General features: G+C 44.5%; 3 protein-coding genes, 1 non-coding gene and 1 pseudogene across 15 annotated transcripts; 3 read left to right on the top strand and 2 right to left on the bottom strand.

Annotated features, from left to right (window-relative positions):
* The first annotated feature begins 19,394 nt into the window (after positions 1-19,394).
* On the top strand, positions 19,395-30,959 carry Eno1 (enolase 1). The gene is made up of 12 exons (XM_057784506.1): positions 19,395-19,551; positions 22,128-22,221; positions 23,926-24,021; positions 25,076-25,134; positions 27,063-27,132; positions 27,213-27,346; positions 27,840-28,062; positions 28,821-29,018; positions 29,426-29,627; positions 29,914-30,022; positions 30,128-30,186; positions 30,564-30,959. The coding sequence occupies exons 2-12, from the start codon at positions 22,137-22,139 to the stop codon at positions 30,631-30,633; spliced, it is 1,305 nt and encodes a 434-aa protein (XP_057640489.1). The 5' UTR covers positions 19,395-19,551; positions 22,128-22,136; the 3' UTR covers positions 30,634-30,959.
* A 39,995-nt stretch (positions 30,960-70,954) lies between these two features.
* Positions 70,955-443,770, top strand: Rere (arginine-glutamic acid dipeptide repeats). Of its 11 annotated transcripts, none has more exons than XM_057783750.1 (23): positions 70,955-71,391; positions 195,348-195,813; positions 217,327-217,397; positions 225,674-225,799; positions 263,238-263,343; positions 265,374-265,470; positions 273,545-273,649; positions 303,986-304,034; positions 313,138-313,262; positions 314,485-314,584; positions 340,593-340,691; positions 382,051-382,131; positions 432,758-432,920; positions 433,719-433,811; positions 434,263-434,462; positions 435,562-435,729; positions 436,020-436,133; positions 436,326-437,674; positions 437,784-438,006; positions 438,651-439,374; positions 440,275-440,421; positions 440,891-441,095; positions 441,356-443,770. In XM_057783750.1, exons 2-23 carry the CDS (start codon positions 195,492-195,494, stop codon positions 441,387-441,389), a joined length of 4,701 nt encoding a protein of 1,566 aa, XP_057639733.1. In that variant the 5' UTR covers positions 70,955-71,391; positions 195,348-195,491; the 3' UTR covers positions 441,390-443,770. The 11 variants fall into 11 exon arrangements, with proteins under 11 accessions (XP_057639733.1, XP_057639742.1, XP_057639741.1 ...); XM_057783753.1 differs by having other exon boundaries at positions 70,956-71,391; positions 435,568-435,729; XM_057783752.1 differs by having other exon boundaries at positions 70,956-71,391; positions 438,654-439,374.
* Positions 300,701-301,416, bottom strand: LOC130883336 (centrin-2-like; annotated as a pseudogene).
* LOC130884512 (small nucleolar RNA SNORA31) lies at positions 416,098-416,204 on the top strand. Its single transcript, XR_009058039.1, has one exon. It is a non-coding gene; the product is annotated as a small nucleolar RNA SNORA31 (small nucleolar RNA).
* Positions 443,771-448,343: 4,573 nt separating the features above from the next.
* On the bottom strand, positions 448,344-473,588 carry Slc45a1 (solute carrier family 45 member 1). 2 transcript variants are annotated; one of them, XM_057785624.1, is made up of 10 exons: positions 473,506-473,588; positions 467,326-467,544; positions 460,681-461,101; positions 460,056-460,148; positions 459,491-459,715; positions 456,332-457,059; positions 454,212-454,365; positions 452,304-452,480; positions 450,186-450,391; positions 448,344-448,806 (listed from the first exon to the last, which is right to left on the bottom strand). In XM_057785624.1, exons 3-10 carry the CDS (start codon positions 461,075-461,077, stop codon positions 448,540-448,542), a joined length of 2,247 nt encoding a protein of 748 aa, XP_057641607.1. In that variant the 5' UTR covers positions 461,078-461,101; positions 467,326-467,544; positions 473,506-473,588; the 3' UTR covers positions 448,344-448,539. The 2 variants fall into 2 exon arrangements, with proteins under 2 accessions (XP_057641607.1, XP_057641608.1); XM_057785625.1 differs by lacking the exons at positions 467,326-467,544; positions 473,506-473,588 and having other exon boundaries at positions 460,097-460,148; positions 460,681-460,750.
* Positions 473,589-528,846: the final 55,258 nt, after the last annotated feature.

Here is a 528,846-nt window from a genome sequence, read left to right as displayed (position 1 = left end):
CTGGGAACTGATCTTGGGTCTTCTGCAGGAGCAGTGTGTGCTACTAACCACTGAGTCAATCTCGCCAGCTTCTAAAGGCATTTTCTTTTTTTCTTTCTTTTCTTTGGGGGAAGGGGCAGGCTTCAAGACAGGGTTTCCCTGTGTAGCCCTGGCCTGGCTATCCTGGAACTCTCTCTGTAGACAAGGTTGGCCTTGAACTCATGGAGATCTGCCTGCCTCTGCTTCCTGAGTGCTGGGATTAAAGGAGTGTGCCATCACCACCCAGCTTTAAATAGTTTTTTTCATACTCATTTTATGTGTATGGGTGTTTCGCCTGCATGTGTGTCCATGCACCACATGTATTTAGTGTCCACAGAAGCCAGAAGAAGGTGTCCAATCCCCTGGAACTGGAGATATGGACAGTCAAGAGTTGCCATGTCGGTGCTGGGAATCGAACCTAGGTCTTATACAAGAGCAGCCAGTGATCTCGCCACTGGGACACCTTGAAAGGAAGGGTGTTTTGAACCCATCTTACAGACCTTCTCAAGCAACACAGAGGTAGCAGTTCCAGCACTGGGTGCTATAAGCACCCCTAAGAGCTCCTGCTTGGAGATTCCCCTCCTCCATAGGCTGAGCCCTCACAACTTTCCTCTCCCCAAGGCAGCCCCGACTAAACCCTACTGACGCCTGGATGCAAAGGTTCACCCTTGTCTCAGTTTAGAACCAGTGTCCCTGCAGGTTCAGCCTCCTGACTTGCTTTTTACTTCTTCCCAGCCCTGCCTTCACCACGGGCTTGAGTGCCTCTCCTAAGGGACACTATGTTCACAGGAACTCAGGACTGCAAGCCTCCACACACCTCCAACACCCTGGCCCAGAGACTCCTCCCTCCACAGGCAGGGAACAGCTGCAGTCTGCAACTTCTGCCTGGCCAGAGGGAGGAGCATTGTCTGCAGGAACCAGGACAGGCGGTTCCCACGTGGACAGCACTCTCATTCCACATGCTTGCCAGATGCTGAGTGACCTCTGCCCTGCTGACCACGGAGCCTTTAGAAGCTCAGAAGTGACTTCTAGGGGAGCACAGCAGTGGGTGAGCTGCCTGCACTTGGGGAAGACACACACACACACACACACACAAAGCCATCAGTAAGAATATAACATTGTCATGACATTTGAAAAGCCGCTTAAGGAATAGGATGTTTTTGTTTGTTTTGTTCATTCTAGAGTCTCCCTATTTAGCCCAGACTGGCCTCAAACTCTCCATCCTCCTGCCTCAGTCTGGAATTACAAGCCTGAACCATCAAGGCCCAAAGAAAAGGTCAAGAAGCCCCCCAGAGGGGGCTGGAGAGATGGCTCAGTGGTTAAGAGCATTGCCTGCTCTTCCAAAGGTCCTGAGTTCAATTCCCAGCAACCACATGGTGGCTCACAACCATCTGTAAAGAGGTCTGGCGCCCTCTTCTGGCCTTCAGGCATATACACAGACAGAATATTGTATACATAATAAATAAATAAATATTTATTAAAAAAAAAAGAATCTCCCAGAGAGGCTGGAGAGATGGCTCAGTGGTTAAGAGCATTGCCTGCTCTTCCAAAGGTCCTGAGTTCAATTCCCAGCAACCACATGGTGGCTCACGACCATCTGAAATGAGATCTGATGCCCTCTTCTGGCCTGCAGACAGACACACAGACAGAATATTGTATACATAATAAATAAATGAATAAATGAATAAATAAATAAATAAATAAGTCTTCCAGAAACTTTAGTCACCCTGGGGCTCTGAGACACTTTCAACCAACCACCTTGGCAGCTGGACACCAACCCCTCAAGCCATCACCCCATGCCCAGATGTCCTGGATCCACTCGGGTCCCCTGGGCTGCCACTGTCAGCCTCTCAAAGGTGGATTCTGAGGCTGACCACAGAGGCAGCTCAGTCCTTACTGAATCCTGCCTGGCAGCCTGAGGGTTAATAACTAAAAACCTATTTACTAGTCCTGACCTCTGTCCTGCACAGCCTGTAGCCACCTGACCTTTGCCTCCCGGGTCCTTCCGGGTAAATTCTGTACAGTTTTTTTTTTTTTTTTCTCACAGTCGAAAGAGCTTTGGGAATGTGCCCTGACTGGAGTTTAACTCTACTGGAGAGAGAGAAAACATAAAGAGGTTAAAGAAAGTGGTTTGGGGGAGGGGGTGGATTTGGATCTCCAGAGCCAGGGTCTTCTCAGCACTCGGGAGACAGAGGCAGGTGGATCTCTCTGAGCTCGAGGCCAGCCTGGTCTACAGAGTGAGTTCCAGGACAGCCAGGGCTGTTACACAGAGAAACATTGCCTTCAAAAAATAAAAAATAGGGGGCTGGAGAGATGGCTCAGAGGTTAAGAGCACTGCCTGCTCTTCCAAAGGTCCTGAGTTCAATTCCCAGCAACCACCTGGTGGCTCACAACCATCTGTAATGAGGTCTGGTGCCCTCTTCTGGCCTTCAGGCATACACACAGACAGAATATTGTATACAGAATAAATAAATAAATATTAAAAAAAATAAAAATAAAAATAAAAAATAAAAAAAGAGGGTCTTCCCCAACTCCCTTTGATGATCCACTTGAATTGCATTGGATTGCAACTCAGAATCTTTGGGGATGGAGAAAGCAAGGAGGAAAACCCAATGGGACCTCACTACTGGCTTCCAAGTGCCACTCTGATCTTTCCTCAGAGTTCCCAACTCCAGGCTGCCCCAGGGAACCAAGCATTCCTCACTTCTCTCCCAGACACACCGTTTTATTTATTTGTTTGGTATTTTTTTGGTTTTGTTTGTTTGGTTGGTTTGGGTTTTTTAAGACAAGGTTTCTCTGTAGTTATGAAGCCAGTTCTGGAACTTGCTCTGTAGACCAGGCTGACCTCGAACTCATAGAGATCCGCCTGCCTCTGCCTCTCCAGTGTTGGGATTAAAGGTGTGCGCCACCACCACCTGGCACATTTTGTTTTATTAATAAGAGGATTTATTCAAATGCTTTTTTATTTGCTTATGTGTATGGTACCTACATCAACACAGCGGCCAGAAGAGGGCATCAGACCCCCTTGGAGACAGAGCTATAGACTGTGTGAGCTGTTGTGTAAGTACAGGGAACTGAACCGAGTCCTCTGGAGGGCAGCCCATGCTGGATAGCCGTCTCTCCAGCAAACTTTCTTCAACCAGGAGTTAAACCCTAGGTAGGCAAAAGCTCTGCCGTTAGGCTCCCCTCTAGCTCTCATGAGCAGCTTCTCTGTTTTGGTTTTGGAGTGCTGTGCATGGAACCCAGGCCATTGCCCATGCAGGACAAGTGCTTGCTTACTCAGCTGTGGGCCTCACTCCCCTTCCTGTGGGTTTTGTTTTTGAGATAAGGTCTCTTTTTTTTGGTTTTTTTGAGACAGGGTTTCTCTGTAGCTTTGGTGCCTGTACCAGGTTGGCCTCGAACTCACAGAGATCTGCCTGCCTCTGCCTCCCGAGTGCTGGGATTAAAGGCATGCGCCACCACCGCCTGGTGAGATAAGGTCTTGCTATGTAGTGTAGGGTGGTCTCAAACTTGCCATTCTCCTGTCTCAGTCTCTAGAGTACTGAGGTTTACAGGAACATACTACCACACTAGACGACTTTATAAATTTATTATTATTATTAGTAGTAGTAGTATTTTGTTTTGTTTCTCAAAACAGGACTTCTTTGTGTAGCCCTGGCTGTTCTGGAACTCATTTTGTAGACCAGGCTGACCTCGAACTTACAGAGATCCACTTAATCTGCTTCCTGAGTGCTGGATTAAAGGCATGCACTACCAGCACCCGGCCAGCTTTATAAATTTATATACTGTTTTTTTCTCAATCACCTTCAGCTCAAAATAATTCTGTCAGACTGGCGTGTTTTGGAGTGGTCCATTCCGTTCACCTCTACTACAGTCTCGGCTTTATCTTCTGAGCAGGTTGTGTTGATGAGATTTGGGGAGCTGCTTTGAGACCGTTTCTATTTTGTTTGAAAAAGGAATGCATTTGACTGATTTGTCTGCTCTGTCTGGGCCTTTGTGACCATCTCAGGCAGACAAGTGTCTCCCAACTTCAGGTAAGGTACACCTCCTTGTGATGGAAGCTGGTGTAGCGGCCATGATCCCGGTGACCACAAGGGGGCGGCCGAGACTATGCGTTCACACGTGGAGGTCAGAGGTGTCTTCCTCTATGCCCTCGCCTTCATTTTCTTTGTTAAACTTTGTGTGTGTGTGTGTGTGTGTGTGTGTGTGTGTGTGTGTGTGACAGAGAGACAGAGACAAGGATCATCAGGCTTGTAAATCAAGTGCCTTAACCACTGAACCTTGTCACTGACCCCATCGTCCTATATTTTCTGAGAAAGACTCGTTCTGAACCTGAAACTTGCTATTTGGCCTTGACTGGCTGGCCCCAGGACCTGCTGGCTCCACAAACATGCCACCAGTGCTGGGATGGCAAGAACACACCACAATGCCCAGCCCTATTTTCTGTGACATCCCAGGTTGACATCAAATTCACTATGCAGCCAAGAATTTCCTCAAGTATTTTATTCTCTTGCCTCCACTTCCAGGGTGCTGGGATTACAGGTGTGTATCACCATATCAGTTTGTGGGATGCTTAGATACCGAACCCAGTGCTTCAGATAGGCTGGGCAAGCACTGTATCAAACAAGATGCAACCCCAGCCTCCAGCACTTGCTACTCTCTCTTTTTTGGTAATAGTGGTTCTTTCTAGCCCCCGGGAGGCAGAGGCATATACATGCATATGTATGTATGTCTATGTATATATGTGTGTGTGTATACGTGCATACACACACACACACACACATATATAATTTTATAGGTTTTTTTTGTTGTTGTTGTTTTTTTTTTTTGTCTCTCATTCTCTGTGTGGCCCTGGCTATTCTAGAATTCACTCTGTAGACCAGGCTGGCCTCAAACTCACAGAGATCATCTCACCTGCCTTTGCCTTCCAAGTGCTGGGATTAAAGGCAAGCGCCACCACCTCCCATCTTAATTTTTTATGTTTATCTGTGTGTGTGCTTGCTTGTATATGCACCACATGTGTGCAGGTGCCCTTGGAGGTCAGAAGAGGACATCAGATCCCCAAGCACTGGAGTTGTAGGCAGTTGTGAACTATAAAACATGGATGCTGAGAACAAAACTGGATCCTCGTTGAGAGCAGCAGCTGCCCTTAACCACTGAGCCACCTCTTCATCCTCATAAATAAAATATTTTTAAAGTTCCATACCCTCTCAGTAGTGCTAGGGTGTAGACAGTTTGTCATCAGGACTGCCAGAGTCCACACAGAGACTTATTATTAATTATAAATTCTTAACCAATTGCTCAGTCTTATTACTAACTAGATCTTTCAACTTAAATTAACCTATATTTCTTATCTATGCTCTACCACATGGTGGTACCTTTTTTCAGCATGGAACATTCATCACCTGCTTCCTCTGCCAGGACAGCCAGGGCTACACAGAGAAACCCTGACTCAAAAACCCAAACAAAAAGAGAGAGAAAGAGAAAGGTTGATTTATGTATGCTTATGTATGCTTTGTTGCATACATGAGACTGAGTTAACTATCACGAGAAAAGTTTTCACAAATTTGTGCTGTGCTTAACTATGCCTAAAATAAACCACTAGGGGTCAGACTCCCAAAGTTTGAATCATTACCAGCTACTTAGTCACGTTGAACTAAACTTCCTTCTGGCCTCCCTCCAATCAACCTGCTGGCTGTGGAGGTCATGAAGACACCTGCATGTTTGCATGTCTGTCTGTGTACTGCATGCATGCCTGGTGCCCATGGAGGCCAGAAGAGGGATTGGATTCCTGAGAACTGAAGTTACAGACGACTGTGAGCTGCCATGTGGGTGCTGGGAATGGAACCTGGGTCCTCTGAAAGAGCAGCCAGTGCTCTTAACTGCTGAGCCATCTCTCCAGCTCCCATTTTCTTGATTAATAATTGAAGTGGGAGGGCCCATCCCACTGTGGATGGTATCACCCCTGGGCAAGTGGTTCTGGGGTACTTAAAAAAAAAAAAAAAAAAAAAATTGAGCCGGGCGGTGGTGGCGCACGCCTTTAATCCCAGCACTTGGGAGGCAGAGGCAGGCGGATCTCTGTGAGTTCGAGACCAGCCTGGTCTACAAGAGCTAGTTCCAGGACAGGCTCCAAAACCACAGAGAAACCCTGTCTCGAAAAACCAAAAAAAAAAAAAAAAAAAAAAAAAAAAAAATTGAGCAAGCCAAAAGCAGGAAGCTAATTGTTAATATTCCTCCCTTGGTCTCTGCATCAGTTTTGCCTCCAAGTTCCTGGCCTGACTTCCCTCAGTGATGGATGTGACCAGAGAGTAGAGTGGAACTAAGCCCTCCTCCCTGAGTTGCTTTTGGTTATGGTGTTTTTTCACAGCATGAGGATCCTAACTAAGAAAAGAGACTAATTCCACTCTTCTACATGTGGCCATCCAATTATCTCAGCACCATTTGTTGAACAGACTGTCCTTTTATTCTCAAAGCATGTTCTTCACACAATTGTCAAACTCAATCTGTGGGGCAGAGATGTTTCTTGGAAGAATACTCGGCTAATGCCTGAAGTTCATGGCTTCCCTCTCCAGCACTGAGGAAGCTGGTAGCCCATGCCTTTTATGCTCAGTGGGAGCAGGAGGAGCAGGAGATCAGGGTCATCCTGAATTACATAATGAGTTCAAACCCAGCCCGAGCTAATGACACCCTGTCTCCAAAAATCAAAAAGAAGCCTGTGGTGGTGGTGCACACCTTTAATCCCAGCACTCAGGAGGCAGAAGCAGGAGGATCTCTGTGAGTTCAAGGCTAGACTGGTCTATAGAGTTCTAGGGCAGCCAGGCCTACCTAAAGAAACCCTTTCTCAACCCCCCCCATCCCAAATAAAAGGAAGAAAGAAAAGCAGTCAACATCAATTTTGGGCACCCTCACACATGTGTACGCACATGTACACACAACCACAGGGGAAAAATACAAAAATAAGTATGCTAGAGAGGGGGTAGAGGAAAGCACTTGATGCTAGCCTCTGAAGCCCATATATGAACACACAGGGCACGTGTACCTACACACTCATGTATACACACACACACCAAACAAAACAAAAATAATCCTTAAGAAAAACCTAAACTTCCTGAATGTATACAAGACTTCTTTTCAAGGTGTCTCTCCTTTCATGTTTCCAACAGATCCTGGCTGATGGCTTTGCTCTGTGTTCTGGGCAGGAAATAAGACTACCTGCTGAGGAGGAGACCCCCCTTCTCTGCCTTCTCTGAGACGCTGAGCAAAACTTGTGACTGTGTGTCACTGATGACCAGAAGCCAAGAGTTCTGCTAAGAGGACCATGCTTTGCTGTTGATGCACCCTGCTCCCTGTGTGTGCCTGGCCTCTCTCACAGTGCCCTTACATCTGCCAACACACAGGTGAGCGAGCCCTTGCCTGGCTCTGTCCAGGACAGAGCTTCCCCAAAAGGGTTAATACCAGAAAAACCACCCAAGACAGCTCTCCGGTTTCTAGCACCTTCCCTGCGAAACTGGAGGAGCTTGGCAAAGCCACAGGTCCTTTCAGCCAGAGCCAGAGTTCTGCAGTTCCCAGAGGAGGCTCTTGAGCTCCAGGGGACAGTTATGGTGACCTTAAAAGGAACAGGAGCAAGCGTCTCATAGCCCGTGTGGAAGAAGCCACTCCTGTGACACAGATGAGCAAAGACAAAGTGATTCAGGGTGCTCGCTCTTGGGTGCTCGCTCTTGGAAGCACTGGTTCCTAAGTTTGGAGGAACTAAGTTTGGTTCCTAGACCCCTTCAAGAAGTGCAAGGAAGCCGGGTGGTGGTGGCACACGCCTTTAATGCCAGCACTCGGGAGGCAGAGGCAGGCGGATCTCTGTGAGTTCGAGACCAGCCTGGTCTACAAGAGCTAGTTCCAGGACAGGCTCCAAAACCACAGAGAAACAAAAAAAAAAAAAAAAAAAAAAAAAAAAAAAAAAAAAACAAACAAAAACAAACAAAAAAAAGAAGTGCAAGGAAAAGCCAGAAAATAGCAGACACACCCACGGGTGTGCACTTCTGATGCCCCCAACTTTTGTTAGCTTGGCTATGGCATCCTGACCAGATTAACAAACTGTGCTTTGGGCACGGATTCCAGAGATTGGTCCTGTAGCAACACCCACACACTCGGCATCCCTGTTGGAGCCCTGCATGTCAGTGGGAGAATTTGGGAACAACCTAAATGTCAATCAGCTGGACAGTAATGAAATTGGGTGTGATATTTAAACTATAAATGCTCAGCCCAGCCCTTGGGAAGAGCACAGAAACGCTCAGACATAGCGACACATGGTTGTAATTCCAGCACTTGGGAAATTAGGCCAAAAGATTGCCATGAATTCTAGACCAGTCTAGTTTATATAATTGACACCTTGTCTCAAAATAATAATAACAACAACATTAATAATTCGATCTAGGCATGGTAGCAAATTCCAGCACTCAGAAGGCAGAGACAGGCAAGATTTCTGTGACTTAAAGGCCAGCCTAGTCTAAAGAGTCATCCAGAGATACACAATGAGACCCTACCTCAAAACAAAATAAAATAATATATACATATTGTTGAGACAGGGAACTGTAATGCCCAGACTGTCTTCAAACTGTCTGTGTAACTGAAGCTAGCCTTGGACTCCTTATCCTCCTGTCTCCACTTCCAACAACTTACATATAAGTGTGCGCCACCATACCTAATAATAAATAGAAGTTTTAAATTGAGGGCCAGGCAGTGGTGACACATGCCTTGAATCCGAGCACTTGGGAGGCAGAGGCAGGTAGACCTCTCTGAGTTTGACGCTAACCTGGTCTACAGAGCGAGCTCCAGGATAGGCTCATAAGCTACAGAGAAACCTGTCTCGAAAAAAAAAATTTTTAATTGTAAAAAATAAATAAATGTTAAAAGTTAAAAAAATAAATGAATGAAACTGCTTTGCCACCATTAGGGCACAGTATGCCAATGAATGCAAATGGATTCAATTCTGAACAGGAGCGCTGGGGAGCTGGGTTGTGGATCTGTGGGACATGCATACTGAGCATGTGTGAGGTCCTGGTCTGATGCCTACCACTACATGGACACACAAGGAAGCCTTGAGGTGACGTACAGAGACCTGCCTACAAGTGGGATCTATGGACCCGGCAGCAGGGAAAGAGCTACTGTCTAGGGTGTGTGAGCCCAGGCCCCGTTAGGAGATTTGACACAGAGGGACCTTGGCACAGGCAGCATGGATGGCCAGCATGGCCACCTCCTGCCAGGAGTCTATGAATACCCCGGGAGAGTGTCCAAACAGGGCAGACTTTGAATTGGAAGGAAACAGAAGCCTCTCTGTCTTTGCTGGACTCCTGAGTTCAGTTGTGGTTATACTAAACAGAGCAAGAGCCGGGAGCCCAGGACGGTAATTCTCAGCCTGCGCCTCCCCTCAGAGATTTTACACGTGATTTTTTAAAATTTATTTTTATTTTATGTGCATTGGTGATTTGCTTGCATGTATGCCTATGTGAGGGTGTCTGGAGTTACAGACAGTTGTGAGCTGTTATGTAGATGCTGGGAGTTGAACCCGGATCTCTGGAAAAGCAGTTAGCGTTCACAGCGCTGTTCACCACCTTCTGTAACTCCAGTTCCAGAGAAGGAGATCAGTGTCCTCTTCTAGACGACATGGCAGCTGGGAACAAGAGCTCCACAGACATACATGTAGGCAAAACACCCAGGCATATAAGCTTTTAGGGGAAAATAACTTCTTTTAATTTCATTTAAATATATGCAAATAAGAATACAGATACACGCAAAGCTTTTACACAGCAAGTGTAGCTTCAGAGGTCAAATTCCTAGACTGTCTAGGAAGAGCCCCAGCGACAGCTCCCGGGGCAAGTATAGCATTCAGAAGTAGCTTATTCTGTTTTCCTCTCCACTGACCTGCTCTGAGTCTCCCTGGGAACCTCTTTCTCTTTTAAGCATTATCCTCATCTAGGAGTTGTAAATGATTATGTGGTCATTGGCCTATTCCTGTTACCACGATGTAATCCTGCCTTGTTTTTTGAGACAGAGTCTCTCACTAGGACCCGGCGCTCACTGATTTATCTAGGCTGGCTGGGATTCTCCTGCCTCAGCCTCCCCACCACTGGGATCACAATTCACCACCATACCTGGATTTGTTGTTTGGTTTGGTTTGTCTTTTTTCCGAGACAGGATTTTCTGTGTAACAGCCCTGGCTGTACTGGAAAGGAACTTTCTCTATAGCCTAGGCTGGCCTTGAATTTACAGAGATTGCCTGCCTCTGCCTCCTGAGTGCTGAGATTAAAGGCATGCACTACCACTGCCTTGCTCATTCCTGGCTTTTAAAAAATGGCATTTGTGTGTGTGTGTGCGTGCACGCCCACAGGCACACACACACACCTGCATACCGTGCCACACATGTGAAGAACAGAGGCAGCTGGCAGGAGTTAGTTCTCTCCTGCCACTATGTGCGTCCCAGGGACTGAATTCAGGTCATCTACCATGTCAGCAATGCGTTTAGCTGCTGAGCTGTCTTGCCTGCCCCACTATCACTTCTGTTTTTTTTTTTTTTTTGGTTTTTTCGAGACAGGGTTTCTCTGTGGTTTTGGAGCCTGTCCTGGAACTAGCTCTTGTAGACCATGCTGGTCTCGAACTCACAGAGATCCGCCTGCCTCTGTCTCCCGAGTGCTGGGATTAAAGGCGTGCGCCACCACCGCCCGGCCTGCATTTTTATTCTTTTTTTTAAAAATATTTATTTATTTATTATGTATACAATATTCTGTCTGTGTATATGCCTGCAGGCCAGAAGAGGGCACCAGACCCCATTACAGATGGTTGTGAGCCACCATGTGGTTGCTGGGAATTGAACTCAGGACCTTTGGAAGAATAGGCAATGCTCTTAACCTCTGAGCCATCTCTCCAGCCCTGCATTTTTATTCTTGTACTGTATTTTGGCTCTGACAATGGAAGCAAAATGTCTGTCAAGCAAGATGCCTTTCTCTAGTCTCCACACAGATTCCCTCTGAGCCTAATACAATTCAACTGCCAAATTCAAACAAAACAGAGTTTCACTATACAGCTCCTGGTTGGCTTGGAACTCACAGAGATCCCCTTGCCTCTGCCTGCTGAGTAGCATGGTAGGATTAAAACAGTACATCACCATGCCTGGTCTTTCTTTGTTTTTGAAACAGGATCACAAGTAGCCCAAGCTGGTCTCAAATGCGATATTGATGAGGATGACCTTGAACCATTTATTTATTTATTTATTTATTTATTTATGGTTTTTTGAGTCAGGGTTTCTCTGTGTAGCCCTGGCTGTCCTGGAAGTCACTCTGTAGACCAGGCTGGCTTTGAACTCAGAGGTCTTCCTGCCTCTGCTTCCCAAGTGCTGGGATTACAGGTGTATGTGACCACCACCCAGTGAGTCCTTTAATATAATAATTTTTAAAAATTTAAAATTTTGAGCCGGGCGGTGGTGGCGCACGCCTTTAATCCCAGCACTCGGGAGGCAGAGGCAGGCGGATCTCTGTGAGTTCGAGACCAGCATGGTCTACAAGAGCTAGTTCCAGGACAGGCTCCAAAACCACAGAGAAACCCTGTCTCGAAAAACCAAAAAAAAAAAAAAAAAATTTAAAATTTTGGGCTGGAGAGATGGCTCAGCGGTTAAGAGCACTGGTTATTCTTCCAGAGGACCCAAGTTTCAATTCTCAGTACCCATATGGTAGTTCATAATTGTCTGTGACTCCAGTCCCAGCAGACCTGACACCTCACACAGACACACATGCAGGCCAGTCACTACTGTATGTAATTTTTTTAATTACAAAACAATTTTTAATTTCACTTTTCTAAGCATTGTTGACTGAGATTTCTGTCCCGCCTGGTCTCACGGCCGTTCAGCCCCAAAGAAACACACAGAGGTCTACATTAATTATAAACTGATTGGTCTATTAGCTCAGGCTTCTTATTAACTCTTATAACTTATATTAGCCCATAATACTTGTCTGTGTTAGCCACGTGGTTTGGTACCCTTTTTGGCGAGGCAGTCACATCTTGCTTCCTCTGTCTGGATGATGACTGCAGACTGAAACTTCCCTCTTCACAGAATTATTGTTGCCCCGCCTCTACTTCTTGCCTTGCTACTGGTCAATCAGCATTTATTTTAAAATACAAGCGACAGGATACAGACCATTGTCCCACAGCAAAGTACCAGTGTTTTGATTTCATGTGCGCATGCCTGGTGCCCACAGAGGTCAGAAGGTGTTGGGGCTCCTGGAACTGGGCTATATGGTTGGTTGTAGCCCCCCAGACCTTAGCACAACTGACACCATGATGGAAGAACCATTCAGGCTCTGGAACGCAGCATAAGGGTAGCAATACCTGCCAGATGAGAACAAAGACCTAATCCATCAAAGCCCATAGTTCTGAGAAAGTCCCTGAATGTGCTAACCTTGCTTTTGGCTTCCATAGTTCTGCTTCTGGCCAACTGCTCTTGCTGAGGTGTGTCAACATAGGGTATGACCTAGGCTTAACAGCCCACCCTGAGAAAGACTAAGGACTGCATTCAGGTCTGGAACACCCAGAGTAGTATCCTGCTGGCTAATAAAGGATTTCTATTTGCTTGTTCCCATGTCCGAGTGGTCTTCTCTGGTGGATCCCTCACAAGGGTTCTGAAACACCATGTGAGGTGCTGGGAACAAAGCCCTGGCCCTCTGGAAGAGCAGCAAGTGTTCTTAACTGCTGAGCCATCTCTCCAGACCCCAGCTGCCTCTAGCATCCCAGTCCTGGGATTACAGGAGCTACATGCTCAGTGTTTTTAGTTACAACAGTGACATTTTAAACCCCTCTTCTCCCATGGAGGACATGGTGCGTCTCTTCTGGGTCTCGCTGAGTCAGAGGACATGGTGCGTCTCTTCTGGATCTCGCTGAGTCGGATCTAGGGCTTCATTCCAAGAAAGCAGAGAGCAGATTCCTCTGCTAAGGATCCTTTGGGGGGGGTTGGGGGATTCTGGGAAAGAAATTGGATCAGTGGACACCCATGCTTCCTGAGAACTAAAATGTCACCACAGCTCTGGGCACCTTCTTCTTCCTACCAGATCAGCCAACTGGTCTTAGGCTTCCTCTCACTGCCTGGAGGAATTGGTTTCCTCAGGATTTTCCAGTCCTGTGGCTCCTGCTTATGGACTGCTGTGTCCTTTTCTGTCTACCTATAGCTAAGGATCACAAATTTCCCAGAGGAGCAGAACCCCTAGGCAGGCCAGTCCCCCACAGTTGCAATGTTAAAGGGTTCTCGGGCCAGGACCCCTCACAGGCCACCCTTGGTGCTGACCCTTGGTGGAACCAGTGGTGTTCAGGTCGGTTTAAGCCTGAGGGATCCTTCCAGGAGCAGCAGCAGGCATGGCAGGCCCTCAGAGAGCCCTCAAAGGAAAGCAGTTTATCTGACTGGCACCTTGTTTGACCTGTGTGGTACAAATCTAGGCAGCCATTCACTGGTGCCGCGTCCTGCTGCGCTCCGAGGCCCAGTGAATCCTCAGCTGCTTGCCCTCGCTATTTTTATCTAGCGTCCTGCCTAGGAGATTGAGATCAGCCTCTTAGGATGCACATTCCACCAGCTGCAAATCCCCCTGGCTGCTCTTCCGCTCTCTCTTAGGCCTCCAGAATCTCCCCAGCGCTCAGACAAAAGCTGTATTGAAATCCCCTCTCCCTTCTTCACTTTCCTCATTACCAGAAAACAAAACGGAAAATAAACGCCAAGAATCCTCAGGAACCTTCACTACAGAGGAGGTTGTCATGGGGCTCCAGAGAAATCTGGGAGTTGTTACCCCCTTCCTTAAGGAATGTCAGATAAAGCGTGGGGTTGGGGACATTTGGTAACTGGAACTCAACTCGAGATACAATGTAACCAGCTTTCTGCTTGGCAAACTTTTTCCTTCTAGCTACAAGCTTGTTCTGGAGAAAAAACCCTCAGAAGTAGGTAGCGGCCACAAACCCTGAGCCTGCAGCTCTTAATTCTGGGGCACTTCTGGTCTTGAACTAGAAATGCAAATAAAGGCACTAAATTTCATGCTGAGTATAACATCCAAACCAAGGAGCAGGCCAATTTCATCTCAGAAGAGTTCCTGCTGAAAGGTTAGGGGATGGGGAGGCAGGCTGCCCGAACTGCAAGCTCCTTGCCCCAGCACCTCCACCCTCACAAGCATCCATAGCCCGCTCGGGGGTCATGAGTAGCAATGTGGTAAGAGCTCCAGTCCCCAGCACCAAATAAATAAACAAATAAAGCAACAGAAACTAGAGGTGATGAGGGGTGACAGCCTTGGACTTTGTGACAGAGAGACATGTGAACAGCACGGTGCCTGCTAGGTAATCAAGCTTCCTCAGTCACATTATCTGGCTATGGCAGATAGAGGGAGAATTTCCTCATTATCTTGGGTTCACCTGAAACCCTGGGGGAACCCTCCTCTCAGCGGCTGGCGAAGGGCAGCTGTTGTGGCAATCTTTAGAACGCTGAGAAAATGGAGGTTAGCTCCAACAGAGGTGGGAAGAAGACTGTGATGACCTGTTGCAGCTGCTATGGTGAAGTGCTAGCTTCTTCCGGGATAACTCCCAGTCTGTTGATAGTGAAAGACCCCCAGTGCTGGGGAGACTCTCACTCAAGTCTCTGGATAACACGACCCCCCCAGTAACTCACGAGAGACCATCCTTGCTGCAATCACACGAGGCTTTAATTAATGAGAGGAGACAGGAACCAGTGCACTGGGGCCGAGACTCATAACCGACGCAGGGGAAGAGTTCGACCCCGAGTGACCTGGAGAAGGGGTTTTTAAAGGAAGAAACCAAAGCCCAATCCGAAAGGGGCAGGGAGGGTGTCACAGAAAGTCACAAGGGGCCGGGCAGTGGTGGCACACGCCTTTAATCCCAGCACTCGGGAGGCAGAGGCAGGCGGATCTCTGTGAGTTCGAGGTCAGCCTGGTCTACAAGAGCTAGTTCCAGGACAGGCACCAAAGCTACAGAGAAACCCTGTCTCAAAAAAAAAACAAAAACAACAACAACAAAAAGAAAGTCACAAAAGACAACTCCCTTCCTCAAGATCACTCAAGGTCATAATTAGCTAGTTCCTAAAATCACAAGGGGGAAACTTCCTTTTTTTTTTTTTTTTTTTTTTTTGGTTTTTTGAGACAGGGTTTCTCTGTGGTTTTGGAGCCTGTCCTGGAACTAACTCTTGTAGACCAGGCTGGTCTCGAACTCAGAGATCCGCCTGCCTCTGCCTCCCAAGTGCTGGGATTAAAGGTGTGCGCCACCACCGCCCGGCCCAACTTCCTGTTTTTTTTTGTTTTTGTTTTTTTTGTTTTTTTGGTTTTTTTTTGGTTTTTCGAGACAGGGTTTCTCTGTAGCTTTGGAGCCTGTCATGGAACTAGCTCTGTAGACCAGGCTGGCCTCGAACTCACAGAGATCCGCCTGCCTCTGCCTCCCGAGTGCTGGGATTAAAGGCGTGCGCCACCACCGACCGGCTTCAGCTAGTTCCTGAAACATAATCACTGAACCGGCTAATCCTAGCTTTTTGATTCTTCTTTTCCTGGTTGGATTTTTGGCTATTTTCTTCCTGCTGGGGGGGTCCGGATTTATCCAGGTCTTTCAATAGCAGCCATGTGGAGCTGGTACAGCTCAAGCCCTGGTCTGTAAGTTTGGGGGCATCATACACATTTCCAAGAAAATGCCTGCTGTGAAGCAGGGTCCTGGGAGAATGGGGCAGAGCTCTCTGGTTCCATGATAGGCATGCTTTCCTCTCTAGCCTGCTGAGACAGATGGCTGAAGTGGCCTCTTGCTGGTCCACTCCCCCATCACCTGCCCCCCCCCCCTCCTTTATCTCCTGTAAAGGGACCCAGCTCCCTGAGGGCTACCTTTTGCTCCATAGCTTCTAATCTTCAGGCTTTCCAGCATCAACTCCTTCTCCTAATGCCCTTCACTCAGGGCCCCTGGTGAATACCTAACCTGACCCTTTAAAACACATACCGTGGCCGGGCGGTGGTGGCGCACGCCTTTAATCCCAGCACTTGGGAGGCAGAGGCAGGTGGATCTCTGTGAGTTCGAGACCAGCCTGGTCTACAAGAGCTAGTTCCAGGACAGGCTCCAAAGCCACAGAGAAACCCTGTCTCAAAAAACCAAAAAAAAAAAAAAAAAAAAAAAAAAAAAACACATACCGTGTTTTCCAGTCTGCCTCCCCAAATGCATTCCTTGCCCCACCCCTACTTTCTGTAGCTTAAGTCAGCCTTAAAGAGACTCATGAAGTTAGACATGCTGGCTTTTGCCTGCAATCCCCAAACTCAAGATGCTAGAGGGGAAAGAGCTGAGTTCCAGGCCACCCTTGACTTGACCACCTCAAAGCCGTCCTAAAGGCAGAATGTTGGCTGCAACTCATAGACAAAATCTGTTTTTCCTAGTGGAAGACTTGGGAAGGGTGTTAGTAATCAAAGGGAATTTGATTTCTAGAAAACATGCAAAGAGTTGGATTTTATTTTTCCATTTTTAAAACATTTCTCTGTGTGTGTGTGTGTTACATGTGCATGCATGTCTACATATGTGCAGGGACACGTGTGGTGGCATGCATGGAGGAACCAGAGGTTGATGTGGAAATCTGTTCTCTTCCTTCCACCATGTGAAACTTGGGGCTTAAACTCCGATGTCATTCTTTGCAGCAAGTACCCTGACCCACTGAGCCGTCAAACTGAATCAGAACTCAGATGTATATAAAAGCTAAGGCTATTTCACAGAACAAATTCAAACACAAGTATTCTGTGGGGCCCAGCAAATTGCTCTAGAGCTGAGAGTGACTTTGAACTCCCGAGCCTCCTACCTCTGTCCACTGATTTCTGGGCTTACAGGGATGTGCCACCATCCCAAAGTTATGCAGTGGCTTTTCTGCATGCTACAGAAGTACTAACTGAGCTAGCTACGTGGCCAGCCCTGGGTCCCACTTTCTTTTTTTTTTCTTTTTTTTTTTTTTTGGTTTTTCGAGACAGGGTTTCTCTGTGGTTTTGGAGTCTGTCCTGGAACTAGCTCTTGTAGACCAGGCTGGCCTCGAACTCACAGAGATCCACCTGCCCCTGCCTCCCAAGTGCTGGGATTAAAGGCGTGCGCCTCCACCGCCCGGCATGGGTCCCACTTTCATGAAGAGGTGTGTCACTTTCTCAGCTGATCAGAGGTTTCAACCAGGTGGGTCACAGGCCATACACTGGTTTTGTCCTGCTGCGGACACCCTTTAGTGTTTCCAAGTACGGCAGTCTTTAGACTTGGTTACCCATTTCCTCTTCCTGTGCCTTTCATCTGCCCCTGCCATACAATTGCCCAGCAAGCTCCTGCAAGTGAGAAGTCATAACTAGATGCCTGTAACAGGGCAGAGAGTCCTGTGCTGACTGCAGGCGAATGTGAGCAGGACCTCGAACAGAGCCTGGAGACCCTGGAGACACGGCAAGTGGCAGTGACTGAGTTCTGAGACCTCCAGCAATCTTGCGACAGCAGCTGCTTGAGATCATGTTCTGCTTTAGATTCCTGCCTGACTCACCGGGTCTAGTGGAGCAAGGGCTGTCCGAGTATCTTTATCTCCCCAAACATTTTAGTGGAAAATGAAGCTGCTGTCTGGGAGCGCTCTCCAGACCAAAGCCTTGGGATCACACGGAAAATAGAGCTCAGAGTTTCTCGCTTGTTATAGTTCTTACAGGGCTAGGGAGAGGGGGGCTGTTATTTTAGCTGCTGAGTCATGGGACTGGGATATTCCGTTTTATGCAGCCAACACACGTCAGCGTATTAATGGTGAAATCACTAACTGCTTGGGAAATTCCTAACATTCGTTAATGAATCATTTTACAATTTCCTTGTTGCTTCTTTGATGAATTTAATCCCAAAGACCTTGCTTCTTCATCAGTGGAAACTTAACACCTTGAACTCAGTATGCCTTCAGTTTTACCCAAGGCCTTGGACGTCTCGGCCAGGAGCTGCCTGGAGCAACATGCTAAGGGTTAAAAGAGAAGTGCAGCTTCCTGTAGCTGACGAGAAGATGTAATAACCAAAGCCAAGAGCATATCTCAATCTCTTTATGGGAGACAATATGGAAAATATAGAAACAAATGCCATTAACTCCCAGACTTACAGCCCAGAAGAAACAGACACAGCAGGAGAGAGGTGCTGGCTTCAGCCCTGCCGTGGAGAACTGTGTGCGTTGCAGGAGTTACAGCTGATTTTTGTAGGGTTTTTTTTTTTTTTTGTCTAGACTAGTCTAGACTTTGGCCTACATAAAACACCAAACTCTTAAATACAGTTATCAAAAATCCAGGTAGAGCTGGGCGGTGGTGGCGCGCCTTTAATCCCAGCACTTGGGAGGCAGAGGCAGGCGGATCTCTGAGTTCGAGACCAGCCTGGTCTACAAGAGCTAGTTCCAGGACAGGCTCCAAAACCACAGAGAAACCCTGTCTCGAAAAACCAAAAAAAAAAAAAAAAAAAAAAAAAAAAAATCCAGGTAGGTAGGTTGGATCTAGTCCACCATCTGGGGAAAGAGGTATTAAATCCTTCAAGAAAGGCTCTTAACAGGGAAAAGAATGAATTCCACGCTGAGGTGGAGCAGGGGGAGAAACGAGGAGCATTGTAAAGAGCAGGGTGGAGTAGCTGGGCGGGTGTAGCACAATGGTTCAGACTTTAGTTAGCACGAGTGGGATCGTGCGTTCGATACCCTGCACACGACAATACAATGATTAGGTAATATTACGGGAAAGTTCACTTCCCTTTGGCTACCTCCGTCTCCACAGCAAGGACAAAAGAACCGGGTCACCTTGGCGGATGGCACCCGACAGCCAGGACCCGGATTCGCGGGGTGGGGGGTGGGGGGTGTAGAGCGCACGCAGCGCGCAGGCGCAGTGCCCAATCCGCCCCCCCCCCACCCCGTTCCACGCGAGTGAGGCTACCCACGCTGCGGCTTAACGTTTCCACGCCGCCGGGGTCTCCTGCACCTAGGGGCGGGGCGAGGCCCACGGTAGGGCCGGGCCGCGAAGGTCATCAACAAGGTCGTGGGCCGGACGTGCTCGGCGCCGCCACACCGAGTGCGTGCGTGTGGGACTCGGAGTACGTGCCGCGGGCCGGAGCCCGCATGCCGGCCGCGCCGCCCCGCCCTCACCCAATTTCGTAGACCCTCAGCGCGGCCCCCGGGTCCCAGCGGGAGGCTCGCCCGGCCACCCGACAATGCCACAGGCCCAGCCAGCCACGTCTACCCCCGCCCCCGGGCCATCGCCCCCAGTCTGTGCAGGCCAAGCGGACACCTCAGTCACATTCTTCTACTGGAGTGACAGCACTGACGACCAATGCCCAAGCGGAGAGAAAACAGGGCGGGCCCGCAAGGAGAAGAGTGGGCGGGGCTTCCCGAGCTGCGCTCAAAGTCGGAGTGGGAGGCGCTTAGACCAGCTCGGCACCCGGGTCGCGCGCACGTCTCTCTTGAACGCTCTCCAGGGTGTGTGCAGGAACCTCTGTGCTCTTCCTCTGCGGCACGCCGACTGCCAGGTAGGGTTCGGGTGCCCCTTGGAGACCGTTCGCTCACGAGCGAGCTGTGCTGGGGAACCCGGTGGGCATGGGCATCCCTTAGCCTGGGTGCGAGCCGGGCATCCGGGGAGCGCTCGGGTCAGCCTCGTGGAAGGTCGCGGGCTCTTGGAGGGGGTGGGGTGGGGAGGTGCAGGCCCACCTGTTATTACCCAGCTACAGGCTTGCAGTTTAACTGGGCTCCCAACCAAGCAACAGCAAATACAAAACACGGTTGATCGCCGCCCTGGGGAGTAAAGTGCTTTTCTCCCTGTAGCTTTGTGGGGAAGGCTTTTGAAGGAGGGAAAGACTTGACCTCCTGATGCTCATGAAAGCCCTTCATGAAATGGAAGGGCCAGAAACCAAGATGCCCACGAGGCAGAGCCCCCTCCCTCCCCCCCGACCTTCTGCATTGCCTGCTAGGGCTGTGTCTCTTGGACCACACAGTCTCGCGTCATTGGGCAGGAGTGGTCCAGCCCATCTCTGCTTCGGGATACTTCTCACTGGTTAGGTGCTTGGACTAGAGGAAATTGCAGCAGTCCCGTTGGATAGTTGGGAAGCCCTTAGAAGACCTCGCCCCGGTTAGGAAAGAAGGGGTGCGGGCTTCCTGGGTGGCTACTAGCCGGCCATGAACTGACTTAAGATGTGTTAAGAAAACTTCCTGTTCGTTCTGGCCTTAAGCAGCGTGGTCCTTTAGCTTTCGAGCTCGGTCAGAGTCGGCCTGGACTGAAGCCCTGACCTCTAGGTCCACATTTATGACCCTGGTCCGGCGTTCGATCCATCTAAAAGACCTAGAGGGTGAGATTTTATCCTGGCTAAAGACAGTTGCTGCCCAGCTTAAGGATCCGAGTCAGATACGTGCGGGGGAAAGAGAGAACCAACTCTTGCAAGTCAGTAGTCTGACTTCCACAGTGCGCCATACCACGTGGGCGCTCCCCCGCCCCAAGTAAAGAAGACTAAAGTGTCTTTGAGCCAGGCACATAAACCCAGCACTTCGTAGTCTGCAGCAGGAGGATCACTATGAGTTCGGATCAACTTGGCATACCTAGAACGTGGGGTTGGGAGGACACAAAGAAGAGAATGGTATTTAAACCCAGCCTGGTCTAGGTTAAATGTGCTTGAAGCCTACAGAGTAGTGGTTGATGTTTTGTAACAGGGTAAAAAGTAGATACTTTTTTTCATAAGTATATAAAGATCCTTTGTCTCACACAAGACAAAACCACAGAAGTGACTTCTCAGTTGAAACAAAAAGATGCTTTTGGCGCTTCAGCCCTTGCCAGGGAAGATGGGGGGAACCCTGCCAGATAGTGGCTTCTGAACGCTAATTTGGCTTCAGGGCTCATCCAGGTTAGTTTTAAAGGGTCTTTGGTAAATTCCTTTCTTGGAAAGCCTACTGGAGAAAAAGTAGAGAATGGGCACTCTTTCAAGACCGTTGTCCAGTAGCTTCCTCTCAGGATGTGTTGATTAAACCTCCTTGGTGCTCTTAGAAACGTTTCCTAATAAAATAAAAGTGTCAGAGACCATCGCCATAGCGGAAATATGGCGGTGGGAATTGAACCTAGGACCGCCCACGTGCTAGGCAAGCTAGCAGACATGTGCCACCAGATCAGAGAATGTCGGTGCTGATGTTCACAGACCGAGGAGTTAGGTGTTGCTGGGTTTCCAAGTGCAATTTCTTACTGGTTATCAAATCTCCATCAACTGAATGTGCTGTTACTATGGTTACAATGCTATGAGTTAGGCCTTTTCCCTAATTTTACATGACTTACCCTGTGACCTCCCATCACTGTTTCATCCTGGTTCCTTCTCATCAGGCCTTGTGTGAGTGAGCCAGCACATTGTATCATCCAGCTGGAGGTTTGATTTTTTTTTTTCTTTCTGTTTTTTTATTTACACTAGTGATTGCAATCTCTAGCCTTTTTATTCTTCCTCTTCTACACCCTGGTCCTGACGGATACAACTCCGGCGGCCTTTGAGCATGCTAAGCACACGTTTGCTGTTGAATTGCCACCACCTCCACCACAGCTCTGAGGAATGTCCCCCAGGCAGGGTGTTGAGCGCGCCTCTGAACACTAAGCCCCTCCTTAGCCTCCAGCCTGCTCTCGTAGATGAGCCACAGCCCGCTTGGGTTCGGAGAAGAGTTTGCAAGAATCGTTCAGTCATGTGGTCATCAGGCCTGACTTGGAGTGCCAGCCCCTTGGCCTGATTTTTTTTTTTTAAGGTTTATTATATATACAGTGCTCCTCCTGCCAGAAGAGGGCACCGGGTCTCATTACAGGTGGTTGTGAGCCACCATGTGGTTGCTGGGAATTGAACTCAGGACCTTTAGAACAGCAGGCAATGTTCTTAACTGCTGAGCCATCTCTCCAGCCCCTTGGCATGATTTCTAAGGACTACTTTTTGCTGCTTTTCAGCAGGTCATACTACTGCCCTCCCCACAGCTTCTTTAATAAGCAGCCTTCCTAAACGGAAGTCCAGCATCCCTCAGAAGTGATCCCTTGAATTAATGTTCTGTGTTATGCTTTATAGAAAAATATTAATTGTTTTTTTTTTTTTTACAGAAACAAGCCATGTCTATTCTCAAGGTCCACGCCCGAGAGATCTTTGACTCCCGTGGGAATCCCACTGTTGAGGTTGATCTCTACACCTCAAAAGGTATGTTCCCACTTTTCATAGTTTCTTCTACCACGTTCCATTGAGAAATGAATGGGGGCAGGGGTGGCAAGGCAGCGTCCTATGCACGCATCTCTCTTCTCAGCGTTCCCTCTGTTGAGACTGCAGGCATGGGCCACCATGCCCAGCTCTGCTCCAAGGTGTTTAGGGCAGGATGTGGGCCGGGTGGATCATCAGGGCAGAGAGGTAAGTAAAGCCAGGGCTTAAGCCCTTGTTCCTAAAAAAGGACCATCCTTTGGTTGTTCAGCTGGCTGTGATCAAATAAGCAGATGGCAATAGGACAGTTCCCTCTAGGATAGAGATGAGGGGCAGGGGTGGTTAGCAAGTGGGGCTTTGGGACAGCCCAGAAGCTCTTTTTATGACTTAAGGGACTGGGAATATAAGCGAGAGACGACTTGCCTAACAGGTGGGAGGTCCTAAGGACAAATCACAGCATTGCAAAAAGAAAAAGCTTTTATTTTAAGGAACTGGATGGGTGTGGCAGCTAATGCCGTTAATCTCAGCACTTGGGAGCCTGCTGCAGGAGGATTGCCAGTTTTGAGACTAGAGACTAGCCAGGACTACAAAGCAAGAACCTGTGTTCTCTACTCAAGGACCCCTGTGTTGGTGCAGTTCTGTGTTCAGAGATGCATGTCGTGGGAAAGGGACCTGAGGATGGTGTGTGTGGTTCTGCAGAGCTCACCAGGACTTGCCAGTCAGAGCTGAGTCATTGTCTTAGTCACAAGTCTAGCTAGCACCAGAGCCCAGCCCTTCCTGCCAGTCCCCCAGAAAAGGATCCTCACATCCTCAGCAACAGCTTGTGTGTGTGCTGCAGGGCTCTGAGCTGAATCCTAGCTACTTTTTTTGTATTAATATAATCTTAATGTTGTCATTTGCCAGGTAAAAACAATATTTACAATAATTAACTTGTTGATTTTTTTTTTTTTTTTCCCCATAAGGTTTCCTGTGTGTGTAGGCCATGTGGTTCTCAAACCCTGAGTCCTCTTAGGTGCTATGATTATGGTTGTGTGGTCCAGTGGTTGGCTTAATATCTTTAGAGTAGCTGCATTGGGTCCCTTTAGAAGGTGGCAGTCATGCAAGCATGAGACATGAGCTCCAATCCCCAGCACCCACATAAGAAACTGGGTCTAGCGGGGTACACCTGTAATTATAGCACTGGGGACAGACATGGAAGGCTTCCCTACAGTTCACTGGTCAGCCAGCATCACCTGGAGGCCCCAGGTTCATTGAGATCCTGTGTCCAGGAAGACACATGGTGTCAAATCTACTCCAGTCTTTTTTGTCTCAGCCCTGGAGGCAGAATTGACCCTTGTTTCATCTACGTCAGAACCCTTTGGATGTTTAGGAATCCGGGGCGGGTTGCAGGCAGGCTAGCAGGCAGGTCCCTCAAGGGAGACTCCTGAGAGCCTACTTGATGGGTCTGTATTAGAGTCAGTGTAAAGAATGGTCTGGAGGATGTCTAGCTGATGAGGAAGCAACAGCACTTGTGAGGCTAGATGCTCTGACTGAGAGGGGCTTGGACCTGAGCTGTAGGTCTTTGTTTTTGGTAGTTGTGTTTGCTTTAGTGTTTGTTGCTTTAGTATTGACTCCCAACACATGGAAATTCTGCTGCCTCGCCCTCCTGTATGTTGGGATTACAGGCATGTGCTGGCATTTCATAGTTGATTTTTCCTACCTCTATGCCAGGTCTCTTTCGGGCTGCCGTGCCCAGCGGTGCCTCCACTGGCATCTATGAGGCTCTGGAACTCCGTGACAATGATAAGACCCGCTACTTGGGGAAGGGTAAGTCTAGGAACTCATATCCCACCAGCCCTCCTTGCCTTTCTCTGGGTTTCACTCCTGTCATTGGTGAGCGCTGTTACCACATTGGAAAGTCAGCAAGGTAGCTCACTGACACCCACATTGCCAAGCTTGGAAACTGGGCGTGCGAACATAAAGAGACTTATCAGTCTGGGCTTTGGAAGCTACTCCCGTCTTCAGTGGGGAGAGGTGTCTGCCTTCAGTGGAGGCACTCAGACAGTTTTGTGGTCTGCTTTTCTGTTGCCTGGAGACAGGCAAGGCCTGTGTGGACCAGCCCCAGTCCTCTGGCTGCATGCTCACTGACCTGACACCTTGATGTGGCTGTCACCATCTGTAAATGGAATCTGCTTGCTCAAGAGCCAGCAGAGCACCCAGAATTAGGCCCCGCCTTCATCCCTGGGGCAGTATTAGCCCTGCAAGGCGTGGGGGTCTTTCTAAAGAATTGGGGAACAGGATGTTAGTTACTGTGACCAATTTTGGAACGTTAGTGGTGTTGCGGCAGCAAGGAAGAGAAGATTGTGTCTGCTGGACTTTAAGAGCCCCCCCCAAAAAAAAGACCTCTCTAGAGCAGAGCAGCCCAGTGTCGCTGGAAGCTGACATCCAGGCTCCCCTGCGGCCACTTCCCTCACTTCTTTCTTCTGAAGCCTGTTCTCTCCTGAGTCTCTTTTCCCTTCTATTCACCTCTGCTGGGCAGGCGTCTCAAGACCTGTTAAGTATGTTAATGAGTTCCTGGCACCAGCCTTGTGCACTCAGGTAACACGCCCTGCATCCTAGGTGTGCAGCTGGTCTTCCCAGTGCATGGTCTTGAACTAACTGTCCCTCGGATCATTCTGGGCTGATTGCTCTTGCGTGGCTCTAACCCCCCGGGTTCTGGTTCCTAAGGAAGAGCGCTCAGACTGGGCCAGGAAGCCTCCCTCTGGCGGAAGTGGGGTGGGGGTTAGTGTCCTGTGGAGGACCCACAGCTCGGTGCTCCAGCAATGCTGCTCACGCCTGCATATTGTAATACTGTCAGTAATTTCATGATTGTTCCTTCTAGGTGTCTCAAAGGCTGTTGAGCACATCAATAAAACTATCGCACCTGCTCTGGTTAGCAAGGTAGGACCCACCTTCCCATAACCACTGTGGATCAGTGCCACCAGAGCGAATCCCGGGGCCTTAGCTTATTCTGAGAGCTTAAAAGTTGAGGATTTCTTTTATGCATGAGTCTAACCGACCTGCTGCCTGCGTGTGGCTGCTGCTTCTGATGACACCTGAAAGTGGTTGGGAATGGGGCGGAGTGGAGGTGGGGAATACTTGGCATAGCTCCCTATGCTGTCTTGACCTTTGGGAGGCCATGGTCCACATTTGAATAGCAGCTTTGTGGGACATTGTCCATGGTAGATACCAGACTTTGGAATTTATTGCCCTGTTGGGTTGGCTTAGGTACTGACTGGAACACAGGATGGGGTTCAGGTGATAGAGATGCCAGGAGCCCAAGTTGTGGAATGTGCCTGCAGTCTGGGTACTTGGGAGCTAGGCAGGACTCCATCCCCGCCCCCTGTGGTATTTGCATGCTGCATGCCAAGCCCTGATTTCAACTCTGTCCCTGCTTTTTTAAAAAAAATCCTCATTTGGTGGAGGGTGGCCCAGCAGAACAGCATTTGCCACACTTCCAGAGGATTTGAGTTTTGTCCCCACACCAAACTCCAGCCACCACTTGATTTCCACTCCAGGGACTCAAAGCCCGCCCCCGCCTCTGCAGTCTCCTTCATGCACAGCACACATTCAGACAGACACGTGATTTTTTTTTTCTCATCTTAGTTTAGCCCAGTCTTTCAAGCCAAGGTCAGACTACAAATCTGGTGTGGGTGAAATGGGTCTGGAGGTGACTCGGGGAGCAGTTGGCCATACCCACTTCCTCCTCCTGTTCAGTATGTGCCATCCTGTCGTTTGTCCCTAGCTAAGCCGCCCTAATGCTGTAATTGGTCCTGCCTGTTTGGTCTCCAGACAATTGCTCATTACAACTCTGCCTGTGCCCTCTGCTCCAGTCTCCTGGGCAGCGCCTTGAATATCTTATTCTCTGTCCCTTGGTTCCCAGGCCTTGCCCTCACACTTGCACCCTTGGTGGGCTCTCTACTTGAGCAACTGCCTCCTTTAGCATCGTCTGCCAAAGCACTGAGACGTCAGAACGCTCACACAGCATTACGGGGTTGTAGATTTTCTCCCATACTTTTTTTTTAAAGATTTATTTATTATGTATACAACTTTCTGCCTCCATTTATACCCATACGCCAGAGGAGGGCGCCAGATCTACAGATGGTTTGGAGCTGCCATGTGGTTACTGGGAATTGAACTCAGGACCTCTGGAAGAGCAGACAGTGCTCTCAACCACTGAGCCATCTCTCCAGCCCTCCCATATTTCTTATATGAACACTATTTTACAGAATAATGTGATTATGTGTGTGTGGGTTTACATGCATCTATATTTATGCACCACATGCATGCCTGGTACATGTGGAAGCCAGAAAATAGCATCAGATCCTCTGCAACTGGAGTTGCAGACAATTTTGAATGGCCACGTCGATTCTGGAAACTAAACCCTTATCAACCAAATGTTTTGATGGATGATCTGGACATTGAGTGGAGATCCTGTCTGTTTGACATTGATCAACAGGGGCAGCCTTAAAGGAGCCTCAGCAGGGCCCTGCTTGCTTGACTAAACAGTAAGCCTTACTGCTTGGCTTCTAAGAGCACCTTGTTTATGGTGATAGTTTATGCCGCACAGGGCACACACAGCAGCCTTGTATGCCTGACCTTGACTCCCTAGGTAGACTGTAGTCTGTTGTGGACCCAGGGAAATGCCTGAAGCCGCTAATTAGGACAGGTCAAATGTGGCTTTGTTCTACCTCGTTCTCTTTGGAGCTGGGGGCTGAGCCAGTCTTAGAAGCTTAGGAAGCCCCTTGCTAAGCTCTGGGCCTGGGATTCAGACCTTTCTAAAGTGCTGCTTGGTGTGAGAGCAGAGCTCAGGTGTTTCTCCCCTGTAGAAACTGAATGTGGTGGAGCAGGAGAAGATCGACAAGCTGATGATCGAGATGGACGGCACCGAGAATAAATGTGAGTGCCCGTGCCCGGGGGGCCTGTGTTCACAAGTGCGGGTCTCATGGCTTCCGTTCACCATTGCTATTTTATTCCAGCCAAATTCGGTGCCAATGCCATCCTGGGAGTGTCCCTGGCTGTCTGCAAAGCAGGTGCTGCAGAAAAGGGGGTGCCTCTCTACCGCCACATCGCTGACTTGGCTGGCAACGCTGAAGTCATCCTGCCAGTCCCAGTGAGTGACTTGTTAGAACTTGCTAGAGGTGTCCCATTCCAATTCTGTTGCTTGCTACAGAACAATGCTTGAAGAAACAAATTTAGGGGAAGCTTGTTTTCCACACGACTCTAAACACATCCATCCTAGCAGGGAAGTCACGGCTGAAGTGTATCAGCACAGGCAGAGGCAGAAATGAAGCCAGGCAGTGGTGCGGTGCTGCTGCATGCCTTTAGTCTCAGCACTGTTCCGTCTAAAAACCAGTCTTAATCTGTGGGATGAGTCACTGCGAGATTCCAGACTAGAAAGGGCAGTTGAGCTGGCATTGCTGGCACGCACCTTTGACCCTAGTACTCAGGAGACTGGCAGGTGGGTGCATGGATGGGTGACTTTGAGGCCAGCCTGGTCCACAGAGTGCAGTTGAAGACAGCCAGGGCTATATAGTGAGACCTGTTGGGACGTCTATCCATGGCTTCCCTGGGCCGGCAGCACAGCGTTCCTCTGCTTCTCCCAGGCTTTCAATGTGATCAATGGCGGGTCTCATGCTGGCAACAAGCTGGCTATGCAGGAGTTCATGATCCTCCCTGTGGGGGCGTCCAGTTTCCGCGAAGCCATGCGCATTGGGGCAGAGGTTTATCACAACCTGAAGAATGTCATCAAGGAGAAATATGGGAAGGATGCCACCAATGTGGGTGACGAGGGCGGGTTTGCGCCTAACATCCTGGAGAACAAAGAAGGTAAGCACTGAACTGTATAGCACTGTCGCCTCATACCTGCCAATTTGGGGACGGGATCAAGAGCTTTGAGTGTAGGTTTTTTTTTTCCCCCAGTTTCATGGGGGTGACTTGAGAATGGTCCTAGTTCTCTTAGAGCTGGAGTTACCCAGGGGGTGCTGATGATTGAACATGGTTTCTGGAAGAGTAGCCATTGCTCTTAACCACTGAGCCATCTCCAGCAAGCCAGTTGGTCCCATTTTAATTTTGTGTGTATGTGTACGCGTTCACTCAATTCTTGCACTTGGCCTGGGGTATTGAACTTGGGTGTTGGGTCTGGCGACAAGCACCTGTACCAGCCGTATCTCTGGCCCTCTGTGGCCTCTTTGGCCCGTTTTAAATGAGCTTCATTGTGCATTCACCTTCTAGCTGCCGAGGTCATTGGCAGGTGTCAGGAGCCTTTTGTCTCAGATCTTGGCAGCTTTGACTTGAGGTGGCCCTTGCTGAGGTTTCCCTCTTGGATTCCAGCCTCCGTTCTATTTCAAGCCAGTCCTCAGAACAACTGATCTCAGTTGCAACTGTCACTCTCACTGCAACTGCATCTTCGCCAACACAACTGTCATGGCATAAGAAGGAGTGTTAGAGATTGCTACTTATGGGTCCGTGGTCCCTCACCAATGACCTTTTGACCCAAGCAGGAATGAGTGCCTGACAACCTGAAACTCACAGCCAGGACAGTCCCCATTCGCACCCGTTACCCACCTTTGCCTCACTCTTTCCAGCTCTGGAGCTGCTGAAGAACGCAATTGGAAAGGCTGGCTACACTGACCAGGTTGTCATCGGCATGGACGTGGCCGCCTCTGAGTTCTTCAGGTCCGGGAAGTACGACCTGGACTTCAAGTCTCCTGATGATGCCAGCAGGTACATCACCCCTGACCAGCTGGCTGACCTGTACAAGTCCTTCATCCGGGAGTATCCAGGTGAGTCCCCTGTTCTCTCTTTATGCCGACTGCAGGGGTCTGGGACTGTAGTGATAGGTCCAGACTGGTCATGGTTAAGCCAAGACCTTAACATACTCCTCATTCCCTTTATTTTATGTGCATTGATGTTTTCCCATGGGTGTTGGGACCCCTGGAGCTGGAGTTGTGAGCTACCGTGTGGGTGCTGAAATAAAACCCAGAACCTCTGGAAGAGCAGGCACTGCTCTCAACTGCTGAGCCATCTCTCCACCCCCATACTGCTTTGTAGAGGCAGTTTTGATCAATGTCAGCTTGTGCAGACCTTAGCTTGGGTCGTCCTCCTGGTTGAGCTCCCCTTTAAAGAAAGACAGAAAGAGGAAATGGTGCCTGGGGACCACAGCCCACCTGATGACTCGTCCTTTCCCTAGTGGTGTCCATCGAGGACCCCTTTGACCAGGATGACTGGGAAGCCTGGAAGAAGTTCACAGCCAGCTCGGGCATCCAGGTGGTTGGGGACGATCTCACAGTGACCAACCCTAAGAGGATTGCCAAGGCTGTCAGTGAGAAGTCCTGCAACTGCCTCCTGCTCAAAGTGAACCAGATCGGCTCCGTGACCGAGTCTCTGCAGGCGTGAGTAGCCGGTGGACAGGGCTTCTGGGACTGTCAATTCCAGGTGTCTGTAGAGTATATGGTGGTAACCAGAGGGACACAGCAGTGAGCACTGTTGCCTGGTCCTTGGTCCCTGTGGCTTAACTTTGCTACAGAGACCAAGATGTTTGTCTCTTTGGGGGCTTGATGCCAGGGTGTGAGCATGAGGGTGAGGATGTCCTTGGGCTGTAAGGCTGCAGAGGAGGAGGGACGGGTACCGAGGCTGCGGCTCAGTACATCACATGGTCTGACTTGTGTCCTTTCTTAGGTGTAAGCTGGCCCAGTCCAATGGTTGGGGCGTCATGGTGTCCCATCGCTCTGGAGAGACCGAGGATACTTTCATTGCTGACCTGGTTGTGGGGCTCTGCACTGGGCAGGTAAGCACTGCCCGCCTGGGTTTAGTTGTAGGTGGCTCTTCCCCTGTGGGAGAGAATGCTGGACTTTTTTTGTTCATAATGATGGCTTTTCCTTTGTCCCTCTAGATCAAGACTGGTGCCCCTTGCCGATCCGAGCGCCTGGCCAAGTACAACCAGATTCTTAGGTAAAGATTCAGCAGGGAGACAGTGGGTGGGCGTATTCTGTTGGAAGGCCATGCACAGACACTGGTTGACAGTGGATCACAAAGCAGTTGTTGGCCTGTGTGGTGCTGCCATCTCCTGGTGGAAGACAGAATAGCTCACCTTTGAGGGTCTATCCACTTAAGAAGCTGAACACTGCCTGGGACAGACACTGGTGCTCCTTTCAAACCTCACTCTGCTTTCCTGCTGTGACAACGGGAAGACTCAAACTCATGGCAGTCCCCTGCTTCCACTTTCCATGGGTTAGAGTTAACAGACTGGGCCAGCACACCCTCTGCACCGGGAGCTGACTTTGTGTTTTGTTTTGTTCCCCTCTTCTCTGACCTCTTTGTTTGCCAAGAATCGAGGAAGAGCTGGGCAGCAAGGCCAAGTTTGCCGGCAGGTCCTTCAGGAACCCCCTGGCCAAGTAAAGTGGATGCAGATCCCTGGAGCCACCAGCTGCTTAGACCCCGACCCTGATGTCATCAAGGCGGCACAAGGCAGGCCCAGTGCTTGCCCCTCCCATGCCACTGCTTCCTTAGTCGTCTTGAGTCCGCCTGACCACCTGGAGCCCTGCTGGAAACCCCAGCTTTGTAATCATGTGACTGGTCCGAATCATTGTCACCTCACTTCCAAGCTAGTGTCTGGAACCCAGTGTAATCTCTAGGGTGGCCACAGAAAAGACCCCTGCCCCAGCGGTTCTACCTGCAGAATAAAAGCCTCCATGACCTGTAAGCACTGCCTGTGAGTGGAAGGAACAAATCAGGGTCCCCTGGAGTCCCGTGTGTAATTAATTTTCTGGGGTAAGAAAGTCTGGAGGTTCTGGGTCCTCTCTCAGGACCTGTACATCTGTCCTAAGTAAGGACAGCTGGAGCAGGGAGGGAATGAGCTGCCGGGCAGAAGGAACCAATACAGGCTTGACCTAAATATGTTTTGATAGGATCCCATCAAAAGAGATGACCAGCCAGGCGGTGGTGGCGCACACCTTTAATCCCAGCACTTGGGAGGCAGAGGCAGGTGAATCTCTGTGAGTTCGAGACCAGCCTGGTCTACAAGAGCTAGTTCCAGGACAGGCTCCAAAGCCACAGAGAAACCCTGTCTCGAAAAACAAAAAAAAAAGAGATGACCAGTCGTCGTTGGGAAGGACATGACTACAGTAATTCATATGTGAAGTGGGAATGGCAAACACGTGTCATGGTGGGGGAAAATCACTTTTTTAAGTCTTCATTAATCCTTTAATCCCAGCAAGAGCAGGCCAGCATGGTCTACGAGCCAAAAGGTGGTTGCTGAAGACTGAACTCTTGACCTGTGGTAGAACAACAGGGCTCTTGCCCTCTTTAGCCATCTTTCCTGCACTACCCATGATTAAAAGTTCGTGTGTTAAAAGCCAGCCAGTGCTGTGCTGCATGGTAACGTTCTGTCTACTGTGAGGAGAGCATCTCACTCAAAGGTATTAAAGGCGTAGGAGTCAGGTGCACCTAGCTACATATAAAATCTTAATGCTCTTAAAACCAGGGTGAGTAATTGTATTTAAAAGGGGGCTGGAGAGATGGCTCAGTGGTTAAGAGCACTGCCTGCTCTTCCAAAGGTCCTGAGTTCAATTCCCAGCAACCACATGGTGGCTCACAACCATCTATCTGTAATGAGGTCTGGTGCCCTCTTCTGGCCTGCAGACATACACACAGACTACTGTATACATAATAAATACATATTTTATGTATATAAATATTTATGTAGATATAAATATATATAAATAAATATATAACAGCGCCTCTATGGGGCGCTGTTAGTGGCTTGTGGACCATGTAAGCCATTCAGACATCAGTAGCTGTATCCATGCAGACTCAGGCTTCCCTTTGTTTTGTTTTGTTTTTTTCTAGTAATGGGGAAGTTGCTTAGTGGATCAGGGACCTTAGGCAAACACCCTTCACCACCACCCCCACACATACACTTTCAAATAACAGGGAAAGCTTCCCAGCACCTACCAGGCAGCCATCCTCCACCCAGCCACAGATAGCTTTGGTGCAGCGCCCACACCTGTGATTTCAGCTCGTGGGAGGCTGTGACAGGAGCATCACTAGGCTTAAGGCTGAGTTTCTGCAGCCCTGAAGTGGGCTTGCAAGATGCCATTGCAATGGCTTTCAGTTTGTCTTCAGGGTGCTGTACACTCAGACCTGGAACCAGGCTGACCTTGAACTCAGATCTGTACAATATGCCAAGCAACTTTTTAAAATTTTAGATGATGTGTGTTTCTGTTTACATATGCACGTGTAAACATTTGGGAGGAGGTTAACTTCTGGGACTGAAGTATCCAGCTCGTGAGCTGGTGGACATAGGGGCTACACACTGAACTCGTGTCTTGAAGCATCTGACTGAGTCACCCCCAACCCCTCGGCACTGGGTTTTTTTTTCATGACTTACTGGAGACTTTTTAAAAATTTATTATGTATACAATATTCTGTCTGAGAATTGAACTCAGGACCTTTGGAAGAGCAGGCAATGCTCTTAACCACTGAGCCATCTCTCCAGCCCCCCTGCAGACATTGCTTGATTGCCAAATACTACCACTAAGCATGTTAGATTTATTCTGATTTATTTCTATGAATGTTTGCTGTCATGTATGTGTACCACATGTGTGCCTGGTACCCATGGAGGCAGAAAAGGGCCTTGGGTCATCTGAAACTGGTAGTAAGCTACCATGCAGGCGCTGGAATATTCTCAGGCTGGACATGTGCACACTGAGGCAAGGGAGGTGGTGACTAAGCTTCCGGACCCAGAACTAAGGAAGCACATTCCCGCCCCCAAACAGGGCAGAACCTTTTCCTGGGGGCCTGTCCACAGGAGGACAGGCCACATGACTGCCAAGTTTCCATGAAGCCATTAGGGAGACATTTATCACAAGCCTGGGGTCTCTAGACCACATGAGTTTACAGAAACCCTTCCAAGCAGCCCCAGTGGAATTGCTAGCTTCTATGCTTGTTCGGTGTTTTTACCCGTTTCTGTCACAAAACAATTCATTTGCTCTCTGTGGTTTTAGCACAAATTCCTGGGCCTCTGGCCTTAGAACAAAATTAATTGTCTAAAGCAGTGATCCTCCAGCTTGGCCACGTGAGAATCTCTTAGAGGATTCCTTGCTCAGGCCTCATCCCTGAATCCCCTCACTTCCCCCTGGAGTCCAAGGCTTTGTTACAAACAGCAAAGCTTAAAATTCACTAACAAAGTCAGTGGTCCAGGAATGGTGGTGCCTGGGCAGGGCTAAAGTGTCAAGCTTGGAAGGAGAAATGGGAAGCCACCAAGCCTCCATGAAAACCCCCTGAGGCAGGAAGAAGGCCTCTGAGTCCGCAGAGCTGGTACCCCTGAGCAAGGGCTGTATGGGGAGCCTGTGCCTGGGCAGTGGATTCTGAGCTAGGCCTGAGGATGTAGCCAAATCAGCCCTCTAGAGTAGCCTGGATCCCAACATCTGCTTCCCCACCTCCCGCCAGAGACTAATTGCAGCAGTAGCTAAGGGCACAGAGCAAGTGCAGGGCTCTAGATGCTGACGTTGCCACTACCCCCAAGTGCTCCTTTTACCACAGATACTAAGTGCATCTCTCATCAGCTTAGACTGCCGTTCAGAATAAAACAGGCTAAACAATCAGATACAGTATCCCATGAAAGATGAATGAAGCCTTAGGGGTTTTTTTAAACTGTAGACAGGCTCAGCAGGTCTCAGTACTTCATTTCACCCTGGGTTTCTGTGAATATTTCTACTATTCTACTGCTTGCTCGCTCTTGCTCTCCCTCTCTCTCCTTCTCTCCCCCCTTCGTGTGTGTGTGTGTGTGTGTGTGCGTGTGTGTGTGTGTGCGTGTGTGTGTGTGTGTGACTTTATGCCTAAGTGACAACCAGAAGTTAGTTGCCATGCATATTGATTGTATGCAGATTTGGGGAGGAGGCAGTGCTAGGGGTAAAAGAGGTATATTGTGTTTTAATAAATAAACCTTGCCTGAAGATCACTGCAAAGCAGCCACACTAGTCAGCCATACAGGCCAGGCAGTGGTGGTGAATGCCTTTAATCCCAGCACTCGAGAGGAATATGCGACGGGAGGAGACAGCTCTCAGCTCAGTCTCAAACAGGATTTGTGGAGGCAGGATTGCCCGTTTTCAGTTTGAGGTAGAGGTAAGAGTCTGCTTTGATTTTCTGATACTCCAGGTTTTCATTAGCCGTGTTACAAGGGTTGGAGCCAGGGCCTCCCACTGGTGTCAGTGTGCACGTCTGTGGTCGCCATCTTCTTCATGGAAGTTTCTGGATTCTTGAGTACCTGGGGACATTTTCCTGAAACCCACTACATAGATGTACCAGAAATGTTAGTGGAATATTCTGTCCCAACCCTGCAGACAACAGACTGCCTCTCTTATCCAAACTTTCTTTCTCCATTTCTGTTTTTGTTTTGGAACTTAAGTCACCCAGGCCGGCCTCAAACCCCCACGATGCTCCTGCCTCAGCTTACCAAGGGCTGGGACCCCAGGTGTAAGCCCTGCTCTTCACCAAGTTTTACTTTTTCTTCCTTTAAAAAAATATTATTGGGCCGGGCGGTAGTGGCGCACGTCTTTAATCCCAGCACTCGAGAGGCAGAGGCAGGCAGATCTCTGTGAGTTCGAGGCCAGCCTGGTCTACAAGAGCTAGTTCCAGGACAGGAACCAAAAGCTATGGAGAAACCCTGTCTCAAAAAAGCAAAAAAATGGGCTGGAGAGATGGCTCAGTGATTAAGGGCATTGCCTGCTCTTCCAAAGGTCCTGAGTTCAATTCCCAGCAACCACATGGTGGCTCACAACCATCTGTAAAGAGGTCTGGTGCCCTCTTCTGGCCTTCAGGCATATACACAGAATATTGTATACATAATAAATAAATAAATATTAAAAAAAAAAGCAAAAAAATTATATATATATATTATTGGGCTGGAGAGATGGCTCAGAGGTTAAGAGCATTGTCTTATTATTATTATTTATTTGTTTATTTTTTATATTTATTTATTTATTATGTATACAATATTCTGTCTATGTGTATGTCTGCAGGCCAGAAGAGGGCACCAGACCTCATTCCAGATGGTTGTGAGCCACCATGTGATTGCCGGGAATTGAACTCAGGACCTTTGCAAGAGCAGGCAATGCTCTTAACCGCTGAGCCATCTCTTCAGCCCCCTATTTTTGGTTTTTTGAGACAGGATTTCTCTGCGTAGCCCTGGCTGTCCTGGAACTCACTCTGTAGACCAGGTTGGACTGGAAGTCAGAGCCCCACCTGCCTCTGCCTCCCAGGTGCAGGTGCTGGGATAAAGGTGTGGGCCCAGCAGCTCTAGCTCGCTCTCTTGCTCTCTCTCTCTTCCTCCCTCCCTCTCTCTCCTATGAGTGCCTGCATAGCACAAATTGCCTGTTTGGTGCCCTCAGAAGCCCAAAGAAGACATGCGGTTCCCTGGAACTGGAGTTGCAGGCAGTTGTGTGCCGCCTGATGTGGTCGCTGAGAACCAAACCTGAGTCCTCTGGAAGAGCAGCAAGTGCTCTTGACTGATGAGCCCCGTCTTCACCACCTTTCCTCGGGGACCACCCTGCCTCCCTGGTGGGAAAACCACTCCCAGCTCCGCCCATTGTTGCTTTAACAGCTGTACTAAGGTATGATTTGCATCCAGTAGCAAGTATTCACCTTGACTGCAATTTGACATGTTTTAACAAATACACAGGCCCGAGCGATGGCTTAGTTGTTAAGAGCACTGACTGCTCTTCCAGAGGACCCAGGTTTGGTTCATAGCACCCACAAGCAGCCCACAATCATCTTTAACTCCCTGGTTCCAAGAAATTCTACACCCTCTTCTGGCCCCATTGGTGCACAGACATACATGCAGGAAAAAATACCCATACACATAAAATACAAATGAATTTTCAAATAAGCCAATAGACTTGAGGAAGTAAGCAGCAACACTGTCATGATGGGCCCTTTGCAGCATTTTTGGAAGAATACCATGCCCCAGCCCTGACCCAGGAAGCCTACCTTGCTTGGCTTTCTTCTTTGACATTTGTATGTGTGTGCATCAGAGCCCTCAGGCCAGGAGACGGCCTCCAGTCCTCTGGAGCTGGAGTTCATGTGGTTAAGGGCCATCCAGCACGGGTGCTAGAAACTGAACTAAGGCCTTCTGGAAGAGCAGTGCTTTAACTGTTGAGCGGTCTCTCCAGCTTTCTAAAGTAATAACGGCTTATTACTAGTACTATTCTTATTAATTTCATGTGAAAATAACAATTTCTGGGTTCTTTGGTTTAGGAAATGAGTAACACTGGTCCTACATTCCCAGAGGCCAACAAGCAGTCACTTACTCTGGCAGCTTTGACCCACCTCTTTGCTTGCCTTGATAGGTACCTGCCCAACCTCCAGGGTGGTATGTGTGAGTGTGCGTGTGCGTGTGTGTGTGAATGAGTGTGTGGGTGTGTGCATGTGAGTGTGTGTGTGAGTGTGTGTGTGTGAGTTAGTGTTGGGGGTGTGAGTGTGTGTGTGGGTGTTCATGGCACAGGGTAATGTGTTAGAGTTGATTCTCTTCTCCTACCATGTGGATCCAGGGATGAAACTCAGGTCATCAGACTTTGCGGTAGGTGCCTTTACCTCTGCAGGCAGAGCCCTCTCTCCTCTCCCACAGCCCTCCCTCAGCTCTTCCTCAACCCTCCCTCCTTCAGCCATCTGTCCACCTTCCCTCTCTGCCCACCCTCTCTCAGCTCTCTCTCTCTGACCTCTCTAAGGCTTGTAAACCTGGAACCCCGGTCTCCAATCTATGCAGGTGGAGAGCTTCCCAGTTCTTGGCTGTTCTGTAAGGCTCTCTCCTGCCGAGCACTGGTGAGCTCTGGCCCTCCAGGGTTTCTTCCCCACAGACGACTGATGTCTGGTGCCCAGGTTGAGAGGAGCCCCTGCCCTTGTAGGCACTGACTGTGGGTCAAGCACTACACTCCTCAGATTCCCCTTGTCAGCTCTCCGGGAGGCCAGCCTGGCATTCCGGCTGCAGAATAGCTAAGCTTGGTAATCAGGGCTGCTGTCCATGGGGGCCAGGATGATAGCAGACTCATCTGCATATGTGACCTAAGACAGTAATTAAACCTGGGCGCCCCCGGGGTGAGAAGCAAGCACATTAATTCCAGAGCAATTAAAAACCCTCTGATGTCACCATGCAGAGCCACCGCTTCTGAGACTGGCACCAACTGATGACAGTCACCTTCGGGCTCCCTCATGTGGCCACCAGACAGCCACACATGTCTAAGAAGAGCACGCTTAGGCCTTGGGGCAGCAGTTCTGCTTGAGCACCAGCCCTTTTCCGGGTCCTGACACTGTGCAACGCCACTGCTGGAAAAACAAGACCAAGATGCTTTTCCTTGGCAGTGGCAAAACAGAGACGACAGGTGACATTTTGCCAGCTTCGGATTTTAGCGAGTGCATCAAAAATGCTAACTACATATATATGCTGAGACTCTGGAGGCGCCAGGTTCAGCTGCAGCTCTGACTCTTCTGCTAAGTTCTGGGGGCTTCAGTGACCAGGAGGTCTCAACCCCTTGTGGAGTCTGAGTGTGCCTGCAAGTTATTGCGTTCCTAGATGGAGGGCACTGTCCTTTGCTGCTCTGAAAAACACGTTCAGCATAAGTGAGCATACTACCATCCACTCAAATGTACTTATGCACTCAGACCCAGCAACTCGCCCCTCTGCCAGGGGAAACAGCTAATGTCACACACTGTCTTTTGTCTATTCTTCCTTTGTTACAAGGTAAGCTCTCTGAGACTGTGCAGTGCTCAGTGCCATGGTTCCCAGACTAAGAAAGGCACCTGGAGCACAGCAGGTGTCCCAGTGAGCAAATAAACAAACCTCCAGTCCATTCCTGGTGGCTTTATGTGCGGCAGAAGGCCCAGTCATCCGTGCCAGAGGAAGTCTATGTTTTGCTTGTATGTTTCTTTGGTTGACATTATGAGGTATGATGTCTCATGTTGCCCAGGCTGGCCTTGAACTCACGAAGTAGTCAAAGAACACTGCCTCATTCTCATACCCAGCAACCACATGGTGACTCACAACCATCTGTAATGAGGTCTGGTGCCCTCTTCTGGCCTGCAGGCATACATGTGTATATAGAATATTGTATACATAATAAGTATATAAATAAATATATATTAAAAAAAACAGATGCAGACTCCCCAGTCTGTGAGGACTCCCACACGCACCCAGCATGCACAACACTTTGGTTTTGTTGAGACAAGGTGGGCCATGGACTGACTCCCTGTGGCTCCCTTGCCCCAGCCTTCCCAGTACCCCACTCATCTCAACTGGCAATTGCAGCTCTCCCCCAGCCCTCATGCCAGGGGTTGAACTTGAACTCTTGCATATTTAACTCTTATATTTAGCTCTGAGTCCTTGAGTTAAGTTTTGTACAAGGTATTACACATGTATGCCCATATCCTGATACAATTTGTTGAAGAGAAATCTGAGGGGCTAGAGAGATGGTTCAGTGGTTAGAGAACTCACTGCTCTTCCAGAGGACCCAGGTTCGATTCCCAGCACCCACATGGTGGCTGACAAATGCCTGGAACTCCAGTTCCAGGGGATCTGACACCTTCACACAGATATACACAAATAGAAGTCTGAATTACTAAGGGAAGTTTTTTGTTGTTGTTGTTGTTTTGGTTTTTCGAGACAGGGTTTCTAGCTCTTGTAGACCAGGCTGGCCTCAAACTCACAGAGATCCTCCTGCCTCTGCCTCCCAAGTGCTGGGATTAAAGGCGTGCGCCACCACCGCCTAAGGGAAGTTTTAAAAGCTGTTAAACAGACAGCATTTTCAGAGACTACTCAGAGGTCCTAGCTACTGCGGTACCTACTTGCTCACTTAACTGTATTTCTTGTCATTATTTATTCCATTGTAGAGGGCTTGCCTAGAGTGTGCGAGGCTGTGGGTGAGTGTGGCGGTCAACAACTGTACCCCTGGCTCAGACACAATGATTTTCTCAGCTCACAAGCTTGAGGCAACCTGGCTAAGCTAGCAAGACACTGGTGAAAGAAAAGGAAAGGACATGGGGTTCCGGAGAGATGGCTCAGTGCTTAGAGTACTGGCTGATGTTGCAGAGGACCCAGGTTTGATCCCCAACCCCGTGTGGTGACTCACAACCATCTATAGGTTAGTTCTAGAGAATCCGATGCCCTCATCCAGCCTTCATGGGCACCAGGCTCCCACACGGTAAAGACATGTTTAAAAATAAACTTAAAAGAAGAGGGAGGGGGAGGGGAGGAGAAGGTAGGAAAGAGGAGAGAAGTGGAGGGAAGGGCAGAACAGGGGAGGGGAGGGCCAGTTGCTGGAGTGGTCTGCTGTGGGACAATGGTCTTATACTTTGAAGATTTGTCACCTGCATTTTAATAAAACGCTGACTGACCAGTAGCCAGGCAGGAAGTAGAGGCGGGGCCACAAGAGCAGGAGAATTCTGGGAAGAGGAAAGCTCAGTCTGCAGTCATCACCCAGACGCAGAGGAAGCAAGATGAGAACACCTCACTGATAATGGTACCAAGCCACATGACTAACACAAATAAGAAGCCTGAGCTAATAGGCCAACCATGATGCCCATGATTAATGTAGACCTCTGTGTGTTTCTTTGGGACTGAACGGCTTCAGGACTGGGCGGGACAGAAACCTCTGTCAACACAGTGGTCCCATGGTCTTCTCTGAGTTTAAGACCACGGTCACCAATACAGAACCAAGACTCCCTCTCAAACACTTGAGGGCTGGAGAGTCAATCCGAGGGACCCTGAATCCTTCAGAACTTTCTGCTGATGCAACTTCAGACCTCTGGCATCCTCCTTTTAAGCCAGTGGTCAGGCTAAGCTCCTCCTGCCTGGGCTCCAATTGGCCACCAGGGGGCAGAGTAGAGCCGCCCTGAACCCAGGGCCTGGGAGGCTGCCTGCTGGCTAGCCTTTTCTGGAGCTTTTCCCAGCCCTGTTCTGTAGCTCCAGCAGTTGGCACAGGTTCGCCCTTTCTGGTATTGGACTGAGTCTATCCTTGGCTCGCTGGGGCTCGGAGCCAGGGTGAAGTCAACCCAAAGCCTGGAACAAAGGTCAATGAGATGAATAGAGCCGTCTTTGGATAAAAGAAAATTCCTGGACAGCATGTCCTTGTCAACACCTAACCTCTCCAGTGTTAGCACAGATGCCGTGGAAGGCACTGTGCCGCGAGATGCAAGGTAACCCTTCTTCCTTGGCTCACTTTGATTCTTTGGCCGGCAGGGAGGCAGCTCCCAGCTATGGTTCCCCGCTAGTTGTCTTTTGCTCTCTGCCTTTCACGAACAGGCGGGAAGGCAAGGAAAGTAGAGCGAACTGTTGGATCCAGCTGCTCCGCCACCAAACTCCACCAGCCCCAAAGAAGCCAAACAATCCAGGTGCTAAGCCGGGCCCTGCCGTTTTCCCTCTAGCACAGCTGTGTTTGGGGATGCCAGCCACATGCCAAGAAAACAAACAAACCAAGGCTGGGCAGGGCCTTTCCGGGGACTGACCTGATTCTCAGGATCTGAGCAGGACAGACACAGCCAGGAGTCCACCTGCCTGACAGGACCAGAGGGCTCCATGCCAAGGCACTCATTTGGAGGGCCTCACAGACCCAGAGTGCAGCGTGTCTCACACACATCCTGCAGCAGCTGAGAGCTGCAGCGCCTGGTCACAGGGTCATTCAGAGAGAATCATTCACGCCCCAGGAGGCAGGGATCCTGAATACCTGGCTCAGGAAGGGACAGCCTGAGGTGGGTTCCCTCCTTTTCCTCATTCTCTCTCCTCCCCCACTTATCTCTTTTCACAGACACAGTAAGAAAACACCCCTGAGCTGACAAAGATAAGATCACAGGAGATAGGAAGCTCCGGAGATTTTCCTTTCCTGTCTACTGCTCCAGACTCCTTTGAGATGGCAGATGGATGCTTCTGTTACGCTTGTGTCTTATTTTCTCCTTCCTGAAAGATGAAGAGCCCAGCAGCGTGACTGGAAATAGCACAGAAGGAACAACGAAGGACCATGCCCTGGGCTAATGTATTCCCCACCTCACTGAAAGTGCTTTGACCCAAGAGAGAGAATGACTTCCTGCAGCACCCCCACCAGCTCTTCAGCAGTTAAGTGTCGACCGCCTTGACGGGTTACTCTGTCTAGGGTCTGTAACCCGCCTGGCTGGTCAGTTATTACAGTGTCATGGAGAGGTACCACCTGAAAGACATGGGCTGGTGAGAAGAAGGAGGCTAGGCAGATTTGTCGAAGCCTCCGTTTATTAGAGTCATGGTTACAGCTTATATAGCCCCTGGATGAGGAGCTTGGGGGGCTGGGGCATGGGATCTTGCCACGTGGTCCACACCGGTCACATAGGCCAAGAGGTTACGATCAGTCAGGTCACGATTCCTCTGCCAGGAGTTCACAAGTTGACACACCTAGTTCTCTGGATAATTGGAGTGTGAGGCAGGTTCCGCTAACAGATAGCTCTCTGTTAACAGACAATTTGGGTGTGGGATAGGCTTTGTCAATAAAACAATTCTCAATACAATTGGGAAGTAGAGCCCTCTGCAAACATCTCAGGGCAATGCTCCCTATAATAATTTTGGTGGGGACATGGCTCCTGAAAGTTAAGCACCCTTGCTAGGCACACGATCTTCTGATGAGCTGCATTCCATACCCAGGGGTGAGTTCCAAGCATGACATTGCTTTATGGGGCTGCTGACTTAGAAGTTCCCAGGAATGTTCAGGTGGTGCCTGAAGGACATGGGCTAAATAATGAGGACAGCGTCAGAAGAGGGTGGAAATTGGAGTCTGCCTGGTTCCTGGCTTTACAAGGAAGCTTAAATGCCCACTCAAAGAGGCTTCAACCCAAGGCTGGGCTGTAACTCAGTTGGTAGAGTGCTTGCCTAGAGAAACCCTGGGTGCCATTCCCAGCACCACAGAAACCAGGCGTGGGGCATAAACCCAGCTCTCAGGAAGTGGAAAGAGGAGGCTCAGAAGTTCAAGGTCAAACCTTGCAGGCTTTTAACCCCAGCACTAGGGAGGCAGAGGTAGGCTGATGTCTGAGTTTAAGGTCAGCCTGGTCTACAGACTGAGTTACAGGACAGTCAGGGCTATATAGAGAAACCCTGTCTGGAAAAAACTCCAAAACCAAAAACCGGTGTTGGAGAGATGACTCAGTGGTTAAGAGCATTGACTGTTCTTCCAGAGGACCCAGGTTCAATTCCCACATGGTAGCTTGCAACTGTCTGTAATTCTAGTTCCAAGGCACCCAACCTCCATGGCAAAATATCAATGCACATAAAACAAAAATAAATTTTAAAATTTAAAAAAAAAAACAAAATAAAGTTGAAGATTATGCTCAGATACACACAAGGTTTGAGGCCAGCGTGGGATATATAAGACACTATCTAAAAATTAATCAATTAATTAAAAGGAGAAGGGAAAGGAGGCAGAGGAGCTGGCAGGTACGTGAGGGCAGTAAAGTCACAGAAAATGAATGGAGGTGTTCCTCATCTACATCAGCTCCTGAGCACCCAGTCTGTGCCCCGCGGATCGTGAGTCTGTTGGGCCATCTTTCTGGCTTCCCATCTGTTGCCTCCCACCTTCCCCCGGAGCCTCCAGCCCACGTGAGCAGGATGAAGTAGTGGCTCTGCCCTGACACGCCAACATGTGGGTCTCGGAGCCAGATGGTGCGTTCCGAGCCCACAGAGCAGCAAGGATGACTCAGCATGTGTTCGGATTTTTGCAGGGCAGAAAGCTCGCTCGTTACCGGTTCCTGCCTACCCATCTGCTGTGGGTGGGAGATGGTTGAGTGTGTCCTCCAAGGGTGCTGGTGCTGGAAGCTTGGGCATACGCAGTGTTTGGATGTTGAGACTGGGGGAAGCTTAGGAGGTGGCTCAGTGAGTAAAGGCGCTCACCGTCAAGTTTGGCAACCTGAATTCTGTTCCTGGCCTCGCGTGGTGGAAGGAGTGAATGAACTCCCAAAGGTTTCCTCTAACTTCCAGACGTGAGTCTCTCTTCCCACAATTAAAAAAAAAATGTAATTTAAAAAATTTAAAAAGAGGGGTCTGGAGAGATGGCTCGGGGATTAAGAGCACACTAGCTGCTCTTCTGGAGGTCCCGAGTTCAATTCTCAGCAACCACATGGTGGCTCACAACCATCTGTAATGAGATCTGGCGCCCTCTTCTGGCCTGCAGTTGTTCATGCAGGGCCCTCACATGCGGAAAAATAAGTAAATTTTAGAGTAGGAGTGACTAGGTCATTGGGAATATGCCCCTAGGAGGGCTGTGCGTGTGGGACAAGCAAAATTGCCAGCACCGCCCCCCACATTCAGTTCAACACTATTCCCCGGAGATAGACAGCATCAGATCCCACAGTTTGAGACTTCAGTCCCCCAGGAACTGTTAGACCATCAGAAACCCTGGGTTCCAGAACCTCAGTTACAAATGGAAATCCCCACATTCCCCTCCTCAGGTAGCATCCGCTCCCTAGACCATCTCACAGAACTCAGGAAAACACTAAGCTTATGTTTCCTGGTTTGCCATACAGGATTTTTACGTAAGGGTACAAATAAGTAGCCAGAGAGACACAGAGAGTGGGGATCCTTGAGGCCTCTCCAAATGCACCCTGTAGGGAAGCTGTCTAACCCTTCCCCCCAATTCTACTGGCTTGCGGTGAAACTCAGACCCTCGTACAAGCTGGGCAAGCTCTCTACCACAGCACTACTCATGTTTACAGACTAGCTGCAGAAAGCCGAGTCGTCGGCTGGAGCGCTCACTACTCCTGACCTCTGCCACATTTTCACCAAGGACGTGGCGCAGACCTCTGCCACATTTTCACCAAGGACGTGGCGCAGACCGCTGGGACAACCTGCTCTTGTTCAAGGTCGGCGAGAGGATTTGTTTTCAGTTTGATGATGGTGATATTTGTATGTAAGAGCACCGTGGTGCGCATGGACCATGGAGCATGAGAAGGGGACAGAGGGCGACTTTTGGGAGTCAGTTCTCTCCTCCTCAGGGAATTCTGACTATTGACCTGAGGTCACTGGGCTTCTCTTGTTAGCCGGCTCCTCAGTCCAATAATTAATTTATTTTAAATAATGCTACTTATTCTAATGTATGTGGGTGTTTTGCCTGCATGTATGTCTATGCATCACATGCATGCCTGTCACCCGAGGAAGTCAGAATGGGTATTGGATCTCCTAAAAAACAAGTTACAGATGGTGTGAGCTGCCGTGTGGGTGCTGGGAATTGAACCCAGGTCCTCTGAAAGAATGGTCAGTGCTCTTAACCACTGAGCCATTTCTCTAGCCCCCTGGGAATTTCTTTATAGTCAGCTTTAAGACAAAAAGGCAGTGCAAAATTATGGTCTGTCTTTCAGAAGAGAAAAGTTTTTGTTTTGTTTTGAGACAGGGTTTCTCTGTGTAGCCTTGTCTCTCCTGGAACTCACTCTGTAGACCAGGCTGGCCCGCCTCTGCCTCCCGAGTGCTGGGATTAAAGGCATGCTCCACCAGGGCCCTGCCTCGACCTTGGCAACTGACAACTCTATTCAAGCTTGACTCAGGGTCTAGCACATGAGAGACAAACTCTCCCCAGGGGACACACTCCTAGTCCCCAGCCTGATGTGGATTAATCATCCTGGTCTGCACCCATATCCTCAGTGACAATATTGCAGCACTGTCCTTCAATACCTCAAGAACACCTATTGGAGTCTCTCCGCAGGAATGGAGCCCAGTCTACCCAGGAACCTCTAAAGAACACCTGTAGGGCCGGGCGGTGGTGGTGCACGCCTTTAATTCCAGCACTCGGGAGGCAGAGGGATCTCTGGGAGTTCGAGGCCAGCCTGGTCTACAAGAGCTAGTTCCGGGACAGGCACCAAAGCTCCAGAGAAACCCTGTCTCAAAAAACCAAAAAAAAAAAAAAAAAAAAAAAGAAGAAGAACACCTGTAGGCAAAGACGCGCAAAGTGTCCCGAGGCTTCCAAAGTACACACTGAATCCCAAGTGGTACTCTGCTCCCAGGAAGACGTCGAGGAAGGGGATCTATATTTGTAGGCGACAGCTTTGATGTTCTCATCCTTTGTTAGCCAGTGGGGTTTCGAGTCTGGATGTGAAAAGGGGATCACTGCTCTTTTTCATGACTGGTTTCCAGGGGCCTTTGGGTAGATTCCCAGTGATCTGGCTGGCCTGTCCCCCGTGCATTTTCCAGTTCAGGGAACTCATAAGCAGATTTTAGTCTTTAGGGTGATTTATTGCTTTTATGTGAGGCCCTTTAGAAGACGTAAGCTCTTTGGATTACTTTAAAAGCAAAATGTTTTTATCATGAAAATATAAGATCCCCTTTGTGTGTGCCGCCCCACCCCCACTCCCATGAGTGCCTAGAGGCCAGGAGGGGGACTTCGGGTGCCCTGCTCTGTAGCTCTCCGATCTTATTCCCCTGAGACAGGGTTTGTGATTTAACCTGGAGCTAGGCTGAGGCCATCAAGTCCTGGAGATCCTCCTGTTTTTGCACCTAGCACAGCACTAGGGTTAAAGGCCTGTGCAGCCACATCCAGCTTTTTACGAAAGTGCTTTTTCCGTGAGAACTCTTATCTACCCAGCTATCTCCTCAGCTATCTCCTTCTACATTTTTTTGTTTATTTATTTTGTTTTTCTTGAAACCAAGTCTCTTGTCGCCCAGGCTGGCTTCAAACTTGCTATGTAGCTGAGGATGACCTGGAGCTACTGCCCCTGGAGTTCTGGGGTTCCAGGCCGGTGTCATCATGCCTGCTTTAATGGGGTGCATGCTACCAACCGAGTTACATCCCCATCCCAGGAAAAATCCTATTTAGGAAGTGTTTCAGCTGTCCTTTATCATAGAAAATCAATTATTGCCGTGCACAAGGGGGGGTGGCTGGGGGTGCAGTGTAGTTGGTAGAGTACTTGCCTAGCACCAGTGAGATTGTGGGTTCAATCCCCAGCATCATTTTAAACTGAGTATGGGGTATATTCCTGTCATCTCAGCACTCAGGATATAGAGGCCAGAGGACCAGAAGTTCAAAGTTATCCTCAGCTACATGGGCTAACCTGGGCTACATGAGATTCTGTCAAAAAAAATTATAAAATTAATTGTAAATCAGCCTTGTTAAGAATCAGCCAAATGATCCTGTAAAGACTTTAACCTTTTAGATAAGTACTGTTAAATAATGAACTGTAAAATATAGATCAACTTAATGTGGGATACATAATGATCACGGGAACGGGCTTAATAGCCTTGGCATGCATCAGAAAACGTAACTTCTGTGACATTGAGACGAGACGGCTTTGGACCCAGACCAAAATAATTTAATTAAGCTGTGATATTTTACCAGATAAACTTCAAGAGTGAGGCATATCTGTTGCTGCAGGGTATAAATAGAAGACCGAGTGGGGGGCTGGGGAGGGGACAGGCAATTAAGTCCCACTGTGGGGAGGGGTGAAGGGGTCCAGACCTTGGCTGGTCATTAGCAGTTTCCCTTTTTATAAACCAGAAGCCGAACAAATAAGCTCCTTGGAAAACATATTCCCTCCTCCAGAAATGGCTGCAACCTCCTTTTGTTGGACTGTGGCATGTACCAAAATAAGTGCCGAGCCAACAGTTGTTCAGTTGGAGTTATTTTTTAATTGTTCTTTGAGCTGCGTATTTTTAGCACTTAGATGAGAAATCAATCTATTAATTTTCATTACTCAGAACCCAACAAAAACATGGCTTTGGAAAAAAAAAAAAAACATGGCTTTGGAAGGCACGGCTGACTAATGAAAAGGAACTCAGAAAGGCAGATAAACCAGGGCCTTGGCCATCAAGACTCTCAAGACAATAGGAAAAGACTAGCTTTTATTTTATTATTTTTTAATTATTTATTTTTATTTTAAGTGCAATGGTGTTTCACCTGTATGTATGTCTGTGTGGGGGTGTCATATCCCTTGGAACTGGAATTGTAGACAGTTGTGAGTTACCAACTGGGAATTGAACTGGGGTCCTCTGGAAGAGCAGCCAGTGCTCATAACTGCTGAGCCATCTCTCCAGGCCCAGGATTTTAGTTTTAGGAATATAGTGGTACGGGCATGCAATCTGAGAGTCCATCCTGGGCTACATGGTGAGGGTTATCTCATACTGCTCCCAGCACCACAAAAGCCAAAGTGCCTACCTTAGTTATCTGCATTTACATTAGTCCAACAAGATGAATTTGTGTATGTTCAAGAATTAGAACACTTGGAGGTCTTACTACACTCAGGAGGTTGCACACTCAGGAGGCAGAGGCAGGAAATGTGTTACTGGTTCCAGGCCAGCAAGTTCTACATAATGTGTTCCAGACCAGCTGTGACTGCATGGAAAGACATGTCTCAATAAGCAGACAGACAACACTCTTATAGAATATTATCTTAACTAGGCAAAGATATTACATTTGTTTATGCTAAGGAATATTACTTTAACTGGGTAAAGGTGTGTTACATTTGTTTCTGTTGCCTTTGTTAAAGATGTAAAAATGTGGGTCTTTAATCTCAGTACTCGGGAGACAGAGGCAGGCAGATCTCTGTGAGTTCGAGGTCAGCCTGATCTACAGAGTGAGTTCCAGGACAGTCAGAGGTGTAATATAGGGAAACTCTGCCTCAAAAAAACAAAAACAGCCGGGCGATGGTGGTGCACGCCTTTAATCCCAGCACTCGGGAGGCAGAGGCACGCAGATCTCTGAGTTCAAGACCAGCCTGGTCTGCAGAGCTAGTTCCAGGACAGGAACCAAAACCACAGAGAAACCCTGTCTCGAAAAAAAAAAAAAAAAAAAAAACAACAAAAAAAAAACCAAAAAAAAAACCACAACAAAACAAAAAAACAAAAACAAATAGATCTAAAGATGTATTACATCTGTTGGTGCTGGGTTTGTTTAAGTATGTAAAGGTGTGTTGGATTTGTTTCACCTTGCCTGCCTGAGGCACCTGATTGATCTAATAAAGAGCTGAATGGCCAATAGCTAGGAGAGAAAGAATGGGTGGGGCTGCCAGAGAATAAATAGGAGGAGAAATCTAGGCTCAGAGGAATGAGAGAATAGAGAATGAGGGAGAAAGAGAGGGACATCCAGGAGAAGCCAGCAGCCGCCTGCCAGCACACATGATAAGCGGTGCAAGTAAGTTACACAGAAGGGGAAAAAAAGTAAAAGCCCTGAGGCAAAAGTAGATGAAGAGAAACAGGTTAATTGAAGTTAAAAGCGCTAGCCAGACTAAACCATCTACAATGGGATCTGATGCCCTCTTCTGTCATGTAGGCATGCATGCAGACAGAATACTGTAGACAACATATAAATAAATCTTAAAAAAAAAAAAAAGAAAAAGAACTAGCCAGAAACAAGCCTAAACTAGGTCAAGCATTCATAACTAACAATAAGTCTCCATGTCAAGATTTGGGAGCCAGTTGTCGGCCTAAAAGAAAGCCTGGTACACAACGCAGTTGCATATTTTGGTCTGGTTGTGTGCTAGAGTAGCTGCTGGCGTGTACAAGGCCATGGGCTCAGTCTTCAGTACAGCCAACAGAAAAGAAAATTAGACTCTTAAATGCCATGGGCTAGTTATTTATTTATTTATATGGACTTGTGTACCTGAGTGTACTTATGTGCACTGTATATGTGTAGGAGCCTTCAGGGGTCACAAAAAGGCACCAGAACCCTGGAACTGGAATTATAGGCAGTTGTAAGCCACAGTGTGAGTGTTGGGGTTTGAACCCAGATTATTTACAAGAGCCTTCCTCCAGCCCTAGAGATTATATTCATGTGATTATTTGGCCAAGCTGAGGAGTAAAGAACAATGGGGTTCTGTGTGTCTTGGTGTCCCCGCCCTGAAGCCTGCTGTCGCTTGGTGCTCACTGCGACAGAAGTCTTTTCTCATGTCTGTTTAATGAACGACCTGAGCTGTGTACATCTGTTTTTATGTTGTGAGACAGTGGGATGCAGGGTGCAGTCTGGGTGCCCCATCAACCATTAGCAGCTCTGTAGGAAGAGTCATGTGAGCAGGAAAGAGGCAACCTCATTGCAAAGCCTGCAGCTGGGAAAGACAGTCTCTGGGTCATCACTGTTGGGATGGCCTCAACTTCAAAGTGTGGTCCTTTGAGAACCAGGGAGAGATGCCTCCCCCAACGCTGTGTGTGTGTGTGTGTGTGTGTGTGTGTGTGCACTTCATTTAATTTTGAAGGAATTAGCAGGGTACAGTGGAACCTTAATCCCAGCACTTGGAAAGGAGAGGCAGGATCCCCGAGTTTAAGGCCAGCCTGGTCTACAAAGTGACTTCCGGGACAGCCAGGGCTATACAGAAAAACTCTGTTTCAAAACACACACATAGGGCTGGAGAGATGGCTCAGTGGTTAAGAGCACTGCTTGTTCTTCCAAAGGTCCTGAGTTCAATTCCCACCAACCACATGGTGACTCAAAACACACACATACACACAAAAAGATTTTAAGCAAAGTCAAGTTTTTTGCGTTGTATAAATTTAGGATTACCTGCATTCATAGCTATCTTGGACCAGATGGGATCCATAGGCCTGAAATCTGCCAGACCCTGGGGAATTAATTACTCTTTTCTCCTCAAATGTAGACCACATTCTCAACACACACACACACACACACACACACACACACACACACACACCATACAGGGTTTCTCTGTGTAACAACCCTAGCTGTACTGGAACTAGCTCTACAGATCTGCCTGCCTCCTGGCTCTGTAGATCACATTCTTCAATTGCTCACATTTATTTATGGCATGCGGGGAGATGTGTGTGTGTGTGTATTAGTGTGTGCTTTGGATATGCAAGTCAGATCTCTTTCTACCACGTGAGTACCAGGGATCAAACCCACGTTTTGACTCTTGGTGGTGTTTGGCAGTGCAGACCACATTCCCTAGCTCCGTGCTGAGCTGTGTAACAAGCCTGTCTGGAACCTGGCTTGTGCTTGGGCTGGTTGCTTGCCTTCCCTGCCCCCATACTTTCATTCTGTGGCTCTGTGATTCTAGGAAGCCCCACCACAAACCCATTCAGGAAGTCAGGGCTTGGGCTAGGTTACACCAAAAGAGGCCACTTCCCTAGTGGAGCCGAATTTGGATCCATAGCCAGTTTTCCCAGTGAGACTTTTTTTTGGAAAGGCCGGAAGATCAAAACGAATTTCAAAGTAACACTCGACATTTCTGCCTTTCCCCTCTCATCCTGCATGACTCTACCCTGGGATTTTTCAAGAGTCTGCAACAGGCCCTGAGATGATGTCATTGCTCGGCCAAGCTGGAGGAATGTGTGCTTTGTCTCCTCAAACCCTCGCTTCTGACCTTTGTGTGTGCCTTGTAATTTTGTGTTGGTGGGGAAAAGGGACTGTGGTAAGTGGGCCTCTAGTGACAGCTGCTAAGTACGGGAACAAGACAGGCTCTACTGTCCTGTGATTCGGGCTCCTCCTGCAGTGAGGCGGGGCTCAGGCTGTGACTTTCATATGTACCTCACAGAACTTTCTCCAGGCCAGGGAGGCATTGATGAAATAATTTCTTCTTCTTCTTCTTCTTCTTCTTCTTCTTCTTCTTCTTCTTCTTCTTCTTCTTCTTCTTCTTCTTCTTCTTCTTCTTCCTTCTTCTTTTTCCTTTTCTTTCTTTTTTTTTTTTGGTTTTTCAAGACAGGGTTTCTCTGTGGTTTTGGAGCCTGTCCTGGAACTAGCTCTTGTAGACCAGGCTGGTCTCGAACTCACAGAGATCCGCCTGCCTCTGCCTCCTGAGTGCTGGGATTAAAGGCGTGTGCCACCACCGCCCGGCTTCTTTTTTTAAAAATATTTATTTATTTATTGTGTATACGATATTCTTTCTACTTGTATGCCTGCAGGCCAGAAGAGGGCACCAGACCTCATTACAGATGGTTGTGAGCCACCATGTGGTTGCCGGGAATTGAACTCAGGACCTTTGGAAGAGCAGGCAATGCTCTTAACCGCTGAGCCATTTCTCCAGCCCCAATAATTTCTTCTTTTGTTTGCTTGTTTGTTTTTCAAGACAGGGTTTCTCTGCGCAGTCTCAGCTGTCCTGGAACTCACTCTGTAGAGTAGGCTGGCCTTGGACTCCACCGGCCTATCTGGTCAGAAGTGTCGCCTTAGCTCCCTGGAACCCTTTACACAAAAAGTACGCGTTGTTTGACTGGGGTCCTTAGCCCAGCTCCTGGCATAAGCTCCCTCCCCTGGGAGTTGCCTCAGCCCAAACTCCTCCTCTGAGAAAGCCTGCTAAATGGTGACCCCTCTGCAGGGAGGGTCAAGAAAGCCTGCCAAACAGTAACACCTTCCCAGGAAATGCCAAGACCACTCCCACAAGCTATTTAAACTGCCCCCCAGAGAATGAACATGTGGTCTCCAGGTTCCTGGTGGTCTCCCCTTTCCCCACTTTGTTGGGGTCTGCAGACCCCTGGTCCCTTGACTTTCTTTGCCTGCCTCAGACCCTTTGGCTGCTGGAGTGAAAGGACTAAACAACTTGTTTTCCTGTGCCTGCAGCTGCTCTGAGCACAAGACCCTCATCAGTTCCTGATGGCAGGGGAGTGGTTTCTGGTGGGTTTTACAGCAGAAAATCCCAAGAGCTGGGGCATGGCTATCAGTAAAGGATCCCTATATAAGCCTCCCTGGAGCCCAGTAAGGTTGGCAAGTTGGCATTCTTGGTTCAAGGATGTCCTGTGTCCCTGTGTCTCTGTGTAGCTGTTTAAATCTCCAGCCTAGTTCCTGGCTTTCGAACCATCCCGTAGTGCAGGTGCTACAAGTGGAGGCCCCAGCAAGATCGGGGACTAGGGAGATACTGAGAGATCCCCCTCGGAAGCCTGGCCAGCAAGCAATGAGAGATTGATGGTGAGGGTAGATTGAAGATGGGAGCCAGTAATTCTGTTCAAGCATTGACCAGACAATTGATGATTCTTTTAGAGAAGCAGGGCACTGCTATTAAAGCTGAGACAGCACAAGAGTTTATTAAGACAGTTTTAGATTGCTCTCTGATTTTCACAGGCAGGGTTTTTTTTTTTTTTTTTTTGGTTTTTCGAGACAGGGTTTCTCTGTGGCTTTGGAGCCTGTCCTGGAACTAGCTCTTGTAGACCAGGCTGGTCTCGAACTCACAGAGATCCGCCTACCTCTGCCTCCCAAGTGCTGGGATTAAAGGCGTGCGCCACCACCGCCCGGCGACAGGCAGGGGGTTTAATATTCCTGATTGGGAACAGGTAAAAACTGACCTTCAAAAAGCTTTGAAGGAGTGAGGGCCAGAAGAATTTCCCATGAAAATGTTTTTGTTATGGCATTTAGTCAAAGACTCTCTTCTCAGCGACAATGGAAAGGTGAAGAAACAATTAAACGATTTAGCCAAAACTTTTGAGGAAATTCAGGATGAAGTACCTGTGAAATCTATTAAGAACTTTATGGAGGAGGAAGAAGGAGAAAGGAGGCGAGCAAACAGAGATATTTCTATAAGAACTTTGTGGCAGAATCCATTCCTCGCTGCTTCAAATCCTTTTGCTGCTGCCTCTGCCCCTATTGACTTAGAGGCAGAAATCTGAGAAATGCAAGAAAGACTGAATAATCTAAGTGCAAAGAAGGCTCAGCAGTTAAGAGCACTGGCTGCTCTTCCAGAGAACCAGGGTTCAGTCCTCAGTGGTGTGGGGAGTCAAGGTGGAGGTAGACCAAAGACTTATTTTCATTTTTTTTTTATTCATTTATTTATTTATTTATTTTGTTTTTTTGGTTTTTCGAGACAGGGTTTCTCTGTGGCTTTGGAGCCTGTCCTGGAACTAGCTCTTGTAGACCAGGCTGGTCTCGAACTCACAGAGATCCGCCTGCCTCTGCCTCCCAAGTGCTGGGATTAAAGGCGTGCGCCACCACCGCCCGGCCCAAAGACTTATTTTCAATGCAGGCAACCTGGACATTTCAAAAGGAACTGCCCTGTGTGTAGAGGGGTGGGTAGTCAGCCCAGGGGATATTCAGGTATTTGCCTGAAATGTCAAAAGGGGGCCCATTGGGCTAATGAGTACTGCTCTACAACTGACATTCAAAGAGACCCCTTTCTCATGTTGGGAAACAGGAGGAGGGGCCTGCCCTGGGCCCCCAAAATTCAGTGAGTGGACCAGCTGCTCCTATCAGATTCATTCCTCAAAGAAACGCCTCACTAGCCAGGCGGTGGTGGTGCACGCCTTTAATCACAGCACTCGGGAGGCAGAGGCAGGTGGATCTCTGTGAGTTCAAGGCCAGCCTGGTCTACAAGAGCTAGTTCCAGGACAGGAACCAAAAGCTACAGAGAAACCCTGTCTCAAAAAAAATCAAAAAAAAAAAAAAAAAAAAGAAACGCCTCACTGTCCATGACCTTGTCCGAGGCACCCCAGGAAGCACTGGACTGGACCTCTGTGTCTCCGCCCAGGCAATATTGATCCCACAAATGGGTGTGCAGGTACTGGGGACTGGAGTATATAGACCTATTCCAGAGGGGTTAGTTAGAACTGTCTTGGGAAGAAGTAGTTTTGCAGTTAAAGGAATTAAAATTTTACCAGGAATTATAGACTGTGATTATACTGGAGAAATTAGAATTATGACTGAAGCTGGGGCGGGAGTCCTCATCACCCCTCAAGGAGCGAGAACAGCTCAACTGGTGCTTTTGCCCGTGTTTTACTCGACTAATCCATTCTGTAAATAAGAATAAGGGGACAAGGGTCTGGTTCCACAGGACTCCCTGGAACTTTTTGGGTTTCTAGTTTAGAGTACTGCTCCACACTTATATTAACAATTAATGGAAAAAAGTTCAAAGGTCTTCCAGATACAGGGACTGATTCTTCTGTGATTGCCTGCAGGCATACATGCAGACAGAATATTGTATAGATAATAAAGAAGTATTTAAAAAAAAGAAAAGAAAAAAAATCAAGAAATGGGGCTAGCCATGGAATGGGACACAATAGCAGATAAAACCAGATTTTAGTTGGCAGTTGTCCTTGATTCAGAAGAGTTGGTACCAATGGTGAAGTCCCAGGAGCTGGTGCAGGTGTTGGTATTGTCTATAGAGTGCTTTGTGAGTTGATCTTGGCCCAGGCAGCAGGAGTGACCTGTAAAATATGCTTGAAACTGGCTGGGGTAAGTGTAGCAGAACTTTTTCCAGGAACCTGTAAGAGAACTGGAACAGATTCACATCTTGGTGTCATAGCAAAAGGCTATTGCTTTAGATTAAGACAATTAAAGGAATTGGGAACCCTGGATTCTTTAACATCCACCTGAAACCTGTTAGGCACACCTGTCTGTATTTTAGCAGGAAACTTTATTAAATGTCATGGATGAAGTAATAAGTTAACAGTACCTTAAATTATCAAATGCCACTAGACAGATGAGGGAGGGATAAATGAGCAAAAACGAGAGAGCTTTTTAGCTATGCAGGTTAAATCCAAATCCTCTCCTTAGTCCTTGGAGAATGCCAGTCTTAGAAGCAGTGCTTGCTGTTAGCTGTTGGGTATAAGAAGCCCAGAGATTTTTCCTTTGTGTTGGACAGAGGGGAGATTTAGCCTACCTGTCTTGGCAGGATGAGAAGATCGATTCCTCCGGTGAAGCATCCAGGAAGCTGATGAGGTAGAAGGCCACTTTTTGCTGTGTGGGTGGGTTTACCAAACCCAAAGGCAAGGCCTGCAGGTGGAAGGTCTTCTGTTTTCTTGGAGGTGCTAAAGGGTGCTGCGGAAGCTGGCATGTCTGTGTTAGAAGCTCTTTTTGTTAAATGCCATGCCCTCAGATCTGTAAAGACGCCTGAGAACTAGGTACCATTACCTGTTATTTAAACTAGGCATATAAGCTAAATTTAGGCATGTATTTTATCCAATTAGTTACCACTTACCAATGCTAGTAACTGTAAGAAGATTAAAAGGAATATTTTAGTAAGTCAAAGAATATTAGCACATGTGGGTACCCTTACCAAAGATGGCAGACTAGCACACATGGGTACCCTTATCCAAGATGGCTGACTAGCACATGCGAGTACCCTTACCAAAGATGGCAAACTAGCACAAGTGGGTACCCTTACCAAAGATGGTGGTGAGGTTAAAATGGCAGTGAGGTTAAAACCCAAGTGTTTGTATTTTTCCAGAGCTGCTGTAATCTGGAGATATAAGTTTTACTGGTCTTAAACAAGCACATGTGCACACAGAAATATAAATCAAGCACATCGCGGACATATATTTACACACTCATACAGACATACTGTGGCCACATCATTCTAACAGACAGACCAATAGGACACTTTTAGAAACCTGGGTCAGCCGGGCGGTGGTGGCGCACTCCTTTAATCCCAGCACTCGGGAGGCAGAGGCAGGCGGATCTCTGTGAGTTCGAGACCAGCCTGGTCTACAAGAGCTAGTTCCAGGACAGGCTCCAAAGCCACAGAGAAACCCTGTCTCGAAAAACCAAAAAAAAAAAAAAAAAAAAAAAAAAAGAAACCTGGGTCAGCTGACCAACTTAAAAAATCCTGGCCTGGCTGGGCGGTGGTGGCGCACGCCTTTAATCCCAGCACTTGGGAGGCAGAGGCAGGAGGATCTCTGTGAGTTCGAGACCAGCCTGGTCTACAAGAGCTAGTTCTAGGACAGGCTCCAAAACCACAGAGAAACCCTGTCTCGAAAAACCAAAAAAAAAAAAAAAAAAATCCTGGCCTAGGAGGGCAGCAAAAGCCAGAAAAGCACAGAGGTGATCCCATACAGTTTTAGAGTGGAAGGACGGCGGAGGGGGACGACGACGACGGGACGACACACACACACACACACACACACACACACACGGACGGACGACGGACGGACGGACGGAAGGACGGACGGACAGACGACGACACAAATCTGTTGTATCTGTTGTAGAGAGGGTCCCAGTGTGAGACAAACAGAAAATACCGGGGGAGGAGGGTGGGTAGTTGGGGGGAAAGGTGGGAGGAGTGGACCAGAAAGATCCCAGTGAAGCATTGCAAATAGCTGATGGGCAAGCGCCCTTCCGAAGGGACAAAGGGCTGGGCGATGGCCTTTATTGTTCTTGGCCGATGGAAAGGGAGTTGTGTTTAGATCCCCGAATCCAGAACAGTATGGGAGTGGTCACACTTCCGGTCATGGCCACGAGCCTCACGGGCTACAAATAAGCAGAGAAGAAGCAGAAGAGGGGGCAGTAGCACACACCTAGAAACCGTGGGTTACAGAGCCTTGTTTGCTTTAAGTTAGATAGCTCCAATTTATAAGGATTTTTGTAAAAGACCATCTAAGGGTGTTTCAGGAATCTGCTTGAAATTGAAGAAACCCATTAGAAGCACGTGCCTGTGTGACTCAAGTCTGTCACTGTGTCCACTGAGACAAACCTTGAAACGGGGTTGTGAAAATTGAATGGCAGGCATCCCTGCACACAATCTTCACCTCAGCGAAAGCCTGGCTTCCATCATGTGGGTCAGGCTACGGACCGCAACTTCAGTGAAAGCCCTAAAAGCAGCCGGGCGGTGGTGGCGCACGCCTTTAATCCCAGCACTTGGGAGGCAGAGGCAGGCGGACGTCTGTGAGTTCGAGACCAGCCTGGTCTACAAGAGCTAGTTCCAGGACAGGCTCCAAAGCCACAGAGAAACCCTGTTTCGAAAAAGAAAAAAAAAAAAAAAAAAAAAAAAAAGCCTGTTATTACTGAACCTACAGCTCATTGTAAGTTTGCCCGCCCTGGGCAGGGTCACATAGCCTTCTTGCACAGGTAGGCTGTGAGCTACTATGCCTGTGTGTCAGCCTTCCCAGTTTTGGGTGAGTAGTTGGTCTGAAATCTCTCTACTCTGGTGATTAAGACAATTTGTTGAATTTGAATTTTTTTCTTGTTTGGGGGAATTATTTCTCAACTCCTTGCATGCCACAACAAAAACAGGAAGTGGATACACGGAAATTAAATTCCACCCATTTGGCCTTCTGTGCAGCATTTCCTTCTGTATTATGGTTATTAATCATCTGCCCTGTTGTGCTGGTTGCTTGTTTTTTTGTTGCTGTTATTGCTAATTTTTTGTTTGTTTGCTTGTTTTGTTGTTTTTTCAAGACAGGGTTTCTCTGTGTAACAGTTGTGGAACTCACTTTATAAACCAGGCTGGCCTCAAACTCACTGAGATCCACTTGCCTCTGCCTCCTAAGAGCTGGGATAAAGGTGTGCGCTGCCACCACCACCCAACTTGTTATTGCTGTTTTATTTTGTCAGCTTGACACAGCTCTAGTCATCTGGGAGGAGGAAACATCAATTGAGAAAATGCCTCCATCAGATTGGTCTGTGGGGCATTATCTTGATTATGATTGATGTAGGAGGGCCCAGCCCACTGTGGGCGGTGCCACTCTTGGACAGGTGGTTCTGGGTTGTATGAGAAAGCAGGCTGAACTGGGCAGTGATGGAACACACATTTAATCTCAGCACTTGGGTGGATCTCCGTGAGTTCGAGGACAGCCTAGTCTACAGAGTTAGTTCCAGGATAACCAGGGCTACATACAGAAACTCTGTCTTGAAAAAAAGAAAGAAAGAAAGAAGAGAAAGAAAGAAAGAAAGAAAGAAAGAAAGAAAGAAAGAAAGAAAGAAAGAAGAAAGCAGACAGAGCAAGCCACGGGGAACAAGCTAGTTAACAGTGTTCTTCCGGCCGGGCGGTGGTGGCGCACGCCTTTAATCCCAGCACTCGGGAGGCAGAGGCAGGCGGATCTCTGTGAGTTCGAGACCAGCCTGGTCTACAAAGGGAGTTCCAGGACAGGCTCCAAAGCTACAGAGAAACCCTGTCTCGAAAAAACCAAAAAAAAAAAAAAAAAAAAAAAAAAACAGTGTTCTTCCACGGCTTTTGCTTCTGTTCCTGCCCTGACTTCCTTATATGATCATCTGTAAACCAAATAAATCCTTACCTCCTCAAGCTGTTTTTGGTTGAGGTGTTTCATCACAGCAATAAAACCCCACTAAGACAATCAAGGCTGTAGCTCAGTAGTGGAGTATTTGTCTAACATGCATAAGACCCAAGCTGGTCTTCAACTCACTATGAAGTTGAAGAAGATTCTTAACTTTTTTTCCTGCCTTTGTCTTCCAAGTACTGGATGTCTACTGTGTGTGTGTGTGTGTGTGTGTGTGTGCACCCCATGTGTGTTTAGTGCCTGAGGAGGCCAGAAGGGGGCATCTCTTCATTGAGCCATTTCTCCAGTTACCCCCCTGGGAACCTTTTTAAACTTCTAATTTTGAGACTGGGGGAGGGGTCACCAAATTGTCCACTCTGGCCTTGAATGTGTGATACTTTTGCTTTGGCCTTCCTAATAGCTGAGTTTTCACATCCCCACCACCGGTCACAATCTATACCATTCTTTTTGTTTGTTTGTTTTTTGTTTTGTTTTTGTTTTTTGAGACACTGCTTAACAGCTCTGGCTATCCTGGAACTTGCTCTGTAGACCAGACTGGCCTTGAAATCACAGAGATTCACCTTCCTCTGCCTCCTAAGTGCTGGGATTAAAGGTGTGAGCCATCATCACCTAGCTACATCATTCTTTTATAGTTGGTTTTCCAGGGCCAGAAAGATGCCTCAGCTGTTAAGAGCACTTGCTGCTCTTGCAGAGGACCCAGGTTCAAGTCCCAGCACCCACGTGGTGGTTTATAACCATCTGTAACTCCAGTTTTGGTGTCTACTGCCCTCTTTGGGCCTCTGTAGGCACTGCACACATATGTTACACAGACATGCATATTGTGGTGGTTTGGATAAGAAAGCCCCTATAAGGCTCATAGATTTGAATGCTTGGCCATCAGTGGGTGGCACTATTAGGAGGTGCATGTCCTTGTTGGGATAGGCGTGTTCTTGTTGGAGGAAGTGTGTCACTGGGGGTGGCTTCTGAGGTTTCAAATGCTCAGTGTCTCTCTTTTCCCGCTGCTTACTGATACAGGCGTAGACCTCTTGGTGACCTCTCCAGCACTCTGTCTGCCTGTGTGCTGCCATCCTTCCTGCCCTGATGATAATGAACTAAACCTCTGAAACTGTAAGCCAGCCCCAATTAAATGTGTTCCTTTATAAGAGTTGCTGTGGTCATGGTGTCTCTTCACAGCAATAGGATACTGACTAAGACAAACAAACAAAAGATGCTTTTCCAGGCCTGGAAAGATGGCTTAGTGGTAAAAACCCTTGCAACTCTTCAGAGAATCCAAATTTGGTTCCCAGTACTTATTTCAGACAGTTCGCAATTGTCTATAATTCCAACTCTAGAAGATTCAATACCTCTGGCCTTAGCATACTCTGGCACTCACATGCACATATGTACTTGCACACACACACACACAAACACATGTAATCAAAAAATAATAAAAATGAACTTTAGCTGGGCAGTGGTGGCACATACCTTTATGGGAGGCAGAGATAGGAGGATCTCTGTGAGTTCGAGGCCAACCTGTTCTACAGAACTAGCTCAGGACAGCTAGGGATGTCACGCAGAGAAACCCTGTCTCGAAAAACCAAAATAAAATAAAATAAACCTTTAAAGATGTTTTCCTTGCTGGGAGAGAGGATGCAGGCCTTTATTCTAGCACTCCTGAGGTTTAAACTGGAAAGTCATGAGTTCTGGGTCATCCTTGGATTCACAGCAAATTTGAGGCTAGCCTGAGCTACATGAGAAACCTTGTCTTAAAATAATGTTGTGAGGTATACACTAGAGGCGACTACACAGACATAGGTTCAAGTCAATAGGAAGTCTTTATTAGCCAGCTGGCAACTACCCTGGGTGGTCAAGACCTAAGTGCAGTCCCAAGCTTTTCTCAGGGTGAGCTTTTAAGTACAAAACACACATCCTGGGTCATCCTCAGTCAGCAAGAACAGTTAGCCAGAGGCAGAATTACCGAAACCAAAAGACAAGGTTACTACATTCAGGAGCTTTTCCAGAACTATGGACTTTGATGAATTGGGTCTTCTCACTCTGGCAGGTCCTGCTGCCTATATACTGAGCTCTAGGGTCAGAATGGTACTTTCGTGATGGAGTCAGTTGTGCTAAGGTCTGGGGGCTATATATATATATATAGCTATTTTCCTTAAAATGTGAGGAAAGAAAGGTACAGCAGGTCAAGAGACGGCTCAAGACTGGCCAGTGAGATGGCTCAGCTGGCAAACCTCTTGCCAAAATAGCTGTACCATCACAGGCTCCCAGAGAAACAAATCCATAAAACTGTCCTCTGAACTGCACACGGAAGCTGCATATATGCATGGGGGTGCACACACTAGTAACGAGTAACAAACCAGTAACAAGTAAATTCTTTTTAAATTTTGTTTTGTTTTGTTTTTCGAGACAGCGTTTCTCTGTGTAACAATCCTGGCAGTCCTGGAACTCACTCTGTAGACCAGGTTGACTTTGAACTCACAGAGATCCGCCTGCCTCTGCCTCCTGAGTGCTGGGATTACAGGTTGTGCCACCACTGCCAGGCAAGATAAGAGAGGGAAAGAGAAGACTGGAGGAGAAGTAAGACCCATCTTATTTGTATTCTAAAGGGAGTGATCCAACAGAGAGAAAAAGGAAAGAAAAAAAGAAAGAAAACCAAACCTGCTGGAGCCTGGAGAGGGAGGGTTTCTGAGCCATGTCCTTGAGTAATGAGAGGGGATGGGATCAAATGAACAAGCTGAGGGCTGGGCTTTGATGGAGCAGAGATGATTCATTCCTAATTACAGGCAGGAAGCCAGAGTGTGGATTTAGAGAAGGATGCACGGGTGGGGGCTGGGGGAGTCGTGCAATTTCTCTGCTGATTGCGTCAATATTCACAAAGCACTTGGAAAGAATTCCATCAACTGAGAGTGAGCGGGAGCAGGAGGAAGTGTTGGGAGGGCTGAGCGGAAAGCAGAGGTTGTGAAATAACTGACTGGAAAAATCTAGGGAAGAAATTAACCAGGATAAGGTGTTGTATGATTGCCAGGGTGTGATGAGCCAGCTTGAGGTTTGTGGTCACGTGTTTGAAAGTGAACGCAGCTGGCCTGGGGAGACAGGTGCAGGTGCCTTCTAGGCAGCAATAGGAATTACACCGAGGCTGTAGCTTTGCACAGGGAGCATCAAGAGGAGGACATTGCTAGGGCACAGACAAGGCAAGGAACACTGGAACTGACCACAGAATGTAAACAGGTCTGTGGGGAGAAGAACATCCATTATATGTTTTAGGAGGATGAGGATATATCTGCCTGAAGGGTTGTTAGAGGGTAATTAGGTCACCAAGGTAATTCCACTTTGGCGCCCCTGCCTGTACCCCTTTCTTGCTGTGTTTCCATGCTGACCATGTAGCTCTCTGTCACAGGCCCAAGAAGCATGAGCGCTTACAAGAGGCTGGGCAGACGTGGGACCGTACTTTTGGACTTGTGGAATCCTGAACTGTGAGCTCTAAACCAGCCAGCCTGCCTCCCCTTCCTCCTCCTCTCTTGCTTTCTCTCCCTCTCTCTCTTCTCTTTCCTGGAGTTGTGGATCAAACCACAGCTTTGTATGCACTATGGTAGGCAAACCAGAGCACAGCCTGTCTCTAGTAGCATTATTTTTGAATCTTTGTGTGTGCTCGTGCATGTGTGCATGTACGTGTGAGTGTGGGCGCACATGCGCTACAGCCCCAGAAGATAGTGCTCAGCTTCCCGCTTGGGACAGTCTCATCAATGCTGCACAAACTGGACTGGCTGACCTAAGAGCCTCAGAGTAGTTTTCTGTCTCTGCCTAGCACCTCAGTGTGGGAGCTTTGGCACTACTGTATGCTACCACACCTAGGTTTGTGTGGGTGCTGAACTGCAGTCCCGATTCTGCTGTGGGAAGTGCTTTAACCACTGAGCCATTCCCCCCACCCCCCACCTCTGTTCTTAATAAGTGGCCCTATTTCAAATATTGGTACAGCAATGGTAGGAGGACTCACACACTACCACCATCACCACCCATCATCCCCACCCTCCCACCCTTCCCCTTCCTTCCCCCATCCCCCTCACCAATCCCCCCTCCATTCTCCACCACCACTACCACCACCACCAATCCACCCCCACCACCCATCCTCCACCACCCCCATCCCCCAACCCTACCATTACCACCTATCCCCCCACCTCCCACCCCCACCCATCCCCCACCCTACCTCAATCCCCCACCCCCATCCTCTAAGGGAAGCTGCCTTGTCATTCTTTGTAGGAGCGGTTCCCTGAGACAGTTAGGTTTTACATGTATGACAGCCTTCAGTGACCAGGACAGGGCTGGGTTGATTTGCTTTCTCGCTCTCAGGAATTTTAACTAGGAAATACTCGAGTCATGAGACATTTGGCAGAAACAGCTGAAGCTGACAAGCCACAAGATCCAGAAAAGCCAGAGAAGCCAAGAGAGACCACATGACAAGCAGAGTTCCATGGAAGTTGTTGAGAAAACTGGGGCTGTGGAGAATAGGAGAGCTTCCTAGGGAAGGCGCTGCTGGGGCTGCGCCGGAGGGAGCGGTCTGGATTCCTACCCTTCCTGTCTCTCCCTCTGAGGTCAGACTCCTGTGGCTTCCCTGGACTCCACAGGGAAGGACTTGCATTAGAAATCCATTATGTGAGGTGTAGCCTTCCTTTTTAATGTTTCTTGTTTTAGGAGGAGGGTGCGTGTGTCCTGGCACACGTGTAGAGGTCAGAGGATGAGCTGTGGGAGTTGCTCTCTCCTCTGCCTTGTGGGTCCCAGGGGCTGAGCTGGGGTCAGCAGACTGGATGATAAGCTCATTTTCCCCGCTTGCTATCTCACCAGCCAGCCCTCTTTCCCTTACAAATTCTTCCTTTATCTTATTTATTTCTTTTACTTTGTTCCCTTTTTCTTCATTTAAAACTTCATAGGGCTGGAGAGATGGCTCAGCGGTCAGCGGAGATCTTGCACTGCTCTTGCAGAGGTCCCCGAGTTTGATTCCTATCATCCATGTTGGGTGGCGCTCCAGCTCCAGGGGAACGGAAGGCCCTCTTCTGGTCTCCAAGGGAACCTGCACTCACATGTACATACACATAACATAGGCACACACACATGTGCATTTATACTTAATAAAAATTTTAATCTAGCCGGGTGGTGGTGGCACACGCCTTTAATCCCAGCACTTGGGAGGCAGAGGCAGGAGGATCTCTGTGAGTTCGAGACCAGCCTGGTCTACAAGAGCTAGTTCCAGGACAGGCTCCAAAACCACAGAGAATCCCTGTCTCAAAAAACCAAAAAAAAAAAAAAAATTAATCTATTTTTTTATTATAGAGCCAGGGTGATGGTGGTTGCACACGCCTTTAACCCCAGCGCTCGGGAAGCAGAGGCACTGAGTGAGGTCATCCTGGTCTACAGAGTGAGTTTCAGAACAGCCAATGCTACACAAGGAAACCATCAAAAATAAATAAATAGCGGGGCGGTGGTGGCGCACGCCTTTAATCCCAGCACTCGGGAGGCAGAGGCAGGTGGATCTCTGGGAGTACAAGAGCTAGTTCCGGGACGGGCACCAAAGCTACAGAGAAACCCTGTCTCGAAAAACCAAAATAAATAAATAAATAAAAATAAATAAATTTATTATTACATTTATTTATTAGTGGGCCATGCCTGTGACAGTCAGGCAACAGTTTACAGTAGTCAATTCTGGTCTTCTACCATGTGGGCTCAGGGACGCAAACTTAGGCTGCCAAACTTGGTGACAAGCACCTCCTACTTGCTGACTATCTGGGCTGCCCCTCTTTCCTTATAAGACAGGGCCTTGCCGGGCGGTGGTGGCACACGCCTTTAATCCCAGCACTTGGGAGGCAGAGGCAGGCAGATCTCTGTGAGTTCGAGACCAGCCTGGTCTACAAGAGCTAGTTCCAGGACAGGCTCCAAAACCACAGAGAAACCCTGTCTCAAAAAACCAAAACCAAACAAAACAAAAACAAACAAACAAAAAACAAATAAAAAGCCCCAAAAGCAGCAAGTAAATAAATAAAAATATGTGGCACACCTTAATCCCAGCAGTTGGGAGGTAGGGGCAGGTAGATCCCTATGTGTTTGAGGCCAGCCTGGTCTACATAGAGAGTTCCAGGTTAGCTAGAGTTACTGGTGTATCCCTGTCTCATGAGCACAGAAATAAACAAAAACAAATAAGCAAAATGAACGTGGGGCTAGAGAAATGGCTCAGTAGCTAAGATCATTTGTTGCTCTTCCAGAGGCTCTGGGTTCAATTCTTGGCACCCACATGGCAGCTCACTCCAGTCCTACAGGATTCCATGCTGTCTTCTGCCCTGTTCTGGCACCAGGCACACAAGTGGTGCACAGACACACATGCAGGCAAGACACAGAGTGCTTAACGTTGAAGCATTTGCCTAGCTTGTATGGAGGGAGCTCTGAGTTCATTTTCCAGTATCACACACACATATGCACGCACGTATGCATGAGTGCATGCGTGTGCACACCCCCCCCCCACTAAAGGAGCAGAATTGTAGTTGGGATTATGAAACACAAAGAATGTCTCAGGCATACACACACAGGCTGGACATTCCAGCTTGCTTGCCTGGCAAAGGTGAGTCTTGGTGCTCTTCCTGAGTCAGAGAGTTCCTCTGCCCTGTCAGTTATTCCGTCAGATTCTGGGTTCCTCATATACGATTTTAGAAACTAAGATATATTTATTTGGGGAGAAGACTCCTTCTAAAGGCTACTTTGTCTTTTTTTGTTTGGCTTTTAGAGAAAGGAGGTTTTGAGTGGCAATTATTATGCCCTCATTGTCCCTAGAAAAATAACACCTTTTCCATGGTAAACCTAAGCAAGCTCCCGGATAGGGGAAAATATTTATCCTTAAATGCAGCTTCCCCAGGGTGGAATTCTGCTCTTTGGCTCGCTCAGTTAACGGTGGACAGCTGTTTCCAACAGGAAGCGTGGAATTGCATGGCTCCCTGAAATGCAAGGAAGACAGAGAGGAGGGTTCCCAATTATCAAACTTGGACTGGGGCCAAGATAATGAAACTCCTTGTCCCCGCCCCTCAGTTCTTTCAGAAGTCCTAGGAGACTCTTAATAACCAACCGCAAGTGGTCAGGTGGGCTTCGAGCCCATCTCCAAGGCTTCCTTGTGACTCAGAAGGAGGGCATCAGGCCACCCCAGCTGAGCAAGCTGGCAAACAGACGATAAAATAAAATCCGTCAGAGTCTGTGGTTGAATTGGAACCTCAGCCGCTCTCTACAGCCATTCCCACGCAAACAAAGGAAAGAGGTTGCTGATTCCTATTCTAAACACCATTTCGTTTTTAGCCTTTTAGATAGGTGCCCATGTAATCCCCTGCTGACCTTCCCCTCACCACTGGCTGAACTAATCCTCTTGCCTTCAAGTGCTGTGATTACATGCATGCCCCTGTATGCCCAGCTTAGATTTGTCATGTTTGTTTTACATATTTACTCTGTGTGTGTGGGGGGGTCAGTGTGCCCACATATCATGAGACCATGTCACATGTATGGAGGTCAAAGGAACCTTGTGATAAACTAGATTTTCTTTTTTCAGCATCTGGCAGTTGTGGTGGTGGCTGCAGCGGTGGCAGTGGCGGTGGTGTTGAACTCTGTTCCTTAGGCTTGGAAGCAAGTACCAATGAACCACTTCGCTAGCACTGAAGCAAGCACAGTGAGCACCCATTTCTCCCTTGAGCGCAGGGCAGGGTCAGAGGCTTCAGGGGTTGCTTACCTGGCCTGTGGGCCAGAGGGACCAGAGAAAGTAAAATCTGACGCACTGTAAATCGGTTGAAATCCCGCTGTGGTCCCATAAGCGCAAGGCTAGGGGCAGCACTTGCTCTTGTTTCAACCTGAAAAAGTGCAACTGGAGGTAAAGAAAGCACATTATTGGCTTGGATTTTCGCTACATAAACTTGGAAGCCAGTTCCGTCGGAAATGCCTGGAAACAAGCTGCAGTCTGTTACGAGGCTTGCCGAATCACTCTAGTTTTGCTTGAGGCATTTTAGGGGAAAATAATTTACATGTTCCAAAGCTTGAGTACTTCTGGAAGATTACGAAGGCTAGTTACCAGCCATATGTTCAAAGAGCTTGAATTCTTTCTTTCTTTTTTAATTATAAAAATTATCCATGCTTGAGATGAAAAGGAAGATGAAAATGAACAGAACAGACTCTAATGAAGTCAAAAGTCAGTTCCCGTTCTGTGCTCACCATGCGTTCATCCCACGCTCTGTGGGCTCATTGGAAATGGTTTCCATGAGGACATTTTATTTTGTATGGGATGTGTGTGTAGGGGGCAGGCGTTTTACACAGTGCGCATGTGGAGGTCAGAGGATAACCTTCCATTTTTCCATTCATCTTGTAGGCTCTAGAGATCAAACTCAGGTTGTAAGACTTTGTAGCAAATGCCGCAAAGCTGGGAGTGAGCTGCATCGCTGCCCTTCCCACAGATGGACTCCAAACTCGGTCCTTTAAACATGCAAATAGAAGGCACAGGCCTTTACCCCACCACTTGGGAGGCAGGAGCAGGCAGTTATCTGTGAGTCTGAGGCCAGCTTGTTCTGTATAGCAAGTTCCAGGCTAGCCAGGCATACATAATGAGATCTCGTCTCAAAAAACAAAAACAAACAAAAATAATTAAGAGGGCTAGAGAGATGGCTCAGCGGTTAAGGTCATTGGCTGCTCTTCCAAAGGACCTGGGTTTAATCCCCACATGGCAGCTCACAACTGTCTGTAATTCCAGTTCTAGGAGATCTGACACCCTCACATAGACATACATGCAGACAACTCACATAAAAAAATTAAATAAAATAAAAAGGAATAAAAAGGAAGCAGGCGGATCTCTGTGAGTTCGAGGCCAGCCTGGTCTACAAGAGCTAGTTCCAGGACAGGCACCAAAGTTACAGAGAAACCCTGTCTCAAAAACCAAAAAAAAAAAAAAAAGAAAGAAAGAAAGAAAAGAAAAAGCACAACTAACAATAGAAATGACTGTGATTTGATCTCTCATTTAGTGACTCCCAGTCTTTATCAGGCTGCATTTACTCTGCCAGTTACCTTTCTCACAGCTACGGAAAAAGACCCTGACTGAAGTCACTTGGGAGAAACTTCCTGGTGACTCATCCTTCAGGAGTACTGTCTGGAATGCTTGGGATTTCATGGCTGCAGGCGCTCCAGGCAGCTGCTCATACCACATCCACAGTCAGCCCTGTTTCAAACAAACAAACAAATAAATAAACAAGCAAAGAAAAATTCCCATTTCCTAAAGCTTGCTGAAAAGGCAGAATTTGTAATTTCTTATGAAAAAAAAGTCTCACTAGATAGTTAACCTCTTTACTGCCCACAAATTCTTTAACTTCCTTAAGTCCTGGTTCCTTGGATACTAAAGGGAAGGTGATAACAACGTATTTCCTGGCTGCAGTCAGGACTAAGTGGGAAAAGAACGTAACACACTCTGGGCGTGGTGCTTGGGGGCACAAGAAGCTTTCAGTTATGGCTTCATAGTTGTTCTTTTTGTTTGTTTGGATTTTGTTTTTTTTTTTTTTTCTTTCTTTTTTTTTTTTTTTTCGAGACAGGGTTTCTCTGTGGTTTTGGAGCCTGTCCTGGAACTAGCTCTTGTAGACCAGACTGGTCTCGAACTCACAGAGATCCACCTGCCTCTGCCTCCCAAGTGCTGGGATTAAAGGCGTGCGCCACCACCGCCCGGCTGTTTTTGTTTTTTGAGACAGAGTTTTCCTGTGTAGCCCTAGTTGCCCTGGAACTCACTCTGTAGACCAGGCTGGCTTTGAATTCACAGAAATCCGCCTGCCTCTGCCTCCTGAGTGCTGGGATTAAAGGTGTGCACCCCCACTGCACTGCTAAATTGCTAATTTTATGACGCTGCACCATATTATGCTTTATAATCGCGCGGGATTTGGAGGCTGCTACATGTATATTTACATAAATTTTAAAAAAGGCCCCCCAGTTCCCAGCTCTTAGGATGGAGGCAGGAGGATCAGCAGTTCTAAGTCTGCCCATGGAGAGGGCTCAAGTAGCACAGTCCACAGTGCAAGCCTGAGTTCAGGTCCCTCTTATCGGTACTTTTTATTTTTTTGTCGTTGTGACAACCCATCTTAGAGAAGAATTTATTAGGTGGGTGATTTCAGAGGTTTTATGTCCATAGTGGTGGAGCCAAGGTGTGAGGACAGGAAGAGCTGAGAGCTCACATCTTGAGGGGAGCACACTGGGAATGGAGAGTCTTTGAAAACTTCAAGTCCACCTCCAGAGACACACATCCTTCAACAAGGTCACACCAAGCAGTTCTGCTAACGGGGGAGGGGGAAGACCAAGTATTCAAATATATGTGTCTATGGGGGCCATTCTCCTTCAAACCACCACATTTCCAGAACTCACATAATAGCTGAGTTTGTCCTCTGACCTCCACACGCATGTTGTGGCATGTATATATAAACACATAAACATATACACACACATACACAAGAAGTATTATTGATTGGGTTTTTATTGAGACAGGGTGTCTCTATATATAGCCCTGGTTGCCCTAGAACTCACTGTGTAGACCGCTTGACTCAGAGAGATCCACCTACCTCTGCTTCCCTACTGCTGTGATTAAAGACAGGCACCAACATGCCTGACCAGTAAATACATATTTAAAAAAAGGAAGTTCAAGGCCTTCCTCCATGACACCAGCCTTGACTACAGGAGACCTGACTCAAACAGATGTGTGTTCATGTGTCTCTCCATGCGTGTATGCCCATGTGTGTGCATGAACTGCAGAGGCCAGAAGAGTGTGCCAGCTGCCCTATGTGGATGCTGGGAAAATGTACTCCAGTCCTCTGAAGGAGCGGCAACTGTTTAGCCTGCTCGCTTGCCCCGGGGCCCTATTTCACTTGAAAGCAGTCTCTTTTTGCTGAAAGCTCCACAGAAAGATAGTGCCAAGAGCTTATTTGTGGGCCCGCAAGAGTGCTCAGCAGATCTAGGCACTTGCTGCCAAGCTTGAGCACCTGAACTGGAAACCTGGAGCCCATGTGGTAGATGGAGAGACCAAGACTCCTGAAGGTTGTCATGCTCACCACAGGAGCGCTGGGGCATGCTCACAACCCCTAGAAAGAAAGAAATGTTAAATTAAAAAAAGACCCCATTTCTTCTTAGGTTTCTTGGGTCACACAATTCAGTGACATCTGTTAGCTCGAATTATTCTTAAAAGGAATTCTTGGATGTGGAAATTATAATCTGAATAGATATTCCAAAGAGAAAATTATCCCTTTATTTGAAATAGATGGGTGAATTATTTTGAGCTATGCTCTATCCCTTCATTATTCTATTATGTACAGACCTTAACTCCTCTGAGAAGAGTGTATGGTTTAAGGACACCAATAAGCATTTTCAGAATTATTAACAAACTAACAATAGGTTGATGATTCACCCTGGATTCACGCCAGAGGCTGTGAAAGAACTCAATAAACATGATATGCATTTCAAAAACCAGTAATTATAATTAAAATTTCCAAACCCCTCAATCCTATAAATTATATTAAGTAGAATAGGAGTATTTGGCTTGCCCCGACTCAGGCTTGTAGTACGTGGCAGACATGGTGACTTTGTCTTTGAGCATACTGGGAAGATAGTAAGATTTTTCAAAGGTGATAGCTGGCTGTTTCTCTTTTTGTTGGCATTTTTGAGACAGTCTGGAACGTACCTCTGAATGACCTGGAACTCACCTTGTGGACCAGGTGGGCCTTAATCTCTAACTGCTATCCCCCTGTCTCTGCCTCTCTAGTACTAAGATTACAGGCATGATTCACCATGCCTTGGTGGTACTGTCCACCGCCCGCTCCCCCAGCACAGCAGATACGCTCTCTTTAAAAAAAACCCTTCTGTGGTTATGTTCTGTTCTTTATTACTAATATTTTTTTGTTCTGATTTTTAATCATATGTATGTGTGTGTAGGTTTGTGCGCATGGAGGCCAGATTAGAGTGTTGGATCCCCCAGAGCTGTAGCTGCCTGATGTTGCTGCTGGGAACCGAACTGGGGTCCTCTGCAAAGAGCAGTATGTGATCCAGACTACTGTACCAACTCTCGTGCCCCATTCTTTATTACTTAAATGAGATTTTTTTTTATTGTTCTCACCAAATAAGCAACACAATTTACCAATTCCATTTTTCTTTTTCTTCAACTCAGTTTTGGTCACATATTATTTTAAAAACCTTATAAACTGCCTGTAAACAAACCCATTTTGTAGCTCGCCTAGGACCTCAAGGGATCTGTCTCTTAAATGACTCAAAAAGCAAATTATGACCCTGGTAATAACATGAGCAAGTGGACACTCGCCAAGCCCACCCCTGAGACTGTCCACTGGAGGAAGACCATCTCGGGGAGGGTCACAGCTCCGAGGCTGGTTGGTCGGGAGCTCGGCCTGAGGCCAGGGAGGGCCGACCCGGCACAAAGCCGCTCCTGGGGCGGGGAGCCCATCGCACCGGTTCCGGCCGCCGCCTGGAGCGCGCATCCAGAGGCCCGGCCGTGCCGCCGCCAAAGCTTAGCCTCTGCCCTTGCCTTTTCTTCTGCTCATTTTATTAAAAAAAAAAAAAAAAAGAAAAAGAAAAAAAAAAAAAGGGGAAAAAAAAGAAAATGGAAGAGCGAGCCGGAGCAAACACTCCCGCCCCTAAGCCCGCCTTCCGCCTCCCATTGGTCCGTCCTCCGCCTGCGTCACACCAAGACGCACCAGTGGCGAGGCGCGATACTGCGAGGTGGGCCGGGCCCGGGCGCGGAGTGGGCGGCGGGTCGGCGCAGCAGCCCCGCGGCTCCGCCACCATCGCGGAGGTGCCGCTGCTCCCACAGACGCTCGCGAGCCGCCCCCCGCGCTCTGCAGCCTCTCGCCACGCCGGGCCTCGGTCCCCGCCTCCTTCCCCGCGCCTCGTCCCCTCACGCGCTCCCCACCTTGTCTCCGCCTCATTTTCTCTCCTAGTTAAGGGGAAAAGGAAAAAAAAAACCCACCCTCCTCTTGTGGGAGCCCCTCGCCCTCTGGGGGGAAAAACAACACAAAACCAGACATGGTCCTGGGCTTCCGCTGCTGAAGGCTTGGCCCACCCGAGGAGGTCGAGGTCCCGGCAGGGAAGCCCCGCAGCCCCCCGCCCCCCCCACGGCGTCGCGTCCCCGCGGGCCGGCCCCCTCGGCCCCGCGCCCGCCGTCCTCGCTCCGCCGCCGGCCCCCGCGGCCTCCCTCCCGGTCCCAGCACTTTCCCCGGAGCCGGGCCGCCACCCCTCTCATTGATGGTGTAGCGCCTGAGGGGAAGGTAAGTGTCCCAAGTTGTCTCCGCCGTGCCTCCCGCCGCCCCTCGTTCCCGGGTTGGGGTGCTCCGGGAGGGCCGGGGCGGAAAGCAAAGGCTGTGGGAGTGGAGGCAAGAGGTCGGGGAACCGCGGGCCGGACGCTGGCCTCAGTGCTGTGCGGGCCAGGTGACTGTCCTCCGTGCCTGCCTCCTGACCCCTGCTCTCTCGGGGCTCCTCAGGCACGCTCTCCTGCTAGTCTGAGGTTAAACTAGTCCTTGCCGAGCCACTCGCTCGGCTGTGGGAGGGAAGGACTTGAAGCTGGGCATTTCTGGCATGTTTGCGAATGTGGGGGTCTTGGAACGGACTCATTAAAGTCTAATTTCACATTAGGAGGACGGTTTCCTCCTTTGTGTTATCAAAGTCTCCACTCCTCGGCTCTGTGATTCCAAAATTATGGAACCAGATCTCACTTGCAGCGTAGAATTCATTCTGTCATGATTTAAGTTCTGCTGTCTGAAAGAGGATGTCTTCTTTTTTCTTTATTATTATTATTTTTTAAGATTATAGGAAGAAGATAATTCTTCGTACAGTGGGGTGAATGTGTGTTGTGTTGAAGGAAGTACTGCAGGTTTTCTTTGAAACTGCTTGAGAAGTTGTTGAAAGGAGATAAAATGATTCATTGTTGAATTGTCATTATCCTCTGTCTCTTTTCCAAGGTTTGCTTACATTTTTTTTTGGATTACAGACTTCAAACGTTGATTTAAGCAGAATGTGCCCTTGAGAAACGGGGTGTTGTAAATGTTTCAGTATGTGCTGCTATTTTAAGGTGGATCTGAGAAAGTAGTTTTGTATGAATCTTGAAATAGCCTTCTCCAAAGCAATTTTTAAAACAAAACAAACAAACAAAAGATTAACTAGTGAGGGTGAACTTGGTGGATTACAAAACAAACATTTAGTGTAACTCAAACGAATACATCCTAGGTTTAGGTTTCCAACAGCTTTTATAATTGCTTTCCATTTAAAGAGGGCTTTTTGTCTGCTGTACACTGGTGTCTTTAGTCTCAGTCTGATGGGGGAGGGGAGAGAGGCTGGATCTATACAATAATAAAATCATCTTTGGCTAGCTATTTCCTTCCATGGATTTGCTTGCTGAGTTAATTCCACTCTAATTTACAAACCATTTTGGATTTTGATGGCCTAGCCTGGGTGGAAGCTGGCTTCCAGTTTTCTCTGTTGTGGAGATTGAAGGGAAAAGAGGCAGAGGCAGACACACACACAGACACACACAGACATTACACACACCACCACACCACACACACACACAATCAGGCTGAGGGCTCATTGTTCTTCCGTACACACATCCATTCTCTCTCCCATATTTGGGACTAGGTTTGCACAGACAAACACAGCTTTTTGGGGGAGAGAGGAGAGAAGATGGGGGAAGGGGAGGTCTTTTTCTTTTCAGCTTTCTTTTACCCATCTCATGTCTGGCCTTTTTTTTTTTCCCCCAACCTTTGCACGGCGGATGAGTGCATGGGAAACTAAAGGACACTCTGGGACATGTTCAGAAGACCTCTGTCTCCCTTTGCTCCCTTTGCAGCCCTGCTTTCTGCTGCTGACTTTATTTACTTATTTTTGTCCGTGTAAAGATAAACTCTTGTTTTGGCTTTACATTCTCTGTTTTCACATTCCTCTTTACCTCTGACTCTGTTAGGGACAGACGTTTGTTCTCTTGATTTTTATTTTCCTGAATGTGAGCAAGGTCTTTCTAAGAAGAAATACGTTGTCTTAGTTAAAATGAATAAGATTGTATTTGAGGTTAACATTTGACAATATTTTGTGTGTGTGTGTGCGTGTGTGTGCAAGAGAGAGAAAGTGATTGATGATCCTTGACTTATCAATGTAGTTTTTATTTTTAATAGTGTTTTTAAGAAAAGGTCTGGTTTTTCTGGTTGGGGGTTAGGGTAGAGACCCTTTTGAACGCTGGACAGAGCTGAGTCCACCTGGCTGAATCTCGCTGAGGGCTAAGGATGGAGGTTAGTGTGACTCCATGTGGGTTGCAGAATAGCACCTTCTACTGGTTAATTGCTTTGACGATCCAGTGAAGAGGATGGGGGGAGGGGATTAACGGCTGAGGCTTAATGATTTTCTTTTAAACACAGCGGCTGTGCCTTTCTGCAAATGCCACTTCCCTGGACTGCTAATACAGATGCCCTTTGACAGGCGCTCTTGCATCGCAGCCTTATTATGTTATTGGCTGTGTCTTGACATTAATTTGTTCTGTTATCAGGAGTATTTTCACATTGTGACTTCCAAGGACTCCTTTGAATTGATGCTCTTTCTTTTTATGAGAAATGTAGTTTGTCTTAAGCTAGTAAACAACATAGGGGCTTATCTGCATTCCAAGTGTTGTAGACAGTACTCACCAGCGGCCCTTTAAGAACATTTTAGTGTCATTAAAAAGATAAACTTACATTACAGAAAGTCAAATTCTAGCATTAGAGATTTTCCTCTGGGATTTAAACACCCACTCTGTGTGACAGAGAGGTTGGGGAGAAGTTGGGGTGGGGGAAATCTCAGTAAAATCAGCAATTATGTGTAGGTAATGGTGCTGTATTACAATAGTGTTTTCTGTTTTTTTTTTTTGTTTGTTTGTTTTCGAGACAGGGTTTCTCTGTGGTTTTGGAGCCTGTCCTGGAACTAGCTCTTGTAAACCAGGCTGGCCTTGAACTCGCAGAGATCCGCCTGCCTCTGCCTCCTGAGTGCTGGGATTAAAGGCGTGCGCCACCACCGCCCGGCTACAATAGTGTTTTTTTAATATTTATTTATTTATTATGTATACAATATTCTGTCTGTGTGTATGTCTGCAGGCCAGAAGAGGGCACCAGACCTCATTACAGATGGTTGTGAGCCACCATGTGGTTGTCGGGAATTGAACTCAGGACCTTTGGAAGAGCAGGCAATGCTCTTAACCACTGAGCCATCTCTCCAGCCCTACAATAGTGTTTTTTTTTTTTTTTTGGTTTTTCGAAACAGGGTTTCTCTGTGGTTTTGGAGCCTGTCCTGGAGCTAGCTCTTGTAGACCAGGCTGGTCTCGAACTCACAGAGATCCACCTGCCTCTGCCTCCCAAGTGCTGGGATTAAAGGCGTGCGCCACCACCGCCCGGCTTACAATAGTGTTTTCAATAGTTGTATCAGTATTATAATAAAAAGCCTGATAGAATAATGTGTGGATTTGATTTTTTATAAGCTGGAGGCTAGCAAGAATTTGAATGTGCATACAAATTAACACAACAGATGATAGATTCCTCCTCAGAGTCTTCTGAACTGATGTACAGTTTCATAAATAATCTGCTTGATAAGTGCTCACATGTTGGTTGTTTAATACAGTGACCAGTCAGAGAGCTTTGTAGCTGTAACTGGTTATTCTTTTTTTTTTTTTTTTTTTTTTTTTTTTTTGGTTTTTCGAGACAGGGTTTCTCTGTAGCTTTGGTGCCTGTCCTGGGACTAGCTCTTGTAGACCAGGCTGGCCTCGAACTCACAGAGATCCGCCTGCCTCTGCCTCCCGAGTGCTGGGATTAAAGGCGTGCGCCACCACCGCCCGGCTGGTTATTCTTTTTTTTTTCCTTTTTTTTTTTTTCTTCTGGTTTTTCGAGACAGGGTTTCTCTGTGTAGTTTTGGAGCCTTCCTGGAACTAGCTTTGTAGAGCAGGCTGGCCTCGAACTCATGGAGATCTGCCTGCCTCTGCCTCCCGAGCGCTGGGATTGAAGGCGTGCTCCACCACTGCATGGGCAGACTGGCTATTAAGACTGTCTTTGCTGATTCACTTCAGTTCCAAAGCTTGAAGCGTAAGTTCCCACAGTTGCAGTGCAGTGTGAACAGTTGAGTGTCGTGTTTGTTTAGTGTGGGCATGACCAGGTGATTTCAGTTCAGTCTAGGCTTGTTTTAGTGTAACTAGAAACCAGTTTGCACTAAGAAGGTTACCTAAATCAAGAAATGAAATATTCCAGTACTTTTTAACTTACTGTTCAGTAAACCAGTTTTTTTTTTTTTTAAATGAGAGTATTCACTACCAAGTCGTGCAGTAATATACGTAACGTTGAACTGACACTGAAGCTGTGTCAGGTGCTGAAGGCACAGGATAGTGAATATGATCTGCACCCTAAGACCCTGTGTGGTGAACAGTACTATGGATATCCTCAACACCTACTACTTTAAAGTTGGTTTTGAATTTTTCACATCTTGTTCAAATCTCAGTAATCAGTAAGACATTTAAGTAGTAAAATAAGTTATATGTACTGAATTCCTTTGGGAATTGTATGCTTTTCTGCTAACTGCTTTTGGCAGCTACTTTTACAATTGATTTAAAAGTTAAGATAGCAGGAAATTAATATATTTTTTTTTTTTTTGGTTTTTCGAGACAGGGTTTCTCTGCAGTTTTGGAGCCTGTCCTGGAACTAGCTCTTGCAGACCAGGCTGGTCTCGAACTCACAAAGATCCGCCTGCCTCTGCCTCCCAAGTGCTGGGATTAAAGGCGTGCGCCACCACCGCCCGGCAGGAAATTAATATTTTTAACTGAATCATTAGTGTACCTAGCTGTGAACTTCATCCCTCCCCACAAATATATACACGAGTGGGGAGGACACTGCACTGTTGTACACAGAGGGAAAGGGATGGGGGGGAGGGTATTATATTGTTCTGTGTAAGTTTTCTGATAACATTGTACTCTAGACTCTAGTTGGTCATAGGCTTTTTAATCACCAGAAATTTGTCTTGAGTCATATGAGTAATTATTAATTATCGGCACTCTGATAGTTATTCCACAGTTGACGCTTTGCATAGCCTATTTAAGTGTGGTTTTTGGCAAGCATGTTAGTTTGTGCTTAGCTTCTCGTCTAACACGGTTCTTGTGTTTTTAAAGTGAGAAGTGTGCATTTAGACATTAGTTGTAGTATTACTAAGATTGCTTATGCCATTTCAATGAACATCTGACTACAAATAGCTCAAGTGTGCTTAAATATTTACCATCTTGGAGTTTGGTTGGATTTTTAAAATTAATCAATTAAATTATATATAACTATTTTATATATATGTATGAGGCAAGGTTTGGCTATGTAATTCACCTTGGGCTCAGACTCCTGGCAAGCCTGCTTTAACGTCCTAAGTGCTGAGATGGTAGTTTTATGCTTCCATGTTGGCCTGGAACTGTGATTTATATAAATAATTTGTTGGTGTGCCAAGTAATTAAGATATAATTCATGTCCTCATATTAGGTAACTAGGTCAGATAAAACTGCCAACATAAGTTCTTTAAAAAAATTTTTATTTTGGGGTAAAGAGATGGCTTAGTGGTTAAGAGTTCTGCATGCTTTTCCAGAGGACCCAGATTCAATTTCCTGCTTCCACATGGATTTGCTACCATTTACAACTCCAGCCCTAGGGGATCTGACGCCCTCTTCTGACCCTCTTAGAACACTGCAGACATGCAGGCATACAAGTAGGCAAAATACCCAAACACATAAAAAGTTAAACGTTTTTAAAAACATTATTTTATTCAGGCTTGGTGGCACCTGTCTTTATGGAGGCAGAGGCAGATCTCTGTGAGCCTGATCTACGTAGTGAGTTCCATCCAGGGCAGCAGCCGTGGCTATATAGTGAGAATTTTTCTCGAAAAATAAAAAAATAATTATTTTACTTATAAAACCTGGTGTGTGGGGAGGTGGGGGACACTCTATACATGTAACTCAGGAACAGCTTTACAGCTTTTGGAAGTCACTTCTTTCTGTCATGGATGTCCTGGGAATCTAACTCTGTCAGGCTTACTGGACAAGCTTCCTTACCAGATGAGCCATCCTGATGGTCCATAAAAGCTTCTTTTATGTGTCCAAGTAAAATGACCTGTTTGAACCAGTATAAAAAGATTGTTTTTGGGTTCAGGATCTCCTGAAGCCCAGGCTAGTCTCAAATTCAGTGTGTAACCAGGGTGCCTATAAACTTGTGTACTTTCTGGTTTTACAGGAACACATTACCATGCCCAGCTTTAGATTTTTTGTTGTTGTTGTTGTTTTTGTTTTGTTTTCTTCATTTGCTTTGGTTTTTTCAAGATAGGGTGTCTCTGTGTAACCTTGGCTGTCCTGAAACTTGCTGTATAGACCAGGCTGGTCTCAAACTCAGACCTGCCTGCTTCTGCCTCCCAAGTGCTGGGATTAAAGGTATGTGCTGCTACTGAGCAGTTAAAGGTTTTTTTTTTTGTTTTTGTTTTTTTTTTTTTTTGAGACAGGGTTTCTCTGTGTAGCCTTGGCCTGCTGTGGACTAGGCTGGGCTCTAACTCAGAGATCTGCCTGCCTGAGCTTCCAGAGTGCTGGGATTAAAGGCATGCACCATCACCAGCTGACTGAATTGTTTTTTTTTTTTTTTTTTTTTTTGATTTTTCGAGACAGGGTTTCTCTGTGGTTTTGGAGTCTGTCCTGGAACTAGCTCTTATAGACCAGGCTGGTCTCGAACTCACAGAGATCCGCCTGCCTCTGCCTCCCAAGTGCTGGGATTAAAGGCGTGCGCCACCACCGCCCGGCCTGAATTGTTTTTATTTTGGTAAAATTTGCTAATATATTAGCAACCATAAGTAATATATTTACTTTAAAAATTTTTCTTTATATGGTTATATTACAAAATGTATTTCTAATTCGTAGAACACTTGTTTGAGAAATCAGTGTAGACTGTTTTGAAGTTGAAGACAGGGTTCTATCCTAATTTTAAACTAGTTATTATGTGATGTTTGAGGTCTTTGGTTAGGGATGTTGGGATTGCTAGGAACATAAAACATTCAAAGTCATTTCAAATACTGGGGAAAGGTGGAACAGAAATTTATGCTTTTAAAGGTCAGCCCTCCAAGAAGAACAGAAGCCTAGGTTTAGCAGTGTCTCTCAGTGTTGGAATCCTGTCAGGGGTGTGAAGCCTCTCAGCTTTAGCAACCTAGTATGTTTTTTTCTCTTGAGCAGAGTTTGTTGAACCCTACCCTCAAAGTGGGACTGTGACTAGCAATAAGGTCGCCTCTCTGTTGGGAGCAGTGTTTGCGCTGTTGGCTTGCACTGAGAGAGAGAGCTGTGAACGAGTGTGGCCATGCAGCATCTCTAGACAGTCTTAGCTGCTGAGAGCCCCTTCTGGAAAAACTCGACGCTAACACACATTCACCAGAGCATGCGTGAGCACATTTCTTGGTACCTCTACATGACCCTCAGTCTCCCAGAGGACTGATTCCTTACATCTTTCTTGTGTCAGGAGTGCTCAGTATGTGTGCGCGCGAGTGTGAATGTCTGTGTATACACATACACAGACACACAGTTCAGAGGGAGTGTGAATAGCAGGAATGCAGGCTTGTGTCTACTTGTATAAACTGCTTTGGGCAACTTGGGAAACCTCCCTTTGTGGCAGAACCTGGCAGTGGGGGAATGTATCCACCCTAGAGCAGTTCTGATTAATGAGTAATGGGGGCAGGGCTCTGACTGTAGACCTAGATATGTTTCATGCATGAAAACATCATTTAGGTGTATTTTAACTGGTGCTCCTTAATTCATTGTTGAGTGATGCTGGTGATGGAACTCAGGGCCTTGCTTGTGTTTAGGCATGTGCTCCACTTCTGAGCCATGCCTTCAGCTCCTGGATACTTCTTAAGCCCAGACTCGGTGTCCCTGAGCTGCCTTACTCTTCTCTCTTTCTTTTTGTATGGCTCACAGAAGGATCGAAGTCATATATTGACCTGTCATCCTATTCTCTCTGGCAGAGCCCTAAGGTTAGGCAGTAGAGGTCCAACTTTGAGTTTTTAGTGAAGGAAGTCTTCTTGCTCAGAGCACTGGACATTCAGGGCTGGCCTCCCACTCCTCTGCCTTTAACTCGGCTGTTTAATCTCTGCTTCCTTTGTGTGGTTATGCTGTGTTTCCACTTCCACTAAGAACTCTCTTTGTAATTAAAAATTCCCAAGAGACATCTGATAGGCGGGTTAGTTATTGCTAGTGTTGGCTAAGGCCTTAGGGTCAGGCCGCCTCATAAGGTGTTCTCAGCCCTCCAGATGGGCTATACTTAGACTAGATCCTCACCTCTGTCTGTCAGCTCATGTGCAGGGACATAGGGAGTGAAAGGCTTTCTGAGCCCTTTGGTCTAGGGAGAGGGATTTCTTTGGTTTTTGTTAGGGCTGTTGAATTTTTCCTGTTCATTTCTACTGACATCTAGTATGGTTGTTGCTGGCTTTTCTAACTTACTCTGTTTAATAGTTATTTTGCTTTAAAAAAATTACATAATCGGGGCTGGAGGAATGGCTCAGTTGTTAAGAGCACTGACTGCTCTTCCAGAGGATCCGGGTTCAATTCCCAGCACCCACATGGCAGCTCACAACTGTCTGAAGATCCAGTTGCAGGGGATCTGACACCTTCACACCAATGCACATAAAATAAAGTTAAATAAACCATAAAAAATTAAAAAAAAAAGAAAAAATTACATAGTCATAACTAATCACACATAATTTCTTTATTAGGTGAGATTATTTTGTTGGGTTTGTCTTACTTTCTCTTTGTTTTCTGTAAATGTTCACCTGCGTGCCTGTCTACCTACCTGGTTTTCTAAGCCAGTGTTTCCCAAACTGGACTAATGGCATACCAATAAACTGCAAGCTTGTATAGGTTAGGTTGGTCTCCGAACTCACCCTCTTGCTTCAGCCTCTTGAGTATGGGGCTCCCCTGTACTTTAAGAATGCTTCTGACTTTACTGTGTACTAATATTCTGCAGGACATATTCTGACATATATATGTAAAATTTAATATCCTGTCTTGGCCTGAGATGGGCTCTTTTTCTCCTTAACAAAGAAGTTGTCTTAGTGGTAAAGGTGCTTGTAAGACCATAGCTCAGCCAGGTGGTGGTGCACACACCTTTAATTCCAGCACTTGAGGCAGAAGCAGGTGGAACTTTTTTGAGTTCGAGGCCAGCCTGGTCTATAGAGTGAGTTCTAGGATAGCCAGGGCTACACAGAGAAAGCTTGGTTTGAAAAAGAATACAGAAAAAAAAAAAGACCACTCAGAACTCATATGCTCGAAGGAGAGAACAGATCTCTGAAAGTTCTCTGACGTCTACACATACTTTATAATGTATCTCCCCAATAAGAAATAATATATACCCCTGTCTCAATATATGTATATATATTTATAGACAGGGCTTCTTTGTGTAGCCTGGCTGTCCTGAAACTCGCTTTGCAGACCAGGCTGACCTATAACTCAGAGGTCTACCTGTCTCTGCCTCCCAAATGCTGGAATTAATGGCATGAACCACCACGCCTGAGTAGAAATAAAATTTTAAAAAAATCTTAAGAAATATGGAGGCCATGATTATTACTACTTAGTGCTTTGTTGGTCTCTACTGTTTTTCTTCAAGCCGCTTATATTCTGGTATGTCCATACTGAAAAAAAGGTCCTGCTTTTTCTATCAGATCTACATGTTGTTCTGTGGTTGTATTTGGGCACAGTAATTATTACCTTTATTTCATTTCTCAGTTCAATCAGTCAAATCAGTAGTTAGTTTTCTTTTTTGGGGGGAGAGGGGTTCTGTAGTTTTTGGTGCCTGTCCTGGAACTAGCTCTTGTAGACCAGGCTGGCCTCGAACTCAAAGAGATCCGCCTGCCTCTGCCTCCTGAGTACTGGGATTAAAAGGTGTACGCCACCACCACCTGGCTTAGTTTTCTTTTACCTCACTACAGAGCTGTTTTTTTTTTTTTTTTTTTTTTTTTTTTTTTTTTTCGAGACAGGGTTTCTCTGTGGTTTTGGAGCCTGTCCTGGAACTAGCTCTGTAGACCAGGCTGGTCTCGAACTCACAGAGATCCGCCTGCCTCTGCCTCCCAAGTGCTGGGATTAAAGGCGTGCGCCACCACCGCCCGGTCCTGTTTTTTTTTTTTTTAAAGATCTATTTATGGGCTGGAGAGATGACTCAGAGGTTAAGAGCACTGACTGCTCTTCCAGAGGTCCTGAGTTCAATTCCCAGCAACCACATGGTGGCTCACAACCATCTGTAATGAGATCTGGTACCCTCTTCTGGCCTGCAAGCGTACATAGAAGGAATGTTGTATACATAATAAATAATTAAAAAAAAAAAAAAAGAAATGGACACCCAAATGGCCCATGCCTTTAAAAAAAAAGATTTATTTATTATGTATATAGTGTTCTGCCTGCATGTATGCCTGTTTGACAGAAGAGGGCACCAGATCTTATGATGGATGGTTGTGCGCCGCCTTGTGGTTGCTGGAACTCAGGACCTCTGGAAGAGCTGATGGTATACTTAAGTTCTCCAGCTCCGTCTAATGCAGAGTTTAATCACAGTTTATAGACATTGGCTAGAATCTTTCAACAAATAAAATTCTTGACTTTGCCATTGATTAGGTTAAGCCTATGTAGTAATATGTAGAAAGGAAGACAACCTTTTAGGAATTAATGGTTTTATTGGCCATTGGTATACCTTAACTGTGAGTATATAAGGTATTTTAGGGACAGACTAGCATAGAGCTGTGTTGCTGTATACAGAGTACCTCAAAACACGGTACAGCATAGGAAGCGTCTTTTACCTAGTGCTTGAGAGTGGCTTAACTGAGCTATTCTGGTGCAAGGATTTTTCTTGAGGTTAGCTAGGACTGGAGGATCTGCTTCCAGTATGTCTCCTTACATGGGTGTGATCAGGGAACCGCCAATGCTGGCCACATGAACTCCTCCAGTGTTATTCAAATGATCTCATGACATAGTATTTGATTTTGAGCTTGGGAGTACAGGCCCGCCTCTCTCATTTTGTGATGTCATCTTAGAAGTCAGATATCACCTCCCTCCCCTCTCCCCCATATGTATCTCTTTGAGACATGGTCTCACTGTGTAGCCCTGACTGGCCTGCAACTTGCTGTGTAGACCAGGCTGGCCTTCAGCTTACAGAGATCCACCTGCCTCTGCCTGCCTCTTGAACACCAGGATTACAGGTGTATACCACTGTGTCTGGCAAATACCATCTCTTTTGCCATATTGTACTAGTTGGAATCAAGTTATTAAGTAGAGCCAACACTCAAGGGGTGAAGGGCCAGCTTTTGGAAAGAGCATCATCGAAACATTTGTGAGGGACTGGGAAGATGGTCTCATCAGCTGCTCTTCCAGGAGTTCTGTTCCCAAACCCACATGGTCGCTAACAACTGTTTTTAGCTCCAGTTCCAGAGAATTTGATGTTCTGTTCTGGCCTCTGTGGGCATTGCATGCATGTGATATACAGACATAAATGCAAGAAAGACACACATAAATAAAAATAACCCCCAAAAAGTTATTTAAAATTGTGAATTTATTTTTAAATTACCATAGTAATTCAAAGGAAGCAGCATGGCAGGTTAGGAAGTCTTCATTTTCCCTGATTACTGCAAAGCACTGCCTTATAATGGTAAGAAGTAGCACTGCTGGTTCTCAGGAGAGTAACAGACTAAAGTTGCTCACTAGGCATAGTTTTCTCTGTCCTTGCCCTTTTTTTTATTTTAAAGCTTATTATTTCTCTTTTTAAGACTTATTTATTTATTTTTATTATGTATACAACATTCTGCCTCCATGTATGCCTGCGTGCCAGAAGAGGGCGTCAGATCTCATTTCAGATGGTTGTGAGCCACCATGTGGTTGCTGGGAATTGAACTCAGGACCTCTTGAAGAGCAGCCTGTGCTCTTAACCACTGAGCCATCTCCAGCCCCCTGTCCTTGCCTTTTTGAATCATCATTTATTTTCTACTTTATTCCTGGGTTTTGCCTTTGTATGTCTGTGGGATGTGTGTGTGTGTGTTTGCATGTGTTGTGGGCTTGTGTACATTTGGTGTGCATGCGGTGGAGGCCATAGGTACCTCCCTCAATCGTTCTCTACTTTATTTCTAAGACAAAGCCTCTCGCTGAATTCTGCACTAGCTGGTTTAGCTAGGCTAGCTCTTCCAAGCTTTTTACATGAGTGCTGGAGGGGTCAAAATGCTTTTGCTGTGCAAGCAGAGAACTAAATCCTGTTGTCCTTTGTCCTCCACATGCACATACAAACTGCCAAAATCCTCTCTCCTTGTTTTATACACAGACACAGTCAGTCTCTCTGTCTCTCTCTTTCTCTCTCTCAAGCAAAACAATCAATACTGAAAATCCTTGCTGAAGACATGTTGCCTGAAGTTGTTTTGGTTTCCTCATTCTGCTTCTTAGTAACCATTTTTTTTTTCCTTTTTCACTTTCTGAGACAGGGTTTCTGTGTGTAGCCCTGGCTGTCTTGGAACTCTCACTCTGTACACCAGGCTGGCCTCAGTCTCAGAGATCCACCTGCCTCTGCCTCCCAAATGCTGGGATTAAAGGCACATGTCCCATGCTGGGCTCCTAAGTACCTGTTCTTAGGTTCTTTAACTTTCTTATTAAATTTGTCACTTTATATTTTACATTCATTTTTATTTTATATTAATATTTTGTATTTTAGCTCAGTGTAGTAGTATATGCATTGGAATCCTAGCATGTGGTAGACAAAGCAGGTGGATTAATGCTAGTTTGAGACCAGCCTGGTCTATATAATAAGTTCTGGGCCTGCCAAAGCCACTATAATAGCAAGATCCCACATCAAAAAAACAAGCAGGGGCTAGAGAGATGGCTCAGAGGTTAAGAGCACTGACTGTTCTTCCAAAGGTTCTGAGTTCAATTCCTAGCAACCATATGGTGGCTCACAACCATCTGTAATTGGGGTCTGGCTCCCTCTTCTGGCCTGCAGACATACATGGAAGGAATGCTGTATACATAATAAATAAATAAATATTTTTAAAAAAATTAAAAAAAAACAAAACAAAACAAAAAAAAAACAAGCAGACCAAAACCAGGAGCAAAATATTTTATTTTGGTGTTAAGTGTTTCCCTGTAGATTGTAAACTATTGAAGGCAGAGCTTTCTGAATTGTGTCAGTCTGCAGACTCCTTCCTATGTGAGGTTAGATGTATTCTAGAGTTGTTTTAATCAAAGGTGCCATCAGTTATGTGTATACATTGTTTGTATTCTAAGAATGGGAAAATGCAGTTAATTGAGCGACATTAGACCTGTCTCTAATCTAGGGGTTTGCACATACAGAGCTCTGTGTGCCTTATCATCGTGCAATATGGCCCATCCATTTGGCTGCCTTCCTTCCTCAGCTCTATTATTTCCTTGAAAACGTATTTGAGGACAGATCTTAAAGCAAATTATTTTCTTGTAAAGGAATATATATATATATATTTTTTTATAGACAGTATTTTCCCTAATGATGTAGTGTGAACAACCTTCGTCACAGCCTACAGCACAGGAAAACATGCTGCCATGGACCTGTAGTCGGTACAGCTAAAGCATGTTCTAATTTCTGTTGAGTAGGTATGAGCATTTTCAATTTTGGTTTGTAATATGAATAAGATTCAAAAATATTATCCTGTTTCATCGTTTTCACCAAAAATGTATTAGCTTTATTTAAAAATATTTTTCCTAATTGTGCAGTGGTGGCACACGCCTTTCATCTCAGCACTCAGGAGGCAGGGTCAGCTTGGTCTACAGAGTGAGTTCCAGGATATCTAGGACGACACAGAGAAACCCTGTCTCGAAAAACAAACAAACAAACAAACAAAAAAAAAAGAAAGAAAAAAAGAAAACACATATACCTATGTCTTTTCTCTCCTAAATTAAAACAAAGAAAAAACCAGCAAAGCAAGGCCTAGATCAGAGTGCTTGCCGAGCAAGCATGAGGACCTTGCTTTGGATCCCAGCACCCACATGCGAAGCAGGTTGTGGCAGTACACACCTGTAATTCCACTACTGGGAAGATGGATGGAAACAGGAATGGAGGAGGGTGTTGAAGGCCAACCAGTCTAGCAGAATCCTAGAGCTCCAGGTTCAGTGAGAGACCCTGTGTCAAAAATAAGACAAATGAATTGGAGAGAGAAATTATCAGTTCAGGCCTTGTGCTGCTCTGTTGTGACGAGGACCTGAGTTTAGTTCCTAGCACTCATCCTGTGACTCACAGCTGCTTGTCTGGATCTCATGGGCACCTGCATACACATGGCATTCATTCGTACAGACACACAAATAAATAAAAGTTATACATATTAAAAGCAGTAAGATGTGTGTTTGAGGAAGACACCCAACTCTTGATTTTTTTTTTTTTTTTTTTTTTTTTTTTTTTTTTTTTTTTTTTTTTTTTTTTGGTTTTTCGAGACAGGGTTTCTCTGTGGTTTTGGAGCCTGTCCTGGAACTAGCTCTTGTAGACCAGGCTGGTCTCGAACTCACAGAGATCCGCCTGCCTCTGCCTCCCAAGTGCTAGGGTTAAAGGCATGCGCCACCACCGCCCGGCCTTGAATTTTCATGTATATGTGTACATACACACAATAAAGACTCCAACAACAAAGACCTCATTCTAGTAACCCCAAATGTACTGATATAGAGCTGTGTGTTAAACTGGAATGAGTTTATTTGCTCAAGCTGAAGGCTTGGGCAAAGCAAAGACTTTCCCTTTTCCCTTTTCTTTTTAGATGGGGTTTCACTATGTAGACTAGCCTTACCTTGAACTCATACATAGAACTGCTGCCTGCCTCTGCCACCTGAATACTGGGTTTAGTTATGTGCTACCATACTTGACTTTTTAGCACGTATTTATGTATGTATGTATGTATGTATGTATGTATGTATGTATGTATTTTGGTTTTTTGATACAGAGTATCTCTATATATCCTCTGACTGTCCTGGAACTCACTCTGTAGACCAGGCTGGCCTCAAACTAACAGAGATCTGCCTGCTTTTGCCTCCCTGAGTGCTGGAATTAAAGGAGTGCGGCACCTGCTCGACCCACACTTGGCTTTTAAAATTTTATTTTATTTTAAATTTTCTTCTGTGAGCTATCCAAACCTATTTTTTTGGTAGATTTATTAATTATATGTATATAGGTGTTTTTCTACATGTATGTATATGTACCATATCTGTGCCTGGTGCCTGCAGAAGTCAGAAGAGGGCATTTGATTCCCTGGGACTGGAGTTACAGACAGTTTTTAGCCATTTGATGTAGGTGCTGGGAAGGGAACTTGGGTCCTCTGCCAAGAGCAGCCGAGCCATCTTTCCAGCCCTGTGAGAAAGTCAACTTCAGGGACACATCTGCTTAGAATATGTATGCTGTAAGATTTCTTTCCTCTTTTTTCCCTTCCGAGACAGGGTTTCTCTGTGTAGCCCTGGCTGTCCTGGAACTTTCACTCTGTAGATCAGGCTGGCCTTTCTGCTTGTCTCTGCCTCCCAAGTGCTGGGATTAAGGGCATTCACCACTACTGTCTGGCTGTGCTATAAATTTCCTGGTAACAAATGACTTTTCTTTTTTTTTTTTTCAAATGACTTTTCTTATAGCTTCACATAACTTTAGTTTCGCAAGACCAAGACATAAGATACTTTTCATAGGCCTCTATCTCAGCATGCAAATGCAAATGAACTTTGTACAGTTATAGGGTTGTCAGGTATTTTACTTTTTACATTTGTTTGTAAAATTTCAAGTTTGATCCAAGATTCTGAATATTCAGTGATGTTCTAATTTCTGTAGGCATTTTTTTTGTTTATTTAAGGCGGTTTTATTTTGTAGTCCAAGCTGACGTGGAACTTGCTAGATAGTTCAGATTGGTACTCCTGTTTCTATCTTTCTTTAACTCTAAGACCTTCTTAAAAACCATGTATTAAGGACTGGGAAAAAGGCTTAGTCTTTTAAGAGCATTTACTGCTCTTCAGAGGACCTGAGTTTGGTGGGTTCCCTGCACCCACATTGGAAGACTCACAACTGATGTAACTCCAGCTACGGGGAAACCTGAGCCCTCTTCTGGATTCCATGTGTGTGTGAGTGTGCATGTGTGTGTGTGTGTGTGCATGCATGAAGACTGTATTCTGTGGGCACCTGCACTCATGCATCTGTACACACACACACACACACACACACACACACACACACAATTAAAAATACTTCTAGTACCGTATACTAGGACACACCTTTAATCCCAGCTCTTGGGAAGCAGAGGCAGACCGATCTATGTGAGTTTGAGGCCATCCTGATCTGTAGACAAAGCGAGTTCCAGGACAACCAGGGCCATATAGGACCACGTCTCAAAAAACATAAACAAACAAAAAAAAATCATTAAATAAAAAAAATCTTGAAAAAAACTTTTGAATTAAGAAACTGATCATTAACTGGTCGAGATAGTACATATCTTTAATCTCAGAATTTGGGAGGTGGAGTCAGATGGATCTCTGTGAATTCAAGGCCAGCCTAGTTTACATGGCAAGTTCTAAGCAAGCCATAGTTACACAGTAAGACAGATCTCTTTCAAAAAAGAAATTGGGGCCTGGTGGTTAAAAGAACTAACTGTATTTCCAGAAGTCCAAGGTTCAGTTCCCAGCACCCATATGGTAGCTCACAATTATCTGTAACTCTAGTACCAGGGAATTTGATACCGCCTTCTGGAGTTCATGGGCATGAGGCACAAATATGTTGCACAGATATACATACAGGCAAAACCACTTATACACATAAAACCTGAAATTTAGAAAGTTAAAAAAAATAAGAAATTGATCATAGTGATTGCCTTTGCAGGCAGTATGCATAGAGATGGGAACAGAGAGGGCGGGGCCCTAACCTTTCATACTTAGGTCTTATTTGTCATGTGTAACCGTGAGCTAATTAAATACATCGTAATAACCTGTCCTTTAATTTTTTCTCTTAGATTTTTGCTCTTCGCTTTTTGTATATTTAGTGATATAATGAATTTTAATTTAATGTGTGAAATGGTACCTACAAAATAACAGAGACACAAATTGTGTTCTTTACAGTTGTTCCCGTGATGAATTTTCTCAGTAACAGGAAAGACAAGATTTATATATAACTGAATGTAAGAAAATCATCTTGAGGTGGTGATGCTGTGGTTTAGGGAAGAGTGATCTCTGCTGCAGGAATCAGGGAGGATTTGGTGGAGGAGGAGGAGGAGGTGGTTAACCTGTGCTCTGAGGATTGCCAGTGTTTGGATGTGTGGTAAGTAGCTAAGAGGATTTCAGACAGGACATTGCATGGAGCAGAGGCACAGAGGCCAGCACTTCAGGATGTGCTGAGTGCTTTGGCTGCTTCTGTGATGAGGATTATCAAATTGTGTTTTGATTTTTTTTTTTCTGTCTCCTTAAATTCTTTTAAAATGTTCTGTAGTAGATTCAGGCAGGCATAGTTCTTTCAGCCAAGATAATTTATATTTGAAGCTGTGGCTGGTAGCTGTTCAAACCAAATTGAAAGCATTTAGGAAAAGAATTGCTTGGGTTGATTTCTCAAAGGAAGTATAAACTGATCTGGCTAGGACTTAGAGCACCAGAAGAACAAGTTGGAGTCATATAATTTCATTCAAATAAAGTGCGTATCACTTTATTTAATAACTTCACATATTCAAATTCTGTATAAATTATAGTTATAAAATATGTATTCATTATAATCATATTGATGTAATTAAAAATAGGTGTGTTTATTCCCGCAAAACTGTTTCAGATGGTTTTTGTGCAAATTTAAACATACTAGTTTTGATTTTGTCCTTTTGTTTAGTGTATTTTGTTTAGATTGGTGTTTTGTGTTTTGTTTGGTTCTTAGTGTGGAAGACAATGCCTAGTGAATATTAGGCAAGGACTTTACCAATGGTGCTACATTCCTAGCTCTGTTTACTATTTCAACCATGTATTTTCCAGTTCAGTTCTTATAATTACACTTTTCTACTTCAGGTATGTTTTGATTTTTAAACAACTTCATTGGTGTTTGTATACATTTTTTTTCCTGTTGATGGATATAGGAAATGCTTTTGATTTTTTTTTTTCCCCTTTTACTGTCATCTGTCAATATCATTCCATACTTGTACAGATTTATAGGAACAGTTTCCAGATAGATTTCTTGAATTTGCTGTGGGATAATTCTCTTGTACACTGTAAAGATTTGTTCCTCATATTAGTTTAATAAACTAATTTTATTAAACTAATAAAATTAGCCAGTAGCCAGGCAGGAAGTATAGGCAGGGCACCCAGACTAGGAGAATTCTGGGAAGAGGAAAGGCAGAGGAGTCAGTAACCAGCCAGACACAGAGGAAGCATGCCTCATTGAGAAAAGGTACCAAATCACATGGCTTAACATAGATAAGAATTATGGTTAATTTAAGTTGTAAGATCTAGTTAGTAACAAACCTGAGCAATAGACCAAACAGTTCATAATTAATATAAGCTTCTCTATGTTTATTTGGGATTGAGTGGCTGCGGGACTAGGTGGAACAAAAACTTCTGTCTGTATAAATTAATAGATGTGCATTTTTGTTTCAGAAACTGCTAATAAGGTGGGCAAGGTGGTATGTTCCTATAACCCTGGCATCTAAAAGACAGAGGCAGAGAGTCATTGCTAATTTGAGGTCAGCCTAGTCTACATAGTGAGTTCCAGACCAGGCAGGGCTGCATAGAGCCCCTGTCTTTTTGTTGTTGTTGTGTTGTTTGTTTTTTGAGGCAGAGTCTCCCTATGTAGCCCTGGCTATCCTGGAACTCACTTTGTAGACCTGATTGGCCTCAAACTCAGAGATCTGCCTACCTCTGCCACCTCTGAGTGCTGGGATTAAAGGTGTACCCCACTGCCCGACTTGTTTTTTTTTTTTGATAAGATTTATTTTTTTTTAGGTAAGGAGAGATGGCTCAGTGGTTGAAAGCATTAGCTGCTCTTCCAGAAGACCCAGGTTCAATTCCCAGCACGTATATGGTATCTCACAACTGTCTGTGACTCCAGATCACGGGCTTCTGACACCCTCACACAGACATATAAGTAGTCAAAACACCAATGAGCACAAAATAAAAATAAATGATACTAATTTTATTACATATAATATATATATTATTAGCCGGGCGGTGGTGGCGCACACCTTTAATCCCAGCACTCGGGAGGCAGAGGCAGGCAGATCTCTGTGAGTTTGAGACCAGCCTGGTCTACAGAGCTAGTTCCAGGACAGGCTCTAAAACCACAGAGAAACCCTGTCTCAAAATATATATATATATTTGTTGGTACCATTTGGAGTCCTGGCCTCCAGCTGCTTGCCCGCTAGTGACCTTTACTTGGCCTTCTGATTTGTGCTACTGAAAGCTGTGTCCAGCTCTGCTTCCTGAGCACGTGTTGCCTTGTCCTTGATGAGGTTTTCACCGGCTGACCCACCTGACTTTGTTGGATATAGAAGCCTCCGTGGTACTATTCAATAAAGGGCTTCTTTATCAGTGACTAGTGGTGTGTGTCTCTGTCTGCGCTCTGTGTGTTTCAGTCTCCAGCCCCTTGCCCGAGGCTCATGAATGCTCTTGTAGTGCAGGCACCGCGATGCAGAAGTAGTACCGTACTGTCACGTAGTACAGGCGGGAGCTACATATTATATATATAAAGATTTATTTATCGTGTGCATGAGTGTTTTGCCTACTTTTATGTATGTACATCACATACATACCTGGCCCTGGCTGGGCTTAAAGATGTGTACCAACACTCCCTTGCTATATGCAGTATCTTATCTTAATTTATATTCCTTTGACCATGAGTGAAGTTGGTGATCTTTTTATGCATAAGAATTTATTTATTTATTTAATTTTTTGTTTTTTATTTTTTGGTTTTTCGAGACAGGGTTTCTCTGTGGTTTTGGAGCCTGTTCTGGAACTAGCTCTTGTAGACCAGGCTGGTTTCGAACTCACAGAGATCCGCCTGCCTCTGCCTCCCAAGTGCTGCATAAGAATTTAAAGACAAGCACTTTACCAATGGGGCTAAATCCCTAACTTAGTAATAGAAGAGGTTTAATAGAGCACTTATTTGTGAGCACCATTTACCTATCTCCGTGGTTCTCACCCTTCCTAATGCTGTGACTCTCATACAGCTCCTCATGTTGTGGTGAACCCCAACCTTCAAGCTGTTTTTTTTGTTACTGTTAGGAATAGTAATGTAAATACCTGATATGTAGGATATCTGTTATTAAAAACTGCTGATATATTTGTTTGGCTATTTATTTACATGGGGTGGGTGCTCTCATGTAGCCCAGACTGACCTTGGACTTAGTATAGCCAAACTTGGTCCTGACTTATGATTTTACTGCCTCCACTTTCCAGTTGCTGAGGGTACAGGCATAAGCCATCATTCTTGGCTACTTTTTAATTTTGTTAAAAACACTGAAGAAATAGTGGGAGACATGTACTTAACATGTACAAGGTTCTAGGCCAATCCTCAACAACAAAAAATAAGTGAATAAATATCTCCAACACCAAAAATCAGTAATTAGATAAAAATAATGCTGAACGGTCACTGTCTTCCATAGGCTTCTGGTTTTGAACATTTGGTCCTTAATTGATGACACTGTTTTGGGTAAAAGAAGGTCATAGGGTGGGCCTTTTAGTTCTACCTACTTCTGGCCTGTTCTCTTTACTTCCTGATCCCCTGAGATGCAAGCAACCGTCTGTGTACTCCCATCACCTGGACCCAAACTGTGATCCCAATTACACCCTCCCTTGAGTTGCTTCTTGTTAGGTTTCTGTGGCAAAGCCATGAGAAACTTTAACCAGTACGGCAACCGCTGCTTGATCAGACTACACATAACCATACACCACGCCTTCTCTTTCCAAACTCATTAGTGTGACAGCCCCAGATGGGAGCCTTTTCTGGTTTTCTGGTCTGAGGCTTTCTTGTCGGAGAGGGTAGCCAGCTTGGCTAGGTTCTGAAATGGAGTTACGTGTGACAACTGCTTTGGAATCTTAGAGGTGCTGTGGTACTGGATAGGGAGTGGGTGGGGAGTGATTTCTTTGAAATAATTTATAGTTGAAACTGATTTTCAACTGTTAGAGGTGATAGAAACTCTTGGACTTTTCTGAAAGAAGGCAGCTGAGATGAAAAGATTTTTTAAAAATAGGGTAAGTGTTTAACATTTTTTTTTTTTTTTAAGCAAAGTGATCAAGGCTCTTATTACTCTGGCCTTTTTATTCATTAATATTAAATCTTGAGATGTCTTTGTTCCTAGTAAAGTGTGTGTTTTTTGTGGGCTGACTGAACTGCCCCACTCCATCAGCAGCTGTCTGGCCCATGTGTGTTTCCACTGTGAGCCACACAGATACTATGTGCAAAGAAGTTTGTAAGTAATTTGGGTTTTGGAATCAATTGTTTCTGTCCTCTAGCATTGGCTCACATCGCATGGAGTCCTCTAGCAGCTTTTGTCAATTGCTCAGTGGTCCTGTACAAGCGAGGGGCTCTTCTTAACTGTGTCTGGACTCTGATTGTTATTGTGAGTTCAGGCGATGGTGGCACACACTTTAATTCCTGCTCTGGGGAGGCAGAGGCAGGCAGATCTCTGTGAGTTCGGGGCCAGCCTGGTCTACATGGTGAATACCAAGACAGTCAGAGCTACGCAGTGAGACCCTTTTTTTTCTCTGGGAAAAAAAGAAAAAAGATCTTTGAAGACTCTTGTTAAAAGTGGTTTCCTAAAAACAGGAAGAAGAAATGGTTTCCTGTTGGATGATGATTGCACACACTTTTAATCCCAGCACTCAGGCAGAGATAGGTGGATCTCTGCTGTGAGCTTGAGGACACCATGGTCTACAGATTGAGTTCCAGGACAGCCTGGACTACACAGAGAAACCTGTCTTGAAAAACAAATCCAAAAAAAAAAGGGAAAAAAAGAGATGGTTTTCTTTTGACTTTGATAGAACCAAGCATCTAATCCCCTTTCCTTTCCTTTTTTTTTTTTTTTTTTTGTGTTTAAGCCTAAATATTCAGTTGCCAATTCTTTTTACTAGTAAAATATTCTTCAGTTATGTGACTTGACATTTTCTGTATTTGTGTGCATTTCTGTTTGGATTATTATCTTATATGTGTACATGTGGGGACCTGTGCATGTGTGTGTGTCTGAAGGTGTGTGTTTGTGAGTTTATGTGGGAGTGTGTACATGTGCATGTAGGAGTTTGGGTATGTGTGTTCCTCTGCATATAGAGGCAGAGGTCAGCTTCAGTGTCATCCTTAATTGTGTTTTATTTTATTATTTCTAAATTTAATTTTACGTGTGGTTTTTTTTTTTTTGATTTTTCGAGACAGGGTTTCTCCGTAGCTTTTTGGTTCCTGTTCTGGAACTAGCTCTTGTAGACCAGGCTGGCCTTGAACTCACAGAGATCCGCCTGCCTCTGCCTCCCGAGTGCTGGGATTAAAGGCGTGCGCCACCACCGCCCGGCTGCATGTATATTTGTTGGTTTTTTTTTTTTTTTTTTTTTGGTTTTTCGAGACAGGGTTTCTCTGTGGCTTTGGAGCCTGTCCTGGAACTAGCTCTTGTAGACCAGGCTGGTCTCGAACTCACAGAGATCCGCCTGCCTCTGCCTCCCAAGTGCTGGGATTAAAGGCGTGCGCCACCACCGCCCGGCTTGCATGTATATTTGTATATCATGTGTATGCCTGGTACCCTAGATGCCATAAGACCCCTGGAGCAGAGTTATAGATGGCTGTGAGCCACTATGTGGGTTCTGGGAATTTACCCTAGGTCCTCTGGAAGAACAGCCAGTATTTTTAGCCACTAAGCCTTTGCTCCAGCCCCTATTTTATTTTGTTTTATTTTATTTTGAAGCAGAGTTTATTAAGAGAATTTATTTATTTATTTATTTATTTATTTATTGTGTGTTTTGAGACAGATCATACAACTCAGGCTGCCCTTAAATTTTCTGTATAGCTGGGGTTAACCTTCAGCATCTGATGCTCCACCTCTTTAGTACTGGGATTACAAATGTGTGCCTTGGAAGTCATTATTGATTGGTTGATTGTCCTTTATTGACATCTATGTCTTAAGGCTTTTTCCTATCAAAATCCTTTGCCTTTTAGTTGTGGTTTTGGTTAAATCCCCTCCCCCTATCCCTCCCTCCCTCCCTCCCTCCCTCCCTCCCTCCCTCCCTCCCTCCCTCCCTCCCTCCCTCCCTCTCACCTAGCTAGCTAAATGTTTTACTTGTTCTTTTTTTTGCATTTGAAATATTCGTCAGTGATATCCTTGGTCGGTCTGAGATTCTTATTCCTTTAACCATTGCACGACTACCACCAAATATATTATTACCTGGTTTCCATTCTTGATCAGTTTTGCAGAGGCCTACTCGTTTGTCTAGGTTTGTGTTGTCATCAACATTAATTAGGCTAATATGGTTCTCGGCACAAAGTGTCTCTGCCAACTTGATGCACTGGCTCATAAGTGGATGCAAACACACAAAGATGGGTTTGGTGCTTTTCTAAAGCTTTGGAAGCTTTGTCATTTAGGATGAGAGTGTCCTCAGCACTTCTAAAAGAGTGTTAACATCCATTAGACCTCCAGCAGCAATGTCTTCTGGGTTACATGTGAAACCATGTCTTGGATGTAACTCGGAGGGGTGGGGTCAGGAAAAGGGTATGATTTTACTTATATCCTCCCCTCCTTAGCTCTTCATAGGGAGATTGAAGATGATTCAGACTGACACTTAGGTCATTGGCATGATTACATAGATTAACTCTCATGTGCAATTGAGTTGCTTCAGCATAGTATTTAACTGAATTTGTATATATCTCTGTTTGCACTTGGAGGCTGTTCACTGGCTCTTCCAGAAAACAAAAACAGTTGGCCAAAATAAAAACAAATTTCTATGTAATATGGTAATATGCCCATTTGATGTGCTGTTGATTAGAGATGGGGGAAAATCACTTTTTGTTTGTTTGGTTTTTTGAGACAGTTTCTCTCTGTAACTGCCGTGACTGTCCTGGAATCTGCTTTGTAGACCAGGCTGGCCTCGAACGCACAGAGTGCCAGTCTCTGCCTCCTGAGTGCTGGGATTAAAGGTGAGTGCACTGCCTTCTGGCAAAAATCACTGCTTTAAATTTTTTTTAAAAAAATTTTCTGTGTATGAGTGTTTGCATGTATGTCATCATGTGCATGCTGCGCTTGTGGAGGGCACTGGGACTCAAACCCCGTCCTCTGCAGGAGCAGCAAGTGCTCTTAACCCCTGAGCCGTCTTTCCAGCCCCAAATTACTTTAACAAAACAAAACACTCGCCGGGCGGTGGTGGCGCATGCCTTTAATCCCAGCACTTGGGAGGCAGAGGCAGGCGGATCTCTGTGAGTTCGAGACCAGCCTGGTCTACAAGAGCTAGTTCCAGGACAGGCTCCAAAACCACAGAGAAACCCTGTCTCGAAAAACCAAAAAAAAAAAAAACCAAAAAAAAAAAAAAAAAAAAGGCGTGCGCCACCACCGCCCGGCAAATCTTATGAACTTGACTCATGAGAAGTCAGAGAGAAGGGGCCTTTCCCATTGGCCTTTCTATGCAAAGCTCTGTATGTTCTGTTGAGGATGTTCTAGGGGATGATTGTTCAGATTTGGAGTTATGACATGCTTTATATGTCCTCTTAATTTGGGGCAGGTTTACTCCCTCTTTTTGGTTTGTTTGTTTTGCTTTGGCTTTTAAAGAGTAGCAGATTGAAACACTTTTTTTTTTTTTTTCCTTTCGTGGTTCCTACTGATTCTCAGGAATTGTATGTTTAACTTGAAAAAGATTCAGGGGAACCATATTTATGTATTTATTACATTAATTATTAGAATGTGCTTATCATCCTTCGAGGTTGGGTCAGGTGATCAGTGTAAGGTTGTGTTCTCAGGAAGGTTGCTTTCATCCAGCACCCTTTCTTCTGAGGCTGAACATGGTGGAGCAAATCTGTAATCCCAGCACACAGGAGGTAGAGGCAGGAGGATCAGGAATTTAAGATGGTCTTTAACTACATAGCAAGTTGGAAGCCAGTCTGGACAACATGTGACCCTGTCTCAAAAAAGCAAAACAAAGCATTTTCCCCTAAGTTTCTCACTTAATGGGGTTTCCTTGAGCTGCATCATGCAATTGGTGACTGTGCTTTGCTTCAGGTGCCAAGAGGAGCACTTAACTTCAGTCCTAGTTTTGTTATTTAAATTTGTAGTTCCAGAGAAAAACAGCTGGGCACTGAATTCTGTCTGGTTTAGCCTTCCATGCAGGACCAGCCAACAGATATTGGATATGTATCTTTCAAATTTAATGCTGATGTTAGCAGATTAAAAAAAAAAAGTTATTTCCTTTGGCCCCACAAAAAAAAAAAAAAAAAGGCAAGGGCTTCAAAAGTGCGGCATTTAAAGATGTCCAGCACAAAAATAGCATGTAGGGGCTGGAGAGATGGCTCAGCAGTTAAGAGCACTGACTACTCTTCTAGAGGACCTGGGTTCAATTCCTAGCACCCACATGGCAGCTCACATTGTCTATAACTCCTGTTCCAGGGGATCTGACACCCTCATACAGACATACCTGTAGGCGAAAACACTGATGTACTTAAATAAATTATTTAAAAAACACAAAAAACAAAAAATAGCATGTAGCTGCTTAACATAACATAAATATAACTTAATTTCATACTAACTTGATATATTTTTATTAAAGATTTGTTTATGTATTATATATATATGTGTGTGTGTGTGTGTGTGCTTTGCATGCACGCACATCTTGCACACCAGAAGAGGGCATCAGATTTTGTGAGAATTACATGAGAGTACAGTAATAGATGATTGTGAGCCACCATATGTCTGCCTGGAATTGAGCTCAGGACCTCAAGAAGACTAGCCAGTGTCTTTAACTGCTGAACCATCTCCCCAGCCCTGAGATTACTGTTGATTAGATAAATTGACTGATGATTCATTAAGAAGCTAAGTATGGATGAATACTACTTGAACAGGGACTGGGAGAACAGGTTAGGACAGTCTGTGCAAGCATGGGTCAGCCTGAGGCAAGAGAGTACAGGCCAAGCAAAGAGAGCCTGGAATCAGAACCAGAGATGTGGATTAGGTAGACCAGATCAGAGGGATTGGAATGTTAGGCACAATTTCTGTTAGTGTCTGAGTGAATAGGGAAGAGGTAAGAGAGGAGTGATTCAGCCAGAGCTTGGAGATGTTAAGTTACCCTTCTGCATTTGTGGCTGAGTTTGCAGTGGGACAAGAAATAGCCGGGCAGTCCTGATGAACAGGCGTCTTTGTGCTTGTGTGGCATGTTAAAATTGTTCTCTGCCGCCGGGCGGTGGTGGCGCACGCCTTTAATCCCAGCACTCGGGAGGCAGAGACAGGCGGATCTCTGTGAGTTCGAGACCAGCCTGGTCTACAAGAGCTAGTTCCAGGACAGGCTCCAAAACCACAGAGAAACCCTGTCTCGAAAAAAAACCAAAAAAAAAAAAAAAAAAAAAAAAAAAAAAAAAGAAAATTGTTCTCTGCCCTATTTGTGTTGGTCACACTGGAGAGGTTGAAGGAAAGAAATGACTAATTGGTTCAGAGAAGCATTACTGATACCCCCTTAAAATGCCATTTTTGGCAAAATGAACTATCAGAAAATAGAATTTTATTTTGTCTTAGATTTTTCTTTCTTTATTATGTATACAATGTTCTGTCTGTGTGTATACCTGCAGGCCAGAAGAGGGCACCAGACTTCATTACAGATGGTTGTGAGCCACCTTGTGGTTGCTGGGAATTGAACTCAGGACCTTTGGAAGAGCAGGCAATGCTCTTAACCGCTGAACCATCTCTCCAGCCCCCTTGTCTTAGATTTTTCATCAATGATTGTTTTCTCTTCTCTTTTTTTTTTTTTTTTTTTTTTTGGTTTTTTCGAGACAGGGTTTCTCTGTGGTTTTGGAGCCTGTCCTGGAACTAGCTCTTGTAGACCAGGCTGGTCTCGAACTCACAGAGATCCGCCTGCCTCTGCCTCCCGAGTGCTGGGATTAAAGGCGTGCGCCACCATCGCCCGGCTTTGTTTTCTCTTCTCTTGTCACTCATTCCAAACACTCATTGTATTTACACCTGTTTCACTTTCTTTTGCTTCCAACCCTTTTTATTTGCTGTTTATTCTTCAGGTCTCAAGTTTGGTATCATTTCATCTAGAAAAATCTTTCCTTGGGCAGGACTCCACTCAGGGTGCTCTCTGATGGAACCAGTACTTCCCTGTGACCTTTCTTGTCCTGCTGCACCTTGAGTAGCAACCGGTACCTGTGAACTTTGAGAGCACTGGGACTAGTCTTGTTTTTTGTTGACCCTTGGTGCTGGCATGTCTAGCTTGTATTATCCCTTTCAAAGGATATATACCTACAGTATTTTTGCTGTTACTGGGCATTTGCATTTTTCATTAGTATTTTATCCAGCATTACCATAAATTCTCTTGTGTATGCACAGTACCTTTTATGATCCCTTAAAGTAACAAGCAAGCATTTGTACCTGAGTTCAGATTTTTGGCACTCATGTGAAAGCTGGTATTGTGGCACCTATGCAGACAAACTCCAACTTTTGGGGCAGGGGCAGGAGGTGCTAGTGTGTGTATGGAGGAGAGCAGAGACAGGCAGATCCTGGAGGTTTGCTGAGCAGCCAGTCTATCTGAAACAGTAAGCCAGATTTAATGAAGAGACCCTTTCAAAGAATTAGCAGGAGAGCAGTAGAGGACTACACCTAATGTTCATCTCTGGCTTCAGTGATCACACTCACAAGCAAGTGTTCATATATTTACACATGTATGCGCCCCCACCCTGATATTTTAAATTAATTAACATACAGCATAAATTGCCATACAGCAAAGCATATATTTATAGGAGGTGCGCATGTTTGTTTATATATTGTGACTCACTTCAAAATGAATAGCCTATAAAATAAAATAGCATTTGCTTTGCTCAGATTTCATTTTGAATAAGGAAATTTATGCTTCATTTCTTAGATTAAGTGAATTGTAAGATGAGGCCACAGTGCTGCTGAGAGAAGGCAGCAGTAGCAGAGTGTGGGTCTGGCCGCTTTAAGTAAGTTATTAAGGGCAGCTCTTGAAGAGGTGACATTGGAGAAGGCCTTAAGCAGGTGAGGAACCATGCAGAGATCTGGGGATAGAGCATTGCAGGCAGAGGGAACATCCGTGCAGAAGTCTCCAGATGGGAGCTTGCTGCTGTGGTCAAGGAGCAGTAGAAAGATCACTAGCACTAAAGAGAGAAAGAGAAGCAGGGGCCAGGGCAGAGGTCCCTGTGGGCCACTTTCATCCTTCTGGCTGTCATTCTGCACATAATGGGAACATGAGCTGTCAGAATCACACCTGGGTTACAAAGAACTCTGGACACGGTGTAGTTACACTGCTGCCATGGAGAGAGGAGCTAGGAGACTGCTTTGGAGGTCTTTTTGGTAATCTGTGTTAGGGTGGCAGTGGTAGAGGCAACCAAGAGTGGTTGAATTTGGATTTTGTGGTTTGATGCATACCAAGAGATACAAGTTTTATTACCAATCAAAACTAGTTCAAAAGAATTACAAATCAGTGCTGAGAATGCCTTTCTGTTCAGAATGTTTGCACACGATGTATCTTTCAAATTCTTTAGCTTGGGAGTGGAATTAGGAAAGGTAAGGGACAAGACTGCTGTATTATAAATTCAGCTGCAAATGCTGTCACATGTGACCCAGGGGTCACATATTAAATATCCTGCATATCAGATATTTACATTACAGTTCATAATAGTAGCAAAATTGTAGTTACGAAGAAGCAATAAATTTTATGGTTGGGGACACCATAACATGGGGAACTGTATTAAAGGGTTGCAGCATGAGGAAGGTTGAGAACCATTGTACTAATGGAACAAGGAAGATTCTGTGACAGCAGCTATGTACAAATGGTCCTTTATTTTTCTTTCTTTTTTTCTTTTTTTTTTGGTTTTTCGAGACAGGGTTTCTCTGTAGCTTTGCAGCCTGTCCTGAAACTCCCTTTGTAGACCAGGCTGGCCTCGAACTCACAGAGATCCTCCTGCCTCTGCCTCCCGAGTGCTGGGATTAAAGGCGTGTGCCACCACCGCCCAGCTAATGGTCCTTTATTTAATGTAAAAGGTGTATCTGTAGACTGTATGCTTGGATAAGTAATATGCTGAATTCTGGCATTTACTGTGATTGTGTTCTACTAGACCTGTTTAACATTAAGTGTGAAATAGGTTGCAGTAGTAATAAGGAATGCTGTGGGTGCCTATCTGTTATAGAAATCCATTAGCAACTTTGGCTGTGCTTGACTGCCTTTCATTGATACACTTTATGGTTCATTCAAAAGCTGTATATTAAGTGACATCCATTCTACAAACATTGAGGCTGTATTGCGAGTAAACACCTGTTTATCCCACACTAGTGAGGCTGTTACAGAGGTCATGGTTTGTCTGGAGATGGATGGTTTGTCTTGGTAATGTTCTTCAACTGCAGAACTACACTGGCTGGTGTAAGTGTTTGACTCTGATGGCTACTGTTCTTTAGCCCTGGTAGTTTATAAAGGGGGAGCTGGTGAAAAATAGGTAAAGGTATTTGTCATGATTTGAAGGGAGATGGCCCTCCAAAGGAGTGGCACTATTAGGAGGTGTGGCCTTGTTGGGGGAAGTGTGTCACTGTGGGGTGGACTTTGAGGTCGTTTTTCTCAAGCTTTACTCAGTGTGACAGTCAGTCGACTTCCTGTTGCCTCTAAGTCAAGATGTAATGATTTTCAACTCCTGCACATCAGCCTGCAAGCGCCACGCTCCCCGCCATGATGATAATGGACTGAACCTCAGAAGCTGTAAGCAAGCCAGCTAAGGTTTCTGCAGGAGAATTGTCTGTATTCTGTATCATGTTTTAAATAAACGCTGATTGGCCAGGCAGGAAATATAGGCAGGAAAATCAGACAGGAAGCAGAAATGGTGTAATGAGAACAGGAGAATACTGGGAAGGAGAAAGTTGATTCTTCCCTCTCCTGCCCAGACCACCGAAGCAGCAGGATGTGATCTGCACCACTGAAAAAGGTACTGAGCCACATGGCTAACATAGATCAGAAAAGTGGGTTAATCAATATGTGAAGCCGGGCGATGGTGGCGCACGCCTTTAATCCCAGCACTCGGGAGGCAGAGGCAGGCTGATCTCTGTGAGTTCGAGGCCAGCCTGGTCTATCTACAGAACTAGTTCCAGGACAGGCTCCAAAACCACAGAGAAACCCTGTCTCGAAAAACCAAAAAAAAAAAAAAATCAAGATGTGAAAGTTAGCCAGTGAGAGGCTAGAGCTAATGGACCAATCAGCTTATAATTTATGGAGACCTGTGTGTGATTTTCTCTGGGACTAAACAGCTGGGGGACCGGGTGGGACAGAAACCCCAGAAAACAAACAAGCCTGGCCCTTCATGTTACAGATTCCTTTATAAGTGTTGCCTTGGTCATGGTGTCTCTTTACAGCAACAGAAACCCTAACTAAGATAACTTTCTAGACTTTAAATTGAAGTGATTCTCCCCACTTTTCACCTCCTCTTTCTTATCTTCTCAAAGTTGGTTTGGGGAGTACAAAATGTAAACTTTTGGCACCTGTTATTTGCAAAACAAAACACAGTATGTACTGGGAAGGTGGTAGGAGCTAGTAGCTAGGTTTCTGGTGCTCCTGGTGCCATTAGACATGTTATAATTTGTAGTTTAGAAGGAACAGTAGACATAAGGAAAGGCCATAGGAGTAATAACAAACCATGTGAAGAATGCATATCAGGGTGGTGTCAGTGTGGTTGGTGAAGTATTTGACTTTTGAATACATTCAAAACAGGAATAGTAATTTCTGATGGATTTTGATGTAGGGTACGGCAAGAGGGAACAGGGTCAAAGGTGAGTCTCAGCTTTTGGTATTTAGCTATTGCAGCTTACAAATTGACCACCTGGGGTGGACTGTCCTTAGATGCCCTTGAGTAGGTTTTAATTTTAATTTTTTAATTTTAAATTGGGTGGAATGGTGTATACTATAGTTTGGAACCTTGAATCAGGATTCCCTTGAGCACAGGAGTCAAGTCTGGGCAACCTAGTAAGATCCTGTCCAAAACCCATACAATTAAATAAAAAGGCTTCCTTTTGGACATAATACATTTAACATTAATGACAGATACCCAGGTGGAGCTGCTGAGTATATATTAAAGAGAATTTGGAATTCAAATGAGAAACTTGAATGGGAGATGTGCAGTTGAGACTTCATGGCAAATGTCATTAGAACTGAGAAACTGGAAGATATTAATCACAGCATGCGTGTGGAGATATAAAAAACAAGTCCTTGGAATATAAAAATTAGCAACACAAATCAAGATGAGATTACCAAAAGGAGGAAACCAAAAGATTGTAGACTATAGTCTCTCAAAGTCATCCAAGACAGACACTTTCAAAGACTGCTAAATCAGGATAGATTTGGACTGAGAGTTGGATTAATGGATTGGATACAGTGGTGTGTGGGACTCAGAGATGATCTGGGCAAGATTAATCTCAGTGGGAATACTTGGGCTACGAACCTTATTGGACTTGTTGGTGGTGCCTTTGATACCAGCACTCAGGAGGCAGAGGCAGGCAGATCTCTGTGAGTTCGAGACTAGCTTAGTCTACAGAGTGAGTTTCAGGACAAGCACCAAAACTACACAGAGAAACCCTATTTCCAAAAACAAAAACAAACAACCAAGCAAAAACCTGGAAAGCGAGATTCCCAGCAAGTTGTAGCCGCTGACAGTGGCACCTGGGAGTGGGCTGCAGAGCTTGACTTTAGGCTGTGTACCCGAGCCTGCTTTCCTATCACTGCACCCACTCTGCCACTTATATTGCTTTATTGTGGCTGTGAGCTGAGGGTAGGAGAAGCACAAATGATGCTTGGGGGAAGCCTGTGAGATTTTTTATCTCAAAGATTCTGTAAAAGAGAAACAGAGTCCTCATGGATTTGTCTTAGGTGATACCAGGCAAACATAGGAAGATGGTAGTGGTTGCTCTAAGGCAGTAGTTGCGATCCTTAGCTGGGTGAGGGATGTGGGTCAAACAGCCTTTCATAGGGGTCCTATGTCAGATACCCTGTTTATGAGATATTATGTTACAACTCAACAGTGAAAATTACAGTTATGAAGTAGCAACACAATAATTTTATAGTTGGGGGTCACTACAACATATTAAATATTAAAGGGGTACAGCATCAGGACAGTTGAGAACCACTATCCTAAGGACTTGAGGATAGTAGTAGAAAGGTAAGCATCCTGATCAGTGTATAAAGTTATTAACTGGCACAGAAATCTACCTTTTCTATTTGTAGTAGGGGAAATAATTTCACCTGCATCTTGTTTTTGGTTACTTTGACAGCAGGGCTTCCTATCTTGCTGTATCCTTGATGGTGTTGTTTTCTTGGATCTGTTCACTGGAGCACTTCAAGTGTCTTTTGAGGTTCTTGAGTTAAAATGGAGGTGCCACAGTCAAAGGGGCTTGAGGGACACGCACACATGCTCTTAAACACTGAGTTGTTTCTCCAGCTTCTACAGCACACACATTTGAAAAGTATGACATTTAAAGCTGAGCATGGTTGCATGCACCTGTATTCCCAGTATTTGGGAGATTAAAACAATAGGGTATAGATATGAAACTGACCTGTCTAAAATTGTAAGTTTTCTTGGGGGACCCAGGGCCTTGTGTATGTTAGGCAAGTGTTTTCCTACTGAGCCACATTCCTAGTCCACTATTACTAAATTTTAATGAAATTAAACATAAGAAAAGCCTTTGGTGACTTTTGACATGCTATCTCCCCTTCCCCGCTCCCCATAAAGGTGAAGGGAGAATTTGGATTCCTTAGATAAAGATAAGTCAATCCCTGATATAAATTGAAGCAGTCGCAAATACTGCTTTAAAGAGACTGCAGTACAAATGTTAGCAGATAAAAACCAGATAACTTTCTTTCTGCTTGATGCAAAATTTCCCCAGAGGTTCAGGTGCTCTGTTGGTGTCACTTAGAATAAACAGTTCTAATTTTTGGCTTTGATGTTATCTTAACAGTAATGGAGAAAATACTTAAATGGAAGCTCAAATACTGATGCATGCAGAGAGGAAAGAATGAAAGTTACTTCTGTAGGGGAAGTTTGCTGTGGGTTAGACAGTGTGGTGTGATGGTAAGAACACAGACTGACTTTAAATCTCAGTTATGCCACATCGAAGCTTTAGGTAAATGAGGAAGTCACTTTCCCTGAGCTTCAGTTTTCTCAAGTATAAAATGGGGATAATAATGTCTCAGAAGGTTATGGGGATTAGATGAGTTCTTGTATGCTGTAGTTGATGAAGGGACAACTGTCCCAGTGTTTGTAAAATACCTGGATGCCGGGCAACACAGACATGGCAAGATAAGAATGTGAGTGCAGAGTCCTATAACCACATTGGAGAGACTGAGGCATGAAGATTACGGGTTTGAGGTTTGAGGTTAGATCTGTCTCAAAGGGGGGAAATTATATTAATGACCAAATATATGGAAATTAGATGAATAGTTAACAAGATTGAATTCTGCTCTTCTAGAATAATGAAAAAATTTACCAAATAGAGAAATTGGGAACTTTGCAGAGCAGCAAATTTTAAGACAGAGAAAGGGAAAGTGACATCTGAGAGATGCTGACGGGAAACATGATTAAGGGGCGGTTCTGTTGAGCCCTGGGAACAGAAGGTGGTTAAGAGGAAGACTTCGTAGATGAGGGAGGAAGAGTTACCTACTGATCAAGCCTTATTTATTCTTTGACTGTCTCCCTGACTTCAGATAATGTTGACGTGTGTGTGCTGTTCTGTAACCTGCTTTAACAAAACCCTTAATTTCTTAGCCTATAAGGTGATTATGTATGTTTATTTAGGAAGTCAGAAAATAGTAAAGTAGGGCTGGGGAGATGACTTCCCAGGCAAAGCATTTGTATGAGGACTGGGGTTCAGATCTCCAGTGCCCATGTGAAATAAATGCAGGCGGCTGTAGTTCCTTGCTTGTATAATCTTAGCATGTGGGAGGCAGAGACAGAGACTCTCCAGAGCAAGCTATCTAGCTGAAACAGCAAGTTCTAGGGCCAAGCCAGAGACCCCATCTCAGTTCATCAGCTGGAGAATGATTGCAGAAACTACCTAGGGTCAACTTTTGGCCTTCACACCATATGCATACCAACACACACATACTTTCTGTCTCTGTGTCTCTCTGCCTGTCTCTTTTATGCTGTAAAAACAAATACAAAGAAACAAAAATAGAACCTACTAGAGTAAGCAATCATAAGCCAGAAGTGGTGACATTTAGCTATTTTTTTCTTTTCTTTCTTTTTTCCTTTTTTCCCCCGATACAGGGTTTCTCTAAATTTGGAGTCTGTCCTGGAACTCAGCCTATAGACCAGGCTGGCCTCGAACTCACAGAGATCTGAGTGCTGGCGTTAAAGGTGTGTGCCACCACCACTGTCCCAGCGTGGGGAGTATAGTATGTATGTATGTATGTATGTATGTATGTATGTATTTTTGAGTCAGCGTGTTATGTAGCCCTGGTAAAAAGCATCACACTATCCTTCCCTTTCCCCCTTTCCCCCTTTCCCCCTTTCCCCCTTTCCCCCTTTCCCCCCTTTCCCCCTTTCCCCCCTTTCCCCCTTTCCCCCTTTCCCCCTTTCCCCCTTTCCCCCTTTCCCCCTTTCCCCCTTTCCCCCTTTCCCCCTTTCCCCCTTTCCCCCTTTCCCCCTTTCCCCCTTTCCCTTCCCTTCCCTTCCCTTCCCTTCCCTTCCCTTCCCTTCCCTTCCCTTCCCTTCCCTTTCTTTTCTTTCTTTTCTTTTCTTTCTTCTTTTTCGAGACAGGATTTCTCTGTAGTTTTGGAGCCTGTCCTGGAACTAGCTCTTGTAGAGCAGGCTGGTCTCGAACTCACAGAGATTCACCTGCCCCTGTTTCCAGAGTGCTGGGATTAAAGGCGTGTGCCACCACCGCCCTGCACATCACACTATTTTCTTTTTCAGTTTTTCAGTTACTCTGTTCAGTAAAATGAGAACATTAACAATGTCTTTCTAGTAATTAAATGCACTTTCAGTATTGTAATGATAGTACTATTCTATTGTATGAGTTTGCTGTACTTCACTGGCAGACTTAGGTTATCACTGAACATTTCTGACATCTGCTGTTTTCCTCACCCAGGTGTATATTGTGTCTTTAAATTAACATGGCTTATAAAGGATGCGTAGTGAATTGGTGCATGGCAAGCTGAGAGTTGACAGGAGTAAAGGCTCATTTTATTCCTGACTTGACAGAGACCTGATTCAACAGCATAGTTATGGCCATACACGTTAGTGTTCTATCTGATCCTAGGATTTGGGGGACTTGATTCTTTTTCCACAGGGGAAGGGCAGATGTTGCCCAGGTTAGTCTAGGTCTCTGTGCTTCCTATATCAGATTTATGTTGACAGTGCCTGATGCTTAACTGTTGGAATTTGTTTTGTCTTGTTTTTAGCAAGAAATTCTTTTTTTCCTTTCTAAAATAAAAAGTGACTGGCTTATGTTTTAGACTCTTCCCCCACTCCAAATTAAGCATTAAGCCAAATTGAGCATTTCCATGTTTTGGGAATTAAGACAATGGCAGAGAGCACTTGCATTTTGTTGTGTGAAGTCCTTGGGAGCTGTATATGTGTTTTGCAGAATGCTTTGGTTGAAAATATTTATGCAGAAAATGAGTTTGTGGTACGAACACATTGGAATAACGAATTTATCACCCCTAAAATAAATCTCAGTGTCTACAGCATCCAAGGACTCCTAAAAGCTGATGCTAAAGATAGGATTGGATAGGAAAGTGACTACTGTTTTTTGGTTTTTGATTTTTTTAAACATATGACTTCTTCAGAACACTTTCCTGGGATGGCATTTGTTAACTTGTTTATTATTTTCATAAGCCTTCCTGTACACAGTAGAGGGCAAGCCAGAGTCTTGTGTTCCATGGCACCCGAGGGCCTGGTGAATAGAAATTGTTAGATGAATGAATGACTTATATTAGGTGTGTAGTCTGTCTTTTCAAGTTATTTCCTGAACTGACTAGGAGAGTAATATTCCAGACACACAAAGAAAATAAAAAAAGCCCAGAAGTCTGCTTCCCGCTACCCCCAGTATGTTTTCTCCCTCAGCCATCTTAATTCTTTTTTTTTTTTTCAAATATTTATTTATTTATTATGTGTACAGCATTCCTTCCATGTGTGCCTGCAAGCCAGAAGGGGCGCCAGGTCTCATTATAGGTGACTGTGAGCCACCATGTGGTTGCTGGGAATTGAACTCAGGACCTCTGGAAGAGCAGTTAGTGCTCTTAACCACTGAGCCATCTCTCCAGCCCCATCTTAATTCTTGTATGTCCTTGGAACTTTGTAGATCAGACTGGCCTGGACATCTCAGAGATCTGCCTGTCTCTGCCTCCTAAGTGATGGGATGAAAGGTAGGTATTTTTATAGAACATTTTCTATTTTGATTTCATACATGGAAGGGTTTTGCCTGCATGCATGTGTTTGCACCATGTGTGGGTAGTGCCTGTGGAGTTCCTGTTGGATCCCTTGGAACTGGAGATGGAGATGGTTGTTGACTGCGAAGTGGGTGCTTGGGAACCGAATTGGGGGTGGTGGTTGTGCTCTGCAAGAACAGCAGGTACTCCTAATAGTTCATCTCAAGCCCCTTTTTCTGAATTTTATTTTGTTTTTTAAATGAGAAGGCTTCTTGCTACTGTGTTCAGCCTAGTCTCCCAACTCATGGGTTCAAATGAGCCTCCTATTTCAGACCTCACTAATAGGTAGGATACAAACTTGTGCTACTGTGTCCTGTCCTGCTAAGTCTTGATTCTGAAATTGTAATACTTCTTCTGGTTCTGCTTTGAAATATTTAGGACAACATTGCAATAGAAATATGAGTGTTTGCTTTGGCAATGTATATGCAAAAATTAGATTTATATGCATATATGTGTATGTATACGTTTATATTTATATATATGATTCACATTGCTCCTGTGCAAAGATGACATACATTCATGAAATATAAAAAATACAAGATGAGCCTTTACTATAAACTATATATGTAATTTTTATTTTCTAGTAGCCGTATTAGAAAAAGATGAAAGAGCCAGGCCTGGCAGTTCATGCCTGCTGTAGTCCTAGCATCCAGGAAGCAGAGGCAGAAAGACTAGGGTTTCCAGAATATCCCTGACTCCATGGTGAGTTTGAGGCCAACTGCATGAGACCCTGTCTGAGTAAAAGAAAAAAATGATCAAATTTAAAATAGTAATATATTTGGGGATATAGCCCAGTGGCAGAGTGCTTAGCATGTGTGAAACACTGGAATTGATTCCCAGTTCTGCAAAAGACACAAGCACTGTGGTGGTTTGAATGAGAATGACCTCCATAGGTTTATATGTTTGAGTGCTTGGGGCCCAGTTGATGTGTGGTTTGCTAGAGGAGGTGTGAGTGTCACTGGGTGTGGGCTTCGAGCTTTCAAAAGCCCACACCATCCCAGTGCTGTTTTTTCTGCCTTGTGTTTGTGGATCAAGATGTGAACTCCCAGCTACTGCTCTAGCACCATTTCTGCCTGCCTGCCACCAAGCTCCTCACCATGAGAGTCATGAACTCTAACCTTCTGGAACCATGACTCTTATATTGCTGTGACATTATCTGTCAATAGCAAGGGAGGAGGTCTGTCCTCCCTCCCTCCCTCCCTCCCTCCCTCCCTCCCTCCCTCCCTCCCTCCCTCCCTCCCTCCCTCCCTCCCTCCCTCTTCTTTCACTTATTTATTTTTTGACTCATTTGCTGTGGTTGAGTGTGTGTTGAGGCAGCACAGATTATGTTGGCCAGATGTGTGGTGGAAGCTGTTCATATCATGATGAACAAGGAAGTAGAGATTGTGTGTGGGGAGGTCAGGTATAGCCATTAAAGGCCTGCCTCTAATAGCTTATTTTGGTCAGTTAGACACTGCTTCCTAAAGTTTATACAGCCTCCCCAAATAATATCTCCAGCTGGGGAACAAGTTCAAAATATAAGCCTGTCAGATTGGGATAACAGAAGCAATGTGCAGTGTATAATGACCAGGTCAGGTAATTAACATTTCCATTTCCTCAGACACAGATCATTTCTATGTTTGGGAAACTTTGGGCTCCTATTATTATGAATTATAAATTGGAAGTTCCCCATTTCTGCTGTGCTACTGAATACTAGCTCTAGTTTTTTGTGCTTTTTCTTTGTTATTTGAAGTTGAGTATTTAATATTTAAAAAATTTAAGCCTGGGCAGAGATGGCACACACCTTTAATTCCAGTACTCAGGAGGCAGAAACAGGTGGATCTCTGTGAGTTCGAGGCCAGCCTGGTCTATAAAGCGAGTTCCAGGACAGCCAGGGCTACACGGAGAAACCACCCTGCCTCAAAAAAACAACCAACCAAACAAATAAACCAAAAATTAAAGAAGATTTATTTTATTATTTTATGTGTATGAGTGTTTTGCCTGCATGTGTGTATGTACACCATATGTGTGCCTGGTATCCATGAGGGTCAGAAGAGGTTGTCACATTTCTCTGGAACTGGAGGTACAGACCTTCTGAGTTACCATGTAGGTGCTAGCAATCGGACCTGGGTCCTTTGGAAAAGCAGCCAGTGCTTTAAACTGCTGCCAACTCTATAGTTCCTTCTCTCTGTTTTAGTACCCATTTTGCAACCCTTATCTCTCCTCTTCCATTCTTTTTCTCTAGCAATTACTGTTTGTAAGATCATCTTTTTTTGGCTTTAATAAATTAGTGTGAACATGGCTGCATTTGTCTTTCTGTGCTTGGTTTATTGCCTTTAATATAGTCTAATAATCTCCTTTGTTGTTGCAGATGACAGAATTTCAGTTTTGAATGGTGAGATAGCATTCCATCATGTATGTGGATCACATTTTCTTTATCCATCTGCCCTGTGCTGACTCTTGTGAATAGTGCTGTAGTAACCACGAACATGCAGTAACCTTCCCTCCATCCTTTGTGAAACAAGGTCTTGCTCTGTAGCTCAGGCTGTGCTAGGAATGTCGGTGTGTGTACCCCATTCCTGTTAGCTATAGTGTATTAAAATGTACCATTTTATCCCATTCTTGTGATTTCCATGTAACTGTGTTCAGTGTCACTGTAATCCTCCATGTTCTTCTCAGAATGTAAGAACTGCTGCTTCCTGAGAGGAGCAATGTAAAGACATAGCTTTTCTTCAGTAGGGTTCTATGTGAGCAGCTGTGCTGTTGTCAGTGGGCAGCATTTCCAGGTAGATGCTTTTTGTACAAAATATTTGGTGCTTCCACAGTGTGAAAAATGCGTGTTTGTGTTATTGAGAAAGAAAAGCCCTAATGATCCAAGGGATTGATGTTTTCCTGGCAGTGGCTAAGTATGTGTCCTGTGTCAGGTCCTGCACCCGTGACAATGCCTTACTTAAGCATCATGATGGCATCTGAAGCATGAGTGTTCTCTTCCTTACAGACGAACAACAACAACAACAAAAACCCCAAAAACATTGCCGAGAACATGTGTTTTCATTTCTCTTGGGTTTATACCTGCAGGGGAAGTTGTAGATTTATGCCAGGCCTCTGCATTAACCTTTTGAGGAACTGCCAAACTGATTTTCAAAGTGACTGACATCATAGATACAGACTAGTTTCATCTAGGAAGAGAGGGTCTTCCTAGATGAGAAATTGCCTCCATCAAATTGGCCTTTGGGTGTGTGTCTGTATGGCATTTCTTGGTTAATATTTGATGTGTCCATTTCACTATGGGTGATGCTACTCCTGGGCAGGTGGGCCTGGGCTGACTAAGAAGCAAGCTGAGTGAGCCATAAAGAGCAAGCCAGTCAGCTACATCCTCTGTGGTCTCTGCTTTAGTTCCTGCCTTGACTTCCTTAAATGATTAACTATGAATAGAAGCCAAATAAACCAAGCCCCTTTCTCTCTCCCAAGGTTTGGTCGGTGTTTTATCACAACAAAAAGCAAACTGGTACAACAATGCTATAGTTCTGCCAGTGGGCAAGGGTTCATCATCTAATGCTTGCTACCTTCTGTCCTGGTGGGTGTGAGTGGTGTCCTTACTGGAGTTCTGATTTGTTTTCTAATGCTGTTTCAAATCTGTATTTTCTTGTCCTTATTGGCTTTTGCTATCTTCTTTTGAGAGTTTTAATTTTTTTTTCTTGTTTTTTTTTTTCTCTGTAGCTTTGGTGCCTGTCTTGGAACTAGCTCTTGTAGACCAGGCTGGCCTCGAACTCACAGAGATCTGCCTGCCTCTGCTTCCCAAGTGCTGGGATTAAAGGCGTGTGCTACCCCTGTCCAGCTGAGACTTGATATTTTTAAGAGTACAAATCTGGGTCTGGGAAAAATGATTCTTACAGGGGGCTGGAGAGATGGCTCAGTGGTTAAGAGCATTGCCTGCTCTTCCAAAGGTCCTGAGTTCAATTCCCGGCAACCACATGGTGGCTCACAACCATCTATCTGTAATGAGGTCTGGTGCCCTCTTCTGGCCTACAGACATACACCCATACAGAATATTGTATACATAATAAATAAATATTAAAAAAAAAATGATTCTTACAGAGGTCTTGAGTTCAATTCCCAGCAACCACATGGCAGCTCACAACCATCTGTAATGAAATCTGGTGCCCTCTTCTGGGTTGCAGAATACTGCACACACACACACACACACACACAATCAATCAATCAATCAATCAATCAATCATTTAAAAAATAAGAGTACAGATTTGATTTTATTATTCACTTGCTAAAATATTGCTTACTTCTTAGCCTGACCAACTCTTCCTCATTTAACTTTTCAGGCTTCATTTTTGCTGGGGATTGAAAGTGTTCAAGGCCGGGCAGTGGTGGCGTACGCCTTTAATCATAGCTCTTAGGAGGCAGAGGCAGGTGGATCTCTGAGAGATTGAGACCAGCCTGGTCTACAAGAGCTAGTTCTAGGCTCCAAAGCTACAGAGAAACCCTGTCTCAAAAAAGAAAAAAGGAAAAAAGGAAAAAAAAAAAAAAAAAGAAAGTGTCCAAAAAGACTCATGTGTTCAAGATTTGTTCTTAAGCCTGTGGTTGTGGGGGTGCTTGGATGTTTAGGAGGTGGGGTTCAATGGAAGGAAGTTAGATCATAGGGGACATGTCTGGGAGAGGAGGAATATTGGGACACTAGCCCCCTCTTTTGTCTCTGTCCCCAGCCACTGTCACCCTGGTGTACTGTATGCCATGAAACCATGAGCCCAGAAAACCTTTCCTCTCTGAGGTCTGACTGTTTCTGGTATTAGTATTTGTCACAGGATGGAAGAAGGTTGGCTGACACGGTGTAGACATGATTCTCCTTCTAGGAGCCTCCCTGCTCTTTTGCGTAATTATTGTGCACCAGGACGCATGACTGACAAAGGAGTACATAGATGACTGTTGATTTAGAACAAGACCAAACCCAGTCAAGTTTAAAACAATTCTCTGTGAGGTTTAATTGGTCCTGGGGCAGTGTTAGCTAATTTCTGTGAAGCCTTGCTTCCTGTTTACTTGATGGCTCTAGAGCAGTAAGCTTGCAGAGAGCCACACTTCCTCCTCTTCCTCCTTCTAAATCTGTGACAGGGTTTCTCTATAGCATGATTCATTCATTCATTCATTCATTCATTCATTCATTCATTCATTCATTCATTCATTTCCTGAGACAATGTTTCTCTGTGTATCCCTGGTTATCCTGGAACTTGCTCTGTAGACCAGGCCGGCCTTGAACTCACAGAGATCCGCCTTCCTCTGCTTCCTGAGTGCTGGGATTAAAGACTGTGCCACCACCGCCTGGCTCTCTGTAGCACAATTAATCAAAACTCAGAGACAGATATTGGGGTTCAACCTGAAAGTCAGAAAAGCAAAATAGTCAGCCACTGGCTCTTACCTCTACCTCAGTTTGAAATGGCAATCCTGCCTCCAGGAATCTCAAAATGAAACTGTGTAAGATCTGTCTTCTTCCGTTTTATATTCTTCTCTAGGGCTAGGATTAAGGGTGTGCACCGCCCAGCAAGCTAGTTTGGCTATTGGGATTAAAGGTGTGTGTCACAACTGCCTGGTCTGTAAGGCTGGTCAGTGGTGTGGATGTTTTACGCTCTGATCTTCAGGCAAGTTTTATTTATTAAAATGCAAATGAAATGTCACTACATTTCACTTTGTAGACCTGGCCTCAAACTCACAGAGATCTGCCTGCACTTACACTCCTTTGCTGGGTTTGAAGGTGTGGGCTACACTGCCTGGCGAGCCACACATTTTTGTTGCAGAACCTTTCCCCCTAGAGTGGTGGTCTTCTAAGACTTCGACCCTTTGATACAGTACTTCATGTTGTGGTGACCCCCAACCTAAAATTATTTTTATTGCTAATTCAAACTGTAATTTTTTTACTGTTGCAAATCGTAATTAAATATTTGGTATGCAGCCCCACAAGTTGAGAACTGCTGCCCTATTACAGGACAGATAAAACTTGTGTGCCCTGTGAGGCCAGGGCTGAGTTCAGAAGGGCACACGAAGGCAGATGTGGGAAAGGGGAGACTGGGAAGGGAACCTCAGTGTTGGTGAGAAGCTCAGAGCTCTGGGAAACAGGCTCCTAAGATAATCATATCTGGCATCTGGTGGCAGAGGTCTTTTTGACTCAGAGTTTTGCTTGAGAATAAATGTACTCATTTTACCAGTACCTTTTGTTCTCCAATTATAGGTTGGATGCTTAGTGGTGTATAGAAAATATCATGGGTGGGTTTCAGGAAGGCCCTCTTATTTCTTTTGCTTTGTGTGTGTGTGCATATGACACAACATATGTGTTGATGACAGATGCCAACTTGTGGGGATCGGTTCTTTCCTTCCACCCAGAGTGTCTTGAAGACTGAGCTTAATTGGTCTGGCGTGGTGGCAGGCTCCTTTACCTGTTGAGCCAGCACACTGTTCTAAGGTCCTCTTATTTCTGACCCGAGAGTAGGTGGCGCCCTGTGCTTTTCCAAGGAAGCAAAAACCTAAACTGAATCTAGATTGTTTCTGTGGTTGGCCTTTTTACTGAGGTCTGTTTCCTGTGGGTGTCCAGATACAGTTCCTTGTGTGTTTGCTCTCTAAACTTGCTCTGGTTCACAGACAGGAGATTTTAATCTTTGTTTTATTCAGCTTTGTGAGCTTTTAATTTCTTGACTCTTCTGTGCCTAGGTTTTAGTTAGCTGAAAAATTATGCCAATGTTCTAATGTTTCTTTTTGGGAGGCAAAAGGGTAGCTTAACTTTATAAGGTAAAATATGAATTTCCCCTGAGTCTGGATCATTGAGACAGTTGGAACTCCTAGTCTTTCTTTATGTAGCCTGATTTCTCCATACCACTATGTAAAGGGAGGCAGAAGGGTGGTTCCACGACAAAGACAACAACATTTGGATGTGTAGTTTCCGTTAAACGAAGCGTGTTAAATTGTGCAGCAAGTTTGAATCACGTATGCATTATTAGAAGAAAGCCCTCCTGAGCATCCTTCCAGAAGTAGATAGACACAATGGTGTACATCTACAGTCCCAGCTACTTGTGAGGCTAAGGCAAGAAGATTGCTTGAGACACAGCAGAATCCTGCCTCAAAAAATAAAAACAAAATAGAACAAAATAACAACTGCCAAGGTTAGCAGAGCTGGTGCCTCAGGGAGGGATGATGTTCTTGGCTATGGTGAACAGTAGGAGTCCATGTTGGCATTTATGTCAGCGGCAAACAGGTTCTAAAAATCAAGCAAATATTTGAATCTTTGTGTTAAAATACTGTGTCCCAGAGTTGACTTAAATCACATGTTTGGAATACTTTCGTGAACAGTGTGTTCTCACCAGTCTGTGAGACACTTAAAGATGAGCCTGGCACTGCCTGGTCCTGAGGAGCTCTTCCAGTGGGGAGATGGTGACACTGTGTTCTCCCATCCAGGCTTTCGTGATGGGGTGGAAAGAGACTGGGAAGGGCCAGGTGAGGCGTTGCTGTGAAGTTCAGAGGAAAGTTATATAGAGAAGGCAGTTTATCTGAATCATATTTTTTATGTTTTTGAGACAAGGTTTCTCTGTGTAACAGCCCTGACTGTCCTGGAATTTGCTATGTAGATCAGGCTGGCCTCAAACTCACAGATTTGCCTGCCCCTGCCTCCCAAGTGCTGGGATTAAAGATGTGTGCCACCACTGCCTGGCTAATCTTAATTTTTTTTTTTAAATTGCATTTACTTATTTTGTGTGTGTGTGTGTATGTATGTGGACACATGTGACATGGCTTGTGTGGAGGGCAGAGGAAAACTTATAGGAGTTGGGGGTCCTGGGAAACTGAACTCAGACTTGGAGGTAGCATCTTCACCCAGTAAGCCGTTTCTAGGGCCCTGCTCTGAATCTTGAAAGTTGATTGTTGGGATAGGTGCTTGTATGTGCCTGTGAAAATTGTAGAGCAAAGGGTTGCTTTGTAGGATGTTATCAGAAGTTACAGAGCAGCTGGAGATTAGCAACCAGTTAACAGCACCAGTTGATTTTGCAGACGGCCTGGGCTTGTTTCCTAGCACTCACCTGGTGGCTCACAACCATCTGTAACTCTAGTTCTAGGGGATCTCCCTCTGTCTTCTGACTTCCCAGGGCACAAAGCATGCACGTGATGCACACACAACATTTAGGCAAAACACTCATGTAAATAAGTACGTTTAACAAACAAAGGAAAACCAAAGTTGTAGAGACTGGAGACTGGATGAAAGACCTAACCTTTCACACAGTAGTGGAGTGGAGTCGGGTAGTGGAGGTGAGTTACAGCAGATAGGAGATTTTATAGAGGTAAAAATCAATTGGATTTGATAGTTGTCAGAGCAATCATTACTCTTGCCTGGAGCCACTGAGCTTGAGTATAAGAAACACCATTAATAACTTGGGACTGCAAAAAGAGACGTTGGTTTTAAAAAATACAAGCACAGTTTTATTTATTTATTTATTTATTTATTTATTTATTTATTTATTTATTTATTTTTATTGAAAAAAAAATTTCCGCCTCCTCCCCGCCTCCCATTTCCCTCCCCCTCCTCCCTCCTCTCTCCCCCTCCCCCCCACTCCTCTTTTTCTCCCTCTCCAGTCCCAGGAGCAGTCAGGGTTCCCTGCCCTGTGGAAAGTCCATGGTCCTCCCCCCTCCATCCAGATCTAGGAAGTTGAACATCCAAACTGTCTAGGCTCCCACAAAGCCAGAACCTGAAGTAGGATCAACACCCTGTGCCATTGTCCTTGGCCTCTTGTCAGCTCTCATTGTCCGCCATGTTCAGAGAGTCCGGTTTTATCCCATGCTTTTTCAGTCACAATCCAGCTGGCCTTGGTGAGCTCCCAATAGATCGGTCCGACTGTCTCAGTGGGTGGGTGCACCCCTCGTGGTCCTGACTTCGTTGTACATGTTCTCCCTCCTTCTGCTCCTCATTAGGACCTTGGGTAAGCACAGTTTTTTATCTTTGCATGTATATGTTATGTGCATGGGCATGAGCGTGCAAGTGTGTTTCTGTGCATGTCCATGTGGGGGCCAAGGAGTCCTTCAGGTGTCTTCTCTCATTCTCTGTGTATTGCTTTGAGACACAGTCTGGCACTGAACTGGAAGCTCACTTAGGCTAGGCTAGCCAGGCAGTGAATTCTTGGGATCTGCCTGTCCAATGCTAGGGCTCCAGGCACATGCCCTTGCCTGGCTTTTTATGTGTGTAATGGGGATTCACACTTAGGATCTCATGCCTGCATAGTAAGTATTCTTACCCATTAAGGCATCTTTCCAAGCCCAAATATGAGTTTACATTGTGATATCTGAATGAGTTTGTAATTAGACAGATGGATACATTTAAGTGGCTCTGGAAAGAAGTCAAAGATAGTGAGAATGGAACTGGTTGAAGCTTTAAAAACAAAAGCAAATGGTGGTTCTTTTTTTTTTTTTTTTTTTTTTTTTGATTTTCGAGACAGGGTTTCTCTGTAGTTTTTGGTGCCTGTCCTGGAACTAGCTCTTGTAGACCAGGCTGGCCTCGAACTCACAGAGATCCTCCTGCCTCTGCCTCCCGAGTGCTGGGATTAAAGGCGTGCGCCACCACCGCCCGGCCAAATGGTGTGTGTTTGTGAGCAAGAGTTTGTGTACCGTGTGCATACAGGACCACAGGGAGGCCAGAAGAGGGCATCAGATTCCTTGGAACTAGGGTTACAGATAATTGCAAGCCACCACATGGGTGCTGGGAACTGAACTTGGAACATCCTCTGCAAGGGTAATAAGTGCTCCTATTTAATTGCTGAGCCATCCTTCCAGCTCCAATTATTGTCTCTTCATCTTTTCTGAGAATGTGATTCCCCAAAACTTTTTTTTTCTTTCCTTTTTTGAGGCAGGATTTTTATATGTAGCTTTGACTATCCTCTAAACCAGGCTGTCTTCAAAGCCACAGAGGTCAACCTGTCTGCCTCCCAAGTGCTGGGATTGAAGGGGTGTTCTACCACTGCCTGTCTAAAACCTGTCATATTTGTGCTGGGTGCATCAGAAGAAAGGATGGCATATAGGATTCAAATTCTTTGAGCTTCTTTTTATTTCAGGGTTCTTTCAGTTAGATTCTCATTTTGAGGATATGAAAAAACATAGTACTTTTTTTTGTTTGTTTGTTTGTTTTTCGAGACAGGGTTTCTCTAGCTTTTGGAGCCTGTCCTGGAGCTAGCTCTTGTAGACGAGGATGGCCTCGAACTCACAGAGATCCGCCTGCCTCTGCCTCCTAAGTGCTGGGACTAAAGGCGTGCACCACCACCACCTGGCTACACATAGTACTTTTAAGTATGAGCTCCAGAACAGAAAGATTGGCTTTTAATCCTTGTCTACCAAAAAGCCATCTTGGTCACATGTTTGATCCTTGTGTACCAAAAAGCCATCTTAGTCACATGTTTTTTTCCTGCTTCACTTGTTTTTCATCTATCAAAGAGATAACAGGTGTCTTCTGGAAACTATAAATTAGTGAGTTAAGACATGATAGTAATTTAACACATGTCCATAAATTATAGCTGATGTTACCACTTAGGTTCTTGCTTCCTCTACTTCTCTTCTTTTTGGTTTGTGGAGAGAGGGTCTGTCAACATAGCTCTGGCCATCCAGTAGAACAAGCTGGCCTTGAACTCACAGCAATCTGCTTGCCTGTGCTTCCTCAGTGATGGGATTAAGGGTATGTGCCCCATTGCCATATTTTTCTTTTTTAAATGGAAGTTTATACAGAATATATTTCTTTGTCTCCATTAGTATAACTGAGACTAGCTGGGTTTTCATAAAGAATCTTAGTATTAATATAGACTACAAGGGAGTAATAATTGCTGCTATAAAAACCACTGAAGCAGGATTACTGCATAAATTACTGCAGGCATCTATATACATTCAGTATATACATATTTGTGGGCTTCCTGCTGCTCTCCTTGTGACATCTAGCCATCCATACCAAGGCACCATCCCTCACTGTCCTAGCTGTATACTCTATAGATATTGCTAACACTTGTCAATCCAGGAGCCATTCTTTCTATTCTCTTGAGGTTCTGTTTGACATTCTTCTAAACCAACTTCTAAATTGTGGTAATTGATACAATAATTGTAAGTGATACTTAAGAATGAAAAGGTTTGATGTTTGGTAGTGCTTTTCTTCATGAGCATTAAAATCTTGAGCTCTGGGGCTCATCTGCCTGCCTCAGCCACCAAAGCGGCTGGTACTACAGATGGGATTACAAACTACTGTGCCAGCATTTTCAAGGGGGGGGAATGGAACTCAGGTCCTCATTCTTGCAAGGCAAGCGTTTTACTCACTTGTTTTCTTTGTTCCTTATTCCCTATGGAAAGGAATAGTCTTGTGTGAGTTTGTGTCAGCAAGGTGCCTGACTCATTTATTTCACTTGTGCCCTTTTGGTCTTTTTTTTTGTTATATTCTCCATCCTTGCCTTTGAAAGGGTGATGCTTCTGCGTTATGTTAGTAAACTCTGAAGTGGACAGTTGACTTTAATAATTTCCTTACATAAAGGGATTCAACTTTTTTTTTTAAAGGATCAATTTATTATGTATACAGTATTCTGTATGCATGTCTGCATGCAGGCCAGGCTGATCTCATTACAAATGTTTCTGAGCCACCATGTGATTGCTGGGAATTGAACTCAGGACCTCTGGAAGAGCCAGTATTCTCAACTGCTGAGCCACCGCCCCAGGCCCCTTCTTTTTAAAAATTTTAAAACCTAATGTGTTTCATCTGGATTTCTTTATCTGCCACATTTGGAGTTGCATTCTTTGGAAATGCTCTAAATCTGTGTTATAGGCTGGGCTTGATGGCTTATGTCTTTGATTCCCTTTTAGGGGAAGTTAAGGCAGGAAGTTCATGAATTTCAGGCCAGCCTGGGTTATATATAAGGAAACTGTCACAATCAAACAAACCAAGAAACCAGACAGACTGTAGCTTTTGTTGCCATTCCTCTACAGGTCTCAGTTATGTTGTTAATCTCATGGTTTGTGTTCTTTGTGCCAGGCCCATGTACTATTGGGTGAGTGTTACATTGTCTATTTAAAAAGATTTATTATTTTTATTTTATGAATATGAATGTTTTGCTTACCTGTATATAAGTGTGTGTACCATGTGTGTGCTTGGTGTTATGAAGGGCCGGAGAGGATGTTGAATTTCTTAGAATCGGAGTTCTACACAGTTGTAAGCTGCTGTGTCGGTACTGGAAATTAAATTCAGGACCTGTGGGAGAGGAGTATGTGCTGTCAACCACTGAGCCACCTCTCCAGTCCTAAATTGCTGCCGCCTCCTTTTTTGAGTCATGATCTTTCTGTATAGTCTTTGCTATCCTGAAACTCAATATATAGACCAGACTGACTTCAAACTCACAGTGATTTTCCTGCCTCTGCCTCTGAGATTAAGGGTGTGCACCACCAAACCCGGCTCCCACATTGCTTTGTAACATTCCGCAGAAGTGAGTGAAGAGAGAGGGGGGCCCAGTGCAAAGACACCTTCACTTGTATGAACTCCTTGACTTCTTATATATAGGATTTATGGGATGTTTTTTTCTACCCTTGATGTATGCACTCCAAATTGTGTAAAAACCAGATTCCACAAAAACCTGCCTTTTCTACAGTTGGAAGAATGCTAGAAAATGGAAAAAAAATATAAATTTTTAGTTTTGTGTTTAAGGTAAAATGGGAATAAAAAAGAATATTGAATGGGTTTGTGTGTAATGTCAGATTTAATTTATTGTGATAACCATCAGTGGTGCACCAGATGTGTTGACTGTATTTAGCTTCATATTAAATTAAGCACAGCCAGTGGCCTGCAAAGTCCATCTGTACAACTGACAGAGGCAGCTCTGAAACCTTCTTTTATGTTTGTCGCCACTGCTGTTTGCTTTTCTTGCCATGTTTGGGCTTTACATTGCTCATGCAAAAGTGAGTCTTTATATTGAACCCGAAACTATTCTGCAAATCAGCTGTGCTAAATGAAGAGGCTTTTATTTCAGTAGGTAGACAGTTTTTTATCTTTAGTCACTTATAAAGCAATGGAAACAAATCAGTTAAATAAGATCAGTTAGGAGCTTATTGAAGCCTGAAATCTAAAGTGAGGGAATTATTACACACAAGTAAGTACCAGTTAAACACGACGCCTGATAAGATTCTTCTCTTCGTGCTATATGTGTGCATGTGTATATCACAGATACGTGTATGAAAACATTTAACCTATTGATTTTGTCATAGAAATATGTCATAGGTCTAAAAATCCTTTACTTTTATCAAAACCACTCCAAGTCGTTGTAGTGCTTTGTATGGATGGAAGTTGACTACTTCTTGACCCCACGTTATCAGCATCATCAGAAACCATGGGCTCCTTTCCCTGGGGTTACGGTAAAACATCCTTCTCTGTGTTCTTTGTAAGAGGACCCTTTAAGATGGCAGACCTCGTGCTCACACAGCCTCCTCCCCTGAGTGCTTGTCTTTCCCTAGAACAGCATTTAAACATCTCTGGAATTAGACCTTTAAAGCTTGGTTCCTGCCAGAACAAATATCTTGAAATTTTTATCATAATGTTGCTTTTTTAAGTCCTAAATGTCCTCTATTTAAAATGAAATTCTTTTGTATTAACCTTCTTTCATATGCTAGCTTTCATCAGACTGCAGAATTGCCTGATTTGACTTTCTAATGTCACTGTAATGAATCTTCGGGGAAGCCTAACGATTGAACACACACGCTCTGCAGCTCCATTGTAAAATATTCAGTCAGTACTGTCAGATGTTGCTGATTAAAAAAGAAAAGGAATTGGGGCAGGAGTGCAAAAAGTTTACCCTCCCCCCAACATATATTAAGGCTGAAAACCAAGCATGTTCTCTCGGGGATTCTGGCCTTTTAGACATCATGATGTGTGGTTAAACCTTGATTAGATATCCTCAGAAACACCTCAATAAAAACATTAGGAAGGGGGGGTAGTTTCTGCTTTGGAAAGCTAGAATTAGGGCATGTGCTTACATTCTGCTTTGACACATTTATTCTGAAACCGTGCTTGGGAGAAACAAAACTGGTTCATTTGCACAAGCAGACATATTACTCTGTGTGTTATGCTTGAGTGCTCAGCAGTGTCAAATATTTGATCGTCAGTCAATGTGGCACCTACATATAGCAGAGCTCAAATGTTTAATGGTGAGCTTTGAGATATGTGTGTCCCCGAGACACTTGGGCTCTCATTGAACAGCCAGAGCATCCAGAGAAGGGCTTTCTACATGTAAGTAATTTCACTGGGTATTTGTAATTGTAGCAGTATGTGTTTGGCTTATCTGTGTGAAAGAAATTGAATACCAAAATTTAATAATTAAGGATTTATTAGTTAAAACCAAATGTTGTAATGAACCAGATGCTGCTGCATTAAAACAGCCATTTTCATTAACATTTTTAAGTATGAGAATTTAAATTTTGGAGTGTCTTAACTTTGATGAGTGAATATTTTAAAATCTTTTAAAATCCACTATGTAAAATGTAGATTTCTTTTAATTTCAGCCAAAAGAACTGTCATATAGAAATACCAGAGTAGGTAAGTGAATTAAAACCTATGACTTGTAAAAGTCTGTATTTCTTGCTTTGAATACTATTAATCTTAACTGGCCCGTGAAAATAAATGATTGCAAAAATATGCAGAATATGTAGAATTAATTTTACTTTTGACTGAAAAAGGTGTAAATCACTCAGATAGAAGAGGCAGTGGTGACGGGGAAGGAGAAAGGGTGTTTTTGTTTTTCCCCCTTTCATCACAGGGAGGCGTCCTTAATAATAGCTTGAGTGGTTTGATGAAACAGCGGAAGGAAAGTCCCAGGAGAGGGAGATCATTGTGGAGAACTATCTCCTATGAATCATTTACACAGCCTCTTGTGAAGCACAGCTTGCATTTTTAATGGAAGATGATTGCATTTCATAAACAGACCTTTAAAAATTAAAATAATATTGAGCCTTCTTCATTTAGGCCTATTAAAATAATATGCTATACATCTCTTTCTAACAGCCCAGGACAGATTACTATTATTATTATTATTATTATTATTATTTTTTTTTTTTTTTGGTTTTTTTTGAGGCAGGGTTTCTCTGTAGTTTTGGTGCCTGTTCTGGAACTAGCTCTTGTAGACCAGGCTGGCCTCGAACTCACAGAGATCCGCCTGCCTCTGCCTCCCGAGTGCTGGGATTAAAGGCGTGTACCACCACCGCCCGGCCTGAGTAGCTCTTAAAAGGGTTCTGAAAATTATATAATTTAGTTCATGTCTCTCATAATTAGGATACAATGTGAAATGTTCCTTTTCTTTTTCTTTTTTTCTGTTCCTTGAGCAAAAATTGTGAAAACTTAGGTAGAAAGGATAAAAATAAGGGGCAGGAGAGCTGACTCAGCAGTAAGAACATGGGTCTTTCAGAGAACCTGGATTTGAAACTTAGCATTCACATGACTGCTCTCACACTTGCCTCTCACTCCGGTTCAGGGGGTCTGACACTCTCTTCTAACAGACATGCATGTAGGCAGAGCACTCACACACATAAAGTAAAATAAAATAAAAAAGAAATGATCCAGGGCTGGAGAGATGGCTCAGCAGTTAAGAGCACCAGCTGCTCTTCCAGAGGTCCTGAGTTCAATTCCCAGCAACCACATGGTGGCTCATGCCCAGCTACAACGGGATCTGATGTCCTCTTCTGACACGCAGGTGTACATGCGGAGTACTCATACATAAAATTAAATAAAGTTTAAAATAAATTTTAAAAAAAGAAGGAAAAAAAAAGAAATGATCCAGTAACTGATGGAAGCAGAGGCAGAGATCCACAGACAGGCACTGTGCTGAGCTCTCAGAGTCTCGTGGAAGAAAGGGAGGAGGGATTTTATCAGCCAAGGGGGTCATGATGGGGGAAGTCACGACACAGCTGACTTGAGCTGGCGTCAGGGAGCCTGTATGGGACCCACCTAGGCCCTCTGCATGTGTGTGTCAGTTCTCTTAGTAGTGTAGCTTGTTCTATTAGTAAAGCTTTCAACAGTGAGAGCAGGACCTCTCCCTGGCGCTTTGCTGACTTCTGGTAACCCATTCCCCATGCTGGGTTATCTGGCCCTAAGGGAAGCAGCTTGGTCCTGCCTCAATTTGATGTACCATGCTTTGTGCAAGCCTTGGGAGCCTGTCTCTTTCTGAATGGAGATGGAAGAGGGGTAGATGGTGAGGGGCAGGGTAGATGGGAAAGGGGGTGTGAGAAGGGAGGGAGGGAAGGAGAGAAAACTGGTTGGTATGTAAAGTAAATGAAGAAAAAATGTTATTTAAATTTTAAAAAAATGAGAGAAAAAAAGAGATAAAGCTGTCAAATTTAGATGAAGTTTAAGCAAGAAGTGGGGCAACAAAATGGTTCAGTAAGTAAAAGCACTTGCCAAGAAGCCTTACATTCTGAGTTCTGTCTCTTGATCCTACATAAAGGTGGAAGGAGCGAGCTGACTCCAGACTTGTCCTCTGACCTCCAGATGCATGTTGTGTTGTTCAAGGTGTTGCCCCACCCCCATCATGTACACACATAAGTTTTGTTTTTCTTTAAAAAAAAGGTCAGGCTTCTTGACATTCTGTTACAGTAATGTACCCTGTAACAACACCATGGAGCTAGGTGTGGTGGCACACTCCTTTAATCCCAGTACTTGAGATGCAGAGGCAGTGGATTTCTTGAGTTAAAGGGTTTTCTGTTCTACATAGTAAGTTCCATCTAGGGCAGCCAGGGCTGCATAGAGAGCCCTGTGTTAAGAGAACGACAACAACAACAAAAACCAGCACCATGAGTGAAGTAAATGCCCTTTTTCATTTAACAGATGAGGAAACCTAGATGGAAATAAGAATTAAAGCAGATGTACAGCAGGTAAATGGTAAGGCAGGGATTCTCACTGTGGCTGTTGATAGAACTGACTCTGTGTGTAGCTACCTTTCCTTGAGTATCGATTTACTTGGCAGAGTTCAGGTAGTTGAGGGGAATGTCAGGGATGGGCCCATGCCATTGTTGAGAATGTTACAAGACTATGGAACAGGAAGAGAGGTACAGACGGTTTGTTCTTTTTCTCTTTAGTTTGGCCCACATTGCTTTTGTTCATAGTTGACCTCTTCCCTCCAGCGTCCATCAACACCTCTGTTGCTCCCACTTTTCAATATTATGTTGTCTCTCCCTAACTCACCCCAAACACTAAGTGCGGTTAGTACTGGCCATAAGTGTATGAATAGGGAGCCGTTCACTGGAGCTCTGGAAACCTGTCAGTTGGCCTGATTCTTTCTCCCCAGCAACTGTCAGTGCTGATAGCTCATCGGTATGGGAGAAGGTCTGGAGCTCATTTGCTGCTATGCTGAGTGCTGGCTTGATTTTGTGCCAGGTCTTATGCAGACAGTCTTGGTTCCATGAGTTCATGATTGCAGTAGCCATGCATTAGCCATGTAGTAGCCATGTCAAGTTCAGAAGACAATGCTCCAGAGAGGTTTTTCCTCATCCTGAGGCTTTTATATCTTTTTTTCTTTTCCACTTGGTGATAGTGGTGTTGAAATAGATGTTCCGTTTAGAGTTGAATAGAGTTTTTATTCTTATAGCACTTAGTGTAATTATATACCTCACTGTTGACTGCCCTCCACTGCTGAGAGAACTTTCTCTGACTAAGGCTGAGTGCAGCCCAGTTGCTGGTAGTATAAATCTTAGTAGGCACCTTAGAACAGAGATGTGGGAAGAACTGTCTTCAGAAGACACACATGTCATTTCTGTAGTCAAATTTGTGTTCTGCTATCATTTAAAATGTTTGCTTTTTCTTCTCTGTCAACTTTTTCCTTTCTCCTCCTGTTCTACTTCTGTTTTTCTGGATAAACATTTTTTTTTTAAATATTTATTTATTATGTATACAATATTCTGTCTGTGTGTATGCCTGCAGGCCAGAAGAGGGCACCAGACCCCATTACAGATGGTTGTGAGCCACCATGTGGTTGCTGGGAATTGAACTCAGGACCTTTGGAAGAGCAGGCAATGCTCTTAACCTCTGAGCCATCTCTCCAGCCCCTGGATAAACATTTTTACAAACCACCTTCATCAAGAACCAAAAGATTTTAGTGTAACATTTACTTAATTATATTATGCATATACTAGGGCATGAAGCCATGCATATACATATATTAATCAGAAACATTTAAATTCATTTTTGAGAAATACTGATTAAATTCTTCTTTTTGGGAAAATGTCTGTATAGTGGGCAGTCCTTGTTGATAATTTGTACGACATTTTCTTAGTGTGTTTTCTGTCTTCTCTGTGTGGGTTCTGACACTCACAGAAGATCCAGAGAATCCAGCCCTCTCAGCAGTTCCTGGGGCCTGATGTTGATGCACAGTGGTTGCTACAGTTAGAGTGCTCTGTGCTGAAGGAAGCTGGGGCACTGAGCTCTGTCCCACCAGGCCTATAGCTTGCACACTTCTCCTTTCCTTGGCAGTTTATAAAAGGAATTCTTGGATAGTTGCTGTCTGCAGTACTTAAGCTGTCATGCAGTGCCCCAGGATTCCATTTCTAAATAGTAGCATCTTAAGGCATTGGTGTGATCCCATCAATAGGCGAAACTACATTTTTGTTCTAATTCTGGTTTTAGAGACACTGTTGGTATGTGTTAAAAAATATGTAATTTTTGTTCAAATCTTTAACTTCAGTCTGAGTGGGCTAGAAGGTGCTGAAAGAGCTTAAGTAAATTCTACTTGACTCTTCTAAAATGCGTTTGATTTTTGACACTCAGTAGCTCTACTGATTAGAGGCAGCAACTTAAATACACTGTACCACTTTGACTCTTACCTTCAGCTTCTCTAGCAGCTTTCATTCCTTCAGCAAATCCCTATTGACCACTGTTTTTTTTTTAATCTTTTTTTTTTTTTAAAAAAAGATTTACTTATTTATTATGTATACAACATTCTGCCTTGATGTATGCCCGCAAACCAGAGGAGGGTTCCAGATCTCAGTACAGATGGTTGTGAGCTACCATGTGGTTGCTGGGAATTGAACTCAGGACCTCTGGAAGAGCAGCCAGTGCTCTCAACCTCTGAGCCATCTCTCCAGCCCCCTTTTTAAATCTTTTTTTAAAAAGATTTATTTATTATGTATACAGTATTCTGTCTGCATGCAGGCCAGAAGATGGCACCAAATCTCATTACAGATGTCGTGCAACCATGTGGTTGCTCGAAATTGAATTCAGGACCTCCAGAATGTTGGAAGAGGGAGAGCAGCTTGTTGGTTCCCAGCCACCTGGCTAACTTAGACCTAAAATAATCACACAGAAACTGTATTAGTTAAATCACTGCTTGGTCCATTAGCTCTAGCTTCTTATTGGCTAACTCTTATATTAATTCAACCCATTTCTATTAATCTGTATATCGCCACGTGGCTGTGGCTTACCAGGTAAAGTACCAGTGTCTGCCTCTGGTGGGGCTTCATGGCATCTCTCTAACTCCACCCTTCTTTCTCCCAGCATAGAACCTAGCTTTCCCCACCTAGTTCTGTTCCCCTATAGCTCTGCTATAGGCCCAAAGCAGTTTCTTTATTCATTAATGGTAATCACAGTATACAGAGGGAAATCCCACATCACCAGAAGAGCAGTCAATACTCTTAACCTGTGAGCCATCTCTTTAGCATCTTGGCCACTGTTTTTGTCTTGCACAGTTCTAGAAGTGTAGGTGTAGGTTCCTCTACCTAACTGGTAGTTTTTTTTTTTTTTTTGTCATTCTGTAACCTGTTTTTAGTGGTGTGGAAGGTGTGTGAGTTTTTAGAACCACAGCTCACACCATTCTCTTAGGTCCTTTGTTTCTCATCCAATTTGTAGCACAATTTAGATTTCTTTTTTTTCCTTTTCTTTTTAAAAGATTTATTTATTTATTATTTTATTTATTTATTTATTTTGTTTGCAGTGTTCTGTCTGCATGTATGCCTGCAGGCCAGAAGAGGGCACAAGATTTCATTACAGATGGTTGTGAGCCACCATGTGGTTGCTCGGAATTGAACTCAGGACCTCTGGAAGAGCAATTAGTGCTCTTAACCTCTGAGCCATCTCTCCAGCCCTAGATTTTCTTTTTTTTTTTTTTTTTTTTCCTTTTTTGGTTTTTCGAGATAGGGTTTCTCTGTGGTTTTGGAGCCTGTCCTGGAACTAGCTCTTATAGACCAGGTTGGCCTCGAACTCACAGAGATCCGCCTGCGTCTGCCTCCCGAGTGCTGGGATTAAAGGCATAGGCCACAGACCAGCACTGGCTCATCTGCATGTCTTACAGACTCTCTGGTCAGTGCCCACCTTGCTTCCTCAGCTGCAGTAGCATTGACGTATCTGTTCTGTTGTTTGAGGAACTGACAAACCAAAGCTCTCTTCATTTCACTGCTTTTATTGTAGCTTTCTTCCTGGAGTCCTTCACCATTGGGCTCTTGATTTGGCTTTTCTGTCTCATGATTTCATTTCAGTCTTAGTCTGCAGGAAAGCTCTCCCAGGCCGCAATCTAAAAAGAAACTGTCGAAACTGTCAGCCTGTCTTACTGTGTCTGTTTTATCTTCTTCAATTCTATTACTTGTTCATCTAAGCGAATATTGTTTTCCAACAATATATGCCACTCATGACTGTAAATGCTATTAAATATTAGCTACAGTTGAATTCTGGTAGCAGGAAAAATTCTTGAAGCATAATAAGTTCCCAATAAAAAACATGAGTAAACTGGCAGTGATGCTATGCAATTCTGTTACAGTCAGCTGCAATAGCAAAATTGTTAATGGGAAGTGGTTTGGAGCTCTGGGTCTGGGCTTTTAATCCTGACATACGACTTGTTATGTGACTTTCGTTGTGTTTCTTCAATCCCAGCACAGAGGCAGCTGGATCTTTGTTAGTTCGAGGCCAGCTGGTGTACAGAGCAAATTCCAGGACAGGCATCTGTCTCGAAAAACCAAAAAAAAAAAAAAAAAAAGATTAGAAGAGACGAAGAAGGGAATTGAATAAACTAGTTTTTTCTTCCCCTTCCCTTTGAGAATTTGAAGGTAGTATGTTACTGAGAAGTGTGTGGTTAGCGGTTGTCTTGGAATTAATGCATGCGTATCCATATGGAAAGCCGAAAACATTAGCTCCAACTTGTTGAGCTGTTGCTCTGAAGTTTTCAGACTTGTGTTTGAATTGGAGCATGGAGTGCGTCTGTTAGTTCCTTGGAGATAGATGGGGGCAGGGCACAGTCCTCTGGGCGCTAAACTGAGACTGTAATATTTGCTTTTTGTTAACTGGATGTAAATAAACTGAATCCTTTACTGCATATGCAACATTAGGTTGGCACTGTTCACCTTGAAAATATTTTTTTCTTAATACAATATTATTAATTGTATATTAAAGTCTGGTTGAGTTTTCGTTTCCTTTGAGGAATGGGGCACGGTATGTTTTACTTTTACTAACTTGTTAGGCATGAGGTACGGGCACTTGCTCTTTTTCTTTGGAACAAAGTATGTATGATTGCTTCATTGCACGCATACTGATCAACAGGTTAAATGTATTGACAGAACCAAAGTCTTTGTCCTTCAGTTGCCTTTTTAATGCACTTCGTGAAATCTCCCAACTTAGCGTTTAGGACTGACCTAATAGCTAATATCAGAGTCTGACTTGTTCCAGAAGTCTTGCTAACTCTTTGGGGTTTAATGATGGAGAAGAGACTTTTCTTCTCTTCATAGAGGTAGATGTATGGAACATGAGGTAAAGTGATCCTCTATCGTGTGGTATTCTAAAGTGGGGAAGAACAGGGTCTATTAGGTGACTCACAGCGGAGAGAACTCAGTTGAGACCCAAAGGATGAGTAAGATGGTGGCTAATGTTTGTTGTCAACTTGACCACATCTGGAATCAACTAAACCCTAGCAGCTGGGCACAACTATGAGGGACTTTATTTATGCATCATTTGGGGTAAGAAGGCTCACCCGAAGTCTTCCACTACCTACATGGAAGGACATGGAAGAAGGAAGCTTTTGCTTTTTGTCTGCTTGCCCTCACTCTCCCTGGCAAGTCCAGCTGTCCTGCTGCTGAGGCAATCCTTCCTTTCCTGGTACTAGATCCTGCTATTTGGGGATTCCAGCATAGATTGAAGAGAAGCAGTTCTCTAGGGATCTCTGAAACTCCAGCTCCAGACCCTGAGACTGTTGTTGAGCACAGCCTGTAAGCCGCTCTAACAGACATCCTTTATGTAAAAGTTATAATTATTCATTCTGTGAGTTCTGTTCTTTTAGAGAACCCTGACTAAAAACACTAACTGAAAAGTGGGTGTGACTGTGGGGAAGATGGAAGTATACCTCGGGCAGAGGGAACCCATGTGTAGTGGTTCAGAGGCAGAACAAAACAGAAAAATAGGACAAATAGACATCATTACATGCCAGATGATAGAACCCCCTAATTTATGCATCAGAGATGTGAGAAGGGAGGTACCGAGTAGCATCCACTCCTAAACCTGAGCTTTGTTCTGTGCTGCTTTCTCTAAAATTATAATGCACGTATAGACTTCAAAATGTTATGCTAATCCACGTGTGATTCCAGTATTAACAGCCTAGCCTAGGCTACCTAGAAAGATCTTATCTATAAAAGAAAAGAAAGCAGCAAAAGCAGTTAACTATTTAGAACTATTTAAAACTTTTTTTTTTAAATGTTAACTTTTTGCTTAAGCTTTGAACATAATATTTGAGCACTGTAGTTTGAAATTTTCTCAAAGGAGCCAAACTGCACTGTGCCCTCTGCCACTTCCTTGGGCCTCGCTATGACAACAGAATGATTTGCCTCATCTCTGGACACGGGTACACTCAACAGTTTGATATTGTTCATATCAAGTCTCTTCCACTTACAGTTCTTTTGAAAATGTCCAACAGCTGAAGAAAGCGGGAACTGCTTAAATTTCTGTGCTGATTTTCCTCAAAAACTCTCATTTTTACACCGAGGAAATAGAATGTTGTAAATGTGTCTAGTTTGCTAGGCTTTTTCTTTTCCTGTTTTATTTTGTTTTTATTTGAGACAGGATCTCACTACGTAGCTCTGGCTGTCAAGGAACTCTTTGTAGACCAGGCTGGCCTTGAACTCAGATCTGCCTGCCTCTACCTCTGAAATGCTGGGATTAAAGGCTCACTACCAGCACCTGACATAAAAAAAAATTTGAAAAAAAAAAAAAACAAAACCACTTTTATACATGTGAATGTTTTGCTTGCATGTATGTCTGTACATCACATGTGTGCAATGCCCATATATGTCAGGAGAGGGTGTTGAATCTCTGGGAACTGGAGTTACAGGTAGATAACTTTAAGCCACCATGTGGGTGTTGGGAACTGAGTCTTGGTTCTCTGGAAGAGCAACAAGTGCTCCTAACCATTGAACCATCCCCCAAGCCCCTGAAGTAATAAAAATTAAAAAAAAAAAAAAAAAGAAGAAGAAGAAGAAAAAGAAAGGATTGGACTTGTCCATTCAGACAAGTCTTGAAAAGCCTAACTTGAGTAATCCTATTGAATGATTCTGTCGCATCTGTCAGTTCTTCCTTTCTATGACTCCGTGTAATTTCATTTCTGTGAGTTTTAGTATGTAGTGGAGATAGAGCTCATAAACATGACATTCTTCTTGTAGCTGTCTGGGGAAGTCTGGGGTCTTGCTCTGGTGCAGGTGTTGACAGCAGATGTCTTTTTTAGGCTCTGCAGGGTGATACAGTCTCAATTCCATCATTGTGGGAAAGCAGCCATGTATAGACACATGTATGAGGCTGAACTCCAATAAAATTTATTTTACAAAGCTAGGCTGTGATCTCTTGACCCATGGCCCAAGTTTACTAGCTCCTTTCCTTGGCTTTTCTTATTTCCACTTCTACAGCTCTTCTACTGGACTGAGCCTCAGGATTACTTTCATTTGTCTGCCTGCCTGCCTGCCTGCCTGCCTGCCTGCCTGCCTGCCTGCCTCCCTCCCTCCCTCCCTGGATGCCATAGGGCATGCACTTAAATCATAGGGGTCGGGAGTGACAGAAGCTGTCTCTGAGCACACTGTGGAAAATGAGGCAATGGTTCCTCTGCGTTCCTTCATCTTCATTTCTCCCAACCATCATGTGAGCATGATTCTTTTTTGCTGGAAAACATCTAAAACAGCAGATTCTTTATTTCTTCCTTTCTTTTTCTTTCTTTCTTTTGTTTTGTTTACTTGTTTTTGTTTATTCGGGAAAGGATTTCTCTGTGTAGCTCTGGTGTCTTGGCACTCACTTCATAAACTAGGCTGGCCTTGAACTCACAGAGATCTGCCTTCCTCTGCCTCCCCAGTTCTGGGATTAAAGGCAAGTAAGGCAAGCACCACCAACACCCAGCTCCAGCAGATTCTTGGTAGCTAATAAAATTTTTTTCTCTTCAGCATAGAAACTAACAAGAGTAAGTAACTTAAAAATTTATAAGATTAGCTGGGTAGTGGGGGCACACACCTTTAATCCCAGCACTTGGGAGGCAGATCTCTGTGAGTTCGTGGCTAGCCAGGTCTATAAGAGCTAGTTCCAGGACAGGCAACAAAACTACAGAGAAACCCTGTCTCGAAAAAACCAAAAAAAAAAAAGAAAAGGGGTGGTGGTGGCATATGCTGCACCACCACCCAGCAAGGCTACTTTCAAAAGTAATGATAGACCTTTAGGTGTGAGAAATTGGTTTAGGTCTCTGTTTGAAATGTGTGTTTTTGGGCATTGAATGTAAAGGTCTGGCCCCTCCATGATTTGATTTTCTTTTTAATTTTTTTCCTTTTCCAAAATATTGTATTTGGTATATTGGCAAGAACATCAGTTGGCTGTTTAGTAACAAGAACACTGCCAGTAGCAGTGATGATTTTTTTAAAAAATTGTTTTTTGAAGGGGGTGTGACAAATGTAGATTAAAACAAACCCTGTTTGCATACTGTGACAGCAGAGCAGCAGGACGGCTGTGGTGCACATTAAAGAGTATCTTTGATGAGCTCTTCAGGAGTATAATTCTCAGACACTCGGTTACATCTGCTGATCCGGTGAGTGCAGTTCGCTTGCTTTCAGTCCTTACCTGGCTGATTATTACCTGTGCAGGGAGAGTGGGTATTTGAGTCTGGGCTTTAACATAGGCCTTGGTTGCCATGGGTTCTTATTAGTTCCTTAAGATCCCTGTGGAACTCTGGTTGCCTGGCAGGAAGAAAAGCAAGAGCTGCGAGGAGCTGCAAGGATAGACAGGAGCTGCTGAAGTCTTCCTTGGGGAGCGCTGCCTATTGGCTAAGGTTTGCGCACGTGCATCTCAGTGTTTGCTATGCAGAATTCCTGGCCCTGTGAGTTAATTAATATGTGTTCCGAGTGGGCTTTGTTTTATGGATATCTTCAGTTTGAGCTCTTCTAAAAATTTTTTAAAGAAATGCAAATTAGGAAATTTTGTTTTGGGTGCAGTCCTTTCTCTTTTGGGAAGTAGTTTTGACCTTTAATAATAGTGAGTAATTGAAATATTGTAAGCTTAATAACAACTACTTCTAACCTATTAAAAAGGTCAGCCTACAATATTAGAATACTGAACACTTGTGTAATTAGAAGAGTTTTATAATTAGGATTTAATTGTTTCATGGCTAAGAGTATCTAAAAGAGCATCAGGAGGAGACTCTAGAGGGCAGTGCAGCTCAGCATGTTCCTTCTCTTGGCTCTTCACAAGTAAAGTAATCCAAGTATTTGCTTTGGAAAAACAACCTAGATGTTCTAAATTCTTCCCTCCCACATGGTTTTCCAGTTTTGTAGAAATGTGAGTTTTGGAAAGAAGTGATTTGGTTTGGCTTTAGAAAGGTTTGCTAGATAATACATCATAATTATTTGACCCTAGAGAATATTTTTGCTTAACTTAAAACATACCGGCTTATAAAAACTGAAATTGTTATTGATTCAACTAAGTTGACCAAGTTTGCTTTTCAGGCATTTGTGGAACAGTAAGTAGAAGGAAGGGAAGAACCTGTGTTTGCAAACCTTTGTAGGTAGGAGCTGAATATCCCTTCCCCCACTAAACACTTAGGAAAGTTTTCAACAACCATAAGCAGAAATGGCTGAAACCAGATGCTTGATGGATTGATATCTGCCAGTGCGGAGTGTTCCAGGACTCTCCTTCATATGTCCACGGCATCCAGTGGTCTCCGAGGGTGAGACACTAATCACTTCCTCATCTAATTTATTTGCCTTTAGAGTCTTAGAGATTGAGCTAAAGGTCTCACTCACTTGCATAGTTATCTTGGACTTGGGATCCTTTTTCCTCAGCCTCCTGCATACCTGGAATTTCATATGTGTGCTGCCTAGGCCTGGCCTTTCCCCTTCAAACCCCCCCCCCCCCCCCAGGTTTCTCTGTGTAACAGTCCTGGTGGTCCTGGATCTTGCTTTGTAGACCAGGCTGGCCTTGAACTGACTGAGATCCGCCTGCCTCTGGCTCCCTCTCAAATCTTACGTGTATTTTCAGGAAAATCCAGTCCATGTATTATTGTTTTTGTTAGTATTCTCATTATTATCAGTAGTGTTAGAGATCGCATCCGGGGCCTTGCAGCATGGCAGGTACATGTTTGAAGCACTGAACTATGTACTTAACCATTTACAAATTTTATTTTTGGACAGTTTTGCTAAACTGCTCAAGCTGCCTTTGATCTTAGCTTGTAGTCTAGGTTGGTCTCAAACTTGTGGTCCTGCCTCCTCAGTATTGGCTCATGTATTTTTGACTGATTTATGAGTAAGCTATCAAGTTTGCCTGAATCCTCCCTCCCTCCTTCCTTCCCTCCCTCCCTCCCTCCCTCCCGATATGTATTTGACTTCCAAAGAAATAGTTATAACTCTTTTAGGTCTAATAACTAACCTAACCACAGGTAGAAAGCAATGGGGGATTGTGTATCCACAGCATACATGTGGAAGTCAGAAGACACCTTGTGGAAGTCAGTTCTCCTTAAACCAAGATCCAAGGGATTTAGCTTAGGTCATTAGACTTGGTGGCAAGTGCCTTTACCGACTGAGCCATCTTGTCTTTCCCAAATGAGCTTTTATTTTAAAGATATATTTTCTCTTTATGTATATGCGCATATGCAGCATATATGTAGGTGTCCATGTTGAACCTTCTGCAGCTAGAGTTACAGGCTCTTGTGATCTGCGTTGACATGGGTGCTCAGAACCAAACTTAGGTCTTTGGATGAGCAGAAATTGCTCTAACCACTGAACCAACCCTCTAGCCCTGTATAGTTTAATTCTTTGGGAAAGAATTTTAGATAGCCTTTGCTGGCTTTGAACTCTTAATCCTTCTGTCTCTATCTCCCAAGTTCTGGGACTGTAGACATGCACCACTATGCCTAGCTAAAACGAAGATATTAAATTGTTTTTTATTTGCTTTATCTAATTCAAGTTTATCAGCTGTGCCGGAAAATCTGTTAAAGCATATTAATATTCCCGGACTGAAAATTCTTGCACAACTGCAAATAGGAAAATATGGTAAACAGAGTCTGCTTCTGGGTATTCACAGGGAGTTAAACTGAGCAAGTTGTGTCTGTGTATTTCCTTCCTTCCTTCTTCCCTTCCTTCCTTCCTTCCTTCCTTCCTTCCTTCCTTCCTTCCTTCCTTCCTTCCTCCCTCCCTCCCTCCCTCCCTCCCTCCCTCCCTCCCTCCCTCCCTCCCTCCCTCCCTCCCTCTCTCCCTCCCTCTTTCCTTTTTCTTTCTTCTTCTGGGTTTTCAAGACAGGGTTTCTTTGTGTAACAGCCCTAGCTGTCCTGGAACTCTCTCTGTAGACAAGGCTGACCTCAGACTCAGATATCTGCCTGCTTCTGCCTCCTGAGTGTTGGGATTAAAGATGTGCGCCACCACCGCCTGGTCTGTGACTTTTTGTTTTGTCCATTCGTGTAAGAGACGGGTCCTATTGCACCATCATTTTCTACTTGTGGTTGAATTAAATAGTTATTAGATTTAAAACAGTTACAACCATTTCTTTGAAACCAGTCAGGAGTTAAAAAAAAGATAATCCTGTGTGGGGCTGGAGAGATGTCAGGGTTTAAGAGCACCGTCTGCTCTTCCAGAGGACCCGGGTTCAATTCCCAGCACCAACATAACAACTCAAAAGTGTTTGAACCTTCAGTTCTAGGGGACTTGGCACACTCACACAGACATACATGCAAACAAAAAAATAAATCATAAAAAAAGATAATCCTGTGTATTAGCTTTGGTTATGGTTATTGTATAGCAGCTTCAGGAACTTTGGGACTACTGGTGTGTTTGTCTTTCCCCTACATCTTAAACTTAGAAAGTACACGAAGTAACTTTTCATTATTCCTCCTTCTTTCTCTTCCTCTCTCCCTTTTGTTTTCTTTTGTGTGTGTCCCCCTCTTGCCCCTTTAATTTTCCCTGTTCATATTTTTCTTGGGGTGAAAAATAAAGTTAATTGAAGACTTTAGAGAAAAGTTGAATTTCATTACATAATGTCTACAAATAGAAAACCTTTCATATAAAGGGATATATAGTAAATATCTTGGGCTTTGTAGGCTCTGTTGCTGTCTACATTTCAGTTTTCTAACTTCTCTGTTTTATTTTTAAGAAAATAATTTATGTGTATGAGTGTTTTGCCTGTATGTATCTATATGTACCATGAACATGCCTGGTAACCCGAAGAGGTTAGAAGAAGACATCATAATCTCTACAATTGGAGTTAAGAATGGTTGTGAGCTACCTTGTGGGTGCTCAGAACCAAATACATTCAAGTGCTCATAACTACTTAGCTTTCTCTCCAGCCCCTTCAAACCTTGTCTTTAACATGCAAAAGCTGCCAGGCAACTAAGTCAATGCATAGGTAAGAACATGGTTAGTAAAAGTTTACCTGCAACCACCAACGTTTGAGTTTCCTGAACCACAAGGTATTTGTTGTTCTTTTAATCCCTTTTCCCAGCCATTTGTAGATAAAGAAACCATCGTAATTTATAGGCTGTGCAGAAGGCAATGGGCTGACTTTGAGCTATGGACTGTATTTTGCCAACTTAAGAGATGTTTTTATCCCGAAGTGACCTCAGGTTATGCATATAAATATGGTTGTTTTTGTTATTATAAAGAATAAATGTACTTGTTAGTATGATAGATGATATAAATGTTATGATTTCTTATTTGTATGGTGCTCAGGATCAAACCCAGGGCCTTTTGATTGGTATGCCTGTCTGTCACTGAGTGTACCTCATGCTATGAACAGTTTCTATGGTAACTTCAGGGTTCACACACAGAATAACAAGATTAAAACTGGTTTTCCTGGGACTTGAGAGATGATTTAGTTGGTTAAGAGCACTGTCTGTTCTTCCAGAGGACCCTGCTTCTGTTCCCCACACTCATGGTTGTTCACAACTATCTGTAATTTTAGTTCTTTAGGATCTGACATCCTCTTCTGGCCTTCACAGGCACCAGGCACGCAATTCATAGAAATATATTTAGTCAAAACATCCATACATACTGCAAAGTAAAGTAATAAAAAAGAAAGAATAAAATTAATGAAACATAAAGCTGCTTTTCTGTGTCAAATTGGAAATTTGGCAGGAGTTTAGAGCAGACTCTTTGATTTGCAAAGCTATGTCAGTTGATTGACATTAGCACCCCATTACAGGGAAGATGGCTGGCTATGGTTTTGTTTCAGTGTGTTTTGTCCTGGCTGTTTATGCAGGGTAACAGTGGTCCTCAGAGCTAGAAAACAGCTTGTCTCAAGTTTTCATGTGTTTTCAGCAACAGAGCCTTTTTATCTGAAAGAGCCAAACTGTCTTATTATATACAAGGGTTACTTTCCTTCCTGTGTTTAAACTTAAAATACAGCCTACTTGTTAGAGTTAGTTGGCACTAAGTACCTCACAGCAATACATTGCCTCTACTTAGTAGTAGGCAGTTGCTTTACCTAAATAACTGCTCCTCCTGTTGACCCTGGCTATGATAAAAATCAGTTCCTATAGTATAGTCTGAATTAATGGGGCTTGAAGTCATTAAGCTATGAAAGTAGTTTAATTGAAGGTGAACTCTTTAAGGCCTTATTAGGTAGTAACATGAAACAGACCTAAGGGGGGTACTTGTTGGTACTTAAAGGTGCTCCTTCCCTCTACTTCTTTATCTCTTCCTAATTTTGAAAGCTCCCCTTCCTCCCTCCTTAGGTTGTTTGTGTTCCCCTTAGGAAGGGGTGAGGGGCCACTAAGTCTGTAGACTTTATAATGAGCTGCAGGCAGCATCATTGACACCCTTTCCTTGGGAAAAGCTCTTTCAGACCCTTATTTCTAGCCCAAGGGCATGTTGTGGCTAGGTTGGTAAGTTTTCTTCCTCCAAGTTCTTTTTGCAATTTTATTTACTGCTTCCTCTATTTTGATAATGGAAAACTGATTTAATGTTGTGGGGCTTTCAGGATTTGATAGCCCTAAGTGCAGATCAGCATTCCCTATTCAGCTCTTGGTCTTTTTGCTAATGAAAGGTCTGGTTGGTTTGTGATAGGCAGGTAAAGGGTCAAAGAAGGAAGTCTATATTGACTGATTAGTTGAATTGTCATGGCAGATAGCCCTTTGTATTGGCATGCAGAGCCAGTTTAAATCCTGGCTGTGCAGTTACAGTGGCCTTACTGAATAGATGCTGTTTGACGCCATTGTTTCTTGGATTGCTCACTTACAAGATGAATATAATGAGAGTACCCATCATAGGGGTATTGTTCTGTTTGTAAAATTCTTTAAAGAATTATTTAATATTTGTGTGCCTCCTTCCATGAATTTCTGTGCACCATGTTTGTAGAGGTGCCAGCAATAAGTAAGAGGATGTTGAATTCCTGGAACTGGATTTACAGGTGGTTGCCAGCTGCCATGTGGGTGCTGGGTGCCAACCCAGGTCCTCTTGCAAGAGCAGCAAGTGTTCTTAACCAATGAGCCATCTCTACAGTCCCTATATGTAATTTTCTTAAATATCAATATCCTTTTTAAAAAAAAATTATTTATTTATTCTGTATACAATATTCTGTCTGTGTGTATACCTGCAGGCCAGAAGAGGGAGGGCACCAGACCTCATTACAGATGCTTGTGAGCCACCATGTGGTTGCTGGGAATTGAACTCAGGACCTTTGGAAGAGCAGGCATCTCTCCAACCCCCTCAATATCTTCTTTATGGGTCCCTGTTGTGTCGTTTCCTCTAATGTACATCTCTGTCCTTATCTCCTCTTCTGTACAATGTCATCTTGGTGTGACTCACCCCAGTGACCTCATCTCAGCTAATTACATCTGTAATGGTAATTTCCAAATAAGTGTTCTACAGTGCTTAAGAAGACGTCTAGATCCTCAGGTCTCGGGGGGGGGGGGGCCCAATTCCTCATAGACTTTGTATCTTCCTGCTTCTTAACCTAGAATCACATTCAATTTTGCTTCATTGTCAAAATTTTTTTTTTAGCCAAATCTCAATTCTGTTAATTGTCTTTTCCAGTTTAAAATATCAGTGTTGGGGCTCGAGAGATGACTCAGTGGTTAAGAGCACGGATAGTTCTTCCAGAGGACCCTCGTGGAATTCCTATTACACACTGGCAGTTTACAGCAGACTGCCAACTCCAGTTTCAGGGGGTTAGATGCCCTCTTCTGGCTTCTGTGGACATCAGTCACAGATGTGCTGCACAGACGTACATGTAGGAAAAACATGCACATAAAAGTTGAAAAGATTTAATTATTTCAAAAACTTAACAATTTTGTGCAAACTATGAGGTGATAATGATACTATAAATAATATTTATGGAGTTCTAACTATGTCTCTGATAAATCTGTATAAGAATCAGAAGGCTAAGGAGGCCATCTGCAGGCCTGTAAGCAATCTCCTCAGAAACCACCAATCCTATGGTTATCGTGATCTTGGACTCTTACTGTCTAGACTGTGAGACAGTACGTTTCTCTTATTTGTGTCATTTAATTGTAGTAGCCGTAGGAACTAGGCAGATCATGAAATTCTGAACTGAGCCACTATAGAGAAAATGAAAAGAGATCTTTAAAACGCAGAATCAATCAATAATTAATTATTGGTATGAGGAGGCGGGGAGGATTTGTTCAGTGGACAGGAATGAAAATAATTTGGCGGGGGCTGGAGAGATGGCTCAGCGGTTAAGAGCATTGCCTGCTCTTCCAAAGGTCCTGAGTTCAATTCCCAGCAACCACATGGTGGCTCACAACCATCTGTAAAGAGGTCTGGTGCCCTCTTCTGGCCTTCAGGCATACATGGAGGCAGAATATTGTATACATAATAAATAAATAAATACTTAAAAAAAAAAAGAAAATAATTTGGCATGTTAAGTTTGAGGCACACAGTAGGGTAATTCATTTCTAAGACTATTACGATTACTAATTATTTTTCTCAGGTCCTTATGGGTTTTTGTTAGTGTCTTTAAAGTTGGATTTCATTTGTTGAATAATAACATTTCTAACCTCATGCAATTTTTAACTCAGACAGCCTCTTGTGGGTTTACCAGTGGTGCTCAGACATACATACAGCTCATCCCCACCCCTATAAATCTTACGTATGTTTCTGGTCATGTTACAGTTAACTGAGAGGTCTTGCAAGTAATGCTCTGTGGAAATACTGAGTTTTGACCCCGAGGTTATCTTTTGTCCCCCTCCCCCCCAGCAAGTATTGTAGTATATATAGCCTTATTTTATTCTAGATTATTTTTTTAAAATATTTATTTATTTATTATGGATACACTATTCTGTTTGAATAAATGCCTGTAGGCCAGAATAGGACACCAGACCTCATTACAGATGGTTGTGAGCCACCATGTGGTTGCTGGGAATCGAACTCAGGTCCTTTGGAAGAGCACTCAGTTCTCTTAACCACTGAGCCATCTCTCCAACCCCCTATTCTAGATTCTTTTAAGTTTCACTATGATGTTGAGTACCAGTTTGAGACCATGGTAAGGAAGGATTTTTTTTTTTTTTAAAGAGTATCTCATATAATACAAGATGGCTTTAAACATACTACCTAGTCAGAGTTGATTTTGAACTCCTGATTCTCCTTCCCCAAGTGCTGGGATTGCAGATATGCACCATTACAATCAAAACAGCTCAGGGAATTTTTCAATGATCTTAATGAATTGCCCTTTTTAGAGAGGGCCATGGTCCGATATAGGTTCTCATATAGTTCAACTGGTCTCAAACTCAGTTATCCTGCCTCAGTTGTCTAAGTGCTGGGATTGTATGTGTGTACCATTGCACACGCCTAGCATTGGTTCCCTTTTTGGCCAGATCTTTCTGCGTATCTTTTCTGCACTGTGCACAGCTTCTCCTGTGTGAATTAAGAGTTGGCATTGAAGATTCTCAGCTGGTTATGAGTGTAGCGTCTGTGTCCCTTAAGTTCCACGAGTCAAGTCTTTGTTAACATCTTCTCACTGTCAGGACTTTGGAGTTTCTGAGGGAGGACAGACAGTAAGACACTCTAGTTAGTTCATTTGCCCAGATCTGCCTAACAGGATGCCTTCACACTTGAAGGTGGTTCATCCTGAATCAGAGAACCATAATTGAGAGCTTTGATGGACACATGTCTTCTTGATGGACTGTCTCGCTGGGTTGGCAAGTGTTTATACTTGTCCTGGGGTTGTGTTCATAGTATTATTTCTCAGATGAAGGAACAGTTGCTTCACATTGCTCCATTTCATCAAAATATTTGTATTCACTCTATACAAATCCCACCCGTAGATTTATGGACATGTATGTGGCTAGTTGAGGGATAAGCCAGATGGTTCACTCTTGTGGTTCTCCTGCCCATCACCCCCAGTATATGTGTGCCAGTTGTTCAGGACTGCAGTGCAAGACTTATGGTGAGCTCACAGAATCTCTTGGAAAGGAGAGAGGGAATTAGTTTTAATGTTGGATCACATCTCTCCTCCTCTAACATAATTTCTTGTAGTTGTGGGAGGCTTTGACACTCTCTCTCTCTCTCTCTCTCTCTCTCTCTCTCTCTCTCTCTCTCTCTCTCTGTCTGTCTGTCTCTCTCTCTCTGTGTGTGTGTGTGTGTGTGCACCTGTCGAAATCACATCCCAACCTGTTTGAGACATGATGTCTGTTTTTCTACTGTCTATACCAGGTACATATGGAGCCAGATCCTTCTGGAGCTGGAGTCAGTCTGTTGTACACTGCCTGACACAGATGCTTGGAAAAGGAATGATACTGGGTAGCTTGATGTCAACTTGATACCAGTTAGAGTCATCAGAGATGGAAGGAGCCTCTACAGAGAAAATGTTTCATATGGTCGCTGTGGATAAGCCTGTAGGACATCTTCTTAGTTAATGATTGATAGGGGAGGAACCAGCCTTTTGTGGGTGGGGTCATCTCTGGGCTGGTAGAAAGGAGGCTGAACAAACCAGTAAGCAGCACTCTTCATGGCTTCTGCGTCAGCTCCTGCATCCAGGTTCCTGGCCTGCTTAAGTTCCTTCAATGATAAACAATGATGTGGAACCATGAGAGCACCCCTCCTCTCCACAAGTTGCTTTGGTCATGGTATTTTATTATAGCAGTAGTAACCCTAACCAAGACATTAATCAACCTGTAAGAGCAATACATTGTAGCACAAATACTAAAAACCCAGAGACAGATATTGGGGTTCAAGCTGAAGATCAGAAAAACAAAGCAGCCAACCACTAGAAAAGTCTTCCCTCTACCAAGATTGGGTGATTGCAAACTGAACCCTTGAGCCTCTGTCTCCTCCCATTTTTATAGTCCCCTCTAGTGCTGGGATTAAAGGTGTGAGTGACCACCACTAGGATCTGTTTCTGTGTTCAACTTGTGTAGCCCAGGGTGGCCTTGAACTCACAGAAATCCATCTGCATCTGTCTCCCAAATCCTGGGATTAAAGTGTGTGACACCACTGCCTGGCCTCTAGTGACCTAATTTTACTGTCTGATCTTCAGGCAAATTTTATTTATTAAAACATAAATAAGATATCATTATAGTATGTATTTTTAATCATTGAGCAGTCTCTTCTGTGCCAGGATTTTCCCCCCTTTCTTTTGTGATGGAGATTGAACCTGGGACCTAATGCATAATAAAGAAATGTGATATCACTCAACTACATCCCAGCGCCTTCCCCCTTTTTTTGAGACAGGACCTTACAATGAAGTTTAGCTGTTCTGTAACTCACTGTGTAGCCCATGATGACCTTAAAATTTATGGCAGTAAATTGTCTCAGACTTCAGTGTGCTGGGATTTCAGGCAAGATCCATCATGTTTAGTTTAATAACTCAATTGTAATGCAGACTTATTAAATAACATGCAAATATATGCCAACATATTTGCATTTTGGGTAGCACCAAGTCCTTGAAGGTAGGAAGGTTGAAAATATTTTTGAAGGAGTTGATGATTTACATATCATTTGTAGAATTTGCTTTATTCTAGGCATTCTCAAGAAGAGAAGATGAGAGCTTTTACTGCAGGAAAGTTTTTGATTTGCATTGGAGTTGTTAGGTTATTAATATACATTGACTTTAGCTCGTTAATAAGTATATATACTACAATGCTTTGGAGCTGACTAGTGTCATAGAAAAGTTCTTTCAGTAGAGAGCAGGCAGATGCAGATGTGACACCAAGTCACCAAAGCCTGGTGGCCTTGGTCTGGATCTCTTATACCTCAAGGGCTTTTAAGAGTCTTTTGGGTAGAGAACTCCCAAGCATCTTGTAGTTTTTCCCCCCATATCTTTTCTTGTGCTCAGTCCTGCATGGAAGGAAAGCAAGGCAGACTTCTCTATTGCTCTTGTCTGGATGCAGTGCTAACCACCCAAGTATGCAAAATGGTGCTTCTCTATAGTGACTCACTGCTGTGCAAGGTTTTGTAATTTTATTTTTAAAAATGCAGTATTTATTTATTTGAGCATTTCATAATGTATGCATTGCTTTTTTATAAATTTTATTTTCTACTCTTCCCCATAACTACTTCTAAGCACACCTGCCACCTTGAGACTTAATTTTAAATTTTTTACATCTCATATTTTATGCATTAATGTACACATCCTTCTTGTCTGCTCTTGAGCCCATGTAGTTAGTTACTCTGTAGAAACAAACACTCCTACAGTAGTCTGTAAAGTACTCACAGACCCTTTTTTAGGTGTTGTGTTGCTAGGGATCACATCCAGGGCTTTTGTATATTCTAGACAAACTCTGTATACTGAGCTGCATCCCCTTCTCTTCTTTTCCCTCACCTCCCCTCTTTTCTTTCTTCCCTACCTCTCTCTCTCTCTTTGTGTATGACTATTTTATTGCATGAATGAACACTATATGCATTATAGTTCCTATAGAAGCCAGAAGAGGGTGCTAGATTCTCTGCAGTTATAGTTACAGATGGTTGTGAGCTGCCATGTTGGTGCTGGGAACAAAACCTGAGTCCCCTGAAAAAACAACAGTTGTTTTTAAACCTTGAGCTAATTCTCTGTCCTTCTCAATGTCTGTCTGTCTGTCTGTCTGTCTGTCTGTCTGCCCCTCTCTCTCTCTCTCTCTCTCTCTCTCTCTCTCTCTCTCTCACACACACACACACACACACACACAGATTTATTTCTTTATACAGTGCTCTGTCTGCATGCCAGAAGAGTGCACCAGATCTCATTACAGATGGTTGTGAGCCACCATGTGAGTGGTGGGAATTGAACCCAGGGACCTCTGGAAGAGCTCCAAGAGCAGCAGTGCTCTTAACCTCTGAGCCATCTCTTCAGCTCTTTTCTTCTTCATCTTTTTTTCTTTTTTTTTCCTTCTTCCCCAGTTTGGTTTTTTGAGACTAGGTTTCTCTGTGTAGCCCTGGCTGGGCTGTCCCTCTGTACACCAGGCTGGCCTTGAACTCATAGAGATCCACCTGCCTCCCTCTGTGCTGGGATTAAAGGCATGCCATCACCACCCAGCTTTTTCCTGTTTATTATAGACAGCCTTTTGCTGTTGGTTTCTTCTGCCTCAGTGATAGATTTCATGGGCTTGCTAGTTTCCCCACCTTCTTATGGGGCTTGCTCAAGTTTTATTTCTCAATGGTTCCTTCTTTGATAACCTGATGATATTGTAGGAGCACTCTACTTTTTGTATAGTCTTAATCTTCTCATGCTGATATATATCCTCTTGATCTCCACTTGAACACTTACTGGTTTCGGATATGCTACAGAATGAAGTGTTGTTGTTGTTGGTATTATTTGTTTTCTCTCTGCTGAACACAAGGTCGGAATACTTTGTTTTGTTCACAGTCATATTGAATGTTTAAACCAGTCCTTTGCTCACTTTTTTTTTTTTTTTTTTTTTTGGTTTTTCGAGACAGGGTTTCTCTGGTTTTGGAGCCTGTCCTGGAACTAGCTCTTGTAGACCAGGCTGGTCTCGAACTCACAGAGATCCACCTGCCTCTGCCTCCCGAGTGCCACCACTGCCCGGCTCTTTTCTCACATTTTTATACACTGAATCAGTCATCTAGTACATAGTAGGTTTAATAACTTTACTTAGTGAATGACTCTATTTAGGAAGTTTGAGAATACAAAAATGAATAATGCTGGACATGGTGGCTCGTACCTTCAAGCGCTCCCAGCACAGTGAAGGCTGAGGAGGAAAATCGAGGTCTGGACAAACCTGACCTACATGATGTGACCTTGTTCCAAAAAGCAAAGACGACCTCCCCCCCCCCCCCCAACCAAAACGAATCAAACTTCCTTTGTGCCTGAGAAGTGGCTTCATGTGTAGTGAATTCGTAAGAAGGAATTTTAAGCAAGGGCTTTATAGTTTTCTGCTTCCATCATGTGGATCCTTGGTAGCAAGCTTCCTGAGCTAGCTTAATATCAGCTGTGGTAGAGACCATGCTTTCATTAGTATTAGATGCTTTAGTCTGAGCATTTCCTGTGGTGGGAATCTCTGAGTCACTTCATTCCTTCTCTCTGCAGGCCTGGTATAGCAGGTATTCTTACTGGTTATACTTTAGAAGTGTGCAGATGGAGACTAAGAAGTGGACCTTCAAAGACTTGCCCAAGGCTGCCCGCTTAGCCGCAAATTCTAGTGCAGGAAAAACTGCCAGCCTAACTCCCGTCTGAGCTTTTCACCACCAGGCTCAGTTGCTAATGAATGACAAAGCTTAGATGGGGATGCTTGTTGTCCGGGCATTGAACAGGAGGGCATAATCCATCACTTGAACTCCCAGAAAAATACAGAAATAAAGTTAAATGGCAGTCTTAGCCTCTGCTATTAATTCAGTCAATGAATGGATTCAAATGACTCCTGTGTTGTTGTTGAGGTCAGATCCACTGAGCATCTTTGCTGTGAAATGGTAGACATTTCTGCTTTTGCCTGTGCAGCTATTTTTTTTTTTTTTTTTTTTTTGCAATTCCTCTGCATGGGAAAAGGCAGACTCCCTCAGCTCAGTAGGAACTTAAAAATAGTAGGAGAAGAGACTAGATTCCCATTTGACTCTTTTATTAAGGAAACCTGTTAAGTTCTAGACAGGGTTTTTCTGTGTATCCCTGGCTGTGCTGGAACTCACTCTGTAGCCCAGGCTGGCCTCGAACTCACAGAAATTTGTCTGCCTTTGTCTCTCAAGTGCTGGGATAAAAGGCGTGTGCCACCACCACCTGGTTTAGATTTTTCATTTTTTGTATGATAATTTAAAAAGTTCAGCCATGTACATATAACATAGTTTGGTGGCTTCTTCTTTTCCAGCTTGGCCTGTGAGTCATGGATTTCAGATGCAGAAGGCTGTCTCCCCAGTGACAACTGTACTATTGTGATTGGTCCCGATGACTTCTAGCATTTTGCCAGGGATGGTCTTCCTGAGCCTTCTTTCTTTTTGACATCTTGCTTGGCTGCAGGAGAGAGAGGTGTATTTATTTTGCAGGGGATAGGATTTCCTTGCTCCCTGTGATGTTGAATCTTGTAAATAGTACTCATTTAATTTTTTGAAACATTTAATAAGTAATTTTCCCGCCGGGTGGTGGTGGTGCACGCCTTTAATCCCAGCACTCAGGAGGCAGAGGCAGGCGGATCTCTGTGAGTTCGAGGCCAACCTGGTCTACAAGAGCTAGTTCCAGGACAGGCTCCAAAACCACAGAGAAACCCTGTCTCGAAAAACCAAAATAAATAAATAAATAAGTAATTTTCCCAAAAAAGATCTGATTTTATTTTAAAAGAGTTGAGTTTATTAGAGGCACAGCACTAGAAACACCACAATCAGAATAACAGTAAAAAGGCCAAACAGTGTTTCAGGTGACTTTAATTTTACAAATATCTAGTTAATATTTTCAGTTCATGGTGTGTGAATTCTGGCTGTGGTTTTGTATTGTCTTAAGCTTACTTTAAATAAACTCATCAGGATCTCCCACTGAGACACTTGAGGGTCTCCACTCTAACATCTCAGTGAAGTGCCCTGGCCCTTAGTGTGTACCCCCAATCTCTCATGTTGGCTGCATTTTGTCTTTACAGTTTCTTCATTGAAACTAAAGTTTTGTTTGCTATACATTGATTGAGATCCTTAGTGAGTTTTAGAATGAAAAATGTCCTCCAGTCCTGAAGACATGGCTGTTAGGAAGTCTGTTGAAGCTGCTGTAGGACTTTCTTTGCCCCGGTCTAGGAAATGGCACACACTTATGAAATCTGTGCTTCTGGCCTGAGCTTTACTCAGATTTACTTCTCCCTTTTTGTAAATAGATAAGGAGATAACAAGCCTAAGGTCTGTGTTTTCCCCTGGAATATGTTTTCGTAATGTTGATGCTTTTTAAAATTTCCTGTGGTAATATTTTTCAAAATTTAGTAAAAAATTGTTTCATAAGTCTGTTGTCTAGATTGCAGTAATATTTATCTAATTTTAAATCTATTCATAAGTTTTGTTTGCTGAATGCAAAATTAATTATTAAAATGTTGGCATTCAAGTATATAAACTTTACCTTCTTTTCTCTGTTGTGGCAGATATGTTCATGGTTCTCTGTGGATGTAATTATTACCAGTGTAGTTGGTTTAATCTTTATATCTCTGCTGTTTAGCCCTTTTACTTACCAAGGAACATGTGTGAAGAGATCATTATGTGCTGCCTGTATGGAGAAATCTTGATAAATGAATGCACAGGTCACCAGGAAGCTTCTTTGGGAATTAATGCTGGCTGGTGCCTGACCTTCCTTTGTTTTTAATGCTTTGGAGCGATGGCATGGGAGAGGGTTGCTCTCAGAATAAAGTCATGTGAACCATTCAGAAGTGCTGAAAACTAAAGAACTGTTTTATATTTAATATGTTGATTGTTTTTGTTTCTGTTTCTTTTTTTTTTAAAGACAGTGTCTCATGTATTTCTAGGCTTGCATGGAGAACTTGCTATGTAGAAAACAAACAAAAAGCCTATTAATTTTCACATACTTTAGAATAATAATTTTCTCTCTCTGTCTTTTATTTTATTTTATTTTTTTTCCTTTCCTTTCTTTTGGAAGCAGGCTCTTACTATGTAGCCTGGACTTTCCTGAAATTCACTATTGTAGTCCAGGCTGGCTTTGAACTCAAGAGATCCACCTGCCTTTGCCTCACAAATGCTGGGAATAAAAGTGTGTGCGACTGTGTCAAACCAAGGATTTCCTTTTACAAAGGAAGAATGTAATGTGTTATTATCACTTAGAACTAGGACAGTAGTAACTGTGGAACCTTGTGGGAGGAACTAGGACCTATGGAGCATTTTGTTTGGGTTGGGATGATTTGTGGATGTCCATAGCACTGCAGCACTCGTATTCAGGGTCTGGTACCAAGAAGAAACCTCAGCTGGAAAAAATAAAATTTTGAAATTTAACACTAAAGTGGCTTCCTAGTGAAGTTTTTCACTCATAAGAGATGCCAGAATGTGTTTAGGAAAGAGTGGGCATGTCTAGGACTCATCAAAAGACACCCTCAGAAGGGAGCTGGCAGGTGTGTGCCAACAGTGCCCTCTGTGGCTGGCCCAGCCTTCTGGAGGGCTGGTCAAAGCTCTGACTAGCAGGGTGGACTAGCAGTACTCCACTGTAGGGGTTCAGTTGCACCCCAAACAAGACTTCTTATGGAAGTTTGTTGTAACAGTATTTATAATAGAGAAAAGCAAACCAGAGCCCCCTGTGTCCACAGCCTCTGGGAGGAATTTCCTAAGTCCTGTGCTCCCATACTGTAGAATTCTGTGAAAAGACTAGAGAAACAAGTTTTTTTGAGCAGTTGGATCTCATTTCTTTGAAATAAAAGTCAGCAGAATGAACCAGGAAATAAATGGGCATGCGTGGTCTTCGGCGTGTATGTAAATGTGCACACACAAGGAAGCCTGGAGAGACTAAGGCATCCATTGAACAGAGCTATTTGGATTTTTTAAAATAGGAAAACAGAACATTTTAAAATAAAATCTAAAAGAGCTTCAAAAAATGCAGTTTTATGTTTTCTTTTCTATCGGAAACTATTAAGACATATTACCTGCTGACATTTTCATGGATTGGAAAAGAGAAAGATAATTTACATAATCTTACATATAAGACCATATAGTAGAAACACAAGTTTTATTTTTATAAGATATATACAACTTTTCTAGGTTATAAAAAGACCTCATGGTGATTAAGAACACTTGCTGCTCTTGTCAAGGACCCCAGTTGATTCCGAGCACCAGTGTTGGATAGCTCACACCTCCTGGGTCCCTAGCTTCAGAGGGAGCTGATGGGCGCTTGGCACACAGACCCGTATACATATATGTGATTAAACATTAAAATAAAAAGATCATAATCTAGAAAAATTAACACTCCCTTTAAAATTGTTAATTAATTAGCTAATTAGTCAATTAATTTGAGATGTCTCACCTTGTAGCACACACTGGTCTTGAACTTGTAGAATTCCTCCTGCCTCTTCCTCCAAAGTATTGGGACATGTGTGGCTCCTTTATTTTTCCTTTCTGTTATTTTTTGTTTGTTTGTGTTTTGAGACAGAATTTCTCTGTGTAACAGGTCCGGCTGGCTGGAACTCGCTCTATATTAGGCTGGCCTCAAACTCACAGAGATCCACCTGCCTCTGCCTCCTGAGTGCTGGGATTAAAGATGTGTGCTGCCACAGCCTGGCACGTTTTTATTAATTTTTAAAGTTAGCACCATTAAGTCCATATTCTTTTTTTTAATATTTATTTATTTATTATGTGTACAATATTCTGTCTGTGTGTATGTCTGCAGGCCAGAAGAGGGCACCAGACCTCATTACAGATAGATGGTTGTGAGCCACCATGTGGTTGCCGGGAATTGAACTCAGGACCTTTGGAAGAGCAGGCAATGCTCTTAACCACTGAGCCATCTCTCCAGCCCCCAAGTCCATAATTCTTGATTTTTCTTCCTTCCTTATTTAGTTTTTAGGGTATGGTTTCTTTATGTACCCCTTGGTGTTCTAGAACTTGCTATGTACACCAGGCTGCCCTGAAACTCACAGAGATCTTCCTGCCTTTGTCTCCTGAGCGCTGAAATTAGAGGCCTATGCACCATATTTGACAGTAAGTCCATATTTATTATACCAATATAAAACACAAATCCCTGGGCTGGAGAGATGGTACAGTGGTTAAGAACACTGACTGTTCTTCCATAGGTCTCAGGTTCAATTCCCAGTACCCACATGGCAGTTAACAACTGTCTGTAACTCTAATATCTGGCAACCTCACACAGACATGCATGCAGGGGAAACACCAATGTACATAAAATAAATAATTTTTTTTTTAAAAAAAAAACACAAATCCCTTACTTCCTATTATTTATAGAACTGATTGATTACTGTGTGCTTGACTTGGGTATTTTGGTTTTTTGAGACAGGATTTCGCGAAGCTCAGATTAGCCTTGAACTTGTCCCCTCCTTCCAAGTGCTGGGATAACAGACTTTCATTCACTACCGTGGCTGGAACTATTACTGTAGGAGTCATTGTTTAAAATATCTCGTTAAAAAAGTAGAATCTTTGTCAGTTTGTGATAGAAGCTCAAGTCTCTAATCTCATCATTCCTGAAGCAGAAGCAGACAAATCTCTGAGTTTGAGGCCAGCCTGGTCTACAGAATGAGGGACAGCCAGGACTACACAGGGAATCCCTTTCTCAAAAACAAAATAAAAAAAAACCCTAAAAAGAATGACTTTCCTTCTTCCTTCAGTGGTTTTGAGGAGCCCAAGGCTCCCATCTTTCTGAGGTGCTGCTAAGATTCTCCTTTGCAGGGCAGAGACAGAGCGACAAGCACATAGCAGCAGTTTCATGGTTTCCTTGTGGGCAATCCATGACCATCGCTTTAATGTTGGTTTACTAGACTTCCGATTTAATTGTAACCCAGGGTAAAGTCAGCTCGCTTATCCGCATGCTGAGGCCTGTAGAGTGTGTAGTGCCTGTCTCCTAACTGCAGGTGTTGTCTTTCTTCTCTCACTTTCTGTTAATGGTATTCAACTTGACAAGTTGTTTGGAGAAATGAAGGTTGTCAGGAAACCTGGAGCCAGACATTGTGTGGAATGGAGCTTAGGGCAAAAGGAAGAGATACCAGAGGCTGCCAGGAAGAGATCCTGTAGGAACCAGGTGCTGCCGTGTGCCTTACTGACAGTACTCATGTAGACAAGTTTGGGGTGAGGCTGGGCATGCCTATCATTGTCTCATCCACTCCAGGAAACTGGTCTTCGTGTGCAAAACTGCTGAAAAAATGTGTACTCTTGTTATATTAACATTTATTTCTCTCTGCAGATCCCTTAATTACAAACTCCTATCAATAAGGTTTAAGGCAAAGTCTTTGCTTTAAAGCATTTGGAGATGGGTTTGAAATGGTCTGTGGCCAGTACTGGAAGTTCTTAGTCGGAGAGTCTTTGGACAGATTTCCATGCCAGGGAAAATAGAGGCTTGTTGCTTGTTTATATAATTTATTTCATTTGCATTGGTGTTTTGCCTACATGTATATGTGAAGGTGTCAGATCTTGAAGTTACAGACAGTTTTGTGAGCTGTCCTGTGGGTGGTGGGACTTGAACCCAGGTCCTATGTAAGAGCATCAGTGCTCTTAACCACTGAACAATCTTTCCAGCCCTGTTTGTTTTAAAGAGAAGAAAAAAAGGGGAAAATTAAGTTCATTGTGTGCCTTTTTCTTTGAGCAGAATTTGTAACACTTTCATGTTCTGTTTACCTTGCTCAGTGTGGGTACTTATTGCCTCAGTGTCAGAAGTAGGAAGAGTTGGGCTTGAATTGGTACATGGTGTCTTCTGGCCCTCATTAGCTCTTTGGTTTTTGTTTAGTGTTTTTTTTTTTTTTTTTTTTTTAAGATATGGTTTCACTAAGTAGCTCTACCTGGTGTGGAATTTACTATGTAGACTAGGTTTCCTGCCTGTCCCTGCCTCCCTAATGCTGGAGTTAAAATCATGTGCTACCACACCCATTTCCTCATTAACTCTTTATTTGTTCGTTTGTTTTAGAGACAAGGTTTCTCTGTAGCTTTGGTGCCTGTCCTGGAACTAGCTCTGTAGAACAGGTTGGCCTCGAACTCAGAGATCTGCAAGAGAAATCAGTTCTCTTAACTGCTGTTCTCTTCAGCCCCATATATGGTCTTTCAATATATACGTCAGCTTAATTGTTTGTTCCAAAAAGACAGAACCCATGGGTTCTACCGTAACCTTCCTTTCGTTTAGATGTTTTGAAGAAAAAAAAAATCACTTTAATAGTCTCCAGATTTCTCTGCCTAAGAAGATACCCAGTAAATCAGTTTACTCTACCTTCTAAGTCTAATTAACATGTATAAAACCAACTGAGGAAACTTGCCTGCAGGTCAAAGGTACTTTTGTCTAGGCACCAAAAGCAATCATGTAATTGTTGAGCCTGCAGCGTTGGCCAGTACCATGTTTAGTACATTACATTCATACTCTCTCAGGAGTTCTTAAAAATTTCTAGAATGTTTTATTTTTTTTTTAAAAAAAAAAACAATTTTTGCTACTGCTACTACTACTAAGAAATGCATGATATAAAGTTTAATTTCATTTTAATAAAATTTATTAAGTTGATATATTTTGACCATACTTCATTGGGAGGTGGGGAAGAAACCCAATTTGAACTTACTAGTTGATATTTCTCTTCAGATAAACTGACCTATTGAGTTAATGATGAAGTTGGTATCTAGCTGATGGGTTAACGTTTGTTTAAAGCCACACAACAAATAATGTGCATTTTATTTGCCTTATTAGGTGGATTTTATTTAGCTTAACCTACATTTTGTATGACAGATGGATCTTTATTTTCTTCTGGAGATGGTTGGGAGAGATTTAGTCAAGTCACTTAGAGAAATTCTTAAATTATAAGGAAAATTGGGGTAAGAAATGTTTTACACCAAACCCTGATGCTCCCCTGCCGTATTTGAAAGCAGGTCTTCGGTTTTCTGTGGTCCTTGGTTGTGTCATCTGCATTTGTTAGACGTCAGAGGCGGTTTAGCATTAGTATTCCTGGCTGAAGCAGAGGCAGCTCTGGGATGTGTGAACTGCTGATCACAGTCAGGGATGCCCTGCCTCCGTAATATCTTGCTTGCAGATGTATTTTCTAGCTGACCATGCTATTAAGAGCTGCCATCAATCACGCAGCCTCGCAGTTCCTGCTGGTGGGAACGGTGGGAGGATTCGGGGGATGAGGGTGGCGGGTCAAAGAAGAAGCTACAGTTGTGGCAGGCTTTGTGTGTGCTAGCCCCTTGGTGGCGGTCTGGGCACGCGTGGAGCCGGCCTTGTTCCAGCCCGGGTTTTGCTGGCCGCCGCCGCGGGCAGGCTGTTCTTTCTCTTTAGTCTGGGTCACAGGCACGTGGCAGTGCTGGCCGGGCCGCTGGGGCCGAAGGAGTTCGAGCGAGCGCTGTGGCTGTGGGCCCAGTGCATTCCCAGCCGAGGGCCGGGCGCTGCAGCCCGGACCCACCCACACGGCCGGGCGCCCGGCCTCCTTTTGTTTGGAGGTGCAATTCACCGCCCAGCCCTGCCCCGCTCCGCCCGCCCAGCCCTTGCCCTGGAGTTTGCGGTACCCAGCGGCCCCAGGAGGAGGAATTGCCCCTCCGGGCAGGGAAGTGGCCAGCAGCCTTGAGCTGTGAGGGGGTGGGGGGGGACGCAGGTCTCGGGCTTGGAAGTTGGACAAGTGGTGTGTGGGCTTCTGGAGATAGATGTGTGAACTGGTGAGTGTTAGGAATGGGGAGTTGGTATTTGAAGTGTCCCATTACAGTCCAGTTGGAATTGTTTCTTAATGTTATGATAGTTCACAGCATTGAAAATTTTAATTTAAATAAACAGAATAAGAAACATATTTGGGGGAGCGAAAGGACAGTTTTACAGTAATTTGTTGGGTATGTTTGTGTTTTCCTTGTGAAAGTAAAGCTTGTTTGAAGATGAGCAGCATATAATGCAAAAGTAGCCAGCCTTTGATCTGAAACTTACTGCTTACTGGGGAGTACATTTAAGTTGACAAATAAAATGAATTTGATAATAAAAGGAATGCTGATCACCTTTGATTTGACTCTTGGCCAAAATAGCTGAAGTACAGGGTTAATCTTAGCTTAAATTGTCCTGTGTGTGTATGTGGGGTGCAAGTGAGTGTGTGGGTGTGTGGTGGTGGTGGTGGTGGTGGTTTTCCCACTACGTTCTCCTCGTTTATTCAGATACCCTCTGCTCTGAGACCTGCTTAACCACTTTGTTTGCTGAGAGAGAAAATGCCTATAACAGGCTACTTTGTCTTACTCTTAGCCTTTAAGAGTTCCTGGCACACATGTGGCACTGGCTGACTGTGGGGGCATTATTTGGATGAAGGCCTCTCAACCATATGGCCAATCTTAAGAAATGGTATAAACGGAGTAAATGAGATTACATTTTCCCTTTGAAATTGTGCTCCTGTATGCTTTCAGGATTGAGACATTTGAGGAAAAGCTGTGGACAGAGTTGACAAAGACCTTCAACTCTGCCCAAGTGTGGTACTGAGTTCTTGTTCCTTCTTCCCAGGGAACTCCAGATTTAAAGTAGACATGATTGAAAACCTTCCTCACACATGGGAACAATATCCTATCCATTCTGTGGGAAATTACTTCCAGAAGCACAGCCAGCTCTCATTTTTAAGTGTGTGTAGACTCAGGCCGAAAAAGACGGTTGTCTTCCTGGATGTATACATTGCCTGGGAAAATAACAGGAGGCAGGTGTGCAGATGCCTAACAGACCCCACAGTAGTGCGGAGCTTAGTTAGGGCTGGGTTTGTTTTTGCCAACTCTGTAATTTAGTAGTGTTGAAACTATTTTGTAAAGATCTCTGGGGCCAGCAGATGATGCTTTTCAGTCCACAGTCTTTGAGTGCTCATTGTGCTCTGGCAGGCGCTCGTGCTTGGCAGGCTGCTCTTGAAATGTTATTTGATCTCCTTGCATGATAAAATTGACTAAGATTACACTTTCCCCCTCCCCTTGGCTTTTGAAAGTAATGCATCAATGAGACACGTTCAATAACATATTTAAAGACTTAACCCACATTCATTCACCCTAAGGTTTCCAGAAAAAGGCTTTTTAGATTTTTGCCTTGTTCTGTGGTTTTGCATTTATGAATTGAGGCGAGAGCTGATGTAATGTGGTTCTTCCTTTGTGTACTGTTTTTATATCCACAGAACATGCTGCAGTCTGTATGACTGTGATAATTTCTGAAATGCTTGAGTAGGAGGGAGTGGTTTGTGTGCGTGTGTGTATGTGTGTGAGTGACCATTTAGGCACCTTTAGCTATGTGCTGATTTATTTTCTACATTGTAGGCAGGACAGGGGAGAGTGGCTGTGATCCGTGGTGAACCATGACAACTTGCCAGTTCTGGATTGTCTGTGTGCTATGCAGACCAGTTTATCATTTGCAAGTGTGTATAGGTTAGGGTTAGGGCAGACAGCACTGGCTGTTCCTGTAGGGTAGTTTTACCTTATATTAGAGGTTTTGTAAATTTGCCTGGCTTTTTCTTATTTCCTTGTCATTGCCACTGTGTTTTGATTTTCAGCAAATGATATAACAAAACCAGCTTTTGTTTATTCATGTAATAGTATACTGGTGAGAAGTTTATTTTTTGTTTTGAGGAAACTGGTAAACCACATAACATTAATGTGTATTATATTTATCTTGATTTCCCAAGGTCAAAGGGTTTTTGCTTGCTATTGTGTAGTCTAAGAAATCAGTGGAAGCATGATTTTATAATAGGAAGCCACTTTATTGTTTAAAAAAGAATGAGGAAGGGAGTCTTTGTTCTTTAGTCTAAGGTTAGTTTGTGGCCTTGACAGGAGTGTTTCCTCTTTGTCTTTTATCTCCTCTCACACCCTCCCAAAGCACTGAGAAGAGACTTGAGTGCCTTGGCCTGGGATGAATGATTGCTAGAAGGGTTGAAAACGGTCCTGTTGAGGGCGTGTGCTCACTGCCATGCATGCAGGCTTGTGTCACTGCTGCCGCGTTACTAGAAAGTATTGACTCAAGATTGGCTGTAGGCCTGTGACAAAGTCAGGCTCTGAAGACCGAGGAACAGATTGTAGTTAGACTGGTCCCCCTTTCCTGCCCATGGTGACAAGAGAGGACTGTGCAGCACAGTTATCACTGATGTGGGCTTCTGAAACTGTGGCCACAGAGCTAAACCTGGTAGGCATGTACTGACAGAGTGAGTGTGGGGGTCTTCTTCCTGGGGGAGTGCTGTTGGGACTGCTGTGGTCAGGCGGAAAAGATGGTCTCAGGTAGACTTCCTTTTTAAGTGATCTGAGAAGTGGATTCTTAGAATAACTCGGGATGAGGAACTACAGTGACTTTCCAGAAAATCTTATAATGTATCTGATTAAGAATATTGAAAGATTTATGTTGAGAGCAAGAGACTGCTGCATTAAGATGGAAAGTGAGTACAGGTGTGTCCTAGGTGCAGGCTGAACAGAGAGCATTTCACAAGTTCTTCTGTTAGCTGTTTGTTATTGCTGACACAAGGCCTTTGACTCTAAACATTAAAGGTGAGAAGAGCCTTAGGCTTGTCCTTTAAAGAACAATATCTATGACATAGGTGACAGACACATATTTGTAATGAAAAGCATTCAAGACAGTAATGCTGACATTTAATTATCAGGAACCTCAACAGACTTACTCAGTTCCAGTGTGAGAATAGTGAGTCTACTAAAGGGTGTGTATTGTATCTTGGTCTGCTTCTGTTGCTACAGATACCACAGATTAAATCATTTGCTTACTTTCTTTAAAAAAATTTAATGTATGTAGGGGTTTTGCCCAAATGTGTCTGTACACTACATGTGTGCCTAGTGCGTACAAAGGCCAGAAGAGGGTATTGGATCATCTGGTACTGGAATTACAGATAGGGACCACTGTGTGGGTGTTGGAAATTGAACCAGCTCCTCTGTAATAGCAGCCAGTGCTCTTAATCAATGATCCCTACTCCAGTTCCAGTTTATTTTTTACTTTTTATTTATTTATTTGGTTTTTTTTGAGACAGGATTTTTCTGTGTAGGCCCAGCTGTTCTGGAGTTCACTCTGTAGATCTGGCCTGCCTGGAGCTCAGAGAACCACCTGCCTGATGTGGGATTCCCCTCTGTATGCTGTGAACATGTTTTATTGCCTTTGGTTAATGAATAAAGCTGTTTCGGCCAATGGCTTAGCAGAGCAGAGCCAGGCAGTAAGTCCGAACAGAGATATAGAGAATAGGTGAAGTCAAAGAGATGCCATGTAGCTGCCAAAGGAGACAGATGCTGGGTGGAACCTTACCAGTAGGCTACAGCCTCGTGACAATACATAGATTAATAGAAATGGGTTCACTGAAAATGTAAGAACTAGCAAGGAATATGACTAAGCTATTGGCCAAATAATAATGTAATTAATATAGTTTCTGTGTGATTATTCTGATCTGGGCAGTTGGGAAATGAACGAGCCCTCTCTGCCTACACCTGCCTCTGCCTCTGGAGTACTGGGATTAAAGGTGTGGGGCACCACCACCTGGCCCCAATATATTTTTTAGTTATTACTAGTTTTGAACCAGAGTCTCATGAAGTGCAGGCTGTCTCAGAATTCCTGATCTTTCTCCACCTCTAAGGGCTGGCATTATATGTGTGTGCCATGGTGCCTAACTTAGGCTGGGTAATTTAGAACAATTATAAGTTTATTTGTCTCATGATCCTGATAACAACTTTGTTCTGTAGCCGAACCAAAGGGCTAAGAAGCAGATGTGAGTGAGCAGGAGCGGGGCGACTTTCAGGACTCGCATCTGTTTCACATCAGCCCCATTCATGCAGAACTCAGCTACTTCCTGCTGGACCCTTCCAGCACTGTAGCATTGGGGAGTAAGGTTCTAATATAGAACCATATTAAAACTGTAATGCTCTATGGAAGTGCTCAGGGTAAACCTGGCTCTTATTGTTTAGTGCAGTGAGGACTAATTATGTACCGGCAGTCCACAAGTCCCTGTCTTTACCACTTAAACTCCAGTGGAAGAAGAAGAAAAGAGAGTATACTGACTCACTGACTGGTGATGGTGACTTATACTTGTAATATCAGTATTTGGGAGAGGGAGAAAGGAGGCTTCTGAGTAGTTTGAGGCCAACCTGAGCTATATAGTGAGATCCAGGCTAGAGTCAGCAAAAACAACAACAAATTCCAGGCTAGAGTCAAAAAAACGTCAATGAGCAAATAGTAACAACAACAACAAAAAAAGTTAACCCATGGGTGGGCATGCCAGTGTTTTGTTTTGAAATATAACACAAAGTAAATATTACGTAAGTGATCTGCCTTTCTTTGTGTGATAAAAGGCATTTCTCTTGTCAGTGGGAGGATTTAATATCCACTGCCGACACACTTTGACTCATCTCTTGAATAAAGAAGGGAAAAAAAAAACAATCACCCTAAAAGACCTTAAGTAAATGTAGTGATTTGTCAGTTCTAAGCATCTGGTATTAGAGAGGGAAAGTTTGAGCCATGGCCTGTCTAAGCAAGGAAGAGTGCAGTTGTCTAAATCATTAGAACTCTCAAGATGGTGTGAAGACTCAAGTTCAAGCCCCAGTACCCACATAAAAGCTGAGTGCATGTCCATAACCCTGGCACTGGGACTCCAGATACAGGAAGGAGCTTGCCCACCACCCAGTCTAACTAAATCCTTGGGAATTGCAGGCTCCTAACAAAAGAGAGAGACATACAGAGACAGACAGAGAGACAGAGAAAGAGAAAAGTGGAGAGTGATAGAGGAAAATACCCCAACATCAACCTGACCTCCAGTGCATGTATAAATGTACACATGCACATAACAGATGTATACATTCCTTCTCTATTGTAGTATAAGAGCTGGGGATATAGTTCTGTGATTGAGTACATACATATATAGAGAGGGAAGGGAAGGGGGGGTTAAGATGGTGTTTTTTTTTCCTATGTGAATAAACAGTAGCTGTTTAACTTCATGCAGTATAATCCCAGCAACACAGCAGTGTTTACTCAGCAGAGATTAAGAGGCCAGAAATCAGTACAGCAGAAATGATTGTTTCCTTTCTCTAGACAATAGGGTTATAGATAATTCCATTTCTTTTTTGTTCCTTCTCCCCATGAATTATTTAGTCATGGTAGGTATAAGACAGATCTAGTTCAAAGCCAGGAAGTGGAGGCATCAAGAGGTTGAATAATTTGGCTAGGCTTCTAAGCCCAATCCTCATCTTCTGTCTTTTTTTTTTTAAGTTAACATTTATTTTATTAATCAATTAGTTTTATTTATTGTGTGTTTGTTTATTCATCAACACATGTGGTGGTCAGAAGACAACTTAGGGAAATTAGTTTCAACCTTCCACCATGTATTTCCTGAGGATCGAACTGAGATTTTCAGTCTTGACTGCAAGCACTCTTAGCTGCTGCTCTGTCTCGGTGGTGCCCCATTTCTCTGCTCAGTCGATTCAGGCCGGTGTTGATGTACACTCTGATGGCAGCATTTTTGTAGTTGTACCAATGCGGAGAGGACTTAAGAGATAGATCTAGTTCACCAACCATTCCTTCCTTTTTCTTTGTGCACAGGTATGAAATTGTCGGTTCCTGATGTTGTTTAATTGAAAGTTCTATTTTTTTTTTGTTTTGTTTTGTTTTGTTTTTCGAGACAGGGTTTCTCTGTGGTTTTGGAGCCTGTCCTGGAACTAGCTCTTGTAGACCAGGCTGGTCTCGAACTCACAGAGATCTGCCTGCCTCTGCCTCCCAAGTGCTGGGATTAAAGGCGTGCGCCACCACTGCCCGGCTGAAAGTTCTATTGATGAGACAATTAGGCATATTAGGTTTCCATGAAGACATCTAATGTTAGAGAAAAATCAGATAACATTTGCATTAAATATTTAAAGCATTCCTGCCGGGCAGTGATGACACACACCTTTAATCCCAGCACTCCGGAGGCAGAGGCAGGCGGGTCTTTGAGTTTGAGGCCATCCTGGTCAAAAGAGCTAGTTCCAGGACAGGCTCCAAAGCTACAGAGAAACCCTGTCTTGAAAAACCTAATCAATCAGTCAATCAACCAATCAATCAATCCTCCAGGTAGAACGAAGATGAATAGTTTTTTCAATTTTTTTAAAAAATTTTCATATGTGCCTATGCGTGTGCACGCGCATGGGTGTGTATATGAGTTGCACATGTCACAGAGCATGTGTCCGAGAACAGCTTTCAGGAGTTCTTTCTACACTGGGTTTGAGAGATGGAACTCAAGTCATCAGTGCCAGGGCACCTTTATCTGCTGAGCCAACTTGCTGGCCCTTATCCCCATTCTTTTTCAACTTAATGCTTGTAGTTAATAAAGTAAAGGGTAGCTAGTGAGGAATGTGTAGAAGTGAGAGGTTTGGCATTGGGGGAGGAACAAAAGAATGATAGGAAGAGATACTGCTTCCCTGTTAGTGCATTAGAAGATCTTGTAGGTTAGAGATCAGCTGTGTTTGGGTTTGGTGGGTAAAATGAAGCAGTCACTTTAATTTTAAAATTAGTTGTAGGTTTTGTGTGAATATTTTAAAGAATGTGGGTATGTTTAGGATATCTTTATGTGAAAGTAAAGCATTCATGCTGTTAACATTTGAACTAATTGCTCAGCCTTCAGCAAACTGATCTGTTTCCCATGTTCTGTTTTTTCAAAGCCAGTGAGCTCCTAGAGCTCTGGTTTTTTAAAGGGGACAGTTTTATGTGTGACTGCTGAACTTCAGAAGAACAGAATAGAGCACACGCTCACTGTGCATTTGAGACATTGCTCAAGTCAAGCCCCTGGTGTTTGCTGCTCTGTTCACGGAGTCCACCAGATTATCTATTAATAATTTAAAAATAGATGGGTGGAAACAGGTCTCTGCTGGGTTTGATCAGCAGCTGCAACAGTGAAATATGTGCCTTTGAATAAAATAACAATTGAAATTATGCCCTCTAGCATGGCCTTCAGGAGTCCTCAGACTGATTTATGTGCAGAAAGAATGGAATAGTTTCTCTTCCTGTTGCTGTGATAAAGTACTTGGTCAAAATAATTTAAGGAAGAGAGGGTTTATTTTGGTTCACAGTTCCAGGTCTGTCATGGTGGGGAAGTCAGGGTAGCAGAAACCCAAGGTAGTCCTATAGTTTTGTTTTCTTGTTTTTGGTGGGTTTTTTTTGAGACAGGGTTTCTTTGTGTAACAACCCTGGCCTTCCTGAAACTCACTCTCTAGACCAAGCTGGCCTAGAACCTACAGATCCACCTGCCTCTGCTTCTGGAGTGCTGGGATTAAAGGCATGCTCCACCACCCTGTTGAGCTAGTCCTATTGTGACCTCAGTCACAAAACAAAGGAAGACCAAGGCAAGCAGCTGCTTGGCTCCCTTTCTCTAGTTACACGGTCCTGGATCTCAGCCAAGGAATGGTGCCTCCCATTGCCATCCACATAATGCCCACGGTCATACTCAGATGATCTTTGCCATCCAGACAGTCCCCCACAGCCATGTTCAGATGATCATTGCCCTCCAGATACCCCTCCCCAACAGGCATGCTCAGATGGTCACCACCATCCAGATAGTCCCCCCAGGCATGCTCAGACAATCACTGCCATCCAGATAACCCTCCCCACCAGGCATGCTCAGATGATCACTGCCATCCAGACAACCCCTCACAGGCATGCTCAGAGTGCCACCTCCCAGGCGATTCTGATAGTCAAGTTGATAGTTAACACTATTACAGTGTCCAAATCTGTTCTTCAGAATGAATGCCTTTTTTCCCCTATTGTGAAGATTTAATAGAAGTATTTTTTTTGGGGGGTTCAAATTACAAAATTAATTTTTTTTTAAAAAAAGAAAGTCAGTTTTTTTTTTTAAGATTTATTTATTTATTATGTATACAACATTCTGCCTCCATGTATGCCCGCACGCCAGAGGAGGGCACCAGATCTCAGTACAAGATGGTTGTGAGCCAACATGTGGTTATTGGGAATTGAACTCAGGACCTCTGGAAGAGCAGCCAGTGCTCTTAACCTCTGAGCCATCTCTCCAGCCCCTACAAAATATTTTTTTATTGCATGTATTTATTATAAGCTTAGTAAAAAGAACAGCTTAGGGCCAGGTGTGGTGGTGTACAATTTTAGATACTAGTATTTGGGAGGCAGAAACAGGCAAATCTCTTTGTGTGGTTTAAGGCCAGCCTGATTTAGCCTGGACTAGCAATAAATCGATGGAGGAAAATGAAAGAATAGACCCAGTTTGACCTCAAAATGGTAAGAGCAAACCTTTATTGATCTGAGAAGTTGGTGTCTTCATTCAGGGGCATGGAAGAATGTGTCCTGTGCTCCAGGGGCATGAGGGGAGATGATGGCCTCACCAGGTCCAGAAACTGCTCTTCTGAGGGTGGTAAATAAATCAGGTTTTGTTTCTGTGACCTCAGGACTTCAGGGAGTGTCATGGGGGGTTGGCTGCTTTCTGGAATTCCATGGGTGGCAGCTTTCTTGAAGCCTTGGGGCCTGCCTGCTTTTGACTCTAATTTTGGGATACCATATTTTCTTTAGTGAGATTCTGTCTCAAAAACAAAAAAATAATAATTTATACAATTTAAATGTAAAATAGAAAAAATAGTTTCAGGTGTTGTCCAGGAATTTTATTTTATTAATTGACTATCGTGGTTATTTTTCTTTTGTTGTGACACTGTGACCAAGGCAATTTACAAAAGAAAGTTTGGGCCGGGCGGTGGTGGCGCACGCCTTTAATCCCAGCACTTGGGAGGCAGAGGCAGGCGGATCTCTGTAAGTTCGAGACCAGCCTGGTCTACAAGAGCTAGTTCCAGGACAGGCTCCAAAACCACAGAGAAACCCTGTCTCGAAAAACCAAAAAAAAAAAAGCAAAAAACAAAAGAAAGTTTGTTCTGGGATTACCATCCCAGAGAGTTGAGTTTATTACAGGCAAGCAGAGTAGCAGACAAGTAGCAGGATTCGCCTCTCTGAACGCAACATCAAGTAGAGAGCGAGACTTTGAAATGGTGCTAGTTTTTAAGCTCTCAACCTGCCCTCCGGTGGCACACCTCCTCCTGGAAGGCTACATTTCTTAATTCTCCCTCAACAGTGCCACCAAGTAGGAACAAGACTAGAGGGACAGCTTAAATGCTTAAATTCAAATCACCACATCAAAACAACACCGTCCCCCTTTTCTGGGGATGGGACACAGGATGTTCAAGGAATTTTAAATATGTGTGGGTACTGGATTTAGTGCTGCATGCCTTTAATCCCAGCAGTACTCAAATAAGAGGCAAGTCGAACTTGTTTGAGGCCAGCCTATTTGTTATACTCACTGATACCCTGTGTGTGTTTGGATTGAAGATTAATTAAGACTGTAGTTAATGACTTCCCCTTTTTAAAAGAGAAAGATATTTAATTATCAGGGAAATTACACAAGAATATTTACTTTAAGTGAAATTTTTTTTTTGTTTTTTTTGTTTTTGTTTTTGTTTTTTGTTTTTTGTTTTTCAAGACAGGGTTTCTCTGTGGCTTTGGAGCCTGTCCTGGAACTAGCTCTGTAGATCACCAGGCTGGTCTCGAATTCACAGAGATCCGCCTGCCTCTGCCTCCCGAGTGCTGGGATTAAAGGCATGCGCCACCATCGCCCGGCCTAAGTGAATATTCTTTTTTGGTGTGGCAGAGCTGGGGATTGGATTTAGGACCTCTTTGATGGGAGGCAAACACTCTGTCCATGAGCTACGTCCCTGGCCTATGTTGTGACTGCCTGTCTGCCTGGTCACTTTTCTTTCCTAGACTGTGCTACGTCCGTGGAGTCCACATGCTATGCCCACATTCGGTACATTCAATAATAAAATGTTTGCCCTTCCTAGAATTGTTGGTTTAGGGTATAAATTTAAAGAATTGCATCATTTTCCCTCCCTCCCTCCCTCCCTCCCTCCCTCCCTCCCTCCCTCCCTCCCTCCCTCCCTCCCTCCCTCCCTCCCTCCCTCCCTCCCAGCATGTAATTGACTTCCAAAGAAATAGTTATAACTGCCCTTTGTTTTCTTTTTGGGGCAAGGTCTCCTATAGTCTGAGCTGGTCCAGCACTGGCTGTGTTGTTGAGGATTGCCTTGAACTCACTCTGCTTCTGTCTGCTGAGTTCTCCCACACCAGTTCAGAGCTTTGTCTGGCTTTGCTTATTTAAAGCAATTTGGCTCTGTACTGTCATGTAATGTAATGTTAAATGCTGGTATTTGTCACTACCAGCATTTAACATTACCTTCTGTGTGTTCTGTTAGTTCTTAGAGCCATGGCTTCTTTATTTCTGCTTTTTTGTGCTTGCTTTTTTTGAGGCAGGGTCTTGCTGTGTAGTCCTGGTTGGCCTGGAACTCTCTATGAAGACCAAGCTGTCTTCAAACATGTGATCCCTCTGACTGTACCTTACTAACAGTAGATTATAGACTGTACCCAGCCTTACTTGTGCGTGTGTGCTCTTGTTCATTTCTCTTCTTCTCTCCTCTCCCTCTGCTTCTCCCCATTTCCCTTCCCTCACCTTCACCCTGGATGACCTAAGTTCCTTCTCCAGAAGCACATGGTGGAAAGGAGAGGACAGCTTTCACAGATTATCCTCTGCATGCACGTGTACAGACATAAACAGAAACAGAAATGTAATAAGAAAAATAAAAGAAGATGAAATCCAGGTCTAGAGAGGTACATTGATTGGATTTCCCAAATGTATCATTTATCATTTGAAAATGGCTAAACTCCTATAGGTGTGCTTTCTGACTTTTCTATTTCTTGGTCCTTCCATGGATAACTATATTTGTCAGTCTTCTAAGTTCTGTGCCTAGAGGAACACAGCATTTATTTTTTAGCCGTTGTAACTGCCCTCCTATTCAGGGTGGAGAAATCTTTAGTGGCTTACATTCCACATGGAGAGGAACCTTTAGTGCTGGAGATACTGGATTTATTGTTCTTGGAAAAGATAAGAACTGAAACTCTTTGATCTGATAGTTAGATTTGAAATGTAAAGATTCCTGAGGCGTCATAATTGCCAGAAATGTGATATTTAAATTAGACTCCAGACGCTTGATCATTTTATTTTGGCCCAGGTGTTCAGTATTGGTGATGAGTGGCGGAATGTAGGGATGTTTGTGTTGCTACATGGTTGCTGTTCATTTAGTCAAGGTGATTTAAAGACATTTTCTCAAACGGATAAAATAGGAACATTAGAAGATAGAAAATTTAAGCAGTTATAGAGGAGGGAAAATCCTACAACCAAAAAACAAAACCCCCGGTAACCAATCTTGATTTTGCTGTTCGTTCTGAGAGAATTTGGGTCTCTCCACAGTTTGTCAGCCACCAGGACATGCTACATTTGCTGTTTCCATTGAAACTTTAGCAAAGTAACCAGGAATTAGATTTTATTTGTGATCATAAAAGTTATTCCTTTGAGATTTAAAGCCTAACTTTTTTGTTTAATAAGACTTATTGGGAATTAAATTCCCACACCAGGCAATTAATTTATTTTAAAACCATACAGTAATGAATGTGTTTAGAAAGCATAGCCATGGAGTTGTATAATTAGCACAACATAATTAAGATTAGTGTTTTATTGTTTTTTGTTTTTTTGTTTTTGTTTTTTTTTGGTTAGGCAGGGTTTATCAGTGTTTCTCTGGCCGTCCTGGAACTCTGCAGACCAGGCTGTACTCCAAACAGAGACCTACCTTCCTCTGCTAAGATTAAAGGTATGCGCCATTAATTTCCTACTACGAATAGGTTTTGGTTTTTTGGTTTTTCGAGACAGGGTTTCTCTGTGGTTTTGGAGCCTGTCCTGGAACTAGTTCTTGTAGACCAGGCTGGTCTTGAACTCACAGAGATTCGCCTGCCTCTGCCTCTGCCTCCCGAGTGCTGGGATTAAAGGCGTGCACCACCACCGCCCGGACTTTGTTTTGATTTTTTAAGACAGGGTTTCTCTGTAGCTTTGGAGTCTGTCCTGGAACTAGCTCTTGTAGATCAGGTTGGCCTTGCACTCACAGAGGTCCGCCTGCCTCTGCCTCCTGAGTGCTGGCCATCGCCTGGCCTTATTTTTGTGTTTTAAGACAGTGTTTCTCTGTGTAGTCTTGGCTGCCCTGGAACTCTCCCTGTAGGTTGTCCTGGCCTTGAAATCAGGGATACACCTTCCTCTGCCTCCCAAATGCAATATCCTCTTATTTAAAGGTGGAGAAAATGAGGTAAATGACACGTTGATAAATGAAACCCAGTTTGTAATGAGAATTTCTGGGTTTCCTCAGAAATTGCTGGGATTGAAGGTGTGAACCATCATGCCCCAGCTAAAAGAATACGTTTAAGGCGGTGGTAGTGCATGCCTTTAATCCCGGCACTCAGGAGCCAGAGGCAGGGAGATCTTTGTGAGTTTGAGGCCAGCCAGGTCTACAAGAGTTAGTTCCAGGACAGGCTCCAAAAGCTGCAGAGAAACCCTGTCTGGGGACCCCCCCCCAAAAAAGGAAAACAGATTATGTTTTATTCTTTGTATACATGTATACAATATATCCCAATTATATCCACCCCTAATTTCTCCAGTCACTCCTGCCAGAGACCTTTCCAATTTCATGGTCTCTATTTTCTTTAAAGATTTATTCTCTCTCTCTCTCTCTCTCTCTCTCTCTCTCTCTCTCTCTCTCTCTCCCTCCCTCCCTCCCTCCCTCCCTCCCTCCCTCCCTCCCTCCCTCCCTCCCTCCCTCCCTGTATAGGAATGCTCTATCTGTATGTATGACTTTATGCAAGAAGAGGACATCAGATCTCACTATAGATGATTGTGAGCCACCTTGTGATTGCTGGGAATTGAACTCAGAACTTCTGGAAGAGCAGCCAGTGCTCTTAACCTCTGAGCCATCTGTCCAGCTCCCCTCTCTTTATTTTTTAATTTTTATTTATGTATTTATCTGTGTAACCCATGGGGTCCAGTTAGTTGAAATGGTGACCGATCTTGTGCAGCTAATCATAGCTGCGTCGAGTTACTGAGTGCAGTGGAGTGTTCAGACATGATGTGCGTGTTTGAAAGACAGCATTTTATAGCATCCTTCTCCATCAGTGCCCCAGCTCTGACATTCTTTCTACCTCCTTTTCTGAGATGTTCCTTGAGCCTTTTGGGGAACTGGGGTTGTAGATGTCCTCGATGCGGGTCGAACATTCACAAGGCACTTATATTCTCAGTGCACTGAATGGTTCTAAGTCCCTGCCTTAACTGCTGCTCATTCGCAGAAAGCCTTTAGGCTATGGGGGAGAGCAGCACAGTCTATGTGCATAAATGTATACAAGACCCTTGACAAACATGTCTGTGTAGCAAGCACAAGTAGGTTCTCTCTAGGACCTGTGACCTCCCCAGACTCTTGTACTAGGCATCATGTTTATAGTAGTAGGCATGAATTTAGTCTTTTGAAGCAAACCTCAAATTCAGTCAGAAAGTAGTTGGTTATCCCATAACATTTGTGCCATTATTACACAACATCTTTTTCTTTAATGATAAATCTTTTCTTTGTGTATGATGGTTGGTAAAGCTGAATTTTGTAGCAGAATTGATGTTTTTATATGTCTTACCTATTTAGTGCAATGATTCATTGAAAATGTAGTTGGTTATTAAAATATTCTGAAACAAAGGCTTTTGATACCCTTTGAGTCATGACAGATTTAGGATTGTGCGGGTAAGGTGGTAGATAATCATTGCTAGAGTCTCTTCCAGGACTAGGTGGTGGCATAAGCCTTTAATCCCAGCACTTGGGCAGAGGCAGATGGATCTTTGGGTTCAAGGCCAGCCTGATCTGTATATAGAGCTGGTTCCAGGGCTACACAAAGAAACCCTGTCTAATAAAACAAAACTAAACAAAAAAAGAATCTCTTCTAGTGTGATACTGTAAGGTTAGTGCTGAAAATCAGTGTTGTTAGCTTATCTTTGAAAGAGGACCTGGTGTGGTAAGACTGTTTCCAAACTAAGATTATTATGGTATTGGTGTTTTTGGAAATATCCAAGTGATGCTAGAGAGTTGACTCTGGTTAAGAGCTCGCTTTTCTAACAGAGGACCCAGGTTTAGTTCCCATTACTCTAGCTCCAACAGATCCCAATGTGTTTTTCTGGCCATGTGGGCACCTGTACACTTGTGGTGCACATAAGCTTGCACAGATATACACATAAAAATATTAAGAGAAACATGAAAGTCATAAACATATATTTGATTTTATTTTTGTTTTTCGAGACAGGGTTTCTCTGTGTCTTTGGAGCCTGTCCTGGAACTAGCTCTTGTAGACCAGGCTGGTGTCGAACTCACAGAGATCCGCCTGCCTCTGCCTCCCGAGTGCTGAGATTTTTGGGAAAATTACTTATTTATTTATTTATTTTGGTTTTTCGAGACAGGGTTTCTCTGTGGTTTTGGAGCCTGTCCTGGAACTAGCTCTTGTAGACCAGGCTGGCCTCGAACTCACAGAGATCCACCTGCCTCTGCCTCCCGAGTGCTGGGATTAAAGGCGTGCGCCACCATCGCCCGGCTTATAAACATATATTTTAAAATTTTCTCCCATAATGAAGTTTTCTTTGTTTTGGATCTTTATTTGTATTTTGTAAAATAGGACACCTTTCAGTCTTGGGTATTATGTGTCCTTCTCTACCTGAGGCAACCTGTAGAAAATAGTTTGTGAGGTTTTCTAGTCTCGGAGGAGCTTTATAGAAGAGGGATTTTCTTTCTTGTCTTCAGCAGTGTCTAGCAATTACGTTTCTTTAGTCCTTTAGTAGAGTTACTACGTCTAAGTCATAGTGCCCTTTGGTGCTCGTCTCTGAGATAGGGAAAATAAGAACAGGTCTAGAGTGGAACGAGATGAGGAGAAAAACAAGGAGGAAAGGGCCTTGGTGTCATTGAACTGTGCAGTAGCTCAGTGTGTCTGCCTTTTCCTTTTGCTTGAACATCCTTTCTAGGGTTTTCTGTCTGTTTCTGTCCGTCTGTCCGTACCTCCTCCTGTCGTTGTCTCTTACTTTTTTGCCTTGCCAGGGCTCAAATTTAGAGCACTTGTGCCAGGTGCAAGTTCCCTGCCACAGAACTATATCCCAGTCTTTAAGTTTTTATTGACTTTTGTTTGCTGGTTCACTTATTCATTTAAACGTGTGCACACACGTGCTGAGGGGCGTGTGTATCACAGCACGCTTAGGAAAGTTGGAGGACAGCTTTGTGAAAGTAGTTTTCTCCTCTCATGTACCTGTGCATGGGTTACACTTTCTCAACAAACACCTTTTACTTGATGAGCTGTCCTCTGGGCTCACTCTCTCTATACCCCACTCTTGTTTATTTATTTATTTCTTAATATATTTTTTAGACAGGGGCTCCCAGTGTAGCCTGGCTGGTATGTAGCTCACTTTGTAGACTTGCTTACTTTGAACTCACAGGATTCACTTGCCTCTGCCTCATGAATATGGTATCTCTTTATTTAAAGGTGGAGAAAATGAGGTAAATATCAAGTTGGTAAGCGAAACCCAGTTTGTGATGTGAATTTCTGGGCTTCCCCAGTTTTCCACTCCAAAAATCTTTGTATTAAGTGGTTTTATTTCTTTCTGTTTACTGTGTTATCTAAGTCTCAGGGGTTTGTATTTTGGATTGAATTAAGCCATGTGAAAGACCTTAGAATGCATGAATGTGGCTGCTGTGCCTGAGTAAGATGTGTTCCCTGCTGGTCTAACTGTACTGGAGTTATGTCTTCAGAGCCGGTTCTTTCCTGCTGGGCTTTTGAGATGACATTCGTTCCATAGCCTAGTTTTGAAATTCCAAGGAAAGGTGACCATGATTCTGGATCATCCTGCCTCCAGCTCCTAAGATCCTACCTTGCCCAGCAGAGAGTCACTATTCCTAAGCAATTATTACAGACCTTCAATTCTGTGTAGAGAGTCGTTAGTGGGATTAGTTGAGTTATTTTTATTTTGTAGATAACAGTTTTGTCATCCGCACACCTGAAGTCTAAATTTGTGAACATTTCTATCTTGAACCAGGAAACACATTTGTAAAATGATAGTGATTGCAGTCATTTTCTCTGTAGAACTAAACTAGATTGGTTATTAAAGTTGATACAAGGACAGTTTTTTATAGTCACTTAGAAGAGAAACTGACTGTGTATGTAGGTTGAGCAACTCCAAATGCTTTGCTTGTTAGTACAATTTATATTGAATTGAGAAGAACTCATTCTGTCATAGTACATAAATTACTAGTCAGGAAACTATGAGGAACATATCAACTGGCCAGGTACACACTGCCTGTACTCTTAAGTAAGGAAAAGAGCAAGTCCTTGCCACACAAACTTTAATCTCAAGTTATGACAGAGCTTCTGTTCAGAGCAAAGCCTGTGGTTAACAAAGGCGGAAATCCCTGTCTGTCAGTGTGGGCTGCTGGCAGCATAGCTGCATGTGTTGAAATCTGCTGTCTTAGTGGAGCTTTCAGGGTCACGGTGAAGCAAGAGCGTGTGGAGATCTGTTCTGCTGTGGAGAGGACTGCATTTAAACCTAAACCAAGTTGAACTATTGTGGTTGCCCTAATCTTCCAAAATGGATGAGCATTTGTTCTCCTCCATTCTGGTCCTGTTTCCCTGATGGTGGCCTACAGTAGAACTCCAATCCAAGATGGTCGTGTGTCTTTGGACTTAGACCTGTGAATGTCCAGGGATAGTGCAGCTGACAGTGTGGTTCAGTGATACAGCCTGTGGCCTAGGTGTGAGATCTTGTCGATCCTTAACAAAAAAGTATCACACATACACAGCATGCAAAAAAAAAAAAAAAAAAACCTATAATAGTTTTTTTTTTTTTTTTTTTTTTTTGGTTTTTCAAGACAGGGTTTCTCTGTGGCTTTGGAGCCTGTCCTGGAACTAGCTCTGTAGACCAGGCTGGTCTCGAACTCACAGAGATCCGCCTGCCTCTGCCTCCCGAGTGCTGGAATTAAAGGCGTGCGCCACCATCGCCCGGCCTAAAACCTATAATAGTTATTTGAGTTGACTATCTTTTAAAAATCCCTATGTGTGCTGTTAGAGTATTTAAAAATATCATTTGATTATTTTGATTTAGTAAAAGGGCTATGGTATATAGACTGGTTACCCTTATAAATTTAAAAGCATATTTTAATCTGTGACCAAATTTAGGCATGAATTTTAGGTTTCACCTTACATTTTGTATTTATAGGGGAAATAGAATAATATATAATGATTAAGTCAAGTAAATATTTGCCCTTTTGCCATAATGTTAGATGTTCTAAAGTTAAATATTTACTATGGAAATTAAAACCTACTTAAACCGAAGATCCAAACTATCTTATTTTTCAAAATGAGTAGGCAAACAGTGGCTTCTGAAACCCTAGATTCAAGGCACTTGACAAAAATATTAATGGAAACATTCCCTGGTTTTTCTAATAATTTAGTATCTGAATAACTGTTGCCCATAAGATTCCAGTAATTTATTCCTTTTGTGTAGTCTTCCTGCATGGTTGTGGTTGTGGTGCCTGCGCACTGCAAGGCGTTGTCTGCAGCTTCCTGCTGCTGTTGCTCTCGCTCCTGCTTTATTTTTCTTTCTGAGTGGTTTCTGTTCCTCTTATGTGAAGGCTGGGAAAGACAAATGGTTTTAAAAGCCTAGGAAATGTATTTCTTGGGACTGTCCCATTTTTACTATTTCTTTCTGTTAGTGCTTATAATTAGTTTATGAAGTGTTTTCAGATTTTTATTTTGTTTCTGTTCTGTTTTATATTTTCTCAGTTCCCTTCTTTGACTTCCCAGGCAGATGGTTAAGCTTTTGAAAGATTTGACCTGTATTTGAGCATTTGTACAGTATTTGCTTTAAAACAAACAAACAATCAAACGTGTCAATGCAGAATATGGGACTTTCTGGCTCCCATTAGTGAGAAGTGATATGCGTGTGTGTGCATGTATACACACGCATACACACGTGCTACTTCACATGCCCACTGTTTTGTGGATTTTAATCTTAGTTTGCAGTTTCCAACCTGGGCTGGAGGTGAGTGGTGAATAACCGTGCTCTTACTACTAAATCAGTACCTGGCTTCACCCTCCTGGGGGAGCAGTATAATTCTTTCTTTTCCTTTCATCCTGGCTGAGTCAGATGTCCATGTCTCCCCCCATCCCCACCCCTTTAAACAGCTGTTACGTTTTACAGACTCTATTTCCATTTGCCTTAGGCCCACAGTTCTGGTTTCCTGACTACTCAGCTTGACAACACAGACGACTACTACTACTACCTCCTCCTCCTCCTCCTCCTCCTCCTCCTCCTCCTCCTCCTCCTCCTCCTCCTCCTCCTCCTCCTCCTCCTCTTCTTCCTCTTCCTCTTCCTCCTCTTCCTCCTCTTCCTCCTCCTCCTCCCTTTTTTTTTTTGATCCATATGCCTTTCTGTCTTGTTCTTAAATCATTCCTTCCTGCTTGTGAAAGTCTTACCCAATTCTTTGAAGTCAAGCTAGCTAGAATTCCCCAGGGAAATTTTGTTTGCACACCGTCATTCTCAGTTTTGCATATTTTCTCAGAGTCATAAGGTTTTCTTTTGGCTAGAAGGGAACAGCTGTTCATGTATCGTCTTCTTCTGGTGACAAGTAACTGGCCTTTCTGCTCGGTGACCATCAATGTCTGGGACTTGAAGGCAAAAAGAAGTAAGTGTGCCAGAGAAATACAGTGCAGACACTCAAAGTGTTTTCTGCTTGTAATAAAATAATAATCCAAAAAGTCAGAACAGTAATCACCAAACAAAAACAAGTTTATTTTGCTTCCTGAGCTTCCCACTGGCTGTCTCCTTCTTCGGGAGGTCTTCTATGGACACTTCCTTTCTTATGTTCCTCAAAACTCTTCTTAGAGCTGGGCGGTGGTGGCGCACGGCTTTAATCCCAGCATTTGGGAGGCAGAGGCAGGCGGATCTCTGTGAGTTCGAGACCAGCCTGGTCTACAAGAGCTAGTTTTCCAGGACAGGCTCCAAAAAAAAAAAAAAAAACCCTGTCTCGAAAAACAAATCAAAAAAACCTCTTCTTAGGTTCTTGTTTTAAAATCTCTACCGTTGTATTACATTATGAAAACTTTATTGTTCAAGTTCTTTAGTTTGTTTGTTCTTTATAGACTTTGTTGACCTGGGTCTAGCTATATACACTAGGTTGGCTTTGAATTCATTGAGATCTACCTACTCTGACTCCCTGAGTGTTGGGTTAAAAGTGTGCACCACCACTCCTGGCTCTTGTTCAGACATGTGAAGGCATGTGAATTCGGAGTCACAGGTCCTTCTGCTGGCTTCCTTCCTGTGCATGAGGCCCCTGTGATACTCAAACAATGAAAGGTCAGGCTGGTGTAATTCTCACAGAGTGCTTTGCAGTGTTGTTGCATTCTTGAAAAAAAGCAAAGGAAAACACATAACCCTAAATGCTCAGTCTTACAGAAAAACAGCTCTGCCTATCATTCTGTGTTGTAAATGCAGAGGTAACTTACTGACTTCGCAGAAATCAAGGCTTTGTTTTTATGATGAAGGAAAGGCAGTCTCCTGCACACCCACAGGACTATTGTACAGCGCATCACAGGAGCTCTGAGAGTGGATAAACTCATGAGTTTTTCAGACTGTCATTGTATACAGCCTGTCTGCCAGGGACTGTGTCAGCTCTGTTGTGACTGATAGGGTAATACATTGAGGGAGTCAGGGGCACTTGATATGGAAAGGAGAATTCACGAAGAGAATGTTGACCATATAAGACAGTGTAACTTGTGATCAAGACTCGTCAAGTGTGGCTGTATTGAACAAGCTATAGTGGGGAAATGTTCTTTTTTCCTCAGGTCAGGTTGTCTAAATTGCTGAAAGAATAGAAGGCAGAGATTCAGATTGCTGTGTGACTCCTGCTCTCTTTTCTCAGAATTATGATGTATTGTCTTTGTGAGAGACAAAAACTAAGTCCCATGGTTTACCAGAAGCAATTTAGGGTGGATTAGAAGAGAGAGCTTTACTGATGAAATAGGATTCTTAATATTTTTTTACCTACGCATGTTCACCTCTAGATCAGTGGAAATGGACTTTCTGTGATGACAGACATGTTCTGTCTCTGATACAGTAGCTGCTGGATACACATACTTGATTTGAAATCACTTAAAATGTGAGGAATGTGATCAAGGAACTGGCTTTTAACTTTTGTTTAATTAACTCCATAGACATTTTGCAGCTAGCAGCCAGCTATTTGCCAGCACCGCCCTAGAGCAGACTTAATTGAGTAACAACTGGGACACTGTTAGCTACATTTGATTTTTGTATTTATTTTCTTTTAGCGATATTTGGGATGAATGGGGAGCATAAAGGTATTATTATGTGTAAGATAAGAGCTTCTGTTTACTTAAGATAAAGCCTTTAGTAGCCTTTTAAACAAGTATTTTAAAAAGGAGGCCAGGTAGTTGTGGCTCATGCCTTTAATCCCAGTACCAGGACGGGCTCCAAAACTACACAGAGAAACCCTGTCTCAAATCCTCCCCACCCCCTAAAAAAGGGAAGGGGGGCTAGAGATAGCTCAGTTAGTATTGTGCTTGTATGGAGGAAGCAGGGCTGAAGATAGCTCACTTAGTAGAGTGCTTGTGTAGCCGGTGCAAAACCCTGGGTCTCTTCCCCATTATTGCATAAACTGAAAAACCTCAACCCTAGCCCTTGGAAGGTAGAAACAGGAGAGGAGGGTCCCAAGTTTGAGGCCAGCCTCAATCATGTTGTGATCTCAATGTCAGCAGAACTATGCAGGGAGACTGTCTTAAAAGGTGTCTTAAAATTCTTGATGTTCTTGCACAGGACCTAGGTTTGGTTCCCAGCACCCACATCAGGCACCTCATAATTCTCTGTAACTCCAGTTCCAGGGGATCTGAAGCTCTATGGGGCTCCCTTGGACACAGCATATACAGACAACAAGCACACAAATGTGCTTATAAACAATTATTTTAAAAAACAAAAGACAAAATCAGCATCAAAAAGCTACCAATGAGAACCATATCAGCCTGCCTTCAAAATCTGTGCTCTTCAGTTATGAAAGAAGAAAACTTGTTAGTGGCTAATGAAAAATGAAGTCAAATAGATTGTGCTCATCAAATGTTTGAGTAATTTGAGTAAATATAGCCTATTGCCTACTCTTGTGGGTTCAAGTAGAAACTTGGAGACCATGTTTCTTTAGGCTGAGGAAGTTGACTGACTTGGATCTGGGAGGGTCTTTTAGAGGAGCTAAGGCAAGCTTCTCATTAGCAAAGCACATGTTCACTGGAGACCCTTGGCTGCTGGTCCCATCACCAGTGAAACTAATATTTGCTGAGTGCTGTATGTGTGGACTGGTGCTTTACGTAGTTGTCTTCTCACAGGCCTATGGCGTTTGTTTTTATCATCATTTTGTCTTATTAAAAAAGGGGAAAGGGCAAGCCCAAGCACAGGATGTCCCCATGGAAGGCTTGTATTGATGAGTTGGGAAGGAAGGATGACCAGAGTAGCCCTTTTCTGAAAGAAGAGATAGTATTTATTTTATATACAGGCTCTGAATTGAAAATATTAAAACTTAAGACAAAAGATTAGGTAGTCTCTGTATTTATGAAGTATAAGACTTGGGGCCCAAGATAAGTGAAAGGACTAGAAATTCATAGAGCTTCTCTTCACATTTTCTTCCAGTTTGTGCCGAGAGAGGAAGCAGCTACTGGTCACTTGCATGCTGTTAATTGGAAGTGGGTTCTGCCTTGTGCACGGTGAGGAGCCCAGATGAAAGGGGCACTGAAGCAGAGGTAGTCTGTCTCACTACCTCGGTCCCTAAGGGTGGTGTTAGGAGGAAGACTTTCTCCCTAGGATTCTTGATCTCTTCTTTCCCGTTGGTAGTTTGTTTACTGCTTATGTATTTACTTAGTTACTGGGGATGGGGTTTGAACCCAGGGCTCATCACATGCTAGGCAAGCTTTTTACATGGAGAAAGCTATTGATAGCTTTCTCTTACTATTGGTCTTTTTGAGACAGACATGGTTTTTTTTTATGTAGCCCAGGTTAACTTCAAACACGGTAACTTCTGAATGCTGGGGCTTCAGGTATGTGCCACCATACCCAGCTCTCCTTTATTTTTTGTAAAAGATACTGGGCTCTCAATTTAGGAGTTTTTTTTTTTTTTTTTCCTTTCAAAGTGCTGTCTTCACATGGTTGTTTGACCCAGGAACATGGTAACAGGGGTCACTTGACTCTGTTTGTTATCTTTTCAAATCAGCACAGTAGTCAGTCATATGCTGATTTGGTAGGTATCGGGAGTCAGATTCCCACCAAAAATTCTTAGGACTGGTTAAATTGAGCTATATTCTTGTTTTTTTTCATGTCCTTATTTCCTTCCCCTTCTTCCTTGGCGTAGGAATTGGCGTTGGCAATTTGTAAGTTTTGTATGATACAATTTGCACTGGAATTTACTGCATTTCTGTAGGTTTTGATTTTATTGATGACCAACTTGAACAATGTTCTTACCTGTGGACTTTTGGGGACTTTTAGACGATAACAGATTAAATATTAGGAATATTTATGAAACAATGTGTCCCACACTCACTTTGCAGGATTTTTGTTTGTTTGTTTGTTTGTTTTTTGTTTTTGTTTATTGAGACAGGGTTTCTCTGTGGGTTTTTTTTGGAGCCTGTCCTGGAACTAGCTCTTGTAGACCAGGCTGGTCTCGAACTCACAGAGATTCGCCTGCCTCTGCCTCCCAAGTGCTGGGATTAAAGGTGTGCGCCACCACCGCCCGGCCCGTTTGTTTGGTTTTTGATTATTTACAAACAGGCTCTCACTGCTTATCCCTGACTGTCCTAGAACTCACAGAGTATTGGGATTTAAGGTGTATGTCTGCTGTATCCAGCTACACAGAAATTTTAATAATAATAATGTGCTTGTTGATTTGGGGCTACCTGTCAGAAGGTCTCCAAACAGTCTGTGTGCTTAGTTCTGTGTCTTCATCTCATGCCCTCTTAGGTTGTCACATTCATTCCTTTGACTTTATTTCCTCTTGTTCTCCTATTTTCTGGAGTCAGATTGTTTTTCCTGCTGTCTGGTAGGTAGTTCTGTGAAGAGCTTGACATAGGCAGTACCTACACAGCCAGCACTTTCTCAAATTAAAATCTCTTGGCTGCTCCTTAGGTCCCCAGCTCACACTTCCACCCTTTTTTCTGTTTCTTACCTCATTGCACTTCTGATATTACCTTGCTTGCATGCAACGTTTCAAATTCCAGACAGATGTGGTTTTCATCCCATCAGGTTGTTGGCCAAGCCTCCTGTGTGTAGGAAGTGTTTATAGTGCAGAGACTACAGGACCTTATTGGTGATCACAGTGGAGAGGAGAGCTCATCTAGGTCTAGGGGGTGGGGTGGGACTCTCAGAATGCTTTAAAAAAATCTTTTTTTTTAAAAAATTTATTTATTTATCATGTATACAGTATTCTGTCTGCATGTATGCCTGCAGGCCAGAAGAGGGCACCAGACCCCATTACAGATGGTTATGAGCTACTATGTGGTTGCTGGGAATTGAACTCAGGACCTTTGGAAGAGCAGGCAATGCTTTTAACCACTGAACCATCTCTCCAGCCCCTAAAAATCTTTTACCAGTGATGATTTCTGTGCTTTTTTTTGCAGATGAAATCTGCCCTTTAATATTATTGGATCTTTTCCATAAGTCTGCAATTTTATATATTTTGAAGTGATTCTTACATAGTTTGTGTCTTGCCATTTTGTTTAAGATATTAGAAGTGACACACCTGTAGGAAAGACACAGCACACATCATATTCAACTGGTTAAAAAATACCATAAATTGCTGATTGCTACAATACAGTGTCTAGGTGGTTAATCATGCTGTCCCTTTAGAATTTGCAAGGTAAGTTATGGGGAGAGCAAGGAAAGAAGTCTGCATTTCCCCAGGTCTCATAGATGTGGTCAGATTAACTTGAACCAAAAGTGACAGTTTTTCCATTGAAAGCTTTCCCTAAGAAGTTTGGTTTGCTGATGTGTATGAGAGAATTATTCTTGAGTGTTGTTGCAACTCTGTTCCTGTTACATTTCAGCCCCCCACTTCAGGTTACTTGCCAGTTGTTTTGGCAGTTTATGTTCTGAATGTTGCTTGCATTTTCCAGGAAACGTTTAAGGTAACCAGAGCCTAGAGTTCTTCAGTATGTCTTTACTTTGGGCAATAAACTGAGCATCTGGTATTTTTGTGGTTGGTTGTAGTGTATGGAATGAGCATTTTGTTATAGGTTTAGTTTTTCCTTGACTACAAAATTGAGGAAATTGATCAAGAGGACTTAGCTTTGAACAGTTGGGATCCAGGCTGTATTTAATTAACATATCTGTCCATTGCTGTACTGTCTTTTTATCTTGCACTATATGAGATCAAAGCTTAGGAAAAAAAAAATAGCTGTGTGGTATTGATTAAGCCTGTCAGCACATGACCTTTGCCAATTTTGATGGGCGATCTGCTTGCCTATGGAGGAAGTTCAGTCTCTATGGCCTGCACTTGGGCTCAGTGTCACCAGTTACTATTCTACAGTGATCTGTCTGTTCTGCTCTAGCTTTCTGTAGAACTGAGGCTAGTCTTGTATTCCTCCTCTTCCTGCCTTCTGCTTCCTTACCTAGTTACTCAGGTCTCCTCCTCCTCTACCACCAACAGTATTCATGTGGTTTAGACTGAAAAACTGCTACTGCTTTTTCTTTTTTTAAACCTTAAAAAAAAAACTAAATAAAATTTCTTTTAATGATAATGTTCAGTTCTATAAATCAAGGAGTTATCTCTTAACCTAGTGATACTTACAGCCTGTGTTAATAATTTATAAATGTCAAGATGAAGCCTTGCTTAAGCTGGTGGTTTATGGAAAAACTGTACCTTTGTAGATGTTATTAAACTAAAGCTGACATTTAAGATAATATTCTATCAATTTAATTTAAGCATACTTTCAATATAAAAGTATTTATAACATTAACCTTTCTTTTCTCATTCTTTAAAGAAACATAATATTTTTCTTTTTTGGCACTTATCTTTTGGAGTCCTTTATCTTACAAATTAATGGTTTTTAAAGTAATGACCTTCTCTTCCCAAGATCTGAACAGACTACTTTAGGGAGGTGTTACATTTCTGTGGGAAACTCATGATGTGCTCTTGTACTGGTTCCTTTAAATCCTGGGTGGTGTGCTTGGAATAGGGGCTAAACGGTGCTGTGTAGGGCTGGGGTCTGCTTTCTGTGAAGGCGTTTTATTATCCTATAAAGCTGGTTGTCACAAACAAATTACTACTGTAATGGGAAGGGTGGGTTTATTCTTGGACTCAAGGGTAGACATTTAAAAATTATTCCAAGTCTATACTTGCTGCCTCCCTAATTCTACATACAATTGATTACATATCTCAAGTTCCTTTATTCCTTGTTTTTGGCATATAGAATTAATATTTTACTTTGAAGTAATATTAAAGATTGCTGTTGTAAATACCTGATCTAAGGGTGCTGCCATGTTTCTTATTTTGTTAGATTTGTTAGTGACGTTTATTTTGAGTATTTCCTTCTAAGATCTTGTAGTCAAAGCTATGGGGGACTGCCCAGCAGGAGGCAGATGATAGTCCTCAGGATCTCTTCTCCTGAGGTATGTTTCCTCATTAACCACTTTACTCTTTGAAAACTTGCATGTGGACATCTAACCTCTCCACCCATCTCGGTCCTGCACATCCTTCTCCAGGGTCTAGCTAGATTGTTCTGCCTGCCCCCGTCCTCCCCAAGTGCTGGGATTTATAGCCATTTGTCACCATGCCTGGTTTATCCAGTGCTGGGGAGTTTATACAAGCACTTTACCAACTGAACTGTGCCCCTGGCTGCAAATCATTTTCAGCCTTTCCTGTTTAATTAATAACTTCTACTGTTAAATAATTTACACATAGATTTTTTTTTTAAAGAAAATCTAATCAAGCCTACTTATCAGGTATTTAAAAACTGTTTTCATAAAAAATATGTCAGGTTTGCCTATTTCACTTAATCCTCTCAGATTCAGCTTGTGATACCTACTTTTGTATTTCTGGTGAAACCTCTCACCACCTCTCACTTGGTTTCCTGTGGTTGAAATTTCACCCGTATGTGCCTAAGTGTACACATGTATATGCGGAGGCTTGAAGGCAGCCTTGGGCACTGTTTGGTAGTGATGCCCACCCTTTTTCCTTACTTATTGTTGTTTGCACGTGTATAGTGCATATGTGTGTGTATTTTGTGTGCATGGATGCTCATAGCACATATGCAGAGCTCAGAGGACAGCTGTTACTTTATTTTCTCCTACCATGTGGGTTCCAGGCATCAAGTTCAGGTCGTCAGATTTTGTGGTAAGTGCTTTTACCAATCAATTGCCCTGGCCATTTTTCTTTGAGACAGTCTTTCACTGCCTGGGATTGGCTAAGATGGCCAAATAGGCCAAAGAACCTCAGGGCTTCTTCTGTTTCTGCTGCCTCAGTCCTGGGATTAAAAGTATATGGTATTCTACCTGCAGGGGTGAATCCCAACTTCTTAGGCATTGGGCCTTACTTCTTACCTATTGGGCCATCTGCCCAGCCCAAAGTTTTGTTTTTACACTTGTGTGCTTACCAGATTAAGTGAATCTTAAAATGTTAGAAAGCTGTTTTTACAGTCTTGTAACGCTGTTCATTAATTTGCAGTGTGAGAATCATTTGAACAATTTTTCTTCCTTAATTTTTCTAGCTTGGCAAAAGTTTTCATTTGGGCAGCTGTTGTATTTCCCTGAGAAACAGCAGAGGGGAGTGTTTCCATCTGATGTATTTTCCTCCAGTGGGAACCAGCCAGGACTGGAGCTGCCTAGATTTTATTAAATGTAGCATTTGGTAACAGCATTGATGTTGAATTTGTCCATAGTCACTTGTTAAGTCTGAGAGTTTCTCTGTGAATAGATGGGTGTATTGTTTCCATGTAAGAGTTTCCAGTGACATCCTTACACAGCTCCTCCACCTCCTTCACAAACTTACTGGCTTGTCCATAATACCCTATTTATTTTAGTTTTTCTTTTTTCTCTTTTCCCCACACCCCTCCTTGTGTTCCTCCTATACCTCTCAAGTGCTGTGCCACCATACCTGGTTTGTACATGCTAAGTAAGCAGTGTATCTGGCAGGGGATCCAGCGCCCATGTGTTCTTTTCTACCTTGACTCTTATTACAAATAGTTCATTTGGATACCACGCAGTCTCATGGTTGTTGTCTTGTTTCTGTGCTGCTAGATTTAAATGTAAGCCAGAGCTTTCTGACCTTTTAACCCATGCCTGTATCTTATCTGCAAGGCAGCTCAGACCTAACACATTCTAAATTCCTTTTTTCTTTTATTTTCTCCTATATGGGTCGGTGGAGACTCTTCCTTTCTAAGTGTGAGCCTAATCCTACTTCCTTCTTCACTCTCTCTTGTTTCCTTTCCTGCCTAGTCTCTTGACACACACAGATGATTGCAGAGTGCATCTTAAACCAAACCACTGCTTTGCCTAACAGTTAACTGTTTCCTAACCTCAGGAGTTTAGACCAGGGGTTTTTTAACATGTTGCTCAGATTTTTTATTTTAGATTTCTGAAGGCAAATCCTGCTCCAGGCTTTCTCTGCTTTGGACAGATGCTACCCAGCTGCCCCTCCATCTCTCCAATCCACCGTTGTCCTCAGCCTCTTCAGCACCTTGACATTTTACAAGGGGTTCCTGTCTTAGGCTTTTGAATTTGCCTGTTTCTCATCTCAGAATGCCACCTCCTTCATGATTCTTTTCTCCATGGCAAATGACTTCTTGCTAGTGATTGCCTTAAATAAATTAATAACCTCATCACTGTACCTACCCTTTTCTTCGTAGTGCTTATCTCGATTAAAATACTGTTTAATACAGCATTTTGCTGTCTTCCCTTTCCTACCAGATTGTGGGTTGGATCTATGGGTTTAGCGATTATGGGATTCCATGTATTTAGAGTTTCTTGAACAGTGCTGAAATGAGGGAGAAATTGACAGAAAAATCTGCTCTAGAGATGTTATTCGATGGTGGGTCTTATAGCTTCTGTATTTTTAAGTGCTGTCTCCCAGCTTCTGGAAATTCTACAAGCCTTCTCCCTGGGCAACCAGCAGTTGCTGTGATCTGGAAAGGAATAGTTCTAGTGTCTTCTCTGCCTTTGTCTTTGAATCACACAAGGCTCACTAAGATTTCTAGGTCAGTAAATTTGGCCAACCTTAGAAAGAATTACACCCACTTAGAATGACTTGGACATAGAAAACAGCAGATTGAGGTTTCACTTAGGCTTCTGCCTTCCCAGACCTTTCACCTGACACTTAATGTGTGAAGTGTTTAGTGGCCCTGCTCCAGTGCGTCTCATGCTTCCATCTTCCTTTGATATGATTTGTCCCCATGAATTAGAAATCTTACGTGTGTATGAAGTGTAATCGTGTTGGTATAAAATTTGCCCTGTTATTTCCTTCATCAGACATTAAGAGCTTATGTACCATGACTGCTTGTGGCTTGGGGAATCTTAGAGCCTTGTTTACCTTATTCTCTTTAAGCGTGTGATACAGAGGGAGTAAGACTGACCTGGCTTCTTGCTTGTTGAAGGTTGCTACAGTCCAGATGGCCTTTTCACGATCAACATTTCATGATTAGAACTTTATGTGCTTGACTGTTTTTACATCCTGAAGTGCGGCTTTTCTCGTTCACAGAGGTGCAGCTCGTCCTTGTGAGTTTCACAGACTGATGCATCTTTGCTGGAGCAGAGCCTGAGCTTCTCTTACACAGCTATAATGTTGCTGCTTTTATGTAATGTACTTGCCTTATAACTTACCTACTTCAAGTGTATTCACAGATATTGACAACTATCACTGTAATTTTAGAACATTTCCACCATGCCCAAGGAAATATTACATCCACAGCAAAAAATTGTTTTCTCTTCCCTGAAGGTCCTAGGCAACCAGCAGCCTGCTTTTTGTTTTTCTTTCTGCACTTGTCATATAAAGGAATCCTACAATGCGTGTTCTTGTGTGGCTGACTTCAGATACTTGTGCATGTGAGGGCCAGAGGATAACCTTGGGTTTCATCCTCAGCAAGTCTATCTACTTCCTTTTTGGAGAGAGTCTTGTCTTGGCCTATTTACTAATTAGGCTAGGCTAGCTGGCCAGTGAGCCAAAGGAATCCTCCCATCTTTTCTTCAATAGTGCTGCTGGGATTACAAATACACACCATTCTGCTTGGCATTTTCATGTGAGTTCTGGGGAAGTCGGTTCCTGATGCTTGTAGGGCCAGCGCTTCACCAATTGAGCCACTTCTGCAGCCTCTTGCTTTGTCCTTAAAGTTTTATTTTCCTTTCTTAGTTTTCTATTTACAGTTGTGCTATGGGAAAGCAAGCTTCAAAATTCTTTCCTCCATTTAGACCAGGTAGTTGGTTGATAGGCATTTGATTTCCCTTGTTCTTGGCTTCTCATTTTCTCTTGAGTTGCGCAATGACTAAAGCCCCTTCCTGTCCCCAGGAGCAGAACTGGTCACCAAAGAGTGATTGCTCCTAACAGTCTTCAGATTCTCAGTATATTTGCTTCTCTTTTCCTAATTCAGCTTGAGACATCTATGTAATTACTGTTTCAGGCAGTTCAGTTTATTTTAGAGAACACATTAGAGCATTTGTAATGCTATCCCCCCCCCCCCCCCCATAGCTAGCTGGACAAGAAAGTAATAGTGTTAGTTCTGTGGATTCCATGTTAGTCTGGCAGAATTTTGAAGAAAGCAAAATAGGTATTTAGTTCTCGGTTGTGGGCAAATTTGTTTTACAGAGGCAATATCCGAAGAGATTTTTCTTTTCTTTTTAGAGTTCTCATTAGAACTTGGAGTTGTGCTAGCAGAATCCACTTGGTTAGGGACCTGGACTGCTGCTAAGCATCCTGTTGTGCATACAGCCGCCCGCCCCCGCCCCCCCCCAAAGAACTCTCTAGCTCAAGTTGTTGAGAGTGTCACTGAAGAGAAGCCTTTGTTTAGAGTGAACTGGGGATTTTTCTTCTTAGGCTGAATAGAATAAACAACTATGAGCTGTGTACAAGGCACAAACAGTTCTGCGTGTGATGAGCAAAGGCTTCACATTTGACAGTGCAGGCAAGCAAAGCTGAGGAGGTAAGGTGGTGCCTGCTGCGTTAAGCACAAGGGCCTGATTTTGAATTAACTGCACTCATGTAAGAAGCCAGATGTGGCAGCACACATCTGTAACCCTAGCTCTGGGAAACAGATGGGTTTTTAAGTTTACTGGCTTGTTGGTCTTGCTGTGTTGATGGAGCGAGAGATTTAGGTAGAGAGCAACTGAAGAAGGCACTTAATGTGTCAATGTCTGGTCTCTATCCATAAGTGTACTGACATCACATGCTCTCACACATGTGCATGCACATGTACACACAAAACCCTCAAGGTTCTAAATATTTTATTGGAAATATCCTGGGGCATCTCATCTGTGGATATTTCTGCTTCAGATTATAATGATAAAATAGTTTTTTGTTTTAATTTTTTATGTGTATAAGTATTTTGTCTGCATGTATATCTGTGCACCATGTGTGTATGCCTGTACCCAAGGAAGCCTTCATCTGATTCCCTGTAACTGGAGTTACAGACAAGTAGGGGTTGGCGTGTGGAGCTGGAGAGATGGCTCAGTGATTAAGAGGACTGCCTGCTCTTCCAAAGGTCCTGAGTTCAATTCCCAGCAACCACATGGGTGTTGACAGAGGTTTCCACCCGGTCCTGCAGCCATTCAACCCCAAAGAAATCACACAGAGGTCTACATTAATTATACTCTGATTGGCTTAGTAGCTCAGGCTTCTTATTAACTCTTGTAACTTATATTATATTATATACTTGTCTGTGTTAGCCATGTGGCTTGGTACCTTTTTCGGCGAAGCAGTCACATCTTGCTTGCTCTGTGTCTGGTTTCGTCTGTGTCTGGGTGACAATTGCAGACCGATTCTCTTCCCAGAATTCTCCTGCTCTCCTTGCCCTGCCTCTACTTCTTGTCTGACTATTGCCCAATTAGCGTTTATTTAAAATACAAGTGACAGGGTACAGACCATTGTCCCACAGCACATGGGGACTCATAACCATCTGTAATGAGATATGGCGACCTCTCAAGGAAGAGACCTGATCAGTCCTGATCAACTTAGACAACTTAGACCCAATATGGACAAGTTCAGCAGAACCGCCATATGTGGGTTGCCCATGCATGCTTCAACATTGCCAAGGCATAAATTAAATTACAGACTGCCATGTGGGTGTTAGAAACTAACCCTTGGTCCACTAGAAGAGTACTTTTACCCTCAGAGCCCCTAAAATACAGTTCTTACGTTTTAGCTGAGATGTTAATTGTTTGCTAAGGTTTTGCTGTCTTGAGTACTTTCTTATCCTCTGTGTTGTTTCTGGTTTTTTTGTTTGTTTGTTTGTTTTTTTTGGTTTTTTGAGACAGGGTTTCTCTGTAGCTTTGGTGTCTGTCCCAGAACTAGCTCTTGTAGACCAGGCTGGCCTCGAACTCCCAGAGATCCGCCTGCCTCTGCCTCCCGAGTGCTGGGATTAAAGGCGTGCGCCACCACCGCCCGGCTTCTGGGTACTTTTTACTATCTCTTTTGGGAGGAAATTCGGTGTTTTATTTGGTGTTCCACTAATCTTAGTTCTCCCAGTTTTTCTCCAAAGCTTGTTTAAGGAAGTGCCGCTCAACATCTAGCCTTCCTTGTATGTGAAAGCAAAAGCATTTGCCTTGGCTTCCTGCTTCTTACTACAAAGGCTGCATTCTGCGTTTGACCCCCTTGTTTTTTCAGTAAGCTCTGAATTCTGAGAACACATATACAGACTCCAGAGGTATTGATTGTGATCGTAGTTACTGACCACACAGGTAGTGAACTGTTCTGGGGGCTTGTCCCACTTGGATGGTTAGGCTTGGCCAGGTGGGCCCGCTTTACACCATGGAAAAGCTGCTGTCTGTCTCACATCAGTTTCAGATGAGAAGGTTTTATCTCTCCCTGACTTACAGATCTGCTGATGCCATGTTTCAGTGTCACCTTGCAGCTTTGTCAGTAACTCCTGGCACGTCTCCGCAGCAGGTGGCTATTTATGAGAATACCTGATTTCTCACACCGTGAATACAAGTGTCAGAATGACACTTCCTTTTCTAGAGCGAAGTCGTTACATTTTCTCTCTTAGACATGCTGAAAATTGATTTCCCTTTGAAAGCGAGCCACCAGCTGTAGTAGCCCACCTCTGCAGCTTTCTGTTGCATCCAGGCTGCAGCTGCTCTTCTTGGAAGGAAGACCCATGCTGCTCACTAAGGGCTTTTTGTTGTTTTGAGATAGGGTCTCTCTGTGTAGTTCTGGTTGGCCTCCAATTCAGAGGGCTGCTTGCCTGCTGCCTTCCAAGTGCTGGGATTAAAGGCGTACACCACCACACCTGGCTCATTTATTTATTTATTATGTATACAGTATTCTGTCTGTGTGTTTGAAGACCAGAAGAGGGCAGCAGACCTCGTTACAGATGGTTGTGAGCCACCATGTGGTTGCTGGGAATTGAACTCATGACCTTTGGAAGAGCAGGCGATGCTCTTAACCACTGAGTCATCTCTCCAGCCCCCTCATTTTGTTCTTAAATGAGAATGCTAAAACAGTTTCTAACATTTATTTTTGTTATACTTAATTATGTATAGGTGTGTGTTTGTGTCTGTATGTGAATATGAATGCAGGTACCTATAGAGGCATCAGATCTCCTGGAGCGAGAGTTACATGTGGGTGCTGGGAACCAAACTCTGGCTAGGTTATCTCTAAGAACAGTGTGTACTTGAAACTGCTGAGCCATCTCTCTAGGCCCACCCCGTATTAGTTTGATGCTTCCAGTGTGCATTCTGCCCTCTTTTAAAACATAAGAGCTTCTGCTTCTCCTGCCATGGTTGCCATTAAGGGAAGCTGTTTAATTGGACATCCTTTAAATTATTAAAGTCCTCTCGCCTACAGTGCTGTTCTGGTTGCTTCTTACCATGGTGTTTATGGCTTAGACAGCTCAAGTACTGCTTCAGTTATTCCCAAGGCAATCTTATAATGGCCTCTTTATAGATCCCACTTATGTAAGAGAGTGAGAAGGAAGAAATAATTATTCATCCCTCGTCTTCATGTGCCAGGAGTGAATTAGGAGTTGAAAATAAGTATTTTAAGGAACTTCCAGCTTGAAGGTGAAGACAAAAGTTAATAAATGTGAAATTCTAGTTGAGTAAAGTGTTGTGAAGAAATTAGACCTTAAAATTCTGGACAGTCCATCATGTTGTGAGGTAGTTCCTATTGAGCTATAAGCTAAAGGTCAGGAGGGGGCAAGGCAACAGAAGGAAGAGCTTCACAGAGGAGGCTAAGTTGGCATATTTTCGAAGGTGTCCAGAGGCAGGGTTGTGTACCCCAAGGGCCAAATATGAATGTCAGTGTGCAGATATGAATGTCAGTGTGCAGATATGAGTGTCAGTGTGCAGATATGAGTGTCAGTGTGCAGATATGAATGTCAGTGTGCAGATATGAATGCCAGTGTGCAGATATGAATGGCAGTGTGCAGATATGAATGGCAGTGTGCAGATATGAATGGCAGTGTGCAGATATGAATGACAGTGTGCAGAAGAGGTGTAAGATGAAGCCGGGGAAAGACGGAGATCCCGGAGATGTGCTGCAGCTATAGTGTGTTCTTTCAACTAGGGACACTGAAATATTGAAGGTAGGATTAACATGATGTTATTAGCTCTTTAAAAAGGAGACCCTCGCTATAGTGTAGAAAAGAATTATAGCCTGGTGGTGGTGCACACCTTTAATCCCAGCCCTCGGGAGGTAGAGGCAGGTGGATCTCTGAGATTGAGGCCAGCCTGGCCTACAGAGAGAGTTCCAGGAGTGGCTTCAAAGCTACACACAAAAAAATCTTGTCTCAAAACAACAACAAAACAAAAACAAGCCCCCCTCCCCACAAAAAGGTACAGTGAGATCTGAAGGGCTGGATTTGAAGAAACCCACCAGGAAAGCCATGCTAGTTGCTTAAATGAAGTAGGTGAGAGAAATTTATAAGTTACACTGACAGAATTTATTGATGTTAGCATTTGAGGATGAAGGAAAAGCATTAAAGACATCAGCTTGTATTACTAGTTGGCATGGGCAAAGTTGTCAGCTTGTATTACTAGTTGGCATGGGCAAAGGTCAGGAGTAGACTGTCCTGGAGAGGTCATTTGTCTGGGGCCAGCAGGTTGGCTTAGTTTGGGTGTGTTTAGGAAAGACATTGAGAGGAGATGGTCTTCATGCTCAGTGAGCAGTGGAAGGAGCAGCTGGGTACACAGGCAGAAAGACTTTGTGGGTCCCCTGAGTGACCAGGAATCTAAGGGGAAAGAGACTTCTCAGAAAGCACTGGTGATATTCCTGTCAGCTGGTGTTACAGAGAGTTAGTAGACAGAAAGGAGGAAAAGTCTCCTGTGGATTTGAGGAGAGCAATCCTTTAGAGGGATTTGTGTTACAGCATCCATATGTCATGGTAGACTTTGCAGTTACTGGGAGAGTTTTACAATTCAGTCACTAGTAACAACGGTGAGATTTGTGGAAAGCCATTTCATGGGCAGAATGGTTCAGCATGAGAGGCTGGACTTCGAAAGAGCCTCGGAGGAATCCTGGATTTGGAGGGCCAAAGACTGTGGGTGAGTAGAAGTTAGACTGTGGGCAGGGGAAGACTATTCATAGTCAAGTGGCTTCCAGGGGCAGGACAGTGTTTTGAGGCAGCCAGAGCCACCATAGAGGGTGGAGGTGGGAGCAGGCGGAGAGAGATGAGGCTGGAGAAATGGAGGAGCAGTTAGGACTTGCTGGGTTTTGTAATCTTTGAAAGGGAATGGTGCAAATGGGATTGTGCATTTTAGACAGGGTCAGTTGTGGAGTGAGAGAGATAGCTCATCATTTGAGAGCACTCACCGCTGTTAGGACCTGAGCTAACACATGTTAGGATCTGCACACATGTGCACATATAACCATACAAAGATACGTCCATATAATTAAGAATTACAAAATACCCAGTCAATTGTATGATGCATGAATTGCATTTCACTTACATTATTCTATGGTAGACTGTGAAAACATTGACCAGCTGCATCAGAGAGGCCACTCCAGTCAAAAAAAAAAAAAAAAAATCCTGTTTTTGTAGTTCCAGAGAGAATAGTGAGAGCAGGTGATGGAGCAGTAAGTTACAGAGATACAGAATGTGTTTGGTAAACCACAAAACCTGAGAATACCTTTTGTGTGATTGAACATATGAGAAATACAGATTTGTGTGTGTGTGTGTGGTTGAACGAGAAAGAATGAATTAGATTTCTCTGAGTGCTTTGGAGACTGGCTTGAGCAACTGAGATGATTAAAAAGCTCAGGGACTGAACTTGGAAGCATCAGGCTTTCTTGCATAAGTAAATAGATGATTCAAGAGAAAATATTTTTATTTTTTACTTCATTATGTGATTAACTTTAATTATTTTGTGCTTTAAGTTTTTCATATTTTATTGAGGTTGATTCCCCCAGCTCCCATTGGTGTATTTTTCTGTTCACAGTCCTATCCTGTACTCTACTCTTTTGCAAAAGCAAACCTTACACTGGAGTTGATATTTTATGTTTTCCTGTTTAAAATACTGTAGTTGTTAGTTCAGAACAGAAACTAAGCCTCTTTCTCTGTGAAATACTTTCTGTCAGAATGCATAGCCCTCACCGCACCAGAGATGGTGTGTGTCTGTGTGTCTTTGTGTCTGTGCCTGCTCTCATAGACTGGAGGAGGGAGGGCATTGCATGTCTTTTTTTTTTTTTTTTAAATCATCTTTAACCTTAATTCCTTTGAGATGGGATCTCTCAGTGAGCCTGATGTGAGTTTTCTGGCCAGAAAGCCCCGCCAGTCAACTTCCTTCCACATGGAGGTTACAGATGTGTGTAGCTACAACTGGAGGTGTATATGGTTGGTGAAGATTTAAACTCAGGTTTTCATGCTTGCTTCACAAGTGTTCTTACCCACGTGAGCCTTGGTTTTCTTTTCTTTTCGCTTTCTTTCTTTCTTTCTTTCTTTCTTTCTTTCTTTCTTTCTTTCTTTCTTTCTTTCTTTCTTTCTTTCTTTCCTTTTCTTTTCTTTCTTTTTGGTTTTTCGAGACAGGGTTTCTCTGTGGTTTTGGTTCCTGTCCTGGAACTAGCTCTTGTAGACCAGGCTGGTCTCGAACTCACAGAGATCCGCCTGCCTCTGCCTCCCAAGTGCTGGGATTAAAGGCGTGTGCCACCACCACCTGGTGAGCCTTGGTTTTCTTAAATGACGCCTGGACCCTGATCATAGCTGGAATTCTGGCCCTTTGAATTTGCCCTGAGAAGCAGGGTGAGGTGTTGCCTGTGCTTTGTGCTGTGGAGGCTGAAGTAGCAGAGTGAGTGGTTTGTGTCATTGGCTTTGATTAGGATAAAACGAGACTCAGCCTGCTGACTAAATTTTGTTATTGATCAGAAAACTACGAAGAAAAGAATTGACTATTTGCTGAATCTTAAGAGCACTGATTTGGGAAGTGTGTTGTGTTATGTTTTATATGTCCATCACTCAGGCCCGAGAAATAAGTGTTTCTGTGAAGCTGGCATTTCTGTCAAAATGTTGTCATTCACTTCCTTGATGGCCTCCTTTAGTTTCATGCTTTATTAACCAAATTGAAACACAAATTTATTTTTTAAAAGATTTATTTTTTATTTTATGTGGATGGTATTTTTACCTGTATGTATATCTGTATACCATTTATGTATTGCCTGTGGAGGTCAGAAGAGGGAGTTGTATCCCCTGAACTGAAGTTCCAGATCATTGAGAACTAGAATCCTTGTATGAGTGTCCTGTCCCCCCACAAAGCTGAGGTTGATCAACAGAATCATGTGTTCTTCCACTGTGCTGGAAGATCTCAAGACAATTGTAGCTTCATTTATCAGCTGTTCAAGCCAGATTCCTTAGCATTGTTGTGACTTCATTGTCACCGCTAGTGTATCATCCTGTTTACTTTTGTTTTAAAAGCACCTGGAAAGCTGGCCTAGTTGTACCCAAGTAAGCAGAATCATAGAAACAGATTTGAAAAGCCCATAGAAGTCAGACATTTTCCATTTTCTACCGCTACCATCTTGGCCATCCTATATACCATGGCGAGCTGCAACCAGAAAGCCTCCTCCCTTACCAGACTTTGTGCAGTCAGCCCTTGTGACTTCTTCAGGTTTTTCTTTTTTGTGAGGAGGGTTTGTTAGTGGTTTTGTTTGCTTATTGTTTTGAGCCAGGGTTTCATTGTATAGCTCTGGCGGGCCTGGAACTCACTATTGTAGACAGAGCAGTCTCAAACTCACAGAGATTTGCTTTGCCTCTGTCTCTCGTGTGCATGGATCAAAGGTGTGCACCACCACATCTGACATGATCTTTTTTTTAAAAAAAAATTTTTTTTATTTGTATGTCTTCCCCCTTAGAAGAGGGTGTTAGGTTTGTTTTTTTTTTTTTTTTTTTTTTTTTTTTTGGTTTTTCGAGACAGGGTTTCTCTGTGGCTTTGGAGCCTGTCCTGGAACTAGCTCTTGTAGACCAGGCTGGTCTCGAACTCACAGAGATTCATCTGCCTCTGCCTCCCAAGTGCTGGGATTAAAGGCGTGTGCCACCACCGCCCGGCCCGGGTGTTAGGTTCTTTACAGCCTGCAGTTGCAGGCAAGTGTGAGACATCTGATATGGATGCTGGGAACTCAACTCGGGTCCATTGGAAGAGCAGCCATTTTTGGTTTTGTTTGTTTTGTTTTGAGACAGGGGTTTTCTATGTACCTTTGGCTGTCCCGGTACTCACTCTGTAGACCAGGCTGACCTTGAACTCACAGCCTGCTTCTTCCTCACTAGTACTGGAATTAGTGGTGTGTGCCACTATCACCAGGCCAAATAGCACTGTTAACCACTAATTTAACTCTTCAGTCCTGGCCAGTGTGATCATTGTTTCTTTGATGTTTACACCCCTACTGAAACATCAGCTAGGGTCAGCTAGAGTCAGTTCATGTGTTTAAGTGACAACCAACCTTCTTACAAGGCCTCCAAGTCCTCTAATGTCTAATGTCTGTCAAGACCAACCCTCCCTGACCCTTCTTGACCCTGCCTGCCCTCTTCTCCTCTTGTTCCTTCTGTCTGCTCCACTTCTTGAATATTGAATGTGCCTGGGTCAGCTGATTATACACACTTGCCCTTCCTCTCAGTCCTAGTGCCTTTGTGGCTTCTTCCCTCACTGCACCATTGCGCTCGTCTCAGGTCATCCTAGATGGTCTTCTTCATCCGCAGCCTTCCGGATTCTCACCACTTTTCTACTTGAAATTGTTGAATGTGTACATATTTGTGGTCTCTTCGCTTCTGGAACATAACTTCTACCCTGGGAGAGATGCTAGTGTTTGCTGTTTCCCAGCCTCCCAAATGGTAGAGCACAGGGGACACACTATGAATAGATAACACCTGTGATTCCAAGTTGTGTTCTATATTAGATTTTGTTTTTAATGCAGGTTGTGCTGTCACCTGCTTCACTTGAGCAGTTGAATAGCACATACATTGGACATTTATGGCATTCCTGCTGGAGAAAAACACTGCTTTAAACATTCACTTATTTGTTTTGAGGTGAAGCTATGTGAATTAGTGGGTCAGAGACAGGTAAGGAAAATTGGCTCCTGTGAAAATGGAGAGGACTGGCAGTGCAGGCAAGACTGCCCTGCTGCAAGTGCTTCAGATTTTGCCTTTGCTCTCTTTGGCAGTGTGCTCTTGCAGAAATGAACTCTGCTTTATCGGGTGTGTGGTGGGTAGAACTACTTGGTCTGATATGGTTTACTGAGCTGATGAAAGAATTTGATGACTTAGTTATTCCTTGTGAGCCTCACATTGCTGTGAAGATCCATGGCTTGCTTGGTGGAGAAAGAGAGCCACGGGTTTATTTATGCATTTTCAGATGCTAATACCACAGCCTACAGGGACTTGGGCATAGTAGATGGTTCGTCTATGCAAAACTTATATGAGCACTAGAATACTTTTCTTTTTCTCGAAATAAGCTTAAAATTGAAATTCTCTCTGAACATTTACTGTATGGAAAGAAGTAATCTAGGTTTGTGTTACAACATACTTTGAGCCTCCTGACCTGTGATGGTCAGTGCTATTACTCCTTCCTCAGTCACCTCTCAGAGATGGTTACATTTTTTATTTTCCTGAATTCCTGAGGGTATTTGACATGTTGATGGAGAGGGCTTTTCTGGCGTATCATAATTGATCTATGGGCTTTGGAGAGATGTGTGTAATTTTTATGATTTTGGCATGACTGAAGAAAATTTTCTCTGCATCTGAACCATATAATTGCAAACTGTTTTATCTGTTGTTGGCTAAGTAAACAGGACCAGTCTTTTGTTTGTTTGCATATGTTGTTTCCTATCTGGCCCTGGTAGCAGATGGTTCTTAGTCTCATCACTTGTCTCCTTTGTTGCAGCTGCTGTGTGGAGGGCAGCGAGCTGAGCTCTCCCCTCAAATTTCTAGCCCCAAACACCTGGCACCTAGACAATATTTAGTAACAATTGTTTCTCAAATGAGATGAGATTTGGGGGAAGACAGATGATTGTGGAAAATAGATTAATGATTATTAGGTTTTCCAAAGCTGACTTGTACAACCTCTTTCCGTTGGTAGAAAACTTTTTAAGATTTGTGTTGAGTGGGCGGTGGTGGCGCACGCCTTTAATCCCAGCACTTGGGAGGCAGAGGCAGGCGGATCTCTGTGAGTTCGAGACCAGCCTGGTCTACAAAGGGAGTTCCAGGACAGGCTCCAAAGCCACAGAGAAACCCTGTCTCGAAAAACCAAAAAAAAAAAAAAAAAAAGATTTGTGTTGAGTTGAAGTTTAAGATGCATTCTTTTCATTGCAGACTCTTACATCTTAGAGTTTTGTGTGGGGAGGGGTTGTGGTTATTTCTGGAGAAGCTCATTAAGGAGACTGTTGATAGTAGTAATTTTTGAAGAGTGTAAAAACCACCTAATAGTCCTTAAAGCTGGAGCTTGGAATTTGCTAGTTTTGTTATGACAGGCGTAATAAAGCTTTTCTTTCTCTATTTTTTTAAATCTCCTGGAACGTAGCTAGAATGGTTGACTGAGAAGATGTGTGAGTTATGACTAAGCTAATTAAGGCTCACGACTTTGCAGTTGTCAAGAAGATAGATACTGCTTTATTCTTGAACGGAGCTTTGGAATCTGGAGATGGAGACAGTCTTTAGAAGGCGGCGCACTGAGTGGCTCCTACAACGGTTCCCATACCTGTGCAAATTGTTGTCTTACACAGAAGTAATTTGCACCACAGGTTCTTTCCTTTTAAATTTTGGGTTGAAGTTAATTTTTTACAGTTCTTCCCATTATATGTTGCTAACTGAGTTATACTATTTCCTTAAAAAAGATAAAAGCAATGAGTGTATAATAAGTTTAGTTTATGCCCACCATTGAGCTGGCACGACTTGTGTGTGTGTGTGTGCGCGCGCGCGTGTATGAAGTTGTATTTCTCTGGTTTTGCTTTTCCATGATGGCATGTAAGATGTTTTCATATTGGAAGCATGAATAGTGTTTTCTTTGGGGAAAAAAACGATTTAATGGCAGCTCACAACTGCCTATAACTCCAGTTCCTGGGGATTCAATACCCTCTTCTTATCACTGTGGATTCCTTCATGTGTGTGATGCACATAAACTCATGCAGGCACAGATAAACATATAACAGTAGATAAATAAATGAAGAAAAGACTTGTTTTTATTTTAGGTCTAGCAGCATTTTCTTAATCTTTGTATATACACCACATTCGTTCAGTGCTTTTGGAGACCAGAAGGGAGCATTGGATGCCCTGGAAATGAACTGGAACCAAGCTCTGGTCCTCTGGCCGAGCAGCAAGTGCTCCTAACGGTTGAGCTTTCTCTCCAGCTCCGTTTTTTTTGGGCAGGGTATTTTTGTGTGCCCTGTCCTGAAACTCACTCTGTAGACCAGGCTGGCCTGGAACTCACAGAGATTCACCTGCCTCTGCCTCCTGAGTGCCCAGATTACAGGTGTGCCCCACCACTGCCTTCCCATCTCCAGTTTTTAAATAAAGCAGTATGTTATTTTAGGAAGGAAATAAGAGGAAGCATTTACGCTTCTAAGAAAAACTAATTTGACACCCTCCCTTTCTTTTCTCTCTCCTAGCATTTTTGAACCGTTGGGGTTGTTGGAGTGGTTGGATTTTCCCTGGAATTGAGTGAGAAATTCAGAAGACTGAAGCCCAGGCTTACTGTCTACCTTTCACGGAGGCCTAGCCGTGAGAGGACAGAAGAAGGCACGTGGCGAATCATGACAGCTGACAAAGACAAAGACAAAGACAAAGAGAAGGATCGGGACCGGGATCGGGACCGAGAGAGAGAGAAAAGAGACAAAGCAAGAGAGAGTGAGAATGCCAGGCCTCGAAGGAGCTGTACTTTGGAAGGAGGAGCCAAAAACTATGCTGAGAGCGATCATAGCGAGGATGAAGACAATGACAACAGTGCCACCACGGAGGAGTCCACGAAGAAGAACAAGAAGAAACCACCCAAGAAAAAGTCCCGGTATGAAAGGACAGACACTGGGGAGATAACATCTTACATCACCGAGGATGACGTTGTCTACAGACCAGGAGGTAAGAGAACATTGGCGTCTGCACAGGGCTGGGGGAAGTAATGGTCTCGGCTTCCTTTATAGTCCAGAAGAGTAGACAGTAGCTGAGGTAGCAAAGTAAAGTCAGTGAGCGTGGAGCTCTTGGAGTCTGTTTGCCAGCTTTGTGCTTGTGTCTTCCTGGCCCTGTCTGGTTGTGCATTTCTGGATGACCTTGCTTCCTCGTGATGGTTGCTGACTCACTCAGTTTTTTGTTTTGTTTTTTATTTATCTTCAGCTATAAATTAGGCTTGCAGAAGGAATACATGCATAGCAGAGTCCTGGGGAACAGGACATCTGTGTTGAAGTAGAATCAACCAGCAACTGGAGAGGTTTTTGGTTTTTGGGGTTTTGAGACAGGGTCTCACTACTTAGCCTGGCTGTCCCGTGACTCACTGTAAAACAGCTGCTTTGAAACTCATAGCGAGCGAGTAATGGTCTCTGCCTCCCAAGTGCTGGGACTAAAGGCATGCTCTACCACCGCCGGACTGGAAAAAGATGCTTTTTTTTTTTTAATTGTTTATTTATTTATTAAAGATTTCTGCCTTCTCCCCGCCACCACCTCCCATTTCCCTCCCCCTCCCCCATTAAGTCCCCCTCCCTCATCATCCCTAAGAGTAATCCGGGTTCCCTGCCCTGTGGGAAGTCCAAGGACCATCCACCTCCATCCAGGTCTAGTAAGGTGAGCTTCCAAACTGCCTAGGCTCCCACAAAGCCAGTATGGAAAAAGATTCTTTAAGTGGCTTTCAGAGCAAGATTTCTCAGTCCCAGGTAAACCTTTACCAAGGCAGTGAGTGACTTAACCAGTCAGTGACAGCGATGAATTGCATGTGTTCGGTATTCCTTGCAGTGGATGTTATCTGGTCGTCAGTGCACTGAAGGGTCTGAGGGAACCAGACCCAGTGTGGAGATGAGAGGCTTTGAAGAAATACAGAATCCACAGGTACCAGCACTCATTGGGTGAATCACTGTGAATTTGACTGCTCTTTTGAGAAACCTGCCAACCAACTAGAGAGGCACACCCCCTCCCCCTACAGAAGCGAATAAAACTATCATTGATCATTTTATTTGAATTATTTGTACTGTTAATCCATGACAAGAATTTCATGGGAGGTATACTCAGTACACTGGAGCCTTACCCTGTTTGAAGTTTTTTCAACACTATGACTAAAGGATACACTATGTCATTAACCTGGCACAGTCATTTCACTGAGAAGAACTGAGTTTCTGAATTCATTTGTAAAAAGTTCTACATTTTGGGGAGCCATATAGGAGTTGGTTTGGGATTTTCAGAAAATAATTAGTATTAGACAAACTTATGTTTACAACTATACTCTATACTTCCCTTGGTTGACAGTTGAGTAGAGGGGTGTACAATATGAAATTGTCCATGACGGGGCACCTAGAGGACTTGAAGTTCTGCCAGAGCATTCGTCCCATGCAGATTCCAGTGCTGTGCATGCTTCTCTTTGATTCAGATTCAGTATGGACCACAGTGATGTCTCATTGCCCAGTCTTCCAGACCATTACACTCACTGAGGGCCTCTTTAATTTAGGGTGGGGTATGTGTCTCTCTCTGTGTGTGTTTTCTTGGTGTCTTTTTGCTTTGGTTTGGTTTTGCTTTAAGATATAGGGTCTGGTAAGCATAGGCTGACCTGGAAAGTTCTCTGTTGCCAGCCCAGTAGTCTTAAACCTGTGATCTCTTGTCTTCTCCTGGAAGCGGGGACTACAGATGTGCCTCCTGGTGCTGGGCTGCCTTTGTCATTGTAAATTATGGGAAAGCATTAACATGTGTTAATTGTAGCTCACAGATAGAAGTTGTATTGTTCTCCATCTCTGGAAACAGCAATGTAGTGTGGTGATGGGAATGCAGTGTTGGAGTCATTGCCAGCTGCATTGTGCAGTGTCAGATGCCAGTCCTGCTCATCACACATAATATGGAATCTCCCTTTTGTGTCACTAGGGACATTCCGGTATGTTAGGAGTCAGGTGCTAATGGGGAATGCTGCTCAGACTGTCATCTCTCGAGAGGTGGGTAATTAGTTAACTCTGAGAAGTCCTACAGCCAAGAAAATCTCTTTGACATTGAACCTCTGTCTCTGCTGCTGACGGACTGTGATAGTCTGTGCTACCACCTCCCTGAGGATGCTAACGTTGAGGAAATGTGTTTGCCAAATGGTGGCCACCTTTACAGCTTGATGGAAAGTTCTTGATATTCTCAAAGAAATGTGAGAGAAGATTGTTCAGGCTCCTTTACAAAACGGCTGGCTCTTCTAAAGTACTTTGACAGCTCTTGTTTATTATACCCCTCCCACAAGTGCCTGCATCTGCGGATGCACAGGTCACCTGTCCTTCCTTCTCTTTTTTGCACAGTGCTGAAGATTCGGCACAAGGTCTCACACATGCTAAGCAAGCATTCTACTGCTGCTCTGTATCCCCAGACCCTCCAGTCTCTTGTATAAAAATCTGTAGTGTCGTGTGTGACCTGTGCATACCGTCTCATACTCTGCAGTCATTGGTAGGTCACTCCAGATTCTTAGTGTGATAGAAATGCTGTTCTGTCTTTGTGCTGTTAGTGTATAATGACTGACACAGTTCTTTTTCTCTAATGGTTTTCTTTGTTCTTTGTTTTTATTTTATTTTATTTTATTTTTTTCGAGACAGCTTCTCTGTGTAGCCCTGGGTGTCCTGGAACTTGATCTATAGACCAGGCTGGCCTCGAACTCAGAGATTCACCTGCCTCTGCTCTCCCAGGTGCTGGGATTAAAGTTTGTGCTGGACCACCATACCCTGTTTTTAATTATTTCTGATTTGTGGTTGGAGTCACAGATGCAGAATTAGTTAAGGCACAGAGCTGACTAGTGTACTTGAATGATTTGGAGATGCTGTGATTTGTGCTCTACTGGGCACTCTTTGGTAAAGTGCCTGCCTTAGATCTGCTGAGTGCTTCCTGTTGAGTGGCTGGAAGCTAATATTTAAAGCTAAATGACTTGGCTGCCTTTCCCAAATAACTTCTGAGTTGGAGGTCTGTTAAATGTTGACCATTCTTCAGGTTCATTTTAAAAATTGAAAAGTCAAGAGTAGTTTTCTATGACTAGATTCCAAGATGGACATTCATCTCTCTCTCTCTCTCTCTCTCTCTCTCTCTCTCTCTCTCTCTCTCTCTCTCTCTCTCTCTCCTTACACACACACACCTGTCTCCTGCCAGGTGTCTCTTTTCTTCCTGGTGTCTCGAAGTTTCTGTGTCTGTTCTGTGTTGTCTCCTTTTTAAAACTGTAGTTTCAAATCCGGGTCCCTATTGAGTCCCTCAGCAAGACTTGAACTTGTGACTATCCTGCCTCAATCTCTTGAGCAACTGGGTCATGGGGCATGTGCTATACATTACATGTCTGTCCTTTTCTCCTTTCTTATTTTTGAATACAGTCTTATGTGGTCCAGCCTGACTTTGAATCATTTCTATGTGGCTGAGAATGATTCTTGATCCTCCTGTCTTCACTTCCCGAGCATTGGAAATATAGGCATAGTGTCTGGCTCCTTAGTTGACTCTCAGACATTTAGGACCTTTAGAGAATGTTACAAGAGAGGTCTTCCAGGGATTGGTAGTTTTGGACAGATCTTTTAATTGATTGTAATAATGGAAAAAATCTGAATTTAGGTATATCTCAAGTGGTATAAGGAAAGAGCCCTGTAGCCAGGTGGTGGTGGCACATGCGTTTAATCCCAGCACTTGGGAAACATAGGCTGGTGAATCTCTGTGAGTTTCAGTTTAGCCAGGGCTACATAGTGAGACCCTATCTCAAGACAACCAACCGGCAAAAGAGTGAGTCCTGCAGTGGTCCTTTGAGGAAAGGCTGCTGTGCCCCTGGCCCCAAGAGCCAGTTCTCTACTCAGGGTGTCACTTAGAACTTGTCAGGATCTAAGTCTGTGTCTTGCTCTCTATAGAGCTTATTTTGCCTGTGCTCTGTCTTAAGGAGCTCAGTGAACTCTGGTTAATGCCACTGCCCATGTCACTTTTGTTCATGGGACACTACAGGCCACCCTAGTCCCTAGTCTTCCGTTGCTCAGTGGCATTGACTTTGCATTTCCAGGCTTGTCACATTTCCTTAATAGATATTTGGTGTGTGTATTCCTTCTAAAACTTACTCAGTAATAATTTTGTTTTACTTGTATTTTAGAATTGAGATGTGAAGTATTTCTCTAATTATTCTTTTATGAATGAAAACTCAGGAGTAAGATATGGGTTAAGAACCTGAATGATTGGAGAAGTGGCAAAGAAGCAATGACTACCTCTCTTTCCTTCCTCTAGCCAAAAAGAGCTGAGCATCTTTCTAAGCTCTTCCCTACTACTTCCTATGTCTTTCTATATATCCGGGATCCGGGGTCCTCCAAAACTGACTAATTTTGATCAGCTAGTAGCTAGCTCTGCCCTCTGATGGAAGGTAAACTTTATTGGCATTCTCGGGAGTGTCAGTGCAATCAAAATATACAATAGAGACAAGTAATTTCTCAGCATACAAATGGAATTAAACTGGAGATAACCCAAATGAGGCAAAGGAATTCTGGGTGTCCATTTGAATAAAAAGGGAGTATAAATAGTCTTTAAAAAAAACAGGGTGGTGATGCATCTCTTTAATTCCAGCAGTTGGAAGGCAGAGGCCAGCAGATCTCTGTGTTCAAAGTCAGCTTGGTCTACCGAGCAAGTTCTAGGAGAGTCAGGGATACTCAGAGAAACCCTGTCTCCAAAAACAAAACAAACACCAGAAACAAACCAAACAATAAAAAAACCCCACAAAACTTTAGGAAGTTGAATGAATACAAAAATATAATAGTGCATGATTCCTTTTGATGCATCATTTCAAAAGAGGTCCAAGTAATCAGGAGAAAGGTGGGTTAGGTATGGTACAGGAATTAGCATGAGAGGAGCCCCTAGGCTTCTGACTTTGCTTTGTTTTGTTGGTGGTACTTTCATGAATTTGTCCACTCTTTGAAATTTTATCACACTTGCCCTTTTATATATATATAAGTGAAAAACTTATGCTGCTTTCCCAACCCCCACCCCCCACCTGCTGCTGGGATTGCAAGCACTCTACTGTAGATCTTACCTTACTCCTCCTTGGGAGAGACCATGAGGAGACAGTGGTAGTTAATACGGTTTCAGTAGCAAAGCACTGAATGATTTAAACAACAGGGATGCCTTGGCCCCTCAAGATTGGTGAGCTTGACAGGGCCATGTTCTCATGAAGGAACTATTCTAAGCCTCTATTCTGACTTCTGTGTTATGACTGCATAAATCTTGTCTTCACTTGCCATTCTAGCCTGTATGTTTTGGTGTCGTTCCAAACTCCTCCCTTTTGTAAGGACACCACGTGTATTGGACATGACCCATTCCACCATCCTAACTCATTGCACACGCAATTCCCTGGTCTTAAACCCACCTTCTGTGGTACTGGAGGTCAGGAAGAGCTTTGTGGTTAGGGAAACCTGTGTTTTAGTGATCCAGGTCAGGTGACTGCTTCATCTTTTAGCTGTGTCTTTAGATTTATTGGGAAATATCCATTTGTTTATTTTTTTTAATTTATTATTGTTATTATTGGAGGAGGCTCATGTGTCACATTATATGTCCATGATCCCAGGGATCTAAACTCAAGTTTTCAGACTTAAACAGTGAGTGATTTTAAAACCTGCTTATCTGTTTTACTGGCCCTATTTTTGGTTTTGGAGACAGGGTTTCTCTGTGTAGCTGTGGTGCCTGTCCTGGAACTGACTCTTGTAGACCAGGCTGACCTGGAACTCACAGTGATCCACCAGAGTGTTGGGATTAAAGGTGTGCGCCATCATTGCCTGGATTATTTCCTATTCTTAATCACATTATAATGTATGTTGAGTTGTAGACCACTTTAACTTTTATTTCTTCTATTTCTACTGAAATTTCACATTATTTCGTTTAGTGTGTATTAGGAAGTTTTTAAAATCCTGCTTATGTAAAAGAATATTCATCAGGTAAAAATGATGACTTTTATCTATGACGGTAAATGAAATAAGAAAAACTGCCATTTAAAGTTACTAGAATTAAAAGGAGAAATGCCGGAAAATTTGAAACTAGCTGTCCTTTTGATTTCATAAAGGAAAGATCGTTGAGTCAAGTGACTGCTTCTTCTTAGTTGCTCAGTTCTTAAAAAGTCCTGGTCTGTAAATGAAGAATCTTGGGGTTCCACACTGAGGGACTGAATCAGTGTCAGTTTATTTGATGAAATTTTTAGATGACTTAAATTTGTATTAAGTTTTGAGAATCACTGATCTGAGCTTGTATTTCCCAGCCTTTCTTCAGTTAATGTTTTAGCAGAAAATGAATCTATCTTGAGAGCCAAAAAGGATCAACATATATATCTCAGTTTTTTTTTTTTTTCGAGACAGGGTTTCTCTGTGGCTTTGGAGCCTGTCCTGGAACTAGCTCTGTAGACCAGGATGGTCTCGAACTCACAGAGATCCGCCTGCCTCTGCCTCCCGAGTGCTGGGATTAAAGGCGTGCGCCACCACCGCCCGGCCTCAGTGTGTTTGTTATTTGCATGTAGCTGGATAGGATTTCAGCTGAGCCAAAGCAGAACAAAATGGACCTCCTCCCCATATGGCCTAGGCTCACTGGGTTCCCTTCAAGCTTATGAACGATGGGCTCCACCTGCAGCATGCTGGAATTTCCACTGTTTAAGAGGGAAAGCTACAGAAATGGAGTTTTTTTGTTTTTGTTTTTTTTTTAAAAGAGGGCAGAAAGGTATCATTTCCTGTCTTGAAACTTGGTTTTGTTTTTTTAAAGGTTTATCTTTCCTTCTTATTTTCTGGGTGAGTGTTTTGCCTGCATATATATGTACTTGCACTAGGTGAGTGTAGTGCCCAGAGAGGCCATAAGAGGGGTTAGATCGCCTAGAGCTGGGGCTACAGATAGCTGTCAGCCGTCAAGTGAGTGCTGGGAGGGAACCTGGGTCCTCTGCAGGAACAGCTAGCCATTGCTCCAATGTCCTTGCTGGGGATTTGAAGCGAACTATAATACAAAAAGAGTTTTAAAAAAAAGCAGCAAATGGGCCCTACAGGTACTGCGCCTGGTCTGTGACAGACAGCCCCCAATTGTAGTAGAACGAGATTGAATTTACCTAGAGTCTAATTGGACTAGATCTCCTGCAGTTATGTGTAATCTTCTGCCCCTTTGCTTAGTGAACAACTGTTTGAACCCCTAAGCTCTAGAGGTTCAGCTTTTGCTGGCTCAATTAATTGTTAAATGTTCCCTTTATTGTAATCATACATTTATGCCCTGCTGTGTGGTAGCTGAGGAAATTGCTGGAATACTTGTTTAATTTCTCATACACTCTCAGTTTTGTAGGGAAAAAAAATCTTTTTCATAGGAAACAGTTTTTATATGGAGTGGCATGATGGTATTTGAGTTGGAATGTAATTTAAATTGAAATGCTGGGATTTGGCTCTGCTCTTGACGGAGATTGGCTGGAGTTTGGTATTGACCATGTGTTTGTCTTCTCTCCAGATACTGTCTTCCATTTATTCTGACAGCTCTACCAGCTGAGAAAATTAGACTTTACAAAATTAAAAATGCTATCTGGAATAGGGTGGTTTATTATGTTTGTTGAGTTTCTTAAAATGTACATGGACAAGGACTGTTTATTTATTTATTTTTTTGAGGATTTAAATATTCCATAACAAATGCTTTTATGAATAAATTTTGCCTTGGAGATACCTACATATCCTAAGTGCTGGAAACATTTTTTTTTTTAAAAAAAAGGCTATTTCTACTTCTTTTCTACATTTTAGTATAAATTTTCTAGTGGATTTTTAAGAAATTAGTTAATTTTTTTAGTAGACAGTTTTACTATCAGAAAACCATTGAAATTAAGTTAGTTATTTGACTCTTCTGAGTGAAAGTTTTAAATACATGAAAATTATTAGACATCTGAAGTCACTTCACTAAGTATATCATTTCATGTATATTAAAAACCTACTCTTTATATCTTTATCATTTCATAATTGAAAGTATTCTCATTCTAATTAGCATAATACAGGTTATATATGATAGATCTTCCATAACAGTTCATTTCACCCTACATTTAAATTCCCCTTAAATCTCCACATTTCTCTATTGCCATTTGAAGGACTAACTTTTCAGTAATGCAGTATGGTAGCTGGCTCAGTAGGCAGAGTAAAATTTCTTAATAAATCAACTAGAAAGTATGTGTATTATACAACTGTTTTCTTGTATTATGATAAACAACTCAATACATAATAGTTTTTTTATATTTTATTTTATTCTCAGTTTTGAGTCAGGGCCTTATTCTGTAGTCCTGAATGGGCTTACGTTCATGGTAACCCTCCCCTGTCAGCCTTTGAACCACCATATTTGATTTCTCTTTCATTAAAATTCTGATTGCAATTTTCTTTTAATTTTAGGAGAGAGGTATTCCTATAGCGTGGGCAGAGACTACATATTTGTTTCCCTGCCTCCTAGACCGGAACAATTATATAGAAACTATATCAATTACAACATTGTTTGACTGATGGTTCAGGCATATTCCTAGATAGTTCTTGCGTCTTATATTAGCCCATTTTTATTAATCTGTGTATTGACACAAGTGTGGTTTACTGGTAAGGTTCTGGCCTCTTCCATTGGCAGTTCCATGACATCTCTCTGACTGTGCTTTCTTTCCTCCTCTATCTCTGCTTGGATTTCCCAGTTAGCTATATTCTGCCCTGTGATAGGCCAAAGCAGCTTCTTTATTAACCAGTGGCAATAAAACATATTCACAGCATACAGAGGGGAATCCTACATCACTATAGTACCCAGGCCTTCCCTTCAGCTCCTGAGTAGCTGGAATATAGTCAATTTGAACTTTTTTCCATTTGACTGCTCCCCGTCCCCCCTTTTCCCTATTTTGGTTTTTCAAGACAGGGTTTCTCGTCAGTAGCTATGGCTATGGAGCCAGTCCTGGCACTCTCTCTGTAGACCAGGCTGACTTTGAACTCACAGAGATCCATCTGCCTCTGCCTCCTGAGTGCTGGTGTTAAAGGCGTGCACGACCGCCCAGCCAGTGTTCTCTCTTTTAAATGTCCTTTCTAGGAGAATCGTATATTTCTAGATTTCTCTTACAAAGTTGAGGATGTTTTCCCAAAACCAGTGTTCTGGTTGCTGTACATCACTGTAATTTAAACATTGTGTCCTACTTAATAGCAATTTAAAAATATTTGAGTAAAGCACTGAAGAGACTAGGTTTTCTCTCAGGAGTTGTCAGCTAGTTGTGTCTTTAGTTACTCTACTGTGTGGCTGCAGTTCTCTGTGGCATCTGAGATTCCCTCATATATTGACTTTCAAGCTCCTTGGAAGGATGGAAGAGTAGACTCCCCTTTCCAAGACTCTCTTCCCAGAAATGATTACAGTATATATGATAATGATTACAGTATATATGGCCTTTGAACTCTTCTGTAGCTGAGGACGACTGAATTTCTGAGCCTCCTCTGCGTCCTGAGTGTTGGGATTACTGGCGTGTCTCACCACGTTAGGTTTTATGTGGTGCTGGGGATCATACTCAGGGCTTTATACCTGGGAGACAAGTGCTCTACCAGCTGAGCTACATTACTGTTTTTATTCATCCCATTTTTCAGCCCTTACAGGAAGAGTGTAATTGTCCTCAAGGCTATGGATTCTGTTTGTTACTGACTTCTTATTCAGTTTTAATGTTTACTTTCATTGTATTTTATGTACATTGGTGTTTTGCCTGCATCTGTGTCTGTGTGGGGGTGTTGTATCCCCTGGAACAGGAGTTACAGTTGTGAGCTGCCGTGTGGGTGTTGGAAATCGAACCTGGGTCCTCTGGAAGAGCAGGCAGTGCTCTCAACTACAGACTTCCCAGTAACCACACAGAGACTTAGTATTAATTTTAAATCCTTTCCTGGAAGTTTAGGCTTGTAACTAAATAGCTCTTACAACTTAACCTATATTTTTTTATCTCCATTCTGCCACTTAGTAGTACCCTTTTTTAGCCCAGCATGTTCATCGCTTGCTTCTTTTATATCTCCTCATGACCCCTTGATTTTGCCCTTCTTCTTCCCAATGGTCTCTGCCCCGAAAATCCTGTCTTGCTATTGGCCAGTCAGATTTTTATTAACAATGTGAGCAACACAACATACAGGAGGACTATTCCACAGCACTGAGCCATCTCTCCAGCTCCTAATGTCCCCCCCCCCCTTTTTTTTGGCAGGGCCTCACACTGTACTCCAGGCTGGCCTGGAATTCACTAGATAGCATAGGCTAGCCTCGAACTCACAGTAATTTTCTGCCTCTGCCTTGAGTATTGGTATTAGAGGTGTGAGACAGCACAAATGTTCAGGGCATTAAAAATGTAATCTTTTTAAAAAATATTTATTTATTTATTTATTATGTATACAATATTCTATTGGTGTGTATGTCTGCAGGCCAGAAGAGGGCACCAGACTTTATCAAAGATGGTTGTGAGCTACTATGTGGTTGCTGGGAATTGAACTCAGGACCTTTGGAAGAGCAGGCAATGCTCTTAACCACTGAGCCATCTCTCCAGTCCTAAAAATGTAATCTTAATAAGACTTGCCTGTTACCTGCTTTAAAGCTTTGTTTAAAATGGAGACATCTTAAATTTTTCTCTTAATTCAGATTTATTCTGTTTTAGCAGATGTTCAAAACATGGCTTTTCCGAGGTTCAGATTACAAAAAGAACATGCTAAAGCAAAGCTCTCATTAAGTGTCGTATTGGCCCAGAGCAGCTGCACGCCTTCATTGAAGAGTGTTGAATATAGTTTTGGCAAGGAGAGGAGGCTTCAAGAACATTCAGTGACTCAAACAGTAAATGAAATCTCCAATCTCTTAGGATTCAAGAGCATTTAAATATTTCATTACTTTGGCTTTTCTCAAATTCTGCTAATTTAGATTTTCTGTAAAGATTTATTTATTTATTCCATATACAATGATATATAATATCTATGACTGCATGCCAGAAGCGGGCACTGGATCTCATTAAAGATGGTTCTAAGCCATCATGTGGTTGCTGGGAATTGAACTCAGGACCTCTGGAAGAGCAGCCAGTGCTCTTAACCACTAAGCCATCTCTCCAGCACCGCTAATTTAGATTATTAAAGTGTCACGTAGATAACAGATTAGCATATAAGCTAGCCCCTGCTGTCTTATAATTTAGCCTGAGTATGTTGTGGATGTTATAGAACTAAGTTACTGCATGTGACATCCCAAGGACACTGAGAATGCAAGTTGTTTATGTGTAATATTTTCTTCATATACTTCAGAATACTTGAAATCCACGGTGGGCAGAAGATACTCATTGGAAACCTGAGGTCTCAGTATTTGTTCAGTTATATAAAAATGACTAATTTTTAAACTACTCTTAAATGCCTGTATATAGTACCTGGCTCAGAAAGAAAAACAGAAACAACAAAACCACACCACAACTATATAGGTGGAAACAGCATTGCTGTAAGGGAACAAGAGAGAGGTTTAGAGTTGGGGGAGAGATGTCATTGCTCTTGGAAGTTAATATAAATTATAGCAAATGATTAAGGTGGAAGTCCACTGCAAGTATAGTGGGCTTTAGAGAATGAATGATTTCAGTGTCAGCTATCAATAGCACCTTTATAATCAGATCATAAAATAAGAGTACATACAGTCTTTGTGTATGATGTTAACAAAGTTTTTGTTTTTAAGAAGTATGATAAAGGAGGATATAAGGATAGGCAAAATTCTTACTTTCCACCCACATTTTCTGGGTGAGAAATTCAGTTGTTTTAATAAAGCATCATGTTAGCTATGGGCTTTCAGTAGACTGTCACAGCCTGAAGGTGGGTAGAGCAGATTGTAGTCTTGCATCCTGGAATTTGGTCAGGTTTGTGTGGTAGGAAGGCTAGACACCTCTGTTGGGATCAGCAGCAGGAACACTGGTCTATGAGGGCAGAGCTGATAGTGCAGCTGCTGAGATTCCAGCCAGCCCAGGGAAAATATCTGTGCTTATCTTTTGTTCCTATTTTTTTTTTCTTTTTCCTTCTTTTTGAGAGACAGTTTCTTTGAACATAACCCTGGCTGATAGGAACTTTCTCTGTAGACCAGTCTCAGTCTCACAGAGATCTGCCTGCCTCTTGGGTACTGGGGTTGAAAGTGTGTGCCACCACGCCTCTGCCTTTTTGTGAACTACACTTCATCATTCTCTGATCCTGGTGGGCAGCAAATCCTGGATGTTGATCTGATACATTTCTTTCACACAGATGTGAGGATGCTTAGGAGAAAGACCAATCTCAAGAAAGGGCCTTGAGCTGGGTGGTGGTAGTGTATGCCTTTAATTCGCAGAACTCAGAGGCAGAGACAGGAGGATTTTTGTGAGTTAGAGGCAAGCCTGGTCTACAGAGTGAGTTCTAGGATATCTAGGGCTGTTACACAGAGAACCCTATCTCAAAAAACCAAAGAAATGGAAAAGAAAGAAAGGAAGAAAGAAAAGGCACTTGTGGTTATCTGAGCCAAGTGTTTTATTTCTGTCTCTAAATTTATATGACATACTCTGCTTCCAATCAATTTCATCTAATCTTGGCATGTGATTAATTGAAATGTGTAAGAACATTACCCAGTAGTAGACAAAAGGATAGGCAGAAAAATTTCACTTTCAATTTTGCTAGCTTCAAACAGTGTAATGATAGTGTCTGTCTGTCTGTTCTGACAGCATGATTTCTATTTCCCTGCCTTTGATTTATAGACAATTTAAGGTTATGGAATGTTAGAGGCAAATATTAAATTGAATGGAATATTTTATTTATTTATTGTATAAGGAACTACGATGTAGGTGCTTAAAAAGTACAAAAGAGGGGTAAGAGTGATGACTAAGTGGTTTTTTTGTTTTTTGTTTTTTTTTAAATTTTTTGAGACAGGTTTTCTCCATAGCTTTTGGTGCCTGTCCTGGAACTAGCTCTTGTAGACCAGGCTGGCCTCGAACTCACAGAGATCCACCTGCCTCTGCCTCCCGAGTGCTGGGATTAAAGGCGTGCGCCACCACCGCTGGGCAGACTAAGTGGTTAAGAGCATTATCTGCTCTTCCAGAGGACCCAGATTCAATTTCCAGCACCCACATGGTAGCTCACAACTGTCTAACTGCAGCTCCAGGGATCTGACACTGTCACACAGAAATACATGCAAGCAAAACATCAATGCACATAAAAATAAATGAATCATTTTAAAAATAAATCATTTAAAATAGTATAAAAGAATAATTGGTATGGGAAATTTTGTAGTTTGATTTTTTTTTTGAACTATGAAACAGTTGCTTTTACAAAATTGGGAACTGCAGATTACAATTAACTGTCATTAATTCTGTTGAATAGAAATATGTTTCATTTGCTGTACAATCATGAGGCAGGCTTGAATGAGTATAAATAGATGAAATCTAAATTGTACTGACACTCCATTAAATAGTAGCAGAAAACCTGGAAAGAAAATGGATTTACTCTGATACTGGCTTATAATAAAATCATTTGCTAAATAAGATAGTGCTGGCACTGAGTTCCCCTGTGTATTTCCAGGGAGCACTACAAAATTGCTTTGAAGCACTTTGTGCAAGGCTGGGGTTCCCCTGGCGTTGCTTTGTGGAGAGCAGCTAGCAGCCTCGCTTGAAATCTGCCTTGCAGAGTGACACCTGCCGATCAGCAAAGCAGTTTGTTGTCAGCTGTGTAGGGAGAGAAGAGTCCTCTTACAGGCCTGCCTGTCACTGATCATCTTCCTGTGAACTCTGGTCATAGCACTACTGCACTGGTTCCTAAGTGGACATGATTTTACTTGGTTCCACCTTTGTGTGTATGTGTATTTGTGTGTGTTGGGGATGAATCCTAGAATCTGGTATGTTCTAGACAAACATTCTGTGACTGAGCTCTGTATTCAGCAACCCCCTCTCTGGTTCCACTATGCTTCATACTGGTTTCAAAGTTGTGATCTCCTGTCTCAACTTCCCAAGTTATCGGATTATAAACATGTGCCCCCACACCCAGCCTAGTTCACTTTCAGTCCTTGAGTTTAAGATGTGTCAATGAGCCGGGTGGTGGCACACACCTTTAATCTCAGCACTTGGGAGGCAGAGGCAGGCGGATCTCTGTGAGTTCGAGACCAGCCTGGTCTACAAGAGCTAGTTCCAGGACAGGCTCCCAAACCACAGAGAAACCCTGTCTTGGGGGGGGGGGGGAGATGTGTCAATGTTTCTATTAGTAAATCAAACATGTCCAGCTTAATAGTCATTTTAATATCAGAATTTGACTTGTTTTATGTGTCTAGTAAGGCATTGGATATTAGGGACAGCTTTCGGGAATTGTTTCTCTCCTTCCATTTTGGGCTCTGGGCATTGAAGTTAATTCGCCAGGCTTACATGGGACGTGCTTGTACCTGCTGAGCCGTCTCACTGGCCCTGTAGAACAGATTTTTTTTTTTTCTGCCTTCAGTGTTTTGTTTTTGTATGAGCCATTGAACTGGAATAGGACAGTCAGGTACAGTGTACTGCAAGATGTGGGCATGGGTAGCCAGGGCCTCATGTGCTGTGACTCCTGCTTCTCTAGCTAAGTGGGCTGCTGGACCTGTGGTCCCTGCAGTGGTGCTGCAGATAGAACCCAGAGCTTCATGGACTCCTGCATGCCAGGCAGGTGTTCTACTGCTAAGCCCTCAGATTCATTCCCAATTTTAAAAATAAAATTTCTTTCTTAGATTAAATGTCTTTTCTAAATGATACAAATGCTATAAAATACAAAATACTCCAAAACAGTAATAGATTCTGAAAAATGACTTAACTGGAGTTTGGAAGTTGAATTGGTCAGAATCATTTTCATAGTAAGTGTTCATGACAGGTTGTAAGGAACATTTTCATAGTAAGTTATGGAGATGAGCGCTTACATTGCTCTTTGCTTTGGTAATGCAAGTGTTAAGTCATAGTTAATATTTAGGATGTCAGCATGGTATGCTTTCTACTGCTTTTCCTTGTTTTATCCAGTTTTACACCCAGTCAGTGTATGACTGATGTGGGATGGGGGCTGCAGCTATTCCAAAACACAGCAGTACTTCCTGAACTGAGTCGTAGCTGTCTAGGGCCAGCCTTTAAACATAGGGGCAGGGGGAGGGAGTGAGGGAGGGGACTATGTATGTGTTCGCTCGTATTTAGAGGCCAGAGGACAACTTTGGGTGCCACACCTCAGGCACTGTTCATTTTGTTTTTTTGAAATAGGGTTTCTCATTTGTCTTCAAGTAGGCTAGGTTGACTGAGACCCATTTTCAAGGTGCTGGATTACAAGAATGCTTCACTGTGCCTTGGTTTTTACAAGATAATTAAATTCTGGCCCTTGTGCTTGCCAGGCAAGCACTTTACCAACTGAGCTATCTCCCCAGCCCAGTCTTAGAGATATTGGTGTACTGGAAAATTTTCTGACAGCTACAAAAGAGACATCTCTAAATTTGAAAACAGTTTCTTTAGTTTGTTGTATTCTTCTTTGCCATTTCTTCCCACCATGCTATTCTGTGTTTAGATAAGAGCCCATGCAAGCTTTGTAGCATTACTTAGAACTGATAGACATTTCACCATATAGATTCAGTTATCATGAAGTTTGAAGAGAATGGAGCCAGATTTATTATGCATGGGGCATTTTTCTACTGAGTTTATACTTTTTAAGATAATGCCCTCAGATTTGGTAACAGTTGACAGAATCAAATCAAAAGCTAAGGGGCAGGGAGGGAAGGTGTTCTTTCTCCTTTTGAAGCTCTCCACTGTTCCCAGACATTGTTAGTATCTCTTGTCTAGCAAAAAGGTGATAGGCAGCCTGTCTCCACTTGCCATTTTGTGAAATAATGTTTCATCTTTCTTTTTAGTGTTCTGGGAGGGTCTCATGTGACTCCTGTCTTCATGTCTTCCTTTATTTGCTTCTCATAGACGCTCTGGGCGTCTGCTCTGCAGACTGCTGATCATGTTAAGGTGAGAGTGAATAGTGTGGCTGCCGTTGGCTGTGTTGAAGATGGTGATGGTAGAGATGAGACTGTTTGCTAGAGGCCCACAGTCTGCCAGTGCTTCTGGTATGGAATCCTGGCATCTGGATTTTAGTGTTGTTTCTAACAAGCCTAGCTCCAGGTTCAGGAGAGACATTGTCTCAAGGTGGAGCTCCTCTGGCATTCACACCACATATGTAGGCAGGCATGACTTTATACAGGTGCATATTACACACACACACACACACACACACACACACACACTCCACATTGGAATTGGCAGACCTTTGTATTAACTAGAGGGATACTTGTGGACTTAATTTTGCAACATTTTACCGACTAACAGTTACCTTGTTGGATGGTTTGAGTGTCAGGGATAGAGGAATAGCATGGAGGAGAAATGGAAGAACAGAGAAGTCTGAAGGTCAGCTTCCCATGTTCACTGCGGGGCTACCCAGCTGTGCCTCTGCAAATCTCTTTGTGAGAAAGGCTTTGTTCACATGGAAAGGGTTTCTTTTTGAAATTCTATTAGAGTGGCAGTGCTGTTCTTTGCAAGGGGACGAGAGAGCATTTCAAGGATTAATAGTGGAAACACAGTGATGGGGGAATTCTTTATGGGGCAGAGTGGTGGCTGAATATGGTCCACACATTGTGACTGCAGCTTTAATGCCAGGGCTCCCAGATCCGCTTACTAAATTAGGGGGTGAAGTAAGTGTCCACTCTGCTTGGGGGGGAAACTGTCAGGAAAAATGCTGATAGGTGCTTTGTGTTTCACGATGACAGACTGCCTGATGTGGCAGGCTATGATTTTTACCCTTGAGGAACTTGCTTCACTGCTCTATTTACATAAACCTGCTGATTTGCTGAGGGTTACAAAAAGCAGAGGCTTTTCTTTGCCTGGAGAATTTGCCTTCACATTTGGCTGGCTTCCTCCCTCCGCTCAGCGAGGGCTCTGTTTGCAGATGGCAGCATTGATTCTTAGACACAAAGCTATGTCGAGGTTATGAGAAACAGCCAGAAATATCCCTGTTCAGTATCATCTCCCAAATCATGGGTTTTGGTGCTCCTGTTCACAAGCATTTGAAGTGACACCATGCGCCGAGGCTCAGTGTTAAGAGTGTAAGACTCAGAACATATTCTGATCTCATTCTCAGACATCCTTGCTAAAATAAAGCATTGGTTATCACGTGTTGTGCAGAATAATTGAGGGTGATGGAAATAGCTTCATTCATTTTTTTCTGGCCATTTCAGGCATGCTGATTTTAATATTAAAACAATGTGTATTTGCTCCACAGCAACTGTGGACTCAATCTGGTAAACGTCTGCTTTCCTGTGGTGATTTTGAAAACGTGCATTGTGCGTTTAATGAACTGCTCTGTCTGCTCTGCCCTTTAAAGCTGCTGCTTCCAAAGAAGTGCTTTACTATTTAAAAACAAAAGGTGTCTGCAGTGAGCATTGTGTTGTCAGTCTGCAGATTATCAGTTCAGCTGACTAACATGAGCCTTATAACCAGCTTCAGATAAGCTGTGCAGCAGTAAGTTGCATGACAGTCTTGCCAAATCATTTTGACTTTAGAAGATTACTGGGCACACATTGCAGCTGCGCTGTGACATTGTTCTTAACTTTGGCGTTTCAAGTGAACTGCTTTGGAACTGGGAATGTCTAGCGTGGATAAGGCCCTAGGTTAGACCCCAAGGACTGCAGAAACAAACAGAGACAGATCTACAAATAAAATAAATGGTTTTATGCTAGCTATAAACATTTATATAAACCAGTTTAAATAAGCTGCTTGGTTAATGAGACCAGAGAGAAAATACTTCTAATGACTATTTGGCCTCAATTTAACCTCTTTTTGGGGGTGGGGCAAGGTGAGATAACCATAAGGGCAATAAAAGAAAAATTATTTCCTGTGAGACTTGAATTCCAAATTATTTCCTAGAGTGTATTTTCTTAAAACAGATCATCCTGTTTTGTAGGAAGAAAAAGTTAACTGGAGTAATGCTTCATATTTTATTTAAAACAATCATTAGCCAAAACTGATCAAGACAGTACATTTTCCCCTCCCTGCTTGATAAATTTGACACATCTTGAAAAAATATTTAGCGCGCATGACTCAAGATCTTCTCGATGATTTATTATTCTTATATCAAAGGAATCTGTTTTGTCACCTACTTTCATAGTGAGCTTATCTGCCCTTTCATACATGTTTAAAATTTTGATATTTTTGACACAACCATAGATTTTACAGGTACCAGCTTTGTATATTGAAATCATTATGTAAATTCACAGCTTGCAATCAGTTTAGATTGCCATGGTAATTGTTTAAATAAAAAGAGATAGCTTATATGTAGGGAAAAGGCATTAATAAGTAAGTGTGGTAATTCCACAGATCCCGGTTCCAGGTTCTTCCCTCAAGTGGTAGCTTTTCCCTCAGGCAGCTTTCTTTAGTCAGGTCCAGTCAGATAAGAAACAGGTGTCAGCAGCTGCCATTCGTCCCCAGTGCCTCTTCTCTTAGCACTGACACCTTGGTGTGTTTATAGAAGAACATTTTCTTAAGTTCAGGTGTATCAGAATGCAGGGTATTTTTCTCCTCCTCCTCCTCCTCCTCCTCCTCCTCCTCCTCCTCCTCCTCCTCCTCCTCCTCCTCCTCCTCCTCCTCCTCCTCCTCCTCCTCCTCCTCCTCCTCCTCCTCCTTTTTTTCCTTTTTGGTTTTTTCAAGACAGGGTTTCTCTGCAGCTTTTGGAGCCTGTCCTGGAACTAGCTCTTGTAGACCAGGCTGGCCTTGAACTCACAGAGATCTGTCTGCCTCTGCCTCCCGAGTGCTGGGATTAAAGGCGCGTGCCACCACTGCCCGGCTTCTTTCTCTAGAAAGCTTGAGGGTGGGCTGTGGGAGTTAGTTATTGAAACAGGATTTCATGTGGGGCTGACTAGTCTTGGACTCACTGTGTAGTCCATGACTGGCCTTGAACTCCTGATCTCCCCGCCCCCCATCTCTCTAGTGCTATAATGATGTGCACCACACTTGACAATGGAAGTTTATTAGTGTATGAGTTCATAGTAGTTTATCTTTCAGTGTGAGAGGGTTTATGTTAAAAGTGACTCTGTTAATTATAAAAAGATATACAAAGCCTCTCTCTGTTAAAACCATCAGACTGGTAGCCAGGCCTCATTTTCCACACCTGTTACTTAATTGAGGTTTGTCTGATTTCGAGCACACCTATGGCAGTCGTCCGTGGTGGACACGGGGATTGCTGTTGTACTATTTTCAGAGCTCTGGAGATGATGGCGATGTGGGCAATCTGACTGCCAAGTAATGGGACATACGGTAATGTGAATTGCTGGGATCATTTGAAGAAGGGAGCTGTTCTTATCCTTTTTTTGCAGAGGAGCCATGGGAATGTATTCCCTCTGCCTCCACCTTAGAATTAGTTGTAAGCTGTCAGAACATGTAGAATAAAGAAAGGGTGTGGCTGGCACAGACTGGACAGGGGAATTGGTATTTTATTTAGATGTAGCCTAGGGGAGGAGGTTTGGGGAACATTGAACTCTATCCACTAAAGAGGTGACGTGTCTTTTTAAGGCAGTGAACAAGTAGCTTAATATAAAGAAAGTATGGTTTTTCGTGGGGATAGGAAGAAGAAAGCACATGGACTGCTCTGTGCTCAGGCTAGTGAGTATGCAATTGCTAACTGGAGGTTTGGACTACTAGAGCTGTGTACAACAGGGCTACAACATGGAAATTAAGAATTTTGGGGCCATTCCAAAATTGTATTAAATTTAGACTAATTTTAAATTTTTTTCTTAATTTTAATTTTGAGACAGGCTTGTAATCCAAGCTGCTCTCCAACTTGTTAGTCTCTCTTGCTGAGCCCTAGGATTGCAGTGCTGTGAGCCATGCCACTGTGCCTGACTAGAGCTCCAGGTTTTTGTGTGGAGAGTTATCTTTCTTTTATTTTTTTTTTACTTTAATAATAAACAAGGGTTATGAAGAGAAATATTAGCCATGGTGTGAAGAGGTTCTCTAGCTTGTCATTTGAGATGATTAATGTGTTAGATGGATGATGCCTAAATGTAGAAGCAGTGTCAGTCATCATCTGGGACCCTGAAACAAGATGCACAGCTCAAGGCTAACTCATCCTTAATCGAGTTGGGTGCATGGCTTCATGGACTCATTGTCCACATCTGAGAAGTCAGGGGAATTCCGGTACCTTGATGGATTTGTATCTCTTCTCTTCCTGAAATGGCTTCTGGGTACAGTGACCCTCATGTTGTATAGAAAGTTTTCAGGAAGGATATAGATAGATGATAGATACATCTATTTGAGAGGCTGTCTTTGTGATCCAACCTGAAGTGTCTTTACTATTTTCTGAGTGGGACTTGAGTCCAAGTTGTGAGTCCTTTCTGTCTTGGCTTTAGTGAATGTGTAGATGAAGTAGGCTTTCTTCACATTGTCAGAGCTGGTTGTTGCTCCTGTGCACATTTTGCAGGGCTGGGAAGGTTGTGATGGGTGGCATTTGCATTGCCGGCCTTGCTCTCCTGCTTCCCAAATTCCATAGCTGGGAAACTCTTGCTTCTTGGTGTGTAATACCTCGACTTCCGTTCTGTTCTGTGGATAGTATTTTCCTAAAAACTCATCGCTTCTCTTAAAAAACTGGGTTTTACAGACAGTTTTAAAAAGCAGCCTTTTACACTTCAGCTGTGGACTGTGAATCAAAGTAATTGCCCAACCATGCCATATGAGATGTAACTCAGGGAAGTGGTCTGTTCTTTCTGAAAGAGGTCTATTAAAACAATAACTTGGTTTACTTCTTCCACCTTTGATTGGCTGCCTTGGTTTTCATTACAGCCCAAAACATATTTAACAATAAATTACCCAGAGGTGAGTAGATTAGTTTTCATTCTTCTTTATGATATAGGTGAAAAGTTTATTGTAGTAGCATGTTCAAGCTGGTCTTTCCAGATATCTACTTCCTCACAAAATATTTATTGAAAATGAAGTAGCGTATGGCAAAGCTGTTTCTGTTTGTGAAGACATAAGAATGTCTATCTAAAATAATTTTGATTTATCTTCAAGTGTATAAACTCCCTTTCACTGGACTCGAGTTACAGGCAAGTGCCACCATGCCTGTCTTGATGGATAATCTTTAGTAATTACTTTATCTAAATTTCCCTGTCTGGATATCGATAGTTTTTGTAGAGTTTCCTTTCCCTGAACAGAATCATTCAAACTTTTATTAAGTTTTTTAAATTATCCGAAGGATGTTCAGAAAAAACCTTCACCTTAATGTTATCTATAATTTAACATCACCCATAGGAAAGCTTTGTTTTTACTATTAAAAGGGGTTTGCTTTATTATTGATTTGTTTATATACATTTACCTAGATCTTTATGTATGCAGTGATCTATGGCCCCTGTATTTGGTTCTTTAAAGATAAATGCCAGCTTTTAAAAAAATTTCTTTTTCTTTTAAAGACTGTGTGTATATCGAGAGTCGGCGACCAAACACACCATATTTCATCTGCAGCATCCAAGACTTCAAACTGGTAAGCATTTCCCATGCTCTGCCTCTGCTGCCGTGTGTCCTCTCTAGCCCCACAGGCTGTCCATTGCTTTTGCAGTGTTCCTGGTGTGACCACCAGTGTGGGTCAGTGCTACCTGCCTGCAGGCTGTGTGCTGAAATACAGCAGTTGATGGTTTCATCAGCTTGGTTTGTCCATTGTGGCAATGCTCTTTTATTGTAAACAGTGTTTCTGAAATATTTACTGCTTTGGTGGCCTTTTTTTTTTTTTTTTTTATTTTGTAGTCTCTGAAATGGTTTCTTTGCGCTCAGTCATTCTTAAGAGCTTAAAGTTAAGTTTAGTGATTAATGAATAGTAAATGTAAACCAAAGACTAGTTTCTTGGGAGAGGCCGTGGTAGCGCACGCCTTTAATCCCAGCACTCGGGAGGCAGAGGCAGGCGGATCTCTGTGAGTTTGAGGCCGGCCTGGTCTGCAAGAGCTAGCTCCAGGACAGGCTCCAAAAACTACAGAGAAACCCTGTCTCGAAAAACAACGCCCCCCCACCCCCCCGAAAAAAAAAGAATTTTGCTATGATGGCAGGTATGGACTATATCCTGGCCAGTTTTAAGGGTGTCCTAGGAGCAGAAGTTGGGAGAAGGGAATTTGGCTAGGGAACAAAGTTGTCTGGATAGTGCTTCTGACAAAATCCTTGGTTTTAGGCCGTGATTCCCACATTTAGGGCTCAGAATAGGTCTGTGGATGCTTGTAAGGCAGGCACACTCAGGCCAGGTGTGATGACACACTTTTAGTTCCAGTGCTAAGAAGCAGAGGCAGGTGGATCTCCGGGAGTTCCAGACCAGCTCCAGGACTGTCTCTGCTACACAGAGAGCCCCTACCCTCCTTTCCTCCCCTCCTCCTGCTCTGTATTGTGTATGTGTTCACCTCGCACCCACATGTGCACCTGTTTTTCAAACATTGATATTTTATTTGATTTTTTTTCAAAGATAATCTTTTTTAAGAGCAACACAGTTAAACGACACTATTTTTTAAAGTCCTTTGCTTACACAACACTTGAAACAGAATCATTGTGAACCATCCAAAGCATTTTGATCTTAGAACGGGATCTTTTTCTTGAAGATTGTGAACCACAGCCTACAGTTGTTGTTATTGTTGCTGTTTTTAAGATTTATTTATTTTGTGTGCAGTGTCCTACCTGCAATGTCTGCCTGCAAGCTAAAAGAGGGCACCAGATTTCATTATAGATGCTTGTGAGCCACCATGTGGTTGCTGGGAATTGAACTCAGGACCTCTGGAAGAATAGATAGTGCTCTTAACCTCTGACCTGTCTCTCCAGCCCAGCAGCCTACAGTTTTAAGTGCAGAGCAATCCTAATTCTGTAACTTTCTAGACAGTGTATTGGGGGTGGGGAGAGAGAGAATTAATTACATTTGTATCCTTGGCTGCCCTCTCCCAAATCCTTCATTACTTGAGAGTGTTTGTTTTTGCACACAATGTATGTGATATTTCAGTTTAAAGACTTAATACAGTAAAGCAAGTCAATTGTGTACCTACTTGTAAGATAATATTTGTTCTTATTAGACTGCTTCTATGCTCCCTGGTTGTTTTACAAAGTGGCCTTGCAGATTTATCTTGTAATTAAATGCTTTCTTTGCCGATATTAATTCTTACCATTTTTGGAGATGTTTGTTCTTTATCTTTCTTTACAAAGATTTTTTTTTTACAGATACTGCCTGATACCTGAAACTTTGGGAGGTGGCCTTGTTACCAGAAGAGTTTATTTTGGTAGTGGCTACAGCTACTGCTTTCTTTGTGTTTGTTTTCTGTGTATGTGTTTTTGCTAAACTAAGAACCAGAGTTCCGTGGAGAATATATAGCTTTGAAATAAAATTTCTCTCTTTCTCTGTGTGTGTGTGTGAGAGAGAGGGGGGGGGGGGAGGGGGGGAAGGGAGAGAGCAGGTGCTTTCATGTTTGAACAGCATCTCTTAGGAAATGCTGATTACAGTATGGTAGTTGTGAGGTCCCTAATTGCTTAGGGTACTAGCAGCAATAAAAGCTAAAGTTTCTGTTGTCAGTATATTTTCCCTCCATTTTCTTCTCTCCTCAGTTCTGTGTACTTCTTACGAAAAGATTGAGAATAATCAAGACGCCTTGCTCTGGTTTACCCTGGTTATAGAGGAAATATGCTTTGTTTCATAGAAAGGTTTTTTTTTTTTTTTTTTTTGAGATTGAAATTGATTTTGCCCATAGCAGATAACATGGCAAAACAGAACAATGAAAAATGGCTTTAAAAAACAAAGTATTGGCTTTGAAGTATAGCATGATGGGTCATTTAGCCTTTGGTTTGAGGTTATACTAAGAGATGTGCTGTCTTGTTTACATCAGCAGAAACAATCCTTGTGGTGCAGTAGGGTTTGGGGTATAAATAGGATGTATGCTGGGATTGTAGGACTGCTTTGTGGTGCTCTTACACTAATACTGCTAAAGAGAGTAAAAGCCAATGAATTCACCAGGCTTGGGGGGTGGGGAGCCATCTACTAGTCGCCAAGGCCAGGGTAATAGCCCTGGGTAGTGTGCGACCAGTGTGCGAAAGGAAGAATGTTTGGACTTTGTGTGGAGGCCTGGGTTGTTTTCTAGGACTTGCTTCAGGGCTTCTTCAGAGTCCACGTCTGTGGTATTGAGCGTGCCTTGTTATATAAATTGCCTCTCATTTCATCCTCAGAAATGTCCAAATTTGGATGACTTTTGTCTGTGGGTGTAAGCTCCATGACTTCTTCTTTATCAAGTGTTAAATCACCATAACATATAAGGCTGCTACCATGCCACACTGTAGGTAAATTTATAGCCTATACTTATTTGCACAGGACTATATGGAGACCATGGTAGTGCATAGTAGTAAGTTCTTTTTTCGGGTGGGGGTTTAAGAGTGGGTAGGGTTTCTTTATAACAGTCCTGGCTGTCTTGGAATTTGCTTTGTAAGCCAGGCTGGCCTCGAACTCACTGAGATCCGCCTTCCTCTGCCTCCCTAGTGCTGAGATTAAAAATGTGTACCATGACGGCCCGATGGAATAGTAAGTTATTAACTGAGCCAGGTTTTTGAAGGTTAGGGGTCTTTATCCCTCTCTTTCCTTTCTCCATTTTGTTTGTTTTGAGAACAAACATTGGTTTATTAAAAAGTGAGAACTCGCCAGAGTGAAGAATGGGAGGGGTTCCAATGGAGGAACACTCCAAAGATAGCATTTTGTTGTGGGGTTTTTTTTCTCTTCTTTTTTTGCTTGTTGTTGTTTGGTTTTTGTTTTTTTTCTTCTGGGAACAGGGTTTCTCTGTTGTAACCTTGGCTATTCGCTCTATAGACCAGGCTGGCCTTGAACAGCCAGAGATCTGCCTGCTTCAATCTGCCAGTGCTGTGATTAAAGGTGTGTGCCACCACCGCCTGGCCAAAGTAGCATTTTTAAGGGAAATAAACTATGTGTTCTGTTAAGAAACATTGATTCTGTTGGGTTATAGTCATATAATTAACTTATTTCTAGGCCAAGAAAACTTGTTTAAATATATTAGAGTTATTCATGGAAGAAATAGACAAAAGGGGGTGAGGAGGTATTCTCTGGCAAGCAGAGTTGATAAAGTGTTGGTGTATGCTCAGAGGCAGGAGGAAAGGTGAGCAGCTCAATAAAGATGCACCGTACTTTTCAGGACCAATATATATTGGTCAAGAACTCAAATAATAAATTCATTTCTTGGAAGTAGTGGTAATGGTAACAGATAGTGGCTTGGCAATCTGTGATCTTTATTGACCTTGCGTGAAGAGATTAATTTCTTTTTTATCTATCTATCTCTATCTATCTATCTATCTATCTATCTATCTATCTATCTATCTATCTATCTATCTATCTATCTATCTATCTATTTTTTGGATTTTCGAGACAGGGTTTCTCTGTAACTTTTTGGTTCCAGTCCTGGAACTAGCTCTTGTAGACCAGGCTGGCCTCGAACTCACAGAGATCCTCCTGCCTCTGCCTCCCGAGTGCTGGGATTAAAGGCGTGCGCCACCACCTCCCGGCTAGATTAATTTCTTTGTTAAAAAAAAAATGGATTTGGGGAAACCTGAGGCACTGTGGCAGTCTACAGAGAGGTAGAACTGAAAAGATGAATCAAGAATTGCCTGACGGGGCTGGAGAGATGGCTCAGTGGTTAAGAGCATTGCCCGCTCTTCCAAAGGTCCTGAGTTCAATTCCCAGCAACCACATGGTGGCTCACAACCATCTGTAATGAGGTCTGGTGCCCTCTTCTGGCCTGCAGGCATACACACAGACAGAATATCGTATACATAATAAATAAATAAATAAATAAACAAATAAATAAATAAATAAATAAATAAATAAATAAATAAATACTTAAAAAAAAAAAAGAATTGCCTGAGCAGGTGAGAGAGCAGAGACACCAGAGGGTGCTTGGCGCAGCCCCTTCCTCTGACCTCACTGAGACTAGATTGAGCAGAGCAAAAGAACCTGAGATAGCATCTTCAGCTCTTTTCTCCTACCGGCCTCTAGAGGATTCTGGGTCACTTTATGTGACCTAGTTTGTTTTGATGATTTTGTTTTTGATCATCAAAGTATATTTTATTCAGAATGCAGTTAAGAATGTTCACAATCTGTTCCTCTCACAAGCATTTGTTGCAAACCCTTTTCTCTGTTCATTGTTGAACCCAACAGAGGGCACCGAAGAAGTACAGAATATTGTTTCTTCCCTCAGCAGCCTTAGATTCTAATTGGAGAATCTGTAGCATTAAGTATCAGCCATTTTAGAGAACACTGGATAGGATTGATAGGGAGGAAGACTTAATATTTTTTTGTTCTGAAAGGAACTCTTGGTTTTACTAAAATTATCAACATTCTATAATCTCAATTTTAAGCATAAATGAAATAATTTTCTACCTAGAAGTAATCATGGATTTTGAGAAAGTTAACCCAGAGTATATTGTTGAAATTAGTTTGATTCCTTGTGCAATACCAAGGAGCTGCAGTACCTCGTACTGACTACCAGTTGTCTATTTCTAGGTGATACTCAGAGCCACTCTGTTAGTGTGTGTTCGTGACTGCCTTCATCCGTACTTTAGAGGAAGTATGGTTTGGGTTTCTTAGGATTAAGTAATTGTAGGTTTATTTATATCAAATGAGTTTCCCGGAAGGATATGTATGTGTGTGAAATTTCTTTTTGAGTTTGTTCCCAGAACCCACAACCCACTCTAAAAACTTGTTACTGCTCATTGTTTTTTATTCCTGCATACCCTGACAGTACAGCAGAAGAGGGCTACAAAGAAATTCTTTCTCTTCAGCTGGAATTCTGCATGCGAGTGAATGACCAGAGTTATGTACTGTACACAGCTGTTGTGATTGTAGCATGGAACATAGATGCATGGGCATCTGGGAGGTGGTTACTTCACTTTAGGTCACTGCCACACTAGAACCTTCTTCTCAGTGAGCTGGGATGGGACCGGGAGTCTGCATTGGTTCGATCATGTGCAGTTCAGCGTTTGGGAAGTGTTAGTCTGGGGCTGGGATGAAGGTTGGAAGGCTGCATAGGTTGATAGTTTGAATTTTGACTTCAGGTTGTCTGATTTCCATTTTTCTTACATTAGTTGTCGTCTTTGATGAGCTTAGGCGGGTCAACCCATGATGTTGGGATATAAGATCTGCCTTGTTTGTGACCTTGCAAGTAGATTGTTTTTAGATGCAAAGTCAGGCATTCGAATTGTTTAGCATAGGGCCTGCCCCTCAGATGTTGGTGTTGTGACATTATTGAATTCCTTATGCTATGATTTATTTTCCTTCTTCATTTAAAAGATTGATGTATAGTAGTTGTACATATTTAGAGTATGATATAAACTGATTTCTTTTTTCTTTTCTTTTCTTTTTGGTTTTTCGAGGCAGGGTTTCTCTAGCTTTGGAGCCTGTCCTGGAACTAGCTTTTGTAGACCAGGCTGGCCTTGAACTCACACTCTGCCTCCCAGGTGCTGGGATTAAAAGTGTGCGCTATCTCCACCCTGCTATAATCTGATTTATAAGGCAGAAGATGTTGCATATTGATTGAATTGATGCCAAACTCTTCTTCTAGAGGTCACACCCTTTTCCTTGCCTAAAATAAAGACCACCTACACTTGTTTTGTTTGTTAATGTGTACTCGGGTACTGGACGTATGAATATGTGCCAGGACATACAGGGCTGAAGGTCTTTGCAATGCAGTTATGTTCAAGAGACGTGAGATAGAAGGATATTCTCTCATTTGGAATTGCATGTAGAAGTCAGGTGGGGCTACTGTTTCCTGGCCAGATCCCACATCTCTTTAGTTACAGAGTAGTGATCTTAAAAGATGTTTTTCAGTCACCACATTCCTTTTGTATGGTGTGAATGTAATTTAGAAATGGACAGAGAAGCGTCTACCTCGGTAGAGATCAAAAGGAGGCTCTAGGGATGAGTGAGCCAGAGTTCAGTCCCCATCACCTCATTTCTCAGAAGTCTTTTTTCCTGTCAGCAGTGGCAGAGCAGGTGACTTGGAGCTAGTGTTTTAATGGTATGTAATTATTGCAAAGTTGGATAATTCATTTTTCTCCTAATATAATTGGCTTTTAGGACTCCCAAGAAGTAATTGATGTTTTGTTTAATTATATGTATTTCTTTGAAATATTTACCTCTAAATATAATTTACTGAACATGTTATCTATGTGAAAATTTTCAATGCAGGAAACTACATATTCTTTTTTTCTCAAAGAGTTTACAAAAATTTGAGATAATGATACTTGTGGAAATCTACTGTGCTGAGAATATTGCTGAAGTTTCATTCAAATTCATTTTCCTTACAACTGGAAATTCACTGTTCATGTGAAAATTTGGATCTTTGTATTAATGACCAACTAAAAAAAAGTGCCAGAAAAACAACAACTACTGAGAAAATTAGGGTAGATTCAGATGTCACCAGTGTTTTCTGATTTTTGTGAATGATAATTTGCCTGGAGAAGGCCGGTTTTTCTTAAAATGCTTAAAATATTATAAGACTTGAACTATTTGTATATTTAAAACAGGTTCTTCCAAAGTGTTGAAATGCTTAGTTAGGTTCTTAAAAAATTGAAACCCTTAATTAGAATGGAGGAGGATTTGATACTTGAATTTGAATTCTGGTTAATTGAATTTCTGACTGAAAACATTTAACTAGATATTTAGTTTTAATTTTTGTTTTTTGTGAAAAAATACTGACTGTACTGTACACTGTAACACACAGTTGTATTTTCTACTTGGAGTTGGCTGTGTTTCTGTGAGTATTGGAGGCATGGTTCTAGCACCATCTATTGAGCTGGTAGGAATGAGAGTCTATACAGATATGACCTCAAAAAGAATTACACGCAGCAAGATACTAATAATGATGTGATGTTATGTTAACGTTTGCTTCTTTAATTCTTAAGTAACTGTAATAACGGGTTTTTAATATAAGTATTTGAATTTTGTGGATTTTTTAAAACAGTTCATTTAGCACCATATGAAATTGCTGTAGTTAGGCTTTTATATGTTATATGCTCTCGAATATTCAATGGATGCAGCTGGGAGCTCTTGTCTGAGGTGTCTTTTCTTGTGCTCAAGGGACAGTGCTGGCTTTCAGAAGTTGCTTTGCATCCTTCTCTGCTGGTTTTGCTGTCTTCCTTTAAAAAAGACTTGTAGGACACGCTAAAGCTGACTTTGGTCCCTAGAAGAAATAATACCTCTCTTGAACTTGATATGGTTTGCCTGTTTATTATTCTCACTTGGGGACATTGTAAAGAAACTAAAGCTCATTTCAGTGCACTCCTTTGTCCTGCTTTAAGCTGCTCTCTCTTGAAGTGGCAGGGCTTTCTCTGCCCCCTAACCCTTGGGTGTTCCCAGCCTCTTAGCACAGAAACTCTTCTGAAAGCTCAGTGTGTGTCTGCTCATGGCTCTCTCCTGTCTGACACTTTGGAATGCTGCTGTCACCATGAGCGAAGCATGCTGCTGCAGCATCTTAACTTGGTTATTTTGAGGGGCACACATCATACTCTAAAGATGGACCCAGGTTAAAATACAGAGCCAGAAGGGTCGTGCAGGTGTTCACACTGAAATAAAGAAACAGTTTTGACTAATGTGGAGAGGTTAACTCAATGGGGGATACAAATTCTTGGTGATGTCAGTGGTTCTCTGCTTTTTAAGGATTCATGCAGACACCTGCTGTGTGCTGAGTGCCCCTAGTAACCAGGATGGGGGTGATGGGCACCTTAACTTAAAACTGTTTTCTCTTTTAGGTCCACAACTCCCAGGCCTGTTGCAGATCTCCAGCTCCTGCTTTGTGTGACCCCCCAGCATGCTCTCTGCCGGTGGCATCACAGCCACCACAGCACCTTTCTGAAGCCGGGAGAGGGCCTGTAGGGGTAAGGAGAATCCCGTTTTTAAAAGCTATCAATATTTTATATCCCATAGGGTATAAAATAGGATATTACCTCCCCTCCCAGAGCCCCTTTTAAAATGTGCTGTATGATATGTGTTTAAAAAGAGTGATAAGTACATGCACAGAGGACATACAATACGGGACTTGCCTTACCCCTCTAGGACAGTTTCAGAAGTTAGCGGGGTTTGCTGGAAGGTATTTTGGCACCAGCAGAGAGCATGCTGGGCTGCTGCAAGGAGCAGGAGCTGGCAATCAGCAGCGAGTATGGATGTTGGCATCTGAGATGGGGGAAAGGGGGTAAGTTTAAGTCCAAGTGTGGATTGTGCATTTCCCAGGACTCATTTGTGACTCCAGGCCCAAGGATCTAAACTGTTTTGGCAGCTGCCCTCTTCAGGAGACACATTGTGGAAGGCTGTTCACAAACAGTGAGGCTTTTCTGTGTAGTCAAGAAACCCTTCAGTGGTCTGGGGTGGCTCTGCCTTTCCTGGCTGTACCCTGATAATTCCTCTGTGACTTGATGAGAAGATGCATAAGGTGGAGCAGGATGTAGTGTTGGTGCTCCATGAGGGCATTTTTTATGTGCTGTAGCTTCCCACTTGTGGACTGTGTGCTCACTTGGCTTTCTTTCTCTTCCTTTGTGGAGGACTTTAATGATAACGTGTCTAGAAGGCAGGTGTTTATTGTTTTGAACTGAATACCCAAGACTGTTTATAGCTAATGAAGAGTCATCAGATTGATGGGTTTAAGTTTGTAGTGTACTAGAAAATAATACAGGAGGGTAGTCATGTCACATATACATAGATAGTACCAGGTGCTTCAACACATGATCAATTGTGTAGGTGTATTGTACAGTATTAGTGTCCTGGTGCTCAGTTCTCTGTGTAGGTTATAGCATGCGGTTTTGTGAAAGGGATTAGAATCCAGAAGCTCTGCATTTGTGACATGTCAATATGATGTAGATATGCAGAATGTACATGTATCCTACAGTGTAGACAATGTGCTGGTTACTCTAGGAGTTGTGAGAAGACATAGGATGTCCGTGAAGAACATGTGTAAGTGGGTGCTGAAGGCAGAGGTGAAGATGTAAAATAGGGCTGAGGTCTCAGACTAGTTAAGATGTTTATGGAGTAGGCAGTAGAAAGCTTTTGAAGGCTTAGGAAAAAATCTAATTGAGGTGTCTTACAAGCTATTGTTTAAGAAGATTCACTTGGGGCTGGGCGGTGGTGGTGCATGTCTTTAATCCCAGCACTGGAGGGTTAGGGCTGTCATCCCTATGTAGGATGAAGAAGAACAAACCTATAGAGATTGCTATTAATAGTGATAACAAGTGAGGTGTGGGTTTGTTTTATGCCTGAAATCCCAGTACTTGGAAGGCTGAAACCAGGGTTGTTTTGAGTTTGAGGCCAGCTTGGCAGAGAGAGAGGAGAGAGGAGAGAGGAGAGGGGAGAGAGAGAGAGAGAGAGAGAGAGAGAGAGAGAGAGAGAGAGAGAGAGAGAGAGCTGCTTAACATCTTCTCTCCTACTTCACACGTGTAATAAAACTAAGAGTGGTTGTTAAAATGTCACATTTCTGTGTTTGATGTAGTTACCCAAGAATTAGACCCCACCAAAAAGGATTCCTATGTAAGCCTTGGATTTCCTGAGATAATAGCAGAAGGTAAAATCTAATTTTACGGATAAAATCCTCAGTGCTGTCAAATTTACTTACATCTTAAGGGAAAAAAAATCAGTGGAGTTTTGACTGCCTTCCTGGGAAACTTCAGTTGTAGATGTGTATTGTTCCTTTATGTATCTGAGGAATATGGTTTGTCTTGTAGGCTGGTATTTTCTTGATTTACTCTAATAAATAAGATGTTACCCTTTAGACCCTTTTTATTTACTGTGGTACTTCCTAACCAGGGTTTGCTGAATGGATTTTAAAATTTACCCATTATGCTGATCTTTTAGGAAACTTTCTTTGGTAGCATTAGTGATGATCGGTATTGCTTTTCTTTTCAGCATCCACTGAGGATTTAAATAAATTCATTATTGGTAGAATCCTTAGATGCCATCATCATTGTAGACTGGAGAAGAGTCAATAACATGATGATAAATCTTCCTTGAGTCAGATGATGCTGCCTGAGGCTAATTACATTGATTGTTCTTTAATGGTGCTTCGTGTTGCCAGTCATTCTTGCTAGATCCAGTTGGCAGGGCCCCCCCATCCCCGTGTGGGGCTCCCATGAATTCTGCAGGCATACAAATCTAGTAGAGTGTAATGAGAGAACTGCTGGGAGAAAAAATTGATTACAGGGTTTCAGACAATATCCTTAATGTTCCTTGTCATGATGCACCAGATGTCTTTGCTAATGAACTATTTTTATTTAGTTTTTATAGAATAATACTCATTATATCATAATTTAGCTTTCTCTACATATTTAGGTATGTGAACTCATTGGATTTGATTGTGTGTGTGTGTGTATATATATAAATAAAATTTTTTTTTTTTCTTCTTCGAGACAGGGTTTCTCTGTAGCTTTGGCGCCTGTCCTGGAACTAGCTCTTGTATACCAGGCTGGCCTCGAACTCACAGAGATCTGCCTGCCTCTGTCTTCCAAGTGCTAATTTTATAAATTTTTAAGTTACTTACTCTTGTTAGTTTCTGTGCTGAAGAGAAAACAGCATGGGGGCTGGAGAGATGGCTCAGTGGTTAAGAGCATTGCCTGCTCTTCCAAAGGTCCTGAGTTCAATTCCCAGCAACCACATGGTGGCTCACAAGCATCTGTAATGAGGTCTGGTGCCCTCTTCTGGCCTTCAGGCATACTAACTAAATAAATATTAAAACTAAATAAATATTAAAAAAAACATTTTTACTACTTACCAAGAATCTGCTGGAGCTGGGTGGTGGTGGTGCTCGCCTTACTCGCCTTTAATCCCAGCACTTGGGAGGCAGAAACAGGCAGGTCTCTGTGAGTGCAAGGCCAGCCTGGTTTACCAGTGAGTTCCAAGACAGCCAGGTCTACACAGAGAAATCCTTTATCGAATAAACAAAAACAAGTAAACAATATAAAAGAAGGGAAGGAAGGAAGAGAAAGGAAGGAAGAAAGAATCTTTTGGTTTGGATGTTTTTTAGCAGATAGAATCATGCTCATGTAATGGTTGGGAGAAGTGAGGATGAAGGAAAGCAGAGGAACCATTCCCTCAGTTTCCACAGTGTGCTCAGAGTCAGCTTCTGTCATTCCCGACCCCGATGATTTAAGTGCACGCCATATGACATCCTGGAGGAGGCTCGATCCAAACAACCCCAGTGCTCCTATTTCTAGGTGATTTAAACCCACCTTTGTTTCCTCTGCCCTAGATACAGCTCTGCCAGGTATTGTGTGGGCTACACCCATCCTCCTCAATGCTAGGAGATCAAAGCTGAGTTGTTACATTTAATTACCACTATCTCAAAATGAAAGACAAGACCCTGCTGTGTTACAGCCATGCCTTGCCTTATCTGTGCAGTCTTTCTACCTCTGCTCTTCTGGGTACCACCACAGTTTAATACTTAAGAATTTTAGTCATGCCCCTTTGTGTGTTTGAGACAACTTCTGAGTGGCCAGCAGACATAATTTAAGACAGTACTGTGGGCTAGGTAGGCATGGTAGTACCAGCACACATGGTAGTCCATCAGTCAGGAGGAAGGAGATCTCTACAAGTCCCAGGGCAGTCAGGACTACATAGTGAGACTGTGTCTCAAAAAGAAAAAAACGAAGCCGGGCGGTGGTGGCGCACGCCTTTAATCCCAGCACTCGGGAGGCAGAGGCAGGCGGATCTCTGTGAGTTCGAGACCAGCCTGGTCTACAAGAGCTAGTTCCAGGACAGGCTCCAAAACCACAGAGAAACCTTGTCTCGGGGAAAAGAAAAAAACGAAACACAATGCTGTCATAATGGTTTGAGGAATTCTTGATAAAGTTGCCTGCCACCAGGCCTGACAAATTGAGTTTAGTTCCTGGCACCCACACCTTAAAAACAGAAGACTAATTCCTGCAATCTGTCATCTGGTCCCCATAGTGAGCCTTGGCACGTGTGGCCCACACACATGCATCCACACGTGATAGATAACAATTTAATAATAAGAAAATTTTAAAGAGCAGCAGTTTTAAAAATTTCGTTTTGGTGGAACCTAGCGTTCAATCATCGAGGAGTCGCCCCAAGAGACCATCTCTCATCACAGCTGATGTAAAAGCATGAAGATTTTATTAATTCTGTCTTGACAGGGTCTTCCAAGCAGTCGGGAGGCTAGAAGACCATGAATGTCTGGTACAGGCTGTTTTTAAAGGGAAAAACCACAGAAGGAAGGGGTGCCTGGGGGTTGTTCTTTAACTATTGTGATTGGCTTATTCAAAAGGGCTATTACCAATAATTGGCTGGAGAGTGGTTGCCAGATTAGATGAGGTAAGGGAAAACATCTGAGGGTTCACTTTGCCCCTATTCAATAACTGAGTTCTATTTGGAGAACATTCACAAGGACTCAGGGAGATGATGGAACGTTCCCAACATTTCAGTACATGTGTGAGCAATTGTTAGGTCCTTGGTTCCCAGGGGGGAAGGGAGGAACATTACTGCTGAGACTGAGAGTTATCAGAAATGGCTTCAGAATTGTCTTAAAGTTCTACAGTTTCAATTTGCCCTCCCCCACCCAAATGAAACAACCCAGAAATAAACATTAGCTGGGCCCGTGAGAGCTCCATAGTTAAAAAAATGCTTACCTACTAACCTGGTAACTTGAGCTCAGTTTCCTGAACCCACATCAGGGAAGGGGAGAAACAGCTTTTGCAAGTTGTCCTATCACACACAGATGACACACACACGTTTGTGTGCACAGATAAAAACTAAAAAGACAAAACTCACCCACCAATGAAACTTCTGACTCATACATACTATAGTTTAAAAAACATTTTCCTAAACTAATAATCTGATTATCTAGTTGAACTGTGAGCTCAAGAAGATTTAATGAACTTTCCGAAATTGTGTGGTAGTCCTGTATGGTTGTATGCAAAGTTCTTTAGCTGTTTACTCTAGATTCTAAATTTTTTTAAATTTTTTAATTTTTTTTTTTTTTTTTGGTTTTTCGAGACAGGGTTTCTCTGTAGTTTTGGAGCCTGTCCTGGAACTAGCTCTTGTAGATCAGGCTGGTCTCGAACTCACAGAGATTCTCCTGCCTCTGCCTCCCAAGTGCTGGGATTAAAGGCGTGCGCCACCACCGCCCGGCTACTCTGGATTCTAATCAGTATATTTCAAACAGAAAATAATCTAAAGGTAAGATTAGGGATGTAAATAAACCGGGTGTGGTTATGTACTTATCTAATCCTACCAACAGCAGAAGAAACACAAGGGAGTTCGCAAGAACCCACAAGTTCAAGATCAGTTCCAAAGATGGCATCATTAACGTCCATTCTCGGAAGGTTCCTCTCTGGGTCATTTAGAACTTCAAGTCAGCCAGCTATGGTTCAGTTGCTGAGTGGCCGTTTTCCTCTTCTCAGCCTCTCTTGACACTATCTCTAGTTTATTCTATCCAGTAAGACAGCTCAGTGGATGAAGGTTCTTAAACGCCAGCTTCATGGTTTGAGTTTTATCTCTGGAACCTACTGGTGGAAGGAAAGGACTGACTCCAGCAAGTTCCCTTCTGACTCCAGAATATTTTCTATGGCATGCATGCAGTGGCACATATGCATGGCACCCTCCCCTCAATGTTTTAAAAAGTTTTTTTTCCATTTCATTTTTTTAATTCTCTGAAGTTCTATTCAAAATATCTTTGGGGGAGCATGGTTTTGAGACAGGGTTTCACTATGTATCCCTGACTATCCTTGAACTCCTTTGTAGATCAGGCTTGAACTCACAGAGATCCACCTGCCTCTGCCTCCCTAGTGCTGGGATTAAAGGTGTGTGCCACCACCGCCCAGTTGAAAGTCTATTTTTACCATCCTCTAACTTCTCCCAAATCCCCCTTCCACCCCACCTACCCAACTTAATGGTTTTCTTTTCTTAGTTGGGCCAGTAATGAGTTTCTCCTTGCAAACATGAGGACCTGTGAGGATCACCAGAATCTGTATAAAAAAGCCTAGACGCCAGATGGCATACATTTATATCCCAGCCCCAAGAAAGCAGAGTCAGGCAGGTCCCTGGGGTTCATTGACCAGACACCCTAGCTAGTATGCTGAGTGCCAGGCTATGAGAGCCCATCCCAACCAAAACCCAAAAATCCACGGTATGACTCCTGAGGAATGATAGCCAATTTTGGTCTTTGATTTCAACACAAACACACATTTGAACCTGTGTGCCTGCACAGAATTTCAGATTCTTATTTCCCTGGTAGTCAATCTCCTGTATCCCATTGGATCCACCCATCCCTTTTCTGTAGCAAGAAGCTAATGCACAGAAGACTCTGGGTTTCTTTGAGTTCCCTGCTCAGTGAGGGGCTGATTAGGCCAAAGCCATGTCTCCATGGTTTTAGGTTGTTGTCTTTCCACTAATCCTGTGCTCCTTTCTTTGACCCTGAAGCACGATTAGTAAGAGCTCAGAGACAGGTATTGGTGTTTAACCTGAAGACCAGAAAAGCAAAACAGCCAGTCACTGGCTCTTATCTCAACCCTAATCTGAAAATGGTGATCCTGCCTTCAGGAATCTCAGAATGAGACTGTGTCTGAGAGCTGTCTCCTACCATTTTATAATCCTCTCTAGTACTGGGATTAAAGGTGTGCACCACTGGATTAAAGGCGTACACTGCCAGGTTTCTATGGCAACTAGTGTGGCTACTGGAATTAAAGGTATATGTTACCACTGCCTGATTGTGAGGCTGATCAGTGGGGCTGTTTTACTCTCTAATATTCAGGCAAGCTTTATTTATTAAAATGCAAGTAAAATGCCACTACATGACCCATAAGGGTTATTCTGGGGAAAAAAAATGTGGTTTTGACCTGTTGCTGTGGTAAAACACCCTGAAAAAGCTTAAAAGGAGGGTAAGTTTTGACTCATATAAGAATTTCATTTGCTGTAGTTGGAAAACCATGACGACAGGATCTGGAGGCACCTGATTATACTGCATCCACCTTCAGGAAGCCAAGATTAATGAATACCATTCTCATTAGCTTTCCCCTACTTAATACAGTCTGAGACTCCAACCCATGAAATGGTGGATCTTCCTCCTTCAATTAACCTAACATAGATGATCACAGACATCCCAGAGGCATGTGTCCTAGTGATTCTAGCTTCTGTCAGGGTGACAAGCATTAGTAACCATTACAGATGTTCATGTGCTCCTGTACACCATTTATGTATTTGCCTGTCATTTTTATTGTCTTATTTCTGAGACTCATTAGGTTGCCCAGGCTGTTTCTGAACTATTGAGCTCTCTAGTCATCATCTTCCTGCCTCAGCCTCCCAGTTAGCTTTGACTAGAAACACACAGCAACATACCTAGCTCATCATTTTTGTTAACGATTACATACTATTTTTATCTGAGTGTATGTATGTGCATGTACATAGAGATCAGATCCCTTGAAGCTGGAGTTGCAGGTGGTGTGCCTAGTGTGGGTACTGGGATCTGAACTTATCTCTCTTAAGAACAAGCACTTTTAACCCTGTGCCTTCATTCTAGTTCAAGGCTGTCTGTTTGACCTTTGACTCTATAGAGCGCTGTGCAGTGTAGAATGTAGAGCGGTGCTCAGTGTAGAGCAGTGTAGAATGTAGAGCAGTGCACAGTGTAGAGTGTAGTGCGCAGTGTAGAGTGTAGTGCGCAGTGTAGAGTGTAGTGCGCAGTGTAGAGCAGTGCGCAGTGTAGAGTGTAGCGCGCAGTGTAGAGCAGTGCGCAGTGTAGAGTGTAGCGCGCAGTGTAGAGCAGTGCGCAGTGTAGAGTGTAGCGCGCAGTGTAGAGCAGTGCGCAGTGTAGAGCAGTGCACAGTGTAGAGCAGTGCACAGTGTAGAGTGTAGAGCAATGTGCAGGCAGTTCTGAAGCACAGGGCTGGTGTTAGGCCTCTATGTTCTTATCAGTGTCTCTAGCACTAGTTCTTCTGAGACTTGAAAACTTGTACTACTTAAAAAAATTAAAACCTTCTGCAAGGTGGTGGTGCACGCCTTTATTCCTAGCACTTGGGAGTCAGAGGCAGGCAGATCTTAGTGAGTTCTAGGCCAGCCTGTTCTACAAAGTGAGTTCTAGGACAGCCAGAACTGTTAACACCCTTTCTCAAACAAGGGAGAAAAAAAAAGGAAACCTATTATATTTTATATATTATTATTATTATTATAGAAATGAGGCTAATTATGTTTGGTACCTACTTTTACTGTGAAAGAACTTCTTTGAGCCATGTGTGGTAGGGGATACTTGTAACATTAGTGCTTGAGTTGCTAGACTGGAGGACTGCGGGGCAAGCCTGAGTTACATAGAAAGACCCTGTCTAAGAAGAAAGAACAAACTCTAATCTGGTTTCTGTGTAGTTGGAGAGTTTGCTCCCCCTCCCTCTCCCCCTCCCCCTCCCTCCCCCTCCCCCCTCTTTTCTTTTCTTTTCTTTTCTTTTCTTTTCTTTTCTTTTCTTTTCTTTTCTTTTCTTTTCCTGGTAGTTTTTTGAGACAGGGTTTCTCTGTAGCTTTGGAGCCTGTCCTGGGACTAACTCTATAGACTAGGCTGGTCTCCAACTCACAGAAATCCACCTGCCTCTGCCTCCCAAGTGCTTGGATTAAAGGTGTGCGCTACCACTGCTCAGAGAGAGTTTTTCATTGTTTATTTCCCCATTTGACATGACAGTAACATCCATGGAAAATCATAGAAACAGTTACTGTCTTTCATGTAAGATTGAAGTAGAAGGTATTAAGACTACTGAAAGTTTAGAATTGTTAATGTACACATAGCTATTGGAGATGAAGGATGATTATAAGACTGAATTTTGGTGTAGCAAGTTGTAAAAGTTCTTTAAAACTTCCGGCTGCTTTGTAACGGAAAGGCAACAGAAACCATACGCCCTGCTTTTAGGTTGAGGTTCCAAGTTTTCCAGACTTATATTTTTTCCATTTTTTAAAAAATATTTATGACATGTGTTGCCTGCGTGTATGTTTGCCTGTGCACCACATACACACAGCACCTGTGAAAGCAATAAGAGATCATAGGATCCCCCAAGACTAGAATTAAGATGTTGTAAGCCACCATGTGGGTGCTAGGAACCAAACTTGGCTCCTGAAAGAGCAGCCAGTGCTCTTAACCACTGAGCTATCTTTCCATTATTTTATTGATTTTATTTCAAAGATTTATTTATTTCATATACAACATTCTGCCTCCGTGTATGCCCACGTGCCAGAAGCGGGCACCAGATCTCATTACAGATGGTTGTGAGCCGTCATGTGGTTGCTCAGGACCTCTGGAAGAGCAGCCAGTGCTCTTAACCTCTGAACCATCTCTCCAGCCCCCCCCCCCACTTATTTTAATTAATATATTGATACAGACATTCTAGCCCATAGAAATAAAGTGTAATTTTGCCTGACCTAATTTTATAGAGTTGTCTCTCACTTTAGGAGAGCATATTGTTATATTGGTAAAGATACCTACCTTAACACAGCCATTAGTCTTTAGGGATCTCCACTCAGCTAAAGCCAGATTCTTGACTGACCTGCATAAAAGAGCCTTAGATGAGCTACCATGAAGCAGAGTTAGTAAGTTTATTAACTGTTTCAACAGAGTTCTGTGGAGAATGAACAACACAATCTCAGGCCATAGTTATGAACCTTTTTTTATAGTGGACAGATGGGCGCACACACATTTTTACTCTCTTTCTCTCTTGGAAAAGGAAAAAAAAAGAAAAAAATCTGATAAAGAGGAAAAATAGGGCGGTTGGTATGACTACTGATTGAAAGCAAGTAAAACATCTGTGAAAAGACAAGATGAGATTTACTTAAGGGTTAAGGTCTCTTGAGTATCCCAGATAAGTCTATTATCTAGTCTGCTCATCAGTAACTCTCAATCATAGCTAGCTTTCCTTTCTTTCACTTGACTGCCTGGTTTGTAAATTGGGAATTAAAAACAATTTAGGATCTCTCTAAAATATTTTTAGATGATGAACCAAGTTAGGCAAGGGTTTGTTTTGGTTTTTGGTTTTCATGTGTGCTAGACTGGCCTCAGACTTATTATGTAATTGAGCATGATCTTGAATTTCTTCTTGCCTCCAATGCAGACATTTAGAAATTGTGGACATTCACAATTCCTAAATATTTTATTTATTAATTATTATTATCATTATCATCATCATCATCATTATTATTATTATTTGGTTTTTTCAAGACAGGGTTTCTCTGTAGCTTTGGTGCCTGTCCCGGAACTAGCTCTTGTAGACCAGGTTGGCCTCGAACCTATTTTTATTTTTTTTTAAATATTTATTTATTTATTATGTATACAGTATTCTGTCTGCGTGTATGCCTGCAGGCCAGAAGAGGGCACCAGACCTCATTACAGATGGTTGTGAGCCACCATGTGGTTGCTGGGAATTGAACTCAGGACCTTTGGAAGAGTAGGCAATGCTCTTAACTGCTGAGCCATCTCTCTAGCCCCAAACCACGGCTTTTAACAAAAGTACATTTTCGATCCCCAAATATTTATTTATTATGTATACAGTATTCTGTCTGTGTGTATGTCTGCAGGCCAGAAGAAGGCACCAGATCTCATTACAGATAGATGGTTGTGAGCCACCATGTGGTTGCCAGGAATTGAACTCAGGACCTTTGGAAGAGTAGGCAATGCTCTTAACCACTGAGCCATCTCTCTAGCCCTTGGTTTGGTTTTTTAGATGGATTTTAGAGATAAGGTTTCTCTGGCCATCCTTGAAGTCTCTCTGTAGGTCAGGCTGGCCTTGAATTCAGAGATTTGCCTGCCTCTGCCTTTTGAGTGCTGGGATTAAAGGCATGAGCCCCCACTGCCCAGCCCTCTGAAGTTTTGGAAATAGAAGCTTGTATTGCAATATGTATCTTGATTCAGTAGTGTCAGTAAAAGCCCTTTGTAGAGGAATTTCACACTATCCGTAGCGCCTCCCCTGTACTGGATAACCAACCACTCAGGCCAAGAATAAAGACCCGACTTTTCTCTATTTTGATCAGGAGGAAATAATATTTCACACACTCCACCCATCTCTTGTCTGAAAATATTGCTGAATTAATTACTAAATTAATTAAATTAAGTCTCTAAATTGAGCCATATTACAGTGTGTTTATCCTGGAACTAGTTGATTACTGATATCCCTATGTAATGTGATGTGTAGTGTTGATGTCATAGGTCAACTCCTGTTGCACGCAGTACAGTTTAGTCTGCTCTATTCTTTTAATTAGTTACCTGTTTAAAGCAAGCTGGGTACGACTTGAGTGCCATATTTAAAGGCAATGGCATTAGATTTTACTTACTCCACTGTTTAGAGACAGTCCTTAAAGAAATTTCTCAGGGCAACTCTATGTTGGTTGATGGTTACAGAGCCTTTCGACTGTATGGTGACAAAAACTCTTCTTGAAATTTTTGTTTAATGAGTTAAGTAGAGTTTCTGGAGTGTCTGTAGAGCTGTGCTCACAGACAGGGGACTCTGGGCAGTAGTAGAAGAGCTGTGTGATCAGTTCTGTGGAGCCCAGATGTTTTCTTTCCATTACCCAGTAGTAGATTTTCTAGCAAGTTTTTATGGCAAGCTCAGTCATTTCACAGAATGACTCTGTGACCTCATCTTTTCTTCTTACCCACCCCTTGCATCCCTTGCTGTGTTGTGTTCTGGGCCCCTTTTCCTCTGCAGTGAACACTCTCCTCCCTCAGAGTCCATTCCTTTCCCTCTCTGCTCTGCTGCTCCAAGCCATGCTTTGGGGTGGGGAGTTGTTTGTGGTTTATATTTGAAATGATTCTCCCATCGCAGACGCAGTTAAACCGCACATTTCACTCTTAAGACTGTAAAACCATCTCACTCCTGGTTGGAGTATTCGTTCTGTGATCAGATGACTCGTTGTCTTCACTGTGAAACAACAGCACTGATGGAGTCATTGTCCTAGTGTCATCCTCAGGGATTACTACTCCTTCTAAGATGTCGAGTCAGAGAATGCAGGTTGGTCAGCCACTGAGTACAAGAATAGGTATGTTACAGAGTGGGAAAGTCTCTTTTTTTGTTGTTGTTTTTTTTGTTTTTTGAGACAGGGTTTCTCTGTGGTTTTGGAGCCTGTCCTGGAACTAGCTCTTGTAGACCAGGCTGGTCTCGAACTCACAGAGATCCGCCTGCCTCTGCCTCCCGAGTGCTGGGATTAAAGGCGTGTGCCATCACCGCCCGGCCCGGGAAAGTCTCTTTTGAGAGCGCTGCGGATGTAAAGTGTTCCAGGTCCATCCCAGGACTGCCAGGAGAGTTGCTGTTTTCGTTCTAACTTCCCCAGCATACAAACTTAAGTATAATCATTGTGCTTACATCTCACATACAGTTGTGAAAGGCATTTATAAATTAATTTCAAATGTCAAATCAACAGAATCCTCAATATCAACATTAGTTCAGTTAGGGTAGCTGCTGGTATTTATTTCTGAAGTAGAATATATAAAACTGATGGTTTTAGTCAAATTGTTGGGCGCAGCGTGCCTGTGTCGTGTTGTTACCACACAGTACTTCTACTGATTTGGTTCTGTTGCTCTGTATTTTCACCGTTGTTGCTGAGTATCCCTTTGTTTGTTCATGTTTATCTTGCTGTGAAGTGATTTAGCCTTTACCTGGTTGGTTCAGCCTCACTGACTAGCTTCTGACCACTAGAGTGGTGCTTCTGTGTATAAGCTTTAGGGGTTTTTTTCCCCCTTTTTCTTTTTCTCTTCTTCTCTCTCTCTTTTTTTTTTTTTTTTTTGACAGGTCTCTATGTAGTCCTGGTTGTCCTAGAACTTACTGTGTAGGCCAGTCTAGCATTGAACTCACTGAGCTCCACCTGCCTCTGCCTCCCAAGTGCTAGGTAAAGGTGTGTACTACTACTCCTGGCTGTAATCAGAAATCTTTTTTTTTTTTCCCCAAGACAGGAATTCTCTGTGTAACAGCTCTGGCTGTCCTGGAACTCACTTTGTAGACCAGGCTGCCTCGAACTCACGGAAATTCTCCTGCCTCTGCCTCCTGAATGCTGGGATTAAAGGCATGCTTCACCACTGCCGGGCTATAATCAAATTTTTAATTGCTCTGAACTTTGTTAATGGAGTTAATTATCAAACAATTAATTTGTTGATCAATTTAAGATTCACTTTGAAGTAAAAGTAATTTCCCCATTCCACCCGACCAATTCAGCTTTCAGTACCCCTGACATGAGACGGCTTGGCTACTTAATATTGTCTTCTTGCTGTATTAGGAGAAGCCTGTGGTTTGTGGTTTTGGTTGCAAAACCTGTTTGTTGAGAGGTTGAATTGAGAGTTTGTTCCACTAATAAGATAGAATTAAAAAGCAATGGAGTGGAGTTTGGGGTTTCTTTGTGTATGGTACTGTGACTGCAGCTGCCACTTTATGGTCAGTCCTAACTGACACTATCGAGCAGACTTGTTAACAAACAGGTGGGAATGTACAAACTTTCTGGTGCATGGTTAAAATCATTTATAGAGAAATGGGGAGCAACTGATCACTGATAGACTGATTTAAGCTGTATAAACTGAAAGACTAGTGTGGTTACAGCAGGCCAAGTAGGAAGACACATGCAGTGAGGTCAGGGATTCTCTGGAAATGGATGAAAAATGACAAAGACTCCTAGGCTACAGTTTGAGAAATAAGGTGTCAGGAAAGTGCTACAGTTAAATTTTTGATGTTGTCGCTGAGCTGTAAGGCTGCAGATAAAACGCACTCCTTTCTCTGAAACAAAATCAATACAGTCCTGGAAAGGCTGCATTATTAAGGGGTGGCTCGCAGGGGCCTTGCCTGCTGGTGATTTGTCCCTGGCATAGGGAGATTTGTGAGGTGCTTTGTGTTGAAATCGCCAGTAGGCTGGTGGGTCCCTTTGGACAACTCCTTTCTAATTTACAATGCTCTCGAGCAGATCTGTGATTTTCTTTTAGTAAGTGCCTTTGTACATTTTTTTTTTAAGTTACTGGTTGAGCACACACACTCTCTCCCCACTTCTTACTTATCTTTGTTTTCTCTTTTGCAGCTGTTGATGCCTAATTAGCAAATTATTTCAACGATAGCCTTTGCAAACCCACATGCATTGAGCATATTTCATTACCCTGCAGCGCTGTTGAAGCTGTGCTGACCTGTAAATTCTTTCCTTATGATGATAATTAAGTCAAAGATTAGTCTGGCTAGACCTGGTGGTACAGGCTTGTCTTCCCTGCTGCTTGGGAGACTGAGGCAGAAGGGCCTGCAAGTTTAATGGCCAGGTTTAAAGTGAAAGGTGGGCTGGGATGTAGCCCAGCTCCAGTGCTTACCTCACTGGGTGAGACTCCCACCTCAGGGTAGGGTTGAGGACTATCCTGTGTTGTTTGTGTGCTGTTAGAAGTAAGAAGCCGAGGGTAGAGGAGAAGAGCATCTACTCGGGGGAAGCTAGAATCTTCTCTGTAAAGGGAGATAGAACTGGCAGTGTGCTGATCATGTTTTTTGTTTGTTTGTTTGCTTGTTTTTTGTTTTGTTGTTTTTGTTTTTTTGTCAAGGTAGCCGTTTCTGAAGGCCTTTTTGTTCTAACCCTCCAAGGACAAGGCTGAGTAAGAGACAGCTCCAGCAGAACCATAAGACCAAGCCCAAATCCAGTACAGAGACATGGTTGACTACTTTAGACAACTGCTCAGATTTTAAAGCCTTTTTCTCTGCTGTAGAAAGGAGCTGGTTCAGTGGGAAGGCAGACTCGTGAGGAAAAGAAGAAAGAGACTTGTAATCCTTGAAATCTGTGTGTCATAAAGCAGTGGCAGTGGTTTATATGCATGACATTTTGTCTGCTGAATGTGCAGCTTCTGCAGGTAGGCTCTGATATGTGGGGGAGCTGAGGTTTTCGTGGAGAAGTTGACCTAGGTCAGCTTTGTGTGATCGATGGGATGGAATGAGCGGTGCAACTTATAACATTGCCAAACCTATCCCTAGAGCTAGAACTTCCTATGCTGCCCACTCTGGACCTTTGGAGATGCCTGTTGGTCTGCCTGTTGCCCATGGTGGTGGGTGGGTACAGGAGTGCCTATTTTCTCTTGTGTGTTGCCTTCCACATGGCATCTTTTGTTGTGTTACCTTCTTTTGCAGTGTTTTTGCAGTGTATTGTGAGCTCTTCTCATTGCCAACCTGACTTTAGAATTTAAATGCACTGGTCGATGAAGTATGGAGGAAACAAATCTAGGTGGAAGAGTGCGGTAGGGTGGCTCCTGTACAGTTGATCCTAGCAGTTTAGAGCACGTGTTCCATGACTGCAGCTTGCTTTGTTAGACTGTTGTAGTTGTAGTTGGAGTGCTTGTGAATGTATTCTTTTAACTGAGGAAACACGTCACCCGCTCAGATTTACAGACGTCTGAGAACTATAGGCCCTCAGTGTCCTGTTCACTACTGGGATGAAGTGATTCTTACCTTGCTCAACTACTGTGGAATAGGATTACCCCTCATAGTGTCAGAGCAAGAAGTTGAGTGAGTTGTTTTTTTTTTTTTTTTTCTTTTTCCCTTTTTCAGGGAGGGAAGGATTTAAGCCCCAACTTTTACTTTGTTTAAAAATTTTTAAATTTTTTTGAGTGAGTTTTCTAAAAGAAATATTTTCTATCCCCTTGGTTTCTAGTTTGGGTTATAGTATCAGGGGCCTGATTAAGCAAGTTTGTCAAAAGTAGACAATTGTCAGATTAAAAGTGTACTTCATTATGAATTAAATGGTTTAAGCACTTGCTATTTTAACTACTGATAGAAATAGTGGGAGGTGAAAGCCCTTTTGACTGACACACGCCTCGGTTTTCTGCCGTGTTCAGTAATGCATGTGGCCTTGGGATTGCTGAAGTTGACGTTTTCTCTGTGGCCCTGGCAGGGTACACTTGAGTGCTAACAACCTTGAATATTAACGCCATTTCTATATATGTCACCTGCTTCATCAACTCCAAATGTAATTCATTTTCTTACTCAAACCGGCTTTCTTCCAGTGCTGGGGATTAGTCCCAGGATTTTGTGTATGGGCTAGGCTATTGCTCTATAGCCTAACTTACTACGTCATCAGCCTTCTGAGTTCTCTCAAAAGGAGATAGAATATCGGTATAGTTGTCTAGGTCTTTGTCATATTCTGACTTGCATCTGAGTCGTTTTATAGCTGAGTCAGCTCTTTTCTAGGCCAGTCTTCAGCCTCCTGAACTGAAGCTGTATTCTTGCATCTGAGGTCCTCGTGCGATGGAGGCTGCTCTTGATGCTCTGGAAAGAGCGTCTGTACTCTGTGCAGTTGTTCCGTAGTGGTTACTCACAGTAGCTGTTGATGGATACTTTTCCTTCGCTCTTTCTTTTTCTCCTTTACAATTTCTAAAAGATTGATTTTATTTGTATGTGTTCTTTGCTTGCTCACATGCCAAAAATTCACAATAGAATTCAGGCTCACTTGGTACTTGCAATTTTAAGTCACTTCTCCAATGCTGGGATTAGACTCATGTAGCGCTTTACTTTGCCTGGCCTGACAGGTTATTTAAAAATTATAAGTAGTCGAGTGGTGGTGGCGCACGCCTTTAATCCCAGCACTCGGGAGGCAGAGGCAGGCGGATCTCTGTGAGTTCGAGGCCAGCCTGGTATAGAAGAGCTAGTTCCAGGACGGGAACCAAAAGCTACAAAGAAACCCTGTCTCGAAAATAAAAAAAAAAAAAATTATAAGTATATGGTTGTTTTGCCTGTGTGTTATGTCTGTTTCATGTGTGTTCTGGGTGTTGGATCCTCTGGAACTGGAGCTAGATAATGGTTGTGAGCCCACATGTATGTACTGTGGGCCAAACCCAAGTCCTCTATAAGAGCAGCCAGTACTCTAAACCACTGAGACATCTTTTCAGTCCTGACAGAAGCTTCTTATACACAGGCCTGGCTGGTTTTCTCTCTAAAGATCCAGTTAGTAGATATTTTTAGTTTGTTTTCCCAGTGGTTGTTGTTTGCTTGGCCATACATGTTCTATACACTCAAGCCCAACTGTGTGTCTTTGTCCAGAAAATACTGGGGAACTAATGCGAGCTTGATGGTGGTTTGCTTCTTCCCCTCCTGTTGCTCATGCTGCTCTAGGATGGAGTTGTGCTTGTGCAGTTAGTGGAGGATTATCTTTCCTGTTTTGTTTTAAGTTAGTGAGGTGTTTTTTTGTCTTTTATTTACTCATGTATTTATTTATGGTTTTTCAGGACAGGATTTTTTGTAGCTTTGGAGCCTGTCCTGAAACTAGCCCTTGTAGACCAGTCTGGCCTTGAACTCACAGAGATCCGCTCACCTCTGCCTCCCAGGTGCTGGGATTAAAGGGGTGCGCCACCACTTACTGGCTAAGCTGGTGAGTTCTTATGCCTGTACTATACCTATGCTCTTTCCCCTTTTCCTTGTTTATTTTTTTAATGTCCTAACAAAATATTCACTATAGCTGAAGTGTCTTTATCTGCTTCTAATGAGAGGTAGGCTTTTTTTCTTTAATCTCAAATTTAGTGAATAGTTACTCATATGAGAACTACCTTAGCACTTTTTTGTCACGAAATGTTTGGTGCCCATTTAGGCAAAGGAGGTTTACTAAAAGTAAACATTGTACTTGACATTGTAGATGATTTTTTTTAAAACCAGACAGCTGTTGATAATACGTCTTTGTTTCCTGGGAAGTGAGGATGGCTCTGTGCCATTAAGTATTTACTACTGAAGAATGCTCAGAAATTTTATTGACATTTGTTATTTGGAGTCTTTTATTATTTTTGGAAGTTTTGTTTATATTGAAACACAGTAGATTTTAATTAACCATGACACAGTTTTCCAAATTTTCAGAAATAGTACTTATAGCTGGGCATTGGTGGCACAGCCACCCAGCACTTATAAGGCAGAGGTAGGTGAGTTCAAGGCCAGCCTAGTCTTCAGCAGGAGTTCCATAACAGTCAAAGCTGTTACACAGAGAAACCCTGTTTCGAGAAACAAAACAAAACATAACATAACAAAACAAAAGGATACTACTTATTGATAGATTTATCTAGAACCAGGGTAGTATTTCAGTTTGTGTTCTAAGTTTTATTCATTATTAATTCAGTTAATACACTATTGGTTACAAGTCTTGAACCCAGTGTGATGGCTTGCAAATCCACTCCCAGCTCCTTGGGAGACTAGGTAAAAGGATCAGAGTCTGGAAATCTGAGGCCAGCCTGGGCAATATAATGAGGCCCCCATCCAGAAAACAAATAAGAATGAAAAATCACCTGCAGTTTCTGTCTCTCTTTTTTTTTAAAAAAAAAAAAAAAAGAAAGAAAAGAAAAGTGCTTGTTGGCCTTATAAAATGTGGCAAATTTTCACTGTAAGCAATCTTAGTTTGGCTTCCCTGGTTGACTGGTGCTTTGTTTTGTTGATCCTTCTACCCAGTGGTGTCTAGACCTTGTGCCGTTTGTGAGTCCACGTCTCTAATTCACATTGTGCTTTATATATAATTGTGATGAGGTCATTTCAGTTCACTGCGAAGTAGATTATTCTTGGAAAAAGGAGACCCAGCTGGCTTCTTTTTTCTAATTCTACACTGGCTAGCTTTGCTACTGAGACAAGCTATTTAATCCATTAGGGCATTGGTTTTCATAGCTGTCAAATCGAGATAACACTCATTCTGCTTTCTTCTCAGGGTTATTCTCATGTGAAAATAAAGCTCTGTGATGCTGTGTTTTGGAAACTTCACAGTGATAAATAATGTAGCCATGTGGTCTTTCAGGTTGTGTCTGTTCTTACATAAACAGGGTGTGCCGGCATGGTAGCAGGATGGCACAGATGGTCCATGGGTTCAGGCTCCTGCTCTCTGCTCTGATATCTTCAGTGTGTTGGTTTCTTTTGGAAGGTCTCATCATGGTCACAAATGGCCACTGCAGCGATAGCTACCATGAGATCCAGTTCTTTATGCTACTGTGACTCAAATGTAGCTTACAGATTGAACTGCCAGCAATCCACCATGAGATAAGTACAGAAATGGAGAGTAACTGATTAGAAACTGTTAAAGCCAGTTGGTGCTCCTGCAGGGCTTTAATTATACTTTGCAAAAACTGCTCTGCAGTGGACTCATAGACACTGGCTCTCCACAGACAACTGGCTAAAGGCAGGGAGATAAAGGCCAGAACTTTTCAGTAGCTTGGCTGACACTGGGGTGCTTGAGTATTGATTTGGCTCTTCCCCAGCACTGTAGCAGCTCTGGTACTGGAGAAAACGATAGCTGAGTAGGAATCAGCACTATGTGCCATGATCGGACCATCCTGTAGAAGGAGCAGCGGGCCGCGTTCCTGCTGCCCGGCTCCCTCCTGGCTAGCTTATGTCCCGAAATAACAACACACAAACTGTATTCATATAAACACTGCCTGGCCCATTATATCTGACCTCTTCTTGGCTAACTCTCATATCTTGCTTAACCCATTTCTAATAATCTGTGTAGCAACACGAGGTGGTGTCTTACTGGGAAAGATTCAGTATGTCTGACCTGGCGACTGGCTCCATCGCTTCTGACCTCACTTCCCTTCTTCCCAGCATTCTATTCTCTCTACTCCACCCACCTATGTTCTGACCTGTCAGGCCAAGCAGTTTCTTTATTAATTAACCAATGAAAGCAACAGATAGAATATGACCTTCCCACATCACCATTCAGCGTGGAACTAGATAACTAAACGCAGCACTCCACCCAAATAGTAATGACCCCAGGAGTTACAGCCATTTCTGATATTAGAAAAATTTTAGCCCACACGAAAAAGTACCAAAAGTACTTTTGGCAGGAAGTACCAAAAACAGAGTAGAGTTAGAAAGAGACTGTATGGTTTTATTTGTAGAAATTAACATTTTCAACAAGTTCTCTATATTGGTTTACTTTAAAGACTTAGTTTGTCTTCATGAGCTAACTTGAATTGTTTTGATTCAGTTAAGATGTGGAAAGATGACTTTAAAAAGGTTTGAAACAGATATGAACCTCATGTAATCTTGCATGAATTGCATTAGGGTGAAACTCATTAAGAGTGAATTTAAAGACAAGTTCATGAGAATGCAGTGGTACTGGGTATAGTGGCATATGCTTGAAATTCTAGCCCTCAAGAGATGGAGTGGGAGGGCCATGAGTTCAGTACCAGTCCAAGCTACCTTGTGAGTTCCTGTCTCAAACAAAAACCAAACAAGGGTAGGACCTGGTGCTTAACCACACAGTTAGGGAATATTTACGTTTGTAGCACTGGCATCTTTTATCTACTGCACACAGTGCCTTTGTGGTGTCTGAGGCCTGAAACTCACCTTTACCCTGGTGGAACTGTTCTTACAGGTGTATGACCCCCTTTCCTGCATTCTCTGGTTAGAAGAACTCTACCTTGCTTCTTTTTGTCTTTTTTATATTTTCTAAGCCCTTTGTGTTCATACAATGCAAACACCCACATAAAGCATCTGTAGTGTGTGAATCACTATAGTTTGCAGTTATCTCCTAGGCCCAGGAGGACTTTACTGTTCCCTGGTAGCGACAGCCCTTCCTTTCCCCACAGAACTAACCACGGCAGTAGTGAACTATATTTTTTGTCAGGAGCCACAAAGCTGATTTTATTTATTTATTTTTCTATCCACCTTTTCCTTAGGAGTTGCAAAAATGTAGGTCTGTTTCATTTTCACTTATCAGCTGGAGGGGGTTTCTGTGGCAGTGCTCCACACAGGGCTCCTGCCAGCCACCATTTCTTAACCCAGGTGCACAGGCGAGACCATGTGAAAACTGTCCCTCCTCTTTGTTTCCAGATACTGCATTAGAACGTGTAACCCTTAATCCTTAGGGAAGCCAGATTGCCCCATCATTAATGTAGTGGGGTGCCACTTGGAATTGCTCTTTGATAGTTGGAGCTTGATAGTTTTTCTTGACTGTATGTGTAGGTATTCCATTCTCGCAGATGCCTACTGCAGAACCCCTTTTCCACAAAAATTTCTAGTTTCTTTTACCGGGAAATGATATTTCAAAAGCATAATCTAGTTTGGGTTTCATTGCTTCTAGGCAATGATTTGTACATGAACAGTGTGAAGCTGCATCTGACTTAAGGGGCACACCTGTCAAGTGCACCTTTTCATCATGGTAACGCTCCTCCCTTCAGTCTAAGATCACAGACAACTGAGACCGTTGTTCTCATGCTCTCATCTGCCCAAGAGTAGTGTGTGAGCGATAGCTGCTCGTGCTGCAGTCCACAGTGCTCAGCATTGTGAAAGAAGAAGGTTCGCCAGGCATGGTGGTGCACACCTTACTTACCAGACAAAGCCATGTTTTCATTTGATTCAGAACATTGTTGTCAAAGCCCAGTGATGATTTCTTTCTTAAAATTTGTGCTGCCTTTACCTACATGCATGAATTTTTCTCAAGTCCAGTGATGTTAGAGAACATTGGAGGCTGATCCTGAGCTCCTGATCTTCCTGACTATACAGGAATAATCCCAAGCACAGGGATTGCAGTTATGCACAAACAAGCTTTTGCCCATCCCTCTCTCCTCATCCTTCTCCTTTTCTCTTTGGACCCCCCTCCCCCATGTGCAGGTGATATTCAACTGAAATCCTCTTGTAATCTTAAACAACAGGATTATAGAACCACACTGCCATATCTGGCTGTTTTGTTTTTTGTTCCCTTTTTTAAAAAATGAAAGTTACTGCTATTATTTTTGTGTGTTGTGCATGTGCCCTGTGACAGAGCATGCACATGGGACAACAGAAGTCAGAGAAATTCCTTCCTTCTTCAATGTTTTAATTTTCTGTTCATTTTTTTTGTTTCTGGGTTTTCATTTGTGAGTTTTTGCTTCATTTCTAGTGTAGGCTCTTTACTGTGTGAGGCCATCTATTTGACACTACCTTTGTTTTGAAATTCTGCATTATATTTATTTCTTTTGTCATGTTTGAATACTTGACATGGTTTTCTCTTTGCTTCTTCATCATTACAAATTATTGTTCTGCTCCCCTTTTTTTGCTTATAGTTACATTATATGAAATTAACCTCAATATTTTTGCTCTTTTAAAAGTTATTAATTACTGACTTTATTTTGGAAAAACAAAATCTCAGTGTTTATATAGTCCAGATTAACTTGTTCTTTTTTTTAAAAAAAAAATTTATTATTATATATACGAAATTCTTTCTGCGTGTATGACTGAAGGCCAGAAGAGGGCACCAGACCTCATTACAGATGGTTGTGAGCCACCATGTGGTTGCTGGGAATTGAACTCAGGACCTTTGGAAGAGTAGGCAATGATCTTAACCACTGAGCCATCTCTCCAGCCCCGACTAACTTGTTCTTTACAGCCCTCAGCTTTCCCAGTACTGAGCTTTACAGCTCTGCTCCACAACACTATGTTTCTCTTGGTTCTTTTTTTGGTAAACTTAATTTTCCTAAATTTTTTAGATCTTTGTGGTTGATTAATATTATTTCCTTTTAATTTAATAATTTTTCTTAGTTGTTAAAAAAACAAAGGAACAGCCGGGCGGTGGTGGCGCACGCCTTTAATCCCAGCACTTGGGAGGCAGAGGCAGGCGGATCTCTGTGAGTTTGAGACCAGCGTGGTCTACAAGAGCTAGTTCCAGGACAGGCTCCAAAACCACAGAGAAACCCTGTCTCGAAAAACCAAAAAAAAAACAAAAACAAAAACAAAGGAACATGGCTGGAGAGGTGGCTCAGAGGTTAAAAACACAGGCTGCTCTTCCAAAGGTCCTAAGTTCAATTCCCAGTGACCACATGGTGGCTCACAGTAATTTGTAATGAGATCTGGTGCTCTCGTCTGATGTGCGAGCAGAACACTGCATACATAATAAATAAATACATCTTTAAAAATATAAACATTAAAAAGCAAACAAAGCCAGCTGGTGGTGGTATACTTCCTTTAATCCCAGTGGCAGAGGCAGAAAGATCTCTGAGTTCCAGGACAGCCAGGACTAAAACCATCACCACCAAAACACAAAACAACAGCAATAAAAGTGATGGCTGAACTGATTTCTTGTTTTTTTTACCCTTTACCTTTACTGGGCATTTCTTTTTCCTTGAACCTTTTTCCCGTTTTACTGAACTTTGCGTTGTTTATAGCTTCTTCCTGCAGCGGAGCCTTGCATGTGTTAGAGTTCCTAACTGGCCAGACTGTGTCTGCTTCTTCAGCCTTACTCCATCTAAGCTGTCTGCCTGCCCAAACCCTCCCTCCTCTCAGCACATTGCCCCATCTCCTTACCTGTGTGGGGAGTTCTTCCTAACTTTGTCATATTCCCCACGCGTGGTGATTGATGGGAATTCGGTCTGTCCTTGCAGAGTTCGTGTTAGTTAGCATTTGTGTTTGTTTCGTTGTGTTGTCAGCACGAGTTTATTTTGACTTACCATCGATCTATTTATAAGTGAGAAATGTCTGTAAACTCTCCTGTCCCTGGAGCTATCCTCTCAGTTATCCAGTATACATGACGTGTTAGTTTTTATTGAAATACCTTTTTATTTAACCCCAGGGCCACAAATACTGATTTCTAAATCTTTACGTGCTATCTGTCATGACTGCCAGCATTCCATCATAAAGCCACGAGGGAGGAGCTAGGTACAAAACACAAGGCCAACTCAGACAAAGGAATACTTCATCTATTCACCATGGCTGCCCTTTAATAGCCCAGCCCATGCCAGGTCCGAGCATACACACTACTTTCTGTGTCAGGGGTGATTTTTACAAGAGGCCTTCGTAGTCTTGTTTTCTCAATTAGATAGGCAGAGTAATGTAAGACTGACAGGTGATGAGACTGGTTGCCAGAACTGGCTCCTTGGCAGCAGTTTTATATTAAAACTTTGAGTATCCTGATTGTTACAGAGTATCCAAAGTAGAGAACCTTAAAAGAGTTTACTTTTCGGGGAAATTTTACATTGAGCCAAGGGAGGAACTTTTGTTATTGTTCCTTTTAAATATATTCATCTGATGTAATATTCCATCAAAGGATTAGAACTTGAAATTTTCAATTCTCAAGTATGTGCTTATGCCATTGTAAATTTCATAGTGATTTTGTTGTATATGCATACATGCTAACATTTGTGAATATAATTGTAGACTTCAAGTAGGAAAAAAATCTCTAAAATGTATTCATTAGATCAGTCTTATTGTTTGTTTTGTGTAAATATATCAAGTATCATTAATACTAGAAAATGATACATTCCAATATAGGTAACATCATACAAAATAATATTAACTTGCAAAGCAAAACTTTGTTTTGGGCTCCAGGGTAGCTAAGAATCACCTTCTGAGTCTTAGGATCTTTTTTGGTTTTTCGAGACAGGGTTTCTCTGTGGTTTTGGAGCCTGTCCTGGAACTAGCTCTTGTAGACCAGGCTGGCCTCGAACTCACAGAGATCCGCCTGCCTCCGCCTCCCGAGTGCTGGGATTAAAGGCGTGCGCCACCACCGCCCGGCTGAGTCTTAGGATCTTTTGAAGTGCCTAGTAGGGTTCAGACTCTAACAACTGCTGCATCATGGGAGACCCCGTGGAGTGCATTTGGACCCCCGAGGTATAAACCTCCAACTGTGTGGACATTGTGCAATACTCTGCAGGGCATGCAGGGAGAAACTGGGAACCTCTTTTGTAGAGCTTGATTTGAAATGTAGCTGCCAGATGCTGATCTCTGCTGTGGCATGGGATTCCATTTTCTTCGGCATTGTTTCATCGTATGTTCCAACAATTTCTACTGCCAGGTAGAACTCTTGACAGTTTTCCTTTGATATATGTGGATAGTGGAACTGGATAGAGATTTCCTAAGCTTCTCTCCTGGTTGTTTCTCCCTCATTGAAGAATATGAATGTTCATCAGGTGGTAGTGTTTGTATTATGTATTAATTACTGGGAGTTGACTTTCAGTGCTTTCTTTTGAAAAAGGAAGACAGAAGATTAGGGAAATTATCTTGTTTGGTGTTTAAAGGTCCTTGTTTAACACTAGTAAGTGGACAACTTGGCTATGTGTTTGTGCAGCTCTGGGGGCTTCTCCCTTGTAATCCTGGTAAGTGCATGCTCAGCAACACTGACATGGAGTGGCTTAGCTCTGTGTTTGATAGTGCTTTCTTTGATCTGGGGACTCTAAGCAAGGGCCTAAAGATAGGATTCTTTGTTCTCAAAATTAGAAAATGAATAGATCCTAGCCAACCCCCGAATTGTAGACACTTAACCAAAAGCAAAGACTCTTCGGGTCTGAGGCTTCCTTGTTAATGGCTTTGAAAAAACTCTCATTTACATGTATTTATTATTTTTCATATAAAAGATCCTTTGCTGTTTTGTATTTTAACACAAGGGGCAGATGTCTCTAGCTTTGAACTGTGCTTTGCTGTGTGTCCTTGCTGCTGAATGTTCTTTCAACGTGGGCAGCTCTTTGTTAAAAGGCCAAACCCCTTGGTGAGATGTTCTGGGAAAGAGGACCCCTTGATATTTGAAAGGTGAGAAATCCATTTAAACCATTTGATGGCTTCCAACAGCCCTACCGCTGGCTTCTGCTTGTTTTAATGTAAGTGATAGATGCTCTGGCTGGTTGTGTTCAGTAATTGGATGTGAACTCTGTAATATAAGTGACATTTCATGGCAAATGTGAAGGCCCTGTGGATAGCATTCAGTTTCAGTGTTGCCTGCCTTTAGGTTTAAAGGTAGAAAACCATAGCAGAATTTAATTATTGGAGCATATATTCAAAGATTAGTTCAATCCACTTGTAATACCCTTAGCTGTTAGGTAAGTGTCTGGGTATTGTGCACGACAGTGAGCATGTGATTTATAATATCAGCGTGTGCAGTGCAGGCATAGAAATGCTAATCAGGCTGTGTGTAAAGAGGACAGCCGTCAATATAGTCAGCAGTTTGCTGCCACACAGTTCTCCTGGAAAGACGTATCTGTAATCAAGAGGAGTTTGTGCAGATAACAAACAGAAGAATGTTATGAAAGTAGTACTCCTTGCTTGCTTTCAGGAAGGTTTCAATTACATCTTATTAATGACTCCCCTGTCCCCAAGTGTGTGCACAGCCTGCCTGGAAGGTACAGCATAAACAGGCTTGGGCAATTCAGGTTTACTTAATCCTTGAGTTTTTGTGTTGTTGTTGTTGTTGTTTGGAGACAGGGATTCTCTGTAGCTTTGGAGCTTGTCCTGGAACTAGCTCAAACTGACCTTAAACTCACAGAGATCCACCTGCCTCTACCTCCTGACTGCTGGGATTAATGGCATGCCCCACCACCCCTGTCTCATTCCCCATTTTTAAAAGTACACAGCTGCATGATGTTTTATTATTTAGATGTTTTATGTTTTACTTATTACCTGTTAATAATGGATTCTCCTTCTCCCTGTCCCACCTTTCTCCTCCTCTGTGTTTTGAGAGAGTCTTATTTATCAGGGATAGCAGACCCCGAATTGCTGTGGATATTAGATTTTTATAGTTATCTTTGTGTATATGCAAAACATTTTTAGAGGGTGAGGAGCACTTGCTCAGCCATTGAAAGCACTTGCTTTTGCAGAGGACCTGGTTTCAGTTCCTGGCTCTCATGTCAGATTACTTAGTCATCTATAACTCCAGTTCCAGGGGATCTGGTGTCCTCTTCAGGCCCCTGAGCACAGCACACACATGACATACATATACACATTCAGGCAAACACACACATAAAAATAAATATTCAGAAGGATTTTTAGAATAAATTGCGATAAGTGATACTGCTAGGGAAACAGGTGAATATACTTGTTATTTTGGTAAATATTATCAGGTTTCCTGAACCAGGCAGCTGTGCCAGTGTGTGTTTCTTAGAAGGAAGAAGTCTGCTTCTCTGTAACGTGAGCTAGCAGTTTTATCAACTCGGATGCCTGCTAGCCCGGACAGTATCATCTCAGTTGACTTCTGTTTCTCATGGTTTTACTTTTTAAAAGGATTTATTTTACCAGAGAGACAGAAACAGACACACTACCAAGGCTGTGCAGGTGCCCCTGGATGCCAGAAGAGGGCATCAGGTTCCCAGAGCTGGAGTTAAAGGTGATCTGTAAGCCACCTGATGGGGCTCCTGTGACACAAACTCAGGGCTCTGGGAGAGTAGCAGGTGCATTTTAACTGCTGAACCGTCTGGCTCTCCAGCCCCCTTACATTTTTTTTTTTTTTTTTTTTTTCCCGAGACAGGGTTTCTCTGTGGTTTTGGAGCCTGTCCTGGAACTAACTCTTGTAGACCAGGCTGGTCTCGAACTCACAGAGATCCGCCTGCCTCTGCCTCCCAAGTGCTGGGATTAAAGGCATGCGCCACCACCGCCCGGCTCAGCCCCCTTACATTTTATATTTCAGTCTTTGACTTATTTTTTAGAATAACTTTGGAATAGAATATGAATTATAAATACAATTTCACTTTTTCTTATATGACTTCTCAATCTCAATAGCATTTATTAAATAGGTGCAATATCTTTATAACTTATTCTTTTTTAATTAAGATTTCTTAATGTGCACTGATGTTTTGCCTGTATATACTGTGGGTGAGGCTATTAGATCCCCTGGAACTGGAGTTACAGACAGTTGTGAGCCGCCATGTGGGTGCTGGGTATTGACTGGGTCCTCTGGAAGATCAGTCAGTGCTCTTATCTTGAGCCATTTCTTCAGCCCTATCAACCATTTTTACAATTACATATCACCTTTTCTCTATTAGTGCTGGGAATTAAACCCAGCGCATGCTAGGCAAGTGCCATACTGCAGAACCACACCCCCAGCCCTACATTGCACTCATCTACCCATTTCTAAGGACATCTTAAGGCTATTTCTCTGTCCACTTTTGAAGTCGCCAAAGTCTCAATCTACTTTTTCCATCGTCAGGATCTTTTGAGAAGACTACCAATTTTAATGAATGTAATGCCCAAAGCGATCACACAACATTGTAAACAAGTGTTGCTTAACTGGTCTTAATGACAGGTTTCGTTGCTCCTGACTTTTTTCTTTGATATCCAAGCATTTATATGGTTATCTGAATTAGGGGCTCCGGAGTGGGCCTGCTGCTCTTGTGGAATGCAAACTTTCCAGGTTCTCTGGACATCATCACCCCCACCATTCTCACTGACCTTTTGTAGTGAAGCAGGTGCACATTAAATTCTGGTTGTATATTTTTGTTAGTTGTTTTTATTGTTATCCTAAGTTATCTCTCTTCTGGAAGTTTCAAGATACTGTATTACATCCTTACATGACAGTTGGTTTGATTTTTGCATTGGGGTTTTTGTCTGTAGTGGTGCCTGGCTGCAGGAAAAAATATTGCAGCTGACATGGAGTGTTTTTTTTTTTTTTTGGTTTTTCGAGACAGGGTTTCTCTGTGGTTTTGGTGCCTGTCCTGGAACTAGCTCTTGTAGACCAGGCTGGCCTCGAACTCACAGAGATCCGCCTGCCTCTGCCTCCCAAGTGCTGGGATTAAAGGCGTGCGCCACCACCGCCCGGCTGACATGGAGTGGTTTTGTCTGTGTAAACTGATGTGCATGTGAGATTATGGAAGAAAGAATTGAGATTAGGCTACTATTTTATAGTAATTTGGTGTGCCAATATTTGAGCACAACAGTGTTGGTTCAGAGTTGCCTTTTTTTGGTAATGAAAGTGCTCCCTATCTTGATGATGGGGTGGTAAAAGAAATTGTTATTCAGTGTTACAGACAAGTTAATTTTATTGTATGTAAGTTATACCCCAGTAATTAAAAAATAACCTAAAAGTTAAAACTTGATTTTCAAAAATGTGGAGAATGATTTCAAAGAAAAGGTTACTGTAAGACATTAACATTAGTGTTGGAACGTGAGGGGATTCTTTGTGACAAAATCCTTATTTTAAAATGGTTTATGGCTCTTAATTTCCTGCATTAGCACCCTCTCCTCACCCCCATACACTTTTTTGAAAAGCATTTTCCCAGCCTGCTTATAGTTGACTGAATACACTGATCAATTGCCCAAGGATTAAGCAAGTCTTCTCATTTCCTGCTCTCCATCTTTCCTCTCCAGCAGCAGTGGTCCTTTGTTGTCTGACCTGTACTGAACTATGCTTTTTGGGCGTGTGTATTAGAAAAACGGTGTGGAAAGTAGACCTGTAACAGGTACTAGAGGTTGCAGTCTTTATTTGGCTTGAGTCAATAGGAAGAATAAAAATAATTAAGACATTTAAAACAGGAAAAAACTAATTTCTATGAAATGGGAAGTGTAACTTTGCAGTGTTCCTGCTGATTTTCTTCTTTCTTAACCCAACTATTTGAATTTATTCATGGTCAATTAGGAGTGTTTGTTAGCTGTAATTAGATTTCTGTTATTATATGGGCAAACTTTACTTAAATAAACAGTAACTTCTAATTCTGCAAGTCTTAAGCACCCCTTAAAGTGCAAATATTTGTTCTGTGAAAAGCTATTTTACTATGGTAACCAGATCCTGCAGCTTGTGGTAATGCAGAAAGTAGTAGAACAGAAAGCTCAGCACCTGGAGCATAGTCGTATTGCTGGGCTCCCGTAAAGTAGACATGATCTGTTTCAGCTAGAGTCTGGCAGAAGCCATCTGGAAAGCAGCTTGCTCAAGTGTAATCCCAGGGGCTGCAGGGTCACATCAGTTCCATAGTGAGCCAAGACTTCGTGTGCCTTTTCCTGAGTATCTTCTCACAAGCACATTTCACAACGGGTGGATGCTGTACACCTCTGAGGGCGGAGACAGAGCAGAAACAGAAAAGCTGAGGCCAGGGGACTGAGAAGTACAGCCCAGAAGAAATTGAAAATAAAAATACTCTTCATTTTCTGAATTTTGTTTGTTGAAAATATAGTTTTGCTGGGTGCTTAGGAGGCAAAGTCAAGTGGATCCCTGTGAATTTGAGGCCAGCCTGCTCTACATAGTAAGTTCTAGGACAGCTAGGGATACATAGTGAGACCCTGTTTCTAAGCAAAACAAGGACTGGGAAGATAGCTCAGCATTTAGACACACACACTACTTTCCTAAAGAACCCAAATTCAATTCCCAGCACCCATTTCAGGTGGCTCACTACCTATAACTCCAGCTCCAGGGGGCATCTGATGTCTGTTGGTCTCTGTTGGCCTTTGCACTCAAGTGCACATACCCACACAGACACACATATCATTAAAATACAACATTTTTGAAAATTAGTTCAGTAATTTTTAAGAATTTACTTGAGGGTTGGGCATGGTGGCATCTTTAATTTCAACACTTAAGAGGCAGAGGCAAGTGAGTTTGAGACCAGCCTGGTGTACAAAGTGAGACCCTGAGTAAAAAGGGGGGTGGGAAGATTTCAGATCCTAAGAAGTTTGAGGACATAAAACCCATGTTGACTCATAAAAATCTTCTACAAAATATTTTTTTTCTTTTTTTTTTTTTTTTTGGTTTTTTGAGACAAGGTTTCTCTGTGGTTTTGGAGCCTGTCCTGGAACTAGCTCTTGTAGACCAGGCTGGTCTCGAACTCAAAGAGATCCGCCTGCCTCTGCCTCCTGAGTGCTGGGATTAAAGGCGTGCGCCACCACCGCCCGGCTTCTACAAAATATTTTGCCATCAGGTTTTGACACAGCAAAATCTCTGCGAGATGACTTTAAACCCTAAGTTGATCATTTTTGTAATTCAGTGCCCCGTGGTCCAGGTATCTTAGTTACTGTCCTATTACTGTGAAGAGACACAGTGGCTAATTTACAGAAGAAAACATTTCATCTTCCTAGCTTAGCCCATGATAGCAACAGGCATGGCGCTCCAGCGGGGGCTGAGAGAGGGCTGTCCTCAGATAGCCACTGTCTGATCTGTGAGGAAGAGGCAGGGAGAACCTCAGTTCCACCCTCAATGACACACCTGCCTCTTCAACAAGGTCACACCTTTTGTAATCTTTCCAAACAGTCCACTAACTGGGAATCAGAGGTTTACATAGGAGCCTGTGGGGCCACTCTCATCAGATCACCTCACCAGATCCCACCTTTCTGTAACACCCTGTCTCTGATATGTAGAGAACCTTGTGACTTCTGTCTGTTTCTTCATATGGCCAATACCGTTATTGTCACCACCACCACTCAGTTATTAATAAGATGACAAATTTTAGCTTTTTTAGGCTTGAGTTTTGATAATAGAAGTTCTTAATGTAGAAAAAGCTTTGGTAGGAACTTAGGGACATGAGACAGTTTCTTACTGAGATGTCTGTGAGCAGCTATCTACTCTCTATGTGAGGAGAGACAGATGTCCTTTGGACCAAAGAGGAAATTTGTGTTTATCTGGTGTGACCTTAGCTCCTGGAGTAAACATAGTGTTAAGGTGACAATCGGGTCTTTGGTTGATTGGTTGGTTGTTGACTGTCTGATTTTGTAGATCCTAGTGTATCTACATGTAAAAGTGAGCCTCAGAACCCAAAGATTGGGTTTTTTAAAGCCTGAGTGTAATGTTTAGTGGATTAATTAGTCAGTGTTCTCCAGGAGACAGAACCAATGAGATAGAAGGGGAGGGGGAAGGGTGTTTAGGGATGGCTCACATCACCTCATTATGGAAGTGCTGAGGTCTTATGAGCCCACCTACACACTGGAGACCTGGGGAGGCTGGTATCATGGCTCATTGGGTCTGGGGACCTTAGAGTTGGAGAAGCTAAGGTAGTAGAACTGAGAGCATCCCTTGCAGCTCCAACAGAAAGTGAATTGGTGATTGCTTTATTCTTAGTTTATCCAGACCCTAAGCTGATGGATAGCACTGCCACTGTGACCGTGGGGTCTATCCTACTCAGCCCACTGTCAACACTGGCCTCCAAAGGCACTTGTACAGACACTCTCAGAAGTAGTACATTGCTGACTATACTTGGTTCACTCAGATACCCAGTATTAATCATGACCATTGATTGACTAGTCAAAAACAGTGTAGATGATGGCATATACAAGAATATTCTTGAGCCGTGCGATGGTGGCGCACGCCTTTAATCCCAGCACTCGGGAGGCAGAGGCAGGCGGATCTCTGTGAGTTCGAGACCAGCCTGGTCTACAGAGCTAGTTCCAGGACAGGCTCCAAAGCCACAAAGAAACTCTGACTTGAAAAACCAAAAAAAAAAAAAAAAAAAAGAATATTCTTTAGTTTGCTCTGTTTGTCTCACAGCATATTTCAAATCCCCCTTACACATACCTTATCTGTGTGTGCATTTAGTATTAATGACAGCTCAGCAAAACATTATGGCATGCACCTGAAGTCCGAGCATGTAGGGCCTGGAAACAGGAGGGCAGGGAGTTCAAGATCAGTCTTAGCTACATAGTTCATGACCAGCCTGGATCACATGAAGCTTTGTTCCAGAAAACAAGAAACTAGTAAGTTTACAGTAGAGGCCAAGAAATAGGTCTCCCCACTGCAAATACAGTAGCTAATTGCCTGAAAATGTTACTGCTCATACGTAGTATAAAACTAGGTAGACAGAGCCTTAGTAAGTTTTGACTCTGTAATTAACAGTTGAGAGGTGGTTTCAATTTTGTGTGTGTGTGTGTGTGCGTGCGTGCGTGCGTGCGCGCATATGTGTACCTGTGTATCCATGTGAGAGAGATACATGCTCAACTGTTCAGGCATGTGTTGAGGCCAGAGGTTATCATCAGAATGTCTTTCTCAGTCACTTCCTCACCTTATTTTGTGTGGGTGGTGTAGTGTGTGTGTGTGTGTGTGTGTGTGTGTGAGACACACCTTGTGTTAAGGCTCATGCCTTAAATTTTCAGTTCAGTGAGAGTCAAGCCGTTGATATAGAAGAATACCTGTGTGTGTGTGTGTGTGTGTGTGTGTGTGTGTGTGTGTGTGAGACACACCTTGTATTAAGGCTCATGCCTTAAATTTTCAGTTCAGTGAGAGTCAAGCCGTTGATAAAGAAGAATACCAGTGTTAACCTGCAGATATCACCACCACCACTTCCCATGTAAATCCAGCAGCTCTTGTGACCCCTTTCCCCAGCAAATAGCTGTCCATCTTTGGTTGGTCCTCTAGTTCTGTGGTATCTCCCCTCATGGTCTTCATTTCTGTGTGAATGAAGGTGGTGGAAAAGCCTTTTCTTGCTAGTGGGTGATGTGTCTTCCTTCAGGAATACTGCCCAGGGTGCTTTCACTCTGGAATTTTCTTGGTTCATTATTTAGTGATGGCCATAAATCTCTATGAGATGTATGCTAGTCTTCAGTCATATCATTAGTAAATAGTGAGCGTGCTATTAGAAACACTTAATCTGCTCCTGGGATTCTTCAAGTGACAAGCCTACCCTTCCAGCCCACTCCTACATGTCTTGTTTCTTTATTGCCTTTACTTTATATTAGTGTTGAGGCTGAGAAAAGTAAAACCTGTGACTGGTTCTTTTTCTCTGTAGAACAGTGACAGTAATCAAGGTTTATGAGAGCTAATCATTCAGCTTCTATGAGTGGACCCAAAATCCTCACAGTCTAGTGAAGGAGGAACACAGATTGTATGTGAAACAGAAGCCAGAGGTTGTTAACATACAGAGTTTAGCGCATTGTAAAACCAGGATTCAGAACCAGGTAGTCTGAGCTGAACCACATGATTTCTGAACTTACTTTTTGGGCTTAAAATTTCTGTGATTTTTTTTTTTTCCTGGCAGTGAAGATGCACACCTTTAATCCCAACACTCTGGAGGTAGAGGCAGGCGAATCTTTGTGAGTTTGAGGCCAGCATGTTCTACAAGAGCTAGTTCCAGGACTGGCTCCAAAAGCAACACAGAGAAACCCTGCCTCGTAAAACCTAAATAAATAAATAGATAGATAGATTTCTGATTTTCAGCAAGTATTTGACTTAGAGGCCTTCCTGTGGTTAATGTTCTGAAACCCTCAATGTGGTGTGACCTTTGACCTGAGTAGGGATTCTCCCCTTATAGCAGACAGTGTCCTCCAGAAAAGGAGGACATTGCACTTTGTAACCCTGTTGGATGGTAATACCAGTGAACAGATGTACCATAGTTCCATTTGGTCTACTGGGTCTGGTCTGGGGAAGACATATGTAGCATGCTTAATGAAAACCCAGAGACAGATAATAGGAGTTAAAACTGAAAATCAGAGAAACCGAGCAGTAAGCCATTAGAGAGACCTTTTACCTCTACTAATGCTCGGAATGAAGGGGGATCCTCAGACTGCCTAGATTGCACCATGGATTCCTTTCTCTTCCCCTTTATATTCCTCTCTCCATCCAGCCATATCTCCTGTCTCCACCTCCTTAGTGCTGGGACTAAAGGTGTGTGACTCCCAAATGCTGGGATTAAAGGTGTGAGCCACCACCACCTGGATCTGTTTCTGGATCTATCTGTGTAGCTCAGGGTAGCTTTAAATTCACAGAGATCCATCTGCCTCTATCTTCCAAGTCCTGGGACTAAAGTTGTTTGCCACCACCGCCTGGCCTCTGGTGGCTTAGCTTTGTACTCTGATCTTCAGGCAAGCTTTATCTATTAAAATCCAAATTAAATATCACTACAGACATATAGTTATTAACATAGGAAGAGACCCCAGAAATCAGTTGGCCTTCCCATCTGTTCGCTTTTTGAGGGCCCTAGGACAATAAGGTAACTAGTGGTTACAGATGGAATTGCAGTCTGTACCTTACAGTTTTAGCCAAGTACTCTGAAATAGCCCGCTATCGTTAGTCTTTTATTAAATTGCTGGCCTATTTAGAACACAGTTTCATTTGACTCCACCTTTTTTGTTGTGCTGTATCTGTGGAATGGAAGTATGGGTTTAAGTGTTGTTTGGTGGTTTTTTGACGCAATACTGCCGCCCCCTGGCCATTGGACAGGACTGCATCAGGAGCTCCAAAAGCTTTTCAAGAGTTGCAGGTCTGTTTTACAAGTAAGCCAGAGTAGGTTTTTTTGTTTTATTGTGTGAAATCAATGGGCCTAGTTGTGTCAGTTATTAACTAGTAATGTAGAAATGGCACATCTAACAATTTCCAGAATTTCTGGCTAGGTTCAGAAAAAACAGGCAGCTTAAAATTGCCAGTCATTGAACCCAGAGAGTCTTTCTGTTGCAGTGCAGGTTTTCAGGCTTCTTAGGTATGTTTCAGTAATGAGTAGATGCTTAGATAGTAGAGCACAGTTCCTGGGGCTGCTGGTAACCTGAATTCTGGCTACTCTGGGAAGTACTCGTTAGTGGGACCTTGTGAGCATTTGCCTGAGATCAAAGCCACCCTTATACAAGCCGTTCTGGAGGGAGAATGGCTCCACATTACCCACAGGGTTCCTGACAGATGGTGGGGCTTTTCTTCAAACATTTACCTGCTATCTAATGCATCTTTACATTTTCCTCCAGTTCCTTAAATTATTCTCATTTACAGTACAAAAGAGAAACTCAAGATCTTAGAAAGTTACCAGATTCACACAGATATGGGTAGTGATGGCATCGGGAGTTCATTGCGACAGTCTTTCCTATGCTTTCTAGTTAATTGTGTTCTCTATTCTGCTTGGACCAGGTCTCCATGACCATTGTGCTTTTGCTTCTATAAATAACAGTAACAACAATGACAACAACAACAATGGCTTTCAACCAACTTTGACTTCATTTCTCCACACACAGAGAGCGTTAGCAATGCTTAGAGACATTTTTAGCTGCCACAACTTGGGGAGGGTGCTACATCCAACAATGGCAGGGCAACAGAATTACCCTGCCATGTGTCAGTAGTCAAGAGACGAGTCGATGTCCAGTAGTGTCTCTTATTGTGGTGAGTTTACGCTGCTCCCTGCAGGCTCGGGCTGTTTTCCTTACTGGCAGTGTCATCTTAGTCTTGCTCTCGAGTCCTGCAAACCCACTGAGGGCCAGACCACGCCCTGCTCAACTTCTTTTCAGTCTCAGCATTGAGTGTTCTGTGCTGTGTGCTGGTATCCCAGTTGGTCTGTCTTGTATTATTTTTGTCTTTTTTCTTTTTCCTGTCTGTATTTCTGTCTGGTCTCTGCCTTTGCTTAGGAGTGCACTGAGGTCCTTTCCATTTTTTTCCCAGGGTACACATTCCTTTCATAGTCTCTCAAAGAAGGTGGCTGCTCCTTTCTTTAAACTCTTACAGTCAGCACTTTTTCTGTGAGCCTTCTTATAGTGTTTGTCCTCAGTTTTTCTTCTGTAGAATAAACAATATGAGCTAATTTTTGCCATTAAATTTTTCAGTGTAAAAGTATGAATGAGTAAAATCCATGGCCTACACACGGTCCTTTGTATACATAGTCTGTCTAATGTAAGCCAGCAGTGATACCCTCTTCCTGTTGTCATGCCTGTTTGACAGTTGCTGCGAAGCAAGAATCCCGATGTTTATGATATTTGTTGTGGGATACCATTCCACATTCTGAGTTAATGTTGAGACTTGCAACAGTTCTCTCCCTGCCTGTGCTCGTCTTTCAGTTCAAACTATATTTGCCTGTTTATTAGACCAAGATGGGTCTTCTTTCATTAAAGATTCCTGCCATATTTCAGAATTAAGCTGTTCTCTTTACAAAAATGAGGCAGTTTTTTTGAGTTTTGATCTCTGCACTTTGGTCAGTGAGCCTGTGAAAAAGGTAGATCTGTCAAGGGGACTGTACTGCCTTTACCTCGGGTTGAAGCTACTTTATGAATCCCAGGAAACTTCAGTGTTTGCTGGGTTGAGCTGTCTCATAGCCTAGCACACAAGCAATGTACTTGAAGCTGTACCCTGTAACCTTTTTGTTTGAGCTGAGAACCAAGGTAACTTTTAGAAATATGTGATTAGTTGTCTTGTACACACTTAGAGGATGATGGTCAACATGGGGCTCTTTATTTTTTTTACCAGTAGTTATGTATAAGCTGTTTTGTCCTCAGGAGTTAGGTAATAAGGCAGGTCCTATTGTATGGATGCACATTCTCATCACCACCTGTTACCCGTGGTGTGCTTTGTGATTTTGGCATGCAGCAGTGACTTCCATACAGTTCTGTGGCCCACAGTGGAGGGAGAATTTGAGACAGTTTGTGACAGGCAAACCTTGGAGGGGAAGAGACTGTCAGGTGTCTCTGGGTAAGTTCTTTCCAGCTTGTTACTTTTAATATTTCTCGATAGTGTGCTCCGATTGTTATTTACCAAGATGGTCAAGGTTTAAGGTAGAAATAGGTACCATATAGAACTCTGCATTGGCATTTAAAAAATGTGATAGTGAGTGAGTGAGTCGTGCTGAGAAGCTTCAAGACCGTCTCTCTTGTTTCTTGAGATGAGCAGTTTTGAGGATTATGGCCTGAGGGGTGCGGCAGCCAGGGACCCAGGGATTGTGCTGCTGGTGGTTGCTGTGTTTCCTGCTTTTTGCCCATCCACTGTGTATAGGACTTTTGGTCGTACGTATGATATGCACTTGCAGGCACCTGAAACCTGTTCCTAATGCTGTTAGATTTTCCTTTTCAGAGTAAGAGGGACCATCTACTCATGAACGTCAAATGGTACTACCGTCAGTCTGAAGTTCCAGATTCTGTCTATCAGCATTTGGTTCAGGATCGGCATAATGAAAATGGTACGTATTCCCTCGCGATGCCGTACTTTTTCACATATGCCTTTGCGATTTTTCCATTTTCCTTCAAAATAAACAACAACAAAAGAGGGAGGCCTAGAGAGATAGCTCATTGATTAATAGCATTTACTACTCTTGAAGAGGATCCAGATTCAGTTCCCAGCATCCACATCAGGCAGTTCACAACTGTTTATAACTCCAGTTCCCGTGAATTCAATGCCTGTGGCCTCCATGAACACCTGGTGCACATAAAACACATACATGCATATACATGTTTTTTAAATCTTTAAGAAAATACCAAAAAATATCAAGAAAGCCCCCTCTAAGTTTGTACTAGTGCACATGTTTTTAAAAATAGCAGTTGTATAGTTCTTTAGGCTCCTATGTTTAACTTAGTGACTGGCAGTGTTAAAGCCCTGTGTGCATGTGTTCCTTGTCCTTCCAGGAGCTCATGTGCTGTGCTTCCCCACATTCTAGGCAGACAGATCCCATTTTCAGAGAAAAGCTTTTTGAGTTACGCTTTGGAATTTAAATTAAGAGGTGCTTTCAGAAACAGTGGTTTTTGGCAGCTGATTTCCACACTTGCCTTTGGTCTCATATATTGGATCAGAGCTTTATCAACATGTAAGTTCTGTATAAATGTACTGTGTGCAACATTTATGCAAGTGTGTAGTAGCTTTTTGAAAACCTGGTCTGGAGAGTTGCCTCATGCTCCTTAATTCCATTAGTCGTCCTGAGGCTGTGGGAGGTGCTTTGCCCTGGCATTATGTCTCAGGAGGGTGAGCTTAGAGAGGCTGTGGGAGGCTGTGTTGGAGCAGCCAAGGACATGCTGTCTGTGTTTCCCCACTCATCTCAGCCATGGTGAACTTTTCATGGACTTTTTTTTTCTTTCCACCTCTTCCCATTTCCCTCCCACTCCCTGTCCCCTCCCTCTCCAGTCCTAAGAGCAGTCAGGGTTTCCTGCCCTGTGGGAAGTCCACTTTTCATGGACTTTTGAAAAACATCTTTGAAAAGATAAAACTCAATTAACTTTTATGATTTTTTTTTAAATAGTAGCTTGAGCTACAGAGAAACCCTGTATCCAGAAACCAAAAAAAAAAAAAAAAAAAAATAGTAGCTTAATAATTCTTTTCAGTCCCGCCAGTGTGTGGCGTGGCTTCGTTGCATTTTAAAATATTTGATAGTAAACAAATAGATGGGGGCCAGATGTGGTGGTATGTATCTATAATCTCAGAATTGGGAGGGAGAGAGGAAGGAGACTTATGAGTTCAAGGCAGCCTCAGTATTGTAGTGACCTCAGGGCCATTCTCAGAAACAGACATGCAGAGAGAAAACAAAATGGACAGGTTATCTACATGTATTCATTGTATATTGTAGGGCCAACAGAATTGTTCAGCAGCTGAAGCTGTTTGCTGCCAATCTTGACAATTTGTCTTCAGTTCCCAGACCCACTTGGTAGAAAAGAAAAACTGAGTCTTACACGTTGTCCTCTGACCGCTACACACATTGCTGTGAAATATGCTTGCCCAGATATAAGCACTTACACATGTACATGCACACAAAATAAAACAATGAATACAATTAAGAAGTATAATCCCAACACTCAGGAGGCAGAAGCAAGTGGATCTCTGTGGGTTCAAGGTCAGCATAGTCCACGAGAGCTAGTTCCAGGACAGGGTCCAAGGCTACAGACAAACAAAACAAAGTTGTTCTGTCTCAAAAATTAGTTGCCACATTGTTGGGATGTGGCAGTGCACTTCTCTTTCATTTTCATTGTGCTTTTTAAGGCTCAGTACACAGAAGGACTTTGTGAACAGTTGGTCAGTTCTTACAGCTGTACATTGTATTCTGCTATTCTTACTACATATCCCATTTCCTAGTGGCTGTATTTTGATCATAACTATGTTTTGGTATTTGTCTTTAATAGGAGGTAAACTTGATAAAAAGTTTTGCAAAAATTTTTTTCTTGTTTTGGGAACTTTACTTTAATATCTTCTTATTTAGTTAACTGACTTCTTTTCTTTTGCTTGTAGACTCTGGAAGGGAACTTGTCATCACAGATCCAGTCATCAAGAACCGAGAGCTCTTCATTTCTGATTATGTCGACACGTACCATGCTGCTGCCCTGAGGTGAGGAGAGGCTGGAGGGTGGGAGCTGACTTGGCTCTGATCTGCTTTGGCAGTCATTGTTTTTTATCGGAACTAACAGTGGTTTGCTGGGGTTGCTGAGGTTCCAGAGGTTTCTGGGCTCTCTGCCAACCCCACTGTGGCTCTCCCTGTATCTTTCTTCTGATTCGTTTTTATACTGTCTAAATTAGTGTGTCTTTCTGGGAAGTTATTATCCTAGTATTATTTGCTAAAATTTTTAGGGTGAAAAAGTCTGAATATCTGCAGTTAACTTTGTAAAGATCAAGCCCTACTGCTAGAAAAGATGGAGGGAGGGGGAAAAAAGATAAGCATGCCAGCATGTTAATTATAGAAATCCTAAGAATTTACAGAATTTTTTTTATAGCTCTTCTTCCAGTTTTTCTTATTTCTCAATGTTTTTACTAAAGAGCACGCTGAAGAGTGGGGAATATATTGAAGATGCAGTCTGAAACAGAAGGGCATCATTCCCTGCTGTGATGCCAGACAGGTTTGCCTTAAAGCAAGTGTGCACTTCTGCTGTGTACTTTGTGCTCTCTCCAGAGCACGGTGCCAGGTTTCACCACCTGTACACATTGTGTCTCTATGTCTGGCTGATTTGAAGCCTCTTTGTAGCATGATTAATAAAAACCCAGAGACAAATTGGGATTCAACCTGAAGGTTAGAAAAGCAAAACTGGCATCCACTGGCGCTTACCTCTGCCTCAGTCTGAAATGGCGATCCTGCCTCCAGGAATCTCAGAAAGAGACTGTGTCTGAGAGCTGTCTCCTCCTGTCTTATATTCTTCTCTAGGACTGGGATTAAAGGTGTGCACCACGATCGCCTGGTTTCTGTGGCAAACTAGTGTGGGTACTGGGATTGAAGGTGTGTGTTATTGTTGCCTGGTCTGTAAAGCTAGCCTGTGAGGCTCTTTTACTTTGAACTTCAGGCAAGCTCTAGTTATTAAAATACATGTGAAATATCACTCCACCACTTAAATGACATCATACCTCTCTGTAAATCATAAATAATAAGGTTTTGCCAAATAGTAACAAAACCCTTAATCTCTGTTAAAGAATATGGGTACAATAAAAGCCTTTGAGATTTGCTGACTTTAGCTGAGCTACTTTTTTTTTTTTTTTTTTTTTTTTTTTTTTTTTTTGGTTTTTCGAGACAGGGTTTCTCTGTGGCTTTGGAGCCTGTCCTGGAACTAGCTCTGTAGACCAGGCTGGTCTCGAACTCACAGAGATTCGCCTGCCTCTGCCTCCCGAGTGCTGGGATTAAAGGCGTGCGCCACCACCGCCCGGCTTTTAGCTGAGCTACTTAAACTGAGATGCAACCATAGTTGCCTAGTCCTCACCTGTCACCTGTTCAGCCACCATGCCTGGGGTGTCTCATGCAAAGCTTGCAAAGATAGAGCCAGTTACTTGGGCAGAAGAGTGGCGGCATTTGTATAGCACTGTTTCTGCAAACATTGGGTCTCAGATACATGTCATAATGGCCTTTGTCTCAACTGTTCATCTGAGCCATTTTGGACCAATTCAGAGACAACACATAAATAAATGCATTGGCTGTGGTCCAGTTGAGCTTTTTTAAAAATGAAAGTAAGAGTTTTATTTACATTTTACTTGTTAGTGATTTTGTCCTTTTGTTTTTTGATTATTTAAAAATCTAAAATTGTTCTCTTGTAATAAATATGTAAAAACAGGCAGGCAATGGGGATCCTGCCACAGGGAAGGGGTGGGTATGTTAAACTTGACTTTCTACAGAGCTCTTACTTCATTTTGAGAATGTGGTGGTTTATAAACCCCAGATTCCCATAAGCCTTTGTATGTTCTTTGTGTGGATTCCCGAGCTTAAATCAAGCCTACATGCTGAGCAAAGCATGATGGTGGAAGTTGACTCGGTTGATAATGGAGGACAGCTGACTAATTTAGCATTTGTCCTCATTTGCCTTTTGCCTTTTCTATCTCCTCACTGGTTGAGGTCATGATTTTAAAGGACTTGAGGTTCTAGTTTAGGATATGATGTAAGGTGTAATTGGTTGTCCAAAATGTTTTGACACAATTGAAATGAATATATTTGAAGGTTTCTTAATGCTATTCAGATTTGATGAACAATTCTTATCCAGTTTTTAGAAGAACTGTTTATCTCCCATAACACCGGCTTGTAGCACAAAAAGTAAAAACCTAGAGCTAGAAATCGGGGTTCAAGCCAAAAACCAGAAAAGCAGAGCAGCCAACCCAGGAGAGAAGCCTTACCTGTACCAAGGCTGGGTGATCGCAAACTAACCAGACTAAGCCTCTCTCTCCTCTCATTTTATATTCCCTTCAGTGCTGGGATTAAAGGCGTGTGACTCCCTAGCACTTGGATTAAAGATGAGAGGTACCACCTGGATTTGTTTTTGCATTGGTCTTGTGTAGCCAAGGGTGGCCTTGAACTCACAGAGATTCATCTACCTCCATTCTCCCAAATCCTGGGATTAAGGTGTGTGTGCCACCATTACTGGAACTCTAGTGGCTTTAGCTTTTCCTCTGGTCTTCGGGCAAGATTTATTTATCAAAATACAAACAATATACCACTATACTAGCGAGACACAGATAGACTTGGATTACTCTAGATAGGCTTGCACTACTCCTGGAGGTGGGAAGCCGTAAACCACTGTCATGGGCCCTGTACCTTGACTTCTCCAGTAGCAATATGTGCTGTACTTTCTTCAGGGTGTCTGGCTAGAATCCTTTCTGACCATTAGGTTTTTAATCCTCTTGTGATATTATCTTAAAAGTTGTCCAAAAAGTAATAGATTTTCTATAAAACCGTCATCTTCAGGTTTTTTTTATGATTTATTTTTTTAGATTATATTATAATTATAATATAATATAATTATAATATTATATTACACCATCTCACTTCACTTTCTTTCCTCCATGCCTGCCCATATATTTTTTTTCCTTGTTTGTTTTCACATTCATGGCCTCTTTTTTGCATTAATTGTTGTTACAGACAAATATGTATTATATGTATTCCTAAATATATAAATACAGCCTGCCCAGTCTATATAACGTTGTTTATATGTTACGGTTTCAGGACTGACCTTTTGGTATTGGATAACCACAAATAAGTGTAGCCGTCACCTCTTATTAAAGAAATATCTCTAGTTTCAGTGGTTTTTGTTTGTTTGTTTTGTTTTTATTTTTTGGACATTTATTTATTTTGCATGTATTGGTGTTTTGTCTGCATGAGGGTGTTGGCCCCTAGAACTAGAGTTACTGATTGCTGTTAACTTCCATATGGGTGCCGGGAATTGAACCTGGGTCCCAAGAGCAATTAGTGCTCTTAACCATTGAGCCATCTTTTCAGCCCCTAGTTTTACTTTATTGGGCTTAAATGAAGCGTCCCTTTGTGACCTGACGAGTGGATGATAAGCAGTCATTTTGTCACTATTTGGCCCAGCTTGGTAAATGTTGTTGAACCCTGGCTTTTCCCATAGTCTGCTCAGTGTATGGCTATAACCTCATTCTCACTAGTAGTATGCTCACCACAGAAAGGTTTGCTATTCTACCACCATAAAACAGGGTAGAATGGCAAAGTCCTAGTCATCTCAGTTTATTATTTTTTTCTTCTCCATGGTTAGGGTACTTCAACATTTTGATGAATGAGAGGTAATGGATGATTGAGGATTGAGATTCAACCTTTCCTGCCAATTTCTCTTTTTATAGTTCACCCACAGAAAAGAGTGCGTCCTTCTCCGACACATGTAAACCAGCACTACTATAGATAAATTCAGTTTTGAAGGGATACAAATAAGACAGTTCGTGGGCACATGAAAGGGGATCAAATGAGTATAATAAGAAAACCAGAGGACAAAAAAGGAAAAAGAAAAAGGCAATAGTGTTGGCTCTTAGCACCATTCTTTCGAAGATCAAAGGACTCGGTTACATGGACTCATGCCGTGTGCAGCCATTGACTGAGCTGCCATCCGATTCTCTGGGGATGAAGCTGATGTCTGTATTTTTCTTTCAAGCTAATGCTAGAGTTGGTTATAAAAGAGAAAGGCGAGCTTTGTCCTTCAGTTACCGTAAGTCAAAAGGAAAACAGAATTCCTCTGCAGCCTTTGCTTTGTAAGTTGTGGTGTCTTAGCTTCTCCTTCCCCAGAGGAATTTGTTCTCAGTCTAAACTATGTTGAGAAGTGTGTTGAACAGTGTCACCACGTTGCATCCAGTTTTGAGCCCTTGGCCTTGACCATCCCTCACCTTTACGTTTCTGACCAATTTTATGTAGAAGTCTGCTTTCTTATTCATGACCCTTATTCATCATTACAGAAGTCAGCATGTTGAGTAAATTATTGCTTGGGTTTTCTTTATGCCCAGGGAAGAATTTTTGATTGACATTGTGACATAAGAGTGAAAAGTGCCAGACGGAAACAAGGTGACTTCGGCCTAATCCTGCCGGTACATAGCTTTGAGAACATAATCAAACTTGTTGATTTTTGAATCATCCTTTTGATACTTGCTCGGGTCACGTGACCTGGCAGTGACCTCATGACTTGCACATATATCTTCTGGCTTAACATCACTATAGCAGGCATGTGAAAAGCACTCATAAAGGACCTCGCATGTGGTGACCTAACTAATGTTCTTTTTCGGTTATTGAATCTCAGTGAGGTCTATAATATTACTGTTCAAGGAAGAAAAGCTTATAATGCAGTTATTTATGTACTGGTGATATTTAGTTTACATGCATTTCATTTCTTGGCGGGTTGATTGTGTATTCACACAGCTTTGGTATAGGAAGCACATGTAGGCCTGGGAGAGTGCTGGCATGTGGTAGTTTGCTGGCTGTGCTGCTTTCCCCTTTAAGGTGGTGCTTTGCTGATGTGTGGTGTGGCTGCTCTGGGGTTGGGAATGTGTGCTGGGAGAGGTCAGCAATGGCCCTGACGTGGTAGCCATTTTCTTTTTTTTTTTTTTTTTTTTTTTTTTTTTTTTTTTTTTTTTTTGGTTTTTCGAGACAGGGTTTCTCTGTGGTTTGGGAGCCTGTCCTGGAACTAGCTCTTGTAGACCAGGCTGGTCTTGAACTCACAGAGATCCGCCTGCCTCTGCCTCCCGAGTGCTGGGATTAAAGGCGTGCGCCAGGCTGTGGTAGCCATTTTCTAGCTTGCTCACTGTCTATCTCCTATTTCTAGTAGTCACAAGAAATAAATATACCAAGGCAGTTCAGGTTACACGCCACTGTCTTACCTAGGAATTCATAATTTAGAAAGGTAACTTAGGGTAAATTTTCTGAAGCTCAGGGCCCAAGAATCCATGACTAATTATTCAGAGCTTCTGGTTTTCATTAAGTTCACCTGAATTAACTTACCTCATCATTTTTCCATGACCAGCTGTCATGATATTTATGGGTAAAATTGATTAATTTACTCTGTAGAGATCTCCTAAGAAGTTTCATGTGTTGCAGAGCTCTCTGTCTTGCAGTTGCACTTTTGGGGCGGAGTTAGAACATCCTTATCGCTTTATCCACACGCAGTAGTGCATGCTGCACAGCATGCTTTGTCCTTGTCTTTGTCCACACATTGTTTTTAGCTCCTTATTGCTCTGCTAGCAGATGAAGGACTCTGTATTATAAGCTTTATCATGCGTCCCAATGTCTGGACTAGTTCTCCCTTTTAAAATAATTTGCTTTTTCACAGGAGCCTTGGTGTTTTCGTGTTTCCTTCTGTGAAACAATGCTGGCATTTTCCTAGTGGTTGCATTGAATGTGTTACCAATTGATGGAGGAAGTTCATGTTGACTTTAATTTCTTTCTTTTTTTATTTATCTTTTTTTCCTTTTTTTTTCTTGGTTTTTCTTTTTCTTTCTTTCTTTCTTTTTTTTTTTTTTGTGGTTTTTCGAGACAGGGTTTCTCCGTGTAGCTTTGGAGCCTGTCCTGGAACTAGCTCTTGTAGACCAGGCTGGTCTCGAACTCACAGAGATCCGCCTGCCTCTGCCTCCCAAGTGCTGGGATTAAAGGCGTGCGCCACCACCGCCCGGCCCTTTTTCTTGGTTTTTCAAGACAGGATTTCTCTATGTAGCTTTGGAGCCTGTCCTGAAACTCACTCTGTAGACCAGGTAGCCCCAAACTCAGATAGATCCGCCTGCCTCTGCCTCCCAAATGCTGAGATTAAAGGCATGCACCACCACCACCCCGCTTCATGCTGACTTTTCTATTTGAGATCAGAGAGGGTCTGTTTTCGGCATGGTTTATAGTGACTTGCGTGCTCCAGGAGGGCAGGCAGTTGTCTCAGGTGAGTTTTCTAAGCTTCCCTCAGTTATTTCTTTCCTAAGCACTAGATTGTAAAACTGCTGAACCTTGCACTCTGATAATAGGGCACGTTCTTTTTTATGGACTTTGTCACATTCTGAAAAGTTGCTTGTATATTAAGTCATAAGACAAAATGTCTATCTGATTACATAGCTATGAATTAATTAGTAGCTTACCATGAAAAACAAAATAACACAAGCCTTCTACACTCAGAGAGTTAATACTTCCCATTAAAACAATGTCTGGCCAGGCGGTGGTGGCGCACGCCTTTAATCCCAGCACTCGGGAGGTAGAGGCAGGCGGATCTCTGTAAGTTCGAGGCCAGCCTGGTCTACAAAGGGAGTTCCAGGAAAGGCTCCAAAGCTACAGAGAAACCCTGTCTCGAAAAACAAAAAAAAAAAAACAAAAAAAAAAAAAATGTCTGATGTAAGGGGCAGTACAAGCTAAAAGAAAAGGAGTTTGTGAAAATGAAAATAAAAATAATCTTGGCATGCATTTAAGAAATGAACGAAGAAAAATTAGTTGCATTAAACACATCAGTAAAAAAAAAACTAAGAATTTTTAATGAATGGATTTACCAGCTTATAAAAGAATGAATTTTAAAAAAACGTCAAAAGAATGTTTTCACTTTTTTCCTGGTTGGGTAAAGAGGTATTTAGGCCAGTCTTTAAGGGATCTGGGTACAAGTAGGGTCTCAGCACTACGCTGAGTTCTCTGTGTGATTGCTACACCTAGAGAAACCACCGTGAGAACTGTACACAGCCATTCACTTAAAATACAGGTTGTGAGTCAAGATGAGGTTCCCAACATGTCTGTGCTGTAGCTCACAGGAAGGCAGGGGACACCTTATGGAAACTGAGAAAGTCATTTCACAAAGATTTCTCTACTTTAACCTAGGCTAGAAAGCCCTCTCTTTGGAGGTCCTGCATTGTTTTTTCTTTTCTCAAGTAAGGCTAACTAGCTGAAGTTCTCCACAGACATGCTACTGTGAATTCCATGCTCCCATCCTGAGTTTCCTTTTATTTTACATAAACTTCAGGTATAGGGAGACTTTCCTAGTTATTGATAATTTTATGAAGTCAGTTACTAGGTCACACTTTTTATTCATATTCCCACCTTTTTGTTATACTGCACACATTTGATGTGGGAAAGCTCTGTCTCGAACTCACAGAGATCCGCCTGCCCCTGCCTCCCGAGTGCTGGGATTAAAGGCGTGCGCCACCATCGCCCGGCTTTAAAACACTGTTTGGGCAATGACTCAGGCATATTTCTGGCTAGCTCTTACATCTTAAATTAACCCGATTCTATGATCCTGTGTATCGCCATAAGGCTCCGGTTTATTGGTAAGGTTCTGGTGTCTTTTCCTTCTTTAGCTACATGGCATCTGCCTGACTCTGCCTTCTTTCTCCCTGCATTCAGTTTAGTTTTCCCGCCTACCTATATTTTGCTCTGCTGTAGGCCAAAGCATCTTCTTTATTAACCAGTGGTTATAAAACATTTATACCATACAGAGGGGTATACCCACATCACTTCCAGTTCTTATTTATGGTTTAATTGTTTTTATTTTATCACAAAGTGTGAAGTAAAGGTAATTGTGATACAAAGTTATATACTGAAGCAATCATTAAACAAAAATCATTTCCAGTCAAGGTTGGAACCCATGTATTTTTCATACACTCTGGATTTAGGCATGTGCTTCTCTCTCCTCCACCCCTTCCAACTGCATTTTTGGTTTGTAAAGCAACTAATTTAAACATACTTTTTGTCTTTTGTTTTTCCCCAGAGGGAAGTGTAACATCTCCCATTTTTCTGACATATTTGCTGCTCGAGAGTTTAAAGCCCGAGTGGATTCATTTTTCTACATATTAGGCTACAATCCTGAGACAAGGTAAGTCAGTCATTTATGCCATTGAGAATTTTTTTTTCCTTTTCTCACTTACATGTATATGTACTTGTTCATTTACACATCTATACTTTTTTATGATACCAAAAAGTGACTCCAAACTCCTATGTAAATCTCATAGTCAGTGTTACCAGCATTTAATACTTTTCCTTTTGTTAGGGAAGAAAAGGTGTGGGAGTGAGGATGTAGAGAGGAGGGATAAGGACAGAGATGTCGGTTCGTCTGTGCTTTGAATTTACTGATAGATCATTTCCTTGATGCAGACTTTGTGAAGCCTTTCTTAATGTGTTGGAAATTCAGGTTAGTTGGGAAAGGTTGGTTATTTTTGTTCAGTTTGCTTTGGCCAGTGAGACCCCAGGAACACTCTAAAAGGTCTGGTGAGACTAGCAGTGGGAAGTGGACAGCACCCGTTCCAGACACTGTGGTAAGGTGTTCATGAGGGACAGAATGGTTATTTACATGTGTAATGAGACTTTTTTGTTCTCCCAGCCAGCTCTCAAATAATGACATGGAGACTTCTTATTTATTATGAAATCCTGACCTGTAGCTTAGGCTTAGGCTTCTTCCTAACAAGCTCTTCTATCTTAACCTATTAATTAATCAGTGTTCTGTCATGTGCCACCCATCCTGCTTCTGTGTCTCCCATGCACCGAGATTTGTCTCCTACTCCCCCTGCCCAGATCTCCTGGCCGTTTGTCTCTTTATTAAACCAGTCACAGCAATGTATCTTCACACACTGTACAAATATCCCACAACATACATGAAAGGCAGTATGGTTATAAGAAATATACTTCACCAGCGCTTGTAATAAGAAGATTCTTGTCCCGCCCACCTGTTCTCAAATACTCAGTGGCTACTTCCCAAATAAATGACTCAGAGACTTAATATTACTTATAAATGCTCAAGTAGTGCCAGGCAGTGGTGGCGCACGCCTTTAATCCCAGCACTCGGGAGGCAGAGGCATGCGAATCTCTGTGAGTTCAAGGCCAGCCTAGTCTGCAAGAACTAGCTCCAGGACCAGCTCCAAAGCTACAGAGAAACCCTGTCTTGAAAAACAAACAACAACAACAACAACAACAACAACAACAACAACAACAATAATAATAATAATAATAATAATAAATGCTTAAGCAGCAGTTCAGGCTTGTTACTAGCTAACTCTTACACTTAAATTAACCCATAGTTCTTATCTATGTTTAGCCACATGGCTTGGTACCTTTTCTTTTTTTAAAGATTTATTTATTTATTATGTGTACAGTATTCTCAGTATTCTGTCTGCATGTATGCCTATAGGCCAGAAGAGGGCTCCGGATCTAAATACAGATGGTTGTGAGCCACCATGTGGTTGCTGGGAATTGAACTCAGGACCTTTGGAAGAGTAGGCAGTGCTCTTAACCACTGAGCCATCTCTCCAGCCCCCCAATAAAGATTTTTGTTTGTTTGTTTTTTGAGACAGGGTTTCTCTGTAGCTTTAGAGCCTGTCCTGGAACTAGCTCTTGTAGACCAGTCTGGCCTTAAGCTCACAGAGATCTGCCTGCCTCTGTCTCCAAGTGTGGGAATTAAAGGCGTGTGCCACCACCACCTGGCAGCTTGATACCTTTTCTAAGTGTGGCATTCTCATCTTGCTTCTCTGCGTTTGCGTGTGATTCTCTGACTCTGCCCTTCCTCTTCTCATAATTCTTAGTTTGGTCTCCCTGCCTATATTTCCTGCCTGGCCACTGTCCAATCAGCACTTAATTAAACCAGTTCAAAGTGACAAATCCTTACAGTGTACAAGAGGCACATACGACGGCGAGCAAAGACACACAGATTGAAAGTGGAAGATGACCCTAGTTCTAGTTAACTTTAACTTCAGCTTGACACAACTTATCACAGGCAAGGGTATAGTGGCATTTCATTTGTATTTTATTTATTTATTTATTTACTTACTTACTTATTTATTTATTTTTAATAGATATATTTATTTATGTATGTATTTATTTATTATGTATACAACATTCTTCTTCCATGTATGCATGCCAGAAGAGGGCGCCAGCTCTCATTATAGATGGCTGTGAGCCACCATGTGGTTGCTGGGAATTGAACTCAGGACCTCTGGAAGAGCAACCAGTGCTCTTAACCACTGAGCCATCTCTCCAGCCCCTCATTTGTATTTTAATAAATAAAACTTACCTGAAGATCAGAGAGTAGAACAGCCCCTCTGGTCATCCTCACAGACCAGGCTTTAATCCCAGTAGCCACACTGGTTTGCCGTAGAAACCAGGCAGTGCACACCTTTATTCCCAGCTCTAGAGAGGAATATAAGACAGGAGAGACAACTCACAGACACTGTCTCATTCCGGAGGCAGGATCGCCATTTCAGACTGAGGTCGAGAATAAGAGCCAGTGATTGGCTGCTTTGCTTTTCTGATCTTCAGGTTGAACCTAAACTTCTGTCTCTTGAGTGTCTATTAATCGTGCTTCAATAATGGGGGATTGAAGAAATGGCTCAATGGTTAAGAGCATTGGCTTCCAGAGGTCTTGAGTTCAATGCCCAGAAAACATATGGTGGCTCACAACCATCTCTAATGAAATCTGGTGCCCTCTTCTGGCATGCATGCAGGCATTCATGTAGCCTGAACACTGTCTATTAAATTAAAAAGAAAAATTATAATGGGTGATTGTTTTGTTTTTTGACACAGGGTTTCTCTGTAAAACAGTCCTGGCTGTCCTGGAACTCTGTAGACTAGGCTAGCCTTGGACTCACAGAGATTCACCTGCCTCTGTCTCCCGAGTGCTGGTATTAAAGGTGTGCATCCCCACCACCTGGCTAATGGGTGATTTTAATTGTTCACCGTCATCAGTGAATGTGGTCATCCAGATCCCCTCTTCCAACTCCCCAAATCAAGAACAAAAAAAAAACTTCGGCGTTAAAACTGCACCACAGAACATAGGACCTTAACAGATGCTTATAAACCATTCTGTCTGACAGCTGCAAACACACAATTTTCATAAACAAATCACATTAAAGAAATCCTTCCAGGGGCTGGAGCGATGGTTTGACAGTTTAGAGTATTTGTTGCTCTCTCAGAGGATCTGTATTTGATTCCCACGACCTACATGATGGCTGACAAGTTGCCCAGGCTGGTTCTAAATTCACTCTGTAGCATGGAGCAGATATTGAGCTTGTGATCCTCTTGCCTCAGCCCCCCAAATAGCTGAGATTACATGCCTGAGCCACCAGAACTGGCAGCCTTTTATATTATGAAGTGTTTGTTTATATATGTGCATTGTCATGTCTTTTATTACTCAAGAACAATATGAGAGAATTAAATTAGCATCCCTGTGTTAGGCAAACTGAATGACATTTTAGTGAGATCATGTTTATTTATCCATTTCTTCCCAAGATTCCCCAGCTTTTGGAATACACCTTATTCAACGTATTCCCTAATAATTCCCAGAACTTCATTGTTACCTGATGTAATGTCCCAATTTTCTTTTTTTAAATATTTATTATGTTATTCAACGTATTCCCTAATAATTCCCAGGACTTCATTGTTACCTGATGTAATGTCCCAATTTTCTTTTTTTTAAATATTTATTTATTTATTATGTATATAATGTTCTGCCTGTGTGTATGCCTACAGGCCAGAAGAGGGCACCAGACCTCATTACAGATGGTTGTGAGCCACCATGTGGTTGCTGGGAATTGAACTCAGGACCTTTGGAAGAGCAGGCAATGCTCTTAACTGCTGAGCCATCTCTCCAGCCCCTAATGTCCTAATTTTTTTTTTTTTTTTTTTTTGGTTTTTCAAGACAAGGTTTCTCTGTGGCTTTGAAGCCTCTCCCGGAACATACAGCTGTCTCTTGATAGTTATGTGAGGCTTCGTAGCTGGACATACCTTCATAGAACTGCCTTCATGGCATCCCAGAGATGCAGATAAGTAGTGTTTTCATTATAGTGGTATATTGCTTGTATTTTAATAAACAAATCTTGCCTAAGATCAGAGGCAAAGCTAAAATCACTAGAGGTCAGGTAATGGTGACACACACCATAAATCCCAGAATTTGGGAGACAGAGGCAGATGGATCTCTGTCAGTTCAAGGCTATCCTGGTCTATATAAGATCAGTGCAGAAAAAAATCCAGGTGGTGGCGGCTCACAACTTTAACTCCGTCCTAAGGAGTCACACGCCTTTAATCATAGCACTAGAGGGAATATAAATGAGAGGAGAGAGAGGCTTAGTCTGTGGCCACCCACCCAGCCTTGGTAGAGGTAAGGTTTCTCTAGTGTTTGGTTGCCTTGCTTTTCTGGTTTTAGGGTTGAATATCGATTTCTGTCTCTGGGTTTTTTATGATTTGTGCTACATGTGCTTCTATGAATTTTTAAATTTCAGCTCTAATTTCACTGACCCACTGTTCATTCATGAGCAGGTATATAGCTTGTGTATGTTTGTTCACATGTATGTACAAGCCAGACGACACCAACTCAGATGTTATCCACTTTGTTTCTTTAGAACGGTCTGTGTAGTCTTGGCTATCCTGGAACTTTCTCTGTAGACCAGGCTGGCCTAGAACTTGGAGATCTGCCTGCCTCTGCCTCCAGAGTGCTGGGATTAAAGGTTGTATGCTACCACTGCATGGCCAAGAAAGTCCTTTTATGAACCTCAAACCTGCCAGCTAAACTAGGCTGGATGACCAGTAAGCTCCAACTTCTGCCTCCCTGATGCTGGGATTGTGCAAATACCACAATGCATAGTTTTATTTACATGGGTTCCAAGAACTGAATTTGGATCCTCATGTTTGCAAAGCATTTTCCTGGCTGAGCCTGCAGTTTTTGTGATTTCTTTTGTTATTGGTTTTGAGCCTTATTCATCTATGATTAAAGAAACTGCTTCAACAGTTTTTCTTTGTTAGGATTTAAAAAATAATACTAAGATTTTCTTATTTTATCATGTATGTGTGCATGTATGTGAATGTTTAACCTGAATGTATGTACATATACTACATGTATGTCTGAGACCCGCACAAGATCCTGGAGATGGTGCAGTCTGCTAAAGTGAAGATATCACTTCATATTTAAAGTATCAAATATATTCTTGGTACATGGCTTATGTTTGAAAATGAGAAGCTCAAATTTCACTCATAAAGGTAGCAAGAATAGGTCCCTTGTAGGGCCAACTTAAGAAAAGTTTAAGCAGAGGGGCTCAGCTGTTAAAAGCGCTTGCTCTTGCAGAGGTCCCAGGTTTGGTTCCCAGCATCAACATGGTGGTTCAGGACCATCTGTTACTTCAGTTGCAGGGGATCTGACACCCTCCTCCTCCATAGACACTAGCTAGCATGTGGTACACAGACATATGTAGGAAAACTCATATACATTTTTCAAAAATGTAAAATAAAAAAATCACAGACTAACACATGCAGGCTGTGTGTTCAGTCCCTAGTGCCCAAATAACAATGAAACCCTTTCTCTCTCTCTCTCTCTCTCTCTCTCTCTCTCTCTCTCTCTCTCTCTCTCTCTCTCTCTCTCTCTCTCTCTGTGTCTCTCTGTCTCTGTCTCTCTCTCTCTCTCCTTGCCAAGAATAAACCTAGTCAAAGAAGCAAGACAGTAAGACTTTGACAATGGAGATTTTAAAAACACTGCACAAGGCTGGAGGAATGGCTCCTTTAAGAACACATAAATCTCTTCTAGAGGACCTGGGTTCAGTTTCCAGCACCAGCATCAGGAGGCTTATAACCTCCTATAACTCTAGCTCCTCGGAATCTGACATCCTCTTTTGATCTCCGTGGGCACCCAAGTGTACACAGAAACACACAAATAAAAATAAATATGCAAAAAGTACATAAAAAACACTAAAGAAGACAGAAGACCTCCCATGCTTATGAAATTTTAAAATCAATACTATATAATAGCTGCCTTCCTAACAGCAGTCTGGAAATGGTATCACTCTCATCACCTTTCATTGACATTTTTGATAGAACTAAAATAATCTTTTTTTTTCTAAAATAATCTTTAAACTTATGTGGAAGCACGAAGTATCCTAAGTAACTAAAGCAACCCTGAGCAGAAAGAGCAATTGTGGGGAGGTTCTGTAATACCTGACTTGAAGTATAACCCAGAACCATAGGAAGAGCAACAGGGTGGTGCTGGCCCAGAGGCCAACCACAGCCACCATGTTTCCAACAAAGATGCTAGAACATAGACACTGGAGAAAGAGTGCTTCTTGATTTATAAGATAAGAGGTGCTGCCAAGTCTACATATCTGACATGGAGAAGGCTGAAACTAACCTGTCTTTCACCTCATGTAAAAGTTATCCAACATAAAAACTAAGACCTGAAATTGAGAAAGACTTTATTAGCTTAATAAATAATCGGAATTGGAAAATGGTGTTACATGAAGTACAATCCTTCTGCAGGCAAAGGAAACAGCAGAGCCTCCAAAGTGGGAGAAAACCCTTTGTTGACTCTACAACTTGCAGGGAATTACTATGGAGATAATTATCAGGTGTTTTCTTTTATGAAATCTAAGAGCAGGTGGAATTCTGAGAGTTTAAGGCCAGCCTGGTATATAGAGTGAGTTCCAGCACAGCCAGTGCTATGTTATACACAGAGAAACCCTGTCTCGAAGAAACTTTTTTTTTTTTTTTTTTTTTTGGTTTTTCAAGACAGGGTTTCTCTGTGGCTTTGGAGCCTGTCCTGGAACTAGCTCTGTAGACCAGGCTGGTCTCGAACTCACAGAGATCCGCCTGCCTCTGCCTCCCGACTGCTGGGATTAAAGGCGTGCGCCACCATCGCCCGGCGAAACATTTTTTTTTTTTTAATAAAAAAAATATATGTGTGTGGATCTCTGTAAGCATGTGTGTGTGATTGCTAGTGCCAATAGACGCTAGAGTTGCCAGGCGGTGGTGGTGTACACCTTTAATCCCAGGCAAGAGGACTTCTGTGAGTTCGAGGCCAGCCTGTTCTACAAGAGCTAGCTCCAGGGCAGGCAACAAAGCGACACAGAGAAACCCTGTCTCGAAAAAAAAAAGAAGAAAAAGAAGCTAGAGGCATTGGATCACCTGGAGTTGGAGTCACACAGGTGTTTTTGAGCTGCTCAATATTGGTGCTGGGAATCTAACTGAGCCCTTCTGCAGGAGTGGTGCACACCCTTAACCACTGATGGGTTTATTAACTTAAATTTACATCTGTGTTTGCTGAGTGCTGAGGTATAACTTACCTCTGTCAGACTCACACAGGTTGCATACTTTTTAAATTTGTAACACATAATTGTATTATATGTTATAAATGCACTCATTTGTAGTAATACCTCAAAACCCTTCCATCTTCTCTGCCACCTTGCCCAGGTCTGGGGATTGAATTCAAGATGTTATGCCTGCAAGGCACGTCTAGCCGACTGTTGGCCCCAGTTTGTTTTAGAAGGTATCTTACAGTGGGAGGACAGTCTCCTGTCACAATGGAGCACGGGTCTGAGAGCAGCATGTTGTAGCATTGGCCCTGAATCCCTTGGCTTTTGGAACTTTCCAGTCCAGTTTCTTCACATCTGTGCTTGACCCAGTGTTTCCCTTTGTTTGCTGTATTTCAAATGCTTGAGAGGTGTTAGGTGAGTTGAGGTGAAGAAATACTCGAGTGTTTGCTTATAAGTAAAATTTTAGAAAAGCCGAAACATATCTGAAACTTTCATGTGAGAGTGGGCAGCCTTTGGAGGCATCTTCAGTAGCAGGGGTGCGGCTCACTGCCTTGGTCTACTGGTTTCATCCCCAGCATCACTTCAGATCTGAAGTTTAGAGCCGAGTGTGTGGTTCCCACAGATGCTTAATTGATCACAAATGTGTGTTAGGTTTAAGAAAGCATGGAAGGATTGTTTTCCCTGCATACTCCTGCAGGGCTTGTCTCTGTTTTGTCTTTAATTTATAAAGATGAGGCTGTGTGGTGACTCGGGCATTAGTAGTGGCTGTTGGGTGCTGTGTACTGGCTCTTAAGACCAACTGAGGCATTGAGGTAAATCAAGTTGATGAAGATAGAAAGGGGGATTGGTTTAACATTCCTGTGAGGCCCCTGGAGCTTAAGGGTGGGAGTCATGTGACTGCAAACTTGAATGTCTGTCAGAGCCCTTACACAGTCCGGGTGTTGGTTTAACCCAATGTGAGAAGGTAAAACGGAATCCCGAGGGAGACTCATTTCATCTTGGAGCAGACAGTTAAACATGGTTTGCGTGGTTTCCCACTGTTGATCAGATTAGTCATTGCTGAGTGCTTGGTGTTTTTCTTGCTTATTTGCCTGGATCTCTTAAAAATATCATTGTTCAAGTGCCTGTTTACTACCTCCTGTCCTCATTTTGGTGTCTCAGGTTGTGCCTTGTTAGCATCCTGGCTTTGCTGTGCCATTGGCCACATAGGCAAATGTATGATTAGGAGCTTGATGTTCAGTACTCTTCAGTGTCTTGCATTTACCGTGTAGAGGAAGCAGATCTCTTGGTAAATGCTATAGATCCAATTATTGTAGATGGTTTTGTAACAATTAGTATTCTAGACTTTAATAAAAAAAAATAAAATAAAATGTGACAGCGTGCCAGACCCAAAAGGAGACAGTTCTTTCCAGGCTATCTTACCTGGGAGATGATGAAGCAGTCAGTTAAATGGATAGGAAGTACTAGATGAAACAAATAAGGGATAAATATTTTGAAAAATCTCCAGTTTGGGGGTTCCTCCAATGCAATAAGCCAAATTCAGCTGAATTAATAAATCCAGGTTTAATAAACAGAGCAAAGCATTTCCTGGGTGACTCTGGGAAGGCAGGGGAGAGAGAGAGCCTGTGACAGGCCTAATGATTGGGTCTTAAATGCCCTGCAGGGTTCATCTAGAGCGGCTCCCAGAAGGAGCTGACCCTTGGTGGGCTTTCTGAGGGGTGGGGTCCTAACCAAACATCTGGGTGGGGTTTGGAAAGGGGGAGAGTGAGCCTGGAATGAAGCTTGAAACTAAACAATAGGGGCAGTAAAAAAAGACATAGAATCATGGCTAAGAGCAATCTACTGCAACTCAACCAAAGACTTTGGTGTTTTGAAAGGAAAATAACCATATATTTTTCTTTTTTTAAATATTTATTTTGCATACAATGTTCCTCTTGCACATATGCTTCCATGCCAGAAGAGGGCACCAGATCTCATGACAGATGGTTGTGAGCCACTAGGTGGTTGCTGGGAATTGAACTCAGGACCTCTGGAAGCGCTGCAAGTGCTCTTAGGCTCTGAGCCATCTCTCCAGCCCTACCATATATTTTCTTACGTTTTTAAAATCTAGAATACTAATTTTACGAAACCTTCTACAGTAATTGGATTTATGATCTTTTCAACTCTAAATGTAAAAGATCTGAAAACCTAATAATTCATGTACTGTGACACAAGAATTCATTTTGTGATCACACCTGACTTAGACTGATCTGAAGCTACACTTTTTAATTTAGTGTACTTTGTGTAAGTTTTCCCATTTTATTGTAAAAACAACGAACAGTTATGGTTCAGGTGCTCCTAGGATGTGTATTTGTTATAATTGGAAGTTTCTAACCCTGAGAACCTTCTGACCCTAAGAGTCTCAGTTAAGGGAATGTGACTCCGTCCATTTTCCCTTGTCATTTAAGGAGCTAAACTTTCTGCTTAAATAGGACACAAATTAGAAGGGTGTGTGACAAGTGAGCACTTCAAGCCAGCCTACCCTCAGTCGTCAGCTCTGCTTTAGAGTCTGTCTCTTGACATCCAGCACTCAGGGAGTATTCACTGGTCATATGTGAACGAGATTCATCCCAAGTTTATTTCTGTGGGTGAGTGTTCTCTGCAAGATAGTATCATTGTGGCTTTTCTTTTGTAGGAAGAGTCTAATTCAAACTCTTAACTACTTAAAAAATAAATTTCAGGCTACGTGGTGGCAGCACACTCCTTAATTCCAGCACTTGGAAGGCGGACACAGGCAGATCTCTGTGACTTTAAGGCCAGCCTGGTATATAGAGCCAGTTCCTAGGCAGCCAGAACTGCACAGAGAAACCCTGTCTGGAAAACAAAAACAAAACCCAAAATAAATCAAGTTCAGCTGGGAGCTGGTGGTATATGCTTTCATTTCCAGCACTTGGGAAACAGAAGCAGGTGGAGTTCTCAGTCTGAGGTCTACAGAGAAAATTTCAGGACAGCCAGGACTGCACAGAGGAACCCTGTCTCAAAATCCCTACCCTCAAAAGGAAAGAAATTTCAGCTCAGAGATCTTGATAAACAGAACCAGTTAGACCTGCTATACCAAAACACCAGAGTCTTTGGTTGAGCTGCAGTAGATTGATTGGCCTTAGCATGGTTCTGTGTCCTTATGTGTTTCATCTTGTATCTTATAAACATTTAATTGACTGCTTCATCTTTGAGTTAAGATCATTCCTGGGAAAGACTATCTCCATTTGGATCTGGCATGCCTAGGTTTTAGTCTCACGTGACCACTTTATCTTTGTGTCTGTCGGTGAGGTATGCATTTCCTGGATCTGTTCTGCATCCATCATGTGAAGGCAGTCATAGTTAACCCTGCAGGTGACTTGTAAGATTTTAGGATGTTTGTAACTTCTTGCTAATTGTAGGAGTAGCCTATATATTTTATTTGACAAGGTGCTACATTCTTTTTTATTTTTCCCTTTAATCTCATGAAAGATCTTTGTGTAATTTCTGGGGATGAACCACTATAAGCATTTTCTTGGTTGCTATCATATTTGAAACAGTCTTCCTTGTGCTAAAAGGCCTTTAACATAGTAGGACAAGGCCCATATCAGATTATTACAGTAACTTTTTTCCTGAAAACATTTTCAGATATTGGATAAAACTATTAAAAAGCCTGTAAATTCAGAGCTAGGCTCCACGTAAGAAAATCTGAACCTGGATCAAATGACACAACCAACAATGTCAGATACTAGTGCAAGCAAGTGTGGCAGGAAGCACTTCTAGGCCAGGACAGCGACCTAGCTCTCTGAGAGCCCCAGTTCCGACTGTTTTCTGAGTTTTCATAATGAACAGTGGACTGGTAGCCACTTTTAGGCCCTGGATGAAAGAGGATGTAGGCAGGACTTCTTCCTTTGGGTGACTTGCACAAGCTGCCTTTTCTTCCTTCTTAGTAGCCAACAACAGAATGTCAGGTCCATCCCTTGCAGATGAATTTTGCTGTCCTAGTCACTTACTGAAGGCAAGGAAGAGGAGCAGGCCAGGCTTCTCCAGGATTCAGGCCATCAGTGCCATCCAGGGCAGCTAGTGATACCAAGCAATAATTTTGAGAATATGATTTTTTAAACTTAGAGTAACTATATAATAGTTTCTGTGGTTTTCTTTCAGCATTCAGGTGACTCTATTGAATTAATGATTCCATGTTATTTGTTCAAATGACCCTTCCCAGAGTTTCTATGACCTTGGGGCGCTCTCTCCATTTCAGCAGGTCCACTGCACTGGTTCTGGGGATCTTCTCCAGTCTGCAGCCCTGTTTCCATTGGTTAAGACACCCTTTTCAGTGTGTGCATTTTTGCATTCATTCTTGTCCTCCCTCGTCCCTTCTTTGTCTGAAATGAAGGATTTTTATGCAGCTGAGAATGACCTTGAATTTTTGAGTCTTCTACCTCACCCAACTACTGGGATTACCAGCACCATACCTGGCTTAAGTGGTACTGAAGCTCAAACCCAGAGCTTCATGCATGTTGGGCAAGCACTTTTATCAACTGAGTCACATCCTCAGCCCTTGGCATTTCGGTGAGGCTGTAGATTATCTTTTCTGCAGATGAATGTGTAGATTCCGCATCTTAGAATGTGCTTTGTCTCACCACAGCATTGATGGAGGGCCTTGCACATGGGACGGCCTGTGGTGTGCTGCTGCTGTGAGACTCTTGGTCACTATGTTTTTCTGAACAGAAGCAGTTCGTCCTGCCCCTTTTCCCCAGTCTTGTCTTTCATGTTTTGGGGGATTTTGTGGTCTTCCTTTTCTTTTTTTTTTTTTTTTTTTTTTTTTTTTTGGTTTTTCGAGACAGGGTTTCTCTGTGGTTGTGGAGCCTGTCCTGGAACTAGCTCTTGTAGACCAGGCTGGTCTCGAACTCACAGAGATCCGCCTGACTCTGCCTCCCGAGTGCTGGGATTAAAGGCGTGCGCCACCACCGCCCGGCCTTCCTTTTCTTTTTAAATTATAACTAAGTGATATAAGAAATCACCTTTTGGTTCGCAGGTGGGAATAACATATATGTCAGCTGTTTCTTACATGACAGACAGCTCGTTTGCGGAGATGAGCACCGGATGGTCTGTAGGCAGTGTGAGTGAGTGCTTGTGGTGCCCAGTGATGCTCTAGCAAGGTAGCCTGGTGTACATGGCTTTAGAAATCGTTCAGAATGAGTTTTTAACGGATTTAGTTATGTGGATCGTGCTGAGAGAGCTGAATCAGGATTTGGAATCTGGATGCTGAGGTGTTTGTGGCGGGTGGTCTTAAGGTGTGGGGAGAAAAGAATGCACATTTGCTTTCTGTTGGGGGTGGGTGTTAACCCACCATTATGGTTCATGCTGACTGAGTGCCCTACTGTTGGGTTACACTCCCTAGTCCCCAAGTCCTTGATTTGCACCTTCTAGCTGTTTTTATTGTTAGAATTACATTCTTCAAGACCTGACTGAGCTCGTGTTAATTACCTTAGGAAAGGTTGTAATTTATCACTTGGAGATTTGAAACTCTTTGCATTAAGCATAGGATTTTTTTTTTTTTTTTTTTTTTTTTTTTTTTTTTGGTTTTTCGAGACAGGGTTTCTCTGTGGTTTTGGAGCCTGTCCTGGAACTAGCTCTTGTAGACCAGGCTGGTCTCGAACTCACAGACATCCGCCTGCCTCTGCCTCCCGAGTGCTGGGATTAAAGGCGTGCGCCACCACTGCCCGGCAAGCATAGGATTTTTTATGTGGCCTTAGTGCCATCTGTCTCCACTGTGGCCATCCTTACATGGCTAGCTTGCTTGTTTGGCCTTTTTGGTTAAAAAGAAATGTTTTGGTTGCTTCTCATAAGCACTGCTGCTATGCTTAAGTATGCTACTGTGTTTCTGTTTAATCTCAGGTGCAATCATTCATATCTGGTTTTTCATTCTTGTTCTTTCTTGAAAAACTGGTCACTTAACCTAATTTACTTAAAAATCTAATTTACTTAAGCGCAGAAAAGACAAAAGAAAACTTGCTGCTGTCTCTTGTGAACAGAAGCCTTTCCTTGGCTAGGCTTGTGGAGTTCCCTGGTGTTGGCTGTCTGGAATCCCCTTTCTAAGGCCCCACTTCCCTGCACACTAGCTTGGTGTGCAGGGAGAAGCTTCAGAGTCTGTTGGCTGGGCTTTATTTACGGAAACAGCAGGGTTGAGATTGATTGCGTTGTGGAGAGACACTGTGTGGATGAGGGAGGGTCACAGCACATGCTCAGTCCTGTCAGTGTGAGGGAAGTTTCTGCGTTCTGCGTGAAGGCTTAGGTCATAGCACAAGCTCAGTGAGAGCTCTGTGAGGTCTCTCAGCCTGCATGTGCCTCCATTTTGAGTATTTAGAGTGGGAAAGGGCAGAGTTTTAGCAGTAACTAGAGGTACAGGAATCCAGCTAGACTCACCAGAGCCTCTGTTAGTCATGGATGATCCATTCAGCCCCTGCAGGTAGGCGATCTTCCCCTGGCCTCTCGGAGACATTAGCTTTGCTGCTCGAGCTCCTTCTAAAGATGTTTATGAATCATCTCGCCATTCATGGTGCATGTTACAGAGCCTTTGACTCAGCCAGCTGGCCGTGCAGAGGTGGCATTGCGAAGCATAAATTCCGAGCTGTGCGTGGGGTCTACCCGGAGATGAATTAAGCAAATGTGTGAAGTGTGAAGCTTTGTGAGTCTCTGTCTCCGTCCTCTTCCCCTTCCCTCACCTTACCTCTTCTCTTCAGTATGATTTTAGCCTGAGTTTGCCCAGTGCATTTTGTAGAACTTATCTGTCTTGTAAATCTGCAGGCTGCCTCACTGCCCATGTGCCTAGTAGGGATTGCCGGCCACAGAGTGGATCTGTGTGGCTGTTTTAGGAAGGGTGGTAGGTGGGTAGCTATTGGTTGCTTTGAAGGTGGGTGGAACTTGTTTTGATTGAGAGCCTGTTTGCTACAGCAAATTATAATTCTTGTAAGGTGACACATGAGGGGTGGCTGTGGATCGCAACTGTATCATCTTAGAGTGGGTTTTAGAACGGGAACTGTCACATCACTTCAGTTTTCTCTGCTCCTTCTGAGGGAGCAAAGCCTTCGTTTTGCAGTTTGGATATTTTCTTTCCAGCTTTGTGAGACTAAAGACATTGACATCTGTGTTAAATTGAGATTCATATACTTTGACTTATAGTATGTTTGATTTAGCTTTGTGATGTATATGTATTTTCCATGACTTGAGTTCAGTAGAAGGAGAATGGAAGGGGTTTGATGCCAAAGAAGGCAGAGAAGGCCACATTTAGTACCTGTGGCTTATGTTTGACTCCCAGGTGAAGTTGTGCTTTTTTTGTTTGCAGAGAGAGAGCCCAGGCAGGTGCCTTCACTAGGGAGCCAATCAGGATAAGCAGATTGTGCACAATGTAATTCTTACCCAAATGGGGAGTTAGTTTGTGATTGCATAGCTGCCTCTTATCTCTTCTCCCCCCTTCCTCCTGATAGGGTTGGGAGTTTTTTTTTTTTTTTTTTTTTTTTTTTTTTTTTTTTTTTTGAGACAGGATTTCTCTGTGGCTTTGGAGCCTGTCCTGGAACTAGCTCTGTAGACCAGGCTGGTCTCGAACTCACAGAGATCCGGCTGCCTCTGCCTCCCAAGTGCTAGGATTAAATGTGTGCGCCACCAGGTTGGGAGCAATTTAGAAACAGCAGTCAGGCTCTGTACCTTGTGAGGACTGCAGAAAGCACCTAAGTGGAGAGTGTGCAGTCTCCCGTCAGGGGGGAAGTTCACTGCTTATTGACACGAAGGAGGGAGACCTGTATAATCGCTCAGCTGGAAACATGGATGTGGAGCTTTGTTTGATGGGCTCTGGTCAGAAGAGGCCCCTGGCCAGGGCAGGGTTTTAGCAGGGCTAACATTTAAAATATTCCTAAAGCATATAATTTGTATTCTTGCAGGCTTAATTTTATATTAGAACCAAAGTGATGTTGCATAGAGGAGTAATGTAGGGTTAATGTCTTCGTTGATATTTCTGTGTTTGGTTCCTCCTCCCGTGAGGGCCACTTCCTGTTATAAAGCTGTGTATCTGAACATTGTGTTAGAAGTTTGGGAATAATACCTAGTGTTTTCTATATATGTTTGAGTATTTGGGAGAATACTTATTTTTCTGTTGAAAGGTCTTTACTTCTTCCTTTTTAGTTAAAATTTTTTTGGGGTCAGTGTCTATTGTTTGTTTGGCTGGTTAGTCTTGGTGTAGACCTGCTTTCATGATGCTTTGGCACAGTCATCTGCCTTATTGGTGAAGATTTGGTGCTGTGGATGGCCTCTGGGTTTCAATTTGGTTTTCTTTTCCTGTGCTTCACATGCAGTAAAGGCGGCGGCACTGTTCTCGTGTGTGCGTTTGTTCTCCATTCTCCTGTCTCTAGGAAATGTTTTCGGGAAGTTGCCTCTGAGCTCTCTCTCCTGTCCAGGGCTTGGGGCATGCCAGGGGTGGTGGTGAGGGCCTCTGTGCAGGTTTATCGGTAGAGAACACGAGCTATCCAGAAATATGGGCGAATAGTCAAGTCTCAGATCTTTTACCCTGCTGCTTCCTCTTCATCCATTGCGATAGAATCCTGTAGGAAATCTGAGTAAAGCTATACAGTGTGTGAACATGCACATGCATCCTATCCCTGGTGGGCAGCCTGGTCACAGTTGCCATGTGTCACTGACCACTTCTTAATACCATCCGCTTCTCACCACATCTTCCCGCTGTGGTCCCTGGTTGAGGCAGCTCTGACCAGCCTGGCCTCAGTCCTAGTGTGTATCGTGTGTTGATTCTCTAGTGCCACAGGTTCCTCATCCTTTCTTCCTTCTGAATTTGCTTTTCCTTTTCCATTCTACTTTTGTTCTTACTGAACCATGTTCCTCCTACCAAAGACACACTTGTTCTAACCCTGTGACAGATGCAGGGTGGGTTGGGAGAAGGCGGAAACACCAGTTAAAGGACAACTTTAAAAGCATGCACTCATGCTGGGTTATGGTGATGCATGCTTTTAATTCCAGCACTCAGGAGGCAGAGGTGGACAGATCTCTGTGAGTTCGAGTCCAACCTGGTCTACAGAGCAAGTTCCAGGACAGGCTCCAAAGCTGGAGAGATGGCTCAGAGGTTAAGAGCATTGCCTGCTCTTCCTAAAGGTCCTGAGTTCAATTCCCAGCAACCACATGGTGGCTCACAACCATCTGTGATGGGGTCTGGTGCCCTCTTCTGGCCTGCAGACATACACACAGACAGAATATTGTATACATAATAAATAAATATTAAAAAAAAAAGAGGAAAAAAGAAAACTTGCCTTTTATATTTTGTGTGCACTCTGATGCTCCAACACTAAGGTGAACTGTTATTTAATTCAGCTAGATTAGAGAATTTTTGTTGACAACCTTTGAAATATACATTTATTTGTGGTTATGTGATTGTCTTCCCTGTTGGACAGGGGTCACATCTATCCTTATAACCTCTGTTCCTAATGTAGGGACTGGCAGATGGGTTGTTTTTTGTTGGGGGAAGAGGAGGGACTGAGACAGGGTCTCATTATGTAACCCTGACTGAGATCTACCTGCCTTTACCACTCAAGTGCTAGGACTGCAGGTGCGTACCACCATGACTGAGACAAATGGATCTTTGACATAAATATACTCAAAGGGGTGTGAAGGCCTCTACTAGCACTCCAAAGGCAGAGGCAGGTGGATCTCTGGGAGTTTGAAGCCATCCTAGTCTACATAGTGAATTTCAGGACAGCCAGGGCTGTATAGTGAGGCCCATTATCAAAAAAAACCAAAACCACAAATATGTTCAGTAAAGTACTTCTGTCAGGAGTAAGAGAAACGAAATGACTAGATATGGAGCCAGATGGTGCTGGAATTCCACATAGTTAGGCTGCTTCTCTGTTCTGAGCTCACCTTGCTCATGGGTCTGGCCTGGTTGTAAAGACGATGAGAACAGCCTGAAAGTGCTTCTTGCATTGTTACAATTCTCAGTCCTCCTCTCCAGGTTCTTGCAGGTATAATTCTCTTAGTAGCAAAACAATATTAGGAATTGTCTTGGGACTGAAGGTTGTTTGTAACCAGCTGTCCACACTTGGCTAATCTGCTTCCTTCTCACTCCTTTTCAGTTTTTATCTTTATTCCTCTTGAAATAAACTTTGTTATTCCTGTTGTGAGGATTGACCCCATAACCTGATACCTAGTTGGTAGGTAAGTGCTCCACTTCTAAGCTGTGTGCTCCAATTTCATTATGTTTTGAGATGGGATCTCGCTAAGTTGCCTAGACTGGCCTCAAACTCACAACCCTACTGTTTAAGCCTCCCTAGTAGCTGAGCCTCCCTAGTAGCTGGGATTGTAGGCATATAGTACCTTTCTAGGTCTTGAAATTTTGTTTTTACTTTTTAATTTTTTATTTCTCTCTCTCTCTCTCTCTCTCTCTCTCTCTCTCTCTCTCTCTCTCTCTCTCTCTCTCTCTGTGTGTGTGTTTGAGTTTTGCCTAAATATATGTCTGCATACCTCATGCTTGCCTGGTGCTGGCCGAAATCACCAGAAGATGGCATTTAATCCTCTGGAACTGGAGTTATGGACAGTGATGAGTACCATTGTCAGCACTAAGAACTGAACTTGGGTCCACTGAAAGAGTAGCTGGTACTCCTAGCTCTTCACTATCTCTCCAGCCCTGAGGTTCTGTCTTTTTTTTTTTTTTTTTTTTTGGTTTTTTTCGAGACAGGGTTTCTCTGGTTTTGGAGCCTCTCCTGGAACTAGCTCTTGTAGACCAGGCTGGTCTCGAACTCACAGAGATCCGCCTACCTCTGCCTCCCAAGTGCTGGGATTAAAGGCGTGCGCCACCACCGCCCGGCTTTATTTTTATTCTTTATTTTTTATATTTTATTTATTTAGGTGTTTCAAGACAGAATTTCTCTGTGTAACAGCCCTGACTGCCCTGAAACTCGCTTTATAGACCGGGGTGGCCTCAAACTCAGATACTGTGTTTTTAAAGATGCCCCCCATATATATGTATGTATGCATGCACACACGCAAACGCACACACACAGTAACATTTGATATTTTTAAAAATGTATATGCATTTGTGTGAAGGTATCAGATCCCCTGGAACTGGAGGATCTGAGCCATCTCTCAACCGCTGAGCCATCTTTCAGCCAGCTCCCAGTGTTTCCTTTCCTTAACACTGTCCAGTATACACATATAAAGCAGATAATTGGTATCTTTTGCCTCTTTGCCCACCATATTCAAAGCACTATAATAAAGAGGAGTTAGGTGATAGCTTTGCCTTTAAAGCATTTCAGTCTCTTCTGACTGAGACAGAGAGACCTTGGAAGTGTGTTGTAGCCCTACTTACCAGCTCTATGGTTTCTCTCTGCAGACTTATGTAGTTTGATTTCAGTACAGGGAAAGTCTATCTTCAGGAGACCAGTTCAGTTCTGGAGGGCAACCTTCATGATAGGGTTTTCAAAAAATAATTTGTAGCCAGAAGGTGGTGGCATGCGCCTTTACTCCCAGGATTTAGGAGGTAGAGGCAGATCTCTGTTAGTTCAAGGCCAGCTTGGTCTGTAAACAACCAGGACGATTATACAGAGAAACCTTGTCTCCAAAAAATAATAATAACAATAAATTTGTTTGCTAATGCTTGGTATGCATATATGTGCACATCTACTTTTCTTTAACTGTGATTGTTAAAGCCATTTGCATTTGTGTAAAGTCCATGGGAGCCTGGAGTTGGGACAGAGTTTTATGTGTGCAGATCACTGGATAGTGGGTAAGAAATGCAGAGAATGAACAGTGCTGTCATCACACTTGAAAGTAGCTCCCTCTCATCTGCTGTCCATCCAGTCTTTCTTCTAAATATTAAGTGAATCTTCCTCTTTCCTTCCTTTATAATCCACTTAGCCTTCCAACTCTTCCCTCCTGTGTTAGCACTCCTGAGTGCTAGGAGGTCAGCCTTGCGCCACCTCACCCAATTCTAACACAGTTAACCCCTGCTTCTCTGACCTGAAATTGTTTGAAAGGCTGTAGTTATGGTTCTTATCAGTCTTACTGCTCCTCATAGGTCTGGACCCTGGATTACAGTTTGGAGAAGCCTGTGGGAGAGCTGATTCTGTGGTTAATTGCTGTGACTTCCTGAAAGAGTGTTTTTACTTTCCTCAGGCCTTACTCTCTTCTGCAGCGCTGTGGAGTTGTGGCAAGGCTTCTTGGGAGCTTTATCAGAGGACTTTGTACTCTGAGTCCAGCTCCAGGCCTAGGTTGGCTTCATGCCAGTCAGTAGGGACCAGTCCCTCATTCTGTTACTGACTAATTCTCCTTATTTCATTGTTTTTGAATGAAAGCTGAATTTTTTTTTCTGCTAGATAGTTTATCAAACCTCTTTTCAGCTTAACTTTGATTGGAATAATTTTATTATCTCGGAATAAACCCCTTAATTGGTAACTAAAGCTAAGTGTAAGATACAGTTGATTTAGAATATTAGAGCTCGTTTACAATATCTTAATGTCCATTATTAGACATCAAGGAAATGCAGATCAAAACTACATTGAGAGTTGAGAGTCCATCTCACCTTAGAGACTATAATTAAGAAAGCACATTAGGGGTGGGGCTGGAGATATGCATAGTGCTTAAGAGCACTTGCTGCTCTTCCAGAGGCTCTGGCGGTGGTGGGGGGGTGGAGGTTCAGTTCCCAGTACCTATATGGTGGTCACCACCATCCATAACTCTTTATCCAGGGAGTCTATTGCCCCTTTCTGACATACATGAGCACCAGGAATGCACATGGTGCATATACATATAATGAAACACTCATACACATAAAATAAATCTAAAGAAAAGAAAACAAACAGGCCTGGAGAAAAGACTCAGTTGGGGCCAAATGTGGCGGCGTAAATGAATGCAGACAGATTATAAAGATATATACAGCTTTAATAAGGAAATAGAATTACAGGACCACAGGCTCCTGCGGAGAACAGGAAAAGCAGAGAAAAAAGGGCTGCTGGGATCACGCCGGTAGATTTATCAGTAAACATTAGCCCAAGGCGAACACGCCCCAATGGGTGGGGCTATATCCCTACATCTCCCCCTTTTGTCTAAATAAGATAGAACTAAACCAAATAGAAAATTGTATTGGTACTGTTTCTTGTATATTGATATATTGAATATTGAATATGAGTGTTACTACCTCTAATTTTGTATGAGTATGCTTATAACTTTGTCTATATTGTATTGATACATCTACCATATTACATTGTACATTTCTACCTCTGATACTGTGACATTGTTTACAGTTGAAGATCATTGTCTTCATATATTGCACAGTTGTTTATTCTTTTAGTCTTCAAGTTAGGTATTGAGAATTATATGTTTGTCATATTTATTTTTAAGTTAATCAGGTCTTTTAGTTACATAGAGATTATATTTAGTATAGATAGTATGATCTTCAGCCTCTTCGAAGAGCTGTAGAAAATGGCCTTTAATCTAACCTAAAATTTCTGTGCCAACGAGACACAATTACTCCTGGCAACACCACTCTACTCCCCAGAGAACGTTGAACACCAAAGACACTCCACTGGGAGCTTGTCTTCTTGGCAGAACTGGCCTTTGGGTTAAGAAAAGCCCATACCTCAACTTCTGACAAAAATACAGAATATCCCTAAGTGGATGAAACAGGATTGTCTTATCCTGCCAAGACAGGGTAGGATAGTTCTAAAAATGGTATGTCAGTTATGTTAGGCCTTAGCCAAAGTTGGTTGACTCAACATTGCAAACGAGACTTTGGGTGATTGCCCAGGTAGTCAGTTGTCTCTGTCAATTGTTGCACATTTTGGATATCTCTCGTTTGATTAATGCTCTCTCAGAGGACTGACGTTTGATTCCCACCTCTGGAAGACCACCTTAGCTCTTAACCACTGAACCATCGCTCCAGCCCCTGGTGTTTCCATTCTCAGCACTGTCCAGTATAGTTACACATATAAAAATCGGTGTCTTTTGCCTCTTTGCCCACCATATTCACAGCACTATAATACAGGTTGTGAGTCCATTTCTCTTGACTCACAGTTCTCTATAACTCCAGCTCCAGGGAATCTGAACACCCTCTCTGGTCGCTGCAGTCACATACACTCAGTATGTGCAGGTGCATACACTGTGTGCAGGTATGTACATACACTTTAAAGAAAGAATGAGAGACTAACAGACCAGAATGACTTTGAAGGGAAGTGGATAGAGTGTAACATTTACACACTGTAGTAACATAAAATGGTGTACCTTCTATGGAGATAAGTTATAGGGGTTCCTCAAGAAAACCAAAAGTGAAGCTGGTATATTAATCTGTTCTACCACTCCTAGGCATGCACCAAAGGAATCTCAGTCGGCACTCGAGAGATACTTTACATCCATGTTATTGCAATACTATTTACAGTAGCCATTTATGGACGTAGCCTAGGTGCTTATCCGTACATAAGTAAAGACAATATACTGTCTATCTACAATGGAGAGTTATTCAGTAATAAAGAAGTATTAAATGGATAGAACTGCAGGATCATCTTTTTAAGTAAAACAAAGCTAGATTATGAAAAATAGATATGGCATGTTTTCTCTCCTAAATGCAAAAGAAAGTGACATGAAAGTGTAAGGTAGACTGTTCAGGGAGACAGACCTTGGGGGAGAATGTGACCACAGTGCTCGACAGACATGGCAAAGATGTGCCATGAAGCCTTTATTGTCCACACTTCCTACATGCTAGTTAAGCTATAAAATATGCTCTTAGGCACAGTGGGGAGCTAAAAGCAGGCTTGGTTCCATCTCCACGATGGTTTTGGTCTGGAGAGCAAGAAAGCCATTTGTATAGTTTGTAATTTTTCAAAAGTCATGACGGATACGGTCTGAAGGTGAAGTGTGGAGATTTGCCCTGTTCTGTGGTCACCACCTCATAGAGCTAAGAATAGCAGTGACTGCAGCAGGCCTGTGCTGGTTCATACCATTGCTATTCTCTTCTTTCTACAATCTCTTTGCTGACTTAGTTGCCATTATGAGCTGAGGACTAGAGAGATTATGTCAAGATACACGTAGAGCTAAAGTTTGAATCAAGTCCTTTTGTTTCTGTCGCCTTTGTAGTTGGTACTCTGCAGTAGGCGTCCAGAGTGCTTCCCTCCACTCCCCCTTTCTTTGGGGTGGGAAGTGACTCTGTGATGTTCTCAGACCAGCCCTAGGGTGGGGCAGGTCCCTGGGGCTAAATGACCAGTCCTTCAGAGGTTTCTGCCTTCCTATCTGCTGGCAAAGATATTTCTCCCTTTTTGAAATTCAGATGCAAGCTTCCTGCCTCTTTTGTCCACTCCCTGTTTACTTCTTAGACTAAACTGTTTCCATGGTAACAGGTTACTTTTCAAAGGGAACATCTTGTCATTTTATTTAATCCACTGCAGCTGAAGAGGGCTGAAATATTAAGTTGTAGTTGCTATGGATACTGCTTTGTTACATCAGTTTCTTTTGTATCAGATTTCATATACAATGAATTTATTTTTTTGTTACTAAAGAAATAAACACAATGGCTCACCATCATTGTAAATTGGCTTCTGAAACCATTTTTTCATATTCCAACCAAAGAGTCGTAGAATAATAGAGGTTGCGAGTCAGCTATTTTTCAAAACATGTAATTTATATTAGCTATACAGTGAAATTCTCTGTTTTAGGAAGGATAATGATAGCTTCTTTATAAAATGAACACACACATATTAATCTGGATTCACAGTATTTCAGTGTTTGAAATCACAGAGATCACTAGGAAACAGAGAGAAATGGAGGAAGCCAGAAGGCTGCACTGGAGTTGGCCTGTGATCCCAGTACTTAAAAGGCAAAGGCAAAAGATTGCGAGTTTGAGTCCAGTATGGACTGCATAGGAAGACACACATTCTCTGTCTCTGTCTCTCTCTCTCACACACACACACACATACTTTTTTCTGGTGTTTCTTGTCACTGGTTTTTTTTTTTTTTTTTGGTTTTTCGAGACAGGGTTTCTCTGTGGCTTTGGAGCCTGTCCTGGAACTAGCTCTTGTAGACCAGGCTGGTCTCGAACTCACAGAGATCCGCCTGCCTCTGCCTCCCAAGTGCTGGGATTAAAGGCGTGCGCCACCACTGCCTGGCTTCTTGTCACTGTTTTAAGTTAGGTGGCTTTTGTTTGTTTTGGCTGACACAGAGTCTCTGTAGCCCTAGCCGACCTGGAACTCTGTGTAGATGGGACTGTTCTCCAACTAAGAGATCTGCCTGCTCTAACATGATTAATAAAAACCCAGAGACAGACAGGTATTGGGTTTCACCCTGCAGGTCAGAAAGGCAAAGCAGCCAGCCACTGGCTCTTACCTTTACCTCAATCTGAAACCCTGCCTCCAGGACTCTCAGATTGAGACTATGACTGAGAGCTGTCTCCTCCCATTCTGTAATCCTCTCTAGGGCTGGGTTTAAGGTGTGAGTCACCACTGCCTGGTCTGTAGGGCTGACCAGCGGGGCAGTTTTACTCTCTGAACTTCAGGCAAGCTTTATTTATTAAAATACAAATGAACTATCACTACAGCCTGCCTCTGCCTCCTAAGTGCTGGGATTAAAGGTGTGCGTCTGGCTTTATTTCCTATTTTTAGTCTTAATTGTAATACATCTGTAGATGACCATTTCTGTCCTGCCTGGTTCCACAGGTGTTTAGTTTCAGTGAAACACAGAGGCTTGTATTAATTATAAACTCTTTGGCCTCTTAGCTCAGGCTTATTATTAACTAGGTCTTATTGAAATTACCTGGGGTGAGTGAGAAGGAAACATGGAACACACAACAAACCTGCTTAGGAGTTTATTAGAGGGGGCGTGTAACAGGCCTGGGGAAGTCAGTGTGCAGAGAGAGAGAGGAAGATGGCGCGTCCAGCTTTTAAAAGATTGGTGGCGGGCTGGAGAGAGGGTTCAGAGGTTAAGAGCATTGCCTGCTCTTCCAAAGGTCCTGAGTTCAATTCCTAGCAACCACACGGTGGCTCACAACCATCTATAATGAGGTCTGGTGCCCTTTTCTGGCCTTCCGGCATACACACAGACGGAATATTGTATAATAAATAAATAAATGAATAAATAAATAAATAAATATTTAAAAAAAGATTAGTGGCATGTATCTTTATCCACTGAGCTGTTTTGGAGAACTCTCACTTAAAATTTTTAAAATTTATTTTGTATATATATTTATGTGTGGACATGTACATCCCATGATGCACAGGTGGAAGTAACAGAAAAACTTTGTAGAGTTGATTCTTTCCTTTTGTGCCTTGTGAGTTCAGAAAATTATTAATAAAGCTTTGTGTTAACATTGTAAGGAAGTCTTTATGTGGGAACTTAACTTGGTGGTAAGGTGCTTGCCATCCCAGCAATTAAGCAAAACAGAAGCCAAAACATTGCACATAGCCTTAAATATATCAGCTCTCATTATGTCTTGGTGTGGTACCAGAAATATCAAGTGTGGTGGTACACTTCTGTAATGGTGACTCTCCACGGGTTGTAAGTCTGAGGTCAGGCTAAGTATTGAGACTCTGCCTCAAAAACAACAAATGCAGCAGTATTAAAGTGTTCTGCCCTCTCCGGTTACATACCTGTGTGGGGCTGGGTTTTCTTCATATGATTTAAAAACTACAGAAATGACTGAGTGCAACAAAGTAAATATAAAAGCGAACAGGAGAATATAGTTGTGTGCTATTGTTAGGTAATTCTAGAACAATGGCTTTATTTTCACTATGCTTTTTGTTGTTACTGCTATTGTTTTTTTTTTAAATTTAAACTTTTATTTATTGTGGATTTCACATCATGCATTCCGTTTCCACTGCTCTCTGCTCTTGTAACCTCCCACCCCAAATAAAGATTGAAAAGAAAAATCAAAAAACAAAACAAAAAGAGATCTCCCATCCCCAAATAAAGGTTTAAAAGAAAAACCAAAACAGAAACCACCAAAGGAAAAGAATCTCATCATGGAAGCTGTAGTGTGACCCATTGCCCATTGAGTCACAGTATACCTTTTAACCCTTTCATTATCACTTGCAAGTGGCCATTGTAACAGGTCATTTGGTCTGGCTGGAGGACTCTGGCTTCTGCTATAGCACCAATAATAGGCTCTCACTAGTACTCCTCTCAGATATCCTGTTGTCTTGTGTCATGGAGATCCTGCTGTTTTAGATCTGTAGGTTTGTCCCATTTTCATGTTCCAATGGTTCCTAGATGAGATGGCTGTGGGTGGACTAACTCATAGCCCTGGTTCTGGGCCTGGGTGGTAGCTGGGTCAGTCAGCCCATTAGCTTGCCAACATAGTCTTTACATCACTATCTGGGCAAGCTCCCCAGCATTGCTTCAGTTAGCTCACCCAGTGCAGCCTGAACAAGGAGTGTAGCCAGTTAGTTCTCCTGCTCTCAGATTCGGGTCACCCACACTCATACCACCAGGGCCAGCTCAACTGTTTTGCCCAATTGCTGTAGGGGGCACTGTGTTGGCTCACCTGAATCCCCTACCACAGGGCCAGCTCTACTGTGCATAGGACCTCAGTTTCATCCTTAGCACCTTGAAGACCAAGCCATACCAGAGTGTTCTCATTTAGTTAGGCGCCTATGAGACTCTTGCACTTAGCACCTCCTTTGTTAATTCTTCTTCTTCTTCTTTTTCTTCTTCTTTTTTTCTTTTCAGTTTTTCGAGACAGGGTTTCTCTGTAGCTTTGGAGCCTGTCATGGAACTAGCTCTGTAGACCAGGCTGGACTCGAACTCTCAGAGATCTGCCTACCTCTGCTGCCCAAGTGCTGAAATTAAAGGTCTTTGTTAATTCTTAATGTAATAGTTGTTTGCTTCCTGTTCTTTTCCTTTCTGGACTTTTTAAAATTTTATTTTTAAAGATTCATTTACATATTTTATGTATGTGGATACTTTGTCTACATGTCCATCAGAAGAGGGCATCAGATCCCATTACAGACAGTTGTGAGCTGTGCCATATAGGTGCTGGAAATGAACTCAGTCCTCTGCCAGTGCTTCTAACTGCTGAACCATCTCTCTAGCCCTCCTTTTTCCATTTGTTTGTTGTTTCTTTGAGACAGGGTTTATCTCTATGTATTGGTCCTGGACTCTGTAGACCATGCTGGCCTTGAACTCAAAAGAACTGCCTGCCCCTACTTTCTGAGTGCTGCTATTAAAAGTATGTTTCACCACTGCCTAACTTTTGGGGATATTTTTTTTCTAAATTAAGAAAGGTTTTCTTTTTCTTTACTTTTTTTTTTTTTTTTTGGTTTTGGTTTTGTTTTGTCTTTTTTTTTTTTTTTTGAGGCAGGGTTTCTCTGTGTGGCTTTGGAGCCTGTCCTGGCACTAGCTCTTGTAGATGTGCACCACTGCCGCTCGGCTAAGAAAGGTTTTATTTTTCAAACAAAACAAATCCATTAATACACATCCATATGCCACAGCAAGCATTCACTATGTTTTATGAGAGGAAAAACTGCACTCTGGTGTCAACTAAAAACTAGAACAGCTTTAGAACAACCACTGCTTATGGTGACATGGATACATGGACATCTCAGAAGCCATGGTATGTTTACAGCTGTGTGAAATGGAAGGCAGAGTGGCTGCACTCACTCTCAGACCCTTTGCCCCATTGTGTGCTCTTGTTATGTCCTGTTGAATTACTCAGCAGGTAAAGGTACAAAGAACTTAATATCAAAGAAACTTCCAAAAGTCAAGAATAGATTCAAGGTCACGGCTAGTTATTTCCAGGGCTTGTGGGAGAGGGATTCTCAAAAAACATATTTCACAAAATGGCAGGCACTAAATCTAGTCACATGTGCTTGCAGTAGAAGAAGAAGCACCTTTAGATCTTAATAGAGACTGGTCGTCATGATGCGCAGGAACTCTTGCTCATCGATCTTACCATCTCCATCCATCAGCTTCATCAGTCGTTTCCTAGCGCTCCTTATCAGTCAAGTTCTTACCTAACTCCTTGGCCACGTGCTTCAGATTTTTTTTTTTTTTTTTTTTTTTTTTGGTTTTTCGAGACAGGGTTTCTCTGTGGCTTTGGAGCCTGTCCTGGAACTAGCTCTGTAGACCAGGCTGGTCTCGAACTCACAGAGATCCGCCTGCCTCTGCCTCCCGAGTGCTGGGATTAAAGGCGTGCGCCACCACCGCCCGGCTGCTTCAGATTTTTGAATGATATTTTCCCAGTTTTATCATCATCGAAGAGCTTGAAAGCTTTCAGAATTTATTCTTTGGTGTCTTTTTCAGACATTTTCTGAGTCGTCACTATCAAAAAGTCACTAAAGTTAATTTTTCCTGTCCCTTCCTTATCAATTTCACTTATCATCTTCTTGATTTCTTCTTTCTTGTGTTCAAAACCGAGGGCCCTTATTGCAACCTTTAATTCCTTAATGTCCGTAGTTCCAGTTCCATCAGCATCAAAGAGATCAAAAGTGTCCCAGATTTCCTGTTTCTGTTCTTCAGTCAGTTGAAGCTTAGGGCCCTTTCTTTCTCCCTGACCACTGGATGCCATGTTTGTCTTCTTAAAATTAGAAGCCCTTCCGGCGCCGGGCGGTGGTGGCGCACGCCTTTAATCCCAGCTACTCGGGAGGCAGAGGCAGGCGGATCTCTGGGAGTTCGAGGCCAGCCTGGTCTACAAGAGCTAGTTCCAGGACAGGAACCAAAAAGCTACGGAGAAACCCTGTCTCGAAAATCAAAAAAAAAAAAAAAAAAAAAAAAAAAAAGAGAGAGAGAGAGAGAGAGAAATAGGAGTAGATTCGTAGTTCCATAAGGTGCTTGAGGGCTGTTTTTATTTTGTGGCATATTACTTTAGCACTGTGGGTATCAGTGTTATCAAAGATTTTTTTAAAGATTTATTTATTATGCATACACTGTTCTGTTAACATATATACACCAGAAGAGGCACCAGATCTCATTACAGATGGTTGTGAGCCACCATGTGGTTGCTGGGAATTGAACTCAGGACCTCTGGCAGAACAGCTAGTGCTCTTAACCACTGAGCCATCTCTCCAGCCCTCAGAAAGATTTTTGTAATCAACCATTAGGGCACCCTAAAATAACACAGACATTCTAGAACAGGCTAAAGATTGAGCTGCAGTGATTGTGGCTTAAGCTTTCTGAGGTGTAATGGGTTTTGACTGGAGATACTTGTAGTCACAAAAGCATTTGGAAAGTCATTGGAAATGCTTGGCAGGCTGTTTTGCTCATGGCTACCTAGGAAATAGAAATGGACATATTAGGATAATAGTGGCTCACACCAACTTAGAAAACAAGCTGTTATGCTGAGTGTGGCAGCACGTGCCTTTAATCCCAGCACTCTGGAGGCAGAGGCAGGTGGATCTCTGAGTTCAAGGCCAACCTTGTCTACTGAGTGAGTTTCAGCACAACCGGGGCTACATGGAGAAACCCTTTCTCACAAAACCAAAACCCCAAACAATAAAAACCCAAGCAGTTAGTTGTAGAAAGTAAGTCATGGCCTGGCTAGTTGAATACTTGGCATAGTTTTTGAATCATAAACCTCCTAGATGAGTCCATCTACAAGCTTCTGTGTCAGAGAAGGAGGCTGCTGCCAGCTGCAACAGAATGAGCCCTTGGTATAAGTACTTTGCCACCAGAGCCCCCTTCTTGTCCACCTGCCTCTGTCTTGTTGTTGTGGTTTTATTCCCTCTTGAAAATCCTAGAGCTAGTTCCAGGACAGGCTCCAAAACCACAGAGAAACCCTGTCTCGAAAAACCAAAAAACAAACAAACAAACAAACAAAAAAATCCTATCTTCTTCCTTGCTGTCCTGCCCTTTCTCTGCTCCAGAGGCTCCCAGTCCACTCCAGGCAGAGTGACTTGGTTGTTGGGGGATCTGTGTGACAAAACAGCAACAAATGAGCAGCTTCTTCACCTCAGGCAGGAGTCGCCTGGCACCCAGAGCTTACATTCGAGAGCCACACAGTGGAGTCATAAAACAATTGCCAGAGCCGGGCGGTGGTGGCGCACGCCTTTAATCCCAGCACTCGGGAGGCAGAGGCAGGCGGATCTCTGTGAGTTCAAGACCAGCCTGGTCTGCAGAGCTAGTTCCAGGACAGGCTCCAAAACCACAGAGAAACCCTGTCTCGAAAAAACCAAAAAAAAAAAAAAAAAAAAAAAAAAAAAAAAAACCAACAACAACAATTGCCAGGACTTACCAGTTTGGTTGGGCCACAGTCATAGCCAGTTTGACTGCATGCAGCCTGTGGACAGCTGGTTAGACACTGGAAGCCTGGCTGGTTTGCTTAACTTCTCTTAGAATTTTTTGAAGTTTCTTCTGGAATGGAGTGTCTTATGTTTTGGTATGATATCTGTGACCTTTCTCATTGGGAGATGGTTGCTACCACTCTGCCAGGTCAGTTCTAGAGTCTTAGGACTGGGACCACTTTGTTGTTGTCGCTGCCCTCTCTCACCTTGTCAATGCTACTGCCCCCACCCAGTGTTCTTGATGAAAAACTTTATTGGAATAAAAGTAGAAAGTGAGATTGGGCATGTAGCTCAGTTGATATAGTACTTACCTGGCACGCGTAGCCCATGGGTCTGGTCTTCAGGATGAATAGACTGAGTGTGGCTGCACGCACTCGTAATCTCAGCCTTAGGAAGGGAGGAGGAAAGGTTAGAAGTTCAGGCTCACCCTTAACTACATAGTGGGTGTGAGGACAGCCTCGGCTACACGGAGAGGTCCTTCCTCAAACCAGCAGGTGGTGCAGTCAGTTTCTGAGGGGAATGAGAGGTTAAGGACCTGTGCATGTAGCATGTGTAGCTGAAGCAGTGTGGGAAACAGTGAAGGAGCGGCCTCCTTTTAAGATGTCTCTCTGGGGCTGGAGAGATGGCTCAGCAGTTAAGAGCACTGGCTGCTCCTGCAGAGGACCCAGCTTCCATTCCCAGCACCTACGTGGCAGCTCACAGCCATCTGTAGCTCCAGTTTCAGGGTTGTCCACCTGCTGCCCTCTTTGGTCCTCTGTGGACAAACATACACTTAGGCAAAGGTACATACACATAAATAAATATTAAAAAATAAGATGTCTCTATGTGGAGTGATTGACTTCCCTTGAAAACTCTTGGAAGGTTTGTCAGAACAGCTCTGTTAACTTTTTGCTCTCTTCTCTGCAGGAGGCTGAATAGCACACAAGGAGAAATTCGAGTTGGCCCCAGCCATCAGGTAAACTACATTTTACTAACTTAATAACTTTTTATTTTCAATTTTTCTGCTTTATCTTTATTCTTGATGACTGGAGAAATGACTCAGTGGTTAAGCTGCTCTTCCGGAGGACTTGACTTCAATTCCCAGCACACACACGGCAGCTCACAACTGCAGCTCCAGTTCCAGGGGCCCTGACCCTTCACACAGACATACATGCAGGCAAAACACCATTGCATACGAAATAAAAGCAAATGAATTATTTTTGTTCTTTCAAGTAGCATCTTAGAGTAGTTATTGATAATTCTCTAGTTCTCTTAAATACATAGCTAAAGGTTTTTGGGGGTACTGGTGTGTGCGTGTGTATGTGTGTGTATAAGGCTTTTGTTTTTCTTCTTTAGCTTTTGAGCATTTTTATGTAACATAAACACTTCTTCGGAACATATTTTACCTCTTTGATGGGAGAAAAGTAAAAACTTGAAGACAAAATCGAAATACGGAAACCAGCAGGGGCTTCTTGTTCCTAAATGGTTCTCATTTTATGATAAAGGCAGAAATACACAGTAGCTGAGCGTCCCCTTCATTGCTGTCTTCCTGGAATGAACTGTTATGTGGGCCTGACCAAGAAGTACTGCCTCTGAACTGTGGATTCCTAGGGTGTCATTTTACAGTGGTGAGAGGGGACCAAAGCCTTGCTCACACTAAGTAGGTTCTCTGCCTGTGACCTGTACTACTGTCCCTGGCTCTGGACTGGAATTTCTGCTTTTTTTGGATTTTTTTTTTGTTGTTGTTATTGTTGAGTTTTTCATTTGTTTGGTTTTTGGTTTGGGTTGTTTAGTTTGATGTTTTGCGATGTATTTTTGTTATTGTTGTGAGTATTTAAGATAAGGTCTCACTATATTTATAGCCCTGGCAGGCCTAAAACTCAGTATATAGCCTAGGCTGGCCTCAAACTCACGGAGAATTTGGCCTTTCTTTCCAAGTGTGGGATTCAAGTATTCATCACCATGCCCTGCTTTTTAAAATTACTTTTAAATTACATGTATATGTGTGTGCCTAAGTGGGGCCATATGTACATAAGTGCAGGTGCTTGTGGAGGCCAAAAGAGGGCTTGGCCATCCCCTGGACTTACAGTTTGGGCTGCCTGGCATTTGTTTTGGGAACCAGACTTGGATCCTCTGGAAAAGCGGTATGCACTTTTAACCTCCAGTCCTCGTTTTATTATATTATATTATTTTATTTTATTTTAACAAGGAGTCACTATGTGGCCCAGATTGACCCTGCCTTCTCAATGCTGAAATTATAGGCATGTACTATAAGAATGTCCTTGGGCTTTGATTTTGTTTGTTTGTTTACAGTTACCGTGTGTGTGTGTGTGTGTGTGTGTGTGTGTGTGTGTGTGTGTGTGTGTGTGTGTGTGTTGGGGGCACCTGTGTACAGCAGAGGACAACTTGAATAAATTTTCTCCTACTATGTAGGTCTCAAGGATCAGACTTAGGCTGTCAAGCTTGGCAGCAAGCACCTTTCCCCACTGAGCCCTCTCACCAGCCTCTAGCTATATTTGGAATCAAGGATCCAGTACTTGCCTGACATCGCTCAGTCACACTCCCATTTCTCTTCTTGCCTTTGTGTTTCGTTTTCTTGTTTTTTGTCGTTCCCCCCCACACACACCCCGCCCATATTCTCTCCTACAGTTTGTTCCCAGGATTGTAGGGTCTTCATACTGGCTTTTGACTTAAGATTTATTTCTGCTGGGTGGTGGCGGCACATGCCTTTAATCCCAGCACTTGGGATCTCTGTGAGTTCGAGGCCAGCCTGGTCTACAAGAGCTAGTTCCAGGACAGGCTCCAAAGCTTCAGAGAAATCCTGTCTCAACCCCCCCCCCCAAAAAAAAAAAAGATTTATTTCCTACCCTAACAGAAAAGGTGCTGCTAGAGGAGGATGCATCTAGATCCCAGAAAGAAGCAGGTTTGCTAGACTTGGGTTTTGTATGCTTTCATTTAAATCAAATGCTAATTTAATATCATAGCTGGAAATATATTTTAATAGTCAACTTTTAAAGTACCAAAATCTAATTAACTTTTTAAAGTTTTAGCTTTTTTCTTAGGGAAGATAGTGACACATATAAAAGTCGGAACAGAATACAGTCCTCAGTGTCATTGAGCTTTGCAGAGTTCTAGTGAGACTTGTCCTGTCTGATCTTCTTAGGCTGCTTCCTACTTGTGGTGATTGAAATGAGTCACTCCATCATTTTAATTACAGGTAGCACAATGAGAAAAAAAAGCCCTCTTATTAAAGACACAACTACAATATTTCACACCAAACCAAAGTGTGTAATATCTTGGGGTTGGGAGATGACTTAGTGATCACTTGCATTTGATTGGCAAAATGGCTCAAGTCTGGCGACCGAAGTGTGATCCTGGCACCTACATGGTTGGAGGAGAGACCTGACTCTTGACTGACGTCTACATTTCTGCTGTGGTATACCACCAACCTCATGACACAAAAATAAGTCACTGCAATTAAAAACAAAATAAAGCGCTTGACCTGCAAGTGTGAGAACCAGAATTCATTCTGATCCCCAGAATCTACGAAAATGCCAAGTGTGCGTGGCGTTGGTCCCACAATTTCAATAGAAGAATTCAGAACTGAGGTCCCCAGAGCAGTGATAGTGGTAAGCTCTGGGTTTGAGGGAGAGGTCCTCCGTCAATAAAATCAAAGAGGAATTGAGGGTGATTTTCTGCATTAACTGCAGGCCTCTCTGCATGTCCCCACCCACTCACATACAATAAGATGCAGACATATGAACACACCATACATATAAAATAGGAAAGGGAAAAATCCAGTAATTTCATTTTCTCAATATTTGCTTTTATTGTGCCGGGCGGTGGTGGCGCACGCCTTTAATCCCAGCACTTGGGAGGCAGAGGCAGGTGGATCTCTGTGAGTTCGAGACCAGCCTGGTCTACAGAGCTAGTTCCAGGACAGGCTCCAAAAAAAACCACAGAGAAACCCTGTCTCGAAAAACAAAAAACAAAAAAACAAAAAAAAATTTTTGCTTTTATTTTAGAGTTTAGAGCATGCTTGTGTCTGTCGTGACATGTGCTCATGAGTCTAGATGCCCAAGGAAATCAGAAGAGGACATTGGGTCGCCTCTGGAGCTGGAGTTAGAGTTAAATGTGCACTGCCGGACCAGCTCTGTAGCTCCAAAGCAGTGATCTCAAACCCTGTCCCTTCTTATCACTCTAGTTCTGTTTGTGTGTGTGTGTGTGTGTGTGTGTGTGTAATACTACGTGTGTAAGTTCGTTCTGATCTTGTTACTTAAAACTTTAACATTTCTACTAACCCTGCTCTGCTTTCATCTAAATCTGGTTTTATATTTTTATTTTTTGAGACAGGGTTTCTCTGTGTAGCCCTGGCTGTACTGGAGTTCACTTTGTAGACCAGGCTGGTTTTGAACTCACAGAGATACACTTTCCTCTCCCTCCCGAGTGTTGGGATTCAAGGCATGTGCCACCATTGCCCAGCTTCATTCATCTAAATCTATCTTTCTCCTGCGTATGATTTATTTTATAACCACAAATAACAATATTCACACTGCTATAGACTATTAGAATGCTTTCCTTTGGTGCTGGGATTTAGTGCCGGGCCTTGCATGCGCATTACACATACTTTGCCACTGAACTATACTCACAGTTGCTGCGAACAAGTGTGCTGTTAAATTCTGTTTTACCTTTTTACTATAGCCCATGAGGGCTGTGCAGGTAAATTAATGTTTTAGCATTGCTTAAAATAGTTCCTGAGTAGAACCAATTCAACTGTTGTTGCGTGTAATTTTTCATTTTAATTTAGGGATTTTATAATGTTCTATTATGATGTGTTAACTTTACAATGATATTCTTCTTCCCATTTTCTTTTATTTCCTTTCGCCCTTTACATAATGGTAGATGATATGCACTCTCTGGGCTCCCTTCTTTCTGTTTGCCTTCAGGGATGATCTGTCATCCAAAGTTGCCTCTTCCTCACTTTCCCCACCCCCCTTGTCTCCTGTATTTGATGCAGCATTTCTGAGATGCCCAGTTATGTGTAATGCCACAGTGAATGACCCGTGTGCACTGATGTTTGTGACACATCTTTGCATACATCCTCCGAAAGAGACCTACTTGCCTGGAGAGCCAGTCTTTACTGCAGTGCCACATGGTCCCCTAGTGACTGTGATAGAAAAGATTGGAGTCTGTTGGTCACCTGTATTCCTCTTGTTTAGGCCTCATATTCTACCATTAAAAGCCATTTCCATTTTTTGTTCTATGTCACCTAATTGTATTTCTTGTTACATCCTCCTCCAGGGATTGGTCCTATTATCCCACTATAATACCTGTTTAATTTAAGCCATTGTATACTAGAGATTGGACCTGGCCTGGGGATACAAAGCCAGTACTAAGATCATTGACTTTCCGAGTGGGCATCCATCTCTTTTCATATTAAGTAGAATTAATTGTAACACCTTATGATGGGGCAGAGAAAAAAACTGAACTAGATCACTCTGTTTTGGGGGGTATTTAATTGCCAAGACTCTCTCTGGGAGCTAGACAGATGAAAGTGGTGGAAGAGCAAACAGATTTTACATGACAGTGTGGTGATCTGAACTGATATAGGCTGTTGGGATTGATACAGACAGAACTTGGTGCCTTGACAGAGGTAGCTGACTTTGGGGAAAGGTTAAGGGAGGTTCCTGGAGGATTAAGGGTGGGTTCTGCTTTTCTAGTAAATAAAGCTTTTATAACCTGATAGCTTATAAACGTGGTGGTGGTAGTTCATGCCTTTAATTCGCGCGGGGGGGGGGGGGGGGGGGGGGGGCAGGGCAGGCTGGACCCCTGTGAGTTCAAGGCCAGCCTGGTCTGGTCTGCAGAGCTAGTTCCTGAACAGCTAGGATTTTTGTTTTGTTTTGTTTTGTTTTTGTTTTTTTTATCTTAAAGCAAATAATTATGCTTTATTAACTTGGTCTTATGCAAAGTACTTAACAAAACTGGAGACCAGATGGAAGTGCATGATATACAATCGTATTGAAAGGGAGACCATACATAAAACATACTATAGCAAAACCATCTTAGCAACCTTAGAAAGGTATCTGGATTTCAAATGGAGTAAGCTTAATGGTTTATCCAGTATGCATCTGAAACAATTCTGAAGTTTGAGCAATGAAATTTAAAATGAATATAATTGACAATACATTTAAGGAATATATTGTATAAATTACTCAAATCAATTTCCACAGTTTTTGTTACATAAAGTATATAAACAGATGATGAGGTTAACTACAGAAATGAAAATTAAACTTTTTCATTCAACAGTGAGTTTCTGATAAGAGACAATCATTTTCCTGGCATGAGGGGAATAAACAATCATCAAAACTTGGCATGGCCCATCCCTACCTAAATCTATGTGTCAGCATGGTATCAAAGCATGATGTAAATCATGTGTCAACATGGAAGACTTGGCTTAAGTTGCAAATGTGTGAGTCATGCAGGAACGCAGAAAGGGGCCAACACTGAGTTCTTAGAAATCCTTAAATGTTAGGTAGATAAGGAAAGCCAATATGAAAACTGCTGTGAAAAAGCCAATCAGGGTTCGAGACAGTGTGTAGGTGATGTTTTGGAAGCTGACAAAACACAGTGGTTAGAGAAGCTCAAACAAACTCTAATGCCACTGGGAAGCCACATAAGACAGAGAGAGTGTGACAATGCAGCATCTGGCAATGTGGACACCGCTAGCGAGCACACCAAAAATCATGCTTACAAGGATTCTATGAGTCCATATTATTCTTAGGATAAAGATACATGCTTGGAACCAAGAAGTCCTAGCAAGCTTTGGTCCCTGTCTCCTTCTGCAGCTTCATCATTTCCCACGCTTTTCTGTTCTTCATAGCACCACATGGATCTGCTTTCACCCTGTGCGCACAGATTGCTCCTCCAACTCCTCTGACCTTTCTGCCGAGAATATCGTTTTCTTCTCCCCATACTCACCTAGCATCTACTATTGTTTCAGATCTACATTCAACCTCTTTATTTCAGGCAAACTTTTTAAACATCAAGATTAGACCAAACGTGGTATCATGTGCTTAAACCAGAATGTCAAGTACTTCCTGTGTTCTGAAATTGTCATGAGGATGATTAATGAGTAAACAGCTAGGATTGTTAGAGGGAAGAGAAACCCTGTCAGGGTCGCAGGGGGTGGGGTGGGGAAACGGACCCAAAAAGCTATAAAGTGAATGCTAAATGTGAAAGATATTATTCTGCTTAGAGTGTGCCACATACCTTGTTTGGGAAAGGTGAGGGTTTCCAGGAATTCAGGTACATCAGAGGTGGCCTGGCAAGCAGAGCTGTGCATCCTCCTGGCAGAGCAGATGTGTGCGTACAGTCTTGGAAAATAGGAGCTTTCACTCAAAGTGAAGACTTTTGGATGGTGTGGGGAGACAAGGGTGTCCCCTGGGTGGGGCGGTGATATTTTCTCTCTCTTTGTTTTACCTTGTTCTCTTCCCTGTTGAATTATCTCCAGTCGAAAGAAAACCAGGCTAGCTAAAAGATAGACCAATTATATTTTTCTTTGTTATAAGAGGCAAACTCACAAAACAGGAACGAGAAATTCAGACTCAGCTGGACTTGTGCAGGGACCACAGAGAGAGGAGCAAACCTTGGACCTGAGTTTTTCTCCCAAAGGTCATGCCTTAACCTGATACCACCCCTTAAAGATCATTGGCTGACAAAGATTCCCCATCACTTCCCTCTCCTAGCACGTGGCTCATAAGCAGCCTACCTAATGCAGATTGGGATATGGAATTTTGTTTCAAGTCTGCTAGACTGCTAAACTTAATATGTGTCACTGTGCATTTCCAGTGTTTGCTTCTACATTGGTCTGCCTTTTTCACTTAAACTGTTCCTAGGAATTTCAGCACAGTGTAAAATATCAAAACAACATAAGACTATTACCAAAATTTTTTTTTTTTTTGGTTTTTTTTCGAGACAGGGTTTCTCTGTAGTTTTGGAGCCTGTCCTGGAACTAGCTCTTGTAGACCAGGCTGGTCTCGAACTCACAGAGATCCGCCTGCCTCTGCCTCCCGAGTGCTGGGATTAAGAGTGCTGGGATTAAAGGCGTGCGCCACCACCACCCGGCTCAAAATTTTGAGCCAAATTTGAAGCAGGCTTTAATTAAATACTGGCCAGGATGATAAACTCTGACCAGATCCATTTCAGGGTTTTCAGAAAAATGGCCATGAGGCATGTTGACCAGGTGCTTTTTTTTTTTTGTTTGTTTGTTTTTGTTTGGTTTTGATTTTTGAGATAGGGTTTCTCTACGGAGACCAGGCTGGCCTTGAACTCACAGATTTCTGCCTACCTCTGCCAGTTACTTTCAAAGTCAAACCCACAAGGCTATTGTACTTCCAACCATCCAACTGGGGGCGAACATCCATTCTTGATGAACCTCCTGCCTATTAATCATCCTGCCTACCCATGATCAAGCACTTCTGGTACAGTTGGGTCAACCAAACTTATTTAGAGAAGTTATCTTACCTGAATAACAACCTCTAATACTTCAGGAAGTATTTGTCCTTGGGCATTGGGCTGACAGGTTTTTTACAGGTTTTACAGGTTTGGGGCTTACAGAGGCATTTTTGTTTTATGTTATCTTTTAGGCACAGTGATTAAAACTTAAAACATAACTTTGGCTCTTGCAACAAGAATGTCAGGTAACTTGTAGGTCCTTCCCTAGGCATCTGATGTTATGGTTTTAACAAATGCTGCGGATCTCCAAGTGGCTGTAGCGGGCAGAGGGTCCTGAGACCATGCCGCTGGTCCCCAAAGTGGTGGCAGGCAGTGGGCATTAGTTCCAGAGAGCAAGAGCAGCCAGTTCCAGGCAGGGACAGTGTAGCTCCTCTAGTAGCTACAGGGAGCCAGGAGTCTCAGGCAGGGAGCCTTGTAATGGGTGAGGGATCTCAATGTGGCAACCAGTCCCATGAGGAGAATGCTGGCGGCTGGTCCTGGGCAGGGAGCTGCACAGCCATAGGAGAGACAGAGATATAGATAAGCACGTCATACAGAGTGAGGTTGGATATTTGTTTAGTGGGTTATGGAGAGGAAAGGGGAGAAGGGGGGTGGAAGTAAAGGACTCAGGCTAAAAGCTATAGATCAGCTTACCTTCACAGGCAGGGGAGTGAGTGGGCGTGGCTTGTCTCTGGTAGTTCCAGTAGCCTTTGTACTTGCCTGCTTACCCCTGTTCTGCCTTAGAGTGCAAGTAAGAAATCTGATTACTTAGAATCTTGCTTGTTGTGATCACTCATGTTCTTATTTGGAATGTATGTGTTATATCAGGTGATTTGCTTTTTTTATTGCTTTATTTACTTATTTATTTATTTTATTGGATTTTCGGGGCAAGGTTTCTCTGTAGCTTTTGGAGCCTGTCCTAAAACTCACTCTGTAGACCCGGCTGGCCTCGCACTCACAGAGATCTGCCTACCTCTGCCTCCTAAATGCTGGAATCAAAGGCATGTGCCACCACCGCCCTGGTGGTTTGTTTTTATGTATACTATTCAGTTCATTCAGCAGAATCATAGTAAATTTCAGACTTGTCTTTTTCCAGAGAGTTTCTTCCTGTCCCTTGATAAAAAGTTATTTTCTTCCCAAACTATGCTATTTCTACCACTTAAGTTAATTAAACTGTTTCAATGTTAACTTTAGTAGCTCACTGTTTTTATCTTAACCTTAGGTGTGGTTCTGTAAATTGCTGTGTCTGACCCGAAAATGTATATTCGACATGTATGTCTTGTTCTTATCCAGAGCTGTCACTCTGTAATACCTTTTGCTGTTGTTTGTTCTACTTGTTTATCAAATCTTTTCATTCTTGAGGTCACATTGGTACAGGTGGCTTTGACACCCTCACTGCTTATTAAGAGGGATTGTGCAGTTGTGACATCTGTGGTGAAATGGTCCATTGTGACACAGGCCGGTTTCAGTGATTCGTGGTTTTGCTCTTCTCTTTCCGTAGAGTGTGCGTTTCCAGGACACTGCATGCTGGGATGCCTCTTTCTAGTGCTTGCCTTGGTGGTGACTTTTCCATCCCTGTCTTCCAGGCCAAACTTCCAGATTTGCAACCATTTCCTTCTCCAGATGGTGATGCTGTGACTCAGCATGAGGAACTTGTCTGGATGCCTGGAGTCAGCGACTGTGACCTCCTCATGTACTTGAGGGCAGCAAGGTAATGGGAAATGCCCCAGCTGCCTTCTGAATTAGGACGTATAGACTGATGAGTGTCAGTGCAATGTCTTTTTTCCCTTTCCTTCACTTGGAATATTGATTTCTGCCCTTGTGAGCCTTACTTACCTGACAAAGATTGCTTACCATTTTCTCTTCTTGATATTTGCCTCACATCAGACTTTTGAACTCCTCAGAAGGAATATATCTTCAGCTATCCCTGTAATTATCTGCATCTCTCACTGCAGCTGAGTGAACCACTGACCTCAGCATACAGTTACATTACTGAGTTCTTGTTCTCTGTACTGTGGCTGCTCATTGGTGTCTGACCCAAGCTTGACATTTGTATGGCTTTCCGACATGGGAACATTTATCTGTGGTTATCCTATAGAACCTGTAAATATCCAAATGACAAAAATGAAAATGGAAACTAGTCCCTTCATGCCATAGTGCAGACAGAACCTACCTTTGTCTGTAGTGATTTGGGAGACTCACAGCAGCCTCACCTGTGTGCAGTGGCAAAAACTGAAGTGCACACCTTGGGGCCACTAGTTCCATCTTGGCCATTTGTTGTCCACAGTGCTTTGCACAGAGTGGGGATGAGATGATTGTAAACAGGGTGAGTGACTGAATGTTTCCCTGTTCTGTCACTTCTCACTTTTAGTTCAGTGAAAAGTGATTGATACACAGAAGGGAGAAATTAATTTCCCTGTTTTCTGAGGACTTAAATTTTAATTAATGTCTGGTAATAGTGCATATAGGTACTTCCGATTATCATAATCCAGTGGAATACCATGGGAAGTAGATTACTCATGTGTTCAGTTTTGAAATCTCAGTCTGAGCAAAACAGGAGAAGTAACATAGACCCTCTGCAAGTCACATTCTGTTCCAAGGAGGAAGAGTTAGACTCTTGAGGCTTGACTGAGGACTGACATAACACGCATGCTGTAATGGAATCTTGACTGAACATGAGCTTGCAAACTGAGCGTTAAAAATCACCCTGTAGGCCCAGCAGTGTGATGCACACCTCTAATCCCAGCACTCGGGAGGCAGAAGCAGGCGGATCTCTGTGAGTTCGAGGCCAGCCTGGTCTACAGAGCTAGTTCCAGGACAGGCTCCAAAGCTACAGAGAAACCCTGTCTCGAAAAACTAAAAAAAAAAAAAATCACCCTGTATATGGATATTAATGTATGTTGATGAAGGAAACTCCATCCCTTTCTCCAAAGGAGCATGGCTGCATTTGCAGGGATGTGTGATGGAGGCTCTACAGAGGATGGCTGTGTCGCGGCATCTCGGGATGACACCACACTCAACGCGTTGAACACAGTAAGTCTCTGGATGTCACTTTAGAGAGCACAAGTGTGGGTGCTATGGTGTTGCTAGGATTTAAATGAATTGATTCTACAGTTGAGAGAGCTTGCTGTTCTTACATAGGAGCTGACTTTGAGAGTTCTTTGTGTGATTTCCAGGTACCCACACTCATGACACACACTCGTATACACAATTTATATATAAAAATTAAATCGCTTAAATATACAGAAATAAAAATTAACAAAAGAGTGAATTGACTCAGCTGACAAGAGTGTTATTGCTCTTGTGCAGAAGCTGTGTTCAGTTCCCAGCACTGGCATGACTTCTCATGGCTGCCTTACCTCCTCTTACAGGAACATCCAATTCCCTCAGCTTCTGCATGCACAGGGTGTAATTTACACACACACACACACACACACACACACACACCAAGAATTGTGGTCTTGGCCATTGGTCTCTGAAATTCTAGGGAGGAGACATTGTAACTCCAGGTTTGTATCCTAATTTATCTGAACCTCAAGATTGTGAGAATCTTCAAATGAATTCCTAGTATCAAACATCTTTACTGAAACTTGTATTTGGATACTGGATGAACAGATGATGTCATCCTCAGAGTACCCACTGGAGGACATTCTGCTATTGTTACCTTAAAAAAAATTAAACAAGCCAGGTCCTGGGATTGAAGGCGCAGGCAGAGTTTGAGGCCAGCTTGGTCTACAAAGAGAGTTCTAGGACAGCTAGGAGTAAACAGAGAAGCCCTGTCTCAAAACAAAACAGTCAAAAATGTTCATTTATTTTGTGAGGAAGGAGAAACACGCCACTTTTGCACTGTGGAAGTCAGAGGACATCTTGGAAGAGTCATTCTTTTCCTTCTACCATGTTGGTTCTTGGGAATCAAAGCCTCAGGTTATCAGGCTTGGTGGCAAGTTTTTGGAGCTGTTGAGCTGTCTTCCTGTCCCTGACAAGAAAGACTTTCCTGAGCAGGAATTGAACCTGAGCTACGGCAATGAAAGTAATTTATAGAGATCAAGTGATAATATACGGCCATGTGAACATGACTGACTCCAGCACCAGCCTTTAATCTTTCCACTCGTCTAAAATAATGTATTTGAGATGGCTCGGCAGTGACGAGCACATACTGTTCTTCCAGAGGACCCAGATTAATTCACAGTACCTAACTGCTGTGGGAGGTCCTTCTGTCTATGTGTTGCTTTTATTGGTTAATGAATAAAGAACAGGCTTGGCCTATAACATGGGAAGAGGAAGACGGAGTTAGAGAAAAGCCGTGGAGCTGCCAGAGATAGACGTGCTAAAACTTTGCTGGTAGGCCACAACCTCATGGTGATCCACAGATTACTAGAAATGGGTTAAATTAAGATTTAAGAGTTAGCCAATAGTTAGAGCTAATGGGCCAAGAAGTGTTTTAATTAATACAGTTTCTGTGTGATTATTTTGGTCCTAAGCTAGCCGGGTGGCCGGAAACTAACTAGTGGCTCTCTCCTCCAGCACCTAGTCAAGTCAGGTGACTCACAGTTACTAGATCTGTGAGACCCTGGACAAATGGCCAGCTGAGGTACCTAGTAACAGATCAGAGTGGCTGCTGAGTTACTCTTCCCAGCATCCCTCAGTACCTTTGGCTCCTCTCAGCACTTCTCACCCTGCCCTACCTTAAACCTCTCTTTTCCAGGGGCTGGACTTCAGCTCCCTTTCCCTTGCCATTGGCTATGCCACTCTCTTGGCCTCTCTCTCAGTTTCTCTCCATGGTCTAGTTTAATCTGCCAGCCATATTCAGCCTGGACTCTTCCTCTGCCGCCATCTCCCTTATATCTACAATAAAAATCTCCATGCTTTAGGAGTAGGCATGTCCTTCTTTTATTTCATTTTTTTTCTTCAACAATGGCCTATAACTTCAGCTCTAGAGGAATCTATGGCTATCTGCAGGCAAAATACATTGGCATGCACGTGTTTGCCCTCCCTAATAACTAAACATAAATTTAACAAATAAATGAAATCATGTATTTGAAAGTTCATGAGCTAGCATGTGGCTTATACCTGTAATCTCAGGCTCAGGGGCAGAAGCAGGAGGGCTCTGTGAGTTAAAAGCTAGTCTGGTCTACATAGGACAGCCAGGGCTGCATGGAAAACCCCGTCTCAAATAACCAAAACAGAACAAAAAACAGAAGAAAGAAATGAAATATGTGAGTCCAACTAGTTGGGATTGGTTTTAGGAAATGGCAGGTGTTCATTTGCTGTATCCCTGGAAGACCTGCACAATGGTTCAGAAGTAAGAACACTCACTGCCTATCAACAGTGTGCCTCCAGGAGCCAGTGCATTACTTCTGGTTTTGGGTTTGGTTTGGGTTTGGTTTTTTGAGGCAAAGTTTCTCTGTGTAAATAGTCCTGGCTGTCCCAGAACTAGCTCTGTAGACCAGACTGGCCTTGAGTTCACTGAGAACCACCCGCCTCTGCTCCAAGGTGCTGGGATTAAAGGTGTGCACCACCACTGCCCAGTTTTGTTTTTCTGTCAGCACTATTTTGACCTCATAATGCATCCTCAGAACAGTACAGGAAGATGAATGTATGAAGCTGATACTTTTTTTTTTTTTTTTGGAGACAGGGTTTCTCTGTGGCTTTGGAGCCTGTCCTAGAACTAGCTCTGTAGACCAGACTGGTCTCGAACTCACAGAGATCCACCTGCCTCTGCCTCCTGAGTGCTGGGATTAAAGGCGTGCACCACCATCACCCGGCTTTCTCTATGTTTTCTAATGTGAGATCATGAGCTCCAAATGAGTGATGCTTAGTGTTGACGGTCAGCTTCTGATGTGGTGCCTCATGATCCTGCGTGTTTGCACATGGTGGTCATGTGACTGTGTGTAGGCAGGACTATCAGGAGACCTAGCAGCTCCCAATGGTTACCTATTTAAGCCCATCTTTTATTTTACTTTTCTTTTTCTTGAGAGTTCTGTAATTGGAAGTAGCTCTGTAGTTTTGTATGCGGAGTTTTTCTGTGCCTCAGCAGCTGCTCTCCCAAATAGCCATTTGTAGACTCATTATTAACTATAAATGCTCAGTTGATAGCTTAGACTGGTTACTAGCTAACTCTTACATTTTAAACTAACCCTTATTCCCTTATTTCTTTGTGGTTTTTTTGTTGTTGTTTTTCAAGACAGGGTTTCTCTGTGCCTTTGGAGCTTGGAGCCTATCCTGGAACTAGCTCTTGTAGACCAGGCTGGCCTCGAACTCACAAATATTTTAAATATTTCAAAATATTTAAAGCCGGGCTGGAGAGATGGCTCAGTGGTTAAGAGCACTGCCTGCTCTTCCAGAGGTCCTGAGTTCAATTCCCAGCAACCACATGGTGGCGCACAACCATCTGTAGTAAGATCTGGTGCTCCCTTCTGGCCTGAAGAACAGTATATATCTAATGAATAAATAAATCTTTAAAAAAATATTTAAAGCGTGTGGTTTTAAATATTTTGTCTTTTTTCTCTAATTTTTAGAGTTAACATTTTTGTTTGGTTGGTTTTTTTCAGGACAGGGTTTCTCTGTCTTGCTTTGTAGACTAGGTTGGTCTCTAACTCACAGAGATCCACCTGCTTCTGCCTCCCAGGTGTTGGGATTAAAGGCATGCGCCACCACTGCCCGATTAAGTGTTAACATTTTAACGTCTAGGGGGCTGGAGAGATGGCTCGGAGGTTTAAGAACACTGACTGTTCTTTCAGAGGTCCTGAGTTCAATTCCCAGCAACCACATTGTGGCTCACAACCATCTATAATGAGATCTGGTGCCTTCTCCTGGCCTGTAAACATACATGCAGACAGACGCTGTGTACATAATAATTAAATCTTTAAAAAAAACTTTAATGTCTATAGATTTCCTAATTATTAGCCTTTCTGTCTTTCCTAAGACCTTGAATTTGTTTTCTCTGACTTACCGTAAAAAAAAATAGAGATTTATCAAAATTGACCGTATACAACAATTAGTTTTTAGTCTTATTGTTGTTTTCTCATTAGACTTGTTTCCTTCCATCTGGGAAATTTTTTTGTTTTGTTTTGTTTTGTTTTGTTTTTCGAGACAGGGTTTCTCTGTGGCTTTGGAGCTTGTCCTGGAACTAACTCTGTAGACCAGGCTGGTCTCGAACTCACAGAGATCCGCCTGCCTCTGCCTCCCGACTGCTGGGATTAAAGGCGTGCGCCACCATCGCCCCGCTGGGAATTTAATTTGCTATGTTTTCCAGCTCCAACAGTTGGGTGTTAAATAACTGCTTTCATTACAAATTTTGGTTTTCTTTTCCCTCTTGCTTTCAATATCTTGCTTTTCAAGATGCTTTTAAATCTTTTTTTGGTATGTTTTTGGCCTATGAATTACTTAGAATTAAATTGTGTAATATCAAGATATGTAGAGTTTTTTAATTTATTTTTGAGATGTTAATGATATTTAATTTGTGCCAGCCAGAGTCATTGATAAAATTTCAGTCTTTTTTTTTTGTTTTTTTGATTAATTTTCATTATTTTTAACTGTGTGTAGGTCGGTTGGTAGGTAGGTAGGTACATGTGAGTGCAGCTACACGAAGAGTCCAGACATCTTGGAATCTCTGGAGATTGGACGTAAAGGTGGTTTTGAGCCACATAATGTAGGTGCTACGAATTCAACTCAGGTCCTCTGGAAGAACAGTAGCTTCTCTTAACCACTAAGCTGTCTGTCCCTCTAGCCCCCAAGATTTCAATCTTTTGCAGTTTGTTTCCTGGTTTGGCATGTAATTTATGTTGATTACAATGCTTTTGTGTTTTCAATTCTACAGTTATTTTGTTGTGTTAGGAGGGTGTTAAAATTGAGGAGCTAGGGTCTGGAGATATTGTTCAGTGGGTAAAGGCATTTGCCACCAATCCTGATGACCTGGTTGTCCCTGGTACCCATAGGGTAGGAGAGAACTGACTTCAGCACATTGTCCTCCGACTCCATCTCATAACTGATAACTGTGTAGTCAGCACATTATGGAAGATCTGAATAATCATCACCATTTTAACTGTTACCATTACCTACTCGCTAGACCCTGTCCATTTTTGCAGCATGTTTTTGAAGTGGTGTGTTAGGCACATGAACCTTTGTAGCATTTGTGTATTGGCTCCTGCACCTTTGAGGGGTGTGTCTCTGTGTGTCTATCCAGTAATCACTTGTCTTGATGTCTCTTGTGTCTGACACTCTCATAGGCTCTTGAGGTTTCTCGTTTTTGCTGTTTTCATCTTTTTCTTTCTTGCTATTGTGAATCTTGCCTCTTTGTTTTTGAAGTAGCTCACTGGTTGTTTTGTGTGTTTTTGTGTTCTCCTCTTTCCATCCAGTCCAACAGTGTCTGACTTTTTCTTGGAATATTTAGTTTGCTTAAATATAATGCAGATGGTTCTTAAACTCTATAAAGCTCAAACCATGTGTAAAGCTTTCATTGTTGTTTTCTTGCTTGTTGCTTGATTTGTTTGGGGTATTTTTACGACAGAGTCCCATTGCATTGCTCTTCCTGGCATGGAATTTGCTGGGTTGCGTGGGCTAGCCTCTCTTCTCAGTTATCCACGTATTGGGGTTACAGGTATTGGTACCCGTGTGCTGCTTATAATACCTAAATACGAGCTCTATCATATCAGATTGCTAAAGCACAGTGTTATCTTTAGAAATGTTTTTTTTTTTTTTTTTTTTTTTGGTTTTTCGAGACAGGGTTTCTCTGTGGTTTTGGAGCCTGTCCTGGAACTAGCTCTTGTAGACCAGGCTGGTCTCGAACTCACAGAGATCCGCCCGCCTCTGCCTCCCGAGTGCTGGGATTAAAGGCGTGCGCCACCACCGCCCGGCTAGAAATGTTTTTATAATGGGGTCCAGGTAGTGTAAACTTTGGGCCAAGCGCACCTGTACCATCAATTGGTTAGTAATTGGTAAAGTTGATGCCATGAAGCACAGAACAGCCTTCTTATTCTGATTGGTTTGATTTGGCTATCTCTGCTGGCTACCCATTTACAAAACAGATCTTATATTATGCTGAATTACTCTTACTAAATCAATACTGAATTTCACTGTTGGGGCTCAATTTTCTTCCATTAGTAAAATTAAAGTTGACTTCTCTGAGTAATTGTTGCCATTTTTATGTTTATGTTTTCTTACAGCGCTCAGCATCTGTTTGGTTTTTACTTTATCAGCAAAATTTATAATCACAAAGCAGAGTTACATATCAGCCCAGACAGCTTTATTCCCTGAAATATGGGTGGCTGTTAGAGTCGGATCAAGCCTTTTACATGTTTAAGAGAGTGTGTGTATGTGTTTGCTCATTTTTGTATGTACACTCCAACAAAGGGTTCAAAGTCCCCTGAAGCTGAATGATGTTTCATCTTTGATGACAAATTAGTTAGAAAGGTAGCAACAGTTTGTTCACTATCAGGTATTAATCGTCTTGTTTTCTCAGCCCTGCCCTGCTGTCTGGTATGTGGTAGAGAAAGGCTAAATGTTTGTATGGTTGAAAAAACAAATTGGGCTCAATTCTTTTTTTTTTTTTTTTTTTTTTTTTTTTTTTTTTTTTTTTTGAGACAGGGTTTCTCTGTGGCTTTGGAGCCTGTCCTGGAACTAGCTCTGTAGACCAGGCTGGTCTCGAACTCACAGAGATCCGCCTGCCTCTGCCTCCCGAGTGCTGGGATTAAAGGCGTGCGCCCCCACCGCCCGGCTCAATTCTTTATCAGAACTGATCATGTAGCACTCATGGTGTTATGAGTATGCAAATGAGCTGACTGGAAAGACCCCTTCTTCTCATTTGCCCCTTGGACTCTGAAAGCTACATCTATAGGATTTTTCTTGGAAATTTTCTGTTAGTTCATCGTAGGTAGTCTGCATTGGCGTCTCCTGACCTATATTGGCTTTGTAGTGCTTGTGGGTATTTAGGTAGTATTTCTTTTTTTTTTTATTTTTTTTTTTCTTGGTTTTTCGAGACAGGGTTTCTCTGTGGCTTTGGAGCCTGTCCTGGAACTAGCTCTGTAGACCAGGCTGGTCTCGAACTCACAGAGATCCGCCTGCCTCTGCCTCCCGAGTGCTGGGATTAAAGGCGTGCACCACCATCGCCCGGCCTTTAGGTAGTATTTCTAAGCCCCAAATATGGCACTCACAGGAGTCCCTCTGTGACAGTGTGTGATCAGCTCCTTCTTTCTTTGATTCCTTGGGCACTCATAGTAGTGCTGCCCTTTCCACACAAGGCAGCCCTGAGTAGTTAGTGCTTGCTGACTTGGGTTAGTTAAGGCAGGATTTGCTTGGGCCGGAGGTGGGGGTGGGGGATATTTGTTGTTGAAAAGGGAATGGAAAAAGTTGATCATGCTATGTGTTTCTTATTAGGGAAATGCCATAAATTTCAGGACAATAGCTCATATACATCTATCTTAACAAGCTTTTACTTTGCAACGTGATATCAGTGTGTGCAGGCTGTGCTGCTAATTAATTAAGGTCTTGGCGGTGAGGTTTTGTGAACTGATTGTCATTTCCGCCTGCTTCATATATTGTGCTTTGACTGGTTGGAAACTCTTTGAGCTTTGGTTTTACAAATGAAGTGGATAGGAACTTACTGTCATTGTCAGACTTAGTAGTATACTTATCTGTAATTACAGCATTCGGAGACAAAGGCAAAAAGATCAGCAGTTTGAGGCCAGAGTGAGACCCAATCAACAAAACTTAAACAAAAGAATAAATAGCAAGAAAGATGTTTACTAACATGGCTCCTTTTGTAATCCAATTTAGTTCTAAAGTTCCAGGTAATGACATTTTAACATAAATTATATGGTTTACTCTTAGTCTCATTTAAATGAGGATGGAGTGTAGTTTTTAATCCTTTAATATTTTGTTCCTTTGGGGCAGTCTGTACTTCTACTTAGTTGGACTGGTTTCTCTGGAATTGGTGGGGGATTATGGCCACCCACATTAAAACTAGTGCAACACGCCTGCCTTGCATTTTGGATTGCTGTCACCAGGAGTCTCACCAGGCTGTGTTTGCCTTGCTCCCCACAAGGCTACGGCTCCCCACAGTCTGGGCCCCAGCTCTACTTTTCCATATGAGCCACCATCAAATGTTTTTTTACCCGTTTGTTTTTAGGACTTTAGGAGGTTGGTAGTGAAATTGGGACAAGGTCTGATGGAGCCCAGGCTGGCCTGGATGGAAATTGAAGCCTTGAGGATAACATTGAGTGCCTTCTGATCCTCCTGCCTCTACCTCCCAAACGCTGGATTACAGGTGTGCACCACTATGCCAGATTCTAATCATTTCTTTCTTTTTGTTGTTTTTCGAGACAAGGTTTCTCTGCGTACCCTCTGCTGTCCCGGAACTCAGTTTGTAGACAAGGCTGGCTTCGAACTCACAGAGATCCACTTGCCTCTGCCTCCCAAGTGCTGGGATTAAAAGTGTATGCTAGGGCTGGAGAGATGGCTTAGAGGTTAAGAGCACCGACTGCTCTTCCAGAGGTCCTGAGTTCAATTCCCAGCAACCACATGGTGGCTCACAGCTATCTAGAATGAGATCTGGTGCCCTCTCCTGGCATGCAAGCATACATGGAAGAAATGTTGTATACATAATAAATAAATAAATCTAAAAAAATAAAATAAAAATAAGTGTATGCTGCCATCACCACCTGCCTTTTCTTGTTTTTTTTATATAACAAGTTTATTGAGATACAATTCAAATTCTATACAATTTACCCATTTAAGATGCGCAGTTTGTGTCTTTTTTTATGAATTTAAGGTTCAGGCAGCTGTTGCCGCTGTCAGTTTTAGAGTGTTTTTGTCACTCCATAAAGGAGCCCTGACTCGATTAACAGTCACTTTTTGTGTCCCCTGGCATTTTCAGTCCTGGACAGCCATTCACTTCTTTCTGTTACTGTGGATTTGTCTGTTCTGGTCACTGCTGGTAGACAGACTTGTATAATACTCAACTGTTGGAACTGGTTTCTTTCACTGAGAATCATGTTCTCAGATTTCTTCCATGTCGTAATCTTCCCATTCTTACAAAGCACCTTCCCTAAAACCATATCTCTGATAGGTAGAGTGACACCCATGGTCACCCTAAAGCAACATTTTCTTTGTTTGTTTTATTTCTTTCTGTATTATTTTCCTTTATTAAACTACTTCAGTTTCTTTCCTTCCCTGAGCTTTTCCACTGATTTTTTAAAGACTTTTTGAAAGTCTAAAAGAATTACGTGTATGTGTGTGTCTGTGTATACAACTGCCACTGTGCACAAGTGGAGGTCATGGGACGGCTGTCAAGAGTCAGTGCTCTCCTACTACGTGGATCCTGGGATCAGACTCAGGTTATCAGGCACCTTTACCCTGTGAGCGGCTCCATAGCCCTCCACAGAATTTGGAATGTGACATGGGACTTTAAGTTTATCATTGTTATTTTCATTTCAATAAGCATAAATTATTGGTCAACTATTTTATTTATTGACAGCAGTTGTGTTGATTTCATTAATGTCCTACATGCTAGGCATAAGGTTGTGTTTAAGCTGGGCGGTGGTGGCGAACGCCTTTAATCCCAGCACTCGGGAGGCAGAGGCAGGCAGATCTCTGTGAGTTCGAGGCCAGCCTGGTCTACAAGAGCTAGTTCCAGGACAGGCTCCAAAGCTAGGGAGAAACCCTGTCTCGAAAATCCTAAAAAAAAAAAAAAAAAAAAAGGTTGTGTTTATGAATGAACTAATTTAATCTGCATAGTTTTTAAAGTGTGATATCATCTACAAATTAATAAACACACCTGTTTCTTATTTTTAATCATTTAAATTTGGGGGAAGATAGAATGGAGGCCAGGATCTTTCTTCTCCCCGCCCCGTCTCCCTCCCTCCACCCCCCCCCCAAAGTTTTTCTGTCTAGTCCCAGAGCTTGCTCTGTAGACAAGGCTGGCCTCAAACTCAGAGATCCTTGTGCCTCTGTCTCTGCCTTCCAAGTGCTGAGATTAAAGGTGTGCGCCCCCACCTCTTGGCAGAGGCTAGAATCTTAGAGCAGCCTTCCCAAAATATCTGATGAATTGTCATTTGGAGGCTTTGTTCTTCAACAAGTTAGAAATTCCTCATTGGTGTTCCCATCTCTCTGTCTTATCTCAAATGCCTATGTGTTAGCCTGTATGGTCTTAACTCTGTTCTTAGGGACATGGATCCAGATAGCCAAGCATCTTGGGAAGATCAGTTTACTGTGTGATCCAGGTTGCTCTCCAACTTCTGCTTTTCCTGTTTCTACCTCCCAGACACTGACACTGCTGCTCTTAACTGCTTATCAGGCAAATGTCTGTGTGTCTGGGTCGGCTTATTTATTTGTTGGTTGTCAATACCAGGATAGTAAGGCAGTTCCGTTTCTAAGGCTCAGCACTACTGATTTTGCTGGAGAGCACTGCACTGCCCACACAGAGGCTTTTGCTTCCTTCATGACAGCCAGAGTACAGTCTTCATCCCGTGCCTGGCTAGTGTGTAGACTAAAGAGCACCCCCCAGTTCCCCTGCATCAGAGCCTCACTTTATGTGCTCTTTCGTTTACTTTGTCCCACAATTCTGTTGTTATGCCCAGAACATTAAGTGTAAGTTATTTGCCTTAAAATTGCTTGTCATAAACCATTGCAGTTCCAGTTGCTGAGAATTTGCAGCAGCTGTTCCGCATTGACTTCTGTGAAACTTAGAGCAGCTTCAGCAGATGTGTCTCCCTTCTCTCTGTTGCGTGTCTAACTGTGAGTTCGAGACCAGCCTGGTCTACAAGAGCTGGTTCCAGGACAGGCTCCAAAGCCACAGAGAAACCCTGTCTCGAAAAACCAAAAAAAAAAAAAAAAAAAAAAAAAAAAGTCGGAACTCCTGAACCTACCAGAGCTTTTCTTTATGGTCGGTTACATCCATCATGAGTCCTGAACTTTAAATCCTTAGCAGTCAGTCACTGAGTTCTCAGGAGCCTTTCTCCCCTTAGGAACCTTGTGTTGCTGAACCTCAGATAGGAAAAGCAGGAAGACTTTGTTTCAAAGAAACCAGCTTCAACAAAGATACCACTTACCAGGATAGGTCACAGGGATTAGAAAAAGTAAAGAGAAGGAAGAGTGAGTGAAAATAACAAACAGAAGCATAGGATAGTTCCTGGATGGGGTTTACCGTGAATACTGAAGTCGCCTGTGTTTAATTTAATTTCCATTTGCTTAAAATACCCCAACCCTAAAAGATGGAAGTAAGGTAAAAAACTACATTAACATGATACAAGGAAATAAACAGACCAGTTGAAGGTTGTGGACTGCATTCTTTTTTTTTTTTGTTTTTTTTTTTTTTTGTTTTTCGAGACAGGGTTTCTCTGTGGCTTTGGAGCCTGTCCTGGAACTAGTTCTGTAGACCAGGCTGGTCTCGAACTCACAGAGATCCGCCTGCCTCTGCCTCCCAAGTGCTGGGATTAAAGGCATGCGCCACCATCGCCCGGCGTGGACTGCATTCTTAATTAAACTTTCTGTTGCTAGAATAAGACAAGTAATGTTCACACCCTGGACCAAACTAGGCAAACCACTCCCTGGAATCCAGTTTTCTCCCTAAGGGAGTAGGAACTTAGTTGGACCCTGAGTGAGAGCTGAACTCTCTGTTCTAAATGTAGGTGGGACCTTTGTTTGAGGTCACAACAGACAATAACCTTGAAGGAATAGAAGTAAGTTCCAGCTCTCTGACCTTTAGTCAATATAGAATGGCCCCACAGTTTTGGGCCTCCACGTACATACACATAAGTGTGTTAATGATAACCTGCTCTGAATTTCATGTAAAGATCTATGCTGTGCACATCCAGCTTTCAAGAGACTAGAGACTGGAGCAGCCTTCTCCAGTGCTGCTTCAGGTGTTTTGTTCCAAGAATTTAGCTTAGATCTGAATTAATGTGTTAATAATGCTGTTGCCATGCATTTCAGGAGCTCCTCTGATTCTGTCTTTCGGCAAAATCTTACGAAGTGATGGAATGCGAAAATTAATGTGTTAATAATGCTGTTGCCATGCATTTCAGGAGCTCCTCTGATTCTGTCTTTCGGCAAAATCTTACAAAGTGATGGAATGCGAAAACTTGGCAAGTTCTAAAAGTGACTTTGAACACCTCATGTTGTGGCTAGAAAATACAGGGCTCAGATTCTCGGGGCTCCCACCAGATTTCAGGGTTCTCTGTTTCTTTTCTCTCAATTTTCTGCTTGTTTCCTAAGGTTTTAGCTGTTCACTTCCCTGAGCTCTTGAAGTCTGACCTGTGTGCTCAGTTAACAGCTGGGCACTTCCTGGAGCCATCAAGTGACCAGTGGAACCTTAAGTGAAAGTCTGTGTCCTAAGTTCTTCCATTCCTGTGAGCTTCCTTTGACATGTCGTACCCCTTCCATCTCAGCAGTGCTTAATTGAATATTTTTTTAGTGTCAGGAATAGTGAGAGATAACTATTCTAAACAGTCTTCCAAAATAAGTTCTCACCTCCTTTCTGCAGTGAGATAATGGGAGGTTTAATTGAGATGGCAGCAGAGTCAGGGGAGGGGGTGGGGGTAGGGGACTTAAGTCAAGCCACAACCAGACACACTAGTTTGGTGTAGTAGTTTGAGATGTCTTTTTTTTTTTTTTTTTTTTTTTGGATTTTCGAGACAGGGTTTCTCTGTGGCTTTGGAGCCTGTCCTGGAACTAGCTCTTGTAGACCAGGCTGGTCTCGAACTCACAGAGATCCGCCTGCCTCTGCCTCCCGAGTGCTGGGATTAAAGGCGTGTGCCACCACCGCCCGGCTCACTCAGCATTCTTATGCTAGTCTTTATTTTATTACCTGGTTTTGGTGGATCTTTTCTCTGCTGATTGCCTGCTTCCCTTTACCCACCCTTAGCTCCAAGATCCAGATGTGTTTGCAGTGTCCATCATGGCCACCAGATTATCCGCAGCTGCTCCAAATTGAGCACTGTAGGCTGGACTGTGACACAGACTTCTTCCTGGAGTGTAGGTTTTTTTATTTTTTTGGTTTTTCGAGACAGAGTTTCTTTTTTTTTTTTAAAGATTTATTATGTATACAACATTCTGACTCCATGTATGCTGACACGCCAGAAGAGGGCGCCAGATGGTTGTGAGCCACCATGTGGTTGCTAGGAATTGAACTCAGTACCTTTGAAGAGCAGGCAATGCTCTTACCCTCTGAGCCATCTCTCCAGCCCCTCGGGACAGAGTTTCTCTGTGGCTTTGGAGCCTGTCCTAGAACTAGCTCTTGTAGACCAGGCTGGTCTCAAACTCACAGAGATTCACCTGCCTCTGCCTCCCAAGTGCTGGGATTAAAGGCTTGCGCCACCACCGCCCAGCTTGGAGTGTAGGTTTATGTTTAACCCTTGCACTGTTGCTTCCGATCAGAATGGCCTGTAGCAAGCCAGTGGCCACTAAAAGTGATACTTTCATTGATATGCACTGCCAATCTTCTATGTAACAGTAAAGGCTAACATAACTCTGAGGCCTTGTCATTATTTAGAAGGTGATTTAGGGTAGGGAATACCTGTGTAGCAGTTACAGAGCACTTGCCCAGTGTGCACAGGGCATTATTGAGTTTACTCCAAAACATGGCAGTAGGAGGGATGTCCAAGTACTATATTTTCTTGTAAAAATAATTAACAATACCTTTCTCTCAAGCTTTTTCTAAACAGCTAAATTCTGTGTTTTTGCCTTTGTTTCTTTTCTCCCATTAGTGTATTTAGACAAATTTAGCTGCAATAGTACCTAAATAGCATTTGATGGACGAATAAATACTGAGCTTCTACTTGTAGTTTTTTGGGGTTTGGTTTTGGTTTATTGCTGTTTCCGAGACAGAGTTTTTCTGTAGCCCTAGCTGTCCTGGAACTCTTTGTAGACCAGGCTGACCTCAAACTCACATATATCCACCTGCTTCTGCCTCCTGAGTGCTTGGGTCATAGTTGTGCACAGCCATACCTGGCAAGTCAGGTGCATGCATATATATATATATTGGTGCATGCAATATCTATATATTGGTTTTGGTTTTCCCGAGAAAAGGTTTCTCTGTAGTTTTGGTGCCTGTCCTGGAACTAGCTCTTATAGACCAGGCTGCCTCGAACTCTCAGAGATCCACCTGCCTCTGCCTCCCGAGTGCTGGAATTAAAGGCATACGCCATCACCACCCGGCTTCAGGTGCTTTTATTTTAACTGTAGCTTTTTGACATGTATGCATTTTATATATTATATATGTATAATATTTTGTGCTCAGTACTCAGTTACTAATGTTGGGGTTATGAATGAAATCTGTTAATCATGGTTTGGGAAAGGGAGATGTTTTTTAAAATGTCTTTGACAGATTTTGACAAGGTCTTTTCATGTTGGTAGTAAAGCACATGAGGCAGACTGGTGAGATAGCTCACAGGGAAACTGACTGCCAAACCTTCCGGTCTGAGTTTGCTCCCTGGAACCCCCCTGATAGAAGGAGATCACCAACCACTGCAAGTTGCCCTCTGACCACCAAAGGAAGTTTTTTTTTTTTTAAGTATTTATTTATTATGTATACAATATTTTGTCTGTGTGTATGCCTGCAGGCCAGAAGAGGGCACCAGACCCCATTACAGATGGTTGTGAGCCACCATGTAGTTGCTTGGAATTGAACTCAGGACCTTTGGTAGAGCAGGCAATGCACTTAACCTCTGAGCCATCTCTCCAGCCCAGGAAGTTTTTATAATTTTAAAAAAGTATGCAAAGGTCCCTCCCTGCTTCTACTTCCTGGGAATCTTGGCAGTTGCTTGCTGTATATGCAGCATGTTTCGGATGGCAGAAGACTCTAATCTTACACTCTTCCTAGTAGAACACACTTATTAAACATTCTGCATGAAAGCAGTATGCCTTGAAGCGTCTTTTCTACGGCTACTCTAATGCTGTAATTGTGAAAGGTGCTTTGGTCTAGTCAAAACTGCCAGATGCACTGCCATTTGATCTAAAAAGGTCACGGGAAAAGGGACATTTAAATTAAGTTATAAATTACAATTGAAGAACAATATTTTGATGTGTGAGACCAGAGATGTCAGAGCAGGGGAGATGTAATTCATGGGTTCATTATAGAGCAGAGGTGCCTGACAGCTGAGCCATGCCAAAGGGAAATTTACTTGCAACACCATGCAGACAGAAATGGCAGCTCCTAAGAGAAGCCAGAGCAGAAACTGGAAACCTTATGGTGATACTTGAGTTTATGCTAATGAGGCAGCCAGAGCCTGGGAGATGTTTAATGACTGCTGTAATGTAAATGAGGTGCTCTGACATCGTGCACATTTTTGTCTTATTTAAATTAAGACCTCATCCTTGCTCTGTAAAATAACATACTTTATAACCAGGCTTTAAGACTGGTCCTCTCACCTCTGTGTCCAACATATAGAGTTGCTGAAATTTGAGAATTGCTGAGGCTCAAGTCAAGATTTCTATGCATGGTAGCTTTGAGGAAGGGTGTAATTTAATGTTTATGGCAGTCCACGAGAAGTTCAATCATGAGTTAATTAAACTGTAGGCAGTCATTAAGTATTATTTATTCTTTTGAGAGGCTTGCCAGTAAAGCACTTATATATATTAAATTATAGAAGGTAATAAGCAAGGGATGATTTGTCAGGCAGCATAAGAGAAGCATATTTAACTTAGGCAATTACACAGAAATGTGTTTTTCTTCTTGTGGCATGATCTTCCTCACTGTTAATCAGGAAGGGTCAGGGGCTGTAGCAAGTCCCTGGACAGTATGAGCCATGCATCTAAATGTCACTGCCTGTGGAGAAACCACCATAGGGTTTAGAACTATTTTATTTTATTTTACTTTATTTTTTGGTTTTTTCAAGACAGGGTTTCTCTGTAGCTCTGGAGCCTGTCCTGGAACTAGCTCTTGTAGACCAGGCTGGCCTCGTACTCACAGAGATCCTCCTGCCTCTGCCTCTGGAGTGCTGGGATTAAAGGTGTGCGCCACCACCTCCCGGCTATTTTAAATCTCAAGGGATTCTGATGCGTTGTGTCTCATGTAAAGCTTTCCATTGTATCATGACAAACTGAGAGCTGGTAATTTACTCATTTGACAAGTGAAAATGCCATTCCACCGTTCAGGATAGACCTGGTTAATGAGAGTATGACGTTAAGGGGCTGCAAAGATGGCTCAAGTTAAGAACACTTAACTGCTCTTCGCAGAGGACCTAGGTTCCTTTCCCAGCACCCACATGTCAGCTCACAACCACCTGTAACTCTAGTTCCAATGGTTCCGATGTCCTCTTCTGGTCTCCATGGACAAAACAGTCATACATACAATTTTGCTGTTTTTCTAAAATAGAGTTTTTTTTTTTTTTTTTTTTTTTTTTTTTTTTTTTTTTGGTTTTACGAGACAGGGTTTCTCTGTGGTTTTGGAGCCTGTCCTGGAACTAGCTCTTGTAGACCAGGCTGGTCTCGAACTCACAGAGATCCGCCTGCCTCTGCCTCCCAAGTACTGGGATTAAAGGCGTGCGCCACCACCGCCCGGCCTAAAATAGAGTTTGACCCTGCTTTGGATTCTGTGCCTTTTTTGCAAAGCTATAGAAGCCTTGGAGGGAGTCCTTGGTGGGTTCCTGTTCCGCCGGAAGGTGCTGTTTATACACACAGTCCCTGGCTCTCTGCTTCAACAGAACAGTTACTTTGTTAGAGTGGAAACAAACCAAGTGTTGCCAGAAACTGATGCTGTTTTTAAGCAGCAAAGTCCTCTACCACATCCTTGTGCAGGCCTGTCTTTGACCACACATCTCGGTGGCTAGCATGAAGAGTTGCTGATTGCCTAGGCCACATAGGAAGAGTTTATGTGTGCTCTCTGATAAGAGTGTGCCAAAAATGAAGGAAAGGACACCTCTTAGCCAAGCCTGTGTGTAATCCAGGGCCGCCTACAGGACACTTGACTGGAAAGAACAAATTATGATGGAGCCATTTGAAAGCTGGTAGATTTGTAAAGGATCCCTACTTTGTCACCAGATCCCCATCCTTAAATCCCAGGTCATTGGCTGAAAACAAACAATACTAAAGCAAAACAACAACCAAAAACTCATGGCAGCCCCCTCATTGTGATGAATTTGGACGTGGTTTCCCCTAAATGACACCCTGCTTTAGTTGGGTGGGTGGCAGGAACCTCTACCCTCACTTGCTTTCAAAGATTGGAAAATTGAGTTACAGTGTTAGTTTGTGGTCCCTGTCTTTTGCGGAGGTTCCCCACCCCGCCAGTAGTTCCATACTGCACAGTTCTCTGTGCTTTCCATGACTATTGCATTTGATCCCAGACCTTATCTACCTAGCTTAGTTACAAAATGGCCAGAAATGTTTAATTATCCTACTTTGATTGCCTTTCCATGACTGCAGAGTGAAGCTGTAGGGTGATTGAGGGTTTCCCACTGTCTCATTGCTGTTTCTTTTCCTAGCTTCTCTAGGACTGTTTCACTGTAGTATCAGTGAGGGGCCTGCCATTGAGTGTCCTCACTGAACAGCTGTAGCCCAGTGGTCCAGATCAGGTGTTTAAAATTGGAAACCTGGGAGGAGGAGAGATGACTTAGCAGTTAAAAGTAGTTGCTTGTGAGTTTGAGTCCAGCCTGGACTATAGAGCAAGCTCCAGGACAGCCAGAGCTGCACAGAGAAAGCCTGTCTCGAGGGACGGAGGGAAGGAGAACATTTACCTAGGACCAGAATATTATTCCAAGCATGCGTTATCACGTGGCTCAAAACCACCTCTTACTCCAACATCAAGGGATCTGATTTCCTCACCAGGCCTCTGCAAGAACCTTCTTGCACAAACACACACACACACACACACACACACAAATCAATTTAAAAAATCATAGTTAAAAAGGAGCAGTATCTATGTTTGTAACCCGCCCTGGCGGGTCAGTTAGTCTAGAGTTGTAACCCGTCTGGCAGGTCAGTTATTCCAGGGTCCCGGAGAGGCACTATCTGAAAAGACATGGGCGGGAGAGAGGAAGGAGGCCAAGCAAGAAATATCTGTTGTCAAAGCCTCCGTTTATTAGCGTCATGGTTGTGGCTTATATAGCCCCTGGATGAGGAATTTGGTTTGGGATGGGGGCAGGGGCATGGCCAGGGCAGGAAGGAATCTTGCAACCATGGTCACTAGCCGACACTTGGTCACCAGTTGATCACGAAGTCACGAGTCCTCGGTCAGGAGGTCACGTTCAACACACCTAGTTCTCTATGCAAGAGGAATCGTTCCTTTTGTGATTCCAACCACAAACAGTTCTCTAGATAGTTGGAATATAGGGCAGGTTCCGCTAACAGATAACTCTCAAGATAGTTGGGTGTGGGGTGGGCTCCGCCAACAAACAGTTCTTAATACCGTTGGGGTGTGGGGCTCTCTGCAAACATCCCCAGGACGATGGTCCCTGCTATATTCTTTGGGAAAATGGCTCCTGACATATGTTACCTTTAAAACAGTTGAACCATAGGCTGTGAGACCTTTAGGTAAAGTTTCTTGTTCTCAAGTATGACCACCTGAGCTCAAACCACAGGGTAGAGTGAACAAACTCCTGCAAGCTGTCCTCTCTGACCTCCATGTGCCCTCTATAGCACTTGTCCTCTTTCCATCCATCTCCCAGTCCTCCCTCCCTCCCTTTCTCCCTTACCATACACAAGTAGATGTTAAAAATTAAAAATAAGCTGGACGGTGGTGGCGCACACCTTTAATCCCAACACTGGAGAGGGAGAGACAGGAGAATCTCTGTGAGTTTGAGAATAACCTGATCTACAAAACAAGTTCCAGGATAGCCAGAACTATACAGAGAAACCCTGTTTAAAAAAAAAAAAAAAATTTTATTTTAAAAATAAAACAAAAATTTAAATTTATGTCTTTTACAAAATCAAATTATTTAAACCTTTCAACTTAATAAAGGAGAATATTTTTAATGGCAAATTTTAGAGATTCAGTTAAAATAAACTAGTATTTTGGTTAAATTTCCCAACTCTTGACTGACATGAGGAATGTATGGAAATGTCCATTTTAGCTTCTCCTCCAGTTGGCTTACTTGTTCATGGTGGGTCAATCAGAGCATATGGAATCCAGGTGCTCATATCCTGGTGACTGTGTGGCTGTGCAAACCTGTGTTTCCTGTGACACTGCTTCTCCTTAAGCTTTGTATAGTCACACGTTCCCCGTGCCTATTATCTTTGTTGTTCATAATTGTGTCTATCCTAGAACCTGAAAGAGAGCCTGGCATGGGTGAGTACAAAATGGGTCCTCGTTGAAGGGATGAGGGGGTCCTGCTCTCCAGGCTTCCCCAGTGCGCTCTAGAGATAGTCTAACTTGTTATGGAGCTGCATAGGCCATAATCACTGATAGAATGTTAAAAAATGTATCCTCAGTGAAATACAATTACAGTTGCATGTTCTTCCTCCAGCCACCAATTTGCCTGTTTTGTATGTTTTGTTTTTTCAATTTTTCTTTCTACTGTTTGAGTTAACTACAGTCGAAAACTAGAAGAAGTGTTTGGGCGTGATAGCACTCTGGTTCCATCACTCTGAAGGGCGATGTGAAACATCGAGCAGGAGGATGTAGAATTCCCAGCTTTCTTTGGCTGGAAGCTGCCTGGTACCCTGTTCTAGACAGGGTCTCACTCTGTAGCCCTAATTGTCCAAGAGCTTGCTATGTAGACCAGACTGATTTTCAACTCACAGAGATCTGCCTGCCTTTGCCTCTTGAATGCTGGGATTAAAAATGTTCACTATCAAACTTGGCCCTACACTTTGCATTTTTGATTTTGAGACAGGGTTTGTCTGTGTAGCCCTGACTGTCCAAAGTTCTCTTTTTAGCTTTATAGGCACTGACTGTGAAGGTTGAGCTCTGCTGAGCACCAGAACACGAAGGTGTCTATAACCTAAAGTTTTCCCTCCTCTTCTGTTTACATGAGGCTAAGAACACTGTTGTCTTGCAGAGGATGGGGTCAGTTCTCAGCTCTCTCATGGTGTCTAATACACCTCCGGTTTCAGGGACTCTTTGGGCACCAGGCACACACATGGTGTACTTATATGCATACATTCCGGCAAACACTCATATACGTAAAAATAAAATAAATCTTTTAAATTGAATCATTCTAGTGTTATTTAACATGTAAACTGTATTGCTATACATAAAATAAATGACATTTTAATTGTATGAAAAGTTACAGAAATAAACAATTCATAGGTATCATGCATCCTTTTTATGGTATAGTGTTATAACTATTCTATTTTCTTAGTGTTTATTTATTCATTTGTTTGTTTGTTTTGTTTTTCAAGACAGGGTTTCTCTGTAGTTTTGGAGCTTGTCCTAGAACTCGCTCTTGTAGACCAGGCTGGCCTCGAACTCACAAAGACCTGTCTCCATCTCCCAAGTACTGGGATTAAAGGCATGCTCCACCTGGCTTTATTAATCTCTTAATGTGTTTTATTTAAATTAAGCTTTATCATTCATCTGATTACTTTGGGGAACACCTGGTGTATATACGTTACCACCCTCCATTTCAGGTGTCTTGTTGAGAGTCTTGTAAACTTCTTATCACAGATGAGGGAACAGTAGTTCATCTATCCTGCCCAAGCTTTCTCAGACAGGAGTCCTGGCAAGTGGATATGAGCGACTGCTACATTAGGATGGCATCCCTCCTCTGAGCAGACACCTTCAGTCCCAGCACCCAGGAGGCAGAGGCAGACAGGTCTCTTTGAGTTCAACACCAACCTGGGCTATAAAGCGTTCCAGGACAGCCAGGGCTGTGACATGGAGAAACTGTCTCAAAAAAACAATACAAAAAGGTGGTATTCCTCAGTGGGTGCAGAGACGACTCAGCAGTTAATTTCCTGTACTGTTCCTGCAAAAAGCTCAAGTTTGTTTCCCAGCATCTGTTTCAGGCATATTTCAACCACTTGTAACTCCAACTCTATGGGATCTGGGTTCCACAGGTACTTGCACTTGTGTACATGACACACAGAGATACACATACATGTATTTGAAATGAATGTTTTCTTTTTTATTATTTATTTTTAAAGGCAGTGGTGGTACACGCCTTTAGTCCCAGCATTCAAGAGGCAGAGGCAGTAGATCTTTGTGAGTTCAAGGCCAGCCTAGTCTACAAGAGTAAGTGAGTTCCAGGACAGGCTCTAAAGCTACAGAGAAACCCCATCTGGGGGGGGGGGGCCCTTCTAGCAAGATTTCCTGTGGTTCCTTCAGAAGAAAGCTTGCAAAATAACCATTTTTTTTTAAATATTTATTTATTTATTATGTATACAATAGTCTGTCTGTGTGTATGCCTGCAGGCCAGAAGAGGGCACCAGACCCCATTACAGATGGTTGTGAGCCACCATGTGGTTGCTGGGAATTGAACTCAGGACCTTTGGAAGAGCAGGCAATGCTCTTAACCTCTGAGCCATCTCTCCAGCCCGCAAAATAACCATTTATTCTACCTTTTGTAACAACTTCTGTCCCATTCAGATGCAGCATGGTGACATACCACAGCCTGATTCATTTTAGAAATGGTCACCATTCTGGCAAATGACCTCACACTTTTTACTTTCCAGATTTGTTTGTTTCAGGAAAGGATGAGTGGTAGTTCTCAAGTACTGATTGTGCTTTGAGTGGGAGAGGCCAGGAACTGGGGTATATTAAGAGACTAGGCTGACAGCGGGTCAGTTGCCCATTGAGAAGACAGAAACCAAGAACCAAGGAGGATCAGGGGACAGTGTGGCCTGAAGCATGTCCAGATGGAGGCATGTATGTAAGGGGGGGCGGGCACTCTCCCTCTAGTCAACAACCCACCAGAAAGTCAGTTAAGGGCCGTCTGTAGACAGCAGTATATTCTCTAGCAAATCGGTAGCTGTATGTCCAGTAGCCATTTTTTCCAACTATAGCTTAAAGCTCTGCCTAGTTTACCCCGAGGCAGATAGGGATGTCATAGGGATTAATGACATTTGATTTCAGTTCATACCTAGACCAGTCTGTATGTTCTTAGGAGTAATTTCCTAGTCTCAGACACATAAGATTTAGTGTTGAGAAATTTTTCTGTGTACTATACTAGAGTTCCGTCTATAGAAATTTGGTGAGATTTCTGTCCCTCCTGGTCCTGCAGCTGTTCAGTCTCAAAGAAACACACAGAAGCCGGGCGGTGGTGGTGCACACCTTTTATCCCAGCACTTGGGAGGCAGAGGCAGGTGGATCTCTGTGAGTTCGAGGCCAGCCTGGTCTACAAGAGCTAGTTCCAGGACTGGAACCAAAAAAGCTACAGAGAAACCCTGTCTCGAAAATAAAAAAAAGAAAAGAAATGAAATGAAACACACAGAGACTTATATTAATTGTAAACTGTTTGGCCTATTCGCTTTTACAACTTAAATTAACCCATAATTCTTATCTGTGTTTAGCCATGTGGCTTGGTACCTTTTCTCAGTCAGGCATTCTCGTCTTGTTTCCTCTACATGTGTATGCATGGCGATTGCATCTCTGCCTTTTCTCTTCCCAGAATTCTCCTAAACTGGTTGCCTCACCTACACTTCCTGCCTGGCTACTGGCCAATCAGCGTTTTAATAAACCAATACAAGTGATAAATCTTCACAGTGTACGAGAACATTATCCCACAGCAAATTTCAAGTTGCAGTATTATGTGGCTTTGTTTGTAATATAACCCATCATCAGTCTAGAAAACGATTTAGGAAAAAAAAATGAGTTGAAACAAGCCTGGTGCTGTATGCCTTTAGTCCTAGCACTTAGAAAGGGAGGAAGGTGGATCTCTGTGAATTTGAGGCCAACTTGGTCAACATAGTAAGATCCTGTCTAAAGAAAGGAAACAAAACAAAACTGACCTGAAAGTGCTCTCTCTCTCTCTTCATGGCTTTCGCTTCCCAACCTGTGTGTCTGTGTTACTGTGTGTCCGTGTGTGTGTGTAAACCAGGAGGTGACATCATGTGTCTTCCTCAATCACTATCTGCTTAATTTATTTTTTAAATATATTTTTAAGTTTTTACTTTTAATCATGTGTATATGTCTATTATAGGTGCCCATAAAGATCAGAAATATTGGATAACGTGGAGCTAGAGTTGGGCAGTTGTGAGCGAGTTGTGAGTGTTGGATACTAAGTCAGGCCTCTGCAAGAGCAATATGCACTCTTAGTCTCTCTCCATTGTAATTTTCGAGATAGGCACTCACTGAACCAGCTCAGCAAGACTCACTCTGGTGAATTATTTGCTCCTAAATGGTGGTGCTGAGATTTGAATCTCAGCAGAGCAACTCCATGGTCCATACTTTTCCTTGTTGTTTTGTTAGCCTATATACTAGATTCATTGTTTATAAAATGTTACTAATTTTTGCCCAGATTTTTTTTTTAATTTTTATTTATTTAATTTTTTTTGCTTTTTCAAGACAGTGTTTCTTTGTGGTTTTGGAGCCTGTCCTGGAACTAGCTCTTGTAGACCAGGCTGGTCTCGAACTCACAGAGATCCGCCTGCCTCTGCCTCCCAAGTGCTGGGATTAAAGGCGTGCGCCACCACCACCCGGCTGCCCAGAGTTTTTTATTAAAAGTTTCAATTTGATTTGATTTTAAATTATCACTAAAATATGTGCTTTTCAAATTAAATAGCCATGTCAATTTCCCTTCTCTTCAGTTTCATTCCGTGCTACTAAACATTCTCATTATATTAGAGAACATGTCAAGTGCCCACTTGCTTTAGGTATCAGGTAGAGTACGAACACCTGACTTTATTTTCTTATTTTTGTGTGTCAGGAAGAAGGCATTCCCCAGAGCCTGGATGATAATAGCTTACTAAATTTGAGTAAACTGAGGTTTCGACATGAGTGGAGTCTGCTGCGGGAGAGTAATTGAAGGCTTTTATTCTTTCATTTAATTTAGCAAGCATGTCTGGAGGGTCATCTTGGCAACAGACTGTGTGAGACACCGGGCTCACACAGCAGCACATGTGTGGGAGGGCCTGCAATGGAAAGACAGGCAGATTTCAGCCAGGGAAGGTGCGGGCTAAGCATGAGGGTCCTTCTGCCCAGTGGCTCTCAGCAGCATCTGATAAGAGGTGGGACATAGAGGCCTCAGCAGAAGGCCTTTGCAGGACAGGAGTGGTCAGTAGGATGCCCAGAACTGGGAAGCTGTGGGTTGTGAGATTTCATAGGAAAAGAGATTGTTCTAAAGGTCCAGCTGCTTCAGTCTCAGCTGCCACTACACAAGTGCATCTTTTGGAAGTCTGTATTTTGAATCCTTTTTAATGATTTTTTAGTAAATTACATCACTAAAAAGACTAGAAAAGAGAATCTGGTCTATCTTTGGGCTTCTTTGGAAAGGATGTGACCAGAGTAGCTGTAATAGAGCACTTGGGAAGCTAAACAAGTTCAAGACCAGCCTGGGCTACAGAACAAGACCTTTTCTGGAAACAAAACAGCAAAACAAGAGCTGGGCAAAGTGGTGCACACCTTTTTATTTATTTATTTTTTATTTATTTTTTTTATTTTTCGAGACAGGGTTTCTCTAGTTTTTGATTCCTGTCCTGGAACTAGTTCTTGTAGACCAGGCTGGCCTCGAACTCACGGAGATCCACCTGCCTCTGCCTCCGGAGTTGGTGCACACCTTTATTCCTAGCACTAGGAATGCAGAGGCAGGTGGATCTCTGAGTTTGAGGCCAGACTGGTCTATATAGTGAGTTCCAGGACAGCCAAGGCTATACAAAGAAACTGTCTCAAAAAAACCAAAAAATAGGCCGGGCGGTGGTGGCGCACGCCTTTAATCCCAGCACTCGGGAGGCAGAGGCAGGCGGATCTCTGTGAGTTCGAGACCAGCCTGGTCTACAAGAGCTAGTTCCAGGACAGGCTCCAAAACCACAGAAAAACCCTGTCTCAAAAAACCAAAAAATAGATTTAAAAAAAAGGAGTGGAATAAGAGACTGAGGCTTGCTAGCTGGGTTTTAGTTTTGGCTTCTACCTCATGGTGAGCATCTTTATTCATTTTTCAGAGCCATGGTTTCCTCACCTGGTGAATGGTATGTCAATAGTTCTTATCTTATGAGATTAAATAAGGGTCTATCTTTCTCATAAGATTAGTTAAGGCAGTGAATGCTGAACTGTGCTGAGCACCATATCAGGCATGTTCTGCAGATGTTGGCTTTGGTTTTTGTTTGTTTGGTTGTTTGGTTGGTTGGTTTGGGTTTTTCTTTTTTTTTCTTTTTTTTTTGGTTTTTTTTTTGGTTTTTTCGAGACAGGGTTTCTCTGTGGCTTTGGAGCCTGTCCTGGAACTAGCTCTTGTAGACCAGGCTGGTCTCGAACTCACAGAGATTCACCTGCCTCTGCCTCCCAAGTCCTGGGATTAAAGGCGTGCGCCACCACTGCCCGGCTTGGTTTGGGTTTTTCGAATCAGGGTTCTGGTTATCCTGAAACTCTTCTCTGTAGACCAGGCTGACCTTGAACTCAGATCCACCTGTTTCTGCCTCCCACATGCTGGGATTAATGGCGTGCATCACCTTGACACTTCCCTTGTTTCCAGGATGTTCTCTGCTTTATTTGTCTCCTTTTCTGTGCAGATCAGCTTTCTATTACTGTAACAAATACCCAAGCTAAGTCATCTTAGGAAAGAAAAGGTTTGTTTATTTTGCCCACAACTGCAGAGGTTTCCGTGTGGGGTTGCTTGGCCAGTTGCCCCTTTTCTCGTACTTGAGATAATGTGTTAGTAGTAGAGGATATGTGAAGGAGGAAGCCACTCACCTTGTAGTGGCTGGGAAACAAAAGCAGTGTTGGTCCCTATAGGTTCTCCCAGTAACATCATGCTGGGAGCCAAGCCTTTATCACCTGTCCCATAGAAGGATGGGGGTTAGGAGTGGAGGGCAGCGGGCCTGTGACAGTACATTACAATAAAATATTGCCCTTCCAGTTCCTCTAGAAATAGATAGCTAGACAGACAGATAGACACATATAATATAATATAATATAATATAATATAATATAATATAATATAATATAATAGGAGTTGCTGTTATTGATTTACCTCCGTGTCTGTGTGGTACAGTTAATTAACTAAGGTCATTGTCGTCTCAGCTACATGAAAGCAGTTATGATGCTGGCAAAGCCCTGCAGCGCCTGGTAAAGAAGCCTGTGCCCAAGCTGATCGAGAAATGCTGGACAGAAGATGAAGTGGTGAGCATGGACCTGTGTGTGCTTTGTGTTCTGGGCCTTTGGGGTGGTTCTTCTTGTGTGCATCCTTTCTGCTCCCCAGGGGAAGGGGCTCATTCAGAAGACGGATTGCCCGTGGTGTTTGTCCACTAAAGGAAAGAGCTGTTCTGGGAAGAGCCCTTGCTATACGAGCACCCAGTTCAGCTCCCTTGCACCTTCTTGTTTATTTGTTTAAAGTTGAGTGTGACTGCATGTGCACCCATGACTTTATAGAGTTGTGGAAGCAGTGACAGGAAGGTTGCAGCACTTGCTGCCTGCAACCTCCCTCTAAGTTCAGTGAGAGACCCTGTCTCAAGGGAGTAAAGTTGAGCAGGACATCCAGCATTGTCCTGCTATTTGCAAAAGGTACCTGTGATGTATCGCTCATACAAGGAGGAGCCATCAAAACGACTTGATTTGATTAAGTGGCACTGGGACCCATGGGCAGCAGGAAAGCTCTACCTGAGTTTAGTTATCCTCCTAAACAAGGCTGGTGCAGGGCAGTATGTGAGACTTCCCTCTTCTAAACCAGAAGCTGGAGTAAATTATTTTTAGTACTTCAAGCTACTGAAAGCAGTTGCTCTAAAGCGGGAAGGAAAGGCTTCATTCAACACCAGAGGAGAGTGGAAGAGGAGGGTGCCCACAAACACAGATGCACAACCCTGTGATTCCTATCCCACGGATCTGATGAAGCTACATCCCTGGCTAGTGACTTTTACAAGTATTGCTGTAAACTGGGTGGTGGTGGTTCACACTTTTAATCACTGTGTTTGGGAGGGAGAGGCAGGTGACTCTCCATGAGTTCTCAGCCAGCCTGGTCTACAGAGCTAGTGCCAGGACAGGCTCCAAAGCTACAAAGAAACCCTGTCTCAACAAACCAAAGAGAGAGAACATATTTCTAGATTCCTAAGCAGGTAACTGTTGTAAGGAGGCCCACTTGTTGGTTCCCGACTGCTCAGGCCTGAAATAATCACACAGAAACTATATTATTTAAATCACGGCTTGGCCCATTAGCTCTAACTTCTTATTGGCTATCTCTTATATCTTAATTTAACCCATTTGTATAATCTGTGTATCACCACGAGGTCGTGGCCTACCAGCAAAGTTTCAGCACGTCTGTCTCCACCTCCTTTCTCCCAGCATTCAGCTTAGTTTTTCCCGCCTTGCTCTGTTTCCCTATAGCTCTGCTATAGGCCCACAGCAGTTCCTTTATTAACCAATGATATTCACAGCATACAGAGGGGAATCCCACATCACCTCCCCTTTTCTGTTTAAGTGAAAAGGAAGGCTTTATCTTCAACGTAGTAAAATTACATATAGCAAAACAGGTATTGGGTGGGAGAGATGTCTCAGAGGTTAAGAACACTGATTGTTCTTCCAGAGGTCCTGAGTTCAATTTCCAGCAACCACATGGTGGCTCACAACCATCTGTAATGAAATCTGGTGCCCTCTTCTGGCCTGCAGGCATATATGCAGACAGAACACTGTAAACAAAATAAATAAATAAATCTAAAAAAAGGTATCAAGTAAGAATAACAGTTACAATATCCACTTTGTCTTTTATCATAACTAAGGAAAACTATAATTATCAATTCTTCAACTCCATCAAAGACTCCAGAAGAATATAATATTATCCAAGCAAACAGGAAGTACATTGTAAGTAACTTCCAGAACTCTAGAATTGACAGAGACATCTCACTGCCTGGACAGTCACCCAAAGTTCTTCTCTACCATTAGGGCATCCATCTTCAGCCTACCGGCCCAGAGTATCCAGCAGACTTTTTCATGAAGCAGAAAATTTCAAAGACAGTTCCACCTATATTGGCAGTTTGTCATTCACTTTCTTCTGTGTCCTGCAGAATGTCTAGCAGACTCTTTGATGAAGCAGGATCCCTGAAGGACAGTCTCATATTTAGACAAGTTCAGCAGTCATTTCTCTGCAGGTCCTGCATGTCCAGATCACTCAGCATACTGTCAAGCAGTCCAGCAAGAGCAGTTTCTTGCCCAAATGACTGACCAACTCCATGAGGAGCCTCTTCAATGCCCATCTTCCTCTTGGAAGTTATTGGTGCTGCCAGGAGCAGACGTGTCTCATTGTCATAAAAAGTCTTAACCTCTTAAACATTTTAAATGCCATATTCTGTAGTCTTTGAAAGGTTTGAAGAATACCTATCTAACTGAAATATATCTCAATACATCCAGAAAACCTAATATGACTACAAACTTGACTATTATAGATGATTATCTATATACATTTCTTTTTTTTAAAAAAAAAGATTTATTTATTAAGTATACAGTGTACTGCTGACAAGGAAGGCACCAGGTCTCATTGCAGATGGTTGTGAGCTACCATGTGGTTGCTGGGAATTGAACTCAGGACCTCTGGAAGAGCAGCCAGTGCTTTTACTTTCTCAGCCATCTCTCAGCTGCCTATAAACATTTCTAAATGAGCTGCACAAACAATACCTGAAGAGCAGAAATATACATATAACAAAGTTGACTTTAAATTTGTATCAATAAAGCAATAGCCATACCAACGCAAATCTCTATAGCAGCTAACCATCTTAACTCGGTGTATGTCAAGTATTAACTGTTAGGTGAGGAGGATGGGAACAGCTGGGCAGGACACTGCCTTACATAACTGGGACAGGAAGACCTTTGTGGAGAGAGAAGGGGAGCCTTTCTGAAGGACTATAGGGAAAAGAGAATTCTAGGCCCTTTGATAAAAATATGAGTGAAGCCGGGCGGTGGTGGCGCATGCCTTTAATCCCAGCACTTGGGAGGCAGAGGCAGGTGGATCTCTGTGAGTTCGAGACCAGCCTGGTCTACAAGAGCTAGTTCCAGGACAGGCTCCAAAACCACAGAGAAACCCTGTCGCGAAAAACCAAAAAAAAAAAAAAAAAAAAAAAAAAAAAAAAAAAAAAAAAAAGTGAATTATGCAAGAAGTTAAATGGTTGTGGCTGGGACAGTGAGAAGGCAGAAGGAGAGGGAGGAGGTGGTCCCCAAGGGCAGAGCAGGTGTGGCCTATTGAACTGTGGTTTAGATGCTAATCATTTGCTCTGCAAGTACATTTTCTATGTCAGGGGGCTTCAGGGTGAGGTCCATGCACAAGGAAGGCTAGAACCAGAGGAATTCCATGTTCAGGTGATAGCTAAGGCAATCATGAAATTGAGTTGTTTTGAAAAGTCATGCTGGGCTGGAGAGATGGCTCAGTGGATAAGAGCATTGCCTGCTCTTCCAAAGGTCCTGAGTTCAATTCCCAGCAACCACATGGTGGCTCACAACCATCTGCAAAGAGGTCTGGCGCCCTCTTATGGCCTTCAGGCATACAGACAGAATATTGTATACATAATAAATAAATAAATAAATAAATAAATAAATAAATAAATAAATAAATATTTAAAAAAAAGAAAGAAAAAGAAAAGTCATGCTGACCCTCTTTCACCATAAGCCCATTTTCTTATAGGAAGGAGATAGAGTTCTGACTGGTGAGATTTTACATTCTCCAAAGACAATAGAGGAAGGAAAGGATGGAACCACTGTATAAACTGAGCTCCTAGAGATGTCCCTCCATTTTGGCCTGTCAAGGGCATCCTGCCAGGGCAAGTGTACTAATGACTGCATCCATCCATTCCTGCTGTCTTGATGAGCTGTCACTCTGTCGTCCCTTCTGTCACCTTATCTCCTGGGGTTTCCCTCACCTTCTACCTCCTCCAGTTCTTCCTATCGCCCTGCTGTTTCCCTCTCTCCCCCACTGCTCCACCTACCTCCAATCCAGCACTGACTCCTCTCGCCTTGCTCCCATGACCTTTCGTTCCTTCTGGAATTTCTAGAATACATAACAGAGTTCTCTCTTCTGTCTAAAAGAAAGCCAGTTTCCTTTTCCTGCAGCACTTCTCGTGCTGGCTCTGTTGCTGCTTCAGGATCTTGAGCCAGAAGGGTGGGGGATGAGGAGCCTTGGGCATCAGAAAGAATCCAGCTTCGTTTTGAAAAACAAAACAGGGTTTCAAAGTGGTGACCATTTCAAGTGTGGGATAATGTTGAAACGCCAGTTAGTTTGGGCTCATTTTTATCGTGTTTGCTTCTATTTGAGAAATGTTTTGGCAGTCACCCAACCCTTGCAGAGCTGAGAGATCGAATGGTTCCCTTGTTTGTGAAAGCTAAGCCTTGTTTTCTGAAACCTCAAACCTGGACGGTGAATGAGAGGGAGGGATTGGAAGAATGATGGGTTAAAGGAAACTTCCTATGCAGAATAGCTGAACAGTGGCAACAAGTCAGGGAAGGCCCTCTTCACTTTCCCCTGCCTTTGGCTGTGTTAATAGGTTTCTTCTCATTGTAGGAATCAAGGAATAAGGCACACCAATGTGCCCACGCTGAAATAGATGTATAAGCCTACCCCTCTTTATTTTTCCCTCATGGTATTTCATATAATTGGAACATTCTGGTTATTTTTACTTTATTGTCTATAGCATGTTAATTTGACCTAATACTTAGTATCAGATGTACCTAAGTGACCTCCACAAAATGGCTCTGAGTGTTGAGGTGGGAGTTTCCTAGCTGGGCTAGAAAGTTGACCTGTACTTCCTCACTTTGGCAAGCCACTGCTCCCTGAAGAATCTAGCTTCTGTCCTTCTTAGTGTAGACCAGTGGTTCTCAACCTGTGGGTCACAACCCTTTTGGATATCAGATATCCTGCATATGAGATACTTACATTATGATTCATAACAGTAGTAAAATTACAGATATGAAATAGCAACAAAATCATTTTATGGTTGGAGTCACCACAACTGTATTAAAGGGTCTCAGCATTAGGAAAGTTGAGAACCACTATTATTGTAGATTAGACCCTAACTGTACCTTGAAGCTGAGCTCAGCCCTCTGCCTGCTTTTGGAAACATTGATCCCTCTTTTGATCTCCATCTTCTATATTCTCTCTTTATATATATTTTATGTATACTATATTCTGTCTACATGTCCGCCTGAAGGCCAGAAGAGGGCACCAGACTCCATTACAGATGGTTGTGAGCCACCATGTGGTTGCCGGGAATTGAACTCAGGACCTTTGGAAGAGCAGGCAATGCTCTTAACAACTAAGCCATCTCTCCAGCCCCCTATATTCTCTTTTTTGTTTGTTTGTTTGTTTTTGTTTTGAAAAGGGTCTTTGTGGCCTAGGATGGAGATGACCTTGAACTCCTGATCCTTTCACCCCCACCTTCTGGGTGCTAGGATGACAGGCCTGCGCCACTGCCCAATCTGTTTTCCTCTTTTTAAAAGGTTTTTTTTGTGTGTGTGTGTGAGATTTATTTTTAAATAAAATTAAACACAAGTAAGTGCTCTTTGGAGGCTACACACCTCAGATTGGCCTGGAACTGGGATTGCAAGCAGTTTTGATGTGCATGGTACTGTTGGGAAGTGGTCTTCTGCAAGAGCAGCAAATGTTCTTAGCCCTATAAGCACTTTTACATACTTCCCACAGCTGACCTGAAATTTTTAACTTTTGGAGTCAGGTTTAGTGATGCATATCTTTAATCCCAGCACTTGATCCCAGCACTCGTGAGGCAGAGGCAGGCCAATCTCTATGAGTTTGAAGCTAGCCTGGTCTACAGAGGGAGTTCAAGGACAGCTAGGGCTACACTGAGAGTCTCTGTCTTGAAAATCCAAAAAATAAACATTGAAAAAATGAAGCTAGTCAGCACAACTAGTTTTTGTCAATACCTGAACTTGATGCTGCAACAAATTCTGCCTTCCTAGAGCAATTACAAGAATCACAGTGGTAGCTCACCTAAGGGCATAGCTCATGTTAGATGAACTAAGTCATATCAGAGAAGAATTTTTGGAAAGAGTGCTTAGGAAATTCATGACTCTTTCCATGTACTACAAAATGGACCAAAGTAAATGGATGAATGCTATCCATGAGGGTTAAATTAATGATTAACCAATTTTACATACATTATGCTAAAAGCATCATTTCTTTTTATGACATCCGAACTGGTAGGATTATGAAGAGAAAAGGAAGGAAATAAAAATAAATCAGTATGTTACAATACACAAAGTCTAGGTTATTAGGTTTTTAATTATACATGATAAACACATTTAAATATAACACAAAGGCCCCAGGCTGAAGTGCACCGAATCGAAGAACATGAAGTCACCCTTTCATGTGTCTGTTTGTGCATGCAAGCCACTGGTGGCCTCTACGTGGCTGTGCTGTTGCTTATTGTGCTGGGATCCCATTGCTACTTGCTGCTGTGCTCCTAATTAGCATTCAGCTGTTGATTATGGAAATACTGGGATGCTTAATTGAATTCTTGTTAAAATTCTGGGCCTGTAGTTCCCTCATGGTGTTTGCCTGACTTGCAAGGTTATAAGATTGTGTGCTCCATGGAGTTGTACACTCACTGTCTGCTTCCTGTCCTATTGGCTGCAATTGTGTTTTGTTTTGTTTTCATGTTGAGTTGTCTTTCAGCAGAAGGTGTCACTCAAGGTGAAGGTTTTGTTGTTTACAATATTACAGCAGGGTGCTTCCATTTCTTCTTGGGTAACTGTAGCTTTTATTGTGAAATATGTTTTCTACTAATTTTTTTGTTTGTTTGTTTTTGTTTGTTTGTTTGTTTTTTCGAGACAGGGTTTCTCTGTAGCTTTGGAGCCTGTCCTGGAACTCCCTTTGTAGACCAGGCTGGCCTCGAACTCACAGAGATTCACTTGCCTCTGCCTCTGGAGTGCTGGGATTAAAGGCGTGCGCCACCACTGACTGCCCGGCTCTATTAAATATTTTTAACAGTTTTGTTGCAATCCATTGAGGTGAACAACCTAGATAAAAATGAACTCTGATATTTTTAACCAAAGACAGCTAATCCACAGTGATAACAAACTTTAATTGGTTGTGCGTGTGGATTCATTCACAAATTCATAAACTTGAAAACATCTAATCCTTCTTTCCATTTAAAACTCAGTTTATTATAGATGCTTCCTTTCAAAGTTGACATGATACAGCAAATTATTCTCTAAGTATTTGTAGTCCAAGTGCAGTGCAGCTGGCCAAGGACTTACCTAGTTACAGAATGCAAACACAATGGGGTCTCCCCAGCAACATCTTCAGATGCTGTATCTGCTTGAGAAACACTGTTTCCATTGTTCTCTGGATGTGCTGCAAGACAGAGCTACTGTGTGGGGCAAAAGTACAATGCATTTTATTTACTGTTTGTGAGGCAGTAGAGGAAAATGGAATTCACAGCAGAATCAGAGTTAAGGTCCAAGAGCAGCTGGGGGTTGTGGAGGTGAAGGCAGGGAGGGGACAGTGCTGCAGAGGAAGAGGTTCTCACCACCCAGAGCTAGCCTGGATTGATTTTACACCCCATAGTCCTGGTGTTCAATGGCAAAATCTTAATCCACAATGTAGGAGATGGCTTAGTGTGTGGCATTTACTTTTGAGAAGGTACAATTTTGTAAATTGTTGGTATTTTACATAGTGATCTGAATGACACTGGTGATGGGGATCCTGTATGTCATTTATATGCCATCCCCCCTGTGGTTAGAACTTTATTAAAACCTGCCTATTGATCTTCATTTATATGAATACGTGTTTTATAGCACTGTAGTTTTATTTTATGTGCTTAGAGTTGTGCATGTAAATGAACTGTATGGTATTGGAATCCTCAGTTTTGTTGTTTGAGATTGGGTCCTGCAGTGTAACTTCCACTGGCTCTGACCTCAGCAGTCCTCTTGTCTCAGCCTTCTAAATGTGGGGTTTCAGACATGATGACCAAGCCTGACTTGAAATTCTGACTACAGGTTGGTTTTGGGGGAGGGGCAAGAGGGTTGGTTTTCTAATACAGGGAAACTCGAACTCACAGAGCAAGTGATTCGAGTGCTGGCATTAAAGGTGTGTGCCACTGATGCCTGTTGGATTTTGTTGTTCTTGTTTTTGAGACAGGGTCTTACTGTGTATCCCTGGCTGGCCTGGAATTCACAGAGATGCCCCTCCCTCTATCTCTCTTTTTTGTTTGTTTGTTTTTTTGAGACAGGGTTTCTCTGTGGCTTTGGAGCCTGTCCTGGAACTAGCTCTGTAGATCAGGCTGGTCTCGAACTCACAGAGATCCACCTGCCTCTGCCTCCCGAGTGCTGGGATTAAAGGCATGCGCCACCATCGCCCGGCCTCCCTCTGTCTCTTAAGTGCTGAGAATAAAGCAAGCAGACACGACTGTGTCCAGCTGATTTTATACAGTTGGGTATGGGTATGTGCACATGAGGACAGGTGTCAGAAGAGACCAGAGGTATCTGATCCCTGGAGCCAGAGTTACTGTCAGTTTTGAGCCACTTTGTGGGTGCTGGGAACTGAAACCTGGTCCTCTGCAAGAACAGAAAGTGCTCTTAACTGCTGAACCATCCATCCTGACCAAAATTTTTAAAGCTCAAAAGATATTGACAGGGCAAACCTGCAGTGATCTAACCTTAGGTGTGTTGTGTGCAGTACATCCCATGGCAGCTGTTTAAGGGATGAACCATGTAGATGTCTCTCTGTGTTAGCTACCCTGCCTCCAATTGTAAACTAAATTGGCGCTGCTTCTTTCATCCCTTTTTAATTTTTCCATTTTGTTTTGTTTGTTTTTGGACATGGTTACACTGTCTCAGACTGATCTAGAAATGGCAGTCCTCAGTGACTAGAGAGATGGCTCAGGGGTTAAGAGCTCTGGCTGCTCTTCCAGAGGTCCTGGATTCAATTCCCACCTGGCAGCTCACAGCTGTCTGTAATTCCAATTCTGGGTATCTGACACCCTCACATAGGCATGCATGCAGGAAAAACACCAATGCACATAAAATAAATGAAATCTTTAAAAAAGAAAAAAAAAGAGACAGTTCTTTTGCTTCAGATGTTCAAGTCCTGTGTGGTATTGCAGGTGGAATTACCACGCCTAGCTCTCATTTCATTGACTGTTTCTAAAGCACATCTCAGTTCTTTTTTTGTTTGTTTGTTTTGTTTTTTGAGACAGGGCTTCTCTGTAGCTTTGAAGCCTTTCCTGGAACTAACTCTTGTGGACCAGGCTGGCCTCGAACTCCCAGAGATCCCCTGCCTCTGCCTCCCGAGTGCTGGGATTAAAGGTGTGCGCCACCATTGCCCGGCCACATCTCCATTCTTAACTGTTAAGAGTAGGAAACAGAGGCAGGCGCTTCTGTTTTCTTCCTGATGGAAACAGCATTGGCTGCTCAGTCCAGTGTGTGCTCTCAGTGTGATTCGTGTGCTCTCAGTGTGATTCAAGGTCAAATTCAGACCTTTTTGGCCTAGAAAAATGTAGTTGCAGATAAGAATGACCTAGTATTTCAAGTATCAGTAAAATTGGATTGTTTCCTGTGATAACTCCTATCAGCCTTTGAACCAAACTCTTGTTTAAAGAAGTCGATAGAGCCGGGCGGTGGTGGCGCACGCCTTTAATCCCAGCACTCAGGAGGCAGAGGCAGGCGGATCTCTGTGAGTTCGAGACCAGCCTGGTCTACAAGAGCTAGTTCCAGGACAGGCTCCAAAACCACAGAGAAACCCTGTCTCGAAAAACCAAAAAAAAAAAAAAAACCAAAACTATGAAGAAAAAAAAAAAAGAAGTCGATAGTGTGGATAAAGTAGAGTTTATTGTCAAGTCCTTTCGAAAATGAAAGAGTAAATTAAAAATCAATTATATGTGCAGAAAGATGGTGGAAAGCAGTCAGTCCGTCAGTCAGTTTGCAGAAAGAGTCTCCTGTTTAGCAAACTATATGGAAAAATATTTTTAAATCCTTTTGTCAATGAAATACGACAATTATTAGAAAGAGGCCTTTTTAGATTGTATTTCAGTTCGTATGTCAGTTGAAGTTGCCTCTGGGTTAAGTCTAAAACTCATCTGATTCCTTGCATTTCATAGACAGCTGCTTCCTTGTGTGATCAAAGAAATGCTCTTTTTTTGTATGTTTTCTCCCTATTCATTTGTAAAGCAAAAGTCATTTTCATTTTCTGTTACTAATGTTTTTTAAAACTTATATCTCCTATCCATATTTTTACCTGATTTTCTTTTAAAGCCAGCAATACATAGTGTCATCATCCAGGACTCCCCGTGTTTGCTTACATGTTTGTGTTTTATATTTGAACCTTAGAGCAGAGCAGAGCTGAGGCAGGGAAAGAGTAACCCCACCATGAACGTGAGCATGCCTTTATTGTTTATTGCAGCTCCGGATAATCATTTTAAATCAAAGATTTTTTTTATGGAACATTTTTCATTTTTGCTTGAGAGGGACAGTGTCCCTCTTCAGATGTCTTCAGATTGAAAGATTCATAAATACTAGAGCAGTGGGCTGTTGAAACCATATTTTCCATCTCATTTTCAAGGACATGTAAAAAAATGGAGATAGTGTATACTTCTCACCACTCAGTCGTCTGTCTCTGTTCGTTTAAAAAAATGAGAACAAGACACAAGGGGGCTTGAGAAATTGCATGTAGTTTTCCCATAGACAAAGTGGAATTTTATAAGTGAAGAGGATGAAACCTTTTTCTTCTTCAGTTTCTTAGCAACAGATCAGAGTCAGTTTTAATCTGTGTGTTTGGAACATCCTGTGTACATCAACATCAGAGCCTTTTTCTTTCATGGGTGTGACATCTAGACTGCTATCTGGGATTTGGTGTTGGGAGAAAGAAAGGAGGCAGAAAACCTGAAAGGAGGGAACTCGCTCGGCACCCAGCTTCTGTTTCCTGCATCCCTCTGTCTAACATCTAAGGTCTCTCATGTAGAGGTCATAATAGTCATGGTAGCCACATGGTTGCCTAAGGCTGTTCTGATTTGAACTTACTGGTTGAAACTCAGCCAGGCAGCCATGGTTTTATATGCTGAGGCTATAGCAGAGCAAAATAGGCAAATACGTCTGCCCTCATGGGGTTGGCATTGTACTAGGCAAGGTAATTAACACTGAGTGTCAAGTGTTGTATGTTAACTCAGTGCTAATGAGACAGCGATACACAGTCCGGGGCAGCACAGTGAACTCTATTTAAGGTAGCCCTAAAATGTCACTTTTGAGTAAAGACCTAAACAACATTTGAGAACCAGCCTTGAAAATTCATAGAAGAACATTCTAGACCAAAGAAAAAGAGAATTGCAATGATCCCCTCATTCTTGTGAGAGATCCCATCCAATGTGGAGTGTTCTACGGTAACTGAGCTGGAGGCTTCCACCCAAGCTTCCCCTATGCTGTGTAAGCCATGCTCATTGCCCTGTGACATGGTCATCTGGGTACCTGTGAACTTGATGGGGAAAGTCTGAGTGGGGTCCTTGACCTCCTTGGCCTGTAGGTGAACGTTCACCTTGTAGGCAGATGTACTGGAAGAGTCAGGAAGAGATAAAGTAAGTAGGCCATGTGCATCTTGAAGCACATGCCTGCTCCTAGAATTCCATTCCTTCTACCAAGCGAATGGGCGGTCCTGTGAACTGTTCTGCTTCCTTGAGCTTCGGTCCCTCCTTGCTGTCTCTGTGGTTTCAGTTGTGTAGGATTCTGAGTCAGCCTCTTCAGACACTACCAGCTCAGAGGGTGGCATCTGAAGCATTTTGATTTTATAACCAGAGTGGACTGTCTTTATTACCTGTGTTTACTCTGAGTCCACATTTGTGCAAAGAGCTGTTTTTCTTGAGTATTCAGTCATAAGAAACATAGCTGAAAAGGAAATGGTATGAATTGTTCACACCTTGGAGTAAAAGTTACTCGTGTTAGACAGTTCCTAGCAAATTTTAACCCAGGAAGTAAAGCATTGGAACCATTTGGGACTATCAGTCTAATACTCTGAATTCTATCCCCTGGGAAGGAGAAAGGATTTTTAAAAACCGTTCTCCAGCTAGACGGTGGTGGCACTCATCTTTAATCCTAGCACTCAGGAGGCAGAGGACAGGTGGATCTTAGTGAGTTCAAGGTCAGCCTGGTCTACAGAGCAAGTTCCAAGACAGCCAGGAGAAACCCTGCTCGAAAACCAAACCAAACCCAACCAAAACTGTTCCCTGTTGGATCCAGTGCTGACTTTGGGAGTCTGCTCTGGAAAAGGCTCTCGGTAATACCATTTGACCAAGTCTGCTCGTTTCTGTTTCCCTTGACTTTTGTTGTTGTTGTGTTTGTTTGCAGGAGTCTTACTATGTAACCCTGGCTGTCCTAGAGCTCACGATGTGGACCAGGCTAGCCTCAAACTCGGAGATTGTCTTTCTCCCTGCCTCTGCCTCCAGAATTCTGGAATTTAAAAGTTTGCACCACTATGTCTGCTCTTCCACTGACCAGAGGACTCGTGCTACATGCAGTGATGATGGTGGTTACTGGCAGCGTTAATTCCCTAGCAGTACTCTGTTCTTTTCTTCCCAGCACTGAGAAGTGAGTGCCTGGAAGTTATCCAGTCAGTGTGTCAAGTCTGCCCACTGGGCCAGAGTGACATGTCTTTTCACTTGTCTCCATGCTCAACTATGAGGACTAAGTGCTGTGATTTAATGATTTATATTCCCAGAACCTAGCTGGCATGTAGAACAAAGATGGTAGATAATCAGAAAATATTTAGCTGGCTCAGATAGAAGAGAAGCTCCCTCAGAACTTCAGGTTACTTCCATGGAGTGATCTGTCAGGCAATGCCGCTCTGCTGTTATCGTCTGACTGCCAGCCACTGCACACTCTGAGCTTCAGAATTGACTGTTTATTTGCTGGTTCTTGTCTCCTTGTATTTTTGTTTGACACCTCTCCCCCCTCCCCCTGCTGCCGCCAGTTGTCTGATTGATTTTACTACTCGATTGCAGTTCCTAAACGTGGAGTGGTGGTGCTAGAAATATGCCATTGGTATAGAACTTGCCTTGCACATGTCTCTCCCTAAGTTCAGTTCCCAGCACTGCACATACACACCAAGTCTTACCCTCTGCCATTGTCATCCAGATTTAGTAAGGTATTAGCAGGGAGCAGGAAGGAGCTTGGCAGCAGTAGCCCAAGTTAGCCTGGTCTTACTGCCTGACAGGCTGTTCTGTACAACTCAGCACTCTTTCCAAAGCATAGTCTGTTCATCCAACTCTCAAGACTGCCTGCTGTGCACAAACCTCTGGTGTGCCTCCGTTCTTCTATCAGTATCAGAGTGTTGGCTTACCTTGCAACCCATGCAAAGGGTTGTAGTAGAGTTAACCTTGGCAGTGAGAACTAGGAAAGTATCACATGTATACACCAGAGAACTAGCAAGGAAGGGATAGGGAAAGTCACACATTTAAAGGAAAGTAAGAAGATGAAGCAGAATGATTGAAATGTGCACCGTTCTGCCTGAGCCTAAGATATTTAATATTTTAAAGTGTGCACATGCTAATATCGTGGATCATTTTATCAAATGTTCAGAAATGATGCTTCCAGGATACTAAGAACAGAATGCCTTAGGGTTACAGCCTGTGGCCACTACCCAGTGTACCTAGGCCATCTCTCTGAGGTCAGAGGTCCTACTCTGTTAATCCAAGGCCAATTTAACTTGTGGAGAAGACGTCTCATCTAGATGCCCCGATACTGAGGTCAGGTAGAGGTAAAAGACTGGTAGTCTGTGGAGGAGGAGGCATTAGCCTGGTGGCTAAAGCCTGCAATCCCAGCTACTAGGGAAGTTGAGGCCTAGGCTGCCTGGTTAGTTCAAAGCCAGTTTAAGCAACTTAGTGAAACCTTGTCTCTAAATAACAAGTAGGGGCCAGCAGGATGGCTCAGCAAGTAAAGGTCATACACACCTGACAGCCTGAGTTCAACCCCTGAAACCTACATAAACTTTGATGGAGAAAACCAACTCCACAGTTTGTCTAATCTCTACATGTTGTCCTGTGGCCTGCATCCCCTGCCACTAATAAATAAATTAAATTAAAAATATTTTTTTTCAGGGCTGGAGAGATGGCTCAGCGGTTAAGAGCACTGCCTACTCTTCCAAAGGTCCTGAGTTCAGTTCCCAGCAACCACATGGTGGCTCACAACCATCTGTAATGATGGCCTGCAGGCATACATGCAGACAGAATACTGAGAATACTGTACACATAATAAATAAATTAAAAATAAACATTTTGGCTGGGCAGTGGTGGTGCACGCCTTTAATCCCAGCACTTGGGAGGCAGGCAGATCTCTGTGAGTTCGAGACCAGCCTGGTCTACAAGAGCTAGTTCCAGGACAGGCTCCAAAACCACAGAGAAACCCTGTCTCGGGGAAAAAAAAAAAAAACCAAAAAAAAAAAAATTTTTTTTTTCCCTCTAAACAACAAATTGGATAATCCCAGCACTCGGGAGGCAGAGGCAGGCGGATCTCTGTGAGTTCGAGACCAGCCTGGTCTACAGAGCTAGTTCCAGGACAGGCTCCAAAACCACAGAGAAACCCTGTCTTGAAAAACCAAAAAAAAACCAAAAAAAACAAATTGGAGAAGCAGGATATAGTGACACACACACCTGTAATTCCAGCACTTGAAAAAGAAGGAAGGGGCCAGGCGGTGGTGGCGCACGCCTTTAATCCCAGCACTTGGGAGGCAGAGGCAGGCGGATCTCTGCGAGTTCGAGACTAGCCTGATCTACAAGAGCTAGTTCCAGGACAGGCTCCAAAACCACAGAGAAACCCTGTCTCGAAAAACCAAAAAAAAAAAAAAAAAAAGAAAAAGAAGGAAGGGTAGCTGGGGCAGTGGGGGGCTGGGGCAACTTTGCACTTGCTGACAGGAAATCTGGATCCGGTGTCATTCCGCCCTGAGATTGTATCCTAAATTAATGAAGTTATTCATGTTAAAGAAAGTGAGGGGCCGAAAAGATGGCTCAGAAGCTGAGAATGCTTACTGACCTTGCAGAGGGTCTGGATTCAGTTTCCATCATCCATAGTGGGCAGCTATGCACACAGACAGCTATACACAGAAACTCATACAGACAGACATAGAAAAGGAGTAAGTCCAGCGGGGCTTGGTGGAGCATGCCATTAATCTCAGCACTCAGGAGGCAAAAGCAGGTGGATCTCTGTGAATTAAAAAATCAGTCTGGAGGGCTGGAGAGATGGCTCAGCGGTTAAGAGCATTGCCTGCTCTTCCAAAGGTCCTGAGTTCAATTCCCAGCAACCACATGGTGGCTCACAACCATCTGTAATGAGGTCTGGTGCCCTCTTCTGGTCTGCAGGCATACACACAGACAGAATACTATATACATAATAAAAAAAAAATCAGTCTGGAGCTGGGCTGTGGTGGCGCACGTCTTTAATCCCAGCACTCGGGAGGCAGAGGCAGGTGGATCTCTGTGAGTTCCAGGACAGCCAGGGCTATCACACAGAAAAACCCTGTCTTGGGGGGGGGGCAGAGGACGGGGCGGGGGGATATATCTAATAAATTTTAAAGAAAAGTTTAAAAATGAAAAGAAATTACACAAATACAAACAAAGGTGTTCTAAATTTCCTAATCTGTGTTTGGTATCCTGTGAGCTGCGGAGGATGGGAGGAAGGCATGTCGTGGATTAGTTCCATTCTGTGTTCTCCCCATGCAGCTTCGAGCTGTCTGGGTAGCAGATATTAACATGAAAACCTGTGCAGATGTCAAGCATTTGCTGGCTAGCTGCTTGCCAAACAGGTGTGGTCAGCCTAAATGTGCCATCCAGGGCCTTAACTTCTAGGTGGGCTTGATTATCCGCTTTTCAAAGAGGAATTTAGATAATAAATTTAGCAAGATTGCTATAAGCATAGGCTTGAGAACTTCTAATGCATCTGACAATCTAAAATAGATGGACTTTATATGTGGAAGGCACCAGCATCTGTGTTAACTGTCGCAGTGCCGAGGAGGAGAATTGAACTCTCGGTATGGTTAGGTAAAGCTATTCACATGCCACAGAAAGATGGCAGTAGACTGAACATTAGGCTCCTCCTTCTCAATCTAGGCTATGGAGATGGAATTCCACAGTCCTTTAGCAGCGCACAACTTACGGTTGTTTTCAGATCCTGCCGTGAGGCAGCCCAACTTCCTTCTCTGCTCTAAGCTTCCCTGGAATTTTATGACCCTAGAACAGCCTGACCTTGGTGAGTCTTGGGCTTGTAGAACTTTGTTTTCAGCAGCAGGATAATCTTTCCCTCCACTTTTATATTCCTGTCAGACATTCTAGGGATCCACATGGATTTATTCTGCCTCCTGGTTACACTGTGGAGTGTGTTGCTCCCACATCTCACGAAGACCAAACATTAACCCCGTACCTCCACACTACACATGCTCAGTGGGTACTGGTGCACTCCATGCTAAGTTCGCTGTGCCTGTGCAAGGGGCCTCACTTCAGCACTTGAATATCTTGGCAGAAGAGACAGCGGAACTTGTAGCTGGAGACATTTTTGTCTGTTTCTGGATAACTAACTTTAGATTTGCTTTAAGCATTGGGCATAAAGGTTGCTCTTGTCCACCTTGCAGTGAACTGCATCCACCATGTTGGCACAGCTGCACTGTACGAGCTTTGCCACCCACAGTCACCACCATGGTTCCACCTCATTGGAATTTCTGTTCTTGTCATTGCTAGTGCTGTTTCCCAGAAATTTTTTTAATTGACTTTAAGTTCTTTTTTTTTTTTTTTAAACCCTCCCAAATGTGACAGAGGCAGGGAAATCTCTATGAGTTTGAAACCAGCCTGGTCACTATGAACTACATAGCTAGTTCCAGAACAGCTAGAGCTGCATAATAAAAGAGACCTTGTCTTTTAAAAAGACCAAAAATAAAAAAAAAGTTTAAAGAATAGCATCATTGACGCCTTTATTTAACAAAGAGGGAACAAGCTGTGCGCTACATGCCTTTAATCCCTGTATTCTCTTGAGTACCAGCCTGGTCCACAGAGTGTCAAGACAGCCAGGGGCTACAGAGAGAAATTCTGTCTTGAAAGGCTCTGAGAGGAGCACTAATTTTAAGCAAATACACTGTTAAGGCTTCAGCTAACAATTACACTGCTTGTAATTGTTTGACAGTATAGCAGTGACTCCATCCTTCCCTGGAGTCTTTGACAGAATTGGCAATGAATATAATGAATGACAGCAACATAGTATAAGCTTTTATGTGTGCGTCTGTGGTTCCTGACACTGTTCTGAGTCCTGGGGCTAAGGAGTTGGATAGCAATAGGTGGGGAGAGATGTGAGCTTTGAGGGGGACCTTGTGGAACAGGTAAGATTTCACCAGGCAGCATGGATACCCAGCTAATGGAAGAACACTGAGTCGTGAAGAGTGGGGCAGGTTGGTAATGGGCTCCTGGGTTGGGGACAGCAAAGATGGCCAGTTCTGCCTTGCAGTCCAGAGAAGTCTATGTCTGCCTTTGAGTATCAGGGTGACAGAGTTGGAACTGCCTCTGAGGATCAACCTGGTTCACAGCATTGGAGTTCAAGAGGGGAGGGTTCTGAAGCCAACACAGCACATTTGCTGATGGAACTTTAAGTGGTCCAGTACCTCAACCACACTGAAGACTAGCTAGACCAGTGCTGCTGTGATCCTGGAAACCATTGAACTGTGGAAAAATGTCAGTTCACACTTTTGACTCAGCATGGGTTGCCATCTGGAGTCACTGGAGGACCTCTCTATCCCACTCAGTCCCACAGCCATTCAGTCTCAAATAAACACACAGAGGCTTATACGTTGTTTGGCCTGTTGCTCAGGCTTATTACTAACTACCTCTTATGACTTAATTTCACCCATAATTCTTGCCTATATTTAGCCACATGGCTTGGTAGCTTTTCTCAGTAAGTCATTCTCATTTTGTTTCCTCTACATCTGGCTGGTGGCTGACTCTCTGCCTTTCCTCTTCCCAGACTTCTATTCTGATCGCCCCATCCATACTTCCTGCCTGACTACTGGTCAATCAGTGTTTTATTAAACCAATATGAGTGACAAATCTTTACAGTGTACAGGAGCATTTTCCCACAGCACCTTTCTACTAGAGCTTACCCTGGAGATTCTGAGGATATGGATACATAGCCCCTGCAGAGAAGAACTACCCTGGAGGAAGCTAGCGGAGTAATCATGAGGCCTTTAGTACCAGTTGGGGTTCTGAGCATTTGGCATGGCATTTACAAGTGGAGAAGTAGTCACAGACACACATGGTCCTTTCCTGGCTACAGAACACATGACTGGTAGTGTTTGCTTGCCACTGTGTTCCAAAACCCCTCCCCTGGCCTCTCTGGAAAATCTAAGCCATAAGAAAAGGAGAGACGACAGTTTAAGAGACTGCTCTTTCGTTTTCCAACCTATCAGACCCAAATAATCACACAGAAATTATGTTAATTACAACACTGTTGGGACTATTAGCTTAGGCTTTTTTTTTTTTAAAGATTTATTTATTTATTATGTGTACAGTATTCTTAGTATTCTGTCTGCTTGTATGCCTGCAGTTCAGAGGAGGGCACCAGATCTCATTACAGATGGTTGTGAGCCACCATGTGGTTGCTGGGAATTGAACTCAGGACCTTTGGAAGAGCAGCCAGTGCTCTTAACCACTGAGCCATCTCTCCAGCCCCTAGCTTAGGCTTTTTTTTTTTTTTTTTTTTTGGTTTTTCGAGACAGGGTTTCTCTGTGGCTTTGGAGCCTGTCCTGGAACTAGCTCTGTAGACCAGGCTGGTCTCGAACTCACAGAGATCCGAGTGCTGGGATTAAAGGCGTGCGCCCACCATCACCCGGCTAGCTTAGGCTTTTTAATTAACTAACTCTTACATCTTTTTTTTTTTTTTTTTTTTTTTTTTTTTTTTTTTGATTTTTCGAGACAGGGTTTCTCCGTAGCTTTTTGGTTCCTGTCCTGGAACTAGCTCTTGTAGACCAGGCTGGCCTCGAACTCACAGAGATCCGCCTGCTTCTGCCTCCCAAGTGCTGGGATTAAAGGCGTGCGCCACCACCACCCGGCTAACTCTTACATCTTAAATTAACTCATTTCTGTGTATCACCACAAGGCTGTGGCTTACTGGTAAGGATCTGGTGTCTGTCTCCTTTGGCAGTTACATGTCATCTTCCTGACTCTGCCTTCTCTCCCTGGATATCTCTTCCAGCCTGGCTCTGTTCTGCCCTGCTATAGGCCAAGGCAACTTCTTTATTAACCAGTGGTAATAAAACATATTCACAGCCTATAGAGGGGAATTGTTGTGTGCGGGCCTGCTTTTTGTCCTGCCCTGCTCCCGCACAGCTAGCTTTACACCAGAAATAACAACACACAAACTATATTCTTTTAAACACTGCTTGGCCCATTAGCTCTAGCCCTTACTGGCTAATTCTCATATCCCGATCAACCCATCTCTAATAAACTGTGTAGCACCAGTCTTACCGGGAAAGATTCAGCATGTCTGACCTGGCGGCTTGCTTCATCATGTCTGGCTCAGAGAGCAGAACTATGGCGTCTGCCCGGGAGAAGGGAGCATGGCCTCTGCTCCAGAGAGCAGAGCTGTCGAGTCTGAGCTCACTTCCTCTTCCTCCCAGCATTCTGTTCTGTTTACTCCACCCACCTATGTTCTAACCTATGAGGACCAAGCAGTTTCTTTATTTTTTAACCAATGACCTTCCTCCATCAGGGAATCCCACTATAGTGCACTCAGGTGCACAGGAGGCAAAGCAGAAAAGTTCATGTGCATTTGAAGGAATTGTGGAACATGGAAATAGGTGTAGCAGTTAGGAATGAATAAAGCTTGTTGACAGGGACAGCTTGTTGGTTTCCAGAGGAAGCTCACTGGAGGGAACTCAGCTTGAAGAGGTTAAGTTGGAGAGCATGAATATGAGGAAGCTGCCAGAATAGCAGTACAGTTTTAAGTAGGCATCCTCTGAGATGACCTAAGAGAGAGGATGGCCATCGTGATAGTGACAGAGAGATAGCAGAAGGTAGGGGAATGATTTAGTTCCATGTTGTTTAACTTATTAAACATTTTGTTGGAAAATGAATAATACATTATTTTTTAAAGGTTAGGTCTCACCCAGCCTAGGCTGGCCACTGTAACAAGGTGTGATCTTGAACTTCTGATCCTCCTACCTCCACCTCCCATTATAGGCATGGTCGTGCCCACACAGAGTGTTTCTTTTTAAGGTGGGGAATGCTGGGACAGTGCTGTCCTTGGCATGACTCAGTAGGAAGGCCTGGCAAAGAATCCCCATGGGTGTTACCAGAGCCCAGACTTACTACTGTCTGCAGCCTCTGCTGCAGAACTGAGGCGGAAAGTGGTACAAGACTGTGGGTGGGTTTATTTACAGTGTGGCCAAGACTGAGGAGAGAAAAACTCTTGCTTTCCTTGCCTTTCCTGTGTTAGAAAAGATGAAACAGCTGTCAGGAAATGTGCATATGAAGATTGAGCTAGATGCTAAATTATCAGAACTCCTGTAAGGAGTTGTCTTCCCTGCCAAGGTCAGACTGCTCTCACCTACAGCTTGAAATTTCCTGTAGAAGTCAGTCTGACTGTCGTGTCATTGTCATGCTATACCATCCCCCTCCCTGTTACACTGTCAAAGATCATAGCTATCCAGAGGCCCCAGCTACACAGGTGACTTGGAGAGGAGGATAGAGGTGGTAAAGAAGTAGATGGCCCGATGCCACTGTCAGGAAGGTATTTTGTGGGATTAGCATTAGGCTGTGGGGGTGGGGGAGGGTAAATGGGAAAGGTCTTTAGTTTTTGTGTTTGGTATCATTCCCCACTGGTCAGTTTGGCTAGAATTAAGACCAGAAACAGGACACACACAGAGCCTCAGAAGTTCTGTGGGCAAGATGTTCACATTTTAACAGTGGTGCTGACAGAGACAGGTGCACAACCGCTGACCACCTACTGAAGGTGGCAAGGCCAGTGGGTAAGCTGCCTCGCGTGTAAAGTGGAATTGCAGTCCTGTGATTGGAGGCACTGAGAGGAATGCTGTATGGATTTTAATGGGAGGAAGAGGAGGTTGGAAGCAGGGGACACTAGGGCATTTGTAGAGGACAATATGGGCCAAAGTTGTGGTGATAGAAGTAGCCATTTGGGATTACTATTGTGATATCCCTGACTGGGAATAAGAGTGGTCTGAATTGTGTTGGGAGAGCCAAGGTTGGAAGGAGGGAAATATGTGCAGTTTGTCATCAACTTAGGTCCCCAGACAGGGACACAGCCAGTGCTGTTGCTTATGAAATAGCATACAGTTTGTGGGGTGACCAGTTTGACACAGTCCTTCCTAACTGAGATGAACTAAACACTGAACATGTGGGGTTGAAGGTGCAGGAATGTTGTGAGGAGGCAGGGTTTGGGGAATGGATGGGCACATGCCTAATACTTAAGATTCCAGGGCACCATCCTCTTGTTTGTTTGCTTAGCCACCTAGCAGAAGGTAGGTCTCTGCTATGTGCTAGGCATTGTCTTAGTACTAGGCACAGAAATAACTGGTCAGCTTTTTCCCTGTGACTTATAATCTTACAGTAGCTGTGGGTGATGATTCCCTGTGCATAGGAGAAATGATTGAGAAAAGTGTGGGACCCTAGTCTGTAGACTCCCTTGTCACCATGGGTTCATTTTCTTTGAAGCTTCCTTAGCACAGTCTGTTTTGTAAGGCCTAAGACAAACAAAAAAAGACACAGAGGAGCTTAATGTGTGGATGATTCATTTCCTCTTTGAAAGAAGCATTTCTTTCATCCTTTCTTAAGCCTGGAGGGTCTAAAAATAGTGTTTTTTGTTTGTTTGGTTGGTTTTTGCTGTTAACAGGTTAGATCAAATTGCGTGAGCCCCACCAATGTCCACTTGTCTGCCCTCTGAGCAGCCCAGGAGAAGGGCCCAGGAATTGGAGTGGAGCAGGGTGGGGCAGGCGCCTCCAGTCTCAGAGTAGCACACATTAACCAAGGGCTTGAGGAGCTGCAGCTGGGAGGTCTCTGAGCCCTCAGTCATGTCCTGTTACTCTTCAGTTGTGATTTGGTCAGAGTAAGAATGTTGTCTCCCACCCGCGTTCGCCCTTCCTCCTCTCCTCTGTTTACATCCTGTGGCCCTCTGTCTCACTGGATCACCCTCTACAGGCTGTGGCTTCTGCATGGACACAAAGCAGAAGTGAAGTAGACTTGACTTCTGGTGGCATCAGTGCCTTGGACTACTTACTTTACATTAGTGTTAACCCTCCCTCCAAGAAAGCAGCATATTAATTCAACAGTTACTTAATTCAACAGTTAGGCCCCTTCCCGGTGTCCAGGACGGCTAACAGGAAATGTCATTGAAGAGACGTTTAAGTGGCTGTTAGTACAAAGGGTTCTGCCAGACACAACGACCTTATCAGAAGGTGGTGATACTGCCGTGGAGGCCAGTACAGAGGAAGATGTGATGCTGGGACAAGCTCAGTAGCCCTCACTGGTTCTGTAAGGTTAAAGCCAGAGTCTGATGAATCTAGTTGATGTGGACAGTGCCTGGTACTCCAGAGAATTTGTGTCTACCTTCAATTGATGCAAAGTAAAACAAAACAAAAATTTCCCCCTCCTGTCAGGCATGGTGACACTCCTGTAATATCAGCTTATAGGAAACCAGAGTCAGGTGATTCTGGGGCTCAGGCCAGCATGGGCAGCATAGTGAGAGACCTATCTCAGAAAGAAAGGGAACACAAAAGTTGCCTTCATGAGCGATCTAAAAAGAATGTTGCCTAAGACCACACACCTCCTCCCAAGTTTAAATTGAAGGCTATAATCTTAGTCTCTCCTGCAGCCCAGGCTGACCTTGAACATGCTGTGTAGCCAAGGAACTTTTAAGCCTCTGTTCCTCCTGCCTCTCCTCCTCAGTTTACCCAGTGCTCCTGTGTGCTAGACAGCAGCACTGCGCTCTGTGAGCCACATCACTAGCCACTCTGCATATAGTTTTTGTTGGTGTTTCATCTTGAAGATACAATTTCAAATATACAGATGTTGACATTTAAAATAAAATGGGGGTCTGGAGAGATTATTCAGTGGTTAAGAGCATTTGCTGTTCTTGCAAAGGATCTAGACTTGCTTTCCAGCCACCCACGTGGTGGCTCACAACCACCTATAACTCCAGTTCCAGGAATTCTAACACTTTCTTCTGGCCTCCACAGGTACTAGGCACGTGGCACACAGACATACATGTAATCTAAACACTATTAAAACTTGTTTTTAAGTCTTTAAAATAAATTTCTCCTGTCTTTTAACTATATCCTTTGAATTTTAAATTCTTTGCTGATTTAGACCCATTACCATTGTTTTACAAGTGATTTAAAAATGACAGAGAAGCTGAAGAGATGACTCAGAGGATAAGAGCACAGGCTGCTGTTCCAGAGGTCCTGAGTTCAATTCCCAGCAACCACATGGTGGCTCACAACCATCTGTAATGAGATGTGGTGCCCTCTTCTGGCCTACAGGGATACATGCAGACAGAACACTATATACATAATAAATAAGCCTTAACGTGTGTGGGGGGAGATATATGACAGAACTTTGCTGGTTGGTGGTGGTGCACACCTTTGATCCCAGCACTCAGGAGACAGAGGTAGGTGGATTTGGAGTTTGAGGCCATCTGAGGCTATACACAATAAAAATTAAATAACAGGAGGAAAGGACTGCCCTTCTCTGTTGCATGAATCCTAGGAACGTTGAGAGTTTGGAAATGAATTCCCTTAGAACTATTTGAATCGTCAATTCTGGGCACCAGGCTAGTCCTGGGGGCCTGGGAAGATGTGGACTGGTGAAATAGTGAGGACTACCATGGCAGTCCCAAGCATGAATTGGCTCACATGACTAAAGGGTCATGGGATGATGAAACACTTCCTACGCTTGTTCTCTGAGGCCCATGCTGCGAGCTCTCACTACAGGAGAAAATGCACAACCACTCCTCTTCCCCACAGACCTCTTCCCTCAGCTAGATCTGCTGTCAGTGTTCATATAGCACAGACATCATTCCAGCCCTCCATTTAAAATGTTTAGGTTGGGCTGGAGAGATAGCTCAGGGCTAAGTACTGGCCACTCTCATAAAGTACTTGACTTCAACTCCCAGTACCCACATTGCTGCTGACAATAGCCTATAACTCCAAATCTAGGGTATATGACACCTCTTCTGTACTTCTCAGGGACTATGCACATGCAGTGCACACACATACATGTGGGCAAACATTTAGATACATAAAAATAATAAGTTTTAACAATGTTTTAGTGATGGAGTTTTGTTGTCACTGGCTCCCTTTGAAGTTCCATATATTTTAGGCAGCCACAAACTGTTTTTAGAAGAGTAAGGCTTAGCCAGAATGCCAAAGTGACTATGGCGTAAAATAGAATAAGAATCACCCCTCTTCCAGATACCACAGATAGTTTCCGGAACAACCAAGATGTCAGATTCAGTGCAGTGGCTTCATGACAGGACACTGCATAGAAGTAGTACTTGTCATAGCTGCTGGCACAGCATACTGACTTAGGACATGGGCTCTAGATGTTCCCAGTGTTTCCACAGACTCGTATCTCAGACTGGTCATGTCAGGCATTTTCCTAAGAATACCAGCAGCTCTGATAATCCAGTTCACAGTCACGCATTTGGAAATCCACTCAGACCCACTACCATGTATGGCTTCCAAGAGGTCCTTGCTCTTCTCTGAGGAAGTCCACTCACTGGAGAGAGGAAACTCATTGTCTGTAGGCTCCAGTTAACAGTTGAGGTGTTTGTTTTTTATGAAGTAATTGTGCCTGCAACATTGTTGTTTGGTTTGTTTCTTTAACATCCTAACAGTCATTATTTTCTTTCTGGTGCTTTCTTGGGCTGCTAGTTTCCTCTGAGCAGCAGGTTCCTTGACTTGAAATGACAAAGCTGCATTTAGATCAGGTTTCTTACATGCTGCTGTCTTTATCTCATTTACAGTATCACATAACCGTTGCCATACACTGTGTGAGCCGGGCCTCCCCACAGCATTTTAACAATTGGTAATTGGGCAGGAAGTGTGTTTTTATTACAGTGGCCTTTTGATTTTGATTTTACAGTCATGTCGTGTTTAGCAGAGAGCAGAGGTGGGCGAGTGGTGCTCTAAAACACATTTTTGACAGAGAGAAGTCTGTTGTTTCCGCCACTTGGCTATCTGTCAGCTCTTCTCAGACTTCCCCCTTGTGCTGGTTGCCTGGCAACCTGGGGCTGGAGCAATCAAACCGTGGCCAGTGCTTTTCCAAGCCCAGATTGGGAGATGATTTATTGGTGGAACTGCAAGCACCGTAAACCAAGCCTTAGAAATGAATGCCCCCCCCCCCCCAGCTGCCTTTATGTCTCTCTCTCTCTCTCTCTCTCTCTCTCTCTCTCTCTCTCTCTCTCTCTCTCTCTCTCTCTCTCTTTTAAGAAAGAAGATAATTGGAGGATTTTATCACACACACACAAACACACGAAATAAAATTAGGGCCTTGTTATGTTGCATCCACATTTTTTTTCTTTGTGTTATCAGAACTTTCTTTTTTGGAGACAGGGTCTCACCATGTAGCCTAGCTGGCCTTGCACTCACTATGTAGACCAAGCTAACCTAGAACTCTCAAAGATCTTCTTGCCCCTGTCTCCCTATAGCTGGGACTGATGGCTTTGTCACCATGCCTTGCCAGAAACACTCAAAAATTTTAAGCAAGTACTTTTCTGTGGTAAATGAGACACTCAAGACACCATACTTGATGAGAAACTCAGGCCAGGCCAGGGAATGTTAGTGGCTTACCAGAGGTCAGCTGTGGGCAGACTCGGGCCTAGAACCAGGGGCCTAACCAAAACTGTATGCTCTTGATTTAACACAGCATACAATGTTGATTGTTCTCACTATTTTTTAAAACAAGCTTTTAAAAAGTCTTATTTGGATATGTGGGAGATATCTGTACTTGCTTCCTGATTTCTGCTAGGAAGCTAAAACTACTCTCCATAAAATAGTTTCATAAAACACGTTTCAAGAGACCAACATTCTGGCTTTGTTTACAGGTGTCATGGTGGGTCTCTTTCGTGTGTGCATGTGTGTGCCTATGCCTGTGAGAAAAGACAGAGCTTCTACTTGTTGATTCTGAACACTCCCGTTCTTGCCACTTTCTGCTTCTGCCTATGCTGCCTTCTCCCCCATGTAACTTCCACTTTTTCGTTTTTGAGTTGGTCTCTCAGTGTAGCTCAGGCTAGCCTTGAACTCTGCGTTATCCTGTTTCCACTTCAAAGATGCTAGGAGTAATGGTGCATCCCTACTCCTGACTTAATCACAGCCTTCTAACTAAACATTACTCTAGCAAGATTGATTTTTTTTTTCCTGCAAAAATGAAACTCCCAGCTCTTGTCCCAGTGTTTCCTTTGTGATCTCAGATGTCTCCCACATCACACACAGGTGGAAACACATTATTCCTGGGCACATTCTGCATCAGATAGGAGGTTGGGGTTGGGGGCAGAAGGTTCTCAGCTTGCAACCTAGTGTGTCTAGTTTTGTATTCAAATGCACTATTAGTGTGTTTGTGTCCCTAATAAATAGAGCTCATCTGTGTATATAATTCACACACAGCTGTGTTCATGCTCCCTCAGTACCAATATTTTCAGCAAAAGTGAGGTGTCAACTGGAGCACTGTTGTTCTAAACAAAAGCCAGCAGAGCAGCCTTGTGATTGGTTCATGGCAGCTTCCTGTCTAGGATCCTCCCTTTAGGAGCTTGCCTGACTGACAGGCATCACTCATGGTGCACAGGAGACAGTAGCTTCTGGTCTGAAAAGACTTCCTTCCCTTTGGGCTCTTCTTTTTTGCTTTGTTCTGTGGGTTATTGTTATTATTTTTTTCTTCTTTTTTGGGTCAGGTTCTCACCATGTAGTCCTGGCTGGCCTAGAATGTACTTTGTACACCAGACAGACTGGCCTCAAACTCAGAGGTCGACCTGCCTCTGCCTCTCATGTTCTGGGGCTAATGATGTGACCTACCATGCCCAGCTGATTTTCTTTCCTTTGGGAGGTGACATCTTAGCTGAACTATGTTCAGTGAAGCGCCCAAGCACATATCACATGATGGGAAAACAAAGTCCCCAAACCTCTTCCTTACCAGGAACCAAAATGAGCCTTTGGTGCTTTTCCCTGATTCGTGAAGTTGAGAATAGTCATACCAACTTACAGATGTGGTTTATTTAATTTGAAATCACAGGTCTGTTTAGGTTGTCATTGTCCATAGGAGAGTCGATGTAGTTATTTACCTCTATAAAGGTGACCATTTGGTGCTATGGATGTCTTGTTATTTGCTATTCACTGCTAGATATGGGTGTATATATAAAACACAGGTAAACAGAATAATAAATAGCACATATTTATATGAAATACAAATGCATTTATAATTTACTTATTTAAATATATAACTTTATAATGTAAATATATATAGATACATATTTTTTGAAACATAACATCCTAGATGTAGGCCAGGCTGTTCTTTTTTTTTTTTTTTTTTTTTTTTTTTTTTTTTTTTTTTTGGTTTTTCGAGACAGGGTTTCTCTGTGGCTTTGGAGCCTAGCTCTGTAGACCAGGCTGGTCTCGAACTCACAGAGATCCGCCTGCCTCTGCCTCCCAAGTGCTGGGATTAAAGGCGTGCGCCACCATCGCCCGGCCAGGCTGTTCTTTTTTTAAAAATCTTTATTGCATATACAGTGTTCTGCTTGCATGTATACGTGCAGTCCAGAAGAGGGCACTAGATCTCATTACAGATGGTTGTGAGCCACCATGTGGTTGTTGGGAATTGAACTCAGGACCTCTGGAAGAGCAGCCAGTGCTCTTAACCTCTGAGCCATCTCTCGAGCCCCCATCAGGCTGTTCTTGAATTTGCTTTGTAACTGTGGACACTCATCAACCTCTGACCCTGCAGCCTTTTCTGCCCCAGTAGTGGCATGTGTTGCTGCCCCTGGTGGGCTGTGAACCCAGGCCTTCATCCACAGCCCATGTGTTTTATTTACAAGTTTTGCAAAGGCTTTCTCACTGAAAATGCCTTCTTTTCTTTGCATTTTAACAGAAAATCCACATTTTTTTATTTTATTCTCCTTTGCTCTGTGCTGAAATCAACTTTGTTAATGAAAGCTGAACATTTAACAGCATGTTTCTGAACCACTTTCTGGAACATTTATATGGAGCCTCTTAGATGATATCACAGGAAGAGAATGGCTGTTTGGGTTCTGTTATTAGTGCCAGGTTATTTTTAATTTGAGTGTAGCTGTGTAGCCAATAATTGGCAAGATGCATTTAGCCAGCTGAATTTCTGCACCTGTTGATCTTGTGTTTACCTAGCCTCTCACTTGACTGGGCCAGTGCACTGAAGCATGCCTACCGAGTTTCACACGGTGGCAGTACTTTCTGTTTGACCTGAAGTAATGAAAGGACTTTGGTACACTCAGCAAGTCATCTGACTCAGAGAATCATAGTCAAAGGTAGCTAGGAGGGTTCAGCTGCTACTTTAGCCATCCACCATGAGGTCATTTTCCCACCAGGTGTGTGGTCTCTGAGTGGAAATAATAGTAATTTTCATTTGCTAACAAAGTCATCCTGGGAAGGGGGTGACACACAGATATTAAAATGGGAAATTGTTTACTTTCTGCATCTTGAGTGGGTATTTTGTAGGGTGGGTATGGCTTGGCTCCTCTAGTGTGCCTGTAGGTTTGATTGGAGAAGAGAAGGTGTCCCTTGTTTCTGTTAGTTGTGTTTAGAAACAGCAGTGGAGGCCTATCAGGAATGGAGTAAAGCCAGTCTTTTGGAAGGACTGCTGACCACCTCCCGATTACTCATGTAATCCGTAAGGTGGTGATTGAGGACCACTGCTCCTTGTGATCAGATGATGGGGCTCTAACACCTGAAACAGGCCCTTCCCTCTTGAATTCAGCAGCAGCTCATATGTCAAGTCTCGGATCACGTGATGTCTAGAACTGGGTGTTAGAGCAGAACATGCATGGTGTCCAAAGAAGAGCAGTTTGCTTCTTATTTAAATAAACACTTGACAGACATTGCGAGCAAAGGAATTGGTTTGGTTTGTTTTTGTCTTGAGATAGGGTCTCTTGTAGCACCAGCTGGTCTCAAACTCATCTTGTAGGTGAGACTGGCTTTGAACTCCTGCCTCTACCTCCTAAGTGCTAGGATTACAGGTGTATAGTGCCAGGTCTGGCTGACGTTAAGGTTTTTAGTGATCCATACAAGAAATCAAATCACTTCTAACAACAACGAATAAAAACACTGTGAAAACAGCATTAGAAGTATATTTTCCCTCATAGTTTCTGTGGAGAGAGAGTTCAGGAGTAATTCTGCTGATCTACCACAGGGCGCAGGCAGATGGTCTGTGGTTTTGGAACCCTTCAAGGTCCCTTCACTCCCAGACTGGGAAATGACGGCTGGAGCTGCTGAAATGAATTTGTCTGCCCTGCCTGATGCTTCCAGAGTGGCTGAACTTTTTTTTGGAGGGGAGGTTAGAGTCAGGGTTTTTCTGTGTAGCCCTGGCTGTCCTGGTGACCCGTGCTGGGATTAATGGCGAGAGCCATCACTGCTTAGCTCACAGCGGCTGAACTGGAATTGCTGTTGTTGGCGTTAGTTACTGTTTTGTTGCTGTGATAGAATACCATGACCAAACAGCTCAGAAGAGATCACAGGACATCAGAGCAAGCACAACAGCTAAAGCAGGAAGCTGGGAATTCACATCTTAGCTGCAGCCAGGAAGCAGCAAGAACTGGAGATGAGACAAGGCTCCATCCCTAAAGGTTCCTTGCCCTTCCCAACAGCACCAAGCAGGGAACAAGTGTGCAAATACTAGAGTATGGGGAATAATTCTCATTCAAGACCGTATCACTGTCATTACCTTTATTTATTTAGAGCCCAGTGTGGTGGTGCACACCTTTAGTCCCAGCACTGAAGGCAGAGACAGGTGGATCTCTGAGTTTGAGGCCAGCCTGGTCTTACAGAGCAAATTCCAGGACAGCCAGAACTACATGGAGAAACCCTGTTTCAACAAATAAATAAAATGTATTTATTTAAGGCATTTTCAGCTATTTGTAAGTCAGCTACAACTGACAGCAGTAGGGGCTCAGAGAACTAAGAGCTCCACACTAGTTTGCTAAGGGTTAGCAGACAAGCTATAAGTGGGATCTCCATGCCCACGCTAGTTTGCCGAGGGTTAGCAGACAAGCTGTAAGTGAGGTCTCCATGCACATAGAACTAATCCTGTACTCTAAAGGCAAAGACAGGATGAGTTTGACGCCAGCCTGGTCTACAGAGCAAATTCTATGACAGGCTCCAAAGCTACACAGAGAAACCCTGTTTTGGAAAAACAAAAACAACCCCCCGCCCCCAAAACAAGAAAAACTAATCATGTGCCAGGTTCTGACTGGGACGTAGTGGGGGCAGGATCAGTAGGTAGACCAGGACAGTCTGGAGTCCTGAGATAGCCATGGGCTTTTAAGGCTGTGTGGTAGGTTGTGTTTTTATGAAATGTTTTAGTCCCTACCTGATTGCAGTTCCAGCAGCGTGTCCTACCTACAAATTCAACAACTGAGGTCAGCTCTGGAGACCCAGGGGTAATGGCTGTGCAGAGGCTCTTGAGCACCATGCAGGAAGTAAGCCAGAGAAATTTGATGAGTCTGTGGTGACTGCAACCCAGGGAGCATACTGATCGCAAAAGAAGTCGTGCAGCAGGAGTGGAGTGGGCTCCTAGGATTGGTGACCACGGAGCACTTAGGCCAGGACTACTGCCATGTCCGGTTTTTTACTGTACAGTGGGCCCAGGGACACCCATCTGGGTGGGTATGTCATGACGCTTTACTCTGAGACCTGAAGGAATCATACAGACTCAAGGAACTTGAAAGGCACAGAGACATTCTAGTCAGTTCTCTAGGCTCAGGACTAGACTGCTTTGAGCTTTGAGCAGTCCAGGGTCCCTCAGTGTGGTGTCCACACAGACATTGTCATGTCCTTAGCCCATAGCCTTGTGTCAGGACATGGGACTAAACAATACTTCTCTGAAAAGTGTGCATTCAAGTCTGACTCGGGAATATATCGACTTTGGATAGAGGAGCCTGGGAGATGGCTTTTGCAGAAGACTGGTGTCTGTCCCCAGGACCCCCATGATGGCTCATAACCGTCTGGAACTCCAGTTTTAGGACATCCAATGCCCTCTTCTGAATTCTGGCACATGCAGACAAAACAGCCATACACAGAAAATAAAGTAACACACAAAACTCAAAATGAGTTATTAGTTAGGAATGTTTGAGGGTGGGTTTAATCTTTCTAAAAAATAGCCATTTCATGTATTGTTTGATGTGGAATTTATAGAAAACATTTTTATATTTCAATAAGTAAGAGGGACCACTGCATGCTCCTTCACAGTTCCTCAGTGTTTGTGGAACTTTACCATCTTGCAATAGGGTGTAAATCTAAAAAATAAAAGAAATTAAGAGATTTAATAATAACCACTAAAAAAATAATATTTATTTGGGGTTTTTGAAATAGGTTCTCACTGTGGCTGGCCTGGAACTCATTCTGTAGACCTGGCTGGCCCCAGATTCATAGAAACCTGCCTGCTTCTGCCTCCCAAATGTTGAGTTAAAGTTGTGTGCCACCATGCTTGGCACAAAAGAGTAGTATTTACATTACTATCCAGTTTGCTAAGCTGAAACTGTAAATTAATTAAACTTTCAACTGGATTGGATTAACACTAGCCGTAATGGAGTGCATTTAAACTGGAAACTGAGACCAGGAGCAGTGGTCTCCCTTAGGCATATTGTGGTGCTATGTTTTGCCAAAATGGTGCCTCACCAGGACACCTTTCATTAGTGTTCAAGTGCTTCAAACCAAAAGCAAAAGACACATCTCACAGCAGTATAACAGTGACTCTCAGAGGCTGTGTTTTAGATATGGGCTGGGTGATGTTAATTGATTACAGGACTTGCATGCTGCACTGGTGTAGGCCGTCGTCACCCTGTGGGCTGTCATACAGAGCAGCTGTAGCTTAGGTACCAGGGTCATGCAGCACACTATTTGAAAAGGTCTCAGCTCTCACTCCTTCACTGCATTCAGGACACTTTCAGGAATAGTGGATAGAGCCGGGCGGTGGTGGCGCACACCTTTAATCCCAGCACTTGGGAAGCAGAGGCAGGCATATCTCTGTGAGTTCAAGACCAGCCTGGTCTACAAGAGCTAGTTCCAGGACAGGCTCCAAAACCACAGAGAAACCCTGTCTCGAAAAACCAAAAAAAAAAAAAAAAAAAAAAAAAAAAATTCTTGGAAAAAGGAATAGTGGATAGAGTTTTCTGTCTGGCTGACACTTTGTGTCTGTCTCTGGGGTTGGGTTGGGAGGGTGACTGTAGACTGCTTACTTGCAGATCTGCCTGCTTGTCAGTGCCCTGAGAACTAATACATTATTAACATGAAGTTTTCTGCAGCAAACAGGGTAGAGCAAAAAGCCATTTTCACAGTGGGACTCTTTTTAATCCTACAGTGTTTTCTAAACTGTTGTGTAAGAGGACCAAGTGGAGAAGTCCTGGCGAGTTTCTGACTGTGATATACCAGTTAAAATTCACCAGAGGGAGTTAATTTTGAAAGCTCTCAGCTAGTGGCTGATGCAGAGGTCTCGTAGGCTGGTATGCAGCCTAGCCCCTTTCTGCTGCTTTCACCTGCTCTTTTCCTGCTGCAGACTGGAGTCAGATTCAGCACGCAGATGGTTTGGAGAGAGCCATGTGTGCATGTGATCTAGAGGTTTAGGCACACCTGATCCTCTGCAGGACTTACCTCTGTTCCATTACTCTTAGGACTGTTGTCCAATTGGATATTCACAGTACATTATTATTGTTGTTGCAGGGGGTAAGAATTTTATGTAAAAGACAAGGCTGGAAGTGACTGGACAAGAATTAACAGACAGTGAGGATACCCTTTACTTGCCCATTTATAGATAATTTTAAATACTGAAAGGGGCAGCATCTATACTTTGCTTTTAATATCTGCTCCCCATCACAGTCTTGAAGCTTCTTGTTTATGTATGTCACCTTTGACCCTCCCACCATGATCAAGGATTTGGCACACTTGGATAACATATAATTTCCTCATATCTAAAATGGGACTATTAGAATGATTGAGGAAGGTCCTGCCAATAGAGCCTGAGGCAGTGCCTATGCAAGGTAGCATGCAGCTGTTTTATTGCTATGTCAGGCAGCACCTCACCCCCATCCCCATGCCAACAAACACATAAAACTGCAGATAGGTTATTGTTGTTGTGCTGAGGTGTTTGTGTGTGTGTGTTTTGTTTCTTTTTGTTTGTTTGTTTGTTTGTTTGTTTGTTTGTTTTGGTTTTTCGAGACAGGGTTTCTCGTGGTTTTGGAGCCTGTCCTGGACCTAGCTCTTGTAGACCAGGCTGGTCTCGAACTCACAGAGATCCGCCTGCCTCTGCCTCCCAAGTGCTGGGATTAAAGGCGTGCGCCACCACCTTTTTTTGTTTTTTGAGACAAGGTTTTTCTGTGTAACAGCCCTAGCTGTACTGGAACTCGCTTTGTAGACCAGGTTGTCCTTGAACTCACAGAGATCCACCTTTCTCTGCCTCCCAAGTGCTAGGATTAAAGGCGTGCACCACCACTGCCCAGCCCAGATATGTTGTTGATCAGTAGGACTAATGGTGAAGCTTCTTGTCTGGGCCCAGCTAGCCATCTCTCAAGGTGGACAGGACAGGAGAACACAATGGCTGGCTTATAGGTCATTTATATAGTCATAGCTCAGGCAGGTTTGCCCAAGCACAAGAGGAACCTCTGAACACATTAGCCTGTAGGGGGAGATTAATGTTACTGCATTTCAGCCTTGTTCTTTTTATTTCTGTAAGTATCTCCATTTTAGGAATGGACTAAACAGCCATGTCAGAGTTCTCTGTGACATACAGGAGTTGACTATTAGGGCTATTGAATACACTCTCCTTTCAACCCCTTTCAATCTGAGAAGTTTTCGATAGCCCTAGTATATGTATAAATAGATGTCTAAATCTAACATATACTGATAATCATAAAGAAATTTATTTGAAAGTGATTTGATATGCATCAAATTTTACTATTATCAATGAAAATATATTTGCATATTAGTGATGTGGGTGTGCTTGTTTGACATAAAAGAAATCTTGGTTGAATAATAATGTAGGAGTTGAGAATCTTTGGGGTTTTTCAGAATTATTCAATATTTAGATGTTTATAATATCAATGTTGAGAACATAGCTTCACATAAAAACATAGCACAAAATGGCTGAAGTATTATTTAGGCATTTTTAGAAGTAGCTGGAAATTCTGTCCTAATCCCAAGCCAGGATTTGAAAATTTTTATGAAACTCAAAGGCAATCTTCATTTAAAATGTTCTTCTTATGCATCGTTTATTTCTGTGTGTCAGTATGTCTGTGTTGGGGCATGTGCATGCCATAGGCTTCATTTGGAGACCAGAGGACAGCTTGTAGGAGTTCTCTCCTTCCACAGTGAGGGCCTTAGGGGTGGACCTCAGGTTGTCATGCTTAGCTGTAAGCCCCCTGCCTTGCTAAGCCACTTTTCCAGCCCTCAAAATTTCAAAATTTAGAGATTGGTTTTATTTTTGTGTGTGTGTGCACGTTTACACGTGTCCGTGAGGTAATGCCTCATAGATACCTGTAGAGGCCAGCAGACCATGCCAGATCCCCTGGAGCTGAGTTACAGGTGGCTGTGAGCTGCTGGGTGTAAGTGCTAGGAACCAAACTTGGGTCCTCTGGAAAAACAACAAAAGCTCTTAGCCTTAAAACAATAATTATTTTTTTTTACTTTTTATTTATTTATTTATTTATTTGCATTTATTTTATGCTTAATTTATTCCTGTGCCATAAGTTTTTGTTTCTTCAGTTTCTTCTGGGATATCTTCTTCTGTGCAACCTCCTCTTCTGGCTTTGGAACAATCTGTTCCTTTTCAGTGAGGATCATCTCAATGTGTCGGGGGAGCTCATGTACAGTTCATCGGCACATCTTAGGTGCCTTGTTACTTGGATGTGTTCAATGACTAGAGAATCTACATCTAAACCCTTCAGTTCAGCATCACTCTGTGTTTTTAAACATGTGCAGCAAAAATTCAGCTCTCAGCCGGGCGGTGGTGGCGCACGCCTTTAATCCCAGCACTCGGGAGGCAGAGGCAGGAGGATCTCTGTGAGTTCAAGACCAGCCTGGTCTACAGAGCTAGTTCCAGGACAGGCTCCAAAGCCACAGAAAAACCCTATCTTGAAAAACAAAACAAAAAAACAAACAAACAAAAATTCAGCTCTCTTTTTAGCCACCCACCCTGTGTCCAGCCCCACTGTTTGGCCTGGGCGCACCTACTGCCTCCACCATTGTACCATCAGAATGGCACACACTGGCTTCTTCAAAGTGACATCTTTCAGATACTTGGTGACTTTTCGGATATGCATACCCTTGATGGCCTAGGCTGTTTCCCAGGTGTTCTTAAAGTGAACCCGAAGGTTTGATCCTCTTGATTTGCATGATTTTGTGGGTTTTCTGGGTTAAGAGAGTAGGGAACCATCTTCACCAATCACCTCTGGCTGCTTACAGGAAGAGCAAAACAATAATTTTTTTTTTAAAAAAAAAAGCTTTCTTAATACCACATAATCCACCTTATCCTTAATACCACAAGGATAGACGAATTTGATACCTAAACCATTAGGAAAATATTAAAAAGTCTTTGTTTTTCATAATTAAACCATTGTTTCTGTAAGAGCAGAAAACTTCATGAGCACAGTAACAACACTGCCCTTCATCTTACATCTGAAGGTGTTTGGTGCAGCATTCATTCGCACTGCATGGTGTGATGGCATGCACAGTGTGTGGATTGTGTGCTCAGCGACTGCAGTGAGGGTTGCACAATGCAACATGGGTGAGTGCTGACAGAAACTCCGCTGTGTGTGAGGTTTTCATTAATTTCTGGCTGTAGTATGTTCAGAAACCTTTTACTGATGGCCAGATTTGTCTCATTGAGTTTTAACTTAAGGGCCTCATGTACTTTCTGCTTTATACACATACGGGGCCGGGGGAGCAGAGCCCCAACTTTAATGTTCTGAATACTTTTTAAAAAGTCTCATGGGACTGAGTATTTTGCCTATATGTATGTAAGTCCACCGTGTGTGTGCCTGGTACCCTGAGAGATCAGAAGAGTGTGTCAGTTCCCCTGGAACTGAAGTTATAGATAGTTGTGAGCCTCTATGTGGGTGCTAGGAATCAAACCCTCTGCAAAAACAAGTGCTCTTAACCACTGGGTCAACTCTCCAGACCCTCTTCACATTTCCTAAATCCAAGAGTTAAGTTTTCCCTGCTAGGAACTCAGGTTGACAAACCGATAGCAAACTCATGAATTGAGTTGGAACATCAAAGAATATTCCCTTTGCCATAGATAAGTACATGTTTCTGTTTGGGTTTCACCTGGCTGTGAGGATGCAGAAATAGAAAACAATGTGGTTTTGCTCCCAAGGTGCACATTTAGGTTGCTTGGAGATGAAAAGTACCGAAGTAACAAGTGCCAGTTTCCTAAGAGCCTCAGCGCCCATATGCGAGTGGGGGTGATGGCAAGCGCTGGAGCAGAAAGCAGGGCTCCTTAGCACGGCCTGTGACCCACAGCTCACACAGTTTAAATGTACATATCTTCTTCCTCCGTCACCGTTGGCAGCCTGGCATCCTAATGTCTACACTGTCAGCAACAGAGGAGTAACACACAAGGCCTTGAAAAGACAGGCCACGGCCATGAATTTAGTGGTTTAACATTCCTCTGTGAACAAGTCAATATGCTAATTATTAAATTACCACTGAAAACATCCAGGTCTTCACCTGGAAAGAGGTGCTCAGAGGGAATGAGCTCATGGCCTTAGAAGCCAGTCTTACACGCTGGCGGCCAACTATCATGCTCTGAGGGCTTGGCTCTCTTTCGATTTTAGAAGCCACTCTGCATTTCTGGTAAACCACAGGTGAAGTCGTCCTGAGAGGCAGATGTTTGGCTGGTTTTGAGGCCTGTGGCTTTTCATAGAGAAATAACAGCACAGGCCACATGAAGCTTTTACTTCCTCTTTTTCTTTCTGTCCTTTTTTTTTTTTTTTGTGGGGCCAAGGCAAGGGCAGTTTGTACTTTTCATGCATGGACAGCAGTGATAGATTATGTTCATCACCAGATGTCAAATTCATATTTCTGGAAGTGTAGTAGTTTGAGATGTCTTTTTTTTAATCTATCTATCTATCTATCTATCTATCTATCTATCTATCTATCTATTTATTTTGGTTTTTCAAGACAGGATTTCTCTGTGGCTTTGGAGCCTGTCCTGGAACTAGCTCTGTAGACCAGGCTGGTCTCGAACTCACAGAGATCTGCCTGCCTCTGCCTCCCGAGTACTGGGATTAAAGGCGTGCGCCACCACCGCCCGGCTGAGATGTCTTTTTTTTTTTTTTTTTTTTTTTTGGATTTTCGAGACAGGGTTTCTCTGTGGTTTTGGAGCCTGTCCTGGAACTAGCTCTGTAGACCAGGCTGGTCTCGAACTCACAGAGATCCGCCTGCCTCTGCCTCCCAAGTGCTGGGATTAAAGGCATGCACCACCACCACCTGGCTTGAGATGTCTATAAGACAGTCAACTGAGTGTTCTCAGTAGCACTGGATCATAGATGCCGTCTTAGGATATCGTGACAGCCAAGGCAGCATGCAGCAGGTTGTCCTGGGAGTTTGGATGAGCAGAAAGTCCAAAACTCTGGAAACACATTTAGAGGCCAGGTGGTACAGAAAAACCAAAAGGACTGGTTGTCATGAAGTGGAGGTAGGTCTACTTTCAGAGTTCAGCCTGGATATCTCTGTGGTGGGGCTTGTTTGCTGGTGTTTTGGGTTTTTTTTGTTTTTTTTGGTTTTTCGGGACAGGGTTTCTCTGTGGTTTTGGAGCCTGTCCTGGAACTAGCTCTTGTAGACCAGGCTGGTCTCGAACTCACAGAGATCCACCTGCCTCTGCCTCCCGAGTGCTGGGATTAAAGGCGTGCGCCACCACCGCCCGGCTTTTTTAATTTTTTTGTTTGTTTGTTTTGTTTTCTTTGCTTTACTTTTTAATGCAGGGTCTGATGTAGCAAGACCGGCCTCAGATTCTATGTACAGAAGAATGACGTTGAATTCCTTATCCTCCTGCCTCCATCTCTCAAGTGCTGGAATTTTAGTTAAGCCAACGTCACCTGGCTATGGACCCTTCTCCATTTCTTAGTCTAGTTCCATGATGAACACCCCAGCTCAGCCCCACCTCGTCTCACAGTTGACTTCACTTGTTTCAAAAACTTAGTGAATACCCAGTGCCCTGCACCCTAGGGAGGGAAAATGGCATGTGACAGAATTCCTGTCTTTGTAGGGTTTACAGACTGAGTAAATGGGAGGGGCTGGTCACAGGGCTTTACTTTTGGAGCAGAAAGGCATCTGAAAGCAGAGTCTGTATCTGAAATGAACCTTGGAGACAGACTTGGTCATTGTACATCTGCGTGGGAGTAAGGGAGGGAGGCCTTAGAAGTCGGCTCAGGTGGACAGGCACTGTCCGCAGATGATGTTCTTAGACAGGGGCTGGGGAAAGATGCAGTGCTTTTGTTTGTTTGTTTTTGGGTTTTGTTCTTTATTTTTCCAAGACAGAGTTTCTCAGTGTAACAGCCCTGGCTGTCCTGGAATTCGCTCTGAAGACCAACCTGGCTTCAGACTCACAGAGATCCACCTGTCTTTACTCCCGAGTGCTGGGATTGAAGGCGTGAAGTACAAGATGTAGTTTTGTTTTGAGACAGGGTCTCATGTAGCCTCTGCTATTTTCAAGTCTGCTGTGTAGCTTGACTATAACCTTAAACTTCTGGTCCTCTTGCACTAGAATTACAAGTATATGCTTAAAATCTGTAGTTTTGAAAAATTCCTTGGCAGAGGCTTGTAACAAGCTGTATGGGGAGCTAAGTTCCTGGAGGTGGGACTGGAGGTGGGGCCTGGACCTGTGCTGGGTAGGTGGGAAGGAAGGAAGGACTGAGCAGGAGAACTGAAGAACTGGCATGCTGGTGTTAACTGAACTGGAACATGTAGTTTCAGGATAACCACTAACATAGAATGAATTTCATAGGAAATATCAGGAAACAGAAGGATTTGTGAGGCTGGGTAACCTTGATCAGTTTCTTAACTATCTGTGGCTTAGCTCCCATCTCTGTAAAATGGAGTAAGAACTGCACTTTCTCAGATTGGGGATGATGTGATATAGCCACCACTGGTTTGCATGCTGTTTCTCACGTTCCTCTCTCACATGACCCAGATGGCCCAGAACTAGCCCCTTTCCTCTCTTCTGCTGAACATGTTTGTGTCGCTGGGCACTAACCCTACGTCTGATCCCACAGTCTGGTATTCCACCCCAAGTTGTCTCCCACAGATCTTTTCTCAGAGCCCCCGCCGAGCCTACAATGCTTCCACTCTCCTTGGTAATCTGTCCCATGCCCTCCTGCCTTGGTGTGAAGACATTCTGTGCTGCCAAAGGCCATGGTCGTCCCTCTGTCTTCTGGGCTTCCTTGGTGCACAGGGAGATGCCCTTGCTTCTTTGTGCTTGGTCAGGTAGTGCCTCGGTGCTCTGGAGTGATCCCACATGCACTTGCCTTACCTACTGAAAGCCAGTCCCAGTTTAATATACGTCCTGGCAAGAGTTTTCAGGGTCCCTCCCAGTGCTAGGGGTTTGGTAAATTATTACAGTGAGTTCATGGCCTAATCTCCTACCAGTGCAGTGTGCCAGCCTCTGCTCTCTTCCTGGTCCATACCAGGGTCTCCCCAGGGAAAGTTTCTCCTTCAACCCCTGGTCTGCCATGGGCCTCAGAACTCTGTGCAGCCTGGTCTCAGTCTCTTCTACAGGCAGTCACTTTTTCTGTATACCTTGTCCTTGCAGCTTCCAGAATGTTCCTGTGTCCTTCTTGGTCAGGCTCAAGTTCAGCTGGAACCCACCTGGCAGGCTAATGCTCTTCCTGGTTACTTCCCCTAAGTCAGGCTGTGCAGGCTTCCTCCTCCTGGCTCCACCCACCACCCTTTGTTCCTCTGCTGCTTTCCTTAGAGGCCCAAGAGTCCTCTGTACCTTTTTGCTTCTCTGGGCTGAAAGGGAACTCCTTGAGGGCAGAGCTCTTTCTTGTTCTAGTTCTGGTGGAGATGATGTGTGCAGCGTAGGATGCCTGTTGATTGTATGCCTGATGCCCACGTCAAGTACCAGAAATCGCTCTTCATACCAGAGGACTGTGCGCTGCCTTCTTGTGTCTCACAGATTGTTCCCTCTGCACTATATCGATTATATTGAAAATTGACAGTGATGAGTCATAATCTAGCAAAGGGAGAAATCTGAACTCGCAGAGCCTGAAGGACTAGAGTAGGAGGTTGCAGATGGGTCTTACAGGCCAGGGCTGGCCATTCCCGACGTTTGTCCTGCAGGTCTCTAACACCCAGAATGGGAGGCCCCTCTTCCCGGTGGGCAGGTGATTTATTGGCAGGGGCCCTTCCGTGGTGATCACTTGTGAAGTGCAGGCTGATACCCGGGCCTGGCCGGAGCGAACACCCCAGCCGCGGGCCGGAGCAGACATGGGGGTGGAGACCGGCGCGGGTTTCACTGCCTCTCAGTGGGCGTGTGACCTGGCCTGCGTGGGGAGCAAGTTTCGCTACTGTGGTGCCCCGCCCGCAGGGAGGACCCTGAGAAGGCCGCGGCGGGGGCTCGGCCCCCTACGGGGCCGGGCGGGGCGGAGTCGAGCGGGCCGCGGCGGCGATCCAGGCCGCCTTTTGCAGCTGCCCGCCGCCGGGCTCGCTGCGCTCCAGCCTCCTCCCCCGGCGCCCTCCGCTCCCTGCGCCCCGCGCTCCGCGCGGCCCCGCCGCGGTCACACGCTGAGCAGCCCGAGGCCGCTTGGCCCTGCGCTTTGTGGAGCCCGGGGACGGGCGCGGCCTCCTTACCTGTGGCTGCGGGTTGCTCTCGGATCGGAGGTGGGGGCGGCTCGTGGACCCAGCCGAAGTGAAAGTCCGCGGACCCGGCGGGCTGGGGGCTCGACCCCAGCGGTTCCCGGCTCTGGGGCTGCGGGCTTCGGGTGGGCTTTCATGGTCACGGAAGGGGACGAGGGCCGGAGCGGTACCAGACACTTCTGAGAAGGCAGCTGCTTCCGCGGGTGGAAAGCAGCTATGCTGGTTTATTGCAACGCGGTCTGTTTGTTGTTTGCACCTTCGTGCAGCCCGTGGTGTCAGGAGGCCGCCTTAGCTCTGTTTGCCTTGTGGTTCCCGGCAGGCCGGGGGCTGCCCTGCCCTGCCAGCACGTCCCAGCTGTGCTGCCGAAAGCCTCCAGCCTGGCTGATATTCCCGAGCTCAGACTTTTCTGCGGTTGCTATTCTGCTGATTGCAGATATCTTTGCTTTGCTGACATCCTGTTTTGGTTTTGGTTTTTACGTCTCACTTGTTTCTTTTTTATCACAGAAACGCTTCGTTAAGGGGCTCCGGCAATACGGCAAGAACTTCTTCAGAATCAGAAAGGAGCTGCTTCCCAATAAGGAAACCGTGAGTACAATCGGACTTTATGTAACTTGGCTTTTTCCTCTTTGCTCTGCTCGTGCTGCTTCTCCGCATTTGAGCTTAGGAAATGGTTCCTTTAAACCCGTGCTGTGCCTGACTCAGACTGGCCTCAGATTCGGTGTGTTCTGCTTTCTTGACTCCTTCAGCTGGTAGTTTTCAGATAGTAGAGTGACATATTGTGCGTATCCTCCTGAAGAACGCGTTGTAACTGGGAGAACAGAGTTAGTTGGGGGAAGGGACCGCTGGAGAGTTAACATCTAATTTTAAATCCAGTGGCTGGAATAGGAAACGGCATTTTATCGCTAGTTTGGATTTCGTAATTATCAAAAGTCATTTGACCAAATCAAAGGATAAAATTGAAAGGGTTATGGAATTCTACTGGGGGTCGTGCCCCCCCTCCCCCCATTTAATGTTGCTGTGCTTTAGGAAAATACTTTTAAGTCTTTGCTATCCCAGCTTTAAATGCTTGCACTTTATAGTGAAAAACAGTTTTTATTAGCTGCTTAATGGGAGCTTTAAAAAAATGCCTTTACTGTTTCAAAAGCTGAGGGTCAGATGGTCCAGATGAACTTGCCCCAAAGCGCTGTACTGAAGCATCTCTGGAAGGTGACACTGTAAGGTCCAGGCTCAGTACCTGTAATTCCTGCCTCCTGGAAGGTGGGGGTGGACCACCAACCTCACCCAATTGATGCCTTCAGGCTTGAGCCAGTAACCGGAAGTACCTCCAATCTGGGAGGGGTAAGAGTTGTGATTGATATTAATCTGGCCACGCTCAGAGCTTTTAGGAAGAGGGGTGAATGAACAATGTCTTTTAGAAAAGTGGAAGGTAGGGTTTTGTTAGTTTGATATTTTGTTTTCTGTTGGTGCTTATTGATTTCCTCTTTTTAAAAAATAATGAAGCTTTTTTTGGACACTTAATATAGAGTACGTTTAGGATCCTGGTAACTGGTAATAGGGAGAAAGAGTCTGAGATTCCAAGTACATCCTAGTAAACTGATGGCTGCAGTCAGTGGTAACTTAATGAAAACTGAGTCACTATTGTGCATCTGAATGTGCTGAGATGGGCTGCCAGAATGCCTTTGAAAACCCAGATCGTGGATAGATGTTAACATACATTGTAGAAAGATCTGCATTTCTCACAGGTTCGGAAGAGATTTTATTAATGGAGATGATGTAGAAATTCTCCTTGAGTTTTCTGGGAATTTCATTTTTTTCCCCTAAATTTGTTACATTAAAAAATTAAGCCGGGCGATGGTGGCGCACGCCTTTAATCCCAGCACTCGGGAGGCAGAGGCAGGCGGATCTCTGTGAGTTCGAGACCAGCCTGGTCTACAGAGCTAGTTCCAGGACAGGCTCCAAAGCCACAGAGAAACCCTGTCTTGAAAAAAACCAAAAAAAAAAAAAAAATTAAAGTAGCCTGGCTCAAATGTAGCAGTTTTGTTTGGAATGAGTGGAAAAAGAGTCAGGGGGTAGATGTGCCCTGAAGTTGATAGCCCACTCTTACTCTGTCAGCTTAAGTCTTTGGTTACAGGTGCTGGGGTTGAGCCTTCAGCTGCTATTTCAGCCTTCCTGCCCTTACCTTTTATCTGTCCCTTTATCTGCTGAAAGTTGTTATGCTAAAGATCTGATCAAAGAAATCCTGACAATCATTTTATCTTGATGCTAGAAAAAAAAAAAACAGTAGCACAATTGAGGATTAAATCAAAACCTTACTTAGGGGTAGGAGTTGGGGTGCTGGGATCAGCCCAGGGTCTTGTGCTTGCTAGGCAGAATTGGAGACCCGTGACAATTTTATTCAGTTTTTATCTCCTTAACTGAAACAGACCCGACTGACCTTTAACCTCATACTGTGTTGCTCACTAGTTTTCCTAATTAGAAAGTCAGATTCTCCTAATCTTATCTGTCCTCTTCTTGGTTGCCCTTATCAGGTTGGCTGATTCAGTGAACTGCTGCCTCTTTCCCTCAGGCTGCTCTGGTGGGCCAACCCAGTGAGATGAAGACATTTTCCGTTTTCCTCCTCTGCTGTGGCTGTGCCTTCTTCTCTAACCCTGTTTCCTCCTGGTTTCCAGTCATTTCTTGTGGGCACCACCACTAGAGGACAGCAGGCAGAGTGGTCTGTAACCTTGGAGGACCTCTGCAAGCATCCCTGGGTCCCACTTTCTTCTGAGTGCATGGGATGGGTTTGGTCGTGGGGTCAGTCTGTTCAGTGTTCTAATTAGCTGGACGAGGCTCGTCTTATATTTTCCTTAGCTGTCATCCAAGCTGGGCTAATCATTACAGCCCACTGAGAGGGGAAGGCAAAGGTCATTTTTCATTTTGCTGCAGAAGATTAGGAATTTTGAAGGTTTCTGTGTTCCAGAATTTCCTTGATAAAAATTTTGTGTCAGGAACCTTTTTTTTTTAATTTATTTATTTATTATGTATACAGTATTGTCAGTATTCTGTTTGCATGTGTGCCTGCAGGCCAGAAGAGGGCACCAGATCTCCTTACGGATGGTAGTGAGCCACCATGTGGTTGCTGGGAATTGAACTTAGGACCTTTGGAAGAGCAGTCAGTGCTCTTAACCACTGAGCCATTTCTCCAGCCCCCCAGGAACCTTTTTATAGAAAATTCTTGTAATCCAGAAACTTCCCCACATTTTCTTCTACTGGATTATTAACTTGTTTCAAGTTTGTTCTTAGAAAACTTGAAACATCAGAAGGGCATCTAAAGGAAATGTGACTGACTGGCCTGTCACTGAGCAGGTCAGCAGAGCTGTGCTCTGTGACTGCCTTGCCAGTAACTGTAGCACCTGATCTTTCCTGAGTTGCTCCCTGCCTTAGCCTGTACTGTGGGAAGTTCAGATTAGGTCTTAAGGAGTTACTGGGAAGTTACTGGTTTTAAATGGTGTTTCTTTGCATGAGACACATGCTTTCAGCCTTAAAGGGGGGACAGTTGGGAGAGCCTAGAAAGATGAATCAATCAGGCCGGCGGTGGTGGCGCACGCCTTTAATCCCAGCACTTGGGAGGCAGAGGCAGGTGGATCTCTGCGAGTTCGAGACCAGCCTGGTCTACAAGAGCTAGTTCCAGGACAGGCTCCAAAACCACAGAGAAACCCTGTCTCGAAAAACCAAAAAAAAAAAAGAAAAGAAAGATGAATCAGCGGTTAAGAGCACTTGCTGCTCTTGCAGAGGACCGGAGTTCACTTCCCAGCACCCTCTTCAGGTGTCTTATTCTTATTCTTTTTGGTTTTTCAAGAGAGGGTTTCTCTGTGTAGCCCTGGCTGTCCTGGAACTCTGTAGAGCAGGCTGGCCTTGCCTCTCAAGTATTGGGATTAAAGGCACCCCAGGCTCGCATCAGGCTTCTGAACTCCCTGTTATTCAAGCTCAGGAGATCCAGCACTCTTTTTAAGTCTCTGAGTGTTGACTGAGTTTTATGTCCTGCTCAGTTTCCACAGTCGTTAAGTTCCAAAGAAATCACACAGAAGTCTACATTAATTACAAACTGATTGACCTAGTATCTCAGCCTTCTTATTAACTCTTATAACTTATATTACCCCATAATTCTTGTCTGTGTTAGCCACGTGGCTTGGTACCTTTTTTGGCGAGGCAGTCACATCTTGCTTCCTCTGAGGCTGGGTCTCAACTGCACAATGCAGTTCCCTCTTCCCAGCATTCTTGTTGCCCCGCCTCTACTTCCTGCCTGGTCGCCCCACCTATACTTCCTGCCGGCTACTGGCCAATCAGCATTTTATTAAAAATAATACAAGTGACAGGATAAAAGACTATTGTCCCACAGTATCTGAGCATACTGACAAACATAAAATGAATGGGTTTTTAATTTTTTTAAAAGATTTATTTATTTATTATGTGTACAGTATTCTCAGTATTCTGTCTGCCTGCAGGCCAGAAGGGAGCGTCAGATCTCATTACAGATGGTTGTGAGCCACCATGTGGTTGCAGGGAATTGAACTCAGGACCTTTGGAAAAGCAGGCAGTGCTCTTAACCGCTGAGCCATCTCTCCAGCCCAATTTTCAATTTTTTTATATTTTTTGTATGTGGATATTTTGCCTGAGATCAGAAGAGGGTGTCCATGAATCCTCTGAAACTGGAATTATAGACAATTTCAGATGGTTGTAGGCCATGTGGGTGCTGAGAACTGAACCTGAGTCCTGGAAGAGCAGTAAGTACTCTTAACTGCTGAACCATCTCTAGCCTCAAATTAAATATTTTTAAGACTATTTTATTTTGTGTGTATGAGTATTTTGCATGAGTCTATGTCTGTGCACCACATGGATGCCTGGTGCCTGAGGAGTCAGAAGAGGGCGTTTGATCCCCTGGAACTAGAACTACAGACAATGGTGATTCGGGTACTCAGACCAAACCGCTCTCAGCAAAAGCAGCAAGTATTCTTAATCTCGAGGCCACTTCTCCATCTCCATAAATAAAAATAATGTTTTTTTTGTTATTGTTGTTGTTTTGAGTCAGGGTTTCTCTGTGTAACAGTCCTGGCTATCCTGGAATTCACTTTGTAGATCAGACTGGCTTTGAACTCACAAAAATCTGCCTGTCTCTACCTCCCAAGTGCTGGGAGCTCCACCAGTACCTGGCAATAAAAATAATTTAAAAAAAAAAAATCTTTAAAGCTGGTGGCGGATCTCTGTGGGTTTCAGTCAGGTCAGTGAATATCCTCCTGCCTTTTGACTCCTATGAAATGGGGTCATGACTCTGGATGCTTAGACCATGCATGAGAATTTCCATGAGGTGGTGTCTGTACAGAGTATATTAAGATGATCTCTCTTCCTAATCTGTTACCCTCTGTTGAAAAACAAGTCTTTGTGTGTACACACATGCTTGCTAGGGCCTGGACTTGCTAGACAAGTGCCTTACACTCTCTGAGCTCTGTGCTTATGTGTGCGAGGTGGTTCTGTTCTGGGACTGTTTTCACCAATCCCCTGTCCTTTCACTTGAGTTATTTAGGAAGGATTGAGGGGGGTACCTGGGTGGAAACAGATCTCTTCACCTTTGGAGCTTTCCTCTGAGAATCCCATTCCTCCCATTTAGTACAGGCCTTATTGTCAGAAGAAAGCGCCTGTGGCATAGACATCAATAGGTTTCCTAGGATTTCTGGTGTTTATTATACAGGTGTTAGGTCCGGCTTTCCTCTGAATACTGCTGCCCACTGAAGTGGGAATAGTGGCTGTGCTTATGGCAAACCGTTTATAGAGGGTTAGTTGAATGGGTATTAATGTGTTAACCTCATGGCACCCAAGAGAATAACGACAAGTCAGATCTTTCTAGTTTTATAGCCGTGCAGACACCCAGTTCTTCCTCTTCTGCCATTTGCCTTTCTTTAATATATGTATAAAATGTGTGATTAGTAGATAAAATAACCAGGAATGGGCACAGAATTTCATATTGACTGTGGCTACCCACTGATCTCTCACCCATTTATACTGGAGTTTTGGCTGTTGGTGCATCTGTGTAAACACTGCCAAGTGTCCTGCACTTCTGAGAAGACAGGACCAGCCCATCTGTCCCACGTGGGGTCTCATTCCAGGATGTTATGGAATTTGCCATTCTCTAAACCAGGCCTCTCAGTTTTAAGTGCTGTCACTTTGTTGTTGGTATGCATATCACTATGTTGTCATGAATTGCATGACCTTTGGCCCTTGATGTTAAAATAATACCTAGAAAATAAATAGGCCTCATAGACTCAAATCCTGACCATCCACAGGGAACCCATCTTAAAATACAGATTACAAAATAACTTGTTTTTCACATACATTGCCATTTCTTAAAAAAATCCATTCAGTATGGATGAGTGTCTCTTGAAGGCTTTGTATACAGCTATGGCTGCTGCTACCAGCAGTGGAGTGTGGGCAGGAGCACCCTCACCAACCTGTACCATGGCTCCTTTCTCAGATGCAGGGCCCATGAGCAAGGAGACAGTTTGATCTGGCCCAGCTCTGTAGGGAAGAGGGAGAAGGTGTGGAGCACATGTTTTTTTTTTTTTTTTTTTTTTTTTTTTTTTTTTTTTGGTTTTTCGAGACAGGGTTTCTCTGTAGCTTTGGTTCCTGTCCTGGAACTAGCTCTTGTAGACCAGGCTGGCCTCGAACTCACAGAGATCCGCCTGCCTCTGCCTCCCGAGTGCTGGGATTAAAGGCGTGCGCCACCACCGCCCGGCTGGAGCACATGTTTTGTATGCCTTTCTCATCTCTAGTCTTAGTTTTGAGCAACTACCCCAGTAAAGAGTAAATTCACGTTATTTGTAAGCACAGGTGGTAGGATGCGGATATTACCATACTGGATCTCATTTTCACTCCCCTTTTTCAGTGAGAAACGTTCGTATCATGAGCGAAGGCAAAGAAGAGACAGCTGTAAAACAGCACCACGAGGGATGAACTCCTACACAGAAGGCTGTGTGAGCTGATGCAGGGGGACCTGGGCCAAAATTAGAGCTCACAGACTTTCGGTGAAAGGACAGCTAGTTTTTATTAACTTTGTGTGACGAAATGAAAAGTCTTGGACAATTAAAATTTTAATTTTCGGCCGGGCGGTGGTGGCGCACGCCTTTAATTCCAGCATTCGGGAGGCAGAGGCAGGCGGATCTCTGTGAGTTCGAGGCCAGCCTGGTCTACAAGAGCTGGTTCTAGGACAGGAACCAAAAGCTACGGAGAAACCCTATCTCAAAAAAATCAAAAAAAATAAATAAAATAAAATTTTAATTTTCCAGATAGCACAAAAGCACTGTTTCTAGGGGCAAATTCTAATGACTCTGTGTGAAACTGCTCTGAGTTATGTCATCAGGCAGAATGGCCTGTATCAGCATGTGTCCTGAATGGAGGGATAAATAACCAAAGATTAAAAATTGCTACAGCGTTTAGCATGAAGTTTTATTTAATTTCAGATTATAACCTTAGGTAAACAATTTTAATGCTTAATCTTACATAAGAAAGTATGGGTTTCCTGATTGGGCTGATACTGAGAACGGGTAACTGGGTTACAGCCAGAAAACAAGACTTGGAAAGCTCTCTGGTTTTCTCCTTGTCCCTCCAGTGCCTATGCTGTATGGTGTCAACTGCTCACGGTCTAGAGCCTGTGGAAAGTGTGGGCTCTCGGGCCTCTTGTCCATTCCGGTTGAGCAAGAAGGGAATTATATTGTTAAAATGGGGATTTGGGTAATCAAGTGTTCGATAAACTTTAAGAACCACTTATGTTAGCCTTAAAATCTTAAGCCTTCAAGCTATATTAATTCTTTTTTAACATTTATTTTATTGACTGCTGTGAATGTTTTTTCTGCATGCGTATCTGCTCTGTGTATATGCGTGCTGGTGGAGACCAGGAATTACATGTTGTTGTGAGATGCCATGTGGTACAGACACACATTCACACACAAATACAACTAAATATGAAAAGAAAAAGAAAGTTGTAACTCCTTATTTTATGTTTTAGAAATCTTACCCACTGCCGGGCGGTGGTGGCGCACGCCTTTAATCCCAGCACTCGGGAGGCAGAAGGCAGGTGTGTTGAAATAGGAGCGGCAGGGCTGCGTCCCCGGCACCCAGCCGCCCACATGGCTAGCTTATGCCCCGAAATAATTACACGGAAACTGTATTCTTTTAAACACTGCTTGGCCCATTAGCTCCAGCCTCTTACTGGCTAGCTCTCATATATAGATTAACCCATTTCTAATATTCTGTGTAGTACCACGAGCTGGCTTACCAGGAAAGATCTTAACCTGCGTCTGTCTGGAGTGGGAGAATCATGGCGACTCCTTCACTCAGCTTCTTTCTCCCAGCATTCTGTTCTGTTTACTCCGCCTATCTAATTTTCTGTCCTATCAGGGCCAAGCAGTTTTCTTTATTAATTAACCAATGAAAGCAACAGATAAATGCAAGACCCACCTCCATCACAGGTGGACTTCCATGAGTCAAGGCCAGCCTGGTCTACTGAGTGGTTCTAGAGCAGCCAGGGCTATACAAAGAAACTGTCTCAAAACACCACAAACAAACAAAAAAAACCTTTCAAGTGTTGCTTTCTTTACTGGCATCCCTCGCATGGGCAGAGATGTGATTGCTTCTGAGAACTCTTCTCTCAATGTCTTCAAAGTGCTCCCTGCAGTTTCCCAGCTGAGGCTCTGCATTTCTGCAGCAGGTCGCCATGGCCTGAGTCTCTTGTTGGTTTGTTTTTATTTGGGTAAGTAAGGGTTTTTCTTTATAGCACAGATGGCCTTGGCTTTAGCTTCTGGAGTACTGGATTGCCGGCATAGGGCACCATGCCAACAGGCAGTACTTTACCTAAGGTGGTCTAAGAGTGTGTGGCTGGTTCGCTCGTGTGATGAAGCAGGTGTGTGGTTTTAACGGAGGACTCTTTGGTGCCAGTGATGGAAAGAAAAGGCAGTTTTTCTTTTTTTTTTTTTTTGGTTTTTCGAGACAGAGTTTCTCTGTAGCTACAGAGCCTGTCCTGGAACTAGCTCTTGTAGACCAGGCTGGCCTCGAACTCACAAAGATCCGCCTGTCTCTGCCTCCCGAGTACTGGGATTAAAGGCGTGCGCCACCACTGCCCGGCGAAAAGGCAGTTTTTCAAGCAGAGGCCCTGTACCTTTGCTGATGACAGTGCTGTGTCCTCAGCCTCTCCATGGTCTCATTCTCCATGTTCAAACCCACAGAAACAGCACTCAGAGCTTTTACTTTATGCAATGTTGTTTGTATGGACTTTGTTTGTAATGGACTTTTAAAAAATGCGTATTTGGGTTTTGCGGGGGGGGGGGTTGGTTTTTCAAGACAGGTTTTTTTCTGTGTAGCCCTTGCTGTCCTGGAACTCACTCTATAGACCAGGCTGGCCTCAAACAGAGATCCGCCTGCCTCTGCCTCCCGAGTGCTGGGATTAAAGGCGTGCGCCACCATCGCTGGATAAAAACATGTATTTGTATGTGTGATTGAGCACATGCTATGTTGTGTGTGGCATTCAGAGGACTGCTTTTGGAGAGATAGCTTGGGGTAGTCTTAGACTGGCTGAGGACTTTTTTAAATTTTTTTTTTATTGATATTTATTGAACTCTACATTTTTCTCTGCTCCCCTCCCTGCCCGGCCCCCCCCTTCAATCCTCCCCGCAAGGTCCCCATGCTCCCAATTTACTCAGGAGATCTTGTCTTTTTCTACTTTCTACTTCCCATGTAGATTAGATCTATGTAACTCTCTCTTAGTGTCCTCATTGTTGTCTAAATTCTCTAGGATTGTGATTTGTAGGCTGGTTTTCTTTGCTTTATGTTTAGAAACCACCTATGAGTGATAGACATGTGATAATTGTCTTTCTGTGTCTTGGTTACCTCACTCAAAATAATGTTTTCTAACTCCATCCATTTTCCTGCAAAATTCAAGATGTTGTAATTTTTTCTGCTGTATAGTACTCCATTGTGTATATGTACCCCATTTTCCTTATCCATTCTTCGGTCGAGGGGCATTTAGGTTGTTTCCAGGTTCTCTGGCTGAAGACTTTTTGTAGGGGGTTCTTTTCTTCCACCCTATGGGTTCTGGGAATCAAGTTCAGATCGCCAGCCTTCCTTGGCACTAAGTGCTTTATCCACTGAGCCAATTTGCTGGCCCTGCTTTGAATTTACAGAGTGCTAAGAGTTCAGATACTGCCTCCAGCATTTGAAGGACCTGTTGTTCCCTATTGACGCTTGTTAAGATTCTCCTTGACCTTGCTTACCTGCATGACTTATAAGCCCTACAATTTTATTTTTTTATTTATTTATTTATTTATTTATTTATTTATTTTGGTTTTTCGAGACAGGGTTTCTCTGTGGTTTTGGAGCCTGTCCTGGAACTAGCTCTTGTAGACCAGGCTGGTCTCGAACTCACAGAGATCCGCCTGCCTCTGCCTCCCAAGTGCTGGGATTAAAGGCATGCGCCACCACCGCCCGGCGAGCCCTACAATTTTAATAGGTAAAACAAATAGAAGGTATGCCCTAGAATTATAAAAGACAGACTTTAATAACTGTAGTGATGGGCAGTGGGATCATCCACTTAGAGCTTATATTTTGTATCATAGGCTTGTGTCTTATCTGTTAATCCATTCTGATTTGAACACCCAGCCTGAGAGCTGGAGGTGTGACTCAGTTGAAAGGGTGTTTGCCTAGCATCATGCCCTGGAGCTGCATCTTACTGGACAGGATAGTGCCCAACTAATCCAGCACTTGAGGACGAGGCCCAGGTGGGATACCTTGTCTGTCTGTCTGTCTGTCTGCCTTTCTTTCTTTCTTTCTTTCTTTCTTTCTTTCTTTCTTTCTTTCTTTCTTTCTTTCTTTCTTTCTTTCTTTCTTTCTTTCTTTCTATATGCGCTGGTGTTTTGCCTGTATGTGTCTGTGTGAGGATGACAGATTTGCTGGAACAAGAGTTATAAACAGTTGTGAACTGCCCTGCAGGTACTGGGAATTGAACCTAGTTCCTCTGAAAGAGCAACCAGTCAGTCCTCTTAACCCCTGAGTCATCTTTCCAACCTTTTTACTTTTTCCTTTTTGGTTTTTTGAGGCAGGGTTTCTCTGTAGCTTTGGAGCCTGTCCTGGAACTCCCTTTGTAGACCAGGCTGGACTCGGACTCCCAGAGATCCTGCCTCTGCCTCCCGAGTGCTGGGATTAAAGGCGTGCACCACCACCGCCTGGCCTTACTTTTTTTTTTTTTTTTTAAGGAAACTAAAACTTAGCTGCTGATGTTTGAAAAATATTTTGTCACCGGGCGGTGGTGGCGCATGCCTTTAATCCCAGCACTCGGGAGGCAGAGGCAGGCGGATCTCTGTGAGTTCGAGACCAGCCTGGTCTACAAGAGCTAGTTCCAGGACAGAAACCAAAAGCTACGGAGAAACCCTGTCTCGAAAAATCAAAAAAAAAAAAAAAAAAAAAAAAATATATATATATATATATATTGTCTGTTTTTTATTATAAAGTATATTTTAAAAGTTCTTTTAAAGTTATAGACTATATTTAAAATTATAATCCTTGAATAATTGGTTCATTTTAATCTTCTTCTATGTTACACCCATGAGCGACACTTAGGAAATTCGAATAACAGTAAACTGCTTTGTTTAGAGAAGTAAGGATAAGATACTAGACTAAGTCCCAGCTGTTCACCAGTGGGAAAAACCATACCCGACCCCAGAGTAGAACAGCATCTGTCTCGTGGCATCTGAAAACCTGTGCTGTGTGAATAGGAAAAATGGGCAGGACAGACCTCTCTCCTCGGGGGTGATTTATCCTTTTCAAATTGTGTGTGTGTGTTTGTGTGTGTTGTGGATGTGTGTGCGGGGTCACTTATGCATACAAACAAGGGTATACACATGCCATACCATGCTGTGGCAGTCAGAAACTGGGGTGTCTGACCCAAGATCTGCTCATGGCTGTATAAACCAGGCTAGGCAGCTTTGAACCTCCCAGGACTCTGTTGGCTCACATTTCCAGTAAGGACATGCTGGGACAGCACACTGCTCTACATGGATGGGTTCAGGGGATTTTTTTAAACTCAGCTCTTCATACTTGTATGACCACCACTTTACCCTCTGAGCCTTCTCCCCAGCTCTTTTAAAAATTTTCATTTGCGGTTGTTTTATTTTGGCAGTGCTGTATTGAGCCAGGCTTGCAGTGTGCTAGGCATAGACTTAACCCCCGAACTGCACTCTTGTCCCTGGTGTTAGAGTTTCAGGCACAGCTGCATTGCTCTGTCCTTTCCTGTTTTTTTTTTTTTCCTCTGTGACTTTGGGAATGTGATTGCTGTCTCCATGTCCTGAGTCCATCTGAATTGTGGGATTATAATTTCTGAGGCTTGAACGTTGAGATTTATGTACCATTACAGCTGGCAAAGTTAGGGTTCATGGAGCTTTGGTTCAGTTCAAGGCCTGTGCAGTGTGAGTGGGAGATGAGGGTGAGCCTTCATGGAACTCACTGCTGAGGGCCAGCTGGGCTTGTGCTTCTTGAAAATACCCACGTTGTTGACTTGCTGGAACCACGGGGCTATGGGGTCTTACGCATCCTCTCCACAACTGTCTTATCTGTCCATCAGAGTTGCGTCCTTTAATTTTTTATTTTAAATTAAGATTTTTAAATAGAATTTATAACCTTTTTAAAAAATGCATTTGTTTTTATTTTAGGCACATTGGTATTTTGTCATGGGTGTTAGGTCCCCTGGAACTGGGATTAAAGACAGTTATGAGCTGCCATGTGGGTGCTGGGTATTGAACTCAGAACCTCTAGAAGAACCACTGAGCTCTTTAACTACTGATCCATCTTTCCAGGCCAAAAATCTATAGTCTTAAGACTTATTCCTTCCTGGACAGTGGTAGCACACACCTTTAATCCCAGTACTAGGGAGGCAGAGGCAGGTGGATCTCTGAGTTTGAGACCAGCCAGGGCTACACAGAGAGACCCTGCCTTAACAAACAAAAAAACTTTTTCCTCACATGGATTTCCACTATATACACACATATGCATTTGTACACAATGTGTATTTTTATGGAAAGAATGTGAGAGTCTGTCAGTAACCTTGTGTAGGTGCATGTTTAGCTGCTGGTTTAAGGCCATTGAAAGCCTAAATGCCCAAGGCCTTTCATTTTCACATATCTACAACAGCAAGACTGAGACTCTAGACTCACTGTGCTGCAGAGGGTCTTCCTGTTTAGAGAGTTCAACCCTATAATATAAAACACAGAGCACGTGCAAGTTGTGCGCGCGGAGGGAGGTATGGAGCTGTGCACATGGAAGTGTGGGGTTCTCTGCTTCTTTCTGTGATGATTTGCTTCTCTTCATCTCGGTGAGTCACCATCACATGCTATTTTATTATCTTGAAAACAGTCTCTGGAATTTTTTTTTTATCCTCTGTTTTTGCCGTGTGAGTGGAAAACCACTGAAGTTGTTGAACAATATTTAAATGAAGACTTTCTTTAGGGACACTTTAGTTATCTGTTTTGGCCTTTTCTGTTGTCTTTTTGTCTCCACGTGCAAAGTTTGGATTGTAAGGTTAAGAATTGGTGACTGCCTAAGGCAAACAGGCCTATTTGCCCTGGCTGAGTACTGGTGGCTCATGCCTCCCAAGATGAGAATATGGTCTGTTCTGGAAATGTGCTTGTGAGGTGCATTGGAGCAGGTCAGTTTGCTGGTCTTAAATCAACAGACTGTCTGTCTGAGAGACAACCCAGACTCAAGGGAGCCCAGGAGTCTTAGGTCTCCCTGCCACCTCCTGTGCTCTGATTGCTCCCTCTGTTGCTTTTGGACTTGCTCAGACTAACCTAAGAAAATAGCAGGATTTCCTTGTCCACATCCTCACCTGCTTGTGTTTCACGAGAAAGACAGACTTCTTTCTGGCTAGTGGGAGATGATTTTAGGGCAAGGATGGCAAGGGGAGGATACCCTGGTTCTCCTGCCTGACCTCCTACCCCTGATCAGCACAGGGCTAACTTGTTTGGAGGTCTCCAAAACAGAATTCTTCTGACTTTTGTTCACTGCCTTTCTTGCACTGCTCTCTACCCCTAGCCCAGCCTCCTTGTCCCATTCCACACTCGCAACAGGAATCATTTTTATAGCACACATAACCTTTAAACCAAAAGTATATTGCTTCTAACAAGAGTGAACCTCTTCTTTGCTTTTATTTTGAAAAGTCCTCCCTGTTGTTTAATGTGGAGGGTATCTGTGCTGAAAGCCTGCTCCAAGTAGGCATTTGTGCATCCCAGAGGAACTTTTGATTTATTTCCTTAACTCTGCCCTCCTTTCTCTGTGGTTCAAAAACCTTTAATGATCTATAAAGCTTGGAGACTTCAGTACAGAACAGTAGTGGTTTTAAGGACCCTCCCACCATATGAAAGGCCTGCCAGGTTCCACACGCTGGGTTTCCACTCCCTGGAAAGCTAACCTCTTACAGACTTTTGGTTGTGCGGCAGGGCATTCTCGGTTGGGGCCTTGATAATGCTTTTGTGAAATATATTTTCTTCCTTTTCTCCCTCCCTTTGAAAAACTGTAATGAAAATTCCGGGCTCTTGGCCAGCCTGTGGGATGTGATACAGTAGAAATGTTTCTGGTGCCCTTTGTTACTGCTCGGCTTTGATTAAGTTTGTTTCCAGTAAGTTTAACCCCGCTCCCCCTGGCCCCCCTGCTCCTCATGGCTGAGGAGGCTGATTGAGCCAAGGTTAAGCATGGTGTTGTGCAAGTTGCTGATGCCTAGTGGACTCCCTGTGCCAGGCAGAAGGAGCAAGAAGCATGTCTCTAACAACGTGATGTTTCCTCTCTGGCTGCCTTATGCTGCCTTGTGCAGGAGGTGATAGAGCTGTGTGTGGAAGCTGTGTAGGTTTCCTCTCTTGCTTCTGATCAGGTATTCCAGGAAACCACTGTACAACATGCTCCCTTGTTTCTATTTAAAATTGTGACACTCTGTAGCCTTGGCTGGCCTCTAATTTCTTGCCTCTGCCTCTTGAGTGCTAGGGTTATTGGTGGAGGCCTCCATGGGAGGCTATACAGCTTGTCTTGAGATTCTTTTAGTTAAGTAAGTTTAAAATCATGTTGTACAACCTCTGGGACTCTGCCAGGTGTGGGAGGAGGCTCCCAGAGCAGCGGTGAGCAAGCAGTGCTGCTCCTTTGATCTTCTGTGGCTCTCCATTTCAAAAGAAAGGGGTGCTTGCAGCTTTAGAATTTTTTTTTTTTTGTTTAATATTGCTTTGACCTCATATTTATAGCCCTTTTCATCCTAGCAACAGAACCCTTGACAAAAAGCATTTTCCAGGGGCTGGAGAGATGCCTCAGTGGTTAAAAGCATTGCCTGCTCTTCCAAAGGTCCTGAGTTCAATTCCCAGCAACCACATAGTGGCTCACAACCATCTGTAATGAGGTCTGGTGCCCTCTTCTGGCCTTCAGGCATACACACAGACAGAATATTGTATAAATAATAAATGAATAAGTATTTAAAAAAAGCATTTTCCAGTCCTTCTGATACTCTAGAGGGTGAGAACAAGATGTTCTGATGCTAGATGTGCGTGCAGGAGCCCCTCCCAGTCAGAGGGAAGTGGATCTTACAGTGATACCCTCTGGAGCCTCTGTGATGCTGAGTGCTTGCTTGGTTTTAGGCAGTGTTTACTTTTCCACAAAAAGTGAGATTTTACTCCTAAAATTCTTGATTTATGGTGGAATTCTTTGCCAACCCACAGTGATGGAGTATAAGTTTGTGCAATCCCTTTGTGTCCTGGGGCTTTGGAGATACTGACCTATAAGCTAGCAGAGATCAATGTGATAAAACAGTCTCTTGGGAAAACAGCGATCCGACTTCCTTCCGGACCCGTCAGAAACGGTTCACTTGAAGACAGAATTCTGTAATGACCAGAACAGCACTGTGGTCCCAGAATCTGTGAAAGAATGCAAATCACCAGTGGGCCACAGGAGGTGTGTTTTATCCCTCTTCTCCTGTTCTTTTAAGGGCTCTCATTTTCTCAGCTATTCTGGAAGCCAGAAAACCCCAACAATACTTATGTCTTCATTCCCTTCAGAGTTGAGGTTACGTATGTTAGTTGGGTGCCCAACTTGGTTGCTAGGACCTGGACTTCAGTCCTCCTATTATGCAGCACGTGCTTTAACCACTGTGGCTTCTCTATCAGAAAGTATGTAGAATGAGACGTGCTGTTTGGGAGTGCTTTGTTTTGTTTATTTGTGGAGTTTTATTTGTTTGAGACAAGGTCTTGCTGGGGGCAGAGGGAGTCTTATGAGGGTTTCTCTGTGTCACCCTGGCTGTCCTGGAACTCACTCTGCAGACCAGGCTGGCCTTGAACTTAGAGAGACTCACCTGCCTCTGCCTCCCGAGTGCTGGGGTTAAATGTGTGTGTTACCATCACTGCCCGGCTGAGACCAGGTCTTATGTAACCTATTCTGATCTCAGACTTGCTCTGTGGTCAGAGGTGACCTTTTATATGTTAGCTGCTTGTCTCGCTGTGACAAAATACCTGATAAAGGTGACTTTAAGGTCAGAGGGGCTTATTTTGACTCATAGCTCAAGGATACATACAATACTGCATGGCAGGGAAGCTAACAATGGAGATGCATGAGGCAGATCTTTACATTGTATCTACCGTCAGGAAGCAGAAAGAGATGAATTCTGGTGCCTAGCTCACTTTCTCTGTTTACTTTTTCCTAAACCATTGTCTGTGGCATGGTGCCTCCCAAGGAAAGTGGTTCTTCCACTGTGGCTAATCCAACCTAGGTAATCCTTCACAAATGTGCTAGAGAGGCCGGGCAGTGGTGGCGCACGCCTTTAATCCCAGCACTTGGGAGGCAGAGGCAGGCGGATCTCTGTGAGTTCGAGACCAGCCTGGTCTACAAGAGCTAGTTCCAGGACAGGCTCCAAAACCACAGAGAAACCCTGTCTCGAAAACAAACAAACAAACAAAAAAACAAATGTGCTAGAGACTTGTCCCCTAGGTGATTGCAAATCTGTTGACAACCAGTATAAGCTATCACAGTTTGAACTCTTGATCCTCCTGCCTCCATTCCTAAGTGTTATTATTACAGATATCACCACCACACTAAGCTCCGTGCAATTTTCTTTTTCTTTTTTTTTTTAATTTATTATGTATACAATATTCTGTCTGTGTGTATGCCTGCAGGCCAGAAGAGGGCACCAGACCTCAATACAGATGGTTGTGAGCCACCATGTGGTTTCTGGGAATTGAACTCAGGACCTTTGGAAGAGCAGGCAATGCTCTTAACCTCTGAGCCATCTTACCAGCCCCTCAGTGCAATTTTCTGCACGTCTCATTCTAAGCAATGTGTTTACTTCTCATTGTTTGTAGGCATGGTTTATGATATACTAGGAATAACCAGGCTTGTCCTTAATCTGAAAACAGTAAGTGCCCAAGCACTGACTTCATGTTACAGGTAAAACTGTTAGAAGTATAGCTTCTAAGGAGCAAAATAAAGATGCTCATTCTCATTGCACCCCAATTTTTACAGAAACATAAGTTAGGCAAAAAGTACATAGGTACAGTATGTGGAATGGAAAGAAAGACAAACCTGAGTCTTATGATCTGTTTAACTATATAATAGAAAACCCAGAGACTATTAATGTAATGATGAAACATGGAAAAATTGCTACGGATGAAGTAGTGAAAATAAGTGATGTTTCTGTAGACCCACGATAGTCAAGTAGAACACGTAAGAGATTTAACGTTTTCTGCAATGGCAAGAGAAGGTGTAAGATCCTTGCAGTAAGTATAATAAATGGTGTGGGAGGCCTTTGCTTAATAACAACAATAACAAGCTATTAAAACATACAGGCGTTTCTAAAGCAGTGAAGAAGCCAGGGATGATGTAGTCTCAGCACTCTGAAGACCAAGCAGGGATGGAGGCAAATGTGGCCACATAATAGCAATACGCTACTTAAAAACAATCACAATAACCTGGGTTAGGTGAATAGTTGACATAGTAGTTGTGTGTGCTTCTAAATAAATCCAACATAAATTAATAAAAAATTTTTTTTTTTTTAGACAGAATTGCTTTATGCTTATAATGGTGTTTAGGCTGACCATGAACTACTGGTCCACCTGTTTCCACCTCCCAGAGCTGGGATTACAAGTACATGATCAGCACTGGAACTGGCAAGCATTTTATTGTTTTGTGAGGCCAGGGAGCAAAATTATTTGCAAAGTTGGGTTCACTGCCATTCAAAGCTTTGGCATTTTAAGTTTGCTGTTTTCCTCTGTGATGTTTCTGAACACAGTAAATGTGACCAGAACCACACTGAAGAGAGAGCTCAAAGCTTAATTTTCAAGGTTCGGCTTTCCTATTCACTCTTTAAACCCCATGAAATATGGGGCTCATATAGACTCTCCCTCACCAAGTTGAACTGAAAATCACATTATATGGGTACTGGGTATATGGTAGTGAACTTGCCAACCATACTCAAGGCTCTACGTTCCATCTCTGGCACTTCATAAAACCAATTCAGTTACAAGTTAAGAGCGTTAAAATTATAAGCGATGCTAAATAACAGGCATTGTTTGGAGCATGGAGCATTGAACCCATCTGATCTTCATGCATCTCGTTACAGTCGTGCTACCTTCTTCCTCAGCTTGGAACACCAGGTCTGCAGGTGCCGCCCAACTGAGCTGAGATTGTTCCTCTCCTGGTTTCTAGCAGTGCAAACAAGGACAGGAGGAAGCTGCTCATTTTTGGCATTATTAAGCTTATTCTTGGTTTCCTAGTGCTTGGCTTCTTTGGATGGAGGGGTAGATAGATGATGTCTGATGAAGGGAAGTCTGCAGGGCAGGGTTAGTGAGTGTAAGTGAGAACCATCCTACAGTGGATGCTTTGGATTGTCCGTGACTTCCTCTTTATATTAAACTTGTGTGTATTCATTTACTCAGCCAGCAACAGATATTCAAGTTCCTTTGTAGAAGACATTTTAGTTGGATGTGAAGAATAATTTTTTAAAAAGTGTGAATTTAAAACAAACAAGTACAATGTTTCTTTTACCCTTAAACGTTCATAATGTACTAAGAAAAGCATACAGAACAAGTGGATAACTTGTGTGATAACTGCCGTGTAGGATGTAGATATACTTGTACCAGATTTGTAACAGGCTATGACTTGCACCTCAGGGTCCCATTTTATTTTTGTTTTGCCTTTGTTATAATCTCCTAAAGTTGTCATATGACTCTAATCAAACTTGTCCCCAGTTTTGAGTGGCTTCTCCTCTTAAGCATTGGGTAGTTGGAGCACTCGTAGCCAAGAGCCTACTTGCAGCCTCTTCCCTCTTGAGGGAACTCTCTGATGAGTGGAGTGTGCGGGGATTCTCTCCATGCTGCTCTTCTCAGAGAGGTGGAGTGCAAATTCTTTTTTTTTTTTTTTTTTTTTTTGACTTTTCGAGACAGGGTTTCTCCGTAGCTTTTGGTTCCTGTCCTGGAACTAGCTCTTGTAGACCAGGCTGGCCTCGAACTCACAGAGATCCGCCTGCCTCTGCCTCCCGAGTGCTGGGATTAAAGGCGTGCGCCACTACCGCCCGGCGTGAGTGCAAATTCTAATTGATCCTAATAATAAAAACCTGGAGTCAGATATGGGTGGGGGTTGAAAGCTGAAAGATCAGAGAAGCAGAACAGCCAGCCACTAGTTCTTACCTCTACAAAATTCTCAGACCAAATGTGAAGTATCCTGTCTCTACAAGTCCTCAGATTGAATGCCTTGACTTCCTGTCTCCTCCCATTTTGTATTCCTTTCTCTGCTCAACCATATCCCTTCTGTCTTCACTTCCCTAGTGTTGAAATTAAAGGTGTGTGACTCCCAAGTACTGGGATTAAAGGTGTGAGCCACCACTGCCTGACTCGGTCGGACTCTTTGGGACTCTTTTTTGAGACTGAAGCCAACTAGTGTAGCCCAGGGTGGCCTTGAACTCTCAGAGATCCAGCTGCCTCTGTCTCCCAAGTGCTGGGATTAAAGGTGTGTGCCACCACTGCCTGACCTTTATGACTAATTAGTGGCTCGCTCCACACTCTGATCCGTGGGCAAGCTTTATTTGTCACAGCCCAAACGACATGCCACCACAGACAGGTACTCTCCTATGCGGTTTTTTCCCATCTGTCCAATGGAGGCATCATAACCAGCTGCCAGGGCTGTTGGCGTGAGGGGCTGCTGAGTTGTGGCTTACCAGGTGATCTTGCCCTCATGCAGCTGTAAAACCTCAGAGGTTTTGAGAATCTGGAAAGCAAAACTTAATACTCAGTTGCACAGTTTTAAAAAGTTTTTTTTTTTTTCCTTTTGGGGGTACGGTTTGAGACAGGGTTTCTTTGTGTAGCCCTGGTTGTCCTGTAATTCACTCTGTAGACCAGGCTGGCCTCAAACTCACAGAGATTCACCTGCCTCTGCCTTCCAGGTGCTGGGATTAAAAATGTATGCCACCACCGCCTGCCTGAGTTAGATTTTTGTATTCATGTGTGTTCATGCACATGTGTGTAGGTGCCCAGATAGAAGAGAATTTCCAATAGAGGGCGCTGGATCTCCTGTCAGGAGTTACTAGAAGGCTGTAAGATCTGGGTGTTGGGAGCTAAACTCTGGTCCTCTACCACTGAGCCATCTCTCTAGCCTTCAGAGTCACAAGGTTTTATACTGTACCATGTTGCTCAGTTAAATTTCTTCTTTCCTTTCCTTTGCTTTCCTTTTATTTTATTTTGGCCTCGGCCTCACAAGTGCTGAGGCTAACAGACATCTTCACTAATTTGTCTTACACATTCATTTATATATATTTTGATATAGGATCTCACTCTGGACTGAAACTCAGAGACCTACCTGGCTTGTCTCACTTCTAATCAAATCTTTGTAAAACCCCTCAGATAATTTGGAGGATTGCAATGTATTTGAGGTGGATTTGTGTGAGCTTACAGTATACACTTGAGTTAGAAGTAGAAATTGGGGTTAGAGGATGTCAGTAAATACAGCTATAACTTGATCTTCCCAATGCTCTATCTTTCTACCATGCTGCCTTCATATTCTCAGGTGTCCTTTATAGAAATTCCAGGATTTGTGGTAGTCTGCCTTTAATTTGGGGTGAAAGAATGGATCTTGAGTTCCTTTTATCCAAAGCTTCTCAATGCCCTTAGAAATTTAGACAGAAAATACAGAATATTTGCTAAGGTTTGGGTATGAAATGGTTCCTCAAAAAGCTCATGTGTTAAAGTAAGGGTATGCTTCTTAACTTCCAGGGAGCAGAAGCTCTTGTACTCAGGAAACTTCTGGATGGCTCCCAGGGAATTCTCATGGATTAGAGCTAGTTAGATGTGCCTGGACAATTACAAGTGGGCCTGGTTGGGGGCTGCCTCTGGAGATTACAGATTATCTGTGGGCTTTGTTCTCTCTCATGCTCTCTTTTTCACTGACTGCTTTGCCCTGAGCAGTTCTGGGCTGCGCCCTCGCCCCCCATCAGATGCCCACACCTGAGGCCAAGAGAACATGGACAGAAATTTCTGAAACTGGAGACTGACTACAGCTGTTTTTCTTTCCAATTGTTTGAAGTATTTTGTCACAGCAGTGCATGCTCACACACAAATGGCGCTCATTTTCCTATCTTAACTTTTTGAGATACGTTTAACTCCAATTTTTTTTTTTTTTTTTTTTTTTTTTGGTTTTTCAAGACAGGATTTCTCTGTGGTTTTGGAGTTAACTCCAATTTCTTTTCTTTTCTTTTCTTTTTTTCTCCAATTTCTATAAAAACATCCACACCTCTTCTTTTCCTCTGCCCATAGTCAGCACAGAAGATTTCTGTCATCTCAGGGAGAATTTCACTTTACAGAGAAGCAGTCAACACTAATCAGTTCTTAGACACTGTGTACCTGGGGACAGCACCTGAGGCTGTAGGTTAAGGTCCCCCCCCCCCAGCACCCTCACCACATCTATCACCTCCACTCAGACCCAATAATCTGGACACAAATTGGGTTTTTGTTTTTTGTTTTTTGATTTTTCGAGACAGGGTTTCTCTGTAGCTTTGGAGCCTGTCCTGGAACTAGCTCTTGTAGACCAGGCTGGTCTCGAACTTGCAGAGATCCGCCTGCCTCTGCCTCCCAAGTGCTGGGATTAAAGGCGTGTGCCACCACCGCCCGGCTCACAAATTGGGTTTGATGAGTTTCCTAGCATCTTGACAAGCACTATTCTACATTTATTTGTTATATTTAACAGGATATTTTAAAGGACCCCAGCTGCCAGGTCCTGAGGACCTGAGCTTCTGTCCCCTAGGAGTAGATGTGCCCCTCTCTCTTACTCTGAGGGTGAGTTCATCTCATTTTATGTGTGTGTTTATGTGTGTTTTGCTTATGGATGTCAGTACCTTGCATGCAGAGGGCCAGAAGAGGACATTGGATCTCCTGATCCTCTATATGGGTCCTGAGAACCAAAATCCAGGTCCTTTGAAAGAGCAGCCAGTGCTCTTAACTGGTGAGCCATCTCCCATCCCTCCAGTCCCAAGTTCTCTCTTGCAGATATTTTCATTCGGTGTCCCAGAAGCTCTCTGAACCACAGGCTCTTTTTTGGGGGGCGGGTATTTGGATAATTTTTATAGGTGTTTACTGGGTCCAGTGGAGGGAAGTTGCACATCATTTTTTGTTGGTGATCAATTTACCCTTCAGCCCTTCTCTGTGTAAAGCCTGGGTCCTTTAATTCCACCTACCTGAGTCCTTTAATTCCACCTACCTGAGTTCTTTAATTCCACCTAATCCTCCTTTGATCTCCTGACAGCCTGCCCCCATCCTATCATAGTAGGCTCTGGGAGTTATTAGCATAGCAGAGAACACACCCTTTGGGAGTCCTCCTCTGTCGGGAAATGAGGACTGAGACCAAATGCCTGGAACCTGAAGTTCTTGGACTTTTCCTTTAGCTGGAGTTAAGGGTTACTGTTCAGTTCTGCTTTCTTGTGCTGTTTGCCTGGTGCCACTTTGCCTGTTCCTGCTTCGGTTTGCTGGAAAGGGCTTAGTTTCTTCTGTGGACATTATATGTATGTGATTGAGCACCTTGATCTGTGAGGACAGTAAAGTGGGTGCCTCTCGTGAGTAGGGTAAATTGAGACATAAAGTTTGAGTTTGTGGCAGAAGTGAGTTCTGTCAGGCTGTGTTTAGGTGGAAGAGTGTGGAAGATTGCACTGGTATGTCCTGGTGTCTCCAGAGTTCTGTCTGTCTAGAAGTTGGTGGAAGAAAGTGTGCTTAATTAAGGATAGTTCTGAAAAATAAAGAAGACCGTCATCTCATCCCCATCTTGAGCTCATCGTTAAGTGGGAAGTCTCCACTGGGTGCCTCTGGGAGGTGTCTCTCTAGGGGCCATCTCCTTTTCCTCTTTATAGCCTCCTAGGGAGAACATCTGCATTTTCTTTTAAGATAAACACATTTATTTTCTGTAAATTCCTGTACTCAAAGAAGAGGGGAGGGTATGGTAGAGAATTTCACCTCTAAAGGGTGGGCCAGCAGGGCTTGGTGATACAAGCCAGTCTGGGTTGCTGTTCCAGACCAGCCTGAGCAGTTGGCTGTTTCAAACTAAAACATTTTGAATGCACTAGGGGTGTAGCTCACTTGCCTAGTTTGTATGTGTAAGGCCCTGGTTTCAATCTCAGGTACATACCCCTCCAAAAAAAATTTTTTTTTCCAGTTTAAAGATTAGGGAAAATTTTTGGAGAGAAGGCAAAAACCTTGACCGCCTTGCATTCCAATTCACATCCTTCAGTATAGCTAGCTAAGTAAGTTTGGGGAATATCGCTGTGATTACCGTATGAGAGGGAACCCTAGTGTGTCCCGTGGAGGATGAGGACCATAGGGAATGAGGGAATGGAGAGACCGGGAGAGAGAGAGACAGAGAAATGGAGGGGGAGTGGGGACGACCAAGAGAGACAGCTGCCTCCTCAGAGAAAATAGCAAAAAAAGAAAAAGGAGTAGGCGGAGCTTGTCTCTTAAAGGCAGGCACAGGGTACTGCCTGTCATAAACACAGGTGTAATGCAGGACTTGTGCCAGATTCCCAAGGGGCAGGGCCAAGGTGTGCCTTGATGCTAACAGATATTTTATGTCCCTTTGCATTTGTATTGTAAATATGATTTCTGTCTGCATTGATACTTGGACTTTAGACCGCTGGTCATGCAGGCCATACTGGGTGAATTTTTATAAGGTCATTGAGAAGCTTATGTCTATTCCTCTGCTGCAGTTGGGGAACTTGGGGAAGCCAGGTCTAATGCAGACAAATCTGGCAAAGTAGTGCCCTTGGTAGAAGGAGTCAGGAGTCCTGTCTGAGCATAGCTGTCTGCTGCCTCCTAGGAGAAGACTGCACACATGCCTGAGACTTACCTGATAAAATGCAACACTGTTTGAGGTACATCCGTGAGGTTTTTTTGTTTGTTTGTTTGTTTTTGTTTTCCCTGGGATGAGCCTCACTATGTTGCCTAGATTGGTTTTGAAGTACTGGGCTCAAGCAACTCTCTCTTCTTAGAAGTCTCCTAAGTAGCTGGGTGGTAGGTACGTGTCATGGTGCTTGCCTTTTCAGGATTGTGTGTGTAGATGTTTTCCTTGCATGTGTGTCTGTGTACTTTTTGTGTGTCCAAGGAAGAGACTAGACAAGGGCTAGACGAGGGCATCGAACCCTTAGGACTAGAGTTACAGACAGTAATAAGCTACCATGTCGGTACTGGGAATTGAACTCAGGTCTTCAGGAAGAGTAGCCAATGCTCTTAACCCTTGAGCCATCCTTCCAGCCCCTCATTGTTAGGGGTCTCTCTCTCTCTCTCTCTCTCTCTCTCTCTCTCTCTCTCGATTTTCTTTTCCTTTTTTTATTGATTTTTATTGAGCTCTACTTTTTCTCTGCTCCTCTCACCTCCCCCCTTCAACTCTCCCCCAACGTCCCCATGCTCCCAATTTACTTAGGAGATCTTGTCTTTTTCTTCCTCTGTAGACTAGATCTATGTAAATCTCTCTTAGTGTCCTCATTGTTGTCTAAGTTCTCTGGGATTGTGGTTTGTAGGCTGACTTTCTTTGCTTTATGTTTAAAAACCACCTATGAGTGAGTACATGTGATAATTGTCTTTCTGGGTCTGGGTTCCCTCACTCAAAATAATGTTTTCTAGCTTCATCCATTTTCCTGCAAAATTCAAGCTGGTTTCTTTTTTTCTTTTTTCTTTTTCTTTTTTTTTTTTTTTTTTTTGGTGTGTGTGTGTTTTATACTGTGTAGTGCTCCATTGTGTAAATGTACCACATTTTTTGGTTGAGGGACATTTAGGTTGTTTCCAGGTTCTGGCTATGACAAACAATGCTGCTATGAACATAGTTGAACACATGTCCTTGTGGCACGATTGAGCATTCTTGGGATATATACCCAAAAGTGGTTATTACTGGGTCTCGAGGAAGGTTGTTTCCTAGTTTTCTGAGAAATCACCACACTGACATCCAAAGGGGTTGTACCAGCTTGCATTCCCACCAGCAATGCAGAAGTGTTCCCTTTTCCCCACAACCTCTCCAGCATAAGTTGTCATCAGTGTTTCTGATCTTGGCCATTCTTACCAGGTATAAGATGGAATCTCAGAGTGGTTTTGATTCGCATTTCTCTGATGACTAAGGATGTTGAACATTTCCTTAAGTGTCTTTCAGCCATTTTAGATTCCTCTGTTGAGAGTTCTCTGTTTAGGTCTGTACTCCATTTTTTTATTGGATTATGTGATCTTTTGGTGTCCAATTTCTTAAGTTCTTTGTATATTTTGAAGATCAGACCTCTGTCTGATGTGGGATTAGTGAAGACCTTTTCCCATTCTGTAGGCTGTCGTTTTGTCTTGTTGACCGTGTCCTTTGCTTTACAGAAGCTTCTCAGTTTCAGGAGGTCCCATTTATTGATTGTTTCTCTCAGTGTCTGTGCTGCTGGGGTTCTATTTAGAAAGTGGTTCCCTGTGCCAATGAGTTCAAATGTACTTCCCACTTTCTCTTTTATAAGGCTTTATGTTGAGGTCTTTGATCCATTTGAAGTGTTTTTTTGGTTTTTCGAGGCAGGGTTTCTCTGTGGTTTTGGAGCCTGTCCTGGAACTAGCTCTTGTAGACCAGGCTGGTCTCGAACTCACAGAGATCCGCCTGCCTCTGCCTCCCGAGTGGGACTTGAAGTTTTGTACATAGCGATAGTTATGGGTCTATTTTTATTCTTCTACATGTTGATATCCAGTTATGCCAGCACCATTTGTTAAATATGCTTTCATTTTTCCATTTGATATTTTTTGCTTCCTTGTCAAAGATCAGGTGTTTGAAGATGTGTGGGTTGGTATCGGGGTCTTCTATTCGGTTCCATTGGTCCTCCTGTCTGTTCTTATGCCAGTAGCAGGCTGTTTTCAGTACTGTAGCTCTGTAGTAGAGTTTGAAGTCAGGGTGTTAGGTTTTTCTTAAGATGAACCTCTCCGCTGACACAAATAATTCCAATTAAACTGAATAAAAGATGCCCATGTTTAATGCAGTGCTCCTGGGTGGTCTCAGGAAAGCATGGAGAGGGCAAGAGAGGAAAGGGGAAACCATACAAAACCAGGAGACCACTTGCGTTCTCTAGGGGACAGTTTAAGTAGCCTTTGGGAGTGGTCTTGACCCTCCCTAGGGAGGGGTCACCATTTGGAGGGCTTTCTGGGAGGTGGAATTTGGACTAAAGCAACTCCCAGGGGAGGGGGCCTGAAATGGAGTTCCTGCCCAGTATTCCAAAGATGGGTGCCCGTGGCTGTGATGAGGCCGCTGACTCAATACTCACCTGTGTTTTAATGTCCTCCTCTAATTGATTGGAGTTCTGTTGTTCTCTGTGAAATGTAAACTTTGGCTGTGACCCTGGAGCTGACACATGCCTTGTCATCCGCCTGGGTCACAGTGCTGTTTTCATGAATGGCTGAAACTGACTGAGAGCGACTCACCAGTGTTGCAGTTTCCAGACAGAAGAGCTCAGGTAATGAAACATCTTCACTGCAGCCTTGGAGCAGCTGTTTGCTTGGCTGTCCTGCCTTAAATGCAGGCCTGACTCTTGAGCACAGTTGTAGGCGGACTCCATACTATTGTAAATATTTTACAGCATTAGCAGCTTCAGTTAAAACTGCTGAGGGGGAGAAAGGAGATGGAGGCAGTGTAGTGTTGTCTATTGATAGGAAAAGCCAAATGTTAGGGCTCGGGTTAATCATTAGAAAATGAAGCATGATGGATGAGACTCAAGGGTCAAGGGAAAGGATTTTGTATATCTTGTTAGGTGTGTATAGTATATGTAGGTGCAAGGTAAAAATAAGAGACTAAAAAGGGTTTTCATCTTACGTTTTGCTTGCAGTGCCTGTGTAGGCCAGAAGACAACATCACATCTCCTGGGACTAGTGTTATAGAAGTGTAGGTGCTGGGAACTGAACTTGGATTGTCTGAAAGAAAAGCCAGTGCTCTTAACTGCTAAGTCATCTCTTCAGTTCTTAAAAAGATAATTCTAAAAAATAATTTGGGGAGGCTGAAAATTGCAGGGTCCAGGGTCAAGAAACTAGGAGAGAATCACTCTCTTCAGAAAGTAGAAGGTCTAAAGGTAGCTCAGGGTAGATTGTGTGCTTGCTATGTGAAAGCCCTCAGGTCAGAGGCAGCGCAGCAGGAAGGAGTATGAAATGGGAGAGGGCATTGGGTGCTGTCTTGGAAATGAGGCTTCTCTAAAGCCTCTCCCCAGTTGTGACCTCTGGGCACCTTATTTCCTCTGCTTCTGTTCCCCTGAGCAAAACACTACAGTAAAACCATCCAGCTGTGGTCAATGAAACCAGGAATATAAAATGCATCAATGACAAAACAAATTTGGCTTTTGATTTTTTAATTGTATTTTATTGGGTTTTATATTTTACAAACAAATATGAGTTTTGTTTTTTGGGTTTTTTTTTCTTGTAACTTCAAAAAACAAGACATCATCTTTAATATATAAGTCGTTTTAGGTTTATTAAAAAGATAGTTAATATTTGTTTGCCTTACTACTTTCATTTTATATTTACTTAATAACTACAGAATTAAGTATAATGTTATACTTAATAACTACAACATAACAATGCTATATATAACTACAACAATGTTATGTTGTAGGGAGTGGGGCCCCTTGTTCCGGCCACCCTGCTAGTTTGATCCCCGAAATAATCACAGAAATTGTATTAATTAAATCACTGCCTGGCTTATTATCTCTAGCCTCTTATTGGCTAGCACTCACATCTTGATTATTATATTACCATGTGGCAGTGGCCTACCAGGAAAGATTCTGCATGTCTGTCTCTGGCAGCTCCATGGCGGCTCTCCCTCTTGCCAGCATTCAGTTCTGTCTACTCTGTCTACCTAAGTGCTGCCCTATCAAAAGGCAAGGCAGTTTCTTTATTCAACCAGTGAAAGCAACATATAGACAGAAGAACTTCCTACACCATTGTTACATATAGAAATGCAGTAGTAGTGGGTGTGACCATGTTCACTGCCTCAAATGCATACTTCCTCAAAAACAGAAGAGATGGGGAAGGAAATAGTAGGGCTTTTTGTTTGTTTAAAGGCTGCATTGTCTGATTACAGATTTTAGGTCTGTAAGTAAGTGACTTACTGTGTGAAGCCAGGGCCTAGTAAGTACTGTAAACTACTGGGCAGGATGGGGATTGTAGCAGAACCCCAGAGAATATGAATATGGAGGGAGTGGCAGAGGAAGGGAAAGCTTGTGTCCTAGTGTCCTTGCAGGCTCCATAACAAAAAGCATCCCCTAAGGGCCACTGATATGCCTGGCCCTGCTCTGAGAGCTTTATATGCACTGGTGAAGTCTGCAATATCCAGGTAGATATACAAAACTAGGAAATAGCTAAACTACCACTTAATTCTCAGGCTTCTGATGTGGGATATCTGTCTTTCTGTATATGTGTTGCTTTTATTGGTTGATAAATAAAGTTGTTTCACCCAGTGGCTTAACAGTAAAGCCAGGCATGAAATCCAAACAGATATATATATATATATAGAGAGAGAGAGAGAATAGGCAGAGTCAAAGAGATGCCATGTAGCTGCCAAAAGAAAAAGTTGCCAGAATGTTACCAGTAACCCACAGCCTTGTGCCAATGCATAGATTAGTAGAAATGGGTTAATTTAAAACTTAAGAGCTGGCTAGGAATATGCCTAAGCTATTGGTCAAACAATGTTGTAATTAATATAGTTTCTGTGTGATTATTCGGGTCTGGGCAGGCGGGAAATGAAAGTGCAGTCTCCGTCTCCAGACTTCAGCATCCACTTTCTAGAACACCAGTCTAGAACATCCCACATCACCACAGGAATACTGAGAGCCACCGCTCTAGAGCGTCCTATGTCACCACAGGAAGACTGAGAGCCACCGCTCTAGAGCATCCCACGTCACCACAAGAGAACATTTGCAGTCTGGCAATAGAGTTTATTGCAGACAGGTGTAATGTTTCTCTGTCCACCTACTGACTCACCCTTCTTCCTAGAGCTCGCCCTCTCTGGAAGTCCTACCTATTCCTCCTGCCTAGGTAATGGTTGTTTAGCTTTCTGTTAAACCAATCACAGTGATGTATTTTTACACACTGTAATCACGTAAATCTTTCAACATTTTCCCCTTTTTGTTTAAATAAAAATTATTTTAATTCTAACATAGTAAAACTATATACAATAAGAACAACTATCAGGTAAGAATTAAATTTACAATATCCAGTCTATTTGTATTTGGAGAAATTACTCTATTATCTATCTTATCTTGATGAGTTTAAAGTTCTATACCTAAATTATTTTTTTATCATAACATGATTTACCATCTTAAGAATACCTTTTTTGACCTTAAAACCTCTTCTTAGATAAACAGCTTAAGCTTTTATGTTTCCTTTTTTCCCCCACTTTTATTTACTTTTCATTAGTTTAAATACAGGAAGGGTACAGCATCTAATGGCCTTTGCAGGAAGGTTGCTTTGGAGTTTGGCAGGCCCACGTTAACTTTTCCCCAGATCACTCTGGTTTTGTTTGGTTTGCCTCTGGGTGTCACTGTGTTGTTTTCAGTTTTATATACATACGCATATCTCTTGCCCAAGTAGAATTCAGTTTCATCTCAGGCATAAACACCCTCAGTTATAAGAAGAGCTGTGTGCGCTCTCTGGTTCTGGAGAACTCACTTATAGCCAGCAAAAATAGCCTTGCACCACAGCCTTCCAGATATATTTGCTTTTTAGAAGTCCTGTTTCCGCAGGCTTCCACAGGGGCGAAGATGGCAGAAAGAGTGCTTTTATGTTTTGGGTTTTTTTTGGGGGGGGGGGTTCGAGACAGGGGTTCTCTGTGGTTTTGGAGCCTATCCTGGAACTAGCTCTTGTAGACCAGGCTGGTCTCGAACTCACAGAGATCTGCCTGCCTCTGCCTCCCAAGTGCTGGGATTAAAGGCGTGCACCACCACCACCCGGCTCGGTTTTTTCGTTGTTGTTGTTTTGTTTGTTTTTCAAGATAAGGTTTCTCTGTGCTTTGGTGCCTGTCCTGGAACTAGCTCACGTAGACCAAGCTGGCCTCGAACTCAAAGAGATCCACCTGCCTCTGTCTCCCAAGTGTGCGTGCTGGGATTAAAGGCGTGCACCACCACTGCCTGGCTGCTTTTATGCTTCTTTTTTTCTTTTTTTTTTTTTTTTCTTCTTTTTTAGTTTTCAAGACAGGGTTTCTCCGTAGCTTTTGGCTTTTGGTTCCTGTCCTGGAACTAGCTCTTGTAGACCAGGCTGACCCCGAACTCATAGGGATCCGCCTCCCGAGTGCTGGGATTAAAGGCAAGCGCCACCACCACCCGGCTTGCTTTTATGCTTCTTAACCTTATAAACTTTGCATGTTTTTTTGTAGTTTTTTTTTTTAATTAAGTATGAAGGAAAACTGTAAAACTATATCTAGTCTTTAATCCATCAGAGACCCAAGAGGGATATATATTATTATCTAGGTAAACACGGCTTGCAGAGCAAACAATTTCCAAAACTAGAGAAATAACCAAAAACATTTGACTGCCTGGATAGTCACCCAAGGTTTCTCTGTATAGTTGGGGTATCCATCTTTGACCTGCAGGCCTGTGTTATCTGACAGACTTTTCTGTGAAGCAGTGGTTTTGAAGTACTATCCTACTTTATCTTAGCAAAGTTTGGGAGACTCTTATTTTGTGTCCTGCTTGTCCAATTTGGACAGCATACTCTCAGCAGTTGAGGCAAGACAGTTTCTTGCCTAGTTGCTAACTTTTGCTATAAGAGAACAAACTCCATACAGGGGTTCTTTGATGCCCATCATCTTATCTGAAGTAGATTGGTATTGCCAGGAGCAGACATGACTCATTATCATGAAAAGCCTTATGTTATGAAAACATCTTAAGTGCCATATTCTCTAGATCTCTGAAGTGTTTGACCTTGTAAACATCCTAATATGACCACAAATTTGATTGTTATAAGTCACTAACTACTAATCTACATTTCTTAATTAGCTTAAACAGTTTGTAATAATTGCCTTTAAGGACTAGAACTTTACAATACATTTTAAAATAAGCTGCATAAGTACAATACGTTGAACAAGAGTAGAAACATACATGCATTATGTTTAGAAATAACTTGAAATTTGTATCATTATGCAAAAATATCTTAAACAAGAGTAGAAACATATACAGTATAACAAAAATAACCTTAATTTGTATCAATATATAAAAATCCATACCAATGTAAAATATTTAAGATTAGTAGTTGCTTTTTTAGTTTAAATGTAGATTCAATAATCTGTCTTTATTCCTATCATTCTTAGATCCTCCTTTTTTTTTTTCAGAACAAATCTAATCTCATTTGCTTTGTTTCCTCCCTGACTATGATCAATAACAACTTGCCATCACCCCTCCCACACACACACATAAATGATGATAAACATATATGATCCACTGAACAACCAAAACCCCCATCCCACCTCTTGGGAATGTGGGTGTTGTGTTTTCTAGACTGCTTTCTGTTGTCTGGGGGGTGACCGTGTCTTTAGAGGACCCTGAGAAAATTGGAATAATGAGCTAGCTGTATAATTTTTTTGTTTAGTCTGTGTGATGGCAAAGTGTAGAGCTTATCTGAAGTCTTGGTGGGGTAGTCTGTGACGCTAGACCATCTCAGCTAGTAGCTTTGAAATTGTTCTAGATGCATAATTTTGAGGAAACTGCAGCAGAGGCATTCTGAGACACCGAGTCACCTGGACTACTTGTCTTTTTGGTGTCTGGTCATTTTGTTCTGAAAACATACAAACTGAAAGGTAGCATGCATATCTACATTAACACATGTATAGAGTGTGCAGTGTGTTCAAGTCAGCTAAAGATGATTTTTTTGTGTTTGGTTTGATCAGGTAAAAGGGCATCTGTCAGCTTTATAAGTTCATTTGGGCTTAACCAAACTGTCATGAATACTCTGTAACCAACAAGATTTATCATGTCTCATTTAGTCTCAGAGCTGTTCCCATGTAGAGGGATCAGCATATACGTCACCTGTCCTATAGTCTTTTTTGTTCTCTGTGCCAGTAGTAAAGGTTTTTAGGAAGTCTCCCCCAATCTAATCTGATCTTCATTAATTTTGAAGAGAACCATAACTTTTTGTTTCCTGTGGAAACAAATGCATAACCTCTCCCCCAATGCAGCATATTTTCTGACTTCCATTTTAAAAATATATAAGTTGGTTTAAGTTAGCAGTTTTCGTAACCCAACGTCTCTCAGCGGGTTTTTTTTTTTTTTTTTTTTTTACATTATCATTTTAAAACTTCAAAGTCAACAAAACACCATACAGGATCCAGATGCCCTGTGTATTTTCATCTTTATGTGGCTTTCTGTTTTTTCTATGACTGTCTATACCCATTTTTTTTACTGTATTTGTTTAAAGATTTTCTTCTTCTTGACCACTTTACTGTGCACCTGTAGCACTTTTTTTTGTTGTTGTTGTTGTTGTTTTTTTTTTTTCTTCTTCTTCAAGACAAGGTTTCTCTGTGGCTTTGGAGCCTGTCCTGGAACTTGCTCTGTAGACCAGGCTGGTCTCGAACTCACAGAGATCCGCCTGCCTCTAACCTGTAGCATTCTCTAACCACAGATAAATCTTTAAGGTCTAGGCCACTACTGCACAGCTCTACTTAGCATATGGTATGCTGGCAAGGCTGTGTCTCCCTCGGTTCCGTGAGAGCCTAGTCTCATGTCTGCAGTGCTGTTCCCAGAGCTGCATTCACCCGCCCCAGTTCTGGGAATGTGTTGTATCTTTCTGGAGCAGAGTTTGTACCCAGTCCAGATTGATCAAGTGCTCAACTGCCCAGCACAGCGTCTCTAAAGAGCTACACTTCTATATGCAAAGCCTACCTGAGAGAAGGCTTTCTCAGGACCTGTGTGCATATTCAAACCCAATGTTGGGTGCTATATGTAACAAGTCTTTCTCTGTCCCACCAGCCAACTCCCAAATAATGACACAGAGACTTCTTATTATTTATGAAAGCTGGGCCTTAGTTTAGGCTTGTTTCTAACTGCCTCTTATACCTTACATTAACCCATTTCTCTTCATCTGCATGCTGCCACGTGGCTTGTGGCTGTTACCTATCCTCCTGTTTGTACTGTTTCCTCTGAGTCCAGCTGGCAACTCTGTCAGAGTCCAGTGCTAGCCAGGACTATAAATTATTTCTCTGGACCAGACCACAACATAAACCATCTCTCGCTCTTTGGACCAGCATGGAAATGCGGGAATAAAAACACAACTCACATGGCTTTTTTGGAAGGTAGATAGATTCTCAGTGATCCCTCATGAAATCCTGAGTTCACATCCTGAAGAATTCCTCTCGTTTATTCTCCAAACAGCCTTATATATCAAAACATAAACTGAGGGGGGAAATACATTAGCATTCTGTTTCCTAGGTAACCAGGTGAATGGCTTTTAGTCAAGTCCACATGTACCTGTGCTTGTTGTCACGTCTTCCTATTCAGTATGCTAGCTGTCATGTAGGCTGAATTAGCATCTCTATTCATGCATCCTCAGAATTACAGAGAAGGAGCAAAGCAGCATCCTGACCCTTTGTTAGGTTAGCGACAGCCTGTCTGAAAGGTTACATGAACACTTCAGATACTGACTATGACTTTAGAGCCTGGCTGCCATACCATATAGAGATACGGGCCTACAAACCCCCCTTTTTTTCCCCAGAGCTCTGTCCAGAAGTCTTGCTATATCTCCTGCTTAGCTATTTGCTGTTGAGCTTTCTATTACACCAATCACAGTGATATAATTTTACACATGTAATCAAATATCTCACAACAGATAGGTATAATTTCTCCTTCCCTCCCTCCCTCCCTCCTTCCCTCTCTCTCTGTCTCTCTGTGTGTGTGTGTGTATTTGAGAGAGAGAGACTTTGAAAAACAGTTAATGTGAAATTAAGTAACAGAATATTGTGAGTCCCTCAAGCTGGACCTGTGTAGTCAACATCAGTGATAGTTGTGCACTGAAGTGGGGGCATGGATTAGAAATTTCATTGTAGCACTAGGATGCCAAAGAAAATGCTCTCCGCGCTTCCTGTCTGTCTCTGTGGCAGTCCAGATTGAATTGGAGAGTACATGTAAAAAAAAAAAAAAAAAGAAATTTCATAGTAGCCAGCTACAGGTGGGCAATTATGGTGGGGTGTTATTTATTTATTTGTTTTTTTTGTTTTGTTTTCCTTATTTGTATATGTTGCCAAGAATCAAGCCTAGTATATATAGTTTGTACCATTGCACTATAGTCCCAACTCCTACTGAAATTCTTAAAATGTGGAGACCTCGATTCTTTTGCTGATAAAATCCAAATGGAAGCAGCTCTGGGCAGAGCAGCAGTGAGGCTACTGGCGTTCATGGTTGCTGGTTTCTAGTGGGATGTTGATCTGGGAGCTGGGCTTTCCCAGACACCACCCCAACCCTGATTCTTTCTTTGAAACGGGTCCCATTATGTAGCCATAGCTGTCCTAGAACTTCATACGTAGATCAGGCTGACCTCAAGTTACTTTGACTCTGGCTGTATGCTCTGTCTGTGGTTTGAGGGCAGCACAACAGAGGAAGGAAGTTAGTAGCATACTATTTGAAAGATAGTTTTGAAGTTCAGTTCATTTTCAGGTGAACATAGTTCTGAGTTTCTGGTCCTTTTGTTTGTTTGGGGTTCTGTTTGGTTGGTTGTCCTTTTGTTTTTGAGACAGGTTTTCTCCAAGTAATTTTAGCTCTTCTGGAACTCTTTGCTCTGTGGACCAGGTGGACCTTGAACTCAGAGATCTGCCTGCTTCTGCCTCCTGGGTATTGGAAGTAAAGGTTTGTGCTACCACACCCCAGCTTCTGCTTCTTTTTCTGATGAAAAGATACCAGTTAGGAATTGAGCATGTGTGTAACAGGCCCCACCCTTGAAGGAGCTTTTGAACCTTCCCTGGCTTTCAAGTAAAGAAAGAGCCTCAGAGAGAATAGTGAACTTTCTGTGTACACACAGTATTGAAGAGTTAGAAGAGTAGGAAAAGGGAACAGCCAGGGGAAGCCTATTGTTGTGTTTCTGGATCCTGGGGGGAATTCTGGCCCATGGTAGTTTTTTGATCTATGTTGAATGTAGGTTAATGGGTGCAAATGAAAAACAATCATTTGCAACAGAAAATGCTGTACTGAGGTGGGTTGAGTGTTGAGAGTTCTGGTCTCATAGCATTTGTTGTGTGATGTGCTGACAGTTTTCCTGTGCATCCAGAATGGGGTTAGTTGCGTCCTGGTCACAGCAGAACTCCGGTTGAGAAAAACTAGACAATAATAAATTTTTCTTCTGTCACCCCCAGTAGTGTACCACCACAGACACATGCACAGGCATACACACACGTAATGCCTAAGGTGAGAGGTCAGCCTCTCCATCTCTGTGGAGGCAGCTGTGGATATGTGTGGGTACAGAGCTGGACCTGACATCACTGCAGGCCCATGGATGGAATCATTGGCACTGCCAGGAACTGGAATGATTATTACTGGTGCTTATAGTCAGAGCCCTGACCACTTGTCCTCATTTTGATTGGTTTTCTTCAGCTCCTAGCAGAGCAGGGCAGCTAACTTGCATGAATGCTCCCAGCCTAGTGCCGGCCGGCTCTGTGAGATGTGACATTCATTCTCTGCTCTGAGCTTCTGGTCTGTCTTTTTACTCTCCCTGTGAGCAGGAGGTGACTCAGTGGTTAAGATCTCCAGCTCACAGCCTTCTTTTTGTAACTCCACATCCAGGTGATCACACACGTGATAGGCAAACATACATGCAGGCAAAATACCCACACACATACATAAACCATTTAGGGTTGGGAACACAGGTCCAGAAGATCTAACAGTAAGAATGGGATACTCCCTGCTTCAGGAAAATGGACTTGTAGAGCCAGAGTATCATTAGACCTGGGTTCAGTTTAGGGTGTTTGTTTTGTTTTATTTTTTCTCATTTTAAAAACAGGATCTCATGTAGACAGCTAGCTTCAAACTCGGTGTGTAGTGAGGGTACCCCTGAATTCCTGATGCTTCTGCCTCTGCCTCCTGAGTATTTGGATAGTAAACACGTGCCACCACCTGGCTTTTGGCTCTGGTTTTGTTAATTCAATTTAAGACCCAATAGTATCAAGCCCAGGCTTGTGTGGTTCCTTACAGGTTGATTTAAAAAAATAAAGGCAGGAGATCTGGCCCAGTGATTTCCCACTATAGGCCCTTCCCTATATGTGACTCCTCTTTACACACTTGACCATCCCTTGGGATGGGGAACCTGCTTTCATTGCAAAGAGTAGCCCTGAGATAACAGAATGAATTGAGGGACTCTCATTTACTGCATAGATAAAGGCCCATGGAAGCTCAATAATCTTAAGGAGTTTTGATTCTCATAGTGAATTTCCCATCTACTTATGTTTCCTTCACATTTGAAAATTTTTGCTCAAATACTTGAATTTTTGATTTCTAAATGTCTATGTTATTCTTGCAATTGCTGGAGACTCACCTTGACTTTGTATATTCCCTTCGTGGTGTTCTCGGTTTGCCTAGTTCATACCAGTGAATATTTACTAAGCACCTTTTTTTTTATTGATTAAAACTATTACGTGGCCAGGCGGTGGTGGCGCACGTCTTTAATCCCAGCACTTGGGAGGCAGAGGCAGGCGGATCTCTGTGAGTTCGAGACCAGCCTGGTCTATAAGAGCTAGTTCCAGGACAGGCTCCAAAACCACAGATAAACCCTGTCTCGAAAAACCAAAAAAAAAAAAAAAAAAAAGAATAAAACTATTACGTGAATGTTTACGTGCCTGTGTCCATTTACGTGCTTTCAAGGACCTGAGAAAGCCAGAGGACTTGGGTTCCCTGGAACTGAAGTTGTAACTCATCTGGTGTGGGTGCTGGGAACCAAATCCAGATCCCTTGGGAAGGTAGTGTGTATGTTCTTAAACCCACGAGCAGTCTCCAGCCTTTGAGCATGTACTCAAATCAGGGTCCACTATTGACCCCTAGGGATCTAGCAACATTCCGTTTGTGTGTAGTGCAGTTAGAGAAGAAAGAATCGGACATTCATGATTCCCACTAGATTCCGTGACCTGAGCCACCAAAGAGCCCTACGGAGAGATTCATCTTCATGGGAAGAGGCTAACAACCTCTCCCTAGAGGGTCAGGAAAAATGACTTAGAGTTACAACAGACGGCAGTAGAAAGCTGTACAGCTGGCTAGCAACAACCAGGAAGATACATTCCTGGAGCCTGGGGGCCACAAGGCAGGATGTGTGAAGAAAGCCATCATCTGTTTTTGTGAAGGAGGGATTCCAGAAGCCAGATGTATGGGACATGAAGAGTCCAAAGCCACAGCCAATGTCAAAGTAGAATCTGGTGTTTGTAGGACCGGTGGCCTGCAAAGGGGTGGGGAGGGTGCTTTCCGGAATTGCTACTCTCAACAGAATTTCTGGTTGCTTCAAAGGGAAGTCTCTGTCCTTTACTGCAGTGTTGGCTCCACTGGAAAGTGAGACAGGTGGGGAAAGGCCAGTTGCTGAGGAATCAAGAACTAGAAACTAAAGTTTTAAGTTCGTAAGTAAAAAGTTTGTGGAGTTTTTGTTGTTGTTTGGTTTGTTTGTTTGTTTCGCAGAGTTGTTTTTGGGATTTCAAGTTTGAGTAAGTAGGAAGAATGCAGAGCTTCTCTCTGTGTGGCTCTTTGTTCAAGCCCGAAGTAACCATTTATCACATGACGCATGAAGAAAAGAAATCTTCATATCTTCCCATTCTTTACATAAGCTGGGAGGACTGGAGGGTCACAGTGTCTTCTAGGAACAGTTCATCACACCCTGCCACCCTCCCATGCCTGCCAGGGAAGGGAGGGGCAATACCTAAAATTTGTGACAAAATAATTTCTCCCTAAAAGCGCTATTGGGGTTTTCATGTAAACCTTCAGTGTACAAATTTATGTTTGTAGCTTGCTGCATTATGAGGAAGCGACCTGAGAGCACTAGAATTTGTTTCTGAGATCCACAGTGCAGCTTTGGCTGTATAGCTCAGACTAACCCTAAACTCCTGATTTCCTGACTCCGTTGTCTTGGATAACAAGGATGTACCACTATTTGTGGTACCATCTTGCAATTTTAAAATAAGAAATACGTGGTTCTCTGGGAGGTTAGCTTCATCTTCCCAAATTCTTCAGGGAAGAGATGTTGACAAGGCAATAACTTCAAGCAGCTGCGGTAGTAGAGTCCCTAGGCATTGACCATCAGTGTGTCCTGAGAGGGCTACAGCCTACATGGAGTACGAGTGTCATCCACACACTGCTGCCTTTCTTGTGCAGGAGCTAGCTGGCCTGACAAGAACCTTGAGGAGCCTAGCTATGGACTAGATCAGTGTTTGGAAATCTGCAGTTTTATCTTGTGTTTTTAAAACTGCAAAGTGCATGTTCATGTAAATAGTATAGAGGGGCACATACACCCCACCCCACCCCCTCCAGGACCACAAGAGCTACTTATACAGCTGCTTGTCCTGGAATAGGGGCTGTGTTCCCTGCAGAAAACTCATTGGCCACAGATGGATGAAGATTCAGATGTGATGGAGCTTAGATTTCTTCCTGTGGGAACTCTTGGGGGTTGGCTGGTTTTCCTGGGCCACTGTGACAATGAAGGAGCCACAGGGCATCTGTCTTGTGGAGCTCCCAGTGTCTGCTGTGAGGGTTGGTGCCCCCTAACAAGGAGGTGGCCAGTTCTGTGAGACTCACCAACGTTGTTGGTTGCCCACACCATTCTCCTTTGGCACCTTCTCTCCCAGTAGACTGTTCCTCCTCTGAAGGTATCCTACTCCATCAGTCCTGCTCACAGTCTGGAGGACTTGCTGCTTTCACAACCCACAGGTCTTCTTTTTGCAGCGCTAACCAGGAAGCCCTGTCTTAGACTTACTTAGTCATCTACCTTGCTTACAGGGCTTCCAGAGCAAAAAAAAAATATTTTGTCCTAGTTTCATAGATTTGGAAACACAAGTAATAGTGGTGTTAATTTTTTTCTGAGGCTTCTCTTCTTGTCTTGTAACTGGCTATCTCCTCAGATCATCATATATATGTCTAATATAAAAACACTAATGTTGCTGGGCGGTCGTGGAGCACGCCTTTAATCCCAGCACTCGAGAGGCAGAGGCAGGCGGATCTCTGTGAGTTTGAGACCAGCCTGGTCTACGAGAGCTAGTTCCAGGACAGACTCCAAATCTACAGAGAAACCCTGTCTTAAAAAAAAAAAAAAAAAAAAAAAGAATGTTGGACACATACCATAGTGTTTCTCTGTGTAACAATCTTGGCTATCCTGAAACTCACTTTGTAGACCAGGCTAGCCTTGAACTCACAGGCATCCACCTGCCTCTGCCTCCCAAATGCTTGGATTAAAGGCGTGCACCACCACTACCAGATTAGATCCCAGCACTCAGGTGGCAGAGGCAGGTGATGTCTGAGTTCCAGGACAGCCAGGGCTATATAGAGAGACTCTGTTTCAAACAACAAAAATGAATACCAATCAGGTTATATTATAATGGGATCACCCAAATGACCTCATTTTACCTTGATTACTTTGTTAAAGATTCTATTACATAATGACACACTCTAGGACAGCAAGGGTTAGAACATAGCATAGACGTTTTGAGCACAGTTGAGCCCATATACTTCTGTCCTGAAATTTCTGTTTCAAGTTTCTAGGAGACAGCTGCTCTGGCTATGAGCACATCTGTTCTGGTTTATCTGAATTTTCCTAAGATCTCTGCCTCAGCTTAAATCCCCGGAATTAGGTAAAAGAGTTGAAGTGTTTTATATATCTGAAGAGTGTGAGATTGTTCATTTATCTTACACTTTAGTAATCTTTGTTTTTGCTCATTTTATTAAACAAATGTAATAACTGACAAAATTAAATACCTTTTCCCTTTCTTTGTAATAAAGTCTGTTCTTTATTTGAACATTCAACTTGAAGAAATAGATCATACGTGATAATTTGCTGTGCGTCCATAAAAACCATAAAATAAAAGAATCAGTGTTAGAATAGCTGTCCTCATTTCCTGGCCATCATTATATGCGTCTGCCCAAAAACATTTTTCTCCTAACTGTCCTTTCTGAGCTCAAAAATGGATTTCCCTCCAGCCCTGTCATTCAATTATCACCTCGGGAAACGCACGGATATAACTGATGACCCCTTTAAAGCATCCTGCAGCATGCCACCCTCCCATCCTTCATCTCTCGTCCCTTTCTCATCATTAAATGTTACATTGCAATGTATATTTTATAGGGTGACCCTGACGGATGTCACTTTGATGCTGTGCAAGGATAATAAGATTGCACATACAATGAAGGCCAATAAATAGAAAACTGTTTATGAACTGGAGAGGGCTGGTTTAACATTTTATAGCTTTCCCCTTTCCTTTTCTCCTTTGCTGGTAGAACTGTGGTTTCACTTCAAAAACAGACAAACACAAAAAGACCCATTAGCAAATGTGACGTGGTGATGGAACCAACAGCAGTGAAATCCTGCTCGCCCTATTGCTGAGCTCCAATAAAATGAACTCAGGAAATAATGGCGTGTTCACCCGGAGACAAAAACTGATATCAACAAATGAATTCTTAGGATTTGGGGTGTCGACTGAGAAAACACAATTCCTGGTTCCATTTAAAACGTTAGCGGTCTTCGTTTAAACCCACAACTCTGTAAAGCCAAAAACCAAGGTTTGTGTGTGGGTTCTGTGATAGCAGGCTCCTGTGTCAGGACTTCCCAGGGAACCCTTTAGATGACAGGGGTTGTGGGGACATCCACACCTGGTAGGAGCCCTCGGTTCCTGCTGTGCTTTCAGCAGTTATTATAGAGCAGTCAGCTCATTTCTAACCGTGTCATTTATAAAGCTGCTACAGGATTTTTTTTTTTTAAAAAGCAATAAAAAGACCTAAGTTTTTTTTTGCCTAAGTGGAAGAATCTAGTGTGTGTACATAATACACAGGTCTAACAGAGCTGTTGGCAGGGATAGCAACAAGGTGTGCTGAGTCCAGTCCAGGGACTCCCACCCCAGCAGCCCTACAATGCTTTCACAGGTCTGAGCATTTTTTAATTTTGTTTTTGTTATTTGTGGAGATTTTTTCCCCTTTGTTTTGTCTTGGATTGTTTTGTTTGTTTGTGTGTGTGTGTGGTTTGGGACAGTATCTTTCTGTAATGCCTTGGCTGACTAGAACTCTCTGTGTATAGCACTTTGGCCTTAAAATCCATTTGCCTCCCAAGTGATGGGATTACAATCATATGCCACAGTGCCCACCTTTTCCCTTGGGGGCGGGGGTGGTTCAAGACAAGGTTCTCTGTAACTTTGGAACCTGTCCTGGAACTTGCTCTGTAGATCAGGCTGGCCTCAAACTCACAGAAATCTGTCTGCCTCTGCCTCCTGAGTGCTGCGATTAAAGGTGTAGGCCACCATGCCCAGCTTACACAGTGCCCATCTTGAAGTCCACTTATTCAAGTTATTTTTTTATTTTGTGGGGGGGAGGGGTACACATACAGAGGTCAGAACTTTGGAGAGCCAGTTTTCTCTTTTCACAGTGCTTTAAGGGGTTTGTGGCTCGGGCTTTCTACCAAAGAACAGTCAATTACCATAGTGTTTGCCATAAGCTAAGGGCTGGGAGAGATGGGAAACAGGCAAAAGGTCTGGAAGAAATGGAGAAGTAGCTGGAACTTAGTTTGGAGAAGTGACAGCGTATGGCCTGGGCTTTGAGAAGACTGAGCTAGCAAACACAAGCCAAGGAAAAGGCCATAGTGGAGCACCAGTCTGCACTTCATAGGAGAGGTGTGAGACCAGAGATAGGATGAGCAGGTGGTCTAGTCAGGACCCCAGACAACAGACTATTAGTAACTGAAGGGTAGCCCAGGCCGTTCCCATTTCTTTGTGTCATATAAATGGAGTATAATAATTGGAAGGGGTGAATTTTTAACCTGTCCAAAGTAGGAGTTTTCCCCCCTTCTTCTCTTCCTTCTAAAAGGGTGTCTGGTTTAGGAACTTCTCTTTGGGCACCTTAGTCTGGCTTCCCTCTTGGACATGCCATGCCTGAGAATAGTTACCTTTCATTTACCTGTCCTAGAAGAGCTGCAGAGGATATGCCTTGCCTGGAAGTGGGCTGACTCTCAGAGCAGGGTATGCTAAGTCAGGTATCTATCTTCTGAGCCTCTTGAGTCCAGGAGATTGGTGGCTCCAGAATGCCATCCTCAGCTCTGTGCCTTTGAGCAGATCAACGTCTCCCAGATGCGCTGGAGGTGGCATGCAGTGATTTGCAGCAGAGCTGCTGACAGTGGCTGGCTCCTGGGGATTAGGGATTCCATTAGGTTGATTAACAAAAGAAGGATCCCAGAAGAACAGTGCTTTAATTACCAGCTACTGGAAAACAACCAGTTGCCTGCTGGAAAGGCATCTTCTTTTTTTTTCTTATCCTTTCTTTCGTTTTTTAGGTGTGTGTGTGGGGTGGGGGGTTGCTTTTTGAGGCAGGGTTTCCATGTGTGGTCCTGGCTGTCCTGGAACTCATTTGCCAGCCTCTGCCAGTCTCTGCTGGGATTCAGGTGTGTACCACCATGCTTGGCAACCTGCTGGAAAACCCTTAAGAGATGATTGCTCCCAAACATAGCTGCTGTTTATGTTCAGTACCCAGACTCTTACCTGGCAGGTCCCCCATCATTGTTAGATCCAGCTAGAATCCTCAAGACAGTGGAACGAAGGAAGGACTTGCACAGGGCTCTTGCACAGGCAGGAAACTTTACTGCCAAGAAGAGAGATGCAGCTATAATTCCAAGCAAAAAAGATTAGGGAGATCAGGGAGCCAGGCTTCTTGAGTTGGAAGATTCCTGGAGTCTATCCAGGGAATATTTCCCCTTCCCAGGGATGGCTCATACGCACTCACCCCCAGACTTGGCCAATGTCTAAGTTCAGGGGTTGGGAAAGGCTTTTTTTTTCTCTGCCAGCTTTTTAGTTTGGGTGTTGTTCCTAATTGCCTGCTGTTGGTGGAATGTTTCCTTGGAAAAATAGCATGAAATCATTGTTAAGGCAGTGAGGTACATGGACACAGAGGAAGGCGAAGTGTGAGTTCCAGGCCAGCTGCAGAGTGGGTTCCTTGGCAGGAGCCAATTCCGCAGCAGCTCTCCTTCATCCTTGAGGTTGGTCGGCAGGGTCAGGTGCTCCCGTGTAGATCACTCTTTCAGCACAGTGTTGGCCCAGGAACAAGAATTTCATTCCAAAAGCACATTAACACTGAGATTTAAGGTCTTCTACAGTGATTATTTAGCTTCCCTTTTCTCTGTGCGCTCATGTTAAAATATTTATCTTTTGCATAGGAACAGATAATCCTGTGTCCTTTTTTTTTTTTTTTTTAAGATTTATTATTGTAAGCCGGGCGGTGGTGGCGCACGCCTTTAATCCCAGCACTCGGGAGGCAGAGGCAGGTGGATCTCTGGGAGTTCGAGGCCAGCCTGGTCTACAAGAGCTAGTTCCAGGACAGGCTCCAAAGCTACAGAGAAACCCTGTCTCGAAAAACCAAAAAAAAAAAAAAAAAAAAAAAAAAGAAAAAAAAAGATTTATTATTGTATGTTTTCCCCATGCATGTATATCCATGTGTGGGTGCTGGGATTAAACATGGATCCTCTGTAAGAGCAGCCAGTGCTCTTAGCCATCTCCCCAGCCCCCAAAATCCTGTGTCTTAAAGATTTCAGGGGTGCAGATGCCACTTAGTTAGCAGAGTGCTTGCTTAGCATGTGTGCTGGCACACGCCTACAATCTCAACATTTCCAGGGGCCAATTTGTGTCATAACAGACCCTGCCTTTAAAAAAAAAAGTAAAAAAAAAAAAAAAGTAGATCTTACTTTTTTGTCTTTGTGTTTTTTCCAGATAACTTTTTAGTGCTTATTCTAACCTTGCGAAGGATGGTGTGGGTGTATGGACAAAGAATTCTGTGCCATCAGAGAATTAGAAAATGTGGAGGAATGCTCAAACGGGCTTTCTTTGGTTTAATTTGGTTTGGTTTTCTGGGGAGGGGGCATTGAGACAGGGTTTCTCTGTATCTTTGGAGCCTGTCCTGGAACTAGCTCTTGTAGACCAGGCTGGCCTCAAACTCACAGAAATCTGCCTTCCTCTGCCTCCCGAGTGCTGGGATTAAAGGCGTGCGCCACCACCGTCCATCTGAAAACAGGCTTCTTAGTGTAGCTACAAAGCCATCCGTCCTCCACATTGTCTTCTCAGTCCTGTAACCATGTGAGAATGGAAGATAGTGGAACATGCTCTGCAAAACTAAAGGGATGTATGTACAGGGCTGTTGAGATGACCCAGCAGGTAAAGGTGCCTGTCAGCACACCTAGTGACCTGAGTTTGATCCCTAGGGCCCCACATGGTGGAAGGGGAGAACCCATTCCTTCAAGATGTCCTCTGACCCCCCAACATGTTTGTCTTACCCTAACTCTCACACAGAGAAAAGTCCTGATAGTGGCTGGCATCTATAAGGCTCCATCTTTTTGTTTGTTTACTTATTTGTTGTCTGTTGTTTGGACAGGGTTTCTCTGTGTAACAGCCCTGGCCGTCTTGAAACTTGCTTTTTAGACCAAATTGGCCTTGAATACACCAAGATTCACCTGCTGGAATTAAAAGCATTTGCTACTATGGTCAGCTGCTCCAACTTTTTTTAGTTAATTTATTTTATATGTATGATGTATTGTACCATATGCATGTCTGGTACCTTAGGAGGCCAGAAGAAGGTGTTGGGTCCCCTGAGACTAGAATTACAGTCATTTGTGAGCTGACCTGTGGGTGCTGGGAGCTGAGTCCTGGTCTTCTCGAAGAGAAGTCAGTCCTTAACCACTGAGCGCTCTCTCCAGGCTCCCACACCTCTCTGGGTAGTATGCTTATAATAATGTTAGAATTTTCTTTTAAAACTGCTCAATTTTGCTTATACCTGTATGTTGCGGGAGGTCCTTCCGCTCCTCCAGCCAATAGCCGCTGAGATACCAGCCCATTAGGGCGTGGTCTCTCTCCCTTTAAAAAAGCAGCTACTTCCCTCCTCGCTCTTACTTCCTGCTCCGCTTCTGGCGACTAGACTCCCTTCCTGATTGTGCAGAGGGCTGTTGTCTGGGACGGTGATCTGTAAATTTTTTCCCCTTTAAATAAATAACTGAGCTTACTTCCTCTTCCTCCCAGCATTCTGTTCTGTTTACTCCGCCTATCTAAATTCTGCCGTATCAGATGGGTCAAGGCAGTTTCTTTATTAGCCAATGACCTTCCTCCATCACCTGTAGGCTTTTAATGTGGAGCAAAAAAAATTGGTTTGGTTGAGCAGTGGCTCATACCTCTGTTAGGAAGTAAAAAGGGTTAGGTGGGAGAGGGGAGAGAGACTAACAAGGGAGGGAAGATTTGATGAGAGAGAGAAATTGGAGGAATAAAAAATAGTAATTGACTTACCTTTTCCTGCCTCCACATCAGCCTCCCAGAGAGTCCTGTCTGGGAAGTTGTGCCAAGCTAAGGCATAAGAAAAGTACAAGGACAAGGTAGGGGACAAGGATCTCTTTCCAGATCCCTGTGCCTATGAGGGGAGGAGTGTCCTTCTTAAGAACCATGGAGGCCAGGCCTGATTTTACACACCTTAAATCCCAACAGTTGGTGGGCTGAGGCAGGAGGATCTCTTGAGTTTGAGGGCAGCTGGGGCTACATTGAGAGATCTTTCTTAGGGGAGGGGTAGGCTTTGGTGTTTTAGATGCCCCCAGTGTCTCACCTCCTCAGCATTCTGTTTTGACTCATTTCCCTGGGCCTCAGGACAAAGACGACAGACAGCTCATCTTACCTTCAACAAGAATCACCTTTAAATTAAATAGGACAAGTTACAGATCTCAGCTTTGCAGAGGCTGCAGTTTACTAGATAAGTGCAGTGGGTAGACAGACCTGCTCTAAGACGAGGAGGTAAGCAGACCAGTGCTGGCCACATGGAGCCAGCTTCCACCTTCAGCCTTGTTTGCCTGCTAGGGACATGCCTAGGGGAGACGGGACACTCCACCTGCTGTTTTGCCACAGCCACAGAACTTGTGCCAGAAATGAGTTTAGGCCAGCTCCAAGATGGGAGCAGCTCCAGCCCCTCTCCCTATGGCCAGACTGCACAGGGAGCTCTGGGAGCCCTGACATTTTATGCTTATGTGAGGGCTAAAGTCAAGTGGCGAGGATGAAGTAAGCAGCCCGGAAGCGGTTTGCCTCAGTTTTTGCCCTTAGTTAGCTTTTGCTGACTCTTCAAGGTTCTCAACCACTTACGAGGAAGGGCTTCCCTAGGCAGCCCCTTTCTTTTTTGCTCTGCTCATGTTCTCTGTATGGCATTTTCTTCCCCTTGTATTTTTGCAGAAATGTCACTGGAACCCTGTTGCGGGAGCTCCTTCTGCTCCTTCAACCAATAGCTGCAGAACTCAACAGTACCCCCTACACACACACATACCCTCCCAACCTGTTGTATGAATATCCTAGAAAGTCCTCTCTGCTGGATTGAGCCCCTGCTGCCTGTGACTCAGCTCTCCTCTGCGAAAAGGGTGGTGGGGGTTGGAGGAATTGGAAGGAGAGAACTAATGCTAACCCAGACCAGAAGTTCAGCACTGGGCAAAAGCTAACTAAACTAAGGTCTGGGACTGATGCTTGGAGGTGGCTTTGTTCTTTTTTTTTTTTTTTTTTTTTTTTCCCCAGGTTCTGAGTTGGTTTAGCACCTCGTGGTGTGTGTAGCTACAGCACCTGGTGTCACATGGGTTAGCTGTGAGACCTTATTGTGAGATGAGGTGAGAGCATCAGGAACAAATGATCGTTATAGGCCATTCGTGTCAACATTTAGGCCTCAGGGTTTGCTTGCAAGCAAAAACAGGAGCTAATTTGCAAGGCTGCCTTTGTGGAGCTGCCTTTTGATCAATGATTGCCTGTGTTAATGTTTCAGTGAGCTATTGATTTCTGCAGCAGCTTTTGTTCCCTGAATTGATGTGCAGCGGGTCTTTGCTGCACACCATGCATGTTTGATTAAAGTGCAATTGACTTCGTTCCTGGTGAGGCCATGAGCTGCTTCACTCTATTTGTAGAACCAAAGCTTTGCCCAACATGTTCTTTTGTTTGTACTCAAGACCTAGCCACCCATGCAGGCAGCAGTATGCTGTTCCTAATCCTCCATGTTTAATCCCTCAATGGCCATTGCAGTCTGAGAGGCAGCTAATAAAACCTGGCCTGGATTTATTATTGTTTTGTCAATTTTATTAACATATAGTTGACATGTGCTACACTGTGTGTGTGTGTGTGTGTGTGTGCACAAACGCGCCCACACTCTTAAGTATGCAGTCAGTTGAGTTTTGACAATTGTATACATCTGTGTGAATAATGCCATCTGTGTATAGGCATTGGTATTTTCCTCCTGAGTAGGTAGTCACTTGGTTGGGTCCTTTGCCAACACTCTTCTCACCCACCTTACAGCTCTGGGCAGCCACTGAATTGCCTTTCTTGCTGTAATAGATCTCTCAGTCTATCATGAACTCATGCTCTCCTTATGACTTTCATTTAACAGGGTTTTTTGAAATTTATCTCTTATTATATAAGCTGCTGGTTTCTTTTTTTATTGTCAAATAACATCCCAGTGGATACTTATAACTTAATCATACTTCCCATGGCTAAGCATGCTTCTTTTTTCTTGTTTGGGACTATTAAGAAAAAATGTTTGTGTGAAAGTCTTTGTGTGGGATCAGAGAACTGACTCAGCAATTAAGAACAGGTATTACTACTCTTCCAGAGGACTGAGTTTGTCCCCAGCACCAACATACCACCTGAAACTCCAGCTCCAGGGAGCTCTACTCCCTCTTCTGGACTTCATAGGAATTCTCACACCAAGACAGCATACACATCGATAACTAAAAATTGTTCAAAGCCTTTGTTTGAACACATTTTTGTCTTGTTGGATAAACAAGCCAGGCAAACTTTTTACGAAGTGGTTTTTTTTTTTTTTTAATTTTTTTTTTTATTCTTTTTTACTTAAAATTTCCAACTGTTCCCCGTTTCCCATTTCCCTCCCCCTACGAAGTGGTTTTGACTGCCTTATATTCCCACCAACAGTGCATGCAAATCCCAGCCATCTAGGTTTTCTGCATTTGAAATTTACATTCTTTCATTTTCTCAGCCATGGTTTCTACCTGGCCCAGGTGCCAGTTCATCTTGACCCATGGTGCCTGTGTTTAGTCTGCGCTGGGCACTTGTCACAGCTGCTACTTGTTGACAAAACTTGGTATTGCCTGAATCGTCACACTTACCTTGGGTATCTCAGTTGTTAAGAGAACACGGTGCAGGAGTCAGGTGCAATGACCTAGACTTACCTCTGGGGCTGCTTTTTCCATTTGCTATCTGGCACTGGGCCAGTTTCTTAGCCACACTGATCTCTGATGTCTCCTTTTCTACTGCAAGTTGTGCTGTCTTTCAGAATCATCCCAGACTCTTCTGAGCATCTGTGTTTAAGAAGTAGGATGGGGCTTGACATGGTGGTGCACCCCTTTAATCCCAGCACTTGGGAGGCAGAAGTAGGTATATCTCTGTGAGTTCCAGCCTAGCTAGAGCTACACAGAAATACAATTCTGCCTTTACTTTAAAGGAAAAAAAAATGTTAGTAGGAGTGCTCAACTGTTACTGTGTGCGACAATGCCAGGCTCAGACAAACGCTGTTTAGAAATGTCTTTGCCCACTGAAGTGGGTCAGGTTGAGGGAAGAGGTTGGAAAGGACCTGCTTTGGTTTTTGCTTCTTTCCAGTTCCAGAAAAGACTCTGGTGTATTGGACAAAGTTGCCCACTTGCACTGATGAAGTATGCCACTCTGATAGAGTGCTTGAAGAGTGGTTGGACCAATAGGAAAACTAAGGCAGGTCAGTTTTCAATAGGCAGAGTCTGGTCCCACTCAGGATTTGTGTGGGAAAATGTATTCCCCAGCCATGAAAGTGGGAAGCAAAGTAGCAGAAAGAGGGTCATATTTGGGGCTCTCAGGCTCAGGATGTGCCACTGGACCAGCTGCCATTTGTACCACAACACATGCTAGAGAATAGAACCCCCAATGGTAATCTCCCCATTTTTTCCTTACTGATCATCTAGCACCAGGTAGAACTCAGCTGATCTGGGGTGTACACATATTCAGGCGTAAGTGTTCTGGGCCTTGCTGGAAGCTCCCTGCCTGTTCTGCAACCTGGAATAATGCTTCATTTGTGAAGCGTTAGTGGGGACTGGTATTTTGCTAAGTACTGAATGGTTAGAAAGGTTGAAGCACATCCACAGCTCCATGAGATGGACAGGTCAGTCAGTTCCTGCTCTGTACACGTCCATTAAGGATCTGGTGGTAGGCATGGCAGCCCACTCCTGTAACCATGTAACTCTGGGGATGGAAGCAAGAAGATTATGAGTTCAGGGTCAGCCTAGGCTATAGAGTGGGACCCTGTCTCAAAAACCCAAGGACTGGCAACTGGGGAGATGGCTTAGTCAATGAGGTACTTGCTGAATCTGCTCCCCAGATGCCACGTGAAAAAGGTGGTATGGTGGTGAATGCTTATGATCCCTGTGCTGGGGGCAGAGGCAGGCAGATTCCTCCCTGACAAGTTCCAGCCCACTAAGTTCCCAGCACATGTGTATCAGCTGCCTTTGAGGAGCTGTTTCCTTGTCTAAAACCTGTTCGATGCTTCTGATACTCAGGACCACTGGGGTTGGGGTAGAGCCCGTTCTGATTGGTCCTGTCAGTCAGAAGAGTTTGTACAAGGTCTCCAGACATCCTTTTGGTTTTGCCTACTTATCTTCCCAGCCCTTAGAACCTAGCTCCCAAGGAAACTTCTTTGCCACCTCCTTTCCTGGTCACCTCATTCATGAAACAACAGGCATTAGAGGGAGGGATGAAGATGGCTCCGGGACCAGCTGAGCAGCTGCTCCTGAAGTGCAGGTTCAATGTTTTGTTGATATTGTTCTTTTTAGACTGAGGCAGAGACTCTTTTGCGCTCTTTCTAAGAAATCAGCCTTTTGTAAAAATGTCATAAACCCATTATTTTGTATATTTAGTACATTTTAAATTTTATTTTTTGAAGTTGGTTTTTAGTAAGCCCCAGCAAGGTATAAGCACTCTCTGTGTGGGAGACAGGTAGCAGGGGAATCCCTCAGGGCAGGACTGCCACAGTTTTCTTAAGTTTTTTCAACAAGGCTCCGCATGTGACAGGTGTCAGTCCCTCTGTCTTCAAAATTTTGCTAGCCCCAGTCCTGTTCTTCAGGGTTTCCTGCTAGTTTGACCATTGAAAGGGTCAAAGAAGGTGGAGAAAGCAGTTTGTCTCCTGGCCCTTGATCCTTCCAGCTCACCTGTGTTCTCTATTTTGTGACCGTCTCTGAAGATGCTTCCATGTGCACATATCACACTCAGCTTGCACACTCATAGCTGTAGCTCCCTGAATAAGTGGGAGCCTTATTTCCTTGTCTCTTGTGTGGACTTGATTCTTGATTTGTGAAGGTCACACTCTGCTGGGTTGCAGGATGGGGGCCTGAAGCTTCACTCACAGAGCATTGCTGCCACCCTGCTCTCAGCGCCAGGCACAGGAGGATGTGATGATGGGGTGGCTGTGTGCATGTACACTCACGGCTATGCTTCTCTCTCACAGGGGGAACTGATTACCTTCTATTACTACTGGAAAAAAACACCAGAGGCAGCCAGCTCCCGTGCCCACCGCCGGCACCGCAGGCAGGCAGTGTTCAGAAGAATTAAGACTCGCACGGCCTCCACCCCTGTCAACACACCCTCCAGACCTCCTTCCAGTGAATTCTGTAAGTGGGTATCTTTATGCTGCAGAGAGTAGTAAGAGACTGCTCACATGTAGGCATATGTACGTCCAGCTCTGAGCCTGTGGAGCTGGTGAGCCAGGGATCAATATGGTGTGCTTTGCACATTATTGTGTACATACGTGTACAGTAGTGCTGACGGTTGTAGAAGAGTTAGAAATTATCTGTACATTTAAGTATTTCTAATAAATTTACTGTTCTTTTATGTTTTACAAAATTTAAGCTTGACCTAGGGTTCCACTTTCTTCTTTTGTCTGCTTTACTCAGATCCTCTTCCCAGGCCAAGTGTGACATTCACCCCAAGGACAGGTGAATCCTGTGGGTCCTACTGTCTTGGTCCCTATGAACTAGAACAGAGCAGTAGTGCTTAGCAGTTCTTTCCTAGTCCAGAAAACTGGTCTAAGGGTACTAGGATTCTGTATTATACTTGGTGAGGGCCAGAAGCCATATTGGTTCAATAGGCAAAATTCCAGGCTGCTCAGATGCACTAGGAAGGCATTGTGAGTATACTGCTACCATTTTAGATTCACCAGTAGGAGCACCTGTGCTGACCACCACAGGATTCTGGTGTAACATCAGCCCCCAAAAATCTGGCAAGGCAGGACCTTGATAGTACTATCCCTCGTACATGCAAACTCTTTGCTGTGCTGAATAATGCTGGAGAATTCAAAATGAGCCTTTGTGGCTGATGACCACCCCAGTCTGTGGAGTTATTTTACTGGTGCTCCATTCTCAGCTGAACATGATGGTATCTGTTTGTCTCCACTTTACCACCTTGTGCAGTGGACCTGAGTTCAGCTAGTGAGGATGACTTTGACAGTGAAGACAGCGAGCAAGAGCTGAAGGGGTACGCCTGCCGTCACTGCTTCACCACCAGTAAGTGACCTTGGGTACCCTCAGTGCAGGGGGCAAGTGTTTATTCCAGGGCAGGCCTGGGCTCTATTTCATGTGCTGGATGGCAAAGAAGTCAGGGCCAGTGATTGATTTGACACATGGGTTGTGCTTGAGAAACTTGAACCTTTTTTCTGACTTTGCTTCCCTGTTGAACAGTTAGAACTGTACTGATTTATTGGGTAGGAAGGTCTCATACAAGGTGAGGGAGGGACTCTACTGTTCCTGGGAAGTGGCTGCCATCTTCAAGGGGTGGCTACAGGGGACCGGACAGTGGAAACCCTCACCAGCTTTGGGTTGTATAGGGAACTCATAGGAAGCTCATGCTCTGTGGCTCTCATGAATCAGGGTCAGGTGGTGCCCACAGAAGGGCCCCTCTGCTCAGATGTCCTCAGAGACAAGTGGTTTCAAAGGTTGCCCACCTCCCCTCATGTAGCCTCCAAAGACTGGCACCACGGGGGCCGGGAGAACATCCTGCTCTGCACTGACTGCCGCATCCACTTCAAGAAGTACGGTGAGCTGCCACCCATCGAGAAGCCCGTGGACCCCCCACCCTTCATGTTCAAACCTGTCAAGGAGGAGGATGATGGGCTCAGTGGGAAGCATAGCATGAGGACGCGGCGGAGTCGAGGCTCGGTGAGCTGGGGACCTGGTCCTGGGGGCTTGAGCCCACCAGGGACTCAAGCAAGAATTGGTTTCAGGCAGAAGCACACTCTTGCTGGTACTGCCCTCCCTGGGGCCATGGAGCTTAGTGTTAGGGAGAGCTCATTGGTCTTGGTTTGCAGCCCAATGCCAGTTCCCCAAGTCCCTCAGAACACTCTGGCATATGGGCCAAGTGCCTCCCGTGGGCATATATCTCTACTTCAACTTTGCAGATTGTTTTTCCATGAGAAGTTTTTATATATGTTCTTTAGTGAAGATTTACCCACTTGTGCCTTGTGTCTATAATCGTAGCACATGAGAAGCTGTGGCAGAACGATTGCCATAAATTCAAGGCCATCCTGGCTATGGAGTGAGTCTTTGTCTTTAAAAAAACATACAGCAGGGGATGGAGAGATGGCTCAGCAGTTCAGATAAGTTCAGTTCCCAGCACCCACATGGCAGCTCACAACTGTCTATAATTCCAAGACCTGACACCCTCAAACAGACATACATGCAGGCAAAACACCAGTACACATAAAATAAATAAATCTTTAAAAGAAAAATAAATAGTACAGCAACAGCCACAGCTTTGTTTAACACTGATTGGAAATGTGTCTGGGGTGTTTGAGGCGTGGGACTGTGAAAGGGATCTTTCTCTCTGGCACTGACCTCTGAGGACCTTTCTGGCAGGTGGATAGGACAGCCCACTCCCCTGTTTCCTGACCTCAGCTGAGCCTTGTAGCTTTACAGAAGGGAGCTACAGGTATTCAGCTGCGGGTATCAAACTGCAGTATTTAGCAGCCATGTCTCCTGGGTGACTTCCTGTCCTTTTCGGTTAACTCCACAAATGTTCTGCGCTATGGTTTGTTGAGCGTAGACAGTTAACCTGAGAAAGGGTGAGGAGCATTAAAATAAACAGTCAGCTGACTCCTTACCTCTCAGAGCCCTGTGCATTTCCAAGATAGCCCCCCAGGATGTGTGTCTGGGTTTGAGTGGATTTGTCAACACACTGTTTATCCTACTTTGCCTGTGGCTAGACTTGGGTGGGCAATTGGGCCTAGGGATCCATTCTCTCCATCCTTTGGTTTTGGAGGGACAGATGTCTACACTACGCAGTGGTCGGAAGAAGCAGCCTGCCAGTCCTGATGGCCGTGCCTCCCCCATCAATGAAGACATTCGATCCAGTGGCCGGAATTCCCCCAGCGCTGCCAGCACCTCCAGCAACGACAGCAAAGCAGAGACGGTGAAGAAGTCAGCCAAGGTCAGGGGCTGAGGGGGACAGTGGGAGCCTCCCATCTGAACAGTGACATCACCCTGGCCCAGGGCCTAGAAAGATGGGGAAAATGGAGGTACCGCTGCCATAAGTTTGCCAAGGCCTCAGAAACACAAAATGAAGTGGCTAGAAGGGTTCCTAACACCAAGGATCCTTGTCCCTAGATAGCTGCTCCTCTGGGTCCTCGTTGGCCCTTTGGAGAACATTCTCACTTCTGGAGATGGGGCTCAGAATGAGGAAACATGTCCACAAACGTCACTTCTCTGCTTCCACTGCAGAAGGTGAAGGGAGAGACTGCGTCCCCTCTGAAGAGCACCAAGCGCCAGCGGGAGAAGGTGGCCTCCGACACAGAGGAGCCTGATAGGGCCACCTCCAAAAAGACAAAGACCCAGGTGAGGCTCCTGACACCCCCACCCTCAGCCCCCACACAGACTCAGGTCCTCCCAGGGAAGGCAGTGCCTGACTCCCAGGCAAGAGCTGAATCCCCTGCTGCCTCTGCACAGACCGTGGTTGTGATCCATACTAGCAGTGTGGAGCTGAGTTCTACTTCCCAGTGCTTCCATCTCTTGCTTCTCTGGCTTTAGGAGATCAGCCGCCCCAACTCTCCCTCTGAAGGCGAGGGGGAAAGTTCAGACAGTCGCAGTGTAAATGATGAGGGCAGCAGTGACCCGAAAGACATCGACCAGGACAACCGCAGCACGTCCCCCAGTATCCCCAGTCCTCAGGACAATGAGAGTGACTCGGACTCGTCGGCACAGCAGCAGACACTGCAGCCCCAGCCCCCTACCTTGCAGGCTTCCAGTGGGGCTGCTTCAGCTCCCTCCGCCCCTCCAGGAGCACCCCAACTTCCCACCCCAGGGCCCACGCCCTCTGCTACTGCAGTCCCTCCACAGGGCTCCCCTGCCACCTCACAGCCCCCTAACCAGCCTCAATCTGCAGTAGCACCTGCAGCCCACACCCACATCCAGCAAGCACCCACCCTGCACCCACCTCGGCTGCCCTCACCCCATCCTCCACTGCAGCCTCTAACTGCACCCCCTAGCCAGAACTCTGCACAGCCTCACACCCAGCCCTCCTTGCATGGTCAGGGCCCACCTGGTCCTCACAGCCTACAGGCTGGACCCCTGCTACAACACCCAGGGCCTCCTCAGCCCTTTGGACTTCCTCCCCAGGCTTCCCAAGGCCAGGGCCCCCTGGGCACTTCCCCAGCAGCTCATCCTCACACCACTATACAGCTTCCAGCCTCCCAGTCAGCACTGCAGCCCCAACAGCCCCCAAGGGAACAGCCCCTGCCTCCTGCACCTTTAGCCATGCCTCATATCAAACCCCCACCTACCACACCGATTCCCCAACTTCCAGCACCACAGGCCCACAAACATCCACCTCACCTCTCAGGGCCCTCACCCTTCTCTATGAATGCCAATCTGCCACCGCCTCCAGCCCTGAAACCCCTCAGCTCCCTGTCCACACACCACCCTCCCTCAGCCCACCCTCCACCCTTACAGCTCATGCCACAGAGCCAGCCCTTGCCCTCCTCCCCTGCCCAACCCCCTGGACTGACCCAGAGCCAGAGCCTTCCACCCCCAGCTTCCTCCCATCCCCCCACTGGCCTCCACCAGGTGCCCTCCCAATCCCCATTCCCCCAGCACCCTTTTGTACCTGGAGGCCCTCCTCCCATCACCCCACCCTCCTGCCCCTCCACCTCCACCCCACCTGCGGGGCCCAGCACCTCATCACAACCACCCTGCTCTGCTGCTGTTTCTTCTGGAGGCAATGTTCCAGGGGCTCCATCTTGCCCGCTCCCTGCTGTGCAGATCAAAGAGGAGGCTCTGGATGAAGCAGAGGAGCCAGAGAGCCCTCCTCCACCCCCCAGGAGCCCATCCCCTGAGCCCACCATAGTGGACACCCCCAGCCATGCTAGCCAGTCCGCCAGGTACTGGTTTGGAGGAATGGGGGCCTGGCTAGGTGTGGGTGGATTTGGTGGAGGTGAGGAAGGGTGTGGCCCTCAGCAGAAGCCCCAGCCAGAGCTGCTACCTCTCTAGGTTCTACAAACATCTTGACCGTGGCTACAACTCATGTGCACGGACAGACCTGTACTTCATGCCTCTGGCTGGATCCAAACTAGCCAAGAAGAGAGAGGAGGCCATTGAGAAGGCCAAGCGTGAGGCCGAACAGAAGGCTCGAGAGGAACGGGAGCGGGAGAAAGAGAAGGAAAAAGAGCGAGAGCGGGAGAGAGAGCGGGAACGTGAGGCAGAGCGCGCTGCTGTGAGTCCTGAAGGGACCTGATATGCAGGGGACAGTGTCTTCAGCCAGGGCTTGATGGCCGAAATATATCACAGACTGGTGTGTTCTCTAGTGCTAGTGGCACCCATGCCCAGGCTTTCTGAAGGCTGTAAGCCATCCATTGTGTGGCAGTCATGAGTCTGACTTGATTGATGGGCCTGTCCTTTCCCTGCAGCCTATAGATGAGTGCCTCCTCCATAATCCTGAGGTGTCAGAGAGACAGGAGGGGGTGACTTGGAAGGAAACCTAAGTGGGGCATCGAGGGGCTATGCAGGTGCACCCTGCTTTGAAGCCGCCATGTGAGCTGGGGTCCTTGGTGCCTGCTCAGTCAGGAGGGGTGGGGACGCCAAATCCAGAAGTGGCACGTCCGACTTCATGGTAGGTTTTCTGGCTGCCAGGCTCCCTGTTGCACAGAAACACTGAGGTACAGGGGGACTGCAGGCGGGCACAGATCAGTCTAGACTGTCCTGGTGCCTAGACCTGGCAAAGGTCCTCTGTTTCTGTATTGGGGTGAAGGAGCTAAATTAGTCTGACACTGGAACAGAACAAGGGCCTACCTCTGTGGTGAGCACCAGTTTTAGACCCCAGGTGGCTTGGCACCCTTCCTCACACTCTCTTTTCTTCAGCAGAAGGCATCCAGCTCAGCACATGAAGGCCGTCTTAGTGACCCTCAGCTCAGTGGTCCTGGTCACATGCGACCCTCCTTCGAGCCACCACCAACCACAATTGCCGCTGTGCCCCCATACATTGGGCCTGACACACCGGCCCTCCGGACACTGAGTGAATACGCTCGGCCCCATGTCATGTCTCCCACCAACCGCAACCACCCCTTCTACATGCCCCTTAATCCCACTGACCCCCTGCTGGCCTACCACATGCCTGGCCTCTACAATGTTGACCCTACCATCCGGGAGCGGGAGCTCCGAGAGCGAGAGATCCGGGAGCGGGAGATTCGGGAGCGGGAATTGCGGGAGAGGATGAAGCCGGGCTTTGAGGTGAAGCCACCTGAGCTGGACCCCCTGCACCCAGCCACCAACCCCATGGAGCATTTTGCCCGGCACAGCGCCCTCACCATCCCTCCTGCAGCTGGCCCCCACCCCTTTGCCTCTTTCCACCCGGGCTTGAACCCTTTGGAGCGGGAGAGACTGGCACTGGCAGGTCCTCAGCTGCGGCCTGAGATGAGCTACCCAGACAGACTGGCAGCTGAGCGCATCCATGCCGAGCGCATGGCATCTCTTACCAGCGACCCCCTGGCACGACTGCAGATGTTTAATGTAACTCCACACCATCACCAGCATTCACACATCCACTCCCACCTCCACCTCCACCAGCAGGATCCTCTCCACCAAGGTATGTACCCAATTCAGGAGCGAGGCAGGGTAGGCAGCTTCCACCTAAGACTCACAGTTGGTGGGCTTTCCTGATCAATGAGTCTTAGGAAGCTGCTGACCTGGGTCTCCTGCAGAAGAGAAATGTCTGGGGAAGGCCTGGCCCTGTGCCCTGGGTGAGGGACAGCAGATCAGGGCTCTTGTGGACGTTAGAGCCAAGCAAGGTGTGGGTACAGGTGCTGGGCTGCCCAAGGAAACGTATCCCTGCTCATGAGAGCAGAGGAAGACAGAGTATCTGCTGGCTTTGATGACCAGGGAAAGTGCAGTTCTGTCCTTTGGGAACAGAGTTCCTTAAGGTCTACTTTCCTGGCATCTGTAGGAAGACTGGGTTGGGGCAGAGGCAGGTTCAGTGGGTACCACTTCCTTCAAAGCCTCACGGGTGTGGTTATGAGGGAGGCTGGCTGTGTTCCTGGGGAGGCAGTGAGTTCTGAGGGCTACTGCAGTAGGCCCCCAAGGAGAGAGAGTAGGCCACTGTAAGCCTGAAGGGCCTGATGTAGAGTGCTACCTCAGCAGGTACCCAGGGTGACCACATGGGGTTGATTTGTGGGCCATTCTGTAGAAGAGAGAATATGTTTGCTGTGAGCTGAGGGAAGAAGGCGTTGGCCTGAGCTATACAGAAGAGGCACAGAGCGAGCTGCCATGCTGAGTGGCTTCAGGTGTGGAGTCAGGGCTGAGCTCTGTGCTTCTCTCTGCCTGTTCTCCCCAGTGGGGCTGGTTGGGATTCTTGGCAGCCAGGTGATGCTTCCCGCCCTGTTGATTGAGAGCCAGCTTGGGTGATAAAGAAGTCACCATGGGTCATGCAGCAAGGATACCAGAGCCATGGCTCCAGCTACATTTGGACTTGTGTCCTTTTTTTTTTTAGGTTCAGCAGGCCCAGTTCACCCGCTGGTTGACCCCCTGACTGCTGGCCCTCATTTGGCTCGCTTTCCCTACCCCCCTGGCACCCTCCCTAACCCTCTACTTGGACAGCCCCCCCATGAGCACGAGATGCTGCGCCACCCAGTTTTTGGTAAGAATTCACTAGAGGAAGGACATGGACTTCCAAGTGGGAGCTGGGGCTGAGTCAGATAGCACTCCTGCATTTCATCAACTGCTCATGGGTGGGGACCAGGCAGGTGGACTACTGGAGGAGTTGAAGGAGGGAGGCCATGAATGCTCTGCAGAACAGCCCAACAGGAGCCAGGACTGCCTGGGCTGCAGAGGACAGTAGACACCTGACTAGGGCTGAGGTCTGGGGAGAAGCCTGCAGGCAAGGTCTGGCATGAGACCCAGGGGCCTCTGGGATGGGCCTCCTTCCTTCCTGGGGACTCTGCTGATCTTGCCCTGCCCCTGGTGGTGCTCTCTCTGTAGAGCCTGGGAAGGGCTGGCCCCACTTCCTCAGCTAGGTGAGTGTACTGCACAGCAGGATCTCTGACCTCCCTCCTGGCCTCTGTCTTGGTTGCTCTGGTTGTGACTACTCCCTTGACTTGTTTTTGTAGCAGAGCGTGTTTTGTGCTTGGCAGGCACCCCCTATCCCCGAGACCTGCCTGGGGCTATTCCACCCCCCATGTCAGCAGCCCACCAGCTTCAGGCCATGCATGCCCAGTCAGCCGAGCTCCAGAGACTGGCCATGGAGCAGCAGTGGCTGCATGGACATCCACACATGCATGGCGGTCACCTGCCAAGTCAGGAAGATTATTACAGGTGAGATGAAAGAGAACCTAAACTTCTCACCTGCACATACACCCATCCCGCCCCATTATGGCAAGTACCCCGGGCCATCTTCTTTGGTTTTGAGAGGGAGGGATGCATGCAAGCATGACTTGGCTGGATGAGAGGCTCGGGTGGAACCAATAAGCAAATAGATTGGCCAACCTATGCCTGTAGCCTGTGGGATACCATTTCCCTGTCACCTAGCACACCCTGATGCCCATTCTCTTGTTTTCTCCCCCTTTTCCCACCAGTCGACTGAAGAAAGAAGGTGACAAGCAGTTATAAGTTATTTATTTGTTAATGCTGGCTGTGGAAACCTTAGTTCTAGGGGGAAGAAACAGGACTTTACATCCAGTAGGAGCTGCAAGAGCAAAGAGGAATATCGTCTAAAGATTTCTCTATATATTTAAACCCACAACTAAAACCACATCTGCATAATAGTGTTTGTTTGTTGAGAGGATTTCCTGAGACCAATTTGGGTCTCCCTGCATGACAGTCCCCCAGAAACTTGGTGTGTCCTGGGCTGGACTGACACCTGGAAAACTTACCTGCGATCTTGGGGTTTGGCTTTAGTTCTTTTCCTTGATTTCTCAGTAGGTGCTAGAGTCTGTTCACACCCTTCACTGTGCACGCAGACACTGAGGCACGTGGGCTCTAGAACCCACGAGGTTTGCAGAGAGGCGGCATATGAGTTTGAAATCCAAGAGCTATAATTTTTAAAAAAATCTTTTATTTTAATACATTGTAGGGAATCTTCATAATTTGAGACAGTTCTGCAGCATGACTTCTTACATCTGTAAATAAATGGTTTTAGAAGTCTCTTTTCCTTCCACAGACGACTATTCTGATCTATTTTTTCCAGCCATGTCACAAAGTGTGAATTCCTACCAGCTATTGACAGAATACAGAGTTGATTTTTTAATAAAAAGTTATATATAATTAATTATCCCTTTAATTAAAGGGAACAGATGGGCGTTTCTAGTTTCAAGCAGGCAGGAGCTTGGGACTAGGTCTGGTCATAGCAGTGAGCATCCAGGGGTTGGCAGGGACAATGTTACAGGCTCTTTATTTTGCTGCTTTCATTTCACTTCTGTCTGTCCCTCGCATGTGCAGTGGCAGGCGTGTTTGAGTGAGCCTCCTTCCTTATTTCTAGGAGTTTAGTGTTGACTTTGTGTTCCCTGTCGTCCTGTCTCTGGTACAGAGCGCACATGTTTACGTGTATGTGTCCGATGATAAGTTTCCTTACGACTTTCTGCACATGTTTGACTGTTCTTGACTGAAGTCATAAACTGTCTAGGAAGTTCCAGAAACGGTGCAGTACACAGCACATGAGACCCAGGACATATGCTTGCCAAAGGGGTGTTAGAAATCTGCAGGTGTGCATGTCGCCAAGCCTGCTTCAGAGTGAGGGTCATCCTGGGGTAAATGTGACACGCAGGTCTGGCCTGTCGTGTGGGCTGTAAAGCAGGCTGTGCAAGTGACCTGCATCCTCCTGGGAGACCGTGTAGAAAAGGAATGGGAGTCCTTGTTGAAACAGGTTCCCCTGGGACAGCCCTCAACAGGCTCTTGGGGAACAGTTCTGGGCAGACTGACTACTGCTAATGGAACCCTCTTCTCCCCCTCTAGAACCAAGGGTGGGACATCAGTTTGACCCCTCCCTTGGACTCCTGAGGGCCATTTCTACTCGGTATGCAGTGGTTGCATCTAGGAGCAGCTAGCCAGCCACAAGGTGTGTCCTGGCCCTGTGAAGAGGCTCATAGCTAACCTGGCATTCGCTCTGCTGCAGGCTCTGACTCAGGTGTGGCAGGGCCTCATGCTCCCTGAACTATGCATGGGGCAGCTAGGATCTATTTGTTGAAAATGTTTGTAGGGTTTTGTTTTGTTTTTTAACCTTATTTTTCTCATTCCATTCTGCCTTAACTTTGGTTCTTCATAGGAGGCAAGCTCAAATTAACCTTTTGTTATCAAACTTCTGGCCACTTTGGCATGAAGGCATTTGTTTTCTTCTGGGGTGGCGGCATGCTCTCCAGATGGTCTGCCGTGCCCTCTGGACTGAGGAAAGGCCACTTCCTCTTGGGCTCTGGCCAGGCAGGTCCTTTCTGTCCCATGCCACCACCTCCTTCTCCCCTTTTAACTGAGTCTGCCACTCAGTTAACCCTTTATCTCCTCTCTAGTACCCATTTTCCAAAGAGAAAGAGTGAAGTACTTTGAAGTCTGAACTTGAAATCTGTCCGAAAATGTTTCTTTGTTGGTTTTGGGTTTTTCCCCTGTCCCAAGGTGAAGCACTGACTGTGTCCTCCGTGACTGACTGGTTTGTTCGGAGGCCCTGGACCTTCATGGCATCTTTGAGGCCCAGCTGCTTGGCTTCCTTTTGGATTTCCCTTCTTTTATTTGAGATTTGGGTTTGCTTTCTATGTTCTATATGTATTTGTTCAGTGTCGTCAAGGCTGAGCTTCACGTCTCACTGCAGTGGAGCGAGCGGGCATCTGATCGCTGCATTTCTTTAGGTCTCGGAGCTAAGTGTATATATGAGTAGTTTGCCATGAGATGACACAGTGTAAGCAGTAGACACCCAGGAAATCGTGACTTCTGTGTTCTCTCCATTTGAGTATTTTGTAATTTTTTTGAAATATTTGTGGACATAAATAAAACCAAGCTACACTACAGAACCCTGTGTGTTGGCCAGTGCATTGCCTCATTCTGGAGTGTGGTGGGTGCTGCCAGGGGAAGTCTGCTGGGCCTTGCTTCTGGGTCCTACCTAACCTCCTACAGCAGTTTCTGGAAACATAGGTCTGTGCTGCCTGGGAAGAAGAACCAACCGCCTTAGCAAACCCTTGCTCTCTGAAACCAAGATTGCCACCCACGTCCACCACTAGGGTACAGGGGAGAGTCCGCTGCCTGCTGAGGGCTGTCGGAGCCATCCTCCAGAATCAGTCCAGGTTGAAGGTGCCCTAGACCCTTTTGAAAAAAACAAAAGAAAAAGTCTAAACTAGGAGAGTCCAGAGGTTTCCACAGCGAACCATCATAAGGCCTGCTAGCCTTTGAGATTTGGTTCTTCATAAATGTCTACTAGTGTGTATCACTAAGTAGGGTGTGGACATTAATCAGGCCATTTGCATGGCCACTTATCCAAGGCAGAGGAACCAACCACAGCTGGGTGAATGAAGTGATGCAAAGCACTTCTTGCCTCAGGCCAGCCCTGCCTGTGACTACTCTAGTGACCAGCCCCCCATATGACCTCCAGCCTCTGCTCCAGAAATGAGTCCTTAGCCTGGGCGTGGTCCAGTTTCCCCTTCTTGTTGCAAGTGGGCGAAGCAAATGACTCCGTGATACGGTGGGAGGTCCTGAGCCTTAGTCCATATTAGCATAACTGGATGCCCCACCCTGCCTTCCTTCCCTCCCTTCCACCCTCCCTCTCAAATATAGTCACCTGGCTGCACCTCTGAGTGCTATGATGACAGACCAGTTTGTACAGTACTGAGGTTTCATGTTGGCGGTCCATGAGCTGTGGGTAACTTCCAGAACTCTTGGGCCCAGAAACCAACTCAAGAATTTCCCTGAAGCCGGGCGATGGTGGCGCACGCCTTTAATCCCAGCACTCGGAAGGCAGAGGCAGGCGGATCTCTGTGAGTTCGAGACCAGCCTGGTCTACGGAGCTAGTTCCAGGACAGGCTCCAAAGCCATAGAGAAACCCTGTCTCCAAAAAAAAAAAAAAAAAAAAAAAAAAAAAAATTCCCTGAGCAGTTCTGCCCAAAAGGTACCCCAGTGCCAGGACCTCCATCCTTAGATGCCCTTACCTGCTTGCAGAGGGAAAGGAGCCCTTCAAGCCTGGATCTGAACCTTGCACGTAGCTCTGAGCCAAAGATAACCTATGGGGCACAGGTACTGTGGCTTCTGGCATGTTTGAGAGAATCTGCGTCCATTCCCATGAAGCCTTGTAGCACAATACAGGAAGTGCCAGCTGACTACACCCCTAATATCCCTTGATGAGCAAGCAGATAGGAAAGAAAGTTACTCGGCACCGAGGCATCCATCCTCAATACCAGGTAAAGGGTTCGTGGGCACTTGGGATGGTGTGTTTCTGAGAGGAAGGAAGGAGGGTAGCTTCCAGTTTGAACAGGATGGCTTTATTTTTAGCTTTGGTGGCCTCAGTGTCTTTTTGTTGTTGTTTGGGTTTTTTTGTTTGTTTTTTTGATTTTTGTTTTTGGCGACAGGGTTTCTCTGTGTAGCTTTGCAGCCTGTCCTGGAACTAGCTCTTGTAGACCAGGCTGGCCTTGAACTCAAAGAAATCCTCCTTCCTCTGCCTCCCAAGTGATTAAAGGCATGCATTACCACTGCCTTTGCTCATGTGGGACCCGTCTTAAAGGCATGGGTAGAGGGTAGAAACTTTTTCCTCTCCTGCCATGGATGGACAAGCTCACTAAAGTGAATCCCTGTGAACAGCGAGGAGCCTGGAAAGCCAACCCATGTAAGGGTGGGGCTCTGGGGCTCAGTGTGCAGTGGTTGCTCTACTGCCCCCTGCTGGGAACAGCCTGGAGTGCGAGCCTGGCTCCGCTCCAGTCTGGATCAGGCACAGAGCAGCTACAGCCACCTTTCAGGAAGAGGCTGACAACCCTGTGTGAGAAACCAATGTGTTTACATTTATATGGAGAGTTCCAGGAAGAGGATCCAGGATTTGACAAGCTAGCAGCTGGCTGTAGCTTCCCTTGTCATTTCTCTTCCAGACTGGAGCAGTTCTGGGAAAAACAACAACCCAGAGCAGAGGATAGCTATTCAAGACCACATTCTTGAGGAACCTAAACTCTCCTTGTGTAGTTGGGTGGTCTGTGGTGCTGGGGGAAACCTAAGCCTAAGGAGTCCCCTGGAACTGTGGCTCAAATGTAGTTCAGAGCACAGAATGGGGCTGGGGAGGTAACTCAGGGTGCTTGCCACAAAAACACGAAGATCTGAATTAGATCCCTGGTGCCACAGAAAAAGTCAGCTGTGATGGAATATACTTTTAATTCCAGTGCTGGGGAAGCAGAGACAGGAGGTTCCTGGAGTGCTCTGGCTAACTAGCCTAGACCTTGAGCCCTGGCCTCCACGTGTATGCAAACACACTCACATTCACAGATATGAACACACTTTTTCAAGTACAAAGATTGCAAAGACAGAACTTGAAGAAAGGGAGTTGCTAGTCCAAGTATAGGAGGGTGGGGCTCTAGAGGAATGACAGCTCTAGAGGACTGGCCCTGGGGACAGCCCTGAGTGGACCAAGGGCAGAAAAGACTAGGGCTTTCCTTATTAACCAGGGTCAGTGTCTATAGCCTTGAGGCTGGGGCAGGATGGGAGGAAGTGGCTTGAAAGGCAGCCTGGAGGCAGGTTAGACAGGAGGCTCCTTGCTGTTGCCTGACCTGGAGGGAAGACAGAAGATGACAGGAGAGCAGGGCACAGAAAGATGCTACATCCTGGAATCACTGAGGACAAGCACCTGGATGTATCTGTGGGTTACATGAGAGGTTATGACAAGGGAGTTGACTGTGAGCCAGAGGGAAGGTGACTTAATACCACAGAGGTCATGGGTTTCTGCTCAACCGGCCCTAACTGGTCAGAGCAAGCTGACGAGCTCCGTGTTGGTGCTCACATTCTCTTCAGGGCTGGCAATGGTGGTCAGAGACCATGCACTGGGGGGTGGGGGACAGGGAATGGATGGACTAGGGGGCCACATAGCCCCACACCAGGCTCAGAACATTAGGAACCACAGTGCCCTTTCCCGGCTCTTTTTACACAGCCAGTTAATCAGCAGAATGGGAGAAAGAGTTGCCCAGGACATCTCTAGGGCAGCCTCGAGCAAGCTGGGATGCTGGGTGGTGAAAGGTGGTCAGAGAAGGTGGTCTCATGAGAAGTGAGCTCTCCAGGTCAGTAAGAGGTGCTAGAAGCCCAGAGACATGGCCCATATGTTATCCTTCTGCAAGCCTGGCTCCCAGCAGTGTTACAGTAGTCGTCCCAACACCCAGAGACCTTCAGCGTCCATCTTGTGTAATGAATGGCTGAGAAGGGAGGGGACATGGCAGTCGGGCAGGAGGGTGGTATGGGCAGCTGTGTCCCTGATGCTCTCCAAGGGTCTCATTTCCTTGGGCGTGTTGTTGATGTGTGTGCTCACTCAGACATGTCAAGCAGACTCTCATTCAGAGATTGTCCCCTTTCTTTGTGGGGATGCTCAAAGGCATCTCACTAGAGCAAGCTCTAGACTGCTGCCCTGCTCACAGCCTATAACACTCGCTACCATCCTAATGCATGAGCCTCTGTTCCTGTGTGTGTGTGTAGGGGGGTGTCTCTTGTTGATTTACATTAATCCCTGAACTTCTCCTGGACTCTCCTGGGTGGGAGGACGGTGTGCCTGAGAGATTAACGTAAAGGGGGAAAGGGTCATTTTGCTTTTATCTTAAGTTCTAGGCCATGGTCTCTGTTGCATTGAGCTTGTGGCGGTGGCTCCATACATCACATGAGATGTATAGCCAAGGAACTGCTCAGCTAATGGCAGCAAGAAGCAAAGAGAAGAGGCCACCATCCCAATATCCCTTCCACCGTGTGTCCTAATGACTCAACTTCTTCCCACTAGGCCCTGCTTCTTAATGCTCCATGACTTCCCACTTGCACAGTAGGCTGGGTACCAAGGCTTCAGATCCAAACTATACAGCAAGTGGATAGACAGAGGGATGGATGGAGGATGGATGGGTGAATGGATGGATGGAGGGATGGTAGATAGATGGAGGGATGGATGGAGGATGGATGTATAGATAGATGGAGGGATGGATGAATGCAAGGAGGGAGGGATGGATGCCTGGATGGAGGATGAAAGGATTAAGGAGGAGGGAAGGGAGGGAGAGAGGGAGAGATGGGTTATGAGGCTTTCTGAACCACCACAGGGTGGGAAGGGGGCAGCACAAACTGATATAACCATGATGCAGTGTGCAGAACATACGGCCCAGTTACCAGAGTTACGGTGTTATGGTGTTCTCCACTCTGCACTACTGGCATCTTGGCCTGGATAAGCCTTTGCTGCTGGAGGCTGTGTATCCTAGGATGTTTGTGACATCCTCAGATGGCAAATGGCACCCAGCTAAGCTGTGGTGAGTGACACTATTGCAAACCTTGCAGGGAGCAGGCAGATATCAAAAGCATCCTTGATGGAGAAGTACAGTTGAGCTCTGAGTTATATCTTCTCCTTTGATAAATGAACTTCACAGGACACCACCATCCCCGAGGAGGGTAGCTCCGCCCAGGTGACCTCATGCCCTTGGATAAGAGAAGCTTCTAGAAGGCTTGGCTGCTGTCTTTATTTACCAGATATTTACATTCCACGGGAAGCCTGGCTGGCTGCCAAGGCCTTTGGTTTCTCAGTGGCCAGCCTGCCGCAGACCACCTTCAAGTCCAAAGTTGAGATTCTGAGGCATCAGACATTGAGCAGGAGGGGCTGCTGCTCCTCGTCAGCTGCATCACCAGAGGGAATTTCATAGGTGACACACAGAGAGGAGTAGAGGCAGCCGAGGAAGGACACGAGGCTGGAGAAGTACATCACGCCATTGGCACTGCCCACGGCTGAGGTCAGGGGCCCCAGGACCAGAGAGACAAGAATCTGAGCCAGAAAGTACTGGCAGCTAAGCAGCGAGATGTCCATTCCCATGCCACGCCGTGTGCCGTCTGCACTGGACCCTGCAAACTGACCAGGGAACAATCTCATCAGTGAACCTGCCACAACCTCCATGAATGTGCGGGGATGAGGGGACCCAGGAAGAGCAGACAGGTGGAATAGGCCCATAGCAGAGGTCAGCCAGTGTCCAGAGGCGTAACAACCAGAAGGAAGACTGGCTCCTGACACAGGACTGTCCCTGCTTCAGCACCTGCCTGGCCTCGGGGCAGTGGCTGCACAAGTCATGAATATACCAAAAGCCACTGTCCTGGAACTCACTCTGTAGACCAGGCTGGCCTTGAACTCACAGAGATCCACCAGCCTCTGCCTCCCAAGTGCTGGGATTAAAGGCGTGCGCCACCACCGCCCAGCCACTCTGTTTCTTTTATTTTATGTTTTGAGACGGATTCTCACATCATCCCAACTGGCTTCGGACTCACTATGTAGCAGGTGACCTCGAACTCCTGATTCACACCCTGCTGAGTAACTCTTAGTCCTGGAGCTGAGGATGTGGAGGCAAGCGGACCACTTTGAGGCCAGCCTTAGCTACGTGGGACAGTTGTGGAAAACAAAAGCAAAACCCTGTGCAGAATCAGACCCCAGTAAAACAGCCAGAAAAGAACTCATGCTGAGGGCCAACAAGATGGCACGGCGGGTACAGGGGCTTGTCATCTAGTGATACAAGCCTCACAGCCTGTGTGGTTAGCAGAACCTGTGTATGGTGGAGGAAGAAGGCCAGCTGCACTGGGGTCCTCTGACCCGCGCACATACACGGTGGCCCATGTGACCACACACACATATCTTACACACCAATAGTAAAGATCTGGACTAAATAAAACAACCCTTTTTCTTTCCCTCGTTAGAGACAGACCTTCCACATCAATTCTGCTTTTAAGCTCCACCCCCACCTCCCGCCTCGCCTGGTGGTGTTGGCGCACACCTGTAATCCCAGCACTCGGTAGGCAGAGACAGGTGGGCGGATCTCCATGAGTTCAAAGCCAACCTGATCTACAGAGTGAGTTCCAGGACAGCAAGAGCTAAATAGCAAAACCCTGTCTCAAAAAACATAAACAAACAAATCGGCCTCTGTGTCATGTTGTTGTCACCACATTCCAGGTGTCCCGCTCTCCCTCTCTGGACCCAGCCTTGAACTGCTGTGTTCATAGCGGACCCCCTTCCCCAGTGTCCCTGTTCAGAGTGGGAAGTAGCCTGGAGGTAGCCTCAGGAAGGTGCCAATGCTGGTTGGGGAAGCTACTGGTGTGGAGCGAGCACACTCTGAAGGGCTCCCTCCATTCAAAACTGTCAGCCTCTGCCTGAATGATCTCCATTCTCAGCCAAAGGCCCTGCAGCTCACACACGACAGTTCTCTGTTAAGATGCCTCTAAGAAGCAAGTGGCGACCATACCCACCTTCTTACTCTGGTAGTAATCGCAGAGCAGGGAGTAGGGCAGGGTGCAGAGCGTGGAGAACAGGATGCCGTAGGTGGTGCAGAGGGACAGGACCACATAGAGGTTCCTGGAGAGTGTAGCCAAGCCAGTGCCCAGGCCAAAGGCGAGGTAGGCGATGAAGTAGAGGGTACGGACGCTCAGGCACTCCTCCAGTTTCTCCAGGATAGCTGCAGGCAGGACAGAGACTGAATGGCTGGCCAGGCCTCTTCCTTGCACCATGTCTCATCTCCCCCGGGCAGAGAAGACGTGGGCACAGGAAGCAGCTGAGCAGGTGGCTTGTCCCTGCAGGCCTGTTGCATGGATAGCAAGACCTGGGCTGTCCTCATTCACACCTGCCGTATAAGGGTCCTGGGGCGTCTATGGATCGACAGGTGAGACTCCCGAGGGCTCAGGAATGTGGGGTCTTAGGTTAAACCTTGGTCTCTAGCCTGCAATGGGAGCCCCAAGTCTACCCCTTGACTGGCCATCATCTTCATTATGCCGTGGGCTACCCAGAGAACACGTGACGGAGTAAGGCTAAGGGGGTCCCCCAAAGTGCTGACCTCTGGGGCTCACAAGTGAGGCTAACATCTAGTTTGGGGGTCTCTGGGGATTGAACTTGGCTTGAAACACGCTAAGCACATACATAGACTATTGCACTGGGCTACACTCCACAAACTCTGTTTGTCCCCAGCCTCCCTAAGGTGAGGGAGGGCAGAGAAGGCAGTCGGCGTACTGCAGCCTGCAGTCTGGTTTTGACTTATTTTTTAAAGTTTTGTCACTTGTGTGTGGTGCTACAAGATGGGGCCTATAACCCTGTAAGTGCTAAGGAATGTCTTCCACCATGACCTTCCCAGCCTGCAACCTTCCCTGTCCCGCCACCTCCCGCCATTCATTTACTCAACCTGGTTTTGGATGACCCCAGTGCCAAGAATCACTTTGTACTTTAAAAAAAAAAGTTAAGCCGGGCGGAGGTAACGCACACCTTTAATCCCAGCACTCGGGAGGCAGAGGCAGGCGGATCTCTGGGAGTTCGAGGCCAGCCTGGTCTACAAGAGCTAGTTCTGGGACAGGCTCCAAAGCTACAGAGAAACCCTGTCTCGAAAAACCAAAAAAAAAAAAAAAAAAAAGTTAAATATTCATTTAGTGTGCATGGTGGGGTTGGGGTAGGGGAGATGTGCGTGTGTCATGGCACATGGGTGGAGGTCAGAGGACGGCTTGTTGACGTCATTTTCTTCTTTCCACCACGTGGATTCTGGCAATCAAATTCAGATTGTCAAGCTTGGCAGCAAGGGCCTTTACCTACTAAGTCATCCCGGCTGCTTTGTATTTTTAAATAACTGCAAAAACAAACAAAAGGAGCTTTTTTGTTTGTTTTGGTGGCACACGAAGACCCTGTGAGGTTCACATCTCACAGAGCACACCACGCCGAGCCCCGCCTGTAAGGTCATGACTGCTTTGGAACCATTGGCCACTGCTGAGATCCTGCAACAGAGGCATGTTGGCCTCGGAATCTGGAAATTTCTGACCTTTCACCTTAAGACCCCAGGAGAATACGGTACATTCATGCTGCCAGCCAAGTCCCAGAGGACTGTCCCGGGATGAGTCGAGCATGGTATCCCAGGAGCACAGTCTCAGAGTCAACCCGGACTCCAGACTCTGCCCACCCTGCACTCCACACTCTAGCTTCTCCCACCCCTGACATCACCACGGATGGCCACCTGCCTCCTTCCCAGGCCTCCTTTGGCCCCATTTTTCTATGGAACCTCGTGAGAAGAATAGCTTTAGCAGCCACACACCTACCTGTATGTGGCCCCCTGGCTTGTACCCAGGCCCTGCTTTGCCCTTAGGTGTGAACCCATGGTCTAGGCAAGTCTAGATATGTCCCCTTTGGAGTGCCTCCTCTTTGGAGACCTGAAACCCACAGAGTTGGTCTCTGCACCCCAGACAGCCACTCTTGGTCCAGGACAGTGCAGTAGCTGAGGTCTTGGATGAAAGACAGAGGTGTCTCCTCTAAAGGGGTACTTCAAGCCTGCAAGTGTAGAGACATAACCTCTTGGTCGTTCAGTGGGCAGCGTGCATGCAGTAGGCGGCAGGTACCTGAGTAGAAGGCGGCACTGAATGCATAGATGCACATGCCCCAGCAGCCCATGGTGACGCCGCTGTTGTACTTCTGATATGCTTCCGACGTGTGTGGTGCCTTTGGGTCCCCCTGGAACACCACCTCACCCATGAAGTCCGTGTAGAAAAGCAGCATGCCCTCAAATGAGAGCCACCCTGGAGGAAGACAGAGGCTGTGACCTCAGGCCACCGAGGCCACGGTTCAGCCTTTCCTTCCAGCACTCTTACTAGACAGAAGGTAACACACAAAAGCCAGGCTTAGTGGCTCACACCCGGTGTCTCAGCCATATTAACCAGGGTCATGATGCTTTCGTAAAGTGCCTCCGTTTTGGTCGCAATGTGACAGTTTCCATACTGACAGTAATTCAGTTCCAGTTTCCAGAACTGTAGAGTGTGTTATTTCTAAAGTCTTGCCTCCCTGTCCCACAGACCCTCACCCAGTAAAGGCTGGCTGCCGGGAATGTTTATCCATCACCTAACGTCCTTGTTTGTGTGTTTTGTTTGACAGGGTTTCTCTACACAATCCTGGCTGTCCTGGAACTTGCTGTGTAGACCAGGCTGACCTGGAACTCAGAGATCCACCTGCCTCTGCCTCGTGGGTACTGGGATTAAAGGTGTGCACCAGCACACCCACCAGGGGTAAAAGTATATTAGGAAGTGCAAACTGCCATGTGGATATACTGATCCTGCTTCCCAGTGCCACTCTTTGAAGATTCTTCTGATACCGTCCTTGGCCGAGGATAGTGATGGTCAAGCCCTCTCAAACCACAATAAACCGTCACCTCATCAAGTAATGTTATAATCTGTATGTGTGTACTGTGTGTGCTCACAGGTGTGTACTTGCACATGTGTGTGCATGCATGTGGAGGCCAGAGGTCAACATCAGATGTCCCCAATTGCTCTCCATCTTATTTCCTTCAGACAGGGTCTCTCGCTGAACTTGTAGCTCCTTAATTGGCTAGAGTGGCTGGCTGACCCCCAGGATCCTTCTGTCCCCACTCTGCCAGGGCTGACATCACAGACGTGTGTACCATGCCCACACCACATGGGTGCTGAGAGCCAACACACCTGTGAGCACACACAGTACACACATACAGATTACAACATTACTTGATGAGGTGACGGTTTATTGTGGCTTGAGAGGGCTTGACCATCACCGTCTTCGGCCAAGGACGGTGCCAGAAGAATCTTCAAAGAGTGGCATTGGGAAGCAGGATCAGTCCCCATGCTTGTGTGGCAAGCACTGTGCCAACCAAGCTATATCTTTAGCCCACCAAATATTATTAATCTCATTTCCACAACAGCAGAGTCAGTCCCCACACAGTTATGTCATTTACCCCTCCCCAGATGGGACACCTGTGTCTCTATCCTAGCTTTTGTTGGCATAAACTGTGCTCCACTAAACACCCACCGCATAGGTGACGGTACCATCATGATTGTCGCTTATGTGGGACACCCTGCAAAGACCACCGTGGGAAAGGCTGACTCCATTTTTAAGAGTCTTGCCTGTCACTGGGTGGTGGCTCATGCCTTTAATCCCAGCACTCGGGAGGCAGAGGCAGGAGGATCTCTGTGAGTTTGAGGCCAGCCTGGTCTACAGAGTGAATTCCAGGACAGGCTCCAAAGTTACAGAGAAACCCTGTCTTGAAAAAACCAATAATAATAATATAGAAAGTCACTTGCGTGCCAAGCCCTGGTGATTTAAGGGCACCACCAGGCATGCAGGTGTGTGGGTCTGCCTGCCCGCATCTGAGGATGGCATTCCAGGAAAGCGGGGTTCATTATTAACCTGGAGGAGCAGATGGAGGAACGCGAAAACCCCGAGAAGAGGAGCTCTGTGCCCAGACCCAGCGCAGGCACCCAACCACAGACGGCGTCATGGCTCACCCAGAAAGTGGTTGACACAGAGATTGCGCAGTGCCTTGGGCATGTTGTAGATGGTGGAGCAGAGGCGCCGCAGAGACAGCGGCTGCTCCGACTGCTCACTGGAGCCGGTCAGCTCGCTCTCGTACTTCACACCGTTCAGAAGGATGTTTGCGACCTGAAACAGAGACTGAGTCAGAGCCGCGAGGCCCACATCCCCCAAGGCATGTGCTGGAGCATGCTGAGAAGCAAAATGCGGACAGCTCACAGCTCACACTGCAGGGACCTCTGTCTTTTACTAAATTTTATTTAGTATTATCATTATTATTGGATGTGTGTGTGCATAGTGTGTATGTTATGTACGGATGTGGATGAGTGCAGGTGTATCCATACCACAGCACACATGTGGAAGTCAGGACAATTCTGGGAATCCAGGACAGCTTTGGTCATCAGGCTTGTGCAGCAGGGCATTTGTTTACCAGCTGGGCCATCTCGCTGGCCCCACTCTGCCTTCCGACAGGGTGGGAACCAAGCACCAGGCACCAGGCACCCCATGGGCTTCACGACTGAGACCCGGGAGCAGCTACAGGTGGAAGCTCATTGTGAGCGCTCCACAGTAGTACAGCACGGGGGTCTCTCTCTCTCTCTCCTTTCCCCTCTCTCTTTCACACACACACACACACACACACACACACACACACACACACACACACACACCTAGATGTGTTCCTATTTAGCTCAACTTCTTTTTTCTCTTTGAAAATAGGGTCTCATTAACCTCCCAGGTGCTGGGGTTCACACGTGCACCTGCACACCCTGTTTATGGGGAGAAGACAGGACTACCGCTCCGTCTATGCCAGACAAGCTCCCGACCAACTGAGGGACTGCCCCAGCCTTCCGCCCACAATTTTTACTATTTTATTTATTTTTTATGTGCATTGGTGTTTTGCCTGCACGTATATCTGTGTGGGTGTCAGATCCCCCGCAACTGGAGTTACAGACAGTTGTGAGCCACCACGTGGGTGCTGGGAACTGAACCCGGAACCTCTGGAAGAGCAGCCATTGTTCTCAACAGCTGAGTTGACTCTCCAGCTCCATTTTTACTGTTTCCAAAGAACTTACGCCCAAACCATTGTTGACAGAATGGAAGCTGGGAGGGGACAGGAAAAGGGGAATGCTGGGAGCCTCAAGCTAAGACCTGAATCCAGGAGCCACCTGAGTGCTGTGAAACAGGACGTTCCAATTGACAAAGGGTCAGAGAAGCTACCTGGATGAAGACCAACCCTTGATCTGTGCAGCTAGGAAACACTGCCTCTGGAGACAATGGGCTGAAATGCTGTGCAGGTCTTGGGCTGTCCTCCACATCTGAACCTCTGGGCACGTCCCTGGGAGGAGCAGCCACTGGCTGCAGAGCCCTTCCTCTGGCAGAGGCCGTGGTGCTGGCCTTGCCAGGCAGTGGCATCTGTGTCTCACTGGGTCATGCACCAGTCTACCTGGCTCCAGAATAACCTCCCTGAAGAAACCCATGCTTCAAAGGGCTGTGGCCTAGAGACCCAGAGTTTCTGATCTCTCTCTTCCTGTGAGGGTGCCCGAGGCCAAAGGGGCCCAGACACTGTTTACCTAAATAGAAGACAGCTTGAAGGTGTCTCCTCTTCGAGGTGGAGGGTGCTGTGTGTGTGTGTGTGCGCACACACACACACACATATGCATGTGGATACAGGCACACATGTAGGTGTCAAGGCCCAGGACAGCCTCAGGCACCATTCCTTCGGTGCCCTTTCACTGTGCCAGATTTTTATGTAACCTCCAAAGGCAACCAATAACCCCGTGGCCACCCACACACACTAAAGGCACTGCAAACAGCCTTCCAGAAGATTCTGCCCCTTTGCAGAAGACTGCCTTGAGCGTGCAGCCTTTCGGGGTCAGCTAATGTCATGTCAGACACGAGCAGGGGCAACTGCTCACACTGGGGAGGACCTAGGGACACTGCAGGCTGCCGTCCGGGGACTCAGACATCCCAAAGGGACATACCCACATGCAAAGGAAGTCATCTCTGAGGCTGCACTCCCCCCTCACCCTCTGACCATCACCGTGGACAGTCCGTGGGGGTCCATGCCTCCCCCTTGACATCTCGTTGCTTTTACCTGCTGACTGAAGGTCACGTTCCTTCTCCTGCTGGCTTCAGGACCATTTCCCCCAGCCACATCTGGGAGAGCCAAGGTCTGGGGCCTCTTCAGGATCCCTGAGGCCCGTGGCTTGGAGGTGTCCAGAGAGCCTACCCTTAGAACATCTCCATCTGAGCCCAAGGTCAGGGCCCCCTCTCTCCTCTCCAGCAGCCCCCTCTCCTGGCAGTAGAAGCCATCGGGGGCCCGGGGAAAACTGACACTAATGGCCTGCCTGGGGAGAGCCAGGTAGTTATCATGGCCCGCCGTGAAGCAGTCAATGAGCACGCTGTCTATGTTGGAGGTGCCAAAGGAGGAGGCGAACTCGTTGATGCCCGTGAGGGAGTTGTCCCTGCTGATGAAGCTGCCGTACTTGGGCGTGAGGGGGCTGGGTGGTGAGATAGGGCTGGAGAAGCTGGCATACAGGCTGGTGGCTGTAGTAGAGGGGAGTGTGTCACCGGCCCCCTCCTCCAACAGGACAGGTGGGGAGGGAGGCAACGGGAGGCTGGGGCTCTTCATGGGTGTCCTCTTCTCACCCAGGGGCCGCAGGGGCCTCTCAGGGATGCTGATCAGGGTGAGCACAGTGGTGACGCTCAGGGTGATGGCGGTGAAGATATAGATGACACGGAGCTGACCCCCCAGGGCCCTCCCGAAGCCGGTTTTGTCCCAGTGGATGCCCCCGACCACATAGCCGAATCCTCCGCCAAGACCTGTGGAGAGAAAGAGAATTCCGTGTCCTCTAGGACCTAGACAGGCAAGGAGAGTCCCCAGAAAAGGTGGGGCCAGTTTTCAGAAGAATGTTAGAGTGGCATAGTCTGTTCCAAGGACCGGATCCAGTGTCTGTCCCAGCTACACCCCAGCAAGTGAGGAGGGGATCCGGCCCCCCAGGATGTTCCTGACATACCCTCCAGGACAGCTGGTTACTCTCTTCACCATGTTAACCTTGGGACTTGGCTCCAGGGCAGGGAGCATAAGGACAAACTGCCCACTGTCCTTCCATTTGAAAGGAAGTGTGTTATATTCATGGATCACAGCCAGCTTCTCCTTTGCTTTAAGACGGTCCAGCTTCAGGGCAGCATGAACACACCAAGACCTCATCCTGATCATACAAGCCAGTGTGTACGTGAGTGTGTCCCTTGCTGTCATCCCTGTGTAGGGCACCATGAGGAAAGTCACCTCTATGAATGACCCCAGATTCTGGGGATGGGACTGAAGTCATTGGGCTTTGCAGAGCAAGGGTCTTTACCCACGGAGCCATCTCTGGTGAATGTGGGGTCCTTCGAACTAGCTTTCGATACATCTTTTGGAAGAACCATTGCAGATTTGTGACCCTTGAACAAGGGCAGGTTTTATATGGATATTATTAATTTATTACCTATTATTAATCTATTACCATATTATGTAACCCTGCCTGGCTCACTCTAGACCAGGCTGGCCTCAAACTCTGAGATCTGCCTGCCTCTGCCTCCCGAGTGCTGGAACTTGCTATGTAGACCAGGTTGACTCAGATTCAGAGACCATCTGCCTCTGCCTCTGCATCCCTAGTGCTGGGATCAAAGGCGTACACTATACATGCCCAACCTGTTTAATTTTTAAAAATGCTTACTTACGCCGGGCGGTGGTGGCGCACGCCTTTAATCCCAGCACTTGGGAGGCAGAGGCTGGTGGATCTCTGTGAGTTCGAGACCAGCCTGGTCTACAAGAGCTAGTTCCAGGACAGGTTCCAAAACCACAGAGAAACCCTGTCTCGAAAAACCAAAAAAAAAAAAAAAAAAAAAAAAAAAAAAAAAAAAAAATGCTTACTTACTGTCTTTATTTACTTATTTTTAAATTAAGTGTATGGGGGGGTTGTTGAGTGTGTATGTGGGGGGTTGTTGAGTGTGTATGTGTGTATGTGGGGGTTGTTGAGTGTGTATGTGTGTATGTGGGGGGTTGTTGAGTGTGTATGTGTGTATGTGGGGGGTTGTTGAGTGTGTATGTGTGTGGGGGGGGTTGTTGAGTGTGTATGTGGAGGGATGGTTGCTACACGAGTGTAGGCAGATGCACACAGAGGCAGTTAGAGGCACTGGACCAACTGGAGATGGAGTTACAGGTGGGTGGGTGAATTTCCATGTGGTGCTGGGAGCTGACTCAGGTTGTCTGTAAGAGCAGTAACAGTCTTAACTGCTGAGCCATCTCTCCAGCACCCCCCCCCCCAATTCTTTTAGCCAATTTCTTGGCTTATTTATTTACTTGAGACAGGATCTCACTGTGTAGCACTGGCTGGCCTGGAATTCGCTACATAGACCAGGCTGTCCTTGAATTCATATTGATCCGCATGATTCCTGAGTGCTGGGATTAAAGGAGTGTGACACACCCTACTTGTTCTCTCTCTCTCTGTCTCTCTCTCTCTGTCTCTCTCTCTGTCTCTCTGTCTCTCTCTCTCTCTCTCTCTCACACACACACACACACACACACACACACACACACACACACACGGTTCTCATGTATCCCAGTTTGGTTTCAGACTATGTAGTCTAAAGTGAGTTTGAACTCCTGATTCCCTTGTGTCTGTCTCCACACCTGGTTTATACAGTGCTGGGAAACCCTGGGATTCTGTGCGTGCCCAGTTCCAAGATAAATATTTTCTCTTTGTTTATTTTTTAAAAAGATATATTTGTTATGTACACAGTATGTGCCTGCATGTACACTTTCCCATCAGAAGAGGGCGCCAGATCTCACTATAGATGGCTGTGAGCCACCATGTGGTTGCTGGAAACTGAACTCAGGACCTCAGAAAGAACAGCCAGTGCTCTTAACCACTGAGCCATCTCTCCAGTCCTATTTGTTTATTTTTGGGGCTATGGAGTGTGTGTGTGTGTGTGTGTGTGTGTGTTGGTGCATATGTGGTGGTCAGAGGGCAATTTGTAGGAATTAGTTCTTTTTTATCATCATGTAAGTTCTGAGAATCAAACTCAGGTCAAGCACCTTTCCCAAACATAAATGCTTTCTATTGCTTTGATGTTAACCTGTATATTTACATATTTGAACTTCATCAACTTATTTTTAAACCTAGAGGTAAGGAAGGACATCCCCCACCTCCCAAGGGATACGCATCTGAATTCCACGCACTGCAGTCTTGCCTGGGGGAAAAGCACTCACCCGCCATGAGAGCGTGGATGTTCAGGCCTCGGTCCTGGTCCACCGGGCCACACACGTCCATCATGTAGGCATGGCTGGGGTTATCCGCCGAGTCTGCGCTGAAGTCCATCAGCACCACCCCGCACACAGTCAGGAGGATGCCCCACTTGTGGTTGGTGGCCGTGTCAGCCAGGGCCATCCCAATGTCCCTTCCATTGAGCAGGAGCGACAAGCCAAGCAATGCCCCTGGAAACAGAGAGACAAAGTCACCAGAGAAAATGGAGCCATTCTCTATCTCCGTGGCTCACTTCTGTGTTGAGACTGAGGACTTAGGAGTCCGCGGGAGTCGCCTGCAGACGACAGAGTTCTTTACTCAGACTAAGGTTTTCATCCCATCAAGCTGAGCAAGGACAAAATGAGCTTTATTAGCTTATTAAAACAAAGAAAAAAACTAAATGATTTATTCTTAGTGTTGGCTCAGGCAAGGTTGGGCCTGGGGCTGCCTCGGAATTGCTTGAGCCTCTCTTTCCCTCCCTCCCGTCTTTGTTTCTTTCTTTCCATTTTATTTTCATGCCAAACAACAGACCTATCGCCAGGACAAGAATGAAAGGGCGTCTCCTTCCAAACCTTGAGGTACACCGGTCACTCCAGGCACCCAGCAGAGGCTGCAGCAGGAATCCTGAAACAGAGCAGACAGCAGGCGGGTGTTATTGCTCGGTCCCTGGTGTAGTGCCACGGGGATGCTGAAGCAGCCGCTGGCACTCCCAAAGCACCACGAGCAAGCAAATACCCAAAGGCACCGAAACATTAAAGCAACCAGATCAGCGTTTGCGGCAAGAGCCGCCCCAGCCACCCCAGACTTGCTGTACGAGACCTTCCTGGGAATCCCTGGGACCTTCCTGGGGAACCCCAGCAAAACCCAGTCCCCTCCCAGTTGCATCAACTTCATGGCTCAGATTTTGCACTGAGTGCTCGGAGCGTGTTCGATGATGCAATCCTGGGGTCTACCTAATGCCTGTCCTACCCTCCAGTACAGATCAAAGAACTTAGAATACAGGATGTGACCGGCCATACCTGTGTTTTCCCACAGCCCATACTAAGGAGGGGAACTCAACTCCTCCCTCGTCCCCTCAGGTCCCTCAAAGCTGCTTCAGCAGAGGCTTCTGGAAGCTTCCGGAGATTTCCAGAGGCTGTCCACCACCGGGGCTCACCAAGGATGGGGCTGATGAACCACACTAGGCTGTAGAGCTGGTCAGGCAGGCCCATTTGCAGGAGTACCGGAGTCACGTAAGCCGTCTCCATGGCGTAGCTGAACTCGATGCCAAATAGAATGCAGCCATTGAAGAGCAGCTCCCAAAACGACCTCTGTGGGTGCAAGTCTCCAAAGTCCACCAGCTCGATGGGACATGGGGTGTTGGGGGGAGGGGGTGGAGAGGGGCGAATGCATTTCCTCCTCTTGGGGTGGCGTTTGAAGTTGTTGGCCCGGTGGCTGATATGTCGTGTCACGGACCCTGAGTAGCTGGAGATGGGAGACCTCCAGAAGTCCTGAGGAGCCACAGTGGGGAAGAGGGCCTCTCCTGGAGGGGTGCTGCCTGCTGGGGGGATCATCGTAGGCAGGGCTGGTGGGTGTTGCTGCGAAGGAAGCCAGTTTAGGGTCAGCAGTTACTTCACTGAGGTTTATGTGGAGCCTGCATCTGTCGCTCGCCCTCCAGCTGAGCTGGCACTGAATACTTCAGAGTCTATTCTGTCTGCCTCTCCACCCCCAGCATTCTGACCCCAAGCAGAGCCCAGTGCTCAGAGGCTAGAGCAGAGTCCTTTAGGTGGGGATAGGAGCCAAACAGGAGGATCCCTCTGTGCTTAGAGAGAGAACCCCAGTCCTCAACCTTCCTGCAGCACTCCATCCACTCTCCATCTATTTGTCCATCTACCCGCATACACTTAACCAACCATCCATCCACTCATCCATCTACCCATCCATCCATCCATCCATCCATCCATCCATCCATCCATCCATCCACTCATCCATCCATCCATCCATCCATCCATCCATCCATCCATCCACCTACCCATCCATCCATCCATCCATCCATCCACCCATCCATCCATCCATCCATCCATCCATCCATCCATCCACCCACCCACCCATCCATCCATCCATCCATCCACCCATCTATCCACCTACCCATCCATCCATCCATCCATCCATCCATCCATCCACCTACCCATCCATCCATCCACCCATCCATCCACCCATCCACCCTCCATCCATCTTCCCTCCATTCATTCATCTGCCATCCATCTATTCATCTAGCTACCTATCCATCCATCCACCCATCTACCATCCATCTATCTAATCATTGGCCTATCTATCTATACATACATCCTCCACACATCCATCTACCACCCATTTATCTATCCATTCACCCACCTATCCATCCATCCATCCATCCTCCACCCATCCACCCCCATTCACTATCCATCCATCTGTCCAGCCAGGTATCCATGCACTCACGTTCCGACCCTACTCACTCATATTCTCATTGATCCACCTACCCACCCACCCTTCCGAACATCCCAGTTCACCCCCCATGTGACCGACTTCTGAGGACCAAGACACAGAGCTCTCTGAGACACAGTCATGACATCATTTTTGCCATCAAGTTAGGTGAGAAAATGAAGAAAAATGGTCCAGGCAATGGGACTCTCCCGTACAAGTGACGTGGAACTAACTGCTGGCCCCAGTGAGGGTGTGGACAGAGATGGTGCCACTAGCAAAACATTCGCCGGTGGCAAAGGCCTTTGAAGCTTTGGCTCAGAGGTGGATTTGACATGAGGTAACATCCTCTGTGACTTCAATAACTGGCTTATCCGGTGACCTTAAAGACCCCGCCATGTGAAATGCGGACAGGTGGGCCTGAGAACTATGTAGACAAATAATAGTTCATTTAAAATATAGTTTACTTGGGGCTGGAGAGATGGCTCAGAGGATAAGAGCACTGGCTGCTCTTCCAGAGGTCCTGAGTTCAATTCCCAGCAACCACATGGTGGCTCACAGCCATCTGTAATGAGATCTGGTGCCCTCTTCTGGCCCACAGGGATACATGCAGGCAGAATATTGTATATATAATAAATAAATAAATCTTTAAAAAAATACAGTTTACTTACAAAGATTAAATCAAAATTAAGTTTAGGGGTAGCATGATGGCTCAGTGGGTCAAGGCACCTGCCCTAAGACCCACACGGTGGGAGAGAGCCAACTCTTGCAAGCTGTCCTCCAGCCTGCACCTGCACACTGTTCCATCAAATAAATAAATGCAATTAATTTTTTCTGTTAGAGATTTTTTTTATTTGGTTTGGTTTTTTCAAGACAGGGTTTCTCTGTAGCTTTGGGCCTGTCCTGGAACTAGCTCTTGTAGACCAGGTTGGCCTCGAACCCACAGAGATCCTCCTGCCTCCGCCTCACAAGTGCTGGGATTAAAGGTGTGCACCACCACCACCTGGCAAGATTAATCATTTCAAAAAGTTTAAGCTTGCCGGGCGGTGGTGGCGCACGCCTTTAATCCTAGCACTTGGGAGGCAGAGGCAGGCGGATCTCTGTGAGTTCGAGACCAGCCTGGTCTACAAGAGCTAGTTCCAGGACAGGCTCCAAAACCACAGAGAAACCCTGTCTCGAAAAACAAAAACAAAAACAAAAAAAGTTTAAGCTTGTGTGTACTTCCTTCCTCTAGCTCAGGAGCTTCTACAGAGTGAGACCTGTCACGTCACCTGTTCTCCTTCCAGGGTACAGGTAGGTGCTAGTGACCCCTGGAGCTTCATGCTTTGGAAGCCCAGTACCCTCAAAGCCAGCCTCTTTGACAAGAGTGTGCTGTGAGAGCTTGGTCCACCTCTACCCGCTGGCCACAGCACATATTCTCCTTTAAGGAACCGATTCCTGTGCTCTGTACCTCCCCATTTCAGAGACAACACAGTATCTTTTGTTTGGTTTGTTTTTTTGTTTTTTGAAACAGGGTTTCACTGTGTATCCTTGGCTATCCTGGAACTGGCTCTGTAGACCAGGCTGGCCTCAAACTCACAGAGATCCGCCTGCCTCTGCCTCCCTAGTGCTGACACCTGGCGAGACACAATATCTTATACCCTCTTTGCTATCCATATTCTCCCCAGAATAAAGTGCACATAAATACCACACCAAGTTAGAAACTATCCCTTCAGCTGGGTGGTGGGGGCACACGCCTTTAATTCTAGCACTTGGGAGGCAGAGGCAGGCAGATCTCTGTGAATTTGAGGTTAGCCTGGTCTACAGAGTGAGTTCCAAGACAGCAGGACCACACAGAGAAACCTTGTCGAAAGAAAAATAGAAAGAAAGAAAAAAAGAAAGAAAGAAAGAAAGAAAGAAAGAAAGAAAGAAAGAGCGAGCCCCTGTTCGTGATACACATCTTTAATCCCAGCATTTGGAAGGCAGAGGCAGGAAGATCTCTGAGATTTCAAGGTTGGCCTGTTCTACATTTTGAGTTCCAGGACAGTCAGAGCTACACTAGTGAGATCCTGTCTCAAAACATCAACAATGAAACAACAAAAAATCTACAAACAAACAAAAAGCCTGTCCCTCTGACTTAGAATGGAGGCTGTGGTTCCCGTCTAGACAGTCCTGCAGTAGCAGCGAGGGAAGCTTCCAGACCCTGCTTAAGTCGGACTACGCGGATGGGCCATTCCTCTGTTGGCAGTGGAAGCCCACCGTCATCTCCCAGCATGCCTTCAAATGGGGCAGACAGCCTGTCCTGGAAAAAGACACTTGCCCCCCAGTGGGCCTCAACCTTCCTAACACCGAGAAAGACCCTTAATACAGTTCCTCATATTGTGGTGACCCCCCCAAACATTAAATTATTTTCATTGCTATTTCAAAACTGTAATTCTACTACTGTAATGTAAACCGGGTGGTGGTGACACACGCCTTTAATCTCAGCACTTTGAAGGCAGAGGCAGGTGGACCTCAGTTTGAGGCCAGCCTGGTCTATAGAGAGAGTTTCAGGACAGTCAGGACTATACAGAGAAACCTTGTCTCAAAAATTCAAAATTCAAAAAAAAGAAGGAAAGAAAGAAAGAAAGAAAGAAAGAAAGAAAGAAAGAAAGAAAGAAAGAAAGAAAGAAAGAAAGAAAGAAAAGGCTGGAGAGATGGCTCAGAGGTTAAGATCACTGGCTGCTCTTCCAGAGGTCCTGAGTTCAATTCCAAGCAACCACATGGTGGCTCACAACCATCTGTAATGGGATCAGAGTCCTTCTTCTGGTGTGTATGAATACAGAGCCCTCATACATAAAAATACACAAATAAATAAATAAATAAATAATAGAAAATTAACTTTAAAAAAAAAAAAAAACCCTGCGTTGTGCCCGCAGCAACCTCGGTTCGAATCCGAGTCACGGCACCAAAAAAAAAACAAAAAACAAAAACAAAAAAAACAACCCTGTAAATATATGTGTTTTCCCATGGTCTTAGGTGACCCCAAGGGGGTCGCGACCCACAGGTTGAGAACCACTGGTGTGGCACATGAACCAGAGCTAACCCCAAGTTTGAAGACCATTTCACTCATCTGCTTCCTGTTGGCATTGCAGTCAAGTCAGAAGAACCTTTTTAAGTTTTTTTTTTAATATTTATTTATTATGTATACAATATTCTGTCTGTCTGTGTGTGTCTGCAGGCCAGAAGAGGGCACCAGACCCCATTACAGATGGTTGTGAGCCACCATGTGGTTGCTGGGAATTGAACTTAGGACTTTTGGTAGAGCAGGCAATGCTCTTAACCTCTGAGCCATCTCTCCAGCCCCCTTTTTAAGTTTTTAATTGCTGTGTGTGTGTGTGCGTGCGTGTGCAGACCATGACACACATGTAGAAGGCAGAGGACACCTTGCAGGAGCTGCTTCTCTCCTTCTACCATCTGAGTCCCTGAGAGGGAGCTCAGGTCATCAGACTTGGAAGCAACTGTTTTTACCTATTCATCTAGCTTGCCAATCCTAAAATTATCCTGTTTTAGTAAAAAAATGTATGTTTTTTTCTGGACTGGAGAGATGACTTAGGTAGGGGTTAAGAGCACCTGCTGCTTTTGCAAAGTACCCAACTTTGTTCCCAGCACCCACGTCAGGTGACTCACAGCTGTGACTCCAGCTCCAAGGGATCTGACGCCCTCTCCTGGTTTCCCGGGCACTGGCACACACACACACACTCATTCTCTTTCTTAACGCACACACACACACAAACACACACACTCACTCTCTCTCTTACACACACTCACTCTCACTTACACACACACTCACTTTCTCTTACACACACACACTCACTCGCTTACACACACACTCACTTTCTCTTACACACATACATTCACTCTCTTACACACACACTCACTCTCTTACACACACTCACTCTCTTACACACACATACACTCATTCTCTTACACACATACACTCACTCTCTTACAACACACTCTCTTACACAAACATACACACTCTCTCTTACACACATACACACTCTTACACACACATACACACACACGGAAATAAAAATTAAAAATAAAAAATGATCTTGTTAAGAGCTTCACACATTTTCCACTAAGAAGAATTTTTAAGTTACTTTTCCTGCAGCAGGTGAGATAACTTTGTGGGTGAAGGTCCTCATCTCCCACCGAGTTTAGAGACAGGGTCTCTGCCTTATACACCAGGCTACCCCACCCATGAGCTTCTCCAGATTCCCTGTCTTCACTTCCCATGTTACCCTAGGGGTGCCGGGACTGTACGTACAGAATACCACACCTTGTGGCTTTAAATGGGAGCAGGGGATTCAAATTCAGGCCCCAGGCTTGGGCAGCAATTTCTTTACCCACTGAACCATCCCCAACCTGTTTTGGGCTGTTTCAACAACACCTGATTGACAAAATAAGTAATACCCAGGTAGCCTGAATACTTAAAAGTATCTTACGTGGAACCCATCCACTTTCTCCTTTTTCTTTCTCTGTAAAAAAAAGTGTGTGTGTGTGTGTATGTGTGTGTGTATGTGTGTGTTTGTATGTGTGTATGTGTGTGTATATGTGTGTAGGTGTGTATGTGTGTATGTGTGTATATGTGTGTGTATATGTGTGTGTAGGTGTGTGTGTATGTGTGTGTGTGTGTGAGATGGGTGCTTCTACCTGTAGGGTCGTTGGGTACCACTTCCCTCTTGCCTCCTATAGTCTCTCAAACTGCTGTCGACCTTAGAGGGATGCAGTCAGCAAACTAGAGAACCGGGGCCCAGTTCTCACGCCTCACCTCCGGGACTTTTGACTCCTTTCTGAGGGCCAACTTGTCCCCAAAGTCCGGGCTAGGAGCTTGAGTTTCATCAGCACCTGACCGTACTTCCCATAAGAACGACTCCAGGAGCGGGGAGAGATTGTTTACTATCCAGGAGGGCATCAAGGGAATGCTTGTCGCCCTTAGCATGTCACCCTCAGCTATATGACTCAGGACAGTGGTAAGACGACAGGATGCTGTTCCCAGGACCACAATCCCTGGCCAGCCAAAGCGCTCAGCCTCAGGGAGGAGGTAACCCGGAAGCTGATGACACCTGCCCAGGTAGCTGGGAACAGGCCTGGGGCTCAATAAACATAGCAGATGCTGAGGGCAAATTTCACAGACTGCCTCTCCCGCTAGGCCTGCGGACGCTTCACCCTGGAGACTCCATTTCTCAGCTTAATTCACTGGACACCCAAAAAGAACAAAGGTCCCCATGTCCGTCCAGAGCCCCCAGCCTGGGCATATGATCATCCTGGGGCCTAAGCAGCAACGCTCCCGGCGCAAAGCCGCGGAATTGGGTGGAGGGAGCAGGAGAAACGGTACCTGTGCGTCCAGACGGGAGGCATCCCTTTCCCAGGCTGGGCTTCTGGTTCTTCGGGGTTTAGCTCCGTCCCAGCCCGGTACCCCCAGCCCAGCCGCGGCAGCTGCAGTATCACCCCGCGGGGCGGGGCTGTGACGTCATGGCTGCATCCTGCCGCTTGGTCCCGCAGAGCATCCTTAAAGCAGCAACCGCGCCAGCGCACCTTTGGGGACAACCCGGGTCTATAGGCAGAAGGCAGGAACGGAGGCACTATGACTTTGTGGGTCCCGTCCCCAAGAAAACATGTGACCGTTTACTTTTCCTTGGCCGTAAATGCATCATAAAAGCACTTGCCTGAGCCTGTGAGCGTTCTCTTTGCACTCAGCCTCATTTTAAAGGAAATACACACATTTTTTGTGTCTTTAATTCTAAGCAAACAGTGATGTGAGCATTTATAGGTAAACACATGCTTCCTAAATATTGTACCCACTTCACCAAAGCAATCTCCAAAAATATCACACTCATTATTCTGGCCACAGATCCATCAGGTGGCTGAGCTATGCCATGCTTTCTTCTAGAACCCAAGGCATAAAGAAAAGAGGGGGACACTTCCTGACCTCGGGATTGATAGGTTAGAGAGGAAGATAACACGTTAAGATAAGTAGAGGCTGGGGAGATGCTCCACGGCAAAGGCGCTTGAGATCCGAGTTAGTCCTGGGAATGCACTAAAGGCGGAAGAGGAGACTCAACGCAATTAAGTTGTCCTCTGACACCCCCCCCCCCATGCTGTGACTAAGCCGTGAGAATACCAAGGGAGGTCTCCTGGTCCAGAGGGTGCAGGAGCTCATCCCACAGCCGCACCAGGAAGTGGAGAACGACAGACTCTGGTGCCCAGCTCCCTTTCTCCTCAGCCATGGGACGGTGCTGCCCACATTCAAGGTGGTTCTTCCCCAGTTAATGAACCTGGCTAGCCTAGGAACCCCCGCACAGCATGCCCAGAGAATTCTCTCAGGAGGATCCGGGTCCCACGAGGTTGGCCATCAATAGTAACGGACGGTCACATCAACTCCAGTGGATGAGAGAGCAGTGAGGGAGCATGGAACTGAGGAAGGGAATCTGGGGCTGGGAGAGGGAGAGAGGCTGCAAGTTGGAGTTGGGTTGGTGATGCAGTGTTGCTTGAAGAAAGATGCAGAAGTGAAGGGCCAGCTCCAACATCTGGAGAGAGGCCCCAGCAGGCACAGGGAGAGCGAGTGCAGAGACCCTGGGGCTGGGAGACCAAACTGCTGTAACCCAAAGGACGCCACACCTATAGTGAGCGGCCGTACAGTTGGTTCAGAGGGATATGTGTGCAGTGGGGTCTGGGTTGAGGGCTTCTTGAAGAAGCGATACTTGAGAGGCACACTTAGGCCCAGGAAATCCTTGGAAGGGTTAGGTGGCGGATCTGTGGGCAGGGCAGAGTCTGGTGAGCACAGAGAGAGACTGCACAGAGACCAAGGGGACAGGGCATAGGAGATGCAGGGGCCCTTGGACCCAGGACTCTTGCTGTTCCTCCCCTCCCCTCCCTCCCTCCCTCCCTCCCTCCCTCCCTCCCTCCCTCCTCTGCTCTCTTCCTTCTTTCTTTCCTTGAACTCAACAGTTTCATGCTCCTATGCTGGTTTAAGTAGCATTTTTTTTTTTTTTTTTTTTTTTTTTTTTTTTTTTTTGTAGTGCTGGGCTTGGACCCCAGGGTCTCTTGGATGCTAGGTTGAACACTGTCACTGAGCTACAATTCCTGTTGTTCTTTTCTAAGTGCAGAGAGAGGCTGGGGGTGGGGCTCACGGGGTGGGGGTGGGCACTCGTGAAACAAATTATGTTCCTGTTCTGCAAAGAGCATGAAGCTGTGGCTTTAAAGCAAAGGACCCCTAAAGGGACTGGCACCGTCTGGAGGTGTGGCTTTGTTGGAGTGGGTGTGGTCTTGTTAGAGGAAGTGTGCCACTGTGGGGGTGGGCTTTGAGGTCTTTTGCTCAAGTTTCCCTCAGTGTGACACTGAGTCCACTTCCTGTGGCCTTCTGCTCAAGATGTAACCAGCACCATGTCTTCCCACTGCCATGATGATATTGGACTGAACTTCTGAAACTGTCAAGGTAGGAACTGAAGCAGAGACCCGGAGGACACTGTTTATCGACTCCCCTCCCCCCAGCTTGATCCACCACCTTCCTTATACATCCCAGGCCCCCTGCCTAGGGATGGCACCATCCACAGTGGGCTGAGCCCTCCACATCAATCAGCAATCAAGAGAATGTCTCATGTCAGGTGGTGGTGGTGCACGGCTTTAATCCCCAGCACTTGGGAAGCAGAGACAGGCAGATCTCTGTGAGTTTGAGACCAGCCTGGTCTACAGAGCGAGTTCCAGGACATGCTCCAAAGCTACAGAGAGAAACCCTGTCTCCTAATGGAGGTGGGTCTTCAATTGTCCCCTTTCTCAAGTGACTCTTAGCTGTAGTCATTTCTTCACACTCTTTTTATTTATTTATATTTATTTTAGTTTTTAAAAACAGGGCTTCTGTATAGCCCTGGCTGTCCTGAAACACTGTCTGTATACCAGGCTGGTCTCAAACTCAGAGATCTGCTTGCCTCTGCCTCCGAAGTGCTGGGATTAAAGACCGGCACCACCTTATTTGAAACATGGTAACACTGTGTATCCCAGATTGACCTCAAAGTCATGGCAATCCTTCAGCCTCTGTCTCTGAAGGTTAGGGATTTGGTGTTCACCATTAAGCCTAGTCACATGTATCGAGGCTGGCCTGGAACTCAATATGTAACTAAGCTTCCTGTTTCTACTTTCCAAGTGTTGGGATCACAGGTGGATGCCATCATGTCTGGGTATTGAACCAAGGGCCTCGTGCATGTTAGGTAAACACTCCGCCAACTGAGCTAGAGCCCCAGCCTAGGAGTTTATTTTAAGGGCTTTCGCTGACTCTCGGGGAGCTCCTTGACGTCTGTGGAGAGTTGGCCCCTCCCCAGGGGTGGGGCCAAGGCTTCTACAAACCCAAGACCTTTTCACACCCAGGATTTGGACCTGGGGACGTGGTCACATTCAATCACACAGAGGCTGGGACCTCTCTCCAGAAGTGGAATGCAGCTGGGGTTCGCAGCAGGTGCCCGAGGAGACAAAGGTGGGGAGAACTGTATAGAAGAGAAAGGGGTGCCGGTTTCCGGCAGTCACGGTAGGATTGTCCAGCGAGAGAAAGGGCTTAAAATCTAGGCATTGTTGAGAAAGGAAGGGATTTTAAAAATTCCTTTGCCCTTCTTTAACCTTCCAAATCGAGAACCTTCCTTTTTTTTTTTTTTTTTTTCCCGAGACAGGGTTTCTCCGTAGTTTTTGGTTCCTGTCCTGGAACTAGCTCTTGTAGACCAGGCTGGCCTCGAACTCACAGAGATCCGCCTGCCTCTGCCTCCCGAGTGCTGGGATTAAAGGCGTGCGCCACCACCGCCCAGCTTTCTTTTTCTTTTTTAACCCTTCCAGGAACAGCTGCTAACCAGGTGGGTTTTTTTTGTTTTTGTTTTGCTGTTGTTTGTTGGTTTTTATGTTTGTTTCTTCAGTAGGTTTAGACAGAAGATCAGAGTTGGATTTGTCAAGAGAATCTTGGCCCTGTGTGCAGTCTCCTCCAAGCCTCGGCACGAAAAGGACTTCAGTTAGGCCAGAGCTCACAGGAAGTTTGGAAGAGAAACCCAGGAACCCAGGCAGGATGCCTACCTAGGACACTTCAGGAGACCGAGCTAGCAGCCAAATTCCAGCATCTTGAGAAGCTCATAGAGACCTACCCGCAGCCAGGAGCTCCTGCCCACCAACACACACAGCCCAAGTTCACAGGAGCCATGGTCACTCCTTGTGCATTAGCAAGATCGAGACCCAGAGGAGCCAGGCTGTAGGAACAGACACTTCAAGTGTCCACTAGGTGGCGACAGAGCCCACTGTCGCGGCCACGCTGTGCCTTGCATGGCAAACCCTTTCTCACCTTTGCTGGTTTGGCTCTGAGGCTGAAAAAAGCTCCCTCCCCCATCTTAGTTGAGCACACTTTCTCCTGCAAAGCCCAGAACCGCTTGAAATTTCCTCAGACCGCATTGTCTTTCATGCTCGCTCTTTTTTTTTTTTAAATATTTATTTATTAATTATGCATACAATATTCTGTCTGTGTGTATGCCTGCAGGCCAGAAGAGAGCACCAGACCTCATTACAGATGGTTGTGAGCCACCATGTGGTTGCTGGGAATTGAATTCAGGATCTTTGGAAGAGCAGGCAATGCTCTTAACCTCTGAGCCATCTCTCCAGCCCTCATGCTCGCTCTTTAGATTTGTTTTTATTTATTTATTTTAGAAGTTTAAAGATTTTTCTTATTTTTATGCATACATACATAGGTATGCACAATGTGTATGCCTGCTCCCACAGAGGTCAGAAGATGACATTGGATCCCCTTGAACTGGAGTTACAGGTGGTTGTGAGCCACCGTGTGGGTGTTGGGACTTGATCCTGAGTTCACCTCTGCAAGAGCAACAAGTTCTCTTAACTGCTGAGCCATATCTAATTCCTTGTTTTTATTTTTAAGTTATGTGCATATGTGTACAGATATTTGCATGTGTGTGCCCCTGGAGTCCACAAGAGGGCGCTGCATCCCCAGGACTGAGGTTACAGTGTGTGCAAGTTGCCCTACATGCATGGGTGTTTGCATGAATGAGGTCCTCTGCATGAACAGTATTGAATCACCTCTTCATAACAGATCTTACAACAGCCGTCGTGTTGGTCTTTTTATGGACGTTAGAGTTGGGGTAGAAGAGGGTGCAAGCAGGGTTGGAGGGGACCTTTGAACTTGGGATGGTGTGCTATGGGGAAATGTCCTGTGGGAGAGAGTGTGGGCACAAACTTCAGTCCTTGGTATGGGTCCTTTATTGCTTGTTGTTGTTGCTTGTTTGCCTTTTGTTTTTTGAGGCAAGGTTTCTCCATGTTGCCCTGGCTGTCCTGGAACTAGTTCTGTAGACCAGGCTGGCCTCGAACTCACAGAGATCCACCTGCCTCTGCTTCCCGAGTGCTGGGATTAAAGGCATGTGCCACCACCATCTGTCCAGTCCTTTATTCCTGTATTGACTGTCTGTGGAGCACCTGCCGCTGGGAGGTAGAGTGGGGGTCAACAAAACCAGTGACCACCATGCACCACCACCGCCCGGCCATCTTATTTTTTTTAAAAGAATTATTTATTATGTGTACAGTATTCTGTCTGCATGCATGCATGCAGGCCAGAAGAGGGCACCAGATCTCATTACAGATGGTTGTGAACCACCATGTGGTTGCTGGGTATTGAACTCAGGACCTTTGGAAGAGCAGGCAGTGCTCTTAACCACTGAGCCATCTCTCCAGCCCCCCATCTTATTTTTTGAGACACAGTCGCTTACTGAAGTTGGAACACAGTAATAGGTACTAGACTTTTTTGGGGGGGGGTTGCTAGAGAGTCGAACTAGGGTTCTTGGTTTTGCCCAGCGAGCATCTAACCTTTGAGCTGTCCTCCCAGACTTTTAATTCAGATTCTTCGGGGCCCTTTTGAGGTGGCTGTCTTGAAGTGAGCACGTGCATATTTTACGACTAGATTAACTGAACCTCATCGAAATCAGCCTTTAGGGCCGTGCGAAGCGTAACAGGGTTGTGCTTTACGGCCAGGTTTCCTGGGACCCAGAAAGGATCTTCACAGCACCGAGGAGCCTGCAGGGACCCTGTCGAAGAGCCCCTGTCTGGGGAGGGCTCCCTGGGCAGCTGACCCTACAGAACTGAGGTGTTTCTAGGTCAGTCCGGGCTCTTATTTCTGTTTTCACGATGTAACACCTTGCTTCCTGACTCCTAATTGCTCTTTCCGAATTTAAATGGTGCAGAAGCCGCCCTGCCTGGCTCGGCTGCCCGCTGCCCGGCTCTGCTGCCCGTTGCAGCATTGTTCTGAATGCAAAGCGCCCTTTCAACCTGACTAGACAAGGCGGGTGGGGGTGGGGACCGTGGGGACCCTCCCTGGGGACCCTCCCACAGTCAACAGCCACAAATCTTCCCGGGGCCCTCCCTCCTGCCGTGATGTTCCCCCTGTTCTCCTTCAGTGACTGCACCTCTGGGGTGCATTTATCCCCTTCACTGCACTGCACTGGGGCCCAGCATACAGGTCGCCAACAGTCAGAACCTCATTACTTACCCAACTTGAATGGGGCTGTTTTCTCTCTTTCTTGGAAGCCTCCCCCTGGAGTTCCACAATCCGCTTCTCGGATCAAAACAGTGTCTGCTGCTGGGTGAAATTCCGCTGTGGGCCCAACATAGCCCACGCTGTTCTTAAAGAGATTTTATTTTACTCTGTTTAGCTTTCTTTCTTCCTTTCCTTTCCTTCCTCACTCCCTCTTTCCTTCCTTCCTTTTTTCCTTCCTTTTCTTCTTCCTCCCTCTTTCCTCCTCCCTCCCTCCTTCCTTCCCTCCCTCCCTTCCCCCTCCCCCTTCCTCTCTCCCTCCCTCCCTCCTTCCCTCCCTCCTTCCTTCTTTCCTTCCTCCCTCCCTTCTTCTCTCTCTCCCTCCCTCCTCCTCCTCCCCCTTCCTTCCTCCTCCTCCTCCTCCCTCCCTCCCTCCCTCCCTCCCTTCCTCTCTTTCTCCAACAAGCTCAGTGGATCAGATTCTTCTGGATTGCAGACACCATCTCTTTCGAGAGAAATTAGATTCTTTGCTGCAGGGCCTGCTGGGAAGGAACCTGAGTTCTGTCCCTCCTGCCCTACTTGACACCCATCTGGTCTGTGTCATCTTAGGTTGTAGCTAAGGACTGAAAAACCCCAGTTCCTTGTAGCCGGACACACAACCAGCAGACACCCCACCATTAGTATGTCTGTAACTCTAAAATGGGCTCCCCAAACTTCAGGAAGGGGATGCTAAATCCCACAGGTACCTCTGTCTGTCTGGCAACCTAGTCCTCACAGGTGACTCTGTGAGCCCCGTTTTTGTAGAGAGAGGGGAACAGCCCCTCTGAGTTTATAAAGCAAATATCCTAAGTGTCTAGATTGCATGGAACTGTGGGAACCTAGGAACCCAGAGACTTCAGACGCTGAAGAGTAAAACACACACACATGCACACACACATGCACGCACACATGCACGCACACATGCACGCACCCATGCACACACACATGCACGCACGCTCTCACACACATGCATGCTCACACATGCACACACACACCTTCTTCTGGCTTCTGTGGGTACTGCGTGAACATGGTTCACCTAAGCTCAAGCAAGCACACATATATTTTTTAAAAGGTGGGAGTTGAATTGGGCATGGTGGCGCACACCTTTAATCCCAACATTTGGGAGGCAAAAGCAGGAGAATCTCTGAGTTCAAGGCCAGCCTGGTCCACAGAACAGGTTCGAGGACAACCAGGAATACACAGAGAAACTTGCTCTTGAAAAACAAAAGCAACATCATTCTTATAGGAAATGGCAAAAGTTTATTCTGTTTTATTAATAAATGATAATCATATTTAGAAATTATGTAGAACATATAATCTTTGCTTATTATATGTTGATGATCACAAAGAATATGTCCATATTTAGAATATTGAGAACAATGTTGCAGTAATTAGGGGAATGGAAATAAATCTTTAATGTCTTCTAAAAAAAAAAAAAAAGCAAAACAAAAGCAAAACAAAGCAAAAGGTGGACATCAACTAGGGAAGATGCCCGACGCTGGCCTGAATACACACCCTGGTGCACGACTGAGAAGTGTTGAGAATCATTTGTCATGGAAGCATCTGGAATGGTTTGCCGCCCTCAGAGTCCTTTGCCGGTCCACAGTAAGGATTCTGTCAGTTCAAGGTGTTTGGGAGTAAAGACCTAGCAGGAGTTCGTGCCGTGGTTATAGTAGGTCTTGTGTGTCATACGTAATGCTTTGAACTGCTGCTAGGGACACCCCAAAATCCATTCTGTGCTTTAGTCCAAGTCAACAGCTTCGGGGCTGCAGTATCACTCACAGGTCACGGAGTCTCAGAGGAAGGCTCTGCAGGAGCCGCAAGACAGCAGCAACCTGGATCCCCAGCTGCTGCACAGCTGCAGGGAGTCACCGAGCTTCTTAGGTTGGCTGTGGCCTCAGCCTGTCCTGTCCTAATGAGTGGGACACATGAAAGACCAGGTATTCCTAGGGTAGGGGAAGGGACCTGGCGTGCCCGGGTCTGCTCTGTCTTTAGAGACCTCCTCTGTGGTTGGCACCAGCAGCCCTGAGTCTGTGGTCATTCTTGGAGCCATCTAGGTTGTGAAGTGCTGGGTCCTTCAAGATTCCAAAAGAGTAGATTCTGGGGCTCTGTCTGCTCTCATCCCATCTCTGATCTGGTTTTATTTGTTTGTGTGTGTGGTGGTTTGAAAGAGAATGGTCTCCATAGGCTCATCTATTTGAATGCTTAGTCCCTGGTTAGTGGCACTGCTCGGGAGGGATTGGGGGGCATGGCCTTGTTAGAGAAGGTGTGTCACTCAGCGTGGGCTGTGAGGTTTTCAAAGCCCATGCCAGGCCCAGGCTTCCTCTCTTTCCTGCTGCCTGTGGATCAGGATATAGAACTACCAGCTGCTTCTCCAGCACCGTGTTTCTGCCGCCACGCTCCCTGCCATAATGATAATGGACTAAACTCCCCAAACTGCAAGCCAGCCTCAAGTTAAATTAAATGCTTTATTTTATGAGTCGCCTTGGTCATGGTGCCCCTTCACAGCAACAGGGTAGCCACTAAGGCAGTGTGTCTGTTCACCTGAACGGGTTTATGTGGCTCTGTGTGTGCAGGAGCCTGAGACCTGCGGAGGGCACTGGATCTTTCAGGACTGGAGTTACAGGGGCGTGTGAAATGCCCACTTGTGTGCCCTGGTGTTCCTGTGGCCTAGAAGGGTACATTCTTGACACAGGCTACATCGGTGAGTGGACCCTGACATGATTTAGCTCTGGTTTTGCGCTCCAGTTCTGAGAAGTCCAGTGTACAGAGAAACTGGGTGCCTGGGCCCCACCTAGTCCGCATGGTCCTCAGGGTGGAGTGGAGCTGCTCAGAGTCATCCTGCCTGCACCAAACTGTCTTCACACTCCCTACTGTGGAGGCCGAGCTGCTAATCTCAGAACATTCTAGAAAGGATAATGCTGGGAGCTCTGGGAAGTGTAGCATCAGCGCGGAATCAGGGTGACTTGGCCTAGGCTTTGCTTTCTCCCTGGACTCAAGCCTTCTCTGAACCTCTTGACCTTTGCTGGAAGGCTAGAAGGTCAGAAGGGGTCTGGGGCCCAGAGCCCTGTGAACACAGCTCAACTCCCTTCGTTTTATAAACAAAACTCGTAAACATTCCCTACCCTCCAAAGGGCATTGCTGCCAGCGGGGCCCAGACTTTCCGACTCACTTCTAAATCACCCAGCTGCCAATTTTCCACTTGCAAGAGGGGAAAGCTTCGTAAACTGCTTGCTTCCACCTGACCTGTGGAGGAGGGTGAAGCCATGGCAAGTCGGAAGTTATGAACACAACACGTTTATAAAAATTCCAACTGCGGAGGCCTTGCCAATGAACCTAGCTAGACTTCAAGTGGCAAAACTGACAGTCTTGTGTGGGTGGATGGGCGGATGGCACCAGGTCACACGGGAACAGGCTGAGCTGGGATGACGGGGGAGACCTGGGGACACACAGAGGCTCTAGGGAGGGAGATTTCCCTCAGACTGCAGAAGCATCCAGAAAGGTTAAAATCAGAGAGCTAAGTTGTGTGTGGTGAGAGGCTGAGGTAGGAGGATTGAGAACCTGGATTGCAGAGTGAGACCCTGCTTCAATAGACAGACAGATAGATAGATTATAGGTAGACAGACAGACAGATAGACAGGTAGCTATACAGTTAGATAGATGATGGATGGATGGATGGATGGATGGATGGATGGATAGAAACATCTATTGCTGTGATGTTTCTAAATGGCAGGCAGTGGGGGTGGGTGACAAGTCAGCATGCTTTCAGCACTTAGTGTTTGACCCTCTTTGGGTGTGCAGGATACACGCAGACAGAAGACTGCACATAATAAGTAAATTACATAATAAGTAAATTTAAAAAACCTTAAAAACTATAAGAGTTCCTAATTTTGATGGGCCCAGTGTCCCTATTGGTCCTGGGTACTTGTACTTTGGAAAAATGTTATCTAACTCAGGGTGACAAAGATTGGAGCCTGTGTCTTCTCTGTGTTGTGCAATTCTGGCTCCTATAGTTAGCGAGGACTCCCCGGTCGCTCAAGCCTTCACAAGCAGTAACATAAACACTGAACGCTGAAGCCTTAGAGGACCTAGTCTGTGTACTGATGCACTCTGAAAAGACTGAGGTTAAGCTAGAGACTTATATATGAGCAAGAGGCGGGTGCCAGCTGTGCCGCGGAAGAATGAGCTTGTGATCCTAACGCCCGCAGGCCCAGTTGCTTCATGCGTGTGTAGAGCCTGCTTATCCGTATGTACACGGCACGAGTGGAGATCCCCGTGGAGGCCAGATGAGGGTGGCAGCAATCTCTGTAGCTGGAGTTCCCGGTGATTGTGAGCTGCACACTGTGGGTGCTGCGAACCGAACCTGGGTCCTCTGCAGGGACAGCCAGGGCTCTTGGGCAGTCGACCAGCCCTCCAGCTCTGCTATGCACTCTGTGATGGCTGTGAGTCATTTGTACAGATGATACAGTCAGTGAGCTAACGTCCGGCAGACGGCTTGGTTCATAGCCTACGGCTGATGTATGTTTTCCGTTCTCTCCTCGGAGACTTGAGGCAATCTGCTTAACCGTCCCCAAGGAATAAAGGGCCAGGGTGGGGCTAGGGTGTCATTTTATCCATCAAAAACATGATTTTCCTCTGGTTATTTAGCCGCAATAGCAGGGTGGAGGTTGCTTCTGTCCCCCGATACACAGTCCTACACTGCAGGGAGCGTGCGTTGGGCATTTGGGTTACTATACATATACTGTGTAGTCGCTATCAGCAAAGACCTGGAGGAGGACCTTTGACTTGCTTGTGACAGAGCTGGGGGCCCAGCTCAGTTGTAGGGCGCTTACCTAGCCCTCTCTCCAATGAGGGTTTGGGGTGTGATGCAGCTGTAAGGTTCTTGTATTGCTCCCCTCTCAGTTGGGGGCTGGGGTGTGGCTCAGCTGTGGGGTGCTTGTCTAGATTCCCCCAGTGAGAGACTGGGGTATGGCTCAGCCATGGGGTGCTTGTCTAGACTCTCCCAGTGAGGGGCTGGGGTGTGGCTTAGCATTGGGGTGCTTGTCTAGACTCCCCCAGTGAGGGTCTGGGAGTGGTAGCGCCCTTGCCTGGCCCTCACACTGGAAGGCAGGGAAGAGTCCAGCTATCGAGGACTGTCCTGGTCCGCACAAGGCCCTGGGCCCCATCCCCAGCACTCAGCTGAGCTCTGTTTTCCAGCGATTCAGAAAGGCAGCCTTTGGCTGCTCTGAGCCTTTTCTTTTGGCGGTGGTGGGTGCTCATGTTACCCAGGATAGCCATGAATGTGGCTGGACTTTGGGTTCACATGAAGTTCAGCGGAAGCCTCCTCGCTCCTTTTCTGGGCATTGCGGAAATTTGCCAAAGGCCTGGTTGAGATCTAATCAAGGGGGGATGTCCTTGCTTGGGTTGGAGTTACCCTGTCTCTGGAACCATGGCATCTGGACGAAGTAAGGCTACTCAAGAGAAGTGGAGAATCTTTGCTTTCGTTGGACATGGATTCCCCAACATCATGAACTTTGGGAGGGGAAAAGAGAGGGGAACACTTCTGAGTCCCAGGCTACCATTGTTGTCCCATGAACTTCACCTGGAAACAGCATGGAAAACCTCCAGACATCCTCCGCCTCAGGCGGCCATCCCAGAACTCAGAGGACAACAGCGCCTCTTCAAGTCTCCGGTGGCACTCACTCATGGACTTGTGTATGTCATAGTTTATATGAATAACACTTTCCTGGATTAACTCAGATAAAACTAAATTACCCGGCAAGGGCAAGTAATTTTCATTTACAGAAAACTATTACGGGCCATAAAACTCTTCACCCATGGTGCTCGCCAGTTCCCGATGACCCAAGCCTGGTGTCAGTGTCTTTCATGAGCTCCCACAGCAGGGGACCCACCTTTCCCTCCTCCACAGTCGGGCTGGCTCCTCCGTCTTGTGACATCTCTCTGAACATAACATCCCTGTTTTGCCCCACAGTGATCAATGTTGGTTTTATTTTTAAATACATGCAATCATCTATGAAGTCAAGTCATTAAAACAGCCCAAAGTGACCTCATGGAATATCAGTGCTCCCTGGCCCTGTCTCAGAAGCCATGCCGGGTTCTGGGAGACAGGTCACTACGGTTGTCCTTCCCAGTAAGTGTTCTCTTTAGTTATTTGTTTTCTTCCTTATGTGGACTTTGAACGGAGACACCCAACTGTCAGCTTTCTCAACTGTACGCGTAGGCTGGGGTGTGGCTCAGGGGGTAGAGCGCTTGCCTACCAGGCAAGAAGCCCTCGTTCAGTTCCCAGCTCGGCATTAAACTAGGCATGGCAATGCAGGATGGTAATCCCCAGAACTCAGGATGGGAACCGGGAGGGTCAGGGGGAATTTAAAGCCACCATGGGATAGGAGACCGAACCCTGGACCGGGCTTGCTTTGCGCGCTGGTTGAAGTCTTCAGCTACCAGGATGGGGGCTGCCATATGCAACGGCCACCAACCTCACGGGCTCTCATTCCCATAGATGGGGTCTGGTCCACCCTGGCAACAAGGATTGTCTCTAAACCATCTTCTTCTCTCAGACTTCACTCAGCCCTTCCTACGCAGTCCTGGCAGAAGCCTCGGTCTCTGATTTTAAAGGAAACTGCCCAGCAGACTCCTCCTGCCGCGAGCGGCCCTACTTCCCTTCATTTCCCCCCTCCCCCCTTCCCCTACCCAAGGCCAAGTTCTCCATCTGCATCAGCCCAGGGCACCTTCCGCCTGGGGTCTCCCTCTACCGTGATGTCTCCAGTGTGTCTTTCGTTTCTTTTCCTGCTGCTTCTTTTGACTGGGGACCACACTGGTGACATCCCCGGCTTGCCTCACGTCTGTGGTGGTCACTGTTGGTTTTTCTCAGACACCTCCCTTCCTTCTTTTGGAAATGAAACCTCCTGTGTTCATTTCCGGCCACACACTGACAGCTGTTAACCCAGCCTCCCTCAGGCCGTCTCAGGGCAGCCATGTTCTCAGCTTTGGTCTGGGTCTGACTAGAGTGGTGTGATGTGGTCCCTTCAGGGAGCTGTTGGCCCCTGCTTTTCCCTCCCTCCCTCTCTCTGTATGAATGTGATTTGTGTGTGTATCTCCCTGTGTGAGTGTGATTGCATGTGTATCTCCCTGTGTGAGTGTGATTGTGTGTATATCTCCCTGTGTGTGAGTGTGATTATGTATCTCCCTGTGTGTGAGTGTGATTGTGTGTGTATATTCTTTGTCACTTTCCGCCTAACATATCAAAGGCAAAGTTTCTCGCGTGAGCCCAGAGCGTGTTGGTTTGACCAGTCTCACTCTCCAGCTTCCTTCAGGGGTCCTGTCTCTGCCTCCTGTGCATTGGGATTGCAGATGGGCTTCCCCGTACCAGCCCAGCATTTAGGTGGGTGCTGGCTAGCTTCCCAGCCTAGTCCCCAAGCTTGCCCAGCAGTACTTTATCTGCTGAGCTTTCTCCTTAGCCCCTTCTCATTCCCTTTGGTGGGGACCGGATGTGGGTGCGAGGGTGGGTACTTGCTCTGGCCATGGCGATGAGGCTCATCATATCCTTGTGAGCAATGGAGAGACTCACAGGAGGGGCTGTCGGATGATCTCATGGGATAGTCGCCCGTCACATTGACTGTGCTTTAGCTTGAATCTGGAATGTTCCCCCAGAAGCCTGTGTGTTCCAGGCTTTGCTCTGAATGTGGAATGTTTAGGAGGCTGTGAGAGCTTCTGAGGAGGAGGCTAGTGGGAGGAGTATCAATCACTGCTGTCGTGCTGGAGAAGGAGAAATGGATTTCTGTACTTAGAGGGGCTGGAGAGACGGTTCAGTTCCCAGCAACCACACGACAGCTCACAACTGTCTGTGACTCCAGTTCTAGGGGTCTGACACCCTCATGCAAACACATGTGCAGGCAAAACACCAATGTAATAAAGTAAAAATAAATTATAAAAGATACATTTTTAAACAGTTTAGTTTGTATGTGGATGTTTTGCCCGCATGAGCTATGTACACTACACGTATGTCTGGTTCCTGCAGAGGCCAGAAGAGGGATCCCCTGGGACCGGAGTTATAGAGGGATGTGAGCAGCCATGTGGGTGCTGGGAACTGAACCTGGTCCTTTGTAAGAGCAGCAAATGCTCTAAACCAATGAGCCCTCTCTTCAGTCTCATTGGAAAGGTACTGGTCCCTCAACCTCTTCTCTTGTGTGTCTCTGTGGCTTCTGGGCTACCATGATGCAGGCAGTCTCCTGGGCTACCCACTCCCATCTTGGTGAGCCACCTGGCCATGGCCACCAAAAACAGAGCCAACCAAGTTAAGTTGACAGCCCTGAAGCTGTTAACTAAAGCAAAGCTTCTATCCTTTGAAGCTGATTGGCTCAGGTGCTTTGTCGCGGTGACAGAACACTGACTGTCAAAGCCCTGTGAATCTCTGTGTGACCTTTTACTCCTCTACCTGAGACAAGCGCACTTACCTCCTCGCTATGTCTCTGTAATCTGGTCTGTGCAAGCGGCCCAGCCAGGTGTCTACTGTGAATATAAATTAGCAGGACCAATAATGGAATCACCTGGAAAAACTTAAATAGAACAACCACTCAGCTAGGCAACCCACTACTGTGTGGACACCCAAGGCAATGACTTTATTATGTCAAAATAGCCACTGCTCACTTAGCCCTCCAGGAACAAGACTTCAAACCTATAAACATCCCAAGGGCTTTCGGATATCCAGAGTGTTTATTGAAAAAAATAAGAACGAGAACTGCAAGTCTTAATGCAGATGTCAGAAGCAAAATTACAAAACTTAGCTTAAAAATTTATTAGTAGCTGGGAGGCAGAGACCAGTGGATCTTTGTGAGTTCCAGGCCAGCCTGGTTTACAGAAAGTGAGTTTCAGGTCAGCCAAGGATACACAGAGAAACCCTGTCTCAGAAAAACAAACACATAAATGTATTAGTAGTGGCTGGGAGTAAGTTTAAGTCCTGAGGTCCATCCAACACCAGGAAAAAAAAAATAGCGGTGAAGATACATCATGAGGTACACACTGTCTCCTCCATGCTCTGACCACGTGCAAAAGCCTCACGCACTCAGTGTGTTGACCAAAACACATTTTCCTAAATGTGGCCCTCGTTCTTTTTATTTATTTATTTATTTATTTATTTATTTATTTTATTTTTTAATTTTTTGAAACAGTGTTTTTCTGTGTAGCCTTGGCTGTTGGCTGTCCTGGAACTCTGTAGACCAGGGTGGCCTCAAACTCAAAAGATCTTACTGCCTCTGCCTCCTAACTGCTGGGATAAAAGGCGTGCACCACCACTGCCTGGCTAAGCCTGATTTCTGCTTAGTGAAGGCTTAGTCCACCCTAAGACCACCTCCTCCTACAATGCTAGGAAAGTCACAGACGTGGAGCCCTTGACACCCCCCGTGATTCAGCATGTTTCTCATCAAATTATCTGAGACACCAGCTAACCTCCTGCTCTCCATGTACTCTATGTATGTGTGCGTGTGTGCGTGTGTGCATGTGTGTGCATGTCACAGTGCATACACGGAGGTGGGAGGACACCTTGCGGCGTAAATTCTTTCCTTCCACTTTCCAGGACCCAGGCATTGAACTTAGGACCCCAAGCTTGGGGGCGAGCGTGTTAACCTGCAGAACCATCTCATTGACCCAAGCCTGGGGAAATGTTTTAACTGACATATGCAACTGTACACACGCGCTGTGACATTTCCCACACAGGCACAAAGTGAAGGGAATTAGCATAGCCTTCCCCTGAGGGGCTTCACTTTGGGAAAATGCTAGTTACCACGCTCATCCCCCTCCTCAGTCATCAGTGGGTTTTGGAGCAGCAGCCCTGGTAACACAGGGTTCAAGGCCCACATTACCTGATCCGCCTGTGCAAGGAGAAAGAAAGGAAAGCATATTGAAGGCAATGGGAGCCCTCAGATCAGTGACTTCACATCCGCTGCTGTAAAATATGTCCCCTCTATGCTCACAGGCCTTTGAGAAGCTGGATTGTGTTTCTTTTTTCTTTTTTGTCCACTGACTTTGGTGAATGGACATAATGAAGTTGGAAGCTGAAAAGAATTACTGCCTGGGTAGTTTTTCCAGGTTCTCGGGGTTTCTGTTTCCTGGTGGCAATGCCATTTGTTTACCTTGAAAATGGGAGAAGACACTTTTATGGGTCCTGTCTCCATGGAGCGCAGGAGTCTTGCTCATTCAGCTCTGCTCAACGCCTTCCCACTGGACCCAGTGAAAGAGCACCCCCCCATGGGAGCCATAACCAATAGGGCGCAGCGTGGGGCCAGATTTATTTCTGCCCCACTTCTCTAGGACATTGGTTTCCTCAGAATGCAGAAGGGACTGGCCAGAGGAGCGTCTCTGCCACCCTGAACGCGCTGTCTGGGTTTCGAGGGTAGGCCTTGGGGATGCTAGCTCTTGTTTAACATCGCAGGTGTCTGTCTGTGTGTGCATATGCAGGAGGACGGCAGAAGGTGACCTCACTGTCCTTCCTCAGATGCTGTCCACCTAGGTTTTTGACATAGGATTTCTCATTGGCCTGGGACTCATCAATTAGACTAATTTGGGTCCTCATTTTACACAGAAAGAATTTACTGGCTAATCTAGCTCCTAACCTTCAATGTCTAATTCTTTGTTGTTTTGAGACAGGGCCTCACTGTGTAGCCCTGGTTGGCCTGGAACTTGCCATGTAGATCAGGCTGTCCCTGATCTCAGAGAGATCCCCCTGCCTCTGCCTCCTGAGCACTGGGATTAAAGGTGTTTGCCACCATGCCTGGCTCAGTGTCTAATTCGTAGTCTGTGAATATAATGAGCTGTCTCCTCCCAGAAAGGATCAAGGTTTTAATGAATGCCTGGACATTTTCACATGCCGTGTGTCCTTACCACACAGAGCAATGTTGTTGAAGGAGAACAGGTGCTCTGCTTCAGGCTCCACCCAGAAAACCTTGATACTGACATCACACCAATACCAGCTACTCCCCTGCTTCAGAGAAACACCAGTGCCAGCAAGTGTCTCCCGCCATCATATGCCCAGGCCAAAGGATAACTATCAGGCCCAGATCCTGGCTTAGTGGCAGGGGGATTATGAGATGGGAGAGTTATAAGGTGCTAATTTTCAAGATGATGATGGTGATGATGGTGGTGATGATGGTGGTGGTGATGGTGATGGTGATGATGATGATAGTGATGATGGTGATAATGGTGGTGATGATGATAGTGACGATGATGATGATGATGATGATGATAGTGATGGTGATGGTGGTGGTGATGATGGTGATGATGATGATGATGATAGTGATGATGGTGATGATGGTGATGATGGTGATGATGATGATGATGATAGTGATGATGGTGATGATGGTGATGGTGATGATGATGGTGGTGATGATGATGATGGTGATGATGATGGTGATGATGATGATGATGATGGTGATGATGATGATGATGATAGTGATGGTGATGATGATGATGGTGATGATAGTGATGGTGATGATGGTGGTGATGATGATGATGATGGTGATGATGATGATGGTGATGATGATGGTGATGATGATAGTGATGATAGTGATGATGATAGTGATGATGGTGATGATGATGATAGTGATGATGATGATAATGGTGATGATGATGGTGATGGTGATGATGATGGTGATGATGATAGTGATGATGATAGTGATGATGGTGATAATGGTGATGATGATAGTGATGATGGTGATAATGGTGGTGATGATGATGATGATAGTGATGATGGTGATAATGGTGATGATGATAGTGATGATGGTGATAATGGTGGTGATGATGGTGATGATAGTGATGATGATGGTGATGGGGGTGATAATGGTGATGATGATGGTGATGATGATGGTGATGGTGGTGGTGATGATGGTGATGATGATGGTGATGGTGGTGGTGATGATGGTGATGATGATGGTGATGGTGGTGATAATGATGATAATGATGGTGATGATGATGATGGTGATGATGATGGTGATGATGGTGATGAGATGTGTTTAGAAATTAAGACAAAACTCAGCAAGTTGGCTGCATTTTCTGCATCAGTCTTTTTATGGAGATCGTGCTGGTAGGATGTGTGCACCTTTCAAAGGCTGAGGGACTCTGGCTTCTGAGATAGATGGTTCCTGGCGGGGAAACAGGAACGTCAAATTCATGTCAGTGCTAAGCCATGGCTAGCGGTGGTAATATTTCTTAAGAGAGGGACAAGCCACCTACTTTGTAAGCACAAAGTGGACCATCTCTGTCTTTCTGACCAGAAGCGCAAGCTTACCCAGCCTCCCCCTGGCAAGACAGCACACCATAATTTTCCTCATTTGGGGCCTTCTTTTACTTGTTGGAAAAAATAAATTAGTTTAGGGAGGTTGGAAAGCCAGCCAAATGTCTTCTATCTGATTAGCCCGGGCAACCACAGAGGAACATTTCCCCAAGGAAGAAAAGCCCTTGGCAGATGGAGCGGCTGCAGGGAGAGCCTGCATAGCAACCGATCCCAAACTGTTCCAGGATGTCAGCAGCACTAGCGGGGCTGGAGCACACGAAGGTGGGTGCAGAGACAGGGGAGTGCCTATTTGTACTCAGTCTGTGGAAACGGTGCTGGGGACGCAGTCAGGTCTCTCCTTCCACCTGTGGGTTCCAGGGATTGAACTCAAGTTGTGAACTTTGGGGACAAGTGCCTTTACCTGCTGAGCCTTCTCAGTGGCTCTGATGGGTTTTTGTTCGTTTCGGGTTTATTGTTTGAGACAGTGTCTCACTATGTAGCCCTGGCTGGCCTGGAACTTATTGTGTAGCCCAGGTGGGCCTCGATCTTGTGGTGATCCTCCTGCATCTGGACCTAAGGACTCAGGAGTACATGCAAGTGTGCAATGTTATGCTCAGGAGTACATGCAAGTATGTGCCATCACGCTTGGGAGCACATGTAAGTGTGCACCTCACGCTCGGGAACACACATAAGTGTGTACCATCTTTCCAGCATCAGCAACAGATGATATTTTTAAACATCAAGACCTCTCCTTAAAAATGAGGCTATAAAATCAGGTGCGGTAGCACATGCCTTTAATCCCAGTACTAGGGAGACAAAGGAGTCAGCCAGGGCCACAGAGGGAGACACTGTTCCCGCCCCCCCCCCCCCCGAGAGAGAGAGAGAGAGAGAGAGAGAGAGAGAGAGAGTTCTTAGGTTATGGGACCAGTGAGATGGCTCAGGTGGTAAAGGGGCTTGCTGCCTAGACAGATGTCCTGAGTTCCACCTCCACATGGTCAAAAGAGAGGACAGAGGAAAGAGGTTGCTCAGAGCCTCCAAAACTAGGGGAAAAAAACTCAATTAGGAAATTTCATGCTTTGAATTCAGTCTTGTTATCTATGATACTGCCTGGAACATAGCCTTTTGTTTTTGTTTGATTTTGTTTGGTTTTTTTGAGATTGGGTTTCTCTGTGTAACGGTTCTGGCTGTCCTGGAATTCACTCAGTAGACCAGGTTGGCCTCAGACTCACAGAGATCCTCCTGCCTCCGTCCTGGGAGTCCTAGGATTAGCGGAGCGCACCACCACTGTCCAGCAGGAAGCCTTTCTTAACCAGAGATTTTCTGTTAAAATTGGGGATTTTGGCCAAGAGGCGGGCTGATAGAACCGTTGGTGTTCACTGAGCCACGCCACTGCTGTGGGTCATGGCTGACTTCTGCTGAGTAGGGTTAATACTTTCTGCTGCGGGTCATGGCTGACTTCTGCTGAGTAGGGTTAATACTTTCTGCTCGCTTTCTGCTTCTTTTTTTGTTGTTTTTTATTCATTTTTTGAGACAGGGTCTCTCTGTGTAACAGTCCTGACTGTTCTGAAACTCACTCTGTAGACCAGCCTTGCCTTGAATTTACAGAGATCCTCCTGCCTCTGCCTCCTGAATGTTGGGATTAAAGGTGTTCACCACCACTGCCTGACACTTTTAGGCTTCTTGAAGTCTGAAAATGCATCATACATATTACCAACTAAGATGGGCAATGTTTATTGAGGCGTCATATTTAGATGGCTTTGTTTTATTTTCTTTAATACATATATGTGTAGCACATGCATGCAGTGCCCTGAGAGGCCAGAGGAGGGCGTCAGATCCCCTGGGAATGGAATTGCAGATAGTTGTGGGCCACCACATCGGGAGCTGAAAACCAAACTAGAATCTTCTACAAGATTGACAAACTTTAGTTTCTAGTCCACACTCTTAACTGCCGAGGCCTCGCCAACTTCCACCTCCATTTTGTCAATCTTTGCTCCATCTTGAGTACACAGCCTCTGAGAACCTGGTTTGACCAAATTTTAGGACTCAATAAATCAGTATAACTTAAAAATGTTTAAATAATTCATATTTTGTACTAAATAAGAGTACATTTCTGATTAGGACATTTTAATCCTGAAATAAGTATTTTCAAGTTGTATGGGTAATTTTCTTATCTTAGTATATGTGTATATATGTTTGTGTGATTGTCTGTACGTAAACCTCATGCATTCAGTGCCCATAGAGAACAGATGAGGGCACTAGTGTGCCCTTTGCTATGAGATACTGTATGGGTGCTGAGAACCCAGCCCTCTCTGCAAGAGCAGCAAGTGCTCTTAACCACTGAGCCATCTCTTCACTCTATACATCATTCTCTTGTTCTTAGCTTCTTGTTCTACCTTCTTTCTCTCTTCTATTTGGCAGATTTATTTATTTTAATTTTATAAATTCAGGCACTTTAGAATTCATTGAATTGATGTCAGCTTTAATAGGTAAAACTTTTGATTTATATAAAGATTTTTATTTATTTTATGTGTGTGTGTGTGTGCGCGCACGCGCGTGTGTGTTCGATTTGCATGTTTGACTTTATGCCAGAAGAGGGCACCAGATCTCATTTTAGATGATTGTGAGCCACCTTGTGGCTGCTGGGAATTGAACTTAGGTTCTCTGGAAGAGCAGTTGGTGCTCTTAACCCTGAGCCATCTCTCCAGTTCCTATTTCTTTATTTTTAAAGTAAATCTTTCATAGGCCACTTGACGTGGCACTGCTATGTGACCTAGATTGGTCTTGGACTCTAAATCCTCCTACCCCCAACTCTTGAGTGCTGGGCTTATCAGCTTGTGCCACCACCTAAGACATTTCTTTCCTATGAAGCTAAGGAAAGCAAAGAGGTCTTTTCATGGCAATATTTATTAAATTTACGTCTCTAAGCCCGCTTTACACTTTCTAAATTACTTCCACTCATCACTTTATTCGGATCCACATCTAAGAGTTGACTTTGGTTTCCAGGTCGACTTCTGCAGCCACGTCACCTTGCATTGTCGTGAGAGGAGGCCAGACAGAAGTAAGAGATTTTTCTTGGTTCATGGTTTTGGTCCATTGTGGTGGGGATGGTGTGATACAGTGGCTGAGCTGTGGTGTCTGGTTCCTGTCTCGCCCTCTGTGGAGTGAGCAGCCTCCCTCTGCCATGTCCTCTGTTGATATATCAGAGCGGAACAACCCAGACAACCCTTCCTCCCTTGATGTCACCAAGTGTCTGCCGCTGTGGGGTGGTTCTGGGAACAAACCACGAAACATAGCTTCCTTGTTCTTTGGGACTGATATGTGGGTACAGTTTGGAAATTTGGGGATATGTGTGTTAGAGAAGACTTAGAATTTTGTAGGCGGCCCTTAACAGGTAATTCCTGTAGGAGCTTGGGAGACCAGAATACTGGGACTATAATATCGGGCTTGGCGAGGTTAGAATTGACTCATGAGCATCTGCATGGGGAGGCAGAGTCCCAGATCCGCAGCTTGCATTCCTGAGGAGAAGGGTTACAGATACCCTTTTCCCAGATTTTACAATTTACTTTTGTGTATCAGTATGCACGTGCGCTGTGTGTGTCTGACGCCCGTGAAGATCAGAAGTCAACGGATCCCTGGAATTCGAGTGTTGGCTGATTGTGAGCTGCCATGTTGGTGCCGCCAAGCCATCTCTCCAGCCCTATTGAAGGAAAGAAACTTTATTTCATCGATCTTTATCGCATGGATGTGAGAGTGTGGTGCGTGTGTGCACATGCGTGCGTGCAGCGGTGTTCTGTGCTGCTCGGGGGACAGCTCTGGGCACTGATTCTCACCTCCCATTTTCAGCTGGGATTGGGGGACTGAACTCAAGCCATCAAGGTTTCACGGCATTTACCTTCTCCTGCTGCACCATGTAGCCAGGCCTGGATTCAGGAATAATTATGAGGTAGGAAACAGGGGTGTCTGACATGGGGAAAGCTGGCTGCGGGTTAGATCAGAGGTGTCTGAGTCCATAGCAATTGTCTTTATAGCAAACACGCGCTCAGGAAGAATGGCATCAGCATTACCCAAGAGTGGAGGTCTGAGTTCTGGGACATCCAAGCGGTACCCAGGCCTACACGGACTGACATGAATGGCTGGGGGTTTCAGGTGTTCAAGCTGCCTCTAAGTTCCTGCAAATCAGCTCAGACAGTTGTTGCCATGGTAATTCACACATCAGCGTATGGGATTCTCCTCTGTATGCTGTGAATGTCATTAGTTAATAAAGGAACTGCTTTGAGCCTCTAGCAGAGCTCTAGAGGAACAGAGCTAGGTGGAGAAAACTAAATGGAATGCCGGGAGAAAAAAGGGCGGAGTCAGAGAGAAGCGATGGAGCCGCCAGAGACAGACGCTGGGAACTTTACCTGGTAAACCTCTGCCACGTGACGATACAAGGTTAATAGGAATAGGTTAAATTAATATAAGAGTTAGCTAATAAGAAGCTAGAGCTAATGGGCCAAGCAGTGATTTAATTAATACAGTTTCTGTGTGATTATTTGGGGGCTAAGCTAGCCGGGTGGCCAGGAACCAACAAGCGGCTCTCCACCAACATCAGAGTGTCCCCTTCAGCTAGGAGTGCGTTGTTGGTGACAGGAGGGAGAGAAGCTGAGGGTTTCCTCAGCGTCGGTATCGGCGACAGGAAAACTAGATGACTGGAAACAACAAGACTACACCCTTCTTCCATCTAGACCGTCATACTCCATGTTTCCACAGCCACCATGTCACATGATCCAAGGAAAAGATGGGCAGGTGGAAATAGGACTTGCTGCCAAGGGACCAGCGCAGAACCCAAGCGAGCTTGTCATGGGCAGGACTGCTGTGGTTCCATGGAAACTTCCAGCCTGGCTTGTGAGAGCCTGAAGGAATCTTGTGAACACTGGCTTTAATCTCCTCATTTTCTAGATGAGAAAAGCAGGCCCATGGGAGAGAAGTGACTCACCTACCAGCCTGGCTGTTGACTGGCACCATTGGAATGGGGGTCCAGTCTTTCATTTCTAATTGAATCCCAGGAGAGTTATTTCAGGCACGATGGGAAGGGCGGGATGTTTGCATTGTGCATGGGCCCTCCCTATAAGGCTCCACGGTAAAGAAGCAGATGGCCTGGGTGGGAATTCTGACCCCAGCCCTTCTGGGCTTGGCGGCCTTGGTGGCTTTGTGCCATCCTGTGAATGGACCCATACTGAGGCATTGGTGACTATGGGGGATTCCATTCCAGATGAACCCACTTTCTAAAGAGGGATGAAATAAATCTCTGCCGCTGGCACGAACAAAAGAGCCCATGGAGTCAGTGTGCCGTAAATGCCGTAAATGCCGAATGAGTGAGCGCAGGTGGAGCTCGTTCGCTTGAACTTGGATCCAGGGAAGGATCTGGAAGTTAGCCCCCTGGAACTCTCTAGTGCAAGCCACAGGAAGTGGCGACTGCATGTTCTCCACTTGTATAAGGTTTGTGTTACTCCCCAAACTCATTCTGAGATGGACAAAGTGACACGGATTCTAACCGGAGGCTAAGCTCAGTTCTATTGTTTCCCAGGGGGGTGGAGGCGAGCGTTCCAGTGAGGTCATTTGATCAATCGTTTGTGATCTCCAAAGACTCCTAACACACAAGGACTGGAAGCAGAGCCAGAGCTGTTTCTCTGTTTTTGTATACAGTGGAAGATGCCATATTCTTGGGAGTCTGTGTGTGCATGACTCTGTGTGTGTGTGTGTCCACGCGCGCGCATGAATGTGTGTGTGTGGTGACTTGTGCTTGGGATGAAAATCAGGATCTGAAACTTGCTACATGAGTGCCAAACCAGCCAAACCATTAAGTTAAATTCCCAGCCCCAGCCCACTTTTTTTTTTTTTTTTTTTTTTTTTTTTTTTTTTTTTAGACAGGATCTCACTGTCTAGCCCAGGCTGGTCTTGAATTCACAATCCTCCTGCCTCAGCTTCCTCAGTGATGGTATTCTAGGCTATGCAGTTTTACTATAGTATATCAAAGAAATCTCCTAGAATCCTTAAAGCAATCAAGGGCTGGTGAGATGGTTCATGGGGCAAAGGTGCTTCTGCCAAGCCGGGGCTTGAATTTGATGCCCGGGACCCACGTGGTGGGAGGAACTGACTCCTGCAATGCTTCTCTACTGTTGCACACATGTATACTCTTCACACGAACATGAACACATGCGCGCACACACGTGCACACACACATGAATGCATACGAGCACACACTTAAATGTAATAAAAAGCTTCACAAGAGAAAACAGTCATGGGAATGAAGGCTGGTGTTGGGGACAGAGTGGAAGACAGATATTTCCTTTGTTGTAGCTGGAAAACCGGGCGGCTGAGGCAGGCACAGGGCCGTGTTGTGGGGAGTGGGAATAATGTCTACAGGGAGTCTTCTTTCATTAGGTAAAGATTTATCCAACATTACTTGGCCCAAGTATGGATGAGTGCTTAGAACCCTCGAGGACAAACTTGTCTTGCCTGTGGAGATCACAGGATAATAATATTGGTATGAATTTGCTTACTAAATTTTGGAAAACAAATTGGAAAGATTTTCACACAAGGTTTGGAAGGACACACTTCAAACCTGCTGGTGCCCAGGACCAATGGAGGGTTGGTGATTTTATACATCAAAGAGGTGTGGATGCCCTCAATACCCACTACCTACGTGACAGACAAGTGTCAACAGAAAAAGCGGGGCAAGGACGGCAGGCAATTAAAAAGCAGAAGCGGGAACAATCGGTCAGGTTCGATGAAAAACTCAATGCAGATTAAGTCTTCAACAAACCAAGTTGATGTTATGGTGTGACATTGAGCATTTGGTGAAAGCCAACTTTCAGAATTGGTGGTATGGGAGAAGATTGTAAAATGAGCAAGTCAACGTAGATTTCCAGTAAGTTCAGGGTCATTGCCTACTACACATCGAGTAGATGGGAATACATGAGATCCTGTCTCAAATTAATAAAAATAGATTCAGGTAAATCCACATGAGGTCCGTGATGACTCTGGAGGACATGCGAGCCACTCTTGAAAGCTTTCTTGGTGGAAGTCCTCTGTCTGTCGTCTGGCTTAGCCTAACCTGAGATGTCTGTGCCCAGGGTTCAGACATCCATCCCTGGGACCGCTTCTTAGAGGTGGGAAATGCTGAACCAGGCTTTCTTACATAACAACTGCTTGCTTGGTGTCTGGCTATGAACTAGTTAGCATGTGACTTAACTAGTTGGTGTGGGGCTGTGAACTAGTTAGTGTGTGACTTTGTGAACTAGTTAGCATGTGACTGAACTAGTTGGTGTATGGCTGTGAACTAGTTAGTGTGTGACTTTGTAAGCTAGTTAGCATGTGACTGAACTAGCTGGTGTGTGGCTGTGAACTAGTTAGTGTGTGACTTTGTGAACTAGTTAGCATGTGACTGAACTAGCTGGTGTGTGGCTGTGAACTAGTTAGTGTGTAACTTTGTGAACTAGTTAGCATGTGACTGAACTAGCTGGTGTGGGGCTGTGAACTAGTTAGTGTGTGACTTTGTTAACTAGTTAGCATGTGACTGAACTAGCTGGTGTGTGACTTTGTGAACTAAAAGCTGAGCATGACACAAATCAAGAGCAGGCAGTTAGAGGTAGCCTGGCCAAGGTTCCTCTAAGATCCACACTTCATAATAAAAGCGAGTAAGGCAACAGGAGACTGCCTGTTTTTACCACAGACTCTCTGTGGTCACCATCCTCCATTGCCATTACAAACACTGTCACAGGCCTGAGGAGCGTTAGGAAACCTCAGGGACAACATCTGACCCCTACAAGCCGACAGTTGAGCACAGCTAAGTTCCGGTGACTACAGCAACTTTCTCTTTCATAACAATTTCTAGCAAACACCCGCTTTCTCTCTGCAGAAATCGGTGTGTAGGCACCAGGTGATTTATTTGTATAGCATCCCTTACCTCTTCCCAGAAGAGGGGACAGGGACAGAACACTCTGTCAAATAAACAATTGCCCAAGGTGTTGGGCAAGAGAAACTGGGACAGGAAGGGGACTGCAGACTCTGCCCCAGGTAAATGCCTGATAAGGCAAACAAACCGTGGACAATGAGTTCCTGTCTCCCACGTGATAAATGTTTATGCCGGGGTAAGCTATGTTTGAGTACCTTTCTCTGGGTGAACATTGACCTTTGCATGCAAAACACGGGCTAATTTCCTAGGGGAGGTAATTAATTTTATTGATGCAAAGCTATGCTGGGAACAACAGAAATTGTTTTTGCAATTGTTGAAAAAGTGATTCAGCGACTGGTGACAGCGGTCAGCTCCCAATTAGAAACCTGGGGCAGAGTCTGCTTGCCTGGTGCTGCAGCACGGCACAAATCGAGTGACTTGTATCTGTAATCCCACCCAGTAGGCAAGGGCAAGAGGATTGCGCCTGAAGTTACAGTGAGTTCCAGGACAGCCTAGGCCGTATGAGATTGTCTTAAAAAAATCAATAAAAAAATAAAATATCTGAGATCTGTGATCTTGCTCCACATGCATCTTGCTGACTTTTACAATGGGGTCATTACCTAACTGCCTGTGGGGACTAACACTTCAAGAGCCAACTCAACATCTGTCCCCAAGAGCCGGGCAACTCAACATCTGTCCCCAAGAGCTGGGCAACTCAACATCTGTCCCCAAGAGCCGGGCAACTCAACATCTGTCCCCAAGAGCTGGGCAACTCAACATCTGTCCCCAAGAGCTGGGCAACTCAACATCTGTCCCCAAGAGTTGGGCCTCCTTTGCTCCACAAAGGCACAGTCTGCATAGCTTTCTTTACTATTGTTTTCATTGTGTTTTTGAACCTTTGTGGACTTTTCTGGGGGATTATGGGGCTGGAGGTTTAGCACAGGAGCAGAGTGCCCTCTGTGTTTGGCCCCCAGCACCAAGGGCATCTCCAGACCCTCCTGAGAATGCCACCTATCTCATAAATATTCACTCCGGTCTCTCTTTGGAGGGCTTGTGCTGGATAAACTCTGCTTAAAGTGTGTCTTGTGGTTGAATTCTTCCCTTCAAGAAGATAAGAACTGGGCCTGCACGTTGGTGTGAGTCACCCGAGGCCGTGTTGATGTCCGTGGCCCATGGTATCGATGACTGCAGATTCAGTTGAGAAAGAAGCGCATAGAAAACTTCTGTGACAGCCCTCGCTATCCCCCACTCCCATCCACCCAAAACAGTAACAGCCCAGACAGGAAACCATCGAAGAGAACTCTTGAAAGGTGTGATAAGGATGCTGAAGTGTAGCTCTCCACAACTGAGGGCTTCTGCAGGGGTGTGGGTGGGGAAGGACTCAGTTTTCTTTAAGGGCCATATAATATTGGCATTCAGGCATACCTGGCCCACTCCTTGGAGACCTGGCAGAGTGTGTCACCCCTGCATGGATACCCAGTATGCAGTCTCTGTGAACATGTGTTGTGCCCTTCCCTTTAAAAGGCACAACCCTGCCCGCTTCCTCTCTCTTCTTCCTCCTCTTCTCTCTCTCTCTCTCCCCCTCCCCACGAGACTGCTCTGTGCCCTTATAAAACTCTCCCCTTGGGTACTGTTTCTTTCTCACTTGAACGGGGTCCCTTGACTCTAACCCGCCAAGGCTGCATCTGGCATTTTTAAAACAACATTGATGCCATCAAATTCATCAGGTTCTCCCGGCAGTGTGAGACACTCAGGGACCCTGGAACCCTCAACATAACTTTTTCGGCTAAAGGTTGGCTGAACTCCTTCATCCAACACACTGGCAAGATCAATCGGCCACTCCATCTCCACATCTGACCATTTCCCACGAGTGAGGATTCGTCTTGACTGTGATTTCTTGCTTTTCAGCCCCACCCACAAATCCTGGTACCAACCCTGTGTCTGTCATGCTCAGATCTCTCCAACCCCTGTTCCTGTGTGACGACATAGGAGACAGCTTGTGCCCACTCAGCACCCCATGGCCTCTGGACTTTCGTGTGATGACCCACTGGCCAGCCTGTGCCACCTCTTCAGTCCTCACAGAATTTCTGGGACTCTGGAGTTCAGCCCTTGGCTCTTATTTTTCTACCTCACTCATGGAAAATGCGCCTAAACTTAGCCAATACCCCTCAGATATCAATTCACATGGCTGCTTACCGGTACCCCATATACCAATATTTCACGGGACATTCACAACTTCTGCCAGCGATCCAATAGACAGAAAGAGTCCCCTTTCCTTACATTCAAGCTTTCTCTTTTCTTTGCTTCAAGCCAAATGTCTCTACTCAGTTCCTGTACTGTGCTGTAGTTTGGTTCATTCCTGTGCTCCCCCATCCCCTGTACCGTGCAGGAACTCAGCTATTCTCTCTCTCTCTCTCTCAACAAAAAACCTTCCAAATTCTCCATGCGTTGCTCATTCAGGCTCTCTTTCAATCTTGGCGGCTTGCATTGCTACCTTTTGTTTAGTGTCCAACAGCTCCTCCTCCAGACTTTGGGCACAGCCACCCTGACCCGATGGGAGCCGCGTCATGGCCGGGAAGTGTGTTATTCCCGCGTCACTTTATACTGTGAACTTTCATTGTTGGATTTTTAGATTGGTCGTCTGACATGGTTTCCCGGGAAGATTTTTATTTCCATTAAGAGGCCTGCCTGGAGAGATGGCTCAGAGGTTAAGAGCATTGCCTGCTCTTCCAAAGGTCCTGAGTTCAATTCCCAGTCACCACATGGTGGCTCTCAACCATCTGTAATGAGGTCTGGTGCCCTCTTCTGGCCTGCAGGCATACACACAGACAGAATATTATACACATTAAAAAAAGAGTCCTGCCTGTTTAGTATGTACAGATGGGGATTTGTGAACGGTGAGGCCACACGCGTGTTTTTCTAACTGGTTTTGAATGCCTGAGTTTTATGCGCCCTGTATGTGTGTCTTGCTAATTGTTTATGGTTTAAAACGTATAAGGCTTCTGACTCCAGATTGAACTGGCTGTGGAAAACATGGTCTGTCATTACCTTACAACACGTGGGTAGATGTCATTTTGGCTAAGGTCAGAGGCAGAACTCAGATGACCTCACCACCATCTCTAGTAAGGTTGACCATTTGGGCGGTTGCCATTTTGGTTGGGGTTAAAAGAGATACTTCACCCCCATCTTTAGTAAGGGTGACCATGTGGACCGGCCCCACCAAGGAGACCTTAGATCTCTAATACACTTTGGACTAGGCTATATTTCCGTATGATAACTCCTTTCTTGTCCTAAAAACAAGGTTTATAAAAGATAGGATTTAAAACAGCCCTGGTTTATTGAGATATTACAGCTGCACCTCTGCTTTTATGTATAGGGATGAATTGTGCTGGCAGCCAGATTTTGTAACATAGGAATAAGCCCGTTGATATTAAAACTGAATTGTTTGCATTATTAAAACTTCGTTTTTCCTTATCTATCTTAGGACCACAGCTAAACACCAGAGACTGAAATTTTCCTATTTGATGGTATCTAAACAGTCTGACAAAGGGTCTCCTTATCTAAGGTCTATTCAGGCTAACAAATACCAATTTAAGAATATATGCCTAACCTTCTTGCTTTTACTAACATTGGTGAGGTATAAGTAATTGTGGAAACTGTACATCCAGGTTTAACCTACATATGCTCTCAGAGTTAAAACTAAACAACATTTATCTGATTTAGATATACCTAACAGATTTTGTTCCCTTGATCCTCAAACACATTTAGGGATCTGAAAATATGGTATTTAAAATCTTTAATTAAAAAGCTTTTTGTGTTAGAGAGACATGCCAGCTCCTGGCAGCACCCCTGTTTCCTCCACAGAAGAACCTCCACATGGAATCTGCTTCAAAAGCGGCAACCGTAGTCATGGAACAAAAACTGCCCCTCACCTTAACGATTGCCAAGACCCTCGTCAGACAGTGGACGAAACAGGACACTAGGGAACTGATCACCTGGAGTTGCCTAGACAAAAGTAGACTGATCCTCTCACAAGTCAGTGCTCCACAGAAAGTCTGTTGGATCCTCTGGGGCCTTGCAGGCCTAGGCCTGTAGACCAAAGATGGATGCCCCAATGTTAGGGAAACTGCTGTCAAAGACTGATGTTGCCTGAGACCATGGAGGACCCTTAGGGTAGCTGTCTAGGTAGCCAGCAAGCAAGTCTCTCATTTTCAACTGCAAACTCAGATAAAATTTATCCTTCTCAGAACTCTGATGCTGTTTGACAAGTAGTAACTTCGTCAGTTTAACAGCAGCGACCAAAGCTTCTGTTGCCTTCTCAGTTCTCTGTAAAATTCAGGTCACAGGCCTCACTTTCTCAGAGCTACTACTAAGTCTAGACACAATTTATCTCATTACCAGACCCAAGAAAAGAGAAACTCGCAAACTGTGTTTCATACAGCTTCTTACCATTCCCTCGTTTAAAGGAAGGCGCCTTGCAGAGACTGCTCTCAGGGGTCAGCCACCTGTGTCTCCCGGTGAACTAGACAGGAAGAAAGAGGTTCAAGGTGTGAAGCTTATGTGAGGATATGAAAGCTTTAGACGTGAGGATCTAAAACTGTTTCAGGGTCTAAGAAAGTGGCTTAAGGTGTGTAAACGCAAGTCACGAAAGTCTGAGGGTGAAAACGCTTAAGTGCTGACGGAGAGAAAGTGACGGAGACGCTCAAAAGAATGAAACGTTTTCCAGATCTCTCTCTCTCTCTCTCTCTCTCTCTCTCTCTCTCTGCTACTGTTACAATAAGATTCCAAAAATTCATAGTCTTTGAAATTGCCTGGTGCGAGTGAGAAGAAAATACAGAACACGCAACAAACCCACTTAGGAGTTTATTAGAGGGGGATGTACAGGCCTAGTGAGTCGGTGTGCAGAGAGAGAGAGAGAGAGAGAGAGAGAGAGAGAGAGAGAGCTGAGGATGGTGCATTCAGCTTTTAAGGGCCTCCTAGCGCATGCTGCACACGGGGGATGATGTGGTTACGTCATACACAGATGACAGAGCTCATGCGTATGTACAAGGGCTCATGCAGCTGCATCATACATGCCACACATGGTTCATGCCTGAGGGCTTGTCCGCACACGTGTGGCCTTGGAACCCAGAAGTGTCAGGCATATTGTGTCTGAATCACAACGTTCCACCCTTTAGTTTATTATAAAATTTGGGGCATTTGGGGTCTTTAATGGGTGGGAATGGGGCAAAAATTTGGGAAGTTTGGGGTCTTTAATGGGTGGGAAGGCCTCTCGTGACTGCTTTTTGCTGATTTTGTGGGCGTCGGAGAGTTGAGATGCTTGACCACGTCCTGGGGTGGCTGGGTACTTTTGTGTTTTTTCCAGGCTCTGTGGAACTGGATGGCTGGCAGCCTGGACCTCGCAAGATGCGGAAAGGCAGAAAATTATGTCTGGAAAAAATTTTAGATCCTGGTGGTTAAGGGAGGAGAGTCCCAAGATGGAAGATAGAGGGTTTTTTGGGGGGGTTGGAGGAGGGAATTTCCCAGGGGTTCCTGAGACCAGGAATGATAAGGGAAGAATTAAATGATACTTATTCTGGGTGAGTCTGGTCCATTTAGATAGGTCCAATTGGCTCCCTGGAGCTTTTGAAAACATGTTTGAAAAGGAATATATTTTACACATATTAAAAGCTTATGATTATGATGGTGTAGTGTTGGTATAGAAGATGGTGGGGAGGAGGGAGGAAAAGAAGGGGAAATTTTTAGAAAGGGGAATTATTAGATCCCTCAATGTTTTACCTGGAGCAAATCTTAAGGCACTTGTTCTCTTTAGCATCATGGTGTTACCTTAACATCCAGGAGACACTGCTGCAGTCAGTGATGAACCTGTTATGTTAAAGTCTGTTTTGTGAGTTTTTGGAGTCTGGGGCTGTGAATGTCCCCAATTGTTTCTTACCACCTGGGCTTTTGGCAATCCTTGTACCTCCGGCTCTGTGTTTAATGATGACCCCTGTAATAACAGCTGAGTGGTTAACTGGAAAATTAAGCATGGCATTGGAGATATAGAGAAGTTGGTAAAGCAGATAGGAGAAAGAGGAAGAGGGAGAGTGTATGGAGATTTTGGCACAGGAGGGTTGAGTACGGTGATGAAACTTTTATTTTTCTGGAATTGGAGAAAGAATGGCTCATCCTGGTGTCCTCTGCAACTGAAGGGAGCAGGGCCCTGTTTGAGTTACTGTATTCGAGGGGGTATCTTGAGCTGGAAGAGTAAAAGGTTTAAGGTGGGACAGGTGGATCCAATGGAGAGCCCCTCGAGCTTGGCAGCTGAGGGAGTTACAAGAATCACTTTAAAGGGGCCCTGCCATTAGGGGAAAGGGGTGAGGGGCGTTGGTCTGGGGGAGAGAATGGTACCTGATTTCCTATTTTAATCAGCATGGGCATGAATTCGCACATGGTTGAGGTACTGAGTAGTCGTAAAATCCCATAATATGGAGAGAAGATGGGATAACAGTGGAGTAAGCAGGTGATCAGGAAGGGGAGAGGTTTTAGCTGAGAGGCCGGGATTAAAACCGGCCGCCCATACATGAGTTCAAAGGGCGAGATGGAAAGGGGGCTTTGGGGGAGAGCCCTAAGCCTAAGAAGGGCCAGAGGCAAAAGTTTTACCCAGTTTAGGTGAAGCTCCTGTGACATCTTAACAAGAACATGTTTTAAGGAACAGTTAGTTCATTCTACCTTCCCTGAAGACTGAGGATGATAAGGGATATGAAAATGCAGGGAATGCTAAGAGCCTTAGATAAAGTTTGAGAGATTGGGGAGGTAAACTGTGGGCCATTATCCAACTGAAGAGAGATTGGAATTCCAACCCAGGGGATGATTTCTTGGAGAACATCAGAAACTATCTGGGCCCTCTTGTTAGTGGTGGGGAACACTTCAACCCACCCAGACATGGAGATATTTAACTCATCTGACTGTGGGCATATGAGTAAAATCAAGCTGCCAGTCAGTTCCTGGAAGGGAGCCCCTGGCTTTTAACAAGTCCATAATGTAACCTGAGTTAGTTAGGGATCCTCCTTTCATCATAAGAAGCCCACGCTCCTTCCAGATAGCTGCATGGGACAGGAGGATATGAAAAGGATATTTGGAGTCTGTGGAAACATTTGAAGATGGTCCCTTTGCTAACTGGAAGGCATGGGTTAGGATTATTAACTCAGCCTGCTGATTAGTGGTATGGGCAGGGAATGCCTGTGTCTCCACCACCCCAGTATTGGACACTATGGCATAGCCTGCTCTACGGGTCCCTTCACATAAAAAGGAGCTGCCATCTGCACACCAGGTATAATTGGCCAGGACAGTTTGCCCTCCTGTATATGTGAAAGGTGGGGCAGTAGATCCTCTAAGGTTTCTATGCAGGAATGAGATGGGGAATAATTGTTAGGTTGAGTTAGGAGGTTCGAGATATTAAGGGGTGGGCAGGATTGGAAAGTGAGTGTGGCATCTTCTGCTACTGCCACCTGGAGGGAAAGAACTCGGGAAGGGGTCAGGTTTGTAAGCCTTTGTAAGTTAAGAGATGGGACAGATTGTGGTGGGGGAAGACAGAGGTGGGTGACCCAAAGGTTAGTTTCTCTGACTCATGAATAAGAAGCTCAGTGAACACTAAAGCACATGTGCAGGGTGCTCAGCCCTGAGAGGTGAGGTCCAGCTTCTTTGACAGGTATGCTACAGGTGCAAAGAAAGGTCCCAGATGATGCCTAGGACCCCAAGGGCATATCCCTCCTTCTCTGTAACATAGAGGGAGAAGGGATGAGTTAAATCTGGAAGATGAAGAGCTGGGGCCTGAATAAGGGCATGCTGAAGTCTCTGGAAGGGTTTAGTAATGGGATGGAGAAGGGGCTCATGCAGAGAGTCGAGAGCTGCCTTGTATAAGGGGTGGGCAAGAACAGAAAAAGAGGGGATTCGGGAACACAGGAAGCCAGCTATTCCTAGGAATGATAAAACCTCTTCTTTTGTAGAAGCAACTGCAAGGGACTGAATTAGCTTTGAGGTCATAATTAATCCCAAGTAAATGACCTGAGAGGTAGACAGCTGGACCTTAGAAGGTGAGACTCTATAGCCCTTTTGGACAAGAAATTTAAAAGGGCAGAGGTATCAGTTTTACTAATCTCCAAGGATGGACAGCAAAGTAAAATGTCATCTATATACTGTATGAGTTTAGACTTAGGGAGAGAAACAGTGAAAGAAGATCAGAAGCTAAAGCCTGACCAAACCGGTGTGGGCTGTCCCAGAATCCCTGGGCAAGGATGGTCCAGGTGAGCTGTGTGGAGAGGTGAATGTCAGGGTCAGTCAAGGTGAAGGCAAAGATGTTTTGAGATTGAGAGCTGAGAGGAATAGAGAAAAAAGCATCCTAAAGATCTAGAACTGAAAAGTAGGAGGTTCCTGGATTAGGATTAGGAACTACAGGATCAAGAGGGACCACAGCAGAGTTAATGAGCCCAAGGTCTTGAACCAGGCGATAGGTTCCATTAGGTTTTTAACAGCAAGTACAGGGATGTTAAAGGAGAAGGGGTGGGGAAAAGGAACTTTTTTCTTAGAAGGTCAGAGATAAAAGGCTTAAGTTCCCTTAGGCCTGGAAAGAGAGGGGGTACTGAGCTTGGGTGATGTACTTAGTAGGATCTTGTAATTGGATAACAATGGGGGAATGGTGTTTAGCAACAGAGGGGTTTTGGGTGTCCCAGACTTGGGGGTCCACCTGAGAGGCTGGTAGAGGAGAAGACACTGGGAGGTTGGGAGGTTAGGAGGCTAGAAGCTGGAGGAGGGGAGCTACTGGCAAGTTTTGGGTAAGGTTAATGGAAGGAGCAAACAAAATGGAAGCTCCTACTTTTCCTGAAAAATCTCTTCCCATAAGAGATACCAGGCAGGTTGGCATGACTAAAAATGAATGAGTGAGATAAATACCCCTAAAGACATAGTTAAAGTACTGGGGTCTGCTGAGGTAGATAGGGCTGTTCCCTTACCCTGACAATAGGGAAACTAGAAGGAGAGGTAGGCCCCCAGAATTCCCTCAGTACTGAGTATGTGACTCTGGTGTCCAAGAGAAAGGAGATGGGCCATCCTGATAACGTGATGTTTACCCATGGCTCCCAGTTACAGATGACAGTTGTGGTCAGGTCAAAGGAGCCTGGGCAGCCTCACTCGTCCATGGCCAGACCTAGAAGGTCAACTTGGGAAGTTTCTGGGTTTGATGTCTCCATGCCACTATGTGCACGAGGACAAATGACTGCCCAATGTCCTTCCCTATGGCATCTTGGACAAGGTCTTATGGGACCAAGATGAGGATTAGGGCATGTTCAGGTTTAGTGACCAGTTCTACCACATTTGAAACATGGGCCTGGCAGTTCTCGAGCCCCGGGGGGGCAAGTGGGCAGCATGGACAGCACGGATGGGGCGGTCTGTCCCCTCAGCTGGTCAGAGGGCCGTGGCTAGCATGTGACATGGTGGTTGTGGACTTTGTCATTCCTTGCATGGTACACCTTAAAAGCCAACTCTCAGACTTCCCTCTCAGGGTCAAGGGGTCTTTCTCCAAACATCTAAGTTTAGCCTTAATGTCAGGGTAGCACTGAGGAAAAAAAATGAGTCATGAGTAACCTTCTGCCTTCTGTGGTTTCTGGATATAAGTTAGTATATAGTAACAGAGATTTAGTGAGGTGTTCCAAAAATGCAGAAGGATTTTCCTTCATATCTTTTTTTTTTTTTTTTTTTTTTTTTTGGTTTTTCGAGACAGGGTTTCTCTGTAGCTTTGGTGCCCGTCCTGGAACTAGCTCTTGTAGACCAGGCTGACCTCGAACTCCCAGAGATCCACCTGCCTCTGCCTCCCAAGTGCTGGGATTAAAGGCGTGCGCCACCACTGCCCGGCTCCTTCATATCTTGAATGACCTCTAAGAGCTTATTATAATTTACTGGCTTGAGGGCAGTCTTACAAAGACCTACCAGAAGGCAAGTCAAAAACCGGTCCCCAGTTAAAATTCCACCTGGGGTGTTATAATCCCAGTGTGGCTCCTGCTCGGGGACTGCCTCTGCCCTGGGGTTGCATGTGTTTGGTGAACTCGTCTGCATGTAGACTGCCCCCAAGCTCGCCTGTGCTCTTCAGGGTCATATAGAATAGATATCATGAAAGGTGAGATTATAAGAAGGAGCGAGAGTAGCTGCCCGCTGAGGTCGAAAAGGCAGAGGTTCATTAGCTGGGTCCAGAGTGGAAGTGGAGTGTCCTTCCGGCTCAGACGGCATAGCCAGGAACACATGAGCTGGCAAACAACTTGCAAGAACAGAGGGATTAGTCTTAGAGCTTAGATAGTAAAAGGCTTGGATATAAGGAAGCTCCTTCCATTTGCCTGGGCACTGACAGTAGTTAGAGAGCTCCCGTAAAATATTGAGATCAAAGGTGCCGTTAGGCGGCCACTCTAACTTGTTATTTAGATTGTAATGAGGCCATTTTTTTGAACAAAGATGGACAAGTGTGGAATCTGTATGTAGGTCATTAAGGCCTGGGTTTCAGGGCCTCTAAAAGGCATCCCAGGCCAGGGGGGAGGCTGGATTGATGGTCTTGGATGCTACCCATAGCTGAAACTGTGAAAATCTGCAAAAACAGCGACACTACAAGGCTTATAGGGGGATGTCTGCCCTCTATAGGCAGGGTGTGAAATGGCGGTGAACACTGTGGGGCTTGTAGGAGAGCCTCCTCTATCTGCAGGCGGGGTGTTAAAGCCTGACTGGCTCCAGTCCGGGCGACTGGGAAGCCAGAGAGGCTAGAGACTGAGTGGTCTCATGACGGGGACCACGGATGAGTGGTCCAAAAGAGAAGAAAAGAAAAAGAAAAATCTGAGGTGGGCAGGCAACCCCGGGTTGTCCAGTTATGTTTTTAGCTAAGGGAAGCAATCCAGAGATGGAAGTCAGTGAAGGGCTCAACTGTAGCCGTATAGGTCATGATTGGGGGCTGTCCCTCCATGTCTAGGAATACCAGAAGATTGCCGGGAGTTTGACGGTCAATTCCTCGGGTTTGGAGGAACGGTTAAGCTGACTAGAATGGGGAAACTCACTAATTGAAGCCGATGGTGTTCATAGAGGTCACACTCAGACAGATGGAACATGTGGTTGTTGTGGAAAAAATACCCAGTTCTGGATCCTGACCCCGGGGAGAGGAGCGGGAGAGTCTCCCAAGTCTCATGGCACCAATGAAATTACCTGGTGTGAGTGAGAAGGAAACTTAGAACATGCAACAAACAGGCCTGGTGAGGTCAGTGTGCAGAGAGAGAGAAAGAGAGAGAGAGAGAGAGAGAGAGAGAGAGAGAGAGAGAGAGAGGAGATGGTACGTCCAGCTTTTAAGGGCTGCTTAGCGCATGTGCACAGGGGGATGATGTGGTTACTTCATATGCAGATGAAGGAGCTCAGGCATGTGCGCAAGGGCTCACATAGCTGTGTCATACGTAAGTGATGTATTCATGCCGCACATGGGTCACGCCTGAGGGCTTGTCTGCACATGAGGATCCCCTACCTGCGTTGTGAGCCAGAATTCTCCTCAGAGGCCTTGTCATGTTGCTGCCTGTCTGTCCGTCTGTCCATAGCATTAATGACTATTTTAATACATCTTGTGCCCCAAAGACCAGTCTGCTTCAGTGTCCTCCAAAACCCCAAACCTTTCCATTTCATATGCTCTTCCTCCTGGGCAAGGAAGGAGAAAGAAAAGTTAGGACACTGACTAGCGGAGGGATGGGAGCTTTAAGTTAGCCTGGCAGTGAGAGCTTGCCAGCCCGGGTAAGGCTCACTGGGAGCGTCTGGGCTCCATCAAATCGCTACAAACAAAACCAAATGTATCTCCAGTGTTCCCACATACGGCCACAGCATCGGCCTGCTCTGAGACTGTGGATAAGGTTTTTCCTGCACAGGAGCTGTTTATGTGACCCAGGCAGGGCAGGCCGGGGACTGCCCTAATGGCTTCTGGCTGGTAGAAGTGACTTTCAAACCTTATTCTGTGAGTTCAAGGCCAGCCTGGTCTACATAGTGAATCCCAGGCCAGCCAGGGCTACACTGTGAGACCCTGTCTCAGAAAAAACCCAAGCCTTGTTCTTATAAAATCTCAGTCTAGACTCTGTGATTTGTCTGAAGGAAAGTGCCTAATAATTAACTTTTATTGTAGCCATATCAGGCTTTATTACCAAATCATGTCATAATTTGCTGACTCCCCATCAGCTTTTAGCCACGGGCTGGATGGAAGTGCTGGACTCTAGATTATCACGGAGCTTCCCCTCCTCAGCTTTCCTGTTGTGACGCCCAGGGAAAGGCCATAAAATTGATATCCAGTCCAAATGACTCTTGCAGTTAAAAACAAACTGGTTAGCTTGCGGGACAATCAGAGCTACCTGCTGTAACCTTTGACAGAAGGAAGATATTCCAAAGAGACATTTGCCTCTCCCTTCAGCACCCAAACTCTTGAAACAAACTGGAATTTCCCCAGGCGTGCTGGGAGAAGGAAATGCTGGTGCCTGTCAGGAAAGGGGCTTTGGACCCTTAAAGAGATTTACCTGGACACCTCATGGGAGAGACTGACCTTGGGTCATATGGACAGGACCACACCGTGACCACTTAGTTATGAGCACCTCTTGTCCTCGTTGAAACCTAAACCTCACATCCCATCAAAGACAGACTTGGTAGGGAGTGGTCATTGGATCTCTTTGTTCCTCTACCCACTAGGTGGGGGAAAAAAGAGAAATAAAAAAGAATATGACCGTTCCTGGGTATGGCGGAAGAGAAAGCTTATTATGGATATGTGGGAGGGCATAGCCAGAGGCAGGGACATCTGAGAGAGTCCAGAGTGGACATGACCCTGAGCCAGGTGAGGAGAGGGGAGGGGAAGGGAGAGAGGAGCCAGGAGACCAGGTGCAGCAGCCAGAAGGCCCGAACAAGTGTAGACAAAAGACCAGGAAACCAAAATGTCTGGATTATATAGGGAAGGGTGACTCGGGGAAGGGCAGCCCAGCCCCTGGGCTGGAGAATTAAGGATAGGGGGCAGGGTGTGCCAATCAGGAGGACCCTGTAATAGGTAGGATCTGAGGGATGCAGGGAGAACCTGGCTTGAGGTCCTCTTTGATGTGTTAAATAGCAGCTCAATCATTTGTCTTGGGTTGAGATCTAAGCTACTATGGCCACACTGAAGGACTCTTCCGCTGCTGTTTCTTTAACTGGCCTAGTGAAGATGGGTGGCCAGGCCTGTCTAGCTTTGGGGGGGCTGCCAGGACCCTGGCTCTGGCATGTGTTCTTTGTGAAGGCTCAGATGGCATCCCTACAGAGCATACCTCCCGAGTCTCCTGTCTTTATATAGTGTCTGAGGTTTTTGTGGCAATGGTGACATGAGGGTTCGTGTCCTATTTTCTTACCTTCAGCTGAAGAGAGTCAACTTCTGCTCTTATGGGCAGATCTTCTTATCCCCTGTAAGACTGCCCCAGGGATGCTGGGGTCCCCTTTTTATATCCCCACTTGTGCATTGAGAAGGCCTCAGGTGTGGCAGGAGTTCATTGCTAGGGTTCTCCCTAGCTGATGGGCAGTTCTCAGCTTTCCTATGCCCAGAGACTGACCAGTGCAGCAATGACGTGGGAGTCCCCTCTGTGTGCTGTGATTACCATTAATGAATAAAGAAACTTCTTTGGACCTATAGCAAAGAGGAACTTAGGTAGGCAGGGAAAGCTAGGTTGAAGGCTGGGAGAAAGAAAGGCGGAGTCAGAGACACACCATGGAGCCACTGGAGACAGACGTGCTGAAACTTTGCTAGAAGGTCATGAGCTCGTGGTGATGCACAGATTAATGGAGATGGGTTAAATTAAGATGTAAGAGTTAGCCAATAAGAAGCTAGAGCTAATGGGCCAAGTGGTAATTTAACTAATACAGTTTCTGTGTGATTATTTTGGGTCTAAGATAGCCGGGTGGCCAGGAACCAACAAGCGGCTCACACTTCCTCCAACACAGCAACTTCTGGCTTTGCCGTGGGGTGACAGTTCCATACAGCGGCCTGGATATGGGGCTGCTGAAAGCTGTTTTTGAAAGCAGAAGTTTTTATCTTCATTTCTTTATTTTGTTTATTGAAATATAATTCATATCCCACACAATTTATTCATTTATAGTGCAGAATTCTATTTTTAGTTTTATTAATTTTATTTTATGTATGTGAGTGTTTTGCCTGCATGTACATGTATGTCTACCTATGTGCATGCCTGGTACCTGTGGAGGTCAGAAAGATGATTGTGAAATACCATGTGGGTGCTGGGAACTGAACCCAGCCTTCTGCATGACCACTGAGCCATCTCTCCAGCTCCACAATTACATTTTTTTTAATTTTAAAATTACATTATGTGTGTGTGCATGTGTGTGTGTATGTGCGCGTGTGTGCATGCGTGTGTGTGTGTGTGTGTGTGATGTTGGTCAGAAGATAGCTTGAAGGAGTCAATTCTCTTAGGTTACCACATATGTGGTCCTGGGGATCAAATTCAGTCATCAGGTTTGGCAGCAAGAACTTTTACTCGTGAGCCATCTTGTAGCCCGAAAATTGCACAATTCTATGGTTCTATGGTGCTTGTATAATACTCATTAAGTGACCATTACTACAATCTTTTATTTTATTTTATCCTTGAAAGAGAAGCATCTCTCCTCCGGCCATCACCCTGCACACCACCCGTCCTCCCTATCCCCAGGACCTCGCATGTGCCTGGCCAGGGCTCTTGTACTCAGCCACACCCTTTGCTGTATGATTCATAAAGTGGTTTAAAATATGCGTGTTGAGCTGGGTGGTGGTGGCACATGCCTTCAGGAAGCAGAGGCAGGCGAATCTCTGAGTTCCAGGCTAGCCTGGTCTACTGAGTGAGTTTCAGGACAGCCAAGGCTACATAAAGAAACTCTGCATTGAAAAACCAGCCAACCAACAAACAAAAAAATACACATGTTGAATGTGGTCACAGGAGCATCTGCCTGTAATCCTAAGCACTTGAGAGGTAGAAACAGGGAGATCGCAGGTTCAAGGCCAGTCTGAGCTACGCAGCAAGATGGTCTCAAAGAGAAAAAGGAAAGCCTGTGCGGAGGAACTGAAGGTGGCTGCACATATTCACGGATAGGAGCGTTCGATATCTTGTGAAGAGATCATTGACTCCACCTCCAATACTGATAGGTGGAGTCAATGCAATACCAGTTGGAAGCATTAAAGGATTCTCGAGACATTGTTAAGTTTATCCTGAAGTTGAGAAGGAAGAGCAAACAACCCAAGTTCTTATGACCATTCCGAAGACAAGATGGCAGGAAAAGAAACTTATTTGTCTTCCTGAATTCCGAAGCTTATCCATTTATGGGAAATGAGGACGTGATGTTGGTGCTGTTGTTCTCTGGGCTTGTTTTAGCCTCTGCAGACTTTGGACCTCACCGTTTTCTGTAGCACACTGTCTCCTGCCTCTGCCTGTCTCCCAGAGTGTCTGGTACCTTGGGTTCCTCCCTACTTCAAGGATGCCCTGGCTTTTGGACTTGACTCCCTGGTGTCTTGTTCTTCCTTCCTCTGAGAGGTTTCCTCAGATGCTTACCCTTTAGGTCCCAAACACACCAGTCTTCCCTTCCTAGAATAGCCTCCCCAGGCTACACCCTCAGCCACAGACAGGTTTCCCTTCTGTGGGTTCTGTCTACTCTATTGCCAGGCAGTCCTCTGTGTGTGTGTTCATATGTACATGTGGGGGCATGAGGTCAACATGAGTATCATTTCTCAGAAGCCATTGGGCTGTGTTTTGAGAAAGTGTCATACTGGGATCCAGGGCTCACTAATCAGACTGGGCTGGCTAGCCAGAGACCCTCAGGGTCTGCCTGTCTGCACTCCCACCAGCATGCCAGATCCCTCTCCTTGGAGGCCTGAACCCCTGGCCCTGCCATTTCACATTTGTCATAGCGACAGTTCATGACACTGTCCCTCAGGTCAGGAGTGTGGGGTGCAGGAGACTGAGAAAGAACTCTGTGCCCCACAGAGTCCTGCCCTGGCCTTCACTCCTGCCCTGGCCTTCACTCATCACGCTCTCCGGTTCAGTCCTCTGTCTTATTCCCCCGGGAACATCGCAGGCTACCAAGATTACCCATGGGTAGCCCAGGGCAAAGAGCCCAGCCACAGAGGACAGGAATTCCCCTTGCTCTGCCTCCATGGCTCGGGGCAGTCCTGAACTTTGTAGCTCAGCCTCGCCGTGGTTTTTCTCCTCGGGACTGAACTTCGCTGGTGTTGGTCCCACATTTACCCACAATTGGGAAGGCTCTTTCCTTTTTGAGGACTCTGTCCTTTAAAATCTCAGTTCTTCCCCCGGTCTGGTGGAGCATACTGAAATCCCAGCATGTAGGAGGCTGAGACAGGAGGATTGCCACAAGTTTGAGGCTGTAAAAAAGCACCACAACCAAAAGCAACCAAAGAGTTTAGCCTGTGTCACGGGCACATCAACCTAGCCAACACAGGGACACTGTCTCAAGACAAATCCCTAGGAGCCAGAGAGGGTGGCACACCCTGTACTCCAGCTCTTGGGAGGCTGAGGCAGGGGCATAGTGAGTTCAAGGCCGGTCTGAGTTATATAATAAGATCTTGCCTGGGTGGGTGGTCAGTGGGGGTGGGAAGACTCTTGGCTTCCTAAGCATCAGTCACGGCCTACTCTCTGCTCTTTAGAGGATTCTGTTTGTGAATCAGAACGCCCAGCTTCCCTAACAGCTTCCTGTGGAGTCAGATACCTTGAGAGCATGGATCCTTGCACCTTTGGAAGTCTCTGACGTCAGAGACCCTGGCCTGTCCATACTGTCCTCAGACACTGGAAGCCCTAGCTCTCCTCCAGCACCTCCTCCTGATGTCTTTCCCACAAACCCTTGCTCTCCTCAGGCACCTCCTCTTGGTGCCTTTCCCACAAGCCCTTGCTCTCCTCAGGTCTTGGGCACATTAGAGCTGATGTCTACAAACACCTAACTGCTGTGAGTTCTCCCTGCCTCCTGTGATTTCCTGTCTGCCTTTCTTTCTGGTGTCTCTTCCCTCCTCATCATGAGATTTTTGTTTTTTTCTTCCTTAACCCTCTCTTATATTAATACCAAATAAAATCTATATCCCTTTTCTTTTGTTCATGTGTCTATTCTGTAAGCCTTAGTCACGGAACCTAAGAAGGTAGAGGAAGGTTTTTTCCTGGGCAGATACCATGTGACTGGCTTTGAAGCATCCTGAAGCGGGTAGCCATGAGCCAAGGATGCTTCTCTATACCAGTCTGGGTGCTCAAGGGGGACACAGAAGTGGACTGTTCGTTTAGGTGAGAGGTTTATCAGAGTTATTAACAACACGGACTGCTAGCCGCAGTATAACGGAGCCTCTGACAGGAGTTCAAGCCCTTAAGGCAGAGTCGGGGTCCTGAGTGGTGGGGGAGGGGAGGGTTCCCCTCCAGGGAGGAAATGCGCCACTAGAGGACGTGGAAGAGGAGGAACATGGCTAAGGTGTCCTTGTTATATGGATGGGGAATGTGTCCCCACCAGAAGCCCTCTAATGTTCTGGAGTCCAGCCACCTGAGGCCTGAAAGCCTCCTTGTGGGAAGTCAGTGCTGACTGCCATTTTCCTGGACTATGGGCCCCTGGGGAGTCTGCTACAGGGTTAGAGACTCAGACTCTCAGTAAACGGCTTGGTTGTCATTGCGAGTGGGGGTGGTCTGGTTCTCAGACGGCCTCGCTCACTCTCTAGTTTTCACACCTCGGTCCTCTGCATGTGTGGGTTGCTGGTCTGGTTCCACCTTCATGGAGGGCTAGGCCACTTTCACCTCCTCATCACGGACACCCCAGGCCCTCGAAGTAGCACAGCTACTCCAGACACTCCCTGAAGAAATAAACATCGATTTCCGGACTGCTTCACATCCTTGGTGAGGCTTAGCCTCAATTGTCAATTCGACACAATCTAGAATCTCCTAGAAAGTCTAAATGAGGGATTGTCTGGATCAGGTCAGCCTGTGGGCATGTTTGGGGAGACCCTCTTGGCTGTGTTCTGAGCTACCACTGTGGGCAGCACCATTCCCTGGGTTTGGGTCTTGAACTGTCTCAGAGTGGAAAGAGCAGAGTGTGGACTAAGTGTATGTGCATGAACTTCTTTGATTTTTTTAAAAGTCCTTTAGATTTATTTATTTCCTATATGAGTATTTTGCCTGCATGTATATATACATACCACATGCCTGTGTTCCTTCAGAGGTCACAGGAGGCACCAGCTACCCTGGAAATGGAGTTACGAATGGTAAGACGCCAACCATGTGGGTGCTGGAAATGGAACCTGGGTCCTCTGCAAGAGCAGCAAATGCTCTTTACTGCTGAGCTATTGGTCCAGTCCCTCTCCACTCTTGACTGTGGGTGTTGCTAGCTGTCATGACTTCCCTTCCATAATGACCTATAACCTAACATGGTGATCTAACTTCTCTAAGTTGATATTGTCAGAGTGTTTTATTCTAGCAACAGAAATGAAACCAAGGCACCCTCATCTTCCCTTAGGACCGGGACATTGCCTGAACTTTCTGTGCCCATCATCCAGGAAGACACAGGCTAGCATGCTGGCTGATGCTCCTCCCCCAAATCCTCATCTTGGTCCCAAGAAGGGGTCTGATTCTTGACTGTAGGGATGGTTTCAGGAAGTGCTCACAGTGCTCAGCCAGCACAGCCAAGCAGAGGATAGGGAAGCCAAGGGAGAGGATGCCTGTGTGTTGCGATGATGCTGGCTCCCGCTGTGCCCATCCCCTCCCAGAGCCGCTGGCTCCCACTGTGCGCATCCCTACAGAGCCCCTGGCTCCCACTGTGCCCATTCCCACAGAGCTAGGGGCTCCCGCTGTGCCCATCCCCCCCAGAGCCGCTGGCTGCCACTGTGCCCATCCCCACAGGGCTTCTGGCTCCCACTGTGCGCATCCCTACAGAGCCACTGGCTCCCACTGTGCCCATCACCACAGAGCTGGAGAGACTACAAACAGGTCGTGAAAGACATCTATATGGGTCCACCATGTGATGATCCCCTTCCCCACACAACAGAAACACTGATCTCACTGATGAGATTAAGCAGAATGAGATTTTAATCAGCACAGTGCTTATTCTAACTGGAGGATGCTATGGGGGACAAAAACTTTTATTCCCTTATGGGCTATCACTAGGGTATGTGAGGGTCTTAGTTTGGTAGACCATAAGCAACTTGGGAATGAAAGGGTTTATTTGGCTTACACATCCTGCCCACTGAAGGAGGTCAACGCAGGGACCTGCAGGCAGGAGCTGATGCTGAGGCCATGGAGGAACGCTGCTTACTTTACTGGTTTGCTTCTCACGGCTTATTCAGCCTGCTTTCGTTTTGTTTTTTGAGACAGGTTTTCTCTGTGTTGCCCTCACTGGTCTGGAACTCACTCTGTAGACCAGGCTGGCCTCGAACTCACAGAGATCAAGAGGGATTAAAGGTGTGTGCCACCGCTGCCCTGCTCAGCTTCCTCTCTTTCCATTTTTAAAAATAATTTATTTTTATTTTATGTTTATTAGTGTTTCACCTGCATGTATGTCTGTGTGAGGCAATCAGATCCCCTGGAACAGGAGTTACAGACAGGTGTGAGCTGCCATGTGGGTGCTGGGACTTGAACCTGGGTCCTCTGGAAGAGCAGCCAGTATATTCTTAACTGCTGAGCCATCTCTCCACAGCTCCTCAGTCTACTTTCTTATACAACCCAGGACCACCTGCCCAGGGGTGGCATCACCCACTGTAGGCTGGATCCTCCCATATTGTCAATCAAGAAAATGTCCCACAAACTTGACTATAGGTCAGCTTGATGGAGGGCTTTTCTCAGTTGAGGTTGTTCTTCCTTGATCGTAGTGAAACACCTGCTCTATGCGCTACGGTACGGTTCACAAGTCGGACAAGGGCCTGGAGATTGTAGCGCACACACACACACACACAGAGAGAGAGAGAGAGAGAGAGAGAGAGAGAGGGACGGAGGGAGGGAGGGAGGGAGGGAGGGAGGGAGGGAGGGAGAGAGAGAGAGAGAAAGAGAGAGAGAGAGAGAGAGAGAGAGAGAGAGAGAGAGAGAGAGAGAATGCCAAGAATGCCGAATGCCCCCTTTATTGTGTTCCAGGGCAGCTCATATATGGTCTCCTTGACTAATGGCCACGCCCTAACTCTCAGCTGCAAACCCACCAGAAACCACTCCCTGCCATCAGGAACTCCTGAGGGTCTCGTGCTCAGAGCAACTGCAAACACAGGAAAACAAGCCGCCTACACCAGCAGGCAAGGGGGTCACAGGAAATTCAGAGTCTGGGGGTCCACAGTCCCCAACACTTGATGACCCTAGCTTGTGCCAGGTTAACAAAAGCTAATGATCATATCAAGGTGCAATGACGAAAAACAGATTAATAAGAGAAAAAAAGCATACATATTTCATTTGTTGTCACCATTTTGATTTGTACATGCCCGAAGGCCTCTGTTAAAAAGAAGTAAACACTCAAAGATGTAATTGATTTGATGTGTGCAGGAGGAGGTCTGTGGGTCACTTTAACCAAGGGTAGAACTCACAGGGAAGTGGCAAGGCCAGGAGAGGTGAGTGTAGCAAGGGAACAGGCTGGGGGCGGGGCTTGTTGCTCCAGCCAGTCTCAGGTGCAGGGATGGAGGGAAAGTTTGTCTCCCTCAGCTGGCAAGGGGTAGGGAAGACTGCATTGGACCGTGGCAGAAGGCCTGGGGGCTTTTCCTAAATTGTTTCTTTTTCTCAGTAGCTCAAAATCGTCCTTTTGCCCAGGTGGCATATGTCAGGGGGCTCATTCTGACTCCAGTCAGAATATTTTAAGAAGAAAAATTTTTGCTGTATTACCTTCAAAACTGTGTAGAGGTGGTGGTGCATGCCTTTAGCCCCAGCACTTGGGAGGCAGAGGCAGGCGATCTCTGTAAGTTTGACGCCAGCCTGGTCTACAAGAGTTAGTTCCAGGACAGGCTCCGAAGCTACAGAGAAACCCTGTCTTGAAAAACCAAAACCAACCAGACAAAAAACTGTATAGAGACGAGAGCAGAGAACAGCCGCCTTCGCCACTGGCAGATTTGCTGTGGGACGCACGCAAATGTAGCCCTCCAGGCAGGAATGACGAGAAGCTGAAGATATTCGGCCCTCATCAGACTATTGAGTCCCCAAGCAACTCCCCAGGAATCCCACCTGGGAGGAGGAAGAGGAGTCCCCAAGCAACTCCCCAGGAATCCCACCTGGGAGGAGGAAGAGGCCAGCCTGGTGCCAGCAGAGAGGCCTAGCATTTTCCCTACTGAGCACACATCTCACGAGGTGAAGGGCGGAGCTTTGGGCGGTCAGCATGCGCCTACTCTGGGCACCTCAACATTCTGAGCAGCCTCGGGGCTCGTCATTTCAGTGTGGGCTGCGACAGACATTCCCCCGGGGCTGGGGACACCATGGCTCAGTGGGTACAGGTGCTTGCCACCCAGCCTGATGACCCCAGTTTCATCCCTGAGACCCACATGGTGGAAGGACAGGCGGATTCCTAAAGCATCGAATCAAGAAAACTGAGTTTTCTCACTTCCTAATGTTAATCCCACTGATTGAGAATAAGACCATGACCATGGTTTAAAACCAAATTTGAAGCAAGCTTTAATTTAATACTGGCCAGAATAGGCTCTGTCCAGGACTATCTCTAGGTTTCCAGAAGACAGCTCCGAATCAGAGTTCACAACAGTTTAAGTATTTCCTATCAGATCCAATCAGGGGCAAGCCTACAGCCTGATGTATCGCCAGCTTTCATCCAATTAGGGGCAAGCCTACATCCTGACGTCTCTCCAGCCTACATCCAATCTGGGGCAAGCCTACATCCTGACGTCTAGCCTACATCCAATCAGGGGCAAGCACGCATCCTGACTTATTTCCTGCTTGTGAACTTCCCATCCACATGTGATGAAGCACGTCTGCTGCAGATGGGCCAAATGAACTTGTTTAGGGGAATGAAAACACGTGGCTTCTTATCTTCTAACATTTTCGGAACTCTCTGTCCTTGGGCAAGGGGCTTGCAGATCAGAGGCATTTGTGTTTCATGGACCTCTTAGGCAGAGTAATTAAAATTTAAGATGTAACTTTGGCTCTCACATTCCTCCTCGAATTGTATCCTGAGTCAAATCCTTGACTCTGTGATGGGTTCCTGTTTATATTGGGATCTAATAACCATCAGCTTAATGGTAACCAGACAGGAATTGTCATTTAGTTAAGGCATCAAGGATGCAAGAATCAACACAATTAGCAGACACAGAAGGGTCAAAGGTCCTGTGATGGTTGACATAAGAATTACTACCTAGAAGGAACCTGGAAGTGAGAATGGGGACCAGTTAATTACTTCATCTCAGCCCCCCCCCCTTTTCGCAATGATTGCTTTGAATATAGTCAGATTACTTCTAATGATTCCTGAGTAGCTTGTATAGAAAGTACAATTTTATCTTAAAGCTATACAATAACTTCTCTGTTTCAAATAGAGCAGGTTGAATGCCCTATCATACTATAGAACTATTTCGGCTAATTAATCTACCTGTTGATAGATCTGGGTCTATCCAGTTTTAACAGGTAATTTCTTGGTATGCCAGTAGACACTACGGGTAGCTATTTTGTCCTTTAAGCCAGGGAGTTTGCTTTTGCTGTAACATTCCAGCCTGTTGGGGAACAAGGGGTAACTTACTCTCTTCTGTAACTACTTCCTGCTAAACTAGGGCTTTGTTGTCAGGGCCCAGGAAGGCTGGGATGCTAGTCCAAGGCAAGGAGGGAATTCAGGCAATGGGGCATTCATGGGATCGCTGACCCAGCTGAAGAGATGGAGCAGTCACGTAGGCTGGACTGGTCCACATCAGCTTTCAGCAAGTCCAGGGCTCTCAGTCGTGCAGAGCAGGTTGTAGTGACACTTTGATGTGTCAGCCAAGGGAAAATCTGGTGAGACAGACATAGACTAGGGGAAAAGTTAAAATTTAGGAAGTTAAAGGAAACCCTTACATTTGGGACTTTAAGGCCATGGTCCTAGTAGTTGGGGGAGGGGAGGGAGCCCCAAGACCAGGAGAGAGAGGAGACAGATAGGGGAAATTAGGCTGTGCTTACCTGGAATCCTTTTGACCTATGAGAAGTGGATTCAAGACTTGTGGCTCCCTCAGTTCTCTGAAGCTTACATGAATCTTTCAGTTTCCAAAGAGACAGAAAAGTTTTAGATATAGCAGTATTACCAATCTTTACTGAAATCCGCATTATAGAAAAAGCAGGTAATGGGTGTCTGTAAAACAGCTGGAATAGGTTCATACCTTTAAGTCCTAGCAAACGCTGTAGATTTGGGTTAAAAAGCATGAATATTTTTTCCTCTGTCCAGAGAGCTGGATATGGATTGAATAGAGAAGACTAGCCTGATGAGAAGCATGTTTAAGTCTACACTTAGAAGACAATCAAAAGAAATCTAAAATCTTGAGCTTATGACTTAACAGTAAGTGGTCAGTGTTCTACCAGCTTATCAGAACTCCACTGAGCAGTATTAAAGCTCTGATCTTTTGAAATCTTAGTGTAACAACAGCGTAGAAGGGGAAAGAATTCTGAAACACTTTTCATTTTCACATATCTAAATCATTTCTTATACCTTTATAACTTGCATTTACATCTCAAATCATTTTCTGAGACCCCCAGAACTTATTTAAGCTTTCATACCCTCAGAATTTTATATCTCTTAGACCCTCAGAACTTACATAAACTCTCACATCCTCAGACCTTTATATACCTTAGAACATTTTCTTAGACCCTCAAAACTTGCAGAGACTTAAACATTCTTTCTCTCCATCAAATGATTTACTGGGGACACAAGCAGTCACTACTGAAAACAGCCATTGCAAAGCATGTTCCTTTAGTGGAAAGTTACATCTGAAACCTGTTTATCTTTCAATATGAAGCCTGTTGGTAAGGCAAACCTGTCTACCTTTTCTCTACGGGAGACTGGGTAGCTCTAGCAAAAGCAAGGCTTGACTTTTACACATGAAATAAGCTAACAAGGCGGCTGTAGCTGTAGGGAAGAACCTGGTTACCTGCTGCTTCTAAGCTGACAAAGCGATAGCCTACTCGTCAATACCATTAACGCTCTGAGAAGGATAAATTATAGCATGAAGCACAATACAAATGGCCTATGTATCAATTAAAATGACAGAGACTAGTCCATTACCTAAATGGTCATCGGTCACGCTCCAGTCCCGATGGGTTCATACGCTCCAGGGTAGGGGGTGTGGATTAGAAATGTTAGGCAGAATAGACAGAGGTACAAGAGAAATACTGAGACATAGGATAGTGCCAGGAGGGCAACCCAGTGAATACTGAGTACTGAACCTGCCTGTGTTTATTTTCCATATGCTTATATACCCTAATACATAAAGGGGGAAGAAGGCAGACAGGACACAAAGGACAACCAGAACAGTTACTTGCTTCAATACTTGACACATCAAGCAACTATTTCCTGAGTTAAGCATCCTGATGTTTGGGCAGGATATGCAGCGAATACACCTTAGACCAAGTATCCTGCAGGCGGCCACTCCTTTTGTCAAACCTCCTTTCCTATTTATTTATTTATTTATTTATTTATGTTTTTTTGAGACAGGGTTTCTCTGTAGTTTTGGAGCCTGTCCTGGAACTAGCTCTTGTAGACCAGGCTGGTCTCGAACTCACAGAGATCCGCCTGCCTCTGCCTCCCGAGTGCTGGGATTAAAGGAATGCGCCACCACTGACCGGCTCAAATCTCCTATTTTAAAATGAAGGAGCAGGAATAGGCTTGAATTCTCTGACCTTTGGTCAGGGTGGAGAGGATCCACCTCTCTGGGCCATCTTAACGTCCAAAAGACCAAGTAACTACCCTAGGTCAGGACATCTTATTTGTAGCCACACCTGTTGTCAACAACTTTGAAAGAGTAAAAATAAGTTCAAACTCTCTGACCTTTATTCAAGGTGGAACAAGGCTCACATCTGTGGGCCCCCAGGCTCCTCTGGTCTCTACGGTGTTGGGGAAGAGGTACCAGGACAGCATCAATCTTCAGCTGCCAGGCCCAGAGGGTGAGAGGCTTTCCTATGGAGGAGGAACATGGGGGAGATGGATCTCACTTTGTCTAGGCAAAGGGGACTATCAATTCTTTAGTGTCCTGCTTGTCCACAGTTTGGGTAGGGTCCTGGCATCAGGTGTGACATTGGGGCAGTCTTGCCCAATGGTTAGCATTATCACAATCCAGGCAGAGACATTGTGGTACACTGCCAACTTCTTTGGAGACCTTGGAGTCACTGCTAGGATCTGGGAGTCTCTGTTGATCGTAATAAGCTTTTTCCATTAAATGTTTTAAATGCCATATTCATCAGATCTCTAGCAAGTTTGAGTACTATTATCTATTAAGTAAATCTGAGCTAAACAAATCTAGGCTTAACCTCGAAAAGTATTTAACATGACTACAAGTTTGATTATTATAGATGACTAACTACTAATATGTATTTCTTAATTATATATTACATCTTTAAATGAGCTGCTTAGGTACAATATCTTAAACAAGAGTGTGTATATATATATAACAAAAATAACCTTAAATTTGTATCTGTATATAAAAACCCATACCAATGTGAAATATTTGAGACTAGTAGTTGCTTTTTCATAAGTAGATTCAGTAATCTACCATTTTGTTTATCACCCATTTTATTTGGAAAAAGGTCCTTGGTCTAAACATGTATTAATAATATAAAAGATTTTATAAACTTAAATTGTTCCATAGGCTTATAAATTTAAATATTCTTAAAAGTTGTTCCTTAAAATTTCCCAGTTTTTAAATTTTCTGTAAAACTTTAAAATTTCCTCTTGAAAAATATAAAATTTCTCTATTGCATGCTCCCACAATATCAAAAATAATGTACCCTTTTTTACGTCAAGAGGGAGAAAATGTCCCAACCATAATCTCCACAGGGCAAAACCACGCTCCAATAGCACAAACAAACCAAAGCTCAGTATCTGGGATCATTCACCTTTTGATCTCTTGAGAGGCTTGGGTCACCTCTTTGGCCCCACCCTCAGCAGCACATACACAGCCTGCCTTCTAGATCTGAGCCTGCTCCACTTCACTGCGGCTGGTGTTTCTGGTGACTGTCACATGGCACCGGCATTTCCAAAACTGCCAAGGTCCAACATTGCGACTGGGCCCTCTTCAGGAACTCTAGCCCTGCCACACATTTGCAAACCTCAGCTGTTCCCCATGATCCCTTCGTGTCTTTAAAACCATTGTCACCTGGGTGACTCTTAAATGACAAAGTCCAGCGCAGAGCCAGGTTCATTCTTGCATATAAAAGCATGGAGGTGCAGCTTTGATGCCTTATTGAACAAGCATCTTTTTTTAATATTTATTTATTTATTATGTATACAATATTCTGTCTGTGTGTATACCTGCTGGCCAGAAGAGGGCACCAGACCCCATTACAGATGGTTGTGAGCCACCATGTGGTTGCTGGGAATTGAACTCAGGACCTTTGGTAGAGCAGGCAATGCTCTTAACCTCTGAGCCATCTCTCCAGCCCACAAGCATCTTTTTAAAGACTTTTTTTTTTTTTGGTACCCTTGCAACCAGAGGCATGGCAATTCCCTGGAGCTGGAACTGCAGGTGGTTGTGGGTCTCTGAGTCTCTTTCGTGGCCTTCTTCAGTGTCCCTGTGGGATGCCTTCTCCAGTGTCTCTCTCGGCAGTCTGTATCTCTGGTCTCAGCCTTTCCCACCAGGAGGCCAGGATCTGTCAGTATCCTGTGCATCTTGAAGATACTAATGGGCTCTTCTGTGTCCTTTCATTCCTAACTGGACACCTAACAGAAAACAAGCTGTGATCAGAGATTGTACTTCTGTTTCCCTGGCTCCCAGACCCGAATAATCACATAGAAACTATATTAATTACAACACTGTTTGGCCAATGATTCAGGGGTATTCCTAGCTAGCTCTTGCATCTTAAATGAACCCATTTCTGTTATTTTATATTTTACTATGAGACTCGTGGTTTGCCGGTAAGGTTCTGGCATCTTTCTCTTTGGCAGCTCCATGGCATCTCTCTGACTCTGCCTTCTTTCCGCCTCTATTTCTGCTTGGATTCCCCGCCTGGCTATATTCTGCCCTGCCATAGGCCAAAACAGCTTCTTTATTAACCAATGGTAATAAAACATATTCACAGCATACAGAGGGGAATCCCACATCAGGGGACCCCCGCACAGGTCCTGCCAGCCAGTGCCTGGGCCTGCAAACTTCTCCACTAACTGTGGTAAATGATCTGAGGATCCTAACAATGGCCAGATGGCCAAGTCAAGAATATGAGAAGCAGGCAAGAACCAGGCAGCTGAGGTGGGCTCTGCTCTAGGGATGATGGAGCATATGTTATGCGCAGAGCTCACGAGCTATGAGCTACACTTTGATGCAGCTGTATTTATACTGTTTGGATACTTTTCTGCATGCTGTGTGGAAGGTGAGTCTTGTATGGTTGCAAAAGAAGCGCTGAGGAAATGATTAGACAATGTTCTGGTCTCCAGAGCTATGGGCAGCTTTGGTTTGGAGAAGGTGTCAGAAAGAGAGATGGAGGCGCCAGGCCCGGCCAAACATGTTTCTCTATATTTAGTGGCCATGGCCTGTGTACTTGTAATTACCACACCCTTGGAAGTAAAGGACTAGAGCCATGGCCTCTTCCCATGGTCTTCTCGCTCCTCCAGTGCAGAAGCTTATCTCGGCTTTGTAGATTATAGCCATGGTGGGCTCTTATCACTGTTGAGGCAGTCACCACCGCAGAGTCATGGGCACTGACCCACCTCCACGGATCTCAGGCTTTTTGGAGGGATGGGAAGAAAACAAAGACACAAATTAATCCAAAGGACCCGTGGAGAGGAGAGGTGACAAGCGCCCAGATGACACATGAACTGTCCTGTGTCTGAGTCAAGAGATACCTTGATGCAAAAGCAGACAAAACAAATGAATGATGAGGGGATGAGAGCCGTACGGGGTCAACGGAAGCATGCATGGAGGCCCCAGGACGCAAGAAGACTTTCCTGAGCAGAGGCCAAGGGAAAGCAGGATGTGTGTGCATGCGTGTGCGTGTGTGTGTGTGTGTGTGTGTGGCCCTGGGACACAAGGATGAGAAGGAGACTTTCCTGAGCAGAGGCCAAAGGAAAGCAAGATGTGTGTGCATGCGTGTGTGTGTGTGTGTGTGTGTGTGTGTTTGTAGTGAAGAAGGGTCAAGAAGATAGAACCTTGGAGAGAGGAGAGAGTTTGATAAGAACTAAAGAGTACTTCCCATCTGGGTGGTGGTGGCACATGCCTTTAATCTTGAGAGACAGAGGCAGGTGGATCTCAGTGAGTTCAAAGCCAGCCTGGTCCACATAGAGTTCTAGGACAGTGGGGTGGGGGAGGGAGAGAACAGGAGAGAGAGAGAGAGAGAGAGAGAGAGAGAGAGAGAGAGAGAGAGAGAGAGAGAGAGAGAGAGAGAGAGAGAGAAAGTGAGGGAGAGAGAGAAAGGGAAGGAGAGAGGGAGGAAGGAAGAGAGAAAGGGAGGGAGGGAGAGAGACTCTGTCTCCAAAAAAAAAAAAAAAAATGGCACCTTCCAGACTTTTCCAGGTTTGGGCAAGGCGCTGCAGCTGAAAATACATATCTGGCTTGAGACAATCAGTTTTACTCGAAGATAATGGTTTACACTGAAGAGCCAAGGCCCAAGCTCCGAAGTCTCTAGAAGGGGCTCACAGGGAATCAGATGAGTCTTTCAGACAAATCACTGTGGCTTTGACAGCCTTTGAGGGTCAGAGGGAGGGGAGGGAAGGGGAGAGGGAGGAGAGGGCAGGTAGAGGGATGGAGACTCTAGAGGTAGAGTCTATCAATCACTTCATTTTTCCATAAGTGAAAATCTCAGGAAAAGGCACAGTTTGCAAAGCCTGCTGAACGTCATTGCATCAGTTATGGGTTCCATTGCTGTCACCAAACCTGACTAAGGAAGGGCCTATTAGCTCACGTGTGCAGAGTGGGGGTGTGACGCTCATGGAAACGGGGGTGTGGCTGGGACTTTCTTCCTCCCATCCCATCTTGGAGGAGAGCAGAGAGAGGACAAGGAATGAACCCAGGCTCAGAACGCTCAAGGACCACCCCCAGTGAGTCACTTCTGCCAGGATTTTCTAGAACACTCAAGGACCACCCCCAGTGAGTCACTTCCTCCGGCAGCCTCTGGGTATATTTCTCATTAAAAACACAATATTCAATAAAAGGGGATTTTTTCTGTCTCTCCATACCCAGAGCCCTTTCTGTACCATTTTTTTTTGTCTTTATTGAAAAGAGAAAGTGGCTTATAATGAAGATGAACACAGGTGGCAATCCCTTCCCAATTCACTGTTCTTTTTGTTTATTTGAGACTTACTCAGAGCATGAGGAAGGGCATGAGCCAAGCCTCCTCCTGACTCTGTTTCTTAGTCTTTTGAGGAAAATTTCCATGCTATAAAATTGGTGAAATGCCTGCCAATTAGTAAAAAAGTATCTGTAGCCTGGGAAACATACAGCAAAATGGAAATAAAACCAACCAACCTATGGGGACAGGAAATTTTCATAGATGGTGCTTTGAAATTAATTGAATTCTTTTAATGAAAAGAGAAAGGGAACAAGAGGCAAAACACAAATTGAAATTCTTCCGACACACTCTTAAAATATTTATGTTGGAGAAGAATGGGGAGTGGGGGGTGTAGGTGCTTGTATTCAAACGTATGGGAGCAGTAAGTCACCGAGATAACCCACCTTCTTCACCCCTGAATTCCAATCTTGGGAATGTCTCCCGAGGAAATCATCTGAACGATAATTGGATAATAATTTGAAAATTAAAAAAGCAAGTTTGTACGTGTGCCTTCCTGGGTCTTTCTTACTTCACAGCCTGTGGCATTTGAGAGGAACCAGACTTTGGTTAGCAGGGGGTGGTGTGGATGAGACAGCCCGATGGAGTGAGGACGTGGAGGGAGGTGGAGTGTCGGTCATGATGAGACCTGAGAGGGACGGGAGGAAGTCTGAGTAACGCTGTAGCTGGAGGTTAAGAGGGAAGGCTGAGTCAAGGAGAACTTAGAGGAGCGTTTGCACGTATGTTGGGAGAGGGGCGGAGGAATGTAGAAGACTCGCTTTGGGTGGACAGTGTTGAACCAAGTACCACGAGGAGCCAGGTGAGTGAGCTGGGGTCTGCCTGTCTGAAGAGGGGCAGGTGGGAAAGGACGGGGTCGGCTGGCTGTGAATATCCACAGGACGGTGACCTAATAATTTCCTGAAGACCCCATCTCTGAATACCGTTACATGCCAATTACACATCAGAGTGCATCTGGAGGGACATTCAAACTGCAGCGCCACAGTTCATGTCCTGCTGTGGATTGTGCCTCACTACGGGGCTGACTCAAACCCCAGCTGAATTCCTTACGGTGGAAGGTTCTTTTATTCTGCGAGTAGGTGTCTTCCTGTGTTAATCTACCCAGATATACTGGTGGGCGACGCTTCAGCCAGAGTCCCAGAGTCCTTGGGCTGTAACTTTAGATAAAAGTTTAAAACGTTTCTTTTTTAAAAAAAATTTAAATTACGTTTGTTTGGGGGAAGTTGTCCACGTGCCGTGGTACATGTGTGGAGGTCAGAAGACAGCTGTGGGAGTCTGGTGGGGGTGGGTCTTGTATTAATCTGTTGCTTTCATTGGTTAATTAATAAAGAAACTGCCTAGGCCCATTTGATAGGCCAACCCGGCTCTCTGCTACCATGTGGGTCCTGGTGACAGAAGTCAGGTCACCAGGCTTAGTGGCAAATACTGTTACCCGCTGCCCCACCTCCTGGACTCAAGGGGGAACTTGTGGCCTTTGAGTATCTGATTCCTCACCTACACACTGAAGGTGATGGAGGGACACGTCACAGGTCATCTGATTTCTCACACACTGAAGCTGATGGAGGGACACGTCACAGGTCATCGGGAGGATGCCTGAGGCTTCACGAATATGCTTATGATCTCTAAACCTCTTCTTCACCTTCTACCAAGGCAGAACTCTCTTTGTCCGTCTTTCACACGAACCTTGGACTGGTCACTCTGGCCACATGTTGTCACCATCTGCAGCAGTGTTAAAATTTCATCTGGTCCACGCACCCTAGTTACTCTGCCTCATTCCTCAGCTGCTGCTCTTGTCAATTGTCTGTCCTCGGAGGCTTCTAGCTAGAAATGATCAGAGCCCCTCTCCTCTCCCAAGTGGGTGTGGCAGGAGGCAGACAGGTCTGTTTTAGTCCTGGCCATGTGCTGCCTCACTGTGAGTGGTGACCTCTTGTCTCCCAGCCTCGGGCCCTCCACCTGTAAGACGCTACAGCGGCAGCCTGCCACTTAGGGCCAGGGCTCTCAGGGCACACAAGGTAGCTTGGGCGAGAATGCAGCATCCTGGCAGTCACCAGGGGCTCTCCGGCGGGGAGTTGGGCAGGGGAGTTCCACACCTTGCCACTCTGGTCTAGCCTGTCGGCAGCAGTGATGGGATCTCCTGACAGCTTCCCTCCACCAGCCCTTTCAAGGCCAAAGTTCAGAAAGCAGTCAGGATGACCTGGCTGTGGTACTTTGGTGCCGCCACTCTCTGCGCAGGACCGTAACACCTCCAGGAGCTGCTGCCAATCTAGCCATGGGCTATGACTCGTGTGCCCGAATCTCCACCCCCCCATCTTGCCCTACTGTGCCCATGCTCCGCTTCCCCCTAGGTCTCGCTAGGGGGTCATCTGAGAAGACTGGGTCCCACCCAGCGCAGATGTCTCTCCTGGGTCTTGTCCTCCCTCGTCCCTGGCCTGCAGCGCCCTGAGCACCGTCCTTCCCTCCATAGTCCACCTCAGCACACTGTGAGTGCCAGTCTTCCCCATGATGGCAGTCCCTAGTGAGGCCAGTGCCCCTTGCACTGTCCTCTGCATCGTCCACTGACCCAGGCTGCCCCCTGCGAGCTTGTCATGCGTTTCTGTTCAGAGTTCTGTTAATAAATAATATTTTTCTGGGATTCAGATGCACAAATGTTTACCCACAGGTCAATGGTCGGCGGAGTCATCTGTCTGTGACTTCAAATGTTCAAAACCAGCGATGCCTACCCCCAGAAGAGATGCATTCCTAGGTCCCCTGTGAACACGTGTTATGAAACAGGCATGTCTCGAACATCACATGCCTGAGCTGAGAGACATCTTTCCTGTTTGTGGGAAGCGGAGGGGACAGCTGCTATCCCTGTCCACTGCCTTCTCTGTGACTGGACGATGCACTCTGCTGGGTGCCCCATGCCTCTCGCCTTCCTTCCCTAAGTTGTGTGAGGTTAGCCTTGCTCCTAAGACGAAGCAGTGTGACTGGAGAGGAAGTGGGCGGTTGACTTATGACCGCTACGAGCCCCAGCTCGGGAATGTTCCGTCGCTCAAAATGGGCCTCACATTCCCAGAACTCTGTCGCAGCTGGAGAGGAGGCGAGTGAGTCAGAGATCCCCTGGCTTTCCACAGCTCAAACCTGAAGCCTGGCTGCTCTGCTGACGGGGGTGGGTGGGTGGAAAGTCCTGTGAATACTGGGAGCTAAAACTGCGTTCCTCACCTGGGATGGCTGTGGGACCCAACCTAGCCATCCTGGTGTGGTTGTCTCCAGGCTGGTAAGGTCCTCTGGCATGCACGTGAGTCCACAGTTGTCCAGATGTCTGTAGAGGATGCTCATATGACCTTGGCCGTGGCTCATATGACACCTCTGTCCTTACATGTGGCATTCCTACCATCAGCTCCGTTTTTGGCAGGGCACCTGGGTTTTGTTCTCACTTGCCATTCCTTTCAGGCCTTCACCTCGCTTCCCTCGTCCTCCAAATAGGAAGACCTGGAAACATTATTCCAAGGGCAAAGATTTGGCAACAGTCCCTGAATGCCAAGCGCAAACCACGGGGTTTTAATGATGCTCCCGATAGGAGTCACCTGTTCTTTTCCGCCAGCCTCTGGCACCTGGCCACGGGGCTAATGAGCCGTGAGCAGGCCCAATCTCCGACCTGCACTGTAGAGGTCTCTTCCCAGTTATTTCCTAATGCACCCATGCAGAGGGTCCCTCCTGCTGGCTGCAAGTGCTCATTGTTCTGTAGCCCCAAGTACTGCTGGGCTGTGGACACTCCCATGCCTCCTTTCCATGCTCTTCTTTCCAAGTACGCATTAACCCATCCGGAAGGAAAACTCCAGCTTCTCGAGTGCTAATAAGAACCTTCCATCCATAAAAGGCCAGGGAGTGCCAACAGGAGCCCTGGAGAGTCTCCGACATGCTCCAAGCACAAATTAGCCAGTGTCAAGCAGTCCGGAAGGAGGCAGGCAGGCGCCATAGCGCCAAGTCCTGAGACTGCATCTCCACATCAACCAGCGTACTATCTTGGAAAGCCATCTCCGCGCTCTGACTCAGTGCCTCGTCAGTGTGGCAACCACCCAGATGAGTCCTCCCCGCACCACAGGCCTGGGGGTGAGGGTGCAGAGATCCTGTGTGTAGGGCACAGGGCTGCAGCTAGCTAGGCATGCGTCACCTTCTCAGGCTTCGGTCTTTGCATCTGAAGACAAGGCAAAGTGACAGGATCTGTCCACAGAGCTGTGACCACAACAAAAGGGCTTCAACGCCAAGATAGTCAAATACCAAGGTCCTTCCCCGGAGGACAGTTGTTGTACCTCCTCAGGCAGGCTCCACATGCTCACGGCTTGAGTCTGGCTATGTGGTCTCTCGAAGGACTAAATCCATTAACAGCATCAAAAGCAAGCAGAGAGCAGGGATCAGTGCCACGGCGAGATTTCACAGACTCAAGGAGGAGTGTCTATGTGGTCGTCCATAGACACTGCCCAAAAGCTGCAGAGGACCACAAGGAAGATCTTGTGGCCACCCTGTGCCTATGCTGAGGATGAGGGGGCCAGAGACTGAGGAGATGGCTCAGCCAGTAAAGTGCTTGCCACACAAGTGTGAGGACCCCACCTCTATCCTCAGAACACATGTAGAGAAGCCAGGATGGTGGCGTGTAGAGACAGGAGGATCTCAGATTGGCTTAATCAATGAGCCACAGAACCCACTAAAGGACTCTTGACTCAAAAACCAAGATGGTTAGCTCCTGAGGAATGATGCTCCTGGTTTTCTTTGCCTCTGCACATATGTATACCCATGTACGTGTGAGCACATACGTGCACAAATACATGCAAACACACACACACACACACACACACATACTAAGGGATGGTATAGAGAAACTGGATTAGGGTTTAGTGGTAGAATTCTGGCCTACTCTATACAAGCCTTGGGTTCCATCCTGAATGGGGAGGAGGGAAAGTGGGGAGAGGAGCCATGATGGAGCACATCTCAAATTCTTCCCCCTCTCAGGGCTCATAATAGACAAATAGGCCATCCCCACTCTCACCTCAGAGAAGGCTGCAGCCCAAGGCAAGAGAAGGCAAGGCTGACACTCCTTCCCTTGAACTTGTATCTCTGGTGTGTCTGAATAACTTCAGAGGTCCCAGCAGCTGCTCATCTCTGACCTGGCTTCCTGCCTGCAGCCAGAACAGACACTCTGCTCTGTGCCTGGCCCTCAGGAGGGACCCACTAAAGAAGGCTCTGCTACTTTAGTTTAGACTTTAACCTCTTAACAATATCCCCTCTGGTTCTGGTTTGTAAGTCAGGTCTCGGGGACAACAGAACTTGTGGCGAGTTGGGAAGGTGGGGCTAGAAGGGTCAGCTTTGGGTCCCTGCACCCTCAGAGTCACAGGACAGAGCTCTGGGGCACTCGTAGGAAGGCAATGTTAGCGTCCTGTGCACACCCCATTAAATAACAAAGATGGTGACCGCCGACAGACACCCTGGAGGAAGAAGGACAGGCCTTTGTCATGCTTTGAGGCAAGGAGTCTGGCCTTTTGTGAGGCACTAGGGTCAGGAGCGGCAGAGCTGACTCAGTCTGGGTCCTCCCTTGTTTTCCTGTGTGACCTCTCAGGCCAGCTGAAGGACTCACCGCCATACCCCGTGTGGCCCTTGAGGGCCTGGGATCTCTCCTCTGCTTGGCCACTGCACCCAGGTCAACTGTCACCTGCTCATCT

The sequence above is a fragment of the Chionomys nivalis genome, chromosome 11 (genome assembly GCF_950005125.1).
Source record: "Chionomys nivalis chromosome 11, mChiNiv1.1, whole genome shotgun sequence".
NCBI classification, from domain to species: domain Eukaryota; kingdom Metazoa; phylum Chordata; class Mammalia; order Rodentia; family Cricetidae; genus Chionomys; species Chionomys nivalis.
The sequence above is the reverse complement of the archived record's forward strand: the minus strand, read 5'-3'. Positions and strand labels throughout refer to the sequence as shown.

Bases quoted from the DNA above. Each gene is read 5' to 3' on its own strand.
- Slc45a1 (XM_057785624.1), bottom strand. From the start codon at position 461,077: ATGATCCCCCCAGCAGGCAGCACCCCTCCAGGAGAGGCCCTCTTCCCC. The intron at 454,366-456,331 runs GTAAAAGCAACG...TCTCTGTTTCAG, and splicing joins ACGTGACCTTCAGTCAGCAG to GTCGCAAACATCCTTCTGAA. The intron at 450,392-452,303 runs GTACCTGCCGCC...TCCTGCCTGCAG, and splicing joins CAGTGCCGCCTTCTACTCAG to CTATCCTGGAGAAACTGGAG.
- Rere (XM_057783750.1), top strand. From the start codon at position 195,492: ATGACAGCTGACAAAGACAAAGACAAAGACAAAGAGAAGGATCGGGAC. The intron at 195,814-217,326 runs GTAAGAGAACAT...TTTCTTTTAAAG, and splicing joins CGTTGTCTACAGACCAGGAG to ACTGTGTGTATATCGAGAGT. The intron at 439,375-440,274 runs GTATGTACCCAA...TTTTTTTTTTAG, and splicing joins GCAGGATCCTCTCCACCAAG to GTTCAGCAGGCCCAGTTCAC.
- Eno1 (XM_057784506.1), top strand. From the start codon at position 22,137: ATGTCTATTCTCAAGGTCCACGCCCGAGAGATCTTTGACTCCCGTGGG. The intron at 28,063-28,820 runs GTAAGCACTGAA...CACTCTTTCCAG, and splicing joins CATCCTGGAGAACAAAGAAG to CTCTGGAGCTGCTGAAGAAC. The intron at 30,187-30,563 runs GTAAAGATTCAG...TTGTTTGCCAAG, and splicing joins AAGTACAACCAGATTCTTAG to AATCGAGGAAGAGCTGGGCA.